The sequence below is a fragment of the Bos indicus genome, chromosome 19, assembly GCF_029378745.1.
Source record: "Bos indicus isolate NIAB-ARS_2022 breed Sahiwal x Tharparkar chromosome 19, NIAB-ARS_B.indTharparkar_mat_pri_1.0, whole genome shotgun sequence".
Classification (NCBI taxonomy): Eukaryota; Metazoa; Chordata; class Mammalia; order Artiodactyla; family Bovidae; genus Bos; species Bos indicus.
The window spans coordinates 27,286,972-27,741,433 of record NC_091778.1 but is presented as its reverse complement, the minus strand read 5'-3'; the positions used below and the strand labels follow the sequence as shown (position 1 = coordinate 27,741,433).

At 45.0% G+C, this 454,462-nt stretch overlaps 22 protein-coding genes, 1 long non-coding RNA gene and 1 other non-coding gene across 67 annotated transcripts; 9 read left to right on the top strand and 15 right to left on the bottom strand.

The window, feature by feature from the left end:
- The first annotated feature begins 15,896 nt into the window (after positions 1-15,896).
- On the top strand, positions 15,897-18,753 carry GP1BA (glycoprotein Ib platelet subunit alpha). Its single transcript, XM_019982038.2, has 2 exons — positions 15,897-16,091; positions 16,328-18,753. The coding sequence occupies exons 1-2, from the start codon at positions 15,930-15,932 to the stop codon at positions 18,284-18,286; spliced, it is 2,121 nt and encodes a 706-aa protein (XP_019837597.2). The 5' UTR covers positions 15,897-15,929; the 3' UTR covers positions 18,287-18,753.
- Positions 18,754-20,521: 1,768 nt separating this feature from the next.
- Positions 20,522-23,338, bottom strand: SLC25A11 (solute carrier family 25 member 11). Of its 2 annotated transcripts, XM_070772918.1 has the most exons (9): positions 23,109-23,338; positions 22,361-22,513; positions 22,060-22,266; positions 21,783-21,873; positions 21,611-21,701; positions 21,426-21,525; positions 21,282-21,333; positions 20,982-21,142; positions 20,522-20,710 (listed from the first exon to the last, which is right to left on the bottom strand). In XM_070772918.1, exons 1-8 carry the CDS (start codon positions 23,201-23,203, stop codon positions 20,987-20,989), a joined length of 945 nt encoding a protein of 314 aa, XP_070629019.1. In that variant the 5' UTR covers positions 23,204-23,338; the 3' UTR covers positions 20,522-20,710; positions 20,982-20,986. The 2 variants fall into 2 exon arrangements, with proteins under 2 accessions (XP_070629019.1, XP_070629018.1); XM_070772917.1 differs by having other exon boundaries at positions 20,522-21,142.
- Positions 23,339-23,434: 96 nt separating this feature from the next.
- RNF167 (ring finger protein 167) lies at positions 23,435-28,049 on the top strand. 4 transcript variants are annotated; one of them, XM_070772914.1, is made up of 10 exons: positions 23,435-23,652; positions 23,789-24,290; positions 24,373-24,453; positions 25,656-25,781; positions 25,876-25,963; positions 26,124-26,214; positions 26,427-26,532; positions 26,671-26,764; positions 27,394-27,474; positions 27,553-28,049. In XM_070772914.1, the coding sequence occupies exons 2-10, from the start codon at positions 24,207-24,209 to the stop codon at positions 27,849-27,851; spliced, it is 1,050 nt and encodes a 349-aa protein (XP_070629015.1). In that variant the 5' UTR covers positions 23,435-23,652; positions 23,789-24,206; the 3' UTR covers positions 27,852-28,049. The 4 variants fall into 4 exon arrangements, with proteins under 4 accessions (XP_070629015.1, XP_070629016.1, XP_070629014.1 ...); XM_070772915.1 differs by lacking the exon at positions 23,789-24,290; XM_070772913.1 differs by having other exon boundaries at positions 23,435-24,290.
- Positions 28,050-28,531: 482 nt separating this feature from the next.
- Positions 28,532-31,400, bottom strand: PFN1 (profilin 1). The gene is made up of 3 exons (XM_019981223.2): positions 31,106-31,400; positions 29,494-29,686; positions 28,532-28,884 (listed from the first exon to the last, which is right to left on the bottom strand). Exons 1-3 carry the CDS (start codon positions 31,235-31,237, stop codon positions 28,787-28,789), a joined length of 423 nt encoding a protein of 140 aa, XP_019836782.1. The 5' UTR covers positions 31,238-31,400; the 3' UTR covers positions 28,532-28,786.
- Positions 31,401-33,485: 2,085 nt separating this feature from the next.
- Positions 33,486-39,202, top strand: ENO3 (enolase 3). 2 transcript variants are annotated; one of them, XM_019981219.2, is made up of 12 exons: positions 33,486-33,508; positions 34,698-34,784; positions 35,072-35,167; positions 35,547-35,605; positions 35,773-35,842; positions 36,262-36,395; positions 37,320-37,542; positions 37,635-37,832; positions 38,019-38,220; positions 38,640-38,748; positions 38,905-38,963; positions 39,050-39,202. In XM_019981219.2, exons 1-12 carry the CDS (start codon positions 33,493-33,495, stop codon positions 39,117-39,119), a joined length of 1,323 nt encoding a protein of 440 aa, XP_019836778.1. In that variant the 5' UTR covers positions 33,486-33,492; the 3' UTR covers positions 39,120-39,202. The 2 variants fall into 2 exon arrangements, with proteins under 2 accessions (XP_019836778.1, XP_019836779.1); XM_019981220.2 differs by lacking the exon at positions 33,486-33,508 and adding an exon at positions 33,988-34,092.
- A 775-nt stretch (positions 39,203-39,977) lies between these two features.
- SPAG7 (sperm associated antigen 7) lies at positions 39,978-44,263 on the bottom strand. Its single transcript, XM_019981138.2, has 7 exons — positions 44,034-44,263; positions 41,520-41,587; positions 41,196-41,284; positions 40,965-41,049; positions 40,754-40,843; positions 40,500-40,656; positions 39,978-40,381 (listed from the first exon to the last, which is right to left on the bottom strand). Exons 1-7 carry the CDS (start codon positions 44,116-44,118, stop codon positions 40,272-40,274), a joined length of 684 nt encoding a protein of 227 aa, XP_019836697.1. The 5' UTR covers positions 44,119-44,263; the 3' UTR covers positions 39,978-40,271.
- Positions 43,967-51,302, top strand: LOC139177528 (uncharacterized). The gene is made up of 3 exons (XR_011561967.1): positions 43,967-44,105; positions 48,518-48,696; positions 49,949-51,302. It is a non-coding gene; the product is annotated as an uncharacterized lncRNA (long non-coding RNA).
- On the bottom strand, positions 44,322-59,872 carry CAMTA2 (calmodulin binding transcription activator 2). Of its 9 annotated transcripts, none has more exons than XM_070772902.1 (23): positions 59,718-59,872; positions 58,341-58,435; positions 58,038-58,141; positions 57,625-57,692; positions 57,407-57,542; positions 56,750-56,836; positions 56,336-56,489; positions 55,858-55,992; positions 54,362-55,302; positions 53,543-53,669; positions 51,858-51,992; positions 49,968-50,083; positions 49,192-49,376; positions 48,809-48,887; positions 48,448-48,670; positions 47,963-48,264; positions 46,721-46,917; positions 46,304-46,487; positions 46,014-46,085; positions 45,878-45,898; positions 45,528-45,697; positions 45,272-45,346; positions 44,322-45,165 (listed from the first exon to the last, which is right to left on the bottom strand). In XM_070772902.1, the coding sequence occupies exons 2-23, from the start codon at positions 58,369-58,371 to the stop codon at positions 45,102-45,104; spliced, it is 3,606 nt and encodes a 1,201-aa protein (XP_070629003.1). In that variant the 5' UTR covers positions 58,372-58,435; positions 59,718-59,872; the 3' UTR covers positions 44,322-45,101. The 9 variants fall into 9 exon arrangements, with proteins under 9 accessions (XP_070629003.1, XP_070629004.1, XP_070629005.1 ...); XM_070772903.1 differs by having other exon boundaries at positions 56,750-56,821; XM_070772904.1 differs by lacking the exon at positions 45,878-45,898.
- A 342-nt stretch (positions 59,873-60,214) lies between these two features.
- INCA1 (inhibitor of CDK, cyclin A1 interacting protein 1) lies at positions 60,215-66,486 on the bottom strand. 4 transcript variants are annotated; one of them, XM_070772922.1, is made up of 8 exons: positions 66,281-66,486; positions 64,586-64,673; positions 62,411-62,510; positions 62,213-62,326; positions 61,940-61,979; positions 61,469-61,662; positions 60,837-61,002; positions 60,215-60,606 (listed from the first exon to the last, which is right to left on the bottom strand). In XM_070772922.1, the coding sequence occupies exons 4-8, from the start codon at positions 62,263-62,265 to the stop codon at positions 60,460-60,462; spliced, it is 600 nt and encodes a 199-aa protein (XP_070629023.1). In that variant the 5' UTR covers positions 62,266-62,326; positions 62,411-62,510; positions 64,586-64,673; positions 66,281-66,486; the 3' UTR covers positions 60,215-60,459. The 4 variants fall into 4 exon arrangements, with proteins under 4 accessions (XP_070629023.1, XP_070629024.1, XP_070629022.1 ...); XM_070772923.1 differs by having other exon boundaries at positions 62,411-62,488; XM_070772921.1 differs by lacking the exon at positions 62,411-62,510 and having other exon boundaries at positions 66,050-66,486.
- Positions 66,487-66,532: 46 nt separating this feature from the next.
- KIF1C (kinesin family member 1C) lies at positions 66,533-88,664 on the top strand. 2 transcript variants are annotated; one of them, XM_070772911.1, is made up of 23 exons: positions 66,533-66,724; positions 68,386-68,506; positions 68,755-68,886; positions 69,285-69,361; positions 69,700-69,879; positions 70,488-70,553; positions 70,934-71,112; positions 71,203-71,314; positions 71,700-71,777; positions 71,928-71,993; positions 72,085-72,160; positions 72,655-72,733; positions 72,925-73,070; positions 74,042-74,211; positions 74,370-74,449; positions 74,578-74,653; positions 78,730-78,809; positions 79,641-79,735; positions 83,320-83,403; positions 83,789-83,975; positions 84,120-84,192; positions 85,258-85,872; positions 87,431-88,664. In XM_070772911.1, the coding sequence occupies exons 3-23, from the start codon at positions 68,781-68,783 to the stop codon at positions 88,112-88,114; spliced, it is 3,309 nt and encodes a 1,102-aa protein (XP_070629012.1). In that variant the 5' UTR covers positions 66,533-66,724; positions 68,386-68,506; positions 68,755-68,780; the 3' UTR covers positions 88,115-88,664. The 2 variants fall into 2 exon arrangements, with proteins under 2 accessions (XP_070629012.1, XP_070629013.1); XM_070772912.1 differs by lacking the exon at positions 68,386-68,506 and having other exon boundaries at positions 66,592-66,724.
- Positions 88,665-94,209: 5,545 nt separating this feature from the next.
- Positions 94,210-230,598, top strand: ZFP3 (ZFP3 zinc finger protein). Of its 6 annotated transcripts, XR_011561965.1 has the most exons (8): positions 125,022-129,212; positions 145,117-145,188; positions 159,768-160,417; positions 184,077-184,227; positions 199,970-200,099; positions 215,521-215,606; positions 225,840-225,887; positions 230,338-230,598. XR_011561965.1 is itself a non-coding variant. In XM_019982316.2 (2 exons), exon 2 carries the CDS (start codon positions 134,502-134,504, stop codon positions 136,023-136,025), a length of 1,524 nt encoding a protein of 507 aa, XP_019837875.2. In that variant the 5' UTR covers positions 128,881-129,212; positions 134,494-134,501; the 3' UTR covers positions 136,026-139,103. The 6 variants fall into 6 exon arrangements, 1 of the variants encoding a protein (XP_019837875.2); XR_011561964.1 differs by lacking the exon at positions 159,768-160,417 and having other exon boundaries at positions 126,833-129,212; XR_011561962.1 differs by lacking the exons at positions 125,022-129,212; positions 145,117-145,188; positions 159,768-160,417 and adding an exon at positions 94,210-94,506.
- ZNF232 (zinc finger protein 232) lies at positions 142,464-146,442 on the bottom strand. The gene is given in 5 exon segments (XM_019982598.2): positions 142,464-142,956; positions 142,958-143,346; positions 143,349-143,681; positions 145,576-145,699; positions 145,965-146,442. Coding segments are annotated over 5 exon segments (1,311 nt in total). The 5' UTR covers positions 146,385-146,442; the 3' UTR covers positions 142,464-142,911.
- On the bottom strand, positions 152,093-156,201 carry ZNF594 (zinc finger protein 594). The gene is given in 6 exon segments (XM_019980402.2): positions 152,093-154,602; positions 154,604-154,762; positions 154,764-155,102; positions 155,104-155,747; positions 155,931-156,053; positions 156,112-156,201. Coding segments are annotated over 6 exon segments (2,232 nt in total). The 3' UTR covers positions 152,093-153,725.
- SCIMP (SLP adaptor and CSK interacting membrane protein) lies at positions 179,239-198,604 on the bottom strand. 3 transcript variants are annotated; one of them, XM_070772925.1, is made up of 5 exons: positions 198,088-198,604; positions 187,567-187,690; positions 185,433-185,496; positions 183,862-183,935; positions 179,239-181,670 (listed from the first exon to the last, which is right to left on the bottom strand). In XM_070772925.1, the coding sequence occupies exons 1-5, from the start codon at positions 198,127-198,129 to the stop codon at positions 181,459-181,461; spliced, it is 516 nt and encodes a 171-aa protein (XP_070629026.1). In that variant the 5' UTR covers positions 198,130-198,604; the 3' UTR covers positions 179,239-181,458. The 3 variants fall into 3 exon arrangements, with proteins under 3 accessions (XP_070629026.1, XP_070629025.1, XP_070629027.1); XM_070772924.1 differs by lacking the exon at positions 198,088-198,604 and adding an exon at positions 193,768-195,066; XM_070772926.1 differs by lacking the exon at positions 198,088-198,604 and adding an exon at positions 194,064-195,049.
- Positions 230,599-233,938: 3,340 nt separating the features above from the next.
- Positions 233,939-330,754, top strand: RABEP1 (rabaptin, RAB GTPase binding effector protein 1). 3 transcript variants are annotated; one of them, XM_070772894.1, is made up of 18 exons: positions 233,939-234,182; positions 263,897-264,025; positions 282,812-283,015; positions 284,799-284,959; positions 288,359-288,478; positions 293,761-293,896; positions 296,285-296,463; positions 298,741-298,872; positions 303,420-303,887; positions 305,141-305,245; positions 309,485-309,601; positions 314,609-314,707; positions 319,112-319,252; positions 322,411-322,600; positions 323,234-323,289; positions 325,577-325,675; positions 327,073-327,189; positions 328,082-330,754. In XM_070772894.1, exons 1-18 carry the CDS (start codon positions 234,149-234,151, stop codon positions 328,181-328,183), a joined length of 2,589 nt encoding a protein of 862 aa, XP_070628995.1. In that variant the 5' UTR covers positions 233,939-234,148; the 3' UTR covers positions 328,184-330,754. The 3 variants fall into 3 exon arrangements, with proteins under 3 accessions (XP_070628995.1, XP_070628996.1, XP_070628997.1); XM_070772895.1 differs by lacking the exon at positions 263,897-264,025; XM_070772896.1 differs by lacking the exon at positions 303,420-303,887.
- TRNAE-CUC (transfer RNA glutamic acid (anticodon CUC)) lies at positions 236,245-236,317 on the bottom strand. The gene has a single exon. It is a non-coding gene; the product is annotated as a tRNA-Glu (tRNA).
- Positions 330,755-330,933: 179 nt separating the features above from the next.
- Positions 330,934-352,719, bottom strand: NUP88 (nucleoporin 88). 2 transcript variants are annotated; one of them, XM_070772897.1, is made up of 17 exons: positions 352,293-352,719; positions 349,011-349,180; positions 348,185-348,310; positions 347,288-347,374; positions 344,181-344,354; positions 341,857-342,043; positions 340,984-341,131; positions 338,195-338,293; positions 336,851-336,941; positions 334,476-334,577; positions 333,363-333,521; positions 332,689-332,814; positions 332,544-332,609; positions 332,333-332,413; positions 331,960-332,086; positions 331,678-331,796; positions 330,934-331,220 (listed from the first exon to the last, which is right to left on the bottom strand). In XM_070772897.1, exons 1-17 carry the CDS (start codon positions 352,590-352,592, stop codon positions 331,157-331,159), a joined length of 2,226 nt encoding a protein of 741 aa, XP_070628998.1. In that variant the 5' UTR covers positions 352,593-352,719; the 3' UTR covers positions 330,934-331,156. The 2 variants fall into 2 exon arrangements, with proteins under 2 accessions (XP_070628998.1, XP_019836542.1); XM_019980983.2 differs by having other exon boundaries at positions 344,181-344,357; positions 352,293-352,717.
- Positions 352,720-352,852: 133 nt separating this feature from the next.
- Positions 352,853-360,540, top strand: RPAIN (RPA interacting protein). 6 transcript variants are annotated; one of them, XM_019982047.2, is made up of 7 exons: positions 352,885-353,578; positions 354,711-354,881; positions 356,562-356,622; positions 358,586-358,697; positions 358,846-358,909; positions 359,985-360,125; positions 360,388-360,540. In XM_019982047.2, exons 1-7 carry the CDS (start codon positions 353,498-353,500, stop codon positions 360,415-360,417), a joined length of 660 nt encoding a protein of 219 aa, XP_019837606.1. In that variant the 5' UTR covers positions 352,885-353,497; the 3' UTR covers positions 360,418-360,540. The 6 variants fall into 6 exon arrangements, 4 of the variants coding, with proteins under 4 accessions (XP_070629002.1, XP_070629000.1, XP_070629001.1 ...); XR_011561960.1 differs by lacking the exon at positions 360,388-360,540 and having other exon boundaries at positions 352,853-353,578; positions 358,527-358,751; positions 359,985-360,123; XM_070772901.1 differs by lacking the exon at positions 359,985-360,125 and having other exon boundaries at positions 352,853-353,578.
- A 60-nt stretch (positions 360,541-360,600) lies between these two features.
- Positions 360,601-366,031, bottom strand: C1QBP (complement C1q binding protein). The gene is made up of 6 exons (XM_019982049.2): positions 365,696-366,031; positions 364,954-365,104; positions 362,692-362,788; positions 361,464-361,559; positions 361,105-361,224; positions 360,601-360,993 (listed from the first exon to the last, which is right to left on the bottom strand). The coding sequence occupies exons 1-6, from the start codon at positions 365,916-365,918 to the stop codon at positions 360,844-360,846; spliced, it is 837 nt and encodes a 278-aa protein (XP_019837608.2). The 5' UTR covers positions 365,919-366,031; the 3' UTR covers positions 360,601-360,843.
- Positions 366,032-368,310: 2,279 nt separating this feature from the next.
- On the bottom strand, positions 368,311-388,577 carry DHX33 (DEAH-box helicase 33). 2 transcript variants are annotated; one of them, XM_070772898.1, is made up of 12 exons: positions 388,113-388,577; positions 385,173-385,333; positions 384,273-384,500; positions 383,948-384,118; positions 381,696-381,836; positions 380,858-380,969; positions 379,350-379,509; positions 379,109-379,197; positions 376,628-376,755; positions 375,897-376,100; positions 373,736-373,822; positions 368,311-371,975 (listed from the first exon to the last, which is right to left on the bottom strand). In XM_070772898.1, the coding sequence occupies exons 1-12, from the start codon at positions 388,393-388,395 to the stop codon at positions 371,667-371,669; spliced, it is 2,073 nt and encodes a 690-aa protein (XP_070628999.1). In that variant the 5' UTR covers positions 388,396-388,577; the 3' UTR covers positions 368,311-371,666. The 2 variants fall into 2 exon arrangements, with proteins under 2 accessions (XP_070628999.1, XP_019837600.2); XM_019982041.2 differs by having other exon boundaries at positions 381,696-381,881; positions 388,113-388,574.
- Positions 388,578-399,028: 10,451 nt separating this feature from the next.
- Positions 399,029-407,566, bottom strand: DERL2 (derlin 2). 4 transcript variants are annotated; one of them, XR_011561959.1, is made up of 8 exons: positions 407,299-407,445; positions 406,536-406,601; positions 404,536-404,609; positions 403,372-403,465; positions 402,217-402,412; positions 401,828-401,918; positions 401,217-401,309; positions 399,029-399,544 (listed from the first exon to the last, which is right to left on the bottom strand). XR_011561959.1 is itself a non-coding variant. In XM_019982028.2 (7 exons), exons 1-7 carry the CDS (start codon positions 407,542-407,544, stop codon positions 399,439-399,441), a joined length of 720 nt encoding a protein of 239 aa, XP_019837587.1. In that variant the 5' UTR covers positions 407,545-407,566; the 3' UTR covers positions 399,029-399,438. The 4 variants fall into 4 exon arrangements, 3 of the variants coding, with proteins under 3 accessions (XP_019837587.1, XP_019837588.1, XP_019837585.2); XM_019982028.2 differs by lacking the exons at positions 401,217-401,309; positions 407,299-407,445 and adding an exon at positions 407,452-407,566; XM_019982029.2 differs by lacking the exons at positions 401,217-401,309; positions 407,299-407,445 and adding an exon at positions 407,452-407,566 and having other exon boundaries at positions 406,536-406,598.
- Positions 407,567-407,885: 319 nt separating this feature from the next.
- On the top strand, positions 407,886-412,746 carry MIS12 (MIS12 kinetochore complex component). Of its 2 annotated transcripts, none has more exons than XM_019982332.2 (2): positions 407,886-408,064; positions 410,966-412,746. In XM_019982332.2, exon 2 carries the CDS (start codon positions 411,022-411,024, stop codon positions 411,640-411,642), a length of 621 nt encoding a protein of 206 aa, XP_019837891.1. In that variant the 5' UTR covers positions 407,886-408,064; positions 410,966-411,021; the 3' UTR covers positions 411,643-412,746. The 2 variants fall into 2 exon arrangements, with proteins under 2 accessions (XP_019837891.1, XP_019837892.1); XM_019982333.2 differs by lacking the exon at positions 407,886-408,064 and adding an exon at positions 408,112-409,711.
- Positions 412,747-413,889: 1,143 nt separating this feature from the next.
- On the bottom strand, positions 413,890-415,711 carry LOC109574538 (uncharacterized). Its single transcript, XM_019982596.2, has one exon. The coding sequence runs from the start codon at positions 415,458-415,460 to the stop codon at positions 415,095-415,097; it is 366 nt and encodes a 121-aa protein (XP_019838155.2). The 5' UTR covers positions 415,461-415,711; the 3' UTR covers positions 413,890-415,094.
- A 5,684-nt stretch (positions 415,712-421,395) lies between these two features.
- NLRP1 (NLR family pyrin domain containing 1) lies at positions 421,396-453,293 on the bottom strand. Of its 7 annotated transcripts, XM_019982483.2 has the most exons (17): positions 452,872-453,293; positions 451,723-452,018; positions 450,442-450,606; positions 448,101-448,301; positions 442,903-444,520; positions 440,406-440,576; positions 438,692-438,862; positions 437,949-438,119; positions 435,941-436,030; positions 433,394-433,482; positions 432,677-432,839; positions 430,741-430,964; positions 427,687-427,949; positions 426,827-426,952; positions 425,929-426,070; positions 423,018-423,062; positions 421,396-422,614 (listed from the first exon to the last, which is right to left on the bottom strand). In XM_019982483.2, exons 2-17 carry the CDS (start codon positions 451,997-451,999, stop codon positions 422,298-422,300), a joined length of 4,233 nt encoding a protein of 1,410 aa, XP_019838042.2. In that variant the 5' UTR covers positions 452,000-452,018; positions 452,872-453,293; the 3' UTR covers positions 421,396-422,297. The 7 variants fall into 7 exon arrangements, with proteins under 7 accessions (XP_019838042.2, XP_019838043.2, XP_070628990.1 ...); XM_019982484.2 differs by lacking the exon at positions 448,101-448,301; XM_070772889.1 differs by lacking the exon at positions 450,442-450,606.
- Positions 453,294-454,462: the final 1,169 nt, after the last annotated feature.

The window sequence follows — 454,462 nt, the reverse complement described above, 5'->3', positions numbered from 1 at the left end:
TCTTAACCACTGGACCTCCAGGGAAGTTGCTGGTTTTGTCCATAAAAAGGACAACTAAAAATTCCACAGAAGCTCAGTGGGCTGCCTGGCAGTTTCTGGAGACTCCTTGACTTCCAAGCTGGAGCCAAAGATCTCAGCTCAACAGGAAGCCACTCCCTTCACCTCCAGGCTCTTGGCTCTTGGCTGGCAACTCGGAACAGCTGCGCTGCCCGGGCAGCCAGCTCTGCTCCTCAGCCATCAGCACCCCACGGGGGCAACATCCCCAGGCTGAGGCCCCGCCACTGGCAACCGAGGGGCTCCTCTTTTTTGATGGACCTGGAGAGTGGGTCTGACTGAGCCAGGATGGGGCAGGGGTGTGGCAGACACTGATTTCTAGCCTGTCTCTGGCTCTGGGACCTAAACCCTTGGATGGCTGAGACCTTGCTGGGTTCCTTGTTCACGGCACATGGCCCAGAGCCCAGGACATAACAGGCTCCATAAGTGTTTACTGGATGAATAAGTAAGAATAAATGAGTGTGTATCTTCCCAGCACCCTCCCTTCTACTGAGAAGTACTCCTGTCCAATCACCTGACCACAGAGGAGCTGCCAGCTCCTTAAAGATGCCCCCCTCCCGACCCCCACAGTCCTGGCCAGAGTTGATGGGCCAAGGGGAGGACACCTGACTCAAGCCAAGCCAAAGAAAGTTTTTCCTAAGAATTTTGTTAAACAGGAACTCAGGGTCAGTCTCTCTGCTGCACGAGACAGCCACATTCATTCCTTGCATTTTCCATGGAGTGAGAGAGAATGCGGCTGATATACAAAGACGAGTAAAGACAAGAAAAGGCCTCCAGCCGCCCAGCCCCTGGCTCCACAAATTCCTGAGGCCCAGCTGTGCTTGTCTCCTCCTGCAGCCTGGTTGCCCAGTGATTCCTTTGATTGAATGAGGTACTACAGTACCTTACCAGCACATCTCCCTTTCCTTGGCTTAAAAATGTTAAGATGTAAGAAAAATAAAGTGATACAAAGAAAACAAAAATGTCCCATAACATAACACCCGGGAAAACGCCTCTGACAATAAAAAAGCAATACCTGCCATCACCAGAAAAATGGAAGAGTCCAGAAAGACACAGTGAAAATCAAAAACTTTCATCTTCCTAAAGGTTAACAGCTCCCTGTAAATTAAATTCTCTTAGACCAAAGTCTGGCATATGTGTGTGTGAATATATGTATGTATATACACATATAACCTTCCCTGGTGGCTCAGAGGGTAAAGAATCTGCCTGCAATGCAAGAGACCCAGGTTCGATTCCTGGTCAGGAAGATCCTCTGGAGAAGGAAATGGCACCCACTCCAGTATTCTTGCCTGGAGAATCCCATGGACAGAGGAGCCTGGTGGGCTACAGTCCATGGGGTTGCAAAGAGTTGGATACAACTGAAGGGACTATGTTTACTATTTGGTAGCTTTTTCTCCCTCAGCATATTGTAGAGATTGGCTCGTATCATCACACATGAGTCTCCCCCAGTCTCGTTATCACTGCAGTGCTCCACTGCATGCATGTAAGTCATAGATAACGCATTGCCCAGTGTACAGACATTGAAGAAGCTAACAATTTTGGGTTTTGTGATCACATACTATGCAACTCTATGTATGCATTTAACTTTCCTGGACCTTTGCAAATGATCCATAAGGTAAATTTCTAGCAGTGAAATTGCCAGGGCAAAGAGTTTATGTATTAGAAAAAACAACTATTGATGCCTTTTGTCATGTTGTTCTCCAAAAAGCATGCACACACTTACATTCACTCCAACACATCACAAGAATACCTGTTTCCTCATACCCTCCCCAGGCAGCCCATTATCAAATTTAAGACTTTTTGCCAAACCAAGAGGTGAACACTGCTGTCTCATTATTTTGATTAACATGTCTTTTTACAAATGTATTTATTTACTTTTGGCTGCACTGGATCTTCATTGTTGCACATGGGCTTTCTCTAGTTGCAGCAAGCTCGGGCTCTAGTCTGAAAGGCTCAGTAGTTATAGCACACAGGCTTGGTTGCTCCACAGCATGTGGGATCTAGTTCCCTGACCAGGGATCAAACGCATGGCCCCTGCATTGGCAGATTCTAAACCACTGGACACCAGGGAAGTCCAATTTACATGTCTTGATGAAGAAAATTGAGAGTTTTTTTTTCAGCAGATAGTTTATCCATCTATGTGTATCTCTTCTTTCTTTTTCTTTTTTTGAAAACTGCCTATTCATTTCAGTGGAACAAAATAATATCTGTTCCAATATATGAGAATCTGCAATACAATGAAGATAAAATATTATATTGATGTTGAAAACTAGGGGATTTCCCTGCTGTTCCAGTGGTTAAGACTCCACGCTTGCAATGAAGAGGGTGCATGTTTCCTCTAAGATCTCACATCTTAGTTTTAGCCCAGCGATGTGGCTAAAAAAGAGGGGGAGGGGAAAGAAAGGGAGAGACACAGGAAGAGGAAGGAGGGAGCGAAGCTGTCCCCATGGGGCACCCTTGGGGATCCAGGGGCTCCCAGAGGCCCAGGGTGAAGGACTCACTCTCCCCAGGCATTGCTCTCTGTCCCATCTTGGATAAACAAGTCCTTGGGACTTACCAGTACAGGAAAGAAAGTCCATACTAGTCATCTTGTTAAAGGGGATCTCCAATCAACTTTTCACTTCAGGACAGAAGACTAGAAAACAAATTATGAAGAGAAGTCTCAGTATCAGTCAAGAACTGGGAGCACCTTCACAGCAAGTTTCTACGACCTCATGGGCTTGGCCTCAGAGAAGGTGATCTGACTGTAGATGCATCCCTGGGATTTCACAGATGTTGAAGGTCCAGGGAAAAAATTACTGAGTCAGAGAAAAACTGCTAAGAACTCCCAGTTCCTACTAGCCCGATGAAGTGGAATTCCTCAAGCAAGTAGGAGGCAAAAGGCAATTATAAAATGAAGTGGGTGAGGGACTTCCCTGGTGGTCCAGCAGCTAAGACTCCGCTCCCAGTGAAGGCAGCCAGAGTTCCATCCCTGGTCAGGGAACTAGATCCCACATGAACACAAAGAGAGATTCTACCTGCTGCAACGAAGACGTGACACCGCCAAATAAATAAATGCAAATAAATATTTTTAAAAAATGAAGTGGGTTATATCCAGTGATTCATACTCCTAAACTCTTTTTTTGACTCCTAACACTCTTAATGTTTATGCTCTTAATATTAAAAGTAAGTAGAGCTCAATTTTTTTAAAGTCAGGTGTAAAATAGACTACCACTTTGGGAACTTGGCAGTTTCTTACAAAATTAAAAGCGTATGTTTCCTATCTGACCCAGGAATTCCAGTCCTAGGAATTTATCCAAGAAAGAGAAAAACTTATGTTTGTAAAAGATCTGCACACAAACCAAAGCAACAGTTGCTTGGCTGAGAGGACTGACCAGAAGGGGCACAAGGGAATGAATGAAAATGTCTGTACTGATAGCGGTGGTGATTACATGGATGGACATATTTCTCAAAACTCATAGAACTGTACACCTCAGATCTGTGCATTTCTCTGTGTATAAGTTATTGCTCAATGTAAAAGGTTTTTAGGGAATTCCCTGGCAGTCCAGTGGGGAGGACTCGGTGTTTTTACTGCCAAGGGCCTGGGGAACTAAGATCCCATAAGCCACCTGGCACAGATTTAAAACAAACAAAAAAAGGTTATTAGTTGAAAAAATTAAAGTAAGACATTGTTGGGACTTCCCTGGTGGTCCTGTAGCTAAGATTCTATGCTCCCAATGCAGGGGGTTTGATCCCAGGCCAGGGAATTAGATCCCACATGCTGCAACTAAAGATCCTACATGCTGTAAGTAAGACTTGGCGCAGCCAAATAAATAAAATAAAATACATTTTTTTAAAGTAAGACATTGTTTAAATGCTCAATAGAGGACTATTAATAGAGCATACAACTCAGTTTTATAATTTTTAAAGTTGATTTTAAATACAGTTGGCATTCTGTACATGTGGACCCAGAAGCCATGGAAACAGAGGGCTGACCGTATTTACCCAAATAAGGGGGAAATATCAGTAAACTGAAGCAGAAAGGAGCAGTGATAAAGAATAGCTAGTGATGAAATGGTAATGAAAGATCTCCCCTCCCAGCGAACCCACACCAGGTAGCTTTATGAATGAGTTCTACCAAACTTTCAAGGAATGGATCACCTGTATTTTGTATAATCTGTTCCTGAAAACAAAAGAAGTCAAGCCAACTAGGTTTATGAAGATTTTACTCCAGCTAAGGATGGACGAGAAAATAAAAATATAGGCTTCACTCACTTATGAACATAAATGTGAAAACTCCAAAGGAAATATGGGGCAACCAAATCCAGAAGTTTACTGGAGAAGAAATCTTCCAATCTAACGAGGTCAAGTTTGCCCTGGGGGTGTGAGGACGGTGTGCCACCCCACATTCTTCCTTCCTGACAGAACCCCAGCTTGTTGGAGGCAGTGCGCGTGCCCCAGCCCCGAGGGATGAGTCACGATTAGTCACAGCCATGCCCTGCTCCCCGCCAGACACTCAGAATGCAAACCTCCCTTGCAACCAGAAGCACCAAGATCCATTTCTGACTTATGACACCAGGACAAGTCGACTGGGGGAGGAGGTGCCGGTGGAAGTCTAACCTTGGCTGGTGAAAGTAGAGTCACTGATGGGAAAGCAGTTTAGCGCTTCTGTTGTCCCTGCCTCCTGTTCACCACCAGATTTGTGTCTTTGGATGCAGCAGTCAGCTTGCACCCCTGAGGGTGCCATGAGGACAAAAAGCCAGTGTGCTGAGGATGGCAAGAGAGACTCTTGACTGGAGGACACCATCAAGTGCTGGATTAACCTGAGATGGACCCTCTCCAGCCTGCTCGTTAAGTAGTTACTGTCCTTTGAGAATTCCCTGGTGGTCCAGTGGTTAGGACTCCATGCTTTCACTGCAGGAGGCATGGGTTTGGTTCCTAGTTGGAAACTAAGATGATCCCTCAAGCCACAATGTATGGCCAAAATAAATAAATAAGTCAATTAATAAACTTTAAAAAAATGTTACTGCCCTTAGATTTTTAAGGTACAACTGCTGGTATTCTGTTACTCACAGCGGAGACCATATCTACCAGTTCAAATGGTTTATTATCAGAAAATCTACCACCATTATTCACTACGTTAGTGGACTAAAGGAGGAAGATCACATGATTGTGTTTTGTAATAGGAGAAGGTCAGGGCGCAATGCCTAATTTTAATCTATAAAACTTCAGAGGGAATTCCCTGGTGGTCCAGTGGTTAAGAATCTGCCAGCCAATGCAGGGGACACGGGTTCAAACCCTGGTCTGGGAAAATCCCACCTGCCTCGAAGCAGCTAAGCCCATGCGCCACAGCTGCTGAGCCTGAGTGCCGTAGAAACTGTGCCCTGCAACAAGAGAAGCCACCACTAGGCAACTAGAGAAAGCCCTACAGCAGCAACGAAGACCCAGCGCCGCAAACGACAACAACAAAGACAACAAAGCAAACAAAACAATCCCATAACTCATGTATTTAATGATGCCCTCCTGGTTAACATGGATACAAGACAGAATTGCCACTACCACAATATTGGGGGTCCTGACCAATGTGCTAAGATAAGAAAATGAGATAAGCGGTACACAGACGTGAAAGGAAAAGATACACCCATTGTTACCTGTGATGATATGATCACCTATGTAGACACTCTACCAGAAACAATAAGCAAACTACTAGAACCAAAAGGAGAGTCAGGGACTTCGATCACTATGAGAGAAATTTAATGCTAATAGCTCTCCATTAGGAATTATAGAAAGCAAAACATCATTCACAATGCTACTGCTGCTAAGTCGCTTCAGTCGTGTCCGACTCTGTGTGACCCCACAGACGGCAGCCCACCAGGCTCCCCCGTCCCTGGGATTCTCCAGGCAAGAACACTGGAGTAGGTTGCCATTTCCTTCTCCAATGCATGAAAGTGAAAAGTGAAAGTGAAGTCGCTCAGTCGTGTCCGACCCTCAGCGAGCCCATGGTCTGCAGCCTTCCGGGCTCCTCCATCCATGGGATTTTCCAGGCAGGAGTACTGGAGTGGGGTGCCATTGCCTTCTCCATAGTAATACAATATATAAAGTATTCAGAACTTGATTAAGAATGTTCTTTCCATTTATGTAAAGCCTTTATGGAAAAAAATTAAAACTGTTAAAAAGATATGAAATTTTGGTATAAATGGAAAGATCAACAATTTGTTTGGATGAGTCAAGTCAATATTATAAAGATGTTGTGCTTAGTTGCTCAGTTGTGTCCAACTCTTTGCAACCCCATGGACTGTAGCCTGCCAGGTTCTTTGGTTCATGAGGAGTCTCCAGGCAAGAATACTGGAGTGGGTTGCCATGCCGTCCTTCAGGGGATCTTCCCAACCCAGGTGTTGAACCTAGGTCTGCCGCACTGCAGGCAAATTCTTTACTATCTAAGCCACCAGGGAAGCCCATAAAGATGTTAATCCTCCCTAAAATAATATATAAATTAAATTTTACGGAACTTGACAAACCTATTCCAGAATGTGTATGACAGTACAGAGGTACATGGATAGTTACATCAGCTTTGAAAAAGAGAAGAAAAGAGAGAATCACCCTGCTAGGTAGTAAAACATATCATAATAATTTTGGCAGAATCCTTAAGACTATAATAAAAAGACACCAGAGGAAGCATATAAAAGCTGGGTATGAGACACAGAAGCCAAGGCAGTGTCTTATTTGATGTGGTCAATCTATGCAACAGTTTCTACCTCTTAGAGCATGGGCTATGTTTCTGAGTGCCTTCTATCCCAAAGTTGGCCATCTAGAAGGGTAGACAAACAATGAAACAAAGTATCACCACAGCTTTGGCAGGATTGTGCGGAACTTATACACAGTAACGAATCCAGTCTAGGGAGCTCAAAGAACTAATACTCACTCTTCCCAGAAGAGGTTCAGAGCTAGAGCCACCAAACCATGACAACCTTCCCGACGGAGTGCTCATGCTTAGAGTCCAAGACGCCCCAGGGAGTGGCCCAGTTAGTGGCTTTACCATACATATACTAGGGAGAAACATTCCATTCCACCTGCTGATACTTAGGTTCAGGTCCATGAGAACCCCACTTCTGATTCTAATTTTTGTTGTAGTTGGGTTCTTTTGATTACAAGCAAAAAGGAATACAGTTAAATCACCTAAAAAATTAAAAAAAAATAGTTTCTCAACCTTCCTGGCCACAATTGGTTTGTGCAAAAATCATCAATGGATGATTGTGGCTAAAGTTTGGGAACAGGATATTCACATGCTATCAAAGTATCTCCCTACAAAACTGCTTCTTAGTTACTAATAGTATCTTTTTTTTTTTTTTTGGCTGCACACCCTCACCCCCCCCCCCCCCCCCCCCCCCCCCCCCCCCCCCCCCCCCCCCCCCCGCCCCGTGTGGGATCTTAGTTCCCTGGCCAGGGATTGAACCAGCCTCTGCAGTGGAAGCTCGAAGTCTTAACCACTGGCCCTCCAGGGAAGTCCTGAAAAATAGTATCATGAGAATGGAGAGAATGAGTAGATTCCCCTTAACCAAACACTTGAGGTTTTAACATCACCAGTAATGGATCAAATTGACATAGTATATCTCCTGATATGATATACTGAGAAAGACACATCGCTCATCTAATATTCCTGCCAGGAAAACAACCCAAATCCAATCATGAGAAACATCAGCTAACCCGAAGAAATATCTACATAATTGAGGGATATCCTGTGTAATTACTAGATGACGGTTTTTAAAAAATGTTGAAGTCATGAAAAATAAAGACAGGTTAAGAAACTAAAGGAAATTAAAGAGATACAGTCCTGCACTGGATCCTCAACTGGGGGAAAAAAGCTATAAAGGACATTTTTCAGATAGATGGCAAAATGGGAATATGAACCATGAGTTGGATAATGGTATTGTATCAATATTAAATTCTTGAAATTAATAACTATACTATAGTTAGGTAAGAAAATGTCCTTGTTTTTTAGGAAATATGTTGAAATATATATTGGAGGGAAAAGATGTGATGTCTGTAACTTACTCTCGAATGGTTCAGGAAAAAAACAGAGTGAGAGAGACAAAGTGAGAAAGCAAATGAGACAAAATGGTAATGAATGGTGAGTCCTAGCCAAAGTAATACATATTAATGAAATTAACCATCACACTATACATGGGATGTTTACTGTCAAGTGCAATAAATTTAGAAGTTGGCAATCAAAAGCTAGCCAAATCCACCCGAGGGACAATGGGATCGATTTACCTTCTCCTATTCTACCTGCTAAGTATGACTGGACATTATATTGGAAACAAACACAAAAAGATGTAGAAACCCGAAAGGCTAGGTGCCTCAGGACCCCAGGAACAGCCTGATGGTGGTGAGATCCCTGGGTTTTCTTTTTGCCTCGAATGTCCCTCTCTTGGAGGAAAAGAAATTAGCAACCTGGAAACACCACAGACACAGCCTGCTCTCTCCGCCAGGAAAAGGAGAGCCTAATGGCAGAAAACTCCGAAAATAACCACTTGAGTCCAGCCAAATATTACAGAAAAACATTGACCCCACCCACACCCACACCAACAAAGGCCAAGTGGTGAGCATAGATTTCCAGGCTTGCTATAAGGTGCTCCAACATCCCTGCCGGGATGGTTTCTAAGAAGGCCAAGGAGGGAGTGGGAACTTTCACCCCCATCAGCTGGTAACGAGGCCTCCCACACTCAGGGTCCACAGAAATTGCAGGGGAGCCTGGACGCCCATCCAGACTGGCAGTGACCAGTCATCTTTCGCCCTCCCTGCTGGCGTGGGTCAGAGGAAGCCTCCTAGAGAGTCAGAAGTTCCCCTCATTTCTGCAGAAATGAGCGCATCCTCCCCAAGTGGCAGTGGTGACCCGGTGGGGAACTGGAACTCCCACCCTCACTCATGAGACGTCCATAGTCTGGATGGGAAATGTGAACTTTAGCTTCCGCCTGGCAGTAAGGAGGCAGTGCCCCTCCCTTCCCTGCCAGAGCAGTAGCAGAGAAAGCCAGCTGAAACAGAAGGTTTAAATCAGATCCAGAGTCTCATAAAATAATGTTAAGATGCCCCTGTTTCATAAAAATTAGTCAATGTACCAAAACCAGGGAAGGTCTCAAACTGAATGAAAAAAGCCAGTCCGTAGCTGCCACCACCCAAAGGGACAGAGATGTTAGAGCTATCTGAAAAATCATTCAAAGCAGCCACTATAAAATGCTTTCACCAAAAATTATGCATATGCTTGAAAAAAAATGAAAAAATAGAAAGCTTCAGCAAAGAAAGAGAAGATCTAAAGAAGAACCAAATGGAAATTTTAGAGCTGAAAAAATATAATAACTGAAACAAGAGCTCAGGGAATGGGCTCAGCAACAGAATGGAGGGGACAGAGAAAGGAATCAGTGAGCTGGAAGATTCAATGATGGAAATCACCCATTCTGAACAAGAGAGAGCAAGAAGAGTAAAATTAAAAACAAAACAAAACACAGTCTCCCATGGGACCTGTGGGACTACCACAAAAGGTCTGCCAATATGTCATCAGAACCCCAGAAGCAGAGGAGAAAGAAGATGAGGCTGAAACAGTTCTTAAAGAAATAAGAGCTAAAAACTACCCAAATTTGCAGGAGACATAAACTTACACACGTAACATGCTGAGCAAACTCCAAACAGGATAAACTCAAAGAATAACCCAAAGATAAAGCCTCCCAAAATAAACATGCAACTACCATATAACCTAGAGATTGCATTCCAGAGCAATTTTCCCCAGGGAAATGAAGACTTACGTTCATACACAAATCTCTAATATGGACAGCACATCTACCTGTAATAAGTCAACAACTGGGATCAGCCTTCGTGTCCTTCCACTGGTAAACAGATAAGCTGTAGAACATACGTACTAGGGAAGACTACTCAGCAATAATAAGAAATGAACTTCTGATGCACAGAACAACCTGTACAAGTCTCCAGAGAATTATGCTGAGTGGAGGGAAAAAAAAAAAACAAACAGTTTCAAAAGGTTATATACTGTATGATCCCATTAATATAACATTTTTTGGGGGGGGAGGGGGCATGCCGTGCAGCATGTGGGATCTTAATTCCCTGACCAGGGATCAAACCCATGCCCCCTTACATCCTTGCGTTGGAAGCTTGGGATCTTAACCCTGGACCGCCAGAGAAGTCCCAGTATAACATTCTTGAAATGACATGATTGTAGCAATGAAGAACAGATTAGTAGTGGTCAAGGGGTAAGGAAGAGTGGGGAGGTAGGAAGGAAGAGGCTAAGGGTATCAAAGGGCAACATGAAGCATCCTTATGGTGATGGAAATGTTCTGTATCTTGACAGAACAATGTCAATATCATGTTTGTGATACTGGACGTACTGCAGTTTTGCAAGATGTTACTGTTGGGGAAAATTGGGTAGAGTCCACAAGATCTCCATCTTATTTCTTACAACTCATGTGAATTGATAGTTGTTTCAAAATAAGAAGTTTAATTTTTAAAAGTCTACCTGAAATTTTAAAAAGTATCTTTTTAAATAATTCCACTTTAAAAAAATAGAAAATACAATATTTTAAGTTCATTATGTTGCAAGTGATATTCCAATAACAACCAGTTTAAAAAAAAAAAAAAGAGGATTTTTGGCTCACTGAACTTCAAAATCTGTTTGATAAAGCATTTTAGTGATGCCAAGGACCTGGTTTCTTTTTTCATTATAAATTCCTTGGCATTAACGTCATCCTAAGGTCAGATCCCCTTGTGATCACAAAATAGATGCCAACAACTCACCTGGGGTTACTTATTTCCTTGTCCACATCCAGAGAAAGTACACATACCTCAACCAACCAACAGAAGTCTTGGGCTTCATTATGAAAGGACCAACTTAACTTTCTGTCTCCATCCTTGGACCAGTCACTCTGACCATGGGACACCCTTACCAGCTTGTATCAGGGGAGGAAAGGGAGGAGGTCCCTTTTCCAAGGGGAGGAAGTCTAGTGACTAACTTAGGTCAACATATGCTGGTGGGATAGAGTCATTTGCACCAAAAATTCTAATGGAGTATGAGTAATTTCTCAAAAGAAGAAAAGCTGAATGGGTCTTGAGTAGACCTCCAACTAATGTCTTCTGCACAAACTCTAAAAATGAACCACAGAGCTTCCCTGGCGGCTCAGTGGTAAAGAATTCACCTGCCAATGTAGGAGACCCGGGTTCAATCCCTGATCTGGGAAGGTTCCACATTGTTGCAGAGCAACTAAGCCAGTTTACCATAAACTATTGAGCCTGTGCACTAGAGCCCGGGAACTGCAACTGTTGAGCCCACGTGCCACAACTACTGAAGCTGGCGTGCCCTAGAACCCATGCGCTGCAACAAAGAGTAGTGGTAACTCTTATATATAAAGAGTAGTGGGGGCTAGAGAACAGCCCAAGCAACAATAAAGACTCAGCACAGCCAAAACAAACAAATAAATAATAAATAAAAAAAAACCCACAACCAGAACCCTAAATTAGATTTCTCTGGATGCATGCAACAGAAATCAACTCTAACCTAAGAATCCAACACAGAGTTCTTGAAAAGATGCAGAAGCTCACTGGCCACAAGTGAACACTGGAAATCCAGAACTGCTCAGGAATCAGGTGACTCTGAGGAATTAGTAGTAGGAAGTATTCTACAGCTTTTCCTGAGCCCTTTGTCGAAATGAATCAAGTCCAGTCCTATTTTCTCTTCTTCTGTCGCCTCATTCACTGTTTGAAATCCTAGGAGGAGTATGACTGTCCATGATTAGGTCACATCCCTGGAGTGATCCTTCCTGACAGGAAGGATCTAGTGGAAGGAACTTCCAAAGACATTTTGGTTTCCAGAGCAACAGGCCAGGATTCCTACTCCCATCAAGTCTGCACTCATCTGGGGAGGTGTAATCTCTCAAAAGAAATGGGGTCCTCGTATTTGAGAGGAATAGATGCTGGGTTTAAAAATTACAAATATTCAGGGCTTCCCTGATGGCCCATGGCTAAGACTCTTTGCTCCCAATGCTGGGGGCCTGGGTTTGAGCCCTCGTCAGGGAACTAGATCCCACATGCGGCAGCTAAGGGTTCACATGCTTCAACTAAATCTCCTGCGTGCCACAAATAAGACCAGCACAGCCAAATAAATAAAAATTTTTAATCAGAAATATTCACCTTAGGTATTACATGATAAAATGTGTGAGATGACACGAAGCAGCACTCAAATGAGAAGTATAAACTGAATGAGTTTACCTTAAAATCAAGATTGAAAATAAGTCAACTAAGATTTCAACTCAAGAAGGTAGAAAGAGAACATGAAAATAAGTGCACTAGAAACTAACAAAACATTGTAAATCAAGTATACTTCAAAGAATAAATTACAAAATAAAGAAAATGGGCTCAAAGTGTGAGAAATTATTCAAGATAAAAGTAGATATTTATCATCAAATCAAAAACCCCAACTATTGACTAGTGAATATAATAAACCTGGTTCTTGGACTAGCCCACTAAAACAGACCAATCTTTGGCAAGTTTGGTCAATAAAGAAAGGGAGGCAGGGAGGAAGACACAGAAGAGGAAGAGCAAAAATACAAATAAACAACATTAGGGGTTATAACTACAGGTATGGAGATTTTACCAGATTATAAAAGTATAAAATGTACAGATTTATGACAATAAATTGACAGCAACATGAAAAAGATATTGTATTAGAAAAATAACAGTTACAAAAATTGACTCCAGATGTAGAAGCTTCAAGAGACAAACAATTAGAGAAGGAATTGAAAAGGTATTTGAGGAGTTTTCCTACAAGTGTCTTCAGGCCCAGACAGTTTCATAGGTGAATTCCACCAAAACTGCATGGAAAATCCCTATGATCTCTAACTTTTCCAGAGAACATAAAAATTTCCAGCTTATTTTACAAGGCCAGTAGAACTCTGATAACAAAACACAATGAATAGAGAGAGACAAATGTACCCCCCAAAGAAATCTATGGGCCACACCTATTTTCTAACTTACATGTACAAATTCTGAATAAAATCTGAGCAAATTAACCTACAACTATGTTTAAAGAATAATTCATAATGGCCAAGTAGGGTTAATCCCAAACATTTGACGATGCAAAATTAGAAACAATTCAGCCCATCAGCATGTGAAGAAAGTAAAACATTAGGACCATTTCAGTAGGTGTCAAAACACATGAATCCCTTTTCTGTGTCTGCAAAATCCTTCAACATGGAAATCTTTGGAGAAGCAGAACCTGCCTTGTATTATAGAAGGTGAAAATGCCAGATACCTTGCTTTCCAAGAGTCCTTTGTAACTGGGTCATAGGTACAAGATCAATAGGACTTACACCCAGACTTTTTAATATTTATTTGTTTTGACTGTGCCAGGGCTTAGTTGCAGCATGTGAACTCTTAGTTGCGGCATGTGGAATCTAAGTTTTCTGACCAGGGATCAAAGGCAGGTCCCCTGCATTGGGAATACAGTCTTAGCCACTGGACCACCAGGGAAGTCCCTCGAACCCAGACTTTGAAATCAGGAGTTAGTATCACAACAGAGGAGGGATAATGCAGGATTCTCTCTCTGCAGTCAGGAGGCTGTGCTAACGCTAAGCTCCTGGCCCAGCAGTTGCAGTGGAACAAGCTTCAGAGACATGGTCTTGCAGCGAGAGCAGAGATTTCTCACCAGACTGGTTCTGCAGCCTGGTTCTCAGCTACACTGGCCCACGTATGGTTCTCTAACCCTCGTTTAGAAGCCTGTGAAGTAGGCAATGTAGTTTCAATAAATTCCTCTTCAGCCTAAATTAAGTAGAAAAAATTTCTGTTGCTTACAACTAAAAACCCTAACTGATGCCAAAATGGCAAAAAATCCCAACAGCCTCAGAGGCCTTACTCCATGTCGTGGGCTCTATGCAACTTCACCTTGCTTCTTGCTACTTACTTAGTGCCTCATTTTCTCCATGTCTTTGAGTACTCTTTGCAACCAACAAATTATATAAAATTTTATAACTAACAGGTGTATGGATTAACTGCATCTGGCTCAAGTATCTGTTCCTTGTCCAGTCACCAACCAGCAGATAAGGGCAGGCCCATGAGACTGCAGGGTACCCCTTCTAGGGGACAGTCAATAGGACATTTTCATCATGGAAGGGGCCATGGACCAACAGGTATGACATCTATCTGAAACAGGCATCCAACTGGATCTTGGGAAGTCCTAAAAGGCTTTTCAGAGGAAGAAATTCTGGGTTGGAACTCTCCAGATAAGTAAGTTAGGCAGAAAGGGATGAAGGGTGAGAAGAAGGCACAAGAAAGAGAGTAACCTAGAGTCCAGGGTGGAGCATTAAGAGATGGGATTCAGGACTTCCCTGGGGGTTCAGAGGCTAGGACTCAGAGTTCCCAATGCCAAGAGCCCAGGTTTCGATCCCTGGTCAGGGAACTAGATCCTGCATGCCGCAACTAAGAGTTCTCATGCCATATCTAAGATCCAGCTCAGTGAAAGAAAGGAAGGAAGGAGGGAAGAGATAGGGGCTGGACAGGTGGGCAAGGGCCAGATCTTACAAGACTCTGTAGGCCTGTTAGGGATCTCAGACTCCCTCCTGAGGGTTGCAAGGAGCCATTGGTGAATTTCAAGCAGTGGAAGGATATGAGCGTTTCTGAAGGACCACTCGGGTGGGGAGAAGGAAGGAGTCAGTAAACGGGGAGAGCAGTGGAGAGGCTGTCACAGAGACACAGTGGACAGAACATGGCACCCTGGATGAAGATGGTGGATGTGAGGGTGGAAAAAAGGGGGCTGAGGGGCATTGGGAGGGAAAACCAGTGGGACTTGGTGGCAGGTTAAATAGGTGGTGGAGCTAAGGATGGTCATCTCAGGGATTTTGCTTGTACTATATAAATGAACAGATGACAAAACCATTCACCAGGTTGGACAACACAGGAAGACAGGCTATTTAGAGACAGGCGATAAACTTTTTGAACATATTGCTTGAAGGCCTGTGGGACAGCCAAGAAATTCCAAAGGCGGTGGGACATACATGTTTGGGTCTCAGGAGAGGGGTCTGGGCTAGAGATGAAGACTTGAGAGTCACTGGGGGGACAAGTGGTGGTCGAAGGCAAGCGAATGGATGAGGAGAAGCTCGGGGGTTTGTGTGGCATCAGAGAAGGCCAGTGACCAAACTCTGGGGGCAGGTTAATCTCTCATGAAGGATAGAAGAAGAGGAATCCACAAAGAAGATTTGAAAAAGGTCAGCTAGAGAAGCAGGAAGAAAACCAAGAAAAAATTACTATTGGATAAACAACAAGGTGCTACTGTATAGCACAGGGAACTATATTCAATATCCTGGGATAAACCATAATAGAAAAGAATATAAATAAGAATGTATGTATGTGTATAACTGAGTCACTTGTGGTAACAGCAGAACAACACAACCCGTCAACCAACTCTAATTCAATCAAAAATAAATTTAAAAAAAAAAAGCTCTAAAAAAGAAAAAAATTACTGTCATGAGTCCCAAGGTGGGAGTGGCCACAGGTGTGCAGGCTGCGGAAAACAAGATGGTGTGGAGGAAAGCGTGTCGGGTGGGTATAGAGGGTCAGGAGTACATGGCAAGAACTGAGTCCGTGGAGAAGGGGGCAGGTGGGAAGCAGCCTAGAGGAAGGTGAGGAGTGAGAGGGAGGCCAGGTTAAAAGTAGGCAATTCTAAGAATGCAGTTGTGAAGGGGAAATGAGGGGGGCAGCTGGAGAGGTTTTTAAAGCCTGGAAGCGAGTGGTGGTTGGAGTCCACCCCCAATCTCCCCAAGGTAGGAGGAGAGCAGGCAAGAACAGAGCCAAAAGAAGGGCTCAGGGCAAGTTGTGGAAGGATGTGATAAGGGCCTGTGTCCAGGATGGAGGCTGTTCCCGGGTTCTGGGAGCCCATATCAGGCTGCCATTTCCTCCCCATCCCTACCCTCTTCCTGCCCCTAACCAGGCCCTCCCTGGAGCTGGAAGACAGAAGGACCAAGTCACACCCTGGAAGAAGCTCTGTGTCTCCGGAGGTTCTTCTGCCGGTCTGTGAGCTGGGGCCAGGGCTCGGGGAGGCCAGGGCCTGAGTGAGAGAGAACAGCCAAGGGCTGGAGCTAGTAGTTTAGGTTTTGCGGGACAAGGGGAGGAGAGGGGAAGGAAGGGAGAGAAGTGTGGGAGCTGAGTTTCTGGAACAATCCTAGAGGCTGTAGTGGGGGCCAGGGCCTGGAGGCATACTGCTGGGGGCCCGAGGGGTGCCCACTCAAGCCCCCCTTGCCCACAGGTCACCATGCCCCTCCTCCTCTTGCTGCTCCTGCTGCCAAGCCCTTCACACCCTGTCCCCATCTGTGAAGTCGGCAACAAGGACAGCCAGGTAGAAGTGAACTGTGAAAATAAGGGACTGAAGGCACCGCCTCCAGACCTGCCGGCGGACACCGCCATCCTCCACCTGGGTGAGAACCCCCTGGGCACTTTCTCCATGGCATCCGTGTTGAATCTGTCCCAGCTCACTGAGCTGTTCCTGGGTAAGAGCCAGCTGACCAGCCTGCAGGCAGATGCGAAACTGCCACGGCTGGAGGTCCTGAATCTAGCCCACAATAAGCTGAGAAGCCTGCCCAAGTTGGGACGGGCACTGCCAGTTCTCTCCATCCTGGACGTGTCCTTCAACGAGCTGACCTCATTGCCTTCTGATACTCTGCATGGCCTGAGCCGCCTCCAAGAGCTCTATCTGCGCGGAAACCAGCTGAGGACTCTGCCCCCTGAGCTCCTGGTGCCCACGCCCCACCTGAAGAAGCTCAGCCTGGCTGAAAACGACTTGCAAGAGCTGCCCCCTGAGCTTCTAAAAGGGTTGGAGGAACTTGACACCCTCTACCTCCAAAAGAACAGGCTGCGCACAATACCAACGGACTTCTTTGGGATGCTCCTCCTGCCTTACGCTTTTTTCCATAACAACTCCTGGTCCTGTGACTGTGGGATCCTCTATTTCAGCCGCTGGCTGCAGGACAACCCCAGCAACGTGTACGTATGGGAGGAGGATGTGGACATTAAGGCCATGACCCCCGATGTGAAGAGCGTTCGATGTGTCAATATGAATGGCATGTACGTCTACAACTTCTTGGGTGATGGCTGCAACATCCCTGGTGACAGGGACAACCTGGAGTACGATGAATATGAAGACAAAGACGAACAGGAGGTATCTGTTGTGAACACTGTAAGCAGCCTCTCTAGCCACACCACGCACTGGGACCTGCTCTATTTAACATCGCCTACTTCGCCAGGCAGTCAAGTGTCCTCCTTGCCTCCAGTTAAGAAATTGACCACGACCCCGATTACTATAGACTCCATCACCTCCTCCAAAACTCTAAACCCCACTACTGAGCCCCCCACAACCCCAACCACTCCAGAATCCACAACCCCGACCACCCCAGAGCCCACAATCCCGACCACCCCAGAGCCCACAACCCCGACCACCCCAGAGCCCACTACCCCGACCACCCCAGAGCCCACTACCCCAACCACCCCAGAGCCCACAACCCCGACCACCCCAGAGCCCACAACCCCGACCACCCCAGAGCCCACAATCCCGACCACTCCAGAGCCCATTACCCCGACCACCCCAGAGCCCACAACCCCGACCACCCCAGAGCCCACAACCCCGACCACCCCAGAACCCACAACTCCGACCACCCTAGAGCCCACTACCCCGACCACCCCAGAACCCATAAGTGAGACTTTACAACCAACCATATTCTTAACCTCCACAGAATCCATTTCACTCCCCACTATCTTGGAATCCACCATAACCATCATCTCTGAATCTGACAACCCCTGGAAAGTCCAGGGATTGGCTAGTTCCAGTAACAACCCTGTTCTCAGCTCTGACTCTTGCTGTCTGTTCCTGGGCTTCTATATCTTGGGTCTCCTCTGGCTTCTCGTTGCCTCTGTGATCCTCATCCTGCTGCTGTGCTGGGTCCAGCAGGTGAAGCCATGGGCCCTGGCCACGGCCACCCACACGGCGCACCTGGAGCTGCAGAGGGGAAGGCAGGTGATGGTACACCGGGCCTGGCTGCTTTTCTTCCAAGGCTTACTTCCCACTTTCCGCTCTAGCCTTTTCCTGTGGGTGCGGCCTAATGGCCGCATGGGGCCTCTGCAGGCAGGTCGGCGGCCTTCGGCCCTGAGCCTGGGTCGTGGTGGGGATCTGTTGGGGACAGTGGGTGTTAGGTACTCTGGCCACAGCCTCTGAGGGTGGGTGGTTTGGGGACCCCGAGACAGAGTCTGATAGACTCTCCTATTGGGGTCTAATAGGGGGCGGGAGGGTATGGAGCACAGGGTCAAGGAGGTCTTCATTACTGTGCCTTTATCAGGAGTCTCCCCTGCACACAGTTGCAGACCCAACAAATCATGGAGGAGTTGGAGGGGAGGTCACCGAACTGAGCTCCATATGCTGGATGGATGGTGGGGTTCCCAGACCACTGGGTTATTACTACCACTTTGGGGAAGTTTTAGGAAAGAGCAAATAACATTGTAAAGGTGGTTCCCAAGTGTACCTGTTGAGGAAAACTTGGAAAGAGATGTGTCAACATGTGGGCCCTGAGTATCTCTGTATGGTATAAATAGGGGTGGTTTTCTGTTCTTTCCCTCTGTTTACCATTTTCTAGTTTTCCACCATCGTAATGTTATTTGTACAATAAACATAATTTTAAAATGGAATTTTGTTTCTTTGGGAGAGGTAAACAAGGCTGGGGCACCTTCACCAGCATTCCCAAGGCCCCAGCTGCCCCACCCTAGTTGCACTGCTCAGAAGCTCTAGTCCTGACCTGCGCCTCCCCTGCCTGGGGTGCCTTCCTTCTCTCCTCCAGGGGTCACCAACAACCAGGCCACCGCGAGCAAGTTCCAAGTCAAGAATCAGAAGTTTCCTGGGAGCTCAGGGATGCTACTGAGGGTATCTGCCTGCAGCCCGCAGTACTAGGCCAGGTGGGTGCTTCCTGGCACCGGGGGGCACCAGAAACACAGCTCTCCTGCTGTGCCCAGAGTGGCAGGACAGGGCAGGGGAGGGCCTGGCAGCGAGCACCATTTTGGTGGGTTTTACTGAGTTACTCTCAGGTTTCCTGCTGTCAAGCCAGGAGGCAGGCAAACGGAGCCCACTTCTCTTCCCAGGTGCCCTGGGCTCCGCCATTCCCCTTAGCATGCTGCGTAGACTTTCTCTCCTGCCTCTAGCCCAAGCCCAGACTTGGGGTCCAGAGAATGCGAGTGAGGGCTAAGCATTTCTGGCTCCAGGGAGACCCCCTCCTCCTTTGGGTGGTGCAGGGAGAATCTTCCTAATGTGAAACGCTGACATTTTTCTTGCTTTGAACTCTTCCCATGATAGAACACAGCTCTTGAGCTTGGCCACCGACGACTTCTGTGCACCAACCCACCTAACGGTCCGGCCTCCCCTCTCCCAGCAAACACTTCACTGCCTGTGCTCCAGCTATTAGACTCTGCAGAGATTACCGGCTCCTCAGAGTTTCTCTAAGCCTTTGCTCCCAGAGGGCCAGGAATGCTTCCCCGCCCTGCTTCCCTGACAGTCGGTTACTGTGCAGTCTCTCCTGGCCCAGACCAGCCTGGGTGTTTCATGTCACCCTGCAATGGTCTGCTGGTGACTCTCAGTTTCCATGTCACTCTCCCCTCTGGACTTGGAACTCATTAAGGACAAGATCCAGGCTTCAAGCGTCCCTAAGCAGCTCCTGTGGCCCAGGCCAGCATGTGTGCAAAGTGGGTAAGACAAGACGCAGAGGTGGGAGGGCCGGGCTGCACCGCCAGGCTGTTGAGCTCAACTTCTGCTTCTACTGATGGGTTCTGCCAAGGGGACAGCTCCCAGCTGCTGCCTGCCTGTCCCTTGGCCTGGCTCCGGAGAAGCCTTCAGGCCTCAAGCACCAGGCTCTTCTTCCAACTGACCTTCCTATGTCCTTTTATGTCCCAAGAGGTTTCTAAACTTCTTGAGGGCAGGGCCTGGTATCCCACATCTAAAGAAACAAAGAAGGCAATCACCCTCCCCAGCCTGTGGCCCAGATCAAGTCTCTGGCAAACATCTTCCCCTTCCTAAGCCTCCAGGCTCTGGGGGCCTGACTGTGTCCACTCCATGCCCTGCCCCCGCCCTCCCTCCCACCTCAAAGGTCAGCCTTCTCCTCTTAGGCTGTAATCCCTCCTTCTTCAGGCTGCAGAAGCAGTCACCAGACCCCCAAGGCTTTTCCTGGGGATTACATGAGACGACCTGGGCATCTGCCGAGTTCTTGGGGGAGCGGCTGGGAAGACTGGAGTTTGGGTTTTTCTCATACGTCAGCTACTGCAATATGACTGATTTATATATAACACTTATATAAAAACCGTGAGTGCTCTTTCTTTAATAATTTTTCTTACAAACTCCAGTTCCTATTCTCCAGGAGCATCTGCTCGTTTGTCCGGTCTCCTCCCCGTCCTGTGCCCACAACTCTCCAGATTTGGGGGTGGTGTCAGCAATCCAATTTATTGATTATGTCCTCAGTGAGGTGGAGGGAGGAAGGGCCACGTCCTCCTACTGCAGACCTTTGATCATCTTGACGGCTTCTGCTCTCTCCTGTCCCTTCAGCCTTGCCTTGGTTTCCCCACTGAGAAGGGAGGGGCTTCTGCTGTCCTATGTGCCCTGAAACTAATATCCAAGGAGGCCCCAGAAATCCCCAGTGAGCTTCCAAGGTATAGCCAGGGACAGAGATGATGCTGATCAGGGCAAGGAGGGCAAGCTGGGGCTGGGCAGGACAGACCAAAGTCTTTAACCGTAGAGCAGGGAACCACACCGTGTTGGGAAAATAAATAGAGGGGCCCAGGGTAGCAGAGTCCAGGCCCCCAGGGTTGGGGGGCACACTGACTGTAGGAGCAGGGGGTGAGATGAAGCCCCAGCACAGCGACTCCAGGCCCCTCACCCGCCTCAGCCACTGAGGAAGAGACGCTTGTAGGCCTTGTTCATCTGCTCCAAGAAGATGAAAGTGAGGACAGTGTGGGGGCCCAGGCGGGCATAGTATGGTGTAAAGCCCTTCCACAGGCTGAAGAAGCCCTCGTAGCGCACGACCTTCACCAGCACATCCTAGACAGGAAGGCAGGCAGGGCACTGAGGCTAGGACCTGGCCTCTGGGGTCCTCTTCCTCTTACCCAGCTACCCGCCTTCTCCCCCTTCCCCCCAGCATCCAATCCTGCAGCCCAAGCCCCAGGCTCTGGTTCCTCACCAGCCCATTCTTGTATTCTGGCTTCCCGTCAATCATCCGCATGTTCTGGATCCTGAAGGACAGGAGGCAGGGACATGAGGACATAAGAGGGCCTTTCCCATCCCTCTCCAGGCCCAGGTCTGTCCAGACTGTCCAGATACTCACCGGGTCTTGACAATGTCCACGGGCATGGAGGCAGCAGTGGTGACCAGGCCACTGATCATGCTAGCACAGAAGTGGCACAGGATGTTGTCAGAGAAGTAGCCTGGGGGAGGTGGAGCAGGAGGTGGCAATCAGCTCGAAGCTGGTCCAGACTAGCTGGGAGCTGAGGGCTCAGCTCTGGGTCTCACCTGAGTCCAGTAAAAACTGCTTGGACTGGGAGTAGGAGGCAAGCTGGGCAGCGTTGACGACGACAGCCCGAGCCATGGTAGGGATGCAGCCCTGGGGTGAGAGATGGAGGGGGAGTCAGAAATGTCCAAGACTGGACCCCAGGTCCCCTAAGTCTCCAGCCCCTCTACTCACCCTCCATAGTGTGGGGACCCCCTCTTCCTGGACAATTCGAAACAGGGCATTAAACACGTTTTTGTAGCCACGACGCTGGTCAACTGGAAGCCTGGAGGGAAGGCAGGGAGAGGCCAAGTTCGGGCTAGACCACTCTGCCCCCACAGGCGCAAAGAAAGGGAGGCCAGAATGCTGTGAACAGGTGAATGCTGTGCCCTAGATCTAGGATAAGAAATCACTTCTTTCATACTAGATTCCAGGGAATGGGGCTGGGGGCAGGCTCAGACTTACAACTCACCGGCCATCAGCGGTCATGCGGATAAGAGCCACTTCAGCTGGTGTTCCCACAAAGGCACCAGTTGCACCTGCAGTCATGCCAATCACAGCCTTCAGCAGAAAGCCAGGGGGTGTACCATCAGCCCCAGTCAGGCGCTCAAACAGCACAGTATAGATACCAAGACGAGTAGTAGTGTAGGTGGCCTGGCGCAACAGGCCAGCTGATAGCCTGGGGGGGATGGGGTGGAGTGAAGGGGTCAGTGAGTCAAGCCCAGGTCTAGAGCTGTCAACCCACAACCTACCCCATCCTTTGGCCCCAGTACCCGGTGTAAATGCCCCTAAGCCCTTCTGCCCTCAGGATGCTGATGAGGGCATGGAAGCTGGTTTTGTACTCTCGTGTCTTGGCTCCTTCCCCACTCAGCTGCATCCGGTTCTTCACCAGGTCCAAGGGCTGCACAAAAACTGTAGCTCCCATCCTGGGGGAAGACAGGGGTAGCATCAACGGCTAGGTGTCTCAGATCTACCAAAGTCCCTTGGAGCCCAGCGACAAGAGGTCACAAAGGGCAGGGCCGCCATGCCATTGATTAAGAGTTCAGGAACTGGTGGGCATGTGTACAAGAGTCTCTACCTGTATCAAGAGCAATGGGTCTTAAAAGTCCAGCAGTCCAGAAGGGACCATGCAATGAAAGCGTTTCACACAGCAACAAGGGTGTCAAGCAGTGACCCCGGGATTGCGTGCAGTCCAACCCAAGGAGAGGTGGGCATTCATGATCTAGGACCCCATACAGTCCAGCAAGAGCCATGCAATGACCTGAAACCCCATACAGTCCCGCAGTCAAGCAATGGGTTGGGAAACTCAGGTGGTCTTGTGGGGGTCGTGCATGCAGCCCAAAGGCGCCCTGCGATGGGTGAAAAGATCCTGGCAGTCCATCAAGGATCTTGCAATACGATGGGGACGGCACTGACCCCGTGTCAGCTCGGTTCACTGCAACACACCCAAAGAAGAACCGGGCCCGGTACCTTGCACCCGTCCCTTCCTCCTCCTGTCCCATCCCTGGGGCCTGAGCTTACCCGGCCAGGCCCCCAAACAGGAACTTGACGGACTTAGGGGAGGTACGGGGCTTCCCGTCCATCCCAGAAGCCCCGGGACTCGCCGTCGCCGCCATCGCCACTCAATGGCCCTCGGCTCGCGGTCCCGTGCGCGCGCGGCCCCGCTCGCGCCCAAGGTGACACCGCGCGCGCAACAGGGGCGAGGGCGCGCGCGCACGCCCCTCCGGCTCTCAGGTCCAGCGCTAGCTGGAAGTTGGCGCAGGCGCAGGCGCGAGCGCAAAGGCGGCCGGGAGTAAGGCGGAGCTGAAGGAGGAGCTTCAAGAACGGGTGCGGGAAGGGGTGTGGCTGATTTTGGAAGCCGAAGCTAAGGCGCAATTTTTATCGAATTGGAATCGCGGGAAAACGGAGAGGAGGGTATCTGAAGATCTCGCGAGATGGACTGAGCTAGGCGAGTCAGAATTAGGCGGTCTCTCGCCATACATACAGGAAGCTGTCAGCTGGTGGGGGGGAAAGGTGCTGAGGCCTCTCGCGAGACTTGAAGGTACCGCGGCGGCCAGGAGGACAGGTTTGTAAACCGGGGTGCTGCAGGGTCCTAGGCACTAGCGGGGAGACGACTAAGTAGTCATCTGGTACATCGGTGTTCCTTTCATCGCTACAGGCACTGCCTCCACCTCTGACCTTTCTTTTAATCGGTCTTTTAGAACCGGAAGTCCTTAGTCGTGAGCGTCCAATGCTGGAAGCGGCCTGACTTTCTTTGCCGGAAACTCTTTTCCAGGGGATGGGAAGACGGCCCACCTGGCCGGAAGTCCCGCCCCTTTGAGCTCCCCCACCCTTCCAGAAGTTTTTCTGTCACCTGTGCTGGTCTCCGTTCCCTTTCCCAGTTTTATTACTATACCAGAAAAGGATTATTTTTAGTCTCTCCCTCCCAGCTCCAATAGACTAGTTGGGTACCTCACTCCCCGAGTCGGAGGTCCTTCCCCGAGCCCCCATGTAGCTGGGAAGTGGGACCTGGGGGTGGTTGGACCCCTGGGATCCTGAAGGAGGGCCAGAGAGGGCGCAGAACTCCGTTTCTGTTCCTGTTATCCGGACGCGGCCCCCTCCGCCTCTCCTCCCGCTGCCATGCACCCTGCGGCCTTCCCGCTTCCTGTGGTTGTGGTCACTGTGCTGTGGGGAGCGGCCCCCAGCCGAGGGCTCATTCGAGCGGTGAGTCGGAGGGGCCAATGGGGGAAGGACGCTGAAGGGAGAGGTTGCAGACTAAAGTGCCAACACGGACTCTTGTCCGCAGATCTCGGACCACAATGCCAGCATGGACTTTGCAGACCTCCCAGCTCTCTTTGGGGCTGCTTTGAGCCAGGAGGGACTTCAGGTGATTTTTTCCCCCTTTTTCCTGTGTCCTTAAATTATCTCTCCTGGGTAGAGGTTCAGGAGCCTTTCTTGGATGAAGCTGTTAGTGGGAAAAGTGTCAAGTTAGGAACTAAGTGCAAGAGCACGTTTAGTGTGGTGGAATCCAGAATCCGGAGGTAAAAGACAAAGTCTGCTCCTAGAACTCTGGGCCTTGGAAGGGAAACTGAAAGTGGACTAAGATAACAGGTAGGGCTAGTGGTGCTTATCAGTAGGGTCTCTAGAGCCAATTACTGCCCTTATGATCTTGACAAGTAATTATCTCTCTGAGCCTTAGTTTGTTTTACTGTAAAATGGGAAAATAATAGAAGTTATCACAGGATTATTGGGAGGATTAAATTAGAAAAGCAGTTTTGTAGGACTTTTTCACAGACTACCATATAGCAAGAACTCAGTTGGGCCATATATACCGGTATTGTTTGTAAGGTGGGTAATTGGAAAATTAAAGGGAGGTGTTAAGAGAGAAAATTCAGCAGGACTGAATTTTAAAGCTCTTACTGGCTTTTAATGACCCATGAATCGGGCAGCATTCCACCCAGCAGATAGATCTCTGAAGAACTATACAAAATGAAAGATTTACAGGCAGAAAGGGGTGGGACAAGGAAATTATACCAGCAAAGATTTCTTTGTGGCAAAATCACCTTGCTTTAGGGGACAGAAAGGGTCTATCAGGCAGATTACCTCACTAATGCTGACCATGTAACTCCAGATAGACTGGTTTAAGATTCCATTCTTGGGGGAAGCTAAAATTATAATTGAGTTTGGTAACAGGGGGCTCAGCGCAAATACCTCCATTTGTGTTTTTTTAAACAAGTATGTACTAGAGCAGGGAATGTGAAATAACTTGAGAAAGTGATGTGGATGAATGGAGAATCGAATTACAGTGAGTGGGGAACTGGAAGGCCGAAGAATTAGTCAGGAGTTGGGGTACAGATTAGCTCATGTGGGAAAGAGAGGGATGATGCAGAATCTAGTAAAGGGCTGTTGTTTGCCCAGAATTGCATCTTCAGAAGGTTAAGAGGTAGATTTCCGACTTTGGTGTGGTTGCTCAGACCAACCTCAGGAACGAGGACGTGCAGGATGTGGGAGCCAGTGTGCATGGTGGAACCTGTGGGGAGCAGAACCTAGGGAGATGAGATCCAACTGTTGTTCGCTTTTCTTCCCCAGGGCTTCCTTGTGGAGGCTCACCCAGACAATGCCTGCAGCCCCATTGCCCCACCACCCCCAGCCCCGGTCAACGGGTCAGTCTTTATTGCACTGCTTCGAAGATTCGACTGCAACTTTGACCTCAAGGTTGCTGAATGTGGTGTGGGAGCTGGGAGGGTGAGCACCAGGAACAAAAGGTGGCAATGCCCATGACGGTTTCTTATCTGCCTTTTCTCCCTAGGTCCTAAATGCTCAGAAGGCTGGGTATGGTGCAGCTGTGGTACACAATGTGAATTCCAATGAACTTCTGAACATGGTGTGGAATAGTGGTAAGGCTGGACAGCTGCATTTTCAGTAGAGCTTAGACTGAGAGGATGGCAGGAGGGGTGGAGCCTTAGGGAAATCAGTGCTTTGGGTGGGATGGGGCAAGGGAGTCAAAGGATTCGTGTGGCAGCTTGGGTCCCCAGTGTAATGCCCTCATCCCTGCAGAGGAAATCCAGCAGCAGATCTGGATCCCGTCTGTGTTTATTGGGGAGAGGAGCTCCGAGTACCTGCGTGCCCTCTTTGTCTACGAGAAGGGGTAGGACCTGTCCCTCCTTCCTACTCTTCCTTCAGCACTTCCATGCCAACCTGGAGCCCAAGCCTGTGCCCCAACCATTCAGCCTCAGGCCCATCATACTCTTCCTCTTGGTACTTTCTCCCCCATCCCCACCCGCCCTGTCCAGAGCCAGTTTGTCCCTCTTTGTGCTTTTGCCTTTTCCGCCTCTCTGATATTGGTCTTCCTTTTCCCAGGGCTCGGGTGCTTCTCGTCCCAGACAATAGCTTCCCCTTGGGCTATTACCTCATCCCTTTCACAGGGATTGTAGGACTGCTGGTTTTGGCCATGGGAGCAGTGATGGTGAGTAGCTCAGGGACCAAGATGGGAAGAGTCAAGGCCTTTAAAGCCAGATTGGCTCTGGGGTTGCAAGACAGGGATGGTTTGTACTGGATTGTCCAGATTTCTTCTAAGACTGATGCATCCACTCCCTTTCACCAGATAGTTCGTTGCATCCAGCATAGGAAACGGCTCCAGCGGAATCGACTGACCAAAGAGCAGCTGAAACAGATCCCTACACATGACTATCAGAAGGGTGAGGAGAGTTAAGAAGAGCAGGCCTTTCCCACCACTTACCTGGTTCTGAAGGAGTTGAAGCCCAGGAGATAAGGGGCAGAGATGGCAGGGAGATGTCAGTCTGAGATGCCATCTTTCCTTTTTTAACCCGTACATAAAAGGACAGAACAGGTTTAGAGCAGGAGGTGGAAAGCAAAGATGATTAAATGGAATAGTTGGGGGAGGGGGAAAGATGGAGGACCTTTCTTGTAAGAGAGAAGGTGGATAAAGCAGAAAAATGGAAGGAGTGGGGAAGATGCTGCCAGAGAAGGAAGGCACAGGTAAGAAGGGGCTGGGTCTTCAGGCCTGGAGCCTCCAATGTCCTTATAAGGCTATGGCAGAAGCCCCGCCCCACTTCCTCTCCTCCCACTCTCTCTCCACTCACACCAACCCCCAGAAAACCCACTTCCCTTCTTACCTCTGCGTCTCTTTGCTTGTGCCTACTAACCCCAGATTCCTCATGTTCCACCCATGCTGTCTTAGCTCTTCCTCTGGCTCTTTAGAGACAGAAAAATATCTTGCAGGTTTAGCACAGGCCTCCCAGAGTGACTTCCTGTGGGCCCTGGTTCAGAATGGCTCTGTAAATTAAAGACTTTCTTCTTCCACTAGGAGACCAGTATGATGTGTGTGCCATCTGCCTGGATGAATATGAGGATGGGGACAAGCTGAGGGTACTCCCCTGTGCTCACGGTGAGGCCCTCACTTCCTGTGCCCATGTCCCCAGGCCCCCAGCAGGCGTCAGGTGCTTCACCTCATTCCTCTTGGCAGCTTATCACAGCCGCTGTGTGGACCCCTGGCTCACTCAAACCCGGAAGACCTGCCCCATCTGCAAGCAGCCTGTGCATCGGGGTCCTGGGGATGATGAGCAGGAGGAAGAAAGCCAAGGGCAAGAGGGTGATGAGGAAGGGGAGCCAAGGGACCAGCCTGCCTCAGAACGGACCCCTCTTCTGGGCTCCAGCCCCACACCTCCCTCCTCCTTTGGCTCTATAGCTCCAGCGCCCCTTGTCTTTCCTGGGTCTTCAACAGACCCCTCACCCTCTACCTCTTCTGCTGCTATCCTGGTTTAATACTCCCCTCCGCACCACCTCTGATGACCTATTTGCACAGCCCCTCTTCCCCTCTCCAGTCTTCTGGTTTTGAGGATAGGAGACACTTCCACCCCAGATTTCTCCCCTTACCCAGCTCCATCCTTTTGAAGGGGTTGGGGGGTACAAAGGGACAGGGTCTTCACTTACTGGGTTAATAAAATTGTTTTTGTGGACTAAGGAAGGGTGAGATCATTCTCACACAGGGAAACCTATTATCCTTTGGGGACCTGCCCCTTTCTGCCATACAGGGCCAAGGGCGTGTGGGGAGGGGAGGGGAGGCTAACCTGCAGTCTTGGGGACAGCCCCAGTAGGCATCTGTTGTGACTCAGAGAGGGAGAGCCCCACCCACACATGAGGATGACTCAACTGGCTCTGCCTTGCCCGCAGGCCTGGACCCATTCTCTGGTCTGGATGGCTCTATTCCATTATCCACCAATTCAGCTAGCACACTGGGGACCTAGGGCTGGATAGGTTAGTGTAGAAGGCCTGGCCAATCTGGCCAGGTGTTTAATCCTGGACATGAAAACAAGAAACTCAAAATCTTAGACTTTGTAGTGCCCTAAACCCTCCTGCTGCTGCTAACCCCAAGCCAGGATAAAGGAGGCAGGTCACAAGAGCTGTCCTCCATCCTGACACCCAGGCTAAAACCACACAGCACCTTGTTAGTAGAATCTTTTTTATTCAGAAAAAAAACCCAAAAAAACAAAAAAGTTTTCCAACCACACACAGGAGGGGTATGGGTTGTGGGCAGGGGGTGTCTGTCCATCCAGCCCGGGGCCCCCAGCCCATGTGGTTTTGGCAGCAATAAGGGGTGTGGGGTAATGGCCCAAAAAATAAAAATGGTGTATGTATGTGTGTGGGAAGGAGAGGGGTGCAGAAGCAGTGGGGAGTGGTGAGGGGAGGGCCAGACGAGGTCAGTACTGGGAACGCCGCAGGTGAGAAGCCATTTCATAACATTTCTTGTTGATCATACCGCCGTGGACACCTTCTTTGCCCATCAGCAGGACTAGCGCTGGAGGAAGAGAAAGGAGGCTAGGACCCAGGTGTCACCACCCCACCCCCTGCCAGCTGTTCAGCAGCTGTCCAACCCTGGGGGCTGTAACCCAACCTCATCTCTCCCAACCCCCCACACACAGGCAGGCTGTCAGTCACCCTCAAACAATAGGTCTTTTCAAAAGGGGAAAATCAAGCTTAAAGGCTGGAAAGGAGCACAGTAAAATTTAGGGGTCAAAAGCTCCCGGACTGTTGACTCATGTGTTCAGGCTAGAAATGGCTGTGGATTAGCAGGCCACCTCCAAGTTTTCACAAAAGAGCTCAAAAGACAACAGCGAATGCTGACTTACAATGAACCTTTTACCTCCTCCAAGAAAACAGAGTTTCTCCTCTGAAAATGCTCAAGGTAAGAAGGAACTTAAGAGGTAATACAGTTCAACTTCTTTATACATATGGTGAGGAACTGAGACAACTAGAGGAACAATTCGATGCTCCAGCATCCGGCAGGCTGGGAGTAGAAACCTGGTTTGATCCTTTCATACTAAGTGATCCACACAGAAGAACCCAAAAGATTAACAAAAGGAGGTACGTTAGGGATTTTGGAGCTAGAGAATGGGTAAGAACTTACTCTTGGCAGTCATGGTGACCGTGATATTGAAGGTTGGGGCTCCACCGGTGCTCTTGGTACGAAGATCCATGGTAAATTCTCCATCCTGCAGCAGTGAGTCCCGGATCACAGAACATTTCTGGCCCCCAAGTGTTAGCCCGTTCACGAAAAAACTTGACCGGTCTTTGCCAACCAGGATACCGACCTCAGCAGGCTGAAAAGGGAACCAAGCACCCAGCAAGTTAGTTGATACACCAAAGTTCCCACCTGCCTTCCATTTCTCAAGGAAGCTAAGCCCCCTGGGGTGAGAGGTGTATGTTATGTGCTTTGTACACATTCGTGAAATTTGAGAAACTCAGGATTGTTGGAAGTGCACAAAAATATGATTTTGAAACCTAGAGAATGGTAACAGGAAGGGACAACACAGTCCTCTGACTCAGATGTCGATTTAGATGTCGTTTAATAGGCAAAGCAAACCCAGTAAATAAATGGGGCTAAAAACCAGTTAAGAGAATGGAGTGGAGAGCCTTGGATGCTCAGAACTCTCCTTCAGGAAAAGCAGAAGCGAAGAGGGGAAGGGAGGGGGCGGGCAAAGCAGGAGAAGCAACTTTGCCCTTATTTGGTCAAAGGTTCTGCAGGAGTTGTTAGGGGCCCGGACGCCTGGGTCTCTAAGTAACCTAGAGTTTAGGTTCAGGTATCTATGCTCGAAGATGAGGAAGCAGATGCCTGGGGGCATTCAGGGAAAGTTGAAGAACTTTTGGAGGGGGCCTGGGGCTAGACCCGACAAGCCAGCTCTCGGGTCTAGATACCCCGGGGAACGTATCTTCCCCTCCCCCTTACACCCCAAATCCCCACATCCGGTCCCCTCCCGCCCGGAAATCCCCTTCCCCCCCTTTCGAACTTCCGCTCCCCCTCCCCACTTCCGGGCAGTGTGGACAGGGGAGGTGGTGATGGGGACAGCAGTAGTCATCCCTTCTTCCTTCACTTTTACTGTCCTAGAACTTCTCACAAAGTTCCCCTGCTCCAGGCCCTGCCGGATGGCGGGAAGGAAGGGCAAAGGGACTCCCAGGATTGCTGAGTCCGACGGGCCGACTGGCGGGGAAGGGGTCGTCGTGTGGCGCCCTAGCCCTCTCTAACGGGGTTGGGAGGGGCAGGGAAACCACGGAGGTCGGGCTAGGGACCCAGGCCATGCGACTGGGGCTCCCTCCCGTTTCAGAGGAACAATAGTGAAAGGGGCGCGAGCTGGCGGCCGGAAGTGGAGCCAGGGGTCCCCAAGTCCCTTCTCAATCAAAATCCCGGGTAGAAACTACGGCGCGTGCCCGACCCGCCCTGGAGGAGGCGGAAGTGGGCCGCCGCACCGGGCGGCGCACCCTCCCCGCCCTGTGCCCCGGATGTAACGCCCCGTCGCGGAAAGCGGGGCGGCGGGCGGGCTGGGCGCCGCCGCCCGGGGCGGAGGACTCAGGGGGCTATGGAGGGGCCCGCTCACGTGCAGCCGCCATTCGCGCCACTTCCAGGGCAAGGACCGGGTCACGGCCTTTCGCCGCCCTCCGCAGACCGCGCCCGCCCCCAACCGAGTCCCTCCCTCAGGGTCCAAGCCGGGCCAGTCCCCAGGACTGTGCAGGCCTCTCAGTACCGTGATGTTGACGAAGGTCTTGCCGGGGACGGCGGCCCAGACGGAGGGCGAGTCCTTATAGCCCACGATGGCTGCGTCCTGACAGGTCCCGTCCGCCATGAGGTTGTCGATGTAGGCGTTCCACCCGGCCATGGCGCTGCTTTTGGGGCTGCTCTCGGGGCTGCTGCTGGGGCCGCGGGCTGGGCTCGGGCTGGCGGGCGGGGGAAGACGGAGAGCTTGGGGCACGCGCTGCCGTCCGGACCGCGGCTCTGCTAGCTGTGCAGCAGCCCTCGCACCGCCACTTCCTGCTCCTCCCCACCCCCCTAGATTTTTATTTGCAAAGGGCGGTGGGGGCGGGGCTTGCTCCCCACTCCCTCTCTCCCTCCCCTTGCCTGCCCAGATACCGAACTTTGCAAATGCAATTTAAAAAATCCCTCCCCCTATTGCAAAATTTGCAGAGTCCGATGGAAAGCGAGGCAAAAAGAATGGGGGTGGGTGGGGATGGGTTAAGGTTAGGGCCCGCTCCACTCCGCCTAACTATCAGACTTTAGTGGAGGGAAATAGAGTGAGCCAGAGGGAAGAAGGAAAGTGAAAGAAGTAAGAATTAGCAAACTGCAAATTTAGCAAATTAAGGAGGATTCGGGTAATTCAGGGTTAAACAGAACGACTCCCCCTTCCCCCACCTCTGCCGGGGGCAGGAACGGCGGGCGGCGGCGGGGCGCGTGCGCCCGCGCCTGCGCCCGGGCCGGGAAGGAAAGCGCATGGGGCGGTTGGGGCAGGCGGCGGGCTTCGCGGGCGCGCGCCCGGCGCGCCAAGCGGGACGGATTTGGACCCTCGGCAAAGGCAGGCAGGCCGGGGACGTGTCTCCCGCCGGGCGGAAGGGGCGGAGGCGAGGCGTGGCGTGTGCCTGGCCGCTTCTGCCCTCTTGATTTTATTTATTCAAGAAATAAGGCAGTAAAGGGAAATTTGACCAAATATCCCCGGCCGTCTTCATAATTGAAGGCGGGTACCCACCAGGGAGACTTCTGTCCCCAGCATCTGCCCGGGCGGCACAAGCGGCACTCACTGGAGCCCACCTCGACTCCAGGGGGTTGTGTCTCACTGGATCAGCTCCAGCCTCATCCCTCACTCCACGTCCCAGCCCTGCCCGAACCCCGGTCAGCAGTTTGGGTCACCGGCTGTGCCCCTTGGCCCGTGTCTGCAGAGGTCATTGAGCACCGTGGGGCCAGACGGGCGGGCCTATTTTCCAAGGCGGAAGAATACTAAGCGGTTTCTCAAGATTGCAACTTTTTCAAGAGGGGGGAAGTCCGTTCAACTTTGCCCTTTGGGGTTTTTCTTTTTTTTCTTTTTCAGTAAAACTTAGGCTAAGAACTTGTGTGCGATGAGTTCGCTGGCTGTCCACCGGGAAGCGGGTGGGGCAGGACCCGGAGTCCGGCTTAGGTGACTCTAGCTCGCGCTGGCCGCCGGGGCCGCTGAGGGGCTTGGCCGCTTCCGGTCCCTCGGGGGAGGGGCGCCTCCCGGGCGCGAAGGGGCTTAGTTTCCCTCCTGTCCTCCGCAGCAGGCGCGGCCGCTCGGAGCCCCCGGAGCACCCGACGCCCCCCGACCGGTGTTCCTCGACAGCCGCTGCGGCTGAGTCACTGGCCAGCTCGGGCGGGGCCGCAGGCGGGCACGTGGCGGCGCTCCCCGCCCGCCATCCTGACCTCTGGCCTACCGCACCCCCTACCCCAGGGTGGAAATCTCCCGAGAGGGAGCGGCCAGAGATAAGGCGGGGGATGGTGGCGAGGAGCCTGGGAGACACACCGCCGGGCAGGGCGGGGAGGGGAGCTCGGGAGAGAGCTTGGGGGTGAGTCACCGGGCGCCGGCGGCTCCGGCCCCGGCAGGCTAGGTCTCACGAGTCCGGGGCGAAGAGCCGAGAAGCCGGTGACCCTCGCCCGCTGGCCGGCCAGCCGGCTTGAAACCCGCATGCCTTCCGCTCCCGGCCAGGGCTGCAGCCAAAGTCAGGGCTGACTCTACTCTCGCCGCACCCGCTGAGACGGAGAGAGTCACAGAGTGCAGAGACCCACTTCCCCGCCATGCTAGAGGCCCACCCGACTGGCCCCCGGCGGTCAGACACTCAGAAAGGGGCACTTCACCTCTGTCCATTCATTTTTTTTTTTTTGGTCACTTTTGATTCAGCACCATTCATTGATGAGCTGGGATCACGCCCTAAAGCGCCCGCCGTCGCGATCGGTGGAGAAAGGGCTTCTGACTGACAGCTTCCACGCAGGCGATAAGTGCTGTCCCAGCGCTATCAGCAGGGCGCCGCGCCAACTCCTAGGGCCTGTCTAAATTCGTCTGCCTCCCCCCCTTCCCCCCTCCCCTCGCCGGCCAGGAGAGGGTAGGATGGGGTGGAGCGGAGAAAGGCCGCCATGAGGACCCTGAGAGGTGAGACCCTCTCGCCTTCTGAGTGGGCAGCTCAATTTAGAGCTCTGGTTTCGGCCGGAACCCCCTCCCCAGCTCCCATTGAGGTCAGAGGCAGTCCCCCGCCCGCCAAGTGAGCTATGGATGTCACTCCTGCAGCCCCTCTTCCAGGCCCCCTCCCCAGCCCTGTAGGGCTCAGGTTACTCTTGGCCTTTCCTAAAGGGCACTAGTTCCTCTTTAACCTTTGCAAAAGAGGAATACAACCCTGACACGGGGAGAGACCCCTCCCCCCCATTCTGAAGCCCCTCTCTTCTTTCTCCCCAGGAATGAAATTAAAAATAAGGACTTTTATTGGAGAATAGAGAGAAAGGAGGGGATAGTCATTGACCTTTTGGGAAGGGGGCAGGTGCCTAGGGCCAAAAGGTTCTGCTTTAGGCTGTAGTGGGCACTTGGCTGCCAGCCCAGCTTCAGGGGGAGGATGGAGAGGGGGAGAGGCGGGGCTGGCTGGGGTACAGGGTGGCTCCGGGATAAATGCCTGGCCTGAGAGGGGGTGAGCTGACACTGTCCCAGCTGCCACCTAGACTCAGAGCCCAGCGAAGACATCCCAGGTCTGGTGAATCTTCCAGCCCCAGGGGATGGGGGTGGTAAAGGATGAGGGCTGTGCTGGCCTGGAGGAAATGTCAGCTTGTGCTTAAGAATCCTGGAGGGGCTGGAGCATACCGGATGGGGGTACCCAAGGATAGGAAAAGGAGACTGTGAAGAGAGGCATACAGAGATGACGGAGAAGGGGAGTTAGAGTTGGAGCCAGGTGGTGGAATTTGGGGCCCCCGAGGATTTGGAGAAGGCTGAGGAGCAGGAAAAGTGAGGTAAAGTAACAGGAGAGGCTTTAAAGGCTAGGAAGCCATGGAGAACAGAGTATTTGGCCAGGGGGTGGAGGGAGAAGGCATAGTGCAGCTTTGTGGGAGATGGGGTTCAGCAAGTGGTGGAGTTTTAAAAGAGAGGCCCGGTATTCTGAGGATGGGAGGGTGGAATAGGAGCTGTTCTGAGTGGGGGAGGGGGCTGCGCCTGCCACTTTGGTCTGTGACCTTTTTGTGGGGTATTTTTAGCTCCAGCACCTGCCTCCTTGGGGTGGGGAAGACTCTTAAAGGGCAAGGGATTTGGGGTTTCTTAAGGGATCAGCTGTCCATACTCATTCACACCTCTCACCCTGCAGCCATGGCCATGCAAAAAATCTTTGCCCGGGAAATCCTGGACTCCAGGGGCAACCCCACTGTGGAGGTGGACCTGCACACGGCCAAGGGTAACCCAGGGCTATTGAATTGGTTTACCTGGGAAGACCCCCAGCTCCATCTGCCTTTGCTCCCCAGCTGCATGCCACATCCACTCTTCTCTGGAATCCCCTTCTCCAGACTTCTCCCCAGGCCTTGCTCTTCCAGCTTGACTCCGCCCCCCACCCCACCTCCCCACCCCACAGTGAGGAGCTATTGTCTCTCTACACTGCCCCCTGTCTCTGGGTTGCAAGAGGAGACCTCAGCCCTTTGGAGGTGAATGGGACTCTCTGTGATCTTCCAATTCCTCCCATCCCAGGCCGATTCCGAGCAGCTGTGCCCAGTGGCGCTTCCACAGGTATCTATGAAGCTCTGGAACTAAGAGATGGAGACAAGTCTCGCTACCTGGGGAAAGGTGAGGAAAGACCAAGGCTGGAGGAGCCATATGCAAGGGGGGTTTCAGGATGTGGCATGAAATGTCTGCATAAGGTAGAGAAGGGGTCCCCAAACTCCAGGGCACGGACTGGTACCTCTTGTCAGATCACTGGCAACATTAGATTAGAAATAAAGTGCACAATAAATAGAATGCACTTGGATCATATGGAAACCATCCCGTACCCCCACTCCATGCCTGGTCCATGCAAAAACTGTCTTCCATGACATTGGTCCCTGGTGCCAAAAAGGTTGGGCATCAGAAAAGGAAGGGAAACTGAAAGTTCTCCAGGAGCCGGGGGCCACGGGAAGAGACCTGATTGCATAGGAGATCTGAACCCTCTGCTTTGCGGCCTTTCCAGGGGTCCTGAAAGCTGTGGAACACATCAACAAGACCCTCGGCCCTGCGCTGCTGGAAAAGGCAAGTAGAAGACGCACTCCTTCACCTGCTGCCTCATCCCCAGAAGCTCAGGCTTGGCCAACCAAGCCTTCTGCCCTGATACCAGCACCGTCTTTTTCCTTTAGCTCACATCCTGACTCCTAAGAAATCTAACCTCTGCTCTCCCCTCCTTAAACTTGCCTTTTCAGAAACTAAGTGTGGTGGATCAAGAAAAAGTTGACAAATTTATGATTGAGCTGGATGGGACAGAGAATAAATGTGAGTGAAGGGCTAGGGACAGGGGATGGGCTGTGGGGGCCGGGGCAGGAGTCGGGGCTGGAATGCAGGGGCGGGGTGGGGGAGGACTATGGCCTGAGGTCTGGTTAGGATTATTTCTGCATCCCGCATTTTGGGGCACAGTGTAACTGGCGGGATTTGTACTCATCTCCCAGGCATTTCCTGATGCCTGCCCCATGCCAGGCTTGGGCCGGGCTGTGGACACAGATGTGAAGTTGACAAGTTTCCCTAGGGTGGGGGATCCTGGGGCCGGGTGGGGTGGGGAAGAGATATGTTAACTTACTCAGTGCCCAGTGGTTTGGAGCTCTGGATTCTTTCTGGGGTGACCAGAGGGGACATTCTGGGAGACAGCCCTAAACCCTGTAGGTGGAGCACTCACAGTTTATACTTGCTTCCTCCAGCCAAGTTTGGGGCCAATGCCATCCTGGGCGTGTCCCTGGCCGTGTGTAAGGCTGGAGCAGCTGAGAAGGGGGTGCCGCTCTACCGACACATTGCAGATCTCGCAGGGAACCCAGAGCTGATCCTCCCAGTCCCTGTGAGTGCAGCCACCCGGCCACGACCCACAGGCACTCCACCCATTGGGGGAGGGCAGGGGCAGCCCCCAGAAAATCCACCTTCCAGACCCAGCTTCCAAGAAACAGTTTCCTGAAATGGAACCTCTCCTACTGCCATCCAGCCTTCCCCTTTCCCACAATCCAAACCTTCCCTTCAGCCTCTCTCTGCTTCTTTCCCTAGATGTAACTGGCTCCTTCACATTCCAATCCCAGGCTTAGTTACTCCACTTTTTCATTCTGCTGTGCCCCAACCCCAGATCGGATGGAGCGCTTCTTCATGGCAAAGATCTGGGCATTTTATTTTTGTGTCTTCTTTAATCCTTATAAAACCAAATTTGCTCTTTTTGGAAACCCTTTGAACTTAATTGCAACAATAATGTTACCATTTGTTGTTACTCACTAGGCAGATTGTATAAGAGCCTGAGCTCTGGAGACAAGCTGCTAGGTTCGAATCCTGGTCTTGTCTCTTACCTAGTTGTGTGACTTCTGGCAAGTTTATTGAACCTCTCTGAGCCTCAGTTTTCTCATCTGTAAAGTGAAGGACAATAAACTGCACCTAGTTACAGGGTGGTTTAGAGAATGAAATGAGCCAATAAAATATATGTAAAGAACTTAGAGCAGTGCCTGGCCTGTAGTAAGTGCCATGTCAATGTTAGGTGCACATGCTAAGAACTGTATCCAACTTCTCTTAATTTTCCACCTAAGATCCTGCAGGTAAGCAGGTGATATCCCCGTTTTATGAAAATGAGGGCAGAGGCTCTGAGGAATAAAATTATTCATCCTAAACCACCCAGTAAGTAGGGGATCCAGGATTCCATGTTGACCTCACCCCCCCCCCCCCACTCCAGTCCTTTCTTGATTCCTGGAAACTGGCCCAGGTTCTGAGCACTCTCTCCCTGTCTCAGGCCTTCAATGTGATCAATGGGGGCTCCCATGCTGGAAACAAGCTGGCCATGCAGGAGTTCATGATCCTGCCTGTGGGAGCCAGCTCCTTCAGGGAAGCCATGCGCATTGGGGCCGAGGTCTACCACCACCTCAAGGGGGTCATCAAAGCCAAGTATGGGAAGGACGCCACCAATGTGGGTGATGAGGGTGGCTTTGCACCCAACATCCTGGAGAACAATGAAGGTCAGTGTGAGCACTTGGAGGGGCAGGACCCTGGGGGTCCCCACAGAGACGGGGTGCACTGGAGCCTCAAGTCCTCCGTTGCCCTCTCCCAGCCCTGGAGCTGCTGAAGACGGCCATCCAGGCGGCTGGTTACCCCGACAAGGTGGTGATTGGCATGGATGTAGCAGCATCTGAGTTCTATCGCAATGGGAAGTACGATCTCGACTTCAAGTCACCTGACGACCCTGCTCGGCACATCAGTGGAGAGAAGCTGGGCGAACTGTACAAGAACTTCATCAAGAACTACCCTGGTGAGACTCCGGCTTCCACTGCTCCTGCCCAAGTCAGCAGCAGCTGCACAGCACACCGGCCTCGGCCCCTCCTCTGCCACCACCTCAGTCCCTCCCATCCTTAGCCCCATTGTAATTTTCTGACCCATTACCCCTTTGTGAGGCCTTTCTGACCTTTAACCCGACTCTGCTTCCCTCCCCCACCAGTGGTGTCCATTGAGGATCCTTTTGACCAGGATGACTGGGCTACCTGGACCTCGTTCCTCTCGGGGGTCAACATCCAGATCGTGGGGGATGATCTCACAGTCACCAACCCCAAAAGGATTGCCCAGGCCGTGGAGAAGAAGGCCTGCAACTGCCTGCTGCTGAAGGTCAACCAGATTGGCTCGGTGACTGAATCCATCCAGGCGTGAGTGCCTCCTGGCCTGGGGCATCATGGCCTCCTTCCACCTAGCTCTACCCTTTCCAGCTACCCTCTTGTCCACTAACTCCAGGTCTGACTCTCGCTTGGCTCCTGACCCACCCCACCCTCTCCACCTCAAACTTTTGACTAACTCCTGACCTGACCCCGGAACTTTTGTCATTGTCACCCTGCCTCAATCCATCCCCACCCCTGCCATCCCCATCTCCCAGATTCTGTTTCTTCCCACCAGCATCTTAGGAATCCAAATTTAAGATCAGGAATCTCCCCTTCTCTCTTTCCCCAAGAACTTTACCCTCCCAACACATCTCCCTTCTCCCAAAATAAAAGGGAAAGGCCCCACTCAGCCCCTGGCTTTCACCCTGAGGAAGTCCCACCAGGCCTTATCAAGTGTCCTCTCCACCCAGCTGCAAACTGGCTCAGTCTAACGGCTGGGGGGTGATGGTGAGCCACCGCTCTGGAGAGACTGAGGACACCTTCATCGCTGACCTCGTGGTGGGGCTCTGCACAGGACAGGTACTCCTGGGCCCTCCTTTGCCCAGTATCTGAGTTTTCTTGGGGTTCCTGGCCCCCTGCCCTGGAGCTGAATACCACCACAGTTTGCTCCCTCGGGGCCAGGTGCAATCCCTTCTCTCTAATAATCTCTTGCAACTCCTGGAATTCTCTCTTCAGATCAAGACTGGTGCCCCATGCCGCTCAGAGCGTCTGGCCAAATACAATCAGCTCATGAGGTACCGTGGGCACAGTGAGCCTGGGCATCAGGAGCTGAGGGCTTTTGGGTTGGAATATCACAGCCCTGACCATGTCTGCCTTCCAGGATTGAGGAGGCTCTTGGGGACAAGGCTGTCTTTGCTGGACGCAAGTTCCGTAACCCGAAGGCCAAGTGAGAGGTTGGAGGCCCCAGGAGTGCACAGGACAGACCTGGGCCTTCAAGCCCTTCCCCCTGAAATAAAACACTGGTGCCAACCAAGTTAGTGGCCTGCTCATTTATGGGAAGGGGGAGAGGAGATGCTGGTCCCTGGGCTGGATCGGGCAGGAGGGGCGAGTGGATGTGGAACCCGCTGTGACAAGGAGGGAGTGAGGGACTGGTCAGAGAGGAAGTTGGGCTGGATGTAGAACCATTACACTCACATTATGGAAGGAGGCAGGGGAAAGCCGGTGCATTATGTGAAATGAAGCTGAAGAGGAACTGACAGAACATTGAACCAGCTCCAGAGGGGTGGAGGTCTGACATCACCATGAGGGGGAAGCTGGATCAGATATGCCCAGAAATGGAAATTTACAGGGTCTGCGGAGGGCACTGCAGTGCTGAGGTCTGAGTGCTTGTCCTTATGAAATTGAGGTACTTGGTGAGGATGGTCATGGGAACCAAAGCAGCTACATTTCCACGTAGCCTTGAGGATGGGAAACTATTATCGATATTTAACATACATTGACCTGTGCAGTTTATGAAACAGTCCTATCAGGTAGTTACCATTATTATCCCCATTTTACTGGTGAGGAAACTGAGTCACAAACAGGCAAAATACTTTACCAACGTGACAGGAAGTCGCAGAGCCAGGATCCAAAGCTAGACCACTTGGCCGTAGTGACTGCTCTTAAAAAATGCCATCCCTTAGGAATTTCTGCAAAAGTGCCAATATTTGACCATCTTTGGCCCACAAAAGCAAGTTTATAATTATTCAACCTATAATTATTTCAACTCCTCTCCAGAGCCTACCTTTCTCTGCTAACAAACCAAGACATTGGGTCAAACGGTGTTTATTGAATGTAAAGTAATCCCAGCCCCATGGGGAAGAAAATTCCAGGAAGAACAGAATAATACAGATTAAATACCCACCTGAGCATTCACACTTTCACATACTAACACACACACATACACACACACACACACACACCCCACATACATATCCTAGATCGAACAGTGACACACACTGTGCCTGAGTGACAGCTGTTAGAAGGTGGGGCTCCAGGATGGGTTCTAGTAGCAGCAGCCTCGTCCCTCCCTGCCCCCTGCCGTGCCCCGGGAGCTGGGGTGCCTAGGAGGTAGATGGCAACTCTTCCCCGCTCTGCCGCAGACGCTTCTTGGCCCGGATCTCGTTCATGGCCTCTTCAATGGAGCGTGTGTCCCTCTTGTTGGCCACGGGCACTAGGGGCAGACGGGAGGATGGGAGGACCTAGGAGCCCTGTGCCTTGGTCTCCCCTCTCCTTCCCCCCAACCTGTGCTCCTCTTCCCTGCCCCCTCCCAGCCCCCACTGTGGCCTCACCACAGCCGTAGGTCTTGTTGGCCTGTAGCATGTGAGCTGCATCCTTGGCTGCCCCCTTGCCAATAAGGTGGCTGTATTTGTCTTTGTAATCGCTGGCCGGGCTCACCACCACGGGTCCCTGCTGGGCCGCTTCCTCCTCCTGTTGCTGGGCCAGCTCCTGAGGGTGCAGAGGGGGTCACCGGAGCTCAAGGCCTGACCTCAGCCCCTCCCAGATGGTGGTGGCAGGGTCCCAGGGACTGCCAGGCATAACTCACCTTCAGCCTCCGCTTCTCCTCAGCCTTCTGGGGGTCCCACTCCTCGCCACGCCGGTAGGAGTCCAGCTCTTCATCTGAGGGTGCAAACTCCTGGGAGAGAAGTGGGTGATGGGGTCAAGGTTCCACATACATAGTTTACCTCATTCTTCTCCCCTGGGGCAGGGTATAGGCTGAAAAGGAGAGAGCGGGGAACTCAACTCAGGCCTTTTACCTTTTTGAAGATCATGACGTAGCGACACTCATCATCTTCCCCGAAGGAGAAGGATGTCAGGCCAGCCACTTCCACCACATCGTGTCTGGGGAGGGGGAGCCAAAGGGAAAGAGGTTGTGAAGCCATGAGGGGGGCCAGTGCCCTCCTCTAGGAGGTTCTCCCCTCTGAACCTTTCACCCTTCGTGCCTCCTTGACCACCCACTTCCTGTCGCCCAGCCCAGAGACACTCACAGTATGCTCCTCTCTATCTTATTCATCGGCTGAAACTTTTTCTTGATCTGCCCACTGTCTTGGATGAAATCTGACACCTCTTTCTCCATCTTGGTAGAGGGAAAAGGGAAGAAGATATGAGATGATGGCTCCACCCCACTACCCCTCTCCCCAGCCGGGCCAACAGGCTTGTGCCTCCCACACCTTTCCCACCTCCGTGCCACTGACTTCTGGGCTTCACCTCTCTCAAGACAGTTTGCACACAAACTAAGTCCTCAACCTTCCAATTCTAACTTATTGTTAGTCCTTTCTGAAGCTGCCTTTGATCTCTCCAGTTGTTCTTACCCTTTTACGAAATTCTACTTTCTGTTGTTTCTCTTGCTCCTGTAGTTTCTTCAGGCGGGCTGCCTGCTCTGGGGGCAAGAAATGGCAGCATGAGGCTAGGGGTGGAAGTATGGGTGGTGAGAGGGTGTAAGGCTTTGGGAGGGGTCTCGTGTCCACTGGGAGGTGTCAGGGCAGGAAGGGAGGATTACTGTTATTTGCCAAGCATTTATTGATATTTACTCTATCCCTGATACGGTGCTAGGCCCTGAAGTACAAAGAGGATGAAGACACAGCTTTGCCCTTTAAGACCTCACAGTTTAGTGGGAGAAACAGAGATGAGAATCATGCTCAACCCTGTTTCCCACTGGGGAAACCAACTAGCAAACATTTATTTATTGCTTACGACATACCAAGAACTCTAAGGCTTGGGGAGGTAATGGGAACAGACCCAGTCCTGGCCTCACAGAGTTTATCATCTCATTGTCTACACAGGATAGAGGAAATTATTTAACTTCCTATATTTTGTAATACCCCCACTTCTTATTTCTACAGCCAAGATGAAGCTGAAATGGCCAGTCTAACATTCTTCTCCTCTGGGAGTGCAGGTGTCTGAGCTGTAAAGGGAACTCACTACCTTTAGTCTTACTGTCCCCTCTTCTCTCTTCTGCCATTTCAAAGTGCTGACAATCTTAAGGCCTACTTCTTCCACAGGATCAGAACCCCTTCAGCTGCACTGAACCTATTCCCATTTTCCTAATCACTTCATGTATTTGCACATGTTATTCCTGCTGCTTGAAAAGTTCTTCCCCTTGCAAACTTTGAGATCCACTATGAGTCAGATGGTGAAGAATTACTTCTTCCTCTGGGGCCCAAGCACATTTGGTTCAAACATCCACTATAGCACATGCTGAGAACTAACAGACTGTAACTTTTGTCTTCCCTACCCCACTATGAGCTCCTAGAAGCCAGGGACCCTGTTCCTTTCCTATCCAGTTACTCTCTGTGGCTCCAGGGCTTGACAGCTCAGGTGCGCTCCTCTCTTCAACCCCATGGGCTCTGACTGTTAGTGCACCCCATCTTAGTCACTGACTGTTCTGTCTGGCTTGAGAGTCTTCTCTCTGCATCTGAGGAGGTGATTTAAGATTATGGATAAGCACACGGGCTTAAAAGTCACAACTGGGTTTGAAATGCCGCCACTAAGTAACTGTGTAACCACAGGCAAGTGACTAAACTCTGAACTTCAGCTTCCTAGCCTGTCAACGGCCGCTGGTGAACCACCTAGTCAGCCGTGGTGAGCATGAAGTAACTCAGTTCCCAGGTCCCATTATGCTCCCTCCTTCCTTATAGCTTTCAAATATCTGCCTGGAGCACTGTGTTGCCTTCTCACTGAATTATCTATTCTTCAGATCTCAGCTCACTGCAGGCTAGGTTAGAAGCCCTAGGTAGTTACACTCCTGATAATTATTTTTCTTTCAGACCATTTATAAAGTTGATTTTTAACTCCTGTGTGATCATTTCATCAATGCTCCGGACTGTGGGCTCCTTTGAGTGTGCCCCTGGCCCTTAGTAACCATTCAGTAAATATGGATGTTAGTTTGACATTAAGCAGCACTTGAGCACTTTGAAGGCACCCACTCCTGTTCTGGCCTCCCTCGAACGGGTAGGGAGCCGGTGTCCTCCCCTAAAAGGACTCATTCTGTCAGATTCATTCACACGCTGCGGAGCCAGCAGGAGAGGCTTGCACCGCCCAGCGGGCCGCGCCCTACACTGGCAGTCCAACTTGAACCGCCAGCAGAAAAGTTACTCGGAGAACACAGACTGGGAGGCTATGGCCAATCGGACCGGGTAGGGGCCTTCTTATTTGTCCAATCAACATTCACGACCCGCCCAGGGACCTTAGGAATTTCAGGGTACAGATGAGAGAAATGTTGGTTCGCGGCAGAAGGGATCGGGTTAAATCAAGTAGGCGGGGCATAAGGGCGCTGAACGGCTCCAGCAGCCAATTAGAGGTGCTGAGGGTGGGGTGGGCTAGAGGAAGGTCGAACAAAACTTAATCGGTAGACTTTTAAGTTGAAGAGGCCAATAGGGGAGAAAGGATTGAGGATGGACGTATCCTGGATCCAATCCGAAGGGGACGAGGTGCACGGACCGGCGCGCCGGCAGGGCGGGCGGGGCCGAGCGGTCGATCTTACCGCCCTCCGATACGAAGGCGGGAAGGGGTTGGGTGGGGTTCAGGGCAGCCTACCAATCAGACCACGCCACCGGCGGACAGGCGGGCCCACGGGCGAATTGAAAACAAGGACTGTGGAAGGCCAGGGCAGGAAGAGGCAGGGGGCTGGTGCTGAGCTTCAGGTAGCCAATCATCGTCCGCTAAGAACAGCGGGCGGGTCAGCAGCCCTTTTAGGGACTCGGGGGGTCTCTGAAGGGGCCTGTGAGGGGTCTTTCAAGGTTGAGGAGGCGGGGTCATCCAAAGAGGGAGGATTGCGATCCTGAGAACCGGGCGAAGAAAGCCGGCAATGAATTTGGGATCCTCACCTCGGGCCTTGCGCCGAGTCTCCTGATCACCGAGGCTGGGTGGCTTCTCCATGGAGCTCAGGATGGAGCCCAGTAGGTCCGCCATCTTGGGAGTGACTGAGAGGGGGGCGGTGCGTCTTAAAGGGAAGGGCAAAATGCCTTTAAGGCCGGAAACACGTCGGAGGCGGAAAACCACGCACCCGCCCCGCCCCGGCGTGGCTCAGATCCGGGCTTGGCGCGCCCGCAGCCTTCCGCCGGCCGGGGGCCCCGCCCCTCCCCGCCGCCCGCAGACAGAGGCCGGAGGCTGGCTGGTGCAGCGATGTTTAATGGCAATTCGTAGAAACCAAGCCCATGCACAAGTAGAAAGTGCTCGTGGAGCCGGCAGGAGGCTCCCGCCGCGCCAGGAACCACAAGCCCGGCCGTGCAGCCCTCCCTGCGGCGCCTTAAATAGATTCTTCACTATACTCTGTATGTTACATTATGTACAAGGCCCCTCCCCTCGGGGACGGGGCAGGACTCCGCAGCGCGTTTCTATATACAGCCCCCCTTTGGCCCCGAGATTGGTGGCCGGAGTCGGTCAGTTGACGGGGAAAGACAGGGCCAGAAAGGGAGGAAACAAGACGCAAACATGCGGAGTCGGGGTGGGGGCACGGTCAGCCCTGAAACACGAGGGGCGCGCGCGTAGCGAAGGCAGAGGTGGGACCGAGGCGGATACATTCAGAGACGCGTCGAACAAATAAATAAGGCAAGTCAGGAAGGGGCCGAGGTGGGCACAGGCAGGGAGGGAGCTGTGGAGAAGGGGCAGGCAGGGCTCCGGAGGTCACAGCTGAAGATGCAGGTATGTGGGGCATGGGTCTTCTGGAGCCGGGGACTAAGAGAAGGGAGCGCGACCCGGAGGGAAGAGGAGGAGGCAGGGGTGGGAGAGGGAGTTCAGCACTTCGGAGGGGTGGGGGGTGGAGACCCAGGACGGGCTAGCACAAAAGTGACGGGAAAGCTGCCGACAGGGGGCTCCCCCTCCCCCAGAGAGCCCTCTCCCTGTTAAGACTGCAAGAAGCGGCCCCCAGGGTGATGAGAAAGGCAGTGGAGAGGTCAGGTGGCCAGCCCGGGTTGGGGAAGCCCTTCCAGCTCCTGGTTCTGCTTCAGTTCCCTCATCCTGCAGAGAGACAAGGAAGGAGTCAGAGGAGACCGGCCGATTAGGGCGGTGGGATGGGGAGGCGGCGGCGGGGCCCAGTCCTCCCCAGTGAGGGAAAGGGCAACACCTGTGTCGGCAGCGCCGCAGGAATCGCATGATCTTCCGGGCTGCCTGGTCCTGCTTCTTGGTGAGAAAGGAGCCTCTGGTGGAAGGAAGAAGAGATGAGACCGCACAGGACACTCAGGAATCACCTGCCCTCCGCCCCTTAGGGACCTTGGTAGGGCAAGGGGTCGGGGAGGAGCAGGATGATGAGTTGGGAGCCCGTGGGCAGTGGCCGTGGACACAGTGGGTGTGCACTGAGGGCTGGAGGGTTGGGGCCGTACTTGTTGCGGGCAGGCAGGGTCCCCGGGGGCCGGCGGCGGTAGGAGCGGTAGCGCTGCTGGATGAGGACTGCCGCTCGGCGGCTCTGCTGAAATCGCTTCTGTTCGTAGTAGCTTCGGAACTTGCTCTGGATCAGGATGGCCGCCTGGGTCATCTTCTTATAGAGTGCAAACTGCAGGGGTGGGGAGGAAGGGCAGGGGCTGACATGGAGGGACAGAGACCCAGACCCCTAAGGGTCACCCCTCACCCCGTTTCAAGTTCAGTCGATGCAAATCTCTCTAATCCACACGCTCACGGAAGGAAAGGCTGAATCATCACAGACAGCCTCACACCCAGGTCTCATGCCTAATACCTTAAGTGCAATCCAGGTCAGCTTGTGGAGAGAAAAGGGGAGTTAGGGCTCCTGCAGCATTCTGGATGCTCTGGGATGGGATGAGTGGGTGCCTGTGTGGGTTGGTGGGTATGCTTTCAAGAGAGGACATCCTCACCTGTTTGTACTTCCGGTAACAGCGCTGGATCACAGCAGCAGCTACCTCCTGCTGTTCCTTCAGCCGCCGGCCCTAAGTGGCAAGAAGGAAGTCTCAGCACCTGGATCAGTTAGGAATTGCCCACCTAACTGACATCTGACCTGCTCTTCCAATGTGCCTGGGGTCCCTTGACCCTTCACCCTACCCCAGATCTCTCTGGATGATTGCTGTCCCCCCCACAGTCCTGGGAACCCATCACCTCCCCACTCAAGATTGTGTAATTCATCCCCTGAAGCCCCCAAGCCCCCGACCTTGTATTTCCGGAAGGCTGTCTGGATGACTCGGGCTGCCTCATACAGTTCCCGCTGCTCATGATCCGACAGGGTCAGCAGGGCAAAGTCACTCTCCATCTTGCCACTGGCAGATGCGGAGAGAAACTCTGCCCAGGAAGGTGCTGGAGGGACAGCCAGGCGACCCCGCTCAAATGGCAGCTCGCTGTAGGAAACAGGGATAAAGGATGTCCTGGACATCTGAAGTCCCTCTTCTCCCACCTGGGCGCTGCTCTGAAGGCAGAGCCCCAGTAACAGGGTCTGGAGAGTGACTTCAGAGCTCGCCAGCCAGTGCCAATCCCTTCCTCAAAGGCTCTGGCCATAGTGCAGCTTCTTCCCTCACTCTATCCCTCCCATGTTCCTTTGAAGGATCTGGAGGCTTTGTCCTAAGCTGGTCACCTTGGAGGGGCTGAGCTGGGGAAATGGTCCACGTTCTCCAGGTAGCTGGCCAGCCAGGACATGGTCTCACTGAGCCCCACCGCTCCCGTCCTCTCCCGTATTGTGGCTCCAGCCTCAGACAGCCCAACGAAGTCCTCTCGTTTAATCCGCTCTGGTGTGGCTTCAATGATCTGCTTGGCCAGTGAGATCATGTCAACCTGGATGAAGGAGAAGCTGGGTGAACCTTGAGGGGCCCCCCAGCTGTTCTTGCTCTGCCAAGACCATAGCATAAGTTCACTTCCTATCTTTCTCCTATCAGACCCAGACGATGAGGCCTCATGGATGGCTGCCCCCATTAACCCTGTCTTTCTTTGCCAGTGTTCCAGGTTCACTTACACTTCTTGGGGTCCCACTCAATACAGCCCTGTGTTGAGACGTCATGGAAAACATAGGCTAGGAAGGACGTACAGCACAGGGGGATTCAGAAGCTAGGCGAATGAAGGGCTTAGCCTTCCAGGCTGACTGCCCACTGTCCCACCCAGCCTGACCCATGCCAGCTCCCACAAACTTGGCCATGTCTGCCACCCCCTCCTCGAACTCGCCAAGAATCAGCTCAGCGCTTGCCAATCACATGACACCTTATTGAATAGCTCCAGCCTTGCCTCTGCTCCAGCCCTGCAGCCTGCAGCACTTTCTGCTGGTCTCACATAAAGGCGCCTACCGTGTGGTGTTCTCTAAATCTGTTGCACTTTAGTGCTCCCCGGTTAATCCCTTAGTCTCTCTCTAAAGCAGGTATGTCCCAGGCCCTAGCAGAGAAGCAGGCTGCTGTACGTGAAGAGCCACTCTCCACTCTCTCATGGGTTCATTCACTCTACAAGACTCTTAGCTCTTACTATGTGCAAGCCTCCCCCTGGCCCCTGGTTAGTGCCAGACACTTCCGCTTCCATCTTGCCGACCTCTCTGCTCCTCTGTCCTCCCTGCTTCCTGCCATCGCTCTTGTCCCTTTATGGAACAACAGGTAACCCCTACCACCCAGCTCTAATTGAAGATATTCTCCAGAATTTTAACCTCTGAAGCCTCATGACTTCTGAATCCCAAGCTCTGACAGAAGCTTAAGCAGAGGGTTACCTTGCCTGTCCCCAAATGAGGGTAAATGACCCCTTCTTCCCAAACTGCCGCCCGGCTCTGCATGTTTCTTGTGGTGGCTGGCGTCACCCCAGCCCTGCACCCCCCTCTGCTTGGAGCCCTCCACCTAAGTGGTACCGGGATCACATCCACAGCTGGTGGACTATCGGCTTCCTCAGGAGCAGCCCCGCCATCCAGGGCTGGTGGGAGAGGAGGCGGCGAGGGTGGGGGCCCTCTCGGGTTGGTGGCTTCATAGTCCATGAGGAATAGGGGGGCCTCTGGGGCACCAGAGGAGAGCTGGCCTGGGACCATCTCCATAGTCATCTCAGAGGCTGGCAGAGGAACAGGGGGAGGACTCCCATCTGGGGCGCTAGAATAGGCCGATGTGACGGAGAAAGTGCCATCCGAGAGCTCTGAAGGTGAGGAGACACTGCTCAGGCCTGCAAGGGGAGAGAAGGGGGTGTGAGCATAAGGTGTCACTTGCCCTCTCCTCACTCTCCATCTCCCTGGCCTTGCTGCTCTTACCTCCCCATCCCTACAACCTCCTCTCTCCTTGCACTGTCTCCCACCCTCTAGCTTTCCCCTGGCCTGTGCTTCCACCCGCATTCCCCTTAAACCCTCACCAGTGTCGGGGCTGGAGGAGGGTGGAGACAGGGCAGGTGGGGGCTCAGAAGAAGCTTCCTGTCTTTGCAGTTCCTCCAGGCAGCGGGCGAGGCGCACATGACCCCGGGAATGAGCCACGGATAGGGGCAGGCGGCCCAGAGAGTCAGGAATGCTCAGCGCCTGTCTGTTCCAACGGAAGAGGAGCACAGCAGCCTCCAGATGGCCCAGGGCACAAGCCCACATCTGAGGAGAAGAGGGCGGAAGTGGAGGTAAGGCATGGGCCTATCCTTACTCCTTCCCTGCATCCCCCAAACGATCTTCTCTGTGAAGAACTGCTCCTGTTTCCCATTGTTCACGTGCACTAGGAACCAGCATCCTCACCAGAGGGGTGCAAGAGAAGTGGTCCACATTGAGTGGGTCAACCTCTTGCTCCAAGTCCAGGCTTCCTGTCTCCACACTCCTGGAGGGTTTGGGAAAGGGACAGTGGAGCCCAGTTAGGGATAAAGGGGGCCCAGTAGGAACTTCGGAATTGAAGGGGCTGGCAAGCACTATGGTCAACAGGATGAGTAATCAAAGAGATTAATGATTATAAGGAGGTCAAGAAGTCAGCATTGTAAGTCAGAGGACATTAAAACTCCCCCAAGTGCAAACCCTGTTCCAGCCCCTCTTCCTTCCCACAGTGACCCCAGCTCCCAGGACAGGCCTCCAGTTCCTCCTCAGTCCCTGACACCCTCCTACCCCAACTCCCACCAGCCCCAGCTCACCGCCACTGGCTCAGGGTCTCGATGAGGCGGGCATAGCCCTGGGCAGCAGCCAGGTGCAGAAGGCTCATGCCCCGGAAAGGGCTTCCATGGGCCAGACGCTCAGGACCCCTCCAGGTGGAGCGTGGGATCATGTTCTCTACCAGGACCACCACCCGGGCCTCGAACCCAGGACCCTGGCCTTCATCCTGTGGTGCACACACCCTCAGGCAGACACCTGAGCATCCCCAGCCTGGGATGGCCTTAGCCACCCCACCCCTGTCCTCTCAGCTTCCAATTCTGCCCCCCCCCTACAATTCTCATTCTAGGCTCCCACCACCCTGACCTCTGATGGCTGGTCAGTCTTCCCTGTCCCTCAGGCAGCTTTCTCCAGCAGCCAGACCTCATGCCTGCATGCCCATGTGGTGCCTTCATTTTGGCTCAGATCAGTGCCATATCCACAGATGGCTTCTCCCCCTCAGAACCTAGAGTCCTCTCCAGCCTTCTTTCCTCAAAGACCTGGAACGCTCAGAGTGCTGAGCCCCGACTTCTTGGATCCCCTCCCCCACCCTCACCTCCACCCTCCTTCAGACCAGAAATAGTCTGAAGCTTGTCATGCCAAGAGGGTGCCCAGAATAGCCACTCCTGCCACAGGGTGGGGGTGGGAGCAGGGTGATGTCACGGAGAAGGGAAGGGGACTGGCTGGGGCCTGGACAGTGAGGGGAGTCACACAGTAGAGCTGATTTCTACAGGAAGACCCTCCCCCTGCTCCTCACTGTAGAGTGCCCTCATGGATGTACCTGAATTGGAGGGGTGTCAGGAGCCTGGCAGGGGGCCTGCCCAGCTGCTGCGATCTCTGCCATCCGCTTCTCCATCTGCTCCAGTCGCTCCAGGATGGACATCCGGAACTGGTTGTCTGTGGGGAAGAGGAGTGGGCATGGGGGGGCTCACTGGGCAGGGTGCAGGGGATGCCTTGGGCAACAAAGCCAGATCATGTCCCAGGGTCTGAGTGACGAAGACACAAGCAATCCTTTCCTCTTCTCCATACAATGGCCCTTTACCCTCCCCCCCTCCACCTTCTGAATAGAGCCCCCCAGGAGCAGTCCTCAGTCTAGGGCTCTTCATACCACGTGTCCACCTAGGACCTGAATGCAGAACCAAGACTGTGTCCTTCAAGACACAGAGACTGTAGGACTCCTCGCTGGGTGTTCAGCCCCAGTTGCCCCAGATCTCTCTCTCTCACACACACACACACACACACACGCGTGCCCCAGATCTCTCACACATACGTGCATGCACATACGCATACTCCCAGATGGCTTATTTTGTTCCTTCTTGCCGCAGACACTACCTTCGTCCCCCATGCTGGGGCTGAAGGACTTCAGGGTCCCTCCTCTCTGTTAATCGCTGCCCCAAAGAACTCAGAGACTGATTTGAAAAGCACCACCCCCTCCTCCTGGCCCCCCGCAGCTGTCCACAAAGAGGATGGCGGGGAGGGGAGGTGACAGAGATGGATGGCCAAGTCCATTTCTCCTCCTCCTCCCCCACTCCATGCACAAATGCACACATCCCGAGCTATATCTGTTCCCTCCTGAGATCACACAAGGATGAGGAGGGGAAGCAGAAGGGGGTCAGAGCCGTGGGAAAACAAACAGGTGGAGGCTGGGGATGTTTTGAGATGCCAGGACAGACGGGCAAGAAGGTAGGGGATGGTAGGGAGGAGGGTAAAGAGCTCTGAGCAGAGACTCAGGTATGAGAGCAGAGAGGGGAAGACAAACAAGGGGAAGGAGAGGAGAGAAAAAGGGCAAAGGAGAGCTGGGGATGTAGAACGAACAAGCAATAGGGAATGAAGAAGGAAAGTGAAGACAAAAATCCAAGGAGGAATGGAGAGATGAGAGAGGTAGGAGACATACAGGAGAGATGGTAAAGCACAGGTTAAACAGGAGGAAACGGAGACATGCAAACCTCAAGAAAGAAGCAGGTGCAGAAACAATTCTGAAAGCCACAGGAGGGATAACCAGTAAAGGGGACTAACAGCTCTGGATATAAACAAATACACACACACGTACACACACATGTATGTATGTGCATCTCTGTATATAAGAAGATATATTAAAAGTGGTGTATGTTATTGAGCATTGTTACAGGGAATTTTCATTTTCTACTTTGTGCTTTTCTGTAACTTCAAAATTTTTTATAATTAATGCCTGTCTTTATAACTAGAGGGAAAAACCATAGGAAAGTTTAAATATATTGTGTAGGCACATATACGGAGAAGGCAATGGCAACCCACTCCAGTACTCTTGCCTGGAAAATCCCATGGATGGAGGAGCCTGGTAGGCTGCAGTCCATGGGGTCGCACAGAGTCGGACACGACTGAAGCAACTTAGCAGCAGCAGCAGGAGGCACATACACACTCATGTGTATCCCATGTTTGTTGCTCTGCACTGTCCGGCCCCACCCATGGCCTTGATCCCTTCCTATGGACAGGACAAGTGTTGGGACAAAGCCACCTCCAAGGTTTACAGGGAGGAGGAGGTGAAGGAAATCTGCTGCTCCTTCAGAAATGAGCAAGGAAGCAGGAGTTGGGAAGAGGGGTACAGTGGGCGCAAGGCAGTGGCCACCGGAGTCCAGATGGGCCTAGGAACACGTCATGCTCAAAGGCGGTGGGGTAGAAGGTTAGAACTTACCGTCTAGTGACAGCCAGTCAAGCTGAGTACTAGGCAGTGACAGGAATCGGCGGGCTCGATACTCAAAGAGCACAGATGCAGAAAGGGGCCCCTCACGCCCTGCCACCTGCAGAGACACCAGCCCAACTTCATGGGCTGGGGAGGGCAAGGATCAGCGAGATGGCTCTCTTTCCTGGGCTCCTTCACCAGATCCACAGGTGGTCCTTCCACATCTACCTCCCCTACCTGCCCTGTTGTGGCCCTAGAGGCCCCTGGCTCCAGTGGCCTTGGCTCTAAGTGGGGAGGGAATCCCTTTATTTGAGAACTTAATAGCTCCTCTGGGCCAGAGACCCCTTGGGTTCTAGACCCTGTAGTTAAGGATATTGTTCAGCACCAAGGCATAGAAACAGAGTCAAGAGATACCTATGGGTGGTTTAGTCAACCAAGTTGTGTCTGACTCTTGTGACCCCATGGACTGTAGCCCTCTGGGCTCCTCTTTCCGTGGGACTTTCCAGGCAAGAGTACTGGAGTGGGTTGCCATTTCCTTCTCCAGGGAATCTCCCTGAGCCAGGAACAGAACCCAGGTCTTCTGCATTGCAGGCAGATTTTTTACCTACTGAGCCAGATGGAGGTAGGTGTGTAGAGATACCTCTACATATAAACAATTTGATGATGGTAAAATCTCTTATCTCCTAAGATCAAGGTCCAGAGGCCTTAACTCTGTTACTAAGGTGAAGGAAAGGAATTAGCTGCTCACCAACAGGGTCAAGTGAGAGCGGTGTCCCAGAATCTCAATATCTATAGCCTTGAGGATAAAGCCACCAGGCCCTGGTCCCAAGCTTAGACGCTGAGACTCCCAATTCCCAACGTCTCTGGTCTCAGCCCCTCTCTTGCTATCCACCACTGAACAGGGCTGCTGAGACTCGGGGAGGACATACTGACAGAGAGCAGAGCTGTCGACATGTCACTCCAGTGGTCCTTGGGGTCCCACAGCAACACTGCTGAGTGTCAGGTGAGGGGCAAAGGGGGTGGCAAAAGGGCAGAGATGAATCTTGGCAATGACATCCAGACCAGTGCTGTTCAAAAGAACTTTCCTCAGTGTTGGAGACATCCTGCATCTGCACTGTCTCCTGCGGGGGGCACGAGCACATGTGGTCACTGAGCACCAAAATGTGGTTAGTGTGATGGCAGAGCTGAATTTGAAACTTCATTTAATCTTAACTATTAATTTCAATAGGCACACGTGGCTCATGGCTACCATACTGGATAGCACAGGTCTTGAAGCCAATGTCCCTCAGTCTCAGAACTGGTTGGAGGAGACCACATTTCTCCCTTCTCATTCTCCCAAGAGACTCTCCCTGGACTGGAGTCAGTGGGCCTGGAGAGCCATGAGAGTCCCCTTGGGTCTAATGGCTGATCTTACAGAAGGGGTGGCCAAGGTCCTATGAAAAGAAAAAGGCTTATTCAAGATCACCCATCAGCTCAGCAGATTTCTTGGATTAGAATCTAGACCTCTGACACTTCAGCTCAGACTCATCTGCCTGCTGGAGGGCGGTGGCCGGGGGGCAACCACCGGGCTCAGCCCCAGGACTGGTTGAGGTGGTTACGTTCTCAGGAACAACCCAACACATTTGTTCCTAGTGCTTCCTGGGAATCCTAACAGTCATGTCTTCTGTCCCTTCTCCTACCACCCCCAGTCCCCATACCGGGACAGTAGCAGCGTAAGACACCAGGCTGGACGAGTGAGGCTGGCACGGCGATGTGATCAAAGACACAGGAGTAATGCTCAGCGGCCTCTGTCCAAGGTCCTGTGATGAGCACCTTGACCCCACCCTGCAGGCAGAAGTCAGAGAGCCATGTGACTGGGGGCTCTCTCTGCTGGGTATAATTACTCACTCCTTCATTCAGACCCTAAGAGAGGACCTATTGCTCTCTGTACACCCCAAGGTCTGGGGTACAGAGATTGGACATGAAGTGGAGTGAGATCCACTGTCCTTTCTCCCCACACTCCTGCCCTCTACTTGAATCTGCTAGAAACGGGGAACTCATTGCCTCTCCCAAGGCTACCATCCCATTTGCAGATAGCTATCACTGGGAGGAAGTCTTTTCTTGGGGCCCCCTGGTACCCCTAGAGAAGTTCCTGCTTTCTATCTCTGGGGCAGCACAAAGCAGAACTTGACTGCTGAATACAGTCTTTCAGCTTCTCAAAGTCTGCCATCACATCCCAGTTGGGTTTTCTCTTCTTCAGGCTGAACTGTCCCAGGCCCTCCCCACCCCACCCAGTCACCAAAGGAATAAAGTCCCCCGGGGCACTTAAGGGACTCATACAACCACAAGTCACAGGTAGAAGGAGGGAGGAAAAAAGGGGTAGTTAAGAAGGCCTGTGAAAACCGTTAAGAAGCTACACTCTATGTAAAGATAGAGGCTGGGAAGAGAACTAAGCAGCCATGGATGCTGAGAGAAACTAGGTCACAGGCCACAGGGTAAAAGGGATGCAGGAGGAAGGAGAGAAGTCTGAGACTCACCTCTGGGTAGGACCACTCTGGGGAGAAGTCTGTGATGGTGCTGAGAGCAGGAGAGAGCTGGGGGGTGGGGGCAGGGCCACTTGGAGCTTCGTCACTGATGAGTTCTCCCATGAGGTCCGGGAATGATGAGAGACTGAAGGGCTCCAGTTCGCTGCCCCCCCCAGCTCCTCCAAACAAGGCCTCCCCTCTTCCTACTCTGCCCGATGGCTCCAAAGGGGCAGGTGAGGGTGGGGGTGAAGGAGGGGGTGAAGGTACAGGTGGGGCAGCCCCCTGGGCCTTGAGCTCCTCTCCACTGTCATCATCCTGAATGAAGAAGCAGTTTCCCCTTCTCCCGCCTGCTCCAGACTGTGGAGGGAGACCCCGAGTGGCCACCTGGGGCTCCAGGGCAGCAGCAGGCTCGAGTGCTGGACAGGGGGTATGGGCGGCCTCGGCCTCAGGGAAGTCTGGGCTCACCCCCTGGCCCCCTCCATATGTCTGGCCCCTCTGTGGGCTGTTGAGAAAACGATCAGGATCAAAGGCAGGGCTCGGAGGGGCTGGTGGGGCCGAGGGCTCAGAGCCCACAACCACAGCCAGGCTCATGGGAGGCCTCGGATCGGCCTGTGGAGCCAAATGCCTGGTGGGTGTCAAGCCCCCGGCTCGCTGCTCCAGTCCTGTCAGGAGGAGGATGGCGGTGCCTCCTCTGGAAGAACCCCCTCGGGAGGTTGGAGGGCTCGGTCTGATCTCTAGGGGTTCTGCAAAGCCGGAGGAAGAGGAGGAAGAGGAAGAGGAAGATGGGGAGGTATGTGCCTTGGGGAGCTCTGGGGGAAGCGGGGCTATCAGTGGAGGTGGCTCAGGGGGATGGGGGTGGGGGACAGAGGTCAGGGTTAAAGCTCGGGGTTCCACTTTGGGAGAGATGATACGGTGTTTCGTGCTGCTGCATTTGTGGGTAAGGCTCCCAGAACCTGGAGTGGAAGGGGTGGTGGGGAAAGAAGGGGTAAGACACATCTCTCTCCAGCCCTCCCTTGCTGGAAGCTGTCATGTATTTCCTGAGAAGTCACTACATACCAGAGGTGTCATACTGCTTGTGGCCACTGGGAGGCGGCAGAAATATTTCTCCTCCCCCACCCTCCCCCTTGGAGGAACACTGCAAGGGAGGATCCAGGGCTTGGGGGAATAGCTGAGAGCAATAGGTGAAGACATAGAAAAAGTACAGAAGAACAGAACCAAGCGGGTACCAACTAAGAATAAGGCTAAGCCTGTGTGTAAGCAGTAGTGCTGGGGTGGCCAGGAACTGCTAAAGGAAGAAGGCAGACAGAGAGCCCAGGCTGCCAGGAATAAGTAAAAGGAACTAGACAGTATGCAGACGGGAAAGCCTCTGCTCATCTGGCCCATCTTTCTGGAACATGCAAAAGTCATGCAAATAAGCACGCAAATCCCAACAAGACAGATGCCCCCCTGGTGTGAGTAAGGGCAGACCAGCGAGGAGGGAGGAAGGTTCCAAGGTCAGGGTCACTCACCAAGGCCCCCACTGCAGAGACAGGCGTGGGTTCGGGGTGCAGGCTTGGTCGGGTGGGTGTCTAGGATCTGCTGCACCAGCTGCTCTACGGAGAACTCCTCTGTCCCATTTCCACAGCTCCATTTGATGCCATGAACTGGAGGAGAGTTGGGGGGAAGTGCTGTGGGACCCCCTACAAAATAGGCCCCAAAGAACTCTGATGGCTCCCCCAAGCACCTGAGATGCTCTGAGACTTCCAGCCAGAGGAACAGCGGCCAGAAGCCCCCAGACTGCTCCTACCTGGAGCTCACAGCTGCGCTCCATAGTCGAACACCTTAGATCACACCAGGAACCCTGGTACCCACCCACCCAGGAAAGAAGCCTCCTGACTTGGGGCAACATGGTCACCCCACAGGCTCCTGAGTATAGAAACTTGCTGCCATGGGAGGCCCCTGGGTCCACTCTCCCCTTGGAGCTCTGTCCTGGCCCTGTTGCCTTACACATGGGCTTCAGCTGTCCCAAGAGCTCCTCCCGGGACCACTTTAGCCACTCTCGGCGGTCGCTGCTGATGGAACAAAAGATGGGGCTGCAGCCCTTTCCACAGTCCTCCAGGGCTGGGACGTTCAGGTAGTGCACAAGCACGATGTCAGGGTTCTGCGGGTACAAGGGTACACACAGAGCGCTATGGGGTCCTGATGTCCAGGGACTTGGCCTCCTAGTCCTCATTTTCTCCCTAGGCACCCCTAGCCTCACCCTCCCAAGTTCTGGCTCTCTCCATCCCCAAACCCCTTTCTCTTCTTCCCAGTCTCCCTTCCACACTCAGAACCTCGTCATCCTTCCCCTTCATTCCGCAGACCCCCACCTCCCTCAAAGAGCCAGGTAGACTCTGTCTCCCCGAGCCCTTCCGTCCTCACCTGGAGCAGCCAGTAGCAGCGCCGATGGAATGTGGGGACGATGGAAGAGTGAACGTAGCAGCCATAGAGACACTGCCAGGAGACAGGCTGGGGTGGGGGGAGGGCTAGTCTGCTCCCCAACTCTTCCTCTGTTCAGTCCCTTTGCAGGAATCCCAATCTTGCCACCAGTTCCTCTTTAACCCTTACCCACCCCCATCTATTCCCCATACCTTTCAAAACCCAGCACCCAAGTCACCCTGCGGTGAAGAGGAGGGGACAGTGGGGCCAGGGCCTTACAACAAGTACCAGATTTGAGACATGGGACTATTCAGAAATCAGAGGGCAGGGCAATAACACATCTGAGATGAGGAGCAATGATTTGAGAGAACAGAAACCTGTGCTTTGAGGTACTAAGTACTGTCAGACCCCTACGGGAAATGCAAGAGAAGTGAGGGGATTGGGCATCTGCGGCCTCCAGGGGGAGGCGTGGCCTAAGTCCTGGAGAATTGGGTCATGGAGGGAAAGCAGAGAGGGGGCTGATCCAAAGTGAGTGAGAAGCGAAGAGTGACTGACTGGGAGGGTGGTAGGGAGAGAAGGTCACCAAGCCCTGGCAGAGCTGGAACCCAGCTCACAGGGAAAAGCGGGGGCCAGGGCAGATGTACTGGAGGCCTTGCTTACCTCCATGCCCTGGACCTTCAGCTTCATGTGGTCCTCTCGGGTGGTCTTCCCATCCTTCCGCTTCTTCCAGAGGTAACCATCCTTCCGGTATTTCACCTTCTTGCGGTTGTAGAGGATAATGGAGCCATTCTGAGGCCTGAGAAGGGAAGGACTTGCCTTAAGTTCTGTGCACAGAACCCAGGACCCCTGCTACTCCCCATCTTCACAAAACTTCTCACCTTGTCTTGGGGGCACAGGATAGCCACTCGTCATGCTTCTCAAAGGTGATCAAGTAGGATGCAATCTCCTGGAGGAGAAGAGGCACTCAGGTGGGGGTCCCCTTCCCAAAGTCTCAGCCTGGCCTCTTGGGCCTCCTCATCTATACCTCAGGGATAACGGCATCCCTGGAGGACTGTGTGAGATAACACAGGACAAGTGGTGAGCACAGTGGTCTGTTTGTAGGAAATACTTTGTAAGTGGTAGCATTTATACACAGGTGCCTATGCCAAGAAGTGAGCTCCTACGAGATGCAGGTCTTTATAGCTCTCCTGTGATCCCCAAAGAGCCTAGAGAGTGTTGAAAGGCACAGAGGGGAACTCCTCCAGCCTACTAGGCCCTGCAGAGCCCCAATCCCCCCGGCTCCCTAGAAAACCTCATTTGTATTCCACCGGAGCCGCTCTGGAGGCAGCAGTGGGCAGCGAGGAAGACACTCCAGCAGCTTCTTGGGGAGAAATATCTTCAGGTGGTGGCTGTTCTCTAGAGGGGATGAGAAGGGAGGGCTTAGTGTGAGACATCCCAATGAGAGCCCAGGGGAAAAGGGCCGAATGCGGGGCGGGGTGGTGGTGGTGAATGAAATGATGCCAAGGAGAGCGGGGATCCAAGAATTAGAAGGTCACCACCGCTTGGGGGAAATAAAAGGCTGTGCCCAACCTGGAAACCTGGACTGTGAACTCACCAGCAACCTCGGTGGTGTCCTTGGTATTCATGGTGAGGGCTCCAGGGGGCAAGGTCACCCCCGGCCTGACGGGCCGGGGGGAGGGGGAGTCTGTGCTGGGAAGGGAGAGAACAAGGTCATGGCAGAAGCCCCTACACTATCAAGGATGAGGAGAATGAGGTGGGAGACCTGGTATACAGCCGGGTCGTGATATCTGAGGAAGCCAAAGGAAGGGGCTGGACTGTGATGTCAGAGTACAGCCAGGGGGTGGAGGAGAGGGAGAACCCAGACACGGTGCCAGGAACCAACACGAGTGGGAGACACAACAGAACAGAATAATCAGGAAGAGACCGGCGGGGTGGGGGAGGGGAGAAGGTCGGCGGGGGGCCGGCGTTTACAGCCCTGGCTTTCCAAGGCTGGAGCTGCGGCGGGGTCAGACCCTGGGGCTAGGACTCAGAGCATCCGGTTCTTGAAGGATGGTTTGACAAATGAGAGCCTGGATGTTGGGGGGAAGGCAGGAGTTCTAAGTCCTGGTGGAGAGCTAGGCCTTAAAAGACACACCCTGAGTTCCTTCTCTTTGGTTTTTCCAAGGGGAAGGGCAGATCTGACAACTGATCTTAACTTCCACCCTTTCCTCCAGATTGGTGGGGCCTGAGTAGAACCTGGTTTAGACACCCAGGACCCAGCTATCCAGCCCCAGGTCAACCCATCCTCCACCCTGAGGCTGACCGCCCTGTCCACCCCACCGTACCTCTATCCCCAAAGCCTCTGCTTCCCTCGGCCTCCAGGCCTATCCTACCCCATCTACCACTCTGACTCCAGCCTGAGCCCCCACCCTCCTGGGGGAACAGATGGAAGCTGGAGGATGCTCTCAGCGCGGGCTCCGCCAGGTGTCTGGGAATGGAGACGGGGAAGAGGCCCGTCCGAGCACGACTGTGAGCCCTGGAGCCTGGGCTGGGGTAAGGACTCCGCCCGAGGGCGCAGGTGCGCAGTCCGGGATGGGCAGCCCGCCAGGGTGCGGAGCGGGCCCGGGGGCGGCCCCCCCAGGAGGGGCGGTGGTCAGCGGAGACGCTCCGAGGTGGGAGGGTCCCGCCTCCCGGCCGCACGGAGAGATGTCCTGGAGAAGCTGCGGAGCAGAGTCCGCGGGCGCGTGGCGGGCAAGGGGCAGGGCAGGTGCTGGGGTGCGGGGGTCCCCGGGACGGTCCGGCCCGGCAGGTCCGCCTTGCGGCCCTGCGCCGAGCGGCGCCCCCTGGCGCGGGGGAGGAGGACGGAAGCGGGGAGTGAGGGCAAACCCGGGAGAGCGCCGGTGGTCCCCGGCGTGGCGCGCCAAGTCCGGGCGGTGGAGCTGCGCCCCCTGGCGCGGGGGCGGAGAGGCGGGCGAGAGGCCCCGGCTCTTACCTCCCGGGGTCCCGCGGGTGACGGCGGCAGCGGCCATTCTACCCCACACCGACCCCCCCCAGCGCCGGCTGACAGCGGCGTCCTACGTCACTGCGCACGGGGCGGGGCTTCCCAATTAAGGGGATGGGGGTCGGGACGGGAACCTGGGGTCAGCACACGTCTGGCTTTGGGTGGGGCGCTGGCCGGAGGGACTCGGCTTCCAGGGCCGCGAGCCAGGCGGAGGGACGGGCTGCCGGGAAGTCCCAGAAGGGGCGGCCGCGCCGAGGGGCAGGATGCGGGGTCCTGGAGGCGGAAGCTCCGCCGACTGACGTGACCTCGGCCCGGAGAGCCGGGTGGGGAACACTGGAGCGGGCAGGACTGTTTTCGGGTACAACTCCTTGAATTTGGGGGTATCAGCCCAACTTCATTTTGGCGGGGTCATCGCGAAGCTGAAAGGAGCCCTCCCTCCCCATAAGCCTCCCCATCACTACATCGCGGAGAGAAAGACAACTCTGGGCTCCACTTGCTTGCTTTTTAATAACAGAACGAAGAGAATAGTGGCAGGGAGCCTTGGGGGGCTCCTCTGAGAGTGGAGAGGGGAGGCCATCGGGGCTGCTCGTGCCTAGTTTCAGAGGCGGGGAGAGGAAGATGGGAGAGGCCAAGGAAAGGAGGAATGCCTTGATGTCCGAAATACTGGAGATTCCAGCTCCCAATCCTAGGCCCCTGAGGCACGGCCAGCGTCTTGGGTTTGGACATTTTCTCCCTACTCCTCAGACTGCAGTTCCACCCACCAGGGATGGTAAAAGGGGTTCCTAGTGGCTGTGACAGCGCTGAAGGAGCCCATAGAGCCAAGCTGCCTGGAGAGACAAGACCCCTCCTGGCCCAGGGGACTCCAGGGAGACCAAAGCAGCTGTAAGAAAAAAAAAAAAAGAAGGAAAAAAAAAAAAAGAATCAAACAATAGGTCTTCAGATTTCCTAGGCCCCAAACCCAGGTACCCCCAAGTCTCAGGATCTGGCCTACTTTACTTTTGTCCCTCTCACATCCAGCTATCCCATGTGGCTCTTGGCTTCCCCTGTCTCCCCATGCAAGACCAAGGGTCCACATCACCACCCACCAAAGTCCTCTTCAGCCATCCATACCTGGGCCCTGCCAGAAGTGAGGAAGTGGTCCTCCTCCTGTGGATAGTCTGCCCTCTCCTCTTCCCGATCAGGGTGTTCGGTGGTGCTGGGGAAGCCACAGCCATCACTGTCAACCAGCAGAGGCCCAGACGCAGCCCCAGAGCTGCCCCACTGGGCCTTCTTCAGTCTGTGGAGACTTAAGGCTTAGGAAAGAGGGGCCTGGAGGCCAGGCTTCCTGTCTCTCCATTCTTCATCTTCCCGCCCTGAACTAGTTCCTGCTGGGACCCAGGAGTGTTATCATTTGACACATTCCAACTCTGCACTTCCAACCTTCTGCTCCCCTCAGACTGAAGTAGTTTCCCATCCGGGGGCTCAGAGGTGACCTCTAGCTTTGCACCATCCTCCAGTTCTGTGGAGTGCTTTCCTGTCTTCAGTAACCAGGGTTCCACTCCTTTCAGCTCAGGTGACTAATCCCCCATTCCTTCGTTCCCTCCTCCTTCCCATATTATGGGAAACTTTGCTTCAATCTCACCAAGACCATGGCACACTCCCAAGCAACCTCCAATTCCCTCAAAGCTCTCCACCTCTTCCTTAGTTTAAGCCACCCTGTCCCCATACCGTTTGGCTCCCAGAGCCCTGATGTGTCTCCTTACTCATTGATGATTCTCTGTCGCCTCCTTAGATCTTCCAAGTGATGAGTGACCGCCCTTACCCGGGCTGGGATGCCCCCAGATCCCTGCTGCATTCCTCCTGAACATGGCCTCCTCCTTTTTCTTCTGCAGAGCACCTCAGGAGGTGGGAGTCCCTCAGGGCCATACTGGCCAGGCTGGGAGCAACCAGTGGCTCTCTGTACCAGATAATGGGGAGAGGGAGCTAGAAGGCAGAAATGAGTCTCTCGGGGGAGCTTGGACTGAAATAGGGAACCAGGGGTCTTGGGAAGACCAGATTACAAAAACATGGCTGTGATCTGGAAAACATGATGACTGATTCATAGGAAGGAGGGCCTGCTCAGTGCACTAGCTGGGGGAGACCAGAGGGAAGGGAGAATAAGGGGAGCTGGGGATGGGATGGCAGTGGGTGTGATCTTAACCAAGAAGTGTCAAAGGGCAGAAAGTTCATCATACCAGCAAGGGTGGGGTGTACTGTTCCTCCATCCAGGTGGGGCTGTAAAGCACAAAAAGGGGGCTAAGTGCAAAGAGAATATCCCTATCCATGTTGTTTCTCTAACAACCTCTCCCAACCACCTACCTGGCATTAGGAGCTACCATGTCCATCACTTGGTGGGTCAGTTATCCTGAGACTAGGACTTATTGCTACAGTAAGGCTTTATGGTAGTTTAAAATTGTACAGCCTCCCCTTCCCACCTCTGGTTAGTCCCGTTTCTCCATTTCTCCCACCTGGGCCTTTGACTAAGATTCTCCCAGAAGGTGTCTCCATAGTGCTGGGGCATCAGTCCGAGGCTCTGGGAAGGCAAGCAGTGGGGTGGAGATCGGCTGACCACCCTAGAACACCTGAGGTGAGGACAAGGTAGGCTCAGTTCTGGCTCTTCCCTTACGGTACCTACTCAGTCCAGGGATTGAGGAGTCTTATCTTACCACAGGACCACACAGCTGCCCAGGCTCCCTCAGGCCATGTCCTCCCTTATCCATTTTAGATGAGAAAGGTGGTGAAGACTGATTTGAAAGGCAGTTGGAGCTGGAGTGAGCATGGAGATTAGCAATTGTCTGAGCCTCAGATCTCACTGAATCTCAAACTTCTACACCCCACAACCAGAGAACATCATACTTAGAAAGCAGGGCTGTTAGAGAGGGAGGCCCTGGCTACTCAAGTGATTCAACAGGTTCCTTTCAGTCAATGCAAGCATCCAGGAGAGCAGAGTCTCTATTCACTCCTGCTATATCTCTCCATCTCAGAAGCACTAGGGGCTACCCTAGTTGCTCAGTGGTAAAGAATCTGCCTGCCAAGCAGGAGATGAGGGTTCGATCCTGGGTCAGGAAGATCCCCTGGAGAAGGAAATAGCAACCCACTCCAGTATTCTTGCCTGGAAAAATACCATGGACAAAGAAGCTTGGCGGGCTACAGTCCATGGGGTCACAAAGAGTTCGACATGACCTAGTGAGTAAACAACAACTCAGAAATACTAATATCCTTTAGGTAGGGTGTGCAAAAGTTGTTTGAGAACAGTTCTAATCACTTCTAAAGCTGCCAGACTGACTGACCAGATGTCTGCTTTCCTGCTGTCTAGAAGAAAGTCCCAGGGCTTCGGCCCTTTATCTTCATTCCTCCGTAGGTGATCTCACCCAGGTCCATGACTTTAAATACCATCAATGTACTGATGACTCCCAAATCTATATTTCAAGCTCTAGCTCCTCCCCTGGACTTCAGATTTGCAGGTTCAACTGCCCATTCAACACCTCCTCCCTAGCTTTCCCCATCTTGCCAAAAGGCACCCCAAACACCCAGTTGCTACAACCAAAAATCTGGTATGCCTCACTCGGCCTCACCCCTCATATCCAATCTATCAGTAAATCCTGTGAGTTCTACATCTGAAATACACTCAAATTTAACTACCATTCACCATTTCCACTCCCACCACCATATTCCAGCACGTTTTCCCCTCTTTGGACTATTGCAATTGCGTCCTCCTCCATTCCCTGCTTCCATTTGAATCCCTCAACAATCTAGTCTGCACATAGCAGTCAGAGTAATCTTTTAGAAATGATTATGTGAAATAATACCCTGTTTAAAGTTACTTCAAAATGGTCTAAGTAGCAGGAGGCTGAATGGGTGTATCAAGAAAAAAATTATCCACCAGGGACTTCCCTGGTGGTCCAATGGTTAGGACTCAGCACTCAGCACTCAGCACTCTTGCCGCTGAGAGCCCAGGTTCAATCTTTGTTTGGGGAGCTAAGATTCCAGAAGCCGAGTGGTGTATCCAAAAAACAAAGATTATCCATCTAATGATAATTATTGCAGCTGACTAAAAATGGTACTCCGGTGTCGTGGTTACTATTTTCTCTACTTCTGTGGTTGTTTGAAATTTTCCATAATAAAAAAGTTGAAGGAAAAGAAAGTCTGCTCATGTCATTTCCTTGCTTAGAAACTCCCACTGATTTCTACTGTCCTTAGCATAACGTTCAAATTATTTTCAATGGCCCATAAGGTCCTATGTGACTGGCCTCCCCCTGTCTGCCTTTACTCCACTTTTCCTTTGATCACTAACTTGCTGATGGGCTTCCTGGTCCTAGAAAACAGAAAGTTAGTTCTTTTCTTGGGACTTCGTTTTGTTTTTTCAAACCTACAATTCCTTCTTCTACTCCCTGGTTCTTAGCAGACTGGCTCCTTCCCATTTTTCAGATCTCAATTCAAACTCATCTCCTCTTCCCCTTCCACAGTCACACTCTATATACTTGAGTCTCAGAGACATTCTACTTACATTATACTGTACATTTATTTTTTCATGTGCTTACTACTATTTGAAATTATATTTATTCATGTACACATTCTATTTCCTCCCTGTAGAATGTTGGCTCTATGAGCAGGACCCCTATCTTTCTAATTGCTGAATACCCAATGCCTAATATTCAGTGCCTAGAACACTATTAGTGTTCAAAAATAATTTGCTGAGTAAATTAATAAATCACCAGTCCCCTGAGACCAGGCACCGAGATTCTTGTTTCTTATTTCGTACTACTCTTGGGGAAGAACCCAGACATGGAATCCTGCCTCCATCTCATTCCCCCCTCCCCAACTGTGTGGGGAGGACTCACTTGGCAAAAGGGATAAGGTTGTCTGCATCTTCCTGTACTTGCATGACTGGACAGGGTTGGGAGGCTGGACTGAGTCTCCTCATTGGTGCTGGGAAGATAATGGAAAATGAATCATTGACTCATGTAATTCACCATGAGTGAATGTAAAGATTGGAAAGAAGATGTATAGGTCCAGAAGAAAGGAAAGAAAGCTGAAAAGGTATTTCAAGTGCTGAATATTTTCATTAGCTGAACATACACAATCAAGACAGCAAACACAGGAAATGTAGAAATGGTGAAAGATTAAAAAAAAAATCTTTTTTCCTAAGCCGAATACACAGAGTAAGTGAAATTGACAGATGGCAGTTGAGTGACTTAACTGGCAATATGGGATAATGAAATGAAAAAGAATGAAACGTGAATTAGACAGAGCAAAAGGCATTTGGGGATAATTGGTACAGAACTGGTGGCTGGGGCCAGTTAGAGAACTGAGGGTTGGTAAACAAACCAGGAATGAGGTGTTAATGAAAGGTAAGTGTGGACAGAGCGGTCACGGTCAATTGGTGACGAGGAAGGAGGGGGCAGTGGGAATGTCTAGAGATGTAGAAGGTGAGCAGAGGTCAGTTACACAGGACCACAATTCCAGACAGCAAAAGGTGACCTGAGAGCCAGTTGGGGTGGGCAGACAATGCAGATAAGAATGTTAGATGAGTTAGGAGAGGCAGCATAAATGCCAGAAAATTGGAAACTGTTGCAGGTGAATAAGTATTTATTCAAAGGTAACTAAGATGGGCTGAGAAAGGAAATGAAGAATGAAGAGAAGAGTATTTAGAGCTGAGCTGGCAAATGCCAGTAAAGCTAGGCTGAAAGGGCAGATGGGGTTTTAATGGAATATCTTGGGCCAGAGCAGAGGAAGCTGAACTAGGGAGCAGGTGGCCGCTGAGGGACATTCAGACCTTAGTAATTGGGTGTCTAGTTGGCCAGATCTAAGAGAAAGATGAGGCTAAGGAAGCTAGAAAGAGTCCTGGATGGTTGACCTGCTTGGGGGAGGGCGGGGCAGCGCGGGAGCGGCGGGGGGCAGCCAAGTCTGGGAGGGGAACCCGAGTCTGACAGGGCAGAAGAGGACCCAAGGAATCTGGCCGGGCTGAGTTAGCTAGAGCCTGGAGGTCGTTGGGGTGGAAAGCCCTGTCCAGAGGGAAGGCTTAGAGGAAAACCCCTTAGGGAGCTCAAGGGACCCTTGGCAGCTGACCAAGGCGTGAGGAGCTGCTAAGCCTGAAGGCACAATTTGGGGGCTGAGGAGTTGATGTGGCTTCCAGGTGGTGGGCCCTGCGGGGCTGAGGCCTGCTGGGGCCAGGCTGGGCAGGCAGGAGTGGCCTGGGCCTGAGGGGGCGACACGGCACTGCGGGCCCTGTCGAACCTAAGGACCAGGCAGAGACACAGCGCCCGAGTGGTGGTGCCGCTGCCGACTGCACTTGGCCAGGGCACCTGAGGCAGCTGCGCGTCGAATTCTAGAACGTTACACCAGGCGCTGAGGAGTGAGGCGGCGACAGGAGCCGAGGGTGGAGCCGACCAGTGCCTCGAGCCTTGGGGCGGGGCCTGCACCGCACCACCTCCTGGGCGGGGCTCGACTGGCGGCTCCACCCCCTGAGCGCGCCTCCGACGGCGGCGACGTGCGCGCGTCAGGGGCCTGGGTCCCCTACCGGGGTCCGCCCCCACCTTTCCCGGCTTCTGTGGGGCTGGCCACCCTCTGGAGTTCCGGCGTCCGGGTCGCCCTCCCGCGTCCGCAACTCAGTTCCCCTGTCTCTGCCTGGTGGGTCCCTCAGTCCCGGGGACATTGCCCCTTTAACAGCTGTCCGGGTCGCTCCTGGGCCGTTCTCGCGACGGCGCGCGCCCGCCCTCCCATCCGCGCGCGCGCGCCCGCCGGTCCCCCGCCCCTCGCTCCCGCCCCAGCTCGCGCTGCCCGGGCGGGCGCCGGCCGCTGGCGCCGCTACTGCTGCCGCCCCCGGGGCGCGAGTCCGCCGCCCGCCGCCCGGGGACCCGGCGAGGGGCGGGGGCAGCCCCGAACCGGCCCCGGATCGCCCCCGCTCCCGTCTCACGCTTCCCGGAAAGTTTGTCCCTTTGCACTCTGCCCAGCCGCTCCGGGAGCCCCGCGGCGACGAGGTGAGAGCTGGGGAAGCGGGGGGGTGAGGGAGGGGACGCCCGCGGAGGAATGTGCCGGGCAGGGGGGCGGGGAGCCGGGGTCCCGGTTTGCACCACTCGGTGGGGGCCGGCTGGCCGCGGGAGCCGGGATCATGTGCTGTTTGTCCCGCGGAGGCGCAGAGAGGTGCCAGGCCCGGGCCGGCCGTCGGTTGGCTGGTCTGGAGGACAGGATCCGCATGGCCGCCCAGAAAGGCCGAGCCGGGGGCCTGTGTGAAAACTGCGGGGCGGGCAAGGTGCAGGTGGCCCGAGGACCTCTTTGGGGTCAGTCGGCCTCACTCCAGCCGCGGCTTCTCCCGGTACCCCCGGGCCCCTATACAGTGCACCGGCCGACCCCTGTACCTCTCTCTGAGTCCTTTACGCCACAGGCCCCCAGCAGTGCCACCCCATTCCCAGTCCCAGAAGCTGTCAGGGCGTCACCACAGTGTGTCCCTTCCGTCCCCTAGTCAGGGTCTGGGGGTCAGGGCTGTTCTTCCCCTAGACAGCCTCTGTGGTTTCAGCTACTCCCTTCCTGTCCTGGACAGACCAGCCCTCTCACCCCTCCCATGCCCTGGCCAGAAAGGCTGGTGAGGTGCGGCCCAGCAGGACAGGGGTTTGAGGCCCTTCGAGGGCCACAGAAGGGGGACCCAGCATCCCTGATCTGTATTCACAACCCTCCACCCTGTTGTCCGTGGGTGTGGGCTGCTCAGCTTCTCCTCCCTGGGTGTGGGCACCAGATCACCCACATTCCTGGGCTCCAGCCTGGCACCTTCCCCAGGACAGTGGACGCCATCGCTCTAGCCCCAGGCTGGAGCTGGGACCTGCCTGCTTCCTTTCCCTTCTCTCCCTTTTCAGGGGTACCCTACTTCCCCTAAACACAGGTATTCTGGATCCTTAACAGAAGACCCTGGGGGATGGTAGGATGGTTACAGGATAACCCCACCCTCTCCTGCCCATTGTCCTGGATCCTAAGGAGGAAGTGCTGGGGGCTGGGCAAGGGGTTTGGGGCTTACAGGCAGGCCCTATGGAGCCCAGTTCTGGGCTGGACCTCCAGCCATTGGACTTTGACCATCAGCAGTCCTTCCCTCTGTGTGCAGGTCATGGACCTTAGGTGGGAACTGGTTTCTACTTCTCCCTGACTGACCCTGTTGGGGAATTTTAGGGCAGGTCTTATGTTTGGGATTTTCTCTCATCTCATTTCTGGGCTTCCAGTTTGTGCTTTAGTACTGCCTGTTGAACATTTCTGTGTTTGCTGTCCTCTAGGTCTTCATTTCCATTTCTTCCATTATTTCCCTTGTAGCATAATCTCAGTCTTGGTCGCTCTGGTTTTCTTGGTGTCGTGGTGTCGGGGACTTTCTGCCCCTGCTTCCCACCGGCCTCAGTGTCTCTGACCATGTGTCTCAATTGTCCTCTGTCCAGCCTCTTTCTCTCTTCTCTATCTGAACGTCCAGTACACTTGTGAGTGACGAGGAATAAAAATATCACCATCCCTGCCCTTGGATTCACATTGCATTTGGCCACTCCAGAGGGACAGCCGGCCTCACTTTTTGTGATATTACCCCCTACCCCTTGCCCTCCAACCCTGGCAGCCCAGACACACCTCTGGAGCCATTGGTGCCTCCTAACCACTCTTCCCCCACAACCAGGGTTTTCCCCACAGCCCCAGCTGGCGCGGCCAGGCCCCCAGTGTAGGATGGGGCTCCTCCTACGAGGGCCGGTGGCAGCCAGAACTGATACAGCTCCCCTGGTCTGGGGCCAGGACGCCAGGTAACTCTGGGGTGACAACCCAGGTCCTTCTGAGCTGGGATATGGCTGGGGAGAGAGGCAGGCGCACCTCCGGGAGTCCCCAAGGAGAGTGACATTGGGGAGGAAGGCCAGGGGAACACAAACTAGGTCTTTCAGGGGCTGGATAGCCGGGGACGGGACGGGGTAGAGAGGCTGGTTCCTGAGAGAAGCTGGGAGGTGACATCAGGGTCCCCCAGCACTCTGACACCTCTTCTGTCTCTGTTCTCCAGCTGAGGAGGGTGGGCGTACTGGAGCCATGGCTGGCGCCTCAGTGAAAGTGGCAGTGAGAGTTCGGCCCTTTAATGCCCGTGAGACCAGCCAGGATGCCAAGTGTGTGGTCAGCATGCAGGGCAGCACCACCTGTGAGTGAGTCCCAAGGGCCCGGCTGGGCACAGGCAGGGCAGGCTAGGCCCACTATACCGGCCAGGCCTGCTGGGCCGAACCGGGAGGAGGGCTGTGCTGGGCACAGAGCAGGTGCTAGTTGTAAGGACAGGGGCTGGCCTTTCCATGCTCCCAGTCCCTGGGAGGGGGAATGTTGGCCTGAAGCCCTCCATTGCCCAATCCAGGGAGGCAGCCGGGAGGGGGGGCGGGTCCTGGGAAGCCAAAATTAGCTTTGGTGCCTGGAGGGGGTGGGGAGTGTTAAAGGGGAGAGATGAATTAGGACAGAGGTGGAGAATGGGATACCTGGATTCTAGGGGTTTGTGGGGAGTGGGCAGAGGTTGGGAGTACCTGACTTTGGCCTTACTTCCTTTGCTCTCAGCCATCATCAATCCCAAACAGAGCAAGGATGCCCCCAAAAGCTTCACTTTCGATTACTCCTACTGGTCACACACTTCGGTGAGGTTGCTGGGCTGGGGGAAGAGCTAAGCAATGAGGGACAGGGGCTTTAGGTCCTGGGGAAGGGGGCATTGCTAGGCAATTGGACCTCCAGGGGATGGGTTGGGAGGACCAGCACCTGTGGGTGGGGGTAGGTAGGACCCTGTGCCTGTGACTTGGACTGGGAGGGGGAGGCAGAGTCCCCAGGGTAATGAGGACCAGCAGGAGACCAGATGGGATCTTCTGGGATAATCAGGACCGTGATGGGGGTAGGGAGCACACAGGACCTTTGGGCACCTGGATACCAAGGACAGAGTCATGTAGGGTTCCTGCTGTCTCTCTTGCCCCCTTTCACCTAGGCGGAGGACCCCCAGTTTGCATCTCAGCAGCAGGTGTATCGGGACATTGGAGAGGAGATGCTGCTGCATGCCTTTGAAGGCTACAATGTGTGCATCTTTGCCTATGGGCAGACGGGGGCTGGGAAGTCCTACACCATGATGGGGCGGCAGGAGCCGGGGCAGCAGGGCATCGTGCCCCAGGTACTCACGGGGCCTGGCAGGGAGGCCGAGGCAGGAGCATCTTCAGCTGCCTCTAGGGGAGGAAGGTCCGGGTCTCAGGGTGACGGCTCTCTGAGGTCCTCAGAAATAGGGAAGGTGATGGGGGTTGAGGTTGGCCACAGCCTGGACATTAGGGCCAAGAGGGCTCAGTGAGAAGAGCCACTGCTTTGGTGGCAGAGAGCCCTGAGTCTGAAGCTTGCTTCTACCAGTTTCTGCCATCTTACCTTGTCTCGGAATTACTTGCGAGTGTAGTTCTGCTGTAGACTGGTGTAGTTAAGGCATTGACCATAGGAAAAATCAGTTGTGGATAGCTGAGAATTGACCCATATTCTTCCTGACTGCAGCACTGTGGCCTTGCACATGGGCTCTGGGTTTGCATTTTGGCTCACTGAATACTAGCCTGAGATCCTGGGCAAGCCAACCTCTCAGAGGTGACTCTCCCTTCTGTAAAATGCAAATGATCCCATCTCTTCCTTGGGGCTGTGGTAAGGGTTAAACAGGGTCACCTGAGACCTGGCCTGGCTGGTGCTGGGCTTCGCAGGTGTGCCGTAAACAGCAGCATCTCTGTGCCTCTCTGTGTCCCCCTCCAGCTCTGTGAGGACCTCTTCTCTCGTGTTAGTAAGAACCAGAGCGCTGAGCTATCCTATTCTGTGGAGGTAAGCCCAGGTCTTGGGAGGGGGCTGGAGGTGGTACACAGTGTCCCCTGGGTAGGGAGGAGGTGAGCAGGGTGATTAAGACCAAGGGCATCTTTGGAGTCAGGCAGCCTGGGATCTATTCTAGGCTCTGCCGGCTTTGGTCAAACAATTTCTCTTTCGGCTCCTGAGGATGTTTGTCTAAAATGATAATGATCAGGGGTCCCCTCCTAGGGTTATTGGGAGGATCGGGTGAGCTTGTGCTTGTAAAATGCTTAGCAATGCAGGGTAAACATAGTAAACGCTCAGTGTTACCTGTGTTGTATCCAGTGGGAGTCCACAGTAAGTTTTACACTGGGTGTGGTTGTTAGCTTTGTGGTGTTTAGTTTGCTCCTCTGACTCAGGTGAGCTACATGGAGATCTACTGCGAGAGGGTACGAGACCTCTTGAACCCCAAGAGTCGGGGCTCTCTGCGGGTCCGAGAGCACCCCATCCTGGGCCCCTACGTGCAGGACCTGTCTAAACTGGCTGTGACCTCCTACGCTGACATTGCTGACCTCATGGACTGTGGCAATAAGGCGCGGTGAGGCGGGCTGATGGGGTGCAGGGGTAAGGGAGCCGGGGTTAGGAAGGTGTGGGGCAGGACCCACTGATCACTCCCTCCCCTACCCAGGACCGTGGCTGCCACCAACATGAATGAGACCAGCAGCCGTTCCCACGCTGTCTTCACCATTGTCTTCACGCAGCGCTGTCACGACCAGCTCACTGGACTGGACTCAGAGAAGGTAGGGCCCCCTCCCGCCTGGTCACAGAGACAGAGATGAGATCAGTGGGCCCTGTGTCCTCCCTCCCTGCCCAGACTTGGTCGAGGGCCACCTCTGGGCTCCCATGGCCCCTGCCCTGTGCTTCCTCCATCAGATCAGTGGGATGCAGTCTCCTGTTTGAGTGTATGTCCTTCTTGCTAGATTCATCAGGGCAGAGCTTGGAGCCCACTGTGCCTTGTCCTGGCACACAGAGGGCATGTGAACATCGTAAACAAATAAATGAACAAATGGACAAGTAACTAAGCCCTCACTGTCTTCTTACCTATTCCCTCTCCCTCCCCCATTCCTGGCTTTCTCTATTCCCCACTAACTGCCCAGTCACCTCCTGCTTCCTTCCTCTGACCAGGTCAGTAAGATCAGTTTGGTGGACCTTGCTGGCAGCGAGCGGGCCGACTCCTCAGGGGCCCGGGGCATGCGCCTAAAGGTGAGGTGCTTGGGAGGGACGGACAGGGCCATGTTGGGCGCTGAGGGAGGTGGTTTCTGCTTGTAATGTGGGGCTCTGGCTGTGGGGAGGAGGGGCGAAGGGAATCGGAGTGGGAGAAGAGGGCCTCATTCCCCACGTTCCTCTCACCAGGAAGGCGCCAACATCAACAAGTCCCTAACTACCCTGGGGAAGGTGATCTCGGCCCTTGCGGACATGGTGAGAGCTGGGCGTGGGAGGAGAAGGGGCTCTGGGAAAGTGAACAAAGCAGGTGGCCACCCTGACCCCCTTTCCTCCTTCCGTCCTTCAGCAATCAAAGAAGCGGAAGTCAGATTTTATCCCTTACAGGGACTCTGTGCTTACCTGGCTGCTCAAGGAGAATCTGGGTGAGGGACTCCTCCTCTCTCTCTCTCTCTTTCTCTGCCAACCCTGCCACCAGTCCTGCTAACCCCTGTTGATGCATCTGACCAGACCCACTGCCGTCCCTGGGACCTGAAGTCCTTCAGTTGTCCCCTGACTCCCCACCTGAGCCCGGGGCATCCTTTAGATGGTGTCCTCATTCTGAGATCAAGGTCGTACCCTCCTTGCCAAGCCACGGGCCTCACTGACCTGGGGCTCCCTGTGAACCCTCAGACCCCACAGCCGCCTCTGACTTCATCCTCCTCTCCCTGACCTCTGACCATCCCACAGATGTCTGATGTCCCCACTTCTTCTGACCGTCAGTTTCATGATCAGCTTCAACTCTTAGCTTCACCTTACCTTGAACAGTGACCCTCTCAGACCCCTGCCTGGGTAGTGAGGCCCCCCTGCCCCTGAGACCCAGTCTGACTTTTCTTAGAACTCCGCCCAGCTTAAGCTTTCCCTTGCTCTCCATTCACAGGTGGGAATTCCCGCACAGCAATGATTGCAGCCCTGAGCCCCGCGGACATCAATTATGAAGAGACTCTTAGCACCCTCAGGTGGGGCTCTGGCAGGGCTGGGGTGGGACATGAGAAGTGCCAGGAGCCTCAGGAGCCTGTGCATGAGAGAGGGCTGACCTTCAACTCTACCCCACTGTGAGGAAACGTGGAAGGGAGAGAGGGCATCAGGCAGCAGACCAAGGTCGCCTGTGTCTGGCCCTCACTGGTCCCGCTCCTCCCTCCTCACCCAGGTATGCTGACCGCACCAAGCAGATCCGCTGCAACGCCGTCATCAATGAGGACCCTAACGCCCGGCTAATCCGGGAGCTGCAGGAAGAGGTGGCCCGGCTGCGGGAGCTGCTCATGGCTCAAGGGCTCTCCGCCTCGGCCCTGGGAGGTGGGCCTCTGGGAGGAGTGGCTCGGGAGGCCCCTGGGCCCACCTCATCCCTCCTGATTTGCCTTTGTCCAGGCCTGGAGCCAGGGAGGGACCACTACCCAGAAAAGCCCGTATGTGCCCCATGACTTAGCTGCAGATATGGAGAGGTGACAGATCATGCCTTCAGATGTGACAGCTGGGAGGGACAGGTCCTCCCAAGGAGGGGCAGGCAGGATTCAGAGGGACCTTGACAGGCTCCTGGAACTACTGAAATAATAGGAGCAGAAATAAATAGCCAGTCATGCATTTGTGACTTACACTGTAAGTCATTAAGAATAGACTGCTGGGCATCTGCTTTGACAGGAATTCTTGTGAAACATTGGGAATTAAATTGATCGTAAACTTAATTACGGTCAACTTGGAGTAGTTTCTGAAGTGTGAGGCTTGGCCTCTCTACCCCGAAATGGCATCTGTATTAGAGAATCTGTGATCCATGTTAACTGTGTCCAGTGTGGGTTTTGCATTCAGTCTTGGGGTCCATCCCTTTGAGGAGTCAGGGTGCTCAGGGGCATGATGGGGAAAATAAGCGTTCTTGGGAAGAGACGGTAGATGCGATGTTGGCCTCTGCACATTTGAAGGGTAGTCTTGCACAAGAAAAAAAAAAGTGTAGTCCCTCTCATCCCAGAAGGCAGCACTAGAAACGGGTACATTTCAGATTTTAGCTCAACACAGCAAAGCACTTTCTGATAGTGCATGTCAACTAACAGTATAAGGAACTGGCTGCCTTGTTTACTATTGAGCTCTCCATCACTGGAGGGGAACAAGCAGAGACTCAGTGTCCATTCGTCAAGGCTGTAGTAGGAAGGCTTTCCACTTGGTGGGAGTGGACCATATGTCTTCTGTAGTCCTTACAGGTTGGTCTGGTGTGAGATCTCTGTCTCTTGTCAAATGCATCTTTCCTTAGCCTCCTTTTACTTCTTTCTCCTTCCTAGGCCGGAAGGTGGACGAGGGGAGTCCCGAAGGTGCTTTGCCGGCTCTGTCGTCACCCTCTGCCCCAGCTTCGCCCTCATCCCCCGCAGCTCACAATGGGGAGCTTGAGCCCTCATTCTCCCCTAATGCTGAGCCCCAGATTGGGCCTGAGGAGGCCATGGAGAGACTGCAGGTGGGATGCTGGAGCAGAGAAGGGGCGGGGCCTGGGGGCCACTGGGAGTTTTTTCTCCAAAGCCAAGGTCCAAGAGGAAGAAGGCATCCTTGGAGTAGCATGGCCCCCTGGGAGGGCTTGTCCCAGACTGTCCTGATCCTGCCTGTTTGTGCCCGCAGGAGACAGAGAAGATTATCGCTGAGCTGAATGAAACCTGGGAGGAGAAACTCCGTAAGACGGAGGCCTTGAGGATGGAGAGGTGTGGGGATGGGGCCCACAGCTGGAGCCCCGGAAGGAGCTGGGTGGGGAGGGGAGGTCGGGCCCTGCCTGGAACGGGTTTGTGGGTCCTGAGGACAAGACCAATATCCGCCTCTCCTGTGCCTACAGAGAAGCACTGCTGGCTGAGATGGGAGTGGCTGTCCGGGAAGACGGGGGAACCGTGGGCGTCTTCTCTCCAAAGAAGGTGAGTGAGGGGCTGAATGAGGAGGCCTGGGAGACTCTGGGTGCTGAGAGAAGAGGGTTGGGGTGGCAGGGTAGTGAGTTCTAACTCTGCTTTCTGACGTCTCTGAATTGGCCCTCCATCTTCTCTGTTCCTACTCCTGCCACCTGCTGTCTGTGTTATCAGGCTGTCCCTGTCCATCCATCTAGGGACCACAGAAGGATGCCAGGGAAGAACTAGGTATTGACAGACAGAAGCCCACACATGTGTGTGAGTTCACGCATAGCGTGTGTTTCTGGATTCATAAGAAACTGGTTATGGTGGTTATCCTAGGAAGGGAGAGGCTGGGGAGAATATAGGTTGATTGGGAAAGTGACTTTTCCACAATGTGCTCTTCTGTATTATTTGGATTTTATACTCTGTGCATGTGATCTACTTTTGGTGGCTCAGTGAAAAAGAATCCGCCTGCAATACAGGAGATGCAGGTTCAATCCCTGAGTCGGGAAGATCCCCTGGAGTAGGAAATGGCAGCCCACTCCAGGATTCTGGCTTGGGAAATCCCATGGACAGAGGAGTATGGTGGGCTACCGTCATGGGATTGAAAAGAGTCAGATATGACTTAGTGACTAAATAACAACAACCCTGTGCGTGTGATACCTACTCAACAAACAAAACCCCATACCTAAAAAATGAAAGTTTTGAAAAGTTAGCTTGGGAAGACAAGACTGTAAAGGAATAGAGGAAGAATGAGCACTAAATTGTAAGATGTTGATTGGAAAGGCAGCAAAAGGTTTAAAGATGGATGTATCAGTGCAGCCTGGAGACTTGTGGAAACTGGTTTCCTGGAGAAGGTGGTTTGGAAAGTGTAGCCTGAAAGATGGATGGGGTGGTGGGAGCAGGGAAAACATGGGGCTGAGCAAATGTGGAATCTTGTCGCCAGTGGGGCCTGGCATATGCCGGTGGTGTAGTCAGAGCTCAGAAAGTCTCTGTGGAGAGAAAAGAAGGAAGGAAGCAGGGCAGGAATGATAAGGCTCGGTCGGAGGAGGGAGAAATGATATTCAGAACCTGTAACAACCAGCACAGCACAAGGACCCACCAACCAGAGTGGACTGGGGCCAGCACAGCTGTACCGGGGCCAGTGAGCAGAGCAGGAACTTCCAGTCCTAGCGCTAGAAGGGAGTCATGCCTGTCTGGGCCTTGGTACCAAGCATAATGGGACCGGGCCCTAAGAGTGACACACCCTTTCCAGGCGGTGGATTGTTGGAAGGAGACCCCTCCGAATTTCAGGTGGACAAGGCATCTGGGAGACTGAGCAAGCAGGGACCCCTGAACCGGGATCCAAACAGAGGGGTTTGCCTGAGGCTCAGCCTGGGGAGCGAGAGAGCTGCCTGTGGGTGATGGAGGGGGGCCGACAGGGCTGAGGGGTCAGGTCTGGGGCTAGGTACCTGGGGTTGTGGGGTCCCCAGGAGGCCTACACCTGGGAGGAGGGTCTGGAAAGAGGCTCTCAGTGTGGCTTGCCCATCCATCACCTCGCGGGGCCGGGTACCTCTGGACCTTCTGCCGCAGCTGCAGGGCTGGGGAGAGGTCGGGAGGCATGGACAGACTGACAGGGTTCTCACAGCACAGGATGCCACCTGCTCAAGCCTGGGACCAATGGGAGGGGCTTTTGTTTTGTTCTTGTAAAGGTGGCATTCACATGCGGTGAGTTGTATGGAGTGAAAAGGAAACCTTCCTTCCCACCCTCAGCTTGCCCTCCCAGAGGCGAGTCCTGTTAGCGGCTTCCGCTGTGTTCTAGAGGTCATCTCCACGCCTGCAGGCGTGTGTGAGAGAAAACCAGCCACATATTCAGGCACACTTCTCTCTTTGCAGTAGCACTGGTTCCATACCTGACATGTTATTTTTTTCATATAACAATGCATCATAGTTCTGTCTGCTGTTGTTTTTTTCTTCCCCACAGTGTCAGGATATTCTATTGTATAGACATCAAACGATTTTTTTTTTTTTTTTTAACCAGCTTCCTACTGATGGACATTTAGGTCATTTCCCATTCTCTGATACTATGAACAATTTTATAGAAGATAGGCTTAAAAATAGTTTGTGGTCTGTAGAACGAATTCCTAGAAGTGGAGATTTGGGGTCCAACAGTCAGATTTTGATCTGTTTTGCCTCCAGAGATTATTAACCACGCCCACTTAGACTCCCAGAACAACATATCTTAGAACTCATGTTCATTTATCCTCTTCACCTTTTTCATCTTTGCCAATCTGATTGGTTAAAAAAAAAAAAGGTGTTTTAGAGGAGGTAACTTTTCCATTTTCTCCTGATGGTGAAGATGAACCCTTTCTCATGGGTTTAAAAGTCATGTGGATTTCAGAGAAAAAGCTGTTAGACTCACAGGAGAAACAGGTTTAGTGGGGGTGACTCCAGCCTAGGAAAAGTCCAGTGAAGAATTCGGTCTTTGGGGCCAAAGCTCCAGTTTGTCCTGGGGAGAGCCAGGAACCTTCGGGAAAGCCCCCTCATTCTGGGACCTTGCCCCAGGCCTAAGGTTTTCTTAAGTTGATCATCTTCAAACCTGGCTGGGAGCTTCCTTCACGGGGCCAAAATAGGGGGAGTGGGGAGCAGGACAGAACTGTGCGTCCCCCACCCCCACTTCGACCTGAGCAGCTCTCTGCTTATCTGCTTGATGTGTTAGGCCTCTTGGTAAGGTTTCATGTGAACAAAGGGTTCCTGGGCTGAACAGAGATTGAAAAGCACTGTCCTAAATCGTGTCTCCTCTCCCAGGGGACAGATTGCTTTCTGCTTCTAGGGCCCGTCAGTGTTTGCCGTTCCCAGGCAGGCCCGACACTGCAGGGTTGAGAGGGATGGGACCGTCCTTCTGGAGAAGAGCAGGTGTTGGAGAATGATTGTTGAGGAGCCTGGTGGAGGATCGGACATAGATACTAATCACACCCACTATGGACATGGCCCTGGGCTTCCTGTTCAGGGGAACTCCCAGAGAAACATGGGGCCTTGACTGCTGGGCGTTTCCCCCGTACCCTGTGCTTTCTGGCTTCCCTGCCTTTGTTCAGACCCCTCCTTCTGCATGTTCACGTCCTCCTCATCGACAGAGACCAGGTCCCATACTGCCTTTTCCATGAAGTTCCCCTGACTCGCCTGAGCTCCCATTGGTCTTCACTGTACTCATCTTTGCGTATAAGCCCCTTCCAGGATACAGTGGGATAAATGAATGAATGAGCTAATTGAGGGCATGAGAAGTTCAGAAAGTCTACTGTGAGACGTGCATTTCTCACCTGTGATGGTGTTTCCACTCCCAGTCTTATCTCCCCTTGTTGACTCTGATTTCCTGACTGATGGGACAGCAGCATTTGGGTTTGGCTCATCTCTGTGTCCTGCCTGGCGCCTCAGTAGGGTCTTGCACCTAGAGCCACAGTAACTCCTTGGAGAACAGGCAGGGGATCTTGTGTTCAGGTGGAAGGCTTAGGAAAGCTTCGTGGAAGAGGTGGCATTTGAGACAGACCAAGAGGGATGGGAAATGAATGATTTTGACAGGTGGGGGTGGGGCGGGGAGGGGGGCTGTTCCAGGTAGGAGGACAGCCAGGGATGTAGGAGCTCTGCTTCAGAAGTGAGGGCTCAGAGTCCAGTGGGTGGGAGCTCGGAAAGGGAGAGGACGCCCTGGAAAGGGGCTTGGGCTAAGTGAGCTGGGCCCAGCCGTGGAGGAGGCCCAGAGGCACAGGCTGCAAAAGCAGACTTGAGGTAGGTGGAGTTGAGGTGTGGGCAGGAGAGGTCTGAGCAGTCCTCTCTGGTTACCTCCTCTCCCACCCCCACAAGTGGCAAGATGTATTTTGAAGGAAGAAATGATGAGCCTGGGGCCAGAGGGAAAGCAGGGCAAGGGCAGGTAGCTGCCAAGGTTTCCTGCAGGAAGACTGGTGGGGCCTGGGAAGCAGCTAGAAGGGTGGGGGTGTCTTGCGTGTGAGGAGAGGGTTGGGTGGGTCAGATAAGTGGCAGCAGGAGCTGGGAGAGCTCACCTGCAGAGATGTTTGCCAGAATGCCTTCCCTCCCTCCTGACGGCCCTCTGCTGACTGCTGCCCCCTCCCCCTCAGACTCCGCACCTGGTGAACCTGAATGAAGACCCCCTGATGTCTGAGTGTCTGCTCTACCACATCAAAGATGGCGTCACCAGGTAGCCTTTGCTCTGGGCCTGTGGGACGGTCTCTCTTTTTGGAGGTTGGTTGTAGAGGGACCTGCCTTTCCTAGTGACCTCATGGGGACCTTCTGGGTCTCAGGTCAGCTCTTCTGCAGCCCTGCTAGCTCTCTGGGCTTCCTGAGAACCAGCTGAGCCTACCTTTGGTGGGGGTGACACGCCTCCTGGGACCAAACGAGCCCAGCGCTGGTGTGGCTGGGTCCTGATCTCCTGGGGCAGAGAGCGGGTGGAACTCGACCACCACGTGCTGGTTCTGCAGCAGCATCGCCTGGGCATCAGTTAGTGGAACCTTCCCTTGGGGTCGGGAGAGTGAAGGGAAACATGACCCTGGCCCCACGCTGTTGAGGGACAGTGCCCACATGGCAGGTGGCTTCACTGGCTAATGCTAATGAACCCCCAGGTCTCAGAGCCTCCTCTCTTACCTCCTGGAGGTAAGTGGGTGGGAGTGTTCCTTCCTCTTCCACCACAGGCTGTTCAGCTGTCCTTGGTGATCATCATGGGAAGGATATGGGAACTGAGACTGAGAGCATCCACCCCACTGCAGGTTCCCTTCCCTCTTTGCTACATAACAGTACATAACAGATGCGGGCTTGGAGCCAGGCAGATCTGAGCTCACACCCCAGTTTCACCACTGCCAGCCTGCCTGACTTTGGGCAAGTTACTTATCTCTCTGAGCCTCAGCTTCCTCTTCTGCGAAATGGGAATAATTGTACTTGGTTGATTGAGTCAGATGAATATTTTGGTTCAGAAGGGGCTTGGCATATGTATGACTGGCACATGCTCAGAAAATGTCGGTCGTTGCTTCCCCAGGGTCGGCCAGGTCGATGTGGACATCAAGCTGACGGGGCAGTTCATCCGGGAGCAACATTGCCTGTTCCGGAGCATCCCTCAGTCAGACGGAGAAGGTAATGGCTGAGGGGGTGAGAGTGGAGTGGCCAGACAAGGAGAGAGCACGCTCCCTCATGCTGAGTGCAGAGGCCTGGGTCGGGCTCTGGGAGTGTGGCTGTGTGCAAGGGATGTGTCCACCCTGAGAGGGGCTTCGAGCTCCTGGTCAGCCATGGGGGCCCTGCTGTCTGCACCCACCCTCAAGGTGCAGAGTGTTTACAAGGGGCAGGGGTGGTGAAGGTCCCCAAGGCAGAAACAGGAGACTGTGGGTCCAGAGGGTAGGATTTTGGGGAAGAGGAGATCCAGCCCTCTTGCTTGATTTTTTAGCCTCAAATAGCACCTTGGTCATTTTTTATGAAAACCTGTACTTTTTCAGTGGGAAATCTGAATTTATCTCTGAAAACCTACTTACCTGTCCAGCTATGAATGCAAATGTTCTAGGCAGTTAGTTCACGTGTGTATCCTTTTGGCTGTAAAACTTTGAGAGGTTTTTAGCTGTTTCTGGCCACAGCAGCAAAAGCTTGTAGGAATCACGAGCCCTCAGGTAGCAGTGTGTCTGACAGGTAGTACCACAACGCTCGTGGTGAAGTACCACTTAGGGTGTGTTCTGAGGTCATGTTTTGTTCTGGTTCAGTCATTTTTTTTTTTTTAATGGACTGATTTGTATTCAACTGGGCCCAAGTGACGGAGAAGGCAATGGCACCCCACTCTAGTACTCTTGCCTGGAAAATCCCATGGACGGAGGAGCCTGGAAGGCTGCAGTCCATGGGATCTCTGAGGGTCGGACACGACTGAGTGACTTCACTTTCACTTTTCACTTTCATGCATTGGAGAAGGAAATGACAACCCATTCCAGTGTGATTGCCTTGAGAATCCTAGGGATGGGGGAGCCTAGTGGGCCACCATCTATGGGGTCGCACAGAGTCTGACACGACTGAAGCGACTTAGCAGCAGCAGCAGGGTCCGAGTGAAGTGGAACTCTGGGAAGCGAGTTGGGCAGGGAGGCTGGCCGTGTCACACCTGAGTCCTTGGTGTCCATGCTGTGTCACACCTGAGCTGTCTGTCACCTCGAGCTGGTGCTGTGTGCCTCAGCGAGGCGTGGGGGATGGTGGGTAGGGTGGGGGTATGGGAGACGGGCATATCAGAATGTGTTTTAAAATAAGAAAAGACGCATTCTCACGGCCTGCAGCTCAGATTGAACAGCTGCCAGGTGAGCTTCCATTCCAGTTCAGGGTCAGTGGATTATCGCCTGGTTCGGGTCCCCAGTGGCGGCACACGCTTCCGGCATTGCGAGCTATGAACTGTTAAATCAGTTCAGCCCAGTGAGTGAGTGCCGAGTTCCTGTTCTGTGGTTCCCTCAAGCTGTGTTCTGGGGTGATACCGAAACCACAGAAGGCCCTTGGAGCCAACCCACCCTTGAGGGGGAGCTCAGAGTGTGTGTGGGAAGAAGACAGGCACACATTGGTTACATCACAGTGAGAACAGCAGCTGTTCTATGCCCTAAAGACATTGTTTAGTTGCTCGGTCATGTCCGACTCTTGGCGACACCATGGACTTTAGGCCACCAGGCTCCTCTGTCCACGCAGGGGATTTCCCAGGCCAGAATACTGGAGTGGGTGGCCATTTCCTTCTCGAGGGGACCTTCCCAACCCAGGGATCAAATGTGAGTCTCCTGCTTGGCAGGCAGATTCTTTACCACTGAGCCACCTGGGAAGCCCTCCCCAAAGATGAGGGCTGTGTAAAGGGTTAGTCTGTTTGGGCCTTTGCTCTTAACAGCAGACTTAAGACCAAAGACAGGCTGAGAAGAGCAGGCCGCAGGGATGCAGTCATGAACATGGAAGAATAGTTACTATTTTTTACCGTGTACTTGTATTTTTTCATACAGCTCACAGGTGAGGGAGCTGAGGTTCCTGGGGTTGGGGAACTTGCCTGAGACCACACAGCTAGCTTCCCTGGTGGCTCAGATGGTAAAGAATGTCCTGCAGTGCAGGAGACCCAGGTTCAGTCCCTGCGTCGGGAAGATGCCCTGGAGGAGGAACTAGCAACCCACTCTAGTATTCTTACCTGGAGAATTCCACCACAGAGGAGCCTGGTGGGCTGTAGCACACAGTGTTGCAAAAGAGTCAGACACAACTGAGCGTGTCACACACAGCTAGCAGGAGAACTGGGTTGGGATGCAGCATGGCTGGCTGTAGGGCCAGAGTTGTGAGTCCTGGCTGCCTCAGTTCAGATCTCTGCGGGTTCACCTGGGTTCTCTCCTGGCCCCATTTCCTTCCATTACAACTATCACCGCCCAACCCTGACTTTAGATTATTTGCTCAATTACTTGTTTATCGTGTTACCAAGTAGAAGTGATGTCTGTATGAGAAGCAATTATGTTTTTTATCTCCTGTATTTCCAGGACCTAAAATAGTGCCTGGTGTATTATAGGGGCCCAGTATATTTGTGGAATGGATGGATGAATTTGGGGTGTGGTGGGAAATAAGGGCAAAATAGCCAGCTCATGGCCTTACAGTCATCTCATCGTCTCCTCTGCCACCACCTTCCATTACTGGGCTTGGACACGAATTATGTTTTATTCCATCTGTCTGCCATCTTCTCCATCATTTCTGCCCCTTGATCTGAGTTTCCCTTCGAGCATCAACTCAAAAGTTAGCACTTTGCCATGATCATTTCCAGTCCTCTGCCCGTAAGCCAAGTTCCTCTGTGCTATTTTTGTTCTCCCACAGTACCCATAGGCTCATCTTTGCTTTATGTTACCATTTGTTCTGGTTTCTCTATTCCTTGTAACATAAGTAACTCATTTTCGTGCATCACTGTGTTTGAGCCTTTCAGCCACTCTGTACGGAAAGACTTTGTTATCCCATTGTAGAGCTCTGAGAGACTGGGTGACTGCTCAGTGTCCCTCCACTAAGGAGTCACAGAAATTCAGGACCTTGGAAATTCAGGGGCCCCTGACCATGGGGCACTTGTCCTTGAGGACAGGGAGCTGCCTCAGGCATTTTTGTGTTCCACAAGAGGAAGGTTCTGTGATTTGTACAAGGAGTACCTTGATAGACTGTGGCTTGGGTTGACTTTAATCTCATCCTATGAAGATAGGGATCTGTGGACTGTGGCTTGAGAGGATTAGTCAGGTAGCAGTTTGCAAGCTGCTTCAGACAGAAGTGGGGCTAGGAGCCTACTGGAGGAATCCAGACCTGGCTAGGCACAGTGTTGTTTGGGAAGGAGGGAGTGAGTTGTCGTCTGGATGGCAGGAATGACAGACAGGGCCCACCGACCAGTTGGACCTGAGAGACCACATCCTCTGAGAGTTCCAGGCTTGTTAAGCCACTGCTGGAGAGGCTGGTGGAGGGTGAACAGGCAGCACCCCCCACCCCCACCACCGCCGAGGCTCGTGGGAGCTGCAGCTGGGGCTCTAACCCTCCTTCTGCTCTTCCTTTCCCATGCTGCCTGCCACCAGAGGGGCCATGGCACCCCTAACAGGTACTGGAGGGTGGAACTGGGGTGCATGTGTGTTTTGGGGGGGAATGCAGGGTGGGAATCTGTGACCTTACCCCTCTTCCCTTGGAGCCTGATCCCTCCTTCTTCTCTCTCCTTGCCTCAGTGGTGGTCACCCTGGAGCCCTGTGAAGGAGCTGAGACCTATGTCAATGGGAAACTTGTGACTGAGCCCGTGGTGCTGAAGTCAGGTAGAGGAGGGTGTAGTGAGGGGCCTGGCTGTGCAAGGAAGAGCTTCGTGGGTGAATCCTGGGCAGGACTCAGAGATAAATAGGAGACAGTGTGGGATATGAAGATCGACTGGGAAGGGGAGAGGAGCCAGGGTTTGGTTTGTCTTGCTGCCTCAGGGCAACAGGAAGAGGATGCCCAGTTCCTGACTTCCTGTGACTCTGAGGGACAGGGTAGTTCCCAGGGTCAACTGGGGGAGCCTTGGCTCTGATCGCCCTGGACTTGGGGTGAAGGGAGAGATGGTGTGTGGGCTCCTTCAATTGGTGGGCAAGGCCCCTTACACCTAGGGCATGAGGAAGGGGTCCTGCTCTGGGGAGTGAGCCCACATCTCCATCCTTCCTCCTCCAGGGAATAGGATTGTGATGGGCAAGAACCACGTGTTCCGCTTCAATCACCCGGAGCAGGCACGGCTGGAGCGGGAGCGAGGGATCCCTCCACCCCCAGGACCGCCCTCCGAGCCTGTTGACTGGAACTTTGCCCAGAAGGAACTGCTGGAGCAGCAAGGCATCGACATCAAGCTGGAGATGGAGAAGAGGTGCGTGGGGAGGGTGATCAGGCACCAGGCCCTCCTGGCCATTCCTCCCAGGCCCCCATCCCCCAGCATCTACTGGTTGTTAGATGCCCCATTGAGGTGGCTTGGGAACCTCACAGCTTTGCCTCCCCTCCCACCCAACTCCAGGCTTCAGGATCTGGAGAACCAGTACAGAAAGGAAAAGGAAGAGGCTGACCTTCTTCTGGAGCAGCAGCGGCTGGTGAGGGGCTGGCAGGGGCGTGTCGGGAAGGCGAGGGTTGTGGGGCGTGGAGTGCAGACAGGCGGGTGGGAGGTGGGCTGGCAGCACTTCAGCCTGACTCCCACTGAGTCACAATAGGGAGTGGCTCTGGGCTGGCGGATAGAGGTGGTGTCTAGGAGGAGACAGAAGAGAAATGTAACCCAGGGAAGAACCCATACATCCCAGGAGCGAGAGTTTCTCCCAGGCGACTGGGGCTTCCCGGACTCTTGCTGATCCTGGGCCTCTTGTATGATTTTTACCACCTGTGCTGTCACTTCCCTGGTGGCTCAGTGGTAAAGAATCCGTCTGTAGTGCAGGAAACTCAGAAGCCTCAGGTTTGATCCCTGGGTAGGGATGATCTCTAGAGGATCTTGACAGCCCACTCCGGTATTGTTGCCGGGAAAATCTTGTGGACGGAGGAGCCAGCGGGCTGCAGTCCATGGGGCTGCACAAAGTCGGACATGAGTGACGCGACTGAGCATGCACCCACGAGCTGTTACTTATTTAAGATTGTTCTTTGAGTAGACTTGCTTTTATTTTTACTTTTTAAAATATGTATTTATTTGGCTGCACTGGGTCTTAGGTGTGTCACGTGGGATCTTCTGATGCAGTGCACAGGTTCTCTAGTTGTGGCGAATGGGCTTAGTTGACCCATGGCACATGGGATCTTAGTTCCCCAACCAAGGGTGGAACTGTGTCCCCTGCATTGCAAGGAGGATTCTTAACCACTGGAGCAACAAGAAAGTCCCTTGGACTTTTCTTTTAAATCTTCAATCTCGTCCTGAGTGATATATACATGAAACCCACACTTGGCATGGCTGCAGCTTATTAGCTATACTCAATTCCTCTGTGCCAGCCACCATACCACACACTCCAAGTACCTGTGGAGAGGTGCTATCATCACCTCTGCTGTGCAGACAAGCAGAGATCAAGCCCTGTGCCCCACACTGCACAGTTCTAACCACCGTGTTTCTGTGTTGTTGGGATGCATGGCCCTGAGGTGTCCTTAGCTGTCTCCCCACCTGTCTCCCTTCTCTCTGGCCCTAGTATGCGGATTCTGACAGTGGGGATGACTCCGACAAGCGCTCCTGTGAAGAGAGCTGGCGGCTCATCTCATCTCTGCGTGAGCAGCTGCCCCCCACCACGGTCCAGACCATCGTCAAGCGCTGTGGCCTACCCAGCAGCGGCAAGCGCAGGGCCCCCCGCAGGGTGTACCAGATCCCCCAGCGGAGGCGGCTGCAGGGCAAAGACCCCCGCTGGGCCACCATGGCCGACCTGAAGATGCAGGCTGTGAAGGAGATCTGCTATGAGGTGGCCCTGGCTGACTTCCGCCACGGGCGAGCTGAGATCGAGGCCCTGGCTGCCCTCAAGATGCGGGAGCTCTGTCGCACGTACGGCAAGCCTGAGGGGCCTGGGGACGCCTGGAGGGCCGTGGCCCGGGACGTCTGGGACACGGTGGGCGAGGAAGAAGGTGGCGGAGGTGGAGGCGGCGGCAGTGAGGAGGGAGCCCGTGGCGCAGAGGTGGAGGACCTGCGCGCTCACATTGACAAGCTGACGGGGATCCTGCAGGAGGTGAAGCTGCAGAACAGCACCAAGGACCGCGAGCTGCAGGCCCTGCGGGACCGCATGCTTCGCATGGAGAGGGTCATCCCCCTGACACAGGTAGGACAGGCCTGCCCAGCCTCTCCCCGCTGTCCTCCCTGCCCGCTGTCTTCCCCTGTAAGAACCAGAACCTCCCACTGCAGAGTCCAACCTCCTTTCTCCTCTGCCTTTAAAAGAATCTTATTGATGTTTAACATAGCTCTTCTCACCATAGTTTGTGAATCACCTGCTTCACAACCACCAGGGCCCTAACTGAAAATGCAGATTCCTGGGTTTTGCCCCAGACCCACTGAAGCAGCATCTTTGGGCGTTAGAAATGAATCTTTATTTATAACAAGTGCCCGGGTAGTTCTGAAGTGCAGTAGACTTTGAGAACCACTGATATAAAGGGTACAATCCCTTACGTTACCACTCAGTGGGGGTTCACATACTGTTCACTCTTAGAAGCACCCCTCTCCTGGGTGACCCTCGACTCCGGTGGCTGCTGTACTGAGCACTTCCCCTGTGTCACCGTGTAAATCTTCACAGTGGCCCCGTAAGCCATAGTGTTACCACCTACCCCGGTTTTGCATGTGTTCAGTCAACAAGAGTTGAGTGTTTATGGTGTGCCGGGCATCATGCTAGCTATAGGGGTTACTCACAACAGACAGAATTTCGGCTGTGTTTCCACTTGCCTGCTGAAGAGGGATGACAGGCAGCTGGTCATGACGACAGTCATGCTTGTTGAAGGCTTACAACTCCACATGCAACCCTTACCCCTGTCTCCTCACTCTCCCCTCTCCAAACCCTTGGGTCCTTACTGTTCCTTGAACTCCTCAAAGCCTTTGCATCTGCTGTTCCCTCTGCCGAGAACGCCCTTCCTCACTGAGACCGTATAGCTCACCCCTCACTTCCTTCAGGAGGTGTTCATTAAAATGATAACGTTTCAGTGAACCTCTTCCTGTTCTTTCATTGCCACTACTCCCACCCTGGCCTCCTGTCCCCTCTCCTTGTTCTGGTCTTTTCCATGTGAATATATATTTTTGTATTTATATAAAATCTACAACATGGTAGGTACTCTCTACACTATATGATATAAGTAATATATATTAAATAACTTGAATACATACGTTCAGCTTTTTATGGAAGTATAGCACACGTACCGTGCTATATATTTGTCTCATTTATTTGTCAGTTGTGTCAGTCCACTGAAATGATGGCAGGTATTTTTCTTCCGATACTGACTGCTGTATCCCCAGGGCATGTCATTTATTCAGCAATATTTGCTGAGTGCCCGCTAGGTGAGGCTCGTGGAATTTCCCATGTAGTTTTACAGCAGCCCCGAGTCATAGGTACTGTCATTGTTGACGTCATGTCGCATGTGAGGACAGAGGCATAGAGGTTACAAGCCAATGACTCAGATCCACAGCTCGGAGGTGGGCGACCTGGACTGGGTCTGACCACCCGGCTCTGGGTCTGGGCTCCTAAACCAGTGTCCCTCCAGCTTCCTCAGCCCCAGGCCCCTCTCAGAACCCTGGACATCCACCCGCTCCAGGGCCTTCCCACATGTCCTCCTGAACCGGTATGTCTTCAGAAGGCCACTCTCCTCACATCCCCCCTCTCCTCTCACCCCTCCTAGGATCACGAGGATGAGAATGAAGAAGCTGGTGAGACCACGTGGGCCCAGCCCCAAGGGTCTGAGGCAGCAGAGGAGGAAGCCCCCAGTGACCGAGCGCCCCCTGCCCGGCCCTCCTCGCCACCCCTGTCGAGCTGGGAGCGGGTATCAAGGCTGATGGAGGAGGACCCTGCCTTTCGTCGGGGCCGCCTCCGCTGGCTCAAGCAGGAGCAGCTGCGGCTGCAGGGACTGCAGGGCTCCGGGGGCCGGGGCGGGGGGCTGCGCAGACCCCCCGCCCGCTTTGTGCCCCCTCATGACTGCAAACTGCGCTTCCCCTTCAAGAGCAACCCCCAGCACCGTGAGTCCTGGCCGGGAGCAGGGGCCGGGGAGTCCCCAGCACCACCCCAGCCCCCTGAGGAGCTCACCCCACCTCCGGCCACCCCTGCGCGAAGGCCCCCAAGTCCCCGCAGGTCCCACCGTCCCCGCAGGAACTCCCTGGACGGAGGGGGCCGGTCCCGGGGAGGGGGTTCCGCGCAGCCCGAACCCCAGCACTTCCAGCCCAAAAAGCACAACTATTATCCCCAGCAGCCCCAGCCATACCCAGCCCAGCGGCCACCAGGGCCCCGCTACCCCCCGTACACTACACCCCCGAGAATGAGACGGCAGCGCTCAGCCCCTGACCTCAAGGAGAGTGGGGCAGCCGTGTGAGCCCCGCATCCTGGGCAGAGAGGGCCTGGCGGGGCCCCTCGCTGGGAGGAACACTGCTTCCCCAGAGGCAGGGAGGCCCTAGAAAAGAGAGAAAGAGAGAGAGAAGGTCTGAGTAGGTGATAGAAGACGTAGGGGTGACTGGGCCGGAGGCTGAGGAAGGACAAGGGCACGGAGCTGCCAGGAGCGAACCAAAGTGAAGGAGAGCGATGCGAAGCTGCCTCGGGGCCCCCCTTGCAGGGGAGGTCCCACAAACGCTGCTAGGGTGGGTGGGGGGCTGGGGTGCTGCGTAGTCAGTGTTTGACTTTCTTTTCAAGTTGGGGCAGAAGGAGAGAACCTAGAGGGAAGTGAGGTCTCCCCGTCCTGGCCCCTGTCTGTCTGTCTGTCTGTCTGTGGTGGGTTTCTGTTTCCAGGGAGGTGTGGCGGGATCATAAGTCATTCCCCTCCCCCTTCCAGGCCTCCTGCTATATTTGGGGAAACCTGTCTGGTTTCTGGTTTGGCTCGGGTCCCGTGAGGATGTGGGACCCTTCAATAAAAGCTAGCAAACAGAGAAGCCTGTGGCTGGTGGTTGTTCAGTTTTGGTTTTCAGTGAAGGTGTGGATGGTATCAAAGCAAAATGCACAGAACTTTAAGTGTAGCTGAGTGAATTTTTGCATGCGTGTACACCCATGAAGTCACCATTCAGGTTAATATAGAAGGGTGTTTCCATTACAGTTTCTAGAATATTCAACATGTGTTCTCTCTGGAGAGTGTGTAACCCATTCCTTTTATCCCTTTCATTTTTGCTTACCTAGCATCTCCATCTCTGTCTCCAAAACTGCTGTCATTGTCCTGGAGGGAGGCAAGAGATGGATGAGAGGGGAGGAAGGGAGTTCCAGCCTGTTAACACCCAACTAGCTGTTCTCAGGAAATGGAGGGATTTGGGAGCAAGGCCTGATTCTGGTTCTTTGAGTCACTTAGCTATTTTAAAGGTTTCCCTGTGCCTGTGTTTAGTTGTGTCTGACTCTGGCTACTCTGGGCTGTAGTCCGCCAAGGTCCTCTGTCCATGGAGATTGTCCAGGTAAGAATAGTGGAGTGGGTTGCCATGCCCTCCTCCAGGGGATCTTCCCAACCCAGGTCTCCCACATTGCAAACGGATTCTTTACTGTCTGAGTCACTAGCGAAGCCCAAGAATACTGGAGTTGGTAGCCTATTCTGTCTCCAGGAGATCTTCCCTGACCCAGGAATCAAACTGGGGTCTCCTGCATTGCAGGCAGATTCTTTACCAGCTGAGCTCTCAGGGAAGCCCATGTAGCCACAGTTTCCCCAGGTTCTGTTCTATCTTGGGATGTTTAACAAAGAATGTGTTGGTCAAGCTTACTTACTGCACCTACCTGTTTTCATCCTCTTTGGCAGGGCACGGTCAGTATTCCAAGTAATATTTTTGTCTTAAGATTGTTTTAAGAAGCATGCTACCTGCTTGTTTTAATGTTCTGGCTCAGAGGAGCACATCCATGACAGTTTACATTTTGCAGGAAATTATATCTGTGTTCTGCCTGCACCAGGCCAGACTGTGGGATCCCCGTGTTTTCAACCCGTACTCAGGAAAACACTTCCACCCGTTTGAAAATTTGAGCTGCTTGCCCACAGCTTCTTGATGTCCATCTTGAGGTGCAAGCAGCCAAAACCCATAGACATTATCCCAGTTGCAGCAAAACCACAGCTCTGGGCAAGACCATGATTATGTTTACTCTTAGTTACCACACCATGATGCTGGGTACCTTTATTTTGGCAACCTTGACTGCCAGGTCTTCAGGGATCTGTTGACAGTGACCCAGTACCTGGAATGTAATGGACGGTTTGTCAACTTGTTTATTTGAGTGGTTTATAATCTAGTCAAGGAGACTAAATGTGAGCAAGAAAATGATAGAATACAAAGTTCTCTCCAGGTCAGAACAAGCTGAGTGGTACAGGCAGTTTGTGGAAGTTGAGATGGGAAAGACAGCTTACTAAAATACAGTTGGATTATTTTCCCCTCAAGATTACCTTGTATAAATATGTTTTATACCACTTTTTATCAACTTCTCTCTTCTAGATCGGTCTTTTAAAATGTGATGAATTTTAGATTTTATTCAGAGAATTGCCCACTAATCTCATCTGTGCTATACATGCTAACATCTTTTATGCATATCATTCTTAAAGCACTGTAAAGTGGGATTCTTTTTGTGTCCATTTCTCAGATAAGAAGATGGGTTTGGCACAGTTAGGATTCCAACTCAGGTCAACTTGACTGAAGCCTAGACTGTTTCATGCCTTTAGGATGTCAGGTATCATCTTTCCTTCTAGAGAACCATATTGCCTTCTCCTCACTTGAGTCTGCCTCTTGTTTCTGGCCTCTTCCAAAGCTGCCCTGAGAAGAAATGAGAGCCTCCTTGTGTGCCTCCTCCAGGATCACAAGCCAAAGTCATCCAGACCACCTGCCAGCCAGCTTTCTGTATGTGTGTGTACGTGTTCATCGCTCAGTCATGTCTGACTCTTTGCGACCCCATGGATTGTAGCCTGCCAGGCTTCTCTGTCCATGGCTTCTCCAGGCAAGAAAACTGGAGTGGGTTAACCATTCCCATCTCCACAGAATCTTCCCAACCCAGGGATCAAACCCAGATCTGCACTGCAGGCAGATTCTTTACCATCTGAGCCACCTGGGAAGCCCCAAATTATCTGTAGCTCCCTCAGTTTGGACTTTCCTACAATTTTATCCTTGGTTGCCTTGGAAATTCAGGCCAGCAGCCTCTGCCTCATTATACAAATTCTCACTCCTCCCACCCACTTCTGTCTCTCTTGAAAGGCAAGAGGAGATGGTGGCATCATCTGGATAGTATATCTCTCCTAAAGGTCTGGTCACCAGATGGGTGTTGTAGAAACTGTCTTTCTCATCATCCCTAGACAATCCCATAGTTGTAGGCACCGACGTTAACCTGCCATTCCCTGACAGCCTCATCAATGAGGATTTCCACCTTGACTCCTCCAAGTCCTTTCCTGTGTTCCCTCTGTCATTGGACCCGGAAAAGGACTGTGTTGGGATACCTGGGAAAGTCTTGCCCTGAGCTCCTGTAGTTCTTAGGATGTAGCTGGAGTCCTACATGATGCCCTAGGCACATGGACCAGCCTGAAAAGTTCTCCTGCCTAACGAGCTAAGCTTCTTTCAAATGACCGTGGAAATGGTTCTGGGTGTTCTTGCAGAGACTTCTCAGCCGGAGAGGAGAAGCAGGCTCTGGTTTCTCCAAGCCCAGGGCCCCACCCCCCAAAGGTCAGGGCTGCAGTCAACCTTTAACACACAGACCTGGGTCCCAAACTCATCACTAGTTAGCTGTGTGTCTCTAAGTAAGTCACCTGCTCTGGGTCTCAGTTTCGTTCTTTGTAAATAGGACTAATACTGCAGTGGAAAGATTTAATAAGATAATAGATGCAAAGGGCCTGGCACATATTAAGGGCTCAGGGTTGGTGCCTTCCCTTTTCCCTTGTTCTGAACTGGCAATGAAGACTGGGGAAGGAGGGTAGGGAGGTGCCGGAAAAGAAGGAGTATCCCCCAGAACGTACCTCCGCGACTCCTGGCACCCTCTATCCACCAAAACCTCTCCCCCAAGCCCCGTTGTTCCACTGTTGTCCGCCAGGGGGAGAAAGGGTGCACGTTCCCTGGCGGGCCGCATTTGCTTGCGCGTTCACAGAGCCTTGAAAGAGCGCGGCCTTGCGCGTTCTTGAGTCTCCAGGGACAGGGCGCGCAGGCGCAGAAGGCTGAGCATGACGCGGCTCTGGGCATGGCTTCCGTTTCCCGCGTCCCCGGAGTTGCACCGGGTTGATCCTACGCGGTTCGGGGGCACCAGCGGGGCGGTTTGGGGCTGGCGTGTAGGGCTGGGGGACTTGCGGGCATTTCTTCCTCCGAGACTAGCTTTAATCTCCGTTTTCCAGAAGAGATGACCCGACTTCCTTCAGAGTTAATATTTTCTTCCCCATCATGGATGATCAGGAATTCCAAAGAAAGGGTAGAGGAGGGACATTCATTGAACACCTTCTGCCATAGGGGCAGCGATGCCCACATACTAGAGGAACTTTTGGATTGAGATTTGCTTTGTTCGGAATTTAGCAAATACAGAAAAATAGAAGGAAGAAAACAGAAATCATCCACATTTCCTCACCACAAAAGATCTCTCATTGTCTCCTAGAATGTTTGTTCAACAAGTATTTGTTGAACACCCACCCATCTGTCTGCTTAGCAGGTTAGGTTATGTGGGACTGCAGAGGGAAAAGAAAACTGCAGAAGAAGACTGGAACCAGACCTCAGATCTCAGACTCCAGGCTGGTACTGTTTCTATTGTTCATAATAGCCAAATGTGGTTCAGGCTTTAAATTAAATGCTCACATTGTTGAGTTTCAGAGAATTCATCCTGGGGGGAAAAGTCTACAAATTTAATCAAAGTTTGAGTTCTCAGATCATAATTGATGTTAACTAATTCTTATTAAGGAGATCATTTGTAAACATAATAGCCTTTGGCTATATCATAATTTTGAAAAATATTTACTTATTTGGCTGCATTGGGTTTTGGTTGTGGCTGAAGGGATCTTCATTGCAGCACCAGTAGCCTCTCTAGTGTGGCACGTGGGCTTAGTTGCCCCTGAGGCCTGTGGGATCTTCGTTTCCTGACCAGGGATCAGACCAGGGTCCCCTGCACTGGAAGGTGACTTCTTAATCCCTGGACCACCAGGAAAGTCCTGTATCATAACTTTTAGTAGATAACAGGATTTATATTGCAAAGTAACTAAATACGTTTAATAAATATGATAAAATGTCAGATGGATTCTTATCTTTGTTAAATTCCAGGGCGTCCACACTTGAATTAGCTCCAGAGAAAGTCTGCCCAGAACCAGGCAGACTCCCTGTCACGCCTATGATGGAGGAACCACCCAGTTTGCTTTCTGTATGGTTCAGGACATCTTCATCATGCTTCAGTCATGAAACAGGCAGAATGTGGGATGGTGAGACCGGGACCCAGCTAAAAGTCCTTACTGCAGACTACATGGTTGGGGAAAGGTCTTTGGAAATACCCTTTTAAGAAGATTCGAGGGGGAATGATTAGGGTGCCATGGAGTTCTTAATTTGGTTGCAAATCAGAGTCACATGTGAAGTTTCTTAGAAATAGAGCTTCTGGGGCTCAACCTTACAGCCTTCCTCACTGTGCAAATTTGTGATTCCCAGGACACCTGGGTTGAGAGCCAGTCTCCTTACCATGGCTCACCCACATTGTTCACTTTACCTCTGAGTGTCTAAGCACTTTCCTTTCCTATCTTTGTGTATCACTTATGCCTCAATTGAAACATTGTCTCTTCAGAGAACCTTCTTTGAGGTTACCATCATGTTATCCCGAGACATTCACACTTTCTGGTGTATTTCACTTTTATTTTCCACGGAGTCCCCCTCTCTCTTTGAACGGCTACTTCGTACTTCTTCACTTGTTTTTGTTCATCTCAGGGGTCTTCCTGGGGCTTCCCAGGTGACACTAGTGGTAAAGAACCCACCTGTCAATGCAGGAGACGTAAGAAGCATGGGTTAGATCCCTGGATTGAGAAGGTCTCCTGGAGAAGGGCACAGCGACCCACTCCAGTATTCCTTCCTGGAGAATCCAGTGGACAGAGGAGCCTGGTGGGTTACAGTCCATGGGTTGCAGAGTCAGACACGACTGAAGCAACTTTGCACGCATGCACACATGGAGTTGCTCTGGCCTGCCACCTGTTTCTGTATAGCCTGAGAGCTAAGAATGGTTTTTACATTTTTAAATGGTTGGAAAAATGAGAAAAACCAGACTTCCCTGGTGGTACAGCGGATAAGAATCCGCCTTCCCATGGAGGAGATGTGGTTTCCATCCTTGGTCGGGAAAATGGGATCCCACCTGCGGCCAGGTAACTAAGCCCCACTGGGAAAACAAAAGATCCTTCATGCCACCACTAAGACCCAGCACAGCCAAAGAAGTAAATTAAAAAAAAAAAAAAAAAAAAAAAAAATATATATATATATATATATATATATATATATATATAAAAGGTTATTTACTTTCTGAGCAGGTGCAACTAAGCCAAATGCTTCTCTTAGGGGCCTCATGTTGAGAAAATGGCGCCATTAGCACGTTCTGAGGGCGGAGTTTGACGTCTGAGGCTCTCTGATGTCAAAACGGCACCAAGGGACACTTGCGCATGCCCAGTTGGAAGGCCCGCGGTCTCAACCAGTTTTAACTGGCTGGAGCTCAAACTGGACGCTGCTGACTGAACAACATCTCACTCAAAGTTATTCTTGTTTAGGCTACGTGAACCTCAGAGGACGTGCACCTTATTGTAAAAACAATTTCAGGCAAGCCTGATCAGTGAAGGTAGGTTACCGTATTTTATTGATTAATATTAAGCAAGTTAGAATTTGACAGATTTGACTGACGAGCATCCCCGGTGTCACTTGTTCACATCTACAGAGGCTGGGCATAAATGGAAACAAGGTCAGCGGAAGTCTCAGTGAGGAGTGCCCCAAACCTAGGGATTCACCATGAATTTTCACAAAAGAGCAAAATTGGGAGACAAGGCATGTGGTACCCCTGCGGAGGGGATAATGGTGGGGGAATAAGCAGCTGGGGGCAGTGGGATCCAACATTCCCACCTCACCTGAAGAATCCATGTGCTGGTTTTTTTTAATTTAAATTTTTTTCTGACTGCACTGGTCTTTGTTGCTGTGTTTGGCTTTCTCTAGTTGTTGCCAGTGAGGGCTACATTAGTTGCAGAGCAGGGGCTCTAGAGCTCCGACTTAAGTAGTTTTGGAGCCCGGGCTTAGTTGTCTCTCAGTATGTGTGGTCTTCCCGGACTAGGGATCGAACCCGGTGTCTCATGGACTGGCAGGTGGATTTTTATCCACTGAGCTGCCAGGGGAGTCCTCCCTGTGGTTCTTGGTGGATGGCTTTATGGTGCATAAACAGCCCTGCTAACTCTGTAGTACCCACTGAGTTCCCCAGGAAACAGGGCATCCTGGGGAATAGCACTTCTTTTTTTTTCTCTAATTTGAAAGATTTTTATTTTTATTTTGAAACTGCACTTCCTGGATAGGGAGTGAGTGAGTTCAGGGGGCCTAATACTGTTCTCATTCTGCAGCCACCAAAGATGATGGTTCCATAATATCCAGTCCAAGTAGGTGGGAGGGGCAAGTGGTAAAGATTCTCCCATCTCCTGGTTTTCCCTTTCCCCTAATTTCCTTAGTAGCCACGGGGTATCCGATACCTGAAATCCTAGACACTTGCTAGGGTTCCTGTGTTGAAGATTTCACAGCAGCATATAGCATTCTGATATTGTGGGTCTGTAGGCAGCAGTTGCCCAGGTGGCACAGTTGATAAAGAATCTGCCTGCCAGTGCAGGAGACGTGGGTGTGATCCTTTGGTTGGGAAGATCCTCTGAGCAACTGAACACACACAGGGAAGGTGGACCCAAAAGCCTCATAGCCTTGTGAGGACTGGCCTTGGGGTAGGCAACGTGAAGGCCCTTAATTTGTGAACCATTTTCCCATGGGGTAAGCCCTTTGTAATGATTTTGATGACTTATCCCCCCTCTGTGTCACCTAAGATGGTGATCACAGGGGAGTGCTGCCACCTTCCTGCTCTTTGCCTTCTGCTGTGGCAGCCCTGGTGGTTTAGACGGTGAACAATCTGCCTGCAAAGCAGGAAACACAGGTTCGATACTTGAGTGGGGAAGATGTCCTGGATTAGGAAACGGCAACCCACTCCAGTATTCTTGCCTGGGAAATCCCATGGGCAGAGGAGCCTGGTAGGCTATAGTCCATAGGGTCGCAAAAGAGTCGAACAAGGCAGTGAATAAATGACAATATCTTCCATCAGAAACTCATAACCTTTGGAACTCAAATCTCAGAGAGGCCTTGCCCTGCCGCTTATAGCAGCACTGACTTGGGAACTGTAATGAACTTTGGAGAACATTTAATCCATCATCTTTTTTTTTAAAATTTCTCTCCTTTCCCCCTTAAATCCTAATTCTCTCTTTTATAAAAATAATTTTATTTATTTATTTTTGGTTGTGCTGAGTCTGCATTGCTGTGCATGGACTTTCTCTAGATGTGACGAGCAGGGGCTGCTCTTTGATGCAGTGCACGGGCTTCTCTTGTGGTACGCAGACCCCAGGCACAAGGGCTCCAGTAGTTGCACCTGGTGGGCTCAGTAGTCCTGCCACACAGCCTTAGTTGCCCTGCAGTATGAGGGATCTTCCTCGACCAGGGATTGAATCTATGTCCCCTGCATTGGCGGGCAGTTCCTATCCACTGTGCTACCAGGGAGATCCTAATCCATTATCTTATTGTATTTATTTATTTGAATTTACAGAGGATCTACTGCTTAGGATACATTTTCCTATGTATTTTGGATGGCACAAAGGCATATTAAATATCTCTTTCTTCCTCTCCTCCCTTTTTACTGGCACTCTCTGCCTCCCATTAAATTGTTTATGGTTCTTTATAGACACCACACTGTTTTCTGCCTCTGTGTTTTTCCTGGAAGGTGATCCACACCTCACAGCCCCCTTTGATTGGCTGCCTCCTGTCACTGTGCATCTCAGCTTAACTGCTCTCATCTCAGGAAACCTCAATTCTCTCAGTCTGGGTTGGGGACCCTTTTCTTTTTCAGCTTACCCTGGGCACATCTCCATCACTACTCATAGTACCATGTGATGATGCAATTATAAATTTGTGTTTGTCATCTTCCCTTGACTCTGGCCTCTCTGTGATTATGGACTAAACCTATTTATCTTTGAGTCAGACCCAGATTCTCCTCTAATAAAGACTAGCAGGAGAGAGAAGCCATCATGAGGCTTATAAAAGAGGTATATCAAGGTGGGTGTGGCAGAGATCTTAAGAGCAGTAAAAGACTAGCATCAAATCACTCTCAGCTTCTTGGCAGCAGGCCAGAGCTAGAAATTCACCTCCAGATAAGGAAGTAGGAAGGAGTCACTTCCTTCCAAACTAAAGCCCTTGAGTCCCAGGGAGGTTTTGTCAAGCACAGAAGCATGAAATCATCACCAGGTGAGTGTTCCGACTAACAAGGCAGTGAAGAGTAGTGGAAGGATCCCAAGGTGGGTGATCAGGGGATCTGGTCCTGGTTCATGCTTTGTTCTATCTGATTCACTCTGGTCCACCAGGATACCCACTGGCCGGATGGGACTCCCTAATGTTGTCATTGCTTTTTTCTTTTTTTGGCCTAAACTACTTCTGTCCTTCTCCAGATATCTTCTGGCCAGAATACTGCTGTCCTTAGGCTTCCCTGATGGCTCAGTGATAAAGCATGTACCTGTCAGGGCAGGAAACATGGGTTCGATCCCTGGTGAGCGAAGATCCCACGTGCCTCAGAGCAACTGAGCCCCCTGCACTACAATTGTTGGGCCTGTGCTCTAGGGCCCAGGAGCCACAACTACTGAAGCCTGCACACCTTAGAGTCTCTGCTCTGCAGCAAGAGAAGCCACTGCAGTGAGAAGCCCGTGCACTGCAACTAGAATATAGCCGCCACTCACTGCAACTAGAGAAAAGCCCATATAGTAACAGTGAGCCAGCACAGCCAAAAATAAATAAAACTATATATATATATAAAGAATACTGTTATCCTTTTAGATCCAGCTCAGATCCCATCTCCTGAGTGAAGACTTCATCTTCCAATCCAGATGTGAAGTGAGAGTGTCACCTCTTTGCTCTGAACCCCTATGGAGAAATGTATATACCTCTCTTAGGAAGGGGCTTCCCCAGTTGCTCAGATGGTAAAGAATCTGATGTGGGAGACCTGAGTTCATTCCCTGGATCGGGAAGATCCCCTGAAGAAGGGCATGGCAACTCATTCCAGTATTCTTGCCTGGGAAATCCCATGGACAGAGGAGTCTGGCAGGCTACAGACCGTAGGGTCACAAAGAATGGGACATTACTGAAGCGATTTAGCATGCATGCCTGCTCTTAGGAAACTTCATTTTGTTCTGCTTCACCATTTTCTTATGAGTTTCTCTTGTTTCTCCTACTAAATTACCCCCATTAATTTTTCCATCCTTGAGAGCAAAGATCATATTTGTGGAGTTCCTTTATTACCTAATTTGTGGCAGATAACTCAAATATTTGTTGACTGAAAGATTCCCTTTTATTCAATAAAGAGTCATGGCCCATGGTATGGACTCTGAGTCACTCATTAGCTGTGTGACTCTGGGCAAGTTACTTAATCTGTTTGTGCATCAGCTTCCCCAGCAGTAAATGGGAATAATAGTACCTATTGCACAAGGCTGTATTGAGGAGTCAGTGAGCACTTAGCCTGGCTAGTGCTAGTCCAGAATGTGTTACTCTCTCAGTCGTGTTCAACTCTTTGAGACTTGGTGGACTATAGCCTGCCGGACTCCTCTGTCCATGGAATTCTTCAGGCAAGAATACTGGAGTGGGTTGCCATTTCCTTCTCCAGGGGTTATTCCCGACCTTGTGATCAAACATGGGTCTCCCGCATTGCAGGCAGATTCTTTACTATCTGAGCCACCAGGGAAGCCCAGTGCTAGTTCAGTCTTCCTTCAAAATATCAGAGCAGGACATACTGTCATTAGTATTGAAACACCAACGGGTAATTGGAATTTTCCCCTCCCTGATTCAGTGGCTTCTTCCCTCATACCCAAATCTGACATGGCCGAACCACTAGTGAGATGTAAAACCCTCCTGGAGAGCTTTATTTATTTTTAAAATTAATTAATTATTTTTTGGCTGTGCTGGGTCTTTGTTGCTGCTTGAGGGCTGTCTCCAGTTGTGGCAAGCGAGGGCTACCCCTTGTGGTGGCTTCTCTTTTTGCAGGGTACAGGCTCTAGAGCATGTGGGCTCAGTAGTTGTGGCATGGGGGCTTAGTTGCCCCAAAGCATGTGGAATCTTCCCAGACCGGGAATCGAACCCATGTTTCTTGCATTGGCAGGTGGATCCTTAACCACTGTGCCACCAGGGAAGTCCAGAGAGCTTTATATTGTCTTAGATATTTGCACAGATTCCTTGGTTTAGGTTTATCTTGGAAAAGTAAGATTCTGCATTGTGTTTTCCAGTTAATCTCAGAGATTTATTTGTTAATTTGCACTTGTTTTGTTTTTACAAGAAGGAATGCCTTTAGCTGGGTTTCTGAGGACCCACAGAGGTTATTCTATTAGTGAAGTTAAGTAGAAATAGAGCAGTCATGTTACAGAAGGTTTATAATGACGAGGTCCCTGAGTAAAGTCAACGTCCTGTGATGATTAACACACTTTTCAACTTAAGTGAAATGAAGACAATTTTCTATACCAAACAGTCAAACAAATGTAGATTCCTGTAACAGTCACAGATGGTGACTGCAGCCATGAAATTAAAAGATCCTTACTCCTTGGAAGGAAAGTTATGACCAACCTAGATAGCATATTCAAAAGCACAGACATTACTTTGCCAACAAAGGTCCGTCTAGTCAAGGCTATGGTTTTTCCTGTGGTCAGTATGGATGTGAGAGTTGGACTGTGAAGAAGGCTGAGCGCCAAAGAATTGATGCTTTTGAACTGTGGTGTTGGAGAAGACTCTTGAGAGTCCCTTGGACTGCAAGGAGATCCAACCAGTCCATTCTGAAGGAGATCAGCCCTGGGATTTCTTTGGAAGGAATGATGCTAAAGCTGAAACTCCAGTACTTTGGCCACCTCATGCAAAGAGTTGACTCATTGGAAAAGACTTTAATGCTGGGAGGGATTGGGGGCAGGAGGAGAAGGGGACGACAGAGGATGAGATGGCTGGATGGCATCACAGACTCAATGGACGTGAGTCTGAGTGAACTCCGGGAGTTGGTGATGGACAGGGAGGCCTGGCGTGCTGCGATTCATGGGGTCGCAAAGAGTCAGACACGACTGAGCGACTGAACTGAACTGAACTGAACTGTAACAGTCACAGGCTCTGGGTTACAGCAAATGATACTTAGAATTATGAAAACAGCCTTTCTAATATTGATGGAAAAAGCTCTTTGACCCTTTAGGAAAACTAAAAGAAGGACCTACTGTATAGCACAGGGAACTATCCTTAGTCTTTTGTAATAACCTACAAGGGAAAAGAATCTGAAAAAGAATATGTATATTTAGCTTTCATATATAACCATGTGTGTAACTGAATCACTTTGCTGTACACCTGAAATTAATATAATTAACACAATTATATTGTGTTAACACATCAGCTATACTTCAATTGAAAAAAATGAATAAAATGAGAAGATAAAAAAAGAAAAAAAGAAAAGATTTTGAATCCCAGTTTTAGCAGGACAGGATACAGAATAAATAGAGATTTAACTTATATTTTGTGGCCTCTAATATGTAGACATTTCCTCACCTATTTCTATTTCAAAAATATTTATTTTATGTACTTGGCTGCACCAGGTCTTAGTTGCAGCATGCAGGATCTTTGATCTTCTTTGTGGCATCTAGAAACTTTAGTAGCTTCATGCAAACTCGTAGTTATGGCATGTGGGATCCATAATAGTTCCCTGACCAGGGGTTGAACCCGGGCCCCGTGTATTTTGAGTACAGAGTCTTAGCCACTGAACCACCAGGGAAGTCCCTCCTCACCTATTTTCTTATCTTTCTGAAAAACCAAGGTTATTGACTACCCAGGACTTGCCTTTCTCAAGCACTTCTATCTAAGCCAGAGGTATCCGGTATATATGTTTTTTTAATTCCTCTGGTGAGGTTGGATTATCAGATGAAAGAAGTTGAGATGCTGCAGAGAGAAGGGGTCAGATGAGGTAACTAGTGGAGTGAAAGGGAGAAGCAACATGTTGCTCTGATCGTGTTTCTCTGCTTGCTGTCAAGCACAGTGAAGCTGTATACTGCTGGCACTTGGCCTGTTTTGCTGCCCTCAACCACAAATGACTTGTTTCAGAATCTTTTCCTTTTGTAAGGCCTGGGTTGGTGATAAGGTGGTGCTTCTTTTCACAGTCCCTGCGTCTGGCACCTGGGGGTAAGGCCTGGGGGAAAGAGGTCTTTCCAAGCCCCGCTTTCTTCCAAGGAGGGGATGAGACTACAGACTTCTTTCTTTGAGGTCTTCCCAGGCACAGCCTGAGCATGTCTGCCCGTCCTCTGCTCCATACTGGCTGGAGTGGGGAAAGGAGGAGGCTGCCTGGGTGAGCATCGTTGTCCTCTGCAGTTGCCTGTCTCCTTTTAAGGACATTGATTTTGTCTTTGTTCTGACAAACAAATAAGAAGATTTTCCATGGAGAACTGGACAATCGGAGGAACTTCAAGGCTGGGGGGGCCTGTTCCTGCTTCTCTACAGCGTTGCCAAGGGGGAAGGGAAAGAGAATAGGGAAGAGACACTTGGAAAACTTAAGTGCTTCCTGAGAAGGTTTTATATTTCTATTAAAAGTACACTGCATGGACTTCCCTGGTGATGCAGTGGTTAAGACTCCATGCTTTCCACTGCAGGGAGCACGGGTTCAATCCCCGATTGGGGAACTAAGATCCCACATTCCACGCAGTTAGGCCTAGATAAATGAAAACATAAATAAAAATTCTTTAACAAGAACAACAACAAAAGAACACTGCAGTTTACCACCATCACACACTGAATGCTCTCCTGCGGCTGAGAGGGAGTGCAGGGCAGTAACCATGGAGACAGGGAGCCACCAAAAGCAGCATTCAGGGGTTGGAAAGCTGAGTATTGATTGAAGAAGACAAACAGGCCTGAGGAAATTTGGAGCTTAGCCTCGTTGTTTTCTCTGCTCAGGCACATTTGGAACCCTTGGGGAAAAGGCTTGATCCACCCCATTTCTCCTCTATAACTCCTCTGTTTCTCCTCTCTTACGGCAGGAGTTTCTAAACACATCCTGCATGCTGGGGTTTGCCCCGACCCCTGGATTCCCTGGACGGTATGTGTGCACACATGTGAGAAGGTTACCTTCGTCAGGGAGGCCTTTCCTTCATTCTGAAATTATTTTCTTCCCTCCTCCTCCTCCTTCTTTTTAAAAACACAGTGATATTGACAGTGTTCCCCTTGCCAAATGTCTTTATTGACAAAATTTAAAAGCAAGTATTTGTACTGGAAAAATGTTTTAAAATATATGCTGGGCTCCACAATTTAGATTTCCTGAGTAGTAAAATTAAGAATTAAAAGGTTTGAGAAGCACTGTGTTGTCATGCAGTGTGCCCCTTTGTCAACACAGCCCATCCACCCCGTTCCTGCAGACTGGATGAGCCGTCCTCGCCCCAGTCCTGCTTGTGGAAATACTTGTCTTCACCCAGGTTCAGCTCAGGGTACCACGCCTGCAAGCACACCGAGGCTAATAAGAAAAGAGACATACCTAGAGACACCCCTAGTAGTGTGAGAATGACAAAAGTCATATTACAAAGTGATGGGAAGGGGCAGATGGAAGGATTATTCAATAAATAAATGGGAAATACAAGTGGCCAATAAGCACATGGGAAAAAGTACTCTCCCTGACTAGATATCAAAGACAAGTGAAAACATCAGAGGTTTACTGTTTGTCACTTATGAAAAGTAAGCATATTTTAAGTGTTGTTAGTTGTTAAGTATTCGGGGAAAGTCTCAAGATCTGCTGGCACAAACTGGCAGATGAAAGAAGGATCCGGTTACCAGCAGAAGGAAAAGAAACACTGGGTGGGTAAAAACAGTAAGGACCCATTGCAGCAGTTTTCAAATTTTGGCCCCCTTTTTTTTTTCTGAATAAATTCCCAGAAATACAATGATTGTATGAAAGTGTATGGACACATTTAAGGCTCTTGTTTCTTTCCCAAATAGTGATGCTGATTTATCCTCCCATTAATACAGGAGAAAACCAAGCTTTGAAAATTAAAGATAAGGTCTTCCCTGGGGGTCCACTGGTCAAGACTCGGTGCTTCCAATGCAGGGGGCCATCCCTGGTCAGGGAATGAAGATCCCACATGACACACTACCCAGCCAAAAATGAAAACTGAAGAGAAACTAACAACCTATGAACCAAGCCAAAAAGTACAACCGTACTACTATGGATATATCTAAGCAAACTGTTGAGTCTTGGGACCCTCAGGAGTCTAGTCCTGGCTCTTGGTTATAGGCTTGGCTTGCACACCAAACAGCTATGAGCAAAACTCCTGCTTTTTATGTCTCATTGTGTGCAAGTATGAAGAGAAAGGCTTGGACTAGTTGATTTTATTTTATTTTATTAAAAGTGGTTTTATTTTTGGCTACACAGGGTCTTTGTTGCTGCACACAGGCTTTTGCTAGTTGCGGCAAGCGGGGGCTGCTCTTTGCTGTGGTGCACAGGCTGCTCTCTGGGTGGCTTCTGGTTGTGGAGCACAAGCTCTACGTGCACAAGTTTCAGTAGCAGCTCTAGAGCTGTAGAGTGCTGGCTCAGTAGCTGTGGTGCATGGGTCGAGTTGCTCCGTGACATGTGGACTCTTCCTGCACCAGAGATTGGACTCATGTCTCCTGCATTGGGAGGCGGATTCTTATCCACTGAACCATCAGAAAAGTCCCAGGAGTAGTTGATTTTAAAGATCTCTTGTAGCATTAATATTTTATAACTCTGTAGCAGTTTTTATACAGCTTTCAAAGGTTTGGGGCATTTAACAGAGGAATAGCTGGCACTGTTTTTTCCCTAGGAGCCAGGACAAGCTGATACACAGTAGAAGGAGTCCTGAGCAGGAGAGGTGCATGAACTGTCTGGTGTCAGTCTGTGACTCACCAGTCTTGCTCATTGGTACACATAAGACCTCCTTTGGGGACCCCCACAATTACCTGGGGAGCATTTTGCCTGGATTTGTGGGTCTGTGTTGCGAGGTAGAGATAAGATCTCCGACAGAAGATGAAGAGGAAGCATATTAGGTATGTCCTAACTGTACTTTTAGTCTACAGTTATTTATGGAACACTTGTTCTGTGCCAGGCACTTTCCTAGGTTCTAAATACTAATACTTAGCAGTAAGAAAAAAAAAATCCTTCCCCTCAGTGAACATTCTCATGAAAAAACAATAAACAAAGCAAATAAGTGCAATACGTAGTATGTCAGATGTGGACAAATTCTATGGAGAAAAATAAAGAGAATAAGAGGGAATTATGGGAAAGATCATAATTTTTAAAAAATTTAGAGCATTTTTTTGTATTTTAAAACTTTTAATTGGAAGATAATTGCTTTACAATGTTGTGTTGGTTTCTGCTGTACAACACTGTGAATCATCATAGCTATATATGTATATATTTATATGTAGCCCCTCCTTCTTGAGCCTTCCTCCCACCCCTGCTTTTTAGAGCAGTTGTAGGTTCACAGCAAAATTGAGAAGATGTTGCAGAAATTTCCCATAGACTTCCTGTCTCCACACACATACAGCTTCCCACATTATCAACATCCCCCGACCCCGGTCAGCTTGGTTTGTTTGTTAACAATTGATGAACCTATGTTAACACATCATCAACATCATCCAAAGTCCATAGTTTACATTAGGGTTCGCTTTTGGTGTTGTGCTCAGCCTCGCACATTATCAGCACTCCCCCCGCCCCCGCCCCCAGTCAGCTTGGTACATTTGTTAGAATTGGTGAACCTACGCTGACACATCTTCAGCATCCAAAGTCCATAGTTTACACTAGGGTTCACTCTTGGTGTTGTGTATTCTGTGTGTTTGGACAAGTGTATGATGACATGTATCCACCATAGTGTCATATAAAGCTGATCCAAGAAAAGGAAGGTATTGAATAATATCCTCTGAACCAAGAAGGAACTTTGAGATAGAAAAATGAGAGGGCAACTTCCTAAACTACAATTACAAAGTTTCTTGTGGGGAATTTACATATAAGCAGCTGGACAATCCAGAAGGTACAGGGGGATGTGAAGGGGCCAAAGCTAAAAATAGAATCTGAAAAAAAAAAAATAGAATCTGACTACCATGTGAGAAGCAGGGCTGCACAGACTGGAAACTTGTTTTTTTCCTACCCTCGGGGGGTATCATAATCTGCATCAGCAAAAGGCATTCTTTCAGTTTTCATATCAGATGAAGGTAAGGGTAAAAGTTGACAGAGAACTTCCCTGGCTTGGGTACATTCTTTGTGAACAGGCTTAAGTTCAGTAACAAGAGGCGAGAACTGCAGGCCTAAGATGAAACTGACAGTATGGAGTCAGTGTGGTTCAGCCACATTCTCTGCCCAAAAAAATCCTCTGTGCTCTTCCTGTTCTTCCCACCTTCCTCCCAACCCCTGGCTGATCTTTTTACTGCCTCCATAGTTTTGCCTTTTCCAGTGTGTCATAGAGTTGGAATCATACTGTATGTGATTTTTCAAGTTGACTTCTTTCACTAAATAATATATATTTCAGTTTTCTTAATGTCTTTTCATGGCTTGATAGCTCATTTCTTTCTGGCAATAAATAATAAACCATTTTCCAGATGAGCCATGGTTAATCCATTCATCCACTCAAGCACACCTTGGTTGCTTCCAGGTTTTAGTAATTGGATAAAATTATTTTCAGCATCTACCTGCAGGTTTTTGCATCGATGTAAGTTTTCAACTCCTTTGGGTAAATACTGAGAACGTGATTGATAGATCGTATGGTAAGAGTAGGGTTTTGTAAGAAACTGCCAGCTGTCTTTCAAAGTGGCTGTACCATTTTACATTACTATCAGCAATGAATGAGAGTTGCTTTTGCTCCACATTCCTGCCAGCATTTGGTGTTGTCATTGTTCTGGATTTTGGGTATTCTTAATAGGTGTTTTTTTTTTTTTAATTTAATATTTATTTGGCTGCTCCAGGTCTTAGTGGCAGCTTGTGGGATCTAGTTCCCTGACCAGGGATTGAACTCAGGCCCCCTGCATTGGGAACATGGAGTCAGCCTCTGGACCACCAGGGAAGGTTCCTCTGATAGATGTTTTAATGGTGTCTCATTGTAGGCTGCAATCCATGGGGTAGCGAAGAGTCGGACACGACTGAGCGACTTCACTTTCCCTTTTCACTTTCATGCATTGGAGAAGGAAATGGCAACCCACTCCAGTGTTGTTGCCTGGAGAATCCCAGGGACGGGGGAGCCTGGTGGGCTGCCGTCTATGGGGTTGTACAGAGTCGGACACGACTGAAGCGACTTAGCAGCAGCAGCAGCAGCAGCAGCAGTGTTGCTTTCATTTGCATTTCTCTGATGACATATGACGTGGAGCATCTTTTCATGTGTTTGTCATTTGTGTATCTTCTTTGGTGAGGTGTCTGCTAAGCTAGCTCTTTAGTCCCCCCTCTTTTTATGTGATTGGTGCTACTCTGAAGCCTTTTTTAAAAAAATCTTTATTAAATTTGTTAAAATATTGCTTCTGTTTTTATACTTTGTTTTTTTGGCTGTGAGGCATGTGGGATCCTAGCTCCCTGACCAGAGATCAAACCAGCACCCCCTGGGTTGGAAGGCAAAGCCTTAGCCTCTGGACCACCAGGGAAGGCCCTCCTCAACACTTTAAATATTTCACTTTACTCTTTTGCTTGATTGGTTTCTGAGCAGTTGTACGTAATTCTTATCTTTGCTCCTCTGTAAGTGAAGTGTGTTTTCTCTCTGGCTTCTTTCAGAATTTTTCATTATGTTTGATTTTATGTAGTTTGAAAATGATATGCCTAGGTATAGTTGTTTTTTGTGTTTTTTTTTTTGAGGAGGGGGCATTTATCCTGCTTGCTCCCTCTTGGCTTTCTGGATCTGCCATTTTGTGTCTGATGTTAATCAGTTTGAGAAAATTCCCATTACACTTGTCACACTTTTTGTAGTTGTCCCATAGTTCTTGGATATTTTGTTCTGTTGTTTAGTCTTTGTTTTCTTTGATTTTTAATTTGGAGTTTTCTCTTGAGACATACTTCAAGCTCAGAGATTCTTCCTCAACTCTGCCCTGTCAGCTCACAAGCTCATCAAAAGCATTCTTCATTTCTGTTAGAGTGTTTAATCGTTAGTATTCCTTTTTGGTTATTTCTCAGAATATACATCTCTGTTGCTTACATTGCGCATCTCTTCTTGCACACTATCTGTTTTACCCATTATTAGAGTCCTTAGCATGTTAATCATAGTTGTTTTAAATGCCCTGTCTGATAATTCCAACATTCCTCCATGTCTGGTCCTGATGCTTTCTGTCTCTTGAAGCTGCGTATGCTCTTAGTATGCTTTATAACTTTTTTTTAGATTTTTGTTTTGATGTGGACCATTAAAGAAAAATCTTCATTGAGTTTGTTACAAGGTTGCTCCCATTTTAAAAATGTTTTGGTTTTTTGACTGCAAGGCATGTAGGAATCTTAGTTCCTTGACCTGGGATCAAACTGGGGCCCTCATTAGTGAAAGTAGGAAGTCTAACCACTGGACCGCCAGGCGATTCCTGACAGGGAGTGTTTTATAGGCCAGTGATTAGGTCTCAGTCTTTTAGTGAGCCTGTGCCTCTGAATTGTGAATTTCATATGTGTTTCTCAGGGGTTTTTTTTTTCTCTCTACCCTTTTTCTGACCCACTTGGGTTTGACAGGATGCTTATAGGAGGCTGAAGTTGGATATTTCCCTTTCTGTAGGTCTGTTAGGCTTGATGAAACCCTGGCAGGTTAAGTTCTGATTAGCTAGTTTCTCCTGAGGGTAGTCCTTGTTAAGAACAGAGTGCTCTGCAGTGTTTCAGAATAGTTCCTTTTCTTCCGTAGCTACAAGCACAAGGAGATTTTTCTCCAGTATTTACTGCAAGAAGTTGATTGAGTTCTTGAAGATAAAATTCACAAAAGCATGCCCCTCCCACCCTTGTAACCATGTCCTTTTGAAGATTTAACTCTTAGACTTGTCCACACTCTCTGAATTGTTCCCAGTAATTCTCCTAGTTCCAGTTTCCCTAGCCCAACACTAGTTCCAGTGGAGGTTTCTCTCCAGTGTGTTGTGATTCTCTGCAGTTACCTGTTTCTCCGGTTTTAGGGGGGTAGTCGTTTGCCCTGTGACCTCACTTCTTTTATGGATCTCAGAAGAGTTTTTGATTTTTCAGCTTGTTTAGCTTTTTACTTGTTGTTAAAATGGAATGTCAGTTTCCAAGCCCTGTACCTGTGGGACCAGAAAGGGCAACAGATTACAGTTTTAAATAATGCTCTCCCTTAACTTCCTTGCTGTGTCATAACCTCACCTGCCTGAATTCACATCTCTCCATTTGTCTCTTTTCTAGATTTCACAGGTTTTTCCATTTAATTTTTAAGATGAGCAGTACTTTAGCGAGGTGCAGAAAACAAAACTAAATGGTACCAGCACCCAGCTTTTCTCCCTAGAATAAGGATCTCAATCCTGTTAGACATAGGCTATGCATATACAGTCATATCTGTGGGATTTTCCTCCCTCTGTTTTTCTAAAATTTATTTTTAATTGGAGGATAATTGCTTTACAGTGTTGTGTTGGTTTCTGCCCTACAACAGTGTGAATCAGCCATAAATATACATATGTCCCCTCGCTCTTGAACCTCCCTCCCACCCACCCCACTCTGTTTTTGTTCTGTGTTTTTGGTTATGTTCAGTTCACAATTGGTAATGCTCAGTAAAGACTATTCTGAACCTTATTTTCATTTTTAAGGTAGTTCCATATTGGTTTATACAGAGCTTCCTCATTAGTCATGGCTACAAGGTGTCTCATTTTATGCTTGTATAATTTAGCTAACCACTTCCCTTTGGATCCATTTAGACTACTTCAAACCATTTGCTATTATGAACAATGTTGCACTAAATAACCTTGTACGATTGTGATTTTATACACAATAAAGTCTATCTGTAGAACATGTTCCTAGAAGTAGAATTTCTCTGTCAAAAGTAGACATGTTTTTGGATTGGGAAAATTTGTTCCTGGAATTTGTGCCAATTTGCATTCCTCAAGTAATGAACAAAGGCTCATGTCCCCCCACCCCCCAACAGCAAAGTTTTATCAATTAAAAAAATTTTTTTTACCAGTGAGCTAGGTGAAAATGTGACGTGTGGGGCCAAAAAATGTATATCATACTCCACATAGGATAATTCATACTGGAGAAAAATCATAAACAATGAATTTTATGAGAATTTTCAAAGGGAAGTTGGAATTTGTTAGGTGTTGTTGAATCATAGTGGAAAAAACCCAATGAATGAAAGGAATGTGGGGAAACTTTTTTAGGTGGCAATCTTGACTTGCTGAACATCAGAGAATTCACAGTGGAAAAATGCCATAGGAATGTAATGAGTGTGGGAAAAGTTTCTAGAAGAGTTCATACATTGTTCAACATCAGAAAATTCATTTGAGACAAATCCCTGTGAGTACATTGAGTGTGGAAGAGCCCTCAGCTACAGCTTAGGTCTCATTGAACATCGGTGAATTCATACTGGAAAAAATCTTATGAATGTAAGGAGTGTGGGGAAACATTTAGATATAATTCAGCCTTAACAATTCAGAGACTTCACGTTAGAAGAGAAACTGTTTAAATATAATGACTACAGGAAAACCTTTCCTCAGAGCCCACATCTCATTCTATATCACTGAGTCTACTCATGAGAGAAACCCTATAATTTATTGAATGCTGTAAAACCTTTAATCAGCTCTTAAACATCAAATAATTTATTCTGGAGAGAAACCCTGTGAATAACATCATAAGTGTTGGAAGGTCTTCAGTTATACTGATGGTTGAAACCCAGAGAATTCATACAGGCGAGAAACTGGCTGTAATAAATGTGGACATGAAAAAAAAAAACAAAACTGTGGACATGCTCGCTGACCTAGGTCAAGCTTTACGACAACATCAAAGACTTCATTTCAGGGAAGAATCCTATGAATGTAATGAATGTGGTGATACCCTCACTAGACCTGTGCCCGAGAATCTGCTTCTGAAAAAAGAGAGAAAAACTCGAGCAATTGGAATGTCTCTGTGTATTTATTTTGTGATGCGAAGCTGCTGGCAGATCCCCGTATGCACTGCCTTGGTTCATACATTTCTTACATGAGTCCTTGATCAAATGGTAAACGTGGAAGAAAGCTTGTTTACATTTCCTCTTTCTAAATCATCAGAAGTACCACACCAGTTGGAAAAGCATTGGACGTAATCCTTGGAAATTAATGGAAGCTTTCTGACTTGTCGTGCCATGTAAGTAGCTCAAATGTCCTTGTCAATCAGGGTCAGAGCTCCTGATAGCTCTTGTAGTAATTTTCTGCCTGGAATCAGGGAAATGCAAGAAGACTTTGAACTGAAAGGTTCCGGCACGCTTTCCACCATCAAGAAGTAGTTTATACTGGGAAGAAAGATTCCAGGGTGCTGTGGTATCAGAGCCCTCATACCTTTGCAAGGGTTGAAGGGTGGATTGTCCCTGGTAAAAATGAAGAGAAGTGGATGATGACTGATAAAGTTATTTTCTGAAACTTAATGTTGATTGAATTAGCCACTAGGGTGGTGTATATTAAAGAGGAGGATGTGAAGATGCATTCATGCTTGTGAGAATTAATGCTCATTTGTTTCCCAGAACCCGGCTTCTGTGTTTCTTCTCAAACTTGCCCATTTCCTCTCAACACATGCAAGACTAGGGGTACAGTTCCCGAGCAGATACCCTTTCAAGACAGAATGTGAGGCCAGGACCAGAGTGAATGTCTGAGGTACGGAATTCCTGGAGGCATTTGATTTCTTGCATGACCTTGTGCCTCTCTTGGCTCAGTCTAGTCCTGGCCCTGCAGGGAAGCCCTAGAGCTTGGATGGCTTGCTTGGAGGGGACTGAATGGAAATTTGGATTTTAGGGGGTCTTGGAACAGCTGGAGCAGAGAGGAAGGGATGGAAGGAAAAATAAAGGAAACATTTGGGAGGAAGCTAGCTGAGGGAAAGAGCTGTAGGAATGGGCTTAGTCACAGAGCCAGTTGGAAAAACCGAGTGACTCTAAGACACAGCTCTGCCATCTTCCGAGGCACCAGTAATGGCCCTCCCTGTGTCCACTGACTCATTTACCAAGTGCCGCCATGCTTGACACATCGCTGTTAGAAGCATGCTTTGAGACTTCCCTTGGCAGTCTGGTGGTTAAGACTTTGCCTTCCAGTGCAGAGGGTGTGGGTTCAATCCCTACTCTGGGAGTTAAGATCCTACAATGCCTCTCGGCCTAAAAACCAAAACATAAAAAGAAGCAACATTGTAACAAATTCAATAAAGACTTTATAAATAGTCCACATGAAAACATCTTAAAAAAAAAAAAAAGGTTTGCTTGGACTCTTCTCAAGGTCTTCAGAGGCTAGCTCACGTAATGGTTCTTTATCATAAAGGTATTGGGGTTATTATTATTACTTTTTTTTTTTTTCAGCACTTTATTATTTTTTTTTTAATTTGATAAATTTAACGCCTTTTATTGCCATACCTCATTTTACTGTGCTTTGCTTTAGTGAACTTTATAGATACATGTTTTTGTTTTTTTTTTTTCTTGTTAATTTTCTGTTTAGTTGATCTATCCATAAGTGTGAGTGGGGTATTAAAGTCTCCCACTATTATTGTGTTATTGTTAATTTCTCCTTTCATACTTGTTAGGATTTGTCTTACATACTGCGGTGCTCCCATGTTGGGTGGATATATATTTATAATTGTTATATCTTCTTCTTGGATTGATCCTTTGATCATTATGTAGTGACCTTCTTTGTCTCTTTTCACAGCCTTTGTTTTAAAGTCTAATTTATCTGATACGAGTATTGTGACTCCTGCTTTCTTTTGGTCCCAATTTGCGTGGAAAATCTTTTTCCAGCCCTTCACTTTCAGTCTGTATGTGTCCCCTGTTTTGAAGTGGGTCTCTTGTAGACAACATATGTAGGGGTCTTGTTTTTGTATCCATTCAGCCAGTCTTTGTCTTTTGGTTGGGGCATTCAACCCATTTACGTTTAAGGTAATTACTAATAAGTATGATCCCGTTGCCATTTACTTTATTGTTTTGGGTTTGAGTTTATACACCATTTTTGTGTTTCCTGTCTAGAGAATATCCTTTAGTATTTGTTGGAGAGCTGGTTTGGTGATGCAGAATTCTCTCAGCTTTTGCTTGTCTGAAAAGCTTTTGATTTCTCCTTCATACTTGAATGAGATCCTTGCTGGGTACAATAATCTGGGCTGTAGGTTATTTTCTTTCATCATTTTAAGTATGTCTTGCCATTCCCTCCTGGCCTGAAGAGTTTCTATTGAAAGATCAGCTGTTATCCTTATGGGAATTCCCTTGTGTGTTATTTGTTGTTTTTCCCTTGCTGCTTTTAATATTTGTGAATGAAGAGACAGAGGAATACCCAGCAGATAAAGGAACAGGATAAATGCCCACCAAACCAAACAAAAGAGGAAGAGATAGGGAATCTACCTGATAAAGAATTCCAAATAATGATAGTGAAATTGATCCAAAATCTTGAAATTAAAATGGAATCACAGATAAATAGCCTGGAGACAAGGATTGAGAAGATGCAAGAAAGGTTTAACAAGGACCTAGAAGAAATAAAAAAGAGTCAATATATAATGAATAATGCAATAAATGAAATTAAAAACACTCTGGAGGCAACAAATAGTAGAATAACAGAGGCAGAAGATAGGATTAGTGAATTAGAAGATAGAATGGTAGAAATAAATGAATCAGAGAGGATAAAAGAAAAACGAATTAAAAGAAATGAGGACAATCTCAGAGACCTCCAGGACAATATTAAACGCTACAACATTCGAATCATAGGGGTTCCAGAAGAAGAAGACAAAAAGAAAGACCATGAGAAAATACTTGAGGAGATAATAGTTGAAAACTTCCCTAAAATGGGGAAGGAAATAATCACCCAAGTCCAAGAAACCCAGAGAGTCCCAAACAGGATAAACCCAAGGAGAAACACCCCAAGACACATATTAATCAAATTAACAAAGATCAAACACAAAGAACAAATATTAAAAGCAGCAAGGGAAAAACAACAAATAACACACAAGGGAATTCCCATAAGGATAACAGCTGATCTTTCAATATTATTACTTTTTATGGCCTTGTTATAAAAAAAAGAGGGAGAACTCGGTGGTCTGGGCTGCACAAACTCTGCCCATTCCCAAGATTTCCAGGGCTGGCCCTTAACCAGCCTCTAGGGGATAACCTTTGAGCCCTTGGGAAATCTTGCCTGCTAAGAGAATTTGTATATCTGAGGCCTTGGGCCTTACCAGATAGTTTATGTTAACAATGTGATGCATCCTGAACACCTGTTTTGTATGCCTACGGGCTTGGGCCACACTGCATCTGGGCCAAAGACTGAATAGCTAAGGTCAGTCACACTGGCATTCCATGCTTCCATGACTGACCCCCAGCAGAAATCCTGAACTGCAAAGCTTGAGCTTCCTTGTTTGGCAACACCATGTATGTGTTGTCATATATTGTTGCTGGGAGAGTTATGCACTGATTGTGTGATTCCCCAGAACAGGGAGAACCAGAAGTTTGTGTCTGGTCTCCTGAATTCCACCCTATGTACCTTTTCTCTTTGCTGATTTTTTTTTTTTTTTTTTCGAATTTGATTTTTCTTTTCTTTCTTTCTCTCATGGCATGTGGAACTTCCTGACTAGGGATAGAACTTTTTGCTCCTTGAAGTTAAAATCATGGAGTCTTAACCTCTGGACCACCAGGGAAGCCCGTCTCCTTGCTAATTTTAATCTGCATCCTTTCACTGTAATAAACCTGCTTCCTGAGTTTGGTGAGTCCTGCTAGCAAATCATCAAATCTGAGAGTGGTCTTGAGGACTTCAATATAGATATTCTTGCTGGAGTACCCAGGAAAAGCAGAACAGACAGGCTGCAGATTGTTTTGGATCCAAGGCAGTTCGAAGGACTTCTATTTAAGAAATTAAAAAACATCTCAGCCACAGAACTTCATTTTTAAACCAATTATAAGTACCCAAAGATAGAAGTTCAAAAGCAAATGAAAAAGAGCACAAACAGCTATAGTTGTCTATATATTGCTAACAACAAATGTCAAGCAAAGGGTATCTCTAGACTAGAGGCACGGTTAAGGGCCTCGTTTACTGTTGGGCCTCATTTGTTGTTCTGGAAGGAACCCATCTGTGATTTTCCCATTTAATGGGCCTCTGGTCTTTACTATCAAAGTATTCCTTTTCCCAGAGGAAAAGACTACTACTAAGTGAGCTTCCCAGGTGTTGCAGTGGTAAAGAATCTGCCTGCCAATGCAGAACTGGGTGCAATCCCTGGGTCGGGAAGATCCTCTGGAGGAGGAAATGGCAACCCACTCCAGTATTCCTCCCTGGAGAATCCCATGGACAGAGGAGCCTGGCGAGCTACAGTCCATGGGGTCGCAGAGAGTCAGACATGACTGAGCACACACACTCGTGAAATACATAGTTATAATGTCCTTACTATAATAGTCCTTACTATCATCCCAGAAAGTTCAGTAAATATAAAAGTGAACTACCTGTTGGAAAAGTGTCTGTCCATGGTGACTCAATATTGAATGATTAATATCTTAAACTTCACCTCTACTTGTTAACTTTCTCATCTCAGAAACCAATGACCTTGATGAAACCCCACTGGTTACTAGTTTGGTGAGTAATTCAGAGTTAGTGGGAGAGCCCAGCTTGTTTCAACAGCAGGAGCTTTGTAGATCTTTAATCCTCCCACTCTGGACTTTCCCTCTTCTCAGACTGCACTGAAAGAAGACTCCAATTAGCAACATTTTTACTGTTTTATTGTTGACATTTCCCCCTTCTCCCTATGATGCTCCTCAGTCTTATAAGTTTGAAAGTTGTCTTTACATCTCTGTCACCATCTTCTCTACTTCTCTTTTTTTTTTTGGTTGGATCAGGTCTTAGTTGCAGCACGCAGGATCTTTAGTTTCCACATGTGGAATCTAGTTTCTTGACCAGGGATCGAACCCGGGGACCTCTGCATTGGGAGCACAGAGTCTTAGCCACTGGAGCACCAGCGAAGTCCCTTATCTTCCATTTTCTTTATCCAAATATTTTTAAAATACAAAAGTTATCCTTTAAAAACAAAGCAAGAGGGACCTCCCTGGTGGTCCAGTGGTTAAGACTCTGTGCTTCCAATGTTAGAGGCAAGAGGCACAGGTTTGGTCAGGGAACTGAGATCCCACATGCTGTGTGGTGTGGCCAAAAAATTAAAACACAAAGCCAGGGCTCTTACATGAAATGTCAGTTGGATGATGTTTGGCTATGACCCAAAATAACAACAGCTTACTCATGATTTAAGTTTTTTCCCTCACATAAAAGGCAATTCAGGGTTCCTAAAGAGCCCTCACAGTCTTCTGGGATTATCTCTAGGGTGAAGCTCCTGCCTTCACGTATAAGGTGGAGCGGCTGGCATCAAAACCATGTTGTAGGCAGAGAATGGAGGAAGATGCCTGCCATCTGTCTCTCAAGGGAATTTCCTGCAAACTTCCCTTTCCATTCATGTTGCACAGGTCAGGGCTTAGCTATGCGTCCACACCAGCTCAAAGAGAACTGGGAATTGTGCTCTTCTTTTTTTTTGGTCCGTACCACGCGGCATATGGGATCTTAGTTCCCTTACCAGGGATCAAACCTGTGCCCTCTGTATTGGAAAGCAGATTCTTAACCAGTGGACCACCAGAGAAATTCCAACGTCTGGGACTCTTAAGAGGGGTGGGTGATACTGGGTCACTCATCTCCACCACAGTTGTCATGAATGTTCATCACATTTTCCTCTTTTCTCCACCAGGGCTGTTGTTTCACTGCCGTACTTGCCTATAGAAATAGTTTGTCTTACTTTGGAATGCTGGTTATGATATTATTTTTATATTAAGTAATACACAAACAGTATGCATGTTTCAACATGTCTCTTGGTATAGAAATAATTAAGAATCTAGATGAGGGGAATGGTGTGTATATTGAATTTTATGGGTTTATTGAAATGTAAACCCCTGACTTAAAAGACACTGCCACTGTTCAAAGTGGCAGCTGTGTCAGATTGACGAGGGCTCTGAGATTTCACTTTTTCATTCCTTCTCATCTGCTTTCCCACACAAAGCTGGACTCTGTAGGCTTGTGGCGCCACCTGACGCCCATTGAGGACACTGCCTCTTCATCCCCAAGCTGGGAGAGGACGCCTTAACATGTAAACATATCTCTTGCTGCGGTGCCTTTTGAGATTTCCCCATCTACTGTGATTACACTTTGAAAATCCTCACACGAGCACTCTTTCCTTCTACCCCTTTCTTTCAACTCTTGGCTGTGTATGTGTGTATTCAGTCATGTCTGACTCTTTGTGACCCCATGGACTGTGTAACCCACCAGGCTCCTCTGTCCATGGAATTTTGCAGGCAGGAATATTGGAGTGGGTTGTCATTCCCTACTCCAGGGGATTTCCCAACCCAGGAATTAAACCCATGTCTCTTACATCTCCTGTGTTGGCAGGCGGATTCTTTACCACTGCACCATCTCTCCTCTCCTTGTTTGCACCAGCAGTTGCTGCAGAGTTAACTGCCATTGTACACATTCTAGAGCCTGGTATATGCTAAGAGCTTTTTGTGCATTATCTCACAGTTCTCACAAGAATCTTATGTATTTAATAATTTATCCCGTTTGGAACATCCCTGAAGGTCCAGTGGTCAAGAATCCTCCTTGCAATGCAAGAGATGTGGATTTAATCCCTGGTCAGGGAACTGAGATCCCATATGCCGCAAAGCAACTAAGCCCATGCATCACAACTATTGAGCCTGCACATCACAACTAATATTATCCCATTTTACAGGTGAGAACACTGAGCTACAAAGCTGCAGTCATTTTCCCAGGTATGCAGAGCTACTAAGTGGAAGAGTGTAGGGCTGTCTCTAAGCCTGTGCTTTACCAGTGGTTCTCAACGCTGGAAAGCACCTGTATTTTTTAATTTTTTTTAACTTTTTTGGAAAATACTTTAAAATGTATCATTGTGTTATGGGAAAAATACATTTTGGTGGTTATTAGGAAAACTTAGGCTTCCCTGGTAGCTCAGCTGGTAAAGAATCTGCCTGCAGTGCAGGAGACCCGAGTTAAGATCCCTGGGTTGGGAAGGTCCCCTGGAGGAGGGCATGGAAACCCACTCCAGCATTTTTGCCTGGAGAGTTCCCATGGACAGAGGAGCCTGGCAAGCTACAGCCCATGGGGGTAGCAGAGTGGGACATGACTGAGTGACTAAGCACAGCACGGCACAAGAAAACTTACCCAATGGTCATAACAGTGTTCCAGGGGTACATAAATATATTTCTGGTTTCAATAGCTAATCCAAAAATAAAATTTAGGAGCACTTCCTGCATGTAGGTTAAGGATGCCTATATACTTGTATGTCTTGGCATATGTTCACTGAATCATTCATTCTCTCGAGTGTGAATTTTAGCATCCAGGCTGATGGTGTTACTTGGATACTGAATTTAAATTGAAAGCCTTGTTCCTCAGGGTTAAGGTGACTTTTATATATTATTTATTTTTAAAAATTTATATATTTGGCTGCTCTTGATCTTTGTTGCTGTGCATGGGTTTTCTCTAGCTGCAGTGAATGGAGGCTACTCTTCTTTGCCGTGTGTGGGCTTCTCATTGTGGTGGCTTTCCTTGTTGCAGAGAACAGGCTGTAGGCACATGGGCTGCAGTAATTGCAGCACTTGGGCTCACAGGCATAGTTGTTCCAAGGCATGTGGGGTCTTCCCGGATCAGGAATCAAACCCATGTCCCCTGCATCGGCAGGCAGATTCTTAACCACTGGACCACCAGGGACGTCCTAAGGTGACTTTTATATTTAGTGATGCCTTGAGACATCAGAATCACCTGGGAGTTAAAATACAGATAGCTCTGCCCCCATCCTGGACCTTTCAAAAGCACCGTCTCCCGAGCTGGGCCTGGGAATCTGAAATCTGCCTTCTGCTCACTAAGGAAAGTGCCTTATAATAGTGTGGTATTACTGGATGCATTTTATGAGGTGTTAAATAATTTGAAATCATGTGATAAAAATTCATTTACTATGCAATAAGTGAAAAAAGCGAATCCCCTCCAATTAAAACAAAATTTCAGGAATCTCAATTTGAAAGCTCATGAAGGAAGTTGGACACTGTTCACCCTAATGAACCGGTAAACAAATGACCGAGTCCTTTGTGAGTATCATGAGAACTTGGCCATTGTTTTGATTTGCTTCGTGCCTTCTGTGGTTATATTGTGGACTGTTATTTTTAAATGTACTGCACAGCCTAGTGGAACCTAAAGAGGCATGACAACTAAAAGTAATGTGTTCTGGATAGGATCTTGGCATGGGAAAAGGCACTAGATAAACACTAGGGAAATCTGAATAAGATACTGGACAATAGTTAATAACTGTATCAGTTGGTTCCTTAATTGTAACTAATGTACCATTCTCAGGTAAGATGTTAATATATGGGAAACAGTGTGGGATAGACTCTGTGTACTACCTCTGCAATTTTTCTATAAATCTAAAACTGTTCTAAAGTTAAAAGCTTATTTAAAATAAGTAAAACAAAGAATTACAAACATGGCAAAAACGTACTGTTATCATTTAAGTGTTTTTATGTTCTATAACCTCATATTTGCATTTCTGTGTAATGGTGTTAATGTTGGGCTTCCCCTGTGGCTCAGTGGTAAAGAATCTGCCTGCCATGCAGGAGACATAAGAGGCATGGGTTCCATCCTGGGGTTGGGAAGACTCCCTGGAGGAGGGCATGGCAACCCACTCCAGTTTTCTTGCCCGGAGAATCCCATGGACAGAGGAGCCTGGCAGGCTACAGTCCATAGGGCCGCAAAGAGTCGGACACAACTGCAGCGACTAAGCACACAAGCATTCACGCTCATGTTAGCATTGAAAAATGAAAGCAAGATGTAATAAAACTCCATAGACAAGTTTTAACAATCACTATACCACTTGATCCTGTATCTTTAGGAAAGAGTACCTTGTGAAATCACATAGACAACAAACATAGCCTTTGAGCAAAACATATTCATTGACTGTAGGATTATGAGTCATGTGATGATACCAGCTCACCTTATCTTTATTCCTTTGGGGGAAATTACCTTAAATTGTGTAATGTCTCCAGAAACTCATTTCTTGCCAAAACCTGTCAGCTTTGTAATGGTCTTGGTTTTCTTATCAGGTGTGATGAGTGCAGTTGTGCCCATTTTCATAGAGCCAAGAGGTTAAGCCACTTATTAAAGTCTCAGAAATAATAAATGGTAGAGCCAGGACTAGAAGCTGGGTCTCATGGTGTTTAAGCTAATATTCTTTTCACCTCTCTGCAACAGCAGGGGCTGGGTCCTAACCCTTAACAAGGTACGATGGCCCCTCTTCCTCTTTCCTGTCAGAAGGCCACTTTCACTCACGAATCTACACCTGCCTGGAGCACCTGAATTCCAGAGAAGTCAGCTGGGCCTTAGATCTAGGTGGCTCCCCAATTGTCTAACCAGGGATTCTTTAAAAAAAGATTTTTTAAAATTACTTTTTGGCCACACCACATGGCATACAGGATCTTCACTCACCAGCCAGGGATTGAACCCATGTCCCCTGCAGCGGAAGCACAGTCTTAACCACTGGACCACCAGGGAGGTCCCTAACCAGGGATTCTTAACATGAGAGCACACTGGAATCCCCTGGGGAGCTTCGCTGATGTTTCTTACCTCCAGAAATTTGGAAATATTTGGTCTGCAAAGCATCCTGGGATTTTTTTTTTTTTTTTTTGGCCCTAAAATTATGGCATGTTATTGTTTAACGTTGCTACCAAAGAACAGATCTGCCTGTTAAACCTGCTTCCGAGGAGGTCATGGAGTTTTTTGTGGATGTCATTTCTGTTGATCATCTATCCCAGAAGTTAGAACACCTACCCCTTAGAAGCGGATGCCTGGCTTTAGGCAAAGCTCTTTGGGTCTCCTCCCCACAAGACAGATGTTCTACATCTCAGGATATAAAGCAGAATTCATTTCTCATATGTTTTTAGAGTAGAAGGCTAGTCCCACGAGCTGAGGGCTGAAACAAACCTAGTCATACCTGAGCATTGTGTGCTGTTGTTGAGTGTGTTGTTCCAGAGTGCAAAACAGTCTTTTGACTGGTCTCTGAGGGGGCTGCAATGTCCACTGTCTTGCATAGTTTAACACTTGGGCCTTGTCAAAGGAAAGGAGTCCCCTGATTCTGACAAGGTCTAATGTAATTATTTATGTCCCTCTCCATGAATCCCAGTCTCCTCCAGGTTCAGCCCCTTTCTCCTCTCACCCTAACAAACCTACATCTTAAATAGTTGTTTTGTTGCTGTGCAGTTGCTAAGTTGTGTCCAACTCTTTGCAACCCCTTGGACTGCAGCATGCTAAGCTCCTCTGTCCTCCACTGTCTCCCAGAGTTTGCTCAAATTCATGTCCATTGAGTCTGTGATGCTCTCTAACCATCTCATCCTCTGCCACCCCCGTCTCCTTTTGCCTTCATTCTTTCCCAGCATCAGAGTCTTTTCCAGTGAGTCAATTCTTCTCATCAGGTGGCCAAAGTATTGGAGCTTCAGCTTCAGCATCAGTCCTTCCAGTGAATAATCAGGGTTGATTTCCTTTAGGATTGACTGGTTTGATCTCCATGCCGTCCAAGGGACACTCAAGAGTCTTCTCCAGCACCACAATTTGAAAGCATCAATTCTTTGGTGCTCAGCCTTCTTTATGGTCTAACTCTCACATCCATAATGACTACTGGAAAAACTGTAGCTTTGACTATATAGACATCTCATATTAAGCAGCATAGGATGATGGGAGGTGTGGCCTATTTTCCCAATTAAAGGTGTTTGTCCATCTCCTCCAGGGATGCTGCTTGTATCTTTGGGCTCTAGAGACTTTAAACCCTTGCCCACTAGTGCTGGAAACAGTCCCAGATTCTTCCAACATCTTGGCACCAAAGATATTCCCTGGATCATCGTGTCCTCCCTTGGGTCTAGCACAGTAGGTCAAGTTACATACTCAGTCTTATTAAGGAAAGGTCTAATTTGATCTTCTAGAACGTATAATTTTATAAGATTGATTGCTGCTTATCCAGGGGTGGCCTTATTCAAAAATAAAGAACAAATTAACCAAGCTTGATGGCTGATCCCTCTGGTTGCTGTATTTTGGTTCACTGACACTCCAATGTTATATGGAACTTGTGGACTCTAGGGTCAGCTAAGGTTCCTTATCCACCCTGTGAAAAAGTTACCAACCCCATGGTAACTGTTGATCTAATGGGATAGAAGGCCTTCCCAGATGACTTGGTACTAAAGAGTCACCCTGCCAAGCAGGAGACATGGGTTCGATCCCTGGGTCATGAAGATACCCTGGAGAGGGACTTGGCAACCCACTCCAGTATTCTTGCTTGGAGAATCCCATGGACAGAGGAGGCTGGAGGTCTACAGTCCAAGAGGTAGCAAAAGAGCCAGACACGACTTAGTGACTAAACAACAACAATGCCATAGGAGGAGCTTTGCGGAGCTAACTGGCTACATTTGCTGTTTTAACCAGCTTTACCCTGTGTCCCAAATCCCTGCCATTATTCTTCTGGGTTAAGGTACTATTCCTTAAGGCCACTGTTAGAATTCAGCTTAATTACGGAAGATTTTTCCAGGTAAGCATTTCTTAGTCAACATGTACAGACCATCTGTGATTAGTGCAGTGCTCTGGGCACAGTCCCTGAGGGCAGGTTTGGTTCTTATCACTAGGTGGGGAAATGAAAAATATTCTTACAACATAATACAAGATACCAAAAGTGAAATTAGCCCAAATGCCAAAGGTCACTGGAGGACAGTGAAGGAGTGATTGAAATGAGAAGAGAGCAAGCATGAAAGGCTTTGTGGATGTGATTTTTTGGAACCAGGTCTTGAAGTATGGAAGCCAGGTGGTAACCCAAGTATACTTATCATGCAGGATTTTATTCCAGTAGATGGGAGACACTTTATGTACATGTGAACCAAATGTGGATTTTCTGGATGTTAGATTTGAAACTTTCTCTCTGGAACTGATTGTTGGTCAAAATAGTGGCAAAACTGGCCTAGACAAAACAGAGCCCCACTAAAGGATGGATGGGTGGTTTAGTTACCAAATCATGTTCGACTGTTCTGACTCCATGGACTATAGCCTGCCAGGCTCCTCTTTCCATGAGATTTTCCAGGCCAGAGCACTGGAGTGGAGTGCCACTTTTTTATTCAGGGTATCTTCTTGACCCAGGGATCAAACCTGGGTCTCTTGCATTGCAGGTAGATTCTTTACCAACTGAGCCAGATAGAGGTAGGTGTGTATTCAGTGAGACTCTAGGAAGGAAGCCAGGTTGAAATGAGGAGAGCCTGGGGAGGAATCTGAAGATGTGGGTGCTAATCTGGTTTCCCCTCTTCTGACCTGAGTGAACCTGGACCAGCCACTGAATCCTTTGAGCCACCTTTGCCTGTGAAGGACTTTTCTGCAGCTGCTGTAGACAGCCAAAGCTTCCAGAGACTCTGATCATGGCTAGTATATACGAGAGGGCTTTGGAAGCTTTGTTCAGTATTTGTAAGGTTTGGATTTGTTGTTATTGTTCTTTTAAACTGTGCCTGAAAGCCTGTATTTTGCCTACCTGAATAACATCTCTTTATCTTGATTTCGTATATGGCATGAATGTAGTGAAGTTGAGGATCATGTGAATAACTCACTGCTGCAGGGGTAGAGAGAGTTTGAACAAGGAGGAAGACGACAAGCCCAAGATAAATCTAGAGAGAGAACGTGTGGGTGTTGGCAGCAGAATTAAGCATCAAGAGACAAAGGGACACTTTTGCTTTAGAGGGACCCCAAAGGGTCATCACAACTATGGATTTCAGTGGCGTTGGACCCAAGGACAGGATTGTGGGTAGGGTGTGGCATAAGAGAAAACGAAGTACAAAGAACAATAAACAGTGTGGGCGATGGCAAAGGGATTGCATCTACCTGAGAGGTTGCATCACAGAGAAAGGATCTTGCTGAAGCGCTGAAGTGCATCCAGGGTTTTTAAAAAAATCGAAATATAGTTGGTTTACCATGTTGTGCTAGTTTCAGGTATACAGCAAAGTGGTAAGTTATATAGATAGACAGATTGGATGCATCCTTTTTCAAAATTCTTTTCCATCATTGGTTATTGCAAGATACTATATATAGTTCACCATGCTTTATGGAAGGTCCTTATTTTTCTAAATTAATTATTTGTTGTTTTTGGCTGTTCTGGGTCTTTGTTGCCGTGACAGTTTTTCTCTCGTTTTGGAGAGCAGGCACTACTCTACTTGTGGTGCAAGGCTTCTCGCTGCAGTGGTTTCTCTTGTTGTGGAGCGCAGGCTCTAGAGAGTGTGGGCTTCAGTAGTGACAGCTCCTGGGCTCTAGAGCAGAGGCTCAGTATTTGTGGTGCAAGGGTTTAGCTATTCCGCCCCATGTGGGATCATCCCAGACCAGGGATCAAACCCATATCTCCTGCATTGGCAGGTGGATTCTTTATCACTGAGCCACCAGTGAAACCCTGTGTATCTATTTTATATATAGTAGTGTGTATCTGTTAATCCTAAATTCCATTATCCCTTCCCCCCACCTTCCCCCTTTGGTAACCATAAATTTATTTTCTATGTATGTGAGTCTATTTCTGTTTTGTAAATAAGTTCATTTATATCATTTTTTTAGATTCCACATATAACTGACATCATGTATTTGTCTTATTTACTTAGTATTTACTTATTTGACTTATTTACTTAGTATGATAATCTCTAGGTCCATCCATGTTGTTGCAAATGGCAGTATTTCATTCTTTTTTATGACTTAGTCATATCCCATTGTCTCCATATATACCACATCTTGTTTGTTCATTCATCTCTTGATGGACATTTAGGTTGCTTCCATGTTTTGGCTATTGTAAGTCACGTTGTTATGAATGTTGGGGGTGCATGTATCTTTTCGAATTCAAGTTTTCATCTTTCCCAAATATCCATGATTTTTAGGGGCTGTATCTTGAGCTGGAAAAACAGCATCATGAAGATAGAGTGAGGAGTCACTCTGGCCTCCTGCAGGTTCTCTAGTCACATTGGGAACTAACATGTCCCTGTGATGGTGGGAGACACTTGACTTGTACACAACACTCCTCCCATGTTGTTTTCTCAAAATAGAGCCTCAGAAATATTCATGTAGGACTGCCTTGGTCTGCATGGCAAACGATTTCCACTCACATGGGAATTCAGACTATACTTAGCAGCAGTTTCTCGAAGTGTTGTGATGAGGGGCTCAGTGAACAGAGACACTAGAGGTGCTGTCTTAGCCCTGGTGACATGTGGGCTCTGTTTTTTGGCTGTTCTGGGTCTTTGTTGTGGTCCACAGGCTTTCTCTGGTTATGGAGCAGAGGCTCTTGAGCACAAGGGCTCACACTCTTCAGGTGGGCTCATTATTTTGCTGACCTTGTGAAGACTCCAGAGCCCTGGAGAAGAGCCTCATGCCCTGGGCTACAGTTTTTTTCCGCTCTTTCCTCTGATCACTTGCTCCCTTGTACATTCTGCTTTTGTCTATTTCCAGTGCATTTCCTGCCACCACCTCCAGCTCTCCTTCCTCAAAGCGCAGCACTGACCCTTCTGCCAGAGCAGCCTTCTCTTCTCTGCCTCTCTACCTGGAACTGAACCATGGCCCAGTCACTGGAGAGTGAGATTTCCAGGTGTTGCTGCATTTTATCCCATGTTGAAGGGCTTCCTAGGTGGCGCTAGTGGTAAAGAATCTGCCTGCCAATGCAGGAGACATAGGAGGTGAGGGTTCGATCCCTGCGTGGGGAAGATCCCCTGGAGAAGGAAATGGCAACCCACTCCAGTATTCTTGCCTAGGAAATCCCATGGACAGAGGAGCCTGGTGGGCTACAGTCCATGGTGCTGCAAAGAGTCAGACATGACTGAGCGTGCGCGCACACACACACACACACACACACACACACACACACACCCCCACGTGAAAGGGACCACGGTTTCACCTGAGGGGGAAAGAGATGTGGACCTTACAGGACCTTGAGGCACCTCTTCGATTTAGAACTTGTCCAGGAAAGATCTCCTATTTTGGCACAGTGTTAACATGACCTCAGATGTTAAGATGTTAACATGGCTCAGACGGTAAAGTGTCTGCCGCAACATGGGAGACCCGGGTTTGATCCCTGGGTCAGGAAGATCCCCTGGCGAAGGAAATGGCAACCCACTGCAGTGCTCTTGCCTAGGAAATTCCATGGATAGAGGAGCCTGGTGGGCTACAGTCTATGGGATTGCAAAGAGTTGGACACAACTGAGTGACTTCACTTTCTTTCTTCCTTTAACATGACCTTGCTGAACCAGGCTCAGAACTGGTTGCTCTGGGCTCCCCGGGATAATTGTTAACCCTAGAAAAGGAGATTGCCTTTGTCTTTTACTTCCTTACGTCTTCATAGCTGAAGGTGTGAGGGGAACACTGAAAACTTAATTGAGCCTTGACTCACCTTCAGCCGGTTGCTGTAGTGTGGAGATGAGATATGAATATTTCAGGTCAGTCGCTTTATACTGAACATGGGCCCAGCATGGCTGGCAGCTCTTCTGGATGTGTAACCAAATGCTGACTCTTAAGGAGCACTCTGTGTGTGGGAAAAGGTGTATTCATAGGAAATGGTTAAGTCACATAAGGCAGGATGCATTTATGTCGTGCTGAGTGAGACTCTGGTGTGTTGAATGTACTGTGAGGTTGGTGCAGTTGAAAGGAAGGCAGGATCAAGGAGAGAGGTGATGGTGATAAAAAGAATGAATGTGGAGAGTTGAAAGAGAAGAGCTGTTTACAGGAAGAGAAAGCTACCAATCCAGTGTCCCTGTGTTAGGTCAGGCCCTGGCCCGGGATTATTCACTGGGAGAAAAGGGTTTTGAAAGACATGAAGGTTTTCAAGGTGGGTGCTTTTGGTCATTTCTTCAAGAATCCTCACAAAGACTTACATTTACAATGTTATTTAAATCTCAGGGGACACTGAGTGCTGTTATGAACAGTTTGGTAGTAGCTTGGAATGTTGTCCATAGAGGATAGAAAATATAATTATGATCAGTATTAGGTCCAAATCAGAGTTGTAAGCTACTCTGAGAAGTGGCACGGTTTTGAAGTCTAAGAGAGGAGAGTAGCCAGTGCTGGTAGCCCTCCTCCCCACATCTCCCATAGAGAGAAGAGAAGGGACAAGGGTGAGCAAGAGCCATATGCCTTTTATTTTCCATATTCCTGTCTCTGTGTGAATTCAAGAGGTGGCTGACATTCCTGGCTGCCATTTTTTTTTTTCAAGAGGAGCAACACTGCTCATTCTTACATGTAAGAAGCAATTCCATGGAAGTCCTGAACCTGTTAGGAGACTGTGAAACACCAGCCCCTACCCAATCATACACATCCTCATACACCCAGTCTTGAGAATGGCTATTTGTGAACCATATGCCTTGGCTTCTTCCCTTAGTAGGTCCCTGTTGCTCCATATGGCTTCTAAATTGCTAGTGTAGTGAAGCAGGTAGGCAGGGAAGTGGCTAGGAGGATACAACTTATCCTTTTCCTGTTTAACCCACATACTGGGGCTGATCAAATGAAACACTGTTAATGTCTGGCTAGCAAAGTAATGCTCAAAATTCTCCAAGCCAGGCTTCAACAGTATGTGAACCGTGACATTCCAGATATTCAAGCTGGATTTAGAAAAGGCAGGGAACCAGAGATCAAATTACCAACATCCATTGGATCATTAAAAAAGCAAGAGAGTTCCAGAAAAACATCTACTTGTACTTTATTGACCATGTCAAAGTCTGTGTGTGAAGTGAAGTGAAGTTGCTCAGTCGTGTCTGACTCTTTGTGACCCCATGGACAGTAGCCAACCAGGCTCCTCTGTCCATGGGATTTTCCAGGCAAGAATACTAGAGTGGGTTGCCATTTCCTTCTCCAGAGGATCTTCCTGACCCAGGGAAGATTGACTGTGTAGATCACAACAAACTGTGGAAAATTCTTGAAGATATGGGAATATCAAACCACCTGACAGGCCTCCTGAGAAATCTGTATGCAGGTCAAGAAGCACAGTTAGAACTGGTCATGGAACAACAGACTGGTTCAAAATTGGGAAAGGAGTACGTCAAGGCTGTATATTGTCACCCTGCTTATTTAACTTATATGCAGAGTGTATGATGCTAAATGCCCAGCTGGATGAAGCACAAGCTGGAATCAAGATTGCTGGGAGAAATATCAATAACTTTAGATACACAGATGGCATCACCCTCATGGTAGAAAGCAAAGAAGAACTAAAGAGCCTCTTGATGAAAGTGAAAGAGTAAAGTGAAAAAGTTGGCTTGAAACTCAACGTTCAGAAAACTAAAATCATGGCATCTGGTCCCATCACTTCATGGCAACTAGATGGAGAAACAATGGAAACAGTGAAAGACTTTATTTTCTTGGACTCCAAAATCACTGCAGATGGTGACTGCAGCCATGAAATTAAAAGACGCTTGCTCCTTGGAAGAAAAGCTACGACCAACCTAGACAACATATTAGAAAGCAGAGACATTACTTTGCCTTCAAAGTTCCAAAGCTATGCTTTTTCCAGTAGTCATGTATGGATGTGAGAGTTGGACTATAAAGACAGCTGAGCGCTGAAGAACTGATGCTTTTGAACTGTGGTGTTGGAGAAGACTCTTGAGAGTTCCTTAGACTGCAAGGAGATCCACTCAGATCATTCTAAACGAAATCATTCCTGAATATTCATTGGAATGACTGATGCTGAAGCTGAAACTCCAAATACTTGGGCCACCTGATGCGAAGAGCTGACTCATTTGAAAAGGCCCTGATGCTGGGAATGATTGAAGGCTGGAAGCAGAAGGGGATGACAGAGGATGAGATGGTTGGATGGCATCACCAACTCAATGGACACGAGCTCGAGTAAGCTCTGGGAGTTGCTGATGGACAGGGAAGCCTGGCGTGCTGCAGACCATGTTGCAAAGAGTCAGGCAAGACTGAGTGACTGAACTGAACGTCTGGACCAGTGACACCCAAATTTTAGACTGCATCAGAACTCCTGAAGGGCTTGTTAAAACACAGATTGCTGAGCTCTAACCTCAGTTTCTGATTCAGGAGATCTGTGGGTGGGGTCTGAGAGTTTGCATTTCTAACCATCATTCCAGCTGCTGCAGATTCAGACACCACACTTTTGAAAGATTTTTTTTTGGCTGTGCTGGGTCTTCCATTGCTGCATGGGCTTTTCTCTAGTTGTGGCGATGGGGCTACTCTCCAGTTGCTGTACTCCAGCTTCTCATTGTGGTAGCTTCCCTTGTTGCAGAGCAGAGGCTCTAGGGCGCGCGGGCTTCGATAGTTGTGGCGGAGAAAGTAACAAGTACACAGGTGCTGAGTTGAGAACTATCAAGCTATTCAAGAAATGAGGTTATGGTAGAATGCTGTTCCCACTGCCTGAACCACTGTCCCCTTCACTCCTAACCCCGGTAATTCCCGGTCAACCTTCAGATTTCAGCCTAAACATCACTCCCTCCAGTAAGCCCTCCTTGACCTCAAGAGTGGGTCTCCCTTTGCCCCCAGCAGATGATCGGCCTGTTCCTAGGATGTAGGGGTCTGTGTTTACCAGATTCGTGGAGTCAGTGAAGGGAGTGATGGGATAAGGGATGCAGATGAGGAAGTTAAGGACACAGTCTCTGCCCGGGGAGAAAGTGAAGCCAACTTTCAATTTCTTGAGTCCAGATCAATGCTTGGGGAGCGACATCAGCGTGCAGAGCGGCCGGTTCCAGGGCGGAAATGCATCCCTGGAGCCGTTCTAGGAAACTCGGAGGACCCAGCTTGTCGGTGATCCTGGGGCAGAAGTGGGCATTGCCAGACGCAAAAGGCCACTTCAGGGAGCTGGTGTGGGAGGCAGCGGCGAGGTGGGGCTCGTGTGAGGGCGAGAACTGGGGCAAAGCAAGCCTGGAAACGGTGAGGAGTCGCCCGCCAGCCGACCACCTGTTTCTCCCGGGAGTGCGGCGCGTGCTGATTGGCTGGAGTGCTGCCTGGGTACCGGAAGTGGCCGATGCCCGTCGCCCGTGAAACCAAGACAACAGCTGCGGGTTCTGAGCGAGCTGGCGGAGAAGCTTGGGGAGCCCGACCGGAGCGAGTGTGGGGCGGTAGCTGCCTGAGGTGAGACCTCATCCCGTCCCGGCGGGGAGCGGAGGGCACTGGGCTCCTGAACCCCTGGCCCGCGAGCCCCGCGGAAACTCGACGTTTAGGCCCCTACCAGACCCGGGTTCGATGTATGACCTTGGACGTTATGGTCCCCCAAGCCCCCACCGGGTCCCCACCTGCACAAACCCTGGATGCGGCCAGGGCCCGTCCTCGCCCTGGCTCCCTGCCTGTCAGTCGCCAGACAGGAGCAGCAGGGACACCCCCTCCCTCGGTCCTGACTTGGGGGCCGATGGGAGCTGTGGCTTCCTCAGATATTCCATCCCCAAGTAAAGTGCGGGGACGAAATGGCGGGCAGTGTCAGAAACTCCAGGCCTTCTGGCAGCTTGTCTCCATGGCCGGCAGACGGGATATTAGCATAGGAGGGTTAGTTATGGAAAGGAGGTAGGTTTGAGCGCAGGGTTAATAGAGCCTTGCTGATTGTGGGAACAGGGAGACAACAGAGGAAAAGATAACAGTGCTTTAAAGGAGCTTCTTTTTACAGCTAGTTACTGACATCAGCAATGTGTCAGACTTCCGATCTAGGCTCTTGAGATACAGAAATGAGTGAAATACCCAGTTCTTCCTCCTGGGTACCACAGATTCCTTGTGTAGACAAGACATGTACACAAATTCCTTGTGTATTTACCAGGTACCTGAAATATGTTAGGCACTGGGAATGTCAAGATGAATAGAACATCCTTGCTTATGGTCTAAAGAAGGAAACAGATGACTTAGCCTATCCCTGGAGATTCTGACTCTAAGAGATCTAAGGTGGGACCTGGAAGTATTTTCAGAGGTTTTTCTAGTTGACTTTTCTGCATCTAACCTAATCCCAGGCCAAGAATCATTATTTAAGTATCATTCATTAAACAAACACACAAAAACCTTCCTGCTATGATTGTAAGCCCACTGAAGAATTTTTTGTTTTATGTGGCTCCTCATATAGGTAGTATGGTCCTTTAAAAGTTTCAGTTCTCATGGTTAGTAAGTTGGTAGATATTTGGTTTATGCATCATTATTTTGTGAATGAGGATTTCTGAGTGCATTAAAAGAAATACAGATCTGCAGAGTTGAAAACTCTGTTCTGAACTTTGGAGACCCAGCAGACGCTTGTCATCCCCCAAACTGAGGACTAAGAGTGCTGAGCCTACTCCTGAGATGGCATGTCCATCTTCTCTCTCTCCAGGAAAAACTCATTTTAAATTTAGAAAAGTGAAGAATTGAGAAACATAGGAAATTATGTTTGGAAATTTGAATTTGTGCTATGAGTAGTGGAGTGTTTCCACATGAGGACAAGATCTAATGTGTATCTGTACCTCTGGGAAAATCAGTCAAAAGAAGGATGGCTTTGGGACTTCCCCGGCGGTTCAGTGGTTAAGACTCAGCACTTCCACTACAGGGTCCATGGGTTTCAGTTCTCGTTGGAAACTAAGATCCTCCATGCCTCCAAGTGTGGCCAAAAGAAAAAAAAAAAAAAAGAAGGATGGTTTTATTTATACATAAAAGGTGTCTATAAAGAAGGTGTCTAAAAACAGTATTTAACAAATGGCATTAATATTGTGGCACTGGTGGAATGCAAAGTAAAAATAATCAGAGGGGGCAAAATTTAATTGGGGAAGACTTTCTGGATTAGAATTTTGAACCAGTTTTGAAGTTGGGGATAGATATGCATGCCTAACTTCTATGTCTTGTATCTTGTTTTTCTGTGAACACATGATTTTCCATATGGTGTGAGACAGATATGAGTTTTATGAATGCTGATTTTGTAAGGAGCTAGATGATAGAAAAAAAGTAACTATAGGAGAGATGGTGGTGAAAAGGAAAGGCCAGAAGAGGGGTCAGAAGTAGACAGGGACTGAAATACCAGCTTGTGGAACTTGTTCTTGGATGAGCATTAGAGAGAAATTTATTTAAGACAGCGCTTCCTAACTCAAATAGTACCATGGTTGAAGAAGAGAGCTAAGTTCTCTATGCTGAATTCTTACAGTTATATAGGTACACATTATTTATAATTTTCAAAAACTTCAAGGAAAAGGGAAAGCCAGGTTTTGAGTGTCTGCCTTTTTTCCATGGGAAAATTAGAGAAGGCACTGAGTGGGGGAAGTTGAAGAAGATTCCAGTTCATTTTTAGGGGTAGCGGAAAAAGCTTCCAAGACTTTAGGATTCCAGTAGGAGATCAGGTTCCTTGACCAGGACTGCACCCTTGAGTGACTCAGGAGGCCTCAGGGTATGATCCTGTGGATGACTGGAGGCTGGGCAGAGAAAAAGGACAGTACAAAGGGCACCCTCCAAATCCCCCCTTTCCCCTTCCCCAGTCTCTCCTGCTTCTGAGAATCTTCATTTCTTCACTAATCTCATCTTTTCTTCCCTCTTAAGCTTTCTGTCTATTGGCACCATCCTTTCTAACATGAACATATTCAACTCTCTCTCATTGGAGAAAATCCTTTGATTTTCTTTGGCCTTTTGCACTAGTGCCCATCTTGGTCCTCTTCTTTCATCTAAATTTTCTGAAAGAAGCAGCAAATTTACTAATCAGTCCACTGCCACCTGGTTTCTGCTGCTGTCATTCCACTGACTCTGTTCTCACATGTTATCTGTAACTACGGGGCAGATGTTTTCCAGTTCTTATCCTACTGGATCTATCAGCTGCATGTGATGCTTTGTTGTTCCCTCTGCTATGGCCTTGGTGACCTCTATGCCTTTGTATTCTGATACTTCTACCTCATTAACCCTTCTTTCTCTTCCTGGAGGGCTTATATTCCTCTCACTACCCCTTTATCATTAGGGTCCTAACAGGAAACAGGTACTTTGCTCAAATTAGGATAATTTGAGTAGGGTTTATTTGCAAAGAAGTTAGTTGTAAAAGGTGTGGGTGTGGGAAGGGTGTTGAGGAACCTGGGACTGGCAATAGCTTAGTAGACACCAGCCCTAGACCAGAAGAGATAAGACGTAGGAGAGGTTCTGGAACCCATATGAGATAGCTGGGTAGAACAGACTCCTTGAGATGAGTAATGAACTTCAGTTGAAGGGCACCAGGAGCTCAAGGAGACCTCATAGGAAGGAACCAGGAGGATAAATACTCCGACCTCACTCTCCTCCCTCCTTTCAGCCTCCTGTTGGGGCTCCCTATTGGTAAAACACAGCTGGAAGCCAGAGGGCCTGTTGGTGAGTGCTGTGTAGGTTAGCCTTCTGGGACAGAGAGCAGGGTGGAGAAAAGTTGAAGGATCTGAAGTGCACGTGGAATTTAACTGGAGTACTCTTGAATGTTGGCTTTGGCTTTCTAGGTTTCTGTCTTCAGTATCTGACAGTTCTCACGTTGCATTCATTACTGCCTATGCTGAGTACTGTCAAGTCTGTATCTCTCTTCTTGACTGCTGTAAACTTTAGACCAATATATTTTGGCTGATTCTTTGATACTACTGTATGGATGTGTTGAAACTCATCTTGTCCAAATCAGAGCTCACTTGTCATCTGCCTTCCTAAACTAGCTATTCCTCAATATTCCCAACCTTGGTGGTACCACTATCCATCTAATTATACCTACCTCATGCGTGTATTCAATCATACTCCAAGTCTTAGGGGATTTGTTCTCTCAAACATTTCTCTAGTCTGTTTCCTCTTCATTCACACTACTACTATTACCCTTGCTAAATCTCTGGGGCCATTGTACCTGTTAGTAGCAAGTTTGACTTCATAAATAAAAAAAACCATAATGAATTAAGCAAGGAAAAACCTCATTTCTCTCTTAGATAAAAGAAATCCAGAGGCAGGCATTCCAGGGCTGGTCTGGCAGCTTCACAGGGTCACCAGGGACCCAAGGTCCTTCCTCCTCTGGTCCAGGGCATGCTGGTAAATGCATGGTCTGAGGTGGCACTCCAGCTGTCACCTAATGCCCCAGGCACAGCCCCAAGGAGGGTGAAGAAATGTATCCCCTTACCTTTAAGTAGATATCCCAGAAGTCCCTTGTGCTTTCATTTGCATTTTACTGTCTCATTGGCCAGAAGTTGGTGATGTCACAAAATCTAGCTGCAAAGAAGGCTAGAGAATATATTTCCTTAGGTAGCCTTGTTGCTACAAAAGTAAATTCATTATTCTGTTGATGAGGTGAGGAAGAGGGAAGATTGGGATAGACAACTAAAAATCCTTGCCATAGCATTTTAGAAGTTTTTTTTTTTTTTTTTTAATACAGGCTTTTAGATTTATAAAAGTGCTAAGAAAATTACATAAAGGGATCAGTTATAATACTCATAAGTAAAACAACATTGCAAACATATATATAATAACAACCAGTTAGAAAATATAAGAAAAACTCACTAAAAGAGAAGACATACAGAGATGTGATAGATACAAAAGCATCAGGGTAAGTTTGGAAATTTTACAAAATTTGGAAACATAGAATAGACAGGAAGTTTTTGTAAAAGAAGACAATAAGAGAGAACTTTCTGTAACATATTAAAACTTTTTAAGCTACAGTAGGTTGAACAGTTTGGTATTAGAGAAGGAATAGACTGATCAGGAGAACTGAAAGGAGTCTGGAAATGGACCCAGATATATATATGGAAATTTAGACTGTGGTATAGGAGGCATTTCAAATTAGTAGGGAAAATTAGGTATTGATACAGTTTAGTAACCATCTGGAGAAAATTAAGCTAGAACCTTACTTCATCCAAATATAAGGGAGTCAAGCGTGGTTCCTTCTGTGCCCATTGTAGCTAAGTCATGTTAACCTTCTGAATGGGTGACCCCTACAACATATGCAATCCCCTATTCTGTAGAGCTGGTGAGTACCACAGCACTGGGCTAAAGATAGCTCTTCTTGCTACTCTTTCTGGTTACTGCCTCTATAAACTCCAAAGTCATATTAGTCATTTTTGTCCCTTCTCCTAACCTTCTCCATATATTATCTGTTAATATGGCCACAATTTTTCTTGAATGTTTTCCTTACCAACCTCAGGTTCTGTCCCAACTCACTGTTAATATTATGGAAATTTTATCAGCATCTTCTTACCATCCATTTCCTGTCTCCAGCCTTTAATCTCTTCCTTTGATCATTCCTCTCACTCTCTTCAGTCAGCATCTGCTATTTGTGTAGCATGTCCACCATAATCCTGAATTTTTCTCTTCCTTTCCATAGCATCCTATAATCTCACCAGATACAGAGAGTGCTGTCAGAACCCTGTTGAGTTCCATACTTCCTAGCATGGGCTTCATTTAGCTGTGATACAGCCACTTCACAGACTTACTTCTCTCATTTCAGATTGTGAGATGGGGACTGAGAACAAGGAGGTAATTCCCAAGGAAGAAATTTCCGAAGAATCTCAGCCACATGGGGCATTTTTAGAAAAAATGGAAGAAAAACTTCCAAAGGTGGTGTGCCAGGGTCATGAGTTTGGAGCAGTGTGTGAAGAAGACATATTGGAGGGGCATTCCCGAGAGTCCACAGAAAATATTCTGGGGCAGGAGTCATCTGAGGAGAGAGACTTTGCATCAGAGTTGATTATCTTTAAGAAATCACCCTCCAGTGAGAAAGATCAGGAGAAGGATGAGAGTGAGCGAATCTGCAGACTCAGCTCAAACCTGCTCACACGTCAGGGAGACACCACATTAGAGGCAGTTAGCACATTTGCTACTTCTGGCCAGAACTTCATAGAGAATTTAGGACCTAACAAAACACACAGAAGTTCTGTGGGAGAAAAGCCTCATACATGCAAAGAATGCGGGAAAGCCTTTAACCAGAACTCACATCTTATTCAGCATATGAGAGTTCATAGTGGAGAGAAACCCTTCGAATGCAAAGAATGTGGAAAAACATTTGGAACTAACTCAAGCCTTCGAAGGCACCTGAGAATTCATGCTGGAGAGAAGCCCTTTGCCTGTAACGAATGTGGAAAGGCCTTCATTCAGAGTTCACATCTCATCCACCATCATAGAATTCACACTGGAGAGAGACCTTATAAATGTGAAGAATGTGGTAAAGCCTTCAGTCAGAATTCAGCCCTTATCCTACATCAGAGAATCCACACTGGGGAGAAACCATATGAATGTAATGAATGTGGGAAGACCTTTAGGGTTAGCTCACAGCTTATTCAGCATCAGAGAATTCATACTGAAGAAAGATACCATGAATGCAATGAGTGTGGCAAAGCCTTCAAGCATAGCTCAGGCCTTATTAGACACCAGAAAATTCATACTGGAGAAAAACCGTATCTATGTAACGAGTGTGGGAAAGGCTTTGGGCAGAGTTCCGAGCTCATCCGGCATCAAAGAATTCACACAGGAGACAAACCGTATGAATGTAATGAATGTGGGAAAACTTTTGGCCAGAACTCAGAGATAATCAGACATATTAGAATTCATACTGGTGAGAAGCCCTACGTTTGTAAGGAATGTGGGAAGGCCTTTAGGGGGAACTCAGAACTTCTTAGACACGAGAGAATTCACACTGGAGAGAAACCCTATGAGTGCTTTGAGTGTGGGAAGGCTTTTAGACGGACCTCTCACCTTATTGTCCACCAGAGAATTCATACTGGAGAGAAACCTCATCAGTGTAATGAATGCGCCAGAACCTTTTGGGACAACTCTGAGCTGCTTCTCCACCAGAAAATCCACATTGGAGAGAAACCTTATGAATGTAATGAATGTGAGAAGACATTCAGCCAGCATTCCCAGCTTATCATACATCAGAGAATTCACACTGGAGAGAAGCCTTATGAGTGCCAAGAATGCCAGAAGACCTTCAGTCGGAGCTCTCACCTCCTCCGACATCAAAGTGTCCACTGTATGGAATGATCTGCGAAACGGGAAAGCCTTCTGAGGGAAAAGCTGAAGTCAGACTTCATGTTCTTAATCTGCACCTCGAGTTCTCAGATCAGATGAATGGGCAGAACTTCCCCCGCCCTCGTACTGATTTTTATTTAAGCAGCTGGACAAAAAAGGATGAGGCACTTTTATGAACTGTTCATTGAGAAGTTTCATTGTACTGAGTTAAATCATAAAAGCTGTTTCAGGCCTTAATTCTCCTCTTTCCTTTTTCCTCACCTTCCTCCTTCCCCCCTTGTGGATCACATAACATTAGGGGTCTGCACCAGCCATCTAGCCCAGATTGTTACTATTCAGGAAAAATGGAAGAATGGGATTCCATCACCTCCTAGGAATGGCACAGTCGACCCCTTGAATATTAACCCCTGAAATGTTAAAGTCTTGGCCTAGGAGACATACCTCTCTGTCTTTTCCACTGTTTAGCATTGGGATTTAGTAAGCTTTATTAGCTTCAAAATGTTCCAAACTCTCTATCAAGTTTCCTTAGAAGATGGCAGTATTAATGAAGAAGCAGGAAACTTGGGTCATCTCCCATCTAGGACTTCCTCAGTGATTTGAAGAGGTGCCCTGATGGAGGAAACTGACAGGCAATTTACAGGATCATAAGTGAAGGCCCTCAGAATCCAGAGGGGCTGATTAGCAAGGCCAGGGGAAAAACAGGTGAGGCCAGGCCACTCAACATGAGTAGAAGCAGCTCTTTCACAGCCGCTCAGACTGACTGCTCCCAAGAACTCTGCTGCGTTCACTTTTGGCCCCAGTTCCTGCTGCTGCTGCTGCTGCTGCTGCTGACAAATCCTGTGTCAGGAAGTAGCTCAAAGAGGACTGTGCAGCTTCATTGTCAGCAGGCACCAGGCCACAGTGATAAGCAGGTTCACCTGACTGACCAGGGCCCCTGCCTTGCCAAAGCACTTAAGCTCTCATGACCACTGTTGGGGGCCTTGGTTCATGGACCAGAATGTGATAGCCTCTTCTCAGTTTGCCCTTGACCTTGGAATTCTCTTTCTTCAACATCTCTACATGTGTTTTCTGTGTTCCCCTTTGTTTCTTTTTCCTCCAAGGAAACACATCCTCAGTTTTTCATGTGTCAGTGTTTCTGAGGCAGTCTTTCTGAGGTAGTGGGAATTGCACTAATGAGAATCCAGCGGGCTTGGGGTTTGGTGTAAGAACTAGACCTTGAATAAAGCACTTCACCTGCTGATCCCTAGTTTCCTCATCTGTAAAATAAGGGGAGTTGAACTAAATGATCTCAAGTTTCAACCAACCCAATAATTCCTCAACTCTTTTTTAAAAACTTAACTTTATGTATCTTCAGTGTTTTATTCTTTAATCTCTTTATTACACTAATACTAATCACTACTATTTATTGAATTTTTACTATGTGTCAGAACAATGCCAGACAGTTTACATTTTTATTTTTACAGCCTCCCTATGATGTGTCCTCTCTTTTTAAAAACAGACAAACAAAACAGCTTTATTGTGGTATAATTTACATACCATAAAATTCTCCTGTTCTAAGTGTTCAATTGAATGCGCTTTAGTTTATAGAGTTGTATAACCGTTAGTGATCTGGGTACTCTAGCCCAATTTGAAAGGTGAGGGGCAGGGGAAATGTCAGGTAACTTGATCACATGATCAAGCTCATGATCACACAGCTAGTAAGTGCTAGAGCCAAGACTCCAGCCCTGAGCTGTGCTCCGAAGCACTGTGCTGTACTCTGGGTAGGTGGATGCATTACTGCCTTATTCAAAATCCTTTGTACATTTTCTATTAATTACTACATGAATTTGAATATAGCTGATTTAAATCATGTCCTTGGAAACATAACTGGTCATAGCCCAAACCCATCAGATGGGTTTATTCTTGTGTCCCAATATGTGTCCCCCCAGGTTCGTGTCCTTGGCTTGAGAAAAGGGCTGTAAAAATAAGATGATTGATTACACAGTTTCCACATCCTTCCAGATACCTCTATTAGAGAACTAATAGACTTTAGCAATTCTTTAGCTTACCTCTTTCCATGGGTGATTACAAGTGCAGTGTGCTTTCATTTCTTTTTTCATTGCTCAAGCTTAAATTGAATTATTCCCAAACATATCTTTCTTACTTGAAACCTGGATGTCACCCATTCCCTTAACTTCTGATTCCTGTGTTTGAACATTTTATTGGCACATACACCCCTTGCCAGCCCTTAATATAGAACTCAGCACCTCTTTAACGCTCCCCACAAAGGATCCCTTCACACAAACATAGCCATGAGTAATACTGGCTTTACTGAAGATTTTGGTGTGTAAAAAGTGGAGAAGGAGGTTCACATTCTGTTAGACATTTTGTTCTCAGAGTGCCCTTGGACAAACTGCCACTGAAAATGTTTCTCTTTGTCCTTCCCTCTCAGGTTTATCACTTAAGCTTCTTTTTTCTTGCCAGATATTGAGCAACCCCCCACCTCCAGCTCCATTACCTTCTTAAACCCACTGCTTAGCAAATAGGAAAAAAAAAAGCCCTTCAGTTAAATATACTATTGGAACATTAGATGCAATTTTGTGGCCAATTTTTGTTGTGCTCGATCCTAATGTTAAGGGAGGAAGTTCTATCTCATTCTAAGAAGAATCTGCCAACATATATTAGTGTTTTCCAGGAGAAATTCTGGTGAATGAAATTATTTCCACCTTCTTATATACACACTTCCTGTAACCTCACTTCCTGCCTTTACCACCTCTCATCCAGCTAGCTCAGACTCCTCTCTTTTCCTTGTTTGCCCCCTCCCCCTCAATTTACTTGGGAGCCAAAATCTGACCATAATGTAATTACGACTGGTAGTCATAATCTAGTGCAAGTAGAATTCTGTCAAGGAAAAAAAAGACTTAAGTTTTCTTAATGTTAGACCCATTAAAAATACCAGGCCTCACAATCTCAAAGACCTACTAAAATACCCAGAAATACCCTTCATGATTTTTGCAGCTATGTCCATGTATATTTTCACCCTTCCCTAATTAAACAGTTTTATTGATATTCTAATGCTTTGTGTAAATAAAATATTTCTTTACAATTCTATTGATTTGATGCCTTTCTAATGTGTATTCCAACATACATTGTTTCATTATGGTCTTAATATGACTTTGGGGCTTTCCTGGTGATCCAGTGGTTAAGACTCCTTGCTTGTACTGCAGGGGGCACAGTTTCCATCCCTGGTTGAGGAACTAAGATCCCACCTGCCTAGTAGGGCAGGAAAAAAAAAAAAAAAAGTTTTGCCAGTTTTTTGCCATCCTATCAAGTTCACCTTAGTACTATACAACCTGTAAATTTCACCAGCATGTGCTGAGGTACCTTCCAGTTTTTGCAATGCTGTTCACTGTCCTTGATCTGCTTTGCTTGGTGAGATCCTCTATCTTTCATAACAGGGCAAATGTTATCTACTTTCTTTAGATAGATAGATATAGTTTTTCACGATTAACAACTTATTGTAAGATATTCTGGATTGGAATTCCATGGTAGTCCAGTGGTTAGGACTCCATGCTTTCACTGCCTGAGGGCACGGTTCAATACCTGGTGGGGGAACTAAGATCCCACAAACTGAGCGGGCAAAAAAATAAAAACAACCCCTCCCCCATCATCTGAATGGTTCTTTTTATTTTTAAATGTTACTGAGATTTCTGGGCTGGTGTTTATTATTGTTTTGTTTTAACATGTTCTTTTAAGTGACTCCTGGTCTAAGGCACCTTCCTCGGGTTGTTGGGTCTGGGATCTTTGAAACTCCAGAAAATTCTGTCTAGAAAAATGTGCATGCAAATTCAGGGAATTCATGGACCATCTGAAACCCATCTTTGAACCCCTGCAGTCCCTTACACGTTTTGAAATCAAACGTTTACTTATAACACAAATTACCAAGTAATCCGCAATAACCTCATCACATTCCCTCCGCTTTGGAGATGAAGCTATGCCAAGACTGTGCCCTTGGGTGAACCCCTGAAAATGGACGCGAATTGGAGCCTCAGTAAAATCCAGTGGGAAGTGGGGTGCGATTCTGGTGATAACCTGAGGGCGGAGCTTCAATAACATGGGTCCTTGGACATTCATCAACCTCAGGCTGAGCACCTACGACGCGACTGGACCTGTGTGTTGCGCGGGGGCTGCGTGCCACGAGGCTGGTGGAGACTTGAACTCTGCAGCAGCGGTCAGCGCCGTGGAGTGGAAGTAGGAGAGAATGCTTCGGTTTTCCCATGGAGCAGGAAGCCCGCCTCCTCCCTGAGAGCTGGGGAGCGGCGGCCGACGAGGCCAGCCAGGACGCGAGCTCACCCTTTCCCAGCCCCTGGCCGACCCTGCCATGTCCTTGTCTCCAGCTCCAGGCTTCTCATGGGGACTCGGCCGCGACTCTCATCTCTCCTGCTGTGCCGCCGATGAGAACGCTGATGTTCTACTTATTTGTACCACGCTTTGCAGGCAGTGATTTTATCGGTGGACTCAACTTTGCCGGCACCGCCAAACCTTTAAGAAGTCGCCGAAGGCACTCGGCCGCCACTGCCTCCGGAACGAAGAGGAAGGAGCTGCGTCGAGTCAGGGTGCGAGCCCTGCAGCTGGGGCCGCGCTCGGAAGCCGGGCAATCCTCCTCTGTGCGCCACCTGGCGGGCAGGGCGGGCGGCACGCCGCGCTGATTGGCCGAGGCCCGAGCTGCCTTTTTGCTGGTGACCAGTTAGGGCAAGAGGTCTGAGGGCCCGGAGTGAGCGTCGGCCGCTGTACTACGCTGACCCCCCAGTTCAAGTCCAGGGGCGCCCACCACCCGGGACCTGGGCCCGTATCGTTCTCAGGTCGTTCGTGAGGATATTTCACATTTCAAGGTGGGATTTCTTACGCTGTTCCCAGACGTTCACCTGCCATCTCCTAGGTGCCTTCCGACTTAAAACCAGGCCTATTAAGATAATTATCTAATAACTAACTACTAAAATTTAACTTAGTGGCAGTGGGGAAGGACACACTCAAGGTACAAAAGGCAAATTTGCCTTCAGAAAGAAGAAAGCACTGTCCTCTGAGGCTGCTGGAGGGACTAAGAAGACAGATGTGGAGGGGATGAGGGCAGGGGGCCTGCAGAGTTGATCATTTGACGCCTTTTGCTAAGAAGTGTGGTTATACATTGGAGTGAGCAAAGGTCTGGGTCAGCTTCCGAAGATTACCCAAAAAGTCATCAAGAAAGGAGACAAACTCTTCTTTAACCCTCATCTGCTGGGTACATCGGCATTCTCTGAGCTGGGCTGTGGTGGGAACGAGCTGAAACTTTGGTCGCAGGAGGACTGTAATCCACACTCCACTCCCTTGACTCCCAAGTGGGAGTCATCCTCTGCTTCCCTGATCCTACTCTGCCATTTCTGGGACCAGGACACTCCTTCCCCAGTCAACCTGCAGCACCAGGTTGCAGAAGTAGGGAGATATTCCATGGGGTAGAGCACTGCTCATTGTCTTTCTAAATTAGTTATCTCCTTCCCCTTGGGTTTTAATTGGTCAGACTGTCACCTAGCTGGAGGTGTTTTCCAGCAGTAGGTGGATGTGGCAGTGTAACTGAATCTTCACCATGATTCAGTTGGGGCACCTGCTGTAACACCTGGTGAAAAGGAAACTGCCTGTCCTTGAGACTGTTACTTCACTCTTCCTAGGAGCTGGAATGTGGATACAGTAATGATCCAGCATCAACCATGCAGGCAAACACATCCTAGTCTAGGGGATGGAGGAGCAAGTTGGGTCCTTAAAGTATCTAGTGAAACTAAACTCAGTTGTCCCTTAGACCAGGGCTTGGCAAACTTTTCCTGTAAAGGCACCAGAAGTAAACATTTCAGGCTTTGTGAGCCACACTTCTTTTTTTCCCCCCTGCTTTTTACATTTAAAAATATAAAAGTGATTCTTAGCCTGTGGGCTATAAAAAAAAAACTGGTCACAAGCTGGATTTGGCTGTTTGCTGACCACCAGCTCATGTCTGGACATTTATGTGAGAAAGAAATAAAAACTTGTATCAGAGAATCAGGAAGGCCTTTGCCACTAATGGGTACTCAAGGGACAAAGCAAAGAGGAAGGGGCTTCTGGTCCTGGTAGTTTTCCCTTCTTGTCCTTACCATGTGGCACCCATCCTCTGGTGAGTTTGCAGGTACCTCAACCAGTGGCTTCCTGCCCTGGCTTGTATCACCTTGATGAACTTTACAAGCCAGTGTCATGTTGGCCAATATTTAACAACTTTTTTTTTTTAAAGCTCTGACTTCCACAGTGAACTCCCACCATCACCAACGTTAATGCAGGCTGGTGAAAAGGTGCAAACTGGCTGTTGCATGCCTCTACAGACCAGCTCTCACACACCACTAGAGCAGCCACACCATTCCAGAGTCCTGGGCTATTTGTGTGTGGCTCTCCCTAGAGGTAATAGCTGTTCCCCATGCTGCTGGTCCTATATTCTTAAGATCTCTTTATCTCCTTTAATAGATCATTCCCCTTGACTGTTAATACTTCTTTATATTAAACTTTCCATGCTCAAATAACAAGTGTGGTTTCTGTCTCATGCTTGGACAGTTGTAGATGGGACCCTGTCCAAACAGGCAGATTACTGCGGGGCTGAGGAAGGGCCAGGACCAAAGACCCATTCATAAGAATACTAATATAGGATGGCCATTACCTGCACAGTAGCTCCGTGCCAGACCCATAACTCTAATGAAGTTGGCATGTTGGCTGTTACTCAAAGCCAAAGGTATGCTAGTTGATACAGCCATCTCAAACAGAGGGTGTGAAATGATGACCTGCAGGTAGTAGGACTAGATACAGTTTTTCCTAAATCAAGAAAGACACAGGAAAAATCTTAAAGAGCTTATAACTTTTATGGAATCTAGTCCTAAAACTGATTAGACAAAAGTACAACTCTGCCTGCAGACTTTCTCACCCTCAGTCCATGGGGAAGGCTCTTCTCTGGCATGAACTCTTTGGTGTCTGATAAGCTTGGAACTTCATCTGTAGGCTTTCCCACATTCTTTACAGATGAAAGGTTTCTCTCCACTGTGGATTATCAGACACTGACTTAGATAGGAGCTTTGACTGAAGGCTTTCCCACATTCATTACACTTGTAGGGATTCTCCCCTGAATGAATCCTCTGATGCTGAACAAGATGAGCACTCCACCTGAAGGACTTCCCACAGGCATAGCACTTGTAGGGTTTCTCTCCTGTATGAATTCTCTGATGCTGAATGAGGTTTGAACTCTGGTTGAATATTTTCCCACAGTCACTGTACTTACAGATTTTCTCTCCAGAATGAATTCTCTGGTGAATATAAGGTGTGAGTTATAAATGAAGGCTTTACTACATTCACTGCATTTATGGTCTTTCTTCCCTGTGGGAGTTGTCTTATGGGTTACAATCATCTGTCTGAAGCTTTTCCCCTGAGTGGGGGACTCCCCCAGTCTCTCCCTTTTAAGATTTCTCTACTGCTGCTCTAAAGGACCCTCACCTTCAGAGGCAGCTTCAAAGGTAGCAGTGCTGGTGGTGAGTTTTTCTCTGAGCACCTGTGATTCCACTTCAGTAATGGGTGGTTGTGGCAACTACCCTTTGTCCTTGGTCTCTGCATCATCTTCTGCAATGTTTGATGGAAACTGCAGATATACCTGTTTTGAGTGTACAGAGAAATGACACTCAGATTAGGATTTCTGGCATGAAAATAAAAGCTTGAAAAATATTCAGTATACACGCGACAGAATTCAGAAGGATAGTCACTTACATATGAGGTCATCTCTTGGTAATGGGACTGTGTACGGGAAGCTTCTCCTTTTTTTCTCATCCCTCCTCATCTGCTTTTTTTTTTTTTTTTTTTAATAATTTTTTAATTTATGGAACACTGAAAAATGTTATTTGAAAAATAAAATAAATTTCAAGGCAGGATCTTCTTTTTAGGATTTATTTACTCTTTAAAAATATGAAAAAAAGTTAATATTTTCAAGAAACTGGGGAGTGGTTAACTGATGTTGTGTAGAAAAGGAAAAATGAGAATCACAGAGTGATGGAAAAGGATGTTCCTAAAGGCGCAAAGACCCTGCCCCTCTGACTTTGTGATCTTCACCTCTTCCCAGTCAACCCTTGCTCCTCCAATCTGTAGTCACAGAAATAGGTCCCCAACCAGCTGGCTCTTTACTGGAGGGATGACTGCCTGCTTGGTGCTCTCGGCCTTTCCCTTTGACCTGCTCTTTAAAAAAAGAAAAGACAAATGCTTTGCCTTTTCATCTTTAAAAGGTCTGTAACACTTTGTGGTTTTAATTGTCTGTAATGCTTTCTATAATCTAAAAAGGACAAACAGCAATGGCTATAAGGTAATGCCAAATTTTAAAAATACATACTTTTTTCCAGGTTAAATGCTTGTGGTCAAGGAAATATGAAACATGCTTACTAGGAAAAAAAAAATCAAACAATAGTTAGCTTTGAAGAGAAACTTATGAAACAGAGGTGAAGGAGACAAGGAAAACTCTGCAAGAAAGGGAAGGAAATGCTGGGAAGTAAAAACATACTTTTGGAATAGACACTAAGATTAATCTCTGTTTTTTGTTTTTCTTGTTTTGTTGCTAATAAGAATTTGAATTTTCAGATGCTTCTGTCTTGTGGTGGTGGAGTTATGGTGTAAAACCAAGTGTTAAATAGAATCTTCTTGATAAGCAACATATTCATGTCACATTCCAATGGTTTATGAGGTCATACAGTGCTCTGCCAGGACAGTGCACGGTCCTGAGGCTCTCAGTCTAGGGTCAGCCATAGACAGAGAGGAGAGGATCTTTATGGGGATGGATGAAAGCTGGGGAGGAAGTTGTTGTGGTAAATCTGAAGGGCAGAAGTATAGATAAAAGAGAGTTTCACATGGGGCTTTTAGATGGGGAGTAGGTGGTAGAGAAAGGTAACGACAGGCTGTATCTCACATGGAATGCCTTATAGATTACAAAGTGTGTTTTGGAAGCCATGAAAAATTTCAAAGAGAAAAGATTTTCAAGCTGGCCTGTAGCTCAGGGCAGTGAAAATTATGAGGCTAAAAGTGAATGAAGTATTTTCTGGTCCTCCTTCAGGGCTCTCGGGGCTTCCCCAGTGGCTCAGCGGTAAAGAATCCACCTGCAGTGCTGGAGACACGGGAGATGCAGGTTTGATCCTTGGGTTGGGAAGACCTCTAGAAAAGGATGGAAACCCACTCCAGTATTCTTGCTTGGAAAATCCCATGGATAGAGGAGCCTGGTGGGCTGGAGTCCATAGGGTCACAAAGAGTCAGACACGACTGAGCATGCACACACTGAGGGCTCTCTAAACCAAGAGATGCTGGTGAGGTTTTATAGCCAGATACGCTAGAAATTTAATCCTTAGAGCTACTACATAAAGTAGGTTATCATTATTCCTAATTTTGTGGGTGATGCGTCTCTCACCTAAGTGATAAGAACAGTAAGGCCAGGATGATGACAGCTTCTGAGCACCTGCTCTGTGCCCTTTATACTCCCTCCTCCTTCCCTCCCTTCCCACAGAATCCTGCTACTCAACACTCTCTGGGAAGGGCCAGGGCTCCATAGGCTGCAGCTGGAAGCTTGGTTTCTCCTGGGCTGCTCCCAGAGCTGCCTTCTCCCATTGCTCTTCCCATGCAGGTCCACACACAAGACCTGGGACCTGGGGGTGATCAGGTACCACTTGGTTTCTGTGGGACCAAAGCTTTCAAGGAGACTTTAGAGAGCCTCCTCACAGCACAGGGGCAGGAAGAGGAGCTAGAATCTCATTCAGGGATTGAAGGCAGAAAAGACAGAAACATACACTCAGTGTTCTCCTTGGCCCCAAACAGTTTTGAACTTGGCAACTCCCCCTACTACTGCCCCTCTTTCAGACTGGAAGGTCATTGATCTGGTTCCCACAACAGATTGTATGTTCCCCTTTCCACCTAGGGCCCTGGTTCATTGAGTCCTTTCTCTAAGTCCTCCAGCACAGCCACAGCCTTCTCTCCACTCTTAGGGTGATGTCCCCACACCCAGGATTGGAGCTCCTTGGGCAGGATGGTCAGGAATTGTTCCAGTACCAGTAACTCTAGGATCTGCTCCTTGCTGTGACTCTCGGACCTCAGCCTCTCACAGCAGAGGACCCTTAGTCAGCTCAGGGCCTCGAGGGGACCAGGAGTCTCTTGGTAACAGAGCTGCCTGAAGGGCTGGCGGAAGATCTCTTGACTGAAAGAGTGGATCCCATGTAGTCTGTTTTCACATTCCCAAGTCTGTTCCTCTTCCTTTGGCTCCATCATCATAACCTTTTCTTGATCCTGTGTACCTAGAAGGGCCAGAGTTTTAGCTGCTGTTAGTGATACAGCCATCCTAGCTTGGATTGGCTCTGGAGAAGACCCATACCAACCAGAGTCTTTCAGGGGCACGCTGTCATATAAGCAGAACTTTTTTTTTTTTTTTCATTCATTAAATACACACTCAGCATCTACCAAGAGCCAAACCCTATACTATATCCTTTAATCTTTCCTTCTCTATCCCTCCTCAGATTCCTATTCCAGTGTCACTACCTTTGAGAAAGTCTGGTAGACAGATACATAAAGTGTTTTTTACACTACATATTACAACTTGATAAAGGCTATAGTAGGAGAAAACAGCACGAGGGGTTGGGGAGAGGGGAGTGTTCTGGAATCTCACGGGAAGAAACAAGTTTGAAGCAAAAGCCAAATTTCCAGAGCTCGGAGCTGAGCAACTTTCAGAGCAAGGTGACTGGCCTGTTTTCAATTATTGACTCTCAGAGGTGTTGGAGTGAAGCCTCCTGCCAGATGGCTCCTTCCCTCTTCCTAAAATTTCAGTAGTGGCCACAACAAAAGAACAGTTTAAATTTCCTCTAAGGCAATCTTATTCAAACGCCCAGGATCTGTAGCAGGGTCCTGTTAAGGGGCAGCTATTGGGCAAGACATGGTCTCGGTAAAGTGTCCAGCGTCAGGAAAATCTAGAGGGAAAGCAGTGGAACGTACCCAGAGGCCATTAAAGGCACACAAACGGGGGCCACTGGCTACGGCCGAGGGAGGCGCAGAAGACGAGCGCGGAAGCCTGTGTCTCAGGATGATGTCCCGGTGACCAGTTCCCAGTTGAATTCCTGCGCACGGCACTGGGTACGGGGTCCGCCGGATCGCCTGGCCTGCTATAATTCCCCATTCTTCACTTTAAGCCCTGGAATCTCCAGAGAAGAGGAGCCCCGGGCCAGCCCCCGCCCTCCATGAACCGTGGGGCTCTGGACTCCTTTCCGTGCAAAGGCGCGCCATCTGTCCTCGGCTCCTCAAAGGGCTGCCCGCGGGGTGTGTTCACTGCGGCAACCGCCGCTGCCTTCCTGGACCGGCTACAGCAGAGCGGGCCAGCGGGCGACACCCTGAGGGCCGCCGCTAAGCTTCCCCTTAGAGGACTCAGAGCTTACACCTAGCCACTTTTGAGCAGCTCGCGCTTCCAGCTAACCAGGGAGGGCAGGTGTGAGCCTGCGCACCCAAGGCCTCCCCTGTCGCGGAGGGCTCTGGGAATTGCAGTCCTGGAGTGGGTGGGGCAGGTGTGGGCCGAACTTTTTACCTAAAGATTGGCGTGCCTTGCTTCTCTGTTCAGTTGTGGAACCAGGGTCCTGCCCAAGCTGATAGAAATGGCCGGGAAGTTCTACTCTATGCGTGGCCTCTTTGCAGCCTTTCCTCCTCTACCTTCTGTTTTCCACTTACATCTTCCCAGACCTGATTAGAGGGCCACAGCCGGAGAAAGAAGTTACCCTTAAGGAGAAAGTGTTGTTATTCAGTTGCTCAGTCCTGTCCGACTTTTTGCGATCCCATGGACTGCAGCATGCCGGGCATCCCTGTCCTTCACTATCTCCCAGAGTTTCCTCAAACTCATGTCCACTGATGAGTCGATGATGCCATCCACCTATCTCATCCTCTGTCACCCTCTTCTCCTTTTGCCTTCCATCTTTCCCAGCGTAAGGGTCTTTTCCAGTGAGTTGGCTCTTCGCATGAGGTGGCCAAAGTATTGGAGCTTCAGCTTCAGCATCAGTCCTTCAGTGAATATTCAGGGTTGATTTCCTTTAGGATCAATCTGGTTTGATCTCCTTGCTGTCCAAGGGACTCTCAAGAGCCTTCTCCAATACCACAGTTCAAAAGCATCAGTTCTTCAGCGCTCAGCCTTCTTTGTGGTCCAACTCTCACATCCATACATGACCACTGGAAAAACCATAGCTTTGACTATACAGACCTTTGTCAGCAAAGTGATGTCTCCGCTACTTAATATGCTGTCTAGGTTTGTCACCCCATGAACAGTTTGAAAAGGCCTATGCATGTCCATCAGTAAATAAAAACAATTTCTGGTGAGAAGAAAAATGAAATCTAAGGATGTAGTTAATTGGGGTAGAGGAAAAGGACTTGTTGATAGAGGAAATTACTGCTATCTGCTTTCCCAATAATAACAAACATGTGCCTGATTATGAGTTCTCAGGAAGGAAAGGTAACCATGATGAGAATGGAAAAGAACAGTAGAGCATCCAAATTAACATGGCAAAAAAGAGAATGAGCAAAATAGTATGAATCCTAGAAAGAAAAGAATCCAACTGGATCAAAAAAGGAAATCAAAAGAAAAATTACAAAGCACTTATAAGGCAATAAAGAGAACACTTCATGGTAAAATCTATGGGACTTAGCAACAGCCATACTTGAAAATGTACACCATAAAATCACTGTAGATGGTGACTGCAGCCATGAAATTAAAAGACACTTGTTCCTTGGAAGAAAAGCTATGACCAACCTAGACAGAGTATTAAAAAGCAGAGACATCACTTTGCCAACAAAGGTCCATCTAGTCAAAACTATGGTTTATCCAGTGGTCACGTATGGATGTGAGAGTTGGACCATAAAGAAGGCTGAGCACTGAAGAACTGATGCTTTTGAACTGTGGTGTTGGAGAAGACTCTTGACAGTCCCTTGGACAGCAAGGGGATCAAACCAGTCAATCCTAAAGGCAATCAGTCCCGAATATTCACTGAAGAACTGATGCTGAAGCTCCAATACTTTGGCCACCTGATGTGAAGAGCCGACTCACTAGAAAAGACTCTGACACTGGGAAAGATTGAAAGCTGGAAGCAGAAGGGGATGACAGAGGACGAGATGGTTGGATGGCATAATCGACTCAATGGACATGAGTTTGAGCAAGCTCTGGGAGATAATGAAGGACAGGGAAGCCTGGCTTGCTGCAGTCCATAGGGTTGCAAAGAGTTGGATACAACTGAAGAATAACAACAACTGCATCCCCTGTTAATGAAAAAAGATATAAAACAATTTAAAACTAACCTTAAGAAACTTTAAAAGCATAGTGAAATAAACCTGAAGAAGCAAAGAAGAGTGAATCAGTAAAGATAAAAAAAAAATTTTTAAATAGTAGAAGGAATAAATTCAAACGTTAATTTCCTTGAAAAAAGCAGCAAAATAGATAAACTTGTTTAAAGCCTGATTAAAAACAAGAAAAATTAAGAATTGGAATGAGAAATAAAACATAACAACAGAATCAGAAGAGATGAAAATAATTAGAGACCATTTCACTCAGCTTTAGGGTAGGATATTGAAAAATCTAGATAAAAATATCTTTTTTTTTCTTTTAAATTATTTATTTATTTATTTATTTATTTTTGACTGTGCTTGGTCTTTGTTGCCACACAGGCTTTTCTTTAGTTGTGGCACGTAGGCTCAGTAGTGAACTTTAAAGTTTGGTGCCCGAACTTTAGAGCACAGGCTCAATAGTTGTGGTACACAGGCTTAGTTGCTCCAATGCATATGGGATTTTCCTGGATCAGGGATCGAACCTGTGTCTCCTGCATTGGCAGGCAGATCCTTAACCACTGGACCACCAGGGAAGTCCCAATAAAAATATCTTTTAGCAAAATATAAATTACCAAAATTGTGTGCACCAGCCAGATGTGTATAAAACAACCCGATTCTGGGGGAACAAGATCTCAGGAAAATGCTAGAGAGCAATTACTTTTAGATATAACATGAAGTACCATTTTCTGGCAAACAACATTTCAAATGGGAATCACTAAAATACTTAACTAGAGGGAATTCCCTGGTGGTCCAATGGTTAGGACTCTGGTGCTTTCAGTGCCTGGACCGAGTGCCATCCCGGGTGGGGGTACTAAGATTCCACAAGCCCAGTGAGGTGTGGCCAAACCTGCCACCTTCCCCTCCCCCCAAAACACTTACCTAGAAACCAGTCACCAATTCAAAACAGATACTTTGACCAAGCAAAATATAATTTAACCTGAATTTTTTCTATACTGACTAGTTTATGGCTGTATCTAGAGTGGAAAGAAAAGAAAGGAAATTACACATACTATGCTCTTGTGATGACTATAGTTTTCAACAACCAACACAAAACTAGAAAATTATAAACATGCATGTTCATTCAAACATTTATTGAAAAAAATTATGTAAATCTAGGTCTGGGCTACAGGTGAGGGGATACAAAAACATAGCTCCCTGCTTTCAAAAAGCTAAATGTGTAAAGAAAACAAGAGAATATACATAAAATAATGTAATATTTTGTGTATATTGTATTTGTGTATTACACAATATTTGTGTAATAATGGCTTCTTGTAAGCTCTGAGGCCAGAGAAACAAAGGACTTTGGTTTGTTCATTCAAACAAGCCATGCTTCAGTGCTTGAATTTTGCTTACAATAAACAATGTGGGGGGAAAAGTGCCAAGGCATTTTTCTTTAAAGAATTGAGTGTGTGTTCATCAGAACCTGTCAGACATGTTCATGTTTAAAGAAAAAGGTTATTTTAAGTGATAGGGACTCTGAAAGCTGCAGGGGATCAAGGCAACCTGAGATAAGAGTTAGGACAATGCATTAGCTGTTAGCGGTTTAGGGACAGTAATTAGACCAGGCCTCAAACTGGAAGTTTTCATGAAGTGAGAGACAAGTCAGTATGAGAGAGCATATTAAATGCCAAGCCAAGAACTTTAAACTTTAGTAAAATGGGCAGCCACTGGATCCTTTTTGAATGTGAGTTTGCGTTTGTTTGTGTGTGAGATGATAAAAGCAGTATTTGAAGAAAATCAAGCAGTGGTGTACATGATGGATTAAAAAGGTGAACAGTTCCAAGACAACTAGAACAGTAGTGGAAGACCAAGGCTCACAGAAGACTTGTTCACTTTCACCCTCAGGATCGCAAGGTGCTGCCAGATTTGATCCAGAGATTCTTTATGCTAAAAGGAAAGAAAGCACATTGTGGGCGGGTACAGTCTCCTTGATCACACATCCAAAAAATGCATGGATACCCTTCAGAGGTAATCAGGAGAAATCATTATACCCAAGATTCTAACAAAACTCCAGAGACAGACAAGCCAGTCCTTCCAAATTTGTCCCCAGTTGCTTAAGGTCTTCTTCACAATAGGCTTAACTCATGTACATGGCTGACCAGAATTTTAGGTCTTCTAATCTTCTCAACTTCAGACATAGGAAGAAAGTTCTTCCAAATCTTTATATCATCAGAGATTCAGCAACTGAAATGAGAAATGACTTGTACTGTAGCTGCAGCCAAGGGACATCAACATATTACCTGCTCAATTTTAAACATCAACTGCTACATTCAAACCCATCCTGCTTCAGTGAGGAAATGAGTTGAAGAAAAGAAGCCAAATAAGGAGTAGATTTAGTGACCAATGTCACTAGTGTGTTTGGTAGATTTGATAGTGTGTTGGGAGAGGGTCCTCAATGGCATGAAGAAGAGATTTTTTGGCTGCACCATGTGGCTTGTGAGGATCAGGGACTGAACCCAAGCCCAAGGCAGTGAAAGAACCGAGTCTTAACCACTGGACTTCCAGGGGATTCCCCAGTAGCCAGCTTTCAGGGATGGTGTGGATGGGCTTCTCCACTTGAAGATATCCCACTGCTGTTCAGGACGCACTTGTGGAGGAGCCCTAGCCCCCAGTGCTTTGAACTTTAAGGGGTCCTTCTTTTTTACACCAGCCACAACACAGCACTGTATTCTTACACATCTTTTATTTTGCTTGTAAATACTTCATCTTTTGTTTTAAAATGGTTAAAGCTCAAGATGCCCTTCTGTGTGTCAACAGTAGATTTCAGTTTTCTCATTTAAAGCTCACAATTACACCAGGAGGTAGATTATTTTATCACCATTTTATTAGTAAGGAAAATAAGGATCAGAAGGGTTACATAATTTGTTCCAGGTCCTGAGGCCAACATGTCCTACTGGGATTCAAACCCACATCTGCATCCCCTCCATTACACCACACTGCTTCTCCTGAAATAGTTCATCAAACTAGTTTTCTATCAGACTCTGGGTTCCTATTGGGATGCACTGCCACTACCCATATCACACTGAAATGCTTCCTTAAATGGCCCCTGGTGACTGGTGTTATAAATATCCAAGGGCAGGGCTTCTCATCCAGGGTGCTGTTGACACTTAGGGTCAGATAATTCTTTTTTGGGGGTAGAGTGAGCTATGTATTGTAAGATATTTAGCAACATTACTGCTTTTTAGATGCCAATATTTTCTTCCCAGTTGTGACAACCACAATGTCTCTGGGACATTGCTAAATGCCCTCTGGGAAGCAAAAATCACCCTGGTTGAGAACCACTGATCCCCTCTGTGCATCTCACAAGCTATTCCCACTGAGGAAAGATATAGGTTGAAATTCTCACCTTACAGTGTCCCATTTGGTAACTTTCTTGTCTGCTGATACATGTAATTTCATATACAATCTACCAGTAGTTCATGGTACAAGAAATATTTGACAATTGTGTTTGACTGCACAGATAAACAGGGCCTAATTACCAATATCAGTTATCAGATTAAAGATGACTAATCTCTTTCAGAGTTCTGCTTAAAGTCTCCAATTCTCAAATAATTACAAAGCTCTGGTTCAAGACAAAACCACTTTCCTCTAATCACTTCACCTTTCAAAGTTGTTGCTTTAATTCCTACCAATTCAGGTCACCTAAATGCTCTGCCCTGGCACTCAGTCTAGTCCTATTTCCGACATCCACTGTCCTTTCCTTTGCTCTTTTATTTCCTGATACTAGTCATTATCATTCTTTCTCTGGGGAACACTTCACTTGGCTCTTGTATCCTGGCCTTCAGCTCTCCTGTTGTCGAGTCATTTCTATTAGTTTTTGTTTCCTCTCAATTAATGGTTCATTCTAATTAGTATTATCACATATACATAAGCGTATTTTATAAGGAGATAAAAGGGGAATATGTATAAAATATATATCTAACAGGAAGAACTCATTCCAGAGAGATTTAATCACCCTAAAGTACTTAAAGCAGATTTATATTTGTCACTAGACTAGGTAGTCAAGATTGAAATGGCTCCTTCCATGAAGAATTTAGTTCAGGGGTTGTTGGCAAAGTGATTTCTAATGATGTTAACAACAATGGAAGTCCTCTGAAACATTCTCAAGTAATTGTATCCTCTGGATCATATGCCAGTTTCAGATATGAAGCAGAGAAAAGGTGATTATGTCCAAGAGCTTGCCCACATTACACTTACATGTTTTCCATCCATTAGGGCTCTTCAAATGTTTTCCTACTTTCAAATGGTTTTCAGCAATAAAAACCCTTTACTGTGCAATAAGACATGGTCTCCATCAAGCTTTTTCTACATTCATTAGGTTTCTGTTTCCTATTAGAGTAAGTCATATTTAAGGACTCTCTTGTGTTCCCCAAGCTCCTTTCCAGTGTGAAGTTTCTGATGTTTAAGAAAAGCTGTGTGCCTGCTGAAGGCCTTCCCACAGTGGCTACATTCAAAGGCTTTCTCACCAGTGTGAATTCTCTGGTGACTAACAAGGTGTGAGTTCTGGCAGAAGGCCTTCTTACACTCAGAGCATTCATAGGGTTTCTCGCCAGTGTGAACACAGTGGTGTTTAATGAGATCTGAGCTGTCCCTAAAAGATTTCCCACATTTATTGCACACGTTAGGTTTTTCTCCACTATGTATTCTGTGATGTTGCATAAGGTCTGAGCTCTGAGTTTTCCCACATTCCTTATATTCATGGGGTTTCTCTCCTGAGTGAGTTATCTGATGTCGGGTGAGGTCTGAGCTGCCCCGAAAAGTTCTACCACACTGAATGCACTGATAAGCTTTCTCTTCTTGGTGAATTCTTTGCTCTTCTCTAAGCAATTTTTCCTTGCTGAATGTTTTCCCAACTTCCTTAAGTTTCTCTCCAGTATGAAGTCTCTGATGCTTGAGAAAAGCTGTGCACCAGATGAAGGCTTTTGTGCATTCCTTGCATTCACAAGGTTTCTCGCCACTGTGGATTCTGTGATGCTGGATGAGGAGTGAACGTTGCCGGAAGGCTTTTGCACATTCATTGCACTGATAGGGTTTCTCTCCAGTGTGACTTTTCTGGTGTGTCATAAGGTGCGACCTCTGGCCAAAAGCTTTCCCACATTCACTGCATTCATAGGGTTTCTCTCCAGTGTGAGTTATCCAATGCCGAATTAGATCTGAACTTCCCTGGAAATATTTTCCACACTTAGTACATCATAAGATTTTTCTTCCCGTGCATTCTCTGTTGTTGGATAAGATCCAAGTCAGAAGTACAGGCTTTTTCACATTCAAGTTCCTTGCCAGTGTGTAGCCTCTGATGTTTCAGAAATGCCGTGTGTCCACTGAAGGATTTCCCACATTTGCAACATTCATGGGGTCTCTCCCCACTGTGGTCTCTGGTGTTCAGTGAGGTGGGAGCACTGCCTGAAGGTCTTTTCACAGTTGCTGCCCTTGAAGCCTTTCTCTCCAGTATGAATTCTCTGATGTGTGACCAGGTGTGAGCTTTGACTGAAAGTCTGTCCACATTCATAACATTTATAGGGTTTCTCTCCAGTGTGAGTTCTGTGATGAATAATAAGATCTGAGCTTTGATTGAAGGCCTTCCCACATTCATTGCATACATATGGCTTCTCTCCAGTGTGAATTCTCTGATGCAGGACAAGGTTCGAGCTCCCCTTGAAGGCCTTCCCACACTCTTTACATTCATAGGGATTCTCACCATTATGAATTCTCATGTCAAACCAGGTTGGAGCTCTGATTGAAGTCTTTTCCATATTCATGACATATATGAGGTTTCTTTTCTGTATGAATTCTCTGATGTATAATAAGATTTGAACTTTGATTAAAGTCTTTTCCACATTCACTACATACATATGGTTTCTTTCCTGTATGAATTCTCTGATGTATAATCAGGTTTGAGCTTCGATTGAAAGTTTTCCCACATTCCTTACATTCATAGGTTTTCTTTACATTATCAATTTTCTGATGTTCAGTTATTTCTGACTTCTGTTTGAAGCTCTGACCACAGACTTCATATCTGTGGGATCTTTCTCCTGCAGAAAGGGTTTTTTCTCTTTCCTTACATCCATGGCCTCTCTCTCCTGCAATCGTTTTTTTGGGGATCACATTCACTTCCCTGATACCTCTCTCTTGGGAAGAGGGATGTCTCACTGAATCATCTAAGGAGCTTATCCAATACCTCAATAACCTGTCCTCAGGATCATCAGTTTCAAATAACCCACATTCCTGGGATATCTGTCTTGGGAGTCTTTCTGATACAGCCCTTGCTGAATCTTTTTCTTCTGAAATTTCCATCTTTGACTTCCAATCTTTTATCTTACTCCTGGTCTCAGAATCTGAAATGATAAGCAGACCATTCTATAATTCCTAAAATACAAATTTCACCTCTTTCCTACACCAGAAGGTCTAAGAGGGAGGTAGAGGGAAGAACAAGGAACTTAGAATAAGACTCTTCCCTGCTGGCACTGAGATTTAGACATTTTTCAGAGGGATTGTGGCTATCACAGGAACACACACTCTATTGATGGAGAAGAAACCTACTGGGGTGCAGGCTGGAGCTGGTGCATAGGAGTGGCCTTCAGGGTGGTGGAGGAATTCACTGGAGGAGGTGGGCAGTCTGGAGCTGGAAGTGGCCTGTTTGATGGGGTAGGAACCTGCTGGGCCCTGTGTCCAGGCCAGAACGGGTTCACAAGAAGCAATCACTAGGGTGAGTGGCACTCACCCTAGCTGATCTGTTGGCAACCACACCAATAAATACACAGCACACCAGCACCAGCAAAAGAAGTTCCTTCTTTTTCCTATGGCCTTGCATTTCCCTCCAGCAACCTCTGTTGACAAAATATAAGTCTTGTACCAGCTGGCAAAGGAGATGGTTCAGATCTAGTAACATAAGCAAAGCAAAGAAGGGTAGATTTGGAGTCGAGATATGATAAATTAAGAACTGGTACACTAATACTGCTATATTTTAAATGGATAATCAACAAAGACCTATTGTATAGCACATGGAACTCTGCTCAGTGTTATGTGCCAGGCTGGATTGAAGAGGGGTTTGGGGGAGAATGGATAGACGTATATATATGGCTCACTCCCTTTGCTGTTCACATGAAACTACCAGAGCATTGTTAATTGGCTATACCCCAATATAAAATAAAAAGTTTAAAGTTACATAAAAAAAAAGACTGGGTAGTGGGAGTGAAAAAGTGGAGGTGAGGGGGAGGAGCTGGTGAATTCCACTTCAGACATGTCATATTTGACTTAACTGTGAGGCATCCAGGAGGAAACTTCTGAGAAGCTGATGGATCAGCAGGTCAGGAACCCAGGAGGAAAATCTAAAATGGACACACAGATTTTGGAATCATCAGTATATAAGTAGTATCTAAAGCAGAAAAGTGACCCTAGTGATTACAGCTTAGAGGCAGCTTAGGGTTCTGAAAAGAACAGGGCTTAGAAGCCAGCAGAGTCAAGTTAGAGTCCCAGCTTCTTCATCTTCCCCAACCATCATTTCTGCAAATGTAAAACAGAAATATCACTTATTCCAAAGTGTTATTGTACACATTAAAAACAAACAAACAAACAGAACCACCCTGGGAATTCCTTGATGGTCCAGTGGTTAGGACTTGGCACTTTCACAGCTGTGGCCTGGTTGAGGAACTAAGATCCTGTAAGCTGCACGGCACAGTAAAAACCAGAAAACCCACCCCAATGTACAGAAAGCCACACATCACTACAGTGTAAGCCTCCCAAGAGTGTAAGCTCCATGGGGGTGGGGGGCTTTATTTTGTGCAGTGTTGGACCACTACCTGGACCCTAGTGGGTGCTCAATTAAAAAATCATTGAATAAGTGAATAGTAGGTTATCTCTCTGGAGAAGGCAATGGCACCCCACTCCAGTACTCTTGCCTGGAAAATCCCATGGACGGAGGAGCCTGGTAGGCTGCAGTCCATGGGGTCGCGAAGAGTTGGACACAACTGAGCGACTTCACTTTCACTTTCCACTTTCATGCATTGGAGAAGGAAATGGCAACCCACTCCAGTGTTCTTGCCTGGAGAATCCCAGGGACGGTGGAGCCTGGTGGGCTGCCGTCTATGGGGTCGCACAGAGTCAGACACGACTGAAGCGACTTAGCAGCAGCAGCAGCAGGTTATCTTTCTTCCTCCTTCCCCTTGACTAAATAATTCCTGAAATTCTTGTCTCTATCAGCTTCCATAATGCACGATACTCCACCCACTTTACTTTTTCATTGTCTTTACCCTTTCAGCTTTTCCAGCCATTAAATGTTAGTGTTACTAAGGCTCAGCTCCTAGTCCTCTCCTTTTATATTCTGTGTCTCAATGACCATATCAACTCTGGCTTCAGTGATCACCTTTGTCCAAAATGAATCATAAATCTAAAACTCCAACTCCTCACTTACACTGTAGCCTATATTCACAATTCATCTCCAGTCCAATGTCTTACTGGCAGTCAAGAAGAATCAAATGTATAAAAATGAACTCATCATTTTGCTTCTAAATGTATTCCCCCTTCTTACAGCTGTTTCTGCCCAAATGACTACTTTTTATTGAATAAATATTTAACGTGCCTACAGTGAGCCTACAGTGTCCAGTCACTGTTCTAGGTCCTGGGATACTCTGGTGAAGAAGCCCCTAGTGGGGCCTGGACTTTTCTAAGCCAGAAACACAGTAGTTTACCAAAAATGTGATCCATACAGCAGCAACATCAGCCTCACCCAGGAGCTTAGTAAAATGCAAATTCTGAAGCATCGCCAAGACCCACAGGATCAGTCTGTTGGGGAGGGGCCCAGCAATCTGTGCTCATCCAGCTCACGCTGCAGGTGATTCCTTAGCTTTGCTACAATCTGAGAAGCACTGGTGTAGTCATTGTGGACTTCTCCTTCTCTATCCCTTCTGTCTGTATATTTTACCTAAGACTGAAAACTGCTCCAACTCCATCTAACTCAAAATGTTCTCACTCCATGCTTGGATTCTTGTAAAATCTCTAAACATGTTTTCTGGCTCCAATCAGTGCTAAGAACACTGTCAAATGAAATAATTTTCTAAGGCATGGCTTACACCAATGAGCAAAAATCTATCATGATTTCTTCTATCACCCATTAAAGGAAATAAAAGCTTATCATTGACTCACAGAGCTGGATTATATCCTAGGGCTGCCATGACAAAGTCCCATGAACCAGGTAACTTAAAACAATAGGCATTTATTCTCTCACAGTTCTGGAAGTTAGAAGTCTGAAAGGAAGGTGTTGCCTGGGTGGCTTCCTCCTGAAGGCTCCTAAGAGTAACTGGTCCAGGTCTCTCTCCCAGCTTCTGGCGACAGCAGGAAATCCTTTTGTTCCTTGCTTTGCAGATGCAGTACTCCAGCATATGCCTCCATTTTCACATGGCATTGTGTCTCTTCATTTGGCCATCTTCTTATAAGGACACTGGTCATATTGAAGTAGGGGCCCATCCTTGTCTTACCCAGCTACAATCTGCAATGACCCTGTTTTCAAATAAGGTCACCTTCTGAGGCATGAGGGGCTAAGACCTCAACATATCCTTTTGGGGGGTACAATTTAACTCCTAGCAATAGCCCCGCTCTATGATTCTCTAAGATCAAAACTATGCTCTCGAATCCTCCCTAACATTCCCATATACTAGGCTTCTTCCCATTCTGTCCCTTTGCCCATGACTCTCCTACTTGTGCTCCTTCCTACTCTCCTTCATCTACATCAAGATCAAATGCGGCAAAAGGCCAGGCAGTTCATCAGAACGAGTAACAAAAACTAGGTGGTAAATGACAGCTGGTACTTTGCTTCAATGTCTGGGAGACAATGATTAGTGGGGACTGGATATCTGAGAATCTTACACTGAGTCTAAAGGAGGGAACTGCTACTCAATTCCTGCTAATTGTACCATGCAGACACATGGGTCCTGTTTGGCCACATCTTCTGATTTTCCAAGAGATGCTAAAACCCCAGACTTTTGAGTGAGTAGATGTGAAAGAAATTTTCTGACTTTAAAATATTGGCCACTAGTTCAAGTAAAAACAAACAGCATGAGTCAAGAAAATTTGTCTAGAGGGAACTCCCTGATGGTCCAGTGGTTAGGACTTGGCACTTCCACTGCTATGGCTGGAGTTCAATCCCTGATCAGAAACCAAGATCCCCACAAGCTGCAGGGTGAGGCTGGGGCGGCGGGGATGGGGGGTGGGGGGGTGGGGGGGGTGTAAAATGTGTCTACAAAGTAATCTGGCCAAACTTTTACTATCTCTGACTTTCACAAATACCTTCCACTGTTTCAGGCTCATCTTAGTTAGTACCTTCTACTATTTCAATCCTTATTATTATTATTTCAATCCTTTAAATTCTTATTCATGCATTAGATGATGCTACACAAGACAAGAGGGGCTTCCCTGGTAGCTCAGACGGTAAAGCATCTGCCTGCAATGCGGGAGACCTGGGTTTGATCCCTGGGTTGGGAAGATCCCCTGGAGAAGAAAATGGCAACCTACTCCAGTACTCTTGCCTGGAAAATTCCATGGATGGAGGAGCCTGGTAGGCTACAGTGCACGGGATCGCTAAGAGTCGGACACGACTGAGCAACTTCACTACTACCTAAGACAAGAGTCCCTGCCTAGGGGCCTGGAAGACTTAAGACACGACACCAGGTAGTAAGTGCTTGTGAAACAGACCCTTGTTTAACTAAACAAGCTAAAAAAGATGAACAGTTTAAAGTGGGAGATGGCAATCCTGGGAGGCTTCCCAAAGAAAATGACTTTTGAAGCTATACCAAAAAAAGTATACAGATCTTCACAAAGAAGAGACCAGCCCAAGTCCCTCCCTTTCTGAGCTCCAACAGTACGAACATTTTAGATCAGGTATTAGGACGTGTCTGAACCATACAGTTCATTCCTGTGGTTCAGTCTAGTCTTCCCAACGGGGCTGTCCGTTATTCCTGGAGAGTAGAAACCCGATCTTGTACTTGAAGTTACATCTACAAATGCGCTTGGCACAGCACTGGACAAGGAGCAAGGTCAGTTCACACCTGGGGGTTGATTCTGGGCCTGGGAGAGATGTGGTTTGCAGAACTCACAGGAGGGAACTGGAACAGAAAGTAAAAAGGGGACACAGCGGAGGAGGGGAGTTGGGGATGGGCGGGGCGTGCCAAGACCAAAATGAGGGCCAAGGCGCCTAGGTCCTAAAAGCTGCAGACTCTCTCCCTTTTTGGTGATGTTAGGTAGTTAGAATAGGGAGAAGGAGTCCAGAATGGCGGTGGCTAAAAGACAAGAAAGAGAGAAGCCCGCGAAAATAGAACAAAGGAAGGTCCGAGGACCGGAGTGAGGACCTCAGGTAGAACAAACAACACTCCTGGCTAACCCAATTTACACAGGGCAGGCTGGTATGTGTGTGTGTGTCGGGGGCGGGGGGGAGGGGGGCGGTGCGGGCATATAAAAAAAGGACCCTAAGCTCTGGTGCGCTGGACCGCTCTTCTCTTCGTGTCTTTGAGTTGACATGCCGTCACATCTCGAGGATGGATTTTGTTATTATCTAAATAAAATAGAGCTGTAACACTGTAACATGGAGCTGTAACACTGATTTGTCTAAGAGCTATAACACGGTCTGTCCAAGACCAGAGAGCTATGACACTCCGAGGGCTTTAATGTCGGACACTCCAAATCTTTGTTGTGATGAGACAAAACCGAGGAGTATACACTCGCCTGACAGAGAAATGAGAGTTCAGCGCCCAACTCCGAAGATCTGCTCCCCGACTCTCTTCCTGGGGCCCCCCAGTTCTGCGATCGCGGCATGGTCTCACCGCCAGGCCACCCCTAGGGGGCCCCCTCCACGGCCACCAGCGCTCTGCCCCTGTTCCTCCCTTGGGCGCGGGGCCACCACCCCTGACACCGCTCCAGCGGTGGCCGGTCACTTCCGGCGTACTCCCGCAGGGGGCCGTTCACCTTCCCGCAGCCGGCTGTGCCGGCCAATTCGCGAGCCCGCCCCCAGGCCACCTCCCACCGGCTCTGGGGTCTACCCTGCGCAGGCTCGGTGTCGTCGGCTCGGTCTCGCGCGAGCAGAGTCCTGAGGGTCCTGCGCCAAGCAGGTTGGTGCACCTGCCGGCGCCACGTTACACGAGCGAGGCCACCTCCGAGACGCAAGTCCTCCGGGGGTCCTAGACTCGCCCACGGGCCTGCCTTCGGCCTGTCGGTCTGGGTGGGCGTTCTCATCAGATAACCACATTTAATTTTTAATCTTTTTCTCCCTGCGTGCCTTTGTGGTCTGATTCATTGATGCCTTCTATTTGCATTGCCCTGTCAAAGGCTTGGCAGAAAAAAAGAAAAAAGCCTTGGCAGTACGGAGATTTTAAAAAGGATAGCGAAATGTTTAACAGGTCGAGTTCTGAGTGAAAAAGATAATTAGAAAATCAGAGAGAATCGTTGACCCACCACTTATCGGTGTTTGACTTTGGGCAAATTACCTAACCTCTCTGAGTCCAATTTAATGGATTACCCTCCTTTTCCTCACTGATTTTAAATACTGTCTTTAACTGAAATAACTGAAGTCGCTCAGTCGTGTCCGACTCTTTGCAACACCATGGACTGTAACCTACCACGCTCCTCCGTCCATGGGATCTTCCAGGCAAGAGTACTTGGAGTGGGTTGCGATTTCATTAAATTCACGTATGTACTTGGTTATGTATTTTAAGTACTTTCTGTTTGTTACCTGTTTCTATCTGCTTTGATAATAAATTGTTACAGTGAGCTTTTAACTATGTTTTAAAATCTGGTGGGCCAGTCTTCTACTCGGAGAAGGCAATGGCACCCCACTCCAGTACTCTTGCCTGGAAAATTCCATGGATGGAGGAGCCTGGTGGGCTGCAGTCCATGGGGTCGCTAAGAGTCGGACACGACTGAGCGACTTCACTTTCCCTTTTCACTTTCATGCGTTGGAGAAGGAAATGGTAACCCACTCCAGCGTTCTTGCCTGGAGAATCCCAGGGATGGGGGAGCCTGGTGGGCTACTGTCTATGGGGTCGCACAGAGTCAGACACGACTGAAGCGACTTAGCAGTAGCGGTCTTCTACTCTTTTTTTCAGAAAAGTTGTAAACATGAATGTTTTCTTGTATTTCTTATATTACTTTTAAAAGCACAAATAGCGGTGTTTTTTTTTTTTTTAAAAGAACCAAAATCTGCTTAAGCCAGAAGAATGAAAAAGGGTGGTTGAGGGAAGAATGCTAGCTACATTTTTATTTATTTATTTTTTTTGAGAAATATAGAGTCATATTGAGAGCAGTTTGTTTTGGCTTTTTAGTACTTTTTTTTTTTTTTTTTTTTTAAGAACAAAGAGCATTCTGATCTCATCTGGGTTTAACGTGCTGCTCCTGTGAATTTATTATGTAATTCATTTGCTGTAAAAGTATGTATGTCATGCCTGCTCTCTGCCAAACACTGGTGATGCAATGAATGTTGAGCAAACCCAAGGTCCCCTCACGGAACTTAAACTCATCAAGAGGAGATAGTTAAACAATTCCATGAATAAATATAAAATGTTAACAGTAGTGAGTGCTGTTCTGAAGAGTACATGGTGCCCTAAGTGTTTATAAAAGATTTGACTACACAGGGAGGTCTGTGAAGGTTTTTTGCAATCAAGCTCTCCCTGAAGAGTTAGGCTGATGAAGGACAAGAAAGCCACATACACCCATCTCTACTGGAACGTATGTAACAGGAAAGTCCAAATCCTTCTTTTGTTGGAAGATCTGAATTTTACTTTCTAACAAATTTTCATTGTACAGTATTTTAATTTTATTATGCAAAATCTTTACATCACCCAAGGGACAAGGTGTTAACTAGATGGTGGAAACAGTCATGGATATTAAGTTGGGAGGGTTTTTTTTGCAAGGGGACTAACTGGAAGTTGGTGGGTGAATATTTTCATGTTTTGATGGATTTTCCCTACCCGGATTCATAATAGTGGAGATTTAGTGAGTATTTGAAAAAATGGGGACTTCTTGGTAATCATCTTTAAAGGCAGGGCTGTTTCATTGATGATGGAGGGCAAGGATGCCTGAATCCGTTTTTTACAGTGACTTTTGGTTGCCTTTGAAATCTTTGTAATTCACCACGGGCTTCCTTGTCATAGTTACTAATATTCTAGAATCATAGAGATGGAAGGAACTCTGAAGATCTCTTCTTTTTGTGAGCATTTCTTTCTCTTTTTGTGAGCACAATCAATGTTCCTTCCTCCCTTACATCTTTTCTCCTTCCCTCCCCACCTTCCTCCCACAATATTTATTGCAATCCTTTATGAGATCCATTATGTCCAGTTATAACCTGACATGGAACAACGGACTGATTCCAAATTGGGAAAGGAGTGCTTATTTAACTTATATGCATAGTACATCACGTGAAATGCCGGGCTGGATGAAGCACAAGCTGGAATCAAGGTTGCCGGGAGAAATATCAATAACCTCAGATATGCAGATGACACCACCCTTATCAGTTCAGTTCAGTTCAGTTGCTCAGTCGTGTCCGACTCTTTGCGACCCCATGAATCACAGCATGTCAGTCCTCCCTGTCCATCACCAACTCCCGGAGTTCACCCAAACTCATGTTCATTGAGTCAGTGATGCCATCCAGCCATCTCATCCTCTGTCATCCCCTTCTCCTCCTGCCCTCAATCCCTCCCAGCATCACGGTTTTTTCCAATGAGTCAACTCTTTGTATGAGGTGGCCAAAGTACTGGAGTTTCAGCCTCAGCATCAGTCCTTCTAATGAACACCCAGGACTGGTCTCCTTTAGGATGGCCTGGTTGGATCTCCTTGCAGTCCAAGGGACTCTCAAGAGTCTTCTCCAACACCACAGTTCAAAAGCATCAATGCTTCAATGCTCAGCTTTCTTCACAGTCCAACTCTCACATCCATACATGACCACTGGAAAAACCATAGCCTTGACTAGATGGACCTTTGTTGGCAAAGTAATATCTCTGCTTTTTAATATGCTATCTAGGTTGGTCATAACTTTCCTTCCAAGGAGTAAGCGTCTTTTAACTTCATGACTGCAATCACCATCTGCAGTGATTTTGGAGACTGAAAAAATAAAGTCTGACACTGTTTCCACTGTTGCCCCATATATTTCCCATGAAGTGATGGGACCAGATGCCATGATCTTAGTTTTCTGAATGTTGAGCTTTAAGCCAACTTTTTCACTCTCCTCTTTCACTTTCATCAAGAGGCTTTTTAGTTCTTCTTCACTTTCTGCCATAAGGGTGGTGTCATCTGCATATCTGAGGTTATTGATATTTCTCCTGGCCATCTTGATTCCAGCTTGTGCTTCTTCCAGCCTGGTGTTTCTCATAATGTACTCTGCATAGAAGTTAAATAAGCAGAGTGACAATATACAGCCTTGACGTACTCCTTTTCCTATTTGGAACCAGTCTGTTGTTCCATGTCCAGTTCTAACTGTTGCTTCCTGACCTGCATATAGGTTTCTGAAGAGGCAGCAGGTGGTCTGGTATTCCCATCTCTTTCAGAATTTTCCACAGTTTATTGTGGTCCACACAGTCAAAGGCTTTGGCATAGTCAATAAAGCAGAAATAAATGTTTTTCTGGAACTCTCTTGCTTTTTCTATGATCCAGCAGATGTTGGCAATTTGATCTCTGGTTCCTCTGCCTTTTCTAAAACCAGCTTGAACATCTGGAAGTTCACAGTTCATGTATTGCTGAAGCCTGGCTTGGAGAATTTTGAGCATTACTTTACTAGTGTGTGAGATGAGTGCAATTGTGCGGTAGTTTGAGCATTCTTTGGCTTTGACTTTCTTTGGGATTGGAATGAAAGCTGACCTTTTCCAGTCCTGTGGCCACTGCTGAGTTTTTCAAATTTGCTGGCATATTGAGTGCAGCACTTTCACAGCATCATCTTTCAGGATTTGAAATAGCTCAACTGGAATTCCATCACCTCCACTAGCTTTGTTCGTAGTGATGCTTCCTAAGGCCCACTTGACTTTACATTCCAGGATGTCTGGCTCTAGGTGAGTGATCATACCATCGTGATTATCTTGGTCATGAAGATCTTTTTTGTACAGTTCTGTGTATTCTTGCCACCTCTTCTTAATATCTTCTGCTTCTGTTAGGTTCATACCATTTCTGTCCTTTATCGAGCCCATCTTTGCCTGAAATGTTCTCTTGGTATCTCTAATTTTCTTGAAGAGATCTCTAGACCCTACCATTCTGTTGTTTTCCTCTATTTCTTTCCACTGATCGCTGAGGAAGGCTTTCTTATCTCTCCTTGCTATTCTTTGGAACTCTGCATTCAAATGGGAATATCTTTCCTCTACTCTTTTGCTTTTCACTTCTCTTCTTTTCACAGCTATTTGTAAGGCCTCCTCAGACAGCCATTTTGCTTTTTTGCATTTCTTCTCCATGGGGATGGTCTTGATTCCTGTCTCCTGTACAATGTCACGAACCTCTGTCCATAGTTCATCAGGTACTCTGTTTATCAGATCTAGTCCCTTAAATCTATTTCTCACTTCCACTGTATAATCATAAGGGATTCGATTTAGGTCATACCTGAATGGTCTAATGGTTTTCCCTACTTTCTTCAATTTAAGTCTGAATTTGGTAATAAGGAGTTCATGATCTGAGCCACAGTCAGCTCCTGGTCTTGTTTTTGTTGACTGTATAGAGCTTCTCCATCTTTGACTGCAAATAATATAATCAATCTGATTTTGGTGTTGACCATCTGGTGATGTCCATGTGTAGAGTCTTCTCTTATGTTGTCGGAAGAGGGTGTTTGCTATGACCAGTGCGTTCTCTTGGCAAAACTGTATTAGCTTTTGCCCTTATGGCAGAAAGCAAAGAGGAACAAAAGAGCCTCTCGATGAAAGTGAAAGAGGAAAGTGAAAAAGCTGGCTTAAAACTCAACATTCAAAAAATGAAGATCATGGCATCTGGTCCCATCACTTATTGGCAAATAGATGGGAAAACAATGGAAACAGGGACAGACTTTATTTTGGGGGGTCTAAAATCACTGCAGATGGTGACGCAGCCATGAAATTAAAAGATGCTTGCTCCTTGGAAGAAAAGGTATGACAAATCTAGACAGCATATTGAAAACCAGAGACATTACTTTGCCTACAAAGGTCCATCTAGTCAAAGCTATGGTTTTTTCAGTAATCATGTATGGATGTGAGAGTTGGACCATGAAGAAAGTTGAGCCAAAGAATTGATGCTTTTGAACTGTGGTGTTGGAGAAGACTCTTGAGAGTCCCTTGGACTGCAAGGAGATCCAACCAGACCATCCTAAAGGAAATCAGTCCTGAATATTCATTGGAAGGACTGATGCTGCAGCTGAAACTCCAATACTTTGGCTACCTAATGCAAAGAACCGACTCATTGGAAAAGACCCTGATGCTGGGCAAGATTGAAGGCAGGAGGAGAAGGGGATGACAGAAGATGAGATGGTTGGATGGCATCACCAACTCGATGGACATGAGTTTGAACAAGCTCTGGGAGTTGGTGATGGACAGGGAGGCCTGGCGTGCTGCAGTCCCTGGAGTTGCAAAGAGTCACACACGACTGAGCGACTGAACAGAACTTAAGTGCTGACCATTGAGGATATAAAAGTGAACAAAAACAGGTGTTGAAAAAGGACCATGGATGTTTGTGTTTTATTTACAAGGAGCAAATATTTTGGTGGCAGTTACTATAGACTACTATTTTTTTTCTTCTGCATGAGGTTTAAGGAATTTCTCACCATGTAAATCAGTTCAGTTCAGTTGCTCAGTCATGTCTGACTCTTTGCAACCCCATAAACCGCAGCACGCCAGGCCTCCCTGTCCATCATCAACCCCCGGAGTTAACACAAACTCACGTCCATTGAGTTGGTGATGCCATCCAACTATCTCATCCTCTGTTGTCCCCTTCTCCTCCTGCATTCAATCTTTCCCAATATCAGGGTCTTTTCAAATGAGTCAGCTCTTCACATCAGGTGGCCAAAATATTGGAGTTTCAGCTTCAACATCAGTCCTTCCAATGAACACCCAGGACTGATTTCCTTGCAGTCCAAGGGACTCTCAAGAGTCTTCTCCAACACCACAGTTCAAAAGCATCAATTCTTCAGCACTCAGCTTTCTTTAGAGTCCAACTCTCACATCCATACATGACTACTGGAAAAACTATAGCCTTGACTAGACGGATCTTTGTTGACAAAGTACTGTCTCTGCTTTTTAATATGCTCTCTAGGTTGGTCATAACTTTCCTCCTAAGGAGTAAGCATCTTCTAATTTCATGGCTGCAGTCACCATCTGCAGTGATTTTGGAGACCCCCTAAAATAAAGTCTGTCCCTGTTTCCATTGTTTTCCCATCTATTTGCCATGAAGTGATGGGACTGTATGCCATGATCTTAGTTTTCTGAATGTTGAGCTTTAAGCCAACTTTTTCACTCTCCTCTTTCACTTTCATCAAGAGGCTCTTTAGTTCTTCTTCACTTTCCGCCATAGGGGTAGTATCATCTGCATGTATGAGGTTATTGATATTTCTCCTGGCAATCTTGATTCCAGCTTGTGCTTCCTCCAGCCCAGTGTTTCCAGCCTTGACGTACTCCTTTTCATATTTGGAACCAGTCTGTTGTTCTGTGTCCAGTTCTAACTGTTGCTTCCTGACCTGCATATAGGTTTCTCAAGAGGCAGGTCAGGTGGTCTGGTATTCCTATCTCTCAGAATTTTCCACAGTTTATTGTGAACCACACAGTCAGAGACCAAGTAAAAGCAAGATAAGAGGAGAGAAAGGAAAATATCTTTAAATTAAGACAATACTGTTAACTTGTTTTAACCATTGATTTTGCTGTTTGGTCTCAGAAAAATGTTAACAAATTTACCTAAGTTATAATAAGAAAAACCTCTGATGTACATGCAAAAATTTGTATGTAACAAAGAGTTCTACATTAATTATCTAGTTTATAAAAAGGTCTTTAAGTAAATATTTCAGTTTTATGTTCAAATTATCGAATACTTCCAAACAAAATGTGGGCAAAATATTTTTTTTCTTAAGGGCAACGGCCATTTTACCCATAACATGTGGACTTCTTAATGCACCAGTAGATGGCAGTAGTCTTCAGCCCATGATTGTTAACAACTCTGACACCTTCAGTTCAGTTCAGTCGCTCAGTTGTGTCCGACTCTGAGTCTCCATGCATTGCAGCATGCCAGGCTTCCCTGTCTATTACCAACTCCCGGAGCTTGCTCAAACTCATGTCCATCGAGTCGGTGATGCCATCCAACCATCTCATCCTCTGTCATCCCTTTCTCTTCCTGCTTTCAATCTTGCCCAGCATCAGGGTCTTTTCCAATGAGTCGATTCTTTGCATCAGGTGGCCAAAGTATTGGAGTTTCAGCTGCAGCATCAGTCCTTCCAATGAATATTCAGGACTGATTTCCTTTAGGATGGTCTGGTTGGATCTCCTTGCAGTCCAAGGGACTCTCAAGAGTCTTCTCCAACACCACAGTTCAAAAGCATCAATTCTTTGGCTCAACTTTCTTCATGGTCCAACTCTCACATCCATACATGATTACTGAAAAAACCATAGCTTTGACTAGATGGACCTTTGTAGGCAAAGTAATGTCTCTGGTTTTCAATATGCTGTCTAGATTTGTCATACCTTTTCTTCCAAGGAGCAAGCATCTTTTAATTTCATGGCTGCGTCACCATCTGCAGTGATTTTAGACTCCCCAAAATAAAGTCTGTCCCTGTTTCCATTGTTTTCCCATCTATTCGCCAAGAAGTGATGGGACCAGATGCCATGATCTTCATTTTTTGAATGTTGAGTTTTAAGCCAGCTTTTTCACTTTCCTCTTTCACTTTCATTGAGAGGCTCTTTAGTTCCTCTTTGCTTTCTGCCATAAGGGTGGTGTCATCTGCATATCTGAGGTTATTGATATTTCTCCCAGCAATCTTGATTCCAACCTGTGCTTCATCCAGCCCAGCATTTTGCATGATGTGCTCTGTATATAAGTTAAATAAGCAGGGTGACAATATACAGCCTTGACCTACTCGTTCCCAATTTGGAACCAGTCTGTTGTTCCATGTCCAGTTCTAACTGTTGCTTCTTGATCTGCATACAGATTTCTTAGGAGGCAGGTAAGGTAGTCTGGTATTCCCATCTCTTGAAAAATTTTCCACAGTTTTTTGTGATCTACACAGTCAAAGGCTTTGGTGTAATCAATAAAGCGGAAGTAGATGTTTTTCTGGAATTCTCTTCCTTTTTCTATAATCCAGTGGATGTTGGCAATTTGATCTCTGGTTCCTCTGCCTTTTCTAAAACCAGATTGAACATCTGGAAGTTCATGGTTCACGAACTGTTGAAGCCTGGCTTGGAGAATTTTGCACATTACTTTGCTAGCATGTGAGATGAGTGCAATTGTGTGGTAGTTTGAACATTCTTTGGCATTGCCCTTCTTTGGATTGGAATGAAAACTGAGCTTTTCCAGTCCTGTGGCCACTGCTGAGTTTTCCAAATTTGCTGGCATATTGAGTGTAGCACTTTCACAGCATCATCTTTTAGGATTTGAAATAGCTCAACTGGAATTCCATCATCTCCACTAGCTTTGTTCATAGTGATGCTTCTTAAGGCCCACTTGACTTCGCATTCCAGGATGTCTGGCTCTAGGTCAGTGATCACACCATCATGGTTATCTGGGTCATGAAGATATTTTTTCTATAGTTCTGTGTATTCTTGCCACCTCTTCTTAATATCTTCTGCTTCTGTTAGGTCCATACCATTTCTGTCCTTTATTGTGTCCATTTTTGCATGAAATGTTTCCTTGGTATCTGTAATTTTCTTGAAGAGATCTCTAGTCTTTTTCATTCTATTGTTTGCCTCTGTTTCTTTGCATTGATTACTGAGGATGGCTTTCTTATCTCTCCTTGCTATTCTTTGAAACTCTGCATTCAAATGGGTATATTTTTCCTTTTCTCCTTTCACTTTTCTTCTTTTCTCAGCTATTTGTAAGGCCTTGTCAGACAACCATTTTGCCTTTTTGCATTTCTTTTTCTTGGGGATGGTCTTGATCACTGCCTTCTGTACAATGTCATGAACCTCCATCCATAGTTCTTCAGGTAGTCTGTCTGTCAGATCTAATCCCTTGAATCTATTTGTCACTTCCACTGTATAATTGTGAGGAATATGATTTAGGTCATACCTGAATGGTCTAGTGGTTTTCCCTATTTTCTTCAATTTAAGCCTGAATTTTCCAATAATGAGTTCATGATCTGACCCACAGTCAGCTCCCAGCCCTGTTTTTGATGACTGTATAGAACTTCTCCATCTTTGGCTGCAACGAATCTGATCAATCTGATTTCGGTATTGACCATCTGTTGATGTCCATGTGTAGAGTCTTCTCTTGTGTTGTTGGAAGAGGGTGTTTGCTATGACCATGGGTTCTCTTGGCAAAAGTCTGTTAGCCTTTGTCCTGCTTCATTCCGTACTCCAAGGCCAAATTTGCCTGTTACTCCAGGTATCTCTTGACTTCCTACTTTCGCATTCCAGTCCCCTATGGTGCAAAGGATATCTTTTTTGGGTGTTTGTTCTAGAAAGTCTTATAGGTCTTCATAGAACTATTCAACTTCAGCTTCTTCAGCATTACTGGTTGGGGCATAGACTTGGATTACTGTGATATTGAATGATTTGCCTTGGAAACAAGCAGAGATCATCCTGTCATTTTTGAGATTGCATCCAAGTACTATATTTTGGACTCTTGTTGACTATAAGGGTTACTCCATTTCTTCTAAGGGGTTCTTGCCCACAGTAGTAGATATAAGGGTCATCTGAGTTAAATTCACCCATTCCAGTCCATTTTATTTCACTGATTCCTAAAATGTTGATGTTCACTCTTGCCATCTCCTGTTTGACCACTTCTAATTTACCTTGATTCATGGACCTAACATTCCAGGTTCCTATGCAATATTGCTCTTTACAGTATCAGACTTTACTTCCATCACCAATCACATCAACAAGTGGGTATTGTTTTCACTTCGCCACTGTCTCCTCATTCTTCCTGGAGTTATTTCTCCACTCTTCTCCAGTAGCATGTTGGGCACCTATCGACCTGGGGAGTTCATCTTTCAGTGTCTTATCTTTTTGCCTTTTCATACTGTTCATGGGGCTCTCAAGGCAAGAATAGTGAAGTGGTTTGCCACTGACATCTTAATACATCTTTATTTTTAGTTAGTAGAAAAATAAGCCTTTCAAATTATACAAGAATCACATGGCTTTTGGTCATTCCTACCCTGTGAACTAAAAGTCTCCATCTGTGAAAATATGTCCCTGAAATACAGTACAGTTAAATTTTAAAGCAAGTTGCATAGAATTCCCTGTTGTTCCAATGATTAGGACTCAGGCGCTTTCACTATAGAGGGTGCAGACAATATGTGGACTTTCTTCCTCAATATCTCTGTCTCTTCCTTCCGTCCTCCCACAAATACTTACTGAGCACCCACCATGTTGATCATTGAAAATATGAGGGGTGAGCAAAGCAGCAATAGTGCAGCCAAGAATGCCCCTGCCAATACAGGAGATGCAGGAGACATGGGTTGGGTATCTGGGTTGGGAAGATCTCCTGGAAGAGGAAGTGGCAGTCCATTCTGGTATTCTTGGCTGGAAAATTTCATGGCCAGAGGAGCCTCTCGGGCTACAGTCCATGGGTCACAAAGAGTCAAACACAACTGAACGTGCGTGCACACACACACACACACACACCCCTTGTAGGCCCCTGCAGAGGGACAGATATATAAGTTCCATTTTCTTATTATAACAAAAAAATCTAGAAAGAACATTTTTATGCATGTTCTTGAGCTTCTTTTGGACAGTGGTTCTCAAAGTGTGGTCTGAGCCATGAGAACAAAACTATCTTTATAAATAGTATAAAGATGTTATTTGCCCTTTCTCGCTCATAAATGTACAATGGAGCCTTCCAGAAGCTACATGATGTTGATTTGCAACACAAATAAGATATAAGGGTCTGGATATTTTTTAATAAGCTAGACAAAGAGATTCATAAAAATGTAACAATGCCAAAGACTTCTCACTAATTTTTATTTTTTGGCTTGGGAAAATGTGATTATTTTAACTAAATTTTATTTACATTAATATGAATGGGTCATTGTTTTAAATGAATAAATCATTATCTTAAGTCTTTCTCACTTTTACTTTCCAATAAGGTAAATATCAATAGGTATCTTCTGCATAAACAAAATTTCTTTGGTGTCCTCAGTCATTTTGAAGAGTGTGATGGAGATCTGGTGCCAAAAATGTCAAAAGTCACTGTTGTAGTGTATGTATTCTGCAGTAGGGTTGCTGGGTCGTATTCAGTTTTGCTTTGTGTGTGTGTTCAGTTGCTCAATAGTGTTCATCTCTTTGTGACCCTAAGGACTGTAGCCCACCAGGCTCCTCTGTCCGTGGAATTTTCCAGGCAAAAGTACTGGAGCAAGTTGCCATTTCCTATTGCAGGGGATCTTCCCAACCAGGGATCAAACCCACATCTCCTGTGTCTCCTGCGTTGGCAAGCAGATTCTTTACCACTATCTAGATGTTGCCAAACTGTTCTCCACAGTGGCTAAAGCTGGCCTTTAAAAAAAATCTGTATATAGTTGTTTTTGTTTTCAGGTAAATTTGAAACTGTAAATAATTATAGAATTGTTATTAAAGTAGGCTAATGATACAATAGAGATTTGATATATGAAATATTGAATATCTTTTCTAAACAACTGTGAGAAATTTATGGTACTTTTATTTTTAGAGTACTTTAGAGGAAGAAGTTTTTCCTGGCCACTAAGAATAGCATTGTAGAGTGTAAACATTAAATGTATTAGATTTATTTTTGTTTGGTGCCTCAGGGGAGGTAGATGTGTACAAGTTATGCAAATCAACCTTTTTTTTTCTATCATCAGGGGAATTTCATTTTTCTTAAATTCTACCTTTTGCTATTTTGGTTAAAACCTAAGCCATGTTCCACTGACCCTCAATTTGTTTAAAAAAAAATGCTGAGGCATCTAATATTGAAAAAGTAATAATTCAAAACCTGTTAGTTCATAGCTCACTTTGTGAAAGTTTATTTTAAGTAATTCAGCTTCAATTTTAAGCTTGTTTGATTGTAGAATATTTGAATTGTGCAAGTCTAGTTGATTGAATACTTTGCATTAAATTTTGGCAATGAGATGTGAGTAAATATATAAACTTCTACAGATGAAGGACCAAGATGCAGCAATATTAATTGGCTGTTCTTACAGTGGTTTTGCAGATAGAGATTTGCACACTCTCATGGTGGTTTAGTCGCTCAGTCGTGTCTGACTCTATGCGACCCCATGGACTGTAGCCCGCCAGGCTCCTCTGTCCATGGGATTCTCCAGGCAAGAATACTGGAGTAGGTTGCCATTTCCTTCTCCAGGGGATCTTCCCACCCCAGGGATCAAACCCAGGTCTCCTGCATTGCAGGCAGATTCTTTACCAACTTAGCTATGAGGGAGCACTTTGCACACTCTACTGTAGTAGTAAAATGCAATGTGACCACAGTCAGCTGTTACCTGTCTATTTATGGTGGAGGGTTTTCAGCAACCAAGAGTTAATCAAGGTAGGATTTCATTCTGCTGTGCGGCTGTGACAAAGCATGCAGAGAAGTGGTTGGGCTAGGTTAGAAACCGATGCCTACAATTCAGAAGACATGTCTGAGCAATCATAACACTGTTGATGCAAAGCACATCACAAGAACCAGTGGAAATTGTTTTTTTCTCTGTTGTTAGGAGATTATCCTTTCTTGGGCTTCAAAATCACTGCAGATGGTGACTGCAGCCATGAAATTAACAAACACCTGCTCCTTGGAAGAAAAGCTACGACCAACCTAGATAGCTTGTTAAAAAGCAGGGACATTGCTGATAAAGGTCCGTCTAGTCAAAGCTATGGTTTTCCCAGTAGTCATGTATGGATGTGAGAGTTGGACCATAAAGAAGGCTGAGCATCAAAGAATTGATGCTTTTGAACTGTGGTGTTGAAGAAGACTCTTAAGAGTCCCTTGGACAGCAAGGAGATCAAACCAGTAAATCCTAAAGGAAATTTGTCCTGAATATTCATTGGAAAGACCTGATGTGAAGAGCTGGCTCATTAGAAAAGACCCTGATGCTGGAAAAGATTGAAGGCAGGAGAAGGGGATTTTAGAGGATGAGGTGGTTGGATGGCTTGATGTCTGCCCTCAACAGAGTGTTAAAAAAATCTCTTTCAAATTAATGCATGAATGTGTGACCCTCCCTAGGGCTCATTTTCTTCTATCAGAAAAATGGCTGAACTAGATGAAGTCAGTCCATCACTGACTTGATGGACATAAGTTTGAGCAAGCTCCAGGAGATGGTGAAGGACAGGGAAGCCTGGCATTCTGAAGTCCATGGGGTTGCAAAGAGTTGGATACAACTGAGTGACTGAACAACAACAAAGGAAATTATCCAGCAACTAGTGGGGCTACCTGAGGGAACTGTGTCTTCAGGTGAGAAGACTTCCGTCTTCAGTCCATATTGTGTCAGTTGCCAGCCTCCCAGAAGGTAATGGTCTGTAGGGTTGTTGATCCAGGCATGAATATATTTGAAGGTGTAATTCTGTAAGGCAGGTCCTTTTGAGGGGAAGATAAATCTGATGGTTTTGGCTGTTAGGATTACTGACTTTATTTGAATCACCTCAAGAAGTAAAGAACTTAGAAATTGTCTAGCTCAGCCATTTTTCTGATAGAAGAAAATGAGACCTAGGGAGGGTCACACATTCATGTATTCATTTGAAAGAGATATTTTCTAACACTCTGTTGAGGGCAGACATCATGAATAAGTAGGCTGAATGTATGGTTTATCATCCAAACCAGGACACTTTTGAGAGTTAAACAGAGTGCTGTTAATAATTATGCCAAGGCATTAAAGCCAAAACTCTCCTGGGCAAAAATGAATTTAGAGTCACCCTAAAATAATCCAAACCCTCAAGGAGCCCAATATCTGATGGGAAAGAGATGTGTAACCATGAGATGGAGATAGTTATGCACTATGATAAGTATAAGAGAAATACTGGAAAAGGGTGAGTAAAGACCTCATGGAAAAAGCAACACCCCAGCTGGGTTCTGAGGAGTGAGTCACAGTTTATCCAGTGGAGAAGGGGAGAAGGGGTGTTCCCAGCAGCAGGAAGAGACTATGGAAAGCCTTAGCACCATTTCATTCCTTTGGGAGTGCTGCAAGCAGTTTCCTGTGGTCAGGATGCATGGCGGGAGGACAGGAAGTGCTGAAATGAGGCTGGTCAGTCAGTTAGTTCAGTCGCTCAATCATGTTCGACTCTTTGTGACCCCATGAATCGCAGCACACCAGGCCTCCCTGTCCATCATCACCCAGACTCACATCCATTGAGTCAGTGATGCTATCCAGCCATCTCATCCTCTGTCATCCCCTTCTCCTCTTGCCCCCAATCCCTCCCAGCATCAGAGTCTTTTTCAATGAGTCAACTCTTCACATGAAGTGGCCAAAGTACTGGAGTTTCAGCTTCAGCATCATTCCTTCCAAAGAAATCCCAGGGCTGATCTCCTTCAGAATGGACTGGTTGGATCTCCTTGCAGTCCAAGGGACTCTCAAGAGTCTTCTCCAACACCACAGTTCAAAAGCATCAGTTCTTCAATGCTCAGCTTTCTTCACAGTCCAACTCTCACATCCATACATGACCACAGGAAAAACCATAGCCTTGACTAGATGGACCTTTTTTGGCAAAATAATGTCTCTGCTTTTCAATATGCTATCTAGGTTGGTCATAACTTTTCTTCCAAGGAGTAAGCGTCTTTTAATTTCGTGGCTGCAGTCACCATCTCAGTGATTTTGGAGCCCCCAAAAATAAAGTCTTATACTGTTTCCACTGTTTCCCCATCTATTTCCCATGAAGTGATGGGACCAGATGCCATGATCTTCATTTTCTGAATGTTGAGCTTTAAGCCAACTTTTTCACTCTCCACTTTGAGGCTGGTAGGGACCAGTTATCAAGGCATTACATGGTGTACAAAAGAGTGTGGATTTTAATTGTAGGCAATAAGGGCACCATGGAGAGGTTTTAAGCAGAGCCATGATATAATCATATTTGTGTTTTAGAAAGTTTACTCTGACAGCAAGTGGGAGATGCATTGGGGGAGGAGAGAATAGTCAGGAGGCTTTTGCATTAAGCCAGATGAATGATGGCAAGACCTAGATTAGGCAGCAGTGATGAGGATAAGCCTTAATGTGCAGAGTCAAAGACTTGAAGAATATTGGCTCAAGTAACTAAAAACTCCAGAGGGTATGCCAGCTTTCAAGCATGGCTGCTTACAGGAGCTCAAACAATGCCAATTGCATGTGGACTCTCTTAGCTCAGCATCCTTCATGATGGGCTCTCTCTTGAGAACTTGTATCCCCTCAGCTTCAGATCCAGTGAAAGGGGACACCTGCCTTGGTACTCAATGCATCAACCAATCAGTCACTGGGGCCAAGGGAATGAGAGCCTCTGATTGCCCAGACTGGGTCACATGCTCTAGCCTATGTTAGGGATGAGACTGTACATAAACTTCATTAACAGAGAGAAGAAAAATAAGTGGATCCAATGGGAAAATCAGGAGCTTTTCCTGGAAAGAGTGGAGTACATATCGGGGAGGTGAAGAACACCTACCAGGGAGGCAGAGCTGGATTGACCCCCAGTCCATTGGCCACACAGCAAGTTCGGGAAAAGGTCATCCTTAGTCAGGAGGGAGTCATCCTCTTTCTCTTAATTTCCATGGAGAAGGAGGAAAAGAGAGGGACTAGCTTGACTGAATTGACTCTAAGAGATTTGCTGAGAATAGGGATGAAGTTATTTTATCTCAAAAGGGAGAGATGAGAGGGAATTCCCTGGCAGTCCAGTGGTTCTCCAGGCTTCCATTGCAGGGGGCATGGGTTCTATTCCTAGTCAGAGAACTAAGATCGCACATGCCACATGTCGTGGCAAAAAAAAAGGAGAAATGGCTCCAACCCTCTCTCTGGCCTAAAGTGCGGGCTCTACAACTTTTTTGTCTTTGGAATTATTTCAACATAAATTGCGAACACTAGTGTGCCTCCCCTAACTACTTCAGGGTGCATATCATTATAGAGTTCAATATTTGTTTACAGTTTTTCTCTTTTTTTAATTTTATTTATTTATTTTTGGTTGCACTGGGTCTTAACTGCTGCGTGCAGGCTTTCTCTAGCTGTGTCTAGCAGGGGTGCTCTCTAGTTGGGGTGCACGGGCTTCTCACTGTGGTGGCTTCTCATTGCAGAGCGCAGGTTCTAGGGCGCTCAGGCTTTATTAGTTGTGGCACATGGGTTTGGTTTCCCTGCAATATGTGGAATCTTCCCCAACTAGGGATCAAACCCATGTCCCCTGCATTGGCAGCCAGATTCTTTTGAGGTAAAATTTACTTAGGTTGAAATGCAAAAATCTGAAGTGTGTAGTCACTGAGTTTTAAGAAATGCACACACCTGTGTAAACCACACCTGGCAGACTTTTTATTACCGTAGAGTGAACAGAAAAATCCATCACCTTCAGATTTTATCTGAGGGCAGGGAAGAATGAGACCATCAGAGTGGTTTTCAAGGAACAGCAAGGCCAAGGAGGTGGAAGGAGGAGGATGAAGCCCTTCCCTGATAACTATAACTGTCCCCCTAGGCCTGCCTGTTCAAGGTTGTCGTTACACTGCACAGTGATCCCTTAGAACATAACATAAAGTAGTGCTCAGTCACTCTGGGCCCGTGTTAGTGATGCTATTGTTGTTATTGTTATTATCCTCACCTGATGGCAATTCTTTGTCAATTTTTAATTGATCAAAACCCTGTAAGAAAAGAAGGGTGAATGGTAGAATCTGGACATGACACCTTACCCTGAACCTACCAACTCTGAGGTTTTAACTGAAAACCAGCAAATAATGAACAGTGTTATATACAAAAATGAAGTGATGGTAGATTGCCTATTTAGCAGCTATCCCCTTCATTTTCCTTGATGGCAAAGCCCACTTCAAGCCAGAAAGGCAGAAGATAGGCCTTTCCTATAGCTGGGCATGTGAACCAATCCTGACCAACGAGACATTAGGAAAAGTTGCTGGGAGCTTCTGGGAAAGTTTTTCCTAATTAATGGAAAGTTCTATGGGAGAAAATGCCCCCTTTCCTTCCTAGGTTTATTGTCATAGGATGTGATTGTTAGCTTTCCTTTCATAGGAAAATTCTCTTAGCTTTCCCCGCATGGTGGCAAAATAGCTGCCATGAGGGGAAAGCTAAGAGAATGTAAGAAAAGTCAGCTCATACCTCTGAGTCTTAAATCTGATGCATTCTGGAGTGAGTGCTTATCAAGATGCCTTGGTTTGTGAAGTCATACATTTCTTATTGTTTAAGTTATCTTTCATTGGATAGTCTGTTCCTTGCAGCCTAAAGCATACTAACTGATACACGTGATTTGTAAAATTTGTTGCTAGTAAACCTGAGCATTTCCAGGGAACAATCTTGTCTGTATCACAAAGATCAGACTGTTAACTATTGTAAAGAAAACTAAATTCACTGATTTGGGGCACGGGTAAGCCATCAGTTCTCAAATCAGCTAAGGTGGTAGAACAGGAATTGTTTCCAAATGATAGTTTTCCATGTTTGTAGGGATTTTAACATCATCACTGTTGCTCAGAATGGAAACTGTCTTCTTATTTGTGACGTTATCTATGAGTCAGATATGACACTGGTGGCTGACTTGGGGTTTCCTGTGGGGCTAGAATACACAAAAATGCCCTGTGAAATCTTGATGTACCTAATTATATCATCCAAACTGGAAACAACTTTGTTGGTAGAAAACATGGTTTTATTACAGGTGCCCTGTATAGCATCTCAGCCAAGTTACACAGGCCCAGAGAAAAAGGATTTGTTTTTGTCACACTGGTAGATTTTCCATTAATGATCAATATTCAATAAATATTTATTAAGTGCCTAATATATGCCAGGGTTTCAGCTGGACATTGGGAATATACTGGAATATAGACAGCTTCCACCCCAAAGAGTCCCAAGTTAGGAAGGAGATAAAGAATTAACTAGGCAATTATAATGCAGAGTGAGAAGTGTTTCATTAGGGCCAATTGCAGGGAGCAGTGAGATCCCATGAGGTCACTCATGAGTGTTTGGAGGGAGATGCAGGGACAGGACCCTGAGAAAGATTGGCATTGAAGAGATGTTTCAGAAGGAGGTGTTCTTGCAAAGATGGAGACAGGCCAGTCAGGCAGGAGGAGAACCAGGAGATGGTGGTGGCCCAGAAACCAAGGAGGAGTTTACACATGTCTGGTATTTACTTTTTAACTTTTGGTGTAGATGTGGATGGTTTGCGGAAATTTTAAAAGGGAAAGCATGCTTGTAAAACACTTCTATCCTTTAGCCATTTTTTCCCCTATAATTAAAAAATATAATTAATTACTTTATGGCTGCTCTGGGCCTTTGTTGCTTTGTGCAGGCTTCCTCTAGTTGTGGCAATCAGGGGCTGCTCTCTGTTGCGGCGCTTGGGCTTCTCATTGAGGTGGCTTCTCTTGTTGTGGAACACAAGCTCTAGGCATGCGGGCTTCAGTAGTTGTCCTGTGCGGGCTCTAGGGCATGTGGGTTTTTTCTAGGATTTAAGAAATGAGTCCTCTCTGGCTCATGGAATACCAGAATTCCCTAAGGCCATAGTTAGAGAACCACCGGTCTAAAACAAGGAGGTATTACAAGGAGTTGGAAGTTTCTATGGAGTCTAGAAAGAGAGAACCTGGGAGGAAGCACGTGTCCTCACTGGTCCAGCCGTGCTTAAGTGGTTGAGGGGGATGACAGGTACACGTTTTCCATCTCTCAAGGAGGAGCTCAGTCCGGGTGTCACTCCTGGGCCTTTCCACCAGTTCATGCTGCTCGCCCTGCAAGCCTGTTAGCTGGATTTCTCAGGGATTGCTTAGAAGTCAGCATCCTGTGAGTCTGGCTAAACAGTGTCAAGTCTTCAGGCGTCAGCAGATCAACTTGAAGGAATCGATGAGGTTCAGGGTGACTCGGGCCTTGGCGACCCCACTAGGACACTCGTATAACTGGACCGCAGCCCGCTCCCCGGATGTATCATTGGGTGTAGCATAATGAACTGGAGTTTCTGCCTCCCCGTCACTCAGGGATAGGAATCTGGCAGGGAGGATATGGTACTGTTTGTCTTGAATGCTACACAAGGGGGAAAGCAGTAATGAAAATATCGGAGGAGCGTATTAAAGACCCCTGAACTTTCATCTTGAATCTGCCACTGACTCGTCCCTTTCTTTCCTGTTCCCTATGATTTTTCCTGGGGAAACCTGTTTTCCTCCAGTATACATGTTGCAAAATCAACACCCCTATGGGTAAAGTCCGTCCTGTGGTCTAGAAGGTGACTTCTGTTCTTTGTTGATTGTTACGGTGCAGCCAGGAAGCAGTGAAAAAACTCTGGCTGGAAACTTGGATCTCTGAGGTTAGTTTGGCCAGTGTCATAGAGAGGCCCTGGGGCTTGGGGTTGTGTAGGTGGGGAGGGTTCACAAGAACAAGAAGCACACCCCCACCCTTGAAGAATCCGCAAGGTGTGATGTGTGACTTGTGTGCAAGAGCGCTTAGCTGTGACTACCACCCACAGCCCCTCAATGTGTGAGGTGGGTGGAGCAGGTAGGGGCTTGTGCAGGGGATGGGAGCCTGGGAGGCTCGTACAATCAAACACCAAGATTTAAGGTCACTTAGAACCACACAAACAGGGGAAGAATGCCGGGAACTGAGTGGTTTCTCGGGGCGGAGGGAAGTGGGGAGAGCTTTGCAGGGTCCACTGGGCCTCCACATGGAACCTCGCTCAGCAGAAGCCCAAGGCCTGACTCCTCTCCATTCTTAGAGCTGAGCACAGGCAGCTTTCCTCTGGCTGCAGTTATCTGATCACTGATGCTTCTCCATCTGATTCAGAAAGTGTTTATCTTATAGAGTTCCATAATATTACCACTGGCTTTTAGACTTGGGCACTTATTGAACTTCAGCCATTCTTGATTGTTTTTAAAATAAGCTCTGTGAACCGTCTTCTGCTTGCCAAAAGGAAGAAACGTTTGTTTCAAAATGATGATTTTCTGTATTGGCAGGGACATCAACATCATCATAGTCTTCCTCAGGCTCAATATAGCTTGGGACGGTGATTGTCTTCTTATTTCTAATTTTATGTACCGAAGAGTATGCAGCTGGTGTGGGCCGACTTGGGGTTTCCTGTGGGGCTAGAATACACAAAAAGGTATCAGATGCAAAGCTAGTGTATGTTTATGTATTTTTGACCAAGTGGCTCTGCATGATTTTCATGGGTTTCAGTATCCTCCCACGTCTTGGTGGACCAGATCCCCATTTTGCAGAGGAAACTGAGGTCCAGCCATGACACAGTCTCAGACTCACCCTAGTGAGTAAGTGGCAAACATCAGTCAGACATCTTGACTCCCTTGTCGCTTTGCCTGACTGCACTGCAGTGGGAGCCACAAGACAGAAGTTCAGACAAGAAACTGACCAGCGCTGGTAGTGAAATGAGTAGTGCTGTACCTACAGGTTCTAATTCTCATAAGGAAGCAATACAAACATTTCCTTTCAGGCATGTCCCTCACAATGACTGAATACGGCATTCCAGAACTATCTATAATTGCTCACATGCATCACCCCTCTGCTAAGAAGGAAGGGGGCAGTGGTGTCTTCAAAAGGTAGAATTAGCAGAAGATGGGCACATAGCACATGGACTAAAGGGGAAGAAAATCTCAGCTCCCCCTCGATGGGGCCTGGAACTGCCACCGCACAATCACATCTTTTCCTAAGAGAACTTGAATAACAACCACCATTTCAGTTCTGCAGTCAGATCCAAACTCATCTTCAGGATTCAGCAGTCACTAGCTGTGTGACCATGAGTAAGTCACTTAACTTCTCTGTGCTTCAGTGTCTTCCTCTGTCAGAGGGACATAATAATGTACCTGCTGCATATAGTTGCTGAGAGGATTAAATGAGACAGTACCTATAAAGTGCCAAGCATGGGACCTGACACACAGCGCCTGCTCAACAAATGCTAGCTAATATTACTATTTATCTATTCAATTAAAATATTTTCATCCATTATCTACTAAGCTCCAGACACTATTGTTTTTTTTTTAATATTTGTATATATTTATTTGGTTGTCCAGGGTCTTCGTTGTGGCATGCAAACTCTTTAGTTGTATGGCACGTGGGGGATCTAGTTCCCCAACCAGGGATCAAACCCAGGCCCCTTGCCCTGGGAGTGTGGAGTCTTACCCATGGATCTCCAGGGAAATCCCTTTAGGCACTGTTCTTAATGGTGGGTAAAGAAGGGTGAACAAGACAAGAAGGGCGCTTATTTTCTAGGGTTTGTATTATAATGGAGGAGACAGATAATGGACAGATGAAGGATAATTAGCTTACTTAGGATAATTGTCATAAGCTTCAAAAGGAGAATTGGAAGGATTTCTTTATGTAGGATGGTCAGGAGTGAACTCTCTGAGGTGGTAACATTTGAGCTGATACCAGAAGGGTGAGGTAAAGTCAGCTGTATGTAGAGCTTAAGGAAGACTATCCCAGTCAAGGGAACCAGGCAGAGATTTTCTGATACAAAGTGTGAAAAGCCCAGTGTTCCTTTATATCCATGCTGCAAGCTGGAATTTGAATATGAATTTACACATTGAATATTGGAAACATTGGTACTTATTTTGTACTCCCCCCCCCCATCTTAAACTTAATTCATCTTCTTGAAACAGGTTGCTGCCATCTGCAAATTCCAGTATAATAGACTGAAAGTTTGTGTCCCCGCAAAATCCATATGCTGAACCATGTGTGCTAACCACCAGTGCAGTTATATTCAGAGATGGGGTATCCAAATAAGTAATTAAAGTTAAACAAGGTCAGAAGGGCAGGGCCCTGATCCAATAGGATTAGTGCCCTTCTAAGAGACACCAGAGAGCTGTTTCCCCTCTGTGTTTGCACACAGTCATCTGCAAACTAGAAGTATTCTCACCAGAAACCAGACTGGCCTTGCACCTTGATCTTAGACTTTTAGGCTCCAGAACTATGAGAAATTTACTGTCATTTAAGCCACATTGTCTGTGTTACTGTTTTATGGGCAACCCAAACTGACTGCTTCCCAAGTGGCTCAGTGGTAAAGAATCTGCCTGCTAATGCAGGAGGCACAGGAGAAGTGGGTTCGATTCCTGGGTCAGGAAGATCCCCTGGAGGAGGAAATGGCAATCCACTCCAGTATTCTTGCCTGGAGAATCCCATGGACAGAGGAGCCTAATAGGCTATAGTCTGTGGGGTTGCAAAGAGTTGGACACGACTGAGCAACTGAGCACAAGCTGACTAAGATGCCAAGACAAATTTATTATTTTACTCTGAATGAGACTGTTATCAGCAAATTATACTCACAGGCAACTCCTGGGGAAAGCATATCCCTGGGTGGCAGAGGGGGTAATTGAACTGAGAATTGTTCTGTAACATTCCTGGAAGAGAGAAAGAATAAGAGTCAGTGTTTGGTTTTGATCATGCCTGCTGATTTAAGAGAAAATGTCAAGGGAAATGGACAGAGTTGAACATTCAAATCTTGGTCCCTAAAGACTGAAAGCATCTCCTTTCTTTCCTAGGTCTTGCATCCCATCTGTAACTGACACACTAAAAAAACCACTTCTTTAGCCCAGGGACCATTTGGATTTGAGGGTGTGGAGCAGAAGCACTCTAACTTAGACCCCGGATCTCATCTTTCTGTGTTTACCTGAGCTGGATCAGCAGGGGGAGGTAAGCACCGGGTGTATTTTGATGTGCAAAATGGATGTGCAAAACCTGGGCTTCCCAGGTGGCTCAGTGATAAAAAGAATCTGCCTGCCAATGCAGGAGACATGGGTTTGACCCCTGATCCAGGAACTCAACATACTGTAGAGCAACTAAGCCCGTGTGCCACAACTATTGAGCCTGTGCTCTGGAGCCTGGGGAGCCACCACTGTGGAACCCATATGCTGCAGCTATTAAAGCTCTAGAGCCTGTGCTCTGCAACAAGAGAAGCCACAGCAACGAGAAGCCCTCACACCTCAATGAAGAGTAGCCCCCGCTCACCACAACTAGAGAAAAGCCCCTGAAGCAATGAAGACCCAGCATAGCCAAACAAACAAACAAAAAACAGGTGTACTCCTAATGCTAAACATACACCCACCATGTGACAGCAACATTGGGTATATATCCTGCTGATCAAAAGATATGTTACTAAAATGTTTATGACAGCACTATTCATAACAATGGCAAACTGGATGCTACTCAAATGCCTATAAGTAGCAGAATGGATAAATTCATCATGGTTCAGTTCCACAGTGGAACACTCTATCGTAATGAGAATGAACAGTCTACAATTACACACAATGAATCTCACAAAAAAGTGCTGAGCAGAAGAGGTTAAACACTGAATAACACATACTGTATAATACCATGTATAGGAAGTATAAAGACAAGGAAAAATGAGCCTATACTATTTCAGATAGTGATTATCCTTAGGATTTAAAGGCTGAAAGGGTATATATGGGATTGAGGTGCTGGTAATTTTGTTTCTTAATCTGGGTGCAAGCTACCGGGTCTTTTTAGTTTGTGGAAATTCATTGAGTTGTACTCTTACCATATGCATTTTTCTGTATTTATATTATACTTTGGTAAGAAGTTTCAGGGGCTTCCCAGGTGACTCAGTGGTAAAGAATCTGCCAGCCAAGCAGGAGATGTGGGTTGGATCCCTGGGTCAGGAAGATCCCCTGGAGAAGGGAATGGCAACCCACTCCAGTATTCTTGCCTGGAAAAATCCCATGGGCAGTGGAGCCTGGTGGGCTACAGTCCACAGGGTCGCAAAGAGTCAGACACGACTAAGTGACTGACCATGCACACACCAGCTCAGTAGTGCAGGCACAAGAATGAAAGTGGACAGGTGGTTCTCAAAATTAAAAAGCAGGATTCCCCGCACTTACTCATACATCGTTTCTTCATCTCTCTGCTTTTGTTTCAAGGACTTGGAAATTTCCCATTTCTTGCCTAAGGAAAAAAATAAGCATATTCATTTAGGAAGAATTGTCCAAAATTGTGATCTTTAGAGTTTAGAAGAGACCAGAGAATGGGCAGGTTCAGGATAGTCAGAAGAAGAACCATCCAGAGAAAACAGACTTAGGGGCACAGAGCTTATAAGTGATAGAGTCAGAATGTCATCCAGATAGTCTGACCTCAGAGTCTGGGACTAATCCAGTGTGGGCTGTGGCTGCTTCCTCATCGCCTGGTACTGTGTCTACCTAGCATATAGCTGTCACTTAGAAATACTAGTTGAGTGAATAGCCAAAAGGATTAATGGGAGGAAATGAGATGAAAAATGGGAATAGCAGTTTGTAAACTGTGATATGCTGGACATGTAAGTTATTATTAATTATAACCTACTTGTTAATAGGAGTGGGTCAAGATAAAAGAGAATAAGTAAAGTTTTTGTTCAGGGTCATATTTTGTCCATATCTAAAAGCAAAATGTTTTGGGACTTCCCTGGTGGTCCAGTGGTTAAGAATCTGCCTTCCAATACAGGGGACGTGGTTCGATCCCTGGTCAGGCAACTAAGATCTCACATGCTTCAAGGCAACTAAACTGGCACACCACAGCTAGCAAAAGCTTGTGCACCGCACCCAAGAGCCTGTGCAACCAAACTAAAACAAATACAAATTTAAAAAATGAAATATTTTAAAAAGACAAGTGGATAGAGGACTACAGTAGCTAGAATACACTTTCTGTATTTAAAAAACTAATTACCATCAGAGGGTGGAGGGGAAAGGGCTTTGAATGGGGAGCCCAGTGTACCCAAGTTCTGGCTCCAACTCTGCCACCAAGTCCCAGGAGACCTGAACCAAGGATTTGCCTCTCTCTGAACCTTGCTTTTCTTATCTCTACAGAGAGATTGAAAAGAATGACAGAAGCTTTCATTCCTGAGCAGCCCTGACCTTCCAGCACTGGTTCAGCAGGACCCTGAGGCCATATCCAGATGCATCAGGAGGACAGGGCCCTAATTCTGGAGGGATGCCCCCTAGGTGCCCCAGGGCAAGACGGCCATACCTCTCAGAGCATTTACCATCCCCAAGTGTGCTCCAGGCCTAGGTCATTAGCTAAGGGGTAGGATCTTAAGAAAACTCACTACTGAACCAGAATTTCATGTTTTTGGAGATGAATATTAAAGTAGAAACTCACTTGTAGATAGTCTAAATTTACAGTAATCCTCCAGGAACCTGCTTATTTATGTCCAAGTGTGCTAAGAACCTCTGTCCAAGGCACATATAATAGCCCCAAATTCAGAGTATGATCTTAGAATAGGCAGTCACGGTGGTCAACCATGAAATGAGTCCATTTTTCATGCCTGAAGACTTTTTTTGTAATACCACACTTCAAAATGTGAAGGTACGCTATGGGGTAAGGTGAGAGATGGAAAACTCAAATTAGGGCTTTTTTTCAGATAGCTCAAAAACAGTCAGTTTTTAATTTTTTTTTTTTATTTTTATTTTTTTTGCATCTTGCGTGTCATGTGGGATCTTAGTTCCCTGACCAGGTATCAAACCCATGCTCCCTGCTTTGGAAGCATGGAATCTTAACCATTAGACAGCCAGAGGTGTCTTAAGACATTTTTAAAAACTACTTTGTGGAGAATGATTGCCGTACAAAACGCTGTACATATTTCATGTGCACAAGTCAATGCATTTGGAATCAAGACAGTTTTTGACATTCCATGCACTTGTACTCTCAAGTTCCAGCGGTAAGGTGCTGTGACATTGGAGAGAGACAGCACTGGAGAACAGCATGCCTTGAAACTGATTCTGCTTTTACCCAAACCGTGAGGGCCGGAAGAGTTCTTGGAGATTAAGTAACCTCCCTCCCTTCACTGTGCAGAGGGGGAAATTGAGGCCCAGAGACACATATTAGTAGCAGAGCTAGGAATCGACCCAGAGTGCATGATGCTAAATCCAGAGTTCAGCCCATGGAAGCCCAGAACTAATCTTTTTGCCCTAAAGAAGCCCCAGTGCCCCAACAACCACCACTTCCCTCCCCTCCCTCCACCTGCCCAAGGGGGAGGGTCATTACCTGGTCTAAACAGACACCTACAGACACAGAACAGGATGGTGCCCAGGCTCACAGAGGTAAAGATGATGGCCACAGCCAAGATGATCCAGAAATGGTCCTTCCACCAATCCATGGCATTGAGATCCTGAGAAGAATGGAGGGAGAGGATAAGACATGAGTGAAGGGCTTCTTGGGAGGTGGAGGCAGTTATCTACCATGTTGTGCGGCAGCATCTGCTTAGGGACCAGGCAGGCGTTTGCTCACAATCAAACACTGCTGATTTGCAGCTGGGAGACCTCAGGCAAGTGATTAACTTTCTCCAAGCCTCAGTGTCCTCACCTGCAATATGCCAGTGATGCTGTCTACTACCTTACAGGGAATTTACGAATATTAGAGGTAAGACATGTACTTACCAGTTACTCTAGAAACTGTACACATAATCACTGCTTTTCTTTACACTGTCAAACATGCAGCAGGAAGGGGAAATGCCATTTAAAGCAATAACTGACAGCAGTTGTTTTTATATCAAAGGGACAACTAGACTAAATTCATAACAGGGCAGATAGAATTTTGAGGGCTTTTTTTGGGGTGTGGGGGAGTGCTTCCCTGGTGGCTTAGATATAAAGAATCTGCCTATAATGTAGACCTGGGTTCAATTCCTGGGTTGGGACGGTCCTCTGGAGAAGGGACTGGCAACCCACTCCAGTATTCTTGCCTGGAGAACTCCATAGATAGAGGAGCCTGGCAGGCTATAGACCATGGGGTTGCAAAGAGTTGGATACAACTAAGCAACTAACATTTTCACTTGTTTTTTGAGGTGGAGGTTAGAAAAATACCTTGATGGATCTCTTGAGTGAGGCATGATCAGAGGGAGAAAGATGCAAAGCAAACTGAATTAGTCTTGAGAAAAGGTTCATTTCCATTATAGGTTATTACAAGATATTGAATATAGTTCTCTGTGCTATACAGTAAATCCTATATATATATATATATATATGTACAGTAAATACTTTATATATAGTAGAGTGTATCTGTTAATCCGATGCTCCTAGTTTATCCCTCTCCTCCTTCCCCTTTGGTAGTTATAAGTTTGTTTTCTAGTTCTGTGAGTTTGTGTCTGTTTCGTAAACAAGTTCATTTGTATTATTTTTAAAAATCCCACATCTAAGTGATGTCATACAGTATTTGTCTTTCTGTGTCTGACTTATGTCACTTAGTGTGTCTCTAAGTCCATCTGTGTTGCTGTAAGTGGTAATATTTCCTTCTTTATGGTCGAGTAATATTCCATTGTATGTGTGTGTGTGAATATATATGTATACTCCACATTTTCTTCATCCATCTGTTGATGGCCACTCAGTCTCTCTTCTCTTAGTTAAATGTCTCCTAGTTCTTAGTCTAATTTTCCCCTCATATATTCTATCTCTTTGACTTTTTCTTTACTCCTGACGGATTTCTCCGAGGAGACACATAAACATACTCTTTACAGCTATAGAAACACACACCAGGCAGAGTTAAAAGCTGTTGTGTCTGAAGAGCATGACTGGGTGTGGGGAGGGAAGCAAGAGGCCTGGCAACTTGCTGTTCTCTGTAAACCCTCCGAATTCTTTGCTTTTTTATCTTTTTTAACTTATGTGTTTACTTTTATAACACTGATAAGAGTCAATCAACCATTTAGTGTAGCTTCCCTTTGTTCAGATTTCAAGTTCAGAGAAATTTTATTCTCATCAGATTCTTGGGAAAGAAAGAGGAAATAGGATGATGCCAGAAAGTGAAACTATGGGTCACTTTTCAGAACAATGCAAAGTGGTAAATACTGTGCAGTCCTGTTCACACAAATTGAATGGCTTTGATTTCCCATCAGATGTTTTGAGCGTGTTTAGTGCACCAAGAGCTTTCTCATCACTCACCTTATTTCACCCTCACCACCACACCCTTTTCTAAACAGGGCCTGAGACAGAGGCGTAGTGACTTCCCCCAGGTCACCCAGGAAGGAGGGAGGGCGGAACGCTTCCTCTCTGTGTCTCAGAGCCTTCCAGTGTCAGGATGCCTCTGAATCATCAAGGAGAGGTCAGATGGAGGTCAGGATATCTCACTTTACTTCAAAAGGAACATCGCTGTGGTAGTCATATGGTGTTGTGGGGGTCCAAGGCATTCCCCAGAATGAATGATCGGGGCTTGAGAATGAAAGTCCCAAGTTCCCCATAACCTAAGATCAGAGAAATAGCTCTTCCCCCATGAACTGCCAACAGGTGCCTTTACAACAGAACCAAGACGAGCAGGTCTTTTTGGGAGCATGCAGCTGAGGAAGGGGGCTATTAATAACCACATCCCAGTGGTCCCCCCACCCCAAGAGAGGGGACAGGAGCCCTGGGGAGAGATGGCAGGGAGTACAACTGGTGGGCAGTGTGTCACGGCTGTATAGTCCAGTTCAGGCTCTGGAAAGTATGGAAACTGAATCCCACTTGTGTTGTCAGGCCTGGAGTAGATAAGGTCGTGGGGCGCAGGCTTCCTGAGAGCTACTGAAATATCACGCAAAGAGGTGTTTACATGAGAGGAGGCTGGCAGCCAGCCCAAAGGTGCAGCTGAGTCTCTCAAGGGACCCCAAGGGACTCAAGGGCCAAGGGTGAGTCTCCACCCAACACCACAGACTCGATCAGCAGCAGTGACCCAGCGAGAGGAGACTTCCTGTGGAAAACTGTCCCTGTCTTTCCTCCTCAATCCGATACTGGGGGGAAGGCGGGGGTAAGGGCAGGGAAGGGTGCTTAGGGAGCTGAGGCAGACTTCACCCCTCACCTTGCTCTGTACTCCCCTCACTGGGCAAAGCGGGGAGCTTTGGGTCAAAGATGAGACGGAAGTTTTTAAATGAGTGTGACTAAATTTTTAAAACTGAAATGAATCTGCTTAGTAATCAAAAGTAATAAAAGTTTTGGGGTTGGACCAAAATGTCACTGGGGGAGGCCTCTCCTTGCTGGAACAAGGCAGGAACCCAGGCAGTAGGGTAGTTAGAAAAAAATTGCATCTGTTCGCTGTGGCCGCTCCAACAAATCACCACGGATGTCATGTCTAAAAACAGCACAGAAGTTTTATCCAGCCAAATTGCTGGGTAACACAACAGCCAGCACGTTGCCATTGGGCAGGGTTGGCCCCTTCCGAAGTCCCCACTGGAGAAGCCACTTCCTTGCTCCTTTCAGCTTCTGGAGGTTGCTTGTGTTCCTTGGCTCACAGCCCCCTCCTCCATCTCCTTGCATCTCTCTGACAGTCCTTCCCCAGTCACGTCTCACCTCCTCTTGTGCCTCCCTCTCCCACTTATAAGGACTCTTGTGATAACAATGGGCTTCCTTGGTGGCATAGCTGGAAAGAACCTGCCTGCCAATCCGGGAGACGTGGGTTTGATCCCAGGGTCAGGAAGATCCCCTGGAGGAGGAAATGGCAACTCACTCCAGGATTCTTGCCTGGAAAATCCCATGGACAGAGGAGCCTGCCGGGTTACAGCCTGAGGGGTCACAAAGAGGTGGACATGATTGAGCACGCATGCACACACGCATGCTGTGGTTACACTGGGCTCACCCGGATAATCCAGGTTCATCACTGCATCTCCAGGTCAGCTGATTTGCAACCTCAGTTCCGCTTGTGACCACAGTTCCTCCTTGCCTTGTAGTCTGACATAACCACAGGTTCCAGGGGTTGGGATGTGGACATCTCGGGGTGGGTGAGACCACCACACAAACCACCTCATGCTGATACTGTAGGAAGATGAGACTCTAGTGAAAGTGGTCTCATGGATTTATACATTATAAAATTTATTTTTATTGTTTTTTTTTTTTTTTTTTGCCTTCTATTGATGTCTCCGGAATGAAAAGGGAAAAAGTCAGCAATGATCCTGCCATCTCTGACCAGAAGTCCACCACAGAGTGCTCGATGTTGCTGGCTCAGGGAAGAAGCAGCGAAGACCCACCCCAAGGCTTGGGACAGACGTGGGTCTCTGTGTCTGGGAGGGGACTGCCACATGGGAGGGGACATTTTTGTTTTCAAGAGTCTGAACTCATTGGAAGTTTCTCAAGGCTGGACTTGGACTCAGAAATAAGAGAGAGCCCCATGAGCCAGAGTAGGGGCTCATAGTGCAGTATGGACCAGAGGACGGAAGGATTCAGTGTGGCCCCAAAGCTGATCCAAAGCTGAGCCATAGGTCAGCAGGTCCTGGGCCTGGGAAGGGTGAGGTGCTGAGTCTACAGATACAGGTTAGGGGTCCTGGCTGCCGGGAGGAGGGCAGGGCCTGACCTCAGTTCCTGTCAACTGGGGGAGCATTTGGTGGACACCACGAATGGAAGAAAGAAGAGTCAGAAGAACAAGGGAGCTGCCTTTAGCCATTAGCTATTGAGGACCTGGGTGTGTCAGACCCCAGGGCAAGAACTTGAGGAAGAGTGGAAATTCCCAACCTGAGGCCTGGCCATTGGGACTTTGTTTTAGTAAAGTTCTCCAGATGATTCTAGGTGGAGGTCAGTGTTGAGAACCAGTGACATACATGTTATCACTTAATCCTTATACTGGTGTTGGGAGGAGTTATTATTACCCCCATTGTATAAAAAAAAGATAAAAAGAGAGAACTCATAGGGTTTAGGCAATTTGTTAAAGGCAGCATGGCTAGTAGCTCACTAGTCTAAGATTGCAGCACAGCCTGGTCTGATGCCAAAGTTCATGCTGTTTTTACTCTGTCAGATTTACACCAAGTTGATAAATACTTCTTTTCATAACAGAACTGAAAGCAGAACCATCGGTCAAGAAATTCCAATATTGGCAAGACCTCTACCTTGAGTTGTGACTTGTTCCAAATAATAAGAACCTCAATATGAAAATGCATCTTAGAAAAGGAACATACATATATGCTACCTTAGCATGAGTTCAACCACACTGTACGGCAGGTCATAATTATAGCCCCATTTTAGAGAAAAGAGAATAGAAGTTTAGATGAGCTCAATGAACTTGCCCAAGGTCATAAGTGGAAAAAATCAGAAGCTAAGCCCAGGACTCTTACTTGTGACCACTAAGCCAGAGCTTTGGGAAATGTACTAAAATGCAGATAGATACCACAGTCTGTGTCCCAACTCTACTCCCAATTCTGATTTGTAACTCTGGTGTGGGACTCAGCATTGTTAACACACGCTCCAGTGGGTTCTCAGGCCTTGGGGAGAACACTACATCCAGCCAGCTTGTAGAGCCCCGAGCTGCAGAGGTGAGGAGGCTGAAGGCTTGCTCCTCGCAACATTCACAGGCAGTAGAAGCAGCAAAGTAGACTGAAGGCACTAAAACAAACCCCTTAAACCCAAAGACTTCTCCTGTTTGCTTGTCACATGGCTGATGGAACTCCATCATCAACAAGTCACTCTCTCCCTACTTCCCCTACTTTTATACCCATTTGCCTGACACTGAGGAAGAGGAACTGATTTTTACTAGGGTGTGAATGGCTTCACGGAGCCTCAGGATTCCTTCCCCAGGGCTTTGGCAGGAGCAGGAGTATCCTAGAATCTTATCCAAAGTCCTTAGAGGATAGTCATAACCAAACATGGCCTCGGAGTGAAGTTCCTGCAGGGCTAAGGTGACCTGGGAAGACCTGCTGTCTGCCCATCGTCCTCCCTGCTTGTCCTCCCCTCCCAGCTTCACAGACGCTCCTCGCCCCAGAGCTCAGTGTCCTGCACTCTATCGAGCCACTTCTTCTCAATCACCCTGTCCTCAGACAGACTTTGCATCTCAGTCACTCCTCTGATAACAGCTTAAAGAGGGCGCTAGTCAGCTTGATGAAAGCCCAGAAGGCAAGGGAAGCCTGAATTTCAAGAAGGGGGAAAAGTGAGATGAGGAAAGATTGTTTAAAATACAGGGAGTCAGTGTGTTTATAAACTGTGAAGTGTCAGGAAAAAGGACAAAATGAAATGCAGGCAGAGAAAAGAGAGCAAAAGCTACCTTCAGGGGCTCAGATGGAAGAATCAGCTTTTAAAAGGGAACAAGGATGGAAGGAGGGCTGTGCTGTTCAGCAGAACCAGACTGGGATGAGAGGGCAGGAAGCTGGCCAGAAAGCTCCTGTTCTGAGTTAGGAAGAGTCGACAGGCGAGGTTCTGGGGGCAGCAGGGTGAGAGGCAGACAGCCCTGCTTCCCACTCCGCAACAGGCTATGATCAATATTCAAAATGCATTTTTTTTTTTTCCTCCAACTGAGCCTGCATACACTTACTGTGACAGCTGTCTGATGGTTTGTTTGCTGTTCATCATCTCCCACACTGGCTGTAAGCTCTTGGAGAGCAAGAATCTTGCTGCTCCCTCTACCACTCTTTCTAGTTCCTAGACCGTCACCTGGAATGCAGTGGGAGTGCCATACGCATCTGTGAATAAATGACTGCATGACTGACGGCCCCACCTCCTTCCCTCTTCCCTTGTTGTGGGCAGGCTTCTCCGCTAATGATGCAGTAGGCAGTTTGGATCCAGGGTCTGAAATTCAAGTGCTGGCATTCTAGTTCTAAAGCACCTCACCTGGACACGAGAGCTTGGGCAGGCTCCCTGATCTCCCCCTGCCTTTGGTCGTGGGCTTCAAGCGGCTGGCTGGGAAGCAGAAGCCAGGCAGAGAGGTGTGAAGGGTGGAGTGGCAGCTTCTCTCTCTTGATTGCTCTGTCCTCCGTAGCCTAAGGCACTCAGTTCTGAGTAGGCTCAGGGTGGGAGAGCCACTAAAAGCAACTACCAACCCAGCTCTGACTCTCACTTCCCCAAAAGGCATTTCCGGGGAGTCAGTGGCAGAAAACACATTCACTCTCCATCATCAGGAATTCTGGAGACTGTGGCTTTGTTCAAGAATTTGTTTTTTTTTTTTTTAACCAAATTCCTCAGAGTAAGATGTGCAATTTACAATGTGACAGCTACACATATATTCACATAAATAAAACGTTTCACAAAGTGTCTTCAGGTGCACTCCAATTGGCAGTTTCTCATCTATTCTAGCCTATTTCATGAGAAGAAGTCCTGAGTGTCAGCCTCTCAGTTTATTTCAAAGTGTATTAATGGTAATGCCCTGTGTATTGAAAGACTTGAGTTTTTCTCATGAAAAATAAGCGACCTGAAATAGCCATGAGTCCCAAGAGGTGTGGGTGGAATGCGTGTGTTGGTGGTGAATTAGAGTTTCAGAAAGTTAGTCAGAAAAAGGCTTTGTCGGAAGAGGTGGACTTGCAAATAGCTTAGCAGGAAGTTGGGGAGATGTGAATATGAGTCCAGTTCCTTACTCTCTGCCTTTATGGACACAAATCCCTCTACCAGAGGCCTGCTCTGTCCAAGACAGCAGCCACTGGCCCCGTGAGGCCCTTCCACTGAGCACTGGCTAGATGGCTAGTTGAGTATGTGCTGCAAGTTCGAAATACACGCTGGATTTCAAAGACTTGGTACAGAAAGAACATGATAGATCTCATTAACAAATGTTTATCTCAGTTACATGTTGAAATGATAGTATTTTGGATAGAGTGGGCTAAGTAAAACGTATTAATAAAATTAATTACAGCTTCCCACCCCTTTTTAATTTACTCCCACCCAAATTGTAACACTGTTTCAGCCTTGGGTTGATGCAGTATGGAACAGAGGCTCACCCACAGGGGCTCAGAGCAGGACTGGCCTCCTGCGGAACCCACAGAAATCTGAGGGACAGCTCTGCACTTTGCAGGGCATGGAATGAGGGTCCAAGCTGCTCTCCGCCTGGATCTCAAGTGTCTGGGAGACTCCAGATAATACTGAGGCAACACCTGCCAGTCAGCATGGGCTGTGCTTGCCCGAATTCATCTCTAGTTCCCAGACGGTCACTGCTCAGGCTTAGTGAGGCCAAGTTCCCACTCGACCCTGCCCTGCTGTTGTCAGCCCCAGAAATGGCTGTCTGGATAGTTGATGGCCACCTAAAGTCCAAGTGTGGGATTTCCCTGGATAGAGGTCCAGAGGTTAAGACTCCATGCTTCCAAAGCAGGGGGCATGGGTTCGACCCCTGGTCAGGGAACTAAGATCCCATATGATGTAATGGTGCGGCCAAAATAAATTAAAAAAGTAAAACTCAAGCATGCCTGGGGTAGGGTGGGAGCAGAGTATTAAAAGGAGTTGTTTCTCTTCTCCCTCTCTCTGTCCTTCCACTTCTGTGAAAGGTTAAATACAAATCCTAGAGAGCTAAAGAGAAGAAATCAAGCCAAACATATCCTTTTTCCCACGTGCTCCCCTCAGTGTTACAGCTTATCACACCAGCTCTCAGATTAATCTTGTCTGATTTATTTCATTAGAGGGCTTGACTCTGTTCATATACACTCACCCATCATAGTTTATCGCCCCTGTTGCCACAGTTAGGAACTACATCTACTTGCTAGCAAAAATGAAAGATAACCATAAAATCCTATCATGGCAAAGTTGTGGTGAAACGGACCCTCCCACAGGGCCAGTGATAGGACACGTTAATTTTAAATACAATTTTGGAGAGAAAATAGTACATTTAAAAAACGATCGCACCATTTAATTCTATAATATCATTTCTAGAAATATAGCCTGAGAAATAATCTGAACAAAGTAAAACCCTAAGAGGACAATCGTGTAGAGGTGAACCTTCGTAGAGATGAACAGGGAGCTGCCCAGCAGCCAAATGGGGGTCTCTTGGGGAAGAAAATTACAGAAGGGCCACTTGATAGGACGTGTGTGTTAGTCAGTCGTGTCCAGCCCTTTGTGACCCCATGGACTGGGGCCTGCTAGGCTTCTCTGTCCATGGCATTTTCCAGGCAAGAAGACTGGAGACTTGATAGGATAGGATGCAGTAATCTAGGAGTCATTAGGAAGAAAGCATCATCAACTATTGAGAAACCACATGAAAGGAACAGAATGCTGACTTATATCTAGACTATCGCCACATCTTATAACATTACTTGAAGATGTGCCAGGAGAATGGCTGGGAGAAAGCACAGAAAGGTGGATTTAGATTGTTCGGTGCGTGAGAGTAGGGTCCTTCTTTCTTTCCCTCCCACCCAGCCTTGCTGTGAGGCATAAAGCAAACACGTTTTCAAAAATTTAGGCATCATGTTTTACAAGAGCTTCTGCTCCCTGCTCTCAAACAGGTCAATTTTCTAGTATCTTCGAGATGTTTGGGATGATGGGTTAGCAGAGCCCTCCAGAGCTGCAGGTCATTCAGGATTCTTAGTGAGTTTATTCCAGGATTTCTACAACCCAGCAGTCCTTCCTTGGGTCCAACCAAGTTTCTACTTGCCTTTGCATGTAAGTGTTAGTCACTCAGTCACGTCTTACTCTTCGGGACCCCATGGATTGTAGCCCGCCAAGCTCCTCTGTCCATGGAATTCTCCAGGTAAGAATACTGGAGTGGATTGCCATTCCCTTCTCCAGGGGATCTTTCTGACCCAGGGATCAAACACAGGTTGCATGCATTGCAGGCAGATTCTTTATCGTCTTAGCCACCAGGGAAGCCCCTTGCTGTTGCTTACTTTCCCCTGTTTGTTTGGCTCTGAGAATGTGAGGGAAACTTGAACCTGTCACCCAGGGGCTCTCTGGCAGGAATGCCAGCCTCATGTTGAGTAGATGGAAGAGAATCAGGGATGCTGGTGCCCTGAAGACAGCAGTGACATCTGTATTTCTATGTCTAGAATGTACTTATATCAAAATAAAACATAGGTAACTTTCCAAAACAGCTACGCCTAAGAAAAAATGACTGGAAGGCAAGACAGCAGCACCATCTTTACCGTGATTGTTGTGAGGTGGTGGGATCAAGGGTCATTGTTTCCGCTATTGCTTTGCAGTTTTCTAATTTTCAGACAGAGAAAAAGAAAGAGATGCTAAAAAAAAATATTCAAAAGAAGCTCCCAGCCCTTGTCTTCTGCAGGCTCAACAATCCCCACTTCTGATGCCTCCTTAGAGGTCCACACATGCAGAGGGACCAGGAGAGGGAGTGACATGAAGGACAACTGATGCATGAGAAGGTGGAAGTTAAAAGGACAAAGCCGAACCCAGGCCCCCACCGCAGTAATTTTTTCCAGACGGCGAGGGTAGATGGCTCAGTGGAGGTCTTGAGCCCGAGGCCTCTGCAAGAGAGGTCCCTGAATGCCAGAGACACAGTGACAAAGACACCCAGGCTGTTGGTGCTCATCCCAGGGCTTCAGGGGGAGCCCCAAGTTCACAGAGTTAGTGCCTCGATCCCCACCCTCTCTCCAGCACGGACCCACTGGGGGTCCTCGCGTGAGTCAGGTACCCAAACTCACCATCAGAATCCAGAGAATGATTACAACCTGCTCACAGTACACACGTCTCACTCCCAGGCACAACATCATTCCAGCCTGAGGAGCAGGCCTCTTCATGACCCCACCTTACACACGAGGAGGCCCCAGGAGCTGGAGATGACCTTGAGGTCACCCAGCCAGCCACCAGCAGGGTGGTTTCCAGGCCAGTTTTTCTCCAGCCCCACCCAGTGGTCCCCAGGCCCCAGGCTACAATCCCCCGGCCCAGCCCTGGCGGTCCCCTGCCTTGACTGGGCCCAGGTGCTTACCTGAGTTGCAGGAGGTCCAGATGTGAGCGGCTGAGGGGCCATCAGTGCTCTGAAGGCCGTGGCTCAGCACAGCTGGGGAGAGGCAGTCTCTTGCCCACAGGCCTTCCACCCAGCCCGAGCTGTGGGTGCCAGCCTGACCACACTTCCCCTTTATGCTCAGCCCACCAGGGAGAGGCCCCAGACACCATCACCAGGCAGCCAATTCCTCTTCTAGGAGCCAGATTCTTCTTTCTGCTCCTGTGCTCCTGCAAGGCCCACCAGTGGACTATCCTGTGGTGGAGAGGTCGGGCCCCAGGGTTGGGGGGCTTTCCCACAGACGAGCCTGCCCTGAGCACCCTGGAACTCCAGAAGAGCTAAGGGAACCTGACAACCCCCCAGACCCAGAGACAGACTGGGTAAGAAACCAGTTCACATGTATTAATATAAGGGCTGTCCCCCAAGGAAGACAGCTCTCATAAGCCCACGGCGGACCCTGGCACTCTGACCCAGCTTTTGCTCCTGTTTCTGAAGGTGTGTGACACACTGCATCAAGAAGTGGGTCCAACTGACCACTGGACTGAATCGTCTTTCCCACAACACCACTGCCTCCGAAATGGGGGCTGTGGGTGGGGAAGTCAACCAACTATTCTGTGGAACTGACTGTTCTGACTGAGTGGTCACGTCAGTAAAAATAGCCAAACTGGTATGCATTGTGTCTGCCTGGGGTGAAAATGTTCTGATTACTTTCAACCATAATGACAATACCCTGGGATATCTGGTAAACATTTAACAACAGGCTCTCGGGAGACAAAAAGATTCCTGAAATTTGTAGTGTTTGCTTATTTCCATGACATAAGTATCTTCACCACGGCCAATTTGAAGTAACTGACAGGAGTCACTGGACTTGGCACTGGGAGGGGCCAGTTTTTCTCCAGCCCCACCCAGGGGTCACACAATTGTCAGCTCACCACAGAACTGATAAATCCCACTGTGGAGTATCCCAAAGTAGGTGGCCAATACTTTGGCCACCTCATGCAAAGAACTGACTCATTGGAAAAGACCCTGATGCTGGGAAAGATCGAAGGCGGGAGGAGAAAGGGATGACAGAGGATGAGATGGCTGAATGATATCACTGACTCAATGGACATGAGTTTGAGTCAACTCCAGGAGTTGGTGATGGACAGGGAGGCCTAGCGTGGTGCAGTCCATGGGGTCGCAAAGAGTTGGACACGAATGAGTGACTAAACTGAATTGAGGGAGTATTCCCCTTCTGGGAATCAGGATCCAAAATCGGTACTCTTATCTCACCTTATCTTCACTTATTTGGAAGATTATTGTCTCCATTTTGCACGTAAGAATATCGAGGTTCCGGGTGGTTACATCAGGAATCAGCTCTGCACAGCCCAGGAAAGACCTTCAACCCAGGTCTGTCCATTTGCAAAAGTCTAGGTTCTTTCTTATTAAGGTTGATCCAAAACTTAGCTGCTCAAAAACTTCTCTAAGAGCAAATGTAAGAGTGAATTTATTTACTTTCGAGAAGTGAATAAATGCTTCGGTGGGTAGAACTTATCTTCTGCTACTCCTTGGTGACTCCTTGGTTTGTGTCTCATTAACTCATGCCATAAATGATTTTGCTAAGCCTCTGGGATGGCCATGTTCAGCTGAGATGCAGTGAACTTGATCAACCCACTGCTTCCCACAATGCACTTGGCACAGCACATCCAAGCAGGGGCATCAGGAGGTCCAAATGCCGGACTCCATCTGCCAACAACTTCCTCCATGAACCCTTAGCCTCCCTGGGCCTCAGTTTCCTTGTTCGTAAAATAGAAGAGTTTGATAAACAAGAAGGTGCTTCAGAGATTGTGCCATGAATCTCTCTTCCATTATTGTCTGCTCTCTGCAGCTGGGACAGGATACCTCCTCAACTACCCTCCTCAACCCTGGACCTCAGCACAGACCTGGGCACAACTGAAAATGCCTAATGGATACGTGTCAACTGCAAAAAGAAGCCAGGTCATCTACAGGGAAAATAAGTGAGTTACATACCCAAAGGAGGCAACTTCATTCTAGCAACCTTGAGGGCCTACTTTGCCAGGTCACATGCTTGTGGTTTGAGGGCCCGAGAGAAGAGTTAAACACAGTGCCTGCCTTCAGGAAAGCCTCTCAAGGTACAGAAGGAAGCTGGAAACAATATAATTCTGGTGAGGTTCAATACACTTTGCTTTGTGCCAGGTCTCTGCTCTGAGCTGAGCAAGTCTCCCTTGGGGAACCCATGTTCTTCAGGGCAGAAGGGCACATAAGTAATTACCATTGAAACCAATGAATACTAGTGCCATGGGAGCACAAAATGAGAGGGTTGAGAGGGCATTTGAATTGGGCCTTGAAGGATGTGTAGGAGCTCACCAAGGGGAGAGAATGTGGAGAGACCAACCCAGAGTGTTTGGGCAGCAGCTGATGGTTGTGTGTCTGGTGGGTAGTGACTGTGTTGGCAGAGGGAGTCAGAGCAAAGTTGAGAGCCCCCACCAGGTCGTTTGGACCTGCCCACTTCCTTGCCACCCACACTTTCCCTAGCCCCACCACAGGAGGAGGACAGGAAGTTGGGGTGGTCTGTTTGGCCTTCTTCTAGCACATCTGAAGTGCTTCTTGCAGAAGAGGTCCCTGCAGGGATCAAGGCGCCCTCTGGTGGTCATCTGTGGAACTTTCCTCTCCTCCTCAGGATTCTGAGCAGAGGTCAGGCTGGACGACTTTATCGCCCTATGGTTAAAAGTATCAAACTACCTTAAACTGAAAGAAAGGAGGGGAAAAGCAACAGTTCTTATTTTGGTCAGAATGCACAATACCTTGAAGGTAAGGCTGGGCAAATAAGACATTCACCGCTTAAAGCCACAAAACTGGTGACCATCCCACTAGAGGAGACTCAGAAGGGAGTCTAATCCATTCCTTACCCACCACAAATTCAGTGTCCTGGTTAACATCCTGCCAGGTAACACACAGCTTCTGCTGTGTTGTTTCTTCTCCCTAAGGTGGCCCAGCCACCTATAACATGAAGGTCTTACTCTTTGTGCCCCTTCACCAGTGTTCACTAATTCCTTCTGTGAACAACAGCTGAAGACAGGGGTGTATGGAGTCATGTGGACAGAAATAACATACCCAGAGGCTGTGGTTTCTGACTTCTGATTGCACAACTGCTGACACAGGAAAGAAGTTTCCACTAATATTGTGTGGCATTAAAACAGAATCAAAACCAATGGGTGGAAGCTCTCAGTGTGGAAGCAACCCTTGTGGTGGCAGCTAGCACCTTGGAAGGAGTGGCCACTGAAGGGAGGGCCCGAAGCTTAATGGAGTTCACCATCTTGAACATAGGGCACAGTTGGGCAACCGGGTACGGTGGTAAAAGCACTCAACTTGGCAAACTCAGATTTGAGTGAGGTCCTTCCCAACGCTTCCCTGTGGCTTCCCTTGTCCCTTGTGGCTCAGTTGGAAAAGAATCCACCTGCAATACGGGAGGCCTGTGTTCAATCCCTGGGTTGGGAAAATCCCCTGGAAAAGGGAAAGGCTACCCCCTCCAGTATTCTGGCCTGGAGAATTCCACAGACTGTATAGTCCAAGGGGTCACAAAGAGTCGGACATGACTGAGCAACTCTCACTTCACACTTCCCAATGCAGCTCAAGTGACTCCACTGAACTAGGACGCCGACGTCCTGAAACAGGGTGGCAGGTCTTGGATGGAAAGACTCTTCCAAGAGGGAGGCAGGAAGGTCAGAGTCAGGGTAGGAGCCATGACCATGGAAGCAAGAGGCTGGAGTGATGGAAGAGGGGTCATGAGCCGAGGAAAGTCGGCAGCGCCTGGAGTGAGAAAAGGCAGGGAAACAGGTTGTCCCTGAAAGCCTGCAGAAGGAGCCAAGCCTGCCAGCCTATTTGGGACGCCTGATGTCCAGGACTAGGAGAGTAGATCTGTGCTGTCTTAAGCCCCTGCATTTGTGGCAATTTGGCACAGCCACCAACAGGAAACTAATACTCCCCTAGCATCTCCTGAATCCTACCAAACCTTCCTGTACATGTCTAAGCCAGTTCAGAGATGGTGTCAAGGTCATTTGCTTACCCAGACAATCCTTTCAGAACTAGTATCACACCATCAGGCCAGTTTCCCCTCTACACACTGCCAGCTCCTTCTTCTTTTTTTTTTTTTTTAAATCTCCATTCTGTTCCATGGAAACTTCTAAACGGTGGGTCATAGTTGTTTGCTGTTTGGTTGAGAACTGAGGGGATTTGGTGGAAGGAGGAAGGTTTATTTTTAAAAATCACACATACACAGAAGATCAGTCTCTGAGAAACTGTGAAATCTTGTCCAATTTCAACTTTACTCACAGGAACTCACCCAAGAAAGTATTCAAATGAGCCACTCTTTTTTCTTTTTTTTTTTCGATAAAATATACGTAACATAAAATTTACCATTTTTACCATTTTTAAGTGTAGAGTTCAGTGACATTAAGTACATTTACACTGTTGTGTAACCATCACCAGCATCCCTCTCCAGACCTTTCTCGTCATCCCAAAGTGGAACTCTGTCCCAGTTAAACGTGAATTTGATGCCCAGAACTCAGCCTCTGTGCACCAGTGCTGAGCTGAATCTCGGACAGATTCCTGCATGAAGTAGAAAAGAATGGCTTTATTGCTTTGCCAGGCAAAGGGGGACACAGAGAGCTGGTGGCCTGAAAATCCATGTGTCCCAACCAGGGAAGACTTGGTGAAGAGTTTTAGGTGGTTCTAGGGTGGGTTTGCTGATATGGATCAGGGTGTGTGCGAGGCCTGCACTCCTTTAATCTGGTCTTGGTAGTCTCTTTACAAAATTAATTAGGCTGCCTTGGGTGTCAGTCCCAGTGGGATCTTAGTTGCATCATGCAGCATAGGGCTCTCTAGTTGTGGCATGTGGGCTCCAGAGCCCATGAGCTTCAGAAACTTTGACACCTGGACTTAGTTGCTTAGCGGCACTTGGGATCTCAGTTCCATGACCAGGGATCAAACCAGCATCCCCTCCATTGGAAAATAGATTCTTAACCACTGGACCACACCAGGAATGTCCCCAAAGATAATTTTCACTGAAAGATAAAATCATGGGCTTCCCTGGTGGCTCAGTGGTAAAGAATCTGCCTGCCAATACAGGGGACACAGGTTTGATCCCTGGTCTGGGAAGATCCTACATGCCTTGGAGCAACTAAGCCTGTGCACCACAACTACTCAGCTTGTGTTCTAGAGCCCTGGAAGCCAAAACTACTGAAGCCCAAGCACCCTAGGGCCTGTGCTGTGCAACAAGAGTAGCCACTGCGATGAGAAGCCTTCACACTGCAACTACAGAGTCGCCCCCACTCACAGCAACTAGAGAAAAGCCCACCCAGCAATGAAGACTCAGCACAGCCAAAAATAAATAAAATTACAAAAAAAAGAAAGATAAAAATCATGAATCTCATGCAGATATAAAAATGAGCACCTGTTAAAGTTTTTTACCCTACTAATTAATCAATGAGGCAACCAGGTAGATGTTAGAGTAGGTTTAAAAGAAAATCCAAAGAACAGACAAATTTGTAGGTCAAGAGTATTGAAATAAATGTGCAAATGTGAGCCAGACTGGTTTTTCCACCAAGAGGGTGGGCGGGAAGAAAGCCAGCCTCTACAGGATAGGACTGAATTTCCATAGCTGTAGGTAAGAATCATTTCTGTCTGCTATCAATTATCTCTACACTTTACAGAGAACTAGGATCAGAAAACTCAGAGGGATGACCTCTGCTGCTGCTGCTGCTGCTAAGTCGCTTCAGTCATGTCCGACTCTGTGGGACCCCATAGACAGCAGCCCACCAGGTTCCCCCGTCTCTGGATTCTCCAAGCAAGAACACTGGAGTGGGTTGCCATTTCCTTCTCCAATGCATGAAAGGGAAAAGTGAAAGCGAAGTCGCTCAGTCATGTCTGACTCTTAGTGACTCCATGGACTGCAGTGCACCAGGCTCCTCCATCCATGGGATTTTTCAGGCAAGAGTACTGGAGTGGGGTGCCATTGCCTTCTCCGGGGATGACCTCTAGAATTTACATAACGTATAGTTTCCCACTGAAACTTTTTTTTTTTTTCTATGAGAAGTAGCAGGGCTGAGGAGAAGGAATTAAAAAGAAGAGCAGACCGGGGGACTTCCCTGGTAGTCCAGTGGCTAAGACTCTGCTCTCAATGCAGAGGGCCTGGGTTCAATCCCTGGTCAGGGAACTAGAGCCCACATACCACAACTAAAGATCCCACATGCCAAAACCATGATGGAAGATTCTACGTGAGACAACTAAGACCCAGTGCAGCCAAGTAAATAATAAAGAAAGAAGATGAAGAAGAGCAAATCAGTGGAACTTCTGAGGGAGGAAGGACCTCAGGAGTAGGGGGGGAAAAAGTCCACATATTTCTGAAAGCTACTGGAGCTTCAACTATTAATTTGTTACTTGGGACACTACTGAATTTTGCAGTGCAACTCTGCTGTGAAAGAGCTAAGGGTTTGCTTCAAGGGCAGCAGGAAGGGGAAGCCACAAAGCAAGGCGGGACCGAGCACCATCATGCTCAGGAGATCCACAGTGTTGGGATGAAGGCAAAGCTGCAGGGGAGTGGTACTTGGGCCACCCAGGCAGTCTGACCAAGGCTGAACCTCTCAGACCAGGTGCCGCTAGGGTGTTCTCCACGTCAGAGAGGCCTTGAGGCCCAGGCCTGAATGGAGAGATGTGCACATTCCAGAAATGAGAAGGACAAGATTACCCCTGAAGGAAGAATTCTGGGAGGGAATTCCTGCCTGTGGACATGGAACAGTCTGGAGTCCCTATGACCACTGCATGGAGAGCACTGCCTGTGATTGCTGCCCTGGCATTCTCCAAAGGTGAATGAGGGAAGGAACCACTTCAGCTCCCACTGAACTGAAGAGATTCTCAGAAAGCTAAAGCCTGGTGGGTGGGGCTAAACCCCGCTTCTTCCTCCATTCACCCTTTTCCTGGGATCCTCAGTGGAAAGTCTCCTCTGAAAGTCTGCAGATATTCTCCCCGCTACCACCAGATGGCGCCCCTCTCCACCACACTGACTAATTGTCAAACCAGATAAGACTCGCTTGGAGAAGGCAAAGGCAACCCACTCCAGTACTCTTGCCTGGAAAATTCCATGGACAGAGGAGCCTGGAAGGCTGCAGTCCATGGGGTCGCTAGAGTCGGACACGACTGAGCGACTTCACTTTCACTTTTCACTTTCATGCATTGGAGAAGGAAATGGCAACCCACTCCAGTGTTCTTGCCTGGAGAATCCCAGGGACGGGGGAGCCTGGTGGGCTGCGGTCTATGGGGTTGCACAGGGTCGGACACGACTGAAGTGACTTAGCAAGCAACAGACTCATTAGAAAAGACCCTGATGCTGGGAAAGATTGAAGACAGAAGGAGAAGGGGACGACAGAGTACGAGATGGTTGGATGGCATCACCGACTCAATGCACTTGAGTCTGAGCAAGCTCCAGGTGATGGTAAAGGACAGGGAAGCCTGGCGTGCTGCAGTCCATGGGGTCACAAAGAGTCGGACAGGACTGAGCGTCTGAACAACACACTTACAGAGGAGCCTGGCAGAGCCCAACCCAGCCTGCTCTCCTAGCGTGAAAACCATGGGAATTTCTACTGTCTGGGCTGGAGGAGGAGCAGTGGAAAATAGATACTGCCTGAAGAGCTGAGAACCCAGACAGGGAAAGAAGATTCCCATCTTCTCCAACCCTCTGACCACGTACTGCTATTTTTTCACTTCACACTCATTGGTTAGGGCTTCCCTGATGGTCCAGTGGTTAAAGGCTATGCTCCCAATGCTGGGCACCCAGATTTGATCCCTGGTCAAGGAACTAGTTTGCTCATGCTGCAACTAAGACCGATGCAGCCAAAGAAACTAATTAATTAAAAAAACCAAGATCAACCCTTTTCTCCTCCAAAATATGTTTAATAAGCACTTGTCATGAGCTCTGTTCTCTATGCTTGGGGGATACAGAAGTGCACAAAACACATATCTCTGCTCTCCTACAGTTTATTTTCTAGATAGGGAACAGTCACGACAGGAAACATAACACACATAAATATACAATACAGCAGGTGGTAGCAAGGATTTTGGAGAATAATAATTCAATATTATTGTGTAACTGTGTAACTGAATCACTTTGCTGTACATCAGAAATTAACACAACACTGTAAATCAACAGATAAAAAGCAAAGTCTTGCTATATATAGTGCAAGGGACTATATTCAATATCCTATAATGAACCATAATGGAAAATAAAATAACATCTCTTGATGAAAAATTTCCAAGCATTTGATGAATCAGGAAGCTATTCTTCATAATGGGGAGAAACATCAGTCAATCAAACAGACCCAGAAATGATAGATTAGTGGACAAAATTAGTGGACAAAAGCATGTTAAGTAGAGACTTTTTTTTTCCAATTTGATAAAAATTGATAAAAAATATAAACCCACATATCCAAGAAACTCAAAGAACCAAAAACACAAGAAATGTGAAGAAAATGACACCACAGTACATCAAAATTTAAACTAGCAGTAAAGAGAAAATCTAAAAGCAGCCATAGAAAGGAAGGGCACATTACAGCTAGAGAAATACATATTTCATTAATCTCCTTATTGGAATCAGGGTGACCTAGAAGATAGGGAAGAAACATTTTAAAAGTACTAAAAGTAAAACAAACAAACAAAGCACCCATCAATCTAGAATTCTATAGAATGACAAAACAAATACTAAAATTAATGAGTTTAATAATGTTGCAGGATACAATAGAAAACTAAATTATGTAACAGCAATGATTAATCAGATATTGAAAATACCTGATGAATCAGATATTTCAAAATACCATAAAATATTATCTACTTGGGGAGACATCTGACAAGGACATGTAGGACTTGCACATTGAAGACTACAGAGAAATGAAAAGAAATCCCAAATAGAGACCTGTATTATATTCATGGGTCAAAAGACTCAGTACTAGTAAATGTCCATTCTCTCCAAGTTGATCTACAAAATCAACATGATTCCAATCAAAATCTCAGTGGGCTTTTTTGGTGGAACAAGCTGATTCTAAAATTGAGATGGAAATGCAAAGATGGATAATGGCCAACATAACGTGGAAGAAGAACAAAGTTGGAGGCTTAATAATACCCGATTCAAGACTTATTATAAAGCTCAAATAATAAAAGCAATGTGTTGGGCTTCCCTGATGGTCCAGTGGCCAAGACTCTGAGCTCCTAGTGCAGGGGACATGGGTTTGATCCCTGGTCAGGGAACTAGATCCCACATGCAGCAACTGAAAAGGTTCCCACGTGGCTTCAAGAAAGACCCAGTGCAGCCAAATAAACAAATACTTAAAAGAAATGTATTATCAGTACAAATATATCAAATATACAATTAGATCTTTGGAACAGAATATAGAGTCAAGAAATAGACTTGTATTTATATGGTTTTTAACAAAGATGCAAAGGCGATTCCCTGAAGAAAGGCTTGTTTTTCAATTCCTTAAATAGGTCAATGGAACAGAATAGAGTGTTCAGAAATAGATGTACACATATATGGTCAATTGATTTTCAACAAAGGTACAAAGGCAATTCAGTGCAGAAAGAAAGAATAGTCTTCAAAAAAAAAAAATAGTGCTGAAATCATGGGACATCCACAGGCGAACAAAACAAAACAACCAAAAACCAAAACAGACAAAGTGAAACCAGAACACTCAAAATGAACCCTGGAACTAAACAGAAAACTCAATATTATACAACTCCTAGACAAAAACACAGGAGAAAATCTCTCTGACCTTAGATTTACCCAAGATTTCTTAGATACTACATTAAAAGCACTATCTTAAAAGAAAAAAAGTCAATAAATTCGACTTCGCCAAGATTAGAAACTTCTCTTCATTGAAGACAGGACACCATTATAAGAGAGTAAAAAGATTAGCCAGAGACTGGAAAATATGTGAAAATCATATATCTCATAAAGACCTGAACTCTGAAAACTTACTAAGAAAACAAATAATCCAGTTAAAAAATGGGGAAAATATTTGGACACTTCACCAAAGAAGATATAAGCAACTTGCAAATTGCAACTGAGTCATTGAAAGCATCTCCAACATAACGTTGTTTTTGTCGTTTAGTCACTAAGTCATGTCCAACTCTTTTGCGACTCCATGGGCTGTAGCCCGCCAGGGTCCTCTGTCCATGGAATTTTCCAGGCAAGAATACTGGAGTGGGTTGCCATTTCCTACTTCGGGAGATCTTCCTGACCCAAGGATCAAACCTGCATCTCCTGCTTTGCAGGCAGATTCTTTACTGCTGAGCCACTAGGGAAGTCCATTTAGTGGTTAGGAGAATGCAAATTGAAATATCAGTCTACACACTTGTTAGAATGACAGCAATAAAAAGACTCACCATTCAAGTCTCTGTGAGCATGTGAGTGATCTTTTACACTCTGGTAGGAACTTAAATGAAGCAACCACTTCATGGAAAATAGTTTGATAGTTTTTGAAAAAGTTATGAGACCCACTTCCACCACGGATCCCCTATTTATTTACCTGAGAGAAATGAAAGCACATGGCCAGGCGAAGATTTGTACACAAGCACTCAGAGATGCTTTATTTGGGAATCAAAAACTGGGAGCAATTGAAATGTTCATCCACAGGCAAATGGATAAACAACTTGCAGTACATTCATACATCAGAAAATATTAAACTGAGCAATAAACAGAAGTGCCTTGTTGATCCACGCTACAACAAGGATGAATCTCAGAATAATTGTGCTGAGTGAAAGACTCTGGACAAAAAGGGATGTGTACTGTGTGAGTCCATCTATGCATAACCATTCCCCCACCCCAAACTGCAAGCTAATCTATAGTGACAGAAAGTGTATCAGGAGTTGTTGTGGGGGGGATGGGGGGAGAAGTGGGAAGAAGGGATGACAAAAGAACATGCAAAAATTGGGGGGAGGTGATAAATATATTCATTACATTGACTGTGTTGTTGGTGTATGGGATATGTATTTTTGTACACATAAAAACTTACCAAACTGTACCTTTTTATTTTTTTGCCATGCCGCTGGCTTGTGGGATATTAGTTCCCCATCTGGGGATTGGACCTGGGCTCTGGCAATGAAAGAGCTGAGTCCTAACCACTGAATCATCAGGGAATTCCCAAAAGTGTACACTTTAAACATGTGCTGTTTCTTTTATGTCAACAATACCTTGAAACGCTGTTGAAAAAAAAAGGTCTGGGGAGAAGGCTGAGTGTTAGAACATGGAGGACTTTGAAAGCCAGAATGAGGGACGTGGGTGACCCTGGAGTGATGGGCAGCACTGGGCTGTTTCAGATAGAATTTGGTCTTGAGGAGTCAACCCTTGTGGGTAGGGCCAGAAATAGCCCAGAGGGGCAAAATCAGGGCAAGAGATTCTTTTTTTTTCCCTAATTAATTTGGCTGTGCCAGGTCTTAGTTGCGGCATGTGGGTTCTTGTTCCCTGACCAGGGATCAAAGCCGGGCCATCTGCTTTGTGAGCACAGAGTCTTTACCACTGGACCGCCAGGGAAGTCCCAGGAGATTCTTATAATGGCTCCACCAGAGGGATGGGGTTGTATTCTAGAGATAAAGGAAGGAAAAGCAACTGGATCAATGATGACTTAAGACCTATTCCCTGGCTCCCAGGACAGTCATTTAATAAACCAAATCTGGGGCAAGGAGTGCCTTTAGGGCTTGGGAAAAAAAAAATCCTGCCTGTCTGCTTCTTTCTTGTTTCTCCCTTGTGGATGGGGTCTGGTGACCGCAGCTCTCTCTGCTGACCACAGCTGGGCTTACTGCCTGTCAGAGAGCCACTCACTCAGCCACAGCTCACCCGGCAGGAAGGGGCCCGACCAGCTGAGGCACTCTTCCTACTGATCTTCCAGGCTCCTCCCGTGCCCAAGCCAGGCACTGATTTCTCCCTCAAGTCCCGGTCCCCCTTGCGTCTGACCTCCATCTTTCCAGCTTTCATGTAAGCCATGCATTTTCATCTCTGCCCTGTGTCTTGCTTGAATGAAGCTGAGGTCGCTGCCCAGACATCTAGCCCCCTCCTCACTGCCCAAGGACCCACCTCAGTTTACTCCCGAAATGCCACAGCTGCCACAGTCCCCTGATTAATGGGTGACCCCATCAGGTGACAGAAATCTAAATATAGCTGTGGCTGACTGCCTGGCTGGCTCACTTCCTGTATGTGTTCAGGGCAAAAGACCAAGATGTGTGCCTTCCCCAGGCCTGCAGATCCAGACGCTTGCTGCTGAGAGAGCACTCAGGGCACAGGTTTGCAATCTGATGACAAAGAGAGAAAGAGCAGGTGTATGTGTAGAAGACAGCACAGTCCAGGGATAGATGGGGGCCAAACCCAAGGCTGGAGGCAAGGTTTGGAGCCTTGAAGAGTGATTGACATCCCTGAAGGATGGATTTCTACAAGGTTCGTCCTTCCTTGTGGGGAATCTGCAGAAGCTTTTGATTGAGATCTTAAATGAGTGTCTGAACACCCTCCCCACACTGAGTGTTTCATTCTTCTATCTAGTTATCCTTGCAGCAGATATTCATTGAAGCCTCTTCACTGAAACTCTGGCTGTAGATCCTGCTTTCAAGGAGTGCGTGCTTAGTCATTTCAGTCGTGGCCGACTTTTTGCAACCTCATGAACTGTAGACCACCAGACTCCTCTGTCCATGGGATTCTCCAGGCAAGAATACTTGAGTGTTATTGAGGGCATGAATACATGCCCTCCTACAGGGGATCTTCTTGACCCAGGGATTGAACCCTAGTCTCTTGCATCTCCTGTATTGGCAGGTGGATTCTTTACCCACTGAGCTACCTGGGAAGCCCTTTGAGGAGTGGAGATCAAAGAACAAAACCAGAAATAACAGCCACTGTGATAAGGGCACTAAGAGGGCTGGTCTTCTTCCCAGATCTGGGAGGGGATGAGTGAAGGAAGGTTTGGTGGAAGAGATTCTATTCAGATTCAACCCAAAGAGTTAGAAGAAATAAACAGAGAGATGTATCAAGTGGGACTGATGACCTTGGAGATATCTGCAAAGAACTATAAGTAGTTTGTCTATTGGGTGCTTGGTGAGATGGGGTGGGGTGTCTAGAGGAGGTGAGGCAAAGCTGGGATCCTGTTCTTGAAGGCCCTGTGTCCCTGGCTGAGAAATGTGGGTTGTGTCCAACCAGCAGCAGAGAGCCACCCAAGCTTTTAGGCATGTTGGAAGGGTCATTCAGAGTCAGAGTGAAATGGAGGTAAGCAAGATGGGAGGTGGGGGAATCCGCAAGGAGATGATGGAGGTGTCCCAGGTGGTCAGCAGTGAGGCCTGAGCTGGGTACTTGTGGTGAGAGCAAGAGGAGAGAGTCTGAGACAGGAAGGAGGTGGAATTTGATCTGGCTACCAGAACTGGGGCCCAAGGAAGAGCAGGTGTGATCACCCCCATTTTATAGGCAGGATACTGATTGCCCACTATCAAATATGTTTGAACACATTTTGGAGTGCGGGGCACCTACTTTGGGTCCGATATTGCGCTGACGGATTAACAGTAGTCCCGGATCCATTGAGAAATTTGCTCTCACCAAATGATTTTCAGATTTAGGTGATTCTACTATTGACAACAGAGCTTCCCTGGGGGGAAGCTAAACAACATATTTTTGAGCACATGCTACTGATTATTCTAGTTACTTACTGTATTTATAATTACTCACACTGCTGCTATTATTTTCTCAAAACTGACTATAAGCTCAGGGTCAAAAGCATTAATTAGTGTGGATGTAAACGTGGAGTTCAAACATTCTTTTGGATAATCTCTGTCTCCTGTTCTGTTGCTCATTTGCCAGATTTTTATCAGCTCTGACTACTTCACCATTGTTTTCATATCATACATGGCTGTAGAAGGACTTCTACTGGGAGTAACAGAGGTGTCAGGTCTGCTGTTTCCTTGTTTGGGGTGTGTACTGGTTTTATTGGTTTATCTTCAATCATCTTTGCAAGGCGTGTGCCCAGTCTTGGAGGGTTGGTTTAGTGCAAACTGGATAATGTCATCAGAAAACCTGTTTCACTGGGCCCACTTAAACTGCAGCACATCACAATAGGCTGAAAGCAAAGACCGCAGGTGCCACCGTGCCCCTGTCACCCTGCTCCCCAGCAGCTGTGGGTGGGCCTCCCCCTCTTCTATCAGGACACCTGGTGCCTCCTGATAGAGGGACTTTGGGAGACCTGATCTACTCACCAGGAGGCCAGGGCCCAGCTGCACAATGTATTCATATCAGATCAGTCGCTCAGTTGTGTCCGACTCTTTGCGACCCCATGAATCACAGCACACCAGGTCTCCCTGTCCATCTCCAACTCCCAGAGTTCACTGAGACTCATGTCCATAGAGTCAGTGATGCCATCCAGCCATCTCATCCTCTGTCGTCCCCTTCTCCTCCTGCCCCCAATCCCTCCCAGCGTCAGAGTCTTTTCCAATGAGTCAACTCTTCGCATGAGGTGGCCAAAGTACTGGAGTTTCAGCTTCAGCATCATTCCTTCCAAAGAAATCCCAGGGCTGATCTCCTTCAGAATGGACTGGTTGGATCTCCTTGCAGTCCAAAGGACTCTCAAGAGTCTTCTCCAACACCACAGTTCAAAAGCATCAATTCTTCGGCGCTCAGCCTTCTTCACAGTCCAACTCTCACATCCATACATGACCACAGGAAAAACCATAGCCTTGACTAGACGGACCTTTGCTGGCAAAGTAATGTCTCTGCTTTTGAATATGCTATCTAGGTTGGTCATAACTTTCCTTCCAAGAAGTAAGTGTCTTTTAATTTCATGGCTGCAGTCACCATCTGTAGTGATTTTGGAGCCCAGAAAAATAAAGTCTGACACTGTTTCCACTGTTTCCCCATCTATTTCCCATGAAGTGATGGGACTGGATGCCATGATCTTCATTTTCTGAATGTTGAGCTTTAAGCCAACTTTTTCACTCTCCACTTTCACTTTCATCAAGAGGCTTTTGAGTTCCTCTTCACTTTCTGCCATAAGGGTGGTGTCATCTGCATATCTGAGGTTATTGATATTTCTCCCGGCAATCATGATTCCAGCTTGTGTTTCTTCCAGTCCAGCGTTTCTCATGATGTACTCTGCATATAAGTTAAATAAACAGGGTGACAATATACAGCCTTGACGTACTCCTTTTCCTATTTGGAACCAGTCTGTTGTTCCATGTCCAGTTTTAACTGTTGCTTCACCCTGTGTAATATATTTCAAGCTTTTTAGTCTTGATACAAAGTCACACTCAGATTAGCTTGCAGATCTCTGGAAAGAGAAGCCACTGTGTCCTCATGCTGTTTGTTTTTTTAATATATAATTGTATTTATTTTATCTGTTTATCTATTTTTGGCTATGCTGGGTCTCTAGCATGGCGAGCAGAGGCTATTCTAGTTGCCACAAGCAGGCTTCTCATCTCAGTGGCTTCTCTTATTGTGGAGCACGGGCTCTAGGGCCCACAGGTTCCAGTAATTGTGGCACTTGGGCTCAGTAGTTGTGGTTCCCAAGCTCTAGAGCACTGGCTCAGTGGCTGGTGCAGGGGCTTAGTTGCTCCATGGCCAGTGGGATCTTCTGGGACCAGGGATGAACCTGTGCCTCCTGCACTGGGAGATGGATTCTTTATCACTGGCCACCAGGCGAGCCCCTCATGCTGTTTTTTAAAAGAAGCACTTGTCACTGGTGGAATTGCTTTTTAGTTTATTTGTTTGTTATCTATTATGTCTGCTCTGCTAGACAGTAAGCTTTGTGAGAGCAGGAACGGTGTCTCTTTCACTGGGGTATCCTCAGTACCTAAAACAGAGTTTGGTGGGTAGCAGTCACTCTCTGGGGCTTCCTTGGTACCTCAAATGGTAAAGAATCTGCCTGCAGTGCAAGAGACCTGGGTTTGATCCCTGGGTCGGGATGATCATCTGGAGAAGGAAATGGCAACCCACTCCAGTATTTTTGTCTGGAGAATCCCATGGACAGAGGAGCCTGTTGGGCTATATAGTCCATGGGGTCGCATGGGGTCACAAAGGGTCGGATACAACTGAGCAACTAACACTTTCACTTGCAGTCACTCTTCCCATATTGGATGGATGGATGAGGGAATGGATTAATGCAGCAGTCCCCAACCATTTTGGCATCAGGGACTGGTTTTGTGGAAGACAGTTTTTCCATGGGGTAGAGTTGGGGGTGGTTTCAGTTTTGCTGGGTGCTTACCTCCTGCTGTGTGGGCTTGGGGGGTGGTTTCTGGACTGAGGCATACACATCAGATTCCCATGTTACCCCCTCCCAAAGTCTAGAGTTACAGCTATGCTGGAGAATTGATTTACATTGGTCCCCTGCATGACTGAAAAGACAGCCACAGTCATCTCACCTCTGCTACTTAAAAATGATGTAAGAGTTTTAACCAATGCAATGAGACCAAAAAAAAAAAAAAAAAAGACACAAAAGGTACAGTTGCTAGTAGTTGTTGAGTTGGTCAAAATGTTTTTTTTGGATTTTTCCATAAGATGTTATGGAAAAACCAGAAAGGACTTTTTAGCCAACCCAATAAAATCAAAAGAAATGATTGGTTACAAGAGTGTTTGAGGGGAGGCTGAAAAGGAAACATTATTTTTGCCAAAATTATTTGAGAATGCAGGTGTTTTGCTGGTTATTGCCATCTTAGAAAGAGAAGGAAGAGAAAAAGTTAACACTATTGGGGACTAGCCAAGTGTCAACAAAGATCTAATTTATGATTAAATTATACATGCCTGCTTCCTTGTCATTATCATAACAGTTCTTTTCAATGTATTTACTGGGACTGACAAAGAAGGAACTAAGTACATTCCATAAGATAGTCATCTATTAGAGGACAAGAGGCTTTTTGTTTTTGTTTAATCTTACAGGAATCTAACCTTTAACCACAAGGCTTGAGATAAGCAGAAAACTTGTAAACTGTATTTATCATGATAGATTGTATTTGTTCATTTGGGCCATAAAATACACCTGATATAGGACATTGAATTTGCTTACTTAATCCAAAAGTTAACTCAATGGTTTTATGATAATTAATGTGCCATTTTATAAATGAAGTAATTTGGGTTGCATACATGTGGATTGGCTCAAAGAGCTGCTGGGAGGTCTGGAGAACCAGGTTGGAGGTTATGTGCTGAGATCCACAACCAAAATTATGGCATACAACCAGTCTGGAGAGGACACCTCTGCTGCTGTCTGAGAGTTAACTGTGCGGTGACATTGTTGATGGCATTGGGAACTGGAGGCTACCACTGGTATGGTTGCCACTGCTGATGCCAGAAGCTGGGTGTGGCTGTCACCCCCCTCTACCACTGTCAGTGATGATGCTCCACCATCTCTATTTATTCTTTAGCTCCTGATTTGATATTCTGGACAGTGCACTGGATTGGCTGTACCTAGATCACGTGCTCAGGCCCATCCTCAAAGGAGACTAAGAAAGTAAGTATCTGGAAAGTTTCAGCTTCTATGCTGGGAGGAGGGCTGTATCATTCACCAAGACTGTTAAGGTGGGGAGAGGGCTTCCAAATGTAGGAATGGGGTTCTGATATAGGAAAGGGGCTCAGATTCTGAGAAGCCATTTATTTATCTGTTTTTAACAATAAAATTATTTATTTATTTGTGACTGAGCTGGGTCTTTGTTGCTGCCCACAGGCTTTCTCTAGTTGCGGCAAGTGGAGGCTACTCTCTAGTTTTGGTGCATGGGCTTCTTGTTGCAATGGCTTCTTTTGTTGCAGAGCACAGGCTTAGTTGCCCCGTGGCATGTGGAATCTTCCTGGATCAGGGACTGAACCCATGTCCCCTGAACTGGCAGGCAGATTTTTTACCATTGGGCCACCAAGGAAGTCCCTGAGCAGTCATTTAAAAATATAAACTCATCATAACTGGATAACTTCAGCTCTACTCTTTGCACGTCGTGAGAACATCATCTTCTTATACTGATTGAACTCACTTTTGATGTGTGACCATGGGCGAGTTTGCAATACTGCCACACTATTCTGCTTCAATTTCCTAGCACCTTCATTTTTCTGCTTTCGATACACTATCTCATGTTTCTCTCAAATCTGTAGCATCTCCTCCTCAGCCTAATTGTGTCTCTTTTTAGTGATCCCTTGGGAAGACAGACACATTAGAGGAGCTCTATCCGGCTTCCTTGATAGCTCAGTTGGTAAAGAATCTGCCTGCAATGCAGGAAACCCTGGTTTGATTCCTGGGTCAGAAGATCCGCTGGAGAAGGGATAGGCTACCCAGTCCAGTATTCTTGGGCTTCCCTGGTGGCTCAGCTGGTAAAGAATCTGCCTGCAATGTGGGAGACCTGGGTTCGATCCCTGGATTGGGAAGATCCACTGGAGAAGGAAAAGGCCTCCAGTATTCTGGCCTGGAGAATTCCACGAACTGTACAGTCCATGGGATCGCAAAGAGTCGGACACAACTCCGCACCTTTCACTTTCACTTTCACTATCTCTTCCCACCAACCCAACCCATCCTCCTTGTCCTCTGGATCCTACCCTCTCTCACCTACTCAGCTCCTTCCCTCCTGCACCCCTTTTCAGTTTAGAAGATCATCCCTACTGGCATGGAAACATGTGTTCACATCCCCTATCTTCAAAATCATGCTTTCTAAACAAAACCAAAACCTGCTCCAAGCCCACGTCCCCAACAAACCTCAGCATCAGAATTGTCTATCTTTGCTCTCATTCTTCCTCAAATCCAATTTTTCCACAAACAACTTCAGTCAGGCTCTTGTCCTCACTATTTTATTAATATCAAGGTCACCAATGACCTACTTCTTGGGTCAAAGCCCATGTTTGTTTGTGGATTTTTCTGTTGTCCTCTTATTGAACTTCAAAGCGCATGTGATAGTGTTGAACACTGTCTTTTTTGAAATGCTTTCTTCTTGAGCTTCCAGGACTTCACACTGGTTTTTCCCCTCTTTCTCAACTGACTTTGTTTGCCCAGAATTCCTCTCCTTAGGAGTCGCCTATCCTCCATCTAATTCTTTCCCTCAGTGATTTTTCCAGCCTCTTTACCTTTTTTTTTAAAGCTCAAGAATATTTATAGGAATTCAAACATATATAGCATCCAACAAGATAAACTTAATAATGTCCAATAAAAAAATTATCAACATGCAAATAGGCAAGATATTATGATCTATAAAAAGTAGAGAAAAAATTAGTATTATGTAGCTTGGAGAAGGCAATGGCACCCCACTCTAGTACTCTTGCCTGGAAAATCCCATGGACAGAGGAGCCTGGTGGGCTTCAGTCCATGGGGTCACACAGAGTCGGACACGACTGAAGCAACTTAGCAGCAGAAGCAGCAGCAGCAGCTATATTCCCTAAGTTTAAGAAGCTGGAGTAAATGTTGCACATTTTAAATAAAGACCAAAGATGTTTAAAAAGACCCAACTGGACATAAATGGATGAAAACTGCAGCATGAAATGACACTAATGAGATGAAGCCTTTCAGTTTTTGCCTGAACCTATTTTTTTATTCCTCCATGAATTTTATCATTTTCCACTTAAATTGTTATTTTGAAAAATTTCAAGCTTAATTAAAAGTTGGAAGAATAGTAACTCTGAACTCTTCCATGAAGTCTATCAGTTGCTAACATTTCACTAACATCTGTGTGTGAACTCTGTCTTCCTCTCACCTTCCTTTCTCCCTCTGTCCCACTCACTTAATTTTTTGCTGAACCATTTACAAGCAAGTTTCAATCAAAGTAATACTTCTCCCTTAAATATTTTTGCATGTATATACCCCAAGATTGGAATAAAGATCTTCCTAAGTAGCTATAGTACTATTATGACATCTAAAACAAAGAATAAATTAATGTCACCTAATATGCTGTGCATATTTAAATTTCTCCAAATTTCTAATATATGACTTCTATAGACATTTTTTTCTTTAAATCCAAGATCCAATCAAAATGTATCTGTTACATGTGGTCATTAATATCTCTAGTCTCTTTTAGTATAGAACAGATGACCCCTTCCCCTGCCATCCCCCTCCTTCCCACCAATGATGATTTTTGGAAGAGCTGTCTCTTATAGAATGCATTCTAGATCGGTATTTCTCAACTAGGGTGATTTTTTTTTTTTTACCTCCAGGGTAAATTTGGCAATGTTTGAAGCCATTTTTGGTTGTCACAACTTGAAAGGTGTGTCTTAATCCCTTTGGACTGCTATAACAAAATAACATAGCCTGGGTCATTTGTAAACAATAGAACTTTATTTTTCACAGTTCTAGAGGCTGGGAATTTCATGATCGAGACGCCAGAAGATTCAGTGTCTGGTGAAGGCCCACTTCCTGGTTCATGGACTTTTTTGCTATGATCTCAAACGGTGAAAGGAGGGAGGGAGCTTTCTTGGGCCTCTTTTGTTGTTTTTGGTGTTCAGTTGCTAAGCTGTGTTCGACTCTTTGCAACCCCATGGATTGCAACGTGCCAGGCTGCCCTGTCCTTCATTGTCTCCTAGAGTTTGCTCAAAACTATATCCATTGAGTCGGTGATGCTATCTAACCATTTCATCCTCTACAGCCCCCTTTTCCTTTTGCCTTCACTCTTTCCTAGAGTGTGTGCGTGTCTACAAAGTCGAGTCAGTCATGTCTGACTCTTTGCAACCCTATGGGCTCCTCTGACCATGGAATTCTTCAGGCAAGAATACTGGAGTGGGTTGCCATGCCCTCCTCCAAGGATCTTCATGACACAGGGATCAAACCCACATCTCCTGTTCTCCTGGATTGGCAGGTGAATTCTTTACCACTGAGCCACCAGGGGAAGGCCTCTTTCCAAGCATTAGGATCTTTTCCAATGAGTTGGCTCTTCACATCAAGTGGCCAAAGGATTGGAGCTTCAGCTTCAGCAGCAGTCCTTCCAAAGAATATTCAAGGTTGATTTCCTGTAGGATTGATTGGTTTAATCTCCTTGCATTCCAAGGACTCTCAAGAGTCTTTTCAGTGCCACAATTTGAAAGCATCAATTCTTTGATGCTCAGCCTTCTTTATGGTCCAACTCTCACATCCGTACATGGCTAATGGAAAAACCATAGCTTTAATAAGGATATTATTCCCATTCATGAGCCTCTGCTCTCATGATCTAATCACCTTCCAGTGGTCCCACCTGCTAATACTATCACCTTGGGGATTAAGATATTAACATATGAACTTTGGAGGGACACAAACATTCAGTCTATAGCAAGGTGCTACTGGAATGTAGTGGGTAGAGACCAGGGATGTGTCTAAACATTCTTCAGTGCACACAGCAGTACCCACAATAAAGAATTAACCAGCCAAATTATCAGTGGTGTTAAGGTTGAGAAACTCTACGCTAGAGTTATCTGATTGCTTACTTATGATTAGATTCAGATTTGACATTTTTTTTGGTGAGAAACCTAAACAGTTGCTCTTGGGGCTTTATAGTAAATCTCATCAGGAGGCTCCTCCTGTCACAGCATCCCTCTTGGTGTTCCCCTAAGTCTGATCACTTGGTTAGAGTGGAGACTGTTGGGTCTCTCCACTGAAAAACTACACTTCCTGCTTTGTAGTTAGTGAGTAATCTCTGAGGTGATGCTTGGAGGTCTTGTGAATATTCTATTGCCTCCAAATATTTTATCCAATAATTTACCATCTATTGATAATCGTTGCCAGAACCAATTAGTACACCAGGGGTTGCAGAATGGTTGTTTTCTTCTAGTCTGTTTTTCCTTCTGTCATTATTAGCTGGGTTTCTTCTGTAAAGAAGAGCTCTTTGTTTCTACTTTTCTTTTTCACTTTACTGTAGATTAACAGAAATGTTAATTTAACATATTATAAACCATTATCATTGTTACACATTTTGATGCTCAAATTGCCACTAATTTGGCCAATGGGAGTCAAGTCAAGCTGTCTCCTGTGTCCTTTTGACATTCCCATGGATGGAGGAGCCTGGCAGGCTACAGTCCATGGGGTCGCAAAGAGTCGGACACGACTGAGCGACTTCACTCATTCACTTAGTCTTTGAGCTTTCTTTAATCTTTTTTAAAAAGATGTTTTATTATTTTTATTTTTTATGGTTATTGACTACATTTCCCCCCATTGTACATTTCATACCCGTCACCCATTTACTTTGCAACTGGAAGTTTGTACCTCTTAATCTTTCTCATCTATTTCTTTCCTTCCCTCACCCTTTCTTCAGCCTTTTTGGTCTTCTTTGCTTTCTGGCTCAAAATACATCCCAGGCTCATATTCTACTTTCCCTGCCCTGGAATCATTCATTTCTCCAATTTCTCCAAATGTTCCTCCCCCCCACCCCACCCCCCGCCACCCCCCTGTTCCTGCCGCTTAGTTCCAGTGATTGAACCCATGCTCCCTGCAGTGGAAAGATGGAGTCTTGTCCACTGGACTGCCAGGGAATTCCCGAGGGGGATAGTGTTTAGAAACCAAGAACTGGATGTTAGATATGTTCATTGCTATGAGAGTATCATTGCTTCTAAGATCTTTCAGTTGACTGAGAAAAAATCATGAACTCTTTAAAAAACATATACATTTAAAAATTCTAATATTAATTCAAATTCAACAAATACTACTAGATTTTTGTCCTTCTATATTTGTATATTATTTCTCACATGGTCAGAACCCTGGTTCTCAATAAAATCAATATATTTGTGCATTTGCTCTGTCCTGTAACATATCCAAATAGTTTGAGGACTTCTCTTAATAGTGATTTTTGTTAGTCTGTGGTTTATCATTTCCTTTTGTGAAAAAATGAATACATACAGAAACACTTTCAGAATAGCAAAATAAAGGTCTCTGAAAATCTAGTTTTCCATAAAAGCAACAAAAATGCAGGCAAAAAAGGTCAAAGTCAACTTTTTCAGAACTCTGGAAATTAACCACAGGCTTGCTAAAAGTCAAGAAGGATTTATTCAAGAAAAACTGCTAAAACTCAGTAAGGACAAAAAACTTTCTGACATTTTAATTTACTCTATTCTCCTTCCCTTCTCCTTAGCTTTGTGGTAGACATGAAGCTAGCAGCTATGAAAACAAGCAGCCTAGAAGGCCCTGGAGGGGATGGAGTAGGTTTGAATCTCCCTGCAAAATCCCCAGCTCAGAGAACTGCCACTATTTGGTCTGTCTGGTAGCTCTCTAAGAATCTCCACTCTTAGGGCTTGTTTTCATTAGAACTGACTCAGAGCTCACTCATTGCAAACAGCCCTATCCCCAGGGGAAAGTCAGTTGTAATTGTTTAATGTCACTGCTGCCAGAAGTGGTAATACCAGTTGGGACTAACAAGAGGCTGACCAAAAACTTGAAAAGGAAATCTGGGGAATGAGATGCCCATAAAGGATTTTGATCACATCTGACTTATTCTTAGAACCTTAGAAGGACATATGCTTGTGTAGGGCTGTGCATATGTCTAAGAAAGATCTGAGAGGTCTCAGTCTCTCACTTCTGGCCAGCCCTGAGGCTTTGCACAAGCAGGAAGTTAAGGATAAGGCAGAGTTATAAACTGCCTACTGGAGCATTGAAGTCATGACTGAATACACACAAAGAGCCCCTCGGCAATGGCTGGGAATCTTTGTCTAATTATTAGCTGATTGTTAAAATAATTGAGTAGAGACTTCAGTGACTGTGTAGACCCAAAATGCAGACTTCATAGAATTAGCCCAGGAGAATCATTAAACACACTAACCAAAACAGTGTCAACAACAAACTGGAACAACAACAAATCCTGGGAAACTGGGAGTATGATTTCCAGAGCCACCACATTATATTTTCAGGAAAAAAATTATGATTTATAATGAGGCATCATTCATGTCTGGACATAAAAGAATGGCCTGTATATAGGGGGAAAAAGGATCAGTCAACAGGAGCCGTCCCTATGGAAGTCCAGACATTAGACTTATTAGATAAAGACTTTCCAAATAACTATAGGAAACTATATCTGGGACTTCCCTGGTGGTCAGGTGGTCAGGTGGTTAAGACTCCATGCTCCCAATGCAGGGGACATTGGTTTGATCCCTGGTTAGGGAACTAAGATCCCATATACTGCATGGTTCAGCCAAAAAAAAAAAAAGGGAAACCATACCTAAAACACTAAAGGATGAGAACAATGCTGTACCAAACAGAGACTATCAATAAAGAAATGGAAATTATAAAAAGGGACTAAGTAAAAATTTAGGAGTCAAAAGTATAATATCTGAAATGAAAAATTCACTAGAGGGGCTAAACAGAAGATTTGAACTGGAAGGAAGAAACAGCACACTTGAAAATAGGTCATTTGAGATCATACAGTCTGAGAAACAAAAAGAATTTCTTTTGAATGAAGAAAAATGAACAGAGTCTCCCTTCTCCAGGGGATCTTCCCAGCCCAGGTATCGAACCTGGGTCTCCCATTGCAGGTGGATTCTTTATCAGCTGAGCCACCAGGGAAGCCCAAGAGACCTGTGGGACACACCTTGTTAAGCATACTAACATATGAATAATGGGAGTCCCAGAAGGAGAAGGAGATGAGAGAGAAAAAGAATATTTAAAGAAATAATAGCAGAAAGCTTCCTTAATTTGATGAAAAACATTAATTTGCACATTCAGGAAGCTCAGCTAATTCCGTATGAAAAGCTCAAGTGATACATACTTAGCTCCATCAGTGTCAAACTGTTGAAGACAAAAATCAAACAGCAAATCTTGAAAACAGCAAGTGAAAAGTGACTCATCACATAACATAAAATAATAACATTAACAGTTGGCTTCTCATCAGAAACCATAGAGACCTAAAGGCAGAGGGATGACATATTTAAAGTGCTGAAGGAAAAAGGTTGTCAACAAGCATTTCCATATCCAGCAAAATTATCCTTCAGAAATGAAGGAGAAATTAAGACATTCCCATATAAACAAAGACCAACAGAGTTCATTGCTGGCAGACTTGTTCTACAAACAATACTAAAGGGAGTCTTCAGGCTGAAAGACTCAAAGTCACACAAAGAAATAAAGAATAGCAATAAACATATGAAAAGATGTTCAACATTATTAGCTTTCAGGCAAATGTACTCCAAACCTGAATGATATATCATTTCATACTTGCTAGGATAGCTAAAATTAAAAAAAAAAAACACAAAACACCAGCAAGTGTTGGCAATGATGTAGGGAATTTGGAGCCTTCATTGCTGATAGAACTGTTAAACGGTGTGGCCATTTTGGAAAACAGTTTGGTAGTTCCTCAAAATTCTAGAGATAGAGTGACCATATGAGCCATCAGCTCACAGTTGGATAGACAAGTGAAATGAAAACATGGGCCACACAACTTATATATGTATATTACAGAAGTGTTGTATGGAAATATCCCTCAGCTGATGAATGGGTAAACAAAATGTAGTATATACATACAGTGCAGTATTATTTGGCCACAAAAAGAAACCAAATATTGATATATGCTATAATATGGATGAATCTTGAAAATGTTATGCTTAGTGAACAAAGCTAGAAACAAAAGATAGCATGCTGTATGATTACTTTTATATCAAATGTCCATAAGTCCATATTCATGGAAAATAGATGAATGGCTATCCATAACTTCAGGAAAAGGTCAGTTTTCATTCCAATCCCAAAGAAAGGCAATGCCAAAGAATGCTCAAACTACCACACAATTGCACTCATCTCACACGCTAGTAAAGTAATGCTCAAAATTCTCCAAGCCAGGCTTCAACAGTACGTAAACTAGGAACTTCCAGATGTTCAAGCTGGTTTTAGAAAAGGCAGAGGAACCAGAGATCAAATTGCCAACATCCTCTGGATCATAGAAAAAGCAAGAGAGTTCCAGAAAAACATCTATTTCTGCTTTATTGACTATGCCAACGCCTTTGACTGTGTGGATCACAATAAACTGTGGAAAATTCTGAAAGAGATGGGAATACCAGACCACCTGACCTGCCTCTTGAGAAACCTGTATGCAGGTCAGGAAGCAACAGTTAGAACTGGACATGGAACAACAGACTGGTTCCAAATAGGAAAAGGAGTACGTCAAGGCTGTATATTGTCGCCCTGCTTATTTAACTTACATGCAGAGTACATCATGAGAAACGCTGAACTGGAAGAAGCACAAGCTGGAATCAAGATTGCCAGGAGAAATATCAATAACCTCAGATATGCAGATGACACCACCCTTATGGCAGAAAGTGAAGAGGAACTAAAGAGCCTATTAATGAAAGTGAAAGAGGAGAGTGAAAAAGTTGGCTTAAAGCTCAACATTCAGAAAACTAAGATCATGGCATCTGGTCTCATCACTTCATGGCAAATAGATGGGGAAACAGTGGCTGGACTCCAAAATCACTGCAGATGGTGACTGCAAGCCATGAAATTAAAAGACACTTACTCCTTGGAAGGAAAGTTATGACCAACCTAGACAGCATATTAAAAAGCAGAAACATTACTTTGTCAACAAAGGTCTGTCTAGTCAAGCCTATGGTTTTTTCCAGTGGTCATGCATGGATGTCAGAGTTGGACAATAAAGAAAGCTGAACGCCAAAGAATTCAAAAGTGTGGTGTTGGAGAAGACTCTTGAGAGTCCCTTGGACTGCAAGGAGATCCAACCAGTCCATCCTAAAGGAGATCAGTCCTGGGTGTTCATTGGTAGGACTGATTTTGAAGCTGAAACTCCAATACTTTGGCCGCCTGATGTGAAGAGCTGACTCATTTGAAAAGACCCTGATGCTGGGAAAGATTGAGGGCAGGAGGAGAGGGGGACGACAGAGGATGAGATGGTTGGATGGCATCACCGACTCAATGGACATGGGTTTGGGTGGACTCCGGGAGTTGGTGATGGACAGGGAGGCCTGGCGTGCTGCGGTTCATGGGGTCACAAAGAGTCGGACACGACTGAGCGACTGAACTGAACTGAACTGAACTGCAGGAAAAGGGGGATAGGGAGTGACTACAATGAGTAAAGGGTTTCTTTTGGTGTTAATAAAAATGTTCTAAAATTGATTGTGGTCATGACTGCATATCTTCATGAACATACTAAAAATCATGAAATGTATACCTTAGAAGGGTGAATTTTACATTATATGAATTCTATCTCAATAGAGCTGTACTAAAAATTAAGAAATATAGACAGTATAGGCTTATTTCCCTACTTTTTTCTTAACAAAATGTAGCATACTATATATACTTAAAAAAATTTTTTTTGAATTGGAGGATGATTGATTTACAATGTTGTGCTCGTTTCTGCCATACAACAATGTGAGTCAGCCATAAGTATACATATATCCCCCTCTCTCTTGAGCCTCCTTCCCACCACATAACATACAATATATACTTTTGATCCTTTTAACAATATAGGCATTCTTTTCATACTAGTACTTAGAAATATTCATTCTCTTTTTAAAGACTATTTTTAATATATACTTTTATTTACTTATTTTATTTGGATGTGCTGGGTCTTAGTTGTGACATATGGGCTCTGGTTTTCTGACCAGAGATCAAACCCAGACCCCCTACAATGGTATTGCAGTCTTACCCACTGAACCACCAGGGAAGTCCTACTTCATTCTCTTTTATGGCTATGTAGTACTCAGTTGTATAGCTGCACTATCTTTAATTCAGCAAGTTTCCTATGTAGCATTTGGTTTGTTTTTAATGTTTTGATATTAAAATAATGTCACAATTAATAACTTTGTGCATTTGTTGTTTTATTTTTTGCAGATGTATCCCCAGGGTAACTTCTTTTAAAAGAGATTACTGAATCAAGAGGTAAATGCCTGTGAACATAAAGTTTTGTTAAATATTATCAAATTTTCCCTCCATAGAATTTGTTCCATTTTGTTCTTTAAACAGCAATGTAAGACAATGTATTTGCCTCACACAGCTTCACTAAAAGGGTAGGTTGTCAATCGCTTGAATTTTTGTCAGTCAATGATAAACAGTATCTCTGGTTGCATTCTGAATTCTACTTTGAGTGAAGTTGATATGTGTAAAGAACTTAGTCTTTTTTAATGATCCGCCATGTCCTTTTGCCCATTTTTTCTATCAGGCTTTTGGTCTTGTTTTTCTAGATTTTTACAGAGTTCTTTATATATCTTAGCTACTGACTATAAATATCATGTAAACTGGTGATTCTTAAACCATATGTCCATGCCTGTGCTCCAAATTTGTATATCTAACCATCTACTTTTTTTTCCCCTCAACTATCTACTTGACACTTGCACTCAGAAACCCAAGAAACATCTTACATGTACTATGGCAAAAACAGAACCTTATATTACCCCCCTCAGCAAATCCTCTCCTCAATAAATAAATAACTCAACCCCCAATACCCATTTTTCTGTATCTCCTCTGATATAATTCTGGACCAAGCCCCCATCATTTGTCTTTCTGAACATGGTAGCACTTCCTAACTGTCCTCCCTACTTCCATCTTTATCTCTCTCCTCCCTCATAATCCACATTCCCAAGTAGTGGCCAGGATGATCTCTTTTGAAAGTGTAAATTAGAGCTTCCCTAGTGGCTCAGTGGTAAAGAATCTGCCTGCCAATGTAGGAGACACAGGTTTGATCCCTGATCCAGGAAGATCCCACATGCCTTGGAGCAATTAAGCCCGTGTGCCATAGCTACCGAGCCTGTGCTCTAGAGCCTGGGAGCCACAAGTGCTGAGCTGACATGTTGCAGCTTCTGAAGCCCCACACCACAGAGCCTGTGCTCAGCAACAAGAGAAGCCACTGAAATGAGAAGCCCGCACACTGCAACAAAGAGTAACCCTAACTCATGCCACTAGACAAAAGCCCTCGCAGAAATGAAGATCCAGCACAGCCATAAATAAATATATAATTTTTAAAAAAAGTGTAAATCAAATCCTGTAGCTTTTCTCTTTAAAACTTTCCAGTGGCTCCCATAATGGAAGGAATGTGTGTGTGCTCAGTCACTCAGTCATGTCTGACTCTTTGTGGCCCCGTGGCCTGTAGCCCATCAGGATCCTCTGCCCATGGAATTTTCCAGGCAAGAATACTGGAGTGGTTTGCATTTCCTACTCCAGGAGATCTTCCTGACCCAGGAATTAACCCCAAGTCTCTTGCATCTCCTGCATTGGCAGGCAGATTCTTTACCACTGTGTCATGTGGGAAGCCCCAGTAGAAGGAATAAAATAGAATAAAATTTAATCGTTCTTGTGGCTTCAGTTTCTGACAGGATTTGACCTTCTTACCTCTCTAGGAGTCTCCCACCCCTCTGGCCTTCATTCGCCCTGCTCCACTCATTGTGGCTTTCTTTTATCTCTTGAACATTTCAAGTTAGTTATATTTGTAAAACTTTTATACATTTCTCCTTTTTTTGCATGAATATTCTTCCCTTTCACGTCTTCCTATGGCTGCCTCCATCTTTCCATTCAGGTCTCCACCAAAATAGCCTCACGCTCTATTCCTCTAGTTAGTTCTATTCGAAGCTTCTTCCCAAACCAGTTGGTGCTATGGATATTTCAGTTACATAAGCAACCAAATTCCATCTTTTTAAAAACCTATTTGAGGTTTCTTTTTCCCCCTCTTGCAACAAAAAATGTCTAGTATATTTAATATTAATATATTTATATTAATATAATATATTAATTATAAATATTAATATATTTATAGAAACTTATCAACAATTAAAGTAGGGAAAGAATGATTTGAGGACAGTTGCCTATTTATCTGAAAAAATTAAGTTAGATCCCCTACTTTACATGTGTGTGCATGCTAAGTCACTCAGTTGTGTCAGACTCTCTGTGATCCTATGGACCATAGCCTGCCAGGCTCCTCTGTCCATGGGATTCTCCAGGCAAGAATACTGGAGTTGGTTGCCATGTACTTTTCCACCCCTGCCTCATTCCATATGAAAAATAATTCCAAGTAGATTAAAAATCCAAACATGAAAAACTAAAATTATAATATTGGGGAAATACTGGGAAAACTATTGAGAATACATGTATGAATTTGGAAGTGAGAAAAGCCTTCTTGGACAAGATGAAAAATCCAGGAGCTATGAAAAGATATAAAAGCTGACAATTAAAATGTAAAACTTCTGTGATTTCTCTGGTGATCCAGTGGCTGAGACTCTGCGCTCCTAATTCAGGGGGGCCCAGGTTTGACCCCTGGTCAGGGAACTAGATCATACATGCTGCAACTTAAAAAAAAAAGGATCCTACATGTTGTGATAAAGATCGAAGATCCAGAGTGTCACAGCTAAGAACTCGCACAGCCAAATAAATAAATATTTTTAAAAATAAAAAATGTAAAACTTCTGTAAGTAAATAACACTATTAGTGTTATTAAAATGAAAAGACAAATAACAAACTAGAAGAAAATACACTATATATAAGATACCAACAGTTACTATCCAGAATACCTAGGAACACCTACAAATCAATAATAAAAGACAAATAGCTTCATTTATATAAAGTTCATTGTATGAACTTTATATAACTTTATATAAATTTATTTTTATCTGCTGTATGCAAACAGCAGATAAAAATAAACATGAAAAGGTTTCTACTCTCACTGATATTCAGGGAAATGCTTATTGTCCACCGGATTTTTTTGTCCATCAGATTAGCAGACATAAAGAAGACTGACAAAAGCCAATATTGGTAAGGAGGTACAGAAACAAATACGTGCATGCTGCTGCTGCTGCTAAGTCGCTTCAGTTGTGTCCGACTCTGTGTGACCCCATAGACGGCAGCCCACCAGGCTTTGCCGTCCTTGGGATTCTCCAGGCAAGAACACTGGAGTGGGTTGCCATTTCCTTCTCCAATGCATGAAAGTGAAAAGTGAAAGCGAAGTCACTCAGTCGAGTCCGACCCTCAGCGACCCCACTGTTGTTATATTATTGATGTGATACTTTTTGTTAACATTCATTAAATGAAAAAGTGTTCATGATTTTTGATCTAGTAATTCTAAGGGGGTAGATAAATCTTCTGAAAAATCACTCATATAAGTGCCTAGATAGGTATGCATGTTCCTTGCAGTGTTGCTTGTAAGTAATGAAAAAGTGTCAGTAACCTAACCATTTACCAAGATGGAAAACTACAAGAGAGTTAAAAAGAATGAAGTAAAGCCATAGGCATTGACCATACCGTTGAGGAAAAACACAAGTTCAGAGTAAATGTACAATATGATCTTATCTATGTGAGGAAGATAAAACAGAGGCACGTGTTTCAGCATGTTCATAGATGCATAAAAAAGTGTCTGAAAGGATTCATACAGAGCTGGTAACAACAGTAGTTTGCCCTGGAGAGAGGTATGGGATTGTGTGTGTATTGGGGGGAGGAGAGGTTGAGGAAGTATTTTTGCTTTCTCTATATATTTAAAAAATTAAAACTAGAATTTTAGCCAAATAATCTGAAAAAATAAACAAGTAATTAAAATAAGTGTAACTTGGGCTTCCCTGGTGGCTCAGTGGTAAAGAATCCACCTGTCAATGCAAGAGACATGGGTTTGATCCCTGATTCAGGAAGATACCATGTGCCTCGGAGCAAATAAGGCCATCCATCACAACTATTTCTAGAGCCCAGGAGCTGCAACTACTGGACTCATGGGTTTCAGTTACTGAAGCCCGAACACCTAGAGAGACTAGCTCCCGTTCACTGCAACTAGAGAAGCCTGCACAGCAAGGAAGACCCAGCACAGTCAAAAATAAGTAAATAAATAAAATTATTTTAAAAAGAAGGGTAACTTTCGGAGATACCATTTAAACTTCTAAACACGAATTCAGTTGATAATGGCACTGAAGTGTTGGGGTATTTGCTGATACCCGATAGACATGGTTAGTCAGCATTGACAGCAAAAAGCATATACTCTGGGGTGAGACAGATTTGGATTTGAATTCTAGTTCTTCCGTTTACTGTGTGACATGGACAAGTCATTTAACCTCTCTGAGTTCTGGGATAATAGAATCTACTCCTAAGAGCTGTTACCAGGTAATATCTCTAGCATATAGTAGCAGGTGCTCAGCTAAGTGGTGTTATTATTAATAATGGTTAGAATTATGGTTTGTAATCCAATGAGAAGTGAGAAGCAGGTGAAAGGTGATCAAATAGCATTGATGTGGATGGTTTACAGAAAACTTACAAGGGGAAAGCATACATGTGAAACACTTCCATCCTGCACAGAAGTTGCCTTTATTGAAGATCAGAGAAGTATGGTGTCATAAGCCTACTCTTTGGTTCCTTCCTGCCCTAGAGAATCTGGATCCTAGAGAGAGAGAACCCCAACACTTCTGAGTACTGTCAGCTGGTTGCCAAGTTGGGACACCTCGTCTCAGAGCCGTACCTGTACTTGCAGAAACCGTACTTGCAGAAACCGGAGGACTCTGACATGGAAAATTCGGAGAATTTTGACATGGGATTTATCCAGCAAAGTTTGGTTTATCTGCTTTGTGTCTACTGTATACCTTCTGGAATGCTATGAGAAGTAAAATAAAGTAATACATGAGAAACTGCATGTATGCTCAGTTGCATCCGACTCTTTGTGACCCCATGGACTGTCCCCCCTTCAGGGGGATTTTTCAGGCAAGAATGCTGGAATGGGTTGCCATTTCCTTCTCCAGAGGATCTTCTGATCCAGGGCTCAAACCTGCATCTCCTGCATTGGGAGGTGAATTCTTTACCACTGAGCAACCAGGGAAACCTAGAAAACTTTTAAATGCAGCAAACTTATTGCCTTTAGTATTGCAGAACCTTGAGGCTGAAAAGGACTGTAAAGATGGTCTAGTCTAATCCCACCAATGTAGTAGGAATCCTCCTGTAAGCATCTCTGACCAGCTGCTAGACAGCTCTACTTGCACACTTACAATGACAGGGACTCCTTCCCTGAAAAGTAGCCCCTTCTCTCTCGTTAGCTCTGAGAAAAAGTTCTTCTTCAGGTTGGGTTGAAGCCTATCTTGCTGCAGTTTCTGGGCATGCAGCATGCTTGTACACATTGACTTCCACCATTTGAAGACAGCCTTCACAGCTCAAGTCACTCCCCACCTCTCCCCCACTAGAGTACTTTTGCCTGCTATTTCCATCAGGAAATAATTTTCAGATTCTTCATTCCCTGGGACTCCGCCCACTCCAGCTGGTTAGTGTCCCCTTGCAAACAATGGTGTGCAGAACAAACATAGTCAGCACTGCTGATGTGACCTAATCAGGGCAAAGTGCAGAACAGGCATCACCTCCTGTGATTTACACACTGTGACTCTATTTTTTTTTTTTTTCCCAATTGTGAATTCTACCAAGAGTCTCTGTGACTCTGTTCATGAAGCACAGAATCAATACTTTCTAGCAGTTGCATCAAGTTGGCTCATTTTAAGCTTGTATTTGGCAAATACTCCTAAGTCTTTCTCATCTGAACATCACCTTCCCAGATTTATAATTAGTTTAGGTGAACCCAGTTTAAGGAATATCACATTGCCAGCACCGTAGAAGGTGGGCTTTTAGACACCATCCTTCATCCCGTGTCCTTCCCTTCCTGGTTCAGGAAACACTGTCATGACTTCTGTGAAAGTCCTTCTCTTCCCATCTTTACAGTTTACCAACTTTGTATGGATGAGGTTTAGTTTTGCCTGTTTTGAAATTTTATATAAATGGACTCACTCTGTATGTATTATTCTACAGCTTCTTTCAGAATTATGTTTGTGCAATTCATCTATATTGACTATGTAGCTGTTGTTTGTTCATTATTATTGCTGTAGAGTATTCCATCTTATGAATATTTTAAAATAGCTATTCTGTTGATGAATTCTTGGGCTTTTATTTATTTTATTATAAGCTATGTCACCTTAGATATTCTGTATCTACTCTGGCACATGTGCTATGTAATTGATAAGTAATTATTACATGTGTTTAAATCTTATCTCCCAATTTCTTTCAAAATATAAGAATCATGTCTTTACAAGTTAACAAAGGCTTTGAGCATACACTAGTTTTCTTTAAAATGTATGCCTGGGGGTGGAATTGCTGGGTGTTAGGATTTACCTAAAAATATGAAAATGTACATAACCCATGCATGCTCCTAATGTGATTTCCAAATTGCTTTTTCAACCACCTCCTTTGTGTGGGGTGCTCTATGTGTTTAGATCAGCAGTCTAATCCTTTTTCAGCGACCTTGACCTTGGGGGCCTGGCTTCAAGGCCCAGATTATCAATGGCAATAAACATACCTCTTACTCACTAGAAGAGTTCCTTCTGTAGAGGGTATCAGCATCTGCTATCTTTATGGTCCCTGCCTTGAATTAGTCATCACCAGAGAGAAGCTGCACTGGGCTGTCTTATCCTGGACAAAGGTCTTCATGTCCAGCATGGATCTGCAGGAGAGTCATTTAACGGGGGATTGGGGAAGCCACTCTGCTTGCTCTCTCAAAGGCATACCAGTCATTCGAAGATACTAACTGCTCAAAAGACTCAAGTCTGTATATAGGCCCTTCTCTAATGTTAGCAGAATTTGGGGCAAAAGTACAAACTGATGCAACATGTCTACCTAAATTATTTAAAATTATAAATCACTCCAACTGTTCACACGCTCTATTCTATTTCGACAAATATACATCTTTAATGCCATGGAAGACCAGGTTCAAATTTAGGATCCCCGGACTCCTCAGATTTATGTGCTTAACTGAGGTGGTGGTGGGAGCACTTGCCACGGCCCACCTGCCCTCTTTTTCCATCTCTGTCCTGCACTAGGCATCTGTGTACTGCTGCTGCTGCTAAGTCTTGCGTCAGTCATGTCCGACTCTGTGCGACCCCATAGATGGCAGCCCACCAGGCTCCTCTGTCCCTGGGATTCTCCAGGCAAGAACACTGGAGTGGGTTGCCATTTCCTTTTCCAATGCATGAAAGTGAAAAGTGAAAGTGAAGTCGCTCAGTCGTGTCCGACTCTTAGCAACCCCATGGACTGTAGCCCACCAGGCACCTCTGTCCATGTCCATGGGATTTTCCAGGTATTGCCTTCTCCAGGCATCTGTGTACACAGAAGCTCAAATGTCTGAGTGACATGCCCCTCCCCCAAGCACAGCTGCCCCTTAGCCACTTCTAGGGGTCCCCAGACTCTACCTTAGAGAACATGGCCTGGAGAAGAGCCCCAGTCATTTGGGGAGGGAATTCAGGGGTCACAAGTTCCAAGAACTTGGTCCTGAAAGAGAAGCACAGACGCCAGGTGGGCATGGTCCCTGGACATTATGTAAGGAATGCGCTCAGAGCTAGGGCAGAGGTGCACCTCTAATGTGTGTACCTATGCCCAGGTGTAAGGGCGATATTGTCTGCCTACCATCTTCGTGGGTGCAAGAACTGTGTCTGGCTGTATCCCCATCACCTCTCATGATGCGTGGCACTGAAAAGTCATAGCGCACATAGGTGCGTGATGGAAAGCACCTAAGAAACAGTTCCGCACACTTCATTTAAACTTTTAGTAGCCATTATATAGGCAAAGGCTGTGAGGTTTAAAGAGGTTAAGTGACTCGCCCAAGGTCACATAGCTAGAAGAGGTAGAGGCTGGATTTCCACTAATTTCACGATCTAGCCTCCTCTCTTGCCCTTCTTTTTGTATTTATTTTTTCCTCGCCTCTATTCTGGGGCGGATGGCTGGGAGCTTCCCCTGAACAAGGCCTGGCCTTTCCCGCCGCAGCTCTCCTCCTGTTCCCCCTCCCCCTCCTCATCTATTCAGCCGCCTCCTCCCCCACCACGCCCCCCGCCCTTCCTCCAGCCTCCGCCTCGCGCTGCGTGCCCCTCCCTTCGCGAAGCCCCTCCCCTCCCCTCAGGGCGACGTCACGTGCCGCCCCATCCCCCCGCGCCTGCGCACTGCTTATTTCCCGCTGTCAGGATGAGGAGGCGGAGGTCGGCGCTCGGGTCCGTCTCTGCCCGCGGCTGTGGCGGCTGTGGCGGCTTCAGCCTTAGCGGTTCCTCCCTGGGCGGCGGCGGCGGCGGCTCGGTCGACGCCTCCTCCGCCAGCTGAGCCCCTGGGAGCCCGGGACGCCGCTTCCCCGCCCATCCCTGCTCTCCGAGGCCGGCCGCCCGGCCATGGCGCAGCCGGGCCCGGCTCCTCAGCCTGACGGTGAGGCGCCCACCATGGCAGGCGCGGCGGGCGCGGCCTGCCCGGCGCCGGCGTCGCGAGGGGACCTGCGGGTGGCGGGAAGGGCGCGCATAGGCCCCGGAGGTGACCCCGCCGGGCGGAGGCGGGAGCGCGCGGGGTCCGGCGCTGGCTGCACGCGAGGGCGGTGCGAGGGCCCGGACGGCCGTCTCTGGCAAGGGGGCGGGAGGTGCCGGCGTTGTGGCCGTGGCTGGGGTGGGGGCGGAGTGAGGGGGGTGCGGGTGAGCTGGGGAGCGTTGAGAGGGAGCTGCTCTGGGTAGCGGTGGGACCGGCACGTGGGTTCTGCCCGTGAGGAGGATGGAAATCAGGAACATGTGCTATATTCGTTAAAAGAAAAAGAAATTGCTTAGGTAGTGGTGATGTGCCCTCCCCACGCCCCGCCTCCGTGCATGTCACTGAACGCTTTGAGCTCAGTTTTGTGGCATGAAACTAACTGGCTCGGATCAGAAACTGGTTTTAGTAGGGTTCCTTGAGAGGCGTCTTGGCTTAATGGTTAAGTGCTGGGGCCTGGGCGTCTAAAGCACCTGGAGCCTTCACCAACAAGCACTATGCAGTTTTCTTAGCCTCTTTGAACTTGAGTGTTCTCATGAGAAGAGATTCATTCGTGCCTTTATTTTTTGTCTATAAGGGAGGTAACGTGACTTTACATAAAGTGATTAGTATTAAGGCGGTATTTGGGAATGCTGAAGTCGAGGCAGAAACGTGTCTTTTATAGCACTTCCATCCATGGAAGGAGAAAGAGCCCTATCCTAAATAGTCCCAGGGGGTTGTCAGGCCTTCCCGACCTCTGGGAAGTTGGCTAAGCCCTGCTTCAGAGAGTGACCACATGGTTCCAGGTGTTACTGTTTTGTGCCTGGTTCTTGGCAAGGTACTGTTGTATCTGGGAGTGAGAGTTCTTTCAGGTGTATTTCTATAATCAGCGTGTGTGCTTAGCACCTTTAAGTGTGAGTGGAATGTTGGGATTTGGCAACTGGCACATAGTTGGTGCTTAAAAACTTGCCTTTGCCTAGGGTTGTCTCTTAAGATAATATTTCACGGAAACCTGATTCTTTGATCGCCTTTGAGGAACGTGAAACAATGTTACCAGATTTTAATGCTAACTTCTTTCTTGGAGTGTACTCTAAAGCCTGTTTGCCTCTAGGTTTAGGTTTTAGCTGCCTGAGGAGAGATGTCTAGCACCCACACACCTGGAGTTGCCTGAAACTCTGGATGCTGTTTCTGTTTCAGTAGATGGGAGGCATTCTCTGGTGGACTGTTGGAGGAAACGAGTTTTCAGGCTACCTTTTAATCCTCACCTTTTGCATGTGGTGTCAGGGAAGAAAACGTTGCGCTTCTACAAACACCTCTTTGTTATTGCAGACAGAGGCAGAGTCGAGGGAGCCCCACTGGCTTCTGGTTCTGATCTGGAGTGGTAGGTATGCTTAGCTGGCGGCTGCCTTCTCTTGAGTTGCATGGAAACAAACGTCTAGGGCGGCTCAGGTGACATGACAGTCCGGAATCAAAATTCCCTCCCTCTTTCTAGATGTGAAATGGTCTTCCTTGTAAATAGGGAGAAGTGACTAAGCACTTGAAAGAGGCTAGGAAAAATTAGCTTCAAGAAATCATGATTTATTCCCTGTTTTTTCCCTGTTTATTCCCTGTTTTTCAAATCCTGTGACTATGGGATGAGATTTAGTTTGCATGGATTGCAGTCTTTTCAATTAGTATAGTAAATGAGCAGCCACGGCTACTGTTAACAAAAGGAGAGAGAATTCGGTGTATTTGAGTGATTTGTGTCTGTGTCTTCTTAGAAATTCATCTTGGGGGATTTAATTTTTCTCTTTTGCTGAACTTAATATAGACCACTACTTAACACTTTAGTTTTAAGCACACTTGAATTTCCTAGCCCTGCTGTTATTAAAACATTGAAGAATTCTTTTGCGTTAAACTGACAGTAAAAGGTAACTTTTGCTTTTTGACTTTAATCTAGCTTTTATTCCTTTTTATTTTTTTCTTTGACCGCGCTGCACGGCTCATAGGATCTTAGTTCCCTGGCCAGGGATTGAACCCAGGCCCTCGGCAGTGAGAGCACAGAGTCCTAACCACTGGACTGCCAGGGAATTCTCAGGTATCCCATTTTAGAAGCAGTTTTAATTTACGTTGATGTTGTTTTCTTTTCTTTCTTTGACATATCTTTTATTTTTCATGGAGATGTTGTAGGTTAAAAAAAGAACTGATTTGTGTGTAAAATCTATAGGTTAAAGTGTAATAATTTTCTTGTTTGGTCGCTAAGTCATGTCCAACTCTTGTAACCGCTTGGACTGCATCATGCCAGGCTCCTCTGTCCTCCAGTATCTCCCAGAATTTGCTTAAGTTCATGTCCATTGAGTCAGTGAGGCTATCTAACTATCTCATCCTCTGTTGTCCCCTTCTCCTTCTACCCTCAATCTTTCCCGACATCAGAGTCTTTTCCAGTGAGTCGGCTCTTTGAATGCTGTGGCCAGAGTATTGGAGTTTCAGCATCAGTCCTGCCAGTGAATATTCATGGTTGATTTCCTTTAGGTTTGACTGATTTGATTTCCTTGCAGTCCAAGTCCTTATTTTGTAAGTTTTTTAAAAACTGTTTTTTGGATTGTGCACCTTAGTTTACTCATTTAGAGCGAAGGTAACTTTAATAGTCAAATTTCAGCTGATTATTTTATCTTGAGAATTCAAAGAGTATATATAATGTAAACTATTTCAAACTGTAATATTTTAAAATCTAAGTTAAACTCTTAGAAGCATTTGCTCTGATTTTACTTCATTTCTTATTTAAAAGCACTATATTCTAAATTCCTTCCATTAAAAAAGGATGGCTATTAAGTATGCCTTCTCTCATCTCTGAGAGGAAACCAGTACTTGACTGGTTTCTGTAAATTTGACTGGTTTCTATAAACTTCTGTACTTGACTTTTTTCTATAAATTTCATAGACTTTTCCCCCTGAAATGGACATGATTTACATACATAGGTGTGCAACTTGTCTATTTCACTTGTAAATGATAACTATACTTATTATATACTTGTAAATGGTTATGTGCCTATAAATGCGCTATAGACACTGCATGCATTATCTCAGGGAATCTTGAGGTTAGTGAAGTGGATACTATTATAATATTGTTCCTGTTTTATTGATGAGGAAACTGAAGCACAGAGAAGTTAAAAAGTGCCTAGAATTGCCTAGCTAGGAAGTGAGGGGAGCCAGGATTCAAATCCAGGTTATCTGATGCCAGAGCCCCCTGATCTGTTTACTAGATCATGGGCTACTTTCCAGTTGATTGCTACAGATGTGCCTCATTCTTTTTAAAGAATGTTGTCATATAACATGTACCAAATAAACATGATTTATTTGCCTCTATCTTTATTGGTAGATAAGTAGATTGCTTTCAATTTTTCCATTTTATAAGTAGTTCTGGTCTAGATATTTTTGGACATACTTTTCAGGTACTTCTGTAAGACTACTGAATTAAAGGGCATGAGCTCTGAGTGATTTAAATTTTAATAGCTATTGCTAGCTTACTCTCAAAAAGTATCAATTTACATACCTGCCAATAATATATGAGAAGGTAGATTTCCCCTACACTCTTATAAACCCTGGATAATGTCAGTTGTTTTAAAATTGTATCTTCTGATAGACCCCCCAAAAAAATCTACAGTTAATAAATGTTTGTGTGCCTAGTCTAGGCAGAGCTCTAGGAAATAAAATGATGAAAAAAACCCAGTCCTTGTTCCTAAGTAGTGAAGCAGAAGGCTGTTAGTTAATCCCACAGACAAGTGTAAAACTGTTAACAAATGTGAGTGTGTACTACTTGCCAGGCGCAATTCTAGATATTTGGAATATATCAGTGGACCACACAGATAATAAAAAGCCCTGCCCTGGCATGGGAGAAACAGATATTAAACAACAAACATCAGCAAATCATATGGATTGTTAGGTGATAAGTGCTATGGAAAAAGAAAAAAAATGAAACAGAGTAAAAGGAGGCGGGGTAGGCTGGTTTTAAATAGAGTGGTCAGAGTAAGCTTGTTGAGAATGTGACATTTGACCAAAGACTTGAAGGTGATAGAAGAGCTAATATGTGGATATCTGAAGGAAGAGTATTCCAGACAGAGGGGTCAATTTTTGCGAATGCCTTAGTGAAGGAATGTGTCTGTTACGTTTGAGGGATGGCATGAAGGTCAGTGTGGCTAGAATGAAATTATTGGGTGGGTGGTAGGATGTGGGAGAGGAAGGGAGAAGTGAGCAGTTAAATAAGAGGTGAAAGGTCACAGGTATTATAGGGCCCTAGAGCATTTTGTAAAGATTGACTTTCACTGTGGGGAATCATTGACAGTGTTTTGAGCTGAGGAATGGTATGATCTGACTTACATTTAAGAAAAAAAACAACCCCAAACCCAATCACTCTGGTTGCTAGATTGGCAACAGAGTTAAGGCAGGCAAGGGAGGTGTGATTAGTACTATAGATCATCTGAAATTTATTTATTTTTAAACTTAACAGATAAAGTTTAATATAAAGAATTATTAACTAAATAGATATTCCTTCTCCAGGAAATCTTCCTAGCCCAAGAATCGAACTGGGGTCTCCTGCATTGCAGGCGGATTCTTTACTATTTAAGCCCACATAAGAGATTACTTAAGGGAAAAAGAACAGCCTGAAGAATACAGGAATAGTAGAGATAGCGATCAGCTGTGGTCTCTAGGGCTAAGGGAGAGCACCCAAGGAAGAAACACATCTTCAAGAGGCTGCTCCCAGAGATCCAGACTTGGTTGGAGTAGGTGCACCTGTGGTCCTTTGAAGGGCAGAGCTCCCTGGAAAGCTGCTTTCTGGCCTGCTGGGGGAACCTGCCTGAATCTGGAATTCATATTTGATGTGACATAGGGCTCTAACTTAATTTTTCTTCCAAGGTGTTGGTGATGGACAGTGAGGCCTGGTGCATTGCAGTCCATAGGGTCGCAAAGTCGAATAGGACTGAGCGACTGAACTGAAGGTGTTAAATCTAGTTGTTTTAACACCATTTTATTCAATAATACATATATTTGGTTTATTATTACTTGATAAAGCTGCCAACCACTAAACTTGATCTGAAACACAAAATCCCTGAGGTTAACCTCTCACAGTCTTAACTACTTCAGAGTGCCTACATGCAGTAGCCTGGGGTTGTATAATAATCCTTTAATTGTATGTCTTACCTGATTATGCAGTGGATGGAATTGCCTTTGAATCTTAAGGACTCTGATTTTGGTTTTTATTTAGTGAAATTTGATGTGTTGTTCTTGTATAGTCATTAAATTGGGTTTAGTCTTCATAGGAGTATTTTGTAAACAATTGTTCTCTTTTGTGTAGTATTCTGCATAGTTCTGATTTCAGGAATTTTATGATATAGTGGAGGAATGAACCTTAGGAACAGTAATGTGAAATGAGGAGGTGCCTAATGTTAGTACATTGTTCTTCTCTGGAACACAAGGGAAACAACTACAAGTAAAAGAACAGGGAAGGCTGGGTTGGAAGGTGACTTTGTTCAGTTTTTCTCATTAGAGACTAATGGACGAGTCAAAATCAATCTTATTTTCTTTTCCACACAAAAAAGGTCTAGATATTTAAAGAGCTTGCTTCCATCTTGGCAGTTCCTCATATGAGGGTTCTGTACCCTCTCCATTCTTCGTCATTTCCTCTGCTTGGCTAGCCAGATGTTCCAGTACCATGTAGCTAGTTAGTGCTCTTCCTAAAATGGTGTCCCTAAAATTTCAGAATATTCCAGACATGGAGTCCATGTGACTTATGCATTGAACATCTAAGATACTCTTTTGATTAAAACTCTCAACTCTGTTTAATGTGTGGTAACATTCCCTCAAATTTGTTTTGTTTCTCTGTATCGTATTAGTTCATAATAAAATAAAAGCTGTGGTTTATTGAACTGTTACATGCCTTGCTCTGTGCTGTGTGTTTTTTAAATGACTACTTTTTCAATATTCACTATAGACCAGATACCATGCTAGACACTGGGGATACAGATATTGTTACAGGTTTTAATAAATCAGTAGACACTATTTTTTAGAGTAGTTTTAGTTTCACAGCAAAACTGAATGGAAAGTACAAATTGAACAGAAAGTACAAGGAGCCAGAAGTTTCCTTGTACCCCCTCCCCATTTCCTCACCATCAGCATTCCACAGCATTCCACCAGTGTAGGAAGTTTGTAAGTAATCGATGAACCTGCACCTCATTATCAGCCCAAGTCCATTTACATTATTCACTCTTAGTGTTGTACATTCTGTGGGTTTGTTTCCCTGCCTAGGAAATCCCCTGAGTTCTACCTACTCATCTGTCTTTTCCCCTAGATCCTTGGCAAACACTGATCTTTTTACTGTTTCCATGGTTTCTGCCTTTTCTAGAATGTTATATAGTTGGAATCATACAGTTATGTGGCCTTTTCAGATTGCTTCTTTCATTTAGTAATACACATTTAAGGTTTCCTCATGTCTTTTTGTGGTTTGGTAGCCCATTTCTTCTTCCTTTTTTTTTTAAGGACTGATTAATATTCCATTTTCTGGATGTACCAGTTATTGAAGGACGTCATGATTGCTTCCAAGTTTTGACAGTTACCAATAAAACTTCTGTAAAGCAGGTTTTTGTGCGGATGTAAGTTTTCCACTCATTTGGCTAAATATTAAGGAGTGTGATTGCAGGATCATATGGGAAGAGTATGTTGAAGTGGGTGTACCATTTTGCATTCCCACCGGCCATAAATGAGAATTCTTGTTCCACTTTTTCCAGCATTTGTTCAGCAAGTGTCTGTGTTTTGGATTTTAGCCATTCTAGTAGATGTGTGGTGGTATCTTTAATTGTTTTAATTTGCAGTTACTGAAAAACACATGATGTTGAACTTACTACTGTTTGTATATCTTCTTTCGTGAGGTGTCTGTTCAGAATTTTTGCATAACTTTTAATGAGATTGTTAATTTTCTTATTGTTTAGCTTTAAGAGGGCTTTGTATATTTTGGATCACAGGACTTTATCAGATATGTCTTTTGCAAGTATTTTCTCCAGATCTGTGGCTTGTCTTATTCCCTTGGCAACGTCTTTCACAAGCAGAAGTTTTAAATTTAATGAAACCCAACTTATAATTATTTCTTTCATGGATCGTACATTTGGTGCTATATCTAAAAAGTCATTGTCGTCTAGATTTTCCCCTATGTTTTGCTCCAGGAGTTTTATAGTTTTGCATTTTACATTTAGGTCTGTGACTCACTTTGACTTATTTTTTGTGAAGGCTGTAAGGTCTATATCTAAATCCTTTTTTCTTTATTTTTGCATGTGGATATTCAGTTGTTCCAGCACCATCATTTGTTGAAAAGGCTGTTGTTTCTTCATTGAATTGCCTTTTCTTTGTCACAGATCAGTCATCTATATTTGTGAGAATCTATCTACTTCTAGGCTCACTGTTTCTGTTCCATTTATGTATTTGCTTGTTCTTTCATGTTGTTCAGTCACTCAGTTGTGTCCAACTCTTTGAGACCCCATGGACTGTAGCATGCCAGGCTTCCCTGACCTTCATCATCTCACAGAGTTTGCTCAAACTCATATCCATTGAGTCGGTGATGCCATCCAACCATCTATCTCATCCTCTGTTGTCCCCTTCTTCTCCTGCTTTCTATCTTTCCCAGCATCAGGGTTTTTTCAATGGAGTCAGTTCTTCGCATCAGGTGGCCAGAGTATTGGAACTTGAGCTTCAGCAGCAGTCCTTCCAATGAATATTCAGGGTTGATATCCTTTAGGATTGACTGGTTGGATCTTCTTGCTGTCGAAGGTACTTTCAAAGGTCTTTTCCCTCACCGTAGTTCGAAAGCATCAATTTTTTGGTGTTCAGCCTTTTTTATTGTCCAGCTCTCACATCTGAACATGACTACTGGAAAAACCATAGCTTTGACTATACAGACCTTTGTAGGCAAAGTAATGTCTCTGTTTTTTAATACACTGTCTAGGTTTGTTACAGCTTTTCTTCCAAGGAGCAAGTGTCTTTTAATTTCATGGCTACGGTCACTGTCCACAGTGATTTTGGAACTTATAGTCTGTCACTGTTTCCATTGTTTACCCATGTTTTTCATGAAGTGATGGGACCAGATGCCACGACCTTCATTTTTTGAATGTTGTTTTAAGCTACGGTTTTCACTCTCCTCTTTCACCTTTATCAAGAGGCCCTTTAATTCCTCTTCACTTTCTACCGTAAGGGTGGTGTCATCTACATATCTGAGGTTATTGATATTTCTCTGTATAGTCTTGATTCCAGCTTGTGCTTCATCCAGCCCAGTATTTTGTATGATGTACTATGCATATAAGTTAAATAAGCAGGATGACAGTATACAGCCTTGACATACTCCTTTCCTAATTTTGAACCAGTCTGTTCAATGTTGGGTTCTAACCATTGCCTCTTGACCTGCATAAAGGTTTTGCAAAAGGCAGCTAAGGTGGTCTGGTATTCCCATCTCTTTAAGAATTTTCCAGTTTGTTGTGGTCTGCACATTCAAAGGCTTTAGCCTAGTCAATGAAGCAGATGTATATATTTTTCTGGAGTTCTGTAGCTTTTTCTGTGATCCAGCAGATATTCATAATTTGATCTCTGATTCCTCTGCCTTTTGTAAATCCTTTTGTACATCTGGAAGTCCTCAGTTCACATGCTGTTGAAGCCTAACTTGAAGGATTTGAGCGTTACTTTGCTAGCATGTGAAATCAGTGCAGTTGTGCAGTAGTTTGAACATTCTTTTTGGCATTACCCTTCTTTGGGATTGGAATAAAAACTGAACTTTTCCAGTCCTGTGGCCACTGCTGAGTTTTCCAAATTTGCAGGCATATTGAGGGCAGCACTTTAACAGCATCATCTTTTAGGATTTGAAATAGCTTAGCTGGAATTCCATCACCTCCACTAGCTTTAGTCATAGTGATTTTTCCTAAGGCCTACTTGACTTCACACTCCAGGATGTCTGGCTCTATGTGAGTGATCACACCATCATGGTTATCTGGGTCATTAAGATCTTTTTTTGTGTAGTTCTTCCCTGTATTCTTGCCACCTCTTCTTAATATCTTATGCGTCTGTTAGGTCCATACCGTTTCTGTCCTTTATTGTGCCTATCTTTGTGTGTATGTGATTTTAAATTTCTTAAAAATATTTTTTTGCATCAGAAATAAAAATGCTTGTAAAAATTTATAAATGTATAATATGAATGGAAAAGTCCATATAAGCTCATAAACTTGCCTCTCAAAGATAAACACTGTTAAAGATCTGCTATATATTTTTCTGTTTTTTTAAAAAGAAATGTATATTCTGATGATTTAAAAGTGGAGTCACGGTGTATATGCTTTTCTCAACTCTCTTTTTCTTTACTTTGTTTTTGATATAGATAATGTTACTATTTTTGAAATAGATCACTTTTGTGGCTGCATAATATAGCTGCTGCAGTCCATGGGGTTCAAAAAGTCAGACAGGACTGGGCAACTGAACAACAATATAGATGCACTGTAATTTTTTAAAGTAAGTCCTCATTGATAAATATTCATGCCATTACAATAAAACTTCAGCGAATATCCTTGTACCTGTCTTCACACCCTCACATGAGGATTTTTGTGTCACAAATTGCTTGAACCAAAATTACTGAGTCAAAGGATGAATGTTTAAAAAGTTAATGGTTAATGTCAAATTCTCTTTCAGAAAGGTTCGACAGTTTACAGGCTCACGGTCAGGGTATAAGAGAGCTTGTTGTTGTTTAGTCACTAAGTTCTGTCCGACTCTGTGACCCCGTGGACTGTAGCCTGCCAGACTCCTCTGTCCATGGAATTTCCCAGACAAGAATACTGGAGTGGGTTGCCATCTCCTTTGCCAGGGGATCTTCCAGACCCAAGGATTGGACCCAAATCTCCTGCATCTCAGGCAGATTCTTTACTTTGAGCCACCTGGGAAGCCATATGAGCGTTTATAGCTCCTTAATTTAACAAATTGAATTCTTTGCATGTGGGGAAGTTGACCTCATTATCATGTGTGTAGCAAAAATTTCCCCCATTTTGTATATTTATTTTGAGATGTTTTGGCATATGGAAATATTTTAACTTCGTGTGACTTCTCAGTGTTTTCCTTCAGTTCAGTCACTCAGTCGTGTCTGACTCTTCAACACCATGGACCGCAGCACGCCAGGCTTCCCTGTCCATCATGTGTTTTCCTTAGTGGCCTCTGGATTTCCTTTGTCTATGTTATCTTCTAGTATTTACTTTTTTAAAAGAAATATTTTTATTTGCTGCGTCAGGTCTTCGTTGTGTCATGTGAGATCTTTGGTTGTGGCTTGTGGGCTCAGTAGTTGCAGCGCCTGGGCTTATAGTTGGCTGTAGCATGTGGGACCTTAATTCCCCTCCCAGGGATCAGACTCTGAGTCCCCTTCTTTGCAAGGCGGATTCTTAATCACTGGACCACTAGAGAAGTCTCTAGTGTTTACTTTTAAATGTTACATCACTTTGGAATTTATTTTGATGTAGGCACTGATTTAGAAATCCAGTTTTTATTAGAATTTATTTCAAATGGCTAGCTGGATAGCACATATAGTGATTTTTCTCCATTGATTTAGACATGTCACACTATTTATTACATGCTAAGTAGTACTTTGGCCACCTCATTTGAAGAGTTGACTCATTGGAAAAGATGATGCTGGGAGGGATTGGGGGCAGGAGGAGAAGGGGACGACAGAGGATGAGATGGCTGGATGGCATCACTGACTCGATGGACGTGAGTCTGAGTGAACTCCGGGAGTTGGTGATGGACAGGGAGGCCTGGTGTGCTGCGATTCATGGGGTCGCAAAGAGTCAGACATGACTGAGCGACTGAACTGAACTGAAATATCCAGAAATACTTGAGTCCATTCCTGAATAGTGTTTTGTTTTTTGATTTATCTTTTCTGGTGGTATACCACATAGTTACAATGACTTTCCCCCTACTTTCTAGTGTTTTAATGTTTTAAAGAGCCAAGAACCTTCTAGAATTTTCCTGAACTCTTCCTAGGTATCTATTCATTCAGATAAAAGTTGGAATGATCACATTAGGTCTACTACCATGCTCCCTTAAGGCACTTTAAATGCATTAATTATTCAAATTTCTTAATGCTTTAAGGTTGGTATTCTCCCTATTTCACAGTTGAGGAAAGTTTAGTAAATTGCTCAGGCTTCATGACTATTTTCATTCCACCCACTATCTCTTAGGTCAGGTTAGTTAAGTAAACTCTCATCATTAAAAAGAGGGCAAAATTAAAACACCAAGGGTTTTTTTTTTTTTTTCCCTGCCATAAAGTACAAAGAAAGTTCAAAGAAAACTGGACTTATTACTGGTAATCGTATGCTTTGGGATATTTTGTCATTTTAGTGTATTTCTGGCCATGTTTTATATCAACAAATACAATTTTTAAGGAGTAGAACGTATTGCACATGTAGTTTTGTATTCTTTTTTTTTTTTTTTTTAAATTATTTTTATTTATTTGGCTGTGCTGGGTCTGAGTTGCAGCATGTAGAATCTTCGATCTTCAGCTGCACGAGGAATCTTTAGTTGCCATATGCGAACTCTTAGTTGTGGCATGTGGAATCTAGTTTCCCGGCCAGGGATGGAACCCTGGGCCCCCTGCATTGGGAACTCAGACCACCAGGGAAGTCCCTCTATTTTTGATAATGATATAAAATTTATTCCCGTGGCGGATTCATGTTGGTATGGCAAAACCAATACAATATTGTAAAGTAATTAGCCTCCAATTAAATAAATTTATATAAAAAAAGTCTGTAAGTATATCATAATTTATTTTCCTGTTTCTGCCTCTTTGATTATTTGTAAGATCTTGCTGTTAGTAAATAACTATAGGAGACATAGTAAATAACTATGTCTTATTCTAGTTTACATTTCTCCCATTAGTACTGATGGCTTTTAGTGTAACCTCATTCCTGTTAACATTAAGTATAGATTAAAATTTTTATTACCAATAGCATAGACAAATGCTATTGCTGTTTTAAGTTACTAAATGCAACTTAAAACAGCAATAAGATATGTTTTGATGGGTGTGATTAGGCTTTAAAAATGTATTGACCATTTGTTTTCTTTGTGCATTGCCTCTTCATGTCCTTTGTCATTTTCTTATTAATTTATAAATATCTCTTTTATGGCCATTGGCCTTTGTCATTTATTTGTTACAGATGCTTTTAGAGTTTTATTCTTTCTCTTATTGCTAATGTATGGTATAGAGAAGCCTAAGGAGTCTTTTGAACAAACTTGATAATGCTTTGATACTTTCAAAGACTTGCTTTATCTCAGTGTCAGATATCCGATTATACTTTTTTCATTTTTGTTTCTTTCCTAAATTGTTGGCCATTTTTTTCCGTATCATTTGAATTTTCTGACTTGTTTCTATATGAAACTGTTTGTCAAGTTAGGAATTTTAGATAAAATTAATATTGCCTACTGCAAGCAATTCAGAAAATGTAGAAAAGCATAAAGAAAAAAAGATTAGCCAAAGATAATATCCATTCACTTGGTTTATTATCTTTGCAGAGTTTAATATGTATAATCTATGAAAAAACTCTTAAAAATTGAAAATTCTAATACTTATATAGGATGTTGTTCCCATTCAAAAAACAAATTTTATTTTTAATGACTGCATGGTATTCCATTGCATGGATTCCATAATATTAATTAGGTCTGTCAGTATATATTTATTAATAGTTAATTTTTTTCTACTACAGTTAACACTATTGTAAACATCCTGCTACATATGTCTCTAAATATTTATGCAAATACTTACCTTAATCCTTATTAGTTGTTCAAAGGTTATGTGCATGTAAATTTTGATACTTTTGATATACATGCATTTTGATGTATTCTTCTGTGTCAGGAATACTTGTCCCCCACAGCAATTGGAAATCCAGTCCCAAGTGACTCAAGGGTTGATTTTTTTGTGTATGACAACTTTAGAAGTAAAGCATTCCAAGGCTGGTTCAATTGTTCAAGGATGTTCAAGATCCAACTTCCTTCTATTTTCTTCCTGTGTCAGCCTGTTTGCTCACATTTTTATTATTTTTTGTTACTTATTAACTTCTGATTTCCTTTTGGAAATACTTGTTCTTTTAAATCTTTGAGTATTTTCTTTCTTTTTTCTTTTAATATTTTCTTAGTTCCATTTGTTGGGTTCTCTGTTTTAGGTATGTGGATCATCCTTTTATTGGACATTATCTGTTTCTCAGAGCTGTTTTCCTCTTTCATTGCTTTACTTTTTTCCTTCCTAATTCATTTAGATTATTTCAGGTCTTTTTGATCTGTAACAAAATTGATTAATTGGTTTTCTAATGTTGGGACAGATTTTGTTGAGATAAACTCAACTTGGTTTTGCTGGGTTGTTGCGTATCTGCTGCTGCTAAGTCGCTTCAGTCGTGTCCGACTCTGTGCGACCCCATAGACGGCAGCCCACCAGGCTCCCCCATCCGTGGGATTCTCTAGGCAAGAATACTGGAGTGGGTTGCCATCTAGATTGGGTTTAATAATATGTTAATGTCTTTTTTTTAATTTGAAAAAATTCATAAGTGAGATTGGCTTATGGTTTTCCATTTTGGTACTACCTTGGGTTTTGGTACCTTGGTTATACTAGCCTAGTAAAATAGGGAAGCATTCCATCTTTTACTATGCTGAAGACAGTTTAAATAACAAAGGACATGTTTTTTATTCCCTGTAGATTTGTTAGAATTTGTTATGGTCTCTTTCAAGTTTCATCTTGAAACTTGTTTGGGCGTCACTTTTCTTTTGTTAGGCATTTGCTTATTTCTATCTTTTGAAATTCTAATGTTTTGAAATAAATGCTTTAAAGAAGTAACATTCTTGTAATGAAATCTGTATATTCATCATTACTTCTTAGGATATATACTTGGTAGTGAAATTGCTTGGTTGAAAAGTATACAAAATTTTAAGACTTACTGTTGATTACTACCTAGTCCTCTGTCCTGAAATATATCCTGGATTTGCTTTAGTCAGGTATGGTAAGGAGACAGCATTTTAGGATTAGAATGGACTTAAAAAAATGAAGTATAGTTGATATATAATATGGTGTTAATTTCTGCCGTATAGCAAAGTGATTCAGATATATATATATATATATATATTCATATTCTTGCCCATTCTGGTTTATAACAGGATATTGAGTATAGTTCCTTATCCTATACAGTAGGACGTTGTTTATCAATTCTGTATATAATAAATAGTTTGCATCTGCTAACCCGAAACTCCCAATCCATCCATCCCCCATCCCCCTTGGCAACCACAAGTCTGTTCTCTGTCTGTGAGTCTGTTTCTGTCTTCTGGGTAAGTTCATTTGTGTCATATTTTAGATTCCACGTGTAAGTGGTATCATAATATGTCTTTGACTTACATCACTTAGCATGATAATCTCTAGGCCATCGATGTTGCTGTAAAAGGCATTATTTCATACTTTTTTATGACTGAGTGGAATTCCATTGGATATATATACCACATCATCTTTATCAGTTCATCTGTCAGTGGACATTTAGGTTATTTCTATGCCTTGGCTATTGTAAATAGTGCTGCTTTGAACATCGGGGTGCATGTATCTTTTTGATTTGTAGTCTTGTTTGGATATATGCCCAAGAGAGGGATTGCTGGATCATATGGCAATTCTAGTTTCTTGAGGAATCTCCGTACTGTTTTTCTGTAGTGGCTGCACCAACTCACATTCCCATCAGGAGTGTAGGAGGGTTCCATTTTCTCCGCACCCTTTCCAGCTTTTGTTATTTGTCGACTTTTTAATGACGACCATCTGACCAGTGTGAGGTGGTACCTCATTGTAGTTTTGATTTGCATCTGTCTAATAATTAGTGATGTTGAGGTTCTTTTCATGTGCCTTTTGGCCAGCTGTCTGTCGTCTCTGGAGAAATATCTTTTTAGTTCTTCAGACCATTTTTTTGATTGGGTGTTTTGTTGTTGACTTGTATGGGCTGTTTGTATATTTTGGAAATTAAGCTCTTGTCGGTCGTATCCTTTGCAAATATTTTCTCCCATTCTGTAGGTTGTCTTTTTGTTTTGTTTATGGTTTCCTTTGGAGAGAGACTTACTACCGGTCTTCTGGTCTGTCACTTGTATCTGAAATTCTCAACCCTCCCTATCAGTTTATAACCTTTACCACTATTGACATTTTAGGCTGGATTATTCTTTGTTGTGTATGACTGTCCTTTACATTGTAGGATGTTAAGTAGCCTCTTTGACCTCTAACCACTGAATACCAGTACCCTTAGCCCTTGGTTGTGACAACCAGGAATGTCTCCAGACATTGCCACATGTCCTCTGGGGAGCAAGAGCACCTTCAGTTGAGAACCACTGGTTAATAATAAAATGCTTTAGATTGTGCCTTTACCATTCTGATATAAAGTTACACAAATAACTTAAAAAAACCAAAACCCTAACAGTATAATGCCCTTACTGTGAAGGAAAATGACTTATTATTGAGTATATATATTTCAACATGTAAATTAACAGTGTGACTAAATAAAAGAGCCACCCTAGAAGGTGGTATTATACTTGTTTATAACTCACGTGATGCATGGATCTCCTATATTAATCTCTATGAAATACTTAAAATCACAGGGTAATCTTTCTAGGCCTTGACAGATTGGTGTTTGAACCCAGCTCTGCCTTTTATTAACTGCAACAATAGGCATTTTACTTAATTTCTCAGAATGTTTCCTCACTTATAACTGGGGATCGTATGCCTACTTTATGGTTTGTTTTGAAAATTTAATGAGCCAGTGTATAAAATAACTTGCCTAATACTCTTTAAGCTGTATATAGATTATTTAATCCTTCCTACAACCCTGGAATGTAGTAGTAATCTAGTCTTCATTTTTACAGGTAAAGAGAAGGAACCAGTTTATAAGTGGCAGAGCTGGGATTTAAAAATTAATTCCAGAGCCTGTGCTTTCAATTATTATGCTTTACTGCTTTCTATATGATACCTGATAGGTAGCGGATACTTAATTGTTAGCTTCCATTATTTAATTTTTTCTAACTTTGAGACCCTTCAACAACCCCAATAACATCAGCACTCTCTCCTGGAAATACTTTTGCCTGTTGATTTCTCATGTCTCCTCAGGGATGTATAATTAATCTTCTTTCTCCACACTTAGGATAACTATTTATCAAAATTCTGATCCCTTTCAATGTATGACCTTGATATTTCTGAAAAGCTCATAAATAATGCATTTAACTTTCCTTATAAATAAAATATAATGCTTGTGTTTTTATTATTTATTTATGAAGAGCTTTTCTTGTGATAAGTAACTCCTAATGTCAGCTGTGTAGTTATATTGTAGTCCTTCTATTAACATGTATAGAGAGATAAGAAATTATATCTACCCTTTAAGAAATTACATCTATATTTTAGGTTTTCTGTGTTATAATGAAGGACAGTGTGTACATAGGGGATTTGATTTGTTTTATAGTATAATCAAAATGGTTCTAAGAGGTATCATATGTTGTGTTAGGCTTGATTTCCCCCCCCCTGTAAATGATTAAAAGAAAAAATTCTTCATCAAGACAATATGGTACTGGCACAAAGACAGAAATATAGATCAATGAAACAAAATAGAAAGCCCAGAGATAAATCCATGCACCTATGGACACCTTATCTTTGACAAAGGAGGCAAAAATATACAATGTAGAAAAGACAATCTTATTAACAAATGGTGCTGGAAAAACTGGTCAACCACCTATAAAAGAATGAAACTAGAACACTTTCTAACACCATATACAAAAATAAACTCAAAATGGATTAAAGATCTAAATGTAAGACCAGAAATTATAAAACTCTGAGAGGAAAACATATGTAGAGCCAGATCCTGTATGACCCACCTCACAGAGTAATGGAAATAAAAACAATAATTAACAAATGGGACCTAATTAAACTTAAAAGCTTTTATACAAGGAAGGAAACTATAAGCACAGAGAAAAGGCAGACTTCAGAATGGGGGGAAATAATAGCAAATGAAACAACTGATGAAGAATTAATCTCCAAAATATATAAGCCATCTCATGCAGCTCAATACCAGAAAAATAAACAACACAATCAAAAAATGTGCCAAAGAACTAAACATACATTTCTCCAAAGAAGACATGCAGATGGCTAACAAACACATGAAAAGCTCAACATCACTTATTATCAGAGAAATGCAAGTCAAAACCACGATGAGGTACAGTCTCTTGCTGGTCAGAAATGTTGCCATCAAAAAGTCTACAAACAAATGCTGGAGAGGGTGTGGAGAAAAGGGACCCCTCTTACACTGTTGGTGGGAATGCAAACTAGTATAGCCACTATGGAGAACAGTGTGGAGAGTCCTTAAAGAACTAGAAATAGAACTGCCATATGACCCAGCAGTCCCACTGCTGGGCATACACACTGAGGAAACCAGAATTGAAAAAAGAGACATTTGTACTCCAGGGTTCATTGCAGCACTGTTTATAATAGCTAGGACCCAGAAGCAACCTAGATGTTCATTGGCAGACGAATGGATAAAGAAGTTGTGGTACATAAATGCAATGGAATATTATTCAGCTATAAAAAAGAACTCATTTGAGTCGGTTCTAATGAGGTGGATGAAACTGGAGCCTGTTATACAGAGTGAAGTAAGTCAGAGAAACACCAATGCAGTATATAAATGCATATATATGGAATTTAGAAAGATGGTAATGACGACCATGTATGCAAGACAGCAAAAGAGATGTAAAGAACAGACTTTTGGACTTTGGGAGAAGGTGGGGGTGGGATGATTTGAGAGAATAGCATTGAAACATGTAGATTACCATATGTAAAATAGATAACCAGTGCAAGTTGATGCATGAAGCAGGGCACTGAAAGCCAGTGCTGTGGGACAATCCAGAGGGATGAGGTGGGGAGGGAGGTGGGATGGGGGACATATGTACACCTGTGTTGATTCATGTGAATGTATGGCAAAAACCACCACAATATTGTAATTAGCCTCCAGTTAAAATGAAAAAAAAATCTTCAGACTATGGGTAAATTTGCATTTTATATTAAAGGGGTTGTTAACCAAAAGTAATTAAATTTTTTATTAATAGTTATCTGCTGTGAATTGTATGTGTGAGTATGTATAATGCCCCTTTATCTGGAATGGTGGAGGAATGATTTTATGGGTACATTATAGTCTGGGATAAACTTCTTTTCTCAGGATCCTTAATTACATCATTTATAAGGTAATATTTACTGGATTGGTGATCGGGAAATTAGTATTTGAGGGGAAGGGTTGGTTCAGCCTGCACACTGATGTTCAGATTATCTCATTGTTGGCCTTTGAATCCTCTAAGCTGACTCCTTTGTTACAAAGGGAAATCCTTTGATAAAATTGCAGTAGGTGCCAAGGTGTTCCAGGTTTATCATTTATACTTCTGCCCCAGACCTAGAATCAGTCATTTTTTCTCAAGGAACCCTGGAAATGTGCTCAGTGTCCTAGTTGATTTTACATTCTTGTACAAACTCCTTATCTCATTAGACCACTAATAGTCTGCACGCTGTAGTAGAGTAACACCGTGCTACTGTAAAAGCACAGGGGAGAAGGGAATCTTGGGTTTTAAAATGACTGATCTTAGTGTCTCAGTTGGCTGTAAAGTACGGTGATACTTGAAGCAGGCTGGCAAATTGGGAAAAATAGTGTAAGACAAATAGAAGTAAAAATGAGAACTCAGAATATCCAGGGTATCCCCCTCCCCCCATAAGCTCTCTAGAACAATGCTGTCCAATAGAGATATAATGTGAGCCAAAGAGTGTAAATTTTTTCTGGTAGCCACATTGTGCTGTGCTGTGCTAGGTCACTTCAGTTGTGTCTGGCAGCCACATTGAAAGATTAAAAAAATCAAACTGAAACAAACACTTCTAAATAGAAAGGTGAGATTAATTTTATTAACAGCTTTATTGAGATTCAGTTCATACATCATCAACTTCACCCCTTTAAAACATACAATTCAGTGGTTTTTAGAATATCTGCAGAGCTGTGCATCCATCACCACTAATTTCAAAATATGTTCCTCATCCTCCAAAGAATACCCTGACCGTTAACAGTCATTCCCCATTCCATTCCTTCTTCCCAAACTGGTGCTGCTAAGTCACTTCAGTTGTGTCCGACTGTGTGACCCCATAGATGGCAGCCCACCAGGCTCCCCCATCCCTGGGATTCTCCAGGCAAGAACACTGGAGTGGTTTGCCATTTCCTCCTCCAATGCTTGAAAATGAAAAATGAAAGTAAAGTCGCTCAGTTGTGTCTGACTCTTGGCGACCCCATGGACTGCAGCCTACCGGGCTCCTCCTTCAATGGGATTTTCCAGGCAAGAGTACTGGAGTGGGGTGCCATCACCTTCTCCGTCCCCAACTGCTGGCAACCACTAATAGTTTAGTCTCTATGAATTTTTCTTCTCTGGATATTACATATAAATGGAATCATACAATAGGTAGCCTATGGTGTCTGGCTTTTTTTACTTAATGTTTTCAAGGCTCATCCGTCTTGTAACTTGTTAGTACTTCATTCCTTTTTGGATATATGGTATTCTGTTGTATAAATACACCAAATTTTGCTTATCCAGTCATCAGTTGAACATTTGAGTTTCCTTTCTTTAGATGTTATGAATAATGCTTCTCTGAACATGTGTGTATAACTTTCTGTGAAATCAATTTTAACACTCAATTTTATTTATCCAGTATATTCCAGATGTTATAATTTCTACATGTGATAGAAAGTATTAATGAGATAGTAAAATATTTTTGTACTGAAGTCTTCAAAATTCCATATATGTTTCATATTTAACACACAATTCAGATGGCCACATTTCATGTGTTCGGTGGCTGGAAAATGAAAGTTGCTCCGTCATGTCAAGATTCTTTGTGATCCCATGGACTGTATAGTCCATGGACTTCTCCAGGCCAGAATACTGGAGTGGGTAGTCTTTCCCCTCTCCAGGGGATCTTCCCAACCCAGGGATCGAACCCAGGTCTCCGCATTGCAGGCAGATTCTTTACCAGCTGAGTCACAAGGGAAGCCCAAGAACACTGGAGTGGGTAGCCTATCCCTTCTCCAGTGGTTCTTCTGACCCAGGAATCAAACCAGGGTTTCTTGCATTGCAGGCAGATTCCTTACCAACTGAGCTACCAGGGAAGCCCATGGCTACCATGTTGGAAAGCCAAGAAGTAACTCATTGGGACTTGTATGCAAAGTTGGGAAAGTTGCAGTTTTGTCCGCGTCAGAGATGTTTGCTGGCTCCTAGACAGATATACATTAATGTCTCATTTCCATTGCAGTTGAAGACTCTTCTCTCCTTTGTTTCTTCAAATCCTTGCTGTCTTTTAAAACCCTGACTTATGCCCCTCTTCATCAATGGGTTTTAGTTATTCCTGCTTATCTTTTTTGTTTACTTATTTATTTAGTAAATGTTTATTGAATGCCTTCCATGTGTTAGCCACAGTTCAAGGTGTTAAAAATGTAATATGTAACAATGAGCAGGATACATACAGTCTCAGTTTTCACTGAGGGCCTCCTCTAGTATGGAACAATATTTAAACATTCAGATATTTAGGGAAATAGTTTCAGATAGTAATAAGTGCTGCTGCTGCTAAGTCGATTTAGTCGTGTCCGACTCTGTGCAACGCCATAGATGGCAGCTCATCAGTCTCCCCTATCCCTAGGATTCTCCAGGCAAGAACACTGGAGTGGGTTGCCACTTCCTGCTCCAATGCATGAAAGTGAAAAGTTAAAGTAAAGTCGCTCAGTCGTGTCTGACTCTTAGCGACCCCATGGACTACAGCCTGCCAGGCTACTCCGTCTGTGGGATTTTCCAGGCAAGAGTACTGGAGTGGGGTGCCATTGCCTTCTCCAAGTAATAAGTGCTATGAAGATAATAAAACTGGCCTGAAGAGGATAGCACTTATGCTATGAAGCACTAATAGGATAGCACTTAATGCTACCAAGCACTAATTTATTCTTGTATTTTTAAATTCATACCACAGTAAAGCTGATCAAAAAACAGTTTATGCTAAAATTTACTAGGTTTAAGTATATAGATTCTTGAGTTTTCAAACATACACAGTTTGTAACCATCACCATAATTGTGTTAATAGAATGTTTTACCCCAAAAAGTTCTTTCATGACACTTTGTGGTTAAACTCCTCTGGGCAAGTGCTGCTCTACTTTCTGTCGTCATCGTTTTGCCTTTTCTAGAATTTTATATAAGTGGGATCATACTTTTTGTGTCTGATTTCTTTCACTTAAACGATGCTCTTGAGATTTATCCAGATTGTGTGAATTAGTAATGCATTCCTTTTTGTTGCTGTCTAATATTTCATTGTATGGATACACTATTATTTGTCCATTTATAGTGGGCATTTTGGTTTATTTCCAGTTTTTGGTTATCATAAGCCAAAGTAGTTTTGTAAGTATTATCAAAGCTTTGGTGAGCACTTGTGTGCAAATCTTTGTGTGGAAATATGTTTTCATTTGTAGGATTGCTGTATCATATGGTAGGTGTGCATCTGTAAGGAACTGTTTTCCAAAGTGGTTGTACTAATTTGCATTCTCACCAGCAACCTTACTGACACATGGTTAATTCAAGCACAAAATAAAGGTTAAATTCAACTTCACTGATAGTGAATTCTCAGAGTTCCAAGCCAGGTCCTAAAGTGGCATGATGTGGTTCTACTTATGAATGCCAGTAGAGTTATAGGCAGAAAGCTGAATTCTTTTGGCCTTTTCTTAAGTAAGCCTTCTTTGAGTTTTAAGCTTAAGATATATAAGTTTTGAATTGCTTTATTTGTCTTGTAAGTGGGACTCTAAAATATTTAAATATCCAAATAGTTAGAAAATATATCTTCTTTTCAAAAAGTCCAGTGAGAGTCTTGCTTTTTCATCTGGCTTGGCATTTGGTATTTGAAATACTCGAAGTAGAATAATACCAGTTTGTACAAATTGAATAAGATAGCTATCCATTTTTATCCACACATAATTATATCACTTGTTGAACATGAGCTTTTGACAGTTATGGTAATTGGGCTATGTGTAATCAGAAATTAAGGTGATTAAAAAAATTATCTGGTAAAATGCATGTAATGGTGGTTGAACTTATATTGTATGTCTTGACCAGTATTCAAAAATGTCCATAGTTTATTTCAGCCATATAGTTAGCTTTTTTAAAAAATTGAAGTATTGTTGATTTACAATGTTGTGTTAGTTTCAGGTGTACAGCACAGTGATTCAGTTGTATATATTTGCTTGTGTGTATGTATGCTTTTGCAGATTCTTTTCCCTTATAGGTTATTACAAAATATTAAGTGTAGTTCCCTGGGCTATACAGTAGGTCTTTGTTGGTTATGCATTTTATATAAGATACTGTGTATAGTCAGCTTATTTTTGAAGTTATCTTTATTGGGCCAGCAATGACAATGTGAGATCACAGCCAGTAAAAGCTAGGGTAAATTTATAGTATGTTATTAAGAGTATAGCCCCCAGATATAATGTTTCCACTAAGCTGGTATTGTGTAAGGATTAGAGTGTCCTGTTTTATGTAGAATTTTGACTACCTGTAGTGTGCAGAGAGAGCAACTGAGATCATGAAGAATTTAGACATTATTAAAGGGGGAAGAGATGTTTCATCTGGAGAAGAAAGGAGAGGGCAAGTGTGAGATGTCAGATAATAGAAATTTTCCTCAGTGATTCTGTAGGGCAAAACTAAGATTTCTAAGGAAGATGATTTAAGGTTCTTTTAGTAAAAATAGGTATTTCTAACAGGTGACCACTTGTTCAAGTAAAGCGGGGAGGATAATCTAATATCTCTTAATGGTGGAATTGGCTGCCCCATAAGGCAGTGAACTGAGTTGTTAGGTTTATGTTTATGTGTAAGCCATGTGATCACATGTCTGTTATAGGAATGGATTCCTGCATGAATTAGGAATTGGTGTTTCGAACTATTTTGACCTCTCTCCACTGTAAGAAGCACTTTCTCCACCACAACCCAATCATGAAATAACATATACCCATATTAAATGTGTTGCTGGTATTTCCTATTATATTTTATTATTAACTTTAAATGGCAGATTGCTAATCACTACATTGATGTAACGGCTTACTAATGGATTGACATTTAGTTTGAAATACATTGGACTATAGTAATCTATACAATCCTTATAACACTATTATCCAGTTGTTATTCCCACTCAATAATGTAAACTAAAAATTGGACCCATAAAATTCCACACTGCAAATGCCTAGAGGTTAATTAATTTTGATCATTAACATCTCTAGGGCGGTTGAAAATTAGAAAATGTTCTGTTTTTTGATTCTTCTCACCGCAGTTCTTGTCATCCCTGCGACCCATTCCCCACATCAGTTTTTTCCATCCTTAATTCTACTTTTGCCCTTTTGAAGACTCTCTTCTTAATTTTTCATTATCTCATTATCTACCTGAATTAAAATTTGTTGCCAGTTCTTTTCATTTAATATTTTTCCTGGATTTATGACAACATTTTCAAGTCATTTGCATAAACACCTAATTTTTACATGAGAAATAATTGACTTTCTTACTTGAAACCCATTATTTAAAAAATGTTATCTTTTATCTGAAATACTATAGCACCTAGTTATTTAAGAGAGTTTTAAAAAAAGAATAAAAGAGTAAAAGAAAATAAGGGTTTTCATTTTGCTTCACATAAGGAAGGCTAAAAAGATGTTCTGTGTAAACTTCATCACCAGATGTTCTTTTGTTTTAGAAATGTTTCATCTGAGTAAATGGACAGGGAGAAAGGCTGCAGTATCTTAAAGTTGTTAGAGTCAGATTTTGGAGGATTATATAAAATGAGATGACAGGCTTTCTATTATACTAAAGAATTTATGTTTATCTTTAGTATTATGGGAAAAATTATTCCCAAGTGCTGTATCTGTTTGCTCTAATACTGTCGGATGACTGGTAATGTTATTGTAGACTGCTCTACTTTACCTTCTCCTTCCCCTTCCTTACTGAGGCAAGTAATTGTGGATTTACTGAATATTTCCTAAACAAGGCATCATTCAGTGAGTGTATTTACTGCAAATAATAATAATTTTTAGTAATCCCTCAAAAGGCTGGACAGAGTTTTCAGAGTACAGGGAAGAGTTTTCAGAGTACAGGTCATTTGCCAGCTGAAAGGCCACTTCTGAAACAAAAGATTTTTGTTTTTAGCAAATTTTTTTTAATTTTAGCAAATTATTTGTCCTGGGAAAATATATGTGTAGTTTTAAAATGACTCTTTAGTGTGTTAAAATATTTTAAGACCATTGAAATAAGTTATGTGTACATTTTAGGAGCAGAGAAATTGAGATGGAGCAATAGGACAAAATTATAATCACTGAAACTTAAAAATGAAGCACCTTACTACTTTTTAATTTAAATCCAATCAAGTGTAATTTATCCTTTTGATTAACTTTGATTCAGAGAGAGAACCACTCTGAATATAATTTGGCATATATATATATCGGAGAAGGCAATGGCAACCCACTCCAGTACTCTTGCTTGGAAAATCCCGTGGACGGAGGGGCCTGGTGGGCTGCAGTCCATGGGGTTGCTAGGAGTAGGACACGACTGAGCGACTTCACTTTCACTTTTCACTTTCATGCATTGGAGAAGGAAATGGCAACCCACTCCAGTGTTCTTGCCTGGAGAATCCCAGAGTCAGGGGAGCCTGGCGGGGTGCAGTCCATGGGGTTGCTAAGAGTCGGACACGACTGAGCAACTTCACTTTGACTTTTCACTTTCATGCATTGGAGAAGGAAATGGCAACCCACTCCAGTGTTCTTGCCTGGAGAATCCCAGGGACAGGGAAGCCTGGTGGGCTGCCGTCTATGGGGTCGCACAGAGTCGGACACAACTGAAGCGACTTAGCGGCAGCAACACCCACACACACACACACACGCACACACATACACACACATATATATCCATAGATTGTATTATGTTATATATCAATATAATTTTGTGTCTTTTAATATAATTTTTCTGACTTAATATTATTCCATTGGATGGATGTACATACCTACAATACTTAATAGTTTCACTTTAAAGTCAGTGATCGGAGAAGGCAATGGCACCCCACTCCAGTACTCTTGCCTGGAAAATCCCATGGATGGAGGAGCTTGGTAGGCTGCAGTCCATGGAGTCGCTGAGGGTCGGACATGACTGAGTGACCTCACTTTCACTTTTCACTTTTATGCATTGGAGAAGGAAATGGCAACCCACTCCAGTGTTCTTGCCTGGAGAATCCCAGGGACGGGGGAGCCTGGTGGGCTGCCGTCTATGGGGTTGCACAGAGTCGGACACGACTGAAGTGACTTAGCAAAGTCAATGATATACAAATTAAGACTTCTGAGTTTCAGGAACTGTTCAGATTCTTTTGTTCCACTGGAGTTATAAATTTTTTTTTTGCTTGAAATAGGTGTTTTCCTGGATCTTAAATGTTTTTAAACAAAAAAAATTCTGATTGTAGTAACGTTTAACCTAGATTGTTTTCCACCCCCCCATTGATAATGTCTCATCAAGTTTAGTATATGTTAGAGTGTAATAGTAGGACCCAGCTTGAGGCTTTAAAATATTTCTAAATTATTACATATTTTCACATTCATGTCAAAATTAGGGAAGGAGATATATCTAACAATTATTGCACCTTTCCTTCATTTATTTACCATATTATTCTTTTCTTTTTGTATTGTTGCTTAATTCAGACACTTTTGGCAGGCAGCTATGCTCATCACTATACCACCAGTGCAGACACTTTGAATAAATGATGTAATAATTTTTCTCTTTGCATATCAAGCATTAAAAGAAGTCATTGCATAACATAGTGTGCCCCCTTTATTTTATTACTCAAAAGAAGGTAGCAGTGTACAGAATGTTTGGAATGTTTAACAGAGTCTGATATGCCAATAGCTCTCAGCTGTGAGTTACAGCAGGCTTAGTGTTGTTGAAGTTGGCATTAATGGTGGCATGTTGCTAGGATGATACATGGTAGTAGGGAATGATATGAGCTGGAAGTCTAAGCGTGGAACTGAGTCAGAATCATGAGGCTAGAAGTGACTTCTGGTCTTTTGTCAAAGCCAGTTGATCACTCTGCTGTTTTTCCTTATTCACTTAATATCATTAAATCTTACTAGTTTATAGCTAACATTTACCCATTTTTTCTAATATGCCGGGCTAAGTGGTTTTTACATGAACTATTGTTATTGTGAACTGCTAGTCGCCATGTTAAAAAAAATATTTTGTGTGATGAGATCTATTTTCAGTTTGATTTGTGGTTGGTTGCTCATGCATTATGATTTAAGAGATGCCTGTTTTTAAACTTTCTTGCCATTTTATGCAAGGTGAATTGATTTTTCCAGATGAAGCTATAGAGGCATTCTTATAAAAAGCAGTTGTTTGGGCTTTTTTATGTGTTGTAGAACAGTAGTATGTTGGAAATAGTTGAGGTGGATTTAAAAAAATTTGGGGGAGGTTTAAAATTTTTTTTATGAAAAAGAATAAGAGAGTTAGTTACTTGGTATATCCTCAAGGGGATCACGACTGCTGGAATTGAAATTTGTCCTCAGTTGTGGGGAGAGGCAGCCAGATCTGTGGGTGTGGACTGTGCCTCAACTGTAGGTCAGAGCCAGGACAGGGTGGGGAGTATTGGAAACACACTTAATCTTTCTTGGCTGTAATTTTAAAGGCTGTATTTTAGTTTTTATTGATTTATTAGCTTCAGTTTCTAAATATAATGTTGAAAGTATGGACATTTTGTGTGTGTCTGTGCACTTTAGTGGAAGGTAGTAGTGGGTGGGAGTGTAGTTTTTAGTGGCAAGTAAGAACAGAAGGATCATCTTTCTTTATTTCTCATTGCTTTTCCCTAACTCATGTTTTAATGAGTAGCTACCTGTAACTAAAACGTGAAGTGGAAAATTTGCTTAATTTATTTAACAATTGGAATCTGGACAATTAAAAATACCAAGACAAGTAAATAGTACAGAGAACTTACTTTCTTCATGATTTCAAAAGTAAATATGAAATAACTACACATTTCCCCCTTCCAGTGGATTCTCCATTCCTCTTTTTCTCTGAGGGTTAACACGTGTTCAGATGATCAGATGTCATTCTTTGCTTTGATAAAAAGATCCTAGATGCTTGCTCCTCAAAATAACTCCTTACCTTTAATGACAGGGAACTCAAAGCAGCTATCATTTTCTCTTTTTGCCATGGATTGCTTTGATGCTGTTAGATCTGTAGTGAGGCTTGACTGAAGATGTCGTGGGAGCAAATAAATACTGGTTTTAATTATTTAGTATTGAAGGAGTTGTAGAGAACTTTGAGAAGCACATGGAAGAAATTGATTAGCTGTAATCCTATATCTTGTAGACAGATCATTGCATTTTTTCCAGTCTTTTTTTTCTGGGTGCTATAAAATTATAAGCTCAATTTAATTGAGTAATAGGTTTAGAGGAGTATTATCTGGTCCCATCACTTCATGGGAAATAGATGGGGAAACAGTGGAAACAGTGTCAGACTTTATTTTTTGGGGCTCCAAAATCACTGCAGATGGTGACTGCAGCCATGAAATTCAAAGACGCTTACTCCTTGGAAGGAAAGTTATGACCAACCTAGATAGTACATTCAAAAGCAGAGACATTACTTTGCCAACAAAGATCCATCTAGTCAAGGCTATGGTTTTTCCACTGGTCGTGTGTGGATGTGAGAGTTGGACTGTGAAGAAGGCTGAGCGCCGAAGAATTGATGCTTTTTTTTTTTTTTTTTAAAGTTTTATTAAAGTATAAAGGAGATAGAGAAAGCTTCTGACATAGGCATCAGAAGGGGGTAGAAAGAGTACCCCGAATTGATGCTTTTGAAGTGTGGTGTTGGAGAAGACTCTTGAGAGTCCCTTGGACTGCAAGGAGATCCAACCAGTCCATTCTGAAGATCAGCCCTGGGATTTCTTTGGAAGGAATGATGCTAAAGCTGAAACTCCAGTACTTTGGCCACCTCATGCGAAGAGTTGACTCACTGGAAAAGACTCTGATGCTGGGAGGGATTGGGGGCAGGAGGAAAAGGGGACGACAGAGGATGAGATGGCTGGATGGCATCACTGACTGGATGGACATGAGTCTGAGTGAACTCCGGGAGTTGGTGATGGACAGGGAGGCCTGGTGTGCTGCGATTCATGGGGTCGCAAAGAGTCTGACACGACTGAGCAAATGACCTGAACTGAGGGCCTTCAGAGATAATATCAGATCATGGTTAAAATTTTAGTAAATTATTACCTGGTTGTAGGGATCCGAGACCTCTGCTGACCTAGGTAATTAGGTAGACGTGTTACTACTGATAACACATAGTATTATCTCCCTTTCTGGGAGAAGGAAATGGCAACCCACTCCAGTATTCTTGCTTGGGGAATCCCGTGGACAGAGGAGCCTGGTGAGCTGCTGTCCATGGGGTCGCACAGAATCGGACACGACTGAAGTGACTTAACATGCATTCATACATTGGAGAAGGAAATGGCAACCCACTCCAGTATTCTTGCTTGGAGAATCCCTTGGACAGAGGAGCCTGGTCGGCTGCTGTCCATGGGGTTGCACGGAGTCGGACACAACTGAAGCGACTTAACATGCATACATGCATTGGAGAAGGAAATGGCAACCTGCTCCAGTATTCTTGCCTGGAGAATCCCAGGGACAGAGGAGCCTGGTGCGCTGCCATCTGTGGGGTCGCACAGAGTTGGACATGACTGAAGTGACTTAGCAGTAGTAGCAGCAGTTACTGTCGATAAGCATCCCCTGGAGCAATTAGGGTCATAGCTTTGTGGCTGGGTTGCTGTGCGGTGAAGGATTCCGCCAAGAGTTTAGATTTCCCTCTCCTTGGTTGAACCAAAATACTCTCAGGGTTTGGTCAGGATAGGTGTTTATATAATCAGCTGTGGCCAAATTATAGAGCTCCTCAAGTAAAAATGGGTCCCAGTCCCTGCCATACCATAATCAATCTAAAAACCGGATAATCTCCCAGTAATGGAGAGTTCATACAGAATTTACAGTTCTGTATCCTTTCTATATGAAAGGTTTTTTCATTATGATTTCAGTATAATGAGCCATTTTGAAAGTGGGAGAGTGGTTCAGTCTAGAATAGCTGTCCTAATCAGAGTGCCCTTTAGATTTTGCTTATAACACATGAGAGAGACAGGAACTAGCAAGATTGGCAGTGGATTTGTTTGTGGGATAAACAGCCCAAATAATCCAATATTTAACAGATCCATAAGTGGATGGACGTACTTAGTTATACAAAGGAACTTTGAAGCTTTCTTTTGGGAAATATGCTTTATGTGATTCTCCATGTATGTACTGTTTCAGCTTACAGGATTCATTCACAACGTGTGAATTAAGTTGAGTAGAAGTGTCTTTTTTGAAAAATTAGAATTTCCGGGAATATATTGGCTCTTTGGGAGAAGCTTTACCACTTGTTTCTTTATAGAAATATGCAGCTGCAATACTAATCAATTCTTGTAACTTAAATTATAAATAAAAATTATTACTTGTTAACTAGTATTTTTCTTTTCAGTTTCTCTTCAGCAGCGGGTGGCAGAATTGGAAAAAATTAATGCAGAATTTTTACGTGCAAAGCAACAGCTTGAGCAAGAATTTAATCAAAAGAGAGCAAAATTTAAAGAGTTATATTTGGCTAAAGAGGGTAAGTTTATAAGTCTCCCCCAACCCCTGTACTAAAACGGTCTTAAAATTTTTTGTCCAGTTTCTTGGTAGTATATACAACGTTAATTTTAATCACTGAATAAATCTTGATTTTATTTCTAGTTGCATTGTATAATAGAAGTCTATTTAGAGGTTAGGGTTAAGAATGAAATTGTAAAACAAGTTGAATAATGCATTATTTAGATATTTCTTTGTCTTTTGACATTAATGATATTTAATATGGTAGGCTAGATAGTCCTGGGACACAGGACTTTCAGTCCTCTTAGCACTTGGGAGATAGCCCCAGGTAAATCAGGACAGTTGGCATTCTAATAATAGCCTTAGCTGTGTATATTAAAACTGACATTTCATGTAATTTATTCAACAAATGTTAATTATCTATTAATATGTTTAATACCTACTATTAGGTAGGCATTGTGCCTTGGTGCTGGGTATACAGAAGGGGCAAGGTTCGTGTGGCTCTTGTACTCAGAGAAGTTTAATTCTACTGAAGAAAAAAGATTAATAGTGCACTTAGTCGCTCAGTTGTGTCCGACTCTTTGTGACCCCATGGACTGTAGCCCGCAAGGCTCCTCTGTTTGTGGGATTCTCTGGGCAAGAATATTGGAGTGGGTTGCCATGCCCTCTTCCAGTGGATCTTCCCAACCCAGGGACTGAACCCAGGTCTCTTGCATTGTAGGCGGATTCCTTCCTGTCTGAGCCACCAGAGAAGCCCAAGAATACTGGAGTAGGTAGCTTCTCCCTTCTCCAGGGGATCTTCCTGACCCACAACGCTCTAAGAGATGACACCTTGCAGTGGCTTTGATTCCATGTCCCTGCCGGACTCTGCTGAGTCCCCCAAAAAGCAAAGTGTATAAGGCAAATGAACAAAGTGTATAAGGCAAATGTATGAGAGCATATCATGAGGGAACCCTACTCTGAAGGATGATGGGAATGGTTTACATTTTGGATATTGACATAGGAAGGTATAGATATGGTTTCTAGAGCCCTCTAGACCAGTGAGTGATTCTCAGAATATGATTGTGAAATAGCAGCATCACGTTAATAATCTCCTGGGGAACTTGTTAGAAATGAAAAATTTTGGAAGCTACCCCAGACTTCTGAATCTGACACTTTGGAATTAGAGTCTATAGCAATTGATGTTTTAAGGCGTTCTCCAGTTAATTCAGATGCATATCAAATTTTGGGAATAGATGCTCTAGTATAGACCAGCAGCTTTTAGACTCTAAAGTGGATAAAAATCACCCGGAAAACTTGTTGGAACACAGTATGTTGGGCTGGAGCCTGAGAATTTGTGTTTCTAATAAACTTGTAGGGGATTGCATTACTGCCAGTCCAAGGGCTACAGTTTGAGAACCATTACTCTAGACTGGTGATCCTTCAACATTTAAGTTTATCTACTCTGTAAAATGTTTACATACACCCCTTGTTCCTTAAAAAAATTTTAATTTTAAATTTAAAAAGATTTAAAGTATGTCAATTCTATTGTACTGTTAATTCTGACAATTTAAATAAAAAAATCATGCTTTAGACATATTCAGTATAGTCAATCATAGTGATTTATGATAATATCCATCACCGATCCATTGAATTAAAAAAAATGTGAATAAATTCTTCAGCAGGAATTTTACATTTTCCCCCCTCCTTGTGTTAGTTTTAACATCTTCCTTGGAATTTTATTCTAAAAAGTGATTTTTTAGAACACAAATTTGAGTGTGCATCAGAATTTTACCTCTAGTGTTTATTTAAAGGACGATTGCTGGGCCCCACCCCTAGAGTTTCTGATTCACTAGATCTGTGGGATCCTAGACTTTGGATTTCTAGAAAGTTAACAAGGTAATGCTGATGTTGTTGGTTCAGGGACCACACTTTTGAGAACCACTAGCCTACAGTAATATTTTGTGCTTGAAAGCCATTAGAAAAATTGGTCTGATTGCTCTGCAATAAGCACATAAATTTGTTTTGTATTGCAGTATTGCTGTAATTTAAAGTATGCAAGTGATTATATCATAAATATTGTATACACTTAAAAAATAGTATGATAAGGTGTAAGAATTACTGGAAATGCAGGTCTTAAGAGATATATTGGTTCTCCTGCCCAATTAAGTCATTAAGCTCTAGTGAATATTATTAATGTCTAGAAAAAGATACATTTCAGTTTTTTTCTTTTCTTTCTTTTTTTTAACTAGATATAAGTTGGAAATTCCCTGGTGGCTTAGTGGTTAGGATTCGGGGTTTAACTGCTGTGGCCCGTGTGCAATCCCTGGACAGGGAACTGAGATCCCACAAGCTGAGCAGCACGGCCTTAAAACAAAACAAAAATAGATGTAAGTTAAGCCCCTGGTCTCATAAATAAGTAGATGGAAATAGAAGTTTTTCTTTTTTTAAATAGTGATTGTTATTTTATTCTCTTAACTCTTTCTGAATTATGTGTTCAATCACCCAGTGCTCTAGCTTCAATTTTATTTTATAGATTGACAACTCAGATAGGTCTTCTTTCAGTTTTGTTGAAATAGACTTTGCAGTCCATGCATGCATGCGTGCTAAGTTGCTTCAGTCATGTCTAACTCTGTGACCCCACGGACTGTAGCCCACCAGGCTCCTCTGTCCATGGGATGCTCCAGGCATGAATACTGGAGTGGGTTGCCATGCCCTCCTCCCCAGGATCTTCCTATCTCAAGGACTGAACCCACGTCTCATGTCTCCTGCATTGGCAAGTGGGGTCTTTTACCACTAGCGCCATCTGTGTGACCTGCCAAAAGATTTGTTACCCAGTTACTAGTCATTCACTTTGTTACTGACATTGATATTTTTAAATTATTCCTCTGGTTTTATATCACGGTGGAGTTTTTACACAACAAGGCAGTGAACCATAGTAAAACTCAGGATAGGTGAAAGCCTTTCATTTGTTATGTAGGGAGAAGGGTATTAAGAAAAGAGAGGTGCAGAGAGAATCTACACATAAACACGTCTCTATTTTAGGAAAGATTTTTATGGAAGTTGAGGATCTAGAATTTGATTCCGTTAAAACACCATGTGGCTCTGAATCCCTTGGAGGATCTTTGCGTACCCACTCAGGCACATGTAACTCACTTTGAAAACCACTGTCCTGGAGTGGTGTTATTCAGACTAGGTTGTAGCTCTTTGATGGAAAGCAGAATTGAATGGGTTGTTACCAGCAGTTTTTTGAAAAGAAATACAATGGAAAATAACAGAGTACATTATTTACCTGGTAAGGTTAAGTAAGTATAATTGAACAAAATTTTCTGTTTTAGTTACATATACACATGTATGTATAGAGTTGTGTGATAAAATACATTTTTTGCTGTGAATTATGGTTAAAACAGTTTGAAAGTCACTGTTCTATAGGATGGAAGGTTGCTAGGGCTCACAGAATTCAGCCCTTGCCTTGGAAAGGTTTACTCAGTGCAGTGTGGGATTGGATGGTTTTCTCATGGGTTGCAGGAGGGCTGGCTGTTCCCTGTTAATTTTTTTTCTTCATAGGCTGACAAGGAGATGGGAAAGCTAGTGTTCCTGTCTAGGCATGGTGGTAGTCTGCAAGACACTGTCGAGGTTGGGATGAATGAGATATGGTTTTTATCTTCAAGAAAGTATAGTTTTCCTTATCTTTTCTGAAATTATAAAATTGTCTTTTCTATAAAATTCTGAAGAAATGAAAATGACTAAGAAACTCATTTCTGAAATACATGATCAATTGCAGTTTTATATCGAAGCAGCTCTGAATGTGGTTTGGTTCAAAAATATACCTGGTATGTTAAAATTGCTTTGAATACATCTAGACCCAGTAAATAATCTGTATGTATACATTTGTATCTTTACTATCTGAAGTTCTCCATGAACTTAAACTGGCCATAGAGAATAGATGAGTTAACTTTTTATGAATTTCTCTTTGAGAGTTTTTATGATCCTTTTTATGAATTTCTTTTTGAGAGTTTTAATGATCCTTTTTGACAGTTTTTAGTGTCATTTCTAAAGAAATTGCACAGTGTGTAAAAGGTAAAGGTTGTTTAGTTTATGGATGGCTTGGCTATTTGCCTAAACAAATTCAAAGATGTCCTGTAAAGCAGCAGCTCATCTTGTTGCATGAAGTATAAATCTAGTCTTCTATGGTTTTCACCGGGGGTAACAGTATAAGTCATGGTTTGGTTGTGTTCAGTAGTCTTTGTATGTTGTATCTTTCAGCAGATCAGGTCACAATAACCCCAGAAGTCCAAATATTGGTATTTTTCCCAATTAGAATAGCTTTTGCTTTGGTGTTGTAATAGCTGTGCTTTCATTTATTTGGAGAGTGGCTGAAATAGAAGTGCAAATAGTACTGAGAAGAACTAACAGAGGGTATTACTTCTTGGCTCCCCTTACTGCCTTTTCCTGCCTTAACACCCATTCTTTTCCCAGATGACATCAACTGGGAATGTTATAAATACTTAAAAATTCTGTTACTTTTCTGCTGAGATTGAAAAAGGGATTGAACTTTCTAAAGACAGTTTCTGATTTAGGTTTCTCCTTTAACCAGTTTCAGTACAAAGCTTGGCACTGCAACAGTGTTTGTGTGTTGGAAATCCTCAGTTTTGAGCAATGAGTAAGAGCCTGTTATACAAGGAATCAAACAAAAGGCCATAGAGTTCTCAATTTGAAGGAGAATAGTAGAAATGGAGCTCATGTTAATCACCAGAAGACAGTGAAGTTTTCTAGTGGTGTTCAAAATTGATTTTGTACATGGTCATTACTTATATAAAGCTCTGATGCCAACTAACCAGAGCAATAGTTAAAAGCTTGGTTTAGGAAGATACATAAAAAGAATTCCAGGAGAAGAGAATAGAGGGAATAGTAAAGAATATTTGAGGAGATAATGACTGGAATTTTTCAAGCATTAAGAAACAGAAGTGTGTCTTCAACATAAGTATGGAGTACCAAGTAGGGTAAATAACAGTAAATTTATACTTTAAAGATATAACAATTTTGAGCAATGAAATTTTAAAAAGCTAGCAATGATGTACCCAGGAAACCAAAAAATACAGTCTTTTATATTCATCGGTTCAGTTGCTCAGTCGTGTCCGACTCTTTGCGACTCCATGGACTGCAGCACGCCAGGCCTCCCTGTCCATCACCAGTTCCCAGAGTTTACTGAAACTCATGTCCATCGAGTCGGTGATGCCATCCAACCATCTCATCCTCTGTCGTCCCCTTCTCCTCCCACCTTCAATCTTTCCCAGCATCAGGGTGTTTTCCAATGAGTCAGTTCTTTGCATCAGGTGGCCAAAGTATTGGAGCTTCAGCTTCAGCATCAGTCCTTCCAATGAATATTCAGGACTGATTTTCTTTAGGATGGACCAGTTGGGTCTCCTTGCAGTCCGAGGGGCTCTTAAGTGTCTTCTCCAACACCACAGTTCAAAAGCATCAATTCTTCGGAGCTCAGCTTTCCTTATAGTCCAACTCTCACATCCATACATGACTGCTGGAAAAACCAGAGCTTTGACTAGACGGACCTTTGCTGGCAAAGTAATGTCTCTGCTTTTTAATATGCTGTCTAGGTTGGTCATAACTTTTCTCCCAAGGAGCAAGCTCTTTTAATTTCATGGCTGCAATCACCATCTGCAGGGATTTTGGAGCCCCCAAAACTAAAGTCTGTCCCTGTTTCCACTGTTTCCCCATATATTTGCCATGAAGTGATGGAACCAGATGTCATGGTCTTAGTTTTCTGAATGTTGAGTTTTAAGCCAACTTTTTCACTCTCCTCATTCACTTTTATCAAGAGGCTCTTTAGTTCTTGGCTTTCTGCCATACGTGTGGGTCATAAGGAGCACTTAAAAAATTATGTATATCTCAAAGGAATACTTTACATATTTTAAATGTCAAGCTACTTATCATGTTTTCTTACCTAATGCAGTTAGAAAAATTTTAAACAATGTAAATTTTTTTTAAAAGTTTGGAAACTAAGAATGCATTCTTATTGTTCATAAGTTAAAGAGGAAATCGTAATGAAGACTGTAAACTACTTATAATACAGTGAAGATACTTGTGGGATGCAGCTAAAACAGTACTTTGCAAGTAAGCTTATAACTTTAAAAACATTTATTAAAAGATGTGAAGATGTAAGAAAGTGAAACTAAGTGATCTAAATGTTCAACTTCAAAAGCTAGAAAAAGAGTGAACTCAAAGAAAATACAAGAAATAAAGCAACAGAAATGGAAAGTGAAGTTGAGTTAAGCTCAATAAAGTCAAAAGCACATGTTTTGGATGTACTTTGAAAAGATAAGAGTGTTCATGCTGCTGCTGCTGCTGCTAAGTCGCTTCAGTCGTGTCCGACTCTGTGTGACACCATAGGTGGCAGCCCACCAGGCTCCCCCGTCCCTGGGATTCTCCAGGCAAGAACACTGGAGTGGGTTGCCATTTCCTTCTCCAGTGCATGAAAGTGAAAAGTGAAAGTGAAGTCGCTCAGTCGTGTCCGACTCTTCGCAACCCCATGGACTGCAGCCTACCAGGCTCCTCCGTCCATGGGATTTTCCAGGCAAGAGTACTGGAATGGGGTGCCATTGCCTTCTCCGAAGACTGTTCATCAGTTCAATTCAGTCGCTCAGTTGTGTCTGACTCTTTGCGACCCCATGAATCGCAGCACACCAGGCCTCCCTGTCCATCACCAACTCCCGGAGTTCACTCAGACTCACGTCCATCTAGTCAGCGATGCCATCCAGCCATCTCATCCTCTGTCGTCCCCTTTTCCTCCTGCCCCCAATCCCTCCCAGCATCAGAGTCTCTTCCAGTGAGTCAACTCTTCGCATGAGGTGGCCAAAGTACTGGAGTTTCAGCTTTAGCATCATTCCTTCCAAAGAAATCCCAGGGCTGATCTCCTTCAGAATGGACTGGTTGGATCTCCTTGCAGTCCAAGGGACTCTCAAGAGTCTTCTCCAACACCACAGTTCAAAAGCATCAATTTTTCAGCACTCAGCCTTCTTCACAGTCCAACTCTCACATCCATACATGACCACAGGAAAAACCATAGCCTTGACTAGACGAACCTTTGTTGGCAAAGTAATGTCTCTGCTTTTGAATGTGCTATCTAGGTTGGTCATAACTTTCCTTCCAAGGAGTAAGTGTCTTTTAATTTCATGGCTGCAGTCACCATCTGTAGTGATTTTGGAGCCCACAAAAACACAGTCTGACACTGTTTCCACTGTTTCCCCGTTTATTTCCCATGAAGTGATGGGACTGGATGCCATGATCTTCGTTTTCTGAATGTTGAGTTTTAAGCCAACTTTTTCACTCTCCTCTTTCACCTTCATCAAGAGGCTTTTTAATTCCTCTTCACTTTCTGCCATAAGGGTGGTGTCATCTGCATATCTGAGGTTATTGATATTTCTCCTGGCAATCTTGATTCCAGCTTGTGTTTCTTCCAGTCCAGCATTTCTCATGATGTACTCTGCATATAAGTTAAATAAGCAGGGTGACAATATACAGCCTTGACGTACTCCTCTTCCTATTTGGAACCAGTCTAACTGGTGGGTCATGGTGGAGAGGTCTGACAGATTGTGGTCCACTGGGGAAGGGAAGGGCAAACTACTTCAGTATTCTTGCCTTTAGAACCCCATGAACAGTATGAAAAGGCAAAATGATAGGATACTGAAAGAGGAACTCCCCAGGTCAGTAGGTGCCCAATATACTACTGGAGATCAGTGGAGAAATAACTCCAGAAAGAATGAAGGGATGGAGCCAAAGCAAAAACAGTATCCAATTGTGGATGTGACTGGTGATAGAAGCAAGGTCCGATGCTGTAAAGAGCAATATTGCATAGGAACCTGGAATGTCAGGTCCATGAATCAAGGCAAATTGGAAGTGGTCAAACAAAAGATGGCAAGAGTGAATGTTGACATTCTAGGAACCAGCGAACTGAAATGGACTGGAATGGTGAATTTAACTCATATGACCATTATATCTACTACTGCAGGCAGGAATCCCTCAGAAGAAATGGAGTAGCCATCATGGTCAACAAAAGAGTTCGAAATGCAGTACTTGGATGCAATCTCAAAAACGACAGAATGATCTCTGTTCAGTTCCAAGGCAAACCATTCAATATCACAGTAATCCAAGTCTATGCCCCAACCAGTAATGCTGAAGAAGCTGAAGTTGAACGATTCTATGAAGACCTACAAGACCTTTTAGAACTAATACCCAAAAAAGATGTCCTTTTCATCATAGGGGACTGGAATGCAAAAGTAGGAAGTCAAGAAACACCTGGAGTAACAAGCAAATTTGGCCTTGGAATACGGAATGAAGCAGGGCAAAGACTAACAGAGTTTTAAAAGAAAATGCACTGGTCATAGCAAACACCCTTTTCCAACAATACAAGAGAAGATTCTACACATGGACATCGCCAGATGGTCAACACCGAAATCAGATTGATTATATTCTTTGCAGCCAAAGATGGAGAAGCTCTATACAGTCAACAAAAACAAGACCAGGAGCTGACTGTGGCTCAGACCATGAACTCCTTATTGCCAAATTCAGACTGAAATTGAAGAAACTAGGGAAAACCACTAGACCATTCAGGTATGACCTAAATCAAATCCCTTATGATTATACAGTGGAAGTGAGAAATAGATTTAAGGGCCTAGATCTGATAGAGTGCCTGATGAGGTTCGTGACATTGTACAGGAGACAGGGATCAAGACCATCCCCATGGAAAAGAAATGCAAAAAAGGAAAATGGCTGTCTGGGGAGGCCTTACAAATAGCTGTGAAAAGAAGAGAAGTGAAAAGCAAAGGAGAAAAGGAAAGATATAAGCATCTGAATGCAGAGTTCCAAAGAATAGCAAGAAAAGATAAGAAAGCCTTCTTCAGCGATCAATGCAAATAAATAGAAGAAAACAACAGAATGGGAAAGACTAGAGATCTCTTCAAGAAAATCAGAGATACCAAAGGAACATTTCATGCAAAGATGGGCTCGATAAAGGACAGAAATGGTATGGACCTAACAGAAGCAGAAGAGGTTAAGAAGAGGTGGCAAGAATACACAGAACTGTACAAAAAAGATCTTCATGACCCAGATAATCACAATGGTGTGATCACTGACCTAGAGCCAGACATCCTGGAATGTGAAGTCAAGTGGGCCTTAGAAAGCATCACTATGAACAAAGCTAGTGGAGGTGATGGGATTCCAGTTGAGCTATTCCAAATGCTGAAAGATGATGCTGTGAAAGTGCTGCACTCAATATGCCAGCACATTTGGAAAACTCAGTAGTGGCCACAGGACTGGAAAAGGTCAGTTTTTATTCCAATCCCAAAGAAAGGCAATGCCAAAGAATGCTTAAACTACCGCACAATTGCACTCATCTCATACGCTAGTAAAGTAATGCTCAAAATTCTCCAAGCCAGGCTTGGAGATGTTCAAGCTGGTTTTAGAAAAGGCAGAGGAACCAGAGACCAAATTGCCAACATCTGCTGGATCATCGAAAAAGCAAGAGAATTCCAGAAAAACATCTATTTCTGCTTTATTGACTATGCCAACGCCTTTGACTGTATGGATTACAGTAAACTGTGGAAAATTCTGAAAGAGATGGGAATACCAGACCACCTGACCTGCCTCTTGAGAAATTTGTATGCAGGTCAGGAAGCAACAGTTAGAACTGGACATGGAACAACAGACTGGTTCCAAATAGGAAAAGGAGTACGTCACGGCTCTATATTGTCACCCTGCTTATTTAACTTATATGCAGAGTACATCATGAGAAATGCTGAACTGGAAGAAGCACAAGCTGGAATCAAGATTTCCAGGAGAAGAGTGTTCATAGTAGCACTATATTTTTAAAAATTAAAAAAAATTAAGTATAGTTGATTTACAGGGTTGTGTTTTTGGTATACAACAAAGTGATTCAGTTATACATGTATATTCTTTTTCATGATACTTTCCATTTTGGTTTATTATAGGATATTGAATATAATTCCCAGTGTTATACAGTAGGACCTTGTTGTTTATTTTATGTATAGTGGTTTGTATCTGCTAATCCGAAACTCTTAATTTATCCCTACCCCAGCACCTGTCCCCTTTAGTAACTATACATTTGTTTTGTATGTGTGAGTCTGTTGTGTAAATAAGTTCATTTGTTTCATATTTTAGATTCCACATATAAGGGCCAATCCATCAGGAAGACAAAATAGTTATATACACATCTACCTACAGAATCCCACAATACAGGAAACAAGCTGACAGAAATGAAAGAAGAAAAATACAGTTTTACAGTAAGATTATATTTTTTTAGTACTCCACTTTCATTAATGAGTAGAATAATAACGAGATCAACAAGGAAGTAGAGGATTAAGTATAAAAGGATTGATAATACAGTGTTTGCTCTCTGATCACAATGGAATGAAATTTGGGAAACTCACAAATATGTGGAAATTTGGTGATATACTCCTGAGTTATCAATAACTGAAAGAAGAAAACACAAAGAAAATTAGAAAATACTTCAAGATAAATGGAATTCTAGACATGCCATGCCAATCCTTATGAAATGCAGCTGCATCAGTCCTTAGACATCAGATCAGATCAGATCAGCCACTCAGTCGTGTCCAACTCTTTGCGACCCCATGAATCACAGCACGCCAGGCCTCCCTGTCCATCACCAACTCCCGGAGTTCACTGAGACTCACGTCCATCGAGTCAGCGATGCCATCCAGCCATCTCATCCTCTGTCGACCCCTTCTCCTCTTGCCCCCAATCCCTCCCAGCATCAGAGTCTTTTCCAATGAGTCAACTCTTCGCATGAGGTGGCCAAAGTATTGGAGTGTCAGCTTCAGCATCATTCCTTCCAAAGAAATCCCAGGGCTGATCTCCTTCAGAATGGACTGGTTGGATCTCCTTGCAGTCCAAGGGACTCTCAAGAGTCTTCTCCAACACCACAGTTCAAAAGCATCAATTCTTTGATGCTCAGCCTTCTTCATAGTCCAACTCTCACATCCATACATGACCACAGGAAAAACCATAGCCTTGACTAGACGGACCTTTGTTGGCAAAGTAATGTCTCTGCTTTTGAATATGCTATCTAGGTTGGTCATAACTTTCCTTCCAAGGAGTAAGTGTCTTTTAATTTCATGGCTGCAGTCACCATCTGTAGTGATTTTGGAGCCCAGAAAAATAGTCTGACACTGTTTCCACTGTTTCCCTATCTATTTCCCATGAAGTGGTGGGACTGGATGCTATGATCTTCGTTTTCTGAATGTTGAGCTTTAAGCCAACTTTTTCACTCTCCACTTTCACTTTCATCAAGAGGCTTTTGAGTTCCTCTTCACTTTCTGCCGTAAGGGTGGTATCATCTGCATATCTGAGGTTATTGATATTTCTCCTGGAAACCTTGATTCCAGTTTGTGTTATGTAACTATAAATGCTTGTATTAAAGATTAAATATTTCAAATCTGTAATCTTTCACTTTGTAACACTGGAAGACGTGTTAATGAAGCCTAAAGCAAGTAGAAAGAAGGAATTAATGAGGATTAGAGTAAAAATCAGTGAAATAGAGAATAGAAAATCGGTGAAACTGTTAATGCTTTCTTTGGAAAGACCAACAACTTGATAAATCTTTAGCTAGATTGACCAGTAAATGAATACCAGGTCCATTACTACTGACCTTACAGAAATTTTAAAAAGTACAAGGCAAAGTAATGTTTCTGCTTTTTAATATGCTGTCTAGGTTTGTCATAGCTTTCCTTTCAAGGAGCAGGAGCAAGCGTCTTTTAATTTCGTGGCTGTAGCCACCATCTGCAGTGACTTTGGAGCCCCCCAAAAATAAAGTCTGTCATTGTTTGCCCATCTATTTGCCATGAAGTGATATTATAGTAGAAGAGGGGCTTCCCAGGTGGCACTAGAGGTAAAGAACTCGCCTGCCAATGCAGGAAACATAAGACATACGGGTTTGATCCCTGGGTCGGGAAGATCCCCTGGAGAAGGAAATGGCAACCCACTCCAGTTTTCTTGCTGGAGAATCCTGTGGACAGAAGAGCCTGGAGGGCTACAGTTTTATGTGGTCACAGAGTCAGACACAACGGAAGCAACTGAGCATGCATAGTAGACAGAAGCACTTGCATACTCATTTTGAGAGGCTAGTATTATCCTGATATCAAAACAATATGGACATCACAAGAAGAAAGCAAAACCAAGAAACTACAGACCAGTATCCCAATATAGCTGCGTAAATCCTCAGCAAAATACTAGCAAGCCAAATTCAGCTGCACATAAAAAGAATTACACAGGGCAGCAATAGAGAAACAGACATAGAGAACAGACTAATGGACATGGGGAGAGGGGAGGAGAGGGTGAGATGTATGGAAATGCATGGAAACTTATATTACCATATGTAAAATAGACAGCCAATGGGAATTTGCTGTATGTCTCAGGAAATTAAAAACAGAGACTCTGTATCAACCTAGAGGGGTGGGATGGGGCAGGAGAAGGAAGGGAGGTTCAAGAGGAAGGGGATATATGTATACTTACGGCTGATTCTTGTTGAGATTTGACAGAAAACATAAAAATTCTGTAAAGCAATTATCCTTCAATTAAAAAATAAGTAAATTTTAAAAAATTCCATGCACGACTAAACAGTATTTATCTTAACAGTATAAAGTTGGTTCAGCACCTGAGAATCAGTTAATGTAATGTACCACTTTATTAGGATAAAAAACAAAATATGATCTTCTCTAAAGCATTTGACATAGTTCAACACCCTTTTATGGTGTTGAATAAAAATTCCAGACTAGTAGTAGAAGGAAACTTCCACGTGATAAAGGGCATCACAAAACCCCGTAGATAGTTATCTTTGTTGTTGTTTAGTCACTAAGTCATGTCCACCTGTTTTGTGAGCCCATGGACAATAGCCTGCCAGGCCCCTCTGTCCATGGGATTTCCCAGGCAAGAATGCTGGAGTGGGTTGCCATTTCCTTCTCCAGGGGATCTTCCCAACCCAGGGATCGAACCCAAGTCTCCTGCATTGCAGGTGATTCCTTTACCATCTGAGCCACAGGAATGTTAAATGGTCTAGTAACTGTAAAATAGTCTTTCAGTTTCTCAAATGGTTAAACATAAGAGTTACCATTTGAACCAACAATTCCACTCCTAGGTTTATACAAGAGAAGGGAAAACATAGCCATACATAAACTTCTATGTGAATTTCCATAGCAGCATTATTCATAGTAGTCAAAAAGTCAGAAACAACCCAGATATCCACCAATTAATATGTGAATTAACAAATAGTTTTTGTTTTCCTCCATAAAAAAAAATGAAGTACTTAGATTACAACGTAGATGAACTTTAAAAAAATTATGCTAAGTGACAGAAGCTAATCACAAGTATGTATGGTTCCACTTATATGAAATGTTCAGAATAGGTGATAGGGATAGAAAGAAAGTGAAAAGAAACTAAAGAGCCTCTGGATGAAAGTGAAAGAGGAGAGTGAAAAAGCTGGCTTAAAACAGCATTCAAAAAACGAAGATCATGGCATCCGGTTCCATCAATTCATGGCAAATAGGTGGGGAAACAATGGAAACACTGACAAACTTTATTTTCTTGGGCTCTAAAATCACTCCAAAATCACATGGTGACTACAGCCATGAAATTAAAAGACGCTTGCTCCTTGGAAGAAAAGCTATGACCAACCTAGACAGCATATTAAAAAACAGAGACATGACGTTACCAGCAAAGGTCCATCTAGTCAAAGCTCTGGTTTTTCCAGTAGTCATGTATGGATGTGAGAGTTGGACTATAAAGAAAGCTGAGCGCCGAAGAATTGATGCTTTTGAACTGTGGTGTTGGAGAAGACTCTTGAGAGTCCCTTGGACTGCAAGGAGATCCAACCAGTCCATCCTAAAGGAGATCAGTCCTGAATATTTTTGGAAGGACTGAAGCTGAAACTCCAATACTTTGGCCACCTCATGCGAAGAATCACTGGGAAAGACCCTGATGCGGGGCATGATTGAAGGCAGGAGGAGAAGGGGACAACAGAGGATGAGATGGTTGGATGGCATCACTGACTTGATGGACATGAGTTTGAGCAAGCTCCGGGAGTTGGTGATAGGCAGGGAAGCCTGGCGTGCTGCAGTCCATGGGGTTGCAAAGAGTCAGACATGACTGAGCAACTGAACTGAGGGATAGAATGTAGATTAGTGGTTGCCTGGAACTGCAGAGTTGGAGGATTGGGGAAGTGATAAAGAGTACTGGATTTCTTTATGGGGTGATTAAAATGTTCCAAAGCTGATTGTGGTTATGGTTGCAGAAGTCTATGCATATATTAAAGCAATGAGCTATCACTGCACACCTGTTAAAATGGCTCAAATATAAAACACAACACCCAAAGCTACTGAGGTAGAGCCACAGGAACTTTGATTCATTACTGATGGGAATGCAGAATGGTGCAGCCACTTTGGAAGACAGTTTGGCAGTTTCTTATAAAACTAAACATACTCTTAGCATATGATTCAGCTGTTTTGCTCCTTGGTATTTACCTAAATGAATTGAAAATGTACATCCATGAAAAACCAGCACAGAGATGTTTATAGCAACTTTATTCATAATTGCCCAAACGTGGAAGCCCCCAAATGTCCTTCAGTAGATGAGCCGATACACTGTGATACAGTGGAATATTATTCAGTGTGAAAAGGAAATGAGCACTCAAGTTATGAAAATTCATAGAGGAATTGACAATGTGTGTGAGTTTCTGGAAAAGGCAAAACTATGGAGACAGTTAAAAAAAAAAAAGCTAAGTGGTTGCCAGAGGTTAGGAGGATAGGAGAAATGACTAAGCAATACAGAGAGGATTTTTAGGCCAGTGAAACTTTTCTGTATGATAAAGAGTGGTGGCTACATATTATCATACAGTATCCTAATGTAAACTGTGGACTTCAGCTGGCAAGGATGTGCCATTGTAAGTCCAGAGATTGTGATAAATGTACTGCTGTTGTGGGGGATGTTAACAGTACAGGAAGTTGTACCTGAGGGTGCAAGGCATTTATGGGAACTCAGTACTTTTCTGCTCAGTTTTGCTATGAACCCAACATTGCTGTTAAAAATAAAGTTTATTAGTTAAAAAAAATATCTGGTACTTACCTCAGAATAGTAAGTTGTAGAATGCAAACTGGTGGTTGGGACAAGATTGCCTGTGGCTGTATGGTGACTGGGTCTGAATGATTGGTACATAAGGCTTTAATGATCATTTTAATACCTGGGAAGGCAGGTCCGTCCCTCCACTTTATTCAAAACTGTGATGGGCTTTTAAAATTATTTACTGTGGGAAGTGTTAGGCATATGTAAGAGTAGGCTAAATGTTATGAATAGTGCTGTATTAAACAGTTTATTATTGGTGTGAGAATAGACAAATAGGCCATATTTATAGAATAGAGGCTTCATAATCAGACCCTCATATATGTGGAAATTTGATATATGACATAGCATTATAAAATTGGGGAGACTGGGGCAAGGGTTTAGAACAAGGGGAAGATCTGTATAGAAAAAGTAGATTCCTGGCTCACACCTGAATGCCCATGAACTGTGATAGCTGATCTATTCATATTGTGGTATTGCAATTAGTGAATGAGGTAGTTGCATGTATTAGCAGTCTCAAAAACTGAGAGATGTGAGGTAATTGTAGTAGAATACTGTGTTACAAGAGCATTAAGGTTTAAAAACCTGCAACATAAAGGTGTAAAATATGCATGGTAATAATAGCTCCAAATTCCTGATCATTGTTACCTCTGAATAGTGTATTTGTATGTTTTATTTCTTAAGGTTAAAAAGAAATTGAAGCAGATGGAGCAATAATATAAAAAATTATTAAGCTAAGTAATAGGTATCCATTAGAGAATTCTTTATGCTTGTTTCCATGAAATATTTTTATGAAGTATTAGTATCATCAAATGAAGTGTCTTGTTTAGGTCCTAATCCAAACAAATTTTCAAAGACATTTTTGTGGCATTTGGAGAAATTTCACTAAGATTGAGTATAAGATTATATCAAGTAGTTGTTAGGTGTGACAGTGACACTGTTTATATAAGAAAGTACCCATGTTTTTAGAGATGCATGTGTAGTGTGTTAGATGATGTAATACAGTTTCTGGGACTTACTTTAAAAAAAAGATAGTTGAAATAAATGGCAAATCTTGATAATTGGTGATAGGTATGTAGAAGATTGGTGTAATACAATACTCTTTTGAGTTTGTTTGAAAATCTTCATAATTATATATGCAAAAGAAATTGTTCTTCATTAATAACTTGTGCTGTTGGCTACCGTATTTGAAATGCTTTGTTACAAAAATTTTTTTAAGTTCTCTTTGTTTCCTGGTTTAATTATACACATACATATCTACTTACTGTATATATTATATATCATATATAATAAATAACCTATGTCTTATGTAAATATTTACAAAGTAAGTCAGGAATGAAATTTGATCCACTCTTCCTCCAGGATTTCTACACTGCTTTTAACTATGAGGAAACATGCCAAAATTTGTATTTAGGTTTAGTATTTATTTGAAGTTTTTCTATTCAGAGTGATAACTTGGTAGTGAATAGCCCTGTGTAATTTTCGGTAAGTCAGAAGTAGCGGGGATAATTAGCATGAAGAGGTGTTAGGTATATAAACTGGAGCCTTGACAGAATTGTATTAATTTCTCAGAAATTAATAAGCTATTCCAGAAGTAATGCTTTTTATTTCACATTTTATGAAATAGCACTTAGAAGAGAGCATTGATATACACACCCACATACACACACCTTCAGTGGTTTCACGTGTTTATGTCTTTACTCAAGTTTCTGGGTCATTCCCAGTCACACACCTACCACTGTTTCTTAGATATCCAGCTTGCCTTCAAGATACTTTAGATAGTTACTTTCTGCAGCTAATGTTCTTATATCTGCCTCTGGCTAATGTTTCAAAATATTTTAATAGTGGTGACAAAATAATGTAAAACTGATGTTGAGAGAGTACAGTTTTCTTAAATGACTTCACTTAAAATTAGTATGACTAGTTTTTTTCCTGTTACATGAACTACCAAATTGTTAGTCAATTCTTATGGTTGTTTGATAATGTTGAATATCTTTACAACATTTAAAAGTTCTATAATTGATATGTCTATTTGATTTCTTCAAGTACTTAGACGTTTATGCAGACAAGTGTTCCTGTTATTCTGGCTTGAGGGCCGTGTGCTTCCCTTAAAGTTACACAGCAGGTTAGTGGTAGTCTTAGATCTTAAATTATTTTTCCACTGGTTGAGGTAGTTATTGTGCTCTGTAAAGGCAATTGATGATTTTGCAAAGATGAAAAGGTCTTCTGCATAAATATTTTTTATAACATTTAGATGGCAAAAGACATAAAAAAAAAAAAAGTTGAGACAAACAACAGCAGACTGGGAAAAGTTTTGTAAGATAAAATAGGAGTAATATCCAGTGTATGTAAAATATTATCCCAAATTAGAAGAAAAATTCATCAGAATCACAGGTAAAAGATATCACCAAAGAGGAAATACATCACTAATAAATATATGAAAAGATGTTCAACATCTCTGTTAATAGGGAACTATAGATGAAAACTCACCATTTTCTATCCATGATACAGACAAGGACTTTAAAAAGATGAAAAAGTAGTTTGGTGTAAGAAAACAGAACACCCATGTATACTGTTGTTCATCTTTTTTTGAAGTCAGTTTGGGCAAACAATTGTGCTGCTGCTGCTGCTGCTAAGTCACTTCAGTCGTGTCCGACTCTGTGTGACCCCATAGGCGGCAGCCCACCAGCCTCCTCCATCCCCGGAATTCTCCAGGCAAGAACACTGGAGTGGGTTGCCATTTCCTTCTCCAATGCATGAAAGTGAAAAGTGAAAGGGAAGTTGTTCAGTCGTGTCCAACTCTTAGCGACCCCATGGACTGCAGCCTACCAGGCTCCTCCACCCATGGGATTTTCCAGGGAAGAGTACTGGAGTGGGTTGCCATTGCCTTCTCCAAACAATTGTGCTATTTAGGCTTAAATCGTGTAGTAGGCACATCAGATCAACTTTATATTTAAGATGTAGTAAATGAAAGTCGCTCAATCATGTCTGTTTATGACTCCATGAACTATATGCAGTCCGTGGAATTATCCAGGCCAGAATACTGGAGTGGGTAGCCATTCCATTCACCAGGGAATCTTCCCAATCCAAGGGTCGAACCCAGGTCTTCCGCATTGCAGGTGGTTTCCTTACCAGCTGAGCCACAAGGGAATTGTAGTAAAGGGGTGCTGAAAATTTATCCCAACTTTAAAAAAGCCTTAACTTAGTAACTGCCATGTACCCTGGCTTTCATTTCTCTTTTCCACCAGGAAAGTCCTCAACCATTTCTTGAATTGTGTTTCAGTAAATTGTTTTACCATTACAACAACTTTCTGAGGTGGTTATTTTTATTCCAGTTTTGTAGATGTGGAAATTGAGGCTAGAGTTTAAATAAGTTTATTGAGCCAGTAAGTGGAAGAGCCTCAGTTTAGCTCTAAAAGTATGGCTTTAATTGCTCTTTGGTTACATAGTTAGTAATTAATTGATTTGTGAAACCCAGCATACTTTATATCTTACCTCAATTATTAAAATGATTTCATTTCCTGAGTCAACATTTAAAAATGTAATGCTTAATTTCTTCATTGGAATGTTAACATTATAAACTTAATGCCTTATTTCTTTGTTGGAATGTCAGCCTGATAAAGGTGAACTTTTCATTAATGGAAAGTCTTTTACTTTTTTGCCCCAGAGGATCTGAAGAGGCAAAATGCAGTTTTACAAGCTGCACAAGATGATTTGGGACATCTTCGGACACAGTTGTGGGAAGCCCAAGCAGAGATGGAAAACATCAAGGCCATTGCCACGGTGTCTGAGAATACCAAGCAAGAAGCTATAGATGAGGTGAAGAGACAGTGGAGAGAAGAAGTTGCTTCACTTCAGGCTGTTATGAAAGGTAAAGATAAAGACAATTTTATTTTATGATTTTCTAAGATAACTGATTCTGATGACTGAGAACATTTGTAGAAGGTCTTAAAATATATCCTGAGTTTCATTTGTGGCTTTATGTATTACTGTTTCTAAGATGTACTGTCGTATTCAAAATAAAAGGGAAGCCAATGAAATCATAAACGAATATATCATCTGTATCTTTAACAAATTTAATGATGGAGAATTATGATGAGCGTGTTATAAATGAAAACTGTAGTTCATTATAAGATTTAAAGCAGGGCTTCAAAACAGATTTTCTTATAGGAGACAGGCCAGTAATATCAATGAAAGAAGCTGTGTGGGCACAGGAAACGTGCTGAACTGGAGAGACCTCCCATGCAAAGAGTGAAGTTACTATTTATAGTTCCATCACATCCAGTGTTGCCATATTTTTACATTTTAAAGAAAAATTTGGATTTTTATGTGAAATTTTCACTTAGTCTGTGAGGTAGAGTGGCCCACGAGTTAGAATAGGTTTTATGAGCTTCTTGCTGGTGACTGTAGATCTAAAGGAAAAGTAGTGGTTTAATCTCTATCAGCTGTTAGCGCCACCTGGGACGTCCCATACTTAATTACTTCTTGCATTTCTGAAAAAATGATAATAAAATAAGCTGCCTCCTGAATCTTTGGGTTCCTGGAATTAGTTTAGTTAATAATATAAATGTGAAATAGTGGTTACTTTTTTCCCTGTCTTTGCAGTTATGTGTCATTGTTGCCTTAGTACTCTTTATAAAAAGGCAAGTAAGACTAGCACTGCTTCTGAGTGTTTGGCTGTCATCTAGGGATTACTCTGAACCTCATGTTACAACCAACCATAGCAGCTTGCCCAAATAAGAGTTCATTTTCTCACAGGAGAAGTTCATAGGTAGGTAATCGAGGGCTGGGTACAATGGTTCCTGATGTCATCAGTGTCCTAGGCTCCTTCAGTTCTTCTCTTTCTTCATCCTTAGCATGTCGTTTTCAACTTCATTTTACTTTGAGGCTGAAAAAATAATTGCTCCTCCAGTCCACCTCAGTAAAGCAAAAATTTTCGAGAAATCTTCAGCATATTTCCCCCTTGTCCCCCCTGCCCCCACTCAGTTTATAGAGGTTTCTGCTTATACATAACTACCAAGACATCTAGAAATTCTAGATTTTAAATTGGGCCATTGATTTCTGGATCAAATTTGGGGTTTTATTAGTAAGAAAGAAAAAAGAGTGGAAATTAATGGACAACCAGCAGTGTTTATCACGTTTTAGGATTGTATTGAAGATAGTCATTTTATAAAGACTATAGAATTTGTGTCTCACTTTAGAATCTTGGGTTATAGTAAAACATTATGTCCCTTTTCTCACAGTTTCATATATGTAGTTGTATTGGAGCAACATGTTATGTTTGTCCTGGGAGTCATAGAGTTTTATCTAAGAACATAGATTTTAGAATTGGTCTTAGGTTTGAATTCTAGCTCTGTTTCTTTCTAGTTATGAGACATTGGCCAGAGTATTTAACCTTTCCTAAGCTTTTTCTCATCTATAAAATAATATGTGGCACAGGTTTATTCTGAAGATTAGAGATGATTTAAAGTCCTTAGGAAAACTTCTATGTGTAGTAAGAACTGGAAATGTTAGTTTAGTGTTTTTAGTGAATTAAAAGATTTCCAGAAACTAGGCTTGCTTACCTTCTTTATATAACTACTTCTAAAATTTTAGTGTGCCAGCTCATTTTTTCCAGAATGCTTAGACATGAAATATTTGGTGATGTTTTGTAGAAACAGTTCGTGACTATGAGCACCAGTTCCACCTTAGGCTGGAGCAGGAGCGAACACAGTGGGCACAGTATCGAGAATCTGCAGAGAGGGAAATAGCTGATTTAAGGAGAAGGCTGTCTGAAGGTCAAGAGGAGGAAAATTTAGAAAATGAAATGAAAAAGGTATGGAGGAATGTATTCATCTGTAGAAATATTTGAATCCAAATATGTTTGTGGTAATGCTTTAACTAATATTGTTACAGTAATAGAAGTTTTACTGTTTTGTTCTGTTAGAGAAATTATTTGGGCACAGACCTAAAAAGAGTACTAAATAATTTGATGACCTTCCCCCACATTTATGTATGGGTAACTCTCTCACCTTGCTTCCATCTCATGAGGCCTGTGCTTACCACCCCATTTGACATTGCAACCTGCCCATCTCCCTCCCCCCACCTACCACAACTTGCTCGGATCTTATTCTGATTTTTCTTTTTCTATTGCACCTGCTGCTGCTGCTAAGTCGCTTCAGTCATGTCCGACTCTGTGCAACCCCATAGATGGCAGCCCACGAGGCTCCCCCATCCTCTGGGATTCTCCAGGCAAGAACACTGGAGTGGGTTGCCATTTCCTTCTCCAATGCATGAAAGGGAAAAGTGAAAGTGAAGTCGCTCAGTCGTGTCCGACTCTTAGCGACCCCATGGACTGCAGCCTACCAGGCTCCTCCGTCTGTGGGATTTTCCAGGCAAGAGTACTGGAGTGGGGTGCCATTGCCTTCTCCGTCTATTGCACTTATTTCCTTATAATGTACACAGAGTTCTCCTATTTGGTATGTTTACTGTCTGCTGCGTTTTCTTCCTCACTAGAACGTGAGCTTCATGAGGGTAGGCGTCTTTGTTTATTGTGTATCCTAAATGCTTAGGGTAGTGTCTCGCTCATAGGTGCTCAGTAAATATTACTTGAATGAGTGTTGTTGCTTCGTCTCAACTGAAGCTTGAGAACAGGTGTTAAGTTTTCCTTCTTTCTCAATATACTGTGGTTCCAGTGTGATGTATGTACTGCATATTATGCTTGAACATTTTTACTGTAGATGCCTGAAAATAGAGCAACTAAAATAGAAGATGGAATATTTTATCATTGAGAAAACTTAAAAAGCTTTTTGGCCAGTTTGATTATGTAAACTTTTATTTTTCAATTAAAAAAAATTTTTATTGGTATATCGTTGATTTACAATGTTGTATTAGTTTCAGGTGTAGAGTAGAGTGAATCAGTTCTGCACATTCAGATATCCACTTTTTAAATTTAAGATTCTTTTCCCATGTAGACCATTATAGAAACTTTTGCTTTCTTAATTTATATACATATGTATATTTGAAATCACATATAAGATAGTAATTAGAATTTGATTTTTTATTTTCAGTTGAATTAGCCATAATCTTCATTCATACAAGGACTGCTTTTATGTATTTAGAAGTTTATTTAATTTTTTTTATAATGTAAAAATCATATGAGAACCCAACACCCAGAACAAAAGCCTGAACCTTGAGGAATAGTTATTTGCATTGTCTTATTTCAGGAGAAGATTGTAGTTCAGCTTCTTCATGAGGCTCTAACAATGTCTCACGATCACTAGTCAGTTAGTCATCTACCATAGTTAGCCACAGTAGACAGTCTTTAGTTCTCTCAAGTCTTTTGAGATGAATTCATAGTTAATGCTATGATTAGATATTTTATTCTGAGCCACAGTACCATTCACATGAGGACAGTTTTCTTCTTCATTCTTCTATTGTATTAATAAGAGACATCCCTGGTGGCTCCGTGGTAAACAATCCGCCTGCCAATGCAAGAGATGTGGATTTGATCCCTGGGTCAAAAAAATCCCCTGGAGAAGGAAATGGCAACCCACTCCAGTATTCTTGCCTGGGAAATCCCATGGACAGAGGAGCCTAGTGGGCTACAGTCCACGGGGTCACGAAAGAGTCGAACATGACTTAGCAACTAAACAGTAACAACAACAGTATATTCATAATCAGGATTTCCACAGTCCACTTTTTATCCTTTTTAAAATTTTTTTTATTTTTTAAGATAAACTTTATTTTTTAGAACAGTTTTTGATTTATAAAAAAATTGAAAATACTAGAGTTCCCATATCCTTCACTCCCAGTTTCCCTTGTTAACATCTTAATATTAGTATGGTACATTTGTCACAGTTAATAAATCTATATTGATTATTTTTAACTAAAGTCCTTTTCTTTGTATTCAGATTTCATTAGTTTTTACCCAAGTCCTTTTTTCTGTTTCAAAATCACATCCAGGATACCATATTACATTCAGTCATGACTCTTAGTTTTTTCTTGACTGTGATAGTGTCTTAGATTTGTTTCTAATAACCTTTCTGTCATTTAAAAAAGTCATCTTTAAAAGTTTCTTTTTTTGATATGTGTTGCTTGGAATTGTGAGGTCATCTTTGCATTAATAAAAGACTCAATCTGTATTAAATTTTTTGTTGCTTTTCTCCTTTTTTTCCCCTGGTGATTTTTATCAGCAGACCTCTATAAACATCCCAAATTAGCCTTGACTGAAGATATTTTAAGCTCACATGTCTTTTCCTAACAGGACTTAGTTCAAAATAAAATAAATGATGAAATGACTTTGCAAGCACTGGGAAACAAAGTATGTCACTCTTTTTTGAGAGATATCAGTTGTTTTTTTTAATCTTCACTCACATTTCTGCATAGATAATATTTTCCCTATCTCAAGCATTTTAGGAAGCCTGGGTTGGTTTAAATTCAGTGAATAAGATTAATTTTCATTTTCACTAGAAGGGAAAAATTGAACTTTTTGAGTCGGTCTTTGTTTCTGTATAAATATACGTGTGTGTATAAAGTGAAAATTAAATTTCTTACCAATTTATTAGTTTATGGATGTTTGCTTTTAATCTGTGTTTTTGAGAATGAAGAATGGTAAACACCATGGCTTTAGGGGTTATTCTTTGAGTTTGTTTCATTTAGATGTCAAAAGTAAAATGATAAATATTCTGTTTAAAAATTTAGGTTGAAGCCCTTTTATAGAAACATAATTTTCTAATATTTTAGGAAATAAATGCTCTATTTTTATGTTATAAAATTAGTCCTTTCTGTATTTGTAAGAGGTTATGATTTTTTAAATTTCATAACCAGAATTACAAAAATTAAAGTATTTATTATATGCGTTTTTATATATATATTTTCATCTCAGTTACTCAGCTAGTTAAAAAGTCACATTTGTGGTTGCTCTCATTTTCTGAGATGACCACATTTTGTCTGTGGAATGTATAATCTATTTAAATAAACCTGCTTTTACTTTCCAAAATAAACAAACAAAAAATTCAAGTTTGTCATAGTGAATCCATTTTCCTACTTATTCCTGAATTCTAAATGAAATACTTGATAAAGCTGTGATTATGACTTGACATTCAAAGTAATGCAGCATGTAAGAGTAAGACAGAGTTCAGTTTTGTGAGTGCTCATACAGTGTCTGCTAGACCTATTATTTCTTAGAAAAGTGATAAATTGGTAAATTGTGACATTTAATTCTCTTCAACAGGCCCAAGAGGATGCTGAAAAACTTCGGTCTGTTGTGATGCCTATGGAGAAGGAAATTGCAGCTTTGAAAGATAAACTGACAGAGGCTGAAGACAAGATTAAAGAGCTGGAGGCCTCAAAGGTTGTGAAAAGTTGTAATCCATTTGCTTGGAACCAAAGTTCTACCCTTATGCTTTGAGCAAAATTAGAATACCGAGGGAGTAAAAACTGTCATTTAGACTATGCATTGTCAGAATTTTGCTTTCTTTAAAATTCAAGAAAATGCTTGGAGATGATTTTGCCTTTATGGATATTTAAAATAATGACAATAGTGTTGCTTGTGCTGCTTCATTATGTAGTCAGTGTTTATCTTCCTATCAAAATGAGTATCATTCGCTTTGAAGGAAAATAAGTTGTTCAAAGGTGACTTTGTCTCCTGACATCAGCCCCAGAATCAGTCTTTTAGAAATTATGTAGCTGTAGTGCAGCTGGATTTGTTGGCTATAAAGACCAAATAGAAAAAAAATAAGATTTGTTGATATGCAGATCCAAATCTCTGTCCACAGGTTATTAATTATTTACAATAAAATGTAGTGAAGGTAAAATGTCTGAAAATGAAAAAAATTAACTCATGGGAGAAGGAATTGTCAAACATTTTAATAATTAATTTAAAAAGTAGGAAAGAAAAAATTTAGAGGTAGTAATCAAAAGCACTATATAGGAGTATAGAAAAAAATGTAGGAGTGTAGAAATGGGTGTATTTCAGTATCAGTAATTCTAGTAAATGTAAGCTGATAATTACCTACTAAAAGAGACTGGATTTTAAATTTATAATGTAATATAAATTTATATTGTTTGTAAGAGACATACCTAAAATAAAACTACAAGGTAGTATTGAAAAAAAGAGATATTTAAAGCTATGCCTCGTAAATTCTAATCAAAAGAAAGTTGATACAGTATTTATGAAGCAGGATGAAAGGAAAAAATAATAGAGATAAAGAGGGACCCTTTCTAATTTATAATCCATCAATAAGATATAACAATCATACGCTTGAATGCATTTACATAGCTTTGAAATATGTGACTAAAAAGTGACAATTAAAAGAATTATTCACAATCATAGTAAACGATTTAAATTGTCCTTAAGCAAATGATAGTGTAAGCAGAAAAAAATAGTAGGGATATAGGAGTTTTAAGCAGCTTGGTTAGTAATTTAGATGTGAGAGACACAGAATCCTGTCCTTAGAGAGACTATTTCGTACAGTAGTAGAGCATAGTAGTTTAAGAAGATAGTGCATGGAATAAAGTATTGTTATTTTTAGGTACATTATACTTTTCATTGTCACAAAGAAAGAGTCATTTTATTTTGAAGATGTGTTATGCAAATCCAAATCTCTGACCATGGGTTATTAATTATTTACAATAAAATATAGTTAAGGTAAAATGTCTGGAAATGAAAATAACTCATATGGGAAAAGGAATTGTAAAATATTTAGAGTGATTTGATTTTTTACTTAAGAATCTAAAAAAAAGAACAATAGTACAAACAGTATGAATGGAAGGAAGTAATGCAGATAAGAGCAGAAACTAGTGAAATAGAAAAGCAAAGGGAAAATTGAGAATGTAAATATAATGGAAAGAAAATGGAAAAACAAATAGCAAAATGGAAAAACTTGTCAACCTGATAAGACTAATCAGGAAAAAAAGACAAAAAGACTTAAACCATTAGAAATGAAGCAGGGAAATAACTACAAATCAGTCGAGACTTAAAAAAAATAAATACTATGAGCAATGTCACAGCAATAAATTTGAAATGAAATAAGATTGATAAAAATTTTCTTATAAGAATTAGCCAGTATTGTCTCAAGGTATAATAGAGTGGAAAAGGTCAGTTTTCATTCCAATCCCAAAGAAAGGCAATGCCAAAGAATGCTCAAACTACCGCACAATTGCACTCATCCCACATGCTAGCAAAGTAATGCTCAAAATTCTCCAAACCAGGCTTTAGCAATATGTAAACCATGAACTTCCAGATATTCAAGCTGGTTTTAGAAAAGGCAGAGGAACCAGAGATCAAATTGCCAACATCCGCTGGATCATCGAGAAAGCAAGAGAGTTCCAGAAAAACATCTATTTCTGCTTTATTGACTATGCCAAAGCCTTTGACTTTGTGGATCACAATAAACTGTGGAAAATTCTGAAAGAGATGGGAATACCAGACCACCTGACCTGCCTCTTGAGAACCTATATACAGGTCAGGAAGCAACAGTTAAAACTGGACATGGAACAACAGACTGGTTCCAAATAGGAAAAGGAGTACGTCAAGGCTTAACTTCTGTGCAGAGTACATCATGAGAAACGCTGGGCTGGAAGAAACACAAGCTGGAATCAAGATTGCCGGGAGAAATATCAATAACCTCAGATATGCAGATGACACCACCCTTATGGCAGAAAGTGAAGAGGAACTAAAGAGCCTCTTGATGAAATTGAAAGTGGAGAGTGAAAAAGTTGGCTTAAAGCTCAACATTCAGAAAACGAAGATCATGGCATCTGGTCTCATCACTTCATGGCAAATAGATGGGGAAACAGTGGAAACAGTGTCAGACTGTATTTTTTTGGGTTCCAAAATCACTGCCGATGGTGACTGCAGCCATGAAATTAAAAGACGCTTACTCCTTGGAAGGAAAGTTATGACCAACCTAGATAGCATATTCAAAAGCAGAGACATTACTTTGCCAACAAAGGTCCGTCTAGTTAAGGCTATGGTTTTTCCTGTGGTCATGTATGGATGTGAGAGTTGGACTGTGAAGAAAGCTGAACGCCGAACTGTGGTGTTGGAGAAGACTCTTGAGAGTCCCTTGGACTGCAAGGAGATCCAACCAGTCCATTCTGAAGGAGATCAGTCCTGGGTGTTCTTTGGAAGGACTGATGCTAAAGCTGAAAGTCCAGTACTTTGGCCACCTCATGCGAAGAGTTGACTCATTGGAAAAGACTCTGATGCTGGGAGAGATTGGGGGCGGGAGGAGAAGGGGACGACAGAGGATGCGATGGCTGGATGGCATCACTGACTCGATGGACGTGAGTCTCAGTGAACTCTGGGAGTTGGTGATGGACAGGGAGGCCTGGCGTGCTGCGATTCATGGGGTCGCAAAGAGTTGGACACGACTGAGCGACTGAACTGAACTGAGCTGATGTAGTTAATACCTATTAAAGAAAGTGAATTTATAGTTGGAATCTCCTTTTCTCCTGTTTCCTTTCCTCCAAAAGACATAAGACTCAATTAGTTTTGCAGACCAGTTTTTTCAAACCTCTCAGAAAAAGAATCCTTATATTTTACCAACTGTGTTAGAGAATAGAAAAAGAGGGAAAGCTCTCAATTCATTTTATGAGATTTATATAACTTTATTGTAAACAAACTCACTAAAAAGTATTAACAAAAAGTTGTAGATCTATCTCATTTAAGAATACAGAAACAAAATTTCAGCAGAGTAACTAAAAAAAAAAAGCAAAAAGGACATCATGATCAAAAAGGGATTGTCCTGGGGCTTCCTTGGTAGTCTGGTGGATAAAATTGTGTTCCTGATGCTGGGGACACAGGTTTGATCCCTAGTCAGGGAACTAAGATTCCACATGCCACCTGGTGCAGTGTGTGGCCAGAAAAAAAAGCAGGGGAGATCTTTCCAGTAATTTAGGATGATATATCACCAGAAATCTATTATTTTTGTGTACCACATAAAGAGATGATAGGAGAAATGTAATATATTCATCTTAGATTGAGAAAGGCATTTGATAAATTTAAACACCCTGTAACAATAAATAAAGGGCTGTTTATTAAACCTTCAGCAAACCTCAAACATCATGGTGAATGTTTAGCAACCTTACTGTTAATGACAGGAGCAATATGAGGAAACTCGTGCTCAGTGATTTTGTTCAGACTGCTTATGTGGTCCTAGATGATACAGGAAGACACGGTAAAGAAATGAAGCATAGCAAGTGGAAAGAAAGCGGTGAAACTGATTTTTTTTAAATGGGAAAGCAGTAACATATTGGACATACTGCATTTCCTTTACCCTCAACTGAATTACCACCTCTCCAGGTGATAGGCAAAGTACCTGATGACAGATCAGCCCTTTGTCATGCGTGGTTAGTGCGTTTCTGATTGGCTGACAGCCTTCAGCAAAGCGTCAGATGGCAGCTTAAATAATCATTTAGTCCGTGAAGTGAAGATTACTGAAAACAGATCAGCCAGCTATTTCAAGTTGGAGAAATGGGAAAATAAAAGGCATAAATATGACCTTGAAAGTGAAATGAGACATAACCATTTGAAAAAGGTAAAAGTTACATAGCCAAAATTTAGGATGGACAATTTGTAAGGAAGGGAAGAGCAAGTGATTCTTATCTGGGGCAAGATTACAATTTATTTTGGTTATTGATATTGTTTAAGATATTAGGCTATATTGTTAATACTTGAATATTATAGTTAATTATTTAATAGAAATAAGACACTTAAGATGTGATTTTTAAAAGTACTCTGCACTTGCCTTCAAGTGTCTGTTTATTATGGTATGAGTTTATTTTTTCCATCATGACTTCCCCTTTTTTCTTTTCATTAATTTATGCCTATGAAAATGTCTCCTTTTTGTAAATTTAAGGCATCTAGAATTACCTCGCCAGAAATTAAAGAAAAGCAAATTTACAAGAGTATGACACCATTTTTATATTTAGGAAATATACTGATTAAAAACAACAAAAGTAAAAAATAAAACCACAGTAACCTGGGTTCATTGAGTATGTGATAAAATGAGCACATGTGTATATTGCTCAGGAAGCAGAGATTGGAACCACCTTTTTAAAAGCTAGGTACAAAGATGTTATGTGTAATCTCAATTGCATATTGACTTTGGTGATGATTATGGATAATGCCTACTATTAATTGTTGTCAATTATGTTATTTTCCTGGGCTTCCCTGGTAGCTCAGTTGGTGAAGAATACTCCTGCAATGCAGGAGACCCTGGTTCAATTCCTGGGTCAGGAAGATCTGCTGGAGAAAGGATAGGCTACCCACTCCAATATTCTTGGGCTTCCCTGGTGGCTCAACTGGTAAAGAATCCTCCTGCAATGTGGGACCCCTGGGTTGGGAAGATCCCCTGGAGAAGGGAACAACTACCTACTCCAGTGTTCTGGCCTGGAGAACTCCATGGACTGTATAGTCCATGGGGTCGCAAACAGTCAGACACGACTGAGCTGGGAAAATATTATTTTCGTAGTTTTCTATAGTAAGTATGTGTTTGTTTTGTAAACTTGGTGGTAAATTTAAATATATGTAAATATAAATGTAATTTTCTTTTAAGACACCTCCAGAACATTATGCTTAAGGTAGAAACTGTTGGAAGTTTTAGTTTAATAGAATTGCATCTTTTTCAGGTGAAAGAGCTGAATCATTATCTGGAAGCTGAGAAATCTTGTAGGACTGATCTAGAGATGTACGTAGCTGTTTTGAATACTCAGAAATCCGTTTTACAGGAAGATGCTGAGAAACTTCGGAAAGAATTGCATGAAGGTAAATATATATATATACACTTTATATATTTTTAATCTCAGTCTCTAAGAGAACTGTGTAAGTAAAATTGGTATTGATTTATAACAATAACAAATTCCAAAATGCCAGTCCAACATGTTAGTGATTCAGTTTAAGCTTTACAGTTGGTTTGAAAAGGTATTTGGATTTTTGGTGGCTTCTTGTTTCTCCAGGACCCCAGTAAGAACTCACAGGTCATAAGCTCTGGGCAGACAGCGAATAGGAAATTTCTGCTTAAACTGCTTTGCCCCAGACCTATTTTGATGGAGACGAATTAGCAAAAGTGAAAATGGGACAGAGAGGGCAGGTGGTATATTCTGGTGTTCTTAACTAACACCCCTGTTTATAAGAGATAATTTTTATTTTGCTAACCTAGTAGCAGAGTGATGCAGAAATTGACTCTTTTTTCAGGATAGGAGAAATAGGCTTATCCTTTCCCATTAAAATATACATTTGTCTTTAATTCTTCTAATGAATCTTATATACCTGAGATTCTTAAACTTTTTGTGTTACAGACTCCTTTGGCAGTCTTGTGAAGCCCTCTCAGAATAATGTTTTTAATACATAAAATATATAGAATTATAAAAGAAATTAATTATATTTTAAAACAGGAAAATATAAATAACTGCAAACTTATGGTATAGTAATAAATGTACTGTTTTATCAGTACATTAAATAACAAGGTCAGTACCAGGTCCAATAACTACTGTAACTTTGAAGTGTGATGAGCATAAATAATGAGATATCTGCAACAACTGTACTAAGATACAGAAGTATCTATGACTTTTGTTGGTGACCAATTCATGGGTATTGTTACACTTACTGTGGTTTGTTGCCTATATTTTATAATTGAAGGAAATGCTAAATTTCAGTTAGAGGTTAGTGAAAATAAAAATCTAAATTTTTATCTAAATGTAAATGGAGTTCTTAAAATCTTATACTTGTTGCATCTTATACTAGTAACATGTTTTAATGTGAAAATTTAGGACTGTGGTCATGGAAAATACAATTCTTTCATAAAAAATTCATGGAAATTGGGTTTTTTATCGCAGAACAGTGGGGATACTGAAATTGTATAAACTTACAGAATTATTTTATAAAATGTTATTAAATTAATCTAAAATTTGAGTCTTTGGCTTTCAGAAAATGCTTTTCAAAAGTGCTGCTGCTGTCAAAAAGACACTCAAACTCTGAAACAGTGTCCAAAAGAAATAGGAATTTCTGTTTAACCTATATGTCCCAACCCCTTCCAGCAATAGTGCAAGACTACCAAACCTTCCTAATATGCCTGGGAAAGTGTCTGAGAAGTTTCACTAAAAGGAGTAAAGGGATAGAGTGATTTCTACTGAAACAGCCATACCAAAAAACAGTATTTACATTAAAAGAAGATAGGTAAAAATTAAGCAGCAATTTTGTGTCTTCTCTATCTGGCTTTTCTGAAGGGTTGTAAATTTTACCTTCTAGAGAGTTAAGTTTTACAGCAGTGTGGAGGGTAAGATAGAGAGGTCCAGACAAGTGGCAGGAAGAGTAATGGAGGGACCCCTGTTGTAGTTGTCTGTGTCCTAAATCCAAGGCAGAAGGCAGAAGATGTCTGTCATATTGAACAGGAGGTAGCCTTATTATAGGCCTCTGTCACAGTTGAATGTTACAGTTGAATGTGAGGAGAAGTCAGAAGCATGAGTGGTCTTTCAGGTTTCTGGCTTGGATGACTGGGTGGATAGGCTGATAGGTGATACCGTCTACTCCTTTTTCTGAAGGTGGCTGAGCTGATGAATGTTGATAACAGAAGCATTTACAAAGATTCTTTGACTCAGCCTTAGAGGTCAAACTAAATGGGCTCAAGAAGGATTCCTGGATAACAAGTTTATTCAGAATGTATTAGGAGTGGTGACTGTGCATTTGGCTGTAAGAGCAATATTTCCCAAAATGTATTTCCTAGAACATTTGTTATGTGAGTGGCATTGTGGAAAGGACTTTTTGGTAAAATAAATTTGGGAGGTATTGTATTGTGTATCACCTTATAAGGGAACATAGATATACTTAAGACCTTGAGTTCAAAGTCCTGCAATAAAGAAATTTTCATTAAAAAAAAAAAAAAAAAGTTTTTAACCCAAAGTTTCTGAAACTTACTGAGCACAGAAATCTTTTTTCACATGTTCCTCTTCCTAGGAACACACTCTGAGAGACTCTACTTAGAGGAGTGGTGTGGGGACAGCTGCCTTGATTTATGGCAGTTTGCTCTGGGTTCTTGTCAAGAGACAGAATCCCAGGCTGGAAGACATTTGGCCAGACCTGGCTTGGTTAGGCCTATGTTAAAGAAATTGCCTACCATTGAAATTCAGTGTTTTTAATTGGGGGATTCCTAAACAGTTTGCCATCTCTTGGAGCAAGAGCGACAACAACACAACCAGTTGAAACACACATGGCAGAAGGCCAATGACCAGTTCCTGGAGTCTCAGCGTTTGCTGATGAGGGACATGCAGCGAATGGAAATTGTGCTAACTTCTGAACAGCTCCGACAAGTTGAAGAACTGAAGAAGAAAGATCAGGTGAATAGTGGTTTTGTAGGACTTGTTTGCTTTGTAAATAAACCAGCCCACCCCAACATGTGATCGTATATTACTTTATGTATATTACATATTGACTTAAGCCTGAAACAATGTTGATGTATTCCATTTCAGAAAACATTATATCTGTATTTGAGAGATTTTGTTTTTCAGCTTTAGAAATGGCCTCGTCTGGGTGGATGGGAAGGAATGATTTAGAAATGACCCTCTTCAGTCTGCACGTGCAATAGTGCATATTTCTAAGAAAATCTTTCTCTACAGTTCTGTCTGCTTCTCAGACAGAAAGTCTGAGAAGTTTAAATCCTCAAGTTGAGGATTTAGGTTCTAAAGTACAGATCTAATTGTGTTAATCCAGGCCATGTCCTCCACTCCAGTACTCTTGCCTGGAAAATCCCATGGACAGAGGCGCCTGGTAGGCTACAGTCCATGGGGTCGCTGAGGGTCGGACACGACTGAGCGACTTCACTTTCACTTTTCACTTTCATGCATTGGAGAAGGAAATGGCAACCCCCTTCAGTGTTCTTGCCTGGGGAATCCCAGGGACAGGGGAGCCTGATGGGCTGCCGTCTGTGGGGTCGCACAGAGTTGAACACAACTGACGTGACTTAGCAGCAGCAGCAGGCCATGTCTTTCATGACATTGCTCTAAAAGTCTTATTAGAAGGTAATGGGTGAGGATGGAGAGGCTGAGTGGTGTGAAAAGACAGGTGTCTAGAGTTCTACATACCCAGCATCCTGTTTCCTCATCTTAAAAAATTATTTAAATTACATGAGTAATACATAAATACATTCTCATGTTAAAATACTTTGTTGTAAATACAAAGTGAAAAAATGAAGTGATAATATTAAACTCTCCCTTGATATCTCACACACCTCCCTTCCCAGAAATAGCCACTTTTTAAATCAGGAATAATCCATTTGGAAGGTAGTATTCAAGACCATTTCTTTGTGTTTATAAGTATATGTTTAGGTTTGTTTGTGTTTTCCCTGTACAGCAAGAATCATGGTATAAGTATTTATTCTGTAGCTTATTTTTATCGTGTCATCTTGGATATATTTTTCAGAGGTCTGTCTTATTCTTGTTAACTGGTAGCATGGATGTACTGTAATTGATTTAATCCTTCTCTTTGTAGTGGGCATCTAGATGGTTTCTTTCTTTTGGTCATTTCAAATAGTTTACAGCTTATATACTATGTTGTATATATATTGTGTATACAAATGCTTCCTTAGGATAGCTTCCTTAGGAAAATACTTTCTTAGGATAGCTATTTAGGAGTTTTCTAGGTATTGTAACAAATATTTTAAGTTACCTTGTATAGTTTAGGTTAGATTTTGTTTTTAAGAAGTTTCTTTTTAAATTTCTTTCCTATCTCTTGTCTGACTCATTCACCTTGTATGTAGACACAGTCAACTTGAGGATTTAGATTCTAAAGTACAGATCTAATCATGCTCTTTCTGCTTCCCTTTAGAACAGTCTAAACTCCAGAACTGGTTGGTCATTTAAGGCCTGTGTGCCAGCATTGTGCCAAGGCTTTATATGTAAACTTTTATCTCATGTGGTTTTCAAAACAGATACACACAAGAAAACTTTCCACATGAGACAGGGACTAATGGCATATCTGAGGGTTGACCAGTCTCTGGTTCTAGAGTCTAAGCACATAATCATCATCCCTTTCTCCATATACCTTGCTACTCATATGCCTGCTCTTCCATGCCTCTGCCTCTTTTATGTACTTTTTTCCCTGGAACCCTTGCTTGTCTCAAAATTGGCAGATTTATCTTAGCAATTCTTCAAGATCCAGCTGAAGTGTTACTCTCTTTGGGCCCCCTTTCTGGCTGCCTTAGATGAAATCTTTATTTTGTTTTTCTGTAGAACCTTGTACATACTTGAATAGTAGTCTAATTGTGTGTTTGTCCCTCACCACTGGAGTGTTTGGGTGGGGGGCACTGAGGGTATTTTTCATCTTTGTTTAGTGAACTATTGTTACCAACTTTAATAATTCGTTTGTATTTCATATTAATTTGTACATGTTCCAAATGGATGTGTAATGCCAAAGCTTTTTCCTGTTTGGTTCCATAATAACCTGAGGGAACATTCTGTGTTAATTTTCTATCTTGGATCACTTGAAGAAGAGGAGGTGATTTGCTTTCTTTTGTTTGGCTTTTCACATAGTGTACTTCTGTATTTGTTTTGAGTGGTTAAAGAACCATTCAGTATACATTACCTGAGTAATATATATTTTTTCTTTCTAACTTTCAGGAGGAAGATGAACAGCAAAGACTTAGTAAGAGAAAAGATCACAAAAAAACAGATGTTGAGGAGGAAGTAAAAATACCAGTAGTGTGTGCTTTAACTCATGAAGAATCTTCAGCTCAGTTATCAAATGAGGAGGTACAGTGACCCTATAATTAAAATCATTATATACACAGTATTTCCATTTTTAGCTTCTCATACATCAGTCAGTTACATTGTTCATTTGGGAAGTGTGTATACTACTAGGTGAAAATGAGATAAAATGACTTTTATATTCAATTGTTTTTATAGTATTGTGTGTGTGTGTGTGTTAGTATTATAGGTAGTTCTGTTTGAAATGTGCAGGTTCTCTCATGGTCTGTGAAACAGATGTTCTTTTTTCTAGTGGTTCCAAAATTAAAATACTAGGAGAAAAATTAAATAATACCTGCAAAATCTTTTCTGATATGAATAAATATTTTTGATACTTTGAGCTTTTGTTTAAAGGAAAAGAAATTATCTAAAGTATTGAAACACTTAATTCTTTGTGGCATGTATTTGAGTGTTAACAAGTATTAGGTATTAAGCCCTGAGAACAGTGGCTGGGTTTGGAAGACTGTCATGGGTAGGGTAGGACATTTCCAGTGTTGGGAATGGGTCCAGTAGAGAGACCTGGAGGTGGAAAGTGTAAGGCAGTGTTCCTATGGCCTCATCACCTCTACCCACATGTGGCAAGTGCCTGCTCATTACATTTCCTGTTTTTAGCCTGTCCCACTCCATTGTACCCTCAGTATTACTATCAGATTGATTTTGCTTAAGTGCAGCTATAGTCAGGCTACTCCTCTACTCAGAACCACCACTCAGTCACATTACTTACACAAGTAAGTACAAGGTCCTTACTCAGGTAGTCAAGACTCTTCATAATATGCACTCTGTTTTAACCGCATTGGTTATCTTGTGCTGTACTCTCCACCTTACATGTTGGTTCCTTCACCTGGAATGTTTACCTCCCTCTGCCTTTCTGAGTTCGGGAATCCTATTCATCCTTCAGGACTCCAGCTAAATACCTCCTTTTTTTTTTTTTTTAATACCTCCTTTCGGGAAAGGAAATGCTTCTGTTAATTGACTTTAGGGTAAAAAACTAAGGTCCCCAGCTTGTCATATAAGAGCCTTACTTACCATGCTCTCCGCTTCATCACAGCAGACCTTTCTGCTCGCTGTCCATGCTCATGTGCATTGTCTGTACTGTCTAGAGTTTCATACTCATTCCCCCACCTCCTTTCCCTGCCTGGTGAACCAGTTTCAGTTAAATGGGATACGGATCTTGTCTCACTTTCAAAGGTATCATGTTTGTGTTTAGTTTGCAGATTTATGCTGAACCATGTATAGTCTACTTCCTGGTGGCTTGTATTTCCATGTTTATGGATTATTTGACATTGAAAAAATGCTTTAAAAAAATCCTGGTGAACACTGTAAAGTATGATGTAATTGTTTTTGTACATTCTCTGTGTTGGCTCATACACTGGGAACCTTGGCCTGATTTTGCTTTGCGCTTTTTTAAATAGTTAGACTTCCAAGAGAATGTCTCAGTTTTTGGGTGCTGCCAAATATTATGTGGTTTCTGCATCATGCAGTCCTGTGTCCAGGAATGTTTGGGAAAGTTTCATACTTTTAAAAAATATTTTAGCAGGAAAACAGGAAAGGGAAATTTGTTTTGATTTACAGTGAGTGAAGCACTTAAAATTTTTTAATTCCGTCTTAACAGATTTATACTAAATGTTGTTTATAACATTTTCTGACACTGAAATCTCTTATAGACTTTCAGATCTTATGTTTTGCAGTTTGAATGTTGAATGTATACTTGTTTTGTATTGAGAGTCAGTGACGGTTTACCTTAGCCTGTTGATTTAAAGTTGACTGCTCTGGAGACTTAATTAGATAATAATGTATTGCTAAAGACACTTAGAATGCGTAGGACCCATATCTTCTTTGATCTAATGCTTAGAATGTGCTTTTATCACTACAAAAGTAATATATATTCATTATGGACAATTTGGAAAGTAGAGAAAGTCACACCAAATAAAAATAACTGATAATTCTACTACTCAGAGATACCACTGCTAACATTTTGGTATGTACCTCTCCTTTCTCTCTTTTTCCATTTCCAAAGGTAACATATATGTGTTTCTATTTGTCCTTTTTAAACATAATAGAGATTGTAACTACATAATGTTTTACCTACATTTCCCTCTTAAATCTATTTATAAAGGTTTTGGTACATCAGTAAATGTTCTCCTTGAAAATGTTATTTAATTAGTAACAGTATTTCAGCATGTAAGTATACTGTAATTCCTTAATCTCCTACAGATTGGTTTGTGCCCAGGTTTTAATTTATAAAGGTAACTGAGTGACGACATAGAGAGATAAATGCCACTGAACAAAAATTTTAACCTTACAGCTGCCTAGACATGAGCGTCATGGCACACCATGCAGAGCCACATGGTGGAAGCCCCATCAGAGCTGGTCATGAAGCAAGAGCAGTAGCAGAGGGAAAGTGTGGACCACAGCTATTGCTGGGATTTTCGAGGGAAAAGCAGGGCAGGGTAGATCACATAGGACTAGCTAGTTGTTATAACTCCAGTGGGCTTTGGGGCAGAGAATCTGTCTTCAGTTTTCTGGTACCTGGCCTTGGGTTGATTTAGGGCAGGGGAAATACTGGCTTGGTGGATAAGAGTTAGATAAAGGAGTTGGTTGTGGGTGTTGACCTGGGATTGGTTGATTTGGATGTGAAAGACATAGTGATAAGCAAGTTGTTTATTATTTCTGGGAGTTAGCTAAATTGGAAGAGGCAGTCACTCCTCAGCCAGCAAGGCCTTCAAAAGGTCAAAAACATCATAAAATATAGAAAATAAACACAAGTTGTTTCATTTTTCGCTAGTAAAAAATATTTCATTATTATGAGTAATGCCATAATGCTATTATATATAATTCTTTGTTGTATAAAAATCATGGGTTTATCTGATTACTTCCTTAATGTAAGTTCTTGGGAAAAGAACTGCTGAGTTTAAGAGCATAAACAAACATATTGTTGAATCATCTTTCAGAAACACTGTAACAGTTTACACTCCCCTAAAGTCCATATTCCTTATAAGTAAGTACTGCTCTGAGCACCCTGGTCTGTGCTTCTTAAAAGGCCCTCACAGCTTTTTGCCCCATCCCTTTCCCTCTTCAGTGTGACAGAAGCGTTGTGTATGATAGTGTTAGGTGTCAGGTCTTTTACAAACTGGCAGAAGGCATTCTCATCCCAGTTTCTATGAGGCTGCTTATCTGGGACCTTTGCCATAGCTTGCTCAGTATATGCTAGATTTGTGTTCCTTGGCCATCTGAATTTCACAGATTAAAAAACCTTAAAAAAAAATTTAGAAAGAACTGGAGGAATTAGCATAAAAGTTGTCAACTTTGTATTATGCCAAGTAAGGATATTTTTAAAACATTAAAAGAAATCTACATTTTAGTCTTTTATAGTTCATAAAAGTAAAGGCATTAACAGCAAAAAGTAGAAAGGATATAACTTAAAAGCCAGTTATTTAAATTGAATAAATTTAATTTTTAGAAAAACTTGCTAAATATTCCTTGTTTTCTAATTTTCCTACTAACTGTGCTAGAATGGTACTGCTGTGCTTTTTGACTTTGGGAGTGTGCTGCACCACATTAAAAAAATGGAAATATAATTCACATAAAAATAAACCATTTAAAATGTGCAATTCTGTGACCTTTAGGATATTCACAGTGTAGTGTAGCCATCACCTGTCTCGTTTCAGAACATTTTCATTGCCCCCAGAAGAGACCCTCATATATCATTAAGGAGTCACTCCCTACTTTATTTTCTGACAGCCACTAATTTGCTTTTGGTCTCTGGATTTGCCTGTTCTGGATATTTTACAAGGATGGAATCATACAGTGTGTGACCGTTTGTGCCTGGCTTCTTTCACTTGATGGACGCCTTATTTACTGTGCTGATTACATCTTGCTTGAAACTTGGTTTCCAGCATACAACATTCTCCTCATTTCCTTTCTATTCTGGCTACTTCTTCCTCTGTCCATCCCCCAAATGGACAAAAGTGATATTTTTCAGGGCCTTGCCTTTGGTTTTCTTCTCATCCTGCAGACTCATCCAAGGTGTTCTGATTTGCTGTCATAATTATTACTATATGGTGGTAACTCCCAAATCTCTATTTAAAGATTTCTTTGTCCCTCTGCTGGGTGGACATCTCCACTTGGATATATAGCAGGGCCCCATGTTCAATATACCCAACACTGAATTTCAGGAGACCTTGATTTCCTGTGTCTGGGCTGAATTCCTCTCTTTGAGCTTCCAGAGCATTCAGTACATAGCTGAAACCTGTCATCATTTTATCAACTATGATATTCTAATAGCCTGTTTACTTGGTTCACTTGTTTATTTTTTTCATGAAACTGTAAGCATCTTGGGGTCAGAGATTGCTCACAGTTGTATCCTGAGTGCTTGGTTTAGGGCCCAGCATATAGAATACAGTCAGTAAATGTTTGTTCCGTGAATATACAGAGGCAGCATACTAAAGACTGTCATGTGTAACATGTGGCAAAATACTTTATAAAATGTGATCATTTTTCTCTTTGAAAATAACAGGAATTGTCTAACTTGGCAATATATTTTCCCATTTCAGGAACATTTAGATAGCACCCATGGTTCAGTCCATTCTCTGGATGCAGACTTACTGTTGCCATCCGGGGATCCTTTCAGTAAACCAGACAATGATGTGTTTAAAGATGGACTCAGGAGAGCACAGTCTACAGATAGCCTGGGAACTTCAGGCTCGCTGCAATCCAAAGCTTTAGGCTATAACTACAAAGCAAAATCTGCTGGGAACCTGGACGAATCAGATTTCGGACCGTTGGTAGGAGCAGATTCGGTGACTGAGAACTTTGATACCGCCTCCCTTGGGTCACTGCAAATGCCAAGTGGGTTTATGTTAACCAAAGATCAGGAGAGAGCAATCAAGGCTATGACACCGGAGCAAGAGGAGACGGCATCCCTCCTGTCGAGTGTCACACAGGGCATGGAAAGTGCTTATGTGTCCCCCAGTGGCTACCGCCTAGTCAGTGAGACAGAATGGAATCTCTTGCAGAAAGAGGTGAGCTCTCCTCCTGGCTTTGCCTCTTACTTGCTCTGAGGGATCTGGGTAGCTCTGAATTTATTGTTCATTCAAGAGATAGCCCCTGGAGCCAGTGCTCACACTTGTTGCCAGAAAATGGGTGTTAATCCATGTTGTCTGACCCTTACATTTTCTGCTTTGGCTGTTCCAGGTGGTTATGACAGAAGGGAACTTACTAGCTGATTGTGTTGAGTGTAATCATCACCTGACGTCACACATCTTCAGTTGGAGTGATCTGCCTGAATAGCATAGCTAAGTTTGTGTAGCCTGAATTTGTTTTGCTTTGCAGTTTTGTGTAATCTCAGTGTATTCTAGGAGTCATACTTTCATCTTTCTTTGAAGTCTGAAGTTTAGATGCTTTTCAGTAGTTGATGCTGAGAGTGAGTTTAAGGTGGAGTTGGAAAATATGGGAGAGAAGAGAAGGCAGCCTTTAATGAGGTTAATTTTCCTGCTAATAGTATTTGCAAACTAAGAAGTAAGATTAGGAGATAAAAGCTTAAATATATAGTTGCATAGTGCTTTACAGATTACAAGCCCTTTTACATAGCTCTTCTCTTTGACCTTCTTGATAATAATGAGACAATCAGGGTATGATTTTCTCCAACTTTAGAGATAAGGAAACTGGCTCAGAAAGGTCAGGTGAGTTGCTCAAATTTCCCCTTTGACTTAGAGGCAAAACCTGGATTGGGATTCACATTTTATGACTTCCAGTGGTTTCTTTTACTCAGGTCCACTTTTCTTTAAAGAAACTTGGTTAGCAGGTGGAACAGCTTGTTAAGGCTGAAAGAAACTATTCTCCTTGGGCTTATTCAGAACATGTGAAAAGGTGCTACTTAATTGTTTCATACTTGCTTTGTGCTTGGAGCTGGTGAAATGGTTAATTGGCACTCCGAGCTCCTGTCTCCTCTTGTTGGCTAGTATTGATTTAAATTGTGTGTGCCACGGTATAGTACCTTTTACTTTCCTTGTGTTTTCCTCAAATGTGGTAGTTTGGGGTCCCGAGCCTCTTGGTGATAAAGTTGTGTCCCTTGTTTTCCTATCATACTTGTATGGGACTTAGGATTTTTTAGAATTCAACTCTACATTATAACTTCTTGCCATAAGTCCCTGAATAAATTGTTTACTCCGTTTTCTACTTGGAGTAGCATAGGTAAGACTACAAGTATTCCTCATGTATGTTTTGTGGACTTATTTTGTTCACTCTAATAAGAGATAATTTTGGTGTCCTTCAGATACACAATGCTGGAAATAAACTTGGTAGACGCTGTGATATGTGTTCCAATTATGAAAAACAATTACAAGGAATTCAGATTCAGGAGGCTGAAACAAGAGACCAGGTGAGTTTCTTTTGGGGTGTGCAAAACTGGTAAGCTGTTGTTTTCATTGGAGCTGCTGAATTAATTGCTTTTCACCCCTCCCAGTTTGCTTTATGAAGTTTATCCATCTTGTGAAGTCTGAAATAATCTGGTGCTTGTGATGTCAGTTACATATCCAGTGGCAGGACATGACAGAATTTTTGCTTTTGTGTGTCTTTGCATGGCTAGCTTGCCCAGTACCACACTGGTCAGCTCAGCTGGCATATCTCCTCTCCAACCTGTTCTTTCTGCTCAAGGCCTAGACAGGTTATTGTCATGAATGCATACACATGGAAAGTGCTTTATGATTATGGAGGGTTAGGGAGATAAGGGGTTTACTATTGCTTATTGGATAAAAGCTTAATTGAATATTACATTAACCATTGTTTGGACTCTTTGTTGCTTATTGCCCATGTCTTGTCATAAATTTGTTGAAATAAGGGTAGTTTATGGGGTCACAGAAATTAAGATTTGGTAGATCAGATATGCTGAGATTGACAAGACCTTTCCAAATACAATACAAAAACAAGACTGGGAGCTGGCTGTGGCTCAGATAATGAACTCCTTATTGCCAAATTCAGACTTAATTGGAGAAAGTAGGGAAAACCACTAGACCATTCAGGTATGACCTAAATCAAATCCCTTACGATTATACAGTGGACAAATAGATTCAAAGGATTAGATCTGATAGACAGACTGCCTGGAGAACTATAGATGGAGGTACGTGACATTGTACAGGAGGCAGTGATCAAGACCATCCCTAAGAAAAAGAAATGCAAAAAGGCAAAATGGTTGTCTGAGGAGGCCTTACAAATAGCTGAGAAAAGAAGAGAAACGAAAGGCAAAGGAGAAAGGGAAAGATATACCCATTTGAATGCAGAGTTCCAAAGAATAGCAAGGAGAAATAAGAAAGCTTTCCTCAGCTATCAATGCAAAGAAATAGAGGCAAACAATAGAATGGGAAAGACTAGAGATCTCTTCAAGAAAATTAGAGATACCAAGGGAACATTTCATGCAACTGCTGCTGCTGCAAAGATGGGCACAATAAAGGACAGAAATGGTATGGACCTAAGAGAAGCAGAAGAGGTGGCAAGAATACACAGAAGAACTATACAAAAAATATCTTCATGACCTAGATAACCACGATGGCGTGATCACTGACCTAGAGCCAGACATCCTGGAATGTGAAGTCAAGTGGGCCTTAGGAAGCATCACTATGAACAAAGCTAGTGGAGGTGATGGAATTCCAGTTGATCTATTTCAAATCCTAAAAGATGATGCTGTGAAAGTGCTGCACTCAATATGCCAGCAAATCTGGAAAACTCAGCAGTGGTCACAGGACTGGAAAAGGTCAGTTTTCATTCCAGTCCAAAGAAGGACAATGCCAAAGAATGTTCAAACTAATGCACAATTGCACTCATCTTACACGCCAGCAAAGTAATGCTCAAAATTCTCCAAGCCAGGCTTCAACAGTACGTGAACCATGAAATTCCAGATGTTGAAGCTGGATTTAGAAAAGGCAGAGGAACCAGAGATCAAATTGCCAACATCCGCTGGATCATGGAAAAAGCAAGAGAGTTCCAGAAAAACACCTACTTCTGCTTTATTGACTATGCTAAAGCCTTTGACTGTGTGGATCACAATAAACTGTGGAAAATTCTTCAAGAGATGGGAATACCAGACCACCTGACCTGCCTCCTGAGAAATCTGTATGCAGGTCAAGAAGCAACAGTTAGAACTGGCCATAGAACTACAAACTGGTTCCAAATTGGGAAAGGAGTAAGTCAAGACTGTATATTGTCACCCTGCTTGTTTAACTTATATGCAGAGTACGTCATGCAAAATGCTGGGCTGGGTGAAACACAAGCTGGAATCACGGTTGCTGGGAGAAATATCAATAACCTCAGATATGCAGATGACACCACCCTCATGGCAGAAAGCGAGGAAGTAAAGGGCTTCTTGATGAAAGTGAAAGAGGGGAGTGAAAAAGTTGGCTTAAAACTCAGCATTCAGAAAATTAAGATCATGGCTTCCGGTCCCGTCAATTCATGACAAATAGAGGGGGAAACAATGGAAACAGTGACAAACTTAATTTTTGGGGGCTCCAAAATCACTGCAGATGGTGACTGCAGCCATGAAATTAAAAGATGCTTGCTCCTTGGAAGAAAAGTTATGACTAACCTAGACAGCGTATTAAAAAGCAGAGACATTACTTTACCAACATTACTTTACTATCTAGTCAAAGCTCTGGTTTTTCCGTAGTCATGTATGGATGTGAGAGTTGGACTATAAAGAAAGCTGAGTGCAGAAGAATTGATGCTTTTGAACTGTGGTGTTGGAGAAGACTCTTAAGAGCCCCTTGGACTGCGAGGAGATCCAACCAGTCCATCCTAAAGGAAATCAGTCCTGAATATTCATTGGAAGAACTGATGCTGAAGCTGAAACTCCAGTACTTTGGCCACCTTATGTGAAGAGTTGACTCTTTGGAAAAGACTCTGATGCTGGGAGGGATTTGGGGCAGGAGGAGAAGGGGACAACAGAGGATGAGATGGCTGGATGGCATCACTGACTTGATGGACATTAGTTTGAGTAGGCTCTGGGAGTTGATGATAGACAGGGAAGCCTGGTGTGCAGCAGTCCATGGGGTCACAAAGAGTCAGACACAACTGAGCAAATGCTGAACTTGCCAAATACAGTGCCTAATAGTGGGTTCCTTGATAACATTTAGAACATAATATAGAATTTCATGAGAGTAGACTTGTGAAAGTATATACAAGGAAAAAAATAATTTTTTTTCTAATATTTTCAAATTGTTCTTTGGTTATTATGGAAGTGCTACCCTAGTCTTTAAGCTTAAGCTGATTAGAATGATGGCTTAATATTTTCAAATGCCTTTGGCATGAATTTCCTCCGTGTGTGTGTGTGTGTGTGTGTGTGTGTGTTTAGATGCCTTAAAGGTAAATTTCTAAAGCTGTTTGTGAAGCTAATATAGCAATAGATGGCCTCTGGTAGTTTGGTACAGGAATGGGTCATCTTGGGTTCCATAGTCATGTCAGACATTTTGCTCTTGCTTCAACGTGTAGGCACTTTGCTGGGTTCTGAGTGTTTAGATACAGAGAGAACACAGTACTGCCCATGGGGAGTTTTTAGTGTTTCAACCCAAGCCATCCTTTCAGTGTGGGTTGTTCTTGTACAAATAGAACTAGATGAGGAGTAGAGACATCTAACTTAACTATGGGATGTTAACTAGGGAAGGTTAGGGTTCAGTTCAGTTCAGTTGCTCAGTCGTGTCCGACTCTTTGCGACCCCATGAACTGCAGCACGCCAGGCCTCTCTGTCCATCACCAACTCCTGGAGTTCACTCAAACTCATGTCCATCGAGTCAGTGATGCCGTCCAGCCATCACATCCTCTGTTGTCCCCTTCTCCTTCTGCCCCCAATTCCTCCCAGCATCAGAGTGTTTTCCAGTGAGTCAACTCTTCGCATCAGGTGACCAAAGTACTGGAGTTTCAGCTTTAGCATCATTCCTTCCAAAGAACACCCAGGACTGATCTCCTTTAGAATGGACTGGTTGGATCTCTCAAGAGTTAGGGTTAGGGTTCAGCTAAGTTTGTTTTAGAGCTAGTAGGGAAAGGGTGTTGAAAGAGAGGAAAGATGTGAACAGTCATGAAGGAAAATTGTGTGTTCCAGGGACTGTGACTAGTTCATGTGGCTAGGCAGAGGACGTGTGAGGGTCGGGAGATAGAGAGAGAGTTGGGGAAAATGGTGGGAAAAGAAGCTCCAAAGGGAAGGCCATGATGAGATCACTGAGGGGAGCAGTGTTGTGATGACTGAAGGGGTTTAAATTTTATCTTGAAGACTTTGGGAGGCATTTAAGGATTTTAAGTAGGGACTTAATATGATTTGACTTTCATTTTAGAAATATTTATTGTGTTAGTGTGGATTGTAGACTGGAGGCTGAAGACAGATTAGAGTCAAGGAGGCCAGGGCCCTAGCCTAGAAGACATAGGAGAGGAAAAGCGTATATTTTCAAATGGATATGAAAAATGTATTGTTAACTGTAAAGCACAATATAGTTAACTCATCTCAATTTTTTCCTAAATTGAAAAATACGATTCTCAGGAAAAAAGATTATATTTAAAATTTCCTGGAGCTAGGGATTTAAAAAAATTCTATGAAAATTCTGGTACTTCCTTCTAATTGACATTTAAAATTGCATAGGTGAAAAAACTACAGGTGATGCTAAGGCAAGCAAATGATCAGTTAGAGAAGACGATGAAAGATAAACAGGAACTGGAAGACTTCATAAAGCAGAGCACTGAAGATTCCAGTCACCAGGTAAATGAGGGTTTTAGAATGTGACCCGTGGGAGATGACTGAGTTGTTTAAATGAGAGAGTTCTAAAAACAAAGTAATATTTTTTTCTTGCCCCGAAGATCTGACAGTTCTGTTATTTTCCATCAGATAAAAATATCTCAAACTGATCTTTCTCTGGTGTCTGTTTTACAGATTTAAGGAAAATAACTTTTGAAATAACTGATTAGTGAATAATCAGGAGGCTCTGGCTCCCTTTTCCCCTTTGATTTTTATTAGGTTTTTCTGCTGCATAAGAAACCTGCTGACAAAGATATTAGTTATCTTCTTGACTTTTTGAAAAAGTGTAGCATGCCTAGAAAACCCCCCAACCTTATATACAGATACACCAAACATACCTGAACTAATGTCTGTATAACCACCAAGATTGACTGATAGAAACCTAGCTGCTGCTGCTGCTGCTAAGTTGCTTCAGTCGTGTCCGACTCCGTGTGACCCCATAGACAGCAGCCCACCAGGCTCCGCTGTCCCTGGGATTCTCCAGGCAAGAACACTGGAGTGGGTTGCCATTTCCTTCTGCAAGAAACCTAGCTAGTACGTCAGAAACCCTCACTTCCCCCCTCTGCTTTCTGTTTTCTCCCCGGAAGTAAGTATAGCCCTAACTTAACACCGTTAGATCAGTTTTGTCTGCTTTTTTATTTTAACAAGTGAATTACATAGTTTGTATTCTTTTGTGTCTGTCTTTCTCCATTCAACATTGTGGCGTTCCTGGTTACAAATGTGTGGCAGTTGTTATTTTCATTGTTGTATAGTTGTACAGTTCATTATATGGTTATATTATAATTTATCCATCTTAATGTTGATTAGCCTTTGGGTTGTATACATTTCTGGGATATTATGAATAATTCTACTTTGAAATTTTTGTATAGGACTTTTTGCCCATGTTGCTGCTGCTGGGTATATGCCTAGGAGTGGAATGTCTGGGTCAAAATGTTCAAAATGTATGTCAACTTTTGGAGATAATAGTGCCAGAAAGTGGTTGTATGAGTTTATACTCTCCCCAGCAAATTCCTGTGGGTCCACAGTCTTGGCAGACTTTGTTTTGTTTTATTTTAACTATAGCTGTTTTGGTGGGTGTGTAATAGTATTTCATTGTGGCTTAGTTTGCATTTCTGTTATGACCATTGAGGTTATTTAGCATTTTTTGTGTCTGTTTGCCATTGGGATATTGTTGTGTGTGTGTGTGTGTATGTATGAAATTACTTCTCAAGTCTTTATTTTTTTTATTGGGTTGTTTCTCTCTCTCTCTCTCTTTTTTTTTTTCTCTCTCTTTTTTTTTTTTTTGCTTGTTCTTCTCTTAGGAATTCTTTACATGATCTTGTTAGAACCTTTGCTGATGTGTCCTGAATGTCTTCTACCTAGTACCTTATGTTTTTGTTATTTTAATGATGTCTTTTGAAGAAGTTTATTAACTTTAATATAGTTAAATTTATTGATCCTTCTCTTTATGATTTAGTGATTTTTATCATGATCCTGGGGTTATGAACATATTTTCATATATTTTGTAGAAGCTTCATCGTTTATAGCTACCTGCATTTATATCCAAAATCCATCTAGAAGTGAGTTTTATGTATAAGCTATATATAAGGGTAAATTTTTATACATTCTTTTTTTTCATTTGGATAGTCCATTCCTGTACCATTTAGTGAAAGATTACCTTTTTATCATTGCTCTGCAAGATCATCTTTGTAAGCTATCAAGTGAACATACATGTGTGGGTCAGTTTCAGGACTCTATTTTAATTAATTAATCTGTTCACCTGTTTTTGTGCCAGATTCTGTGATAGTCAGTTTTTCACTTTTTTTTAGTTTTTATTTCTCTACTAAGAACCATGTTTTCATTCATTTCAAGAATATTCACCTTTACTCTAGGCAGCATAGTTACAATCGCTACTTCAAAATCTTTGATAATTCCAATCTAGGTTGTCATGGGGTTGGCATATGTTGATTTTCTTTCCTGTTGAGAATTGGCCACATTTTCCTGATTCTTTCTATGTCAAGTACTTTTAGATTGATCTTGGAGACTATGAATGTTTTTTTTGTGAGACTGAGTTCTGTTATCCAGATTAGGTTCAGTTCATAAGTTCTGTCTTGCCTAGTGTAGTAGGTAGTTCTAATGTCAGTTCATTGTTGAAAGCCTTTGCCGTGCTTCTCTGACTGTGTCCCTGTGTGTATATAGCTCAGGGGTGAGTGTGAGACTTGTGCTGGTTCACGCACAGAATTAGGGCATCCTCTTCTAGCTTTCTCTCTCAATACCACTCTACTCTTCAGCTCACAGGGACCCTGTCCTGGCCCTGTGGTCAGAAAGACAGTTGTTTATCCTGTGCTGCTGCATCTCTTGTTGCTTTACAGTTGGAGCCGCTCTCAGATTCATGCTGGCAAGAAAATAGGAAAAAACCCCAAATAAGCAGTAAACTGCTGTATAAATTGTTCTCATCTGCTTTTGTTTAGTTTTTAGAGTCCTCAGGTAGTTGCTTTTTGTATTTTACCCAGAAATTTTTGGGTGTAATCAGGGGAGAGAATGGCCTTGGTGGGCTTAGTCCCTCTTGGACAGTGCCAGAAGTCCATTCTCTTATATTTTTGTTTATTAGACGTATCTTTTTCTTCCACCTTCATTCAGGAAGGATACTCTGGCCAGGTGTAGAATTCTGAGTACTTACGTTGTTTTCTTTCAGCACTTTGAAGTTATTATTCCATTGCTTCTGGCTTCCGTGTTTCTGATGAGAAGTCAGCTATCAGTCTTATTATTGCTCCTTTGAAGGAAAAATGTCATTTTTTCCCTAGCTCTTTTTAAAAATGTTCTTTTGTCTTTTGTTAACAATTGTACTCTACTATATACCTCAGTGTATTTTTCTTCATATTTCTGCTGTTTGGAGTTCACAGGGTATCTTGGGTCTCTGAACCAGTGTTCTCACATCATAATTGGAATTTTCTCAACCATATGTCTCTTTAAAAATTTGTTTTTTATTGATACAGTAAAGTGCATAACTCTCAAGTGTACAATTTGGTGAGCTTTATTTTGTGGACAGTTTTACCAGGTAATAAATTATCGTCTGCATCAAGATATAGACCACTTTTAATACCTTTATGTTCTTTACTAATAAGTAAATACCCTACCTGCTGTATTTAGAGGTGGCCAGTATTCTAGCTTTTAACACTATGTTTTTAGTATTGCTTGTTCTTGGACTTCATGTGAATGGAATCATATGGTGTGTAGCCTTTAGGATCCAGTCTGTTTGGTCATTGTGTCTGTGAGACTTATCCATACTGTTCTGTATATCAATGGTTAGGTTTTTTAATGCTGTGTATATTCTATAACATGATTATAGCATAGTTCATTTATCCATTCTACAGTTGAGAGATATTTGGATTGTTTCTGGTTTTTGACTATTGTGAGTGAACATACTTTCTAACATTCTTGTACATGTCTTTTAGTGGACATGTGGACTTATTTCTCTTGAGTATGCGTAGGTGTGAAATTATGGAGTTTTTGCATAGGTTAATTTTAACTCTACCATTTATTTCCATTGACTGTTACGATCTTCAAATATTTTTTGTATGTTAGACGTTAGCATTGCATCTACATGGCTTCTTTAATCTTCTTTATTTCCCATCATTTTTGTCTTTATTATCGTCAGATCACTGATTTTCTCTTCCAGTAGGTCTAATCTAAATTTATTCATTGAATTTTTAATAATTTGGATAATTGCTTTCTTTAGTTTATTATTTCCATTTGGTTGTTTTTATTGTTTCCATTAAATCTCTGGTGGGGCTAAATTTCTAAACAGATCAAATACAGCTATTTTAAAGTCTGCTTTTAATAACATGTGGATTCATTGTAGATGTGTTTCTGTTTTGTTTTCTATCATTTCCTTTTGTTTTTTTTATCATAGTCTTTTCTTGTGCATTCTTACTTGAGTGCTAGACATTATATATGAAAATTGTTGAAATGAAATAATTTTTCTTAGAGGCAGACAACTAGTTGTGGGTCACCAATAATCCAGTCATGGATCACCTTAATTTGTTTACAGGAATTGAGATTATATGAAGTTGTGAAGGTTGATTGTTTTAAATTCTTTCCTTATACTCTTGGGTATGTCCCTTTGGGGACCCAATCCAAAGTGCAGGGTGTTACCAGGGATTCCTGTGTAGTGGGTCTTGGACTCTTTTAACTTTTGCCCCTCTTCCTGAGGCTCTGAGACACTCTGCTCTGTTTCTCAGTGTCGCATCTGTTATTTTTGGAATTGGCACGTGCTTCTGGAGAAGAGCTGTTGCAGAGGCTGCATCCAGTTCTCCAAGTGTCCTCATTCTGGTCCTCGGCTCTGTGATTATTTTTTGCCTTATTTTTGTCTGGTTTTCTTAATTCTCAACAGGAAGGTTGGTTCACACTACATATTTTGCTACTACTGGAGACAGAATTCTGAAACTAATCATTTTTAAAATGTCTAACCAAATTTATTTTTATTTTACCAGTCTTATATACAAGTCATCAACTTGTACATAAACCCCTCATCGGGAACATTAAACTAATTTAGGGGAGTTTCTCATGTATCTCTTCTCTTAAGTACATCATCTTGGAAGACTGCAGCTAGTTCAGAGAAGATTTGTTTATCCTTTAAACTGTGTGGGTTTTTGTGTGTGTGTGGACAGTTTCAAATTTTTTTTGATTTTTAATTAACTCTTTTAAGAATAATATTTATAACTGGGTCACATGGATTAATATCTGTGTCTGGAGACCATATAATGCGTTGTCCATGTATGGCAGTGGGTGACCCCCGGGGAGTTTTGGTACTGCCGTGTGTCATCTGAAAGGCTGAGATGTTTGTACACAGTGGGTAGATGAGTGGTGTTTTATGAACTACTAAAAAAATCAATTCTGGACATTAAGCAGGAGATGGTAGAGTTAGTTTCAGAATAGCCAGATTCCTAATAGCCATGTTTTCTGTGTATGATTTTTTTTTTTTCTTTCAAGATCTCTGCACTTGTCCTAAGAGCCCAAGCATCGGAAATCTTACTTGAAGAGTTACAGCAGGGGTTTTCCCAGGCAAAGAGGGATGTTCAGGAACAGATGGTAAGTTAACAGTTAAATAAACATTAACTATGGTAAATATTTTGAGTAAACTCTAAGAGATCATGGAGGACAGAGGAGCCTGGCATGCTGCAGTCCATGGGGTCTCAAAGAGTAGGACATGACGTAGGTGACTTAACAACAACATATTAAGTGCATTCTATCTTGAAATAATCTTTGATATGACTTTATCTTCCTGGCCAAAGTGGTTCCTGTTATGTTTTTCAGAGCCTACAGAACATTAGTAATGAACAAGATTATGTAAAGAGATTATTCTTTTTTAAAACTTACCTCTTGATTAAAAAAAATGATCACATTTAACTTACTTTTCTTTGATTTGAGAAATCTAAACAAAATAAACTATGGGCCAGCATTTAATTTTCAGTTATGAATACAAGTTAAATGTTAACCTCTAAAAGCCCTAGGAGAGGTACAGCTTTTGAGCAGCTACTGCACTTTTCCTGGACAGCTGACTTATTAAAAAAAAGAAAAAAGCCTCAGTAATTTCATAGGCATTATGATATGATAAAAGTGCATCGTAATTGCTACAGTAATGGAGAACTTCTAGAAGGCTGTCAGTTTTGAGAGGAATAGGAACAGATAGCTTCCCAAACAAGAACTGCCTGGAACCTCTGCAGAATTGTTCTCCAGCTTTGGGCCTCCTCATCCCCAGGCAGGCTCCATTTGCCTTTTCTTCCATTTTCTCAGAGTTGGAGCCCTGCATCTGACGGCCCTTTGTAAATTACACCAGTGCTGGTCCTGCTGGAGTGATCCTGCAGAGTTGCCTCTTGTCCATCTCCTCCAGGGATGACAGGAAAACACACAGACCCTAGATTGTATGGTAATTGTTTGTTTTTGAGGGGCATTGGGTCAGTATATGAATGGCCTTGAGCTGACCCTTGAATACCAGCCCTGGTCTTTTGAGGAACATCTCATTCTCAACATTGACTGGAGAGTTTCATGTCTTTTCATTAATTAGAGACTATGAAATAATAATCTGACCTCAAAAACAGTTAAATGCTGGCAAAGTTTCATTACTCAGTTTCTCCTCTTCAGAGAAGAGTAGCTACGGTAATGGTTGGAATCTTGATATCTCCCACTGTTTTGAAAATTTTCAAACTAAGAGATGTTTATGTTTATGGAATGAACACTCATAAGATCTTCACTTAGGCTTACCAGTTAATATTTTGCCACATTTTGTGTGCTTCCAGTTGTTACTCAGTCTCTTTCATATATATGTATGTTATATAATGTACATGTGTATTTGTTTTTTTTTTTTCTGAGCCATTTGAAAGTAAGTTGTAGACATCATGACACTCCTAAATGTCTCAGTATGTGTCTCCAAAGAACAAAGAAGTTGTTCTACGTAATCACAATACTGTTATTATGTGCTTAAAATGTAACTATTGTTCCCCAAAGCCCTTGATTGTTTTAGTGCTCCTTTTACTTTTTGATCAAGGAACCAAAGATCACATATTGTTACTTTGTTGTCATGTCACTTTATTCTTTTAATCTAGAATAGTCACCCACTTCTTTTTTTTCCTTTGGCATTTACAACATTAACATTGTTAATAAGAGTCCAGACCATTTGCCTTGTAGAGTGTATTTGATTATTTCCACATGGTCAGACAGTTTGGAAAGAATACTACATGGATGAAATGATTCAGTGGAAAGTTCATAACAAGAGGCATGTAATGATGGGTGGTTCCGTTGTTGGTGACATTAAGTTCCATCACTTGGTTAAGATGGGGACACAGTAGTTTTAGAGTGATTACATTAATATTGCTACCAACAGCAAACCTATTAAGTGAAGTTCAGCATTTCTTTGTTGGCCCTCCATATCCATTGGGTCCGCATACGTGGATGCAGAGGGCTGGCTGTAAGTGAGTTGAGTATCTCACATTTGGTATGGGAGCATGTCTTGGAATCAATACTCTGTGGATACCAAAGAACAACTGTAGTTCTTTTTACTCTGAGAATGTATCCCAGGTGAGGATTTATAGTCTGGGTGTTGTGTTTAAAAATTACTTGAATTGGTTTTTCTTTCTATGGTTGTGTTATCAGTTTGAATACAGTTCAGTTTAGTTGCTCAGTCGTGTCCAACTCTTTGCAATCCCATGAACTGCAGCACGCCAGGCCTCCCTGTCCATTACCAATTCCCGGAGTCCACCCAAACCCATGTCCATTGTGTCGGTGATGCCATCCAGCCATCTCATCCTCTGTCGTCCCCTTCTCCTCCTGCTCTCAATCTTTCCCAGCGTCTTTTCAAATGAGTCAGCTCTTCGCATCAGGTGGCCAAAGTACTGGACTTTCAGCTTCAACATCAGTCCTTCCAATGAACACCCAGGACTGATTTCCTTTAGGATGGACTGGTTGGATCTCCTTGCAGGCCAAGGGACTCTCAAGAGTCTTCTCCAACACCACAGTTCAAAAGCATCACTTCTTTGGTGCTCAGCTTTGTTTACAGTCCAACTCTCACATCCATACATGACCACTGGAAAAACCATAGCCTTGGCTAGACAGACCTTTGTTGACAAACTAATGTCTCTGCTTTTTAATATGCTGTCTAGGTTCGTCATAACTGTCCTTCCAAGGAGTAAGCGTCTTTTAATTTCATGGCTGCAGTCACCATCTGCAGTGATTCTGGAGCCCAGGAAAATAAAGTCAGCCACTGTTTCCACTGTTTCCCCATCTATTTCCCATGAAGTGATGGGACCGGATGCCATGATCTTCGTTTTCTGAATGTTGAGCTTTAAGCCAATTTTTTCACTCTCCTTTTTCACTTTCATCAAGAGGCTTTTTAGTTCCTCTTCACTTTCTGCCATAGGGTGGTGTCATCTGCATATCTGAGGTTATTGATATTTCTCCCAGCAATCTTGATTCCAGCTTGTGCTTCTTCCAGCTCAGCGTTTCTCATGATGTACTCTGCATAGAAGTTAAACAAGCAGAGTGACAATACACAGCCTTGATGTACTCCTTTACCTATTTGGAACCAGTCTATTGAATATAAACACAAGCAAATGGAGCTGTGTATTACATTTTTGATTTTCTTCTTTTTTGATTTACTCTTTTGTTTTCTGAACAAGCAACATGGTTCATAAATCAGAACCATAAGCATATGTAACCACTTAGAAATTTCACTGCCATTCCCTCATCCTTTCACTCAGTTCCCACCCACTCCTATCCATGATATTTTACAAGTATTCTTGGTTTATCTTTGTTTTCCTCGTTATAGTAATAAACAAATATAAACATATTCTCTTTTTCCCTTCTTTCATATCCAAAAGGTAGTAGAGTGCTAATGTTTTGTTGGGTTGAAATTAAGCATAAGGCAGCATTCTGGTCTGAAATAAATAAGAGCTGGTAGAATTAACCAAAACTTTTACATGACCTTGCCTTCCTACCAGCAGCCTGGTTGTCCTTCAGGATGCAGTGGTCACCTTCTGTGGGAAATCTTCTTGAATCCTCTCTGCTAATTAGATGCCCTTTGTCCCTTTATCACTGCGGTACCCTTGTCTGTTACAGCACCTGAAGTATGGTTGGGTGATTCTGGGTTTACTTGTCTTTCCCTCCACTGCACCATGAGCTTCTCTAGGGCAGTCTGTTGGTTATCCCTGTTTCCCATAGGCAGTAAAACGCTTGGTTAGAATAGTAGCTGCTAAACAAATGTTGAAGGTAGAGTAATCTTGTTAAGTGTATGTTTTAAGTTCAATGGTTAGTATTAAAAATTATCAGAAATACTTTTACAGAATTGTATCTGCAGTTGTATCTGCAATTGTATGTTATACTCAAATTAGCTGACTGACTTTTATATTGATATAAATTCACAGGAAATACCTAAAATTGTTTTATACGTCAGCCAGCAGAAAAAGTAAGAACACGTTCCATTTTAAGAATGAGCTCCTCAAATGCCCTGTATTTCCTAATATTTGGGGTCCTTGGGCCACTCACTGTGGTCCTGAGCTTGAACACGTATGTGTGTAATGAAAGATGAAGTCACTGCTTTCTGTTTCTCCCTACTTCCTGTGGGATGCCATGCTGTGAGGATAGGAGTTGTCTTGGAATATGCACTGTGTTTGATACAAGTCTCAATTATGTAAACCTCTTCCATTGAGCTAGAGATGCTGGTCCTAGGGATGTGGGGGAAGAAATTCATTACCTTCAAGCCTTTGGTAGAAACAGTGGAGAATGAACTCAGGTACTTGCTTCATTTCCTATCCCCTTGAATATATGTAATGGCTGTAAGTCAGTAAATCTCTGATCTACTTTCTGTGAGTCTTACAGAGCTTTGTCATGTACCCTCCATCCTCAGCCCTTATTTCGTTTGACCTTTGTTTTTCACTGGTGCAGTTATCAGCAGACAAGATTTACCTTTCTGGCTGTGATTAGTGTCTGTTTCTATTTTAGGCAGTGCTGATGCAGTCACGGGAACAGGTTTCAGAAGAACTGGTGAGGTTACAGAAAGATAATGACAGTCTTCAGGGAAAGCATAGCTTGCATGTGTCATTACAACAAGCAGAAGACTTCATTCTCCCAGACACTATGGAGGTAACTTGTTTTCTATATGATCAAAAATGTAAACACCTACATTTTCTGAAATGTCTAAAATTCTTCTTTTTAAAAAAGTTTACAAATAAATGCTAGAGAGGGTGTGGAGAAAAGGAAACCCTTCTGCACTATTGGTGGGAATGTAAGTTGGTTCAGCCACTGTGGAGAACAGTATGCAGGTTCCTCAGAAAACTAAAAATTGAGTTTTCACATGATCCAGCAATTTCACTCTTGGGCATATATTTGGACAAAACTGTGATTTAAAAAGATACATGCACCCCTATGTTCAAAACAATGCTATTCACAATAGCCAAGACGTGGGAACTACCCAAATGTCCACCTACCGATGAATGGATAAAGTCGATGTGGTACATAATATACAATGGAAAATAGCCATAAAAAAGAACAAAATAATGCCATTTGCAGCCACATGGATGCAACTGGAAATGTGGCCAAAAAAAAAAAAACCAGATTTTACTGAGATATAATTCACTTACCAAATAATTTACCTGTTAAAAGTGTACAATTCAATGTTTTAAAATATATTCTCAGATGTGTAGCCATCACCACAGTCATTTTTAGTACATATTCATAACCTCAAAGAGAATCCCCTTACCTTTTATTCAACCCTTCCTCCCCAAGCCTTAAGCAACAACTGATCTACTTTCGTCTATAGATTGTCCTTTCTTTCATATGAATGGAATCATATAATTTGTGGTCTTTTGTGTCTGGCTTCTTTGATATATCTTTTTGTTTTCAAGGTTCATTAATGTCATATAACATGTTACCAGTATTTCATTCATTTTTATGACCAAATAATACTCTACTATATGGCTGTTTTGTTTATCCCTTTGTCTACTAATGGACATTTGGGTTGTTTCCACTTTGGACTATGAATATGTTGCCATAAACATTCATGTATAGGTTTTGGTGTGGACATATGTTTTCATTTCTTTTGGGTTTAAACCTAGGAGTGGATCTTCTGGGTCATTTCTCCACATTCTCACTAATAATCATTGTTATCTCGCTTTGTGATTATCACCATCCTGGAGGGTGTGAAATGGTGTCTCATTGTAGTTTTGATTTCCATTTCCCTAATTTGCATTTCCCTAATGGTTATTGAGCATCTTTTCATATGTTTATTGGGCATTTTTATATCTTCCTTGGAGAAATACCTGTTTTAAGATCCTTTGCTTACTCTAAAATTGGGTTGTTTGCCTTTTATTTTTTTGAGTTATAAGAATTCTTTATAAATTCTAGATATAAGTACCTTATCAGGTAAATAAAATGAGTTACAAGTGTTTTCTCCCATTTTATGGATTGTCTTTTTCATTTTCTTGATGGTGTCCTTTGAAACATAAAAGTTTTTAATTTTGATAAAGTCCAGTTTATCTCTCCTTTTCTTCTGTTGGCTTATGCTTTCAATGCTGTATCTAAGAATCCTTTGCCAAATTGAAGGTCTCTATTATTCTTGCAGGATAATTGAGAATGCACCAGAAATGAAATACTTGAAGGGGGTCTCCATGCTGGCTCCTTGTGATGTTAGGTTTTCTATATAGCACTTAGGATACAGCACACTCCTTCTTTCTTCTGGTAACTTTTATAACACTTGATCACTTCCATTCTTTTGTGGTTGTGTGAATCAGGGCTGCGAGGCCTGAAGTTTCTTGAGACATTCATAACTATCTCAACTTTTTCCAGCCTTTATATTCATGTTTAAAAATCTTTCAATATATGAAAAATATCATCTTGGGCTAAACCCAAGTAAACATAAATCAAATAGGCAAAGATGAGATTTCATAAAGCAACTCTCAAAATAGAAAAATATTTCTTGTAATATCTTTTGGTCTTTTTTTTTTTAAGAAATTTATAATTGTTAAATTTTAAAAAGTCAGACATTACAGAGATTTATAGCTTTGTAAGTAACAATGTTTCCTAATCCTGCCCTATAGATTCATCCCCTACTGTTTGGACCTCATTCTGTTCTCCTGTATAGATGTTAACAAGACTTATATTTTGTTCTTATTTACTTATTTACACAGGCTCCATTGCCTGCCCTTCCTTTTAGCTCCTTGCTGTCTCCCTCTCCTTTCCCTGCCCTCCCCCAACCTGTGGTCTCAGCTCAGGTTACTGACACTCTGAAGAGCTCTCGATCCTTTCTGAACTGGTGACTGATATCATCAGGGAGAAAGTTTTGAGGACCTGTCTACTTTTGCTGTCAGTATTCCACTTTCCTTGTCAAACTTTTCTCTTGGCAGGAAAGATTCCTCTCTTCCATGTTCTATAGAGACTTTTAATACCTAGATTTTTAAGAAATGCCAAGAATCCTTGAAGGTTATAACCATTCTAGCCTGTAAAGCTTGATTCTTTAATAAATCTTAATGAAATTTTTCTTGATACAGATTTTCAATTACTTTTTTTCCTGCTGTTCTTTTATTATTTATATATTTATATATTTAATTATTTTATTTTATATTTATTATTTATATACATTTGGTAGTTATCTAAGAAGCCCAGTTTTTACTGTAGGTTGCTTTAGGATATAATTGGGAGGGTTTTTAGAAGAAGACAACTACAATTTAGGGAAAAAGTAAAATAAGACTTAAACTGAATTTATTACAGAAAATTTATTACACCTTAGAAAGCCTCTCATTGCATACTTGCCTCAGACCTAACAGTACTTTGCCTTTGTGGTAGATGTTCAACAAGTGTTTATTTGAATGAACAAATAAATAAGTATATTTTGTCATTTTGGAGTTTACACTTGTTACTGAGTTTCAGTCTTTTTGGTCCTCATTCACTAACTCCTCTCAAATTTAAGCAGATAATAGTGGAAGTGTCTAAGCTATTCATAGTGAACCCCACATTGTAAATCATCCAACATTTTAATTTTTACATTTATGAAACAGTTTTGAGGGAAAAATATGTAGTTCACAATATACATTTTTTGCTTGGCAATGTTATCTTATTTCTATAACATACTGAATATTAACATGGCATGACACCTGCCTCTTGAAGCCCATAATGGGTTGGGTTCAAAGTCCTAAGTTTTGAATTAAAATAATATCTGAAGTTCTGGTTGCAGAAAATCTTTAGCTTTTTTTGTTTATTTTCTTTCACCCTTAAAAACCCAATAACTATTTGTTTCTTGGATCCAGGCACTCCGGGAGTTGGTATTAAAATACCGTGAGAATATCGTTAATGTGCGGACAGCAGCGGATCACATGGAAGAGAAGCTGAAGGCTGAAATACTTTTCCTGAAAGAGCAGATTCAAGCAGAACAGTGTTTAAAAGAAAACCTTGAAGAAACTCTGCAGCTAGAAATAGAAAACTGCAAAGAAGAAATAGGTGAAGATAAAAGTGATGTAGTTTAGAATTGGAGGCACTAAATAAAACTTTTCTCTGGTTATAAGAAGTAGTACATAGTCTTGGAATGTAGAAAACAAAAAGTATAGGAAGGAACTAAGTAAGGACTCAATCCCTTTTCCCACATGTTCTGATATAGCCCCTGATAAGGAGTTTAAAAAAAAACAAACCCAAACTCATCTTTTTAGGAGCTCTGGTGGCCTCTCTGGCAGTTACTAAATAGACAGGGAACTCAGGACTTGAACCCAGACACTGGAGCTTGTGAGACGATAGGTGGCAGTTCCTTCAGAACTTAGAAGTGTTAACAGACTTCTGCCAGGGTTACCCCGCCCCACCCCACCACATCGTGAAGTGTCGGTATTTGAGGCAGAGATAGTTTATGCCATGGTGTTCATTTGTGTGCGCTCTGACTTTGACATGAGCTTGAATGTTACGCTGATTGGTTGGGGATAACTGTGAGAAGAGGATGTTGGTCCCCCACCACCACCCTACTGACTGTGTTCAGTACATTTGACTCGTTTTGTTGTGAGATTGAGCTGTGGTACAAAAGGGCATTTTAAGATTTAAATGCAAAATAATCAGTAAATGCTAACATGTCTCCTTTTTTCCTCCTAGCTTCCATCTCTAGCCTAAAAGCTGAATTAGAAAGAATAAAAGTAGAAAAAGGACAGGTGAGTTTCACAAGTTTCAAATTGATTCTGTCAGCAGCTAGTAGGTATTTATTGAGTCCTACTGTGTTAGACTTAAGGTATAAAGTATAGTTAGAACATAGTCCCTGCCTTCAAGGAACACCCAGGAAAAGTATAGTAGAATATGATGGAATATAGTGGCTGATGACAGTAGAGACCATTTGGTGAGAGCCTGCTCTGTGTTGGCAGGAAGAGATACAGGGAAGACTGAGATGTGACTTAGTCTGGAGCTTCCACTGCGGTGGGAAGACAGGCAAGGCATGGTCTTTTCTTTAAAGGATATTTATTTGGCTGGTTTAAGTGACTGCGCTGGGTCTTAGTTGTGGCATGTGAGATCTAATTCCCTGAACAGGGATCGATCCTTGGCCCCCTGTATTGGGAGCATGGAGTCTTAGCTACTGGACCACCCAAGGCATGGTCTTGACATGATACATACTTAAAGCTACCATGGAAATATGTATGAAGTCTGTTACAAACAGGAGGTGATGTTTTCCACCTGGCTTAGTCTCTGTCTCTTAGACATCATGAACACCTTTTGGTAAATGACCCCATTCAGCTCATTGGCCTCATAATTCCTTGAGTCAGTGACCTTTACCTCCACCCAGCCCTTCCTTCCCACACTCCTGCCTGCACCTTGCCCCACTTCTGAAGTCTCACTTCAGGCTCATATCTCCTGACCCCAGTCTACCATCTTTCTAGCCCTTTATCCTATAGGTTTGTCTGAGAACCTCATTCAGACATTCAGTTCCTTGAACTTTTCCTTTTCTTCTGGTTTTAGCAGCTTCCTCATGACTTTGCTTTCTTTGCTTCTAAGTGGCATCTGACAGGGCTTGTCTCTTTAGCTAGTCTCCCCCAGGGCCTGCAAGCCCCCTCGTACCTTGTCCTTCTGCTGACCTTACTCGCTATGCCCAACCCCGGGCTAATCCTGGTGTCCACCTTCTCTGGCTCTTGGACCACTGGAAGGAGTAACATGCCTGCTCCTGGTGCCATGTGTTGCTCAGTAGCTTTTCGTCTGTTCTTAGTTGTTCCCTTCTGTTCCCTGCAGTGGCTGTTCAGTCACCACTCACCTCACCTCATGATGGCCTTGTACCCCTATCATAAGCAGGACCATCTTCAGCTCTTGCCTCCGCAGTAACATGTTTGCCTTTTTCCTCCCAGTCTTCTCTTTTCTTGCATCATAAAGGGTGATGACCTGATTCTGACCAGTCTTCTGTCACTGCACATGTGCTTTGACTGAACCACTCACGTCTTTTCCTGGCATCTTCGCTATCTTCCTTTTACTGTGGGCCTTGAACTTCTATGTGTTAATTGGTTTTTTCCATTTTGCATAACCATGCTCAGATGCCTCCTAGTAAAGAGGGGAGAAGTTTCTCTTTGAATTGCACTTCTTTCTCCAGCTACCAATCTTTCTTCTTCCTTTTATGCCCAGAGTTCTTGAAAGAGTCATCTCCACTACCTGACCTCCCAGTCATTCCTCCACCCCCTGCCATCTGGCTTCGGCCCCCCTGTGCTGTCAAGGTTGTGCTGGCAGGAGTCACCAGTGTCCCAGTGTGTCTGTCTGTCCCACTCCCACTGTTTGGATTGACGTCAGTGCTCACCTGACTCATCGTAACAGCCTAACTTCTTTCCCTGACTCCAAAATGTATCCATTTCCAATTCATTTTTGTATTGAAACCAAGGTGATCTTTAAAGATTATAAACTTGACTGTGAGCCAGTCGGGTTTAAAACCCTTCAGTAGTTCCCTTAGCCCAGTTGGGCTCCCCAGCCTCACCACTGCCTCTTGGGCCTCAGCCTCCAGGGCCAGCACCCTGTGCTGTGAGGTAGCAAGAACTCAGCTCAGTTTCTTAACTCATTATTTTTATGTGTCAACTCCCTCCTTTTGGAGTCTCTCTCCACCTTCTCCCCTTTACAACCCCTTTAAGGGTCAGATGTCATCTCTTCAGGGAAGCCCTTGCCAACTTTTCTGGCAGAGTTCAGTGCTTCTTCATCCATGGTCATATGCCACAGTTAAGTTACACGTCTGTCTGTCCTGCAGCACATAGGAGGTACCTAATAAACGTTTAATAAAAGAAACAATAGGTCTTGAAGAATAGATTGAAAATCCACAGATATCAGAGGGTAAGGAGAAGATTCCAAGCACAGCCAGTATCCAAGGCCTAGGAAGACGAGCACTGGGTGCAGTTCTTCAGGCTGCGGGCTCCTCTGGCAGGCGTGCTGTCACCTGCAGGGAGCTTCTGTGTTTCAGCTTTTTCCTTCTTAATTTTACAGTTGGAGTCCACATTGAGAGAGAAGTCTCAACAGCTTGAGAGTCTTCAGGAGATGAAAATGACATTGGAAGAACAGCTGAAGAAAGAAACTGCTGCTAAGGTGAAACATTGTTGTTGGTAGTTTCCTTAAAAAACAAACAAACAGGGACTTCCTGGTGGTTCAGTGGCTAAGACTGTGCTCCCAATGCAGGGGGTCCAGGTTCGATGTCTGGTCAGGGATCTAGATCCGACCTGCCACAGCTAGGAGTTTGCATGCCACAGCTAAGACCTGGCCCAGCCTAATAAATAAATAATGTTTTAAAAACCCACAGCAATGTAAAGGATGTAGGAGCACATCTTCCCTGTTTAAAAAAAAGCCCTGCTCCTTTGATAGAGTCCCCTTCTGAGAGCTGGTGATTCTCCGCTTCAGGGAGAAAATGGATTTCTCTCTTCAGAGCTGGGTTAGGTCTCTGCACACTGCCAGCTTTGCGGGTCTCTGTCACAGACCCCGCTGTCTGAAGGCCATGAACCAGACTTGGCACCATTGAAGCCAGAGACACTGCTCTGGAAGTGCCATTCCATTTGATTGATTTTATCCAATGGTGCACTGAATCGTATTTGCTGCCCACATTCTGATTAGTCCTGTTAGAATAAAAGTGCATGTGGCTAATTGTGGGGGAAGTTTGCTTTCAGGGGGGCTGTGGTCTGACCTTTAAATGTAAAAATATTATTTTTTGATAGTCCTTTGATTTTAGAAAGGCTCACACGCACGGGTCCTGATGGAGTTTCTGTCAGGAAGACTGGAGATAGCAGGGCTGCCTAAGGCTGACTCAGAGGATTTTCCTGGCAGATGCTTAACTGTCGTGATTATCAGAGAAAAGCCCTAAAGTTTCTCTCCCTGTTGCTATGATAGCTGTTGATCTTAACAGCAGCTAATTTTTGATGATTAATCATTATCAGTGGGCTGCTGGGGGTGAGAGCTGGGGCCTGCACTTTCATTTTAATTTGGCTCTAATACTTGATTCACTTTAGGATCTAGAGCAGGTAGTTTAAGCAGCTTGCACCCTTGCCTTGTGAAGACAGAAATAAAGGGAGACTAACACCATCTTACAGAGAAGGCAATGGCACCCCACTCCAGTACCCTTGCCTGGAAAATCCCATGGATGGAGGAGCCTGGTAGGCCGCAGTCCATGGGGTCACTAAGAGTCGGACACGACTGAGCGACTTCACTTTGACTTTTCCCTTTCATGCATTGGAGAAGGAAATGGCAACCCACTCCAGTGTTCTTGCCTGGAGAATCCCAGCGATGGGGGAGCCTGGTGGGCTGCCGTCTATGGGGTCGCACAGAGAAGGACACGACTGAAGCGACTTAGCAGCAGCAGCAGCAACACCATCTTAAAGGGTTACAGGCACCATTTTTTCTCTCTTGCAGTAGGAAACAAGAGCTGCCCGGGTTCCCTGAGTGACTCATCTGTGGCTTTCCAGCATTAATCCTCATTCAAAACTTGTATTTTTTAGGTTACTGTCGAACAACTAATGTTTGAAGAGAAGAACAAAGCTCAGAGGTTGCAGACTGAACTAGACGTCAGTGAACAAGTGCAGAGAGATTTCGTAAAGCTTTCTCAGACCCTTCAGGTGAGGCATTTGGGAAACCCCTAGATGGAACACCGAGGAGGCACTTTCGGGGTTCTTGGCGTCCAGGAGAATTTTCTAATCCCTGACTCAACCTCTGACAAAACTTAGACTAGAGACTATGGCTGCCCCTGCCCCATATTCCTGCCTGGTCATTTCAGCTGGAAACCTGTCCCTCCATTGTCCCTCACACATACCCCTTTTTTTCCTCCTTGCTGCCCTTAAGGGTGGTGTGTAAAGCCCTTACATGGCATGTAAGACTTTTCTCAACCAGGCCTCTCTCTCTACACCTTACATTTTATACTGTTATAATTTTTAAAAACTACTTGTGGTTCCTTGCACCCAACATGGTGTTCCCTCTGGAAGCACCCTTGTCTCATTGTCCCCTTGTTCCTTCTTCCAAGGCCCTGCTTATTAGCTTTTTCCTCCCCGTGGAACCCTCTTTGAGTCCCCAGGCATGTTTAGTATATTGTGCTGAAATTCTGTAAAGCTTGTTTGTTCCCTCAACTGAACTATGGCTTCTCAGGGATCAGGTCCCACTCATCTCCATGGTCCCAGCGCCTTACACTGGGTCTGTTACACAGCAGCTGTGGGGAATTATTTCTTAGTTTGTTTTTAATCTTTTTAAAACTTATTTTTAATTGAAGGATAGTTGCTTTACAGTATTGTATTGGTTTCCTCCAACATCAACATGAATCAGCCATAGGTATACATATGTCCCCTCCCTCTTGAACCTCCCTCCCAGGAATTGTCTTGAATTTACTTGTTCTTGCTGCCGCCTTTGAAGTGACTTGTCTCTGGTTGAGTTAGTCTCCATTTCAGCTCAACCAGTCACAGTAAACCAGAAAGTCAAGCAAGAGCCACCCGCACTTATGTCACTGCGTTATTTCTCTAGGTGCAATTAGAGCGGATCCGACAGGCGGACTCCTTGGAGAGAATCCGGGCAATTCTGAATGACACCAAACTGACAGACATTAACCAGCTCCCCGAGACATGACACCCTCATGGCAGGACTCTAGCCTGCACTTCGGGTTTTTAACTCATCTTTAGAGCAACATTAATTATTATTTAACTCTTAACTGAAGAAGTCACACACACAAAAAGGAAGACTGGAGCAATGTTTAATTCTAGTGGGAGGAGACTGTGCAGCACAGGAACAGCAAACAGCCAGGGTAATTTGCAGCAAAAAGACCTTTCAGACGGGAACACTAACCAGACTCCAGACTGGATTCCAGCGAGTGTGGGATCAGACTTGGTGACGGAGAAAGTGCTGTTTCCTTGCCTGCCTTATCCGACATTTCCCTGCCCTAAAGCACCCTTCTAATAGTGTTTGAAATGACATTTCCTGTTCATAGATGTTGGAAAAGAGAATTTTTTTTCCTGTTGTCTAGAGTTCATCAGTAAACAGTATTCAGCTAGCAGACAGGTGTAGTATGTGGTATGAATATTTTATATTAAAATATGAAGTTTGAGAGCAGGCCATTGGCTAGTGACTGTATTTCCTAGCTCAGTGTATTTTTTTTAAACCATTTTATCTTGTGTTGGTGGACCTTAAATGCTACTGAAACTTGCCTGAGAACCATAAGACGGTGGCAAACAAAATCAATTCAGTTGGAACTGAATTAAGAGAATTTGAAAACTTGGCTGGGGCTATATGTATTGGAAGTTGAGGTTAAAGGAAAAGCACAAGAAACTGTTTGGAAGCACTTTTTCTGCTACCTGGTAAATTTCGTGGACCCACAGGTACCAGGGTCAAGCTGAACCCACACCATCTACTCTTGAAAACTGTTTTAGTTATTGGATCAGTGGAAGAAACATTAATAAAACAAGCTATGTCTGGCAACACCTAGTATAAATGTATAAGTCTGCTGCTTATTTTATTTTCAACTTGAATCAGTGGATTTGAGTACTATTTGTTTCAAAAGTGTCAGATACAAAAATGGTGATAACTAGGTTTGGCAGATACCTGTTTTGTATTTTTCTTTTGTATTTTAGACCTGGAGGGTGATGATGCTTATGGTGAAGTTGGGGAAACCCACCTAGTTCATCAGTTTGGAAATCTGCTTTGTCATTTCTATGAGGTTAAATTCCGTTCCTGTGTGGAGAAAGCGTCAGTGGACAGGTTGTCTTTGCCGTAGCCTTATGAAGTGTTGCAGAAAGCACAAGAATGGATGTGTGTTCACTGTTTACCTGCAAGTACTGTTAGCCAGTGGAAGGCTATGCTGTTTTATCAATAATTCATCATACAGGTGGTTCAAGAGTAAAACTCTTATTTTCAAGTACTTTTTGTGATTTGGTGGTGTGAAGGAACTATGTGGGAATTAAGTGGATTAGGTAGATTTTCTGGCTCAAGTAAACCTACAACTTGAATTGTCTTTGTTATAAATGAAGTCATAATGAACTAGCCCTAAAGATCTTTATTTCTGTCTTCCATAAGACAAGATATGGCCTACATACCTCATTCCTTGGGCTACTGCTGTAGTCTTACATTCATGATTATGAATTTGAAAGTAAATACTAATTATGGAAATAGTGCTATAGGCCTGCATGCCTGAAACATTTTAATTGGTTTAAAGTCCTTTTGTAGAATGGGGTACTTGATTTCCTTTAAAGGAAACATGTTTTCTCATTGAATTACAGGGAATTTTTATTAATTCCAAAAATGCAATCACTTTAAATTATGTAAGTATAAGATCAGTTCCTTGGATAAACTCCAAGCTCATTTGTTTTAGGTTATTAAAACTGGCACTGTAGTAAATCAAGGTGGATAATTCATAATCTTCCTGAATGAACTGAACTACAGCTCCCAGGGAACTGCTAGGCTGAGACTGGGCACCTTGCTCATGTTTTTCTCCATAAGATGGTTCTGGGCCAATAAAATCATGATTAGGAAAGTGTGAGCGTCTTTACAGTTGCAGATGCAAATTGTTGGAACCCACTTTTTGGAGAAAAATCTGCTAGAAAAACAGACTAGGTTTTGTTAACAATCTCTTTCTGGTATGAAACACCTCTTTAAACTGGGTTTTCTGTATAAATGGGAAGCTGATTTGGAAGGCAGTGTTTAGCCCTCCAAGACAAACGAAAAGGTCGGGTTTCACAAGTGTTCCTGTGCTTCTATTCAGTCCATGTACACATGTTCCCACGCATGTCTAACCTGATTTTACCCCTTACCTGTAACCTACCTTACCACGTGGCTTCTCATCGGCAGTCACTTAGCCATTTCTAGGCAGGTATAGTATTACCTTTCGGAACTCATATTTGGCAGGTATAAAAATATTAAAGCTAAAGGACAAAACCATATACTGTATACCAAGCTCTGTTTCTCCATTTGAGATCCTACATGTGCACCTCACACCCATCAGTGACATGTACGGGGACACAGCACAGTCCAACTCAGCTCTGAAAGGTAATACATGCCTGTCATGGAAGTGAGCCAGCGGTGGCCTTGCAACCGTGGAGCCTGAGTTCCGCTCTGAAATCTGTATTTCAGATTTCAGGTATAACCATTTGTTAACTGTACTGGAGGTGTGTCCTTAAGAAGTGTTCAAATTAAAGCTGCTGCCTAGTATACTGTGTGGCCTTTTCCTTTGAATCTGAGGGTTCTCTCTTCAGAGTCACATTTCTGGTGTTGCTATATTTTAATATGCAGCTTTTATTCTTGCTCAAACATGGAGAAAACTCAGTAGGGTTTATGGAGGTCTGTAGGGTTTATGGAGGTCTAGCAGTGTGTAGATCAAAATCTCAGGCTTTTTTTTTTAAATACAAGCATTTATTCAATTAATTATAAAACAGTATAAAAAGGGATGTACAATCACACCAAAGTTCATCCAGAATACCTCTTTATAAATTATGAGACTGATAACGCTAACAAGGCACCTGCTTCTTTATAAATTAGTGCTACCTGTTCATTTTATAATGAGATTAAGCCTTCACATGTGTTAACTTCAGATGTGAGTCTGTTCTTGGTGGTTCAGAAGTTTACATGATTTCGAATGTCGTTAATTTGCTTCACCATTTCTCTTATGTGCTCGCCCCTATAAAATCAAACAGTTACTCACTTTGGGGGAATACAATGAGTTAATAAGCCATTAATAATTAATATTGATTCTTAAGAATTTAGTGATGTTGAACTATCTTAGAAGTGTTTTGCTACAATTAATGGCTTAAGGTTTCAGACGGATGGTAATAGTAACGCATTTAAGGGTAGCAGCAGCAAATACAGTAGTGCTGCTGCTGGAAATATTTTTGAACATATTCACTGGGGAACACCTGGGCCACCCAACAGAATTACAAAGAAAGACATCCATTTTGACACTCCCTCCATACTCCTCTCTTAAATCCTTATTTATCACTATCATAGACCTCCTGTCTTGGTAATTACTTGACTTGCAAAATGTCAAATGCTCTTATCTGGGCAAAGAAAGGTTGATTTTGGCGTTCTGTGAAGTAAAAACTACCTTGCAGTAACAGCTGATTAGTACTACTACTTACTCCTCCTTCAGGATGGACTGAATGCATTTTCGCTGGTAGGCGCTGAGAGTAATGGTGGGCTTTTGAGGACTCAGTACCTTTTCCATCTTTCGTTGTTGATAGTCTTTTTTCATAGTAACCTTAAGTATCAAGAAGAACACAGACACTTTAGCTGTGGTTTGCTACACATTTTCATAATATTTATTTTAGCCTATTCTTTTTACACTTGACAAAATTATTTTCTGTAGAAGGAACACTTTAAAAAGTACCAACCAAATGTAGCCACCTTGTATCCATTCCTACCTGTTTGATGGCATTGCCCAAATGTCTAAGTTGATCAGGTATCAGCTGTAATTCTTTCTTCATGTCTCTCTCACTGTCAGAGAGGACTGGGAGCTGAGAGTGAAAACTGTGAAGTACTTTTTTCATCCTGTGCAAGAAGAAAGTAATAAGCAAAGGTCGCAGCTTAAGATCTCAGCTCCTCAGGAGGAACACAATCCCAACTAAAGCTTCTAATGTATGAATCTGGTGCTTGTGAAGGAGGGCCCTCCAGGGTGGGTTTGGGGAAAGCATCACTGCACTGTGTTCTGTAGGATATACAGCACCTGAGAACTTGTAACACTAGTAGTACCTGAATGGGGAGCTGAACGTTATGCAGTTTGTACAGCCCACTGACCTGTTCATGATGTCTTCCTGTTTTTCCTTGGCTTCCTCGTATTTGTCAGCTAAGCGCTCAGCCATTTCCCGTAGACTTTTCCTAATGGCATAAAAAGCAAGAGTCTCTAGGAGTCCACCATGATGGTGAAGCTGCTAATGTTGCTCATTAGGGAGAGCTCCAGCTCCAGTCTAGCTGAACTGTTTGCTTCCTCTCTGGTCTTGGCACTTACCTCTCCTCTCGACAATAATTGAGATCTTCTAATTGTTTCTTTTTTTGGTCACATAACAATTTGACCCTTCAAGAACAAAAAAAGTTTAATCAGAAGCCAGGTACCAGCCAGGGACTGATTGGTCTGTGAACAGAGGCCGTCCTACCTCCGCTGAATCTCCTCCTTTGCCAGGTCCTGTTTTAGAATGTACTGTTCTCTGAACACCTGGGTGGCTCTGCTGATGAGCTGAAGACATTCTTCAGGAGGAGGAGCCATATCTTTTTCAGATGATCTTAAAAAAAATTCTATCCTTAGTTGAATAAAACAGCTGAAAACAAACTCATGACATAACTACTTTTTACAGTTCCTGTTTTTTATTCTCAAATGCCTTCTGATATCTGTTCTCTCCCTCTGTTCTCACTAGCTGATTAAAGGTGCCCTGTGTTTCTTCCACCATAATAAAAAGTATATGAAAAGAAATACCTGAGGACAAAGAGGATGAAGAATAGTTACAAAACAGAGAAGGGAGGCACCTTTTAAAACTGATACGCCCTGGGACTTCCCTGGTGGTCCAGTGGGTAAGAATCTGCCTGCCAGTACAGGGGACATGGGTTCGATCTCTGGTCCGGAATCTAAGATTCCCTCATGCTGCAGTGCAACTAAGCCCATGCACCACCAACTCCTAAAGCCCGTGCAGCAGAGCCCGTACTCAGGAACAAGAGAAGCCACTGCAATGAGAAGTCCCCGCTGACTGAAACTAGAGAAAGCTCACATGTATCAATGAAGACCCAACACAGCCCTAAATTAAAACAAAAAACAGATATGCCCTAAATCCCATACTTCAAAAATGCTGGATTTGCAACACTACGTTGCAAAATGCTTCTAATATGCTTTTCAAAGGAATCCGGGGTTTCAGCCAGAATACGAAGGGGAGACTCTGCTACTTCAACATCCTCTCGGGTGCAAAGCAGGGGAGGAGACGCTGGATGGACTGTGCTTCTGCAAAATAAATAAAACTGACCATGGAGATACTTGCTTTAAGTATAGGAAACATGTTGCATTTATCCAGAATCCTGAGGGTTAAAAAACTATAATATGTAACAAAAACTCTCAATAACTAAAGAAAGCTTCAAAGTCTGAAGACTTTAACAGCTTGGCAAGTGAATTGACTTTGCAATAATTCAAACCTGGGAGTTTATTAATAACGTTACTTTACATAGACAACTTATATTTCAGGGAGTTGGCAGAAAAATGATTTAAAGGTATCTAGATAATCAGTAGCTCACTATGGGTTCCTTAAGGGGAACAAGAATTATGAGTTCAGCTGCATACCACCTTTCTTCTGGAGTTTTACACATTCTATGATGAGCCTGTGAGGCTGGCAGAGATGTAGAAGTTAAGAGTGTGTGTGGACTTTTAAGTCAGAAAGCCCCATATCTGCAGCCTCATTCTCGTTGTTCGCTATGATTTCAGCATCTACTTAACCTCTCTATTCCTGTTCCCTCATCTATGGAATGAGGATACGTCCTTGTAGTGTGGTGGTTTAGTTGCTCAGTCGTGTCCAACTCTTTGTGACCCCATGGACTGTAGCTCGCTGGTCTGATGATAGGATGCAGTGCAGGTAAATGGCTAGTACTTCTGAGCCTGACACAGAGTTTAAAATCACTAAATCTATCTAACTCATATTAATGATAGAGTTCAGTATTTTAGTATTCTTTCCACACTTGGAAGTAAAGCTCTCGACTCTGCTAGCCAAAGGAGATGCCAGAAATTATGCCTAAAATAAACTCTTCCAGAGATGGCAGGAGCAACAGAAGTACCCCACTTCCTACCCTCCAGTCAGAAGCCAGAGCATAAACCATGTATTTTCAGTCTGGTTACTGAGGGCAGCATCCCAGCTTAGATTCTGCAGAATTAACGAGAGCTGTGTGGGAACACAAGAGTGGGACTTACAGTAAAGGCCTGATGAGGCATTCGTAGGTACTGGTGATGCAGATCATCGTTGGCCCCAGGATGTCAGGGACAATCCAGAATCCTCGAATCGGAGCTGGCTGTCTGAAAAGAACACACAGCCATAGTTACACTGCAGAGCAGCCAAGGCAGTGGATCCAAAGCAACAACATGGCTGAGGCTCGTGGCCTTCTCCAGCCTGGGCTAGTTGCCTGGGACATGCTATCAGGGCGGTAACCTCAGAGGTGGTGACTGGAAAACCCGTACCACTTACAGCTCCAGTGGGGCTGAATCAAGCTGTCACACAGCAGCCTGAGGCAGGCCACTGACTTGCAGGTCACTTGGGGGCCCACAGCCCCCTGGTACTTGCTGTCATCTCAGCAGTTACCACGATACCATGAAGATGGTTCTCTATGCGTCTTTCTCCTCAACCCGCCCAGAAGCCCCAGGGACCTCTGCATACCTAGCAGAGCACCCAACCCAGTTAAGAGCTCAGAATCTCTTGAGTAGTGTCTTTCTGACGTTAAAAATTCAACGCAGGCCAGCATCTGTGTCACAGGATTCACTGTACCGTGCACAGCAGGAGGGAGCTTCCTCTCAAGTGATGGTTCTTACTTCACTGAAGAAACTGAAAACTGTGGACCTCAGACGGAAGCGGTCTTTCCTGCCAGTGCGCTCCTCTCCTGCCGGTATGCTCCTCCCACTCCCACAGCTTGTTTCTGCCCCCGCGCAGTGGACACCATCCCCTCTCCCCTCTTCTGAGAACCACTCTATCGACTCTGTGATCACAAACCTCCCCACTGTCTACTCACCCTCAGCTCATACACAGCTCACACCTGTCCCATCTGAAGCACTCTCCTCAACCTACTCCCTCTCCCTTTAGAGCCAGCAGTCTCTCTACGGGAGCCTGCAGCACTAGTTCTCCAGCCACATCTTTCAGTTGTCTTATTTTGCAGAGGGAGGGGAATGATGGTGTGTTGGGGGGAGTCTGGGAAGTTAAAATTTTTGTGTTTTTAGTGTGTGAAATATACACACGAAGGAGTACATATGTGCACTCTGCAACCACTCTGCAGGCCAAGACTTAGAACACTGCAGGGGCCTTTGCCCTCCCATGTGACTCTCCCTGACCACAGCCTTCCACTTGATTTCTATGATACTCAGGTTCTTGTTTTGTTTTTATAGCTTTCCTACCTATGTACGTATCCATTCGTATTCAATACTGTTTAATTTTACCTGTTTATGAAATGTTTATACATGAGATTTTTATTACCTGTTTTCCCCATTCATTTTTCACCTGTGCTGTCCTCTCCGGCCCCCAAAAGCCTTTCTCTGTGGTTCCTGATGAGCCCCCATGTGGGCACTTCACCTCTCTGCAATGCTCTGCCGTGCTTATTTGAGGCTGCTGCCCACTGCCTCCTCTTTGAAACATCCTCCTCCCAAGCATCTTTCCCTGGGTTCTCTTTTAGTTTCTCTGGCAGTCTTTTACTCCAATTTCCCTCCTGGGCTGGGTTCCTCATCCTCCACTCGCTGCTTGGAAGAAAGTGCTGACTCTCTGCTCAGGTCTCCTCTACTCACTCTAGGCCCTTTCCAGCGGAACCTATTTTGGTTTATTCTAGTCATCAAATATTTTCTGAGTATATCCCAGGCACCCTGTCAAGACACTTCAGTGTACAGACATGAGGTGATGGTATAAATAAAGTATGAAACAGGGCTTCCCTGGTGGTTCAGTGGTAGAGAATCCACCTGCCATTGCAGGAGACATGAGTTCAATCCCTGGTCTGGGAAGATCCCACATGCCTTGGAGCAACTAAGCCCATGTGCCACAACTACTGAGCCTGTGCTCTGCAACGAGAGAAGCCACCACAATGAGAAGCCCACACACCGCAATGAATACTCCCCGCTTGGTGCAACTAGAGAAGACTGTGGCGCAGGGAAGACTCAGCAAAGCCAAAAATAAATTATATGTATATATAAAAGTATGAAACAGACATGGTCTCTGCCTTCATGAAACATATATATTCTAGTAGTGGTGACAGACAGTAAATAAACACAAACATGAATATAAATATGTGCTTCAAAGATAAAGAATAAAAGAATTTGAAGGGGTTGTGGGAAATCAAGGGAACCCTCTATAAAATGATATTAAGATCAGATAGAAGAATCAGAGTCAGTCAAGTGAAGCCTGGGGGTTATGACAGGGGAATACCTGTGAGACAGAGGATACAATGTGGAGTGGCCGTGGGCAGAGGAGAGCTTTTGAAGAACAAATTCTTTTGGGGTGAAGAATCCTGTCTATGTGTGAGTAATATGCACATATACCCATGGACCTGAATTACTGAAACTACTATCTGTGTTTACAAGGGTGAGAAGGTCCTTACCTGCATGGCAGTGGCTTTGTACAAAGAATGTGTTCTACAAAGCATTTCTGTTCTGTAGCCAGTTCCTGTAAACTGTCCTTATCTTCTTCATCTACAAAAGAACACATTATAGAACACAAATCCATTATCAGATATATGGATAGCAAGTATTTACCCCATTCTGTAGGTGGTTTTTAGTGTCTTCTTCTATGTGGTATATCATTTTTGTTTTCATATTTTAGTCTTTGATCAATTTTGAGTTCATTTTTGTGTCTGGCGTGAGGTAATGGTCCAATTTCATTCTTGCATGTAGATGTACACTTGTCCCAGCACCATCTGTTGAAAAGACTATCCTTTCCCCCATGTAACTGTTCTAGGACCCCTGCTGAAACCAACTTATTATAAATGTAAGAGTAAGAGTATATTTCTGGACTCTCAATTCTATTCATTGACCTATATCTGTATGCTTACACCAATTATCATATTGTTTTGATTACTGTACCTTTCTAATTAGTTTTGAAATTGCAAAGTGGGTCCTCCAACTTTTGTTCCTGTTTTTCAAGATTGTTTTTTACATCTATACTCATAAGAGATATTAGTCTCTAGTCTTCTTTTCTTGGATGCTGTTGTCTGGCTTTTATCACAATATTATCCTCATAGAGTGATCAGGGAAGTGTTTTCTCCTCTATTTTTTGTAAGAGTTTATGAAGACTCATATTAATTCTTCAAAGGGCTTCCTAGGTGGTATAGTAGTAAAGAATCCTCCTGCTAATGCAGTAGACATAAGAGATGTGGGTTCAATCCCTGGGTCAGGAAGATCCCCTGGAGTAGGAAATGGTAACCCACTCCAGTATTCGTGCTTGGAAAATTCCATGGATAGAGGAGCCTGGCGGGCTACCCCCAGGGAGGGGATTGCAAAGAATCAAGCATGACTGAGCAAAGCACAGTGATCAAAATCAGTTTTGATTACTGATTCATTCTCATGTTATATATTGTTATATAATAGGTCTATTCAAATTTTCTTTTTTTAGTCAGTTTTGTTGATTTGTATCTTTCCAGAAATCTGTCCATCTCATTTAGCTTATCTAATTGGCATACAGTTGTTCTTGGTATACCCTTAAAATCTTTTGTTCTTGGTATATCCTTATAATCTCATATTTCTGTATGGTCAGCAGGAATAGCCCCTTTCATTTCTCACTGTAGTAACCTGAGTCTTTATTTCTTGGTCAGTTTACCTGTAGGTCTGTCAATTTTGCTAATCTTTTCAAAGAACTGTCTTTTGGTGTCATAACCTCTATTGTTTTTCTGTTCCAAACTAATTTTTGATAGACTCTATGAAACATACTGAAAAGCACAAAAACTCACCTGACCCAAGAAACTTGTGAAGTTTATGAATCCAAGTTAGCCCCACACTGTGTACACCAGCTTCATGAGTGCAGTGGTATCTTGAAGGACACTTGGGATCTGAAAATGGAATCAACAACATAAAGGAAGCCATTAGAAAACTAAGAGAATTCACCTGAGTAGGCCACAAATGCATCTGGTGACGGAAGTGCTGCAAGGTCAATAGGACCTTCATACTGTGGCACTATGTCAGGGGTTTGGGAATTTAAAAACATGACTTCAGTTTTCAAACACATTTTAAAAGTATAATTAAGAAACTCATTTCAAATATGTTATTTTCCCAAGTATTAACACAGAGTTCACCGAACATAAACACTTGCTATCAAGGAACGGACTTATGCCTTTCTGTCCATCTCTGTGGATTTATTTACAGTTTTCAAAAGAAAATGGTAAGAAAGGCTCTAGCTCTGTAAAAAACCTGTGCTCGCACACATCTACTTACATGAAACTGTTGAAGCTACTGCACTCCTCCAGCACAGGTGCTGAAAAGACTTCAGCACAGCAGCTTAGTGAACAGTCCTGTCACAGACGGTAAGTCAGGTGTGAAACGTACAGTTTTACTTGTCCTGATAACGTTGACTTACAGAGAATTGTTTGTTGAAATTTTAGATATAATTTTTGTATTTATATTTACACCAAGAAATATGAGCAGTTATTACATAATTTTAATGAAAATTTCTCTAGTTTTTCCTCTATTTCTTTGAAGCCCTAGTTATCAGCAACACTATTGTTAAACTAAAAGATGAACTTTTTTTATATTTATCCCCGTGACTCAGGATTTTTAAAACATTAAACAATGAAAACAAGATATTTAAAAAAATGTATATACTAAAGCTGATTTAAGATGGCAACTGTCAACCATAAGCTCCTAAACCAAATTCTTCTTTTATCTAACATCCTCACTTTCTTACTGCTGAGTTTATAGTAAGTAAATGTTGTAAATATTATATTATCTGTTTTATATGTTGGGGTTCTGCACAACACCTCTGAAAATAGCACTATGTTATGAACAGTTAAAAAAAAAAAAAAGGCTTCTGGCAATCTCTATGGTAATCATCTCTGAACAATAAAGTACTGAAAAGTTTCTTTTCATTTGCCTGCACCTTAGACTTAGTTTGGGACTTCCAAAGCTCAAATCATCTCATTAGGTTTCCTATTGTTTAAAATGGCTTTTTGAAATGTGTCTGTGATGCTGAAGTCAACAGAAAAACCCTAATATTTGGATGTGACAGAATCTATAATGAAAAAAGGAAATACTAGTAACTGCAGTAGTAAATTTGCTAGACACCCCTGACTAGATATGTGGTAACATAAGCCATTCATTTATGTCATTAAAAATCTGGGAATGTTTCAGTGATTGTAATATGCTTTAAGTACAAACATGAATGAGTGAAAAATTTATTAGTTTCATATATGAAAATGTTCTCTTATTGAAAGAATCAAGAAAAAAGCCTACAATTAAGATTTCCCCAAGACATATGTCTCTATAAGGAAACCAATTAGTTTACGTTGCTTTACCTCACTAGGTCTCAATTTGCTCGTTTACAAAGCAAAGTTCTGAGACTTAATATTTAGACTATCTCTTTCCAGTTAAGAGACCAGACATGCCCAATGAGTTCTTTTTGCTGGTTTATTATATAAAGGCTACTATGCTCTTAAATGTTAGACTATACTTTAGTACAGAGTTGAAGCCAGTATTACCAAACCTGGGAAAACTGACTAATAAGACTGTAAGCAGATTAGGTCAGGCTGCTTTAGGACTGAACTCCCTTTCTCTGGACTGAAGACAGGAAAACTATGAAGGTTCACCCCATTATTCCTGACTGAGGAGGCTTTTGTTCCTCATTCTTCTCAGGGAAGACACCTAGATCCTAGAGGAGACTAAGAAAAAGTTGAGGAGCAAATAGGATTATAGGATTTTTATGTCAGAAGGGACTTTAGAGATCATCTGATGTTATCCCTATTATTTTTAGGTGAGAAAATTAATGATCAGAGAGGCTGAATAAATGTCCAATGCTACAGAGCCGATTAACGTTAGAGCTGTAACTAAGACCCAGGACCCTCCAGACTCTTAGTTACCCGCTCCTTCCACTCAACCACTCTGAGTCTCAGTGACACACGTGACACACTCTGACTGTCTCAGCAGTTTAGCCAAGAGCTCCTAGATGAAGAGAGAAGCTGCCAGAAAGCTCTGGAGCCAAGCCAGATAAGTTAAAGCGAAAGAAAAAAAAGATAAAAAGGTAACATTCAATTGAAGAGATGAGCTGCCAGAAAGCTCTGGAGCCAACCCAGATAAGTTAAAGCAAAAGAAAAAAAAGATAAAAAGGTAACATTCAAATGGGTCTGGGTATAACAAGATAGAATGTTCTCAAATGAAGAAAGTTATTTTAAAGAGATATCTTAATATAAGTATATTATCACTTTATTTTAAAAATTATTTTTACAGTTTGTTAAAGTTTGCATACATTTAACAATTTGAATAATGAACCTACTTTTGATTAGACCAGGGGAAGAAATGACTATTATAAATCTGAGTTGATCCCGCCTGAAGACCACGGTCTGAATGAAAACTTGGGATTCTGCTTTTCTTGAATCTACAGTGTAATGTTGTGGCTAAAAGGCCAAAAGAACCTAACAGTCAAATTTTTAAAGGCTGGAACCACACAAAAAGCAAATTACACAGAAATGGTCTGTGATAATCTTGTATAAATATAATGAAATATAAGAACTAAATTTAGTGAACACTTTACCTCTGTGAAGTTTGATTGGACAAGAAAAGTCAGAATCAAAGGGCTCATCCTCTCCAGATGCCAGTTTCAGGGCAAGCTCCAACTCAACACACTCAAACACATACAGAGATGGAATGAGGTCAGCCCTGGAATCCCAGGACTTTTCTGACTGTAAAAAAACAAACAAAAAACCTGCACTGTAACTTTAGTGTTTCATGTTCTTTTGAAAATGTGCACACCTAAAAACAGAAGCAAAAAGCTGCATCAAATAGTGCTTCCAAGCTTTTCTTAATTCCACCCTCTATTCCAACACCGTGCTTCTTAAAAGAGAATAAAAGGCTTCTCTGCTCTTGGGAAGATGTAAACACACAAATTTAGAGAAGAGCCAATTCAGTTATTCAAAGGTTCTTTACACCTGTCACCAAACGTAGCAGTTTAGAGTTAAAAAACATGTAGGCTGCTGGACCAAATAAGCTGGGTACATCCTAACTTTTTTCAATTTAAGTATTTAGAGTGGGCTTCAATTAATTTTGAGTGTTAAGTTTCCAAAATAGTGCCAGATATAAAATTCCAAAATAAGTGCCAGATACACAGCTCAGCAGGTAAAGCATCTGCCTGCAATGCAGGAGACACAGGAGATATGGGTTCGATCTCTGGGTTAGGAAGATCCCCCAGAGGAGGCTATGGCAACCCACTCTAGTATTCTTGCCTGGAGAATCCCATGGACAGAGGAGCCTGGCAGGCTACAGTCCACAGAGTGGCAAAGAGTCGGACACAACTGAGCACGTGCACACACGTAAAGTATAAAATTCCTCCTATACGAAGCCTTCATACCATTCTAAGAACTGTCCCCAGCGTTGGAGATATGAATAGGCCCATGATCGCCCGACTTACTGTTTGGTCATCTTCTTCTTCCCCCTCCAGCACAACACAGTGATACAGCATTCCTGATTCAGTAGCAATCACCAGGATGTTAGGGACACACGGTAAGCAGAGCACAGCACAAGCATCGTAGCCATAGTTATCTTCAGCAGCAGGATGCATGGGCAACGGGCCCAACAGCTTGCCCACACTCCCAGGGCTAAAAAAAGAGTGAAACATCCTCGGCAAATGTTGACAGAAGACCATACCTATCACTTAAAACCCTTTTGGACTCTGTCTCCAGCTATCAGACACTGATTAAAAATATAGTCTATTCCCAATGTCTCCACTTTTTCACTTTCCCACTCAATTTCCATCTCTTTGGTGCTTTTCTACTGGAGATAATTTTGTCCCCAAGGGGATGCTGGTGACATCTGGAGACATTTGTGGCTGCCACAGCTGGGAGGACGGGGACAGGTTACTGGTGTCTAGAGGCCAGAGATGCTGCTGAGCATCGCCCCACAGGGCAGCCCCTGTCAGCAGTGCAGAGGCTGAGAGGGGCCAGCCCTCAGTTCACTGTGGTTTATGCCTTCACCACTCTACTCAAGTTGTACAACAGTTTTGGTTTGTAGTGTGACTTTCTGATGAACAAGGAACCACACAGCAGGGACTCTGCCTTTGATCTTGTATTCCCATATTCTGCCACATATTGAGCCCTGAATAAATATCTATTGAGCTGATTTATAAATAAATCATGATGTTCAGCCTTGGGCCCTATGCCTAATTACGAACTTTCCCAGAATTCTTACACTCTACTGACTCTTTCACCAGAACAGTTTTCTCTCTAGTCCTGTATTTCCAACTGTCCATGGAATACTTCCAAATTATTGGAATTATTTATTTCAAATTAGTTGTTTTTCCTGACCTCACTATTTGTGTCAATGCCTCACTCCCTTATCCAAAGAGCAACTAAGTCTTATTGACCCTTCCTTTGTAGTATTTACTATGTTCATTTCTCCCTCACATTACCACCAGAGTTTAAACTCTTGAAGACTGTAAGCTAAATTTTGGAACAGTTTCTTTAGAAGTCCCTCTGTTCCCAGTCCCTCTCCAGCCAACTGTATTATTCTCGTTTAGAAACCATCGCTGTCTTCCTATTACCCTATTCCTACAGAAAAGACTCCACATCCCTTAACCAGGTACTTGACTCCACCAAGTTTTCCCTGCACAGATACCTCCAGGTTTATCCCTAAATGCTCCCTACCTGAATCTTCAGCTCTAGTCCCAAGTGTTTAATCACTGGGACCTTGAACAACACTTGCACTTGCCTATTTTCATACTTGACTTCAAGCTGCACTTCTGACTAAAACAGTCATTGATGCTTCATTTAATCCTGCAGTAAAGCCTTAAGTTCCATATGACACAGTCCTTCTCTATGAAAACCTCCTTACCTTTTTCAGTCAGAATCATCTCTCCTTCCTCTGAGCTTTTATGTACCATGAACATAGTCTAAATCTTTACCCTTCCATGGTTATGTATGTCTCTTCCCCATAACTGGGGCATTAAAAGACCAGATTACCATGTCTCACCATCCCCATGGTACCTTGTTCACATAAGATCCATGATACAGATCTTCCTTGACTTAAGGTGGAGTTACATTCCAATAAATTCATTGTTAAGTTGAAAATATTTTAAGTCAAAAAAGGATTTAATACACCTTACCTACCAAACATCATAGCTTAGTCGAGCCTACCTTAAATGTGCTCGGAACATTCACATTAGTCTACAATTGGGCAAACTCGTCTAACATGAAGCCTATTTTATAATGAAGTGTTAAATAGTGTTAAATATCTCTAAATATTTATTGAGTACTACACTGAGAGTGATACACAGAATAGCTAAGTGTGTCAGCTCTTTACCTTTCTGATCGTGTGGCTGACTGGGAGCTGTGCTCACTGCCCAGCATCACAAGAAGCTATCAACTAACTATCACTATCCCGGGGAAAAATATCAATGAAAAACTTAAATAGTTTCTCCTAAATGTAACTGGTTTTGTGCCATCATAAAATCGTAAGTCTGACTAAGTTGGGGACCATCTGTAAATACTTTTTGATTGACTAGACTTTGTGAACACAAATCCAGCCTTAAGAGATTATTCTATAGAACTTACCCAAATAATATGAAGAAAAAGAGGTCAAATGATCTGTACAAACTTTCTCTCCAAAATGGGCAAGCCAGCATTGAAAGGCTGCAATATTTCCACAAACTCATAAACATGGACCCCAGGTCCAACCATGACCATCTATACTGCAGCACAAGCTCGACTTTCACTTCAGGTGGGTTCCCCCTCAGCTTACCTGTGCAACAGACTAATGTATGTAAGGAAAGTCTCCCCATTCTCATATAAGATGTACAGAGGGTAAGCTGCTACTTCTTCTTTGCCTTTTTGTCCAAATATGTGCTTCGGGACTGCTGACAATGGCCCAAAGTCAAATGCAACTGCTGTCTCTCCCAGAGATGCAGTGTAGGCCCTTCTGAAAAGAGAGTTAAAAACCAAAATGAAAACAAAACTTCCAATAACAGCAGGTGGGGTGGAATTTGTATTCAATGGAGTGAGAAGACGAAAAGTTACGATTATGAAGAATGTTAAACAATGCTGGAAAAGGCTCATAAAATTAAATGAAAGCAGCAGACCATAGAACTATATAAACTGCTTAAATATACAGTCACACAAATAGTAAAAATACACGCATACAGACATGCATAAATATAGAAAAGAAACAGGAAGAAAACAAAGACGTCCATAGTTATTTCTAAGCAGTAGGATGCATTCAGTCCACAAATATTTACTAAGTATCTCCTTTGTACCAGGCACTGTAGGTTCTGCGAAAGGTCAGTGAATTGAACAAAGGCCCTGCCCTCTAATGAAAAAGATGTCAACAGAGAAGACACAATCAGATAACACAAAATCAGAAAAAGATGATTTAGGTGATTAGGTGACCTGGGAAAGGCTCTGATAAGGTGATATTTGAGCAAAGATTTGAAGGAAGTAAGGCAGTGAGTCTGTGGTTATGTGTAGTAGTAGTTAAGGAGGAGTAGCTGAGGCAGAGGCTGTGAGGAACTGCAAGAAGGCTGAGTGGCTGGAGCTCAGAGCCAAGGCGGTGGGAGGACTGAGGTGGAAGCATGCAGTAAGCGGGCAGACCCGTAGGCCTTCAAGCCATGGCCTCTCTGGGAAATGAAGTATGGAGAGCAGGGAAGTAGAATGATCTAATTTATATCAAAAAGTAGCACTCTGGTGCAATCTTATGATCACACTATAGGAAAATTTTTAATATTTCATTATCTTAATACTTTTCTATAGTTTTCCTAATTTTCTACAAAAATATACATTAGTTTTATAATCAGGAAAAATAAATGATAAAACATGCTATTTTATTATTTTAAAAATTTTGTATAATTGGTTTTTCAAAAAGATTCAGTTTAATACAAAGGTAATGAATATGGTTAAAATAAAACCACAATTTCATACAGCTTTTGAGATAGTCAACATCATTCCAAGGCGTGATAAGTACCACATCTTAGTTTCTTTATCACGTGGAAAGGTATATGGTATTAGGAGGCACAAAATGAGGAATCCCCAAATCCAGAATAAAAGAACTGCCTGAGAGTTAAACTAAACAATTAGGACAATGACTGGAAACAAATAGACACATCAGTGATTTCAAAAAGACTTAAAGCCATCCAAATCTAACTGGAACTTAATATAGTAATATTTCTAATAATAATGATAGAAGGTATCAATTAATGACTACTTATTCTGTGCCATGTTAGGCACTTTCTATGCATGATCTCATTTATTCTGTACAATAATCCAAGTAAATGGTGACTACTCTTTTTTAAGTGTTATTTATTTGCTGTGTCAGGTCTTAGTTGTAGCTCGTGGAATCCTCTGTTGCAATGCACAGCCTCTCTAGCTGTGGCACAGGGGCTCACTGGTGGGCTGCACGGGCTTGGACGCTCCATGGCATATGGGATCTTAGTTCCCCGACTAAGGCCTGAACCTGTGGCCTCCACACTGTGCGTTGGATTCCCAACCACTGGGCCACCAGGGAAGTCCCCAGTGGTCACTACTTTTTACATTCATGGAATAGTCATGGAAATGAGACCCAGTGAAACTGAGTAACTTGCCAGATGCCACAACTCACAAGTGGCAGAGCTAAGACTGGAATACAGGTGCTGACACCAAAGCCAACGCTCTTAACGCCAACGCATTTGCTCTGCAGCCTCTCATCTAGACAGTGAGTCTGGCAAAGGCTGAGAAACTATGGAAACGCTCTGCCGACACCAGAACAGGACCTATCAATTTGCAGGTGTTTCCCCATCGTGGAGATGGATGGATGGGACTTTAAGAAGCTAATGCTGTATGAGACATTAAAGTCATCTGACTGAAAACTTTCAGTTCTGGGACTAATGAATTAATTCATTAATTAATGAGAATTAATGTGGTCCCAGGCTAGCGACAACTTCTGACTCATAACAGAAGCAGAAGAAATTCCTCTCTGGAAGAACATACTCCCAGCTTGGGCTCTTGACATTTCCAAACATTAAGATCAAGTAAACACAAGTTCACAATGAGAGATCAGCAACCACAGGAGGAAGTGACTCTGATTACAGGACAGGAGGAAGAACAGACACAGATTTAGATCCCCACCTCGCCAAGACTTCAGATATTGAAACTCACATACGTAATAGCTGTATGTAAAATATTCAAAGGAATAACAGAAAAACAAAAACAGACTATTAGATATGATCATTATGAAGACATGAAAAGAACTAGCTGGAACTTCCAGAAATATTGCTACTACGGGCTTCACTCCACATGCACACCCTGTGGGTGACAGGACGTGGTAATCACCAGAAAGACTGAGCAGGAGGCCAGAGGAAGGGAGTTTGGAAGTTCAAAGGGTGATTCTGTTACTGGTCAAACTAGCCAGGAACTTGGTCTGCAGTGGACAAGAAAACTAACATAAGCCAGGGTCACATGAGAAGCAGGAGGCAGTCTATGGTCCACTCCAGCTTCTGGGATACCAGGTGCTGGTCTGGGGGGGTCCAGCAATCTGCTCGTCCATACTGAGTGAACAGCTGGCAGGCCTCCAGCCCAACACTCTCACCTTCCACTTTTTCTGTGACTTTGAAATATTATAATTTATTCTCTTATTCATGATACAACAGGGACTCAGTTTTGGCTATTCAGTTTTGAACTTTCTTGAAAAAAGATCAAGCTAGCAGAGTAACTTTAAGATTTGTAACTTATTACCTACTCATATCGCCTATTTTTTCTTATTTTTCATATTACCAAAAACCATGCTAAAGTCACCTTTGGAAAATCTTATAATCTTAAAATTTCACTTACAATCCCAATAAACCAATTTTTAAAAATTTAATGACAGAAATAAAAACTTACCCTTTGTTGAGTATTAGACTTTCCTCTTCTGCTTCTGAAAGTACAATGACCTTGGTCGGTGTCTGGGGCTCACGCAAAGAGTAAATTCTAGCCATCAAAAGAGAAGAAAGCCAGCACTTAAAATTCTCTTTTATTTCCTAAAGTTGCTCCTTCCTTTCCACCCAGTCAGTTTTTGAGAATTTTCCTACCAGTCATTACAACCATTTGCCAAAGATCTGGCTGTTATTGGCAAAAGTAGCCTACTTCATTTGTTCTGAAGCAACCCAAAAAGAAGGCTTCCTTGGTACATAAAGAAATATTCTCTGCCCTTACCAAAATTCCTTATATCAGCCTTCCCCAACCACTGTACTTCAGTTCTTAGCCGTATACACCTTGTCTAGTCATCTCACAAACTTTTTACATAAGGCAGATCCAGAAAGTTAACTGGTAATATCAATGTCTATAGGACGAGGGCATTTAACCATAACAATGCAAACCTGGAAAACAGCTTTAGAAATGATCAAATCAAACTTGTTCATTTGACAAATAAGAAACAGATGCCCAAGTTGTTGGTTTTTAACATCCCAAAGACAGAAGTGACAATGGGACAAGAATTCAAATCTCTCACTTCCCAATTAAATTCTCTTTTTCTCTATGCTACATCACCTCCAAAAGAGTGACATGGTAAAAGCAGTTTCAGGGAGATTATTTTAATAGTTAGATTGGGAATGGAGAGACTGGAGGCAGAAAGACTAGCTGAGAGGGAACAGCAGTAATTAAGACATGTAAGTTAGGGCAGCTGAACACTGCCCCCATGATGGAGAACAGGTTACAGCAGCCATCAGATAGTTTTTCCAAGCTGTTAACTGGCAATTAAGAGACTCTTCCCACTCACAAAACTGTAAGATACAGACTTACCTTATGACATTGTCTGACGTTAACAGCACTATGTGGGGCTCTAGCATCTCGCTCGGATACCAGGCAGCATGCTTCAGAGTCAGAGAGGTGGAACTGGTGAAAAATCTCTCAGCAACGGGAGTGGTACTAAAATAAAGACAGCAATTTTCCAAAACTTTCTAAAGGAAAGCCTATCTCAACACTTTTTGCTCTTCTTTTCTTTAAATTCCTTTTTCAAACATCTTGCTGAGACAGCATTCAAAGCATCTACCAACCAGTATCAAAGAATCAAATATTTTCTAATCTATTTTATAGAGTACCATTGATTTTAGACAGAATAACTTATCCTTTTAGTAACTTTGTAAAGAAAATACAAAGGCAGTTATTGTCACTCCTACTGTAGATATGAAAGACTTAGAAAAGAAACATTTTCAAGGAGGCCCAACCTAAGGACTGTGGAGCTAAAGGTATGTTTCTACCTTATATTCTTTTCAGATTTTTCACTCTCTCATTTGTCAAGATTTGTTGACAAAGAAAAAAATACAAAACTAAATTATATTTATGAGAAAACTGTTTGGCTCACAGATAATTGCTTTTAAAGCATCTTATTTCAACCTACTTGATAAAACAGACTGACTTCCAATGAGACAGCAATGTGGTAATCTAGGCAAAATACATATATATATCATATATACTATAAGTCATTATCACAAGAAGCCAATGTGCAGACTACTGTACACTGACGTTTCAATAGTAGCAAACACACCGTAAGAACCACTGATTTTAAGGAATTTTCTGCATGTATTACAAATTATACAGATAAACACTAAATGGAAACACAACTTACCTACAATTCACTGTTGATTTTCCACCTTCAAATTCAGAATTCTTTCCCCATCTTTTAGGTAATTCTAATATCATAAGTCCTTTTATTCCTATAAGTGCTACATGATGTTGTGTTGGGCTTAACAAGACTTGATAGATTTCAAACAGGGGTGGATTTATGCAAAGCAATCTCTGAAAATTAAAGCAAATTGGTCAAAATAGTTCACTTTAATGTAAATATATATGGCAGTTACTCAAAAGCATAGTACCGCTTTAGTTTTCTATTAATGTAGGATAAAGAAGCATTCTGGATAAGTACTAACACTTCAGCCATTAACTGATGAAATATTTTTTTAACTGCTTACATTGGAATATTATATAAAATGCATCAGATTTCCCTACTTTGGTAAATACTACATATAATTTCCCTTTTTATGATCAAACTCCAGACTACCACTTTAGCCTCAATTCTCCACCATTCCCCACTTGTACTTTATACTCCAGATTAACGTGTATTTCTGGGAAATCACCATGTATTTCTGTACAATGATCCTTCCTGCAATGCCCTCAGTTTCTCTTTTTAGGGGCTGACACATTCTTGGAGACTCAGTTTGTATGTGCTTTCCTCCCAAAAAATCTCTCTGATTTTCTGGCCAGGAACCAGTGCATCTTTTCTGTCCTCCTAGCTGCTGCTGCTGCTAAGTCGCTTCAGTTGTGTCTGACTCTGTGCGACCCCATAGACGGCAGCCCACCAGGCTCCCCCATCCCTGGGATTCTCCAGGCAAGAACACTGGAGTGGGCTGCCATTTCCTTCTCCAATGCATGAAAGTGAAAAGTGAAAGTGAAGTCACCAGGCAAGAGTACTGGAGTGGGGTGCCACTGCCTTCTCCGGTCCTCCTAGAGCACACCCTAAATAATTCTACTGTAGTCCTTTATCACCCTGCATTCCAATTATCCTTTTACTTGCTCATCCCACACAACTGTGAATTACCTGAGCTCTTTGTCTTTCCTGTTATCCTTGGCGTATGTGGCGTGTTGCTAACTCTCAGTATATGTTTTAGTTGACTAGCCAGTTAAGAACTCAGAAGTATTGGTAAATAATTACTATGTTATAAATAGTAAAATAAAATAGTGGGTTTAAGAACTTCTGCAGCAAGTAAAATGCTGCTTTATCTAAGCAGATTTAGTTATGGAACAGAGACATTTTCAGGAGGGTTCTGTTAAGTTGTATGTCTTGGCATTATATGCCTTCCAAAAAAAAAATTGCATTTCTATTTCTTCTCTCATGAGTATCTCAAATTCCCTCTTTCTTTTCTATCCACTTTCAGTAATAAACCAAGAGATTACCAATCTATTGCTTATCCTGATGTACAGAGAATCACCGTCTGCCAAAATCGTATTAGACAAGACTGTTGAATATAATGTGATTCCAATTAATTGTTACTGATGTAAGTCTGGGCTTTGTTTTTTGAGTCTTTTGGTGGGGGGGTGGGGGAGAGATTGCTTTTGCTTTCAGCTGCCCTTTGCTGATTCTAATCAAATTGCTTTTTCTCCCGTCAATGGTTCGTTCCTTCCTTCTCCCATCTTCTCAATCTTCTACATGATTCTAACAATCTATCTCAAATCAAAGGCCACCTTTCTTTGGCAGAACAATCTCATCACTTTAGGTCACCTGTGGTAATCACAGTATTCAGGTGTTTTTTGTTTGGGGGGGGTTTTTTGGTTTGATTTGGTTTGGTTTTTAAAGTCACTATTCATGCCTTTGCTCTGGATTTTTGGAGGGGGGTATTTTTTTTATTTGATTTTTAAAGTTACTATTCATGTTTTTATTTCCTTTAAAGTTGCAACTCATGCTAAGCTGCTTCCTCCTCTGAGTTTTTGGATTTCTGAGGATTAAAGGTCATTCAGACAGTCATCAATATTGTACTGAGAGTTCATATGTTCCAGGCACACAGAAGTACTGGGAATACAAAACTAAGTAAGGCAGACAACCCTGCCCTGGTGCTTGTAATCCAGAAAAGAATTCAGGCAATGAATGAACAAATATAAATAATTTAATCATGACTGTGCTAAATTCTGCAGAGAGATATAGGGCACTATTGTACTGTGTGCCGAACATCTAGTAATTACTCTTAAATTTTAGGACTTCCCTAGGGGGTACAGTGGTTAAGAATCCGCCTGCCAAGGCAGGGGACACGGATTCCTTCCTTGGCCCGGGAAGATTCCATATGCCTTGGAGCAACTAAGCGTGTGCACCAGAACTGCTGAAGCCTACATGCCCTAGAGCCCCTGCTCCACAAGTGAAGCCACGGAAATAAGCAGCAGCCCCCACTCTCTGCAACTAGAGAAAGCACAGACAGCAATGCAAACTCAGCACAACCAAAAACAAAAATAAATTAAAAAAAGAACTATATTTAAAAAAACTGAAATTTTAAAGTTAGTAGACAGTAGGCTTGTGACCTGTTTTCAAAACTGCAGAAACGTTGCTAGCACCTTATTCAAATCATTTCTCATCGACAAGGTTCAACCAGCACACAACAGCTGCCATAGGTTAGAATGGGTGCCAAGTTTTCTTATTTTGTAATCTTTAAATGACAAGAATCGGCTTGTTACAAGTAAACGCTTCCATAAAGCAATGTTTAATCACAAGAAGCCTAACACTCTCTGATTACACTGACTTTCACATGCTGCTGGTTTCTCCAAGACAACCCAACATCCCTTTCAACTTTGGGGATGGCCTAATTTCCACAGGCTTCCGCCTCCATGTCAGGGAGGAAATCTGGTGCTTTGGAACAGACGACCTGACTTCAGGCTCACAACCATCCCAAGAGAAAGTTAGGATTGTCCCTCTTACTTTATGCAGTGACGTGACACCGGTTTCTCAGGATCCGCCTCCTAAAAACAGCGAATGCACCCACGCTCTCAAGCCCCGTATCCCCGCTGTTATTCGAGCACCTGCACCACTGATACTTTACTGTGACTCCACTCTCCTTCCCTTCCTCTCAGACGCGGACAACTCAAGCACCTTGAGCGCATAAGTTCCTGTAAGAGTGTCCGGCGCGATGTCAAAGTCAATAAACATTTGTGGAAGGAATGAAATACGGGAAGAGAGGCTTCCAAAGGTTCGGCGGCCGTGGTAGAGCGAATGAAAAGGAGACTTCTCCACTCGCTGCTGGGCACCCCCGAAAAGACGTCTGCTTACGCTCGCATACCACTCCTCCCACCAGCAGACCAAAAATAGCCAGGATGCGAAGGGGACGAAAACGCTAGCTAAGGGTCGTTTCCCAATTCGGCCTAGCCGTACCTGGTACTGGGAGAGGGAGGGCTCCTCACCAGCGCCGCTGGGGCCCCGAAGGCGCACGACTAAGAAGGAGCTCTCTTCTGGGTCCCACAGAAAGAGTTCTCCGCCGAGGCCCAAGACCAGGTTTCTCGTCAACAACTGAGGAGGCAGCGGCGGCGACGAAGGCAATGATGAAGCCGGCTTCTCAGTTTCGGTTGAGCTCTGGTTTTTCAGTCCTTCTCGGAGCCGCAAAAACACGGCGTGGTTGGGCAGCCAGGTCTGCCACAGCTCACCGTCGCCCGGGCCGCCTTCGGCGCCCGCCATCTTGAACCCACAGCTCTCTGTGGCCTCGCCGCTGAGCGCAGCCAATCTGCTTCCAGCCGTCCACTGCTTCGGCCAATCATCGAGCAGGTAGGCCGGAAGCTCGAGACAGGATTAGGGGCGGGGCAAATGTGAGGGCAGCCCATCAGATAGCTTCATCGCCAAAGGAAAGCCAATCACCAGTCAAGCCTATTCTGAAGCCAAAGGGCGGGAGGAGAAAGTCAACAGGCCAGAACGTGAGTTGAAGCTTTTGCGTTACGGAAAGTCTACTACGGGGCGGGAAGAGGGTGGGTGAAAACTGAGATCTGCGTATCTAATTGCTTATTGGACATCTTCACCTGGATAAAGCTAGACATCTAAAAACTTCCCTCAAAAAATAAAATCTTCCTTCAAGACTTACCTCCTTCAATCTAGGTTGGATAGACTTCACAAATGTCACTACTTCAGTCCCCCACCCTGCTGCCTGCTGCCAAGTCGCTTCAGTCGTGTCCGACTCTGTGCGACTCCATGGACTGCAGCCTACCAGGCTTCTCCGTCCATGGGATTCTCCAAGCAAGAACACTGGAGTGGGTTGCCATTTCCTTCTCCAATGCATGAAAGTGGAAAGTGAAAGTGAAGTCACTCAGTCGTGTCTGACTCTTAGCGACCCCATGGACTGCAGCCCACCAGGCTCCTCCATCCATGGGATTTTCCGGGCAACAGTACTGGAGTGGGGTGCCATTGCCTTCTCCCTCAGTCCCCCACCCTGGGGTTGCCCAAATCCGTCTCCGTGTGAGACCCGCCAATAGGAAAACGTTTCCCAGAATTCCCCGGGACCTGGCGCGGTCGGAACCCAGGAACTACAACTCCCAGGATTCTGTGCCCCGTTGGGGGTGGGGCTTTCTGGGGACTACTCCCGCGAAAACGAGATGGCAGAGAGGCCGGGGTCTCGGCACCACTCGCTGTATAAACTGATGGGCTCGCCGCCTTGGAAAGAGGCTTTCAGGCAGGTGAGTGTGAGATTTGGGAGGCCTTGGCCAGGTTGTCGTCACTCCCCTAGTCCCAGGAACCGCTCTCCTCCGTAACTTCCCTTCGCCCGGCCGGGTGAAGCAAGAGTCGGTACAGGTGGATCTCCTGCCTGTAGGTCCGACCCCGGCCACCGCCCGGACACTTCCTGGAGCTTCTGGACCCTTGGGTGTGGGACTAGCATGGACCGGCCCGGTCCCAGGAAGCCTTCGTTTTGGACTCGTGTGTTTTCAGTGTGAAATGTGGCCGTGACTGCACCTCTACACCCGCTGTTGTCGGGTCGGTGGGCACCAGAGAGGCACCTTGTATACTCACCGCAATCTAGAGAGGCGTTATGTCTATCCCAAAGAGGAATAGAATAATTAGATAGTATTTTTTATTTCGAAAGTGATTTCTCATTCCATTCCAAACGGTTTCTTCTGTGCCTATGTTACTAAGTCTAGCAGAATTGTAGCTTACAGTCAGCACTGACCTATCCTGAACTCAGTCTGGTTCCTGTAAATGCTGTCGCCTGTCTTTCCTGGAATTTAATGTAGTGGATATATCCCAGGAAAATAATCTGATGCTAGAAATGACTGTTGACAGCAGGATTTTTCAACCTTGGCTGTCCACAGTTTGAAGAAGATAGTTCTTCATTGTGGAGTGGGGGGCAGTTCTGGGATTGTACTGTGTTTAACAGCTTCCCTGGCCTCTACAACTAAAGCTGTGACAACCAAAAATGTCTCCAGGCATTGCCATGTGGCCGCTAGGGGAAAAGATTGCCTGAAGCTGAGTAACTGTTTAGGAAGGTGACTACCAGGGCCATATCTAGAGTAGCAAAAATTTGGAAGCAACCTGTCTTGATAGCACAGTGGATGTTGCGCTAATATCACCAACCATTCAGAAGGCTGGCATTGAAGATAGACTGCGAAGTAGGTTGATCTGGAAATACATGACCCAAGGATTGTAATTGCACCCTTTGACATATGGGTAAGGATTGGAGAGGAAAGTGCCAAAATAACAATAGTTAGGGCTAGAGTTTAAATTGCATGTCTATAAATTTCCTTTAGTGTTTTAATAACTAATCTGAGGGTTTTTTTTTTTTTCCCCCTCTCTCATCTTTCTCCTCTTTCCAAGGGATGCCTGGAGAGAATGAGAAACAGCCGGGACAGGCTCCTGAGCAAATACCGCCAGGCTGGAGGCAGTATGTCAGGAGGCGCTCAGAACACCCTTCTAGTGCAGGAGGTGATGGAAGAAGAGTGGAATGCTTTGCAGTCGGTGGAGAGCTGGCCACAGGCCTGGGCTCAGGTCAGGCTGGATATGTTCCTTTAGCACCAAGAATGGCAGTGTCCTCTCTTCCTGTCTCCCCATCTTCTCTAAACCCAGTCACCCTCCAGCCCCCAATCAGGACTCTAATGGCCTCTGACCCAAGTTCTTCTCCCTTTAACATTAGACTCTTCTAGATCAATTGATGGTCCATAAATTCTAGACTCTTAACCTGCTGCATCATTGCATCATCAGTTCAGTTCAATTGTTCAGTTGTGTCCGACTCTTTGTGACCCCATGGACTGCAGCACGCCAGGCTTCCCTGGCCATCACCAACTCCTGGAACTTGCTCAAACCCATGTCCATTGAGTCGGTGATGCCATCCAACCATCTCATCCTCTGTCGCCCCCTTCTCCTCCTGCCTTCAATCTTTCCCAGCACTAGGGTCTTTTCCAATGAGTCAGTTCTTCGCATCATAATCACTTACAAAACTCAACAGAGAGAAATTTCACTCCATGGCTCCACCCCTGGAACATTTGATTCAGTAGGCCTGAGCTAGTGATCTCTCTTTTAAAAAAGGTCTCCAGGAACTTTCGGATTCTAATCTCAGCCAGGGTTGGGAACTGGGTGTGGATGGGAAACCATTTACCATGCATCAGGAAAAGCATTGGATTGGAGCTCGGTAGTTCTGGAATTCTTTTTTTTTTTTTTTAATATTTGGCTGTGCTGGGTCTAAGCTGCAGCACACGGGATCTTCAGTCTTTCTTGCAGCATGCATAGGTGCAGCATGTGGGATCTAGTTCCCTGATGAGGGATGGGCCCCCTGTGTTGGGAGCACAGAGTCTTAGCCACTGGACCACCAGGGAAGTCTCAGTAGTTCTGGAATTCTGATCCTGGTTTTGCTATTGCCTCTTAATTCTGCCTCTTTGAGCTTTAGTTTTCACATTTGTAAAATTGATAATGTTGTCAGTACTGTGAGGACAGTATAAGAAACATGTGGGAAACTGCTCTGAAAACATCAAGGCTCTCTGTAATAAACAGGCATGATTTGGTGCCTGCTATGTGTTCGAGTTACATAACCACAATTAGTGTTTACAGTAACCCTCTCAGGTGGGTTTTATGTCCACGTTACAGATGCCCAAAATGAAGCTGACAGTGATTAGAAACTTAAGGCAATGACAACGCACTCCAGTACTCTTGCCTGGAAAATCCATGGATGGAGGAGCCTGGTGGGCTGCAGTCCATGGGGTCGCTAAGAGTCAGACACGACTGAGCAACTTCCCTTTCACTTTTCACTTTCATGAATTGGAGAAGGAAATGGCAACCCACTCCAGTGTTCTTGCCTGGAGAATCCCAGGGACGGGGGAGCCTGGTGGGCTGCCGTCTATGGGGTCGCACAGAGTCGGACACGACTGACTTGACTTAGCAGCAGCAGCAGCAGCAGTGGTCACACAGCTTTTTGGCAGAACCATACACTTAGCTGCTGCCCTACACTGCCTCCCGCAACTTTGGTGCTATTGTTTTGTCCCTGGCTGGGTGAATCATTTGTGGTTGCTTTCTCAGCATGGCCACGTTACTGCGCTGTCAGCACATTCTACAGAAGGACTGGGTTGATTTCTTCAGTTGAATCTGGGTTTTTCAAGCCAGTCTCCAAGTGTGAATCATGTGGGTCTTGTCAGTTAATTGTAACTTCAAACCTCTGATGACCCCTTTCTCTTGCAGTTGGAGGAGCCGATGGACCTGGCTGTGCTGGAGGAAATCCAACAGGAGCTGATTGATCAAGGTGACGTCTAGGAATAGTTCTTCCTGCCTATATCTCTAACTGCTCTAATGCTGATCTCATTTCTAAACAGAATGTTTTTAACTCCTTTATTTCCATCTTTAGTCAAGTGTTCAGGGGTCTCTTGTTCTTACTCTAAAGTCTTGGCTGTACTTGGCTGTCCCAGTAACAAGAGAGTCTTCAGTTGTCAGGCTTTGTGCTCAGAGCTCTCCTTCTACTGTTCTGTCCTTCAGTTCAGTTCAGTCGCTCAGTCGTGTCTCTTTGCGACCCCATGAATCGCAGCACGCCAGGCCTCCCTGTCCATCACCAGCTCCCAGAGTTCACTCAGACTCACGTCCATCAAGTCAGTGATGCCATCCAGCCATCTCATCCTGTCGTCCCCTTCTCCTCCTGCCCCCAATCTGTCCTTATGATGCCCCTATGAGGTAGTATGAGGAGACAGTGGTGTCTTACAGGCTGCATAGCCGGTGGTGGAGTTGGAAAGTAAAACTGATTTTGTGAATCTGGTTCCTGTGTCTATTCAACCCAACAGTACTTTTCTGTTAGTAGATAAATAGTAACCTTGTCCCCTTACAGGAGAGTGCATGATCAGGCCTCTTGTGCTGCCTATCTTCAGTACCTTCTCTCCCATCTGTTCCGTACTGACTCCCCAGGGTCTTGTGACCATTCCCTTCCTGTAGCATCAGAGAGCCACAGAATGCTTAATTTAGTACCTCATATAACTAAGTCATTTATTTCACACAGGCCTGTCTTGACGAGGCTCAGTTTTTGTCATCTGTTAAAGAGATAACAGACTGCCTCTAGTTTATTTGTAGGCTTAAATAACATGTGTTGAAGACTTAGAGCGGTGCCTGGTATATAAGAAGGCTTGCGATAAATAATTGCTATTATCTTGAGGATGCAAGAGCATGAACTCTTGGCCCAGACGGCTAAAATTCACTTCTCAGCTTTACCACTTTAACTTGTGTGGCGCTGGGCTCTCCTTGTGCCTCAGTTTCTTCATCTTTAAAATAAGATTTATAGTGAAGATTAATATATATGTAAGGACTTAACATAGCATTTGACACATAATAAGTGCTATGCGAGTGTTAGCTGTTATGATTGCTGTGTTGACCCCAGTTAAACTGTAGATTCCTTGATTTTAATTTTTTATTTTCTCTTTACCCTCACCTGCAAAACCTATCTTGGTGAAAGGAAGGACTCACTAAATATTTCTTTTGGGGTGTATTTAATTTAAAAATCCGAAGTGATAAGAATTTGCTGTGTTCTGCCTTACTCAGTCATAAGGAACCCTCTGGAATTGGGGTTGGCAAACTGTCCCTTAGGAGCCAGATTGTAATGTTTAGCCTGTTGCTACTACTCAGTTCTGCTGTTGTAGTGGGAGAACCGTGATAGCCCATTCATCAACCAAAGGAGAATGGCTATTCCATTATAACTTTAAAAATGGAAGGTGGGCAGGATATGGCCTGTGGTCTGCTGAGCCCTACTCTGAAGTCTAGATGGTGAGCTCATCAGAAGCAGGGACCAGCCTTTTTCATCTTTGTATTTACCTAGGCCTCCCAAGTACTAGGCCTTTTTACATATCTGCTGAGTGGATGAACACACACATTCTGAACAATACGGACTGAGTCTGGGGACACTGGCGAACAGATCGCCTTAGACTTATCCAGGTGGGCCTGGCGTCAGAAACACGTGTCTGTCAGCTTTCTTCAGCTGCCTGACACTTGTTCAGCTCCACTCCTGTGGCCTCATGACTTAGCCTCATCACTTCAAAAGGAAGCAGACAGACAGGAGGGGAAGGATCCAGGAAGATGAGGCCTGACACAGCAGTGAATATCTAGCGATCGTAGTGTGGTTTTACCCTATTTCTCTTGTGTGGATGAAGCCTTTGAAAATGCGTCTTCTAGCACTCGGGACAGGGCGCCCAGGTGATGCAGTGACACTCCAGCTCTACTCTGCCTTGCAGAACAGTCCATCATCAGTGAGTACGAGAAGAGCTTGCAGTTTGACGAACAGTGTCTCAGCGTCATGCTTGCTGAGTGGGAAGCAAACCCCCTCATCTGTCCCGTGTGTACAAAGTAAGAGTTTTCACAACCTTTTCAGCACTGTTCGTTCCCACCCCCCACTCCAAGGTGAGTGGAACTTCCCCCAAATCTGTGGTCTGGGAAGGTGGGGGGATACGGGTCTGCTAGCTGTGATGCTCTGGGATCCCAATTCTGCTTCCAGGTACAACCTGAGGATAGCAGGCGGACTGGTCGTGTGTCAGTGTGGCCTGTACATCCAGTCTCATGTGAGTGTTCCTCACACAGGTCTTGTGTTACCTCTTTCCACACGTACCTACTTTCTTAAACAACTCCAGCAGTGTGCACAGCTTGTCCCAGCCTCACGTCCAGTTCACACACTGGTAGCTTGAAATTGGTCACAGTGGCAATACGAGACACCATGGAATTGGCAAGCTCCGTAAATCAGGGTCTTGCCGGCCCCTCTCCCCAAGCCATTTGTGAGGCACTTACCTCTAGGAAGAGAGCCTGGTTTAGAACTGGAAACTCTTGTATCTGATATGCCATAAAAACTGTCCATATCTGAAGACAAAGCTGCATTCAGAATTTAAGTGTCAGTAATCTTCAAATATAGGAGTCCTCTTATCTGATATGATGTTGACCAAAAGTTTGCCAGTTGATTAAAGTGAATTATACAAATGACACTGTTTCAAACATACATGTTTACTTGCCAGTCCTTGAGCGAGACTCTGTTGACTGGAGAGCTGAGGTTGTTTTTTATAAAATTATCTTAAAGTCTTATGTTTCCAGTTGTTTCTATAAAGCATCGAGAAGCTGTGTACACTTTAGGATTTTTCCTCCCCATCTTTTACTCTTTTACCTAATTCAATAGCTTTTTTTTAAAAAGCATCTTTTTGTTTCCTAAACATTCCACTTACTATCACAAAAACAAAACTTTGTTTTCTTCTTATTTCATTGGTTTATATAGTATGTAATTAAATCGCTTAGTTATAGTAGCAAGTTCAGTAGCAGATCTGGGAGCTTGCTGGTTCTGGGTAAGCATACACTTGGCTGGTAGAGGCAGAAACACAGGGAGGTTCCGGAGTCCCAGCTGAGTGTTCCTGGCGCGATGAGCAGCAGTTAGTGTTTTACGGCAGGAGCAGAAGAGCACTGGTTCATTTGGAGAGGCGGCCAGATGGACATTTAAAGAGATCCTCTTAGTACAGTTATAGCGTTTTAAGGGTCCAAGGAATCAAGGCATCACGGGGAGCCAGTTGTGGACTGGTGTGAGGAGCTGCAGTTTTTCAACCTGTTGACTATGAGGCTAGTAAGATTAGCTTATAGTTTAACTTGTCTGTTTTTCAGTCTCCGGAGGTGACAGAGCAAAAGCTTCGCGCTTGTTTAGAAGACAGTGTGAACGAGCACAGTGCACATTGTCCCCACACGCCAGAATTTTCAGTCACTGAGGGGACAGAGGAGAAGTCATGTCTTCTCATGAGCTGTCTGGTAAGCCTCCCACGGGAGCCAGTAGTTGAGAGTGGGTCAGCAGTTGGTTTTATTCCCACCCTGGTAGAAAAGAGGAACTTAGTTGCATAGAAAAGTGATGCCATTTCAGTTAAAAGGCCAACCATCTCCTAAAGGGGGGAAGGACAGTGGCCACCCAGGTCGTGGAAGGAGCAGCTTAAGTGTCACTGGTATCGATGACTTTTAACCATATGCTGAGACTATCTTCGTGACTGGAATAACTCTTTTTTCTACTTAAATCCAGGCTTGTGATACTTGGGCTGTGATCCTCTAGAGTCGGTCCCAGTCTTGATGCATGATCTACTGTGTTGGAAGAAAGTCCCATCTTGAGAAGTGGCCTTGTAAATACAAACCTTTTATTTATAACTTATTTAATATTAAAACATTTCAGACTTTCCTCTGTTTCATGTTTTGTAATGCAGGTTGAAAGGGAGGGTAGAGAATTAGAAAAGACAAATCACCTTGGAGATTTTATTGTCCATCATTATGTTATACAAAAATCCAGAAATAAAGGGTTTGTAGAGGGTAAATGAATGGTAAATAAGAGACAACAGAAATAAGTTAAAAGTGAATCATTTTCCATGATATTGGGATTAAAAAAAAAACCATTTCAAAGCATGTGGGTCTGGCTTCAGTTAGGTTTTGTTCACTGGCCAAAGCCTGCCATAAAATTAAGGTGTTCAGCACCTTGCTGCCTGCTCTACTTGCTTTTGACAAAACCTTTGAGGTCTTCAAGGAAAGAAATGTACTCCTGGTGCTCCAGGGCTGTGCTGAGCTCCACCAATTCATCAGCAAAAGTGTTGTCCACCCCTCGGTCCGCAAGGAAATCCATTAGGTGGTCGTATAAGCCCTAGAAGGAGGATCATTTACTGGTTAAAAAGACCCCTGAGACACTTACTCTGATGCTTCTTTGTCCCTCCTTGGATTAGGTAGGCCCCTCCCCACCTGATCTAGCACTCACCCAATCCAGGGAGTCTGTGTTGAGTGTGTAATTTGTGTCCTTCCAGTCAGACTCGCCGGTGGCCTGAAAACTCACTTCCTTGATGGAGAAAATGTCACTCTGGTCATCCTCTTGTCCAATCTGAAGAGAGACAGTATTTGGGGAAACAGAAAGGTTTTCCAGGACAAGCCAGACTCAGGCGAAGAAAAGGGATTATTTACAGCTTGAAACCCAGATTTGAACCTTGTTCCCTCACCTCCGACTAATCTTCCCAGCTTTGCTGCTCTAAGCCAGAAAATGTTAATATCAGCTGGATGGAGCCAGGAAAGCCCCCTGGAGGCCTCCCCCACCCAGGGCTGCCAGCTCTCCACCCTACACACCTCATCTTCCGGATAGTGGCAGTCCAGCACAAGGGCCTTGCTGCTGCCGTCCTTTGTAACTTCAACCACGAAATTGGGAGTGGATGTCAATTCAGGCTGGGGAAATAAGAACAAGTCAGTAAATGTGTTTTTTGGCAGGGGTCTGGACTAAAGGTCTCAATTCAGGAGTCTGATGGCCACTGCTATTACGATATTACTTAGCCACTTGCAAGTCTTACAGTATGCTAAGAGGTTCCCAAATAAGAAGCCTAGGATCTTTAACACAGTATTACAGCCACATAACCCACTTGTTCAGAGACTGGGCCGAACGCATCCTGTCATTCCTTTCTAGAGTTATGGACTGTGTTTTGGAGGCAGAGTATCATAATTTAGTACAGCTTTCACTTCTATTAGCACCCTGCTTGTTTACAGAACATACAAGGTTCAGAATTAGGAACTCAGCTCTAGCCCCACCTAGGGTGCCAGTTAATTTTCCTGGGTCAGTTTCTACATCTATACACTACAAAGCTGGCTGAAAGCTCCAAAACCCCTTTCCAGATATTTCAGGATCTTCATTACAGCCCAGGACCAAAGGCTGATGCCTCTGACTAAATCCCAGAGGCCCTCCCTTTGAGGGTGAGCCAGCCAACCTCAGGGAGGAGGAGGGTCGGGGTGGGGGTGCTCTTTGTCAGGGGGGCTGGGCCAGCACTCCAGGGAGCTGAGCTGGGTCATGAGACAATACCATGCCCAACCAGCCAGAAAGTCTGGGGACCTGTGGCCCTCATACTGGCTGGTTTCTAGGCCAGGCACAAAGCTTCCTAAAATGTTCGAGGACTAAGCACCATCCAGGTCCAACCAAGAAGGGCAGCAACTTAAGGAGAGGCCTTGCCAAAGTCTCTGATGCTCCTGGCTGGTGTTTATTACCAGCCCGGGACATGTATTCCTCATGTGGAACACTCCAAATGATTTATCTCCTGATCATGAGAAGGGTTAAGACAGTTTAAATTCCTTCCTGTTAGGTGAACACAGGCCTAACACTTAAGCCCACAGAAAACAGTTCATTAACACTTGGCCCCTGGGAAAGAAAAGTGGCCACACAGTTCTGGTGTTCTGCAAGTAAAGGCCCAAGGATGGCTGCCTTTGCCTTCTCTCCTGGCGTTAGAGTTTAAACAAAACAAAAACCAATGCTCCTTCCCTAAGCCTGTCAGAAATAGGTGGGTACAGACTGGTTACAGTGTTAGAAACTTACCTCCTGCTCCTCAGCCTTCTGCCCTTGGGAGGGTTCTTCCTCCTCACCACCGAAAGCAGGTGGGATGCTATTGTTAATATTGAAAGTGACAGTGATCCTAGAAAGGCAACCAAAGAAAGCACAATGAAGACTCTTTTTAACTGAGTAGCTGAGTAGGTACTAAGGCTTGCTACAGTTAAAAATGCTGTTGAAACAATGTATCTCAGCCGGCTTTACATCTGATTGCCTGCATCCCACCCACAGTTGGATTCAGCAGGTCTGAAGTGGGCCTACTATATGTTGGCTGCTGGAAGTCAATTAGGCACTGTTTCCTCAGCCAAATACAGTTGTGTGTGGGCTGCTTCTGCCATCAGGCCACTATCTGGGGCTCTCTGTCAACCTTATGGCCACAGTCAGCTGACACCGCCACCCTTGTCTTTCCAGGGCACCTTCCAGTGGTGGTGAGCAGATGAGAAGCTGTGGGCGTGGGCTAGAAGCCTCCTCTAAAAAAAGAAATGTACTTGGCTGCACAGGGTCTTGGTTGCAAGGTGCGCATGACCATTGCTATGTGTGGGATCGCTCAGTTGCTGCATGCGAGATCTTAGTTCCCTGGGATTGAACCCAGGTCCCCTGCGCTGGGAGCAGACACTTTGACCACCACAAAGTTCCAAAAGCCTCCTTTAAAAAAATAAAACGTACTTGGCTAGGCTGGGTCTTGGTTGCGAGGTGCACGTGACTTTTGTTGCTATGTGTGATCTTTTAGTTCCCTGATCAGGGATTGAACCCAGGTCCCCTGCACTGGGAGAGGAGAGTTTTAACCACTGGACCACCACGAAGTCCAAGGAGCCTCCTTTAAAAATCCTCCTCCATTAGAAGAAAATCTGCCTGAGAGGAAGAGAAGGAGCACTGGAGGGCTGTGGCATCAGCTGAGGATGGAGAGTAGCCCTGGCCCCAGGAAGGGGAGGCCTCACTAAGGACACCACAGAGGGGAGTTCTCTGGTGGGCCACTGCTTAGGACTCGGTGTGTTCACTGCCTTGGCCTGGGTTTGATCCCTGGTTGGGGAACGAAGATTCCCACAAGCAGTGTGGCCAAAAAAAAAAAAGAATATGCTGCTGGACAGTTTTATTCTTCAGAGCAGATGTGGGAAGTTTAATAAATGACAAAGCGGGCACAAACACCACCTAATGACAATTTTAACTTCACCTGACATATCATATTCCAAAATTTGAATTGAAAATTGAGTGACACTTGGAACGAGCACTGCTAGGTTGCAGACAACGCTGCCCTCTGAAGCCACGATAACTGGTGCCTTGCCAGATAGAGATTTGATGTACAGGCACAAAACTGTGGACCAAACTGACCCCTGGACAGAGAAATGCAGTTATGTTCAGCAGCCCATTATAATGGTCCCAAACCGCCTATGACTTAGCTTAGGAGAGTGGTTTGGGTCATGTTACAGACTACGCAATCGACCTATGAGGGGGAAACGCTACGCTACTAGGCAAAACCACCAGCCTGCTACTTCACAGCACATGCGAAACTTCAAAGCGGATCATGGATTTAAAACAGCTTAAGCAGGTCAAAGGCTTCCCTCTTTTCTAATGAAAAACTATACTGCAACCCCACCCTGTTAATTATCTTGCTTTCTCAACTGTAAACAGAACAGGGAGGGGGGTGGCCTTTTAGAGCCTGAGTGTAGGGCCAGCAGAGTAAATCCGATTCTGTTGGCATCTCTGAATTTGCATGCCTAAGTTGTGGGCAAGGCACAGCCTCACTCACCAGTAAGGGCTCAGTGCTGCTGCCTCTACTGGTCCAGAAGACTCCCAGGGGCTTGGCTTCAAGGCTACTGGGGTGATGTTCATTCACTCAGTCGTGTCTGACTCTTTGCAACCCCATGGACTGTACCCTGCCAGGTTCCTCTGTCCATTGGATTTTCCAGTCAAGAATACTGGAGTGGGTTGTTATTTCGTTCTCCAAGGGATCTTCATGACCCAGGGATCAGACTCACGCCTCCTACATGGCAGGTGGGTTCTGAACCGCCAAGCCCCTGGGGAACCCCGCTACTAGCTTGCTGTCTCCTTGTTAACCACCACAACACATTACTGTGCAGTGAGTGAGCGAAAAGGAGCCTAAGAAGTTATCCAAATGAATCCTACCATCTCTGGGAAACCAGGAGTCGGTCAAGCACCTGTCTTAACTAAAGGTTGCTGTGGATACCTCACAGCAGGTCCTGCAGGTTTATGGATGTGGTCCCCTGGGTTCCATAGACCCCTGGTACTTACTTTTCTCCAGCAACTTTCCGCACTAATTTGGCTTCCGTCCCATTCACTTCCAGTTCCCAACCTCCTGACATTTTGGGGAGAGACTTATATTTCTGTATCTTCTTTTCCTCCTTGATCTCATCGCTGAGGAAGTCAACGAAAGCTTTGTCTCCTACAATGGAAATAAGTTACAGAAAGAGCCAATTAGTCTAAAACGGAAAATGACCCCGTTACTACAAGCAGAGACCAGGACTTAGTCTGTTTTTTCCTAATACTTCTATTATTAATAGTGGCTCTGTGGACTTAGCCCAACTCATATCCGTTAAGCCTCAATTCCTTCATCTGTAAAAATGTAAGCTATCAGTGGGAAGCTGAGCATGGATTCTAGGAAAGTGATCCCCAATAATGAACTTCTCACCACGTTTCAAAATAAAGCAAAAAAAAAAAAAAAAAAATTGCCACTACCCTTTCACTTGCCAAGAAACCTCACCACGCTACTTCTAACCGCGACCTTGGGCTTTCGCAAAGTTCCATTTTCGAGAGACTGAGGTAAAGCCGGCCTCCAGGACTTTACAGTATCTCTCCTCGCAAAGTCAAACAGGCGTGGGGGAGGACAGGAAATGTTATTAAGCGTGGGTTTAACTAGCAGGTCGACCATCACTGGGAGAATGTTCCGGACCTCAGGAGCGGCTCCGGACTGTCCATTCAGGTGGTCTACACCTCCCAGCCCCTCAAGCCCCCGGCCCACGTGCATGAGTCTCACCTTCGGTGTGCAGTCCGCTACAGCCGCAGCCGCAAGCGCAGGGCCCCCGAGGCTTCAGGAGGCCGGGCAGCTGCACCGACCTCGCACGCACGCTGAGCAGCCCGAAGGGCCGGGCGCATGGCCGGGACGCGGGCTGCAGCCGCGGCAGGGAGGGCGCGGCGGCGCGGAGACCAGCGACGGCAGTACCCAGGACGCGGGGCACGCAGCGCAGCAGCTGGAACATTTTCGCAGCGGAGGCGGTGGCGAACACGTGCAGATTCGAAATACAACTCTCGCTCAGAAGGACAACTCCTTGTCGCTGCGCCCCCTAGATCTGGGACCGCCGCCGGAAGTCCCGCCCCGCGGCCGGGAAGTGCTTCCGCGCCGCCGCTTTGCAGACCAGAAGGCACAGTGGGCAGGACCCTGCCCTCTGCTGGTGGCCTCCGGTGTAGCCTCCCAGGGAGGCTTGGAATCTGATTCCTAAACTTCTTTAGTTCCTTGAATCTTCAGGAACTAAAGTTTAGGAATCCTGAAATGCGAAGTCAAGTGGGCCTTAGGAAGCATCACTACGAACAAAGCTAGTGGAGGGGATGGAATTCCAGTTGAGCTATTTTAAATCCTGAAAGATGATGCTATGAAAGTGCTACACTCAATATGCCAGCAAATTTGGAAAACTCAGCAGTGGCCACAGGACTGGAAAAGCTCAGTTTTCATTCCAATCCCCAAAAATGTTCAAACTACTGCACAACTGCACTCATCTCATACACTAGCAAAGTAATGCTCAAAATTCTCCAAGCCAGGCTTCAACAGTACGTGAACTATGAACTTCCAGATGTCCAAGCTGGATTTAGAAAAGGCAGAGGAACCAGAGATCAAATTGCCAACATCCGCTGGATCATTGAAAAAGCAAGAGAGTTCCAGAAAAACACTGACTTCTGCTTTATGGACTACACCAAAGCCTTTGACTGTGTGGATCACAATAAACTATGGAAAATTCTGAAAGAGATGGGAATACCAGACCACCTTACCTGTCTCCTGAGAAATCTGTATGCAGGTCAGGAAGCAACAGTTAGAATTGGACATGGAACAACAGACTGGTTCAAATCAGGAAAGGAGTAAGTCAAGGCTGTATATTGTCACCCTGCTTATTTAACTTATATGCAGAGTACATCATGTGAAATGCAGGTTGGATGAAGTACAAGCTGGAATCAAGAGTGCCAGGAGAAATATCAATAACCTCAGATATGCAGATGACACCACCCTTATGGCAGAAAGTGAAGAGGAACTAAAAAGCCTCTTGATGACAGTGAAAGAGGAGAGTGAAAAAGTTGGCTTAAAGCTCAACATTCAGAAAACTAAGATCATGGATGGCATCTGGTCCCATCACTTCATGGCAAATAGATGGGGAAACAATGGAAACAGTGAGACTTTATCTTTTTGGGCTCCAAAATCACTGCAGATGGTGACTACAGCCATGAAATTAAAAGATGTTTGCTTCTTGGGAGAAAAACTATGACCAATCTAGATAGAATATTAAAAAACAGAGACATAACTTTGCCTACAAAGGTCCATCTAGTCAAAGCTATGGTTCTTCCAGTAGTCATGTATGGATGTGAAAGTTGAACTATAAAGAAATTTAAAAGAATTGATGCTTTTAAACTGTGGTGTTGGAGAAGACTCTTGAGAGTCCTTTGGACTGCAAGGAGATCAAATCAGTCCATCCTAAAGGAAATCAATCCTGAATATTCATTGGAAGGACTGATGCTAAAGCTGAAATTCCAATACTCTGGCCACCTGATGCAAAGAGTTCTTTTCATTGGAAAAGACCCTGATGCTGGGAAAGATTGAAGGCAGGAGGAGAAGGGGACGACAGAGGATAAGATGGTTGGATGGCATCACTGACTTGATGGACATGAGTTTGAGTAAGCTCCAGGAGTTGGTGATGGACAGGGAAGCCTGCAGTGCTGCAGTCCATGGGGTCGCAGAGTCAGACATGACTGAGCAACTGAACTGAAACTTCTTTAGCTGAGTGACTCTGAGTCCGGTGTCCCAGGACTGCTGTTTAATTGGCTTCTCTCCAGTGCCTGCTTACTCTCCAAATTTCCATCTACTTTTCTCAAGCATGACCAGGCTTTCTGTGACTTCGTGGAATGCACTCTTGCTGCCTTCGACTCCCAAAGCCAGCCTCTGAGGTCATGTCCCATGAAAGGCCTTCCTGGCTCTTCCTCCTCTCTTCCCTGAAAAACCAGAACTCATGCCTCTGTGACCAGGTCTCTGTACTTCTTTTCTCAGCAGAAACCTCCTGGCATTGCTCGTTTACCTGGCAGCTGCCCCTTACCCCCATCAGACCTGGAGCTCCTGAAGGCAAGATGCCTGGTTAATTTTTGCAGCCCTCCAACCTTACACCCAGGTTCTGATGGAACATTATTTTTCGGGGGCAAGAAGCCACAGCTTACATTAGATTTTGGTTAAGAACCAATGTTCCTACTTTACCAGGAACCATAAGATACTATAAGGTACCAAGAAAATAAATCTTTCCAAATCAGTGGCAAAGATATGACTAATATTAATATATTCTAAACAGCATTCTGTGAATAAGGGAAAGGAGACCCAAGAAAGAAGCCAAACACAATATGTACTAGATTCACTTTTAATGGGTTTGAGTCGTGCAAATGCTGATGCTTCTACAGACCTATGCCTGTTTGAATAAGAAACGAGTCTCAGAACACAACAGAAATCTGAACTGAGCTCTTTCCTGCAAGTTATAATATTCTGATCAAATAAAATATAATAAAACTCTTGCTTCCCCACAGGTGCAGTGTCTCTTTATAGTCACAAGGAATGGTATCTAAATGCCTGGCCACCTGGCCACAGGTTTTCTTGAGAGCTGAATTAAATGGATTTATGCATCACAGTATATAATCAGTTCTTTCCACAGAGCACAAACTTGCCTCCTTTCTGGCATCTCTTTATTCCTAGCAGAGATGCAACATTAAGGAAGGGTTTCTACCAAGAACTGGGTGTTGGGCAGTTCTTCCCTTTGTAAATGGGATCTGTGCTGCCCTCCATGATTATTAGAAGCAGAAGACAAACATCTGAGGCATGCAATCTGCTTGGAGTGCATCTATTTATTAATACACAAAGGTGCTCAAGGGAACTAGTGATTCACCCAGATATGGATTTCACAGGTTGGAAAAAAAAAAAAGGCAGCACACCATCAGAGATTTTAGGGATTGAAAAGAGTAGCTCAAGATGAGATTGTAACATCACTGAAACATTTAACTTTCTTAGAAAGTTTAAAGTGTACTTATCTGTGCCCTGCAGCTAGGTATAAACAACCATGTATCTCTTTGTAGTAATATGGAGCAGGGATAGGCTTTTCCAATCTGATTTAGTCCCTGAGCAGCTACTTGAAAAGTTAACTTTTTAAAAAGCCTGATAAAAAAACTACTGTATCAAAACTCTACCAGAATGTTACAATGATAAATATATCTTTGTAGAGAAACACAGAAGCTATTTACATTTATTTAGAAGCTATTTACCCAATACTCCTGGTCAGAAAAAATACAAGATTTCCTGAAACAGTTCAGAACTCTGAGGTGCACAAAAATGATTAAAAGCTAAATTTTACTTGCCCTAGAGAAAGTTGTGCTTAGTTGATTAGTTGTGTCCGATTCTTTATGAGTCCATGCATTGTAGCCTGCCAGGCTCCTCTGTTCATGGGGATTCTCTAGGCCAGAATACTGGAGTGGGTTGCCATGCCCTCCTCCAGGGGATCTTCTCAACCTAGGGGTTGAACCCAGGTCTCCCACATGGCAGGAAGATTCTTTACTGTCTGAGCCACCATAATTTGCAACATTATGAGAAACATATCACCCCACTCCCAATATTTTTTACCAGTGTGATGAATGTTTCATTAAAAATACAGTAATTTCTTTTACCAAGTCAGGCTACACCTCCTAGGACTCTTAAATAAGTGAGAAAAATACAGTTAAGTTTTTTTCTGAATAACTTTTCATAAAGTCAGCCCTGGTAAGAACAAGAAAAATCTAAGAATTTAGCAAAACAGGGTATTTAGGATCTGTCGAATCTTCTTTGGCCTTAACATAACTGTTTTTAACAAGAAGAATTCACACGTGCCCAGATAGCTGGGAACACTGGCTAAAAGTCTGACTGCTCAGACGCACAGCTGGTGCTGAGGCAAACTTGACACACACCACCGTGGACTCATGAGGCCTGGGAGGGGTGTTCCTGTCCGCCAGGGTCTCACTGAACCGAAACGAAGACACCATCCATTATCACTGAAGGATCTCTCAGGCCATTTAGGCCTCTGCTTAAAAGCTGTATGATTCACTGTATGTAATGACCAGAATACTGTATATAGTGTTTAGACCAATTAAGCACAATAGAAGTGCTAATTTTGGCATTTTCCAGGCCAAAACATTCTCTAAGGAAAGTCTCAGGTTTGATTCCTGGGTTGGGAAGATCCCCTGGAGGAGGAAATGGCAACCCACTCCAATATTTTCGCCTGGGAAATCCTATGGACAGAGGAGCCTGGAGGGCCACAGCCCATGGAGTTGCAAAGAGTCAGACATGACTTAGCTATTAAACAACAACGATTTTCAAATTAAATAGTTAAGAATGACTTTTGGTGTCTTTTCCCTTCTCAAAATATGAGAACAGGAAGTCTGTGGAGACCCTTTATCCCCTCAGACAAATGTGGAAAATGAGTGTGAGAGAGGTGCCAGCAGCAAAGCCAGGATGTCCCCTGGTCCCTAAGAAGGAAAAACATCATAGGAAATAAGATAAAAGAACATAAACACTAGATGAGGGGATGAGATGAGTCAAGGCTGCCTGGCTTCACTTCCACTTACCCCCAGAGGCCTGGCCAAAAGGGAAATGCCTTAAATTCAGCTCAGTCACTCCTTAGCTCATGGGTTTATGGCCCAGAGACAGAGAGAGAAGGCCATGCTGGAGGCCATCACACTACAATCTGAAATGAACCCTGAATGTTAACTGGAAGGACTGAGGCTGAAGCTGAAGCTCCAAGACTTTGGCCAGCTGATGTGAAGAGCTGACTCACTAGAAAAGACCCTGATGCTGGGAAAGACTGAAGGCGGGAGGAGACAGGGATGACAAAGGGTGAGACGGTTGGATGGCATCACCTACTCGATGGATGTGAGTTTGAGCAAGCTCCAGGAGATGGTGAAGGACAGGGAAGCCTGCCGTGCTGCAGTCCACGGGGTCACAAAGAATTGGACATGACTGAAGGACAACACATAAGATCAGCCTTCCCACTTCAGAAGATACAAATACTTCACTCAGGAACTTCTCTGAAAGCAGGGTGGGGACAGGTGCTTAGCCTCTCTGCTGTGAAAGCTCCCTGCCCTGGGGAGTGAGGTTAGGTGCTCAGCACCTCCCTGTTGAAACAGAAGTTAATCTTTTCTGTTACAAAACTTCATGCAGATAGATGTTCAAACAGATCCAAGGTCAGGAGCTCTGTGACCTCTTGTGACCTCTGCGACCTCCCCTTTCCAGACCATCCCCCGCAGTCTCCAGGACTTGGGGGTTTTGCTGTACCCGATCCATGGCACGTACATAAGCAGTAACACCAACCAAGCACCTCGGCACTCAGTCTACCGTGGCTTATCATGGGCACGCACAGCTCTGGGTACTTTCTTTTCACTTGCTCTGAGCCTCATGATTCCGATCCTTTAAGTATCATCACTCCCACTTGGCAGATCAGGAAACTGAGGCTCAAAAGTAAAGGAAGTCACCCTAAGTTGCCCACCAAGAACCCAAAGCATCATTTTGAAGTCTCCCAGGCCTCTACATGTCTGTGCGGTTCAGTCTGAGGAGTTTAGACAAAGAGGCTCTCAAGCTCCTGGAGGCCAGGCATGACCCACCCATAACCACCGTGGCCTCTGTAGGTGCCAACGTTTAGAGGTCGCAGCGAGGCCGGCTGCAGCCCGGCTCCTGGCACCAGGGCGGCTCAGTTCCTGGCAGTCCTCAGCTTCTTCCTGAAGAAGTCGGGGGCGGCCTCGTACAGCCACTCGGCGTCCACGACGCACAGGTCACGCATGTAGCACTTGCTGGTGAAGAGCAGCTCCGTGTACACGACGCAGGCCGGCTTGCAGTGGAAGAGCACGGACGAGGGATGGATGGCCACCGGCTGGTGGGTGTCCGTGGTGGCGTAGGACCCGTCTGGCTGCAGCTCAGCGGTGCTCGTGAAGAGGCTGTGTGCCAGGCATCGGCGGATGCTCTCCGTGTCCCCCCGGGAGGACACAATTGGCATGGACATCTGGTTTGGGAGGAAGCGAGACATGGAAAAGACCCAGACATGAGCACTGCACAGCCACCCATGGTGCATGGAGCCACACTGCCTACCGCGCAGCCTGGTGCAAGGCCCCAGAGGAGGCTCGCATCCAGGGTGGACGCGGACCTCTGGGAAGCTGCCTCAGAGGCCCGAGGTGAGCGCGGGCAGAGGAGCACCACTTCCACCTTCAGTAAAAGACGAGAAAACTCACAAAGCCCAGGGATGGTCTAGCAGGAAAGCCATTCAAGTACAAGGGTGGAAAAATGTATGCAACACAGAACAGGCCACTGTGAAAAGACTTGTGTGCTCAGTCGCTCGGTCATGCTCGACTCTTTGTGACCCTATAGACTGTAGCCCACCAGGCTCCTCTGTCCACGGGATTCTCCAGGCAAGAACACTAGAGTGGGTTGCCATTTCCTTCCCCAGGGCATCTTCCCTAACCAGGGATTGAATCCGCGTCTCCTGTTTCGGCAGGTAGATTCTGAGCACTGAGCCACCTGGGAAGCCTGGAAAGAAGTTACTTCAGTGCTAACAATAGGCTGCTGGCATTGGACACGGGCCTGGGTAAGGGTGACAACTGTCTCCTAGGGGCATGTGGATGGCCCGCACTGGGGGCTGTCTCAGAAGACGCCTTACACACAGAGACGCCTGGTCACCACAGAGTTGTTCATGGCAGCAAAACGAGGACACTCAGTGCTCAACGCAGGAGACTGCGACACAAACCACCCCACCTCTGCGGTAGAACGTGCCTCATAGTCATTGAATATAGAAACATGCCCTCTAAGAGGGAATATAAGCTGAGAGGAGACTTTTTGGTGGATGGCTTGGCAATGTCTATCAAAACCTAAATTCCCCATCCAGAAGTTCATTCTCTGTGCACCAGAGCACAGACGTTTATGCAGGAGGATGATCACTCTAGCACAATCCATATGACCACCACTAGGGACTTGGTTAAATAACTGTAGTGAAGACCGGAGCGAAATGCTACCAAGTCAATACAAAGAACGATAGACAGATACAGGCACTGAGAGACAGCCCAGATACAAAGTGAAATTCAAGGCGCACTCTAAGTGGAAAAAAACAAGTTTCAAAACAATACATACATCAAACTTGTTTAAAAAAGAAAATTTATATATCCACATATATGCGTAATACACGGACGAATAAACAAAAACATACATACATAGAAAAAAATTCTAGAAGGATCTACACTGGACTATTGCTTCTCTTTGGAGGCGCAAGATTAGAGAAACTTTTATACTTTCTACACAATATATCACTATTTTCTTATTTTAATTTTATTATTGGAGTATAATTTCTTTACAATGTTGTGTAGGTTTCTGCTGTATATATATCACTATTTTCTGCACTCTATCAACTTGTAACAAGTATGCACTGCTTTTATAAACTGAAAAAAAATGACAGGTATTTCCACTAAAAAAAAAAACTTAGGAAGAATTCTAGTAACATTGGAAAACACTATTAAAGTTTATAAAAGCTGGATATAAATCATATATACAATGTATTAATAACTATCCATGTAAAAATATATTTAAAAGCAGAGCCACCAGGAAATGGACCAAACTGGTGAGAGGTGGAGTTGTGGGTAATTTTTACTTTCTTATTTAAAAATTTTCCTACAATGAGAGGTTTTTCTGCAATCACTAGTGATAAGCAATTTGAGAATTTTCACCTAGAAAAAGGTGACAGCCTAGCCCCCCAAAGACCAGCAGGAAGAAAAATACCTTTATGCAGATGTCCCTCAGCTGTGCTCTGACTTCAGCTACTAGCATCATATTCTTGCTGTTAACAAAGTTCTCTTTGCACCATTCCTGAACGGGGAGAAAAAAAGAGATGTCACAGTCCTCTCGCTTCTACAGAGATAAACATAAAGCATAACTTTTATTATAATTTTTTTTAATTAAAAAAAAATTTAGTCATAACATGCAGCATTCGGGGTCTTAGTTCTCTACCACGAATTAACTGCTGGACCACCAGAGAAGTCCCAGCATAATTTCTAGAACATAGTTTGAATTCAAAGGGAAAACTGCAGTTGCCAAAAGTAAATACAAGAAAATATCTTTATATCAAAAAGCATGAACCATATTGAAAACCATAATGGAAAAAGAATGATGACCTTCAGAATATATTAAAAAAAAAAAACACCACCACCTACAGATCAGTCAGAAAATGACCAAGAATCCAGTACAGCCACAAAGGACATGGACAGACAACTCACAGGAGATTAACTACAAATGACAATGAACTTAAGCAAAGGCTCTTGGTCTCTTGAGGAATCGAGTCAGTACAGTTTCAAATAACGGAGATACTATTTGATGTTTTCAAACTGCAGTGCTGGAGAAGACTCGCGACAGTCCCTTGGACTGCAAGAAGACCAAACCAGTCAATCTACAGGAAATCAACCCTGAATGTTCACTGGAAGCACTGATGCTGGAGCTGAACCTCCAATACTTAGGCCACCTGATGCGAAGAGCTGACTCACTGGAAAAGACCCTGATGCTGGGGAAGACTGAAGGCAGGAGGAGAAGGGGGCAATAGAGGATGAGATGGTTGGATGGCATCACCAACTCGATGGACATGAGTTTGAGCAAACTCTGGGAGATGGTGAAGGACAGGGAAGCCTGCAATGCTGCAGTCCATGGGGTCACAGAGTCGGACATTACTCAGCAACTGAACAACAACTACTTCATATCCATCAACCTGGAAAACATGAAAGTCATTTCAGCAAAGTTGGAGAGGTAGGTGGAAATGGGAACTCTTCTGCATGACTTTGGGGAGGGTAAAGAGGTGTTGACACTCTGGGGAAGCTGGATGCAGCTGCTCCTAGACCAGCAGGTCCACTCCTGGGTGTCGGCTCCCGAGAAACCCTCCCCTTTGTGCACAGGAGACCTGGACGGGATGTGCACGACGGGGCCACAGGCAGAAATAAGTGGCAAAAGGGTAGTGTGAGGAAGCATGTGTAGCATACGATGCCCGTGGACAGGAAGTGAAAGCACGATGTTGCCCAGGGAGGTCCAGACCCACTTCAGGACAGTGGTTACAGGAGGCAGGGAGGACTACACGAGGAGCAGCTTGGGGCTCTTGCTGTGTCCACAGCATTTATTTCCTTAAAAATAAACTGACGTGGCCTTCCCTCGTGGTCCCATGGCCAAGTCTCTGCCCTTCCACTGCAGGAGGCATGGGTTCCATCCCTGGTCAGGGAAGTTCCACATGTCACACAGAGTGGCGAAGAGAAAATAAACAAATAAATTGAGGCAAACAGAGCAAAATGTTTACAACTACTAAACCTGGGTGGTGGCTTTTTTTTTTTAAGAACTGACTGCATTAAAACACAAAGTTAAAGCATGCGTGCTATGGCACGATTATTGATTCTTTTGGGAAGGGCAGCCACTCGACAGGCGGGACCTTAGTTCCCTGACTAAGGATTGAACCCAGGCCACGCAAGTGAAGGCCTGGAATCCTAACCACTAGGCAAAAAGGGAACTCCTCCAAATATTTTATTTATTTACTTTTAAAATTGTACTGATAAACGAAGGAAGGTATTGCCGTTTTCCATCTTGGTCCCGGGAATGGAAATGTCACACAAGCAAAAGCTGCTATGAAGAAAGTTAGGGGCAGGTGGGGAAACAAACCATCTGGTAGCCAAGAAACTGGGTCACCAGGTATTACCACTTCACCTGCCCAAGTTAAGTAGGAGGGAAACACAAGCAGAGAGAAAGGCTGAAGTCGTGTCTTCCCTAGTAGCATCTTTGGTGCACACGTCTCTGGAATGACGTCCAGCGTTCTGTGAGGCTCTTCAGAAGGCACAGCCAAAAAGGGAAGGTGTCCTGAAACACAGGACCAAAGGGAGGCCCTGTGTGAGAAGAGGAAGAGGACAGGGCCTACCTTGTTCCCGCCGGTGTTCTTGAAGGTCCGGTAGACATTGAGCAGGGTGAGGTGATCGCCCTCGCTGGACACAAACTTCTTCCGCACGCTCTGCACTTCATCCCGCCGTGATGGAGGGTTGTAGAGAATGCTGTCCACAGACAGCAGGGCGACAATGGTCAGTATCTCCTCTGTGCAGTGGAATTTGGGGGACAGGAGGATGGTCTGCAAACCACAACGAAACACTGTGTGAGTCCAGTTTTTTCCTGGCTTCTGAATTTCCATTCATTGCTTCTGCAGCTTCCCTTGTAAGGCGTGAAGGGGCAGGTGTTTCTAAAACCATGACAATATAACTTATGCTCTTTTATATATTCATTTGTATATTATTTTACTTTCTGTAGAAGGGACAGCTGCCTTTCTTGTCTGATCCCATATAGGTAGGGCTCATGACTTCATTGGTGGAGGAAATGGCAACCCACTCCAGTATTCTTGCCTGGAAAATTCCATGGACAGAGAAGCCTGTGGGCTTCAGTCCAGGGGGTGGCAGAGAATCTCATGACTGAGCACACACACACACATGACTTAACATGAGCCTGAATCACACAGAACCTAAGTCGAGGTTCGACACAAAGCAGGCGCTGATAACTGTTTAAGAGAAAAGGTGAAGATGGAAGCACTGGGCTGAGGCGTCCCCTGTGGGATGGCCGACCTGTAAGGTACAGGGAGGGGACTGAGAAGACGGTGGCACTTACTTTGGCAAATTTGGGTTCTAGTGGGAAAGCCGCCATCTTTCTTCCCATTGGAGTTAGGGTGAGCTGGCCATCCCTGTGTTCAAGGGCACCGAGCAGCTCCAGCTGGGCGATGGCCGCCTGGATGTGATCTAGACAGACATGAAAAGGAGTTGAACACTCAAAACAGGATGGAGCTGCAGCTGCTTCATCACATCAGTGCATTTCTGACGAGCCTAAGTCAAACCACAGTAATGACCACAACCACACTGTCCCCATGAGGTACTTTTCAAAACTATTCATGACATCACTGTCTTCAGCTCATCTCTTTTCATTTTTTTAATTTTCCAAAAATAATTTTGCTTATTTTTGGCTGTGTTGGGTCTTCGTTGCTGCATGGGGCTTTTCTCTCGTTGCAGTGAGCAGGCTTTTCTCTACTGTGTGGGCTTCTCATTGCGGAGAACAATGGAGCACAGGCTCAGTAGCTGTGGTGCACGGGCTTAACCGCTCTGTGGCATGTGGGATCTTCCTGGACCAGGGATCCAACCTGTGTCTCCTGCATTGGCAGGCAGTTTCTTTACCACTGAGCCACCAGGGAAACCCTCAATTCTCTTTTTAAATAGTGGTCTGCAATTTGGCGATATGTATGCAAATCTGAAGCCCAGCAAACTTACACTTGTGAATTGCACACTCATTTACCTGAACCTCGTACAGGGACCTGTGTCTCCAGATGGACACACACAACAATGGAAACACCAGGGGCCTCGGGAGCCCCTAGAGGGAAGGACACTATTTACTCTTTAATTCCTTTTTAATTTGAACTACGTAAATGTATTACCACTAAACATAAAGATGCATGTCTAAGGATGCAATAAATATACATGTACAGAGAAAAATGATCTATAAAATGTATTAAGTGAAAAAAGCAACGTGCCAATGTCTACCAGGAGAAGGATAAATGCATCTTGGCTTATTCATAGAATGGAATAGTATTTAAGTGATGAAAATACATCAAAAGTAAACCTTACAAAACATGACATATGAAAGGGAAGGTCACCAGAAAATCAAGACATAAACACGCCAACCAAAACCATGCTTGTGCATGCAATAGATATTCAAGAAAAGCAAGGGACTCACAGATCAAACCTGGGTGGTGGCTGACCTTGAAGGAGGAATGGGAAGGAGGTGAGGGGTTGGGGGTGAGAACAGGTGGCCCCAGGGCCTGTGGCCCCAGTAACGGGCACACAGGTGTGGCTTCGCTACTTCTACCTGACACGTATGTTCCTCCTTTTATTTGGTGGTGGTGGTGGGGTGTTGCGCGGCATGCAGGATCTTAGTTCCCTGACCAGGGATTAAACCTGTGACCCCGGCATTGGGAGCTCAGAGTCTTAACCACTGGACCACCAGGGAAGTCCCTGTTCCTCCTTTATATGTAGGAATTTAGTAATTGATAGAAAAAAAAAAGTATAGAATGGACTGAAAGAGTGTTGCTATTTATGTTTTGAAAAGGAGACTGTATGTACTTACCCGCATAGATTTTCTCTAGGAGACGCCAGGAAGCGGCCACAGTGGTGGCGTGGGGGAGGGAAACTAAGAGCTTGAAGACTGTGGAGGTCCATGCCTACCTACCCACTGTTTACTTTTTTTTAACCAATTGCACTTCTCACTTTAAAAAAAAAGGAAATGTATGTGTTGAAGGGATGCCGAGGGCTAAGCTACTATGACAAAGAATCCCAACTATTTTTTCTTCCTCCATGGAGAAATTCCCAGTGAAGGGCAGAGACCCATCAAATTCCAGTTGAAAGCAAAGAAACACAATCTGTTCAGTCCCTTTGCAAAAGTCCAAGTTTGTTGGGGCTGCAGTAACCCGCGGACCCCCCTCCACTACCTTCCCTGGTTCCTGTGACCACAGAACCCACCCAAGATGGTGCCGACACGAAGCCCCTGACTCTGCACCAACGTGGTGTGAATAGCACCGGGTCTCTTCCATAATTGTGAGACTCTTCTCTGGGAGTTAAGGTTGTTATTCCCCCCAGTTATACTAAACAACAGGATACCAAGGGCTCCCCTGGTGGCTCAGTGGTTAAGAACCCACCTGCCAATGCAGGAGACATGGGTTTGATCCCTGCTCCGGGAAGATCCCACATGCCACGCAGCCCCTGCTCCGGGAAGATCCCACATGCCACGCAGCAGCTAAGTCCACGCGCCACAACTACTGAGCCTGTGCTTGATGACCTAGGAGCTGCAACTACTGAGCCCTCGTGCCCTACAGACTGTGCTCTGCAACAAGAGAAGCCACCGCAATGAGAAAACCAGTCACCGCAACTAGAGGGTAGCCCCTCCTCGCCGCAACTACAGAAAAGCCTGCGCAGCAACAAACGTCCAGCACAGCCAAAAACACATAAATATATAATAATAAAAAAAGGAGAGTGCCAGTAGGCCTGCTGTGTGGAGCCCACTGGCGGCCCCTTCCTGTGTGCCCACCTCCCTGAAGACTCCACTTACCTGGAGACGGCTTGGACATGAAGTCAAAGGTGAGCACATTTGGGATTTTCATGGCGAGGAGCTGCAGCATCACGCTCGCCAGGTTACACCTGCAAGACAGACAGACAGGTGGTTCACGAGGGTGCCTGACCCCCCGGCCAGCAAGGCAGAGCCACCCACTAAGGAGCGTCAGTTGGAGGAGATACAGGCTGCAGGGACAGGACCTCGGGACAGATGGCAGGTGGGGAGCCCCACTGGCTACCTCTGGATCTCTGGCACCGTCATCTTCTCAAACTTCTCAAACTCATCCTCCGTGTAGAGCCGGTAACAGATGCCGCTGTCCTCTCTGCCGGCCCGGCCCGTGCGCTGCCAGGCCTGGGTCTTTGATACCCGCTGCACAGCCAACACCTCCAGCCCACTGTCTGGTGGGAGAATGGCCAAGTCAGAGCTCTGCTGATCATGTGAACAAACTCCTTCTAGAACGTGAGGCAATGAGAAGCATTCCTTGGGATACCCAGGATTCTTTCTGCAACACATGAGTCCAGAAAAACTCAAGGCTACATTGGAAAGTGGGCTTCCCTCATGGCTCAGTGGTAAAGAATCCACCTGCTGATGTAGGAGATGTGGGTTCAATCCTTGGGTCAGGAAGATCTTCTGGGGGAGGAAATGGCAACCCACTCCAGTATTCTTGCCTGGAGAATTCCACGGGCAGAGGAGCCTGGCAGGCTACAGTCCATGGTATTACAAAGAGCTGGCCACCACTTAGTGACTAAACAACAATATGTCAGAAAGCACGTAACCAGACTGGTTTGCGGTGAAAAGAGGCCTCGCCATGAACACTGTGCAAAATCTGTGACTACAGCATCAGAAGGACCTTGAGCTTGGGGCAGTGGCCAAGGGGAGTAGATTTCAGAGGCCTTGGCTTAGGTCACAGTTGAAAACAACCCCCGGGGCGGCCTAGCACGCAGGGGTCCTCCAAGAGGTGGCATTTTCAGTGCCAAAACCCAGTTTCCAGCAAAGCAGGATGGTTGGTCGCCCACTGATCATGACCCCAAAACGAAACACCTCCAGTCCCTCGTGTGCCACGTCCTCGCTCCTGCTCTACTGTAAAAGAGACGGCGTCATGTCACTACACCTAGGAGTAAATGAGACTGATTTTCTTGATAAAGGTGTACGCCGTGCCAGACAGTGCGGAGAACCAAGCCCTTTCACAAACATGGTCCCCAAGAAACACACGTGAAAGTCAGCATCCTTGAATGCTTAGCAGTTCATTTGAAGTGAACATCCGGGAGCTATCATGTCAGCTGCCTCAAATCCTCCGTGGAATAAAGCAAGGTAGAAAACAGACCCGAATAAAAATGACTTCAAGCAAGCTGCGCACTGCACACAGTCGGGTAACAGCTAGTGCCTTGGCCCAGCTGGGGCTGGGGTCCTGCTTTCTTTCTGGGAGACTGGGGATTGAACCAGCTCTGCTCAGATATCATTCCCCAGGAAGCCTCTGATGTGGTATCAGGCTGTCCCTGGCCTGACAGCCACCATTCTCGCCCACCTTCTGATGGAGTTTCAGTCCCTCTGCCCAGGTCCTTGACCCTCTGTCCCCAGGTTTGCCACAAATGGGCTCTTCTTCCCTGCCTCTCATGTCTTTGTGGCCCTGCCTGCTAGACGGGGTGCCTGGTTATTCACAGACGTGAAATGCTCAGGTGGGGAAACTGCGGGACCACGGGCCGCTCACTACACAGAGAAGAGACGCCAGGGGCCACAAGTTCTCACCGGGGTTATACTTCTTTGCTTTAACCATGCCCGTGTCAACTACATATTTTATTCCTGTAATGGTTATGGAGGTTTCAGCGATGTTGGTTGAAATGATCACTTTGCGATAACCCTAAAAGGAGGAAGAAAACCAAAAAGCCACATGACACACGTATGATGCAGAAGTTTGAAAACATATTCCTCATTGCTAACTGTCACAGTTCACTCATGATCAAGAAGAGATGACTCCGCTATCTGGACAGTTATTAATACTGATGGCCGGGTCAGTACTGGGTTGGGGGGCTGGGTGTGTTTCAGTCTTAAAGGCTTATTTTGAGGTGATGAGGGGTGGTGGGATGGGCATTAGAGTCAGGAGGAAGTAGACGTGGCCTGGGATCCTGGCCCTGCCTGGTACCTACTGTGCCCCATGGACATCTATCACTTCACCCCTTGGGGCCTCAGGGTTTCTGAACTGGAATGGTGACCTGCCTTGTGGTTCTTGAGAGGATGAAGGACAGTGTGTGTCTGGTGTTGGCGCAGCACCTGGCACAGCAGGGGTCCCAGGAAACTTACGGTGGACACGTGCTTGCTTACTGTGGACACTGGGAGAGTCACTCAGGGAGCTTCCGGCTTCTGCTTGCGTCTCTCCTTCATCCCCATGTCTCCCTGTTCCTACCATGGAAGAGCCATGTCTACAGCCCTGCATCACATGCTTGCGTCTTTCCAGCTCGTGAGAGAGATACCTGGGCACCCTGTCCACACATCTTATCTGGAGCCTGCTGACAGGGGCGCAGGTCCCACTGGTGCATCCGTCTGGGTACCCAGGGATGGGGCTGGGCAGGAGACAGGGCGCACTCACCTTTGGGGCCCTCTGGAAGACGCGCAGCTGCTGGGCATAGGGCAGGGAGGCGTAGAGTGGAAGGACCAGCATGGAGGGGCAGCCGTCTGGAAGGTGCTTGGCGATGTCCCGGCAGGTCTTACTCATGGCTTCGATCTCCTCCTGCCCGGTGAGGAACACCAGGATGTCATGCGAGGAGGGGGCTTCCTACAGAGAAGGCAGAGTGGGGTTCCTGGGGTTCCTGGGCCTTGACAGCTGCGCAGGTGGCACAGAATAGGACAGTGACCGTTAATGAAGTTCCCAGTTATTCTTAACTTTGGACCTGTAACTGAGCCTAGACTTGGGTGTTGCCCTTGGAGGGGAGGGAGGAACTTCACCAAATGCACAGCTGCATCCTATTCAGGTTAGCCAGCTATGTTTAAGAATGAATTAAGGGGGAAGAAAGAGACATAATAAAAAACTAAGGGAATTTGGAAGGGAAATTACCAGATTGCTTTTTGCAACAAGAACCATGCCATGAAAAAGCACAACCACACAGGCAAATAAAATCTGCCTGGAGCTGCCTTCCTTTCATAATCATCTTGAAAGATGAAAGTGACAAAGGAGACAACTTAGAGAAACCCTGATCCATGAAAATTGCCAGAGGCTGGAAAAGGAGCCCTTACTGAATGAGGCCATCAAACGCACTTTCATAAACCCCCAAAGCACCCAGAACTTGGGCAAGGGCTTGGTTATCTCAGGGTTAACTGGGTCCTTCACCTTGAAAAGGGAAGAACATCTAAGTGTTAAGTACATATACCCACGACCCAATCTTCTTTGAAGTCTATTTAGATACATTAATTTGTAGAGTGCCTGTTTGGCAAAATAACTGAAAAATGTTCAATAATTATCTGTATTTGTGAAGGTGTGCAAGTTGCTCAGTCATGTCCGACTACCTATATTTGTATGTATGTGTACATGTAATAAAGGCAGATATGGCTTAGACAATAAAGAATCTGCCTGCAATGTGGGAGACCTGGGGTTTGATTTCTGGTTCAGGAAGATCCCTTGGAGAAGGAAATGGCAACCCACTCCAGTATTCTTGCCTGGAGAATTCCATGGACAGAGGAGCCTGACAGGCTACAGTCCATGGGGTCACAAAGAATCAGACATGACTGAGTGACTAACACCATTTTTTTCTTTCTGTATATATAATATGGCTATGTTTGCATACATGTATCTATGTATTTGTGTGTGTGCATATACTTTTTTAGCTCAGTGTTAAGAGGACAAATGTTCAGAGGTACACACACATAGACAGGATAAAATCTAAAACAACAAAAGCTCATCACTAGGAGGACTCATCAAAGCTATTACATAACTTGAGGGCACCACAGGTATCATTCATAAAATACCCTTATCTCAAGTTTGCTTCTGGCAGCTAAACAAGGCTGACTGGGACTTCCCTGATGGTCCCATAGTTAAGACTATCCCTTTCAATGTAGGGGACATGAGTCTGATTCCTGGTCGGGGAACTAAGATTCCACGTGCTATGGGGCAACTAAGCCTGGGAGTGCAACTACCAGCCTGTGTGCCACAACTAGAAAGTCTGTGCACTGCGACCACAGACGATGTGTGCCACAATGAAGACCTGAAGCAGCCAATTAAATACATAAATATATTTTTTTAAAAAGCTGACTTCTAGATATTTTCAGAAAGTTAATGGGAAGGTAAAAACAGTCAATTACATACAAGTTAAACCAAAAAATGAGGTGATACACTCAAATTTTTAAATAAATGTTTACTAAAATGAAAAACCTGTTGAAATGTTTCTCTAACACATTTTTTTAAAAAGAGAACTCTAAACTGCACCCCCTTATTGGCTAATACACCAACTTTTTATTGTTCAATGAGACAGAATATCACATGGAGTAAAAGGAGGCAGTGTTTCCTAAGACTCCTTTCTACTCAGTTCTACACGTGGTGTCTTGGTTGCAACACAAAATGTGCTTCTTACTGGGGGTTCTGATCACATTGTGCGCATGGGCCACTGCTCTAATACATGGAGGTTTTCCAGCTCAGTTGAAGAAACATGCTGGCCAGGGTTTAATTTTTTTTTCAGAGGAAAAGAGAGATACTATAAAAAAGTATAAAAACGGAGACATGGCAAACAAATTCCTTATTCACCTAAAGAACACAGCTTACAAAGCAGTTTGGTCTGGCAGCTTTTCTTCTCAAGGCTGACTGTTCAAGGTCAAACAGGCCTTTCCAGGAATCCACTCCCTGCGGCCTACCTGGTGGATCTGGAATACGGAAACCAGGGCGGCATGCAGGTAATCGTGCTGGGGCTGCTTGGTGTAGAAAATCTGGATCGGGTGCTGCCGGCCCTCCAGGTAGAGAACGGGGGCTCCGTTGAAATACTGGGAGAACAGGTCCACGTCCATCGTGGCTGACATCACAAGCACCTGCCGGCGAGAAGGGCGCGGAGGACGGGAGAAAGGCTTGGGCCAGCCTTTCGTGCCCTGCCAAGCCCTGAGGGCTGCTTGGGAAGCCGCACTGCCCTCCCCCCGACCCCCAGCACCTTTGCCCCGAGTCCCGCAGCAGAACGGCTGCACCCACTTTGAGAGGCAGCTTCCCCAGCTCCTTTCGCCTCTTCTGTGCAGCTTTCACCACCCCGAAGAGCACATCCGTGTGGAGAGTCCGCTCGTGGGCTTCATCCAAAATGATGCAGCTGTACTTTCGGAGCAGGCAGTCCGAAATGGCCTCGCGCAAGAGCATGCCATCGGTCAGGAACTTGATCTTGGTGTCATCTGAGGTGACATCGTCGAAGCGCACCGTGTAGCCGACCTGCGCGGAGATACCACTCATTCATTCAGCAAACATGTCTGCTGCACCCAGTGTGCCCAGCACGGCACCAGGCGCTGGTGCTAGTGCAGTGAACATGACCCACTCCAACCCTGCCCTGCTCCCAGGAAAATGGACACACGCCCTCAACTGCAACGATGAGAAACTCTGCAAAGAATGTAACACTAGTTCCCTCCCCTCAGCTACTTCAAACGAAGCAAGTGAGAAGATGCCCAAGATGTTTTTAAGTCGAATGTGTGAACACAAATAAATCTGACTTATATACACTTCTGGAACTCATTCTCAATAACCACCTATATGCTAGGAAAATGCTTACAAGTTTGTAGAAAGACATACAGACGAGAGACCTAGCAAGTGTTCCTGAAGCCTTAAAAGTGCTCAAGGAAAACAACTAATTTATTCTATTTGCCAACAGACTTTGAAAGCAAAGCAAATGGGACTGACAGACCCTCTGATCTCTAAGGAATTAATAAAGAACTGAGTCTGAAACAACTGTGGCAAGAAAGAAACGTGGCAACAAAGAAAAGAAAGAAAGAAGCTTGAGATGTATAAGTACTCTTGTTTAGAAAAATAAAAAAGTCAGGGAGGTGGCAGGGGAGAGCGGGAGTGAGGTGTGGGGGACCAAGAACTGTTAGTGAAAAAGAAGTTAGGTACCAGCTTCCCAAGTTCTGTTCTCTTCTCATCAGAGACTCTGGTAGCCAGAGAGATGGCAGCCACTCGGCGAGGCTGGGTCACAGCAATGATGGCCTGGCGGCCAATCCCCCCTTCGTACAGGTACTGAGGGATCTGTGTTGTCTTCCCTGAGCCTGTTTCTCCTAGGAAAGAAAACAAGTCTCATTTAAACCTGAACAGAAACAAACTTCACCAAAAAACAAAACAAAACAAAAAACCCAACAGATCAAAGTCAGAAGGAAAAGACATAAGAAAAATACTCGAGGGACTTCCCTAGCACTCCCAGGGCAGGGGGCTTGGGTTCAATCCCTGGTCAGGGAACTAGATCCTGCATGCCACCACTACAGATCCCTATGCTGCAACTAAGACCCGGTGCAGCAAAATAAAATAAATACATATTAAAGAAAAGAAAGAAAGAAAATAAGTTGATAAAGTCATGGGAAAATGTGTACCCATGAATTCTGCTAGTGGAGGGTTAACTGGAATTGCTTCTCAGAAGGTCAAACTATAGTAGGAAAATCTTCAAAATGTTTATACCCTTGAACCACAATTCCACGTGTAAGAACTGACTCTAAGGAAATAATGGTGTGCATAAAGAATCAGCTTCAAAAGTGTTTTATTCACCTTTGCTCATGACAGTTAAGTTTGGAAACAATGTAAATGTTTAGCAATAGTAACCAGTACAGTAAAGACATACAGTGAAATACAGCTGTTATATAAAAAGTCCTACTTTTCGAAGGGATAAATGAGATGTAAATGTATTGACATGAAGAGACATCTGTTCCGACACTGCAGCCATAGCAGACTCCTCACCCAGCCTGCCGCCTCCTTTCAAACCCTCTGCCTTTGCCCACTCAATTTTGAAGTATCTGCTCCCACACTGCCTGCGTGACAAACTCCACAAGATCAATTAGACCTCAAACTTTCTCCCCAAGGGCTGCACCTGCCTCCTCTGTGTTCCTTAGTGCCTCGTTCATCTCTCCTCCATCACTGATCACTCTACACTGTGTGAGAGCGTTGAGACGTTTCTGTTTGCCTCCAGCATCAGAAGTCCTGGGAGGACAGAAGCCTGTCTCTTTCATGTACCTGAGCACTACATACAGTAAGCACCCAACCTTATTAGTACCCTCCTGTGTTTCCTTCCCAGCACCTGACCAGAACACAGAACTGTAAGCCTGGGCATCCCTCCTTCCACAACTACCACTGCCCACTCTGCCGCACCCGCCCCCCGCCCCCCCCCCGCCCCCGGCCCCGCCGCCCTACCGACTTACTGAGTCCTACAGGCCCATTGGCCTTCCATTTTCTCCCCTATGGTTCATCCTTCCTGACCTGGACACGAATCATGGACGAAGAACTTGATTATCTTGCACTTCTCCTACTGAGTTCATCAGGCAAAACCCAAACTTCGATCAAGGTTTCCCTGCCCATCTCTTCTGCTCCTACGCCAAGAAACTGAGCACTGGGGACTTCCCTGGTGGTCTGGTGGTTAAGAATCTGCCTTCCAAGGCAGGGAATGCAAGTTCGATCCCTCGTGGAAGTAGGATCCTACATGCTTCGAAGTAACTAAGCCCAAGCGCCACAACTACTAAGCTGGAGCTCTAGAGTCCGTGCTCTGCAACGAGAGAAGCCAGAGCACCCCAACCAAAAACCTCATGCAGCTAAAGTTAAAATAATAATAAAGAAACTGAGCATCACTATAGTAAAATAACCCAACTGGGCAGACAATGACCTTAGTTTGCCATGGAGCCAAATGCACCTGGGTGCCAGCACCACGGCTGATCCTTGTTTTTGCAGCCCCTTTCCCCTGTCCCCATCCTCCCCAAGGACCCCGTAAGTCCCATTCTCAGCAGAGCTCCTGCACCTACTTCATAGAAAAAATGAAATCCTCAAAGTCTCCCTCCATCTCCTACAAGCTCTTCTGCAGTCACTCCATTCTTACCACCTTCCTCCAGGCCTCTAACCTTTTGCATGGCCTTCCTTCTATTCCAGGCCACCGCTAGATCTAACCCTTGTTGCCAAGGGCCCCCTTTCCCCATGCCCTCCGTCTCTGCTGTTAGTGCACACTTTCCATCTTCAGCCTCCCTCTCTACTGAGTTCTTCCCCTTAACCTATGAAGACCTGCAAGGTCCGCTAGGTCCCCCTGCTTCTTCTCGAAACAGAAGTCTGTTCCCACTGCCTTCATGAGATCCTCACTTCCAGCCCAATGACAAATCAGCTCCCATCCCACAGCTCTGCCAAAACAGAGCTCACCTCCATTCCCAATCAATAACTCCCACCCAATCCAGTGGGCATTTTTTGGGTCCCTACTCACTGGACTTCATTTTTGCATTTGTTCACTCTCTTCTTCTTACAACTCTGCTTCTTAGACTATCAGCTCTCCTGGATCTCCTTTCCTCTTTAAAGGCTCATCCTCTCCGTCCTTCAGGGGCTCCTCTTACTCAAAACGTTGGGGATCAAAGCCCCTTGCAATCGGTTCCCGGCCCTCAACTCTGCCTCAGTTAGTGCACCAGAAACTACTTCTTCCCTCAGACCGGACTGTCTCGTCTCCACTTTGTCTCTTATACCGCAGGCTCTCTCCTCTGTGTCCAACGCCTTTCTAGGTCCACCCCCTCGCCGTCCCCTCAGTACCGGCTCAGATCCACTTTTCTAAATTCCCCCAAGTCTCCGGTGCATCCCTCTATCCTTCCGGCCCAGAAGGCGAGTTTTTGCCTAACGCGTGGTCACTCGCCCGGACCGTGAGCACCTCCAGAAAGGGGGACTGCCCGACTCCCTTCCGAGGCCCCTCTTCTGGCCCCGAACAGAAATAGGCGGTCAGGTTTGTTGCAGAAACGGATGAAAGACGGTGAGAAGCACCTAAGAAAAGCTGTTCTCTCAAGAGAACGAACGGGGAGCGAAGAAGGACCCGCCAGCACGATCACTCACCGATAAGGACGGCGCTGTCCAGGTTTCGGAGCTGGGCCAACAGCTGGCCTCGCGCCTGGAAGATGGGCAGATTCCGGCGCTGCTGCTCCACGGCCTCGGGGTACGGGCTGGCCGAGGGCTGGGCCAGGGGCGGCTGCTGCCTCCGGCCTCCACCTCCTCCGCCGGCGCCCGCTGCCAGCAGCATCACCGCACGCCGCCCGGGAGGGCAGGACCTGGCGCGGCTCGGAGGCCCGGCGCTCGGCCGGAATTTCTTGGCCGGCGGGAAGCCCGCCTCCTCGGGCATGTCGGGAGGGCACCGCGACGGGAGGCGCCGCGACGCGAGGCGCGAGGGCGGGAAGCTCCCGCGGCTCTAGGGAACACACAGCTAGTGCGCACCGCCCCTTCCCGCCACGTGCTAGTGGCTCCCAGCTACGCGGCTCACCTCACGGCCACCCGAGGCCTTTAAGGGGACTCCAACTCCCAGCATGCACTTGAGAGCGTGGCGAGGCTTTCGCTTCCCGAGGGCGGAGAGAGCAGGGTCTGAGGTACAACGGGAAAAAGATTCGTAGCGACAACAGTGAAAGACGGTGTGTACGGTTCCGCCGAAACCTAACTGCATAGCAACCACGGGGTTCTTGTCTGTTTTGTTTCCTGCTAACACTATTTCTTTCCAGTAAACACACGTTTCCTTTTTCTCTGCTACAGTAATACTCGCTCTTCAAGAAGTGTTTAAGTTTGTAAAATTAATGAGGAATACACAAGTGAAAGTCGTTCAGTTGTGTCTGACTCTTTGCAATCCCATGGACTATACTGCTTTTCATAGAATTCTCTAGGCCAGAATGCTGGAGTGGGTAGCCTTTCCCTTCTCCAGGGAATCTTCCCAACCCAGGGATCGAACCCAAGTCTCCCTCATCGCAGGCGGATTCTTTTATCAGCTGAGCCACAAGGGAAGCCCAAGAATACTGGAGTGGGTAGTCTATCCCTTCTCCAGCAGATTGTCCCAACCGAGAAATCCAACCGGGGTCTCCTGCATTGCAGGAGGCTTCTTTTCCAACTGAGCTATCAGGGAAGCCCTGTGAGGAACACACAAGCATTTACATTATTTAGTCCTCCAAACAACTGATGTTATATACTAGATACTAATGTCATCCCCATTTTACAGATGAAGAAACTGAGACTCTGAGATGACTCAGATGTTGGAGTAACTGAAGGTTGAAAAGGATACTTGTGATCATCTTGTGTTACAGAAAAAGAAGAAAATGCATGATACATTCTAGGACAATCATACATTCTCCTCAGAAAGTAGCTATCCCAATGGAGGTGATCTGCTCCTGTAATACAAACAGAGGAAGAGGAAGTCTGATGGAACTAAAATTGTCTTTTACCCTTCCTTTCCCTGACTATTCCTGCCAGGAATAGACTATTCTCTGACTATTTCCCCGACTATTCCTCTCTTTACAGGACTCCCAGTCTCATACACATGACAATCAATGAAAAGACTTAGAATTCCAGTGGGAAATAGGATATAATTAGTTCTTCCTTCCCCTCCTAAATGCAAAACTCTAGAGGATTTGCTAATTCGCCACAGAAAGACTGGCAAGTAGCTGTTTGCGTACAGGAAAAGCAATTTCCAGAGAATTCATGGTAAACTTCAACTCACTTTAAAGATATCAGGCACCTTCTAAAGTTCATTTTCTTGGGACTTTCCCTGTTTGTGAACCTGTTAAAAATTCTCCTTCCCCTTTCCTCCAGATCAGAAGTAATTTTCCTCTAGTTGTTGATGGTATAGTGACCAGGGGCTACTGAAAATGTGCGTGTTGAACCCTAATAGCACATATGTATTTAAGAATGTGTGTGTTTAGTTGCTCAGTCATATCTGACCCTTTGCAACCCCATGGACTATAGCCTGCCAGGCTCCTCTATCCATGGGATTCTCCAGGGAGGAATACTAGAGTGGGTTGCCATTTACTTCTCCAGGGGCTCTTCCCGACCCAGGGATTGAACAGCATCTCTTGTGTCTCCTGCATTGGCAGGCAGATTCTTTATTACTAGCACCACCTAGGAAACCCGTATTTAAGGATAAATTGACTTTTAATTCCTTTCCCCTAAATGTTAATTTAGAAAGTCAACCCAAAACTAAAAGGGGAATAACTGTCTTAGTCTTTCCAGGTTGCTATTATAGAATACCACAGACTGGGTGGCTTACAAATAACAGAAATTTATTGCTCACAGCTCTGCAGGTGCCAGCCTGGTTGCCTTCTGGTGAGGGCCATCTTCCTGGTTCATTGCTGCTACTTTATGTATAATATATGGCTGCCTCAGGTCTTAGTTTCGGCATGTGGGATCTTTTGCTGCTGTGCGTGGACTCTCTAGTTGTGGCGTGTGCTCAATAGTTGTGGCACATGGGCTAAGTTGCTCTGTGGCATGTAGGCAATTAGTTCCTCCACTGGGAATCCAACCCTCAGAGTCTTAACCACTGGACCACCAGGGAAGTCCTGCTGACACCCTTCTGCTGTGTCCTTACTTGATGGAAGGGGCTTGGAATCTCTCAGAGCTATTTTATTAGGAATTAATCTCACTCATGAGGCTTCCACTTTGTGACTGAAGCACCTCCCAAAGGTCCCACTTCCTAATACCATCACATCAATCATGAGGATTGCAGCATGACTTTTGCAGGGACATAAATATTCAGACCATAGTGATATCTAAATGGTCATCTGAGTTAAATTCACCCATTTGAGTCCATTTTAGTTCGCTAATTCCTAAAATGTTGACTTTCACTCTTGCCATCTCCTGTTTAATCACTTTCAATTTGCCTTTGTTAGGTAGGTAGAATAGGGAAAAGGAATCCAAAATGGCGGTGGCTAAAAGACAAGGAAGGTCCGAGGACCAGAGTGAAGACTTCAGGCAGAACAAACAGAACAAACAGCACTCCTGGCTAAGCCCAATTTGCATAGGGCAGGCCCAGGTAAAGGGAAAAAACATATAAAAGGAGGAGCCAAAGTGCTTTCTCTCAGACTCTCTCTCCCGCGTGCATGCGTGCGCGCTCTCTCTCTTTCTCTCTCTTTTTCTCCCTCCCCACGCACTCTTCCACTCTCTTCTCTTCGAGTCTTGGATTCTCCTGCTATCTTATAAATAAAATAGAGCTGTAACACTGATTTGCCTAAGAGCTGTAGCACGGTTTGTCCAAGACCTGAGAGCTGTGATGCGCCGAGGGCTTTAATGTCCGTTGCTCCAAATCTTTGTTGTGACGAGACAAAGAACCGAGGAACATACACTCGCATGACACCTTGATTCATGGACCTAACATTCTAGGTTCCTATGCAATATTGCTCTTTACAGCATTGGACCTTGCTTCCATCACCAGTCACATCCACAACTGGGTGTTGTTTTTGCTTTGGCTCCATCTCTTCCTTCTTTCTGGAGTTATTTCTCCATTGATCTCCAGTAGCATACTGGGTGCCGGGAGCCAGCGTGAGGAACTCCGCCCGAGGCAAAGGTCATGAGGAAGGAGGCTGGGCATACGCAAAGGCGGGATCAAGCCTCAGGAGTCCCCCTGGAAATTCTCAAGCATCTACCCCCAAAACCAGAGTCGGCCTACTTTACTGCTTTGTGCTCTCACCTACACCTCTGACTTTACAGGGGGCTGTCCCCCACCACCATCTGTCTCCTGAATAGGTTCTTCTGGCCACATGTGATTGTTCAGAGCCTCCCAACCATGAGAGGCATGAGATGTTCTAAACTGTCTAAATACAGATTCCTTTGAACAGTTAAAAGATTGATTAGAAATTGTATTGGTGAAGGGTTTTTCACTTGTTGGGCCAATGTTTGCTGCTAAGTTTCCATATCCCTTACCTGCTGTGTCCCTGGCAGTGTTTTGATTAATATAATTGATGTAAGTAGTAGCTTTAATGTTTGTAACCTTGGACCCTTGAGTTAATTCTTTTTCTTGTTATAGCCCACCACACCTTTGCCCTATAGGAATGCAACTTTATCTAAGGCTTTTGGAGGGTGGCGCCTGACTAATCACCTTTAGAGAAAAATAAGTTTTCCGAAGAAAGGGTCTTAAAATGTTAACAGGCCTCCGGGCCAGAAGATGATGTAAATCACCTAAACTTTTGCATATGATAAGTTTGCAAGAAGAAAGCCTGGCTTACTGCTGACTCTACCCCTTCCCCCATTATCCCCCATGCACAACTTAAGGTATAAAAACTACTTTGGAAAATAAAGTGCGGGCTTTGTTCACCGAAACTTGGTCTCCCCATGTCGTTCTTTCTCTCACCTTCTGGCTGAATTTCCATCTGGGGCGGGGAGGCTCGTCAAGCCTACTAATTTTGCCTGGGCTTCTGAGATCTGACCTGGGAGGCCTTAGTGTCTCCTCTCCTTCGGGAGAACGGGAGGACACCTGCGGCCTATGTAGGTGACGCAAATTCCTTATTTTGGAATGTTATTAGCTTTCCACGTAAACCAAGTTATTCAGCCTCTTTTCTCCACTAAATTTTCCTCATTGAGCTATCCTTATTTAACCACTCTTTATATCCTTAATTAACGTTTAATTAAGCAATTGTTTCCTGATTCTGGCCGACGCTGTCCCCGCTTCGAATTCTCTGGATCCACGGGGGCTGGACCCCGGCAATTGGGCACCTACCAACCTGGGGAGTTAATCTTTCAGTGTCCTATCTTTTTGCCTTTTCATATGTTCATGGGGTTCTCAAGGCAAGAATTTTGAAGTGGTTTGCCGTTCCCTTCTTCAGTGGACCACATTTTGTCAGAACTCTCCACCATGACCTGTCCATCTTGGGTGGCTCTACACGGCATGGCTCATAGTTTCATTGAGTTAGACAAGGCTGTGGTCCATGTGATTAGATTGGTTAGCCATCATAGTCAACAACAGAGTCCGAAATGCAGTACTTGGATGCAGTCTCAAAAACGACAGAATGATCTCTGTTCAGTTCCAAGGCAAAGCATTCAATATCAAGGTAATCCAAGTCTATGCCCCGACCAGTAATGCTGAAGAAGCTGAAGTTGAACGGTTCTATGAAGACCTACAAGACCTTCTAGAATTAACACCCAAAAAAGATGTCCTTTTCATTACAGGGAACTGGAATGCAAAAGTAGGAAGTCAAGAAACATCTGGAGTAACTGGCAAATTTGGCCTTGGAGTATGGAATAAAGCAGGGCGAAGTCTAATAGAGTTCTGCCAAGAGAATGCACTGGTCATAGCAAACACGCTCTTCTAAAAACACAAGAGAAAACTCTATACTTGGACATCACCAGATGGTCAACACTGAAATCAGATTGATTATATTCTTTGCAGCCAAAGATGGAGAAGCTCTATTCAGTCAGCAGAAACAAGACCGGGAGCTGACTGTGGCTCAGATTATGAACTCCTTGTTGCCAAATTCAGACTTAAATTGAAGAAAGTAGGGAAAACCACTAAACCATTCAGGTATGACCTAAATCAAATCCCTAACGATTATACAGTGGAAGTGAAAAATAGATTTAAGGGACTAGATCTGATAGACAGAGTGCCTGATGAACTATGGATGGAGGTTCGTGACATTGTACAGGAGACAGGGAGCAAGACCATCCCCATGGAAAAGAAATGCAAAAAAGCAAAATGGCTGTCTGAGGAAGCCTTACAAATAGCTGTGAAAAGAAGAGAAGCAAAAAGCAAAGGAGGAAAGGAAAGATATACCCATTTGAGTGCAGAGTTCCAAAGAATAGCAAGGAGAGATAAGAAAGCCTTCCTCAGTGATCAATGCAAAGAAATAGAGGAAAACAACAGAATGGGAAAGACTAGGGATCTCTTCAAGAAAATTAGAGATACCAAGGGAACAACTGAATGCAAAGATGGGCTCAATAAAGGACAGGAATGGTATGGACCTAACAGAAGCAGAAGATATTAAGAAGAGGTGGCAAGAATACACAGAAGAACTGTACAAAAAAGATCTTCATGACCCAGATAATCATGATGGTGTGATCACTGACCTAGAGCCAGACATCCTGGAATGCAAAGTCAATTGGGCCTTAGGAAGCATCACTATGAACAAAGATAGTGGAGGTAATGGAATTCCAGTTATTTCAAATCCTGAAAGATGATGCTGTGAAAGTGCTGCACTCAATATGCCAGCAAATTTGGAAAACTCAGCAGTGGCCACAGGACTGGAAAAGGTCAGTTTTCATACCAATCCCTAAGAAAGGCAATGCCAAAGAATGCTCAAACTACCGCACAATTGCACTCATCTCACACGCTAGCAAAGTAATGCTCAAAATTCTCCAAGCCAGGCTTCAATAATACATGAACCATGAACTTTCAGATGTTCCCACTGGTTTTAGAAAAGGCAGAGGAACCAGAGATCAAATTGCCCACATCTACTGGATCATCAAAAAAGCAAGAGAATTCCAGAAAAACATCTATTTCTGCTTTATTGACTATGCCAAAGCCTTTGACTGTGTGGATCACAATCAACTGTGGAAAATTCTTAAAGAGATGGGAATACCAGAGCACCTGACCTGCCTCTTGAGAAATCTGTATGCTAGTCAGGAAGCAACAGTTAGAACTGGACGTGGAACAACAGACTAGTTCCAAATAGGAATAGGAGTACGTCAAGGCTGTATATTGTCACCCTGCTTTTTAACTTCTATGCAGAGTACATCATGCAAAACACTGGGCTGGATGAAGCACAAGCTGGAATCAAGATTGCCGGGAGAAATATCAATAACCTCAGATATGCAGATGACACCACCCTTATGGCAGAAAGTGAGGAAGAACTAAAGAGCCTCTTGATGAAAGTGAAAGAGGAGAGTGGAAAAGTTGGCTTAAAGCTCAACATTCAGAAAACAAAGATTATGGCATCCAGTCCCATCACTTCATGGCAAATAGATGGAGAAACAGTGGAAACAGTGTCAGACTTTATTTTTTTGGGCTCCAAAATCACTGCAGATGGTGATCGCAGCCATGAAATAAATAGACACTTACTCCTTGGAAGGATAGTTATGATGAACCTAGACAGCATATTAAAAAGCACAGACATTATTTTGCCAACAAAGGTCCTTCTAGTCAAGGCTATGGTTTTTCCAGGATCATGTATGGATGTGGAGTTGGAGTGTAAAGAAAGCTGAACACTGAAGAATTGATGCTTTTGAACTGTGGTGTTGGAGAAGACTCTTGAGAGTCCCTTAGACTGCAAGGAGATCCAACCAGTCAATCCTAAAGGAAATCAGTCCTGAATGTTCATTGGAAGGACTGATGCTGAAGCTGAAACTCCAATACTTTGGCCACCTGATGCGAAGAGCTGACTCATTTGAAAAGACCCTGATGCTGGGAAAGATTGAGGGCAGGAGGAGAAGGGGATGACAAAGGATGAGATGGTTGGATGGCATCACCAACTCAATGGACATGAGTTTGCGTAAACTCTGGGGGTTGGTGATGGACAGGGAGGCCTGGCGTGCTGCAGTCCATGGGGTTGCAAAGAGTTGGACTCGACTGAGTGACTGAACTGAACTGCTACTGCTAAGTTGCTTCAGTCATGTCCGACTCTGTGCGACCCCATGGACGGCAGCCCACCAGGCTTCCCCGTCCCTGGGATTCTCCAGGCATGAACACTGCAGTGGGTTGCCATTTCCTTCTCCAATGCATGAAAGTGAAAAGTGAAAGTGAAGTCGCTCAGTCGTGTCCGACTCTAGCGACCTCATGGATTGCAGCCTACCAGGCTCCTCTGTCCATGGGATTGTCTAGGCAAAAGTACTGGAGTGGGGTGCCATTGGGCTGAGTGATATCTAAATGTTAAGTCTCAAATTGTGGACTTAGAGTATAAAAAAGACCTCAGTCCTTTTTCTCTGCTGTGCTTTCCAAAGTAACCTAAGGGAGGAGACAGGCTGCACATGGTTACAAGAGTACCTGGCAGGTGATATCAACAAGTGAAATAACCTCCTAATAGAGCACAGATCCTGTCTATAGAAACAGCCACTAGTCATCTCTAGGCTGTAGCTGCCATGCAGGCCTGGTTTTTCCAGATCTTCCAGTTTTTTCAAGAAAAGCCCCAAATGAAGGTTTCCATGTGAAATCTGTGAATTTAATATTGGCTCAAATTGAAAGAAAAGAAAACATGATGCAGGTGAAAGTCTAAGGTAATTCATTCATAATCTTTAGCCTAATGACCCAGCTGTTCTACAGCCTCAGAGCTAAGTGCAACCGAGTTGGAAAATAAAATCCTCTATTGGCATTAAGTGGTGTTACATGCATCACCCCCTCCGCCAGTCCCTCAGATTAGTAGTCTGAAATAGGCTCTCTCTCTGAAAGTAGGTGGCTTTCACATACAGATGGTTATAAGCTAATAGCCTTCAAGGAGTATCTGGGCTCTTCTTCCAAAAGGTGAATTGTCAGACACGTCATTCTTAACTGCTCTGCAATGGTCCATACCAGCAGAGCATGTCCATGGCCACACCAGCTGGTAGTCATTGTTGGCTGGCTTGTCAGACCATCAAACTCTGTCCTTGATCATGTTCAGTTGTGCTCCATCCCACTTTGACATAGTCACAAGCCACAGCAAATAGGTACAAGCTTGCATACACATACATTAATCCCTCTATAATTAAAAATACCAGATAATAGTTTGCTGATCAATAAAGTATTTATTCAGCACCCATGTGCCAAGCATTGTGCTAGGCACTGTGGTAGATACAAAAATGTAAGACTTGGTCCCTGCTCTTAAGGAGCTTACATTCTCAGGAAGGAGACAAGACTAATACACATGTACCAGCTAAGAACAATATAAGACAGTTTGGTCTAAGAGTATGTTGTACAGCCTTGAAGGGTCGTAAGAATTCAGAGAAGATAAGACAATGAAATGGGCCCTGCAGTCAAGGTTTGCAGAGGAGCCAGGAATTGGGCCAGGCCTTGAAGGACTGAAGAAAATTAAACTGAGGTCCCTGTTAGTTGGAGTTGAGGTTCAGAGGAAGACAAAAACTATGCATTTGCTATGGGGGCTTACCAAGAAGTTACTGTGGATTTCTGAGCAGAGAAGCAACTTGATTATACAGAGTGCAACAAATTTTATGCAAACTTGTGAAACAGTAAGTAGTTAGGAGTAGACAGACTACAGAACACTGACAACAATGGCAATGTCATGACTAGCAACGTGGATGGCACTTACCTGTTAAAGGAAAACAGTCACAACATAAAATGCAGGCTACTGAGGATAGATGACAATTCTAGGAGGTCCTTTACCCAACAGTAACACCAACATTTCCTCACTTTCAAAGGCCCTAGAGACAGAGTGAGGGCTTCGTTACCAAGACCTAGGACTCGGGTGCTCTCTGCTTAGAGACTAAACAAGAGGCATGAAAGATACTGGACACACGAGGGACACACAGGGAAAAGAACAAGTGGAAGGGAGAAACGAAGAGAAATCCACAGTGGAAAAGACACAGCAAAATGTGTGAAGTGTATCTCCTATGGAGATGCAATTTGCATGTCCATGCTTTTTTTTTTTTTAATGAACGTATACTGTATTTCTACAACAAAAAAGCTATGCCTTAGTCAGGTGAACCTTTCAGTATTACTGGTGGAATCCAGGAATCCTTTAAATTCTATGTATGTCAGGTAAATTAGTCACGCAATTCCATGTATCTAATCTCACTTTTTGGTTGACTTAAGAAAAAGACCTGTGTTCTAGAAGAACCTAACTCCAAAGTTAACTAAAGGAGAACAAATTTAACTAGAGAAATCTATTTCTAGCCCTCAAACAAAAACCCAACCTTCTAATTAAATTCAAGCTTTCTTGAACAGACAAAACTTAAGACTCCCATAAGGACTATATACTCTAAGATTGGCATTTAAAGATTTTTTTTTAAGTCACTTAGGGGAAAAAAAAGCAGTCCCATTAACCCACATTCCATAAAATTGCAACAACCATATTCAGTTACTGACTAGCAGCATGTACTTATATTAGGTTCCACTACTCGTGTATTCCATTCAAAGGTAAGAAAAATACTTTTCACTTCACAAATGATCTGAAAATTCCCATTTAAGATATTTTATGTTTAACCTAAACCTCATGTCCATCTTTCTAAGAGAACTCTCACACTCTAGAAAACAACCACTTAACCAAGCTGGAACTATGGGGGAAATGTTTCCAGATCTACATGCTGTTTATTAAAACAATTTGAATTAATCTCTTTTCTGGGGTATTCATTCTATCCCTCTGAGTTCTCTGAATTACTTACACAGTCTGATAACAAACTTGTTGAGCCCCCAGGAAGTGAACATCTGGGGTAAGTACTTACTGAACCACTGCTGACTTCTGTGAACCTGTCCTGTTTCTACCTGGTTAGGAAGGTAAACCAGGTACATGGCTCTGAAGGCTTCTTGGCTTTTCATGAAGCAAGTGATAAATATTCACAAGCCAAAGACCCAGGAGCTATGTATCCTTGTATTCACTTATCTGGCTCCAGAATCAATATTCTAACTCGTTTCCAACTTTAAATGTTGTTTTCCAAAATGGTGGCTGTGACTTGCCTTTCCCTGGATATTTCCAAATGGAGTAATAGAGTAAATAAATGAGACGCATCAAGCCTACCTGACTCTCCCACAGCAGAATTCCAAGATCTAGATCACCTAGATCCATCCTATCCTTCCGCCTCCACCCCTTGCCCCACATTGTCTGATACCTTGAAGTATCATAAAACCCAAATGGAGAACAAACTATCTGGGCAACAGAAACAAATCCTCTTCCCACTGGAGTTGGCATTCTGGGTTAGTAAGAGGTGTGCACAGCCATGGCGTCTCAGCCATGTATTTCCAATCTTGAAATGAAATCCAGTCGAAGGCCATGAAGACACAGGAAGAAAAGGCATGGAGACTGCTCTGAGCGCAGACCTGTGCAGGAGAGCTAGGAGACATGGTGATAATTTAAAAGATCACACACAAAAGCTTTAATTCAGTGAGAGAGATGGAATTCAGTTTTATTTCGTCCTCTCTTCCATTTACACCACGGCCTCGTCTATCAAAGAGGAAGAGGAAAAGGAGGAAAACACTCTGCCCGTCACCACAGAACTCAAGCATCAGGTACTCGTTCCTAAGAGGCGGCGGGGTATTTGTTGCTCCAGTTTTTTGGCTCCGAGAGATCACACATTCAGTACCAGTGTAGTGAGGAACCACTGGCGAACTGCTGGAAATGTCTTCTGGGTGAATCAGTGTGCCATTTCATAAAGTGCTTCTGGAGTTAAAATTCTTGTTGAGCTGTCAAAAGTGTCCACACTTTTGCAACACAGAGGATAAAAGAATCCCAATGGGTGTGTCACGAGTCCTTCCCAGCTGGGTCATGTTCTTGGCATTGCCGCTTTAGCCGCCCAGGCGCTGGCCCTCACCCCAGGCAAAGCCTCCTGGCCGCTCTTCAGGTAGTGGATTATAATTTGGATCTTCATCTGGTGTATCAAAAATAGCCTTCCTAAAAGACAGGCAACAGATATAATTTAGTCCCAGGGTCATCTTAGGTTCTAAATTCTACTCCGATATCAAAAAGATCCCATAGCGTGTCGACCAATGGATAAGCACTTCGTCTGCCTACCAATGAAACAGTTCTCCTATTTTGAAGGTATTCATAATTATTGCACTTTTACATTAACTTTTACCTCCTTTACTAATTTTTACTACAAAAGCAATATATGGAATCCTAGAGAAAACAGGAAACATATATGAGCAAGACATCCTCAATCCCCAGAGATAATTATGTTGGTGTTTTCAATATTCTTCCAAAATGTTTACATATGAAATTTTACAAAAGTTAGATTGCACATGTTGAGAAGTACTTCAGAGCCAGTGGGACAATATAAGCACCAAAGTAAACAACAATGTTAAGGGAGTATAAGCCATGAATAAAATAAGAAACCATGGATTCTTGCAGATATAAATGAACCCAAATTTTATAAGAAAAAGGATGTTTTCCATAGTCTCAAAGTACCTCTTCACAAAAGATTTAATGACAAAGGAGAAAAAAAAGTAACTTTGCCCTGGAGAAGCCCTGCAGATACCTTAATCAAGTAATCAAAATTAGCACCACTCTGGCAAATTCAACAAACTGAAACCCTGTGCCAGCAGGCTGCAATTAGAATGCAGTATCACTTCTCTGATGTTCCTGCAAAGGAGGAAAATCCTGAACCTCAATGTGAGGGAACATCAGACAAATCCAAATTGAGAGATGTTCTACAAAAATGGGCTTACAATTTAAAAAAATGTGAATGTCATGAGGGTCAAAGCAAAACTGAGAAGCTGCTCCAAACTGAAGGAGACCAAACAGATATGACAACGAAGCGCAACACCTGAATCTGAACTGCATTCTTCTGCTATAAAAAAAAATCCGGACAATTTCCCTAAGTGGAATTGGGTCTGAGGATTAACGTTTCTTTCCAGATTTTGACTATGTAGAAGGAAATACACATTAAAGGGGATCATGGGGCAGTAGGTGAACAGTTCACTTTCAAACACTTAAGGGAAAGAAGTCCTTTGTACTGTCTTGCAAGTTTCTGCAAGTCTGAAACTGTTCTGAAATTTTAGGGGAAAAAAATAGAAAACAACGAGACACCACTTTACAGCTATCAAACTAGCAAAAGGTAATAAAAATGTGGGGAAATGGACACACGGTGCTGGTGGAAATGTAAACCTGAGTATCCATTCCAGATGGCAGTCTAGTGATAAACCAAACAGCTATCCTACTTGCAGGAATTTATCCTTTGAAAACAATCATGGAAGTGCGCAAAGGATGTGCCGCTACATGGGCTACATGGATGTGTAGCTCAAGGATGTTCACCACTCCAATCATGGAGGGAAGAACAAGAAGGATGTCAATGTGCATTGATGAGGGATTCGTAAATCCTGTTCCATTCATACTGGGGGTATCATGCAGCTGTTATAATTTTTGTCAGAAATTTATGATGAAAAAATGATTATATTACATTTGAAAGCTATGAGATAGCATTTTAAAAAAAGTTTACAGACAGTAAAAGACTGATGAATACATATCAAAAAATACAACAAATCCCACCACTGTTTTATCCACGTGGTGGGGTTATGGAGGATTTTACTTTCAGTTACTCTACAACCAACATTTTATAAGAACTCACATTTTATTCCTTAAGTGAACTCTTCATAACGCAGTACACCCCAAGGACACAAAATTCTGGCATATATGGAGGTGCTATGAATCAAAGCTCTACCTTCAGGACACCGAGGTATGGAAAAAGGAGAAGGGGTTGCTTAAAATCACACAGCTGGCTGGCAGAACAAACAGCCTATGTCTGGTTTCTAGCCAAGAGCTGTTTCTACTCTACTTCACTGCTTCCCTCTACCACCTGTTTGGAAGACCAGACATTCCACCTTTAGAAACCCTTCTTCAGTCAGCTTTTTGCCATCTTGCTACTTCACATCTCTAAACTAAGACAGCGGCTACACGGAACCAGCAGGCTCCTCCCGGGGCCAGGAGGTGCCGGTGGTCATGTGGGACAACATCACCACCACCACGTTACCCTCAGGACACCCCGAGCCTCTGGCCACAACTCTGGCGCTTCCCACCCGATCTGAATGCTCCCCAACGGCAGCCGGATTGCTCAATCTGTAAATATTTACTGGCCTGAACTGTGTGTGCTGGGAGCTTTGGGAGCCCCAAGAAAACAAGATCCTGGACCTTGCCCTGGTTTATCTGCAAGAAATACGTCACCTGGTGTTAAATACTCACAAAATAGATGGTGTTTTCAAAATTCTTATTCCGCCAGGTTGATTGGGGAATACATCTTCCAAGAAAAAATATATGTGTCCAACTGCAATACCTAGAGTCAACCAGAAATAAAGGATGGGGGAGAGGATTAGAATTTTGATTGCAGGTGTCTGCACCAATGGAAAATCTTTCTACTTAGGAAGAAATGTCAATATATTGGGATTCCCTGGCAGCTCAGCTGGTAATAGATTTATGAAAAAGTTGAAAATGAACATTATAGTCCTTGAGCATATAACTATCAAACAATCCTACAGTAACTATATACGAAGGCCAGACAGAATTAATATGACAAGTATGACAAAATAAGTTTGTAAGTAAAATAATAGAAAAAGTACTGCCAAGAATCTTACCCAAGAGGTCCACAATGATTGAGTTCCCCAACAACAAGGAAAACCCCATGAGCACCCAGGGTAGAAAGGGAGCCTGGAAATTCAGAAGGCCGAAGAAGTTCATGCGGACATACGGGTTCCTTCGGCTCCACACGTAGACAAGCATTATTGTGAAGGCCTGGCCCAAGAAAACTAAGCTCACAAACAAACCAAAAAGCTAGTGGTTGACATTAAGGAAAACAGCAACATTAAGTGTTAACAGGGAAGATTGGGCAAGAGAACTACGGATTGTATTCTAACACAAGTTTGAATTAGGAAAGGCAAGCAGTCGTTACATGTTTGGGGCGAGGTGGGGGTGGGGGGGGTAGGGGTATAGCCTGAAAATAATTATCCAGAGTGATCAGGCAAAAACCTGCTTAGGCACCTGGATTGTTGCTACTTCAAATTAATATTCTGCTTTCACGAAGTTCTTGCTTCTTTGGAATATATGTTAATTCTTTGGTCAGTCATTACATGAAAGCTCATTCACCATGAGGACTCTTAGAAGTGAATAAAGCCAGCTGGGGCAAAACCATCTTGTCAGACAGGGCTCCCTTTAAGTTTGGTGACAATTATTATTATTGACATTAAAAAACAAACAAACAAACAAAAAAAACAACTGTCAGTTTTGATGGTGACCAAATATAAATGTCCTACCAACTTAGTTTAAAAGTGAAGTATACCTGGGGAGTCCCTGGCAGTCTAGTGGTTTTGACTCCATGCTTTCACTGACGAGGGCTTGGGTTCATTCCCTGGTCAGGGACCTGGGATTCCACAAGCCCCATGGCACAGCCGGAAAAAAAGATAAGTGAAGTATACCACCCACCAGAATACATCTAAGATTTCTAATAGTAACCTGACTGGGTTAACGTTTCTCAGACTTGCTCACAGTGGACACCCTGTACAACCTCTAGGCTTAGACAAGCTGTTACATAAAGTGGGCTGTAAAATAAACAGGAGCCTGAAGCTGAAATGGAGGGGGAAGGGGCTGGCGCAGGCGCAGAGAGTTGATACTTTTATATGTTCATTCTGAGTCTCTAGCCTCTAGTGCACTTTGGGAGACAGATGAAAAGCTTTAGGAAGAGAGCGGGAGTTCTTTAGTATTTTCCTATATTTGTTCTATTCGTCGAAGGATACGGTCATTAAGAATCCACCAAAAAGGAACATAAATACAAAGTCTGCTGTCCGACCTCGGAAAGAGCCTTCTTCTAGCATTCGACAGTAACGATATCTTAAGTTCCAAGTTAAGAAAATGTTAAGTACACAAAAATGAAGAAAGTGAAATTGAATGTATCACCTAAGTACACTTGGACTCCCGTTATTTGTGACAAGTCAAGACTTTGTTTCTGTAAGAGTATTCATGAGTGGTATTATTGTTACTTCTCTTTTTCCAGGCATTCTAGGCAATGGCTCTGTGTTTTACAAAAACCATTCCTGATTGGGGAATGAAACCAGACGCCATATAAAGATGCTTCAAATCTGTACTGTCTCCCCACGTTCAGCCACACCACAATCTACACCATCCTTGCTTTTTCACAACCTAACTTGGTGGAAATCCCCATCAAGAAGCTTCATGTGATTATCTGCTTTTCCCAGGTAGTTAAGCATTTCTATACTTCAGTCAACAAGGAGGCATTTCAATGAAAAAATTTAATTATTAGAAACTTACCAGAATGATGTATCATAGAGAAGACACAGGAATCCATCCCAGGGCAGGAAGCCTGTTACCCCTACAAGGCTCTTTGGCTACTGCAAATGAGCTGAACTGCAAATTCCCCGCTTCATCCAGGAAGAAATGCCCTGCCCGGTGGCCCCAATTACCATCTGACTACAGCAAAACCCTTCCTCTTTTTCAACAAACTGGAACATGGTGAGCCTGGCAGACAAAACACTGTCTTTCCAGCTGGCAGAACCAGCAACTGAGATCCAAGTAGATCTCAAGTTCTCCATCCCCCATGAACCCGCTTCCAGGTTGGGCTTTATCACTCGGGACCCCTTGGAGTTATTTTGTAAGAACACCTCAATTAAATCACTCTGGTCTCCCTTAATCAGATCTGTAAGTGGCGCATGGGCAGAAATGTAAACAGTTTATAATGAAATACCTCCCATTTGAATAAACAGTGACCTACAAACACCCTTAAAATATTACTAACTGACCAAGTATTCTGTGTATCACTGAGCCAGTAGCCAGAAGTTACAGCTGAGATGGTAACAAAAATAGAGTTAATAGTTTCAAAATTAATACTGTATTTCCAAAGTAAAACTAAAGTTTCTATGCTAACCCTACTTCGTAAAGGATACAGAAAAATCATGTTAAATAAAAAATTGAATCCAACTGGCCCAAAAAATAAGAAATTGGTGATAAGCCTCCATATCTGTTAAAAGAAAAAAAAATCAAGAGAAAGACAGATTAAGTAAAACACACCAGGAAACATTTTCATATTAAGACAAGAGATAGCCTATGACTACAATGGTTGAAAGGCCACAAATAGTTGATTCTATTTTCTAAACTCAAAAGTGAGACACACAATCCGACACTGAATTTTTTTGCCGCCTCAGTGAAAGTCTGAAAGATCTCACTCACCCCTGGAAAGTTCTAAGCCTGACAGGACAGAAAACGTGCAATTGTGATTGTATTAAAAAAAAAACAACAACACAAAAATCCATACCATATGGTCAGGCAAATGACGGGAAAAGTGTGATGGCAAGACTAGGTTGATCTGTAGACTAGGAAACAGAGGTTTCATATATGTAGTATCACAATCTAATGAACAATCCCAAGATACCAAAGGAAAATTACAGGATCTAACAGCAATTATATTAGCCATCAGAAACATCCAGAGTAAAGAGTAATTCTAAAGCAAATACTCGAGTACTAGCCTGAACAGATAGCCAACTCACTATAAGTAAAGATCTAATACTGTAATAATTAGTTTAACTGGTAGATATGCACTTATTTTCAAACCCTGATATACTCTTCCCCACCCAAACCATCCACGCCTGCAATAAGAACAACTACTCACAATGATAGAACATTTAACATTTAAAGTGTTTTAAAATATTATCTCATGTGATTTTAATTATCCTGCGAGATGAGGAGGCTGGCAATACCATCCCCATTTCACACATGATGTAACTAAGAGACTTGGATGATTTTTAAATGGCCTGCCTAACATCACACAGCTTGTATAGGGAGACTCTGAACTCAAACCTAGAACTCCTAATTTCACACATGGTGTGAAGAGTTTAACCTTAGGCAAAATCAAGCCTTGTTTGTTTGGATGGAGCTAAAGCTCCCAGTGAAGGGCTTGTGAGTGGAGAAGGAAGAAGGCAATGATAAGGGTTCACGGGACTCCTTTATGATCATTAAATTCTTAAGAATTGCTAACTGTTAAAAGTTGAAACAACTCAGAATTGTTTACTGCATACTAATTGCATCCAGGATTGTAGAGTCCTCAACCCTGTGAGGAGACAGGCATATAAACAAGTGCAAGTATGAGATGAGAGATATAAAAAAAGCATTTACAGATACTCTAGGGACACAAAGGAGGATGAATCTGAGAAGGCTACACAAAAACTGCATACTCTAAGACAAGCTGGAGCTCAACAGGTATAAAGTGAATGAAACACCTCTGAGACAGAGGGAAAGCAGGTGTAGAAACCGAATTACTGGCTTTTGGGTCTCTCTTACTTCGACTATGGCCAATATGATGATCCTAGAACAAAAAAACGCATCCCTCTTTAGCATTCTAATTACCGGAAAGGACCGTCTCTCACTGTAATCTAATAAACTGGCGTTTTCTTAGATGTCAGTCTTCGTGAGGATGATGTGATCCCTGGGAGAGGATTAGAGCACTCACTGAGTTTCTGAACTGGATCACAGGGATAACACCAACGTGGTGACTGTGCCACATGGTGCTGAATGGACTAAATATGGACATCCTCTCTGACTCTCCCTGGACAACTAGCGGATCCAGTCTCCTCTCAATTTATAATACTAGATCTAAACCAGTGATTCCTAAATATAGGAACTGGACGCATCAAATCAAAACCATACAGGGAACTTTGTAACATAGCCTTGGTGATTCTGATTTGGTAAATGCTGAGGATCTTGAGAATCTCTTTAAAAGTTCCAGGCTGCAGAATCATTGCTTTGTACTCCCCCCCCCACCCCACCCAACACTTATAATCAAATATTCCCACTGAGTTGTTTGAGATAGTATATGGCAGGATTAGCTACTAAAAAGAAAAACAAGCTTAAAAACTGCAACATTAAATGGCAGTTGTGATGGACCACTTACTTGAAAGTGTTTAAAGATTAATTCAGGATTGAAGTACAACTGAAAAGGTGTGATCAGTTCCAACTGCTGAAATAGAAAAACAGCTTCTTCAAGCAAGTCAATCAAGAAACAAAGTATCATCATTTACTACAAAAGACTAGTAGTTCTGACAATTTCCCACTCTCAGTCACTTAGACTGAATTATTTAAGGTTTACTTCTTAAGCTGGAGGAAGGTTGGTAAAGAGTTCTCTAGAACTGGCACAATTCTTTGCGTTCCCCAATACCTAACACAAAATAAAAGCCTGTTGTTTCAATAGCTGAGGCTGATGAAGGTATGGCAGGCAGATGGTAATGTCTTAGATTCAGGGCAAGTAAGAGCAGTTGCTAGGATTACGCCCAATACATGGGCACCACCTAAAACAGCTGTGTGAAGCAACACAATTCACTCGAACCAAGAACCTGCCACTGTGAGGGCCCGGTACTTCCAGGCAACCTCTATAACAGACTTTATTTCAAGACTTTTCCCGCTCAACAACTTCCATCTTTCTATCTTCAACGTCTACGTTTCTCCACTAAGCGGACCTTCCTCCCAGTAGTCACAAGGATCATTTTGTGGATCTGAGAACACCCTCGGAGTTCTCAAACACGTTTCCTGGGTGGGCGGCTCCCGCAGCCCTGACTTGGTACAGGTCCTGCCTTTGTCTCAGAAACTGACCCGCAGTCCTGATCCTCCACCCCTTATGGAACGGCACCTCTTTTTCTGGATCACTGGATAGTACTTACGGGGCGATTCTGAACCCCAGAGTGAGCCCTGTACGCCTCCACCCACTCTTGAGACCAACCCCTCTGAGCTTCCCCGAGGCCCAAACCCCAGTTTCTCGAGGACCCGGGCATATCCAGTACAACTCATGAGAAGCTGGCGCTGCAGCTGCTCACCACAGCGGCGGTGGTGAGGACGCAGGCGGTGGTGTAGGCGCGGCTGACCGGTGGGATCTGCAGGTACTCCAACCGGAGGCTCTGGTACGCCATCTTCCCCACCGCCGCCGGCCCCCCACCCCCCCACTTCCCCTTCCGCCAGTCCATCCCAGCGGCGGGGCGGGATCAGGGCGGAACCAGAGCGGGGCCCTCCCCGTTATGCTGCTATCCAATCAGCGCTGATCAACTGTCCAGCCACCAACCGCTAGAGCCCGAATAAAAACACATCCGCCAATCACGAGTTGCGTTTCCGCGGCGGCCCAGCCTAGCTTCTCCACCCACCAACGTCTCGGGGAAGGGAGTGAATACCGATTCATTCTGCCAATCCCCGCTGGCCACAGCTAGCTTTCCCGCCCGGCCCCTTTCCGTCACCAATCTAGGTGGCCCCTCCCCGGACAGTCGGCCAATTAGGAGCGCGGTGGCATCGTGCCCTTGCTATCGTTCGCTGAAGCGGATAGCGGTCAGAATCTGGGGGAGTCAACCGCGCCGCCTATCTCTGGCAGCCTGCGGTGGTTTAAAGGAGGTGGCGGGAAGCTGGTGTTTGGTCGAATTTATCACTCTCATAGTCGCTTGGGTAAGTGCCACGGGGCTGCATTTTCTTTGAAGAAAAGCGGGAACAGGTGGCACTCGGTGGGGCGCCATCCCGGCCGCTAGAGCTGCCTGATGGAGCAGCGTCGCCAGCGGGCCGCGAACCTCCACCCTGAAGGTCCCGGCATGCAGCGGGGGCGCGGGGCCTGTCGGGAGCCAGTTCTCAAGCCGGAAGTAGTTCCTGCCCGGAGGTTTTTGGAGCGTCTGCTCCTCAACTCGTTGAGGTGACCTGTGTACTTCCCGCGTGTCACCTGCAAATATCGGTTGAAGCCTTATTCATCCTGCCCTCAGGAAATCTAAGGCTTGCAGAGAAGATAGGCTTGTGATAATAGTAACCTAAAGCAGGACTTGGGGTCGCAAAGAGTAGTCACGACTGAGCGACTTGAACTGAACTGAAAGCAGGACTTGATCAGTTCCCGAAGAGAGGCCCTGTTGGTTTAAGGTGGATTTTTTAGTTTGGAGGCTTGATTAGGACTGGGTAGAGCTCATGAAAATCAGTCCAGTATTGGTAGAAACTGCTGAAGCAAGAGTTGCAGAGAATCTTGCTGTAACAAATTGTTGGCGAGATTCTCTAGAGTAGGAAATGGCAACACACTACAGTATTCTTGCCTGGAAAATTCCATGGACAGAGGTGCCTGGCGGCCTGCAGTCTGTGGGATCTAAAGAGTCAGACACGGGGAGAACACGCACGCCACGCATCCCATTAAAGAGTTCATCAGTCTTTGGCTGGGGATTTCATAATGAACAATCCAACCATTTGGACAATGAAAATATTATTCTGGTCTAGAATAGTAGAGTCATGCTAATGTAAACAGTAAGTTGTTGGGGGGTGAGGCAAGGAGACTCTGGTAGTTTCAGTCCTCAGTGTTCAACCTGTGTGTGTGTATGGGTGGGGGGTTAGATGTTTTTGGTTTTCAAAAAACAACCCTGTAAAACCATTTTACCAGATTGGCAAAAATTAGAAGTATTAATCACTTCAGTTATGCTTATGTAAGGCATCTGGTCCCATCACTTCATGGGAAATAGATGGGGAAACAGTGGAAACAGTGTCAGACTTTATTTTGGGGGGCTCCAAAATCAATGCAGATGGTGATTGCAGCGATGAAATTAAATGACGCCTACTCCTTGGAAGGAAAGTTATGACCAACCTAGATAGCATATTCAAAAGCAGAAACATTACTTTGCCAACAAAGGTCCCTCTAGTCAAGGCTATGGTTTTTCCAGTGGTCATGTATGGATGTGAGAGTTGGACTGTGAAGAAAGCTGAGCACTGAAGAATTGATGCTTTTGAACTGTGGTGTTGGAGAAGACTCTTGAGAGTCCCTTGGATCCAACCAGTCCATCCTGAAGGAGACAGTCTTGGGTGTTCATTGGAAGGACTGATGCTGAAGCTGAAACTCCAATACTTTGGCCACCTCATGCAAAGAGTTGACTCATTGGAAAAGACCCTGATGCTGGGAGGGATTGGGGGCAGCAGGAGAAGGGAACGACAGAGGATGAGATGGCTGGATGGCATCACCGACTAGAGGCACATGAGTCTGGGTGAACTCCAGGTGAACTCCAGGCCTGGCGTGCTGTGATTCATGGGGTTGCAAAGAGTCGGATACGACTGAGCGACTGAACTGAACTGAAGGTACTTAAAAAGGAGGACAGTGGTTAGTAAAGGTCAGATGATGAAGGTCCTTGTAAGGCATGTGAAAACGTTTAAAAATGATCCTGAAGGCATAGGAAAGTGTTGAGGAAGTTAAAATCCTGTTAATCCACAGAATTCTCTCCACAAGACAAAGACAGCAGTTCTATGAATAAGCATATCCAGATTATAATGCATTAGAGATAATCTGTAAATGAGATTACAGAGACAGAAATTCTACCCTATTTATACTGCTAAGCTATTACAACCATTCTATTTTTAGCCATTACATAAATTCTCAAGATTAACAGCACAGTCTTATAAAAAGATTTGACAGCACTATTTGCTTCAGATTCTTTGATAAGGTTCATCCTAAATTTGCCTGGTAATTGATGTAGCCATTTGTTTTAGCTAATTTGTCTGCAGGAATAATGAAACTTCTTTTATTTCTAAGACAAGTATCTGGTTACAGCCCAAAAAACGGTCCCGAGGTTAAACACCCACAGTGACAGGGAGATAGGAATGCTATTTTCTTAGATGTTTACATTTGAAAGGAATGACTCCCAGACCCTTAAGAAAATGCCAGGGTTGTAAAGCTTACTGGAGGTTTGCTCACCTTCTAGTGGTATTTTTTCAGATGGCAAGATTGGAAGGACGGGGAGTTGAGGACATTGGCAAAGGAATGGTTGACGTGATGGATCATGGATCCTAAAGTGGAGTGGGGAAGTGAAGTGGGAGAGACTAAAAAGAGAGGCTCAGAGGGCTGACAGTCTTGAAGATTAAGATATGATATGAATATAGGAATGAGTGTTGGAAGACTAGCATATGAGGTTGTGGTCAAAAAGTAGGAGAGTTGGGGAGAGAAGTTACAAATGTCAATACCTAGGTTGCTGAAAGAGTGGAGATGAAGGTCTGAAAAAGTGGACATGCAGAACTGAGTTTCTAGAGCATTGGTTGTAAATCTGAACGTTTACATGGGGTAATAACAGAATTCAGAAGGCTGAGCCACGGGCCAGAAGCCTCAGTAATTGAGAGGTGAGGGAAATGGACAAAGAGGAGGAAGAAGGGAGGCTGATGAGAGTCTCGGAGAGGCAGGATTTGTATCCTGTTGTGGATGTGTGAGGCTGGAAGTAGCATCAAGTATCAAGGAACATAAGCTTCATGGTTTTTGTTTCCTGCTCTGTTTTGTTTGTTTTGCTGTCTATAATGTAATTTGTTATTTTTTTTAAACGAAAATTTTTCTTATTACATTTGCAGGTTGTTCACAATCAACAAAGCAAAAAAAACCCCAAAAACAAAAAAAAACCACGAAGATGTCTGTTGATCCAATGACCTATGAGGCCCAGTTCTTTGGCTTCACACCACAGACTTGCATGCTTAGGATCTACATTGCCTTTCAAGACTACCTGTTTGAAGTGATGCAGGCTGTTGAACAGGTTATTCTAAAGAAGCTGGATGGCATCCCAGACTGTGCGATTAGCCCAGTCGAGATTCGCAAGTGCACAGAAAAGTTTCTTTGCTTCATGAAAGGACGTTTTGATAACCTTTTTGGCAAAATGGAGCAGCTCTTCTTACAGTTGATTTTGCGGATTCCCCCAAATGTCTTGCTTCCAGAAGATAAATCTCAGGAGACACAGTCTTACAGTGAGGAAGAATTCCACTTTCTCCAAAAAGAAATTGAACAGTTACAGGAGAAGTATAAGACTGAATTGTGCACTAAGCAGGCCCTTCTTGCAGAATTAGAAGAGCAAAAAATTGTTCAGGCCAAACTCAAACAGACATTGTCTTTGTTTGATGAACTTGAAAACGTTGGCAGAGACCATGGGGCTAGTGATTTTAGGGAGGGCTTGGTGTTCCTGATCCAGAACTCCAGAAAACTCCAGAATATCAGAGAGAATGTGGAAAAGGAAGGCAAACGATTGAAAATATCTTGATTTCTCAATAGAAAAAGGAGTTTCTCAGTAGGTGGACGGTATGGGATTTATATCGACGATATTCTTAATCCTAGTGCACTGTATATTTTGGGGAGGGTTTCTTTTTTCACGCTTTCTTATATTCCACATTCTCCTCTGTTTTAGTCCGCTCTCCTGAAGCATCTGTGTTTTATGTTCAACTAATCTTTGAAGCATCTGTGCTTAGAGGTCTGTAATGGGTGGGAAGGGATTCTTGGTTCATTAAGAACTCATTTGGGGGCGTGACTGAAGAAGTAAAGCTTTCCCTGGCCATTCAAAGATATTTGTAAAAGTTGTACCATGGTCGTGAGTCCTTTGTAACCTTGACCTTTTTGACTTACTCTTTGGATGAAACGAAATGACACAAAGGTTAAATGGGTGTCGTCTTTATTAACCAGCCACCACATTGTGGGGCAGCCAACACAGATTGCTTGTTCTTGCCCAGTAACTTTTCTCACACGAGGAAGTTAATAACTGGCTGAAAGAAGCAAGTAGCAGAAAAAACAACCATGACCTTTAGAAAGAAGAAAAGAAGTTTGTTTCTAAGATAAATCCTTGATGATGTTAAAGGGTTTAATGTCTTGGAGCCCAGCAATGGAAGACATTGGACAAAAAAGGAAGCATCTTACTGGCATAGAAAAGGAAGCCTGGAACATACTGAATTGCAAAGATTATATTAACTATTAGGTATATATACCATTTTTTTTTTTGTCATACTCCAGTTAGTTTTGGAATCTGCCTTGAACCTTAATATTTAATTAACTTATTTATTCACACTCATAGAAACTCTCAGTGGTAAATTTCAGCTGTATTTTGTGCTTAAATTCGATGAAACAATATTTCCTTTTGTAACTAATCCATGTAAAATGTTAGATCACCCATGGAAAGGGGAGAAATGGCAATAGCTGCTCCTAAGGTATTACTTGCTATCCATGTCTTCCTAAAGCACAGAATTTGAAGTTTCTCCTTTATATAGAAGTGTAACTAGGGTATTCATATTTGCAATTAAATATTCATCAGTATAAGAAGCCTGTGTTTACCTGGAATACAATCCTGTACATTAAATATGTATATTTTAAAAGCTTTGATTTATTCTACTGTATTTAATGTCATGGTGTGTGTCTCAGTATGACTTTTTAGCTGAATGATCCTTTAAAGTCATCATCATTATTATTATTTTTTACATTTGGAGCTTATTTAAAATCTCCTGGGACTTCCCTGGTCCACTGGGTAAGACTCAAGCATCCACAGCAGGGGGTGCAGTTTCAGTCCCTGGTCAGGGAACTAAGATCCCACATGCCCCATGGTGTGGCCAAAAAAAATAAGGGATGGGGTTGTGTGAATGGGAAACAGTGGGACCACATGTTTAGAACACTAGGCCATGTATTGGGATTCAGTGCTTAGTCAGGATCAGAGGACAGTAAAGATCCAGTATCCAAGACTGTAAACTGGAAAAAAAGAACGGTACATATTGTACCTTGGAGACTTAATTTTGGAGAACAGTCCCTTTTATTGGGGGTAAATTATTGTAGTAAACTGGCTGCACAGTGCAGGCTGATGTTGGGAAATGGTAGGTGTTACACTTTTGGTACTGAAATACAGGGTCCAGATATCAAGGCAGGTAGTGATAACGGGATTCTGGGAAAATAGAACTGGGAAATGACAAGATCCTGCTGTCAGCAAACACTGAGCTTATAAAGGTACAAGCTGGTGAATTGGAGCAAATTCTAGAGCTCAGTGGGGGGGACTGTTGGGGGGCTTCCCTTATGGCTTAGCTGGTAAAGAATCCTCCTGCAGTGAGGGAAACCTGGGTTCGATCCCTGGGTTGGGAAGATCCCCTGGAGAAGGGAAAGGCTACCCACTCCATTATTCTGGCCTGGGGAATTCAGTCCATGGAGTTGCAAAGAGTTGGACAAGACTGAGCAATTTTCTTTTTATAGCTATTTAGCAGAGAAGGAAATGGCAACCCACTCCAGTGTTCTTGCCTGGAGAATCTCAGGGACGGTGGAGCCTGGTGGGCTGCCGTCTATGGGGTCGCACAGAGTCGGACACATCTGAAGCAACAGCAGCAGCAGTGGAGAGAGACGCTGTATCTTGGAATGCTGGGTAATAGGATGAAATTGGTTTTGGAGGGACAGTAGGAACGTGAAGATTATGGGGTGGAATTTGAAGCGGAATAGGAAGTTTGGTGGGCTCACTGCATAGTTGGAAATGAATAAAGGACAGAAATAGAGGAGACTGAAAAAGAATTTATTCCATCAGAGGTACCACAATTGCAGACATTTCCAAGTAAAGTATACGCTGTAGTAGAGAGCTATATTTTGACATTAAACATTCATGAGAAAACAGACGGCATGTGAGTAAATAACCTGTCAAGGTGGGTTTTGGTATTACGCCTTTTGGGTATGAGATGACAAACCCCTAGGGGTTGTGTGATTTCCTAGCGCGAATTCTCAGCAATCAGAAATCTCACTCTCTTTTGCGAGGCTCTGGAAGGGCTCCGGGCCAGGATAAGCAACCCCCACCCCCGCAATTCCTAAAGACGCAACGGCAACCCTTTGGACCCCCAGCCAGGGCCCCAAGCCTCATTCCGCGCGGCGCAGCGCGCAAGCTATGGGCCCGCGCGTCCCTGGAGGTCTGCAGTCATTGGTCCCAAGCGTCCAGGACACGACGAGGCCGTGACTTCCTGGCAGAACAGCTCCTTCGGCCTTGTTTCCGCTCGGTCCCGACATCGATAGCGTCATCAAAGCCCAAGGCAGGGAAAATGCAGTCCCGGTTAGCTCAAGTCTCTGGGGAGATGGTGCGCTACCACGACAAACGCCACTCACTGTATGCTGCGCCCTTGTGACGTCCGCTGCGCGCTCAGGTCCGCCAGGTCCCACGCACCGGGCTCTGTCTGCGTCTGCTCGGGGTGGGGTGGGGGGGCACAGCTGGCTCCTGGGAGGGGGGGTCGGGCGATGCATCACAGGAATCCGGCCCAGGCCAGGCCAGGGCGCCGACCCTCCCCGCGGGGCCCTCTCTGGAAGGCCGTGGGCCCGGGTCGGCTCATCCCTTAAAAAACAGAAGGTTGGACTCGCTGTACACGCCCCAGACACAAAACGACAGACTCCCTCTGCGTGCCTCCACCTCACACAGCGGTAGGGTCCAGAGACATTATCCTCATTATAAATGGGGATCCATCACACCGCGAAGACTCTAAACTCTGTGTTCCCGTCCCCTCGTCCCCAGGTGCTTATTTCATTAGCGACAGCTGCTTTGGCTGTTTCTACTGATGGACAGTTAGACAAAGGTGGTGACAAGCAGAGAAGAAAAGACACAAGCGTCAAAAGCTAGACGAAGGGGGTGCGGGGCGTCTCCAGGCACAAAATGCTGAGCACTTCCTTTCCTTTCCCTCCCGCCTCAGCCCTGCGCGCATCCCGTCCCGCCCGCGCCTATCAGGCAAGCTGTAAATGGATATAGGTAAAGATGCAGGAGGTGATGGAGAAGGCGATGGCCGCGTAGATAAAGATGGAGAGGTGCGGGAAATGGTCGAGATAGCAGCCTTCATCCAATGGAGGGGCCTCTTCCTGGGGCTGGGGGCGCGTCGCGCCCTTAGGCGGCTGCCAGGGGCGGGCCCCCTGCGCCTTCCCGCCAGTGCGCCGACCGGCCTTCCTGCCCGCGGCCCAAGCCGACTTGGGCCCACGGACAGCGGGGGGCTCTTCCGGAGGAGCCTTGTCAAACAGGCCTTCGGAGTCAGAGTCGGGGTCCGGGCGAAGCTGCTCGGGGTCCCAGGGTTTGCGCTGAAAGAGTTGGTCAGCCATTGGCGAGGAATACGGGGAGACGGGTATGTGGGTTCTCAGTGGTCCGGTCCTGGCAAGGTCTAGGCGCAGTGGGCGGCGACGGCGGGGCTGCGGCTGTATTTCAACCACCCGGGTGGGGGCGGAGCCGGGGGCCTCTGCAGGGTCTGCGCCACGTCTGTCTCAGTCGTGGAACCTCTTGTTTCTGGCTCGCGCTTCAGCTCCCAGCCTGTTGCAGAGGTTGGCTGTCCGGGTTCAACCTCCAGGATGCTCCAGGGCTGGCGCCTCGGGAATCTCTGTGTAACCTGGCTTGTTTCCATGGCAAACTGACCCGGGGGCGGGGGGTGGGGGGTGATGCAGGAAGCCGGTGGGGGTGCGAGCTGCTAACTGGGATCCGGGAGGGCGAAAAGGGGACTTGGGGCCGAAGAGGCTGAAATACAGACGGGCAGGATCCCAGTTCCACGCGGAGCTCCCTGGGGGTTTATTTCTCCTTTCAAAAGATATATTATGTGATCTTTTAAAATTAAAACATTTAACACATAGAGAAACTAATGCATAATCTTTGTAGAAAACGCAAAAGGTCGAAAACCCTATTGGAAAAAGAGTAACAAACCAAAGTCTCCCACAGTCTCGAGCCCAGAGGTAGTACAGTCAGCAGTGGTGGTGCTTTTCTTCCCGCTCCTCACCCACGAAGGCAGTATCCCAACCTTTTGGGTGTATCACATATGATTAGAAGATGAGGAACAAATACTTTCAAAGATCGCCTGAACTGAGCAGCCGGCTTCCCCACTGCCACCCCTACCCAGGGTCCTCTTGGCATCTGCAAGACTCTTCCACAGGTTCCATTGGTCTACCACAGATGGCTGGGTACCATCTTCTGGCATGTCTGTTGCACCCACGTTTCCAAAGCTGGTTGGTGTTCCCTTGTGGAATTGGGGGGAAGCAGCCACTAGGAGTTACTTGGGTCCCAGTGGTTGGGAGGGGTACATGGCAGGCCCTGCCAGTTGCTGCAGACCCAACTCTGCCATTCAGGAACTCATTCCCTCTTGGAACTGAAAGGCCCAGGGGAATCAGAACTAGCATGCTGAAACAATGTCATCAGGGTGCTGTCTCTCTCCATCTCACAGAGTTTTCAGGGACTTCTTGTGCGGCCAGAGTCTACCACATAGTGCACAGTGGTAGGTACTCAGATAAAATTTGTTGAATGAATGAATCGCAGTGAATGAATGGTTGTTGGCAGCAGCAGGATCACAGTCTCACAGTTTAGCAAGCCTAGCTGAAAGAGCACCTAGTTGGCTAGAGGTGGAATATATGGAACCGTTGTTGGGAATGTAAAATGGTGCAGCAACTTTGGAAAACAGTCTGGTAAACTGCATGAAAAGTTAAACCATTCACTTACCATACAACCCGGGAATTAATTCCACCCCAAGGTTTCTATCCAACAGAAATGAAAACATATGTCTGAATAGAGACTACATGAATGTCCATAGCAGTGTTATTGGTAATAGCCCCAAACTGGGAACAATCCAAATGTCAATCAAATGGTGAATAGATAAACAAAATGTTGACTATCTATGCAATCAGATAATATTCAGCAGTAAAAAGGAGTGAACTACTGAAACATGCTGCAATGTGGATGAACCTCAAAAACATAATAAGTGAAAAAACAAACAGATGAACATAGATGCAGATTGTATGATACATTTAAATGAAATGTCCAGAAAACAAAAATGAGATATCACCTCACACCTGTCAGAATGGCTATCATCAAAACCTCCATACATAACAAATGTTGGCCAGGATGTATAAAAAAGGGAACTCTAGTAGCGGTTTAGCAAGACAGAAAGTCATGAGGATAGTCATGTGCTTTGATGCAATCATCTTACCCCTTAATATTGATTTCAAGTCAACAGTCTAAAGGGTAAAGAAAAGCTTTCGGCAGAAAGATTCATACTGTTTATAATGGCAAAGACACTGGAGCAAACTCAATGTTGGAACAAGAGAAGAATACTTAATTAAATGATGGTGTGTATACTGCAGCCATAAAATTAAAAGACACTTGCTCCTTGGAAGAAAAGCTATGACAAACCTAGACAGTGTATTAAAAAGCAGAGACATCATTTTGCTGACAAAGGTCCGTATAGTCAAAGCTATGGTTTTTCCAGTAGCCATGTATGGATGTGAGAGTTGGACCATAAAGAAGGCTGAGCGTGGAAAAATTGATGCTTTTGAATTGTGATGCTAGAGAAGACTCTTGAGAGTCCCTTGGACAGCAAGGAGATCAAACCAGTCAATCCTAAAGGAAATCAACCCTGAATATTCACTGGAAGGACTGAGGATTAAGCTCCAGTACTTTGGCCACCTGATGCGAAGAGTCTACTCATTAGAAAAGACCCTGATGCTGGGGAAGATTGAGGGCAGCAAGAGAAGGAGACGATAGAGGATGAGATGGTTGGATGGTACCATTGACACAATGGACATGAGTTTGAGCAAACTCCGGGAGACAGTGAAGGACAGGGGAGCCTGGCGTGCTGCAGTCCATGGGGTTGCAAAGAGTTGGACATGAATTAATAACTGAACAACAGCAGTCCACTGCATGGTATCACACAGAGGCATCAGAGAGATTATTCTCAAAACTCTCAAGTAGCTTGAGGGGTGCTTGTCATGCTCTAAATCAAAGTCAGAAAAGCAAGATTTAAAACCACATGTGCTAGGATGACAAGATGAAAATGTATTCCTGCAGAGCAAGGTTAGAACAGGAAGAGTAAAGATGGTCATTTTTGAATTGTTTGGATGGTGAGATCATGGGGCAATTTCTAATTTTTCCAGACTTTGTTTACCATTGTTATACTATTTTTTTGTGCAACAAAAGCAATTAATAGATGAGAAAATGTAAAAATGGGCCCAATGGCCACTTGTCGGATTAACAATATCTTGCAATGTTCTGATTGGTGCCCACGCAGACTAAGGACAGTACCCAAGTGTCTGGATGGCCCCACATTGCCTAGCAACCACATGCTCAACAGTGGTTGCTAGGAAACCAGGGACAGAGACAGGACTCCTGACTAATACCCAGTGTCCATCGCGCTGCAAGCCTCTTCCCCTTGTTACTGAAAGCTTGGCCTCTCTGTACACCAATGCCAAATCAAATCTCAGAGACTGAGTTTTGGGTGATGTAGAAAAGGATAGCTTTATTGCTTTGCCAGGCAAATGAGGACACATCAGCATCGTCTCGAAATACTATGTGTCCTAACCTGGGAGGATTTGATAAGGGGTTTCATAAGACAGTCACAAGCCCTGTGTGTGTGTGTGTGAGTGTGCATGCGTTCTTAAAGAAAAAGATTATTCATGACAATTGTTCAAATAGTAAGGCAGAATTTACTGAGAACTACTGTGATAGATGGACTTCCCAGGTGGCTCAGTGGTAAAGAATCTGCCTGCCAAGCAGGAGATGCGGGTTTGATCCCTGGCTTGGGGAGATCCCCTGGAGAAGGAAATGGCAATCCACTCCAATATTCTTGTCTGGAAAATCCCATGGACAGAGAAGCCTGGCTGGCTATAGTCCATGAGGTTGCAAAAGTGTTGAAGTCGACTTAGTGACTAAACAACAACATTGTGATAGGTATAGGAACTTCTGTGATAGCGTTTGGCAGCAGAGGGGAGAGACTGGGCTCAACTCTGAATACAAGGAAAAGTTGGGGGTTCATAGCCAAGGACAGAGTGGGCTGGCTGAGAGATGGGGCAGTGGTAGTGGTGCTGGTGGTGTGTTTTCAGTGGAAACCTACTGGGAGAGTTGGTGCCAACAGGATTGTTGCTGAAGGCAGGCCAGAGTGATCAGATATCATGTGGAGGATGAGCAATTTAATCAGGTATCAAGGGTGGGCGATTCTGGATAAACTAAATTAGTAGGGTTCTAACTAAAACTGAACAATGCAAAAAAAATGACACAGAAGTCCAAGAGTCAAGGCCCAGTTGGGAAGAGGATTCAGAAGAGCCTAAGTAAAGTTCGGTCCAGGAAAGATTTTGTCAGTGGGTACATAAACATATATATGATTACAGAGATAGGGCTTCCCAGGTGGCTCAGTGGTAAAGAACCCGCCTGCCAATGCAGGAGACGCAGGATGTGTGGGTTCATTCCCTGGGTTGGGAAGATTCCCTGGAGTAGGAAATGACAACCCACTCCAGTATTCTTGCCTGGGAAATCCCGTGGACAGAGGAGCTGGGTGGGCTACAGCCCATGGGGTCGCAAAAGTGTCGGACACAACTCCTCGACTAAACGACAAACAGCAGAGATAGGAAAAAGGTGCGAAAGGAGATACCTAAGGCTGTTATCAGAATTCTCCATTTCTAGGGCACACAGCGGTAGCAGTACTCCCAACAGCAAGGATGTCTGTGGGCAGAGGTCTGACTCGAATGTCACCTTGTCAGGAAAGTCCTTCATGAACGTCGCTTCCTCAGAAAAGTCCTTTCTCCCTGAGTATTCTAAAGTTGTATGCTGTTCCCTCACCCCCAACTATCACCCTCTCCAATGTTTGTTTTCTCAAAAGTACCTAAGAGTATGTGAAATTATCTTCTTAATGAATTTATCTCATTTTTGGCTGTGCTGGGTCTTCCTTGGTATTCTCAGGCTTTCTCTAGTTACAGCAAGCAGGGGCTACTCTCTAGCTGCAGTGCACTGGCTTCTCACTGAGGTGGCTTCTCTGGTTGCGGAGCACAGGTCCTAGCATAGGGGCTTCAGTAGCTGTGGCTTGCAGGCTTAGTTGCTCGGAGTCACGTGGAATCTTCCGCAAACAATGACTGAACCCGGATCCCCTGTATTAGCAGGCGGACTCTTATCCACTCTATCACCAGGGACGTCCAAAATGGATTTATGATTTCTATTAATATTTCCTTACCACTGGAATATAAACTGCTCACCTGGAACATCCTCAGGCACAATGAAAGTAAGGTTTGTTGACTGACTGACAGTTGTCCACTGAATCAGTAGCTGTGGACTCATCTTACACATCAGTCCTTGCCATCCTCAACCGTTTCAGTAAGTATCATTATCTCCCTTTAACAGACCCAACAACTGAAGTTCACAGTGGTTTAGACTTTTCCAGGGCCACATCTAGTGGGTGAAGCCAGGATTTGGTTCCCAGCTCACTGCTTTCCCTCAGTACCCCAATTGTTGGTGATTAGGATGCAGATCCAAAGTAGTCAAGCATCTTTCCCCCAGTTCCGGACCTGCCTTTGTTTCTGGCCATTCTCCTCCCCCAAGACCTGCCCCACTTTTCAGTTGGCTGCCATGAAGATGGGTCCCGATCTGGGGATAGATTACTGGGCCTCTAGGAACAAGAGACACAATGGACTGGAAGGGAGGGAAGTGAGTAGGGGAGCCCCGCGGGAGAGGGCAGAGCAGGCAGACCCTTCCTCACACACCCTCACCCCTGACCTCCACCTCCTCTCTCTGTGGTCCCGTGAGCCCAGGTATTGGGCCGGAGCATACCCCGTGGTGGCGCCGCACCTGGGCTTTCCCCACACTTAGTCTGCAGAGGTCTCGGGGTCACCACCCTCCTAGCTAGGGAGAACATTCATCTGGATGCGCCCCCAGGAGGCCTCTCGTTAGAGGCCTGAGCTTCTCCGAGAGCTTGTGGGAATACCGGGAGGCCTGGGCACCTTTGCGTATCCTGGGGCCACCCTATTCCCAGCTGTGTTCTCCACTTCCTCTCTCTCATTCTGGAACTCATGCACACTTCAGCTCTCTGAGGCCTTGGGGCCAGTTGGGAGCGGAAAGAAAGGGCGGGTGGGTGTGAGTGAAAATAGAGGGTTTGTGTTTTGGAGTGTTCGATACTCTGTCATCTCGTGGTTTGGGGGAACGGTGTGTGTAGATACGTGTGCATGCCCGCCTGTTTGACCTTTGTTATCTGTTCTCCCTGTAGAAACGAACAACCCATGACTGACAGCTGACATCAACCAGAAGTTTTGATTTGCACCGCGACATTTCCCCTGACTTTATTTGGGAGTTGTTGCCAAGTCACTTTCTGCACTCAAATATTTTGTGACTTGGGGAGACATCTCTGCATTATCCCATAAGTTTGCTGGTCTGTGTGGAACAGGATGTCCCGGGAGTGGGACCACAGCCCTCCAGCCACTGTCTTTGAGGAGGGGTTGCCTTGGAGCCTTGGGGGTAAACCTCCCTCTTCATGGCCCCTTTGATGGGTGGGCCTGGGGCTGTGGGTTTGGGGGAGCCTGGAAAGTAGAGACACCCTTGGTCACGCCTTCTGCATGTAGGAGCCTCTGTGTCCCTTTCTGTTCTTGGCCTGTCTACAGGTTGGTGGGTGGGCTTGAGTTCTCCTGGGAATGAACCTGAGGAGGGCCCTGAGGGGAGCGTGGGTGCCCCAGCCCTGGAAGGACAAGTGAAAAACCAATCTGTTTTTGTTTCTGTTCACAAGCCATTCAAAACCCCTAAGGTGTCCATTTCCATTGTCCGTCTCCAGCCAGATGCCCCCAGGCCCACGTTCTCTCTGCTCCTCTCTGCCTCTGGAGAGCACAGGGAGGACTCTGGGTTTGGCGGCTGTGGCCAGCAGACCAGGCTCTTAGGCTAGGCTTCTACAAGGTCTGCAGAAGTCCTGCCAGCTCCAGATGGACATTCTCTGAGATGCTGTCGTTTCACCTGGACAGCTGGTCCATGAAAGCCAAGGGAGGCCGTCTGGGTTCCTGTGTGGCTTTCCTGGGCAGGGCAAGGTAATGCCCAGCAAAGGCATCATCATCATCAAAGTTTTCTTTAGGCCTAGAAGGCAACTCAGATGGTAACTTGTTTCCTGATGAACAACAGACCCAGGTGCTCTCAGGCAGAGCCAGGACTCACAGCCCAGCTTGTCAGGAGCCCGGCCTGGTCTCTTCACTGCCCCACTTCTCCCAGAGTTCCATGATTAGGTGAGGATGGGTCTCCTTCAGGGCTTGGTAGAGGCGATCTTTGCAGGCCCAGTCCCAGGATCGGCTGAAACCAAACAGCCTCCGCATCTGGCCTGGTGCAGTGGTCTCTGCCCGCACCCCCTCATACTGTTCTTCGCTCAGCACCTGTCCATGCAACTTGTCCAGGATAGGGTCCACGGATGTCACTCGAGCCACCAGCTGCTCCCGATGTCGGTCCACAAAGTGCCTCAATCTCAGGGCAGCTGGGGAGTCAGGTGAGGCTGGAAACAAACAAAGAAAGGCTAGTACCACTGCTCCTTCCTCTGACCCTCCATCTCCACTTCTCTTCACTCAGCTCATCTGCATCCCTGGCTTCCTTCTGCCCTGTAAAGGCATTTGACCACGAGAAAGCCACTTTTGCCCTCCCTCACATCAGCACCTGGCCATTCTGCTTGAGCTTGGGGTGGGGTTCTCGGTGGAGGCATTTGAGGTGGTTTGGTGGGAGGTACCAGGGCCCCCATGGGCAGGAGTGAGGGGCATGGGGTACACAGCACTCTCCAAGGCTTGACTGCTTGTGAGGTTTGCAAGAGAGTCTTTCCTTCCTCTCTTCCCAACTCTCCAGGACCTTAAAGAACACCCCAGAACTGCCACTGGCTCATGTGGTCTCTAACAGCTGTTACTGACCTCTGAGGCCTGGAGAGACTGGAGTAACTGCCCGTCTGAGATCTCCTGGAGGGAAACAGAGATGAAGAAGGATCTGTAACAGTGCTGGTTATTTACACATATGATACTCCTCTAAACTCCTACCTACTTCTGAGATTTCTCTCATTCTGAGAACAAGCTACGGATAAATTCTGATAGAATCTGGAGTAAGGGCTGGAAGGGCCTTTAGAGATTATCCAGGTGCATCCCTTCCTTATGCATATGGGGAAACTGAGGCCCAGAGGCCATGATTAGACAGAGGGTGGGAGAGAGATAGGAGGCATCCAAGTGAACAGCAGCAGTTTCTCTCAGCATCCCAGACACGGTTTATCCAGTGTTGTCCTGAAGGGAACCCTGGTAGAGAACTAACCAGGGTTTAGATAGCTTAAACTATCTAAGATATCCTTAAATAGTTTAAGGACGTCTTAAACTTCTGAACAGACATCTATCTCCTTGCCCATGTTGGCCTTCTAGATTCACACAGATCAAATCTGTTCTGAATTTTGATGTCAGAAGATCAAGGGACTTCCCTGGTGGTCCAGTGGCTAGGACTGTGTGCTCCCAACACAGAGGGCCTGGGTTCAATCCCTGCTTGGGGAACTTAGATCCCACCTGCTGCAACTAAGAGTTCATGTGCCACAACTAAAAATTTGCAATGCTGCAACTGAGACTGGCCCAGCCAAATACGTAAATAACTTAAAAAAAGAAGAAGAAAACCTTAGCACTTGGGAGTCATGGGATAATTTCAATAGCAAAACAACAGAAATAAGTCAAGGGGCTTAGACAGTTACTTGCATAAGGCGAGGAAGGGGCTGTTCACAGCAGCTCATGTGGACAAGGCCTGAAAGTCTGAGCAGACTCAGATTCACTGTGACCTGATGGTCTGTGGAGGTGGGCTCCAGGAGCATCAGGTTCATCTGGAGGGTGGAGGAGGGTATTCCATGTCCTCCCTGAAGACTGGACACTCAGGGAGCCCATCCTGGCTCATCTGTAAATGGGAACATCTACCAGGAGGGTGTCCGGATGGCAAAGAATTAAAAAACCAAAATACAGGAGGAATGATGGGAGGAAGTAGAGAGATTTGACTTGCATAAGAGGAGACTTAGGGGAGGCCTTGATCCCAGTCTTCAAGTATCTTTTCTTGATACTTTCTCCTGGGCTCTCCCAGGAGAAACAGATAAGAAATAGAAATAGATCTGTCAGTTCCAAGGCACAGAATCAAGATAGGCAAGGATGTTGGCTTAATACGAGGAAGAAGAATAATATTGCTCCTCTTTACTAGGGACCACTGGGCTTTCCTTTACTATTTCCAGCTCAGATGGAATCTGAGAATCCACCTGCAAATGCAGGAGACCCAGGTTCGACCCCTGGGTTGGGAAGATCCCCTGGAGAAGGGAATGGCTACCTGCTCCAGTATTCTTGCCTGGAGAATTCCATGAACAGAGGAGTCTGGTGGACTACAGTCCATGGAGTCACAAAGAGTTGGACGCGACTGACTGACCAACACTTTTGCTTTTTACTAGGGACCACAGCATGATACATGAACATACCTCATTTTATTTAATCTTTCCAACAATTCCATAGGTTAGGCATTGTGATCCTCACTTTACAGATGAGGAACCCAAGTTCAAGTGAACTAGGTAATTTTCTTAAGATGACCCAGCAAGTAAGGGCCCTAGCTAGGGCTGGTGAGTTCTCCACCTGTGTCTGCACTCAAGCTGGGACCAAGTAAAGTCCATTCTCTTTCTACCACTGTGATGCCTGTGCAGCTCAGGATGGAATGTGACCAACAACTGACAAAGGCTGTTTGTCCTAGGAAGGACTGTGTGTCCTAGGAAGGACTGTCCAGGAGATTTTGTTTCTTGGGGGTGTTGGTGTTGGATTAAGAGACTGTAAAGTTTCTTCCGTTCCCAAGAGTTCAATATTTGGATTCCCTTTTGCCTGCCTTGACAATAACTGAATGATCCTGGTTAGAGTATCTGATATTGCCAGAACTGGCCCAATCCACACAACCATACAACCATGTAGCATCTACTTGTTCCTCTTTTTTTTTGGCCACATGGCATGTGGGATCTTAGTTCCCAAACCAGGGATTGAACTTGTGCCCCCTGCAGTGGAAGTTTGGAGTCTTAATCACTGGACCACTAGGGAGTCCCCTAGTTCTTCCTCTTTCATCTACCTTCCAAGCTCTCATGAGAAACTGCCAAAAACCTTGTGGGTATCAAAGTCTATTCAAGGGCAGAGTGGACACATATGGTGCAAGAGAGAGAGAGAGAGCACAGGGCTTACAGTCAGGTTAACCTGAGTTCCGAAGAACTGATACTTTCGGACTGTAGTGTTGGAGAAGACTCTTGAGACTCCCTTGGACTGCAAGGAGATCAAACAGTCCATCCTAAAGGAAATCAGTCCTGAATATTCATTGGAAGGACTGATGCTGAAGCAGAAGCTCCAATACTTTGGCCACCTGATGTGAAGTACTGACTCATTGGAAAAGACCCTGATGCTGGGAAAGATTGAAGGCAGGAGGAGGGGACAATAGAGGATAAGATGGTTGGATGGCATCACGGACTCAATGGAGATGAGTTTGGGTAAACTCCAGGAGTTGGTGATGGACAGGGAAGCCTGGCATGCTGCAGTCCATGGGATTGCAAAGAGTTGGGCATGACTGAGCGACTGAACTGAACTGAACTGAACTGAACCTGAGTTCCAATTCTGCTCCTATCAGTTGTTGTCACTAGGAAAAGGCACAGAACTCCCCTGGACTATTTCTTTTCATCAGCAAGTTGTGATAATACAAACTCTCTCTTTCACACACACACACACACACACACACACACACACACTCTTTGACTTTCTCTTGTCCCACCTCTGTGCTCCCTGGACTTGACTTTACCTGGCTTCACCAAGGCTTCCCACACCACAGTCCCATCTTTCTTGCTTCTTATTTGCAACCTGATCCCTGACCTCAAATGGCGAACGTAGAACTCAGAGAACAGCTGAGATTCTCTGGGGCTCCGATAGCAGAGCTCCAATTCCTGCAGAGAGAGAGAGAATCACTGAGTGAGAAGCCACCTTTCAGTCTGCTAGTAAGATCTTTCACCTGACACCTCACTTGGCCTTGCTTAACCTCACTTAGCCCTGACCATTTCCTGGACTGAAGTCAATCTTTAGACCCTGCTTTTTTCTTTCTTTTTAAAATCCTTATTTATTTTTGGCTGCACTGGGTCTTTGTTGTTGCCCAAAGGCTTTCTCTAGTTGTGGAGAGTTGGGGCTAGTTCCCTGACTAGGGATTGAACCTGGGCCCCCAGCACTGGGGGTGTGGGGTCTTTTTTTGGTGGGGTGGGGGAGAGTGGGGGTGTATGGAGTCTTAACCACTAGACTGCCAGGGAAGTCCTTGGTGGCTTTAATTGGAGGTCATTGTCACTCTATAGCCCAACTCTTCCCAATGTTGTCCCCATCCTGAATGTGACCCTCCCCAACTTCCTGTCTCCTACCCTTTGAAGCATTCCTGCTCACCCTAAATCTCACTTGCTGTCTGTGTCGTGCTTAGTCACTCAGTGGTGTCCAGTTCTGTGAACTATAGCACACCAGTTCCTCTGTCCATGGGGATTCTCCAGGAATCAAACTGGGGTCTCCTGCATTGCAGGCAAATTCTTTACCAGCTGAGCTACCAGGGAAGCCCCACTTGCTGTTTGCCCAACCCCAGTTCACCCGGTCCCTGGGAAAGCTCTGAGACCATTTCTAAGCAAGAGCTCTGACCCCAGGGATGGCTGACCACCTGGGCTGCTCACCTCGGGCAGTATTTCCAGCTTCTCTGAACCAGACACAATGTAGCGGGAGCCCATGTAGAGTGGGGTCAGCGGGGGTGGCTTGTGAATTCGCACAAACTGGAACATCTTTTCTTCATTGTCTATGGCCTGAGGAGTACAGAACAAGGATCAAAGCAGATATGTCTGGACCCTGACTCAGATTCTGCCTACAGAACCTGGTCTGAACAAAGTGAGATGATGTTTCTGTGTGTTTGTGTGGGTGATGCGGGTTGTACCACCCCTGCTGGCTTCCCACCCCCCACCCATGCTTGGCCTCTGCTGTGCTCAGGGTGAGAGCTGGGGCATTGTTGGAGAAGACATGGTAACAGAGGAAAAGAGACAGTTCTAAGCTCCAATACTTTGACTACCTGATGCGAAGAGCCAACTTATTGGAAAAGACCCTGATGCTGGAAAAGATTAAGAGCAGGAGGAGAAGGGGATGACAGAGGATGAAATGGTTGGATGGCATCATCAACACAGTGGACATGAGTTTGAGCAAACTCTGAGAGACGGTGAAGGACAGGAAAGCCTGGAGTCCATGCTGTAGTCCGGGGCATCACAAAGAGTTGGACATGACTTAGTGACCAAACAACAACAATAACAATAAGCATGGAAACCACCCATTCTTTTGACTCCTGGGAAGAGGCTTGTCCTGAGATGAGTGATGGTGTGGCAGAGTCAGCCAGAGGAGACGGGAGCAGGATAATTTACCCATGTCAAGGTTCCTGTTTATAAGTAGCCCATCCCAGTTCCCAGTTGACCCATCTAGGGGACTCTTTGGTTGTGTTTCCTGTTTGCTGTCAAGCCCACCCTGGCCCAACCTTTCTGGCTCTTATTGCCACCTTCTGAATGGAGCAATCGCTGGGGATCAGGTAGAGGTGGAAGGTAACTTCTTCAGGCTGGAGGTAATGGTAGAGCAACACAGTGGAGGTGATGGGAATGAAGCGCAGGGCAGTTTGGACCATCCTCAGTAGAACTCCCATGGGCGAGAAGCTGGGGTTTTCCAGGACGGCGTAACATGGCGTCACTCTGGCTGGCTTCTCCAGGAGCATCCCCTCCTCTTTGAAGTGGGCCACTTGAAACTGGGAGATGTCCACATCGTTCCCTGTCAAGGGATGGATATGAGAGGCAAGGACTTAGTGCCTCCCTGAGTCAGACTTGGCTGGGGGAGTGACGTACTTGAGTGTAGGCTCAGTGGCCTTCCTAGGGAAGCCATTGTACACAGGCCTGCCACCTTTGGGGGCCTCAGGCAATACTGTCTCTGGGGTGGGAGCACCACAGAAACTCCCTTTAGCCAAACCCATACAGAGGACCAGCCCCTGGCCCGGGAGTCGGGAAAGCTATGGACCCTAGGGTTACTGGCTGATGTGGATTCTCTAACCATGAGGGCCACCGAGTGATGTTGGAAGGTTTGACTCCAGGCAGAGGGAGGACAAGGAGGAGGAAGGGACAGTGAGGAAATGGAGCATCCAAGGGCCACCCACCATTCATAGTCTTCTTTTAGGGAAGAACCCCTTCCCCACCAGTGTGGGGGGTCTCAGCAGGAGACAAGCTGGGCCTCCCACCCTGGAAGCTGTTATTCCCTGGTGGCTATGATGCAGGCATGTGACCAAAACTTGAGTAAGTGAATGCTCCTTACCAGGACCTGGATCTAGAGGGAATGAAGAGAGATTCTTTCGGCAGTAGCAGTGGGGTCAAGAGTCCGGCGGCCACCATGGCAGGAGGGTCCTGCGATGGCTGTGCCTGCAGCACAGGTTTCTTCCTAGTTTTCTTGGTTCTCAGCATCCTTGCACACTGCCTGCTTTTTTTTTTTTTTTTTTAATGTTGCCTAATCTTTTGCTAAGTCTACAAGTTACTCAGGAATCTTTTTATATATTCCTTTCCTGCCTAAATCAGCCAGAGTTAGTTTGCAGTCAAGAAGTCTGACAAGGCATGGACACTGATGAGTTTGAGATGAAGAGACAGCTTGAGAGATGAAGGCTGGTAGTGGGAGAGACACAGGCTTAGAAATCAGGAGTCCCGGTTGCATCTCTGTGTTGCTTGGCAACTTCAGCAATGCAGTGGTTTCCAGGTAGCAGAAGGACATTGAGCAAGCCAGGCAAGGCCCTTAGGCTGATGGGCACCAGTCAGAACATTGCTGACTGATTTTAATCCCAGAAGAGGCACCCAGAGAGCACATTCATTGCTTTTTTTGTGTGTGAAAATATCACCATCTGACAAAATGCTGAAGAATTGACTAAATACAACTATAATTACCATCTTCCTCTTTTCCACTAGTCTTTCTTTGAAGCAACACCTTTTCATGTTTCTGTCATAGCCCATGGATTTTTTCGATTTCTCATCATTGTGTGTCTTCCTCTTAGAATCATGGTGAGTATCCCTGCCTGTCATGTGGGAGACTGGGGTTCAATTCCCCAATGGGGAGACTAGAGTACTACCTTTTGGGCTTCCTTGGTGGCTTAGATGATAAAGAATCCACCTGCAATGTGGGAGACCTGGGTTGGGAAGATACCCTGAAGGAGGGCATGGCAACCCACTCTAGTATTCTTGCCTGGAGAATCCCCATGGACAGAAAAGGCTGGTGGTCCATGGGGTCACAAAGAGTCAGACACAACTGAGCGACTAAGCACAGCACAGCACAGAGAAGTCACATCTTTCAGTGATCATAGAAATTTCCTGGCAATTCTCTTTGAATATTTCATCTTCTCCGTTCTCTCTGCCATATCCTCTGGAATTCTGATTAGGTGTATTCTAGGCCTCCTCATAGTATCCTATCCTCCATGTCACTTAATCTTTTTTTTTTTTTTTTAATGTTTTCTTATTTTCTTTAATTAGCTTTTTTCCAAATCTGATTTATCATTTTTAATGATTTATTGCTTTTTGCTTATTTTTCCCCAGGGTGATTTCTATAAGTATATGGGGTTGCAAAGAGTCGGACACGACTGAGTGACTGAACTGAACTGAACTGATGGTGGTTTAGTCGCTAAGTCATGTCAAACTCTTGGGACCCCATGGACTGTAACCCAACCAGAATACTGGAGTGGATCGTCATTTCCTTTTCCAGGGGATCTTCCCAACCCAGGAATTGAACCCAGGTCTTCTGCATTGCAGGCAGATTCTTTACCAACTGAGCTATGAGGGAAGCCCCATAAGTATATGAAACACATTTATTTTGTGTTTTGTTTCTGATAACACAAAAAGTGCGAACTCTTTATGGGATCGATTCTTATTATTTTCTTATTTTTAAGTTATTTTAATTAATGTATTCATTTAACAGGACCAGTTCTGGTACCTGTGTTTCTTCTGGTCCTCCTTTGTGATGCCTTATTTACTGTTTGTAGTTTTTGACTGTGACATTATTTTTTATAATGTTTTATTTTCAGAATAATTGATATCCGCTCCCTGTTGTATTTATTTATGGCTTTCCCTGGGTCTTCGTCACTGCACACAGGCTAATTGCAGCAAGTGGGACTTCTCTGCCCGCAGAGCATGGGCTCTAGAGCACAGGCTCAATAGTTGTGGCACACGGGCTTAGTTGCTCCACGGAAAGTGGGATCTTCCCGGACGAGGGATTGAACCCATGTCTCCTACATCGACAGGCAGATTCTTACCTGTACCACCAGGGAAGTTCAATGTTAGCTTGTATTGTACTTTCTATTTAGGGAAGCCTTTAAGTAATTCAGGCAAAAATAATTATGAATCTGGGGACAAAAGTGCTTCAAAAAAGATATGCCCAGAGCACCATGGAATGAGAGAAAAGCTGTCTCCATTTCTGTTAATCCTTTCTCAGTCTCTCTAAGGAAGCCATGAGTCCCCCTCAGGACATCACCTCCAAAGCCCCTTTCAGGCCCATTCTTACCACCATCACCTTGCTCCCGCCTCTCCCCCCTGCTTACCTCGGAAGGCCACAAAGTGAGGGAGGAACACGGCTGCCACAGCGCCTGGTTCAGCCTTGATGTCAAACAGAGGCCCTGCAGCCAGCCAGCTGCGCTGTGGGAAATTCCTGTTCAGGAACTGGTCCCAGGCACAGAATTCAATTTCAACGGTCACTGGCCCTCTCACCTCAAAGCGGAGACCCGTGTTGGGCCAGTGGTAGAAGCCGGCCATGGGCAAGTGAACGCTGTGAAAAATGGGGAGAAGTGGACACTGGATTACTGTACCCAGACTCACTGAGCACCTACTGGGTGCTAGGCCCTGTGCTGGGCACTATGGATCCTACAGAGTGGCTGTAAGCCCAGACATTGAAGTCAGATGGATTTGAATTTGAATACTGGATAGCATGTTGAAAAGCAGAGACATTACTTTGCCAACAAAGGTCTGTCTAGTCAAGGCTATGGTTTTTCCTGTGGTCATGTATGGATGTGAGAGTTGGACTGTGAAGAAAGCTGAGCGCCGAAGAATTGATGCTTTTGAACTGTGGTGTTGGAGAAGACTCTTGAGAGTCCCTTGGACTGCAAAGAGATCCAACCAGTCCATTCTAAAGGAGATCAGCCCTGGGATTTCTTTGGAAGGAATGATGCTAAAGCTGAAACTCCAGTACTTTGGCCACCTCATGTGAAGAGTGGACTCATTGGAAAAGACTCTGATGCTGGGAGGGATTGGGGGCAGGAGGAGAAGGGGACAACAGAGGATGAGATGGCTGGATGGCATCACCGACTCGATGGACGTGAGTTTGAGCGAACTCTGGGAGATGGTGATGGACGGGGAGGCCTGGCGTGTTGCGATTCATGGGGTTGCAAAGAGTCGGACCCAACTGAGTGACTGAGCGACTGAACTGAACTGAACTGGCTCCCCTGGGCTTCCTGGGTGGTGCTAGTGGTAAGGAACCCGCCTGCCAATGCAGGAGACGCAAGCTGTGAGATTAAAGCAGCACAAGTCAAATACAACACGTGGGCTGTCTTTGGATCATGATTAGAACAAATCATCTGCAAAGACACACTTTATACAATTGACCAGATTTGAATAAGGATTGGACATTGGACGGATATGAAAGGCTTAATTGTAAACTTCTTGACATGTGAAAAATGACATTGTGGTTATGGACGAAAAGGTCTTTATTTGACCTTTTTGAAAGGTATCACAAAAAATTTAAAGCAAAAAGCATCCATTTCTTTGGACTTAAAAATATTGTGAAAAAAGGGGCGGAAAGTGGATAGTTGAAACAAAGTTGGTAAAATGAAGGTTGAAGCTGAATAGTGGGTACATGGAAGTTCCCTGGACTCCACTTGTATGTCTATTTAAAAATTTTCATAACAAACTCTCTTTTTCTAGGGACTTCCTTGGTAGTCCATTGGCTAAGACCCTGAGCTCCCAATGCAGGGGGCCTGGGTTCGATCCTTGGTCAGGGAACTAGATCCCACGTGCTGCAACTAAGGCCTGGCACAGCCAAAAATAAATAAATACAAATAAATATTAAAAAAATCCCAACCAACGTTCTTCCTCCCCCATCCAAAGTGAAGTGAAGTTGCTCAGTCGTGCACGACTCTTTGCGACCCCATGGATAGTAGCCTGCACCAAGCTCCTCTGTCCATGGGATTTTCAAGGCAAGAGTACTGGAGTGGGTTGCCATTTCCTTCTCCAGGGAATCTTCCCAACCCAGGGATCGAACCCAGGTCTCTCACATTGTAGACAGACGCTTTACCGTCTGAGCCACCAGGAAGCCCAAACCCCTTCTTTTTTCATAATAAAACACCAACCAACATCTCAGCTCTGTCTTTCTTTGCATGGTGGCGTGGTGAGGGGATACAATGGACCATGAATGGGGTGCAGACTGTCTGTGGGGACCCAGCATGGGGATGGAGGGGGTGGGACAGGCCAGGCCCCCTCACTTACCGGTACAGGCTCCTCTCTTCGTCAACCGCCTCGGTAGCCACAGGCCCTGTGGGGCCCCAGAGGTCATCCTCGGTCCCCAGAGACTCCATGTGCTCGTCCTCCGGAGGGGCAGGAGAAGACGGACAGAAGAGCCTCACCTGTGCTGCTTGAGGAGAGCTGCCCTCTGGAGCAGACAGGGCAGCGGCCAGCTTTAGGTTCTTCTGCCTGGCTGCCCCCTAGGCTAGACCACAGAGGGGGCCTTCCCAAGGCCAGTCTGCCTGCTATCCAAGGGGGCTCAATCCTGGTGCCTCCCCTTGCCCAAACCCTCCTCCCTCCCCTTTCTCACTTCCCAGAATTGTCGCTCTTCCCAGCACGCCCCGGGTGGTTAGCTTCTGAGGGGAACAGGGCTCCAAAGATGGACAGGCAGGGATGGAGAGGGGATTCCAGGCTTTAGAAGCCCAGAGTGGGCCTTAAGAGACTGGGCTCTGGTTCAGAGTATGAGTCATGCTGTGGATATTTAGGAGAGGAACAGTCCAGCCCCCTGAGGCTGGAAGAGAGTGAAGCAGAAATCCTGCAAGGTTCGGGTAGTGGAAGATCTCTCATGGAGTCTCCCTTAGGTGTCTCTGTCCCACTCCAGAGGCAGGAGGGTGGAGGGAATGACCTTTCATAGCTGCCATCACCCCCTCTACCCCTGCAAGCCCATATCATGATGCTCCCAGTCTGGCCCCTTCAAACTACCTGATGCTTGTCTCTGCCGCTTGAGGGAGGATGTATCACTCATCTCTGCTCCACCTGGGCCCTCGTGAAGGATCCTCAGACTTGGCTTCCTGGACAGAATTCATTCTCCCTGAGATCGTGGAGGATTCTGGGGGCTGTCTCCACAACATCCCCATTTGAGTTCAACTCATCGGAATTTCAACTCCTGATCCCCATTGGGCTTCTCCTGTAGTCCCTGCTTCCATGAATGGCCCCCATCCACCCAGCTGTTTATACCAGAACTGAGGCATCATCCTGACTTCTCCCTTGGCCATTCTGAGAGCTGACTGATCACCTTGACGCAGCCTCCAAAACAGCTCTTTTCTCTTCTCTCCACCTCCACGGCCTCCACCCTGTTCCCAGGCCCTGGCATCTGTGGCTGGAACCACTGCCTCATCTTAAAGTGTTCCCTGTTTTTGCTCTTGACCCTCAGTCCACTGTCCACTCAGCAGCTGATCTGAAAATGGGAACCTGGCACAGAACTTTGATGCTGAAGCCCTGAAATGTCTATTGATTTGGGGAGTAAGATCGAAATTCTTAATGTGGCCCAGAAGATATTAGGTACTGCTTCCCATCCCCAGCCCCACCTGTGCCAGTTTCCCTGCCCCCATGGCTCTAAATCAGTGTTAAAAATCACCTGAAGGCCTGGGTTAGAACATGGATTCCTGGGCCCACCCCAAGATTCTGACTCAGCAGGTCTGGAGTGGGGCCTTTCTACTGAGCTCCTTACTGTTGCTACTGAGCTCCTTACTGTTGCTAAGTCATGTCTCTTTTGCCACCCTATGGACTTTAGTCCGCCAGGCCTCTCCGTCCATGGGACTTTCCAGGCAAGAACACGTGGGTGAGTTGTCCTTTCCTTCTCCAGGGGATCTTCCTGACCCAGGGATCAAACCAGAGTCTCCTGTTTCGGTAGGTGGGTTATTTACTATTGATCCGCCCAGGAAACTCTGCCAGCTCCCAGGGGATGTTGATTCTGCCGCTGATTCTGAGGACCACACTTTGAGTAGCTCTGCTCCAGGTCCCTGATCTCCTATTCCTCAAAGAAGCTAAGCTCAGTGCCTCTACTGAAACGGCAAGTAAAACATGAACCAGCTTAAACTGGTTTTGCCGCCTTTAAATAAGTTGATTAATTCAGCCTTGAGTTATTTAGATAGCACCCCCACGCAAGACAGAATCTATGTCTCCAGTATACAGAACCCAGAATCTTCAGTCTACAGAACTTAGAGAATAGAAATGTTGCCCCAGGAGCCCTTTTGGGGGCTAGAAGTCCTTCAAAAAAGGAAGATCTGGCTTCCAGCAGTGCAAATAGCTTGTTTGGCTTATTCGAAACTAGCCAATCAGCTTCCAAGATTGACATTTCTCTAAACCCCTTAAATGTCGCCCTGAATCCTGGATCGATTTGAGAGCCTCACCTCCTGTGCTCTTGCTAGTGCACCTTGCAATAAAGCTCTTTCTTTTCTCAAAAACCAGTGCCCTAGTCTTGGCTTCTATGCACTTCAGGCATTTGGCTCTTATTCAGCAAGCTACACCACCTCTGCCTGGAATCAACCCCTTCCGGGCCCAGCATGCCCCTCCCATCCTTCAGAGCTCAGCTCAGCTGCTCTGCATAGAATCCAGTGGGCCCATCAGTGTCCTTAGAGAATTCCAGATGTAGTTCTTTGGGCGGAGGTGGGAAGCGGGGGTGGAGGTGGGGGTGGGGAGGGAATAATTTGCACCTGCTGGGCTGAGCTCCTGGAATTTGGGCCCTTGTTCACTGCTGTGTGCCTCACACGTCGTGTGAGGGATGCAGGGCATGTTGTTCTGTGACAAGTAGATCCTCCTAAAGCTAGGAGCCCTTTCCTTTCCTTTTCAGGTGAGGCACAGCTGAGGAGATTCAGGGAACAGTTGCCCTTTGTGGTCACAGGTCGAAATGCACCAAACTGGAAGAACGTGGGCGCTGCAGCAGATTCCCTGGGGAGGAAGAGGGATTCTCCCATCTCTGGGGTTCAGCCCTCCAGCCTCTCTGGCTGTGTGTCTATATGTATTGGTGGGTGAGGGTCGGGGTGGAGGTGGTCTGGCTCTTCCTAGACTCTCTCTCTTTGTCTTTGCCTCCCCCTGGTGGTCATTGCTTTCCAAGTTCCAAATCTCATCAAGGCACCCACTCACTTTTTTTTGTTTTTAAATCTTCTTATTGGAGGAGGCAATGGCAACCCACTCCAGTATTCTTTCCTGGGAAATCCCATGGACACAGGAGCTTGGCAGGCTACAGTCCATAGGGTCACACAGAGTCGGACACGACTGAAACGACTTGGCACATGCACATTCATCTAAGGGAAAGGTTTAAGCAGAGGAGTGGCATAATTCCGTTCGCACTAAACAAATCAACGCCCAAACCTCTCTCTGGCTGCCGTGCTTTCTTGGTTTCTTCCCGGCTCTGCCGTGTCTACCTCCACCCCACATGTCTTTCCCCATCTCTTGGTTCTGGACCTGCCCCAAGGACTCAGCCGGGCCTGGAACAGCAGGAGGGGGTTCTGAGTCTCCCCACCTTACCATATCCCGGAGACTAGCAGCTGAGGCTTCTGCCTCTCCAGGGCCCTCAGCATCTTGGTCACCTCCTCGCTCAGCTGAGTCTGGTCCAGCCTGCAAGCACAAAGGAAGCCTGGCTCTCCCGGGACCCCTGTGTGATCCTGAGGTCCCTGGGGGCTCAGGATGGTGAAATCTGCCACCTCCTAGAGGAAACTATTGCAGATTGGGTTTGCTCAGGATTGGGCTCTGAGATGGCAAGTGGAGTGAGGTTTACTAGGCAGTGTTCTTGGATCAACACCAGGGTGGCGGGGAGAGGGAAACAGGTCTGGGCAGAGAGGAAGAAGTTGGGCTGTGATGTCGTCTCAGTGGAGACCTCAGCCAAGGCTACTGGAGGCTCTGAAGTCGGGATGATCCCTCAGAGCTGTCCCAAATTGGGGAGAGGGACTGGGTCGTTATACCCTGACATTGGTCAGGCCTGGATGCAGGTGACTCCAGGAAGGGGATGAGATCTTGGGAGAGGGGGCCCTTGTAGGCAAATGTCATCCCAGTAGCTGGCTGTGAATCCTAAGCATTCCCAGTGGCTTAGGATTACATCCTCATTCCTGGAGAGCATCTGGGCAGCGGCTCACTGCGTCCACCACAGAACACCCATTCCCCACAGCCTCAAGATGACCACCCAAGGGTAGGTCCTGGGATTTCCTGCTCAGAGGCTAGATGGTTTGCTGGAAAGGAGAGTGCCCTGTTTCCGTTCTCCTGGCCTTGTGTTCTGGGCTGCTTCAGATTTCAGATAGCTGTTGCTCTTTCTGGGCCCTCGTGTCCCCCTTTCTAACATAGACAGACGTGCTCCACCTGTCGTGAGCTGTGGACAGGACACACTGTAGAGGGCAGTGCACACCGAACTCATTGCTGTGATCAGAGCTAGTGTGCCCTAGGGAGAGGATGGACACCCCCCACCCCCACCCCTCCCCGTAGATGGCTGTCCCTCCCAGTCCAGTCCCAGAACTCCGGGAGGAAGGAAGCAGAAACCTTCACAGGACCACAGAGCACAGGATGCTCTGAGGCAACCCAGGTCTGACCAGTAACCAGTGAGCTGGCCACAAATTCAGATGTCCCGGCTGCGGCTAAGCTCTGGAGAGGCCTTGCACTGTGTAGCCGGAAATGCTTGGCAGGGAGGGAGCTGGAGTTCCCCTGGTTGGAAACGGTCAGGGTTAGCCTTGGGGGAACCCACCTGCAGAATGTTTATCTTGTTATCTTGCCCCCAACTTCATCTTTAGGCCTGAGAGTCTAAAGGAGGGAGTCCTGGCTAAGAGTGGCCAGGGCCCAGACTTTGCACACCCCTCGAAGACCCGGGTTCAATCCCTGGATTGGGAAGATCCCCTGAGAAGGGAATGGAAACCCACTCCAGTATTTGTGCCTGGGAAATCCCATGGACAGAGGAACCTGATGGGCTAACATCCTTGGGGTCGCAAAGTCAGACACGACTGAGCCACTAACATTGTGATTCCCACTATGTTTCTAAGGGCTGCTGGAGCTCAACGGAGGACCTGAGCGGATGGGGTCTGGAGGGTCTGGAGCCCTACCAGGAGCTATAAGCAAGGGCTCAGCCAGAAACAGCCAGTGGACTCGTTCTCAGGAAGTGGAGGAAAGAGGAAGTGGCTGAGACACATGGGAGGGGCTGCTGCTCAGAGAACGTGGCCCTCAGGGCCTGCAGGGCGGCAAGGAGGGCTGGGAGCTCACTGCTCCTCAGCCACTCGGGACTCCGGTGCTCCAAGCCCATTTCTGTCTGAACTCTGTCCTAGTGTTCACATGCATTTTACTGATATGATGGTCCCATTAGACAGATAAAGAAACCAAGTCTCAGGTGAAGAGCTGTCTGAGTCACACGGCCTAAGAAAGTGGCGTCGCTGGTGAGGAACCCTGGCTGACTGTGCATTTGCCTGTCCCTTTTCTTTCCTCTGTCCAGTTCCACAGAATTTGCATCCCCTCCCCCCATTCCCTGCCCTTTGCCCAGAAGGGGCCTGCAGAGCCTCACCATAGGCATATGAGCTGGCAGGAAGGGTGCCTGAGTCCTTCACAGAGCAGCCTCACGCCGAGGTCGTCCAGGTCATTCTGCAGCAGGTTTAGCTCCATCAGGCTGGGGCTGACCCTGAGCACGGAGGCCAGGTCCTGGCAGCAGCCAGACGTGAGGCCGCAGCCTGCCAGCCTGCAGGGAAGACACATGCCGGCCTCCAGTCAATGTCCTAACTGGCATCTGGTTTTCCTTTCTAGTACCTGTGGCCCTATGAGGGTTCTAGGGTGACATTAAAGGAAGATAAAGACATGTCTGGCTTGCAGGAACCTGGGAGATGTAAATACTCCTCTTGCAGCCAAGGAGCTACTCAGGATAGAGACCACATCCCCTTTTCACTTCCGTGTGATTCCCATGAATCCTGCTCACTCACTGTATCGATGTTGTATGATTAATTTACACCAATGTTCCACTGGGATGCCTGGATCTCATTGTTAACTACCTCGGCCCTCCCAAATGCCCAGAGTTACCTGACATAGGTTTCAGCATTTTGTGGGTTTCAACATTAAGGGCATCTACAATGCAGGATGAGAAAAGAGCGAGCTTCTAATATAAGAATAAAAGTTAAGGAGGAATATGAGGGCTTCAGTGGGACTCTAACATGGCCTCCATGAGCCCTTGCTTTCTCTCTGCCCCGTGGTGCTAGGGAAGCTCCTTTTGCCTCCCCGTGCCCACCCCACAAAGTAGTGCCAACGAAGAGCAATTACAACAGTCGCTGCAGCTTGCAGGTTGGCTGTCTCAGGCCCTGGCAAAGGTGCTCAGCTCCTGCGTCCAGGAGTGTGTTGAAGCTCAATTCCAATTGCATCAGGGTTTGGCTGGTGCTCAGCCCAGAGGCAATGTCCTTGCAGCTCTCAGCTGTGAGGCCGCAGCTGGCCAACCTGTGGGAGACACGTGACCATTGCCTTGCCTTTACTTATCTGTTGATTTCCACAATCACCCATGAACAACCTGTTGAGCATCTACACCTGTGGGCCAGGTGGAGGTCAGTAAGACCCTCTAGCCCCCAGGCCCCCAGAAATACACAGGCACTGGGGGATAGACATAGAAACAAATAACAGTAAGTCAGGTTTTGGATCTCTTTGGATCAAAATCCTCCCACGTTTTCCCAGATCATCAGAGAGAAATTCATGGTCCTTGACCTTGTCTGTGAAATTCATGGTCCTTGACCTTGTCTGTGAGACACTGGTGGTCTGACTCCTTGTCCTCTCTGTCCTCATCTCATATTTTAGCTGCATCTCCACTGGCCTCCACACTGTTCCTTAAAAACTCCAGGCATGGTCCCACCTCAGGTTCTCTGCACTGGCTGTTTCTTTTGGCTGGAACAAGCTATCTTACCTGATAGCTCATGGCTTGTTCCCTCACCTGCTCCCAGGTCTTTGCTCAAAAGTCCCCTTGCAGGAACCTTGCCTCACCACCCTCCGTATTTAAAACGGCACACCCAGCCCCAACTCTCTACTCCTTTCTGCTTTACTTTTCTCTCTAGTCCTTACCACATGCAATATACTTTACTTGTTCTTTTGACTTTTTCTCCCCATCCCCTCTGGAATGTAGGCTCCATGAAGAAGGAGTTTTGCCCATTTTCATTACTAGCTGGACCCAAGTGCCCACAGTAGTGTCTGGCACATAGTGGGCACTTAAAAAGTAGATGGTGCCCCAAGGGACAAGTCAAGTGCAGCTGAAGGCAGAAAAAATGATTAATTTTGACAAGGGAAGGAGGTGGAAATGTATGATGAATGCCTTGAATGATGAGTGGTTCATCAAGATACCCAGCCCAAGAAAAATCTTCTTCAGATAAATGCCCAGAAGTGGAATAACTGGCTCACATGATAGTGCTGTTATTTATTTATTTTTTTTTTTTGAGAAATATCTATACCATTTTCCACGGTGGCTGCATCCACTTCCATTCTCACCAACAGTGTATGAGAAAGTACACATTTTCTCCACATCCTCTCCAATACTTGTGATTTCTACCTTTTTGATAAAAGCCATTTTAACAGGCACAAATTGATATCTTATTGTAGTTTTACTTTTTTGGCAGTGCCGTGAGGCTTATGAGACCTTAGTTCCCCAGTGAAACCCACAACAATGGAAGCACTGAGTCCTAACCACTGGACCACCAGCAAAGTCCCCAAGTGTCCCTTTCTTAAGGACATTTCCCACTGGAGACCCTTATCTGGCCCTGTAGTTACACCTTTATTAGCATGGTTCCCTGATTAATGTCGGTCTTTTGCAAGCTCTCTGAGAATAGACACCTGCCTGTGTGTGTTTGCCATAGAGACCCTGGCACCTGGCGCAGTGGTGGGCCAGAGAGGGGCTCAGTGAGTATTTGCTGAATGCAAGGACAGTTCCCCTCCTAGAGTCAGCGTCCGTCTTAGATCTCCTGTCCATCCCTGTTCAGAGCAGTGCCCAGGCCAGACTCACCGCAGGGTCTCTAGCTGGCACCCAGGGCATCTCAGGGCCTCATCAAGACTCTGTACTGCAGAGCGGCTCAAGATGTTTCTACTCAGGTCCAGTTCCTTCAGGTTTCCAGTGACCTGGAGAACAGAGCAGAGAACCTGCCAGCAGGCTTCTGTGGCCGGGACCCAGCTCAACCTGTGGGGAAGAGAGGCAAAGGAGAGGTGCGGTCTGTGTGTGCAGGGGTGGAAGTGCATGGCGGGCAGTGCCATCCCCAGGGCTGACCAGCCTCCCTGACTGCCCCGAACACCGCAGATAAAAGAGATGGAAAATGGCTCCCTCTGCCCTCAAGAAACTTCCAGATGGAGGCGGAAGCAGACATACATGATGAACACTTCAGAGTAGTATGGCAAGGGCTGTAGAGTGATGAGCCACAGAGAAGAGGGGCCCCCAGCCCAGGGTGGTGGCCGCAGAGGGGCAGCCAACTTTAAAAGAAAATGTCCAGTGTGGCTCAGTTTTGCCATGAAAATCAGCATAAAAAAGACTAGATGATATATCTCAATTCTTTTTTTTAAAAACAATCTTTGGCTGCTCTGCACAGCATGTGGGATATTAGCTCCCCTACCAGGGGTCGAACCTGTATCCCCTGCATTGGCAGCATGGAGTGTTACTCACTGAACCACCAGGGAAATTCCATATACCTCAATGCTTTTTAAAAAGTTTTTATTTTTTAAAAAAATATTTAAATTTTTTATATTTTTAAATTATGAAAACATGATAACACATTTACAGGAGACTTGGAAAATACAGAAAAAATACATCTAGTTACATATAGTTCCAGTTTATGATAATTATTTTTCAAGTAGATAAATTAAGATTTTTAGTTGGAGTTTCAATGTCAAACTCTCAAAAATTACTAGAATGAGTAGACAGAAAAGTAGGATACAGTAGATCTGAGAAGCACTACTTAATTCAACATAATTAAGATGTGTACAATTTTCATACAACAGCACCATATACTTCAATTCTTAATGATGGTCATTTCTGAGTTGATATTAATTTCTGTTGATATTAATTTCTGGTTGATATTAATTTCTGTCTTTTTGCTTCTCTACATATTCTTATTTTCCTATAATGGACATGGGTTTTGCTGTGAGAAAAAACCCTTGAAAGTCAGAAAAAGCAAAAACCCAAATCCAGCGTTTTTTCCTCTGACTCTTTTCTGGTTTACTTGTGTGTGATTGGGCTTCCCTGGTGGCTCAGACAGTAAAGAATCTGCCTGCAATGCAGGAGACCCAGGTTCAATCCCTGGGTTGGAAAGATCCCCTGGAGAAGGGAATGGCAACCCACTCCAGTATTCTAGCCTGGAGAATCCCATGGACAAAGGAGTCTGGTGGGCTACGGTCCATGGTGTCATAGAGAGTTGGCTGCGACTAACACTTTCACTTTTTTTTTCACTTTTTTTGTGTGTGATTACTCCCTTCCTGCAGGCTTCCCAGGCGGTGCTAGTGGTAAAGAATCTGCCCTCCAATGCAGGAGACACAAGAGAACTTCTGGGTTTGATCCCTGGGTCAGGAAGATTCCCTGGAGTAGGAAATGGCAACCAGCTCAAGTATTCTTGCCCGGCAGGCTACAGTCCATGGAACCACAAAGAGTGGGATATGACTGAATATGTGTTTGTGTGCACACGCACACACATGCACACACTCTCTTTCTGCAGCCAACATCACGCCTTGCCGTCTGTTACCATAGCATCATACTCAATTGTAATTACTGGGTGGTTGTGTGTCTTCTACCCCAGGTTTTGAGTTCTTTGACGCAGGAGTTGTGTTTGTTCATCTGTGATCTGGAGGATCTGGCCTAAAAGCAGTGCCAGATAAATATTCACAGGACAAATCATAAAAGGACTAAATGATCAATAATGCAACTGAGATGGGGGAACCTGGGTGGGGAAGTTAATGGGGTTGGAGGATGTTTAGAGAAAACTCTGCTGTCACACTCAGGTTGGCGTGGGCGGATTTTAGGCTAAGTGCGCGAGGTACAAGAGTGCATTATTGACACAAACAGAGAAGTCAGATGTGCAGGGAAAAATGGAGACTACCTTTCAGACACACACATTCTGTGATGGAGGAGATCTCTGGACCAATGACATGGTCAACAGCCGTTAAGGGGAGTGTTTGAAGCAGCTGAGGGAGGGGTTTGCTTAGAGACAAACATGAGGGAGAAAGAGAGGCAGGTGGGCTGCATGGAGGGGAAATCAGGTTAGCACAGGAGGTGGAGAATATGGTGGTCATCGAAGAGACAGGATGAGGAGTGGCAGGACGCAGTGGGCCTGCCCAGAGGCAGGCAGGGCACGTCACATGGATGGACCCTGCTGCAGGGGATCTTAGGCAGATGGGGGATGGTGGTCACTGCAGATCTTGATCCTTGAACCCCTGGGGTTAAGTTTAGTGAAAGTGACTCCAGTGCCTAGGACGGAGGAGCCAACAGAGGAGCGGGAGAGAAGAGTGGGTGGGGTACTCACAGCACTGTGTCGGTGGGCCTGCATGCTCCTGGATGTTGTCTGCCCTCATTCAGTTGAAGCCGCCACACGTGGCTGCAGAATCTAATGCAGAAAGTGAACACGAGCAGCTCCATGCTGGTTCGGATGCACACTCTCATTCCTTGGAAATGGGCCATCGCTTGTGTCAGGAACTCCTCGTCCTGAATCTCGTACAAACAGTGAAACAATTGCAGAGAGTAATGCTCACGCCGGAGTTCCAATTCAGCCCACCGCAGCAGTGACTCCCGCTTTCTCTCCCAAGACAGCTTGCATTGGAAAATGTTCTCCATCTCTCTCGCTCCTTGCTCACTCAAAAGGCCGGATAGGAAATGCACGGTTGGTGCCCCAAAGAGGTTATTGATCCCATATACTTCTACCAACTTTTCCATGCTTCCAGTGCTGTTAGGATGGTCACTTTTGTCCCGAATGTCCCCTAAGGCAAAGGACACTGCTGCAAAGAACTCCTGGAAACACAGGTGAATGAAGCTGTAGTTCAGAGATGTGGGGTGTTTTTGAAGAACATCCATCTTTAAGGGAGTGGCACTGATGACCCCATCTAATCCATGCTTCTTGAGGTCCCCTGGACTGAACAGAGTCTTTCCTTGACAGATACCCTCAGCAGCAAGAGTACAGAAGCCCCTCAGCTGAGTGCCCAGGGGCTGAGCTTGGATAGCTTGGGCAAGGTAGCGCAGATAGAGGGCTGTCATGGTCTGCGACTTCAGTGAGAGTTCTTCCCCTGCCTCCATCTGCTGTTTCAGGCAAGTGCAGGCCAGCCAGGACACCAAGGGCGTGAGGCACATGGTCAAGAGTGCTTGGTTTGATTCAACCACACTAAAGGCTCTAGTTGCTTGGCTTTCCTCTGTGAAATATTCATAGAAATAGTCCTTCCTGGAAGACTCGGAGAACCCCAGGACCTCCACCCAACATGGCTGCTTCAAAGAAGGAATGAACTTCTGCAGAGCTGCAGTCCGAGCTGTGATCAGCAAGGATGCCTCTGGAAATATGGTTTTCTCCACCAAACTGCCCAGCAGTGTCTGCACAGACTGCTGCTGGCTCCGGTGCAGACAGAGCTCTGCCCTCTTCTCCTCTGAGACCCATTCCAGTTCATCTAAACCATCGAGGATGAAGAGCAGCTGCTCCGGCTGAGACTGGATCTGTCCAGCGGGAGCCACAGTGGTGGACTGGTCTTTTGTGATGAGTTCCTCCAGACTTGTCAGCTTGGACGTGGCCAGCTCTCTGCAGTTGAAGTAGAAGACATGCTGGAAGTGGTTCCTGTATAGCTGGCCCTCCTCCCAGGCTCTTCTTATGTGCCTGGCCAGTGTGGACTTCCCAATTCCAGCAACTCCATGCAATATGACTGTGTGAGGCCCTTCCTGGGAACCCAGGTCTGAGCCAAATAAGTCTCTGATCTCAATCAAATGCCCTTGCCCCTCAACCACCCCGTGATCCCAGCTTTCCCGGTTCAAGGACTCGTAGTCTTTGTGGTAAGGAGTGTGTAGAAGTAGCAACTGCATGAATTTTGGGTGCAAATCTTCATTTTTCCATGACCAGGTGGAGCAAGGTGTCTCTCTCCTTTGATCCTGGTATCTCTGTCTGCTTCCTAAGTACGGGAGGGAGAGATAAAACATAAAGGTATAGGATAGGTTTGTTCATTTGTCCCTCCTTCCAATACTCAACAACTGTGTTTTGCACCTGCTCAAGCCACATGCTGTGCTGGCTGCTGATTCAGAAATAAAGGAAATAGAGACTAGAAAAACAGGAGAGAGGCTGGTGAGATATCTGCACTCCCACATTCATTACAGCACTATTCATGATATGGATGCATGATACGAAACAACCTAAGATGTTTCCGTGGATGAATGGATGGATAAAGGTGATATAGTCTATTGATCTAGGTATCTACCTATCTCTCTCTAATGGAATATTATTCACCCATAAAAAGAAGGAAATCCTGACGTTTGTGATAACACGGATGAACCTGGAGGGCATTATCCTAAGTGACATAAGCCAGACAGAGAAAGACAAATATGTATGGTATCACTTATATGTGGAATCTAAAAACAAAAAAATTTAACCTTATAGAAACAGAGAGAGGAATAATGGTTCCCAGGGATGAGGGGGTGAGGGAAATTGGGAGATGTTGATCAAAGAATACAAACTTTCAATTTTAAAATGAATTAGTTTTGAGGCTTTGATGTACAGCATGATGATGATAGCTAATAATACCATACTGTATGTTTGAAACTTGCTAAGATAGCAAATCATAAGCATTCCCAACACACACACACACACACACACACACACACACAGGTATTCAAGGTGATGGATGTGTCAATTAACTTGATTGCAGTAATTGTTTCACAATGTATATCAAATCTGTACACTTTTAACATAGTACAGTTTTATTTATCAATCATGCCTCAAGCTTGGCTGGAAAAACCAACGAAAAAGAATTCAGCATTAGGAAAAGATGTATTTCTTCTGAATTGGTCTTTTCTATTCATTGAGCAGGGCTTCCCAGGTGGTACTGTGGTAAAGAATCCACCTGCCAATGGAGAAGATTCGGGTTTGCTTCCTGGGTCGGGAATATCCCCTGGGATAGGAAATGACAACCTATTCCAGTATTTTTGCCAGGAGAATCCCATGGACTGTGCTTGCCATGGAGTTGCAAAGAATTGGACATGACCGAGTGACTGAGTGCACATGCATTCTATTGAGTAATAGATATTAGGTAACCAACCCATTGTCTTTCCATTTTTGCCCTAGTTGCTAGATGCTCAGAATCAATGAATGTTTTTTGTAACAACTAATTAACCTCTTGGCTTTCATATTTACTTCTTCATGTTTAAGGTTATTGCTTTTGTATGTTTTGGTAAGATGCCTCTTACATATTACAAAATTCTTCCTTCTTTTCTTCTTTTTCTTCCTCCCTCCCTCTGTCTTTTCCTTCCTTCCTTCCTTCTTTCTTTCCCTGAATGGGAAAAAGTATGATTAATTAAGTCAGTTAATTCATCTCCAACCTGGATCACATTTTAGGACCATGAATTCTACAAGTATACTCCTACCTGGGTGTGGAAGGGATCATTTTAACAAAACATCTCTCAGATTTCAAAAGGGACTTCTCTCATCATTGAGATCAATGTTAAGAAGATGCCTCGTGCATGTCCTAAGCCACTTCAGTCATGTCTGACTCTTTGTGACCCTAAATACTGTGTAACCCACCAGGCTCCTCTGTTCATGGGATTCTCCAGGCATGAATACTGGAGTGGGTTGCCATGCTCTCCTCCAGGGGATCTTCATGACCCAGACGTCAAACCCACTTTTCTTACATCTCCTGTATTGGCAAGCGGAATTCTTTACCACTAGCACCACCTGGAAGCCCTTAGATGACAAGGGAAGCAGAACATTAAATGTGTGGATGGTGGCATTTAGAACCAAACATGGAACAACAGACTGGTTCAAGTTTGCAAAAGGAGCATGTCAAGGCTGTATATTGTCACCCTGTTTATTTAACTTATACCCAGAGCACATCATGCAAAATGCTGGGATGCATGAATCACAAGCTGGAATCAAGATTGCCTGGAGAAATATTAATAACCTCAGATATGCAGGTGACACCACCCATATGGCAGAAAGTGAAGAGGAACTAAAAAGCCTCTTGATGAAGATGAAAGAGGAGAGTGAAAAAGCTAGCTTAAAACTCAACATTCAAAACTAAGATCATGGCATCTGGTCCCATCACCTCATGGCAAATAGATGGGGAAACAGTGGAAACAGTGACAGAGTTTATTTTCTTGGGCTCCAAAATCACTGCATATGGTGACTGCAGCCATGAAATTAAAAGATGCTTGCTCCTTGGAAGAAAAACTATGACAATCCTAGACAACATATTAAAAAGCAGAGACATTGCTGACAAATGTCCATCTAGTCAAAGCTATGGTTTTTCGAGTAGTCATGTATGTGTGAGAGTTAGGCCACAAAGAAAGCTGAGCACTGAAGAATTCATGCTTTTGAACTGTGGTGTTGAGAGTCCCTTGGACAGCAAGGAGATCAAACCAGTCAATCCTAAAGAAAATCAACCCTGAATATTCATTGGAAGGACTGAGGCTGAAGCTGAAGCTCCAATACTTTGGCCACTGGATTCGAAGAGGTGACTCATAGGAAAAGACCCTCATGCTGGGAAAGATAGAAGGCAAGAGGAGAAGGGGGAGACAGAGGATGAGATGGTTGGATGGCATCACCGACTCGATGGATATGAGTTTGAGCAAGCTCTGGGAGTTGGTGATGGACAGGGAGGCCTGGCGTGCTCCATCCAGTCCATGGGGTCGCAAAGAGTTGGACACGGCTGAGCGACTGAACAACAGCAGTGGCATTAGAGAGAGTGGAGGCTGAATTCCATCTCTGCCATTCTGAGAGTTTATATTTTCCAGCCTCAGTCTTCTTATTTCCAAGGTGGAATAATAATAACATCCATCTCATGGAGTGGTCGTGAAATTTTATACTGTGCAAGCAAAGCACATGGCACAGAGCCTGACACAGAGACGGTGTCCACCTGACTCGCTCTAGGCCACTTGGGGGCTGAGGAGCTCAGCAGAAATGGAATCTTTCTCTTCCGACTCTAGGCCAGTGCCTGTCCACTAACCAGGTGATGTGTCTTCTGTACTGGATAATACTCCTGCATTTTAATTTCCAGGGGCTTCCTGGAAACAGTGCCTTAGGCAGGTGGAGAGATTCTGGCAGTAGGATTTCTTTTTTATTTTTTAAAAATTGGTTTTACTTATTTATTTTTGGCTGCACTGGGTTTTCATGGCTTTGCGGGCTTTTCTCTGGTTGTGGCAAGCAGGGGCTACTCTTCGTCTTGCGGGGCTCTGGCTTCTCAGTGCAGTGGCTTCTCTTGTTGTACGGCATGGGCTCTAGGGCATGTGGGCTTCAGTTGCTGTGGTGCACTGGCCTAGCTGTTCTGTAGTATGTGGGATCTCCCTGGAATGGGGATCAAACCCAGGTCCCCTTCATTGGCAGGCAGATTCTTAACCACTGGGCCACTAGGGAAGTCCCAGCAATAGGATTTCTGGAGAGAGGTCTCAGATGTTTGCCAGACCCTTTCTGCTCAGTGTAGCAACCTGGCCTCCATCCATGTCATTGCCTCACCACCGCTTTCCAGAGGCTCAGCAGGGCCTTACCTGTGCAGCTGTTTCCAGATGTTTCAACCAGTGGCCATACAGTCCCAGGACCCTCCTTCTCTCTGGGCTCTGGACAGGAATGACGTGGGATTTCACAGGCTCTCAGGACTGCGGTGGATGTGGGGTCATTGGGTAACTCTTGGCTTGGTGACTCATGATATGGGGAACTTGGAAAACCTTGGTAAATGCTTGGGGAAAGGTCTTCAGGGGAGAAAGGAAAGAAAGGACCATTTATTGAGCATCAATTTCAGGATCATACATTTTAAATTCTCACAAAAATCCTGTGAGATGGTGTTGGTAATCCAATTTTTAAAGTCACAAAGAGAGAGGTACAATTTAATTCTCTTAACGCTCTGAAACTTCCTCTATCAGGTAGAAAGATTTTGATAAACCTCTTGGGGAAGGGAGTTAAGGTGCCCATTTCAAGCAACAACAAATAGTTACTAAGTGGCATTCTAAAGTGGTGGGTCCTCTTCATTGCCAGGCACCGTTTTATTTATTTAAAAAATTTTTATTTATTTATTTGGCTGAACCAGGTTTTTAGTTGCTGCTTGTGGGTTCTTCTTCTTCTTTTTTTTTTTTTTTTTAGTAATAAAGGTTCTTTATCAGTTTTCACAATCAATACCCAGACAAAAAATAAAAGATAATTACAATCATGACTTGTGGGTTTTTTTAGTTGTAACATACAAACTCTTAGTTATAGCATGTGGGATGTAGTTCTCTGACCAGGGAAAGAACCTGGGTCTCCTGCAGTGGGAGTGGAGTCTTAGCTGCTGGATCAACAGCGAAGTCGCTAAATGCTTTATCATTTTATTCAGACACTGTTTTGCCAGACAATGAAACTCAGGGTATGCAAGTTGGGAGCAGAGGGGAACTGCTCTGTGTCTTCAATTAAGGAAGAGTCAGTGAGACTGGGTAGTGTGTGCGGGGAAGGACAAGAGAGAAGAAAGCTGGTAGGGGCACAAGAGGGGACCTTTGTGGGTAGAGAGATGTGAAAAATCTAACACTTTTCTTCTACAACATCTTGTAGAGTCTACATCATATATCTGAACTTCTGTGCACATGGGTTATTTTAGTGTGGAGTTCAAGATATGTAAATTCTGTACTGTGGCACGGGTTGGTGTGCAGAGTAGAAAACTGAGTAGATCAGATGAGGAAATTGAGACATAGGAGGATAAAGTGATTTGTTCTGTGTCATAGAGCAAGTGGGTGAAGTCAGGGTGGAAAGTGAGGGCAAAGGAGCTTGTGAGCATCACTGTTGAGGCTTGGGAGTGCAGTGGTGAAGAGTAGGCATAGCGGGAAGGGGAAGGGACTTCTTTGGTGGTGCAGTGGTTAAGAATTTGCCTGCCAATGCAGGGGACACGGATTTGGTCCCTGGTCTGGAATGATTCCACATGCCGCAGAGCAAGTAAGCATTAGAGCGATGACTACTGAGCTGGTGAGCCTAGAGCATGTAGTCCGCAACAAAAGAAGCCACTACAATGAGAAGCAAGAGCACTGCAATGCAAAGTAGCCCCCACTTGCCACAGTGAGAGAAATCCAGTGTGCAGCAACGAACACCCAGCGCAGCCAAGAATACTGGAGTGGCTTGCCACTTCCTCCTCCGGGGGGATCTTCCCAACTCAGGGATCAAACCTATGTCTCTGGCATCTCCTGCATTGGCAGGTGGATTCTTTACCACTAGCGCCTCCTGGGAAGCCCAAGCTGGGGATGGGGACCTTCAAACAGCAGCAGCAGACGGAGGGATAAATGACTGCACCAGGAATGGGTGGTTCTAGGCTCCAGCCCTGGCTCTGTCTCCAGATGCTGTGTGAACTTGCACTTTGATACTGGGACGAGAAGAGGAAGAAGCCTGGTTGTGGCTGGGGTTTGAAGCTTGGGTGACTCAGGATGATGGAGGCCAAAATAAGAGAAGTCAGGAGAGGGAACCGGCTTAGGCTGAGGGGTGAGCCTACCCTTCTCTCGGGGTTTATTTGGAGAACCGAGTCCTCCTTGGAACTTTTTAAACCACCCTGAACCCCAGGATCTTCATAGTCCACTGAGGTTGTGAGCCGAGCTCTGCCTGGGCAAGGACCACATTGCACCAGGTTGGGGGAGATTCACTGTCTGACCGACGTGAGTCTCAGCGTCCCCATCTATCAAATTGGAAGGAGTGCAGTCTCAGCAGAGGGATGCTCCTGAAAGATCATTTTTAGGCCCACTGCGCCCACCACCCTGGCTCCTGGCTCCTCCAGCCTTCTGTAGTTCCTTCTGACTGGGTCCGCATGGAGGTACAAGCCCACTGGCTGCCTCAAAGCTGCCCCCCCCACCCCATACCTCAGGGCCCCTCAGCAAGCCTCACCTTTCCTATATCCAGATGCGAAAATTAGGGGGCTCGAACTCCATTTCAGTGGGTTGAGCACTGGTTGCTTAGGCTTGCAGAATGTCAACACTTTGGTGGAGGTGGGCCAGCTGGGAGACTCCAGGTTGGGTGCACTTGGCGAGTGGGAGAATGAGGAATACAGGGCTGTGGGGAGCAGACAAACAGGTTGGAGGATTGCCAGGGGATGGGGCAGAAGCCAGGGTTGAGGCCTGGGTTCTTCAGGCAAGAAGAACAAGAGAGGTCTTCTGTCTCAACCAATAGAGGTCAAGAGGGAGACCATTACAGCCTGCCTCTTGTAGGAGGATGATTTCCTGATGCTGCTGGACAATTCATCCTGATTTGGGATCCAGAAGATTTGTATCTGTGTCCTGGCTCTCTTTCTACCTCCTCATGAAAGTCAAGCCCCCTCTGTGTGCCTCTCCTCGGTGGGGTGAGGAGTCCCACCTCCCAGGGCTGCTGATTAGTAATAATAACTGCAGTGACAGCAACAGTAGCAACAGAGCTCCTTTTTTTTTTTTTTTTTTTGAGTACTTACTACATCTTAGGGGCTTCCCTCATAGCAAAGTCAATAAAGAATCTGCTTGCAATGCAGGAGACCCGAGTTCGATTCCTGGGTCAGGAAGATCCCCTGGAGAAGGAAATGGCAACCCACTCCAGTATTCCTGTTTGGGAAATCCTATGGTCAGAGGAGCCTGGCGGGGTACAGTCCATGGGGTCGCAAAGAGTCGGAATAAACCACCACTAGACTCTTAGACTCTGTGCTAAATATTTAATATGAACTATCTCTCTAACCCTTACATAGTCTGAGGAGGTAGGCTCTTACTCTCCCATTTTACAGATGTAGAAACAGAGGCACAAAGCAGTGAAGTGACTCACCCGGTGTGGCAGTGCCTGGTTCCCAAGTCCATGCTTATAACGCAAGGCCAGGCAAATGCCTGCTTAGGAGTCGGGCATGAAACCCCTAACCCTCGCTTCCAGTTGCCCTTCTGAATTCCAGCCTTCTCCCTCTCTGGCCTTCTGAGCACCCCTTCCAGGCCCTGTGAGGACCACATGGGATCCTAGGAATCCACTTGGCTAGAAAAGGAATCCAGCAACCTCCCCTCCCCACCCCAGCAAGCCTCTTAGCTGCAGGCTGGCCTAGGTCTGGATGCCCCCTGATCGGGCAGTCCTAAATCACCGCCCAGAGGAAGGTGTGTGTGTGTGGGTTCTCTGGTGGGGGGTGAGGAGATCGACAGTGGGCAGAGAAGGCTTTGTAAGCACCTGAATTCAAGTCTGTCTCTTCGAGGGTCTTGGTGCATGCCCCTTGCTCGTTCACGTGTGGTCCCTTGGTGTGGATGGCCATACACTCGTGCTGTACCTCCTTCATCACTGAGGGGATCGTCATGATCTTCCGGCTCCTTGGCTTCTCTGGTTGAGCATGGACCACCTCAGGAGACTGCAAGCGAGGTTCCTCATCAGGCAGCCAAAGCCGGAGCTCCTTCAGCTTCTGTTTCTTCTTTTCCTCCAAGTCCTCCAGGCTTCGGGCTTCACCGGCCATCGCTGCTGGGCTGGGAGACCTTGGGGGTGTCAACTACAGATTGGCACTTGCCATGGGCACTGGCTGTCTACCTCTACAAGGATTAAATCATGTGCTGCTGCAGCTGCTGACCTTTAACATCCCCTGAAGGGAGTTCAGGATGGAGATCAGGGATAGGGGCCTCTGCGCTCGAGGAATACCTGGCAGAACAGGTCTTCAGAGCGTTAGGTCTTTTCAGGAGCTGATTCTTATGAGCCCAATTCTTGCATCTCCTCACATCTAGAAAAGCACTAAAATCCTTCATGGGGAGGTATGCTCCTTGTGAGGAGCAGAAACCTGCAACTACAGGTTGCATGAACTCCCCCTTTTTCAAAATCACATATATACTGACCTTCCTCTGTCTCCCTCTTTGGAGCAGTTTCTCAGCGCTATCTGAAATGCTGTCTTCTGGGCTGCAGTCCTCATTTTGCCTTCAGTTGCCTTGCAGCTCTCAGGTCTTTTTTTTTTTTTTTTTTTTCAAGTCAGCAAGGATGTTTATGGGGAGGGGGTGGATGTTGGGTTGGTGAGGAAAGTCAGGAAGGCAGAGAATAGCAACTTCCTTGACCTCTACCAATGCAGGACTCCCATGGGGATCACTGCTCTTCACCTGGCAAACTCCTATTCAGCATTTAGAATCAGTTTTATAAAATCCCAGGGCATCTGCTGATAGACTTTGTTGGGACAAGGGAGGGGAAAAGGAGTGGGAGGAAAAGCCATAGGAAGAGGGGGGTCCAGAGGGGGCCTGGGAGACACTAGAAGAGGTCAGCTTCCTGGGTGCCAGGGTGGAGGGTGAGGTCGGTCAGGAGGGTGAAGCAGCAGGGCTGGATGGTGGGAGAGATGCTCTGGGTACTTACTGTTGTGTGTCCCTTGGAGTCTTCCTTCTCCTGGGACTTGGACACGTGGGACCAAACCTTGATGTGGACAGGAGGTAGGGGCTTTCAGAGCCAAGGGTTGAGTTCAGAGCTGTCTGCTCTCAAGTCTCCTCAGATCTCTCCTGGCCCTGGGTCACTGACCTGGAAGAATAGTCCTCACTCTGTCAGAGCAGGCATGGGAGTCACCAAAAGGACCCACTTGAGAGTGCAGCCTGAGAGAGGGGGGTCAGGACAGGCATCTTCTGCAGCCTCTCAGTTTTCAGGGCTTCCTGAACCCCACTGCACTTCCTGCCATGCTAGGAGGTGCACCAGGGTGTGTGTCCCAGGCCCAGGGGGCTGCCTGCTTTGTGAGCAGCTCGGCACGCGGCTAGTCAACATTCCTGCTTGAAAGCGGAACAACTCTGCCGCATCTCAGCAAATCTGGGCCTCTGGGGAGTAGGCATGGACTTTCTTCCTCTTTTGTAGAATCCTCAGGGTTGGAGACTCCCGGCAGAGGCACGATGTTACCTAACTCAGTTCCTGTTGTGTAATGGTTTCTGGCCTTAATTGGCCCTGGGCTGGAGGGGACCAGGCCCAAGGAGCTTCACTGACTCCTCATGTGACTGATACCTTTCTCTGAACCTCACTTTGCTCATCTATCAAATAGGACATCATAGATTTGCAAACAGGCTCCAATTAAATACCGGAGTGGGTAGCCTTTCCCTTCTCCAGGGGATCTTCCCAACCCAGGGATTGAACCCAGGTCTCCCTCAATGCAGGTGGATTCTTTACCAGTTGAGCCACAAGGGAAGCCCAAAAGCTCTTAGTAACCTTTAAAAATGTTATATTTAAGTGTTAGTTTTTTTTTTTTTTTTTTTAGTGGTTAATAAGCACAGTGGAGGACTTTATGGCACGAGGTATAGCCAGAGAGAAGTGGTTTTTTTTTTCCCCCACCCAACACTAACTTTCTGGATACCAGCTAGGGTTCCTTCTCAATTCACTTCTTCCCTCCTTTTTTTTTTTCAAGATTTAAAGCATTTATTTTGGCAGCCCTGGGTCTTCATTTCTGTGCCTGGGTTTCTCATTGCTGTGGCTTCTCCTGCTGCAGAGCCTGGTCTCTAGGCACGTGAGCTTCAGTAGCTGTGGCTCCCAGGCTCCAGAGCACAGGCTCAGTAGTTGTGGCACACCTGGGCTCAGTTGCCCTGAGGCATCTGAGATCCTCCTGGACCAGGGATTGAACTCCTGTCACGTGCATTAGCAGGCGGATTTTTATACACTGTGCCACCAGGGAAGTCCTCAATTCACTTGTGACACTAACTACCCAGAGTAAGTGAAGACCCCATGGTTGACGGGGCTCAGTCCCACAAGACCACCCCCCGCTTCATACACCAGTTGCAAATGGGGTTTCCTGGGTTCTCTACCTTTCTGTTTGAAGAGATTCCCCAGGACACCTTCTCAGGTTTGATCATTTGTTAGAACAACTCATAGAACTCAGGAAAACAATTTAGTTACCAGTTTCTTGTAAAGGATACAAGTGGGGAATAGCCAAATAGAAGTGATATACACTGTAAAGTTGACATTTTTAAAAAAAATT

What these genes read in the sequence shown, in the direction of transcription:
- GP1BA (XM_019982038.2), top strand. Translation starts at nt 15,930, where the DNA reads ATGGAGGCTGTTCCCGGGTTCTGGGAGCCCATATCAGGCTGCCATTTC. An exon ending in CTCCGGAGGTTCTTCTGCCG is followed by an intron (nt 16,092 to 16,327) that starts GTCTGTGAGCTG and finishes CCTTGCCCACAG; the next exon opens with GTCACCATGCCCCTCCTCCT.
- SLC25A11 (XM_070772917.1), bottom strand. Translation starts at nt 23,203, where the DNA reads ATGGCGGCGACGGCGAGTCCCGGGGCTTCTGGGATGGACGGGAAGCCC. An exon ending in GGGTCCCCACACTATGGAGG is followed by an intron (nt 21,702 to 21,782) that starts GTGAGTAGAGGG and finishes CTCTCACCCCAG; the next exon opens with GGCTGCATCCCTACCATGGC. An exon ending in CAGAATACAAGAATGGGCTG is followed by an intron (nt 21,143 to 21,281) that starts GTGAGGAACCAG and finishes CTTCCTGTCTAG; the next exon opens with GATGTGCTGGTGAAGGTCGT.
- RNF167 (XM_070772914.1), top strand. Translation starts at nt 24,207, where the DNA reads ATGCACCCTGCGGCCTTCCCGCTTCCTGTGGTTGTGGTCACTGTGCTG. An exon ending in TGAGCCAGGAGGGACTTCAG is followed by an intron (nt 24,454 to 25,655) that starts GTGATTTTTTCC and finishes TTTCTTCCCCAG; the next exon opens with GGCTTCCTTGTGGAGGCTCA. An exon ending in CTCTTTGTCTACGAGAAGGG is followed by an intron (nt 26,215 to 26,426) that starts GTAGGACCTGTC and finishes TCCTTTTCCCAG; the next exon opens with GGCTCGGGTGCTTCTCGTCC.
- PFN1 (XM_019981223.2), bottom strand. Translation starts at nt 31,237, where the DNA reads ATGGCCGGGTGGAACGCCTACATCGACAACCTCATGGCGGACGGGACC. An exon ending in AGACCTTCGTCAACATCACG is followed by an intron (nt 29,687 to 31,105) that starts GTACTGAGAGGC and finishes TTCCCTTTTCAG; the next exon opens with CCTGCTGAGGTCGGTATCCT. An exon ending in GGTCACCATGACTGCCAAGA is followed by an intron (nt 28,885 to 29,493) that starts GTAAGTTCTTAC and finishes CTCTTCCTCCAG; the next exon opens with CGCTAGTCCTGCTGATGGGC.
- ENO3 (XM_019981219.2), top strand. An exon ending in GTCTCGCTACCTGGGGAAAG is followed by an intron (nt 35,168 to 35,546) that starts GTGAGGAAAGAC and finishes CGGCCTTTCCAG; the next exon opens with GGGTCCTGAAAGCTGTGGAA. An exon ending in GTGACTGAATCCATCCAGGC is followed by an intron (nt 38,221 to 38,639) that starts GTGAGTGCCTCC and finishes CTCTCCACCCAG; the next exon opens with CTGCAAACTGGCTCAGTCTA.
- SPAG7 (XM_019981138.2), bottom strand. Translation starts at nt 44,118, where the DNA reads ATGGCGGACCTACTGGGCTCCATCCTGAGCTCCATGGAGAAGCCACCC. An exon ending in AAGTAGAATTTCGTAAAAGG is followed by an intron (nt 41,285 to 41,519) that starts GTAAGAACAACT and finishes CCCTCTACCAAG; the next exon opens with ATGGAGAAAGAGGTGTCAGA. An exon ending in ACGTCATGATCTTCAAAAAG is followed by an intron (nt 40,844 to 40,964) that starts GTAAAAGGCCTG and finishes CTTCTCTCCCAG; the next exon opens with GAGTTTGCACCCTCAGATGA.
- CAMTA2 (XM_070772910.1), bottom strand. Translation starts at nt 58,371, where the DNA reads ATGAATACCAAGGACACCACCGAGGTTGCTG. An exon ending in CCCAGCTCAGCCCCTCCAAG is followed by an intron (nt 46,488 to 46,720) that starts GTGACCAGCTTA and finishes TGTTTCCTACAG; the next exon opens with CGAGCTGCCATTTGAGCGGG. An exon ending in CAGCCTTCCGGAAATACAAG is followed by an intron (nt 46,086 to 46,303) that starts GTCGGGGGCTTG and finishes CTTGCCACTTAG; the next exon opens with GGCCGGCGGCTGAAGGAACA.
- INCA1 (XM_070772921.1), bottom strand. Translation starts at nt 64,668, where the DNA reads ATGAGGAGACTCAGTCCAGCCTCCCAACCCTGTCCAGTCATGCAAGTA. An exon ending in AGTACACCCCACCCTTGCTG is followed by an intron (nt 61,663 to 61,939) that starts GTATGATGAACT and finishes TATCTGGTACAG; the next exon opens with AGAGCCACTGGTTGCTCCCA. An exon ending in TCACTTCTGGCAGGGCCCAG is followed by an intron (nt 60,607 to 60,836) that starts GTATGGATGGCT and finishes TTTTTCTTACAG; the next exon opens with CTGCTTTGGTCTCCCTGGAG.
- KIF1C (XM_070772911.1), top strand. Translation starts at nt 68,781, where the DNA reads ATGGCTGGCGCCTCAGTGAAAGTGGCAGTGAGAGTTCGGCCCTTTAAT. An exon ending in CCTACTGGTCACACACTTCG is followed by an intron (nt 69,362 to 69,699) that starts GTGAGGTTGCTG and finishes CCTTTCACCTAG; the next exon opens with GCGGAGGACCCCCAGTTTGC. An exon ending in AGGCCATGGAGAGACTGCAG is followed by an intron (nt 74,212 to 74,369) that starts GTGGGATGCTGG and finishes TTGTGCCCGCAG; the next exon opens with GAGACAGAGAAGATTATCGC.
- ZFP3 (XM_019982316.2), top strand. Translation starts at nt 134,502, where the DNA reads ATGGGGACTGAGAACAAGGAGGTAATTCCCAAGGAAGAAATTTCCGAA.
- SCIMP (XM_070772924.1), bottom strand. Translation starts at nt 193,935, where the DNA reads ATGCAGTCATTTATTCACAGATGCGTATGGCACTCCCACTGCATTCCA. An exon ending in GATGAAGAAACGATGTATGA is followed by an intron (nt 183,936 to 185,432) that starts GTAAGTGCGGGG and finishes TCTCTCTTCCAG; the next exon opens with GAATGTTACAGAACAATTCT. An exon ending in GCTTTCCCCAGGAGTTGCCT is followed by an intron (nt 181,671 to 183,861) that starts GTGAGTATAATT and finishes TGTGTATTCTAG; the next exon opens with CCCCACAGGAAACCCCAAGT.
- RABEP1 (XM_070772894.1), top strand. Translation starts at nt 234,149, where the DNA reads ATGGCGCAGCCGGGCCCGGCTCCTCAGCCTGACG. An exon ending in GGAATCTCTTGCAGAAAGAG is followed by an intron (nt 303,888 to 305,140) that starts GTGAGCTCTCCT and finishes GGTGTCCTTCAG; the next exon opens with ATACACAATGCTGGAAATAA. An exon ending in AGAAAGAAACTGCTGCTAAG is followed by an intron (nt 325,676 to 327,072) that starts GTGAAACATTGT and finishes TGTATTTTTTAG; the next exon opens with GTTACTGTCGAACAACTAAT.
- NUP88 (XM_019980983.2), bottom strand. Translation starts at nt 352,592, where the DNA reads ATGGCGGGCGCCGAAGGCGGCCCGGGCGACGGTGAGCTGTGGCAGACC. An exon ending in CCTCCCTCTCCCAGTACCAG is followed by an intron (nt 349,181 to 352,292) that starts GTACGGCTAGGC and finishes TTTAATTTTCAG; the next exon opens with AGATTGCTTTGCATAAATCC. An exon ending in TACATTAGTCTGTTGCACAG is followed by an intron (nt 342,044 to 344,180) that starts GTAAGCTGAGGG and finishes CTCTTTTTTTAG; the next exon opens with CCCTGGGAGTGTGGGCAAGC.
- RPAIN (XM_070772899.1), top strand. Translation starts at nt 353,498, where the DNA reads ATGGCAGAGAGGCCGGGGTCTCGGCACCACTCGCTGTATAAACTGATG. An exon ending in GGAAAGAGGCTTTCAGGCAG is followed by an intron (nt 353,579 to 354,710) that starts GTGAGTGTGAGA and finishes CCTCTTTCCAAG; the next exon opens with GGATGCCTGGAGAGAATGAG. An exon ending in ACAGGAGCTGATTGATCAAG is followed by an intron (nt 356,623 to 358,526) that starts GTGACGTCTAGG and finishes TGCGTCTTCTAG; the next exon opens with CACTCGGGACAGGGCGCCCA.
- C1QBP (XM_019982049.2), bottom strand. Translation starts at nt 365,918, where the DNA reads ATGTTCCAGCTGCTGCGCTGCGTGCCCCGCGTCCTGGGTACTGCCGTC. An exon ending in CGGAAAGTTGCTGGAGAAAA is followed by an intron (nt 362,789 to 364,953) that starts GTAAGTACCAGG and finishes TTGCCTTTCTAG; the next exon opens with GATCACTGTCACTTTCAATA. An exon ending in ACACAGACTCCCTGGATTGG is followed by an intron (nt 360,994 to 361,104) that starts GTGAGTGCTAGA and finishes TCCTCCTTCTAG; the next exon opens with GGCTTATACGACCACCTAAT.
- DHX33 (XM_019982041.2), bottom strand. Translation starts at nt 388,395, where the DNA reads ATGCCCGAGGAGGCGGGCTTCCCGCCGGCCAAGAAATTCCGGCCGAGC. An exon ending in TGGGGAAGCTGCCTCTCAAA is followed by an intron (nt 384,119 to 384,272) that starts GTGGGTGCAGCC and finishes TCTCGCCGGCAG; the next exon opens with GTGCTTGTGATGTCAGCCAC. An exon ending in TGAGGGACATCTGCATAAAG is followed by an intron (nt 371,976 to 373,735) that starts GTATTTTTCTTC and finishes CTCCCAAACCAG; the next exon opens with ATGTCCATGCCAATTGTGTC.
- DERL2 (XM_019982026.2), bottom strand. Translation starts at nt 407,409, where the DNA reads ATGCCCGGGTCCTCGAGAAACTGGGGTTTGGGCCTCGGGGAAGCTCAG. An exon ending in TTATTTAACATGATTTTTCT is followed by an intron (nt 403,466 to 404,535) that starts GTATCCTTTACG and finishes TTGGAACTTAAG; the next exon opens with ATATCGTTACTGTCGAATGC. An exon ending in AATCATTGTGGACCTCTTGG is followed by an intron (nt 401,919 to 402,216) that starts GTAAGATTCTTG and finishes GGTTGACTCTAG; the next exon opens with GTATTGCAGTTGGACACATA.
- MIS12 (XM_019982332.2), top strand. Translation starts at nt 411,022, where the DNA reads ATGTCTGTTGATCCAATGACCTATGAGGCCCAGTTCTTTGGCTTCACA.
- LOC109574538 (XM_019982596.2), bottom strand. Translation starts at nt 415,460, where the DNA reads ATGGCTGACCAACTCTTTCAGCGCAAACCCTGGGACCCCGAGCAGCTT.
- NLRP1 (XM_019982483.2), bottom strand. Translation starts at nt 451,999, where the DNA reads ATGGCCGGTGAAGCCCGAAGCCTGGAGGACTTGGAGGAAAAGAAGAAA. An exon ending in CGCATCTGGATATAGGAAAG is followed by an intron (nt 448,302 to 450,441) that starts GTGAGGCTTGCT and finishes TCTCCCCTGAAG; the next exon opens with ACCTTTCCCCAAGCATTTAC. An exon ending in ATCTGGAAACAGCTGCACAG is followed by an intron (nt 444,521 to 448,100) that starts GTAAGGCCCTGC and finishes TCCCGTACTTAG; the next exon opens with GAAGCAGACAGAGATACCAG.